The 576,716-nt window shown below is 35.7% G+C and overlaps 1 protein-coding gene, 3 long non-coding RNA genes and 2 pseudogenes across 5 annotated transcripts; 2 read left to right on the top strand and 4 right to left on the bottom strand.

Annotated features, from left to right (window-relative positions):
* Positions 1-12,058: 12,058 nt before the first annotated feature.
* Snap25 (Synaptosomal-associated protein 25kDa) lies at positions 12,059-470,333 on the top strand. Of its 2 annotated transcripts, none has more exons than XM_070112956.1 (8): positions 12,059-12,168; positions 112,115-112,214; positions 160,772-160,813; positions 234,120-234,168; positions 313,156-313,273; positions 313,333-313,461; positions 375,903-376,047; positions 469,984-470,333. In XM_070112956.1, the coding sequence occupies exons 2-8, from the start codon at positions 112,116-112,118 to the stop codon at positions 470,044-470,046; spliced, it is 645 nt and encodes a 214-aa protein (XP_069969057.1). In that variant the 5' UTR covers positions 12,059-12,168; position 112,115; the 3' UTR covers positions 470,047-470,333. The 2 variants fall into 2 exon arrangements, with proteins under 2 accessions (XP_069969057.1, XP_069969056.1); XM_070112955.1 differs by having other exon boundaries at positions 12,075-12,342.
* Positions 238,075-241,782, bottom strand: LOC138858913 (uncharacterized). The gene is made up of 2 exons (XR_011397936.1): positions 240,661-241,782; positions 238,075-240,602 (listed from the first exon to the last, which is right to left on the bottom strand). It is a non-coding gene; the product is annotated as an uncharacterized lncRNA (long non-coding RNA).
* LOC138858336 (uncharacterized) lies at positions 279,897-280,145 on the top strand. The gene is made up of 2 exons (XR_011397521.1): positions 279,897-279,949; positions 280,005-280,145. It is a non-coding gene; the product is annotated as an uncharacterized lncRNA (long non-coding RNA).
* LOC106625709 (uncharacterized) lies at positions 377,239-394,125 on the bottom strand. Its single transcript, XR_011397935.1, has 2 exons — positions 393,927-394,125; positions 377,239-377,792 (listed from the first exon to the last, which is right to left on the bottom strand). It is a non-coding gene; the product is annotated as an uncharacterized lncRNA (long non-coding RNA).
* LOC118682900 (uncharacterized) lies at positions 382,692-383,408 on the bottom strand (annotated as a pseudogene).
* Positions 470,334-565,577: 95,244 nt separating the features above from the next.
* On the bottom strand, positions 565,578-573,324 carry LOC118683588 (uncharacterized; annotated as a pseudogene).
* Between the last annotated feature and the right edge of the window lie 3,392 nt (positions 573,325-576,716).

Here is a 576,716-nt window from a genome sequence, read left to right on the forward strand (position 1 = left end):
GCGGTTTTCGAGTTACAGTTTTCTCCAGTTCGAAGAACATAGTTTTGAGAAAAACGCATTTAAAGATTCTTGCAGCTGCCGCTAGCTACCTGCTCCCGAGCGCTCTTTGTTATTTGTCGAATAACTTACAAAGTAATTATCAGATCAATTTGAAATTTTCAGAGAATATTTTCAAGATATTACACTTGATTTTTTGAAAATTTTGACTACTTTTAAGCCCTTAAGATAACTCACCTATTGTCCGATATATGGGGTATAAAGTCAGCCGGCAGTTCGAAAATCTTATTATTAAGAATATGGGGGATAGAAAATATTGACCCGATTCAACCCATTTATCATATACAGAGTAACTATTACCGATCGATGAGTGCGTCGAGGTTTTCAGTTCCGTATGTAGTTCTGCCCTTAAAAGCTCTTATCTTTCGGCGAGAGCGTGGAGGCCTCGAATGCGTCAGATTAGGCTGCCGGCGGCTTGGAGGCAGGTTAAAGTGGCGTACGTCCCGAAGGCCGGTAAAAGCTCTCATATCAATGCGAAGAACTTCGGGTCAATCAGTCTATCCTTGTTTCTATTGAAAACTCTAAAGAGACTAATGGAACTATTTTTTAAGAGTCGAGTTCCAAAGATCAGGCTATTAATAGCATAGGTAGGTCGGTCGACACTGTCTTACACTTGGTAGTGTCATAGCTATTGGAAACCCTTATACATAAAGGTTATGCTGTGGGTACCTTTCTTGATATTGAGGGGGCCTTCGATAACGTACAGCCGCAGGTGATTATTGGAGCTTTTAATAAGTTTAAGATTGAAGCGAATCTTAAGCATATCATCTATGGTCTCCCTTGCGGCAGAACGGTTCTGACGGAGTGGGGAAGTGCACGTGCACATCGGAAAGTAAATAAGGGAACCTTGCAAGGTAACGTCCTTTCCGCTTTGCTCTAGCCAGGTGATTGTCTAGGCAGACGATGTAGCTCTTTGGTAAAAGGAAAATGTCTGAGCACCGTTTACGATCTAACTCAAGAGTATCTAAATGTGGTTACCAAGTTAGCAGAGAGAAATTAATTTGCTATAAATTCAAGTGAAACTGAACTAGCTTTATGAACTAGGAGATACAAATCCTTTATGTTTCTCTCCCCTAGTTGGGTGGCTCTATTCTTCAACCGGTGGACAATAATGGCACTGAATGCCATTCTATGCGTTGCACCTATAAAGTTAGCTAGCAGGAGCTTGGCGGCGAAGGCTGCTATTAGGCTTGGTATATGAAGGTTTTCGGGCAGGGACGCACTTAAATTCTCTACTACTTCAATGGCATTCCTTCCAACTTAGATCACCACACCGCAGAACGTTCTTGGAACTTTGGACCTCCACTTGTGCGACTGTAAGTTCCTTCTGGCCCAGAGTGAATTTCAAGAGGTCATCAGAACTACTGGCTCTTAGCAAAGTCAATCTCGCTATAATTATAGGTATTCTGATTTGACACTGTCCAATAGGTTTACACGCCGTGCGGCTAAATATTCTATCGGACACTCTTTGCCAAAGCTGAATGGAGGAAGGCGAGGTAAAATCATCTTGTCACTTCCTTCTCTATTGCCCTGCTTTTGGCAGACTGAGATTGAATATCTCGGTCGACACACCTTTGACATACCTAGCGAAGTAACTGGGATTGATATTAACCGTCTTAATAGATTTGTGGTAAGCACAAAATGCGATCGATGAGCATCTGGTGATCCACCTTTTAGGAGTTTCTGGATAACACCAGAGACCAATATCTGTCTAAGTGAGATTCATCGATTTCGGATCAACCCTACGACCTACCCTAACCAGCCATAGGTTCTGGGGTCCACATTTCCGATATATCGGGGGCTTAAGCAGTTGTGATTCGATTTTGAAAATTTTTATCCCGATTAATTGGTGCTTGATTTGTATACTGGCGAGTGAAAAAATCAGATGGATTTTTATGTTATGTTGGGAAGTAGGTGTGGTTGCAGTTCGATTTCGCTCGTTTTTACACAATTTCACATAAAAGTATTCGGTGCCACTCCCATCGTCCTCATTTGATACCGGCTGATTTAAAGTCCTCTTGTGCCATCCTAGGTGTAAAATTTAATGACTCTGGCACATTTAGCTATTGATTTATCGCATTTTTAGTTGTTTTTAATCAAACATTTATATGGGTAGTGGGTTATCGTCCGATTTCACCTATTTTCACATTGTCGTAAGAAGGGTTAAAAAAAGTTGTCTAGTGCAAATTTGGTTGATACATCTTTAATATTTTGGAAGATATTTACATATATTAAACCTATTAGAGAGCGAGGTCACGCCCTCTTTTCAATGATTTTCAAGGCACAGGTGCCTCCCTTTAATGTGATTCTTTCTATCAGATTTAAGTTATGTATCTTTGTTTCACGGCTTAGTTATGGCACTGTATACTTTTTCGACTAATGGCGTTTTGTGGGCGTGGAAGTGGTCAGATTCCGCCCTTATATAATACCGGACACCTTACAGTGCTAAGGAACATGTGTGCCAAGTTTTATCCAAATATTTGAATTTTTACTCAAGTTAAAGCTTGCACGGGTGGACGGACAGACAGACAGTCACTCCGAACTCAACTCAATTCGTCATTCTGACGAATATATATTTATACATATATATATTGCAACATATCTCTCTCGATTAGTTTTAGGTGATATAAACAACCGTTAGGTGAACAATTATAGAAAGAAGAAAGCGTAGTTTCCAATATACTCCTAAAAGCTTTAAGGGGTAACTGGCCCGAAGTGAAAGGAAAAAAAGCAAATAACTTTATAAATCAACCAAAAATGTATTATAACTTCACTGAGGGCGTGGAAGGATTGTTGATGAATTATTAAAATGGATGTTCTAGGCCTTAATACTCATTTCGATCTGGTATCGTGTCGTCGTGTTTTCTATTTACTGTGTATAAAATTCACTACAAAATAAAAATTTAAATTAACACAAGTAAGGAAGGGCTAAGTTCGGATGCAACCGAACATTTTATACTCTCGCAAAGTTAAACGGTATATTCGTTTGAGACTTATTTATATATTTTAATAATTAGAAGTAGGAACTGTTGCCTTAGTTATTTACTTTTCACTCACAGTGAAAATAAGTAGAGCAATTTGTAAACTAATTTTACTCAAATTTTGAGAAATCGTTCTTGTGCTTTTTGTATACGCTTATAATTGATTTTATATAGAATGCATACAACTGTATCGATAAGTATGAAAAGAAATCGTTTTTGAACAATGAATAACATTTTTTATTTATTATATCGGTATTATTATACATGTTTAGCTTAAAAATAATAAATATTAACAACTTTCAAAATAATATAATATTATTATTTTAATTTGTATATATTATTTACAATATTAAACATAAATTTTTGTAGAGATTCTTATACATATATCCAAATTAGATTTCTTTGTTCCTTATACTATTTAATTTCTATCATATATTTATACAATAATGTCATATATAATAACAAATTATATATATAATTTAAATTTTCTTAAGTAGATTATTTACATATTTTTCTTAAAATTGTCTTAAAACCTATTGTCAAAATGCCTATACAATTCCAATTCGATTATATTTGGGGAAAAAAATGAAGAACTATTGCACTAAGTCTGAAAACTTTAGTTCGAAATAGAGACACAAATAGCTGTGTACTGTCTCAAAAGTAAATGCACACGAGAGGGATCCATGTTTGAAAAGGCCCAATCAATTTGAGTACCGGCAGGTGTAGTTGAATATTCTGCACCAAGTAGGGAACTAAAATTTTTTTCTTGGAGCAGATTTCCTATTGAATTCCCTGTAGACATTAAACAAATGTTAAAATCTCCAACAATTAGCACATTTTGATTCCCTAATTTAGAAGTAAGGACTTCCTGAAGTTCTACAATTAATTGTCTTACAGAGAAAGCTGAATTTCTATATAGAACCAGAATATTAATATTGAAACATTTAAACAAAAGCGCTTCTAAAACTTTGCGGCCTGAATAAATTTTCTTTACAGCCTTTGATTCTATAGAGCAAGCAATACTATGCTTTGCATATATTATAATGCCCCGTTTATTTCTGTTGGTTGTTTCCGTGCTATCTATCCTCAGCTCGTTAATTGGAGTAAATCCTGGTATATCACAACTTTCGCAAGGATAACTCCAAGTTTCTACAAAACATAAAATATCTGAAGGTAGCATCAAACCGTCGCTTTTTATATCATTAATGTGAGCGTGAAGACTCTGAACATTATGGAATAAAATTTGATGTCCTGATGTTCGGGAAATCATAAAATTGAAACTTGTTGTCAAAGCTTTATTTGTGTTCAATGCCCTCAGTTCCCTAAATACGGGATCTGATTCAGAAAATTTGTTAGGAGGAATAAAATTTCATATGATGAATAGACCTTCTGCAGAAGTAGCTCGACTACAAGCGACATATATTGAAGCTCTTGGCATTCTGGGTCGAGTATGAACTACAACTTTATTATATGTGGCACATGTGTGTGAATAGTTATTCCCTCAGCCGGAACAACTGGAAACTGATTTCTTTCAATTGAAATTTGTTCATTTCTTTTATATTGAAAAGATTTTAGAACTTTTTTAATTGGTGTCCAAGAACTTTCTAGAGGATGAGGCTTTTTTGATCGTGCTATCAAACCAACAGAAGGTTCCAAAAATTTAATCCACAGAATTGTTGGAAAAGAACAATGGAAATCAATTTGCATAAATTGTCCAGCTGCCCCATTAACCAAGCCATCACACGTGTTTATGGCGGAGGTTTTTAGTGTCAATTCATAGGGCAGTCCCTGCGTTTCAGAAGTTTTGAAAAGTTTAAATCTTTCCAAAATATTATCATTTTCATTTATACCAATTCCTTTAACTGAGTCTTTTGCAGTTGAAAGGAAAGCTTCAGTTGGGTTTCGACTGAGCTTAAGGGCATTGAAATTATTTGTCTCTTCTTTGGACCAAAATAAATGGTAACAAAATGCTCGCCAAAAAGAGCTTAAGAATTTATTAAAAAGCTTAAGAATTTGTTGATAGCGGTAGTCAAAATATCTAGCACAAGTAACCGCGTCTGACCGAATTAAGCGATATCTATCTTGGGTTGTTAAACTGTTGGCTTCCTCTTCCGAAATATCTTTTGAATCAACAGTTTTAGAGAGGATGACCAAAAGCTCAACCCACTGAGATTCTGCTGCCGATAAAGTGATAAAGAAGGTTGGAAGGCCAAATTGGCAAATCATAGCGATTGCCTTTTCCTTCTCAGCTTCCCAGTGCGCAGGGGAGGATCTAACGCCTTTCAAAACCTTGTAACCATCATCGTGTTAAATCAAGTTTTGAACAAAGTTTTCGTTTAATAGATTTTGGGCCCTAACTCGGTTGTGACCTGAAAACTTTTTAAGGCAAATGGATGTACTATTCATAATTTGTAGCAGTTCTAATTTTTTGTTATCTCAGAACAACTTTGGAATGGTACACGCTTTTCAGTCAAAACGGCAAATTTCATAACGTATTATCTTGCTATACGTTTCAGAGCATGTACGTTTCTGCCCAACGTATATTGTTCCAAATGACAACTCTTCTGAATTATTATCTTGAATTATGTCAATTGGTCTTTGTCCTTCACCTGGTGCTATATATAAACGGTTATAGTCTAAGTTTTCTACAGGAATATTGTCCAAAAGAGTTTCTTGACCGCCTGGATTTAGCTCTGAAGGTAAAAGACCCGTGGGAATATTATTACCTGAGGGATTATCATGAGAAGTTTGTGCCGCATGAAAAGACTGAACCAATCGGGAATCCTCTGCAGATGCAACAAACGGAACTTCTTCTTGGTTATTAAATTCTGAAATCCAGTTTTCATTAATATGTATATTGTGCTCACGATAGAGAGGGGTATTCACTAAGAACTGCAAAGCTTCCATAATCTTTGCGGGGCGTATGGTATCGATCATGTAATCATGGTTGTATTCCAAACGCCTTCTTAAATGAATTTGTATAACATGAGCCTCATCAAAGGACCTTGGTAGAGATGTCACAATATTGTTAACAGAAATTGGTATATTAACAACAGCACCTTTGAGCAAACTCTGACCTTGATACCCTAACGGACGGATTGTCATAAAAGGCAATCTAGGCATTATGAGACGTTCTTCAATTGGGGTTAAACTTTCAAACAATCCGGTATTTCACGAAAGTCTAGACCGTGAGCTAAACATATTTTTGGAACGTTCTTTTTAACAATCGCATTTTTGCAAGTAGCACAAAAATTGTAATTTCCATCTTCCGAAGGAAATTTTTGCATTAAAAAGAAGGCGGATGCAGCATTTACAAATACATATTTCAGTAGGGCCCTTCTTTATATTTTGGAAATAAATGTGTTTGAAATCTGTTAAATTGCTACTATAATCAGTTTCTATAACATTATTTTCTCCCGTTAATAGGATTCGTTGGGCCTGCCTTTGGTTTTCAATTTGTCTATTGACCGGGTTATCTCTACGAAGGCGAACTTGACATTATCTAAGACGTCTCTAATTCAAAATTTCTTCCCTCATACCCCTCCTACCTGGCTGTCGACGTTGTGTTTCTCTATCACGCTCCCCTCTCCTTATCTCAGGATTTCTTCTTGCATGTTCCCTTTGCATTTGATCACGAATGCGCTCTAAATTCCTATACTCAGGATTTCTTGCGCGAAGTTCTCTATGATCGCTAGTGTTCCTACTTTGTTCATCATAACGTACCTCAGGATTGTTCTATGTTAAACAGTATTTGCAATTTGCTCAACAGATCGAACCTCGGGGTCTTCACGCCGAGACCTATGACCTCGAGTATCTCTTATTTGCTCTTCAGAGTGAATTTGAGGATCTTGCCGCCTTGTTATATGTTGAACACCATTTGCAATTTGCTCAACAGATCGAACCTCGGGGTCTTCACGCCGAGGCCTATGACCTCGAGTATTTCTTATTTGCTTTTCAGAGTGAATTTGGGGATCTTGCCGCCTTGTTCTATATTGAACAGTATTTGCAACTTGCTCAACAGATCGAACCTTGGGGTCTTCACGCCGAGATCTATGACTTCGAGTTTTTCTTATTTACTCTTCAGATCGAATTTGGGGATCTTGCCGCCTTGTTCTATGTTGAACAGTATTTGCAATTTGATCAACAGATCGAACCTCGGGATCTATACGTCGAGGCCTATGACCTCGAGTATTTCTTATTTTCTCTTCAGAGCGAATTTGGGGATCTTGCCGCCTTGGTCTATGTTGAACAGTATTTGCAAATTGCTCAACAGATCGAACCTCGGGGTCTTCACGCCGAGACCTATGACCTCGAGTATCTCTTTTTTGCTCTTCAGAGCGAATTTGCGGATTTTCCCGCCTGGTTCTATGTTGATTTGTATTGATAATTTGACACTGACCGACATATTCGGCATAAAACTGGTTAGAATAACGAAAAGCATTATAAGTAGTATATGGAATTTGAGGGCAGTATTAACCCGATTTTATTAATTGTTTAAATTTAAATTTCATTAAGGTACCTCACATACCATCACCAATCAAATGGAGTAAAGTCAGACGAATGTTCGAAAATCCTGATATTAGTTACATGGGGGCTAAGGAAAATTTTCACCCGATTTGATCTTGTTATGAGTAGAACACGCTCTCTCATTTTCATTGAGATAACTCACATATGCGGTATAAAGTCACGCGGAAGTTCAAAAATATTTATATTAGATATATGAGGGCTACAAGAACTATTGATCCGATTCAACCCATTTTTGAAACAAAAACATACTATTTTTGATAGTTTCATTTATTTATTCTACTATATGAATCTCAATTATACTTATATCTTACACAATGGCCGATATTTACGGTAAAAAGTCAACTATAGGTACTGGGGTCCACATATTCAGTACCTAGGGGCTTGAACAGTTTGGTTCGATTTAGACAATTTTTGGTCACAAGGTGACATACTTTAAACGTATTATTCACGCAAAGTTTTACGCCGATATAATCATTATTGCTTGATTTGCATAGTGGAAAGTGAAAGAATCAAGTGGAATTTAAAATGGTGTCATATGGAAAATAGGCGTGGTTGTAATCCGATTTCGCCCATTTTCGCACCATAACATGGAAATATAAAAAGAATGTTATGTACCAAATTTGGTTAAAATCGGTTAAAACGATCCAAAGATATGGGTTTTCACCTAAAAGTGGGTGGTGTCACTCCCACTGTCTAATTTTGAACGCGGTTCCTATAAAGTCATCTCATACCATCCCTGAGATAAAATTTAATGTCTCTGGCGTGTTTAGTGCTTGATTTATCGCGCTTTTAGTAGTTTTTAACAGTACCGTTACATCGGGAGTGGGCGGGGTTGTCACCCGATTTCAACTATTTTCACAAGGTCAATAGAAATGCTAAAAACATTTGCTTCCAGTGAATTTTGTTATTATAGCATTAGCGGTTTAGGAGATATGCACATTAAGCCTATTAGAGGCGGGACGACGCCCACTTTTTAAAAAAATTCCTAACGACAGATGCCCCTCCCCAATGTGATCCTGTGTACCAAATAACAGTCTTGTATCTTATTGCGGAGCTTAGTTATGGCAATTTATTTGTTTTTGATTAATGGCGTTTTGTGGGCGTGGGAGTGGTCCGATTACGCCTATCTGCAATACCAACCATCTTACTGTACCAAGAAACATGTGTACCAAGTTCCATAAAGATATCTCAATTTATACTCGAGTTACAGCTTGCACAGACGGACGGACGGACAGATAGTCACCCGGATTTCAACTCGTCTCTTCATCCTGATCATTTATATTATATATACATAACCCTATATCTAACTCGATTAGTTTTAGGTGATACAAACAACCGTTAGGTGAACAAATCTATTATACTCTGTAGCAACATGTTGCGAGAGTATAAAAACTAAGATTAATTTCTCAATAGTTCTCAAAGTTTGAAAAAAGAAGTCGTCAGTCTGAGCCGGAGCATTGTCATAGTGGAAGAGCACATTTTCTTCGCTTCACGTAAAGGATTATCATCGCCAAAGGCATAGGTGAGAGCTGTAATCGATTTGCTTTTCTCCATGTAGTCGATGTAGATTACACCCAGTAAATTTCAGAAGAAGCTTTTACCTTTCTGGACGATAACATTCTTCGCAGGTTTGCAGGGTGAAGTCCACTGTTTCGACTGTTCCCTAGTCTCTAATGTGCCACTGGAGCTTCGTTTATCACGCGACGACTCGGAAACTTTTTTGGATCACGTTTAAATAACGTCAAACATTGATGTAATGTCCCTCACGGTTGCGCTTGCAACGTAGAGTTACATGCGTAAGCTTAAAAACACATTAAAAAATTGTTGACGTTCACCGTCGAAGGACACACTGTATATATCATCTTAGGCATTTCGATGTCATTGCGTGAATTTCCTAGCAAAAACAGGAATCGAATTATCGACCGATAATTTTTGTGTTTCTATTTTTCTAAAGTCCGCCGAATGTCCGTCGCAAGATAAATTGAAAAGAACATAGTGTGTCCAATTTGGCTGAAATGACAGTAATCATATAAAAGAATGTAATACAGAATAATATTAGGTAAAGTAAAAAGTTCGTTCGGTTTTTATCTAAGAGATGGCGTTATTGTCCATAGTATTAGTGTTACGTGTCGCATCATGTCCTACTATACGGCGCTGAAAACGTGTTTATTCGCGCTAAAAGTTTGTCTTTGACAGTTTTTCGATTGATTTACTCAGTTCGTTGTGAGCGCTCGTCAAAGATGGACACCAACAAAGAAAAAATTCGTTATATTTTACAATTTTTCTTCGATCAAGGCGAAAAAGCAGCCAAAGCGGCTGAAAATTTTAATTTAGTTTATGGGCCCGATACTGCAAACGAATGTGTAGCACAAAAGTGATTTGCTAGGTTCCGTTCCGGTAATTTCGATGTCAAAGATACACCACGCGTCGGGAGGCCTGTCGTCGAAAATCTCGATAAAATCATGTAAATAGTGGAAACAGACCGTCACGTGAGCACTTATTTAATTGCTGAGGAACTAAAGATAAGCCAGAAAACCGTTTGGAAATATTTGCATAACCTTTTATTCAAAAAGGAGATCGATGTTTGTGTGTCACACGAATTAACGCAAAAAACATGATGGACCGAATTTCGCTGCAGAATCGCAACAAAATCGACCCGTTTCTGAAGCGGATTGTGACTGGCGATGAAAAATGGGTCACTTATGACAACAGCGAGCGCAAACGGTCGTGGTCAAAGCTCGGAGAAGCGGCCCAGATGGTGGCCAAGACCTGATTGACGGCCAGGAAGGTTTTGCTGTGTGTTTGGTGGGATGGGCAAGGAATAATCTACTGCGAGCTGCTCCCCTATGGCCAAACGCTTAATTCGGCCCTCGACTGCCAACAACTGGACCGCTTGAAGGCAAAAGTCGTCCAGAAGAGGCCATCTTTGATCAACAGAGGCCAAATTGTGTTCCATCAGGACAACGCCAGGCCACACACGTCTTTGGTGACTCGCCAGAAGCTCCTGGAGCTCGGATGGGAGGTTCTAATGCACCCACCTTATAGTCCGGACCTGGCACCAAGTGATTACCATAATTTCCTGTCCATGGCGAACGCGCTTAATGGTGAGAAGTTAGCCTCAAGAGAAGCCTGTGAAAATTGGCTCTCCGAGTTTTTTGGCAATAGGGACGCAGCCTTATACGAGAGGGGCATCTCGTTGGCAACAAGTTTGCGAACAAAACGGCGCATATTTGACTTAAATCGGACAAATGCACACAAAGTTATCATCTTTTGAAAAATCAATAAAAAACCGAACGAACTTTTTACTTTACCTAATATATTTCTCTTGCGTCGCCATCGGCCGGTAAGGCTAACTGTTTAACGGATTGATATCGTATGATATGGGAATTACCAGATTTATTTAATTTTCTCAATATCTCTTCGTAAAAGGCAATGCGTTCCAATTACCATTATTTGTACTTTTCCCCCGACTGCTCGTTTTTAAATTTAAGTTACCGGCAATGTTGGCATTCCAATGATCATTTTGGAATGAACATAATATTCAACATCAGGCTCATACTGGAATGCTAGTCAAAGGAATGATTCTGATATAAATGCTCGATGTACTTGTTGCCATTGTTGGTTAATTGCTCTACATCTGTTGACTGTGAATCTGCGCGCTTCTCCTCGCACAAATTTTCTTGTTGATTTCTTTCATCTTTTGCCTCTTGCAACTGAGATTGACGTAACTGCGCCATGCTCACACGGCTATATTTATTTTCTTGGTGGACTTGTTTGCCAGATCTTTGTGATGTTCTATCTTGCATGTTTCTTGACTTTGTTGTTTGACGGCTGGAATTTGTCCGTTTACGTCTTGTTGGCATCGTTGACTGTAGGGGTTTCCCATCACTCCAACTTTGCTCATTACAAGCTTATAAAATGTTCGGTTACACCCGAACTAGCCCTTCCTCACTTTATATAACGTTTTGCAAGTTGCGAAAATATAAAATGTTCAGTTACTCCCGAACTTAGTCCCTTATTTGTTTAATATAAAGTTTTTCAAACGTCCGTAGGTATTTGCGCGGCTTAATCCTTGCATGTTGCGACAATATAAAATGTTCGGCTATACCCGAACTTAGCCCTTCCTTACTTGGCAATTTTTTTTCAACTTTTTCTTCAGTTTATACTTTGTAAGTTTGTCTACTTTTCCTGGGGTTAGTTTTCGATTTAACCTTTGGCGTTCATACAAGAAAGTCTAATAAAATTCTTTTTTTAATTTTAATTATTTTAATTATGCAACTAATAACTGAGTGATTTAAATTTTTTTTCAACTTTTCAGGTTAGTGGCGTTGTTTAGTATAAAGAAGGATCATAGTATGAAATCAGTAATTATTTAAAATTGGATAAGAATAGGTCTATTGGCATATCAACTTACAATCACAAAAGTTTAAAGAAATTTTTTCTGATATGGGTACTCAGTTATCGTTTTCATCTAAGGTACATCCACACTAGGAAATCGATATGAGATGTTTCTCTTTTGAAGAATTGTGAAACAATTTCCGAATACCGACTTCTAACATTAATTACTTTGGTTTAGTTAGTGTGTTTGGCCAGTTGACTTTACGTATGTATTATTATATTTGTCTTCAACAAGGGTTGAATGTTTATAACAATTCCTTAAACGCTCATAGTTATTGAACGAAAAGTACAGTGAATGCAAGAAATATTAATTATATATAAAAAGTTTATTGAAACCGTTAGTTTTTGTTGGGTATTGTTCTTACAGTATTTGATTAAGGTAAATACTAGAATCAGAAGTTTATTCAGTTATTAATAAATGATGTTATTGATTTTTCAAAAATATAATATTAAGAAAAATAGTAGCTAAAGTTTAAGAAAAATTAATAATTCTTTGATTGCAATACACAAAATAGGTGAATTAAATTTCAAATACTAAAATTTTATGTAGTAACTGAATAACTAAATATACTCTTAAAAAACTACAAAGCATATATGATTACAAAAATATAGAACCCTCACAGTTAAAAAATATAAATAAACACATCCCAATAACTAACATTAGATTTATTATTCAGTATCGTTGTGTGAAAACAAATTGGACCGATTTCAGATAAAAAAGCAATTGGATCTAGTTCAAAGGTTATTACTTCTGTAATTAAATACTCTCATAATTGTGTATAGGTCATATCTATTGTATTTTTGTATATATAAGTATGCGTGAGCATAAAATTAATTAATTGTTTTATCTGCTGCTTCATAGTTAGATATTCCTCTATGAATTTATTTATATTATTTGAAGGTTGTGTTGTGTATAAGAGTTTAAATTTGTAAATTAAATTTGTGAGGGATGGTTTTTTTCAACTCTTGTTTTCGTAAAATAAACGTGTATCTAAAATAAAACCATTTCATATTATATATTTGTGAATATTTTGATCAGAGGATGCACCGGTCACTGAAATCATTAACGTTGTAATTGCAATTGCAGCTGTTCGTCAAAATTAGAAACATTTACATTTTGAAACATACTAAGCTCCTTGAATACAAAAATAACTTGCTTTTTCGTTGAAGGAACAGGATAAATTAGAATTCGTATTTATACACTTGAAACATGTTGTTACAGAGTATAATAGTTTTGTTCACCTAACGGTTGTTTAAATGTATCATCTTAAACTAATCAAGATACATATAATAATACTTGTATGTATATATAAATGATCAGGATGAAGAGACGAGTTGAAATTCGGGTGTCTGTCTGTCCGTCCGCTCGTCTGTGCAAGCTGCAACTTGGGTAAAAATTTGTATTATTTATATTATATGAACTTGGTACACATGTTAGTTTTTATCGTAAGAAGGTTGGTACTGTAGGTGGGCGGAATCAGACAATTGTTACGCCCATAAAAGGCCATTAATCGAAAACATATAGAGAGCCATAACTAAGTTTCACAGTAAGATACAAGACTATTATTTGGTAAAACAAATTGCTTATACGAGTACAAGTATGTACATTAATGTATATAACTCCTAAATCGTTAAAGCTAAAGTACCCAAATTCGCTCAGGGAAAATCCTTTCAGCACCTTTACCGACAGTGTGAAAATGGGTGAATTCGGAATATAACCTCGCTCACTCCCCATATAAGGGTTATGTAAAAATGAAAAGTGATATAAATTATATTGTAAATAAATATATAAATAGGAACCGGTGAAGAAATTGGACGATGGACCAACTAAATTGGGAAGATATCATTATTTCAACGTTCCTATATTAAAGTGCGAAAATGGACAAAAGCAGATAATGATAATGTTTTTATAACAATAGTCTGTATGTCAGAAATGGGTTGATTCCGATCAATAAATACCTTAACCCCAAGCGTGATTTTGTAATCACCATTTATCTTTGTGCATAAAATGGATAAGATCGGGTGAAAACCTACCCTAACCATTTAACTAATATCAGGGTTTTAAAACATCCGTTTGATATTATATCGCATATTTTGGTGATGGTGTGTGAGATTCCTTAATGAAACTTAGATAACATCCTTTATGTTAATAATATGTATTATCTCCCATGGCTTTATACCTTATCTATATTTTAGTAAAATTAACTGAACATACTTGTACAATATTGGATACACTATAATATAGTTAAATGACGAAAAAATGTGAATTGGTCCACAAATTACGTAAACTCCTATATGCTACATATATTTGAATTTGTATGTTTGTAATATTTGTATAATGATTTTTGTTATTCTAACAAGTGTTACGGCGAATATCTCGGTCAGTGTGTGAGTTATTTACCATATTTATAAAATTGGTTGAAAATATATTCTCGAGTATACTTGAGCAATGACAAAGTTTAATGCAATAAGCTCAGACCGTTCTATTCCCCCGGGTATCCCATAGAAAATTGTCGACTTTCTATACCGTTTCGGTTGGTCAAAATGTGTGATATTTTAATGGAATTAAGTGGATAAGCTTTCTTAAAAATTATATGGCTTAGCGCTTAATATGAATGGAAATTGTTAAGACATTGGCCCAAGCAGAACCGAAGAGTTTTGTTCACCTAACGGTGTGTGCAAAACTAATTGATATACTTGTATGTAGGTATAATGTTGGGTTTATCAAAATGATAAGGATATCTGTCTTTTGTATGTAACATGAGTAAAAATTTTAGATAACATTACCAAATTGAATCCGTTATTCGAAAATTTCTAAACTGCAAAACTTAAATTTGGTGAAGTGCATTTTAGTAGGTAGAACATATGTGGTTTAAAATTTTTATAAAGCTAGCTCAAGCTGCACAGAAGCTTTTTTAACCAAGCTTTGTGGAAGCATTTAATTTTATCGTTTTTTGATACAGTGTGAAAATGGGTGAGACTGAATATTAACCAAGCCCACCTGCCACACAAAAGTCGAGTTAAAAATTATTTAAAATACGATAATTGTTTGAAGAAAATCATCAGAAGCATTTAATTTTACTGAAAATATTGTGCAGTAGGATTGTATTCAGGTTTATATAAAAATGGCACAACGGTCGTGGCACTCCCACTTTAGGTGAAATCGTCTATCTCAGCAACTACTCGACAAATGTTTACAAAATTTGATGCAGAACCTTATCTTGGTATTTTTATGTTACAGTTGGAATAAAAATCGAAATATCTGAATTTAAATATAACAATGAAACTAAGTGAGCCTATGACCATCAACATAAGTAAAGATATGCCAAACTTAATAATGCCAAACTTAACAGTTTTGCAGCACCTGAAAGTACTTCCATGGCTTTGTCCCTCATAAATTGCGAGAGTATAAAATGGTCGGTTACACCCCTCCTTACTTGCTCATTTTATATTTAGCAAAAGATGAGGAACGTAGCATGTAACGGAGACGCTAACCACTAGGTTATTACTATGTAAAATTTGGCAGAGACGTAAGCACTACTTAAAAATATGTGCGTATGCAGACGACAAAATATGAAAATCACATCCATACAAAAGTTGACAGGTTTCTTGATTCACTCTTAGGAATATGATTTAGCTCACTCTTTCAACTGAGTGTCGTAAAATCATATTCGTTTTCATTAGTGTCAAAGAAAGATTTGTGAATGGAATGATTTTATGATAGTCTCTGTATACAGTCCAATTAGAATATTGACGTCTCTTTATTTTTTCAACTTCCTGTAGTAAACTGAATTATCAGGACACGAAATTATTTCAGATATGCTAATGGAGCTACTAAATATTGCTGTAGTAGTGCTCTCTTTGCTTTTTAATGTAATTTTCAGTGTCGGATATTATCCAAATTCATATAAAAAGTCGCAGATCATCATGATAGATGAACTCGGGAAAGACTTAACATAGCCGTCTTTTTACGGAACAATAAGACTCCTACTCTGCCTTTCCAAAATATTTGAAAAAGCGTTATTATCAAAGATGTCTCGTTTCCTCCATGAAAATAATATAATTCCAACGCACCAATTCGAGTTTCGTGCAAAACATGGCACTGTAGAGCATGTAACTCGAATAACTAACGAAATCAGAATGGCATTCGTGCACAGAGAGTACTGTTCAGCAATATTCCTTGATGTAGCTCACACATTCGATAATATTGGAATTACTGTTAAATTAGCTAATTTCATATCAGATGAACGATAAATAAGAGGTGGTGTAACTCAGAGAAATGTGCTTGGTCCAACTCTATATATCTTATACACAGCTGATGTTCCAACGGGTAATAATGGTTTTGTCACTTTTGCGGCTGACACAGTATGCCGTACTGCCTAGTATGCCGTAATAAATGTCCCATTAGAGCGTTAAAAGTAGAGGTGCATTTAACTTTGGTCGAAGAATGATTAGCACACTGGCGAATATATGTAAATGTGTCAGCCGATTAAAATGAATAACATTAGTACCCCAAGCAAATCATGTAACTTATCTTGTCATACAATTGAACAAAAGGCTCTCGTGGAGAAATGATATATCAATCAAAATAACTAATATGAAAATAAAAGCAGAAAATTTAAACTTTTTAACAAAAACTCTAACCTTAGTCTTGACAACAAAGTTTTTTTTATAAAACGCGGTTATAAAGCTGATTTATAGTATTCAACTGTGGGGACGACCTGTGCAACTAGCATTGTTATAATACAGAGGTTTCAATCAAAAATCCTTAGAGCGATAATGGGTTCATCATGTTACATTCGTAATAAAATCCGGGATCATTCAAATCCATTAGCTAATGCCTTGCTACAATCCTGTAACCAAGCCCGCTTAAAAAGAAGATCTGGTAGAAGAGCAACATACTACTAAAATGGACTCAACCACAATCTTGAACTTGTTTAATTTTTAAATGGATTTAAGATTTATTCGGCTTTAAACAAGTAGACTCAATAAACAATCATATGTATAGTATTAAAAATATAACGATATGAATCATTCACTTTACAGAATATAAATCAAGAACCAAGTTGGAAGAAGTTATTGGAATAAAACTTTGAGCAAATAGTGTCTCTAAGGTATGCCATCTCAAAAATTTTCCTGAAAAGGGCATATGAAGTTTGCCGCGAAGTTTGTAATACCCACAAGAAAACGACATAAACCCTAAAAAGTATATATATATATATATAAATGATCAGCGTATCCAGCTGAGTCAATTAACCAATGTCCGTCTGTACACACGCGAACTAGTTCCTCATTTTTGTGGTATCGAAATTTTTCATACGACTTTTTTTCACCAAGAAGCTGCTCATTTGTCGGAATCGGCGATATCGGACAACTATGGCATATCGAGTTATGTATATATCAATCACGACGAGTTGAAATCCAGGCGACTGTCTGTCTGACCGTCCAACCGTCTGTGTAAGCTGTAACTTAAGTAACAATTGTAGGGCTTATCGTTGGAGAAGAGGCGCGGTGAGCTTTTTCACGGATGGATCGAAGCTAGGAGGGAAGTTTGAAGGGGGTTTTCCCTCTCTCTCTCCGTCAATCTTAGCTTCAGGCTGCCGGACCACGGTAGTGTTTTTCAGGCGAAAGTGGCTGCTATCAAGGTGGCGGTAGAAGTACTTCTACGTAGTGCAGCCTCGTTTAGAGAAGTGAGCATCCATTCCGATAGTAGGGCAGCAATACTAGCTCTGAGCGCGCAAACCATGCAATCGAAGCTAGTCAAGGAGTGTCTGTCCTCACTAGAAAAAGCATCTGACTGCTTCTACATCAGGCTCGTTTGGGTGCCTGGTCACAGCGGAATCGTTGGAAACTGCAAAGCCTATGAGCTAGCCCAGGGGGGCACCCCTGCCTCCCTCAAATCGGAATGGGTTCGAGTTGGATTTCCATTGACGTCTTGCGGTGTAGCCCTGGATCAATGGACCTCGTTTGCACTCAGCAGACGCTGGTCGACGACCAACTCCTGTGCGACCTCGAGATCCTTCTGGCCAAGAGTGGATCTCAGGAGGTCGGGGGAACTTCTCGCCCTGAGCAAAGTGCATCTCGCCGCTATGGTAGGAATTCTCACTGGACATTGTGCAATGGTCACTTATGCGGTACGGCTTAGAATACTACCCGATGCTAGTTGTAAAAAAAATGTAGAGAGGCATTTTCCCCTCCACTCTCCTGATTTCGCTAGACTGACTGAAACATCTCGGCAATCACACTTTCGGCGGACCTAAATACTTGGCCGAAATGGATATTGGCGTCTTAACAAGTTTGTTATAGGCACAAAGGAAATTAGGAAATTTCCTAATATCCGCTGAAGCTGTAATAACCACATTCTCTCAAGGTCAACTTTTTTAGCACGAGAAGGTTCTTTAGGAACCGCTGTCAAAATTGGACGTTGGGCAATGTCCACATTTAGGTGAAAACCCATATCTCAGGATATGCTTAATCCATTTGAACCAAACATGACACATAATATTCTTTTGATATTTCCATACTACATCGGGAAAATGGGCGAAATCCGACTACTACCACCTGCTTCCCATACAAGAAACGTTCCAAAACAAAAAGGCTTTAAAAAAAAAGACAGAACAAATGGTTTTATCGGCAAAATCAATTAATTTTATTCAAAATAGTCTCCTTCTGCTTTAATACAGCTTTTTGCACGGTCCAAAAGCATGTCGAACGAGTGTTTCAGCTCATGCCTTGCAAGCCTTTTGAATGGCCTCCACGTCTGCATAACGCTTTTCTTTCATCGGAAAATGCATTTTTCCGAAAAGGTAGAAGTCGCACGGTGCCATAGCAGGTGAATACGGAGAGTGGTTGATTGTTAAAATGCGATTTTTGATCAAATAATCGGCCAAAAGCGTCGATCGATGAGACGGCGCATTATCGTGCAACAAACGCCAACTTCCATCTTCGCGATATTCGGGCCGAACACGTCGAATACGACGCACCAAACGCTTCAAAACTCCAAGGTAGAATACCGCATTAACGTTTTGGCCGGGTGGAACAAATTCTTTGTGGACAATACCCTTGGAATCATAAAAACAAATCAGCATTGTCTTCACTTTTGACTTCTCCAGGCGCGATTTTTTGGGTTTCGGCTCATCGTCATTTATGTCTGCACGACCACTTTGAAAACGTTGAAACCACTCGTGCACTCTGCTACGGGATAGGCAATCATCGCCATAAACTTGTTTCATCAATTGAAACGTTTCGGTAAAAGTTTTACCAATTTTAAAACAAAATTTTAAGTTGGCTCTTCGTTCGAAGCTCATTTTCGCACCGATGACAAAAAAATACTGACACTTAAAACGCAATAAATGAAATTTTTACTGGAAGTCGATAAAGGATGGCAGATTCTAACGCACTAGTCGACATATAGATGGCGCTACTAGAGTTTACTTTGTTACTTTTTATACTCTCGCAACCTGTTGCTACAGAGTATAATAGTTTTGTTCACCTAACGGTTGTTTGTATCACCTAAAACTAATCGAGTTAGATATAGGGTTATATATATATAAATGATCAGGATGAAGAGACGAGTTGAAATCCGGGTGACTGTCTGTCCGTCCGTCCGTGCAAGCTCTAACTTGAGTAAAAATTGAGATATCTTTATGAAACTTGGTAGACATGTTTCTTGGTACCGTGAGACGGTTGGTATTGCAGATGGGCGCACTCGGACCACTGCCACGCCCACAAAACGCCATTAATCAAAAACAAATAAATTGGTATAACTAAGCTACAATACTGTTATTTGGTACACAGGATCACATTAGGTGGGGGCATCTCCAGTTAAAATTTTTTTTTTTAAGTGGGCGTGGTCCCGCCTCTAATAGGTTTAATGTGCATATCTCCTAAACCGCTAACGCTATAATAACAAAATTCACTAGAAGCAAATGTTTTTAGCACTTCTATTGACGGTGTGAAAATAGTTGAAATCGGGTGGCAACTCCGCCCACTCCCCATATAACGGTACTGTTAAAAACTACTAAAAGTGCGATAAATCAAGCACATTAAATTTTATCTCTGAGATGGTATAAATTGGCTTTATAGGTACCGCGTTCAAAATTAGTCAGTGGGCGAGGCACAGCCCACTTTTAGGTGAAAACCCATATCTTGAGATCTGCTCAACCGATTTCAACCAAATTCGGTGCATAACGTTCTTTTCATGTTTCTATGTCATAGTGCGAAAATGGGCGAAATCAGACTACAACCACGCTTCCTTCCCATGTAACACCATTTTCAATTCCATCTGATTCTTTCACTTTCCACTATGCAAATCAGGTAACAATGATTATGTCGGGGTAAAACTTTGCGTGAATAATGAAATTAAAGTATGCCACCTTGCGGCCAAAAATTGTCTAAATCGAACCAAAACTGTTCAAACCCCTAAGTACTAAATATGTGGACCCCAGTGCCTATAGTTGACCTTCTACCGAAAATATCAGTCAATCCACAAAGAAATCTCAAACGAGTATACCATTTGACTTTGCGAGAGTATAAAATGTTCGGTTACATCCGAACTTAGCCCTTCCTTACTTGTTTACTGTTTACTTTGGAATGCACCTTGTATAACACAATTTTAAATTCAATCCGATTCATTCACGTTCCATTATAACAATAAAAATCAAGTACCAATAGATATAACGGGATAAAACTTTGCACGAATAGTGTTTAAAGTGTGCCACTTTATGATCAAAAATTGTCCAAATCGAACGAAAATTTTCTATGTGCGAAGATTATAGAAATTCGGAGAGAATTTTTGTATATGGGTTGTCTTCTATGTCTTCTATTTAATTTATTAAAATAGAAGTCTATGTCTTCTATGTCTTTTTATTCTGAATTATAATATTGCCGGAAGACTATGTCTTCTTATTCGAACTGTTAATTAATAATTGAATGTTTACTTACTAATGATAATATGTTTACTTGAATGCAACGTAAGCTATTTGAGGTGAATTCAATGCAGACATGTCGTAGCACTTAAATTAAATATTATGAGAAAGATAAATTATTAAATTTGGAACCAACGGAAATGTGTCAGCAATTTAATTGCAACAGGGGAGATTGAACTTTATTAAAATAAATATATTAATTATTAACTTATATACTATAGTTTAATGCCGAAAATATCTGAAATTGTATTATAATACATACAATATAATGATTTTCGTTGTTCTAGCAAACCCAATGCCGAAAATGGCGGTCAGTGTGTGAGTTATATATATGAACATAACTGTTCAAAAGATATGAAAGTTTGATTATTTTAAGACAAATTGAATTTTAAAGCTCAATGAAAAAGCAAAGTTTTTTTTTAGAAAATTTGCTGCTCTACAAAATGGTCCTTTATATTTTTTCGATTAAGTTAAGCGTTTACGAGATATTCATCGTCAAATATCAATGCGTTCATATATATGTACATATTATATAAACATACTAGCTGTCCCGTCAAACGTTGGTTTGTCATATGCGAGTATGTACTTCTATGTTAGGAAATGGTTTTAAAAGAAAACTTTTTTTAATAACTGAGAGAGCCTGTATGGGAGATGCAATTATAATTGAAATAGGAATAAAGAGTTATAGACAATTAAAACATACTTCAACTAAGTTAATAAGTTATTATTTATTAAAATAACAAATATATGTATATTAATTTACAATTATCTATCATATACATTGAAAATAGTTAATTTTTCTACTACTAACTATGGCAATAAAAAATAAATCTTTCAACGCATTGGAATGTGGCGAAAAGCATGGTGTACCCAAATTTTAGCCACAAACAGACAACGTTTGGCCTTTTGATTTATTAATCGTCATTGCGAATGCCAATCTAATTGGAAATTGAGTGCGTTTGATTTCATTTGGCATATCTGTAAGAATCATAGGGATTTAGCAACAACAATTTTCATTTATTTAAATATTCGCAAAAATCGTATTTGTACGAACGGTTACATACCGGATATTCGAATAATCGATTTTCAGGTTATTTGAATAATTTTAAGAGCCCTAATATATATATACTTTTTTTTAATTACAAAAGTTGGAAGCAGAGTAATGGGTCTAAACTTCAGCAACTATTCAAATACTTGGAAATTGTGTCAGATAGATTTATGTATTGAAAAGATAGAACAGTAAACCTTTTCATGGTAACTGCTTTAATACTTCAGCTGTAATTAGAGCAAATCTTAGTGCTTTCTTAACTTCAAGTCTTTTAGTTTAATTTTTATGTTCACAAATGGGGTTTACTGGGATTATTGCATGATCTGGTTAAATACTAATGAGGAATGCAATTTCACTATTCTCATTTAAACGAAGAATCTCATCTAAGTGTGTTGTAAAAGTATTAGACTTATCACAATAATTTCTAGTCCATGTAGTACTCTTAATTTATATATTTGGTACTTTTCCAGAGAAAATCAACTTTTTTGTCAGCCGATAGTTGAGATAAAGATTTGTGAAGACTCTTAAAATTTGTGATTTCTCGTTTTATCCGGCTAGTGGTGAGCGTTTTTGTTGCCATTTCCGTCGTACTTTTATTTTCCTAGTTCTGATAATTTTAACTATCCCAATCTAGTTGTCGATTTTTTAAATTATAGACATATTTTTTAGTCTGAAGTGTGTATAATTCTTTTTCAAAGCCTGTTTCACTTAGTTTTAAATATTTATATAAGCTCAGAGCTAGATAACCCCCTTTTATTTCGATGAAATTTCGAGATACTTTCTTGTAATAAAGAATTTTATTGCATCAGTTATTTTGTTAGTATCCGTTGGCCAGTAAGTAGGTGCTCAGGCGTGCAAATGCTCATCCTGTTTCTTAAGCCGTCTTAAATATATCTCGTCCTTTGCTGTTGTTGTTTTTGTTTGCTACCGTTGAGCGCGATCTCTCGACATACTTCGCATTATAATAAATTTGAATGTGTGCATATTTCAGAGTCCTTTAAATTCCTTAAACAAACTTTTGTATCTCTATGGGTAAAATAGCTATGTATTTGTGCAATGTGTTTTTTGATGCTATTTCTAACCACTTTGGTTTTTATTTATAACATGTTTCTTAAAATAAGATGTTTATAAGTAGTATATCGGAAAACATAAATATATTAAATAAAAACAGGAATGTTACATTTAAAAAAAAAAATCAAATGAATTTTGCTCTTAGCAAATAGCTTGAAAATAACTTAGAAAATAGCTCGTATGTGCAAGAGCGAATTTTTGACATTCTTGTTAAAAAAACACCTGGTCAATCAGGCTTTAATAGCTAAAATTATCTTAAAATCATCCCCAACTAAGACATATGTATCTGAAATAAACTCGATCGAAGAGACCAAATCAAATATAAGATAAGATGATGTGCAAAACGTCAACCAGAGGATCGGAATTCATTACATTAGGAAAATGAGGTTTGGACCTAGGTATAAGCCAATTCCATTCATATTAAGCGCTAAACCATATTTGTCAAAACTTGTATAATTAAATTATCACACATTGTTACCAACATAAACGGTTTAAAGTCAGGTGAAAAATTGGAAGTCATAAAACTCATATATCGAACGACATATTCGGCATAAGGTTTGTTAGAATAAAGAAAATGATTATACTTTATATTTTTTTTTCAATCCCATTAGAAAATTTGTTGGAAATACCATAAAAAAAGTTCCTAAAAATTTGGGACTTTAATTTTAATATTAAGTACTAGACCAAGGTCTGTAAAAATTTTCCATATAAAATACACGTAAAACTTGATTTTTTTATACTCTCGCAACATATTGCTACAGAGTATAATATTTTTGTTCACCTAACGGTTGTTTGTATCACCTAAAACTAATCGAGTTAGATATAGGGTTATGCATATATAAATGATCAGGATGAAGAGACGAGTTGAAATCTGGGTGACTGTTTGTCCGTCTGTCCGTCCGTCCGTGCAAGCTGTAACTTGAGTAAAAATTGAGATATCTTTATGAAACTTGGTACACATGTTTCTTGGTATAGTAAGACGGTTGGTATTGCAGATGGGCGTAATCGGACCACTGCCACGCCCACAAAACGCCATTAATCAAAAACAAATAAATTGTCATAACTAAGCTCCGCAATAAGATACAAGACTGTTATTTGGTACACGAGATCACATTAAGGAGGGGCATCTGCAGTTAAAAAACTTTTTTAAGTGGGCGTGGTCCCGCCCCTAATAGGTTTAATGTGCATATCTCCTAAACTACTAAAGCTATAATAACAAAATTCACTGGAAGCAAATGTTTCTACCACCTCTACCTATGAAAATGGGTGAAATCGGGTGACAACTCCGCCCACTCCCCATGTAACGGTACTGTTAAAAACTTCTAAAAGCGCGATAAATCAAGCGCTAAACACGCCAGAGACATTAAATTTTATCTCAGGGATGGTATGAGATGACTTTATAGGAACCGCGTTCAAAATTAGACAGTGGGAGTGACACCGCCCACTATTAGGTGAAAACCCATATCTTGGGATCTTTTTACCCGATTTCAACCAAATTTAGTACATAACATTATTTTTATATTTACATGTTATGGTGTGGAAATGGGTGAAATCGGACTACAACTACGCCTATTTCCCATATAACACCATTTTCAATTCTATCTGATTCTTTCACTTTCCACCATGCATATCAAGCAACAATGATTATATCGGCGTAAAACTTTGCGTGAATAATACGTTTAAAGTATGCCACCTTGTGACCAAAAATTGTCTAAATCGAACCAAAACATGAATATGTGGACCCCAGTACCTAAAGTTGACATTTTACCGTAAATATCGGCCATTGTGTAAGATATATAATTGAAATTCATATAATAGAATAAATAAATGAAATTATCGATAATAGTATGTCTTTGTTTCAAAAATGGGTTGAATCGGATCAATAGTTCTTGTAGCCCTCATATATCTAATATAAATATTTTTGAACTTCCGCGTGACTTTATACCGCATATGTGAGTTATCTCAATGAAAATGCGAGAGCGTGTTTTACTCATAACAAGATCAAATCGGGTGAAAATTTTCCTTAGCTCCCATGTAACTAATATCAGGATTTTCGAACATTCGTCTGACTTTACTCCATTTGATTGGTGATGGTATGTGAGTTACCTTAATGAAACAGTGGGAGCATTTTATTAGTCTGTGGCATGTTAGAAGTATGTGGAAAAAATTAATAAAATCGGGTTAATACTACCCTCAAATTCCATATACTACTTATAATGCTTTCTTATGCGTTATTTTAACCAGTTTTATGCCGAATATGTCGGTCAGTGAGTATTAATATTTTTGTTTATAAATAAAATTGCTTCAAAATATGTTCTCGAGTATAGCTGAGCAATGTTAAAATTAATATATTTCTCTATCCCCAATATATATATGATTTCCGTCTTTCCACCTGATTTTAACGAAATTAAGTGGAAAAGATATCTTAAAAATTATGTGGTTTGACGCCGAATTAGAACGAAATTAGTATATACTAAGTCTAAACCTCACACCTTCATATAAAGAATTCCGATTCTCTGGTTGACGTTTGCCACCTAAGCTTATAATATAAAATTTAGCCACTTTGGTGGAGTTAATATCACATTCATACTTATGTATATCTCACTTCAAGCAATAAAACTGAGACTAAGTTTATGGCCTTTAATATAAGTCAAGAAGATACCAAATTTGATTGTAATTTAATCACGATATCATTTAATAATGGATGTTTAATTCAACATATTTTAATATACGGTTCGGAGGAATTTTCAGGTCTTTGATTTTCCCAGCTCACATGTACTACTTATGGTATACTTTTTTTCGTCAATTTGATAATTTAATGAAATTAAATGGACAGTTTTTCTTAAAAATAATGTATATCGCTGCATATGAATGAAATTGGTCTAGACTGTGTAAAACTTATAACCCTAATATACTGATTTCCGCTCCTCTGGTACAACAGCAACCTCATATACCCCACATATTAAATCTAACCCCTTTGGTTCAGTTTATATCACATATACCATGTTTGAGTTAAATAGCTTCTTTTTATAAAAGTTAACATTTCGGAGAAAAAAATAGTATTGACACAAAATAAATCTATGATCAATAACATAAGTTAATAAGATACCAAATAATAATCGAGTAATGAATGTTGAATTCTTTCGCAACATTTTTGTACTTTCGCAACATGTTGCAGGAGAGTATAGTTTTGTTTACCAAAGAGTTGTTTGCATCATCTAAAGTGATATATATAGATTTCTATATACATATATTTCTTCTAATATTTGGTGATAATCAGTGGTTAGGTATATTTTCTCAGCCATCATGTTGAACTTATTATAAAATATACCAGACAACAATGCTAAAAAAGTTTCTTAGAGTGCTGGACTTTGTATAGAGCAAAAAAATCTTTCTAGAAAAAATTGCCTGAAATAAATATTAGTAATGTAGTATCAAAAGAGCTAAAGACCCTTTTTATGTGGTTATAGATAAACTGCGACCCCATCGGTTTCCATGCTACTGTCTATTATTTCAGTTTTGCGACACATTTTATGATGAATGAAATGGAATATGAAGGTCATGAGGTGAACTGTAAACTCAAGAAAATTACATTTTTACCTAGCGCCGTTGGCAGCTTATGAAAGGTTTAGATATTAAGACAGAAAGAAGAAAATACCATACCTGCTCTACATACGTGTATACCATACTTAATTATATGTAAGTTATTGTTAATTTAGCGCTCATGGGTAGACCCTTCAAAATAGGTACCATAGATCCCCCTGTTTTAGAAAGCGTTTAACAAAAGTAATTTACGGAGGGGTTTTCCGAGAACTTATTTTCAATACAATGAAATAAACTACTAATTTCTAAAATATAAATATAAGTAAATATTATGTATTATTATGTTAGTGAATAGCTAAGTAATATATAGGTATACAAAAGTACGTAAGCTGTACCAACATGTTGCAAGAGTATAATAAATATCAGTACACTGTGTTTGTAGTTTCAGTTTCACTAGATGTCTTTACAAGCAAAGTGCTTTATTCAAACTAATTTTAGTGTATTACACAGTACAGTGTATAGTGACGAGCAATAGCATAGCAAGGAATTACAGTGAAAGAGAGCAGCACCTAGGATCCAACTTTTAACACCCGGACAGACTGAATTATATAAGTATTATCTATAAGTATTTTATATATAAATCCATTTATTATTAATTAATTATGCCTAAATTAAGTAGAAAATCTATATTACTAAGTCGTCTTCAGAATAGAAGACGTATGAGAGTTCTTCGTGCAAACTCTTTATATAGAGATAGTGAGCAGTCACAAAATACTGTAAGTCACGCTAATCGTAGAACAAATTATCAATACAAATCAACATAGAAATAAGTGGGAAAATATCGAGGTACGGTCTTTTGAACAAAATTTAAATACTGTTCAACATAGAACAAGGCGGCAAGAAGCCCAAGGCCCAAATTCGCTCTGAAGAGCAAATAAGAAATACTCGAGGTCATAGGTCTCGGCGTGAAGACCCCGAGGTTCGATATGTTGAGCAAATTGCAAATACTGTTCAACGTAGAACAAGGCGGCAAGATCCACAAATTCGCTCCGAAGAGCAAATAAGAGATACTCGAGGTCGTAGATCTCGGCGCGAAAATCCCGAGGTTCGATCTGTTGAGCAAGTTGCAAATACTGTTCAACATAGAACAAGGCGGCAAGATCCCCAAATTCGCTCTGAAGAGCAAATAAGAGATACTTGAGGTCATAAGTATCGGCGTGAAGACCCCGAGGTTCGATCTGTTGAGCAAGTTGCAAATACCTGTCAACATAGAACAAGGCGGCAAGATCCACAAATTCGCTCTGAAGAGCAAATAAGAAATACTCGAGGTCATAGATCTCGTCGAGAAAATCCCTAGGTACGTTATGATGAACAAAGTAGGAACATTAGGGATCATAGAGAACTTCGCGCAAGAAATCCTGAGTATAGCAACTTAGAGCGCATTCGTGATCAAATGCAAAGAGAACATGCAAGAAGAAATCCTGAAATAAGGAGAGAGGAACGTGATAGAGAAACACAACGTCGACAGCTTAGTAGGAGGGGTATGAGGGAAGAAATTTTGAATCAGAGACGTCTTAGACAAGGTCAAGTTCGCCTTCGTAGAGATAACCCACTCAATAGACAAATTGAAAACCAAAGGCAGTCCCAACGAATCCGATTAACGAGAGAAATTAATGTTATAGGAACTGATAATAGTGGCAATTTAACAGATTTCAAAAACATTTATAATATATATAAAGGCCCTACTGAAATATGTATTTGCTGCGGCGCCTTATGGTTTTCACACCAAGTTCGCAAATTTAATTTCAAAATTATTGCGCAAGGTCACCCGAATGCTGCATCCGCCTTCTTTTTAATGCAAAAATTTCCTTCAGAAGATGGAAATTACAATTTTTGTGGTCCTTTGATGAGGCTCATGTTATACAAATTCACTTAAGAAGGCGTTTGGAATACAATCATAATTACATGATCGATACCATACGCCCCGCAAAGATTATGGAAACTTTGCAGTTCTTAGTGAATACCCCTCTGTATCCTGAGCACAATATACATATTAATGACAACTGGATTTCAGAATTTAATAACCAAGAAGAAGTTCCGTTTGTTGCATCTGCAGAGGATTCCCGATTGGTTCAATCTTTTCATGCGGCACAAACTCATGATAATCCCTCAGGTAATAATATTCCCTCGGGTCGTTTACCTTCAGAGCTAAATCCAGGCGGTCAAGAAACTCTTTTGGACAATATTCCTGTAGAAAACTTAGACTATAACCGTTTATATATAGCACCAGGTGAAGGACAAAGACCAATTGACATAATTCAAGATAATAATTCAGAAGAGTTGTCATTTGGAACAATATACGTTGGGCAGAAGCGTACATGCTCTGAAACGTATAGCAAGATAATACGTTCTGAAATTCGCCGTTTTGACAGAAGAGCGTGTACCATTCCAAAGTTGTCCTATGATTACAAAAAATTAGAACTGCTACAAATTAAGAAAAGTACATCCATTTTCCTTAGAAAGTTTTCAGATCGCAACCGAGCTACGGCCCAGAATCTATTAAACGAAAACTTTGTTCAAAACTTGATTTAACACGATGATGGTTACAAGGTTTTGAAAGGCGTTAGATCCTCCCCTGCGCACTGGGAAGCTGAGAAGAAAAAGGCAATCGCTATGATTCGCCAATTTGACCTTCCAACCTTCTTTATCACTTTATCGACTGCAGAATCGCAGTGGGTTGAGCTTTTGGTCATCCTCTCTAAAACTGTTGATTATAAAGATATTTCGGAAGAGGAAGCCAACAGTTTAACAACCCAAGATAGATATCGCTTAATTCGGTCAGACGCGGTTATTTGTGCTAGATATTTTGACTACCGCTGTCGACAAATTCGTAAGCTTCTTAAAGATAACGCCGGCATTTTTGGCGAGCATTTTGTTACCGTTGTTTGCGGAGTTTCAACAGAGAAGTTGCCCGCATGTACATGGCATGTATTGGCTTAATAATGCTTCCAGGATCAACCTTCAAGATCCTCAGACATTCCCTGATGTCATTAGTTTTATTGACAATTATATTTCTACTGATGGTTCGATCAGCCACTTAGAAAATTATTTGGGTTATCAAAAGCATAGCCACAGTCGGTCTTGTACTAGGGAAATAAGAGGACAACAGTTTTGTCGTTTTGGTATACCATATCCACCAATGTCTTCAACGCAAATACTGTTACCTCTTAGAGAAACAAGTCAAAACTCAGAAAGACACCAGGAAAACTTTTTCAAAATTCAAAACCTTTTGAATTCAAATATGACTACAGAAGACATTTCTAATTTAAGAGATTTTGAATATATCCTGTCTGATAGTAGAATAAATATGTCTTTTGATGACTATTTAATAGCCCTTAGGTCAAGTTTAACAAAACCCAAAATTTTTCTAAAAAGAAAATGACGGGATCGTTTTATAAACGCTTATAATCCTCTGATTTTGGAACTCCATAGAGCAAATATGGGTATCCAATATATACTGGATGCATAAGCTTGCTGTTCATATATACAATAATTAATTTTATTAACAAGTCTAACAGGGGAGTTTCTAGGCTCTTCAATGAAGCTATATCAGAGGTAAATGGTGGAAATTATACTGTTAAGCAAAAACTTAAACATATAGGTCACAAATTTATATCAGGCTTAGAAATATCTGCACAAGAAGCAGTATATTGCTGCATTGGGCTCCATCTTTCGGAAGCAAGTAATGCAGAAATATTTATAAATACCTCTCGACCTGAGGAACGTGTTCGAATGGTGAAACCTAGAGTAATGTTAATGTTTTACTATCCTTGGCGGAATGAACAGCAAGATCTCATTCAAAATGATAATGAGCAGACTTGCATAACACATCGTATTCTAACTGGGGAAAATCAAAGAAAATATTATGTTTTTGAGCAAAAAGAACTTGAAAATGTTCTAGAAAGTCTTTATAATGAAATAGACTTGGACGAAGGTGCTCAAAATGAACTACCTATCGTAAAAAATGAATTCAGAGTGTTGGCACTTCCAGAAATAAGCCCAAATATAAATTTGCTGGACTTGCATGGCGAAGATTCAACAGATAATGGCACTGAATCTGATTGCAATATTAGACTTATTAAACTACCCCCTTTAATTCCAGTTGAGGAATTATTTTCTTTAGTTCAAAGTCTAAATACTAACCAAAGAACCTATTTGACACATTTGATGCACCACCTAAAAACAAATCTCCCATTTTATGAGTTCATTGGCGGCGGTGTAGGAAAGAGTCGTTTGATATCTGCAATATATCAAGCTCTTAACCATCGTTACAATTCTACACCTGGATCCAATCCAAGTTCCTTAAAAGTTCTTCTTTGCGCACCTACGGGTAAAGCAGCATTCGGAATAGGTGGAATGACCCTTCATTCAATATTCTCATTACCTGTTAATCAGTTGAATAGAGAGTTGAGGCCACTTAGCAATGACACAGTGAATTCATTGTATTCCAGACTTATCGATTTAAAATTAATCATAATTGATGAAATATCGATGGTAGGTGCTCGTATGCTTAGCTCTGTTGATGCGAGATTAAAACAAATTTTCAAAACAGACAGCCCCTTCGGTGGTATACCGATCATAGTGTTTGGTGATTTGAAGCAACTCTCACCTGTTGGAGATAGGTGGATATTCTCTCCTAATCCCAACGATGCATACAGCGCTTTAGTTGGTTCCCCTTTGTGGGAGTTATTTAAATACTTTGAATTAACAGAGATAATGAGACAACGGGAGGATCAGGCCTTTGCAATTGCATTAAATCATAAATTGACACTAAAAACCTCCGCCAAATATACGATTACAGTGAACATAAACACGTGCGATGGCTTGGATAATGGGGCAGCTGAACAACTTATGCAAATTGATTTCCATTGTTCTCTTCCAACAATTCTGTGGATTAAATTTTTGGAACCTTCTATTGGTTTGATAGCACGATCAAAAAAGCCTCATCCTCTAGAAAGTTCTTGGACACCAATTGAAAAAGTTCTAAAATCTTTTCAATATAAAAGAAATGAACAAATTTCAATTGAAAGAAATCAGTTTCCAGTTGTTCCGGCTGAGGGAATAACTATTCATAAAAGTCAGGGTGCCACATATAATAAAGTTGTAGTTCATACTCGACCCAGAATGCCAAGAGCTTCAATATATGTCGCTTGTAGTTGAGCTACTTCTGCAGAAGGTCTATTCATCATAGGAAATTTTATTCCTCCTAACAAATTTTCTGAATCGGATCCCGTATTTATGGAACTGAGGGAATTGAACACAAATAAAGCTTTGACAACAAGTTTAAATTTTATGATTTCCCGAACATCAGGACATCAAATTTTATTCCATAATGTTCAGAGTCTTCACGCTCACATTAATGATATAAAAAGCGTCTGTTTGATGCTATCTTCAGATATTTTATGTTTTGTAGAAACTTGGAGTTATCCTTGCGAAAGTTTTGATATACCAGGATTTACTCCAATTAGCGAGCTGAGGATAGATAGCACGGAAACAAGCAACAGGAATAAACGGGGCATTATAATATATGCAAAGCATGGTATTGCTTGCTCTATAGAATCAAAGTCTGTAAAGAAAATTGTTGTGTAATGTTTCAATATTAATATTCTGGTTCTATATAGAAATTCAGCTTTCTCTGTTAGACAATTAATTGTAGAACTTCAGAAAGTCCTTACTTCTGAGTTAGGCAATCAAAATGTGCTAATTGTTGGAGATTTTAACATTTCTTTAATGTCTACAGGGACTGCAATAAGAAATCTGCTCCAAGAAAAAAACTTTAGTTCCCTGCTTGGTGCAGAATATTCAACTACACCTGCCGGTACACAAATTGATTGGGCATTTTCAAACATGGATCCTTCCCGTGTAAATGCAATTACTTTTGAGACAGTACACAGCTATCATGACAGTATTTGTGTCTCTATTTCGAACTAAAGTTTTCAGACTTAGTGCAATAGTTCTTCAATTTTTTTTTCCAAATATAATCGAATTGGAGTGGTATAAGAATTTTGACAGTAGTTTTTAAGACAATTTTAAGAAAAATATGTAAATAATCTAATTAAGAAAATTTAAGTTATATATATAATTTGTTGTTATATATGACATTATTGTATAAATATATGATAGAAATTATATAGTATTAGAAGAAAAGAAATCTAATTTGGATATATGTATGTACAATATATAAAAATTTATGTTTAATATTGTAAATATTATATACAAATTAATATAATAATATAATTTTTAAAGTTGTTAATGGTTATTATTTTTAAGCTAAACATGTATAATAATATCGATATAATAAATAAAAAATGTTATTCATTGTCCAAAAACGATTTCTTTTCATACTTCTCAATACAATTGTAATGCATTCTCTATAAAATCAATTATAAGCGTATACAAAAAGCACAAGAACGATTTCTTATAATTTGAGTAAATTTAGTTTACAAATTGCTCTAATTATTTTCACTGTGAGTGAAAAGTAAATAACTAAGGCAACAGTTCCTACTTCTAATTATTAAAATATATAAAGAAGTCTCAAACGAATATACCATTCAACTTTGCGAGAGTATAAAATGTTCGGTTACATCCGAACTTAGGCCTTCCTTAATTGTTTCTTTTTAATTTTATAACTCAGCGGCATTTGATGGGATTATCTCACTCGTCATTAGGTATTCCTCAGAATTGAACGCTCTACAAAAGTCTCCATTGCGGCAAAGTTATAACTTGCACCTGCGGGGTAGTACGGGCCCCCCAACCTAACTTTTCCATGAAAGGGATTCGAGATTTTAAGTTGAAGTGGTACGGAATCCCATCAAATGCCGCTGAGTTATAAAATTAAAAAGAAAAAAAATCAAGTTTTACGTGTATTTTATATGGGGAATCTTTACAGGCCTTGGTCTAGTACTTAATATTAAAATTAAAGTCTCAAATTTTTAGGGAATTTTTTTTATGGTATTTCCGACAAATTTTCACCATGGGATTGAAAAAAAAATATAGTGAAAAATAAAAGCAGTCTAATGTACATAGGTGTTGGAGTAATTCAAAGACCATTTTAAATATTTTCAGAAATCAACTATACTATATCAAATATTATGAGTTTATTTAATTTTGCTAAGATGTCTTACATTTTGAATAATATTATATATACGATATAAAGCCAACCGGAAGTTTGGGAGATAGAGATAGTATTGACCCGATTTTATCTATTTTTGTCGTTATTACATATTATTAATAGAGAAAGATGCTTTCTGAGTTTCATTAAGGTAACTCACATACCATCACCAATATATTCGGCCTTAAAGTCACCTAGATGTTTAAAAACACTGTTATTAGTTATATGGGGTATATTGAAAGTTTTCACCCGATTTTATTAATTTGGCCGATATATGTTGTATAAAGTCAGTCGGAAGTTCGAAAATCTTTAAATTAGGTATATGGAGGCTAAGGGAATTATTGATCGGATTCAACACATTTTTAACATGCTGACATACTATTATTAGAAAAAGATTCCCTTCGAATTTCTATAATATATCTCACAGATTGACCGATATTTACGATGAAAAATTCGCAATAGCAACGTCTAAGTTTAACACTGGCTCTAATAAAGCTCCTTTGTACCATCGCGGATGTAAAATTTAATGTCCTTGGCGCATTTAGTTATAGATTCATCGCACTTTTAATAATTTTTAAACAAAGTCATTATATAGGAAGTGGGCAGGGTTATAATATGAATTAACTAATTTTCACAGGGTGGGTAGGAATCCCAAAAATATTTACTTTTGGTTATTATAGCTTGAATGGTTTAGGAGATACATATGTACATTCAACTTATTAGAGCGCGGGGCCATGCCCACTTTTAAAATAATATCGTCAACAATAGATGTCCCTTCCTAATGCAATTAGTTGTAACTACAAAATAACAGCCTTGTATCTTAATTTGGAGCTTAGTTATAGGACTTTTTAAGTTTTCGATTATTGACATTTTTTAGGCGAGGCAATAGTCCGATTACGTCCGTCTGCAATACCAACGCTCTTTGGGTACCGAGAAACATGTGTACTAAGTTTCATCAAGATATCTCAATTTTTACCTAAGTTATCGCTTGCACGGATGGACAGACCGTTACTCGGAACTCAGCTCGTCTCGTCATTCTAAACATTTATATATACATATGTATAACTCTATATCCTGTTTTCGCCATGGAGATCTTCACCGAATGGGATAAGCTCGCTTTCCAAAAGCTCTACATATTTTTCAGCATTCATACGAATAGAGACAGCACATGTCATTAGAGATGTTCCACCATGGTTGCGCTTGTGGCAATTCTGCGGGGATTTTTATGGGCGGACTCGGCTTTAATTATTGTGGGTATGGTAGAACTTCGCTTACAAATTACGTATTCTTCTGGATCTTTAAAAAAGTTAGTGATTGTATTTCGGTGGCGGTGTGTTGCAGTAGCATTTTGTTAAATCTTAGCCTCACTTTCATATTTTTTTTATTTTAACCTGTTCTTCACTTGAGAGTTCCGTTCCATGAGACATTCTAAGCTTAAAAACTAATTGTTTACAAAATTACTGTAAATTTATACCTAATTACTTTTCTTACTGTTTTATTTTCAATAACTGTTAATTTTGATGAAAGTGAGTTGACGTTGCTGCACTCAGGAAACATTTAAAACTAATTGCACATATTGTTATTTTCTACGTAGCTTGCCTTTTATATTTTGGGATTAGAAAATAAAAACAAATTTTAAACATCGAAAATCGCTGTTTGTTTTTCGAAATATTCTCCATTAACATCTGTATACTTTTTCATGCGTTTGAATCAATTGACGAAGCATATTTGCCACTCTGATTGAGGTATTTCTAAAATATGCGGTCTGAATCATCAACCGCCTCTTCAGATGACGAAAAACGTTGGCTTCTTAGTTTATCTTTTACGTTTGGGAATAAAAAGAAGTCATTGTGCGTCAAGTCAAACTAAAAAAGCTGCGTTCTCAAAGAAATATATCTTTATTTGCAAATACTAACGAAAACAATTTTTACACATATAGATATTTTACCAGGGTGTATAATAATTCATAATCTTAACGATGTTTTCAAGAATAACATCAGCGCCTTCCCTCGCACAATTCTTAGAGTGGACTGTGTGCTAATTTTGCAGTTTTTGAAAAGACTATGGCTGTGCCTCTTAAAATGAGTTTCGGATATTAGACATACACCTATTTATTTTGTCTTATTGCAAAATAATCTCAAGTTCTTCTTGATTCATTTATTATTAACTAATCCATTCGCATTCTATGTCATAACCCGGAGCACCATTTGGATACTGTCTGTCCTTTACGGATGCAAGCGTCTGCTCAATTAAAACACATCTTAGATGATAACTTTAGAAGTGAAATGCAAGTGTTAAATGTTATCCATTGTTTCAAAATACTATACTATTTGAAATCACGCTGATGAAGGAATTTACAGTTTTTTTACCAAGTAGCTTACCATCCCGCTGTTTTACTTTTGAGTTTTTCTACTATGCAAACACTTGTAGCAATCGTCCTACGATGGGAAGTTGGCAAGTTGTATGCTGATTTTGAATTAAAATCAATTTTGGTTAAGACAATATAAATCAGCACTGAACTCATTTGGTCACTTTCTGAGCTCAACGAGAGTAATGACCCACGCAACGCTGCAACAGTGTCGATAATATTACGTAAGCTGTCTTCGAACAAACTGACAGCACTGAAAAATAATTCTGGAAAATTGTATATATTTGGTCACATTGAGCTATTTGACAGTTCAAAATAACAAACGAATCCTTTGAAAAACTAATATAAATAAAAGACAGTTTTATATTTAAAATAAAATGGAAAACAAGGAGTATTTTAAATTGCTAAGAATATATAAGCCTTGTAAATATTTGTATCAAAAAATTACTATGCAGGTTTTTAAATATTTACAAAATGAGGAAAAGTTCATGATCGAGAGTGCTTTTATACTAGAATTATTGGATGATTTGCCATCCTGCTTCAAATCGCTCATGAGATAACGGCGTTGATTTTTATTGGTATAATTAATAATATTTATGGACACTTATATTTTAATTTAGTAACTTTGTTAACTTGATTATTTGTTTGAAGTCGTCGTCGTCAACTGCTTTAGACTATACTTCAGGCAGTAGTGGCCGTGGATAAAATATGCAAAAGATGTAACCTATGGTCAACCTTGTTCTCTTCATGATAGTAGAGTTCTTCGTAGATCAAATGTTTTGAAAACAGTTAGGTTTGGAAAATTTGTTTCCAAATGATTCTTGTAGTGCGTTAGTTAGTGCCGACTTTTAAGATGTATGGAGAATAGCACTCATCCACTTGAATGGTTGTAGAAAATGCTTTTGACTTATTAAAAACCAGATTTAGAAGATTACTACATTTTACTGAAAAATCAAATATTTGTTTTATGGTAAATATAAATGTTAGTGCTGTAGTGTTCAGCTCAAAAACGCAGTTGTTATTGGGGTTGATTAGCAAAGTGTTTTTGTACATTAATACCAGAAAGTTTTCGGAAATTGTAAATAAAACGAAAGTTTTTTAATCGTCATCAATATTTATTTTGTCACCTTCAAAATATGCTCCTTCTGAAGTGATACAAATATGCCACCTATTTTTCCTATTATCGAAACATTCGAAAACAAGCGTTGTCCGGGATCGCCTTCAGTTCCCTCTGTGAATTTTCTTTTACAGCCGCAATCGAGTCAAAACGGAGTAGTAACTTAAGTTTTGGAAACAAAAAAAGTCGCATGGGGCCCAATCCGGTTAATACGGTGGTTGATCGATGGTATTGAGCGAGGTTTTGGTCCTAAAATCGTTCATTGTACTCTGTAGCAACATGTTTTATATTAAGACCAGAAAGTTTCCGGAAATTGCTTTTTTTTCGATATTCTCAGTTTCGTTCATCATGAATTCGTTTCAAAGGGACAGACGGTTAATAATGAGTATTATTTGGGCGTTTTGATACGCGAAAACATCTGTCGTAAATGGCCGGAATTGTGGGCCAACAATTTCCGCAAACTTTCTGGTCTTAATTCTTCAATTTCTGCTCATGATTTTTTAACCAAGCAAGAGCTTCGATATTGTATTGGACGTCGTAACTTTTTTGAAAATAGGGCTCAACAATCTGTACGACATTTAAAAATATGCATGTTAACTTTTTCAGGTTGGCAGTAAGGGGCAAAAATAAAAAATACGAATAACGATACATGACTAATGAAGATGTTACGGTAAGAGTAGCAAACGCAGATCTGAAAACCAACGAAAATATGTATTAAAAGGTCTCGTATATGTGTGTACACTGCAACTGTGATGAGTTAGCAAACTGTCGATATTTTTGTAAAAGTGGGCGTGATTTCGCCCCCTCAGAGGTTTAAAGTACGTATTTCACAAACCATAGAGAGCTATTTAGTCAAATTTCCCCATGACAACCCTTTTTGGCTCCTCCGACAATACGAGAACTCTGAAATTGGATGATAACCCCGCCCACTCCCCATATAGCGGTTATGTTAAAAGTACGAAAACTCACCAAATAAGTATGTCAGAATCATTCAATTTCATATCATATATGATACGGTAGGATTTAGTAGAAGCCGGTATCAAAATTGAACAATAGGCTTGACTCCGCCCACCTTAAGGGGAAATCCTATACATAAGGTTGTCAAATATCCGCTTTTTTGCTCTTCATTCAATGCTTTATAAAAAGTGTTACAGTGATCGGATTTAGTTAAAATATGCGCGAGAACACACAGCAAAACCTTCCTGGCCGTCAATCCCGGCTTGGTCACTGTTTGGGACGATTCACCGGCCTTCGACCACGACCGTTTTCGCTTGATATTGTCGCATGTGATCCAGTTCGTTCCGTTTCAGCAGCATATCGCAGGCGTTGATTCGGTCCAGAAGGTTTTTTTGCGTCAAATTATGCGGCACCCAAACATCAAACTTTTTTTTGTATCCTTCTGCAGATGGTTCAAAATGGTTTGGTGACTAACTCCCATCTCCTGGGCGATGTCACGAGATGCCATATGCCGGTCTAACTCGATGTATTCCATGATTTGATCGATATTTGTCGTCACAGGTCTTCCGCCGGCTGGCTTATCCATGGTGTCGTTTTCACCGGCTCTGAATCGTCGAAACCATTCCTCCGCGGTTCGAAGTGATAGAGTACCATCCCCCAAAACACCATTAATCTCACGGAACGTTTCTCTAGCGGATTTGCCTTTAACAAAGGAAAACTTTAAAATAGCGCGAATTTCGGCGTTAGTGAACTCCATGTTTACACGTCTATAACTGTTGAACGCAATATCCAAACTAATCATGCATAGCGTTGTTTTGTAGGTTATGTCAAGACCTTTCAAATTATGTATAGTGTTGCCAGATACGAGCTCTGTAGCGCTTTGTACATAACCGCGAAATTCAAAAGACAAAAAGGCGGAAGGGAGATATTTGACAACCTTATATATGGAACTAATCCACAAATTTTTACCAAACTAGGAGCACAACATAATCTCGATATTCTTATTTTAAAATGGGCCTACTTCCGTGTACATACTTGTATATCAGAATTTTAAATTCCTTATGATTTTTTAACTTTACAGTATATACTACACAATCATATTACAATTGAAGGTATCGGAATAATATTTTGTACAACAAGTAAGGGAGGGTGTAACCGAACATTTTATACTCTTGAAACTTCCAAAAACCAACAGAACTTTAGTTTAAAAAATGTTGCGAAAAAATTCGACATTCATTATTCGACGAAATTGTAGATGAATTATAATCAAATTTAGTACCTTATTAATTTATAATAGGTCTTGGTTTTATAACAATATTTTAATTCCCGTAAGGGGAAATTTTTTTAAAATCATCATCAAATGTATATCTCATTTAACATAAACTCAATCGAGACCAACGTCTAGATCAACTCCATTAGTATTCAACGCTAAACCTTTAATATAATTTTTATGAAAACTTGGTCACTTATATCAATAAAATGTAGCACATTTTGACCTACCTTAGCTGGAAAGTCGAAAATCACTACGTAAGGTATATTTTGAGCTTGTTGCATTAACCTTTGACATTGCTCAGGTATGCCCGAGAACAGATTTTCAAGCAGTTTTATAAATAAACAACTCACACACTGACCGACTTGTTCGGCACAAGTTTTGGTAGAATAACAAAAATCATTATATCTAGTATAATCTAATTACATATAAAATATTTCTGACATTATACTACAATACGAGCTTATCCAATATTATACTTTTAGTTAACTTTGCTGATATATTAGGTGTAGTAAAAAGAAATCTATTATTTTTGCATGAAATTGAATGCTTTAATTATTACTTTTCGTATCCAGCCTTATTCAAATGGTTCCAAACAGTTTTTTGTGCAATGTTTAGGTTTTGGACAATTGTAATCGATGTTTGGACTCGGTGATTTCCATTATTTGATCGATATTTTTCGATAGTTGGTCTTCCAGCGCGTGGTGGATCTTTGACTTCGAAATTACTGGAACGGAATCGACGAAACCGAAATTGCGCATGATTGGCTGCTACAGTATCAGGACCATAAACGCTATTCACATTTTCAGCCGCCTGCCTTGCGTTTTCGCCCTTATCGAAGGAAAACTGTAAAATATAGCTATTTTCTCTCTGCTAGTGTCCATTTTTGACGCGCGCTCAAACAAAATTGAATCAACCATCGGACTTAAACGCGAGATACAGATAAATAACGCCATCTATTGGAAAAATAATTTTCTTTTACTACACCTCATATAATATTTTACATATTGACCCCTATATACGGTATAAAGTCAACCTGAAGATTGAAAATCTTATATTAGCTATATAGGATTAGGGGTAGTATTGTTCTCTGAGTTTCATTAAGATAACTCACGTACAATATACTAGGATTCGGTCCACATTTTCAATATATGGGGGGCTTGAACAGCTATGGTCCAATTTTGACAATTTTTAGACTTGAGATGGCATCTCTTAAAGGCACCATTTCTGCAAAGTTTTATCCCGATATATAGTACTTCATTAAAATTCATTAGTGCTTAATAATATACTGGAAAGTGAATCGGATTGATTGTAAATTTATGTTATATAGGAAGTGGGTGTGGTTGTAGTCCGATTCGCCCATTTTCACAAAGCAACAAGGAACCAAAGAGTAATGTTATGTAACGAATTTTGTAAATTGATCTAGTGGATGCGAAGATATGGGATCCAAATGTGGGCGGTGCCACGCTTATAGTTAAATTTTGACCTCGACTCCTATAAAGGCCTCTTGTTCCAACCTGGATGTAAAATTTAATGTCCCTGACGCATTTAAGTATTGATTTATTGCTCTTCAAGTAGTTTTTAACACAACCGTTATATGGGGAGTGAACGGGGTTATCATCCGAGTTTACCTGTTTTCATGCTTTCGAAAGGGCTATTAAAAGGATTTGGCCTATGCATATGTCGTGGCACCATTACATTATCACCTCGGAAATTGTCATTCAAAATGGTGGCTTTAGTAATATTTTTCGTAATTTTTTTAATGACTAAACGTGTGCCATTGTAAATCCGTGGTGGGTTCAAATTTCTAAACAAAATAAGCGGAAATCCAACTTTCACTTGTAAATGGTGCGGTGGCATGCCTGCCATATCCAATGAATTCAAAAACTCAATTGGCTACCAAGTCCCCGGGGAACAACTGTTGTATCTTTAAAATTTAATCCATTGGCGTCCATATTTTTTTTCCAAAATCGCTCTTTCTGCCAGCCACTAAAACTTTTTAAACTTTATGTGTACATCGGGAAATATATATATAGAGTATATTGTGAGTTGATGATTATACGGAAATAAGTCAGTAATTTTATGCGTCCAGTATTTTCGTGTACAGCAACTTTTCCATTGCCATATCTAACAGTTGTTTTAATAAAGTTTTGGCAGATCGATCTTAAAGCATATGAACGTACATGTTCACACTGTCAGTTGTACTTTTTCAACATTACGATGATTTTCAGCAAGCGTTGATTTCATCAGTGAACGTTGAATGTGGAATAACGGGAAGTGTCTGTCCAAAATTACCTCAAAGAAGTTACAGACTGCCGCCAAATAGTTTGTCGTTGTTTTTTTAATCTTTCAATATCCTATTCAATGCCTCAAGCGAATGATTGTGTGCTATAGTGTATTCATCTTAAATGATAATTTTACACTGTTTTATCACGGTGGTGATGGATGATTGGGTGTGAAAAAATAAAAAGGCCCATTGCCCTGCAGTGTTGACTATTTTTTGTTAATCCTTTAGTGGAACAACATTGCGAGAAAAAGTCCATGTCAATACGACAATAACATACCGCAGTACACGATTTATATATTATATGTGTTGATAATGTGTTCGATTTGGTGGACTCATACAAATGAATGATTGGTAAATTCGAAATAACAATGCTATGATACAATAGCAATCAATGCCTCATTTTACTGAACTGAATGATATCGTTAGATCGTTGTACTTTGTACGACGTCGATACAATATATCATCATCAGTCATCGAACCTTTGTGATTATGCCACAACATTTGTGATCGGGTTAAGGAACATGTCATCAGTACTATAGCAAATAGTAGATGGATTTGGGTTCCTGTGCAGTTTAATACTGCTTCAGCAAGAATACTGTCCCAATGATTGGCATCTTCTAGCAAGCCTAGTGAAAGGCATGCATCTTTATAGGTTGGTTACTGTTGTCCACTTACTTTACGTATATCTAGAAATAATAATCGTCCGATGACATTAACCAACAAGTATTGAGTCTGCCTAAAGCTATAATAACAAAATTTCCTGAGAACAAATGTTTTTGGCACCTCAATCGATAGTGTGAATCCCCATATAACGGAACTGTTAAAAACTACTAAAGCGCGATAAATCAAGCATTAAACACGCCAGGTACATTCAATTTAATCTCTGGGATGCTATGAGATGACTTTATAGTAGTCGACTTCAAAATTAGATAGTGGGCGTGGCACCGCCCACTTTTAGCAGAAAACCCATTTCAATAAAATTCGGTAGATAACATTCTTCTCATATTTCTATGTTATAGTGCGAAAATGGGCGAAATTGGATTACAACCTCGCCAATTTCCAATATAACACCGTTTTAAATTCCATCCGATTCTTTCACTTTCCCTATGTAAATCAAACAACAATGATTGTATCGGGGTAAAACGTTGCGTGAATAATGCGCCATTTATTTCATATTATGCAATATATGCGACATTATATTATATTATAAAATTTACATAAAATTTCCATTCATATGAAATCTTTAATTACTTGTATATGCTCTAAGCACACTCCATATAGTACTTTTATAAGTTTACTTATTATCATTATTTCATAAATTTTCGATTTAGCCAATTTCTAATAAGAACGCTATTAAAATGCAGCCCAATCGGTAGTCGTAGTATTTCAAAAGAGCATAAGTCAATTTTGAAAAGCAAACCACTTCAAAAAGTACAAACGCGACTACATAGCCGACCGACATTGTCGCAAAGTGGATTCAAACAAATTTTGTCAACTTCGCGACGATGCGCAAAATTTGGTGTCAATATGTATGCGAGCTTGTATGTATGTATGTTTATCGGCAAAGTTGTTATTTGGTTTTTTTCAACGTTTTGTCAGAACTAAATTTTTTACTCCACCCCGTCTCCGCACGAACTCACCGTTATTTCGTTGGCTTGCACCCATACACAGAGACGTTTCAACTGAGGACTCATAATATATTAATATGTTGCTTAATTTTGTATTGAAAAATACTGATATCTTAGGGTTTATTTATATAATATTATAATATTTATACATAAATTCCTACTTATTTAATCGTTTTTAAAATAAACTCGATTAATAAAAATATATCTGAAATAATTATGTGGTAGCTGTTCTAGTAAACATTCTCTGGCCAAAGTTTACGGGTTCATGCAGTAGACTTGACGGACACAGTAGCCCAACGAGCGTATATTTTATTATTGTCGGAAACATGGATAAACAATGAAGAAGCTGTGGATGTGCCGAACTTCTATTGTGTCGCCCATTTCAAACGTCCCAATGTAAGAGCTGTTGGGGTAGCTGGCTACCATAACTCCACTGACGGAATAAATATTATCACTCCACATATGGATATGAATTTACAATAAATGAGCTGGTTAGCCGATCTAGAGAATTAACGATATAATAAAATTCATACATAGAGCATTATTGGGATATACTCCCTCTTGTGCAGCAAATGCTTCAGCCACGTCAAGAAATATTGCTGAGCAATACTCTTTCAACTCAAATGCCCTCGTGATCTCATTGGTGGATATGATGACGGCAGCGGTGCGTCTTTTCCATGTTTGGCTATCATGATAATCTGCGACTTTTTCCACGTTTTTGGAATATATCCAAAGTTGAAAGCAATATTTGGTTACTCTATTAGCATTTGTGGTGTTATGTGGTCGTAGCCAGGTGACTTCTTTTTATTCAACGTTATTGTTATAGCTCTTATCTCAGATGGGAATAGTCCTCAGTACATTGTGAGGCAGTGACGGAATCGAGAAATTGTTCATTGCCTTATTTGGTCGCAAAGATGTTCTGCAAAACAGTTTGGGTTTTCTTCTTCAGAACAAACCCAATCACCGGTTTTTTGTCTGAGCTTAAAGTTTTTCTCGGCCTTCCATTGGGAGTTTCTTTGGGAAGAGTTCGGCGTCAAAGTATAAATAAATATTTTTAAATGCGCTTCTTCTTCACCTTTTAAAGTTTTGGTCAATTTTTTTTCAGCAGCTTTTAGTTTTACTTTAGATGATGGGGGATCGGTGTGCCTTTCTCGGCGCAGTTTTCAATTACGAGACGTTTAATGGTTCGTGTTGTACTTTGGGGACTATCTTTTCGTTATAATGTTGCTATAATAGTGTTGAAAGCAAACAATTGAATAAGTTAATATTGTTCTATATGTCCATTTCACATAATACTTCAGTTTCCTCTTGCATGTGGCTGCTAAGATATTTTTTGTACTTAGGCCAATCTGTTCTGGACGTTGTTAGGGGAAATTGTTTCTCAACAATATTTGGTTGTTCGAATAATTTGATCATCATCTGGCAAATGATCGAGGATAAGTCAGAATCGGCTACTGCATCTATAAGGTTTCTATCAATGTTTTGGTGAATGGAAATCGACCAGATCAAGTAATTTATTCTTCGGAATTTTTACATCGATTGACATTTGATTGTACTATCGCATATTACTATTATCATTCATTGATTATTTTTATCAATTAATTGTATTATTAACTATTGTACAATATTTTGTTTCATTAAATTTAGATGTTTATAAGTATATTTTTAATTATCGTGCTTTTATTTAATTAATATTTTTTTCGTTGATATTATCATTATTATTAATCTTTTTATATTATATATGTAATTATTATTGGGGGTTTCTTTTGATATGTTTGATTTCATTTTTATTAATGATTTTGTTTTTATAAAAAATGTTTTCAAAATTAGTTGTGATATTTTTTTCAAAAGCGATTTCAGAAAAAATCTTTGCTTTTCCTAAGTTTTTAATAGTCGTATTGACCTCGGGAGTCTCGTAGGATAATCGTATGAGCGTGAATTTTCTTGAAGTCAACAACCATTTTCCTTTTTTGGTTTTCCTTGTTTTCGGTACCTTTTTTTTGAACTATTGGTTGGATAATTCCGCCATTTAACAATTTTTCAATTTCTTTCTTGTCAAATTCGTGATCAGGCATTAGATGTGGATAATGTGTTGTCCATATCGGATCTTCTTATTTGGTCCTAATTGATGCTTGTATTGTGGTCGTAAACGGTATTCATTCTAGTGTTATAATTTCTTCTCCTAAGATCATCGTCTGGAATCATCAACGTCCATTGGGACTGGTGCTGATTGTCGTTGTTTATTGAAGAGGTTATTTTGTTGACATTTATTTCTCTGAATCCTTAAGTTTGGTATGTAGTTATGCTGGTGTCTGTCCTCTCGGTGGGAATATGGTATATTGGTTATGGGTGTCTCCATGTTGATATTGTTTGTGGAAATTTTGCGTTGTTCCACTGAGGATAATCTTTAGGTGAATTCCTCTAGTTGCTTTTTCAATGTTTCCTCAATGCAGCGATTTGTGCATGGAGTTGGACCATTTGGTGTTCCACTTTGATTTGTTATTACTGGCGAATTAACTGTCCAATGTTTCAGGATCTGTTAATTTTTGCTTCCAGTCGGAATATATTTAATTTATTTGTTGTCGTCAAAGGCTGCTTTCTTGCTGTTTAGTCGAGGTGTTAACATGTAATCTTCTTTCTTAGATTACTGCTGTTTCGTTGTTGTTGGATTCGGCGTTGTCCGCTTTTTCAGGATCTGCTTTGAATCATATTCTACTTTTTCCAGCAGTTTGTATTAGAAGTCCTACTTCCCCTGGTATTTTAATTTTATCCTTCTTTAGAATCGCGGTGTTCCTGTCTTTTCAAGGATGTCTCCTGGCTTTTTTTGATAGCAAGTAAAAATTTGCCATCCCGGTTGAGCCCCCAGTTAATATCGTTTACGCGATATGAGTTATTAAAAATACCTTTGAGCTGCAGTGAAATTTTTACTCTTTATTGATATTCTTAAGACTAACTTGTTACATAGATCTTACTGCTATTTATACTAACTATGTAGTGTAACTTATTACTAGTTCATAGTTTCTTTATATATAACATATTGTTTGTTTAAATACATTTGCATTGTTCTTAGATAAGGTTATTTTGTTTAATGTTGTTTTCATACATTCTGTTCATTCAGAGATAAGGTTGTTTTGATGTTTGTTTGCTTAGGATAAGTAAACGTTCCTTAACTCGCTCCCTAATCGATTGAATTGCATGTCTTAGCTTCCTTTGAAGTGAGCGCTTAGAATTCATTATTTGTTTAGCACAGTAATTTATTTATTTATTAAATATTATTTTACATATATATGTATATATGTTTTATTTTACGCGTCCTATTGCCAGAGACTTTTAAAAAAAATGGGAGATTTTACTTTGCAACTGACTAGCAGCTCTAGTTTGCTAAAGGAACAGCTGAGGGGTTTGTCCTCTGTCTCCAAAAAAAGTGATACTGGCGAAGTCACAAACCTCCCAATCTAAATTAATCGGTGGTTGTAAGTCGCCGCTTCTGCACTCCAGCGTATTTGAATGCCCCGCTTTGGATGAATCGGATTGAAGAGCTATAACCTTTGTGTATCACAGTACCTATAACCGACATTTTATTGAAAAAATCGAAAACCCCTTATTTTTCATATTCAGATTTTCGAAATTCAGATTGACGTTATACTTTGTATTTCTTCTTTTTATATTATTGTACTAGAAGACCCCGGCCACGCCTTGCTGTGGCTAAGGTATAATTAAATTATATTGAGTAAGCAGTTTACTTTAATAAAATGTTATTATCAAAACTAATTTCAGCATATTTTTCTGTCTATATAGCTCAGTTACCGAGCCAGTTATGATTTAAATAATTATTTTGTACGACTGGGAAAATACGGGCAATTAATTAATTATGTCCGTGTAGTGCTGAATTGAAATTGTAGTGCTGAATTGAAATTGTAGTGCTGAAATTGGCTGGAAGTTTAGCGCATTTCGTATATGGTTGCAGTTAGTATATGAAATCTAACTTCTATTCTGAAATCTAACTCTATTATACATATTTTATTATTATTAAATACTTACATTAAAATGAAATCATCACTGGTATTATTAATATTACCGTCAAAGTCGGCACATTTAATTGTGGTGAGTAATTTTCAAAAATTAGTGCGATAGAATTTAATTAAGTAACCACATTTCTGAACAATTGATGCTCTTTCAATATAGTCTATGGCTGTGAATGATGATGCCATTCGTTACGCGCGTTTTTTAAAATACAAGTATGCAAAATTAAATGTATTTTTTCAATCTTTCTGGGACATTTGCTTAATATTTTTTTCCCTAAGAACCTTCTACAGAGTTTTAGAAAACTACACAAAAAAAAAAAAACAGCCAAATCGGTTTAGCCGTTCTCAAGTTATGGCGGGACAACGGAGAACGGGTTTCATTTTTATATATATAGATTCATAGTTTGTGGGAAATTGAATTTTAAATTTAAAATAGAAATCTCTCATTTAAGTGGCAAGTAACATATATTAAACGAACTCAGCTACAAATACATACGGAACATAGCCGCTAATAGTTCTAGTATGTACATATGTGTACTTACTACGTATAATTACCAACCGATTTTGAAGTTATTGCACAGCTTCTATCGCGGGCTTTAAGCGCGGTGACTGAATCAAAAAATTGCGTAACGGAAATAAACTTAACACGATCACAAAGTATGCACAAAATGTTTATATCCTTTTAGGCGTATTTTCGCATATCTCAAGCGGAAAAAATCAATTGAAGTGAAGGTTATTCAAAAATAATATATAATTACAATGTTTTTATTGGCAAATAAAAATATGTACAATAATATAATAAAAATTTAATTAATAACAAATAAATTATTCAATATTCGGAGTCATAATATTAGTGACATTATTATTATTTTGGTAAATAGCTACCCAACCTTTTGGAAGTATCTCGTTTGAATTGAACAACACAATTGAAATTAGGTATTTCAATCGGATTATCAATGGTAATAAATTTCCACTTATCTTGGATGGCGATTTCAACTTTTGTGTCGGAAAAATTGAATTTGAAAATGAATAATGATCCACAAGAATCCACAACACTATATAGGAACATCATTGACGCGGTGTTTTCCAGATATTTAGAAGATATCAAGTCTCAAACCTATGTTTCTTATTTCAGTTACTATAATCAGTCAGAGGTAATGAGATGCCAAACTCATCTCTCACTGGAAATGAGAGCGCATTTGTTAAACGTCAAAATTTTCTGAACTCAGGCAACCGTTTAGCAATTGGAAAAGGAGGGACGGCTAGATTTAAATCCAACAGAAAAATATGTGAACAAAGAGATTTGTTGCTGCTGTTGAAGATAACTAACAAAAATTGGAAAACAATGAAGATGAAAGAAAACGCGAAATTAAAATGTATGTGATGTTTTGTACTGCCATGCTTAGTGGTATTAATTTTCAATTGAAAATTATAAAAAACATTTATTAAATGAGAGCTAATACATTTATTCCTTTGATTAAGTAATGAAAGTTCAAAAATCAATTGTTTTAATATATTACAAAATCACAAAAAAAGGTTTAAAAGTTTCTGCATATGTTTAACGGATACATGTATAATAATATTTAATCTTAATAAATGTTGGGTATATTAATTTATATTCCCAAAAATTATTATCTTGTCCGATCTGGCTACAATGGAAAATGTTATAATAAATGCTAATTTTGATGCGCTCTCACACTGGAATAAATGGGGCATCCATTTATCCTTCGTTTTAATAAGAAAAATTCCTGAATAACCTACTTGCACATGTATTGTAAGACAATAAAAATATTTTAAACAATATTAACTTCTCATTTATTCGATAAAAGAATAAAATTTCTTTACTTAAAAAATAAATAAATAATTATAATTGCATAAGTTGATAAAAAATGCTATGCAATAACTTTACCGCGGCAGTCCCCGAGTGCCGCACGTACCTTTTTTTATATTTTACTATAGGCAGTGATGCAAAGGATGACGATATCCTAATAAATGTTGCCATTGCTGTGCGCCTATTTTAGTTAACCGTTAAGGTAGCCACATAGGTATACCAAAATCTTCGCATTGGGTCAATAATTTTCTTCCCAGTTTGACGGTGGTCGCATGTTACAAATGCTGCGTATAAGAATTCAATTATGGTACATCTTATCCTGAATTTCCAACATAGTAAATTTTGCCACTTTGGGTTTGCTTTGAAAAGACAACAAAGAACCATGTCATGCCTTCAGAGCGGAGGCACAAATTGGGGACCATGCTAGTAGGAATTATGACTTCGATGTCATCATTTTTTAAGGCCAGGCCCCTGCTGTCCGTCATCAAACGAAGAGTAGCGGGGAGTGATTTGAAGTTCCTCTCTGACACGGACGCGTCTAAAAACCTCATCCGTCTACTTGAGAGATTAAGAGGCGTCCGCTCAGTAGATTCCGTTTGCATGTTTCACTCCATTCACGGCACAACTAAAATCGCGCAAAAATATTTTGTGCCAATGTTCAATATGCTGAAGAATGGCATCATCCAAAAGTAAGTATTCCCTTACAATAATTCCATATGGATAATAGAATAAATAAAGTAAATAAGAAAGGCAATCGAAATATTTTTTTAGTAATAGAATTTCGCAAGCTTAACGAATGAACGATACTCGACAAATATCTAATAATTCAATCAAACTCCGGAACTTGGGTAAAGCTAAGTACTTCTCAACGTAGGACCTCAAGTCTCGCTAACATCAAATAACGCTGATAGAACGCGAAATTATGAATTTCGAAGGCTTCCTTTGGACTGAAAATTGCGGCCAGTATCTTTCACAGCACCATTGGTGATATCTTGTAAGAGTAGATCGGCAATTTTTGCTTTGTACACGTTGTTGATGTGATCATCTGATCAGAGAACTTAGAATCTCATGTCAAGCAAGACTGGCATGAACTTTCTTGGGTTTATAGTCACAGATCATTCTTGGGTGTCGCAAGTTATTACATTTGTTTCTTTAAGGACCTTCCAGCAACAGCAATTCCTGTTTCTGACATCTTAAAAAGGGTGAATGGAAATGTCAGTAATCATAGATTCCGGAACGAGCGAAATATAACGGGCATTTCAAAAGTAATATCTTAATATCTAAAGGTGATCTAAGGATGGCTGATTGTGAACATAATCACACCCAAGGGTTTAAATGCCTTCTACTGTGTCTTGCATTATCTCGTAATGACACAAGATGAAGTAGTTTGAATGTTCCCAGCCTACAGCCAGCAAGCAGCCAAGGTTTGGTCCTGCAAGAATCGTATAGTCAAAGTCGAGGTTGAGGAAAATAAATAAATCCTTACCGTTTAATACAACAGAGCCCACAGATCATCAGAATAATGTGAAACAAATACTTTCTAAATTCGTTGTCGCACAGCCTATTCACCTCACTAACATTCCCATAGGGGATCTTAAGTCCGTTACGTCCTCCAATCCGCTAACGCTCATTATTTTATTATTAATGGGATGTTCTCAGTCTCCCATACCTTCATCGCTTGAGTAAACGTAACATGGAGGTAATTCAGACGTTTAAAGATGAAATCAGCGCCGAAAGCAAAAAAATCTACAGAGAAGTTAAGGGAGGTGATCGCTGAAATAAGGGCGATTAGGTGCGGCTTTGAACTTAAATTGGGAGTAGTTAACTAAATTCAACGATCTCGACGTTGTTGTCCGCAGATGACAAACAAGCACTGAGCCGGAGGTTTTTGCGTAGCCGACAATACAATATTTTGCGTGACCGCTCTGATATGACTGTGTAGTAATTATTTTTTTCGCTTTAAGCCTACTGTAATTCTAGTTTTTAGTTTTATTTTACCCAATTCAATAACACAATGTACTACAAAAATCATAACTGTCAACTATAATCATAATTAATTTGCTAAGTTTCCGCTTATCAAGAAGTGAAGAACATCATAAAGTTCAGGCAAAAGAGACTAATTTGCATATAAGTAAATAAATAACTCACAAACTGACTGACATATTCGGTACAAGGTTTGTAAAAATATCAAAACTTATTTTATGTAGAAGTGGAGATATGAATAGTATTGACGTTTGATCTATTTTTGGCATTACTACATATTGCTAACGGAAAAAATACTCTCGGAGTTTCTATCAGGTACCTCACATACCATCACCAATATACTATAAGGAGTAAAGTCAACCGGACGTTTGAAAATCTTGATATTAGTTATATGAGGACTAGGGCAAGTTGTCACTCGATTTAATCCATTTTAGGCATACGATGCACCGTTATTAGGAAACACGCCCCCACAATTTTATTAAGATAACTCACACGCTGGCCGATTTATGCGGTATAAAGTCAGCCGGCCGGCGAATAACTGTAAATGAACAAAAGTGTAAACATGTTATATTTTCACTAAGACCAGAAATGTGTCAGCCAATTAAAATTAATTCGGACAGAAGGCTTACAGGGAGAAAACATATATTAATCAAAATAACTAGCAAGAAAATGTCATCAGCAAATTTAAACTGGCTTTTAAATAAAAATTCAAAACTTAGCCGTGACAACAAAGTTCTGCTATACAATGCGGTAATAATACCGATTTGGATGTAAGGTATTCACCTGCAGCGTACGACCTGTGCAATTAATATTGGTATAATACAGAGCTTCCAGTCAAAAGTCCTAAGAACTATAACGGATTCACCATAGTATATTCGTAATGAAATGAAAGATCTTGCTATTCCTATGGTAAAGAAAGAAGTAGAGGACAGCAGAAAGAACTATGAGCTTAAACTTCGTAATCATTCAAATCCATTAGCTAATGCCTTGCTATATTAATATAATCAAACTCGCTTAAAAAGAAAAGAAATACCAGTAGTTATTGAATCTGCTATATTTTAATAAAAAATAAATAAAAAGTCAGCCAGAAGTTCAAAAATCTTTCTATTAGGTATATGGGGGCTAAGAGAAGTATTGATCCGATTCAATCTATTTTTGACATACGGACATAATATTATGAAGAAATGATACCCTTACAATTTCAATTATATGTATCATACATTGAAGAATAATTTCGGTAAAAAGTCAATCGTGAATTTTGATAAATTTTAGATTTGAGATTTAAGCTCATTTTTTAAAGGCACTCTTTTTGCAAAGTTTTATTTCAATATATGTATACATTAGTACTTGATTTTCATACTGTAAAGTAAAAAAAACAGATGGAGTTTAAATTTGTAATATATGGAAAGTAGGCGTGGTTTTACTCCAATTTTGCCTATTTTGGTACTGTTACCTACCAACTTTTGTTGAAATCGGTCAAGTAGATCCCGAGACATAGGTTTTTACACAAAGGTGGACGGTGTCACGCCCATTCTCCAATTTTTGTATTGGCTCTTATAAAGCTTAATCGTGCCATCCAATGTGTAAAATTCAAAGTCTCTGCACAGACGGACGGACACGCAGACAGTCACCCGTATTTCAACCCGTCTCTTCATCTTGATTATTTAAACATATAGAACCCCATATTTAACTCGATTAGTTTGAAATGATACAAACTACCGTTAGATGAGCAAAACTATTATACTCTGTAGCAACATGTTGCAAGAGTATAAGTGGAAAAATAACAATAACCGTTATGAATAATAACGAATAACCGTCGTGCCAAACCTTATCGAATGCCTGGGATATGTCAATAAAGCAAGCTGCACAATACTGCTCCTGTACAAAAGCCAAGCTAATAATAGTGACGATTCTGTGTACCTGTTCAATAGTACCGTGATTAGCTTGGAATCCAAACTGATGTTCAGGGATTATTTGTCGCGCATGGAGGAAGTGAGCTAAGCTTTGGAGAAGAATTTTTTCGACCACTTTTGATAATATTGGTAGCAAGCTAATAGGTCTATATGATGTAATTTAACTAGCGTCTTTTCCCGGCTTGGGAATCATAACATTTGTAGAAACCTTCCAAGATGGTGGGAAGTAACCAATTCTTAACATTTCATTAAAAATGAATAGTAAAATTCTTATAGCACAAGTGGGTAAATTGATTATCATTAATCCTGCAACGCCATCTGGCCTTGCCAACTTTTTCACGTCAAGGCTTTTAAAAGTGGCCTGTACGTGAGAAAGCCGAAATTTGATAGGTGCGTTAACTATATTACTTATGTTTGAGGGGCGATATGAGCATTTGTGTCGTGTGATGTGAAGACCTTCTCCAGATTGTTTGCGAAAGCGTTAACTTTTTCGCTGGGGGTTTTGGCCCAAGTGTGGCTTTCTAATCTCAAAGGTAATTCGTGAGTGATAGGACATTTCATGTGCCTTATGGCTTTCCTATAATTTGTGTTCTTTGCTGTATCCAAATTCTGAAGGTAGTTTGCGAGTCCGGATTTTCTTTTCAGCTGCAGCATGTTTCGCAGTAACGCGATATATCTATTCAACTGAGCCTTAACGAGAGGAGCGCGACTATTTTGCCACTGCCTTCTAAGAATTCTTTTTTCCCTTACAAGAGCCTGAATATCTACACAGAATTGATAAGAATGTTTCCTTAGACTACGCTTCACCGGCGTTGCCACTTTCGCTGCCAAATGCAGGGTTTCAGTGAGGAGCTCGATAGCTGACTGATTACTGCATTTCTCAGAGTAATGTTCTGTGAGAGGTGGAAACTTAGATACATTTTGTATTTTAACCAGTCAGTGTTTCTGTTTGAGTAGAAATGCAACAGTTCACGTTGTATGATAAAATTGTTGTGCAGGGTGAGAATTTTAGGTGAGTGGTCAGATGATAAGTCGTATGATGAAGTAACTGTGTACTCGTTGCGTTTAATGCTTTTAACAACGGCAAAATTAATCAAATCTGGTGACTTGTTAAAGTCCGTTGGCCAGTAAGTCGGTGTTCCGCAAGAGGCAACGTCGAAATTATTTGCAATTGCCGTATCATACAGCTGCCTACCTCTAGAGTTAATGAGTCTGGACCCTCAAAAGGTATGTTTAGCATTGTAGTCACCAGCTGCAATAAATTTTTGGCCGAGCGAAACAAAAAACGTTTGAAACCCGTCTAGTTCAATGTTGTGTTTGGGGGGGCAGTAAACAGATGAAATTGCAATATTTGAATCTAATATGTTTATAGTTGTGGCTTGGATAAATTCTTCTTTAAATTCCGGCATTGTTGAACGCCTCACATTTTTCTTCACAGTAAAGGCGCTACCACCGCATGCCCTTTCACTTGGATGCTTAGTATCATAGGTGTAAGATCTTTTGATTCTAAAGCAAATTTTCTCGATAAAGTGTTACCGAGGCCAGAAGCATGTCAAAACGTTCTGTGTGCAAAAATTGTTCAACTTCGAGTTTATGTTGGGATTGGCCCATTCGCGTTCCAGTAACATATTTTCAGTTGCTTCATTTTTTACTAAGGAAAACTTGCAGAAGCATGTTTTGCGTTTTCATCATCTGCTGGAACATACTCTGCATATAAGAGAAAAGTGATTATTGTCTGTATGAGGGTATCGATTGAGGTCGAATTACTATTAGTCTGTGGACCATCTTTTACAACATTAGCGTAAGAAAATTTTTGTGCGTTTATATTATTTTGCTTGCCACTAAAATGGTGAGTACTAGCAACAGATCCAGTGTAGAGGCTAGGAAATTGAGGAAATTGATAGTTAACATGTGCAGGGGTACGTACTACTTTTGGTTTTATAATGTCCGTGTACACCTTACAGCCCCTATAATTTGCGGTATGGTTTTCTTCGCAATTACTGCATTTTTTGATTTTGGTGTCATTTTTGGCGTGCAAGCATTCTAAAGCGCTATGAGCATCGGCGCAAATTACGCAAACCGATGGTAGCTTTCAATACGCTTACGTGTGGCCATACTCTTCATAATTAGTGCACTGCACCGGACCCTTACATTTTAGGGGCTGTTCGATGGTAATTCTTCTGTTCAGAAGATATCGCAAGTTATATATGGGATGCACTGAGTTTTTCGATTTTATGTGCGATGCATCGAATGCAATCTCTACTCAGTGCTTGGTTGTGGGGCTTTATTCTTATTTAAAATATTGTGCACCGATTTTACACCATAACCCTCTTCTTCTAGCGTACTCGTAATGCCATCAGTAGGCACAGATCTATCTATACCTATTATTGCAACTACCAGGCCTTTGGCCCTTTTCACCTGGTACGTGTACTCTTCTTCTCTCTATCCAATCGATTGGCAATTAGGCGGTAATTTTTTTTCAGTGTATGCCAAAATCTTTGTTTCTTTAACCAGACCCCTGCGAATAAAAGCAACATGGAAGTGTTCTTTGCCTACCAGTTGAGACACCATATTTACAATTGTGTTCGACGTTTGTTCGCGCAAGTAAATTGTGGTTGTGTGGTGGTTTGTGTTCCTTTGACGGATTTTCATTGCCCTCGTCTTCTGCGGAAGCAAGGATGGAAAACATGTTGCCATTCTTAGCTGTTTCATTTTGTGTAGTTTTTAACTGCTTAGCAATACGCTGTTGAGAGCCCAGCTTTGCGTTTGGTAATAGTAATACATGCATCATACATGCGGATAATGAGTTTCTAAGTTCTGGCCGAGCTGTCAAGGAAGCACGGTCATCAAGTTTATTATTATACTCTCGCAACTTGTTGCTACAGAATATAATAGTTCTGTTCAACTAATAGAGTTAGATATAGGGTTATATATATAGTCCGTCCGACTGTGTATGCTGTAGCTTGAGTAAAAATTGAGATATCTTTATGAAACTTGGTACCGTAAGACGGTTGGTATTGAAGATGGGCGTAAACGGGCAACTTCCACGCCCACCAAACGCCATTAATTACAAACAAATAAATTGCCATAACTAAGCTCCGCTATAAGATACAAGACTGTTATTTGGTACATAGAATCACATTAGGGAGGGGCATCTGCAGATTATATAGGAGTCAAAAATATCCACCAGTTTACGCTAATTTCGCATTTAGGCTGAAATTTCGGCTATTGTGCGCTGAATGTTTTCTTCGATCTTCCTGGTTGATTTGCGTAAAACTTTGATTTGAGTCGCCAAACTTTGAATCATGAGGCGACGCATCATCTTGTTGGAAATAAAGATCATCCGCATCGATTTCATCAAATACCGGGGAAAAAAGTTGGTAAACATCGTATTATAACGTTCGCTATTGATGGTAACTGCATTTCCGGGCTCATTTGGAATGAAATGATTCCGCCATAGCATAATCTAAACGGTAAATTTTTGGAAATGCAATTGCGTTTCCTGAACCACACGAGGATTTGTCTCACCCCAATAGCGAAAACTTTGTTTGTTGATAAAGCCGTTAAGCCAGAAATGGGTCTGATCAGAGAAGATGATTTTTCAATGAAAATCGTCGGAGAACGTAATAATTTTGAACAATTTCATAGCATTGTACCAAAGTAAAACGCGACATGATGAAATGGCATACCTTACTGAACACACTGACAACATTTGACACAGATCCGCAAACAAACATGGCCGCCGCAAACTGTCGAAATCACGTCATCCCTATTGGTAGACGCTATACTTAAAAAGGCTTTAGATATACATATGTATTCAAGAACAGGGCATCGCTTAGGAAACGAGTAAAAAGATATCTAGCGCAAAAAGTCATAGTCGTATAATAACGACAGACAAGTAACAAAATATCAAAACTGCAATAGATTACCACGTGCACGTCAAGGTAACTATCCGAATGACAATAATAAAAAATATTATTCAAGTGAAAATGATAAGAGATACTCAGACCGAGGACGCTATGAGACAATTTCAAAACATGCCATGTAGGGAGGCAAATATGCCACCAAAAGTTGAGATTGCATACAATACAACAAAAACTACAAACAGAACAGATACAAATTTTAATAACAAAAGACATGAGTTACACAATATAACTGAACAGCGTAGTGATATTGACACAACAGAAGTGTGCAACATTGATGATAAGAGAAATTTTCGCAGAATCGCCTCGGGGAACAATTAGGTTATGGTATAGTTATAAATAAACACGGTAAGCAACGACATCTTTTATAAATCCTGAATCTGTCCCAAATAAATTAAGGAATAATCTCGAAAAAGCTATAGGAATCACAAAAATTGAAAACAGTCATATACTCAAACAAAAACATCCCTTCCCATATTTAAACGATATTGGGATAATACTAACTTTGACTTGCTATTATTTTAATTTCATTTATATTTTGATGGGCTGAGATGATGCTTTAGTAAAATTAAAAGCAAACATTGACATTCAAGCATTCCAAACCTAGATACTAAATTGTTCATTAAAAACAATCGATGACACAGAACATTTAAACCACGAAGAAAAACGAGAGCCAAACTCTGTAAAATATATTCCGACATATTTCCGAGGCCAAACGATTCACTTACATTCACAAATGATATATAGCATACCCTTCCCATATATCAAATCATACATACAGATACCCATGCGTTCACAAAGTAGAAGTAAAAAAACAAATCAATGATAGGAAGGAATCATAAGGCCAAACTTTTCTCCCTGGAGCTCTCAATATGAATTGTCCCATAGAAATTAGATGCTAGTGGCAACAAAAATGGCATCTTGGGGAAAGAACATTATGAATATCTTAGAATACCTTTCGGATAGAAGAATGCACCCTCAACATTTATATAATGATAGATAATAGAAAAGCTTGTGTAGTATATCTTGAAAGTTGAAGCGACAAAAAAATGTCCAACGCAAGGTGCATTCCAAAGTAAACAGTGAAAAAGTAACAAAGTAAACTCTAGTGGCGCCATCTATATGTCGACTAGTGCGTTAGAATCTGCCATCCCTAATCGACTTCCAGTAAAAATTTCATTCATTGCGTTTTAAGTGCCAGTATGCTTTTGTCATCGGTGCGAAAATGAGCTTCGAACAAAGAGACACAACATTAAATTTTGTTTTAAAATTGGTAAAACTTTTACCGAAACGTTTCAATTGATGAAACAAGTTTATGGCGATGATTGCCTATCCCGTAGGAGAGTGCACGAGTGGTTTCTACGTTTTCAAAGTGGTCGTGAGGACATAAATGAGAAATGAGCTGAAACCCAAAAAATCGCGCCTGGAGAAGTCAAAAGTGAAGACAATGCTGATTTGTTTTGATGATTCCAAGGGTACTGTCCACAAAGAATTTGTTCCACCCGGCCAAAACGTTTATGCGGTATTCTACCTTGGAGTTTTGAAGCGTATTGTGAGCCGTATTGTGTGTTCGGCCCGAATATCGCGAAGATGGAAGTTGGCGTATGTTGCACGATAATGCGCCGTCTCATCGATCGCCGCTTGTGGCGGATTATTTGACCAAAAATCACATTTTAACAATCAACCACTCCCCGTATTCACCTGATATGGCACCGTGCGACTTCTATCTTTTCGGAAAAATGCATTTGCCGATGAAATGAAAGCGTTTTGCCGACGTGGGCGCCATTCAAAAGGCTTGCACCGGCATACTGGCGGCCATACCGGGCAACGAGCTAAAACACTCGTTCGACATGCTTTTGAACCGTGCAAAAAGCTGTATTAAAGCAGAAGGAGGCTATTTTGAATAAAATCAATTGAATTTGCCGATAAAACTATTTGTTCTGTCTTTTTTTTTAAAGTCCTGTTTACTTTGGAACACACCTTGTACATATGTATTCGGCATAAGGCTTGTTAAAATAAACAAAATCATTATAGGTGGTATATGGGAGTGGGTGTAATTCGTAAACTGAATTCGCAAATTTTCAGCATTAAACTATAGTATATCCAATATTAAACGTTCAGTTAATTTGGCATTGGTATCTTATATATTGACTGATATAGGGTATAAGGCAAACCGGAAGTTTGAAAATCTTACATTTCGCATATGAGAGATAAAAAAATTCTCGCTTACATAATGTCATTATGGCAGATAATGTAAATTAACGAGAAGGTGCAGGTTCAACAGTCGGGTTCTCGCATTTTTAACAGCAAGGAACCTGTACAAATACAGCTCTCTTAACAAGCCCAACAAAGGAATGTTGGAGAAAAATTATGCTGATATGTATGCCAAACCAGTGAATATTGATATGCCATTTAAAATATATACCCTTTTACTTATTAATTATTAGTAATAAGTTAAAAATATTGTGATATATTTCTTAAAATAATACCATTATGGAGTCACAACAGTACAGAACTGTGTTTTGCCGTCGATATTTCACATTCATCACGTTGATTACTGATTAAATCGCCGCACGCTATGGCGTTTTGTAGACCCGGTGGCTCTGTCTCAGAATTTCTTCGACTTCAGCTCACGATCTCGCGCCGGTAATACATAGTTATGTTCATATGATATATTATACAAGTATATATATACTTGTATATAAATGTCTAAGTGCCATTTATGTATGTCTGTGCATTGTCCGTACTCGCTACTTTGTAATGGAAGTGTTGGTAATTACTGATTTCGTCGCAGTGGCAATTGTTGTTTAATAGTCTGTCAATTATTTATTGGAGCTATCGATCAGGTGATTGATAAATTGAAAATTTACTAAGCGCCATTACACGAAGATGGCAAAAGCTAGAAATCATAAATTGAACAACTTTCTGATGTTCTCTCTAGAAGAGAAAAGTGACAACCCTTCAAACTCACAAAACACAGCAAAAAGTGACAAAGCTTTTGTCGATTTATAATATTTTACAATTCTAAAATATTTTTCCGTGACTCGCAAAAATCTGCGTCAATATGTATGCATGCTCATATATTATATAAACATACATATTTACAATGATTTGTAGGCAAAGCTGTTAGAGTGGCAAGGGAAGCGGTGACAATCGGCGAGAGTTCGTTTATTTTTCGGCACATCTCGGATTTTCTACCAACAACACAATGTTGTGACGCTTTGTCGTCGCGTCAGTCCTTCGACAGATTGACTCTTTGACATAAAAGCAAAAAACGTGAGCTTCGATCATTGGTTGACCGTGTCAACGGAGATTTCACATGAAGTGTGTACATATCTACACTGGCCAAAGAAAGTATTCGACATATGCAATTTTTTTTATTTTTTTTTGAAATATTTCTTAATATAAACTAATAAAATACCAAAATCATTGTTTTTTAAAACAATAATTTATTTAGTTTGTAACTTCATGACTTTCATGATAATAAAAACCACAAAACTAACCAAGAAAGCAAAAAACTGACTTAACTTACTTTAAAAACAAGTAAGGAAGGGCTAAGTACGGATGTAACCGAACATTTTATACTCTCGTAAAGCCAAATGGTATACTCGTTTGAGATTTCTTTGTGGATTGACTGATATTTTCGGTAGAAGGTCAACTATAGGCACTGGGGTCCACATATTTAGTACTTAGGGGCTCGAACAGTTTTGGTTCGGGGTATGGGGAGTGGGCGGAGTTGCCACCCGATTTCAACTATTTTCACACCGTCAATAGAAGTGCTGAAAACATTTGCTTCCAGTGAATTTTGTTATTATAGCATTAACGGTTTAGGAGATATGCACATTAAACCTATTAGAAGCGGGACCACGCCCACTTTAAAAAAAAAAATTTTAACTGCAGATGCCCCTCACTAATTGATCCTGTGTACCAAGTAACAGTCTAACAAAACTATTATACTCCGTAGCAACATGTTGCGAGAGTATAATAACATAAGTTAATAAGATACCAAATAATAATCGAATAATAAATGTTGAATTCTTTCGTAACATTTTTATACTTTCGCAACATGTTGCAACAAACAGAGTATAGTTTTGTTCACCAAACGGTTGTTTGCATTGTTTGCGAGATAGATACAGATTTCTATATGCAAATATTTCTTCTAATATTTCGTGATAATCAGTGGATAAGTATATTTTCTCTTTTTTTTCTATTGTTGAACTTATAACAAAATATTATATATCAGACAACAATGTAAAAAAGTTTCTTAGAGTGCTGGACTTTGTTTAGAGCAAAAATGTCTTTCTAGAAAAAATCGCGTGAGGTAAATATTAGTAGTGTAGTATCAAAAGCGCTAAAGATCCTTTTTATGTGGTAATAAATAAACTGCGACCCCATCGGTTAAAATGCTATTATCTATTATTTCAGTTTTGCGTCACATTTTAATATGAAGGTCATGAGGTGAACTGTAAACTCAAGAAAATTACATTTAAGTACTTTTTGGGATTTACCCAGCGCCGTTGGCAGCTTATGAAAGGTTTAAATTTTAAGACAGAAAGAAGAAAATCTACATACCTGTTCTACATATGTGTGTACCATACTTAATTATATGTAAGTTATTGTTAATTTAGCCTTCATGAGCAGACCTTTCAAAATAGGTACCATAGATCCCTGTTTTAAAAAGCGTTAGACAAATTTACGGAGGGGTTTTCCGAGCCCTTAATTTCAAAACAATGAAATAAACTACTAATTTCTAAAGTATAAATATAACTAAATAATCTGTATTATTATGTTAGTGAATATCTATGTAATATATAGGTATACAAAAGTACGTTAGCTGTGTGTACAAAAATATACCATAATAAAACTTTTACAAAAATTACAAAACACTGTGTTTGTAGTTTCAGTAACACTGGATTTCTTCACCAGCAAAGTGCTGTATTCAAACTAATTTCAGTGTATTAGTTATATAGTGTTTAAACTATTGTTATATGCAGTGGCAAGCAAAACCATATTATATACAGTGGCGAGCAAACACATATACATATGTGCACCAGTATACCATAGTACCTATATACCGAACAGGAAAGGAGTCATAGCAAGGATTCAATTACAGTGAAAGAGAGCAGCACCTAGGATCCAACTTTTCAGACGGACGGAATTATATAAGTAGTTTATATATTAAGCCATTTATTATTTATTAATTATGCCTAGATTAAGTAGAAAATCTATATTACTAAGTCGTCTTCAGAATAGAAGACGTATGAGAGTTCTTCGTACAAACTCTTTATATAGAGATAGTGAGCAGTGACAAGATACTGTAAGATTAGATTCCGATGTACGTCTGTCCGAACAAATTATCAATACAAATGAACATAGAATCAGGCGGGAAAATCTCGAGGTACAGTCTTTTGAACAAAATTAAAATACTGTTCAACATAGGGCAAGACGTCTTAATCCCCAAATCCGCGCTGAAGAGCAAATAAGAAATACTCGAGGTCATAGATCTCGGCGCGAAGACCCCGAGGTTCCATCTGTTGAGCAAGTTGTAAATACTGTTCAACATAGAACAAGGCGGCAAGATCCACAAATTCGCTCTGAAGAGCAAATAAGAAATACTCGAGGTCATAGATCTCGGCGCGAAGACCCTGAGGTTCGATCTGTAGAGCGTGTTGTTAATACTGTTCAACATAGAACAAGGCGGCAAGACCCACAAATTCGCTCCGAAGAGCAAATAAGAGATACTCGAGGTCATAGATCTCGGCGCGAAGACTCCGAGGTTCGATCTGTTGAGCAAGTTGTAAATGTTGTTCAACATAGAACTTGGCGGCAAGATCCACAAATTCGCTCTGAAGAGCAAATGAGAAATACTCGAGGTCGTAGATCTCTGCGCGAAGACCCCGAGGTTCGATCCGTTGAGCAAATGAGAAATACTGTTCAACATAGAACAAGTCGCCAAGATCCACAAATTCGCTCTGAAAAGCAAATAAGAAATACTCGAGGTCGTATGTCTCGTCGAGAAAATCCCGAGGTACGTTATGATGAGCAAAGGAGGACCCCTAGGGATCATAGAAAATTTCGCGCATTAAATCCTGAGTATAGGAATTTAAGGCGCATTCGTGATCAAATGCAAAGAGAACATGCATGAAGAAATCCTGAAATAAGGAGAGAGGAACGTGATAGAGAAACACAACGTCGACAGCTTAGTAGGAGGGGTATGAGGGAAGAAATTTTGAATCAGAGACGTCATAGACAAAGTCAAGTTCGCCTTTGTAGAGATAACCCGGTAAATAGGCAAATTGAAAACCAAAGGCAGTCCCAACGAATCCGATTAACGAGAGAAAATAATGTTATAGAAAATGCATATAGTGGAAATTTAACAGATTTCAAAAACATTTATTTCCAAAATATAAATAAGGTCCCTACCGAAATATGTATTTACTGCGACGGATTATGGTTTTCCCCACCAAGTTTGCAAATTAAATTTCGAAACTATTGCGCAAGGGCACCAGAGTGCTGCATCCACCTTCTATTTAATGCAAAAATTTCCTTCGGAAGATGGAAATTACAATTTTAGTGCTGCTTGCAAAAATACGATTGTTAAAAAAAACGTTCCCAAAATATGTTTAGCTAACGGTCTAGACTTTCCTGAAAATTTAACCCCAATTAAAGAACGTCTCATAATGCCTAGATTGCCTTTTATGGCAATCCGTCCGTTAGTCATGATTACATGATTGATACCATATGCCCCGCAAAGATTATGGAAGCTTTGCAATTCTTAGTAAATACCTCTCTGTATCTTGAGCACAATATACATATTAGGTAAAGTAAAAAGTTCGTTCGGTTTTTTATTGATTTTTCAAAAGATGATAACTTTGTGTAAATTTTTCCGATTTAAGTCAAATATGCGCCGTTTTGTTCGTAAACTTGTTGCCAACGAGATGCCAACTTCATTTTACCCCTCTCGTAGAAGACTGCGTCCATATTGCCAAAAAACTCGGAGAGCCAATTTTCACAGGCCTCTCTTGAGGCCAACTTCTCACCATTAAGCGCGTTTGGCATGGACAAGAAAAGATGGTAATCACTTGGTGCCAGGTCCGGACTATAAGGTGGGTGCACTAGAACCTCCCATCCGAGCTCCAGGAGCTTCTGGCGAGTCACCAAAGACGTGTGTGGACTGGCGTTGTTCTGATGGAACACAATTCGGCCTCTGTTGATCAAAGATGGCCTCTTCTGGATGAGTGCTGCCTTCAAGCGGTCCAGTTGTTGGCAGTAGAGGGCCGAACTGAGCTTTTGGCCATAGGGGAGCAGCTCGCAGAGGATGATTCCTTGCCCATCCCGCCAAACACACAGCAAAACCTTCCTGGCCGTCCATCAGGTCTTGGCCACCATCTGGGCCGCTTCCCCGAGCTTTGACCACGACCGTTTGCACTCGATGTTGTCATAAGTGACCCACTTTTCATCGTCAGTCACAATCCGCTTCAGAAACGGGTTGATTTTGTTGCGATTCTGCAGCGATTTGCAAATGGAAATTCGGTCCATCATGTTTTTTGCGTTAGTTCGTGTGACACCCAAACATCGAGCTCCTTTTTGAATCCAAGGTTATGCAAATGGTTCCAAACGGTCTTCTGGCTTAGCAATTAAATAAGTGCTCACGTGACGGTCTGTTTCCACTATTTTCATGATTTTATCGCAATTTTCGACGACAGGCCTCCCGACGCGTGGTGCATCTTTGACATCGAAATTACCGGAACGGAACCTAGCAAATCACTTTTGTGCTACACGTTCGTTTACAGTATGGGGCCCATAAACTAAATTAATGTTTTCAGCCGCTTTGGCTGCTTTTTGGCTTTGATCGAAGAAAAATTGTAAAATATAACGAATTTTCTCTTTGTTGGTGTCCATCTTTGACGAGCGCTCACAACGAACTGAATAATTTAATCGAAAAACTCTCAAAGACAAACTTTTAGCGCGAATAAACACGTTTTCAGCGCCGTATAGTATGACATGATGCGATACGTAACACTAGTACTATGGACAATAACGTAATCTCTTAGATAAAAACCGAACGAACTTTTTACTTTACCTAATATTAATGACCACTGGATTTAAGAATTTAATAACCAAGAAGAAGTTCCGTTTGTTACATCTGCAGAGGATTCCCGATTGGTTCAATCTTTTCATGCGGCACAAATTTCTCATGACAATTCCTCAGGTAATAATACTCCCATGGGTCTTTTACCTTCCGAGCTAAACCCAGGCGGTCAAAAAACTCTTTTGGACAATATTCCTGTAGAAAACTTAGACTATAACCGTTTAGTAATAGCGCCAGGTGAAGGAGAAAGACCAATTTACATAATTCAGAAGAGCTGTCATTTGGAACAATATACGTTGGGCAGAAACGTACATGCTCTAAAACATATGGCAAAATAATACGTTCTGAAATTCGCCGTTTTGACAGAAGAGCGTGTAGCATTCCAAAGTTGTTTTCAAGCCGCAATCAAGTTACGGCACAAAATCTATTAAACGAAAAATTTGTTCAAAGCTTGACTCAACACGATGATGGTTACAAGGTTTTGAAAGGCGTTAGATCCTGCGCACTGGAAAGCTGAGATGAAAAAGATTCGCCAATTTGGGCTTCCAACCTTCTTTATCACTTTATTGGCTGAAGAATCTCAGTGGGTTGAGCTTTTGGTCATCTTCTCTAAAACTGTTGGTTCTAAAGATATTACGGAAGAGGAAGCCAACAGTTTAACAACCCAAGATAGATATCGCTTAATTCGGTCAGACGCGGTTATTTGTGCTAGATATTTTGACTATCGCTTTCGACAAATTCTTAAGCTTTTTAAAGTTAATGCCGGCATTTTTGGAGAGCATTTTGTCACAAATTTCACTGGAGAGTGGAGTTTCATATTATATTTCTACAGATGGTTTGTTGGCCACTTAGAAAATTATTTGGGTTATCAAAAACATAACCACAGTCGGTCTTGTACTAGGGAAATTAGAGGAAAGCAGTTTTGTCGTTTTGGTATACCATATCCACCAATGTCTTCAACGCAAATACTGTTACCTCTTAGAGAAACAAGTCAAAACTCAGAAAGACACCAGGAAAACTTTTTCAAAATTCAAAACCTTCTGAATTCAAATATGACTACAGAAGACATTTCTAATTAAAGAGATTTTGAATATTTCCTGTCTGATAGTAGAATAAATATGTCTTTTGATGACTATTCGTTAGCCCTTAGATCAAGTTTAACAAAACCCAAAATTTTTCTAAAAAGAAAACAACAGGATCGTTTTATAAACGCTTATAATCCTCTGATTTTGGAACTCCATAGAGCAAATATGGGTATCCAATATATACTGGATGCATAAGCTTGCTGTACATATATACAATAATTAATTTTATTAACAAGTCTAACAGGGGAGTTTCTAGGCTCTTCAATGAAGCTTTATCAGAGGTAAATGGTGGAAATTATACTGTTAAGCAAAAACTTAAACATATAGGTCACAAATTTATATCAGGCACAGAAATATCTGCACAAGAAGCAGTATATTGCTGCATTGGGCTCCATCTTTCGGAAGCAAGTAATGCAGAAATATTTATAAATACCTCTCGACCTGAGGAACGTGTTCGAATGGTGAAACCTAGAGCAGAACTTTAGAACCTTCCTTCAGGTTCGACTGAAATATTCGTAACCGGTATTTTAGACCGTTATGTTCAAAGATCCGATCAGTTAGAAACTCTTTGCTTAGCTAATTTTACATCTATGTATAGATATGTTAAATTTAGTAGAAGAGCACAAGACAGTGATCATGAAGAAGAAGAGAGGGAAAACGATAATTTACCAGAAAGCGGAGTTGTCATGCCTCTTAAAGACGGTAGCGGTTTTGTTAAGAAACGTACTAAAGCGTGTATTATTCGGTATAGAAAGTTTAACCCAGATTTGGCCAGAGTTGAGTATTTCCGCGAAATGGACAGCAAGGCGGAATGAACAGCAAGATCTGATTGTAAACGATAATGGGCAGACTTGCATAACACATCGTATTCTAGTTGAGGAAAATCAAAGAAAATATGATGTTTTTGAGCAAAGAGAATTTGAAAATGTTCTACAAAGTCTTTATAATGAAATAGGCTTAGAGGCAGGTGCTCAAAATGAACTACCTATAGTGGAAAATGAATTCAGAGTGTTGGCACTTCCAGAAATAAAACCAAAAAATAAATTTGCTGGACTTGCATGGTGAAGATTCAACAGATAATGGCACTGAATCTGATTGCAATATTAGACTTATTAAACTACCCCGTTTAATTCCAGTTGAGGAATTATTTTCTTTAGTTCTAAGTCTACATACTAAGCAAAGAACCTATTTCACACATTAGACGCACCAGCTAAAAACAAATCTCCCATTTTATGAGTTCATTGGCGGCGGTGCAGGTGTAGGAAAGAGTCGTTTGATATCTGCAATATATCAAGCACTTAACCATCGTTACAGTTCTACATTTGGATCCAATCCAAGTGCCTTAAAAGTTCATCTTAGCGCACCTATGTGTAAAGCAGCATTCGGAATAGCTGGAATGACCCTTAATTCAATATTCTCTTTACCTGTTAATCAGTTGAATAGAGAGTTGAGGCCACTTAGCAATGACACAGTTAATTCATTGTATTCCAGACTTATCGATTTAAAATTAATCATAATTGATGAAATATCGATGGTAGGTGCTCGTATGTTTAGCTCTGTTGATGCGAGATTAAAACAAATTTTCAAAACAGAGAGCCCCTTCGGTGGTATACCGATCATCGTGTTTGGTGATTTGAAGCAACTCTCACCTGTTGGAGATAGGTGGATATTCTCTCCTAATTGCAATGATGCATACAGCACTTTAGTTGGTTTCCCTTTCTATGAGTTATTTAAATATTTTGAATTAACAGAAATAAAGAGATAACGGGAGGAGGTTTCACTCATTGAAACTCAAGTGTTAACTGCGAAGAAGTTCCCGATGATGCCATACATTTATTTTGGTCCAATGAAGAGACAAATAATTTCAATGCCCTTAAGCTCAGTCGAATCCCAACAGAAGCTATCCTTTCAACTGCAAAAGACTCAGTTAAAGGAATTGGTATAAGTGAAAATGAGAATATTTTGGAAAGAGTTAAACTTTTCAAAACTTCTGATACGCAGAACTGCCCTATGAATTGTGTGATGGCTTGGATAATGGGGCAGCTGAACAACTTATGCAAATTGATTTCCATTGTTCTTTTCCAATAATTCTGTGGATTAAATTTTTGGAACCTTCTATTGGTTTGATAGCACGATCAAAAAAGCCCCATCCTCTAGAAAGTTCTTGGACACCAATTGAAAAAGTTCTAAAATCTTAACAAATTTTAATTTGAAAGAAATCAGTTTCCAGTTGTTCCGGCTGAGGAAATAACTATTTATAAAAGTCAGGGTGCCACATATAATAAAGTTGTAGTTCATACTCGACCCAGAATGCCTACAGCTTCAATATATGTCGCTTGCAGTCGAGCTACTTCTGCAGAAGGTCTATTCATCACAGAAAATTTTATTCCTCCTAACAAATTTTCTGAATGGGATCCCGTATTTAGGGAACTGAGGGAATTGAACACAAATAAAGCTTTGACAACAAGTTTCAATTTTATGATTTCCCGAACATCAGGACATCAAATTTTATTCCATAATGTTCAGAGTCTTCATGCTCACATTAATGATATAAAAAGCGACTGTTTGATGCTATCGTCAGATATTTTATGTTTTGTAGAAACTTGGAGTTATCCGTGCGAAAATTTTGATATACCAGGATTTACTCAACAAGCAACAGAAATAAACGGGGCATTATAATATATGCAAAGCATAGTGTTGCTAGCTCTATAGAACCAAAAACTGTAAAGAAAATTTATTCAGGCCGCAAAGTTTTAGAAGCGGTTTTGTTTAAATGTTTCAATATTAATATTCTGGTTCTATACAGAAATTCAGCTTTCTCTGTCAGACATTTAATTGTGGAACTTCAGGAAGTCCTTACTTCTAAGTTATGCAATCAAAATGTGCTAATTGTTGGAGATTTCAACATTTGTTTAATGTCTACAGGGAATTCAATAGGAAATCTGCTCCAAGAAAAAAACTTTAGTTCCCTGCTTGGTGTAGAATATTCAACTACACCTGCCGGTACACAAATTGATTGGGCATTTTCAAACATGGATCCTTCCCATGTTAATGCAATTACTTTTGAGACAGTACACAGCTATCATGACAGTATTTGTGTCTATTTCCAACTAAAGTTTTAAGACTTATTGCAATAGTTCTTAATTTTTTTTTTTCAAATATATATTAAGAAATGGTATAGCAATTTTGACAGTAGTGTTTACGACAATTTTATGAAAAATATGTAAATAATCTAATTAAAAAAAATTTAAATTATATGTATAATTTGTTATTATATAAGACATTATTGTATAAATATATGTATAAGAATCTATATAAAAATTTATGCTTAATATTGTAAATTTTATATACAAATTAATATAATAATATAATTTGTTGTTGTTGTTAATACTTATTATTTTTAAGCTAAACATGTATAATAATATCGATAAAATAAATAAAAAATGTTATACATTGTCAAAAAACGATTTATTTTTATACTCCTCAATACAGTTGTAAAACACAAGAACGATTGCTCTAATTATTAAAATATATAAAGAAATCTTAAAGGAGTATACCATTCGACTATGCGAGGGTATAAAATGTTCGGTAGCATCCGAACTTAGCCCTTCCTTACATTTTATACTCTCGCAACCTGTTGCTACAGAGTATAATAGTTTTGTTCACCTAATGGTAGTTTGTATCACCAAAAACTAATTGAGTTAGATATAGGGTTATGTATATATACATGATCAGGATGAAGTGACGAGTTGAAATCCGGGTGACTGTCTGTCCGTCCGTCCGTGTAAGCTCTAACTTGAGTAAAAATTGAGATATCTTTATGAAACTTGGTAGACATGTTTCTTGGTACCGGGAGACGGCTGGTATTGTCGATGGGCGTAATCGGACCACTGCCACGCCCACAAAACGCCATTAATAAAAATAAAAAAAATTGCCATAACTAAGCTCCGCAATAAGACACAAGACTGTTATTTGGTACACGAGATCACAATAGGGAGAAGCATCTGCAGTTAAAATTTTTTTTTTTAAAGTGGGCGTGGTCCCGCCTCAAATAGGTTTAATGTGCATATCTCCTAAACCGCTAATGCAATAATAACAAAATTCACTGGAAGCAAATGTTTTTAGCACTTCTATTGACGGTGTAAAATAGTTGAAATCGGGTGGCAACTCCGCCCACTCCCCATATAACGGTACTGTTAAAAACTACTAAAAGCGCGATAAATCAAGCACGAAACACGCCAGAGACATTAAATTTTATCTCTGGAATGGTTTGAGATAATTTTATAGGAACCGCGTTCAAAATTAGACAGTGGGCGTGGCACCACAAATTCGCTCAGAAAAGCAAATAAGAAATACTCGAGGTCGTAGGTCTCGTCGAGAAAATCCCGAGGTACGTTATGATGAGCAAAGGAGGACCCCTAGGGATCATAGAAAATTTCGCGCATTAAATCCTGAGTATAAGAATTTAAGGCGCATTCGTGATCAAATGCAAAGAGAACATGCAAGAAGAAATCCTGAAATAAGGAGAGAGGAACGTGATAGAGAAACACAACGTCGACAGCTTAGTAGGAGGGGTATGAGGGAAGAAATTTTGAATAAGAGACGTCTTAGACAAAGTCAAGTTCGCCTTTGTAGAGATAACCCGGTAAATAGGCAAATTGAAAACCAAAGGCAGTCCCAACGAATCCGATTAACGAGAGAAAATAATGTTATAGAAAATGCATATAGTGGAAATTTAACAGATTTCAAAAACATTTATTTCCAAAATATAAATAAGGGCCCTACCGAAATATGTATTTACTGCGACGGATTATGGTTTTCCCACCAAGTTTGCAAATTAAATTTCGAAACTATTGCGCAAGGGCACCCGAGTGCTGCATCCGCCTTCTATTTAATGCAAAAATTTCCTTCGGAAGATGGAAATTACAATTTTAGTGCTGCTTGCAAAAATACGATTGTTAAAAAGAACGTTCCCAAAATATGTTTAGCTAACGGTCTAGACTTTCCTGAAAATTTAACCCCAATTAAAGAACGTCTCATAATGCCTAGATTGCCTTTTATGGCAATCCGTCCGTTAGGATATCAAGGTTAGAGTTTGCTCAAAGGTGCCATGGTTAATATACCAATTTCTGTTAACAATATTGTGACATCTCTACCAAGGTCCTTTGATGAGGCTCATGTGATACAAATTCACTTAAGAAGGCGTTTGGAATACAATCATGATTACATGATCGATACCATACGCCCCGCAAAGATTATGGAAACTTTGCAGTTCTTAGTGAATACCCCTCTGTATCCTGAGCACAATATACATATTAATGACAACTGGATTTCAGAATTTAATAACCAAGAAGAAGTTCCGTTTGTTACATCTGCAGAGGATTCCCGATTGATTCAATTTTTTCGTGCGGCACAAACTTCTCATGATAATCCCTCAGGTAATGATATTCCCATGGGTCTTTTACCTTCCGCGCTAAACCCAGGTGGTCAAGAAACTCTTTTGGACAATATTCCTGTAGAAAACTTTGACTATAACCGTAGTAGTAATAGCGCCAGGTGAAGGAGAAACAACAATTTACATAATTCAGAAGAGATGTCATTTGGAACAATATACGCTGGGCAGAAACGTACATGCTTTAAAACATATATAGCAAAATAATACGTTCTGAAATTCGCCGTTTTGACAGAAGAGCGTGTACCATTCCAAAATTGTTCTATGATTACAAAAAATTAGAACTGCTACAAATTAAGAATAGTACATCCATTTGCCTTAGAAAGTTTTCAAGCCGCAATCAAGTTACGGCCCAGAATCTATTAAACGAAAACTTTGTTCAAAACTTGACTCAACACGAAGATGGTAACAAGGTTTTGAAAGGCGTTAGATCCTCTCCTGCGCACTGGAAAGCTGAGAAGAGAAAGGCAATCGCTAAGATTCGCCAATTTGGGCTTCCAACCTTCTTTATCACTTTATTGGCTGCAGAATCTCAGTGGGTTGAGCTTTTGGTCATCTTCTCTAAAACTGTTGATTCTAAAGATATTACGGAAGAGAAAGCCAACAGTTTAACAACCCAAGATAGATATCGCTTAATTCGGTCAGACGCGGTTACTTGTGCTAGATATTTGGACTACCGCTTTCGACAAATTCTTAAGCTTTTTAAACATAAGGGTAAAAATAAAGGTATAGGTTCCCCGCATGTACATGGCATGTATTGGCTTAATAATGCTCCCAGAATCAATCTTCAAGATCCTCAGATATTCCCTGATGTCATTAGTTTTATTGACAATTATATTTCTACAGATGGTTCGGTTAGCCACTTAGAAAATTATTTGGCTAATCAAAAGCATAACCACAGTCGGTTTTGTACTAGGGAAATAAGAGGACAACAGTTTTGGTATACCGTATCCACCAATGCCTTCAACGCAAATACTGTTACCTCTTAGAGAAACAAGTCAAAACTCAGAAAGACACTAGGAAAACTTTTTCAAAATTCAAAACCTTTTGAATTCAAATATGACTACAGAAGACATTTCTAATTAAAGAGATTTTGAACACTTTCTGTCTGATAGTAGAATAAATATGTCTTTTGATGACTATTTGTTAGCCCTTAGATCAAGTTTAACAAAACCGAAAATTTTTCTAAAAAGAAAATGACAGGATCGTTTTATAAACGCTTATAATCACTCTGATTTTGGAACTCCATAGGCCAAATATGGATATCCAATATATACTGGATGCATATGCATGCTGTTCATATATAATTAGTTATATTAACAAGTCTAACAGGGGAGTTTCTAGGCTCTTCAATGAAGCTTTATCAGAGGTAAATGGTGGAAATTATACTGTTAAGCAAAAACTTAAACATATAGGTCACAAATTTATATCAGGCACAGAAATATCTGCACAAGAAGCAGTATATTGCTGCATTGGGCTTTATCTGTCGGAAGCAAGTAATGCAGAAATATTTATAAATACCTCTCGACCTAAGTAACGTGTTCGAATGGTGAAACCTAGAGCAGAACTTCAGAACCTTCCTTCAGGTTCGACTGAAATATTCGTAGCCGGTGTTTTAGACCGTTATGTTCAAAGATCCGATCAGTTAAAAACTCTTTGCTTAGCTAATTTTGCATCTACTTGTATGTATAAATATGTTAAATCTAGTAGAAGAGCACAAGACAGTGATCATGAAGAAGAAGAGAGGGAAAACGATAATTTACCAGAAAGCGGGGTTGTCATGCCTCTTAAAGACGGTAGCGGTTTTGTTAAAAAATGTACCAAACCTTGTATTATTCGGTATAAAAGGTTTAACCCAGATTTGGCCAGAGTTGAGTATTTCCGCGAAATGTTAATGCTTTACTATCCATGGCGGAATGAACAGCAAGATCTCATTGTAACCGATAATGAGCAGGCTTGCATAACCCATCGTATTCTAATTGAGGAAAATCAAAGAAAATATGATGTTTTTGAGCAAAGAGAACTTGAAAATGTTCTAGAAAGTCTTTATAATGAAATAGGCTTAGAGGAAGGTGCTCAAAATGAACTACCTATAGTGGAAAATGAGTTCAGAGTGTTGGCACTTCCAGAAATAAACCTAAATATAAATTTGCTGGACTTGCATGGTGAAGATTCAACAGATAATGGCACTGAATCTGATTGCAATATTAAACTTATTAAACTACCCGCTTTAATTCCAGTTGAGGAATTATTTTCTTTAGTTCAAAGTCTAAGTACTAAGCAAAGAACCTATTTCACACATTAGATGCATCAGCTAAAAACAAATCGCTCATTTTATGAGTTTATTGGCGGCGGTGCAGGTGTAGGAAAGAGTCGTTTGATATCTGCAATATATCAAGCACTTAACCATCGTTACAATTCTACACCTGGATCCAATCCAAGTTCCTAAAAGTTCATCTTAGCGCACCTATGTGTAAAGCAGCATTCGGATCAGCTGGAATGACCCTTCATTCAATATTCTCTTTATCTGTTAATCAGTTGAATACAGAGTTGAGGCCACTTAGCAATGACATAGTTAATTCATTGTATTCCAGACTTATAAAAGAAATGGACAAATTTCAATTGAAAGAAATCAGTTTCCAGTTGTTCCGGCTAAGGGAATAACTATTCATAAAAGTCAGGGTGCCACATATATTAAAGTTGTAGTTCATACTCGACCCAGAATGCCTATAGCTTCAATATGCCGGTACACAAATTGATTGGGCGTTTTCAAATATGGATCCTTCCCATGTTAATGCAATTACTTTTGAGACAGTACACAGCTATAATGACAGTATTTGTGTCTCTATTTCCAACTAAAGTTTTAAGACTTATTGCAATAGTTCTTAATTTTTTTTTTTCAAATATATATTAAGAAATGGTATAGCAATTTTGACAGTAGTGTTTACGACAATTTTGAGAAAAATATGTAAATAATCGAATTAAAAAAATTTAAATTATATGTATAATTTGTTATTATATAAGACATTATTGTATAAATATATGTATAAGAATCTATTTAAAAATGTATGCTTAATATTGTAAATATTATATACAAATTAATATGATAATATAATTTTTCAAGTTGTTAATACTTATTATTTTTAAACTAAACATGTATAATAATATCGATAAAATAAATAAAAAATGTTATACAAATTAATATGATAATATAATTTTTCAAGTTGTTAATACTTATTATTTTTAAGCTAAACATGTATAATAATATCGATAAAATAAATAAAAAATGTTATTCATCGTTAAAAAACGATTTATTTTCATACTCCTCAATACAGTTGTAATTTATTCTATATAAAATAAATTATGAGCGTATACAACAAAACTCAAGAACGATTGCTCTAATTATTAAAATATATAAAGAAATCTCAAACGAGTATACCATTTGTCTTTGCGAGTGTATAAAATGTTCGGTTACATCCGAACTTAGCCCTTCCTTACTTGCATTATTACAATTTGTTCAAAAAGCATATTGCTTACGCAACACACATACAAAAGTTGGAAAAATTACATATTAAATGTTTATTTTATTATGAATGCTGGAGGTTTTGCCAGTAATCCTCCTTTTTAGTTCAAAAGGCTTTTCTTAATTATAAATTTTGCCATATCATTGAATTTGAAACACAAATTTCTTTTTCCTTTTCTCCGTTTCGCACATTGCGTGGTGTATTTCACTTTTTCGAAATTATTTTTTTCGATGTTCCCTCATCTGGAACTACAAATTAGTACTTAAAAAGCTTTCATTTAACATTTGCGCCTTCTCTATTCATTTACATTGATTGTGTGTGTACAGATTCACAGCTGTTATAAAAGCGAGAAATGTTATTTGTTTCTACTGCTTGTGAGGTGAATTCCCCGATTGAAATTTTACAAATGTTCGCTGTCGAACCTACACCTACTCGTTCTTCTATGTTCTCTGTTTAAACAACGTTGTAAGGCAGAAATACGTATCTTCTAAGATAAAGAGCAAAATATATTACTTTGAACAAAAATGCAAAAGACACTCCACATGTGCGTGAATATTTTTTGTCATATACAAAGTTTTTATGATGAAAAATTGATCAGATTTGATTATTATTGCACAAATGCAGCATGATTTAATGCGAAAGATTACGCAAAAAAAAAGTTATATATAACATTTTTAATAATTTTTTAATCTTTTAAGTTCTTTGCTATTACTCCATGTTTATAGACAAAGAGGATTTTTTTGTTTTTGTTTCTTTTGTTGAGGGGGAGGGGGTGGAAAATGCCTTCCGCATCATCACTGCAGTCGTCACAACAGCGGTATGTGCCGTTTGCAGGTCACTAAAAACCTTCCCTCTAAAGAACCGTCGCCCACCCTGGGACCGCGTTTGCATTACTTCAGGGTGGCGTTCCATTTTTCTCATTGAGAGATTTACATCTGCGCACCTGCGTCCAGGTCCCGCTTTTTGCTGCGTAGTAAAATTGCTGAGAATTTCTGGATGATCCCCCAGTTGATTTCGCTCTCCAGCATGACGCTAATTAAGTTGTCGGTGGACCAACCCTATCTTCTACGGCGCTGCGTTCCCGTTGCCATTGCGCATATTCAAAGAATATGTGTTCAGCGTCGTCTTCTCTCGCGTCGTTGAATGGGCATGACGGCTCTTCGACTTTTAACATTCTGTGAAGGTACTTTTTGAAGTATCCGTGACCTGATAGCAGTTGTGTCATGTAGAAGTCGACTTCTCCAAATTTTCGGCTTGTCCATTGGTTTACATCTTTTATAGGTCTGGCCGTCCATCTGCCGCGGCTCTCATTCGCCCATCTTTGTTGCCATGCTGACATCGTGTCTTTCTTTATTTGTTCGATTGCCCTTTTATTATTCTCAGATGTTTCCTTTAGCTCCCACAGTTTTTTTTTTCGTGTGCCAGGAGGTCAATTGGGATCCGCTGATAACTAATATTGCATCGCCCGACACTGTTCGGTACGCTGATGCAACTGTGAGGGCTGCGGTGCGGTGTACTTTGGCCAATACCTTACGCTGGCTTTCCTTGTTTAGCACATCTGCCCAAATCTCTGCTCCGTATAATAGAATACTGGTGGTCGTGGACATTAGGAGCTTTCTTTTTTTCTTGGCTGGGCCCCCCTATGTTGGCCGTTAGTCTGCTGAGTTGGGAGGTGATTTTCGCTGCCTTTCCTGCGGCGTGCTGGATTTGCACCCAGAAAGTTAATCTGGGGTCCAGTCTGATGCCTAGGTAGTTTACTACTTTTTGTGTCTTTAGAATATCCGTGGTCGTTTGCATACTTATTTCGACAGGTATGTGCTTGTTTGTCAACAGCAGTAGCCCTGTTTTTTCGGTAACGAGCTGTAAGTTGTGTAAATCGAGCCATGCTCGGGTCCGTATCATGACTTGGTTTAGCTTCCTTCGCACATCTTCTGTGTCTCGGACTGTAATTACTGCTGCGATGTCGTCCGCGTACCTAATTAGGTAGGATTCGTCTGGCATGTCGAGTTTTAGTATGGCATCGTAGCTGATGTTCCATAAGTCTGGGCCTAAAATGGGATACTGATTAGGACCAGCCGTTGTTTTTTCCAAGGATCAGGGAATATTCCAGCTTCGAGGCAGGCGTTGTACATATTCAAAAATACTGCCGGTCACTCTGCAGCGATTATTTTAAGAATTTCTGCTGGGATTCCATCCGGGCCGGGTGATTTATTAGTCTTTAGCTTGCCTGCTGCCAGTTGCAGCTCTTCGAGTGTGAACTGGGGGATTTGGGAAGGTCTTATGGTCTGTTCTGAATCGCTAGGCCCTTTTTCGTGTGTGGGAAATAGCGCGCTTACGATGTGGTCCATTTTGACAGCGGTTAAGTTAGGTAGTTTAGCTCGGACTCCTAGTTTTTTCATTACTATTTTATACCCGAGTCCCCAGGGGTTTTTGTTAACATCCTCGCGTAGTTTTTCCCATTTCTTCTTTTTACTCTCATCGATAGCATGCTTAAGTTCCTTTTTCGCCGCTTTATATGGCTCGGCTTCCTGGGATGCGGCTCCTCTGCGCCTGGATCTCGTGTACGACCTGCGAGCGCGAAGACATATGCGTCTAAGTTGGGCGATATTTTCTGTCCACCAATAAACTGCCGCTTTATATTTGCTGTGGGAAGCTTTGGGCATTGATTTGTTACAGACTCTTTTCCTCGCAGTTTTGGGAGAGCTGCTAGATGGGTTCTGCTCGTCTATTGTGGAGATTAATTTCGAATTGTTTAATTTCGAAATGTTCCACTTTCGGCTGGCGGTATTTTTTCTCTGGTTTTTATCGTGGATGCCGGTGTCAATCGCGAAGGAGATGTACTGATGATCGCTGCCAGTGAATACTTCTAGTACCCTCCATTCCTTTATTAAGCCTGCCATACGTTCTGATGATAGCGTGATGTCTGGTGTGGTTTCCTCGCACCCCGGTCTTCTATACGTAGTTGCGTCTCCTGTATTTAGCACTATTAGATCGAGGCGCGCTTCAGTATCTAGGATGCGCTTACCTCTCGAGTCGGTGTTTGGCATATCCCACTCTATGGCTTTCGAGTTAAGGTCTCCGGCGACAATTAAATGGCCCTCTATGGACCTAGCCGTACCTTCAATGTCATTGAGCTTTTAATAGAATTCGTGTATGTTATCGCTTGGCGTCAGGTAGCAGCTTATTATTGTGAAAAGGTCGCAACTGGCCCAGACGAAACCGTTGCTGTTCCTGCGATGGTGATTTTACTTCTTGGGGGTAGCCATATAGCAATACGTCTGCTTAGATGCTCCTGTCTTGGTTCTTTTTCCGCGGTAAGCCAGTTTCTGCCGTAACTCTTGATTACGTCAAAGACTTCGTCGAGTTGTGCCGTTCCATTCTTGACGTCCATGCTGACATTCTTTTGTTTTGCCATCGCCATCTTCATTTGTACGATACCCTTGCACTTCTCTAGAGACTCCTTCTCTGCGCGTCTCATTTAGGTAATATACTCTTCCTTCGGTGAATTTTGAATGGCCCGAGGTTCTACTGTGATGGCAGCTGGAGTGCTCCCCGCTTCTGGTTGCTTTGCGGTTCCTGCTTGTGTAGACGGAGTTTCCCTGTCCGTCTTTCCTTCTTTGTCCGGTTGTTTTGGTGTGACCGTTAGTATAGGAGACCTAAGTATGCTGCTGCTCCTGCGGAAAGCTGTTCCGTATTCCTCGTCTTGGATGTCTTTGTTTTGTTGTGTTTTTCCGTATTGTTCTTTCTCTTGTGATTTTTGTTGTTTTTGTTGTTGTGGTGTGTTGATGCAGGGATTACAGCATTATCCTGTCAGCCATTTCGGTGAGATTTCACTCTTACCTACTGAGGTGACAGAATGCTGCCCTCACCAGCCCTTTGTCTACCTAGTCCGTTCCGAATTTCCAGTATACCATAATCAGAATCTTACTGGTCTCGATTCTGATAGGCGCTTGCCCGGAGTTTCTTCACCATCTATGCGCATTTGGGTGCTGATCGCTGGATTGGTCCTTCGTTGCTTTGTTGCCTCCCTCTCGTGGGTAGGTTCTCCCTCGGTGCAACCCTGGTGGGGGTTGTGGACGCTTATTTACAGGCGGCATCTATTCGCCTCTTCGCCGGAGGTTCATTGGCCGCATGAGGCTTAAATTTGCTGCTATAGTTCTCTAGCTAGGTCGGAAGGCTTCTTGCGTTTCAACCGGCTTTTTCGTCCAGCAGTTTCGATGAGTCTGGAAGCCTCCTTATTAACATGCGATGTAATTATTATTATGATATGTTTACGATCGCTTATTGGTTTGAGCCTATTTATCAATACAATCTCATATACTTTTGATAAAGCTGGCAGCAGCGATATTGCCTATATGATGTAATATCGTGTAATGGTTTACCCAGCTTAGGTATCATTATGACTTCAGATACTTTCCAAAGCGATGGGACGTACCTTAATGATGCACGATGCATAATGCACAGTTTATAATGTTTAATGGTTAAAAAATCGAACCCAGGTGCTTTTTTGAGCCTTGTGTTCCCGTTAAGATTTTTAACTTTTTTACTAGTAACTGGTGAAATGCTGATGTGTGAGCCCAACCAACTATTTTCATAGTTCATCTCATATCCATCGTTAGCCGTAGATGTGGTACTCAAATGAAGCAAATACGGCAGCTTTATTGTCATTCGTATTGGCCCTTGCAGTTTCGTTTATTTATATTGGTGCGACATGTTTTATTTGTTTAATCATATTTTTTGCAGCTTTCCAGAGAGAATACTCAATGTATTTATTAGCTATAAGTTTAGATAGATAAGTTCTAAATGAATAATTTGTAAACTATTTAAGTTGTGTCTTTAGTTATTAAGCTCAGTTTTGAGAGCAGAGGACCTAGTTTGCTGCCATCTCCGTCGAAGTTTGCGCTTTTTATGGATAGTTTCTAAAATATTATATATTTTGGGTATTTGTTTCCATTTCGATTCACGCGAATATTTGTTGTACTCTTCTACGCAGCATTTTTAATAATTTTTGTGACATATTTAACTTCAGTTAATACCTGTATACATATTATATATGTGTTTGAGCATTGACTATTACTTTTAAGTTTTACCAATTGGTATATTTATTCCATAACGTAGGCGTGTCGGCTGAAATTATTTGCTTTTTATACAGGATTAAGACTGGTGAATGGTCAGAGCTATCTTTAATACTTAAGTTTATTGACCATAAAGAAGTCAAGAAGGTCTGGTAGTTCCCTACTATCTGTAGGCAAATAAGTGGGTCTACCTGTAGAAACAATATTGCATCCAACTGCTTGTATAACTTTAAGAAGTTCTCGGCCATTGGTTGTAGTTAAATAAGATCCCGAATGAGTGTGCTTTGCGTTAAAGTCGCCAACCATGATATGCCTTCCGTCACATTTTTATACCCTGAACAGGGTATATTAAGCTTGCCACGAAGTTTGTAACACCCAGAAGGAAACGTCGGAGACCCTATAAAATATATACATAAATGATCAGTATAATGAGCTGAGTTGATTTAGCCATGTCCGTCTGTCTGTATATATATAAACTAGTTCCTCAGTTTTTAAGCTATCGATCTAAAATTTTGCACCCGTCCTTTTCTCACAAAAAAGCTGTTCGGCCGATATCGGACCACTATAGCATATAGCTGCCATACAAACTGAACAATCGGAATCAAGAGTTTGTATGGATAACTCTTTCGTTTGACGAGGTATCTTCATGAAATTTGGCACATATTATTATTTAAGGCAACAATGTAATCTCCGAAAAAATTAAATAGATCGGATTACTATAGCATATAGCTGCCATACAAACTGAACAATCGCAAAAAAGTGCTTGTATGCAAAACTCTTTCATTTTACGAGGTATCTTCACGAAAATTTGCACATATTATTATTTAAAGCATTTATTCAATCTCCAAAGAAATTATTCAGACCGGATGACTATAGCATATAGCTGTTATACAAACTGAACAATCGGAATGAGGTGCTTGTATCTAAAACTCTTTCATTTGACGAGGTATCTTCCGAAACTCGACATGGATTATTATTTAAGGTAATAATCTAATCGCCAAAGAAATTGTATAGATCGGATGACTATAGCATATAGCTGCCATATTAACTGAACGATCGGAGTAAAGTGCTTGCATGGAAGATTTGTTTATATGACGAGGTATCTTCACGAAATTAGGCACGAGTTATCGCTTAAGGCAACAAATTATTCTCCGCAGAAATTGGTCAGATCAGATCACATATAGCTATCATACAAATTGAACGTTCGGAATAAAGTTCTTGTAAGGGGCCTTGGTATGTGTGAAGAGTATTATAGCTTCGGTGCAACCGAAGTTAACGTTTTTCTTGTTTTTTTAATAAATTCATATACGTATCTATTTGTATATGATGTCTAGGCGGTCTATAAAGAGCAATAAGAAATAATGGGTGTTTGTGAACTTTAATTGAAATTGTTGTAGTTTGAATTTCTTCTGTTTTAATCCGATCTTTCTCGCAGTGTTCAATATTGCTTTTGATGAATATTGCGCTCCCTGCTCGAGCTGAGTTTACTGGGTGTGGAGTGTGATATATATAATTCATAATTTTTAAATTTTAAAAATGAATGGTTCGTAAAATGCTTGTCGGACAACGTACATATAATATATCAATATTTCTGTCGTGTAGGATAACTTCTAATTCATTTTAGTAGTAGTAGGATGTTTGCCTCCACATTTCACACACATTGATGGTATATCGCAGAAGTTGTTTGTATGTCCAAAAGTTTAACAGTTTTTGCACAGTGGAATTAATTTAGATGCTTTAATAGGATCAACTTTGACAACGGTACTAAGAATGGCTTTGATCTGGTGGATTTTCCTAATGTCTTCGGTAGCATCGAATACTACTAAAAAACATATCATATGTTCCTTAGTCTTCCATTTAAGTTTATTAATTGCATTTAAGACATTAAAACCTTGAGCTTATAGATCGTTTAAGATGGATTGTGTATCACATGAGTGGTTCAGATTTTTTATCATAACCTTTATTGGCCTATTATTTTTACTCTCGTAACTAAACCGAGGTATATTTTCATTTGGCAAGAATTTTCTTATTGTGCAATAATCATTTACATCGAAGAAATTAAGTTTGTAGGCGCCGTTACTCAAAAGCACGATTAAAAAGTTGGTTTTTGTTAGAGCTGTAATATTAGAATGTAAGTCATTACAATCTTTCACATCGTTTATTATAATATGAGGTGGACGGTGGGTTTTAGTATCATTGTTGGCCGCCTGCTCTCTATTTTTATTTTTCAAAGGGCTATTAATAGTTGGGTAAGTATCAATTTTGCGTGTTTTTATAGAGCGCTTCTTTTTGAGTATCCACTCTAATTAGTTTAGTACTAAGTTGCACCAAAACACTCACCACTTTCACTTGTTCCCGAATAAAAAAGCACAAATTTGATATAAAATGTATACTCGTATAAAGGATTTTCAAATCCGCTATTTTATTATCGTCCTTGAAACTATAAAATTATTTAAAATTAATTAAAAAAAAACGATATATATTTCCGGGGTGGCGCAGAACAGGATTCGGATGATGCGTATACGACGCCGATCGATCGAAAAAAGGGCCGTATCCAGTCGTCGATCCCTTTTGTTGGTTGGGTAGAGTGGTGAGATCGTGGGTGTGTTGGTGGTGTGGTGTGTGTTGGTATCCCTCGGTGAATTGTGTAAAGTTGTATGTATTGGTGTGTGGTGTTTTCAGGAGTGGATGGTATTGTTGCGGTGTGTTGGAATGTATCAGTGTTGCCTGTGAAGTAGTGTGTGGTGCTTGTGCAGGGATGTTTGGTAGGAAGGCTTATAGTTCATTTAGCCCGGCCCCCCTAGGCGAATGTTTAGCCTAAGAGTCGTTGCAGCTGTTGCAGCCTTGCTACAACGTTGCTCAGTCCCGTAGAGCCGCGATATTGCGGCCTAGAGTGCCGGCGTATCATCGGTGCTTCGTTTCGGTGGCTCCTTAATCGGGACACAGGAGGTGCTGCTGGTCGTCGGTTCTGTATTGCCCGAGTAGAGAGTGGTTGTCTACTTGGAGGGCGGCTGCGGGGGGCAGGCGGCCGACCGATGTCACGTCTCGGGTTGCGATGGAGCAACGTATGATGCAACCTGCCGCATATTTGGCACAGACTGACGGACGTGCACTCCTGAGTGTTATGTGCCGCTGTCAAGCAATTGAGACAATGCCCATGAACCTGGGAAATTTGCTGGCGTTGCATCAGTTGCATGCCTCTAAAAATGTTGCAGTGTTGTAGTCGGTGAGGGCGGCGGCAAATGATGCACCGGACGCGCTGCGGGTCCCTGTTTGCTGTTGGTGACGGTCGCGCACTACTTCGAGTAGTAGTCACTTGCAGTTACAGATCGGGGCGCTGGAGTAACCCCAGGTCGCGGCACATTGATAGCCGACCGAATAGCAGGCGTTGGCATAGGTGCATCTGCGTCTATAGTTATCTATGTAGAAAAGATTATTGGGCTTTATAAAGTTTTAAGATATAAGTTGAAATTGGCATTCTACAACTCTTGGCAGCATGAAGGGGTCGTCATATTGATCGACTCGCTAGTTTATATACTTATATACTTATATATACGGATTGTTGTCGAGTTATTGTCTTTTCGTTTTTTTGTCGATTTATTGAAACGGTTATGAATTGCGTTTTCGGGATTATGATCGGTTTATCGTTTATCATTTGCTTTTTCGTTTATATCTGCGGTTGGTAGAAAGCACAGCTTCACAAGCGGTCTGGTTAGCATTCCGCTTTGGGTACGGAGATCAACTACTCTTATATGACCGTCGGAGCCATAATGTAGCTTTTCTATGCGACCAAGCCACCATTCGGTAGGGGGTAGACAATCATCATGAATAACGACACAATCTCCAAGCTTTGGCGCTTGTTCAGGAGTCTTCCAACGATATCTTTTATGGAGATCCTTTATGTACTCTTCTTTCCATCGGCGGCTGAAACCGTGATAGAGAATTTTAATTCTTTCCCAGCGATTTAATAAGGTTAGCGACTCCACGCCTGGCTCAGGTATGGCCAGAATGGGTGTTCCTTTGAGAAAGTGCCCTGGAGTTAAGGCTGTAAAATCTGAGGGATCTTGCGAGAGGGTGGTGAGAGGCCGTGAATTGAGAACGGCTTCAATTCGAATTAATAATGTAGTGAATTCTTCATAATTGAATTTGTAATTTCCCGCTACTTTTTTTAAGTGGGATTTGAAGCTCTGTACAGCTCATTCCCATAAACCACCCATATAAGGAGCGCTTGGGGGGATAAACTGCCAGTGAATGCCTTGTGGTGCGTACTTTTGTACGATCTCAGGTGAGACTTGTTAAATAAAGTCCACAAACTGGTTTTCGGTGGCTCTTTGAGCGCCGATAAAGGTTTTACCATTGTCGCTCATTATCTTCGATGGAAAACCGCGTCGTCCGACGAAGCGAGCAAATGCCGCAAGGAAAGCCTCCTTAGTCAGATTTGTACATAGCTCGAGGTGCACTGCTTTTGTCGTAAAACAGACAAAGACAGCCACATAGCCTTTCATTATGGTGGGCGACCTTAGCATGGACGCCTTTATTTGAAAAGGCCCAGCAAAATCGACACCTGTGACTGTGAAAGGCAGAGCGAAGTTACAGCGTTCCGGTGGAAGTGCTGCCATAATCTGCGGTCGCAACTTCTGCTTATGCAGAGTGCAGATCTTGCACATGAAAATGCATTTTTTTATTTGGGGCTTAAGTCGGAGAATATAGAACTCTTGGCGGACTATATGTTGCATTAGGCGATGTTCTGCGTGGAGCATAAGTAAGTGGATATAATTGAGGAGTAAAGTGGCAAGTCGAGATTTCTCTGGTATCATTAGAGGATGGCGTTCATTATACGTGAGGCTTGAATTGGCAAGCCGACCATTCGCACGAAGCAGACCTTTCGTGTCTAGGAATGGGTTAAGAACTAAGAATGAACTCCTTTTGTCAATGGGGTTTGATTCTCTTAATAGTGTTATATTGCGGCTGAAGTAGCGCGTTTGAGTTGATGCGATTAGAGCGACCTTTGCCTTTTGCTGTTCTAGGTGCGTCAATGTATCGCATTGGGGGTACTCTGAGGAAACTCCCTTAACTTTAATTTTAAGTCGCTCTATGAACTTTAACATACAGGCGATTACTCTGAGGGCTCAGGAGAACGATGAAAATCGCTCAAGGATGTCAGTATCCTCCACTGCTGTGTGAAAGGAGTCGATTTTTCGACCTTCTAGGGCTATTATATTGCGCATGGGCGATTGTGGCCAAGAATCGGGAGATTCTGTTAACCATCGGGGGCCATTCCACCAGAGGGTGGTGGTGGCAAGATGCAGGGGTTTGCATCCTCTTGTACCTGGATCAGCAGGATTGTCAGCACTGGCTACATGTCGCCAAGTGGCTGATCCCACTAGGTCAAGTATTTGAGACGTTCGATTAGCAATGTACGTCTTCCATGCGTGTGGTGGTTTTTCCAACCAGGCTAGAACAATTTCAGAATCGGACCAGAGATACAATCTATGTTTCCTCATGTTTAAATGGGTCTGCACCATGGAAACTAATTTTGCGAGTAGTAGCACGCCACAGAGCTCAAGTCGAGGTAGACTTAGCGTTTTTAAAGGAGCCACCTTTGCTTTTGCTACTAATAAGTGGCTTGTGGTCAAAGTATCGCTTTGTGTGCGACAACAGATAGTGGCACAGTATGCCTTCTCCGAGGCATCACAGAACCCGTGTATTTCGACTTTGTGTTCGGGGAAATAGTTTACCCATCGTGGGACTTGTATCTGGGTAATGTCTTCCAGATTGTTTGCGAACTGGGACCATTTTTCTAAGCGAAGAGGTTTCACTTGTTCGTCCCAGTCGGTTCCGTCTAGCCATAATTCTTGTATCAAGATTTTCGCTTGTATCATAATTGGCGAAAGCCATCCTGCGGGGTCGAAAAGTTTTGCCACAGAGGATAAAATTTGGCGTTTTGTTATGGCGGATAATGCAGATATTGACTCTGTAGTGTATGAAAACTGGTCAGATATCGCATTCCATTGGATCCACAGAGTTTGTTTGTACTTTCTTTTTCGAATTTAAGGAAATTAGTATCTAACAAGTTTTCATGTGGTATATTTTTTAAAATATTAGGGTGGTTCACCGTTATCTTTTTCAACGGAAACCCTGCGGTTTTGAGGACTTTTACTACTTGTGATAGTGACTCGTATGCTTGTGGAAGACTGTGACTTCCAGACAGGATATCGTCTACATACGTTTGTGTTTTTAACACCTGGGTTGCCAGAGGAAATTCTGACTTGGTGTTTTCTGCCAATTCGTGCAGTGTTCGAATGGCTAGATATGGAGCACAGTTGACGCCAAAGGTAACTATTTTTAATTTATAGTCGCGGAGTGGACTATTGGGGGATTTTCGGAAAATAATTCGCTGAAAATCCTGATCGTCTTTATGTACGACTATTTGTCTATACATTTTTTCGACGTCTCCGTTGAATACGTATTTGAATATACGCCAATTTAAAATGAGTAGCATTAAATCTGGTTGGACCGTGGGTCCCGTAAATAGAATATCATTTAGGGAATTCCCCGAGCTGGTGGATCTTGATGCATTAAAGACAACTCTTACTTTAGTTGTTTTTTTGTCTGGCTTTACCACTGCACAATGAGGCAAGTAAAATGAGTAATATTTGCCATTTATGATTTTTTCGCATTGGCATTCTAAATGGAGGTATTCTTCTAACACGCCTTCGTATTCTGACTTAAGCTCACCTTTTTTAAGTAAGTTTTTTTCCATACTTAGAAACTGCTGTATTGCAGAGGTGCGAGAGTGACCTAGGGCGAGTGTGTTAGGAAATTGTTGTTTTAGTGGTAGTCGTACGACATACCGACCATTATCTGATCTAGTAGTTGTGGCTTTGTAAAAGTCTTCACAATACTGATCTTCAGGGGTTGTGATTGATATGGGGGGGAGTTCTTCTAACTCTCAAAATTTTTTCAATTGTGAATTGAGGTATTCGTTTGAGATTTCCTCAACCTGAGTGGTCATGGTGGTAACTGGTTCCGAAACTAGTCCACTTAGGATCCACCCAAAAATAGTATTTTGTGCCAGAAGTGTATTTGAAATTTTCTCAATACCTTCGAGTATTATCTGTGGTATGAGATCGCTGCCTAATAGAAGGTCTATTTGAGCGGGAGTGTTGCAGTTGGGATCTGCTAGCTTTAGGTGTGAAACCTTTTGCCAATGCTTGCTATTTATGTGATAGCTTGGAAGCATATTTGTAAGTTGCGGTAAGACTATAGCTTCTGCTTGTATGTGCTTATCCGCTTGGGGGAAATTAGGGTAATGGGGCAGATTTTATTTGAGTTTTGGACTACTCTCCCGCCCATTCCCGTGATTTCAAAATTGGCTAGTTTTGTTGGCAGTTGTAGCCTATTTTGAGCCCTAGACGCTATGAAAGATCGTTGTGATCCTTGGTCTATTAAGGCCCTAAGTTTAAACAGTTCTCCTCGGTGTTCGATGGAGACGACTGCTGTGGGTAGTAGTACTCTACTTTGATTTTCGCTGTGTAGCGTTTGGGTTTTTAATGCCTTTGAGCAGCATGGTGCTTCTTGGCAATTTTCGGGATTTTGCATTTCGGGATTTGTTGTTGCAACTAAACCCGTGGCTCTTTTCATATTTGCGCTGTTTGGGGGTGAGCTGGAAAATGTGCTGTAATGCAGCATTGAATGATGTCGTTTATGACAATAAACGCAATTAAATTTGCTTTCGCATTCTTTAAGTGTATGTGCATGTGACAGGCAATTTGTACAAAGTCTTTTTGTTTTTACGAAATTATTTCGGTCGATAATATTCAATTTTTTGAATCTCTCGCAAGATTTGAGCTTATGCCCCCCTGTACATAGTTCGCATGACGTTTGTTTGTACTGTTCGGATGTGAACGTTTGATTTTTGAAGAAGCTTCTATTTAAATTGTTGTTGCTACTGGCTTGGGGTCTGTGGAAGCTTCTATTTAGGTCGTGTTGGACGGTTTTCGTTCTGACCATTTTTTTATCTACCCTTTCTGCTATTTCGTATTGGGTTATTAAAAAGTCTTTCATCTGTTGCCACGTTGGGCATTTTTTTCGAGATGAGACCGATTGCTCCCACAAAAGTAACGATTTTTCTGGTAAAGCTGCGGTGCATATATTTACCAGTATTGGGTCCCAGCTGTCTGTGGGAATATTTTGTGTCGATAGAACCGACAAGCAATTACAAACAGTGGATTGCAGTTTTATAAACTCTTCACTTGTTTCCTTTTGAATCTTAGGCAAGTTCATTAGTATCGTTACTTGCTTATCGACCAATATTCTTTCATTTTCATATCTAGATTTAAGAGCTTCCCAAGCCAAATTGAAATTATCGTCATTTAGTGCGAACTGTTTTACTATTACGCCTGCTTGACCTTTAGTTTTGTATCGGAGGTGATACAATTTTTGTGCATTTGATAATTTGGGTGGTTCATGTAAACTGCTGTAAACATGTCCCGGAAGGACGGCCATTGTTCATAACCACCATGAAATATTTCTGTGTCACATGCGGGCACCTTGAGATGGATGCCTGAACTTGCCTCTTGACTTTGTACTTGTGGCAGTTCTACTCGCTGATGTGGAGTAGGTGCAATTGCTTTTATTAGCTTTAGTTGATCGGAAATTATTGCTTTAACTTCTTCGAACTGGTCTAAGCAGTTTTTGTATTTGGCGTAAGCCGAAGATTTGAAATTTTCTGGTAGATCTGAGTCGTCAGATTCTACGATTGCGTCATATGCAGCTTGGAGACGTTTCCAAAAATTGTCAAGATTATATTTTTTGATTTCTAATACCGATTCAGAGTTTTCTTGAATCGGCGAAGATGAAAATCGAGTGCAGTATCGTATTAGACTGTCATTCTCAGCAATGAATTTAGTGTAAGAAATGTCTTTACCCCTCTTTTGCTTTGTAGCACCTTGCTTTGAGCGTGTAGTTTCTGCAGGTGTACATGGACTTTTATCATCTGAAATCATCTTTGGTACTTTTAACAATTGAGATATTTTTGATTCTTTTGAGTCTGAGCTCAAAGGTTTGCCGAAATAAATTAAAATATTTTCAGTGTAATAAATATATTGAAAACTCTTTTAAAAAAGAAGATTTTATTTTTCTTATATATTTATTTATTTTTTTTTTTTATGAATAAACCTAGTGAATCAATGACGTTTTTAATCTTCGTATTAACTCGTATGAGTAACTGAACTCTTTTTAGATAGTAGGAGTTTTTAATTTGATTAAGTTGCGAAAATTCGCGTATTTAGTTCGTACCGTTCGTATTCACTCGCGATATTTTTTTTTTTTTTTAATTTAATATTATTTAATTGATTATTAATAAACGCAAATGTTTTTATTTTTAATTTTATTTGTATGTATTATTATGCGTCCGTGATTCCTATAGGGTATACCTATAAGCGGATCAGCTGATACATATGTACTTGTCGTTATGCGCAATTGAGAGCTCGTCTTAGAGATCAATGGGCTTTGTACATATGTATGTATGTATTATATAATATTATGTTTTGCGTAATCCTGCTTGTTTTTTTTGGTCAAAGAACAAGGGGTATTGCGAATATGTGCCAATGTGGACTTAGAATATTATATGTATATATGCAATCCTACTTGTTTTTGTTTAACAAAGAACAAGGGGTATTGCGGAATATTTGCCAATGTGGACTTTGAAGCGAAGTACGTATGTATGTTTGTAAACCTGTGCCGGTATGTATGTAAATGCGCGTGTATATATGTACGCAGTGCGAAAAGACCGCGAAAAGGAGAATAATTGACCGCAGGTATTCTCGTAAAATGTATGTATATATGTATGAACGCTGTGCGGGAAGAGCGAGAAATTGCAATTTGTAATGTGCCGATATTTCACCGTATGCACTTATGTATATACTTATGTATCAAATTATGATCTTGTACACGTATATTAAGAGATAAAATTGAATTTATGTATGTACATATATGTTTTGCTCTTGGCAATTATATACAATGTATTTTCAAATATTTATGTATATGGTTGTTGTTAGATTAAGTATGTATGTAAAAATTTATATGTGCATATGAATATGTGGTATATTGTATGTACGTATGTATATATTTTTGTAAATTAAAATGCATATATGTATGTATGTAAATTTCTGTTTTTTTTGTTTTTTATGTTTTCTGTTAGGTTCTCAATTTGCCTTGGCTTACTTGGTTTGACGCAACCCTGCTTATTGCTTTGTTAAGCGTAAGGGGTATTGCTGGAAAAAGTTTGCAAGTGAATACTTGAAATATTTTGGTGTGTTGTTGGAAACGTAAAGTGTGTTTTTAATACACAAATGTAAGCATACAAGGAAATCACCCTATGTACTATGGTTATTTTCGATACACGTAAATATATCTATATATATGTATATATATATGTATATATATATGTATACTTTTTTGGTTTTGTTTTACTGAACACTTTTAGTTATATGTGTATATGCACTGCACTGCACTTATTTTGCACTTATATATGTACATATGTATTTTTCTTTTGTAACAGCACTTTGTTTTAAACTAAAGCGTTTTTTTTCTTTTTTCGTAACTGCACGTACACTGTTACGTTACTGTAATTTTGCTTATATATTTTTTTTCTTTGGTAACTGCACTGTATTTCTTATTTTTTTTCTGTTTTTCACTTATTTTTGGCAATTTCACAGCCTTTCACTGTAGGTTTTTTTTTTTTTTAATCACTTATAGTGCCGTCCACTAAGGCTCGAAGGACCATAATTAGTTTAGTACTAAGTTGCACCAAAACACTCACCACTTTTACTTGTTCCCGAATAAAAAAGCACAAATTGGATATAAAATGGATACTCGTATAAAGGATTTTCAAATTCGCTATTTTATTATCGTCTTTGAAACTATAAAATTATTTAAAATTAATTTAAAAAAACGATATATATTTCCGGGGTGGCGCAAAACAGGATTCGGATGATGCGTATACGACGGCGATCGATCGAAAAAAGGGCCGTATCCAGTCGTCGATCCCTTTTGTTGGTTGGGTAGAGTGGTGAGATCGTGGGTGTGTTGGTGGTGTGGTGTGTGTTGGTATCCCTCGGTAAATTGTGTAAAGTTGTATGTATTGGCGTGTGGTGTTTTCAGGAGTGGATGGTATTATTGTGGTGTGTTGGAATGTATCAGTGTTGCTTGTGAAGTGGTGTGTGGTGCTTGTGCAGGGATGTTTGGTAGGAAGGCTAATAGTTCATTTAGCCCGGCCCCCCTAGGCGAATGTTTAGCCTAAAAGTCGTTGCAGCTGTTGCAGCCTTGCTACAACGTTGCTCAGTCCCGTAGAGCCGCGATATTGCGGCCTAGAGTGCCGGCGTATCATCGGTGCTTCGTTTCGGTGGCTCCTTAATCGGGACACAGGAGGTGCTGCTGGTCGTCGGTGCTGTATTGCCCGAGTAGAGAGTGGTTGTCTACTTGGAGGGCGGCTGCGGGGGGCAGGCGGCCGACCGATGTCACGTCTCGGGTTGCGATGGAGCAACGTATGATGCAACCTGCCGCATATTTGGCACAGACTGACGGACGTGCACTCCTGAGTGTTATGTGCCGCTGTCAAGCAATTGAGACAATGCCCATGAACCTGGGCAATTTGCTGGCGTTGCATCAGTTGCATGCCTCTAAAAATGTTGCAGTGTTGTAGTCGGTGAGGGCGGCGGCAAATGATGCACCGGACGCGCTGCGGTTCCCTGTTTGCTGTTGGTGACGGTCGCGCACTACTTCGAGTAGTAGTCACTTGCAGTTACAGATCGGGGCGCTGGAGTAACCCCAGGTCGCGGAACATTGATAGCCGACCGAATAGCAGGCGTTGGCATAGGTGCATCTGCGTCTATAGTTATCTATGTAGAAAAGATTATTGGGCCACATTCATTTAGCCACACTCAATTTCTTTAGCTAGTTCATTCTTCTGTTGTTTCATATATTTGATCAACATTCATACAAGACGGGTTTCCTTCAATACTCACATGCTGTTACTAGTTCTTAGTTTTTCGTTTTCCTTTTTTAACACTATGTTATCTCTATGTAGGTGATTACACCAGAGAACTTAGAAGAACGAGAAGGTGTAGGTTTGATAGCGAACATTTGTAAAATTTTATCAAGGAGTTCACCTCACACGCAGGAGAAACAAATAACATTTCTCGCTTTTATTACAGCGGTGAATCTGTACACGTATGGCTCTCTTAACATTCCCAAAGGTGACTATTAAAGAGAATATAATATGTATGATAAACTGGAAATCTTGATATGCCATTTGAAATATTTTTATTGAACTATTATTTATTATTTTTTAAATTATTTTATGTTTATTCATTTTTACTTTATTATGAGAAATCTATCAAAATACTTTTAAATTATTACCAGTAAAGTATTTTGATATAGTTGACACGGTCAACCAATGATCGAAGCTCACGTTTTTTGCTTTTATGTCAAAGAGTCAATCTGTCGAAGGACTGACGCGACGACAAAGTGTCACAAAATTGTGTTGTTGGTAGAAAGTCCGAGATGTGCAGAAAAAATAAACGAACGTTCGCCGATCGTCACCGCTTCCCGTAAATATGTATGTTTATATATGAACATGCATACATATTGACGCAGATTTTTGCGAGCCACTGAAAGATATTTTAGAATTTTAAAGTATTTTAAGTCGACAAAAGCTTTGTCACTTTTTGCTGTGTTTTGTGAGTTTGAAGGGTTGTCACTTTTGTGTGATTTACTACAAATTTAGGATTTATCAATTTGGCTGCCATATTGATTTCTGACGCTGCTCATGCTATTTGAGAGAATTGTTGTTTTTATACTCTCGCAACCTGTTGCTACAGAGTATAATAGTTTTGTTCACCTAACGGTTGTTTGTATCACCTAAAACTAATCGAGTTAGATATAGGGTTATGTATATATACATGATCAGGATGAAGAGACGAGTTGAAATACGGGTGACTGTCTGTCCGTCCGTCCGTCTGTCCGTCTGTCCGTCCGTGCAAGCTGTAACTTGAGTAAAAATTGAGATATCTTTATGAAACTTGGTAGACATGTTTCATGGTACCGTGAGACGGTTGGTATTGCAGATGGGCGTAATCGGACCACTGCCACGCCCACAAAACGCCATTAATCGAAAACAAATAAATTGCCATAACTAAGCTCCGCAATAAGATACAAGACTGTTACTTGGTACACAGGACCACATTAGGGAGGGGCATCTGCAGTTAAAAATTTTTTTTTAAAGTGGGCGTGGTCCCGCCTCAAATAGGTTTAATGTGCATATCTCCTAAACCGCTAATGCTATAATAACAAATTCACTGGAAGCAAATGTTTTTAGCACTTCTATTGACGGTGTGAAAATAGTTGAAATCGGGTGGCAACTCTGTCCACTCCCCATATAACGGTACTGTTAAAAACTATTAAAAGCGCGATAAATCAAGCACTAAACACGCCAGGGACATTAAATTTTATCTCAGGGATGGTATGAGATGACTATATAGGAACTGCGTTCAAAATTAGACAGTGGGCGTGGCACAGCCCACTTTTAGGTGAAAACCCATATCTTGGGATCTGCTTAACTGATTTCAACCAAATTCGGTGCATAACGTTCTTTTTATAATTTTATATTATGGTGCGAAAATGGGCGAAATGGGACTACAACCCCACCTATTTCCCATATAACACCATTTTCAATTCCATCTGATTCTTTCACTTTCCACTATTCATATCAAGCAACAATGATTATATCGGGGTAAAACTTTGCGTGAATAATACGTTTAAATTATGCCACCTTGTGACCAAAAATTGTCTAAATCGAACCAAAACTGTTCAAGCCCCTAAGTACTAAATATGTGGACCCCAGTGCCTATAGTTGACCTTCTACCGAAAATATCAGCCAATCCACAAAGAAATCTCAAACGAGTATACCTTTTGACTTTGCGAGAGTATAAAATGTTCGGTTACATCCGAACTCAGCCCTTCCTTACTTATTATATAACAATGTTTGTATTTTTCTACGCATAGATATTTATATATGTAGATTTGCGTATGTATTACTTATTTTACAATCATACGCATATTTGTACATATGTACATACTTAAATATAAAGTAGTGCGCGCATATTGATGTTCATATGTACATAAATATATTATTAATTCTGTAACAATTGAAATTAGAAAATTAGGAAAATAGTAAAATATTATTTTTTGCATAATCTTTCACATTTTATCAATGTAGCATTTGTGCAAAAAAATCATATATTATCAATTTTTCATCATACAAATCGTTTATATGGCAAAAAATAATCATGCATATGTGAAGTGGCATTTGTATTTTTTGTTCAAAGTATTTAAGTTTTCTCTTTATGTTGGAAGATACGTATTTTGTCAGAGAACGTTGTTATAAATTCTCATTTCTGTTAAATAACAGCAAATACTACAGAAAATGGTGAGCTCCTTGATTTCAATTTCAAAGCTAATAAAAAAACAACTTCCGGAAAATGTCTAGTCTTAATGTATGCAATTTATTTTACGCGTATTTAATTATAATAATTAGTACAACAAAATAGCAAGGCTACGTAATGTTTGGTATAGCTCTTTATTTTACTCTCTTAAGACGATGCATAGAGTACAGGGTTGCAAATAATGCATTAAAAAATAATTTATTTAACATTTGAATTAAAAGTTTTTTTTTTGATTTTGTAATCCTAAATATGCACCCACCTTATAGTCCAACCCTGGCACCAAGTGATTACCATCTTTTTCTGTCCATGGCGAACGCGCTTAATGGTGAGAAGTTGGCCTCAAGAGAGGCCTCTGAAAATTGGCTCTCGGAGTTTTTTGGCAATAGGGACGCAGTCTTCTACGAGAGGGGTATAATGAAGTTGGCAACAAGTTTACAAACAAAACGGCGCATATTTGACTTAAATCGGACAAATGTACACAAAGTTATCATCTTTTGAAAAATCAATAAAAAACCGAACGAACTTTTTACTTTACCTAATATGTACATATATTGGGTTGGCAACTAAGTAATTGCGACAATTTTTTAATGGGACTAAATAACTTTATTCTGTAATGTATTGCCCATTTTGAATGACCTTTTGCCATCTTTCAGGCAGCATCATAATCCCACGTTCATAAAACTTCTGGTCTTATTAGCAAAAAACTGAATCATCTAATGGAATTTATATTGTGTTATATAATATGAAAAGTAGAATAAAGATATCTCGGTTTTGGTATGAGCCACAGTAGGTTGCAATTGTCCATTTTGTACCTTTCCTTACAATCTTTGCTATAAAATTTAATGCTTCTGTAGTTTTTATTTAGCGGATTAATCACTTTTAATGTTTAACAGTATAGCCTTTGTATAAGGGGTGGGCGCTGTTATTATCCAATGTCATTTACTTTCAAATTGTAAGGATATTGGGATTAAAAATTAAATTTTTTAATCCAAGATGTTTGGGATTAAAAATTGATAATGTTTTTTTTTGATTGGAATGAACGCGAAGAAATTTTAATTCTGAAACAGTTTCTTTTTTAATTTCTTAATTATTTGCTTGTAATCAAAATGTTTCTTTTTTATTTTCCAATCCAGCAGTTGGGATTAAAAATAAATTTTTAATTCGGTTTTTGGGATAAACAATTTTTTTTTTAATCCGGTATGCGAAATTAAATTTGTTTTTTGTTTAGGATTACAAGATCAAAAAAAACTTTTAATTCAAATGTTAAATAAACTATTTTTTAATGCATTATTTACAACCCTGTACTCTATGCATCGTCTTAAGAGAGTATATAAGTAAAGAGCTATACCAAACATTACGTATGCTTGCTATTTTATTGTAATAAATTATTATAATTAAATACGCGTAAAATAAATTGCATACCTTAAGACTAGAAAGTTTCCGGAAGTTGTTTTTTTATTTCGCGGTTTGGTTCATCATGAATTCGTTCCAACGGGACAGACGGTCAATAAAGAGTAGTATTTGTATTCACCGGATTTGCCCCTATGCGACTTTTTAGGTTTTCAGAACCCAAGTAACCACTCCGTGGAACCCGATTTCATTCGATTGAGGCCGTAAAAGAAACTTCGCAGAGGGAACTGAAGGCGCTCCCGGATCCGGACTTATAAGGCATGTTTCGATGATTGGAAAGAGAGGTGGCATATGTGTATCGCTTCAGAAGGAGCATATTTTTAAGGCGACAAAATAAATATTGATGAAGATTAAAAACTTTTCGTTTTATTTACATATTCCGGAAACTTTCTGGTCCAAATGTAGGGTTAGGTTCAGACGCAAATGAATATAAGATACTCTCGCAATTCCTGCAAAATTTTATTTTGAACAAGTAAGGAAGTAGGGCTAAGTTCAAGTCTAACCGAACATATTATATTCTTGCAATTTGCAAGGCTAACAGCCGGCGAAATATGTCCGGTGTTGGCAACACTTTATATTAAAAAATATTGCGAAAGAATTTAACGTTCATTATTTGACGAAATCGTGAATAAATAACAATCAAACTTTATATCTTACGTTGTTTTGCCATACATCTATGCATATACTAGATTAATCTTGGTTTGGTTCGTCTTCGATTTTTCCTAACCCAAAAAATGGACCAAAGAATTGGTATAAAATTTTGTGTGAAAAACCAAATTCAGTGGCATTAAGTTGATAAAGTAAAAAAGATGACAGTGGCATATCGTGAAGTTACCTTGGACAAAAACAACGTTTATCGGTGGTACAAAATGTCTTCAGAGGCTCGAGGAGATGTGAACGATGAAGAGCGTGCCGGACGCGCGAGAACTTCAACAACAGACGAAAACATTAATGAAGTGAAGAAAATAGTATTGGCCAATCGTCGAATCACCATTAGAGAAATTGCTTAGGAACTAAACATATCGATTGGCTCGTGCCATTCGATTTTAACCAATGATTTGAGTATGAGTCAGATGGCCGTGAAGTTGCTCAATTGGCTTTTGCACCATGATAACGCCCCTTCTCATGCATTGTTGTTTGAGCGCAAATATTGGCCAAAAACAACATATTAATGGTGCCGTAGCGCCAGACCTGGTCACTGTGACATTTTTTGTTCCAAAAACTGAAGAGGCCCATGAAAAGACGACGCTGCGTTACGATTGAGGACATAAAAACTGCATCGTAGAAAGAGCTGAACAAGATCAGAAAATACTTTTTTTTTTTTAAGTGCTTTGAGGAGTTGAAACGCTGGCATAAGTGCATTATATATAATAATAATAACCCAACGATTACCCTCCTCCCGCCCAACCGACGCGAGGGGCGCAATCCGCATACGTGCGGAGTTAGCCGAGTCAGAAAAGGCAAGAGAGTTTTGTAAGTGTTGAGATCTAAAACTGCTCAGCTACAGAATTAAAAATTTCAACAGCTAAGATTTATAGTTGCAATATAATAAATTGTTACATTTTCATTCATTAAGAGAAAACAATAAAGTATTTTTAATTTTGCAAAGTGAGTCAAATAAGTCAAATGTGCTTGATTGAGAATTAAAATCATGACATATACGGCGGAATGGCTCGTTTAGTTCAAAATTTGATCTACAGGATTTTAACAGTAAAGGTCTAATTGAAAAACAGAAAAACTCGAGCCTTTAAACATTTAAAAAAAACCGGTTCACTTGTCGACTATACGACAATATTTTGACCTAAACAAAAAATGTTATAATAATTACTTAAATAAAGTTAAAAAGAATGTTGTAAGTAATCCAAAGCCGTTTTATGATTTCGTCAACTCCTAACGCAGGATTTCCAAATTTCCGTCCGCGATGAAATACAAATCTATCATTTCAACTGACAATGTTATTATATTCAATATGTTTGCAGAATTTTTCAAGTCAAACTACTGTAATAATTCTTCCAAAACTTTTTCTTATCAGCACGTGCTGTATTCGAATACTTTAATTAACGCTCCAATTTTTGCTGAAGAAGACGTCCTACTTAATTTAAATAAGTTAAAACCATCTTTTAGTTACGGCCCAGACATGATACCCTCATGCTTCCTAAAAAATAGTGCCAAATATATTTACTTGCCTTTGACAAGGATATTTAATTCCTCTCTTAAACACGGTATATTTCCTTCAATATGGAAACAGTTATTTATAATTCTTTTGCATAAAAGTGTATTTAGATCCAACATTGAAAACTATAGAGGTATCGCAAAACTATCAGTTATACCTAAACTTTTTGAAGCTATCATCACTGACCATATAACCTTTTCGATTTCTCCGTTAATTTTCTCATCTCAGCATGGATTTCGTAAAGGGAAATCGACTCTAACAAATCTGCTTGAATTTGTAAACCATGTGTCATTGGGTTTCAGGGAACATAAGCATACCGATGTTATATACACAGACTTTAGCAAAGCTTTCGATAAAGTAAACCTCTCGATTTTCATACATAAACTTGATCTGCTGAGCTTTCAGCCAAGATTTTTTCAATGGGTAGCTTCCTATCTTTATAATAGAACACAACGAGTGTATTTTGTATTTGAGGATACACCTTCAGATACAATTAATGTTTCTTCAGGTGTCCCGCAAGGTAGTCATCTTGGCCCGATTCTGTTGTTGTTGTTTATTAACGATATCTCTTCAGTAATTGAATTCTCAAAAATTGTATTATGCACTGACGACGTAAAGCTTTTTAAATCATACACTTCAACTGAGGAAAGGTGTCTGTTGCAAACAGACTTAAACAATATGGTTGCATGGTGTAGTAAAAATTATTTGCCATTGAATCTGAATAAATGTAAGACGATGTGCTTATCCCGTAGATCTGTGCACCACTCTTCTTATGTAATAAAACACCACATTCTGGAGCAAGTTTTTAACTATGTTGGTTTGGGAGTTAATATGGACACTAAGTTTAATTTTTGTCTTCATATTGATACCATAGTCTTGAAAGCAAAAGCTGTCCTCAGTTTTGTTAAACGTTGGTCTAAAGAATTTAGATATCCGTATATTACTAAAACACTTTATACAACTTTGGTTAGGCCTATGGCCCTGTTGTATATAAACCCTAACTACCAAATCCATTCTGACAAGTTAGAGTCGGTTCAAAAACAATTTTTCACCTTAGCGCATTTCCGATGGGATTCTAGGGTAAGTCTACCTTCATACACTAGTCGTTTAATACTTATTAATCTACCTACACTTTCTAGTCGTAGGGAAATGCTGAGCATAATATTCTTAGTGAAAATCTTGAATGGAACAGTTTGCAGTTCTTTTCTCCTGTCTGAAATTAAATTTAATATCCCGGTTCGCCTTTCGAGGCAGTTTAGACCTTTACTGCTAAAATCCTGTAGATCAAATTTTGAAATAAACGAGCCATTCCGCCGTATATGTCATGATTTTAATTCTCATTCCAGCACATTTGACTTATCTGACTCACTTTGCAAAATTAAAAATACTTTATTGTTATCTCTTAATGAATGAAAATGTAACAATTTATTATATTGCAACTATAAATCTTAGCTGTTGAAATTTTTAATTCTGTAGCTGAGCAGTTTTAGATCTCAACACTTAAAAAACTCTCTTGCCTTTTCTGACTCGGCTAATTCCGCACGTATGCGGATTGCGCCCCTCGCGTCGGTTGGGCGGGAGGAGGGTAATCGTTGGGTTATTATTATTATATATAATGCACTTATGACAGCGTTTCAACTCCTCAAAGCACTCAAAAAAAAAAGTATTTTCTGATCTTGTTCAGCTCTTTCTACGATGCAGTTTTTATGTCCTCAATCGTAACGCAGCGTCGTATTTTCATGGGCACCATTAATATGTTGTTTTTGGCTAATATTTGCGCTCAAACAACAATGCATGAGCAGGGGCGTTATCATGGTGCAAAAGCCAATTGAGCAACTTCACGGCCATCTGACTCATACTCAAATCATTGGTTAAAATCGAATGGCACGAGCCAATCGATATGTTTAGTTCCTAAGCAATTTCTCTAATGGTGATTCGACGATTGGCCAATACTATTTTCTTCACTTCATTAATGTTTTCGTCTGTTGTTGACGTGCTCGCGCGTCCGGCACGCTCTTCATCGTTCACATCTCCTCGAGCCTCTGAAGACATTTTGTACCACCGATAAACGTTGTTTTTGTCCAAGGTAGCTTCAGGCTATGCCACTGTCAACTTTTTTACTTTATCAACTTAATGCCACTGAATTTGGTTTTTCACACAAAATTTTATACCAATTCTTTGGTCCATTTTTTGGTTTAGGAAAAATCGAAGACGAAGCAAACCAAGATTAATCTTTATTTATTTTGAATTGCTACAACAGTAGTAGAAAATATTAATTATCTACAACAATAATGTATATGCATAGATGTATGGCAAAACAACGTAAGATATAAAGTTTGATTGTTATTTATTCACGATTTTGTCAACTAATGAACGTTAAATTCTTTCGCAATATTTTTTAATATAAAGTGTTGCCAACACCTGAGGTATTTCGCCGGCTGTTAGCCTTGCAAATTGCAAGAATATAATATGTTCGGTTAGACTTGAACTTAGCCCTACTTCCTTACTTGTTCATAATAAAATTTTGCAGAAATTGCGAGAGTATCTTATATTCATTTGCGTCTGAACCTAACCCTACATTTGGACCAGAAAGTTTCCGGAATATGTAAATAAAACGAAAAGTTTTTAATCCTCATCAATATTTATTTGGTCGCCTTAAAAATATGCTCCTTCTGAAGCGATACACATATGCCACCTCTCTTTCCAATCATCGAAACATGCCTTGTAAGTCCGGATCCGGGAGCGCCTTCAGTTCCCTCTGCGAAGTTTCTTTTACGGCCTCAATCGAATGAAATCGGGTTCCACGGAGTGGTTACTTGGGTTCTGAAAACTTAAAAAGTCGCATAGGGGCAAATCCGGTGAATACAAATACCTACTACTCTTTATTGACCGTCTGTCCCGTTGGAACGAATTCATGATGAACCAAACCGCGAAATAAAAAAACAACTTCCGGTAACTTTCTAGTCTTAATGTATGCAATTTATTTTACGCGTGTTTAATTATAATAATTTATTACAATAAAATAGCAAGCATACGTAATGTTTGGTTTAGCTCTTTACTTATATACTCTCTTAAGACGATGCATAGAGTACAGGGTTGTAAATAATGCATTAAAAAATAGTTTATTTAACATTTGAATTAAAAGTTTTTTTTGATCTTGTAATCCTAAATACGGGATTAAAATATAAAAAACAAATTTAATTTCGCATACCGGATTACAAAAAAAATTGTTTATCCCAAAAACCGAATTAAAAATTTATTTTTAATCCCAACTGCTGGATTGGAAAATAAAAAAGAAACATTTTGATTACAAGCAAATAATTAAGAATTAAAAAAGAAACTGTTTCAGAATTAAAATTTCTTCGCGTTCATTCCAATCAAAAAAAAACATTATCAATTTTTAATCCCAAACATCTTGGATTAAAAAATTTAATTTTTAATCCCAATATCCTTACAATTTGAAAGTAAATGACATTGGATAATAACAGCGCCCACCCCTTATACAAAGGCTATACTGTTAAACATTAAAAGTGATTAATCCGCTAAATAAAAACTACAGAAGCATTAAATTTTACAGCAAAGATTGTAAGGAAAGGTACAAAATGGACAATTGCTACCTACTGTGGCTCATACCAATACCGAGATATCTTTATTCTACTTCTCATATAACACAATATAAATTCCATTAGATGATTCAGTTTTTTGCTAATAAAAACCGAAGTTTTATGAACGTGGGATTATGATGCTGCCTGAAAGATGGCAAAAGGTCATTGATCAAAATGGGCAATACATTACAGAATAAAGTTATTTAGTTCCATGAAAAAATTGTCGCAATTACTTAGTTGCCAACCCAATATATAAATCAAACACCAATGAATATCGGAATAGTTTATATCGAAAATAGCGGTTAGCCTGTGAAATATAGTAATACAATTCAGAGAGTATATTTTTAGGTATTTTTGAGGCCGAGTCCAAAACTGGATAAAATCCGTTTAGTATTTATTAAAACTTTAATATAGAGATATTATTATTTTCTTTTGGCCGTGTACCGTATTTATCGGTCACTATATACGATATCTTTGCAAATCTAGGTTTGTTCAAAAACTATTTCGAATTTTGTATTTCTTAAGAAAGTGTTTATTTATTCATGAATATCTATTTTGTTCCCTCAAAGTAACCAACCCTAAATATATATATAGATAGACGTATCTCTTGAAACATTAAAAAATATCTTAGATAGTTCATTCTGGCCACCTAGGGCTTTTGTACGCGAATTAAAGCCTAAACTTAGAAGTCGAACTAAGGAAAACATTGTTAAATTACCAAAAGCAACCACCGATATAAAAAACTGATTGGTAAAAATTCGATAAGCAAAATGTTAGAGGTCTTAATACAAAATTAACCGACTTGTATTTAAACAGTTCCAATTTTAATTTTCATATAATTGGATTTACAGACACATGGTTAAAACCTCAGATTTTGATAATGAGATTTTAAACAGCGAATTTCAAGTATTTAGATATGATCGACTGAACAGAATCGGTCGAGGTTTTCTATTTGCCGTGCATTCCTCTATCCCATCTGAAGATGTTCTTGTTCCAGGAACCGACTCATTTCAATTCAAATGTATTAGAGTCTATGTTAATAGTTGCTTTATTTATTTAACCCTGTCTTATATACCACCCCATTCTGACTTATATGTATACATGCAGCATGCTTCTTTAATAAATAGTGCTACTTCGATGGCAAATAATGCAGATTCAATAATCGTATTAGGAGATTTCAATTTACCGTGTGCTTCGTGGAAAGCTTTCGATGACTACATCGTACCGATTTGCAATCGGTCATGTTTTCATCAGTTTTTCGAACAAATGTCCGAGTTGGGTCTGAACCAAATTAATTTGATTCCGAATAAATTTGGTAAATGCTTAGATTTAGTATACGTTGATACTTCTTCAAAGTGTTCCGTTATTCAGAGTAATCCTCTTGTTCTACCAGAGGACTCGTATCATCCTGCTTTGGAAATATCTGTTGAAATCATGAGCTTCGTGCTTCGGTACTCGGTTCAACTTTGCAAAAGCAAATTTTAAAATGTTAAATACAGAACTTTCTACAATATCATGGCCTAATTATAATGGTGATATTGAATTGAGTGTCTCTCATTTTAATAACATTATTACGAAATTATTTGAAAAGTATGTTCCGATAGTAATTGTTAATAAAAGTACAAGTACAAGTATGTAGTTTTCGAAAGAGTTACATAAATTGAAAAACAGAAAAACTCGAGCCTTTAAACATATTAAAAAAACCGGTTCACTTGTCGACTATACGACAATATTTTGACCTAAACAAAAAATGTTATAATAATTACTTAAATAAAGTAAAAAAGAATGTTGTAAGTAATCCGTCCGCGATGAAATACAAATCTATCATTTCAACTGACAATGTTATTATATTCAATATGTTTGCAGAATTTTTCAAGTCAAACCACTGTAATAATTATTCCAAAACTTTTTCTTATCAGCACGTGCTGTGTTCGAATACTTTAATTAATGCTCCAATTATTGCTGAAGAAGACGTCCTACTTAATTTAAATAAGTTAAAACCATCTTTTAGTTACGGCCCAGACATGATACCCTCATGCTTCCTAAAAAATAGTGCCAAATATATTTACTTGCCTTTGACAAGGATATTTAATTCCTCTCTTAAACACGGTATATTTCCTTCAATATGGAAACAGTTATTTATAATTCCTTTGCATAAAAGTGTATTGAGATCCAACATTGAAAACTATAGAGGTATCGCAAAACTATCAGTTATACCTAAACTTTTTGAAGCTATCATCACTGACCATATAACCTTTTCGATTTCTCCGTTAATTTTCTCATCTCAGCATGGATTTCGTAAAGGGAAATCGACTCTAACAAATCTGCTTGAATTTGTAAACCATGTGTCATTGGGTTTCAGGGAACATAAGCATACCGATGTTATATACACAGACTTTAGCAAAGCTTTCGATAAAGTAAACCTCTCGATTTTCATACATAAACTTGATCTGCTGAGCTTTCAGCCAAGATTTTTTCAATGGGTAGCTTCCTATCTTTATAATAGAACACAACGAGTGTATTTTGTATTTGAGGATACACCTTCAGATACAATTAATGTTTCTTCAGGTGTCCCGCAAGGTAGTCATCTTGGCCCGATTCTGTTGTTGTTGTTTATTAACGATATCTCTTCAGTAATTGAATTCTCAAAAATTGTATTATGCACTGACGACGTAAAGCTTTTTAAATCATACACTTCAACTGAGGAAAGGTGTCTGTTGCAAACAGACTTAAACAATATGGTTGCATGGTGTAGTAAAAATTATTTGCCATTGAATCTGAATAAATGTAAGACGATGTGCTTATCCCGTAGATCTGTGCACCACTCTTCTTATGTAATAAAACACCACATTCTGGAGCAAGTTTTTAACTATGTTGGTTTGGGAGTTAATATGGACACTAAGTTTAATTTTTGTCTTCATATTGATACCATAGTCTTGAAAGCAAAAGCTGTCCTCAGTTTTGTTAAACGTTGGTCTAAAGAATTTAGATATCCGTATATTACTAAAACACTTTATACAACTTTGGTTAGGCCTATGGCCCTGTTGTATATAAACCCTAACTACCAAATCCATTCTGACAAGTTAGAGTCGGTTCAAAAACAATTTTTCACCTTAGCGCATTTCCGATGGGATTCTAGGGTAAGTCTACCTTCATACACTAGTCGTTTAATACTTATTAATCTACCTACACTTTCTAGTCGTAGGGAAATGCTGAGCATAATATTCTTAGTGAAAATCTTGAATGGAACAGTTTGCAGTTCTTTTCTCCTGTCTGAAATTAAATTTAATATCCCGGTTCGCCTTTCGAGGCAGTTTAGACCTTTACTGCTAAAATCCTGTAGATCAAATTTTGAAATAAACGAGCCATTCCGCCGTATATGTCATGATTTTAATTCTCATTCCAGCACATTTGACTTATCTGACTCACTTTGCAAAATTAAAAATACTTTATTGTTATCTCTTAATGAATGAAAATGTAACAATTTATTATATTGCAACTATAAATCTTAGCTGTTGAAATTTTTAATTCTGTAGCTGAGCAGTTTTAGATCTCAACACTTAAAAAACTCTCTTGCCTTTTCTGACTCGGCTAATTCCGCACGTATGCGGATTGCGCCCCTCGCGTCGGTTGGGCGGGAGGAGGGTAATCGTTGGGTTATTATTATTATATATAATGCACTTATGACAGCGTTTCAACTCCTCAAAGCACTCAAAAAAAAAAGTATTTTCTGATCTTGTTCAGCTCTTTCTACGATGCAGTTTTTATGTCCTCAATCGTAACGCAGCGTCGTATTTTCATGGGCACCATTAATATGTTGTTTTTGGCTAATATTTGCGCTCAAACAACAATGCATGAGCAGGGGCGTTATCATGGTGCAAAAGCCAATTGAGCAACTTCACGGCCATCTGACTCATACTCAAATCATTGGTTAAAATCGAATGGCACGAGCCAATCGATATGTTTAGTTCCTAAGCAATTTCTCTAATGGTGATTCGACGATTGGCCAATACTATTTTCTTCACTTCATTAATGTTTTCGTCTGTTGTTGACGTGCTCGCGCGTCCGGCACGCTCTTCATCGTTCACATCTCCTCGAGCCTCTGAAGACATTTTGTACCACCGATAAACGTTGTTTTTGTCCAAGGTAGCTTCAGGCTATGCCACTGTCAACTTTTTTACTTTATCAACTTAATGCCACTGAATTTGGTTTTTCACACAAAATTTTATACCAATTCTTTGGTCCATTTTTTGGTTTAGGAAAAATCGAAGACGAAGCAAACCAAGATTAATCTTTATTTATTTTGAATTGCTACAACAGTAGTAGAAAATATTAATTATCTACAACAATAATGTATATGCATAGATGTATGGCAAAACAACGTAAGATATAAAGTTTGATTGTTATTTATTCACGATTTTGTCAACTAATGAACGTTAAATTCTTTCGCAATATTTTTTAATATAAAGTGTTGCCAACACCTGAGGTATTTCGCCGGCTGTTAGCCTTGCAAATTGCAAGAATATAATATGTTCGGTTAGACTTGAACTTAGCCCTACTTCCTTACTTGTTCATAATAAAATTTTGCAGAAATTGCGAGAGTATCTTATATTCATTTGCGTCTGAACCTAACCCTACATTTGGACCAGAAAGTTTCCGGAATATGTAAATAAAACGAAAAGTTTTTAATCCTCATCAATATTTATTTGGTCGCCTTAAAAATATGCTCCTTCTGAAGCGATACACATATGCCACCTCTCTTTCCAATCATCGAAACATGCCTTGTAAGTCCGGATCCGGGAGCGCCTTCAGTTCCCTCTGCGAAGTTTCTTTTACGGCCTCAATCGAATGAAATCGGGTTCCACGGAGTGGTTACTTGGGTTCTGAAAACTTAAAAAGTCGCATAGGGGCAAATCCGGTGAATACAAATACCTACTACTCTTTATTGACCGTCTGTCCCGTTGGAACGAATTCATGATGAACCAAACCGCGAAATAAAAAAACAACTTCCGGTAACTTTCTAGTCTTAATGTATGCAATTTATTTTACGCGTGTTTAATTATAATAATTTATTACAATAAAATAGCAAGCATACGTAATGTTTGGTTTAGCTCTTTACTTATATACTCTCTTAAGACGATGCATAGAGTACAGGGTTGTAAATAATGCATTAAAAAATAGTTTATTTAACATTTGAATTAAAAGTTTTTTTTGATCTTGTAATCCTAAATACGGGATTAAAATATAAAAAACAAATTTAATTTCGCATACCGGATTACAAAAAAAATTGTTTATCCCAAAAACCGAATTAAAAATTTATTTTTAATCCCAACTGCTGGATTGGAAAATAAAAAAGAAACATTTTGATTACAAGCAAATAATTAAGAATTAAAAAAGAAACTGTTTCAGAATTAAAATTTCTTCGCGTTCATTCCAATCAAAAAAAAACATTATCAATTTTTAATCCCAAACATCTTGGATTAAAAAATTTAATTTTTAATCCCAATATCCTTACAATTTGAAAGTAAATGACATTGGATAATAACAGCGCCCACCCCTTATACAAAGGCTATACTGTTAAACATTAAAAGTGATTAATCCGCTAAATAAAAACTACAGAAGCATTAAATTTTACAGCAAAGATTGTAAGGAAAGGTACAAAATGGACAATTGCTACCTACTGTGGCTCATACCAATACCGAGATATCTTTATTCTACTTCTCATATAACACAATATAAATTCCATTAGATGATTCAGTTTTTTGCTAATAAAAACCGAAGTTTTATGAACGTGGGATTATGATGCTGCCTGAAAGATGGCAAAAGGTCATTGATCAAAATGGGCAATACATTACAGAATAAAGTTATTTAGTTCCATGAAAAAATTGTCGCAATTACTTAGTTGCCAACCCAATATATAAATCAAACACCAATGAATATCGGAATAGTTTATATCGAAAATAGCGGTTAGCCTGTGAAATATAGTAATACAATTCAGAGAGTATATTTTTAGGTATTTTTGAGGCCGAGTCCAAAACTGGATAAAATCCGTTTAGTATTTATTAAAACTTTAATATAGAGATATTATTATTTTCTTTTGGCCGTGTACCGTATTTATCGGTCACTATATACGATATCTTTGCAAATCTAGGTTTGTTCAAAAACTATTTCGAATTTTGTATTTCTTAAGAAAGTGTTTATTTATTCATGAATATCTATTTTGTTCCCTCAAAGTAACCAACCCTAAATATATATATAGATAGACGTATCTCTTGAAACATTAAAAAATATCTTAGATAGTTCATTCTGGCCACCTAGGGCTTTTGTACGCGAATTAAAGCCTAAACTTAGAAGTCGAACTAAGGAAAACATTGTTAAATTACCAAAAGCAACCACCGATATAAAAAACTGATTGGTAAAAATTCGATAAGCAAAATGTTAGAGGTCTTAATACAAAATTAACCGACTTGTATTTAAACAGTTCCAATTTTAATTTTCATATAATTGGATTTACAGACACATGGTTAAAACCTCAGATTTTGATAATGAGATTTTAAACAGCGAATTTCAAGTATTTAGATATGATCGACTGAACAGAATCGGTCGAGGTTTTCTATTTGCCGTGCATTCCTCTATCCCATCTGAAGATGTTCTTGTTCCAGGAACCGACTCATTTCAATTCAAATGTATTAGAGTCTATGTTAATAGTTGCTTTATTTATTTAACCCTGTCTTATATACCACCCCATTCTGACTTATATGTATACATGCAGCATGCTTCTTTAATAAATAGTGCTACTTCGATGGCAAATAATGCAGATTCAATAATCGTATTAGGAGATTTCAATTTACCGTGTGCTTCGTGGAAAGCTTTCGATGACTACATCGTACCGATTTGCAATCGGTCATGTTTTCATCAGTTTTTCGAACAAATGTCCGAGTTGGGTCTGAACCAAATTAATTTGATTCCGAATAAATTTGGTAAATGCTTAGATTTAGTATACGTTGATACTTCTTCAAAGTGTTCCGTTATTCAGAGTAATCCTCTTGTTCTACCAGAGGACTCGTATCATCCTGCTTTGGAAATATCTGTTGAAATCATGAGCTTCGTGCTTCGGTACTCGGTTCAACTTTGCAAAAGCAAATTTTAAAATGTTAAATACAGAACTTTCTACAATATCATGGCCTAATTATAATGGTGATATTGAATTGAGTGTCTCTCATTTTAATAACATTATTACGAAATTATTTGAAAAGTATGTTCCGATAGTAATTGTTAATAAAAGTACAAGTACAAGTATGTAGTTTTCGAAAGAGTTACATAAATTGAAAAACAGAAAAACTCGAGCCTTTAAACATATTAAAAAAACCGGTTCACTTGTCGACTATACGACAATATTTTGACCTAAACAAAAAATGTTATAATAATTACTTAAATAAAGTAAAAAAGAATGTTGTAAGTAATCCGTCCGCGATGAAATACAAATCTATCATTTCAACTGACAATGTTATTATATTCAATATGTTTGCAGAATTTTTCAAGTCAAACCACTGTAATAATTATTCCAAAACTTTTTCTTATCAGCACGTGCTGTGTTCGAATACTTTAATTAATGCTCCAATTATTGCTGAAGAAGACGTCCTACTTAATTTAAATAAGTTAAAACCATCTTTTAGTTACGGCCCAGACATGATACCCTCATGCTTCCTAAAAAATAGTGCCAAATATATTTACTTGCCTTTGACAAGGATATTTAATTCCTCTCTTAAACACGGTATATTTCCTTCAATATGGAAACAGTTATTTATAATTCCTTTGCATAAAAGTGTATTGAGATCCAACATTGAAAACTATAGAGGTATCGCAAAACTATCAGTTATACCTAAACTTTTTGAAGCTATCATCACTGACCATATAACCTTTTCGATTTCTCCGATAATTTCCTTATCTCAGCATGGATTTCGTAAAGGGAAATCGACTCTAACAAATCTGCTTGAATTTGTAAACCATGTGTCATTGGGTTTTAGGGAATATAAGCATACCGATGTTATATACACAGACTTTAGCAAAGCTTTCGATAAAGTAAACCTCTCGATTTTCATACATAAACTTGATCTGCTGAGCTTTCAGCCAAGATTTTTTCAATGGGTAGCTTCCTATCTTTATAATAGAACACAACGAGTGTATTTTGTATTTGAGGATACACCTTCAGATACAATTAATGTTTCTTCAGGTGTCCCGCAAGGTAGTCATCTTGGCCCGATTCTGTTGTTGTTGTTTATTAACGATATCTCTTCAGTAATTGAATTCTATAGAGGTATCGCAAAACTATCAGTTATACCTAAACTTTTTGAAGCTATCATCACTGACCATATAACCTTTTCGATTTCTCCGATAATTTCCTTATCTCAGCATGGATTTCGTAAAGGGAAATCGACTCTAACAAATCTGCTTGAATTTGTAAACCATGTGTCATTGGGTTTTAGGGAATATAAGCATACCGATGTTATATACACAGACTTTAGCAAAGCTTTCGATAAAGTAAACCTCTCGATTTTCATACATAAACTTGATCTACTGAGCTTTCAGCCAAGATTTTTTCAATGGGTAGCTTCCTATCTTTATAATAGAACACAACGAGTGTATTTTGTATTTGAGGATACACCTTCAGATACAATTAATGTTTCTTCAGGTGTCCCGCAAGGTAGTCATCTTGGCCCGATTCTGTTGTTGTTGTTTATTAACGATATCTCTTCAGTAATTGAATTCTCAAAAATTTTGTTATACGCTGACGACGTAAAGCTTTTTAAATCATACAATTCAACTGAGGAAAGGTGTCTGTTGCAAACAGACTTAAACAATATGGTTGCATGGTGTGATAAAAATTATTTGCCATTGAATCTGAATAAATGTAAGACGATGTGCTTATCCCGTAGATCTGTGCACCCCTCTTCTTATGTAATAAAACACCACATTCTGGAGCAAGTTTTTAACTATGTTGATTTGGGAGTTAATATGGAAACTAAGCTTAATTTTTGTCTTCATATTGATACCATAGTCTTGAAAGCAAAAGCTGTCCTCAGTTTTTTTAAACGTTGGTCTAAAGAATTTATGGAATGGCACGAGCCAATCGATATGTTTAGTTCCTAAGCAATTTCTCTAATGGTGATTCGACGATTGGCCAATACTATTTTCTTCACTTCATTAATGTTTTCGTCTGTTGTTGGCGTGCTCGCGCGTCCGGCACGCTCTTCATAATTCACGTCTAATCGAGCCGCTGAAGACATTTTGTACCACCGATAAACGTTGTTTTTGTCCAAGGTAGCTTCACGATATGCCACTATCAACTTTTTTACTTGATCAACTTAATGCCACTGAATTTGATTTTTCCACCAAAATTTTATACCAGTTCTTTGGTCCATTTTTTGGGTTAGGAAAAATCGAAGACGGACCAAAACGCAACCAAGCAAAACAACTGTCTAAAAATAACTAAACATTCAAAATGGCCGACCTTGTCAACATAAGTACCAACAACGTAACAAACCAATCGAAAATCGAATACCCGTAGCCCGCGAAATTTCAAAATTCGCCAAAACTTTTTCAACAAACCTCGTAAAGGAAGATATTTTCTCAGATATAATGTAATTAGGTGCCGAAAATGGTTGAAATCGGACCATAACTTATCAAGCCCTCCGATACCGAATTTTTGGGCTTCAGTTCTTCTGGCTGACTCTTTACCGGAAATATCGGTCAATATGTGAAATATCTTAATCAGTTCAGAGAAAACATTCTACTGATTGTATTTTGTCTGGTCCCAAAACTTATTTAAAATCGGGCTAGCACTTCCCCAATAAATACTCCAGCCACCATATAATATTTTTCATTATTCTAGTAGGCTTAACGCCAAATATATCATCTATATTTAACTGGTAATATTATTGATGCCAAAAATTTATAAAATCGAGTTAAAACTATTCCTAGCCCCATATATCTTATATTAGAATATCAAACGTCCGGTTGCCTTAATGCCGTATTTCCCCGCTTTTGAGCCTTGCAACACGAAGGAGTATAAAAAATCGGTTTCAATAGAAATTAGCCCTGCCTTGTCTATATTTCATCTTTTGATTTGCGCTTATTAACAATTGTGCTTATTTGTTTACTTGTAGAATGCCGTCTGTTGACCCCTCAAACGAAGGGCTTGCTCCTCAAGTGCCCAAGACCGAATTGGAAGAATTACAAATAAAAGCAAATAGTGTTGCAGATGAGGTAAGTGTAAATGAAACATATACAAAAAATTAGAATTACGCTTTGATAATGAAAGTTTTAAATTTTATCTGGTATTTTTTAAGACTAATTTTGTACCGAAGTAAATTTGCTTCATTAGTATCATTCGACCAAATGTTCAAATTTAGATACCTACGTTTACGATACATTTGTACTGCTAAACTTAAACTTTCATTCAGAAATTATGCCAATTGTTTAAAGTAATATCCTAGTCATTTTACATTTTTGTTAGATATATGATTTATAAATTTTAGCTTATTGATATCAAATGAAAAAAAAAAACATATGTATTATATTATAATCGTAGTTATGATATGAATATGACATTACGGGTGTTTTTCGGAGCTGTTCATTTTGACAGCTGTTAGCGGATTTATACTCAGTTAGGTTTACCATTTTATAATGAACAGACTTACTCTGGAACAATATTTGCAGATCGTGCAAATTTGTTACCAATATAATGTTATATTCGCGCGACACATCGCGTGCATCGTCCAATATTCGCCCGACATAAGCGCCCAGCACAGTCGGTAATTCGCGCAACCATGGATCGTTTAGACGATTACACCAATGGATTATGCGCACCTTTAGAGACGCCGTACAGTGCGCACCAAAGACGCTATTGCTGCTGTGGAGCAAAGTATCGAAGAAGTCCCGAAAGAGTCCATCAGCCAACGCGCGCTACAATTGTAACAGTGCCCATCTATTTTATGGCATATTTTGCGGAAGAATTTTGATTTGCGGGCTTAAAAAAAAAACAACTCGTGCAAGAATTGAATCCGAACGAGCACCAAGCGCGTCGCACGTGCAGTGGTTTTTTTTTTGCATTTTCTGAGCAAATTTACCGCAGTAATGTTTATAATTTTTATATGAGAATTTTTTATTGAAAATTAGTTGGCTTTAGGTGAGTGTTTGACGCAAAAAAAGACGTAATTTCTTTAAGAAAATCTTTTTTGTACAAGATAAAAATAAAACCAAAAATGTGGATATTTGAATTTTTCACTTAACACTTAAAAATTCACTCACGCTCCTTCCCTTTCTCTTCGCGACCTCAGATTGCCCGAAAATTAGTTTTCCTTTAATTTTTGTAATTTTTTTTCTAATGGGTTTCAACCTACTATAAACTTCTTTTACTTTTTACCAGGGTTTTCTGCCTTTTCAAAGTCTTCTGCACTGGTCTATAAAGAATTATCTGAAATATTTTCAATTAAATATAGAAAAATTTAAATCGCATTAAACATTTAGAAGACCGACCATCTAAGCTTCATAGATATGAATAATCAAAAAACTTTAAAATAATCTCAATAATCCCGAGCTAAGCTAAGAAGAAACCTTTTAATACATACATTTATTATATTATAATAACAGTAAAATTTGCAATGCTCCCTGTTGTAGATTGGGACCCTTTTAGAACCGTTGGTGAGTGTGTATTCTCAATAAATTTGACCAGAAGAGCGATTAAGTTTGGTTTTGTTAATCACCATGACACAAAAAAACTTAAGTATAATACACGCTTTAGAAGATAATAGCTGAAAGCCCTTGACGAAAATCTAACACTTGGTTGTATAAGACCCGGGTCTTGTAGAGTTGCAATAAGGTGATCAACAGGTCTGCTCAGGGCTAAGCTAAAATTTAAATTTTCACTAGTATATTATGTATATGGAGTCTAGCAGAAGTAGTAAACCAATTTTATATAAAGCATAATGAAAAGATACGCTCCAAATTTCATTAAGATATTTCAGATCGATTTTTCCGTGAAAGATCAGCAATGGGGATTGGGGCTACAATATCATGTATCTGGGGGCATGAAAAGGTAGGGTAAGATTTCAACCATTTACAGATGGAACATTTGTGAAATGTATTGGTGCATTATACAGTGCACTTCGCATATAAGAAACCCGCTTATAAGAAAATATCGTTTATAAAAAACAAATTAAAAACACCGTGAACCATTAAAAGAGGACCGCTTATAAGAAAAAAACCGGATAAAAGACAAATTTTTTCATCACGAAAACTTCTCTACTCCTATAAAAAAACTTCTTAATAGAAAAAATTGTAAAATGTTATGCTGACAATACTTTTCCTTGAAAGCAATGAAACCTATACGTGGCAACGCTGATATTGTGACATTTGGAAAACAGCTGTTTTGCATAATTTTCTAAATATTTTTAAATTCAATAAGAAAAATGGAAAAATTAAAAAGAAATACTTTGTCCCTAAAAACAAAAATTAAAATATGGGAAGAAATGAAAAGTGGCAAAAGCCGGAGCGAAATAACAAAAAAGTTTAATATCGCAAGCAGCACTCTTTCAAAAAGTTTGAAGAAGTCAGAGGAAATTAACCAGAAAAGTTACATTTGTAGAAACTTGGAACAAAAAAGAGCCAGAAATTCAAAATATGAAACGCTTAATAAATCAATGTCGATGTGGTTCAACCAAATGATGGAGACCAACGCCCAAGTAATTGGTCCAGTGATTTTTGAAAAAGCACAGCAGTTTGCTATAAAATTGGGTATACCTGATTTTAAACCTTGTCCGGGCTGGCTCCAAAGGTGGAAGAAAAACGAAAATATACATTTTAGAAAACATCATGGTGAAGCTGCTTACGCGGATAGTCAATCGGCTGAACAATTTAAGCAAAATGTGCTCCCATTTTTATTACAAAAGTATGCGTTAGAAGATATTTATAACGCTGACGAGACGGGTCTTTTTTATAAAGCTCTGCCTACTGGGTCCTACGTTGCGGGAAGCCAAGCATCCAGCGGGTTTAAGACGCCAAAAGAGAGAATCACATTGCTTTTTATAACCAACTGTATTGGTACAAACAAATATGTGTATGCAATCGGCAAATATAAGAACCCAAGATGTTTTAGGGGAAAGATCATTCCTATCCCGTACAAATTTAATAAAAAAGCGTGGATGACCAGTAAAAAGATATTACTCTTAATTGATAATGCTTCATGCCACAAATTAGATTTTGAACCAAAAAGCATTGAAATTGTATTTATGCCACCTTGTACTACAAGTTTAATTCAACCTTTGGACCAAGGTATGTTATATTTGCCAATTTTAGTTCATACCAAATAATTTTTTTCTTTTTTTATATGTTACAGGAATTATCCAGTCCTTCAAATCACATTACAGAAAGTGCCTAGTCCGCGAACAAATTTTAGCTGCAGAGGGCGGAATAATGGCTAAATTTTTAAAAAGCATCTCTATTTTGAGGGCTTTGTATATCATCAAACGCACATGGTGGCTTGTCACTCCACAAACAATTCAAAATTTTTTTTTTAAAAAAGGCGGGAATTCACGATGGAATCCATGTGGCAGACTCATTAGATGATATTAATTCAAGTGATGTACAAGTATACTGTGAAACCGATGGCTTTGCTTCAGATGATGTTTGCGAGACTGTAGACTACGAAACTTTTTTTAAAAACATAGTTGATTTAGAAAAAGAGAACTGTTTCGGAGCTGCATACGACGATGATATAATAAATGAAATACAGGAAGATGAAATTGAAGAAAACTCTGCAGATAGTGCCATGCAGCCTAGCAGAGAAGAAGCGCTGCATGCCTTGTTTATACTGAAGCAATGACAATGATAACATAATAAACATTGAGCAAATTCTCTTTAATGAACGAGACAAATCACTTGTTCAAAAAAAATTAACTATTTGTAACTTCCCAATCAATTTGAAGCTTCCAATTACTTGGCTTAAAAATAAATTACCCTTTGAATGCGTTGATTTTGAAAAAAATTTAATATTTTGTTAATTTTTATTTATTTTTTTATTTTATGCAAAAGTTCAAGTGTAATAATAAAACTGTATTTGTTTTGTTTAACATAAACCATCGAATTGTTTTCTACTTATCATAAGCCAAAATGTTATCAGATTCAGTGTATGCTTATAAGAAATATGTTTCTTATATAAGGTAAACTCTTATAAGAAAAGTTTCTTATATAATGACCCCGCTTATTAGAAAAACCAGATAAAAGAAACAATTAAGTGACATTTTCGAAATTTTTTTATATGCGGAGTGTACTGTATTATAAAGTCAAATAATCCCATGGAGTTAGAAATTATGTTATACTTGTATGTGAAGTAGGGGTGGGTGTATCCAATTCAGCCTGTAAGATACGGAGTTACAGTAGGTGCTGAGTTATGGGATTTTACCTAATTGAAAAATGCTACTCCCACTGCCTATTTTTCGTATCGATTAATATATGCAACCCTTTCGGCACGTATTTGTTGTAAAATTTCTGGCTTTTGACGTTGTTTTCAGTTTGGTTGACAAACCTAAGTTTTGTATGTGACTTAGTTATAGGTACGTAGATAGAGTGGTTGTCTTTCGACGCACCTAGGCCTTTAGTGACACTACCGGAACCAAGTCCTCTCACTCTACTGCTTCATCTCTGAACCACCCCGTACTTCTGATGAACCTAATGAGTACAACAAGCTTTATCTGTGCAACATCAGAGACGTCGTCAAGAAACCCTCGACCGATGGCTGCTGTTCTTTTCCTATAGAGATCCTTACAATCACAAAGAAGATGTTGAATGGTCTCCACCTCTTCTACCTCCTGATAGCTTATACAATAGTCGTTATATGGCGTTCAAAGTCTACTGGCATGTCTGCTCATTAGTTAGTGGCTTGTTAGTACGCCTACTAGAGTTCTTATATCAGTTAATTTGAATTTTAAAAGTCGGCATGTGCGGCGCATTTTCCATTCATGCCACGTTTTCCTGCTTGTTGAGCAAGTTAGGAAATGATTCCACTGAGATTCAGCTATGTTTATGAGATGTTTGTCGAATAAATATCTACAAGTAACTAGAAGCATATATGTATATACCCTCATTATCGGAATATAGTTGTAGGGTTGGGCCTGTTCTGGCTAGTGCATCCGTATAGATACTTATTTTTGCCTCCTTTTCCACTTGGCACCTTCCCACTCATCTCTGGAATGGAAGGTAATATTGTGGACCGGATTCAGATTGAGCTCTGTAGGCTTACGAAAATCCGTGGTTATCGGAAGAAACCGGACCTTCCTAAGTATCATAGAATGCCCCTTGTTACTGGCGGCTAGTAGGGAGTATTCTCTCAGTCTTAAGGCTGACTTCGCTCCCATTTGCTTGCAAAGTCTGTTGGCAGTAAGTGTAAAATTCCATTTAACGCCTACCTTGGCGTTGTTGTGAGAGCTCCACAGAAGCAAATACTGGCTGCTCTTTGTATGTTTTTTATACGTCTTACCGAGTATTTCTTTTCCGTTATTGGCCACCTTACCAATATACCGTAAGTCATAATCGCTTTTACAATTGCTGTGTAAAGCCAGTGAGCTACCCGGGGCGTTAATCTGGACCCCACCATTATTTTACAGGTGTTAAGTACTGTAGCTGGTTTCTTTACCCTAGCTTCCAAGTTTAGTTTTCAAGAAAGCTTCCTGTCCAAAATAAGTCCCAAGTGCCACTTGCCTTATCTCCTATCGATAGCCTGGTACCATTTAACCATTTAGTAATGACGGTGCGATTTCTGGAATACTGTGTTTCTTAGGGAAAAATACTAACTCTGTCTTGCTAGCATTCAGGTTCAGTCCGCATGGTACGGTCCATCGGTTTATATCGTTTAATATTGCCTGCAAAAGTCTAGCGATGGTATTTGAGAATTTGTCTCTAACCGAAACTGCCACATCGTCAGCGTTGGCCTCAACATGTAACCCTTCTTTTCCAGATCCATCAACAGTTTTTTCATTGTTCAGATCCAGAAAAGTGGAGATAATACGCCTCCTTGAGGTGTACCCCTTCGGACAGATTTGCACATCGTTGAAGCTCCTAGCATTGAAATAATTGACCTGCCTATGAGCATCTGCTCAATTATTTTCCTGAGAGGCTCAGAAATGCTCAAATCTTTTGTTGAAATCTTTTGTTGTTATTATACTCTGTGTAGGCTATTGTGACAGAATAATAATCTTATTAGTAACAACAATCTTCATAGTTATTTTTGACAAATAGCTCTAATCTTTACACTTGTCATTATTGTAGGATGCATCACTACTGTAGTTTCATTTTCGACAGATTGCGCCACTGCAATAGATTATAAATTTTCTATATATATGTATAAAAATTTATGTTTGTCTGTATATCCATTTGATCATGTGATGATCTAAAGTAAAGTTGTTATGCATGACCCAAAGAAGATTTCTGAAACAGGTGAACAAAATCAATAAAATGACTGAATATTTGTGTAATGTCTTTCCTTCAAATTTATTTTATTTGGTGGCGTATCAATGGGCGCAGGGTACAGCTAGTTTAGATTAAAAATTAGCACGGTTAGATATCGATGATGGAACCGTTGCTGTCCATGACAATACAAAATATACGTAAAATTTTTAACCAATTTCTATCCAATCTTTGATTCTCAAAATCTTATTGCATATTTTAATTATGGCGGCTGTCAGAAAAATGATTTCTGACAGCTAAAATGCAACTAAAACGGACGGTTCTGATATTGACATTGGATTCAGCATATTATTGGTCTCCCTCAAATGGTTGAATGTACATATCTTCCAAACCGCTGAAGCTAAATCAACCAAACTTGCTGACACGAAGTCTCTTTTCCCATTTCTTTACATACAATATACTATTATAGATAATAATCACGCCCACTCCCCACAAAATCTTTATTTCGGAAACTACGATAAGTGTGATAACTCACTGAATCAATAAATCATAACCGAGATGTTATGGAAGAACTTTATAGGTTCGGGTATAAAAATTGAACAAAGGGTGTGACATCTCCCACCTTTTGGTGAAATCCTTTATCTCACGAACTACATAACTGACCAATTTCAACGAAATTTGGTGTACGAGTATGAGCTTATCCAAAGATTCCCATTTAAATTCCATCAGATTATTTCATTTTATAGCATTCGAATTAAGCATCAATGAAGTTATCAGAATAAAATACATAATCTCGCAGATATTTTACCGAACTGTTTTTTGTGATGCACTTGTACCAAAAAATGCTTTCTTCCGCCCCCATTTAGTTATAAAATATGTTCGAACTTCCGGTAGACTTTGGACCGCATCTATCGACTAATATTTATTTTAATAATATTAAAATAAATTGTAAACGTTTTATTCTATGTAAGATACTTACCCTATTTATATTTATTACACATTATCTGTTACAATGTATTACAAGAATGTTACATGTACCATTAGTTTAAGCATTTAAGTAAAGGTTTAGGCTAAATCAGGAAATACATAAGTAAAATAAAGAGTTCTATTGTGCTAAAGTCGCAATCGCGAACGCACGTTTATTTCTATTTTCGGTTACATTATATTCTTATCGGTACCGGCATTTAACTTTTTTAATTAAGTCGCGCATCCCAAATCGACATATGTATGTGTTTGCATATTTAAAAATTGCGAGTCACGTTTGAGCTTGATCATTTATTATGGCGGAAGAGCAATGACTTAATGCGTGTATATTTACTCTTCGAAAAATTAATAGTACATTAACTCGACTCTTCGTACAATTGCCTGTGCATTTCCTCTTTTTTCGCGTTTCGGTCAAGTGATATATGAATGTACGGCATACTTACCTAGTTAACATACAAGTATATCCTAAAAGACAAACATACATACATACTTACCAATTAGTGCGCTGACAAAAACAAAAGAAGAAGCGCAAAGCAAAAAGTCCGTGTGCAACAACATAACATTTGGCAATTCGGTTAAAAACCGCAGTGTTAATTTCTCGCTTGCGGCAAAAGATGCTGGAAAACAAAGAAAGTAAATCGGATATAATTAAAAATACCGGTGCCGTTAAGAAAAAGTGTATGAATACTTTTAAAAACGTATTCAATTGCGTTCGGTACAACAAAAATATCAGTAAAGTTACTTTTGGGTAACAATAAATGGATTCCGTACGGGCACGGCAAGTCGCATTCACAAAAGTTGACGAGTGCGAATTATAGAAGGTGGTGCTGTCAAAAAAATAGATAAATAAGAAATTTAAAATATAACATAATCTAGTGCACAATTTCGGTTTTTGGCTATCCCTTTATTAAAATTTTTTAACATATATCTTTTCGGCAATCATTTCTTAATATTCCACTATCGCCAACTTCTCAAGTAAGGAGTTGATCGACATTAAGTCATTAGACCGTTAAAGGACGGTGCCGAAAAATAGCATTTTGAGTAAAAAAGCAGGCCTTCTTGAAAACATTATGTCTTTAGATCCAATCGAATTGAAATCGACATCAAAAATTCACAACGAGAAAGATTAATGAAATTCCGTATTGAAATTGAAGATATTGATGAAGATGACATGGCCCTAAGGGAGATAGAGTACATACTTAATTGTTGAAACGAAAGCAATAATTAAACCAAAAATAGAACGCCAATCGCCAAAACATTTTCGTTACATCTCACAACTCGTGGCTCACATATGAATCTGTCGAAATTCATGGGAAAATATTCGGAATTTAAAAATTTCTTGATTTTTTTGAGAGTTTGGTTCATGATGATCAAAATTGTTTATCTGAAGTGAGTCTGGGAACAGTAAAGGCGTTTCAAATGTCGGATGAAATCTTTGGGAAAGCTGTTTATGACTCATTACTATCGTTGGGCGATGAGCAGCAAATAACAAATGCGATAATTAAACATATAGTCATGACAAAAGCTGACTCTGCGATTACGACATGCTACCATTGTGGAAGGATTGGGAAGCCACCTAGATGATACCAGCACCTATCAACAAGAAGAGCATCGTGTTCGAGGACAAAACCCATAGGTGCAGCCAGCGCGAATCACATTACGCAATCACACACCGACAGGATGAATTTAGCTCTAGTTGCTGCAAATGCAAAGCAGCCGACGTGTCAGCAGTGCAAATCAAAGGACCACTATTTGACTGCCAGCTTTCAAAACTTTCTGTGTAACAAAAATTTAAGTGAGTCAAATCGGTGCCCTTATGCATAAATTGTTTGCGTAAAGGACATACGGTCTCCAAGTGCTGAGCGGATCGATGTCGCGTGTGCAATCGATCCCACCATACGTTACAGCACCAGTATTCCGTCTCATTTTCTGCTGCGCCTCCTCCGTAATGAACAACAACTACACATGCCTTGCATAAAACAAGTGTACTAGATCGGGTAATGTTGGCAACAGCCGTTAATCGTAAGAGTGGTCCTAATCAACCAACGTTACAGAAAACCCTTTTGGGATGTATTGTGTCTGGCAAATATGTCAGCAGTGTAAGTCCTCCTTCCGAAGTAAATAGCACAATAGCCGTTCGGCTGTTTCAGACCCTGGAGAGAACAACATTGAAAGATTCAGAACTTCGTAAATGTATCTGAACTTCATTACTGAGTATAAAGTACTGGGTCACAACAAATAATAAGATCCCAAGTGAGACCCATTATTTTATTCCGTTGTCTTTGTTGTGTCGAGTCGTACCTCTTCTCAAATTTCATTAAATTAACTTTTGAGCGTAGGCCCAAACATCTAAAAAGAATTGTACTCAACTCTTCTTCGTTTTCGCTTACACAATTACGCTTTAACGGCAGATATTACTAAAATGTACCGCCCAATAATTGTGCATGAAGAAGATAGAAACTGTCAGTTTATTGTGTTGAGAGAATCCCTCAGAGCAAATTCAGATTTTTCGACTTAACAAAGTTACTTACGGTACTGCAACACGATTTTTACAAATGCTCAGCGATGCTAATACAACTAAGTATCCACTTGGTTCATTGGCCATTAAAAGATAGTTCATTATGATAATTTATTAACAGGATCTGGAAATTTTGACTCTCTAGATCTTATAGGAAGTGAGGTAATTAAATACTAAACTCGCCCGGATTAACTTTAACGAAGTGGTTTTAGAACCACCCTAAACTATTCGACAGTGAGTGCACTGAAAAGTCATTAAGCTTCAATAACAAAAATTCAACTAATACACTAGGAATCCATTGGTTCCGAAAACGGATTTGTCTCGATTACTTTTGTATGGCAACTTTAATGATCTACAGGACACTAATCACTTACGCTTGCGTCTTAATTTTCTGCGCTCGACGGCGCAACTGGTGATTCCAATGTGTAATGCTGCAGCGCCTCCTTAGTTGTTTTTTCTTATTTTGTAAGCCTAAAAATAAATTAAATTATTATATTAACATCAAAATTAATAAATTTGCAAAAATACTTCATTTCTATATTTCGCTTTGTTTACTTTTATAAAACAGCCACATGTGGTGACTTTTTTAAGTTTTTGTACTCTCGCAACATGTTGCTACAAAGTATAATAGGTTTGTTCATCTAACGGTTGTTTGTATCACCTAAAACGAATGGAGTTAGATATAGGGTTATATATATATAAATGATCAGGATGAAGAGACGAGTTGAAATCCGGCTGAATGTTTGTCCGTCCACCTGAGCAAGCTGTAACTTGAGTAAAAATTGAGATAATTTTATAAAATTGTACGGTACCGTAAGACGGTTGGTATTGCAGATGGGCGTAATCGGCCCACTGCCACGCCCACAAAACGCCATTAATCAAAAACAAATAAATTGCCATAACTAAGCTCCGCAATAAGATAAAACACTGTTATTTAGTACACAGGACAACATTAGGGAGGGCCATCTTCAGTTAAAATTTTTTGGTATGAGATGATTTTATAGGAACCGACTTCAAAATTAGACGTGGCACCGCCCACTTATAGGTGAAAATCCATATCTTGGGATCTGCTGCACCGATTTCAACTAAATTCGGTACACAACATTCTTTTCGTATTTCTATGTTATAGTGCGAAAATGGGCGAAATCGGATTACAACCACGCCTATTTACCATACAACACCATTTTAAATTCCATCTGATTTTTTCACTTTCCCTATGCAAATTAAACAACAATGCTTGTATCGGGATAAAGCTTTGCGTGAATCATGCGTTGTGCCGCCTTTTCACTAAAAATTGTCTAAATCGAACCAAAACTGTTTAAGCCCCTAGGTACTGAATATGTGGACCCCAGACCTATAGTTAACTTTTTACCGAAAATATGTCAATTAAAGGATATAAAAGGTGCGTTCCAAAGTAAACAGTAAAAAAGTAAACTCTAGTGGCGCCATCTATATGTCGACTAGTGCGTTAGAATCTGCTATCCTTTATCGGCTTCCAGTAAAAATTTCATGACATTTCATCTATTTGGAAGTGAAGTTATTGCGTTTTAAGTGTCAGTATGTTTGTGTCATCGGTGCGAAAATTAGCTTCGAACAAAGAGCCAACATTAAATTTTGTTTTAAAATTGGTTAAACTTTGACCAAAACGTTTCAATTGATGAAACAAGTTGTGACGATGAGCCGAAACCCAAAAAATCGCGCCTGGAGAAGTCAAAAGTTAAGACAATGCTGATTTGTTTTTATGATTCCAAGGGTATTGTCCACAAAGAATTTGTTCCACCCGGCCAAAACGTTAATGCGGTATTCTACCTTAGAGTTTTGAAGCTTTTGGTGCGCCGTATTCGACGTGTCCGGCGAAGGTGGAAGTTGGCGTTTGTTGCACGATAATGCGCCGTCTGATCGATCGACGCTTGTGGTCGATTATTTGACCAAAAATCTCATTTTAACAATCAACCACTCGCCGTATTCACCTTGGCCTACCTATGGCACCGTGCGACTTCTACCTTTTCGGAAAAATGCATTTGCCGATGAAAGGAAAGCGTTATGGAGACGTGGGCGTCATTCAAAAGGCTTGCACCGGCATACTGGCGTCCGTACCGGACAACGAGCTAAAACACTCATTCGACATGCTTTTGAACCGTGCAAAAAGCTGTATTAAAGCAGAAGGAGACTATCTTGAATAAAATTAATTGATTTTGTCGATAAAACCATTTGTTCTGTCTTTTTTTAAAATTCCTGTTTACTTTGCAACGTGGCTTGTACCATAAATATATTTCATATATAAAATAAATAAATGAAACCTTCGATAATAGTATGTTTTGTGTCAAAAATGAATTGAATCGGATCAATACTTCCTTTAATACAAAATTTTCCAACACCTGAAATAATTTCCCGGTTTTGATCCTTGCAAGTTGCGAGAGTATAAAATGTTCGATTACATCCGATCTTAGAAGTTCCTTACTTGTTTCTTATGAAGTTTAAGCCAGAATAACGTCACAACAACCGCTTTCGCATTACTTCAGGTTGGCGTTCCATCTTTTTCGTCTTAAGACTTACATGTGATTACCTGCGTCCTGGTATATACAGGACGGGTCTTCGACTTTTCCCATTTTATATAGATACTTCCGAAAATTTTCGTGCCCGGATAGCATCTAGGTAGTATAAAAATCGACCTCACCATGTTTCCTGTTGGACCATTCTTTTATGTTTCGGATTAGCCTGGCCGTCCATCTGCCGTGGCGTCTTTGCTCCCAGCGAGCTTGGCATTGTTCCAGAGTGTCGTTCTTTATTTCCTCTTTTGTACCGACAGTATCTTGTCTTTGTTTCGTTTAAATGGTAATAAGTCGAAGGGAGTATTTCCGCCTTGTACATATACAACTTCGCCCGAGACTGTATGATATGTCGATGCTACCCTTAGAGCAGCTGTGCGATACACTTTTTCGACGGATCTTCGACGATTATTTTTCCTCAATGTGTCTGCCCGTATCCCTGCTCCGTAGAACAAGACATTTAGTGTTGTTGACATCAAAAGTTTCCGTTATCCGATATAAGACATCAGCCTGCTCAGTTGACAAGTCTAAGATAGACGCCTTTTCCACAACGTGTTGTATTTGTGCCCAGTAGGTAAGCTTGGAGTCTAATCTTACCCCCAGGTAGTTGACAAGCTTTTGTGTTCTTCGTGTCTCTGTTGTTGTCCTCATGTCTATTATAGTCGGAATATGCTTCTTTGTTAGCAGTACCAGATCGATATTTTCAGTGGCAAGTTTGAGACCTCTCGCATCAAGCCACATTTGTGCTTTGATCATTGCCTGGTTTAGCTTCCTGTGCGCATCTTCGGTGTCTCTCGCGGTGATTATCGATGTCAACTGCATAGCCAAATATGTAAGTATCGTCGGGCATGTCGAGGCTTAATATGCCGTCGTAACTGACGTTCCAGAGGTCTCGGCCGAGGATTGATTCTTGCGAAGCTCCTGACGTGACCTTTAAGTGTGGTGGTCGTTAAGAAGTTTTATACAGCAAGACGCTGTCTTCCAAATAGCTCCTCACCATTCTGCTGGGTATTTTAAAATTTTCCTCCAATGCTTCAACCATGTTTTTCCATCGAGCGCTGTTGAAGGCATTCCGAACGTCAAGGGTGGCGAGTAAAACAACTGAGTTGTTGCATCCTCTGTTCGCTTCTTCAACGCTCCTCACGACATTTTCAATTGCCCCCGGTGTTGATTTAAGAGATCCTAAGCCGTATTGTTTGGGTGAAAAGCCGCCTGCCGTCGTGATTGCTTCTTCTATTCTTGGTTTCAGCATTCTCGCGAGAAGCATACCAGCTGTGTCAAGCATGCAAAGAGGCCGGTTTGCTTATTTGCTGTCTGGTTCGCCTTTTCCTTTACTAATTAACACGAGCTGTTGTTCTTCTGGGAATACGCCGGCCTTGAGCCAGGTATTAAACATTCCGAGTAGCACGTTTGAGCGGCTTTCGGCAATTATCTTTAGTGCCTCTGCTGGCATACCGTCTAAACCAGGTGCTTTATTTGGTTTCACTTTCTTTGCCGCGATTTGCAGCCCTTCGATTGTAAAGAGGGGTGCGTCGTTGGGTGGTTCCGTTGGTCTTGTTTCCTCGGCTCTTATTTTATGTATATGCGTTCACTTGGAGGGGTAGGGTCTAACCACCTAGCTTTTTCATAACGACTTTGTACCGTAGACCCCACGGGTTTATGTTTAGGTCGTTTCGGAGCATTATACATTTCAATTATTGCGTTACCTCTGCGTCTGTTTCTTGTGTGAACTAGTCTTAAGTGAAGTCATGCTCTTCCTAACTGAGCAATGTTTTCTGTCCACCAGTACGCAGCGCGTTTGTGTCTCCTACTTCGGGTCCGAGGCATCCTTTACTACATGCTTGGGTGATTAGCATTATTGTCTTCTTTACGTCCCCTACGTCGTTTTTTTGGAGGTCATGCTTATCAATTTTGGAGATTAGTGCATCGCTATTAAGTTTATATACGTTCCAGTTTCTCATAGTACCGTGTGATTTGTTTTGTGTGGCTGGGTTTTGGGGGTCTACTTCGAAGGTTATGTATTGTTGGTCACTGCCAGTATAGTCCTCCCTAACCTACTAGCGCTTTACTATTCTTGCTATGAGCTCTGACACTAGTGTGATATATCGTGTAGTTTCTTCGTAGTGTAGTCTCCTAAATGTCGTTGCTGCTCCCGTGTTGAGTACCATAACTCCGAGCCTGGTGGCCATGTCAAGTATGCGTTTACCTCTGGAGTCAGTATTTCGCATTCCCCATTTAATAGCTTTTGAGTTAAAATTTCCTTCTATTATGAAGTCTCCTCTAATATCTCGGGCTGTCTTCTATGCTGTTTAATTTGTCTTAGAAGTCATGGATATTATCGCTAGGGGTTAAGTCGCAGCTTATTCCCGATTCCTCTTCCTGGGGTGACTATTTTGCTACTGTTGGCTTGGAGAACTTTCATTTGTTAACGAAGTCTTTAAATACCGTGCATTTACTTGAACCTAGTATGTGATCCGTTCGGCTATGTTTGGCTTCTGTGCATATGCAGCCGGTTGGAAGCTTGTTGCACTCTTTAAGCCTGTGTCCCGGTTGGCCGAATTTTATACATATACCTTGCCCTCTTCTGTCTAGTTCCTTGCAATCCCCAGCCAAGTGTCCTGGGCCGAAGCAACGGAAACATCTTTTAATAGTTTCATTTAGTCGTATTATGCAGCTGATCCTTCTTCCTTTGTCGTTAGGGAATCGAGGTCTCTAATCTCCACTGTGGTCTTTGGTTTAAGGGCTTGTCACCTGGCCCTGTTTATCACATTTACCGATAGTGTGGAAATGGGTGAATTCGAAATATATTAGATAAAGTAAAAAGTTCGTTCGGTTTTTTATTGATTTTTCAAAAGATGATAACTTTGTGTACATTTGTCCGATTTGAGTCAAATATGCGCCGTTTTGTTCGTAAACTTGCTGCTAACGAGAACTTTATTATACCCCTCTCGTAGAAGACTGCGTCCCTATTGCCAAAAAACTCGGAGAGCCAATTTTCACAGGCCTCTCTTGAGGCCAACTTCTCACCATTAAGCGCGTTCGCCATGGACAGGAGAAGATGGTAATCACTTGGTGCCAGGTCCGGACTATAAGGTGGGTGCATTAGAACCTCCCATCCGAGCTCCAGGAGCTTCTGGCGAGTCACCAAAGACGTGTGTGGCCTGGCGTTGTCCTGATGGAACCCAATTCGGCCTTAATTGATCAAAGATGGCCTCTTCTGGATGAGTGCTGCCTGGAAGCGGTCCAGTTCTTGACAGTAGAGGGCCGAATTGAGCTTTTGGCCATAGTGGAGCAGCTCGCATTAGATGATTCCTTGCCCATCCCACCTTCAATCTTCCTGGCCGGTACTCAGGTCGTGGCTACCATCTGGGCCGCTTCCCCGAGCTTTGACGACGACCGTTTGCGCTCGATGTTGTTCACGTGACGGTCTGTTTCCATTGTTTCCATGATTTTATCGCAATTTTCGACGACAGGTGTCCCGACGCGTGGTGCATCTTTGACGAAATTACCGGAACGGAACCTAGCAAATCACTTTTGTGCTACACGTTCGTTTACAGTATCGGGCCCATAAACTAAATTAATGTTTTCAGCCGCTTTGGCTGCTTTTTCGCATTGATCGAAGAAAAATTGTAAAATATAGCGAATTTTCTCTTTGTTGGTGTCCATCTTTAACAAGCGCTCACAACGAACTGTTAAATCAAAAACTTTAAAGACAAACTTTTAGCGCGAATAAACACGTTTTCAGCGCCGTATAGTATGACATGATGTGACACGTAACACTAGTACTATGGACAATAACGCCATCTCTTAGATAAAAACCGAACGAACTTTTTACTTGACCTAATATAACTCCTCGCACTTCTCATATAACGATTTTTTAAATACAATTCAACGTACTTTACCGATCTTGGAAGGTAAGGGCTACATCAGACAAAATTCACGCCTACTTCGGAAATAACAAAATTTCGAATTCCATCTAATTCTTTCACTTTCCAGTATACAAATAGAGAACCAATCAATGTATTAGGATACAACTTTGTACGAACAGTGAATTTAAAGTGTGTCCTAGCGATCAAAAATTGTTAAAATCGGACCAAAGCTATTCAAGCCCACAGGTACCGAACATGTGGACCCTAAATTTTCATCGAAAATGTCGATCAATCTGAGAGATATACAAGTATCATAGGAATTTGGAGAGAATTCTTTTCTGATAATAGAAGGCCTTTATGTCAAAACTGGTTTGAATCGAGTCAATATTTACCTTAGCCCCCATATACCTAATAGAAAGGTTTTCTATCTACCGGCTGATCCCATATATCGGCCAATATGTGAGTTATCTTAATTAAATTTAGTAAGAGTTTATTTTCTTCCTAACGGTGCATTTCTGTGGGCAAAAAATTGCACTAGCTCCCATTAAACTAACATCACGTTTTTCAAACATTCAGTTAATTTACTCCAATTTAAAAAATATCTTAGCAAATTAACTGAACGTATAATATTTAATACATTTTACTTTAATGCCGAAAATATGTTAAATTATATAATACTTTATATACAATAACAATTTCCATTATTCTAACAAACCGCTGAACATGATTGGAGTTGGTCTAGACCTTGGTCTTAAATTCATATCCCTCATATCATCAATTGTGATCTTCTGGATGACGCTTTTCACATCAACTCACTATATTAAATCTCATTTAAGGATGATTTTAATATAATTTTCGCTAACGGCACGTAAAATATAATTATAAAACTAACTGAGTCTATGACCTATCGTAAAATATAATTATAAAACTAACTGAGTCTATGACCTATCATATAACTTAATAAGATATTAAATTTAATTCATTCACGATTTCGTCAAATAATGAGTGTTGATCTATTTTGCAACATTCTCTATAATGAAGTTTTATCAACACCTGAAGGTATTTCCTCTGATTTGATCATTGAAAGTTGCAAGAGTATAAGATGTTACCAACTTTAAACGTGCAAACTAGATTATAGCCTCTATCCACTCATCTAAATATTGTTCCATCATTTTACATTGTACACCTGACGTAAGCCATCTTGAACAGAATACCATTATTGTTCGATTTGTTGACATCATTAACAAAGGTAAGCGCAATTGTGTTCAAAAAATGATTCTAGATATAAATCCCTGCAGTTTACTCGCATTAAATTTAGTGGTCAATGACGCTGTTCAATGTTGTATGCAAGCGACATCCTGTTTCTTTAATTAAAATGTATGTATATGGGTATTGCCTTGCGTCCGTAACTATGTGATGTGCATGATGGATATTTATAAAGACGGTTCACTGATAATCAAACTCGTTGTGAAGCCCAAGCAATTGCAAATTTATTGTATTGGATGTTGTGTAATATAATATAACATATTCTTTTAAATAATAATTTGATATAGTACTTTATAGATATATAACTAGAGAAAAATTAAGCCGAAAACATTTGAAAAAGTAACAAACTCATAAAGCCATATTAACCAATATAGTGATATTCGACTTTCCGGCGGTAAAAAAAAATTTGATTTAGCGCTGGAACGTTGGGCGTAATCGGATCATTACTGCCTCCTAAGATGCCCGTAAAGGAAAACTTTCGTGATATAAGTGAGATAAAATTTGGTACAGGAAATCCCAATAAGAAGGGACATTTGCGGTTAAAAATTTATTTTAAATGAGAGCGGCCCCGCCACTTAGTTGGTTTAAAGAGCATAACTCAGAAATCACTAAAATGTATCAACCAAATTCTCGAGAACTACTCGACCAATTTTAATTAAATTTTGTGCATAATATTCTCATATAACAGTAGTAGTGTTATTTTTTTTTTTTTAAATCTAGAAGAATATAGCACTAATAAAGATATCGGAACAAAACTTTCCAAATCGGGCCATAACCCTTCGAGCCCCCAGATATGGAATATGTGAACCTCTTCATTTTGCTGCCTTTTTACTGAAAATATCGGTAAAAAAATTATCCAATCGGGCCGTAACCCTTCGAGCCCCCAGATATGGAATATGAGAACCTCTTTATTTTGCTGCCTTTTAACTGAAAATATCGGTCACTTTGTGAGAAATGTATATTAATAGAACTCAGACATAAACTTGTCCTGATAATAATATGGTAGTTTCAAAAAATGGATACAATTGGGTCATATATATATACCTAATCTAAGGATTCCGCCACTTCTGGTTAACTTTATATATCGGTCAATCTGCACGTTTTTGTAATGTCACACTTGGATAAAATCGGGTCAATAGTTCCGAAAGATTAATACTTCTCATTGCCCTCGTATTTTTATGAAATTAAGTGAACATGCTTAATTGAACATTATGTATTATGTTCAACAAACCATGTATACTTAATTTCATGTTTCAACACTGAATACAAATTAAATCGGTCTAGGCTTTGATCTAAATCTCATATCCCTAATATATAAATGGCGTATTCTCTATGTAACCTCTTCCACATTTTTATTCGGATTAATTAGGTTGACTTCAATATAACCAATCCTAATACCATTGTAATCCATTCACGGTATCATCGAAAAATTAATTGTGTATTTTTTTGCAACATATTTGAATACAAAAGTTCTTTAATTGCGAGAGAAAAAAATGTTTGGTTACAATCCAACTTGTATAGTCAAACCCTAAAAATGTTAAACAGCCTCGAACTTATATAAAAATTTGGTATATGTAGCTTAATGTAGAAAAACGTTATTAAATGTTAACAACACCGAACACAAGGTTTTTAGAACCGTATAGCCTTTTGTTGAATTGCTTGTTTGATGATGTCAATAGGCTTTACGAGAACGCACCAATTACTTTTATATTAAATTACTTAATGTTATTAAAAGATTTTTTGGGAATGTTGCAAAATGTTTTTCTTACTACATGCATTCAAATAGGATTTTATGAGTAGACTGAACACAAAGGAAGTAGAAAAGGATTAAGGAACACATTAATAGCAGCCCATCAGAAGGTGAATCAAAAAAAAATTAAAAATGTTGGTACACCACCAATCATGAACAGGTATCATATGTAAATGAACAGTTGAAAGACCACTAATTTTAACTAACTTTAAATTAAAAAATTTTGCGTACGAATGTACGAATTAAACATCTATTATTGGATGAAATCGGGAATAAATTATAATGAAATTTGGTATCTACTTGATTTATATTGAAAACCAAAAACATAGACAGTTTTATTGCTATATTTTCGTTCGCGTCAGCTAAAATTATATTAAAAACACCTTGAAATGAGATATATGTGATATTAATTCGACCGAAAAGGCTTGATTTGATTTGGCCAGAGGATCGGAATTCATTATGTTAGGGATATGAGGTTTAGACCAAAGTATGGAATAATTTAAGAAAACTTCTCCTATTAATTACAATAAAATGTCACACATTCTGGCCAACCTGAACGGTTTAGATACAGGTGGAAAGACGGAAATCGTTTTATGGGGTATATTGGGGACGGGCTGATTGCATAATTTTTGACATTACTCGGGTATACTCGAGAACATATTTTAAAGCAATTTTATATATACATAATACTCACTGACCGATATATTCGGCAAAAACTTGTTAGAACAACGAAAATCATTATAAGTATTATATGGGAGTTGGGGTAATATTGACCTGATTTTATCAATTTTTGACAACACCACATACCAATGCTCTCAGGGTTTCATGAAGGTACCTCACATACCATCACCAATTATATGGAGTAAAGTCAGCCGGATGCTCGAAAATCCTGATATTAGTTACATGGGGGTAAGGGAAAGTTTTAGCCCAATTCTTATCTATATAATTGTAAAAGTATGTTGAAATAGTAATTGTTAAAAAAGTAAAAGTACAAGTATGTGGGTTTCGAAAGACTTATATAAATTGAAAAACATAATGACCTAATAACGAGCCTTTAAACATTTTAAAAAAACCGGTTCAATTGTTGACCATTCTAAATATTCTGTATTGCGTCGACAGTATTTAGACAAATAAAGTTTATAATATTTACTTAAACAAGGGAAAAGATAATATTATACGTAACCCAAAATCGTTTAATGATTTCGCTAACTCCAAACGCAGGATTTCCAAATTTCCGTCCGCGATGAAATACAAATCTATCATGTTATGTGACAACCATGTTTGCAGAATTCAACTCAAACTATTGTAATAATTATCCTAAAACTTTTTCTTATCAGCACGTGCTGTGTCCGAATACTTTAATTAACGCTCAAATTATTTCAAATATGAAGAAGACGTCCGACTAAACTTAAATAAGTTAAAACCATCTTTTTATTACGGCCCAGACATGATACCCCCCTGTTACCTGAAAAATAGTGACAAATATATTTACTTGCCTTTGAATGTTAAATTCCTCTCTTAAACATGGTATATTTCCTTTAATATGAAACAGTCATTTATAATCTCTTTGCAAAAAAGTGGATTTGGGTCCAGCATTGGAAACTATAGAGGTATTGCAAAACTATCAGTTATACCTCAACTTTTTGAAGCTAGCATCGCAGACCATATAACTTTTTCGATTTCTCCGTTAATTTCTTCATCTCATCATGAATTTCGTAAAGGGAAATAGACTCTAACAAACTTGCTTGAATTTGTAAACCATGTGTCATTGGGTTTTGGGGAACATAATCGTACTGATATTATATACACAGACTTTAGCAAAGCTTTCGATAAAGCAAATATGTCGATTTTCATACATAAATTTGACCTTCTGGGCTTTCAGCCAAGATTTTTTCAATGGGTAGCGTCTTATACCTATTTATAATAGAACACAACGAGTGATATTTGAGGATACTCTTTCAGATACAATTAATGTTTCTTCAGGTGTTCCGCAAGGTATTCATCTTGGTCCGATTATGTTCTTGTTGTTTATTAACGATATCTCTTCTGTAATAGAATTTTCAAAATTTTATTATACGTCGACGACATAGAGCTGTTGAAATCATCATCATCTTCAACTGATAAAAGGTGTCTGTTGCAAACAGACTTAAAGAATTTGGTTTCTTGGTGTGATGGAGCTAATTTGCTATTGAATCTCAATAAATGTACGACGATGTGCTTTTCCCATAGATCTGTGCACGCCTCTCCTTATGTTATAAAAAAAAGGAAAAAACCTTAACTTCGGTTGCACCGAAACTATAATAGCCTTCAAAAATACAAAGGTTCCTTACAAGAACTTGATCCCGCTCGTTCAATTTGTATGACAACTATATGATATAGTGATCTGATCTATACAATTTCTTCGGATATTGCACTATTGCATTAAATAATAACTCATGCCTAATTTCGTAAACATACATCGTCAAATGAAAAAGTTTTCCATGCAAGCACTTTACTCCTATCGTTCAGTTAATAATTTAGCTATATGCTATAGTCATCCGATATGAACAATTTCTTCGGATATTGCATTATTGCCTTAGAAAATAATCCATGGGAAATTTCGTGAAGATGTTATGTCAAATAAAAAAGTTTCCCATACAAGTACTTTACTCCGATAGTTCAGTTAATATGACAGATATATGCTATTGTCATACGATCTATACAATTTCTTTGGAGATTGCATTATTACCATAAGTAATAATCCATGCCGAATTTCGTGAAGATACCTCGTCAAATAAAAGATTTTTCCTTTCAAGCACTTGATTCCGATCTTTCAGTTTGTATCGCAGCTATATGCTATAGTTTTCCGTTATCCGTTCCGACAGATGAGCCGCTTTTTAGCATGGAAAGGACAGTTGCAAAATGTGAGATTGATAGCATGAAAACCATGCAACCGAAGTTAACATTTTTTCTTGTTTTACTATAATTTGTATATAGTGCCTGCTCGCATATAATAATCAATTTAGTGTTTATTTTCGCTTATTAAAAATGGAGTGGCGAGCTAAAGAAAATCGTATTGCGTTGATTGCTTTATATAAGTGTGGAAAAGCGCAAGTGAAACTTATGAGCTTTTCAAAAAACTTAATATTATATTTCGGTTTACTGCACTGTTGATCGTTTTTACCAAACGTCTACAGTTGATGAAAGAAAGAGAACTGGTCGTCCTCGCGTGGTGCGAACCAATTCAGTCATAAAAATTGTTTGCGAATGTGCAAGCGGCTTCTTCAGTGACACACGTTCAGCGAAAAAATCAACACAAAGATTTTCAAAGACGCAAATAATTTTATTCAATAGTTCAGCGTGGTCACCATCCAACTGCTCTAATAATTTGGTTGGGGGATCTCCTGAAAAGGCGTTATACTTCTTCGATTTAGAGAAAAAGTGGTCAAAACTCTAATAAAAAAGTACCAGCATAATTTTGTATATCTCTCATTAAATACATGCATTACACAGGTCAGCAAAACAAGTTTTTTTTTGCGCATGTGTTTTACTTTATATATTCTGGTTATATAAGTATATACATAGATATATACGGGAAATGACGATTACAAATCGAAAATATTTGCTTTTTAAGCAAATATAACGGTTGTACCATTTTCGATTTTCGCACCCATCTTTCAAAAATCAAACAAATCAGACTTCTTGGCATTACTGTTAAAATAATTCTAATGTCCGAATATCCCATAAAAGAAAACGACAAATTTTCTTGTTCCTTCAGTATGGAATATAGACTCTGTTTTTGTTATGGCGTGAATAGTTTATTTGAAGAAATTGCTATTCCTTTTCATACAACTGAATGACGCCTTGTTATTGATAGCTGTGTCTAAAAGTTGTTTTACTACACAATGGTAAAATTTTCATCTCTTACATTCCGTATATCTCAAAAAAAATGACGACAATACTAAAATGCTGTTAACGGCAGTTAAATATAATATATGGAGTATAACTGGGAAGTTATTGGAGACTTCAAGATGGTATGTTTTTTGACTGGAATGCAAGGTTCGTTTTCTAAATACTCCTGTTATCTTTGGCATCTGTATCTGTGGTATATAAGAATGATGCTGCTCACTACCGCCGAAAACATTGGTCGGAACGTCCTTATTACGAAGTGAAAAATGGAAATATTAAATGAGAAGCAAATGTCGTTAATGCCGCCATTGTATATTAAATTGGATCTTATTAAACAATTAGTAAAGGCTCTCCATAAGGGTCCGAAGCTTTTAATATTTGAAGAATTTTTTTCCAAAACTTTCAGAGGCAAAGGAAAGGCTGGAGTCTTTGTAGGCCCTTAAATAAAACAAAAAAATTGGATAGTGATATTTTTTCGAAGTTACTTAGCAATGAAGAGAAAAAAACCTGGAACAGTTTTAAGGCCGTATTGCATTGTTTCCTTGGAAACCATAGGGCTGACAATTATAGCGAGCTGATCACTGACATGATTACGAACTTCACTGAATCGTGTAGAAAAAATAAATTTATTAATGGCGAATAGCTTTAAAGACAAACGGATTATTCCAAAAGTGATATTGTTAGTGCAATTCACCCAATATTTTTCTACTATATCTTATTAAATTAAAAAAAATCCACAAATATAATTAAATGGTAATATGTAATTTGTTGTGCAACTACTTTTCAAATGTTGCAAGGTTTGCGCGTTTCTGCGTAACATCTACGATAGTGATGCTTTTCCAGGTTTGTTTTTTTTAACCACTTTGCATTATGCATACTTGCAATACCGAAAACGCCCAATATGGGAGCTTATTCGGAAGGACAAGGAGAACTCTTCCATCAAGATATTTGAGAGACGTTACTAAGGCCAGTATACTGAAAGCATGATGGGTACTTTATTTGGGGAAGATAATAGAAACCAAACAGGACAGGAAAAGTAAAACTGTTTCTTACTTTAAATATTTGGAGTCTATTTCAAAATGTCTATTGAAAAAATGAATCCTAAATAGATGATCGGTTTCTTTTAATAATTATTTATAACCAATTTTTTTTTGTATTTTTATTGAGTTGAATTTTTTAATTTTTTATATATAAAAGCAAACTCAGGACTATATTTTGTTCATCTTTTTGTCTTGCTAAAAATAAGATATGTTTAACCCATGCGCAAAAAGGCTGTAGACCGGTGTTATTATATAAAATTAATTCAATTAAAAAATGTCAATAGTTCCATTTTGTAACGATCTGAACTTGTAAAAGAATTTATGGCAGGATAAAGTACAAGAGCAAATTGTATGTACCATCTGATAAAATTTGATCCAAGTGATCCTTTAAAATTATGCTCGAAGACCCAATCGACAAAATTTTTCCCAAAATTTTTTATGTTCGAGTGAAATTGCTTCTCTCAATTAGTGTGTTCTGCAGCTATTTGTTTACGACGGAAATAGTGTGTCTGACAATGCTTGCAATAGAAAAAGAAATGAAAAACAAGTAAAGATGGGCTAAGTTCGGGTGCAACTGAACATTTTATACTCTTGCAACTTGCAGGATCAAAGCCGGCTAAATTCAGGTGTTGGTATAGTGTATATATATATATATATAGTATCACTAGGCGCCCTCCGCTGCGTTCCGGGACGCTCGCTTCGCTCGCTCCCCGCCACACACTCTCGCTCTTACCTTTAGTCTCGCTGAAACTTAACATGCGAAAAAAATAAAGAAAACAATATAGTCAACACTTTTAATTTTTAATCAGTATATTTTTTTTGGATTTTTTTCTATATACTCGACTTTCTGCCCTGATTCATACATTGCTCCCAACAGCAGTTTTTGTTTTTTTGCTCGAGTCCGTGTCGTTGACTCAGCCACACGCTTTCGCTTCTTCACGATCTGCCCTTCCATCAAATTCTCATTTCGATTGTTTTCCCGTTTTTTTCCAACTGTTCCACTGTCAAATTCTCATTCCTATTGTTTTCTCGTTTTTTCTCTACTTGTGCCACCGTTAGATTTTCAACTCTGTCCTTTTCTCGTTTTTTATTCAGTTGTTCCGCAGTTAATTTTGCGTTATATGTTAATTTCGCTATTTTCAATTCTACACGTTCTAATTTTTCTTCTTCCGTCAAATCTTTCAACAGTTTACGACCCATGTTAACCGTCAGAGATAAATAGACCAACTGATAAAAAGACACACAAATTCTGATTATATCATGCAATTTTTTATTTCCAGACAAAAGACTGCAACTTCAATTTCAGCGAAAAAAGTTTGGACACACAAACGAACATGCATAATTTTTGCTTATCTCTTATGTTAGTTGATTCTCGACAGCAGCAGAAAACTTTTATATATAATAGAGGGATATAATATTAACTTATTTTGAAGATCATAGACTCACTTAGTTTTATTACTATATTTTACTTCCCATCAGCGAAAGTTATACTAAAACCATTTTGGCATCGAAATGGAGGAGCTGATTGCATTAATTTTTGACACTGCGCAGGTTTACTTGAGAACTAATTTTCAAGCAGTTTTATAAATATAAACATACATAGGTATATACTTATATATGCAGTAAAGTCAGCTGCTGTAAATATCAGTTACATGGGGGCTAAGGCGAATTTTCGCCCGATTTTATCCATTTTTGACACAAGGGTATGTTATTATCAAGGAATCATTTCCGAATTTCAATTATATACCACACAGACATACGCACTGGGTCCACATACCTATTTGACGTTCATGAAAAGTTGTAGTCTGATTTCGAAGATTTTTGAGTGTAAAATGACCACATCAATTGGTTCTGATTTAATATACTGAGAAGTGGAAGAACCAAATGGATTTTAAAATTTTGGAAAGTAAGCGTGGTTTTTCCCTGTTTTCACCCATTTTCACTCTGTAATATAAAATATTAATATCGGGATAATATTACGTACCAAATTTGGTTGAAATCGGTGGAGTAGGTCCCGCGATATGGATTTTCATCAAATGTTTGCGGTATAAAACTTTATGTCTGTGTAAAGCATTTAGTTATTGATTTATCGCTTTTAGTAGTTATTAAGAAAACCGTTATATGGGGAGAGGGGGGCGTTATAGCCTGATTTCATTCATTTTCGCACTGTCTTTAGAGATTCTTAAAAAATTTGTTCTAAGCGAATCTAATTATTGTAGCTTTAGTGGTTTAGGTGCATTAAACCTATTAGAAGGCGGCACCAATCCCATTCCTTCAAAATGTTTAGCACACATCTTCATTTAGTGATTAGTTATGAGATTTTATATGTTTTTGATTAATGACGTTCTGTGGGCGTGCAGGGTAAGGAACATTTACGAACTCGTCCTTTCTTTTTGCCAAGTAACACAAGTCAGATTCTCATTGCGATAGCTCAATTTTTATTCAAGTCACAGCTTACACAGACAGGCAGATGGACAGACAGACATCCATATTTCAACTTGTCTCGTAATTCTGATCATTTATATATATATATATGTATAACTCGATCGATATATCGTTAGGTGAAGAAAACTATTAAACTCCGTAGCAACATGTTGCAAGAGTATAACGAGTTTGCTTGATATTTTGTCACACTACCATGAAATTCTAAAGAGCAATGTACCAACTATGCTTGGCTGATAAGCCTTTAGTAGTTTGAAAGTTGTTGTACCCTAAATATAGTAGGAACAGAGCCACACTCACAGTTTTTAACATTTTTTATATACAGAGTTTTGTATTTTGGGGTGCGGCTCAGTTATACCTCTTTCTATCTGCAATAGAGCTATACGAGGTTTGTTCAAACTAAAAGTTGAATTTTTATTTTCGTGGGCTGTGTACATTCGATTATCGATATTTTGTTTTTGCTATAATCGGACACACATGTTTATCATGTGCTTGTATTAGGAGACAATTACGACCAGTAGTATGTTTTTGACAACAGAGTCACTTTTTTGTGTGCTCTTCAATTTTTGACTGTTGAAGGAAATGGATAAAAGAATAAGTATTAAATTTTGATTTTAAAATAGATTAGAGTGGTCCAAGGCACTTGAAATGTTGACTGTAGCATTCGGCGAGTCCACCTTGTCCCAAAAAGTGTTTATAAGTGGTACAAGCGCTTTACAGAAGACCGAGAAGATGTTGATGACGATGAGCATCCTGGAGGTGCGACCACTTCAACAAGCGAAGAAAACATCGAAACAGTAAAAAAATGTTTTTGAAAATCATCAAATCACTATTAGGGATGTTGCAGAGAATGTTGGCATATCAATCGTGTCATTCAATTTTCTCGAATTTTTTGGGCATGCAACGAAGTTTGTTTCGAAATTGGTAAATTTAGAGCAAAAGCAATGTCGCATTAGTACCTCTCAGGAGTCAAAAAAAAAAACCGTAATCATGCATCAACCACCGTCATCACCAGATTTGTCTTCCTGCGACTTTTTCCTATTCTCAAAACTGGAGAAAGCAAAGAAAGGAAAGCGTTTTGCCACAAGATCAAGTCAGAATCGAAGAAAGCGCTAATGGCCATACGAAAAGCGCATTTCAGAAGTGCTTCGAGGACAGGAAGAAGCGTTGACCCACATGTATTATATCCGACGGGGATTACCTTCAAGGGTACAACATATTATATATATTGAAAATTCAAAATTCACCTTTTACTTTGAACACACCTCGTACACTATATTTGTCAACACCACCAAATCGTCCTTTTTTATGTTAATGAACCTTCTTTTTATACCCTGAACAGGGTTTATTAAGTTTTCCACGATGTTTGTAACATCCAGGAGGAACCGTCGGAGAACCCATATAATATACTTGTACATATATGAATACCATATAAACATATGGTAAAATGGCTGCTTTCTTCAAAATATTGGAAAAATTAGTGGCACATATGTATGTGTAGTCACTCCAAGGGAGCGTCAACAGATTTATAACGCGTATGTTTTTTATTTAGTGTAAAGTAAAATCGATACAATTAAGTTCTGAATATAACATCATTCAAATGACCTCACGACTTCTTTTGCATTAACGAATTCAATGATTCATTCCAATTTTCGAGTACTTTTTTCACTAAATCAAGTCGTATGGCATGAAAAGCACGGTCAATATTGACTTCTAAAGCTTGATGAGAGTCTGGTTTATTACTTAACATCAACGTCTTCATATAACCCCACAAGAAGTAGTCTAAAAGTGTTAAATCTCAACTTCATTGTGACAATTCAATGTGACAATTTCTTGAAATTATCAAATCTTTTCTCGCAATAATTCGGTTGTTGCACGTGCTGTGTGGCACGTAGCCCCGTCTTGTTGGAACCAGATGTTCTCAAGATCATGGTTTGCGGCCATAAAATGTTGGTTATCGGCGCTCTATACCGCCCTCTATTGACAATAACGGTGTCGCCAGCTTCATTTCAAAAGAAGAACGGACTGATGATTCCACCAGACCAAAAATCACACCAAACTGTCAATTTAAGTGAATGTAATGGTTGTTCATGAATAATTTGGGGATTTTCTTCGCAGCAGAATCGACAGTTTTGTTTATTTACCGCAAATAAAAAAATCTATTATATTTGAATTAAATAATTTGTAAACGTTGTACTTGCGTATATATTTCCATGTTAAAGTTGTAAACATTACTGAATACAAATAAACAAATTACAGATCATGACATATTGAAAATGGCCGAAACGGCACTTAGAAATCATATATCCCGATACAGACTTAATCGGTTTATTAGTGTTGGGAATTCAATCATTGACTACAATGGTCTAGCCGAGGACCACAATAACGTCCATGAGTTGCAAGCCTATATAAATGATAGCTCTTAGATCAAAAAAGATATTTTGGTGACAAGTCCTTTCCTGACACAAAAGTTTCTACTCGCATATGTGAAAGTGATTTTAATAGTCAGGTGGGCAGATAACACGTGTTATTTTTTACCAATATAGTATGCTAGTAGAAGTATAGCGTAAATGGCGAATCTAATTTTACACATAATTATAATTTGGACTGCACAGCATAAATATTTAACGATAAGTCTTAAGCGGCTGTAAAAAGTTTCCCCGGCAATTTAGAATGGAAACACCGAATCGCTTTGTTCTTGAATGTGAAAACGCTGTATGTAAAACTACAGTATATAATTACATTTAATTTAATTTTATATATGCAGCACTTGTATTCACATATTTAGAGAACGGTGCTTACATGTTTAATATGTTATTTGAAGAAGTCTATATTTTGTATATATTGTTTTTTGTATATTGGTCAATATACGTCAAATAACATGCGATTCCATATTCCCAACAGTCACAACAAAAACTTGTTTTCTGAATAAAAATATGTTATTGTATGCATTTTAAAACTTCGAGAACTGACGAAGGCTTTGGAGGATCATCTTCTTTCTCTTGCTTGTCAACATCAGCACCATTCAAAATATCTTCACCAATAAACATATACTTTCAATTGGTGAAGCCAGAGATTATTTTTTTAACGTAAGTTTTTTGACCGTTAAAGTGATTCAAGAAACAGAAAAACCAATTGACTGGGGGTCAATTAAGTAGGAGATACTGTACTATAAAAAATAAAGCTTTTCGTTCTTCCACAATAGCAAGAGATACCGCGAAGAGGTTCGGAAGTCAAGAGCAAAATAAAAACATTTTTTACTCTCTTTACGCAAAAAAACGATATTCATGTATGCAAATTCTGTTTTTGCGTCAAGCAAAACAAAAATTTTTAAAAAGTTCGAAGTTTTTAGTTCGCTTCGACAGAACGTGTCTTTATTTCAGTAATTCTCAAAAGACTGCCTTAAATATACATCCAAGCTTATCTATAGGCTTACACAATTTTTTACTTATTTTTAGTTTCACAGAATTGTTAAATAGTTTAATCTTAAAATGAAGATAAAATAAGAACATTTCATTGTAGCTGCAAAGATGCAGAAAGCTTGTTAATGTCAACAATAGCCACTTGTGTCAACAAAGTGTGTTGTTTTAAAGAATGACTTCCAATATAATTTATGAGAAGAATCAATTATGATTTTATTTACAATTACGGTAAAGAAGCTGTGTGGAGGCTGCCGTTAACTCCCCCCTCTCTAAGATGAATCGTCCCCGATTCAATTTTATTTTTTGTTAAATTATGAATTTGATCCAAAATTACATTATATGAAATTTGTTGAAATTCGGAATTTTCATTCTGTTTTTTAGTTTTGTTTGATTTGATCAACTTTTTGCATAAATAAATTGTCAAAATTATGCAAAAAGCTATAAAAATATAGAAATAGATTGAATGTCTTTTAATATCTTAATTTTTCTTACCTAGAAAATTTATATTTTCTAATTTTAAATTTTCATTTGTAGTTTCCATATATTCTAGTATTTCAAAATTATTAACATGATTTTGCGTTAGATGGTTCCAAATCTTAGTTTCAATATTCACATAAGTTATATTATTTATTATTGTTTGATTTTCAAATGTAACTAAATATGTTCCTGTTTAGATTTGTTTTTCTACTTTATTTTCACCTGAAATTAATATAACACCTTCTTTAATTATTTCAATATTATTGTTTCTTTCCTTAATCGTTTTACATTTTGCAGGTTTTTTATTCAAAAGTTCTGAAAAACATGTTTTTTCTTTATTCAATTTGCAGTAAGTGCTTGTTATTTCAGTTTTACAATTTTTTACATTAAGAAATTCATTGTTGCAATTTATTACATTTTTGTCAATTATCAACTTACCATCTAGTTGCTCTATACTTCTAGTTTCATAATACTTACAAGTAAATAGAATTTTTGGATATTTAATATAAATTATGATTACATTATTTTTCTGAACAATTTTAAATTCTGATATGTCCATTAAATCTGTAATAGACATTAAACCATTTTGATGGTCGGTTATATTTTTTAATTCATCCAAATGTAAGATTACTGGGTTTAGTGTTCCCACTTTCCCAAGAGTGATTGTATTTATTACATTTTTGTCAATTATCAACTTACCATCTAGTTGCTCTATACTTCTAGTTTCATAATACTTACAAGTAAATAGAATTTTTGGATATTTAATATAAATTATGATTACATTATTTTTCTGAGCAATTTTAAATTCTGATATGTCCATTAAATCTGTAATAAACCATTTTGATGGTCGGTTATATTTTTTAATTCATCCAAATGTAAGATTACTGGGTTTAGTGTTCCCACTTTCCCAAGAGTGATTGTATTTATTAAATTTTGAAGCTCGTGCTTTAGTACTGATTTCTTTTCTTCTTTAACGTTTCAACAAACGAATCTCCTTTAATTGTATTTACTGTATTGGTTATTTCAGTAATAACCTTAAAAATTTCTGAATTCGTAGTAAACTGTTTATTATGTGTATTTAAAATTGTTCCTTTAATATGTTTTTTAAATTCTAGGAGTTTTTCGTTGTAAAAATCATGACGAGATTCTTTAAAAATAAATTCCGAATTTTCATCTTCGTTATTAGTATTAATTTTATTCCTTACATATTTTTTATAATTCGACAGTTCTCCATTGCCGCTATTACGGTCACTATTTTCACGTATATCCGAACCATTCTCGTTTAGCATCGAAAAATTTTCAGTTATATTCGCAATACACTCATTATTCTGCGACAAAAAATATTTATTTAATATAATATTGCCGGAAAAATCTTCGGCTGGCTTTGTGGAAACTTTTTGTTTTACAGTATTTTTTATTAACTTTGCTTTCGTTACTGCCGGTATTACCATCGGCGGGCGCCTTAGAACTTTTGTGTTCCAAGGGGTTTAAATTTTCTTGACTTTCATCATGAAAGTTTATTTTTATATTTTTTTCCACTAATTTCTGACCTTGTTGTATTTCGTTAAATATTTTTTCACTGCGCAAATCAATGTGCGCTTCTATTTCTTTCAAAAAATTATATCCTAGGAGCAAATCTGATCCCAAGTTGTCTATTTCATAGAAAACCTGTTTTACCTCAAACAAAGATTTTATATGATAATATTTTATTATTGAGTAACCATTTAGAGTTTTGACTCTTTTATAAATTGCCAATTCATTTTTGTTTTCATAAATTCCCTGCTTTATGTAGCAAGAAGTTGCTCCTGTGTCGACAAGAGTTTTAAATTTTTTATTTAATTTATAATCGCAGACTGTGATGTAGGGGAGGGTATCCCCTCTTCTTCTAAAAAATGATCTTCCCGGATATTATGTAGTGTGTATTAATCCTTTGAGCTTTTCCTTGCGGCCTATAGCTATTTTCATGCAAGCCTCGTATTTTTATTAGTAGTATTTCCATTATAGATTATGGAAACAGATGGATCTACGTCCATCGGTTCATGTTTTGAGTAACTACTCTGTTGATTTTTAACAAAATTATTTGCTTGAGTTGTGGGGAAAGCATTCTGTTGCTCCCCTGAATAATTATTTCACCGGGGAAATCTTAAATTGTTGCTTGGGTAATTTTGTCTCACCCTTAATTGTTCGTTCGCAAAATTTTGTGCAAAACGCGCTCTTTGGTTATTTGACTCAAGCTCTTGAGCCTTTGCTAAAGCATCAGGGAGGTCCTGAGGATTCAAGGAGAAAATTATATCTCTTAAGGGTTCATTTAACCCAGTTATAAATATTCTAAGGACATGATTCCTATTTCTTTTATTTAATTCTTTGGTAATTTCCGCTGAATTACCATGAGTCATTATAGTTTTATTAATTAGAAGAGTCAACTTCTTGTTGACTAAATTATAATATTCGATCACTGTCATTGTGCCCTGTCGCAGGACACTCAACTCTTGTTCAATTATATGAATTGGATGTTTGTCTGAGTATGCGAAATCTAAACGTGCGATTATCGCATCAAAATTTAAAACTGTTCCATGATTAGTTAGAACATCATTGGCTTCATTAGTCACTTTATTTCTTAAAATTGTTAAAGCAGCAAATATTTCCTGCTCTTCCTAACATATAAGCTCATCGCGTTATGCGCTGCTTCACGCCAGCTTACATAGGCATTCAATTTTCCACTGAATTCTAATAAGGTCAATGATTCTTGACATTGGACAGAATCATCAATTGTTTCAACCTCATATTCAGTAGCCCTACTATTATTATTTCCGAGTTGTAATTTTAACCTTTGAACTTCCTGTCTCAATTCCAAATTGCTATCCGCGATTAATCTAGTGATCAAGTCTACGGTTAATGCTTCACCGCGAGCCATTTTTATAATTTACTTTATTTTCCTTTATTAAATTAATTTTTAATTACTTTCTTCGTTGTGTAACGCTTCTAAAATTCCATCTAATTCATCAGGGTCTGGAAGAGAGTCCTGATCCAAAGAAGAAGAATTATTTCCTTAAAAGTCTAAAGTTTCTAAAATTTTATTTATTTCATTTTCTATCTCTTCTTCTTCAAAATTTCATTTTTTGGAGCGATTTGGAGAATCTGTCATTTTTGTTTAGGTATCAACTTCAGATTTAATTTTCATTTTTTAATAAGAGACATTTTAGTATCTCGTGGTCTCCTCCACAATAATCACAATAATACAACCTAATGTATTTAGGTTTATTTAGGTCATTACCCTTTTTTTTCAAAAAATATATAATCACTATATTCTCATCATCAATTGGCAAATCACGCAATTTAATATTATATTTATAAAAACTATTTAAAGCTAACTTAACTTGTCGGCGAATTCTTACTTAATCCTGCTGATGATCACTCGAAATTGTGGTTCCCAGTTATGCTCTCGGCTGCTGGTCCTTGTTCCAATTGCTTTTTCCTTTTACAGATAATTTTTTTTTATTTTTTTATTTCTCACTTTCTTCCTTTGTAAGGGTGGATAAAATTTTTTAGTGTTTTCTTCCTTTTTAACACTTTTATTTCTTTTTGTTTTTTGTAAAACGAACAAGGGTACGTTTACTTTTCCCCTTTCGCGTTTACTTTAAAAAAATTTCAAGGATCGGGGTACTTGATTTTTTTCTCCCACGTTGATCCTTGATATTCGTGCCCCACGTTGGGCGCCAATTATGTTTTTGCATCAAGCAAAACAATTTTTAAAAAGTTCGAAGATTTTAGTTCGCTTCGACAGAACGTGTCTTTATTTCAGTAATTCTCAAAAGACTGCCTTGTATATACATCCAAGCTTATTTATAGGCTTACAAAATTGTTTACTTATTTTTAGTTTCACAGAATTGTGAAATAGTTTAATCTTGAAATGAAGATAAAATAAGAACATTTCATTGTAGCTGCAAAGATGCAGAAGGAAGTGTGTTGTTTTAAAGAATGACTTCCAATATAATTTATGAGAAGAATCAATTATGATTTTGTTTACAATTACGGTAAAGAAGCTGTGTGGAGGCTGCCGTTAACTTGCACATAAGTACATGCATACATACATAAATATGTGATATTTTGTGTGCAATTCAACGGAATACTCGCAATCAATGCATAGCAATGTAAATCATACAACAACAATCACTTTGTGCTACTATCTACGAATGCACAATACTCCCAATTCTCTACAAGAACAGTGACGGTCATCTGATGGGTCATATGACAGTCACAGCTGAAAAAATTTTGTCAGCGCGCAGAGCAAAGTTTCTAGCATTTTCTTAAGAGCCTTGTGCAAAAACTGATGTTAACAAACGTATGTGTGTGAGTTTGCATCTCTCTTTAACACATGGGTATTCGGAATTCATTCACTATATGTCTGTACTGCTCACTCTCATGTCTTTTTCTGAGTCATTGCTGACCATAAATCCGTCATAGCTGAAAATTGTCAGTTGTGACTGAAAAGCTATCATAGCTGCAATTTGTCAGTTATGACTGTAAATCTATTATTAATGACAAATTTTGTTTTATTTATATTCAAATTAAAAATTTAAAAATTTAATTTAATGTTTATTTTATAATTACCGTTGTTTTGTACTGGAGGTATGATGTATCAGATATGAGGTATCAGATATGTAATATTATTGATTGTATACGTGTATCTCATATTTTGTTTTGCTTATCATTTTGCTCTTGGCTCTCAAATATAGAATCGCCAAACATATTGCTTGTATACTACAGAAATACTTATGATCTATATCTTCTATTGATATTTCACTAACATCATTACTTAAATTACTAGCCAAAACAATTCCCAGACTGTTGGCAGACTCGAAAGGTGTCTCAAAATAGCTCTCTATTTTCTTAAAAGCGTCACATATATATTTATTCGCTTTGTTTGATGTGTTAGTGCTTATAGCTTTCATGGGTCCAAATTTTTTACTTAAACAAAAAGAATCCTTTTCTTTAATGGGATTAATTTCAAATGTTCCTATTTTCGATGCCATATTGAAATCGTCGCAAAACGTATGCCGTTTATTGGGACGTAAGAATATTTGTTGCAATATTTTGTTTAGTTTATTAACAATTTTTTTAAGAAACTGCATATAATTTTCAAACTTATATGCTGAAAAGGAATCTAATGGACTAAACTGTTTGACACATTCCGACAAATGGAGCAAACCATGTATATTAAAGCTAACCAACTCATCTCCATATATGCTCCCAAAATAATTTACAAAATCATTTAAAACTTCTTGAGCTGTATCTGCCTCAACTCTATAGGACCTTATGGCACTATGTAACAGCAAAAAATGATAGGATAAATCGCTATTAATACAATGTTTTAAAAGATATATTCCAGTGTATAATAAAAATTGCCTAAACTCAGTAGATTTCCAATGATTTATTTCATCTTTCTAACTATACGACCAAATTCTGAGGGAATGAATTGAGCAATATAATTATTTTTTTTATTAATCTTTTTTACATCACTTTTTTTAACTAGTAACTTTAGTAGTTTTTTAGTGACTCCCAGATCAGCTAATTGCATAGAGTCTAAAGGAAATTGTGAAACCATTCCGAACCCGGACTCCTCCATAATGCTTTTTTTTGTTTTAAAATCATCGAGATGATGAGATGGACTAGTTCTCAGCGCGTAAGTTAAATCTGTCCTAGGTAAACCAACCTGCTTTGAGAAACATACTCTTCTGTATTTGTATGTTCTTTCCTGATGACATTTAGGGCAACCATGTTTACCATTATGTGAAATAACACTTGTAACAAAAGCCCTAGCAGGAGCATCAAATAAAAATAAGCGAACATTAAATTTTTTTAACTTTGGTTTTGACCAACTTTAATTCCGTTTCCCTTAAAAGCCTTACAATCATAAATGGTGTCACATTTGGTAAGTTTGAAATAGCCCCAAGTATGGGCCACAAAACTCGGTTAAAACTTTTAAAAAGTTTTAGGCCATCAATACCTATATCAAGCAATATTTCTTCCAAATTTTCAAAAATGTTTGCGGTGTTATAAAGAAAATATTTTTGTATACCTATATAAAGGAATTCGCCATTAGACATAGTCTCAACGTTAACCGTTTGCCTGTTTGATTTTAAAAGAGTTTTTCCTGAAAGTGGCAAATCTTTAACTCCTATCTTACGCAAAATTTTTAATAAATCCTCTAAAGTATTTTGAGAGACATTACCTAATTTCTTACACATGTAAGCAATATAATTCGAAGATGTCCCTGTTTAACAATAACAGTGACGGTCACATACAAGTACATACTGATATACCTCATTTGAAGGTGTTTTTAATATAATTTTAGCTGCCGCGAACTAAAATATACCTATAAAACTCTGTCTAAGTTTATGGCATTCAATATACTTAAGTCAAGAAGATACCAAATTTGATTCTAATTTATATATTTCCGATTTCATCGAATAATGGAATGAATTTAACTGTTTTTGATTCTTGCAATTTGCAAGAGTAAAAGATATTAGGTTACACCCGAACTTAGCCCTTCCTTATAGTAGGCTTCCAACTGTTCATTTATTACATGTGATATCTGTTTATGATCGGTGGGTGGTGAACCAACTTTTTAAATTTTTTTGTTTCACCTTTTGATGGGCTTCCTTAATTCTTTTCTACTTCCTTGTGTTCAGACTACTCATAAAATTCTTTTTGAATGCATGTAGTAAGAAAAACATTTTGCAAGATTCCCAAAAAAATCATTTAATAACATTAAGTAATTTAATATAAAAGTAATTGGTGCGTTCTCGTAAAGCCTATTGACATCATCAACAAAAGGCTATACGGTTCTAAAAACCTTGTGTTCGGTGTTGTTGACATTTACTAACTTTTTTCTACATTTAGCTAGAATTTGGTATATTTCTTTGTATTACATAATATTGAGAAATATATGTACAACAAACAAGTAACGAAGGAATAAGTTCGAGGCTGTTTAACATTTTTAGGGTTTGACTATACAAGTTGGATTGTAACCAAACATTTTTTACTCTCGCAATTAAGGAACTTTTGTATTCAAATATGTTGCAAAAAAATATACAATTAATTTTTCGATGATACCGTGAATGGATTACAATGGTATTAGGATTTTTTTTTTTTTGTTGCGGGGGAGGGGGTGGAAAATTTCTTCCGCATCATCAGTGCTGTCGTCACAGCAACGGTATGTGCCACTTGCAGGTCACTAAACCCCCCTAGAGGGGGGCTCTAGGGAACCGTCGGCCACCCTGGAACCGCGTTTGCATTACTTCAGGGTGGCGTTCCATTTTCCTCATTGAGAGATTTACATCTACGCACCTGCGTCCAGGTCCCGCTTTTTGCTGCGTAGCAAAGTTTCTGCGAATTTCTGGATAATAGCCCAGTTAGCTTCGCTCTCCATCATGACACTGATTAAGTTGTTTGCGCTTATTGGACCGACCAGGTCTTCTGCGGCGGTACGTTCCCTTTGCCATCGCTCACATTTAAAGAATGTGTGTTCAGCGTCGTCTTCAGTCGCATCGTTGTATAGGCATGCCTGCTCTTCGACTTTTCCCATTATGTAGAGATACTTTTTGAAGTATCCATGACCGGATAAAAGCTGCGTTATGTAGAAGTCGACTTCTCCGAATTCACAACTTGTCCATAAGTTTAGGTCTCTTATAAGTCTGGCCGTCCATCTGCCGCGACTCTCATTCTCCCATCTTCGTTGCCATGCTGATATCGTGTCTTTCTTTATTTGGTCTAATGCGCTCTTGTTGTGTTCAGACATTCTCTTTAGCTCCCACAGCTTTTTCCTTTCGTATACCAGAAGGTCAATTGGGGCATTTCCGCTTATGAGTAATATTGCACCACCTGACACCGTTCGGTAAGCTGATGCAACTCTGAGGGCTGCGGAATACTCTAGTCAATACCTTACGCCGATTTTCCTTTTTTAACACATCTGCCCAAATCTCTGCTCCGTATAAAAGGACGCTGATGGTAGTGGACATTAGAAGCTTTCTCTTTTCTTGGCTGGGCCCCCCTATATTGGCCAGTAGTCTGCTGAGTTGGGAGGTGATTTTCACTGCTTTTCCTGCGGCGTGCTGGATTTGTATTCAGAAAGTTAATCTGGGGTCCAGTCTTACGCCTAGGTAGTTCACCGCTTTTTGTGTCTTTAGAGTGTCCGTAATCGTTTGCATACTTATTTCGAGAGGTATGTGCTTATTTGTTAGCAGTAGTAGTTCTGTTTTCTCCGTAGCGAGCTGGAGGTTGTATGCCATGTTTGTGTCCATATCATGACCTGGTTTAGCTTTCTTCGCGCATCTTCTGTGTCTCGGGCTGTAATTACTGCTGCGATGTCGTCCGCGTAGCCAATTAGGTACGATTCGTCTGGCATTTCGAGTTTTAGTATGCCGTCGTAGTTGATGTTCCACAAGTCTGGGCCTAAAATGGATCCTTGTGCAGCTCCATGTAACCACTATCTGTCGTGATCCCTCTCTAGTTTGGTACAGCAGATATCTATTGCTGAGGTAGCTCCGCACCACAGCTCTGATGTAGTTGGGGATTTTAAAGCTTTTTTCAAGAGCGTCGATCATGTCCGCCCATCTAGCGCTGTTGAAGGCGTTTCGGACGTCTAGAGTCGCCAGCAAAACTATTCTTATGTATTTATGGCATCTACGCTGTGCGGCTTCTACGCTTTCAATAATGCATCTTATAGCTCCTAAAGTTGACTTGCCAGGTCTAAAGCCGTGTTGTCTAAGGGAGAGTCCTCCGGCTGCGCTGATGGCCGCTTCGAGTCTGGGTTTAAGTAGACTTTCATAATGTTTTCCCGCTGTGTCAAGCATATATAGTGGACGGTATGCTGATGGTAAGTTGGGATCACCTTTTCCCTTACTGATTAGCCCTAGCCGTTGTTTTTTCCAAGGTTCAGGGAATATTCCGGCTTCGAGGCAGGCGTTGTACATATTCAGAAGTAATGCCGGTCGCTCTGCGGCGATTTTTTTAAGGATTTCTGCTGGGATACCGTCCGGGCCGGGTGATTTATTAGTTCTGAGCTTGCCAGTGGCCAGTTGCAGCTCTTCGAGGGTGAACTGGGGAATTTGCAGAAGTCTTGTTGTCTGTTCTGGATCACTAATCCTGTTTTCGTGTGTGGGGAAGAGTGCGCTTACGATATGATCCATTTTGGCAGCGGTTAAGTCAGGTGGTTTTGCTCGAACTCCGAGTTTCTTCATTACTATTTTGTACCCGAGTCCCCAGGGGTTTTTGTTAACGACCTCGCGAAGTTCCTTCCATTTTATCTTTTGGCTATCATCGATGGCGTGCTTCAGCTCCTTTTTCGCCGCTTGATATTGCTCGGCTTCTTGAGAGGCGGCTCCTCTTCTCCTGGATCTCGTATACGATATACGAAGGCAAAGGCATGTGCGTCTGAGTTGGGCAATATTTTCTGTCCACCAGTAAACTGCCGCTTTATGTTTGATGTGAGAAGCCTTAGGCATCGATTTGGGACATGCTCTTGTTATATTAAGCATTGTGTGCTCGACAACTTTTCTTGAATTTTTAGGGGAGCTGCTAGATGGGTTATGGTCGTCTATTGCGGAGATTAATTTCAAAGTGTTTAGTTTCGAGACGTTCCATTTTCGGGCTCCAGTATTTTTTCTGTACTGGTGGGCGTTTGTTCCGGTGTCCACCTCAAAAGAGATGTACTGTTGATCGCTGCCAGTGTAATCTTCCAGGACTCTCCATATCTTTATTAAGCCAGCCATGCGTTCTGTTTCTAGAATGCGCTTTCCTCTCGAGTCCGTGTTTGGCATACCCCACTCTATGGCTTTCGAATTCAGGTCTCCGGCGATAATTAATTGACCTTCTATAGACCTGGCTGTATCCTCTATATTGTCGAGCTTTTCTTGAAATTCTTGTATGCTGTCGCTTGGCGTCAGGTAGCAGCTAATTACTGTGAAAAGGTCGAACTGGCCCAGACGAAACCGTTGCTGTTCCCTTCACCTGTGATGGTGATTTTACTTCTTGGGGGTAGCCATGTAGCTGCGGTTGAGCTGCTATCTTCTAACCAGGTCCCACTCACCTTCTTTTTATATTGCTCGCTTATGATGATTAAGTCGTAACCGTTCTCCGTCACCATTTGCGAGAGTAAAGCGTCAGCAGCCTTGCATCTATGCATATTGGCCTGTAGAATATTCATTTGTTCTGATGATTCCTATATACCGTACATTTTGCGGAGCCCGGAATATGGTCGACTTTTTCGTGTTTAGCCTCTTCGCAGAGGCAGCATGAGGGGGTTTTTGTGCACTCTTTTAATTTGTGACCTGGTTGGCCCCATTTTATGCAAGTACCTTGCCCTCTCCTGTCATTCCATTTGCAGTCCCAGGTCAAAGCAGCGGTAGCACCTTTTGGCGTTTTCTTTCAGTCGCGGCCTGGAGTTAACCCAGCCAATTTTAATGCGTGTCTTTCGCATCAGTGTGTCAGCTTTATCCTGATGAAGCGTTATATACGCCCTTACCTGCTCTCTTGTGTTAGGTGCAGTTATGTTTATTGGCAAGCTTCGATGGGGTCCTATACCACTTCTTTTACGGCCTCTATGATATTAGGATTGGTTATATGAAGTCAACCTAATTAATTCAAATAAAAATGTGGAAGAGGTTAAATAGAGAATACGCCATTTATATATTAGGGATATGAGATTTAGATCAAATTTGTATTCAGTGTTGAAACATGAAATTAAGTTTACATGGTTTGTTGAAAATAATTCATAATGTTCGATTAAGCATGTTCACTTAATTTCATAAAAATACGAGGGCAATGAGAAGTATTAATCTTTCGAAACTATTGACCCGATTTTATTCAAGTGTAACATTATAAAAACGTGCAGATTGACCGATATATAGAGTTAACCAGAAGTGGAGAAATCCTTACATAAGGTATACGGGAGCTACTTCCCATTGACCCAATTTTATCCATTTTTTGAAACTACCATATTATTATCATTACAAGTTTATGTCTGAGTTCTATTAATATACATTTCTCACAAAGTGACTGATATTTTCAGTAAAAAGGCAGCAAAATGAAGAGGTTCACATATTCCATATTTGGGGGCTCGAAGGGTTATGGCCCGATTTGGAAAGTTTTGTTTCGATATCTTTATTAGTGCTATATTCTTCTAGATCTGAAAAAAAGAATAACACTCCTACTGTTATATGAGAATATTATGCACTAAATTTATTTAAAATTGGTCGAGTAGTTCCTGATAATTTGGTTGATACATTTTAGTGATTTCTGAGTCATGCTCTTTAAACTAACTAAGTGGCGGGGCCGCTCTCATTTAAAATAAATTTTTAAACGCAAATGTCCCTTCTTATTACGATTTCCTGTGCCAAATTTTATCTCACTTATATCACGTTAGTTTTCCTTTACGGGCACCTTGAGGAGGGAGTAATGATCCAAATTTTGTTTACCACCGGAAAGTCGAGTATCACTATATTGGGTATATATGAGCTGAGGAAGACTCCGAACTATTTTCAGTAACTTTAGGTATTCATTGAAGCATTCCTGAAAAAATATTTACACCTAATGTTATCAAGAAACTCACATTAATTGTATTCCTTGATGCCGCTTAATTAAAATAACGAAAATAACCATGTGTAGTACATGGGATCTCAAGTAAAGTTTAAGTTAGTATAGGCCACAACAACAAGGGAAACCATGTTTGTGACTGTGGCGCACATGGATGGCGTGGTTATTATCCGATATCACTTAATGTACCACCACCATTATCACTCAGGCGGTGTAATGAAATGCTTGAGGGAACTATTTACAGCAAGTTTTGTTAATATGGCTTTAAGAGTTTGTTACTTTTTCAAACACCATCTTTACCAAATGTTTTCGGCTTAATTTTTTCTAGTTATAGTACTTTATATCAAATTATTATTTCAAATAAAACCTTTGTTATATCACACAACATCCAATACAATAAATTTGCAGTTGCTTGGGCTTTACAACGAGTTTGATTAAGAATGAACCGTCTTCATAAATATCCATCAGGCACATCACATAGTTATGGACGCAAGGCAATACACATACAAGTAGTATTCTGAGCTACGACACAAGCGACGGCTATAAGGAATATAAAGTCACCGGTGGGGTACCACAAGAATATGTACTCGGACCGTTACTCTGGAACATCATGTACGACGGAGTACTGCGACTAAAGGTACCCAAAAATGTTCACATCATAGGATTTGCAGATGACATTGCTGTTGTGGTGACAGCTAAGCACATAGAAGATATTGTTGCAATAACCAGTGCAGTAATATCTTTAATTAATGATTGGCTTGAAACTAATGGACTTACCCTAGCAGAGAGCAAAACGGACGCCGTGCTTATTACTGGCAGAAAAACCTGAGAGACTGCTACATTCAGAATAAAAGCTACGTGAATAACTACACAAACATTTAGTAAAAGAACATTTAGCCTACACCTGCGAAAAAGCTTTAAAAACATGTAGAGCCTTAACCCAAATGATGCTCAATACCCGTGGACCGAAGCAAAATAAGAGAAGACTCTTGGCTGGAGTTCTGAAGTCCGTCACTCTATATGGCGCCGGTGTGGCCTTTTTTCCACTTATGCCATTTGCGCACTCAGAGTATGCTCAGCTATCAGAACAGTGTCAGAAGATGCTGCCCTTGTAATTGCGGGCTTACACCCATTAGATCTCTTAGCCAAAGAGAACAAAAAGCCTGTAACGGACTTACCACCCAGAACCGTAAAAGAAAATGCCCGACCGAAGACGGTGGAGAGTTGGCAAAGACGATGGTCAGTCAAAAAGAACGCTGGACTTTCCGACTGATTCCCAACATTGACCCATGGCTAAAAAGACCACGGCGAGGTAGGCTTTTACTTAACTCAAATTCTGACAGGGCATGGCTGTTTCAAAGCATATTTGAAACGCTTTCAATAGGAAAATGATGATATATGCGATAAATGCGGTGGCGAGACGATTGAGAATGTAGAGTATACGTTGTTCCATTGTCCGCAATACGAGCAAGAGAGACAATTCCTCAAGAGCGCATTCGGTTTAGACCCAACCCCCGAAAACTTAGTAGACCAAATGGTGGAATCAAAAGCTAAGTGGGATGCGGTGTGCGAAATAGCCGCCAAAATCATGAAAACCCAAAGAGCCCGAGAAGAGAACTCCAAAACTTAACGGACCACTAGAACGCGGACCAAACAAACACATTAAAACAAAAATAAAACAAGCATAAAGGAAGGGTTTGGCGACAAACATTGCACGGGGCGGGTTTAATACCAACAGAGGTTTTTTTTTTTCTTTTTTTTTTTTTTATAGTAGGGGGAAGCATCGAAAGCCGAAGTGCGGAACTTTAATCCGCTAAACCTAACCTACTCCCAACCCAAATCTCTCCCACGGAACCACTGGACAAAGTATTACTTCATGGGAGAGAAGAAGACATTTAAGTCTCCTCTACGGTACGGACTAACTGACTCCTAATCTGTTGTAAGTGTCTCAATCTTGTCATTATCACAGCTGACGCTTCGCTGACTGCTTTCCATTTAATAGAGGACTCACACATAAGTGCTGTCAAATTTTCCACATAGAAACTACCGCCAAGTGTGGTTTTCAGATTTTCTCTTATACTGGAGAACCGAGGGCAATGGTAAAAAACATGTTCAGAGTCTTCAATACATTCTGTACACGTCGGACAGTACGGACTGTAGTCATGACGAAATTTGTAAAGGTAGCTTCTAAAGCACCCATGTCCACTTAGCATTTGGGTCAGGTGGAAATCCAGGTCCCCATGCTGTCTATCTATCCACGGTCTGATGTCTGGTATCAGTCTGTGAGTCCACCGTCCTTTGGGTGAGGTTTGCCACCGTTGCTGCCACAGCATAATGCTCTTGGTTCTTTCCTCTCTTTTTGTTGCTGTAGAGATATACCAACAGAGGTGGGGCCAAGTAAATGCAATTTGTTATTGAATGCATTGAACACTACAAACGTATGAGCACTCAACTCAACCATCCTCCCGACGGAATACTTGACGGTGGTACCGGGGGGAAAGGTACATGACGGTAGGAGGTTTAGTTAGATTAAAGTTCCACACTGACGTGGGGTTCAGGCTTTCGATGCTTCCTCCTGGTAAAAAACACATATAAGTATACATACATTTTGAATTAAAAACATGATGTTGCTTGAATAGTGTGAGTGAACTGCAGGGATTTATATCTAGAATAATTTTTTGAACACAATTGCGCTTACCTTTGTTAATAATGTCAACAAATCGAACAATAGTGGTCTTCTGTTTAAGATGACTTACGTCAGGTGTACAATGTAATATGAAATAATATTTAGCGAAGTTTGCACGTTTTAAGTTGGTTTGCCCAAGTAATGGACCTGAGTTTCTTTGTCATTTACTTTTCGAACGTATTCCTGCAATGACGTTCCAGAATATTGTGTCACTAGTTCCACGAAGAGGTATGTTTTAACTTCCTAGTACTAATGCCAATAATATTTCGAGAACTTGCTGCCAGTAATGTTCTAGTGTTCTTATTAAGCGATATTTATATGATTACTTTTCACCAATTATATGATTAGTTGTCAGATAGAAGAATTCAAACTGTTTCCACCTTTGATAGTCATTTGTTCCGCCATTATGAGATTTGATTTTATAACTGTTAAAAAAAACTTGCAACAGAAACGGAACATGGCATCTTTTGTTGATTGGATTTCACTGGATCCTTTGAAATATATAATAATAATTCTCTACTTGGCAACTTCCGGCGGGAGTTAAATTATTTATTTCATCTATGTCAATGACACTGTTTTCGTATGGAGTTTCTTGTTGTTTACTATTATTTAGAAAAACTTTTTAAATATTTAGTTCTACCTGTTGTGACTTTCTATTTTAATATTTACTTACGATGTTTCTCCTATGTCATGACTTATTTCAACTTGTTACCTAATTTCTTTGTCCAATGCCTCTGTAGTGTATTCGAGTCTTTGTTTAAAGAGTGCCTGTGTTTTTATAAAATTATCTTTTACCATTTTTAACCTTTGAAATTCAGCACCCGATAATTTTTCTTGAAATTACTCATGATTATTAACTTTACACTAAATGAATGAAACTACAATAATTGTATGGAAGAGTTTAGTGGTTACACCCGAACTTAGCCATTCCTTACTTGTTCTTTTCTTAATATTCGCACGGCTGTAAACTGTCAAAGTTGACAAATGGCTCGACAAGTGTATACATAAATTATCCTTTTTTCGGTAACAAGTGTATGTTTGGAAAATATTATATATACAAGTAATTTTATTAAACTTTTCGTGATATTAGTGTTTTAATTGAAAGAAGCAGGTATGTATTTCCTTAAGAAATTGTTTCTGTGCAATGTACATACTCGTATTTGTGTTCGTGTTTATTCGTGCTTGAAGACAATCCTCCAGATAATAAGCAATTTTTTGTGTTCGCGGATCTTCCATGGCGTAAATGTTATGTTCATTCGGGCGGATTCGGTCTAGTGATTATTTGTTTTGTTAATACTTGTATTATCTATTGTGAATGTTAAATGTGTAAAATTAGCTTCTAGTTTTTCCAAGATTTTAAGATTTGCTCCTTTTATTAAACATTTCAAGCTTCAAATGCACCCTGTTTTTAATTTGCAATGCAATAAAGAAGTTTTCTGCAATTAAAAACTATGTTTTGAATTTATTTGTTTGTGAAGGTAAATATCGAACCGATAAAATCAATCAAATAAAAGAGCAATTGCGAAATTTTGTGCCACGGAATATTAGCAGTAATTGAAGAGCGAAACGGGCAGTGATTGGAAGGAAATTTTTATTATCTGACCCAAAAGTAAATATGTCATCTGGACATCCAGTTAAATCATTTGAAGACTGTAAGACGGACCCTCAAGTACGAAATGTTGTAAGTCCGTGTATGAGTTAATGGTGGCCGCCAGCGTAAGTCTATACAACATTTTTAAAAAATTAATGTGATACTGAAGTACCTATAACATAACCCCACAATGGCCCGAAACAGCTGACGTAGACGTCAATTTGATACGAAGGTTTAGCGTAATTATGCGCACAATAGCTTGTGAATATGTATTGAATACGGAAGCTTTTCGCAATTACACATGGGAAACTGCAGACATATTCGTTAGCACATATCCGTTGTTCTGCATACCTTAATCTGTCCAGACCCACTAATCACTTCGAAATCCACAGCAGCATCAAAATTAGCAAAAAGAAATATTAAATTGGAAGAAGAGGTGTAACTATTACTTTCAGCTGATAATGACCTTTCGTGCAATTGTCCTTCCTTCGAATAAGGTTTGTTCAATGTTGTACGCGTAAATTATTAATAAAAAATAATAATTTCCTTTAAAATTAAAATTTTTTTTTTTTTTTTTTTGAAAAAACGTATGTAAGTTAGTCCTGACAATCGAGTTCAGCTTGAACAACAACGTGATACTTTGTTCCTGACAAAACGCTTAATGATCCCTCGGCGCTAGCAACTCAGACTGTTAAAAAATGCTTAAAGCTATGCAGGTATTCTCACCAAATCAAATGATATTTCGTTAGACACATCAGCGGATATTTTTCATCGAACCTGTACGCAGCAGCCTGAATGTCTTCTAGTTCCATTTTAGGAAACAGCCACTGATGTCTCTAAATTCAAAGAACCTGTTCGTGATTCCCGCAATGATCGAGTCCATGATAACAAAGAAAGTGTTCCTTTTAAAATCAATATTTTTAGTAGTACAATTTTTTTCCAAATTATCGGCCACTTTATCGCGTATGTCAAAACTTAACCAACTGTTCGACATTCATTCAAATTCACACTCCACTGATTCCGTTAAAGCTGCAAATCAGCAAGAAGACTTTAAAGATTTTTCAATCAACTTCGTTAGTAGGTGTTCGCTCTAAAGGTTCAAACCATATATGATATACTCACCACAGGTGATTTACAGATATCAATATCACATTAAACTAGTAAAACGACTGCAAAACGAATTATGAAAGAATTTGGCTTGTATATTTAGTTAAATCTGTGACTTTTTCATTTAAATCGATACATGCAATTATTGTTGTAATTCATATTGGCAACAATTGTAGAGAATTGTTGGAGAAAAAAATTTCCAAAAAATTGCAGACCACCGAGCGCCCCTGAGAATTCCGATCCCGGAAGGAACTGTCCATGATCTCCCCCTGTTTCATTCATTTCTCTGAGTAATGAACATTAGGGAATTCAGACCATACATTTCCTAAACCTCCATACCGCCAGGGAACTGATTTCAGTTCTTCTGGTTTATTGTAACCGATTCACAATAATTTGTTTATATTGTTTAAAGTATGAACATGACTAATTAAATATTTGTTACAAGTAAACAAGTGTTTTAAATTTTTGTAAAAGTCGAAAAAGCCTTAACGTACTCTCTTTTGGCCGTAGTTTAAATGCATATACTCAAATTTTACGGAATTTCAATCATCAAAACTATATATATTTAGGTAACCGTTTTAGGTCTCCCAACGAAGGAGGCCGCGAAACTTATAATTTTTTTTACAATAGATCGTCTTATTTTGCCGCAAAGATGAGAATTCCGTGAGCGGAAAGTAAAAATTTTATTTAGTTTGAATTTTTCAAAAAATTAATTTGCACAAAAAATAAACAGAATTTGCACATGTTTTCCAATTCCCTTCGGCCGCTTTCAAAAAAATAACCCTGATCGGTCCAAAAGCGGCGTGTTCATGATTCTTTCGCGTCGAACTCCTTACTGTACGCAAAAGAACTTTAGACGCCCCGGGGTTGTACCGACCAGGATTATTTTTGAAGCCCGTCCAAAGGCCGCCAGCACAGTATGCGTGTGCGAAGTAATTTTTAAAATATTTTGTTTTGTTTAAAAACGCGCTATAAATCCCTATACATATATATATTTTTGAAACAATTGACTTTTCGCTCACGGAATTTTTATGTTCACATCAAAATAAGACGATTAAAATATTATCAATTTCGTGACCTTTTTCGTTGGGGACGTAAATTATAAATATATCTGTATTTTAATAACAACAAATATTTTTCATAAAATTTAATTCTGTCGTTTTCATTTCCTATTTCAGTCACTTGAAAGCACTCGCCGAATGCTTGCGCTCTGTGAAGAGGTAAGTGAAAGTCTGCAAATTTCGATTGTAAGAAAGCTAACTTGTATCTATTATGTGTATAAAAAATTAAAGGGTTGCTTGGATGACTGGTCTCGTCTAACAATGCTGCATTGACTAAAGTTATGTGTTCATCGTCCACATAATAAGTTTACTATGTTACGTTAAGAGTAAAAAGAATTGAATAGAAATGATAATAACAGAACAGTTTGTTTTTTAAGGAAGGGTTGCCCAAGTGTTTAACTTAGATAACTTATGGCTTATAACACTTAACCGACTTAAAGCACACTTTGTTCAAATTCTTGCTATATTAAGTTTAATTCTACAGAGTTAATGCAGTACAGTATTCGAAAATGTCTAAGACTTCTGGAGTGTATATAAGATAATTATTGTTGTTGTTTTGTCAAGTAACACTCCAAGCCACAATGGATTATTATTAATTGGTATGGTTGACACCAAGGGTGGAAAAGTGCAATATATAACGTTTGCTCATAATTTACAGTTACTATTTATAAAGTGTAAAATATTATTTGTGCTGTTGTAATTTGATACTTTCGCAATTTTAGACAGAGTATAAAAGTTGGGTTCATCTTAAGGTTGTTTGCAGCACCTAAACCTAACTAGAGAGTTAGGTTTGTATACGTAGTCTAAAAAATTGCAAACGGAAATTCAGCTCACAACGATGGAAGTCACCTAAGAAAAATGTAACATTGTTTTGGTTTTTAGCAGAAAAAAATATATAAAAGTTAGTTAGTTAGTTTTGCCATTAACATTCTCAACTATGGGTTTTTGATGAGGGAACCAGAGCATGAATTATGTATGTATATTCATATTTGCATTTTTTAAATGTTACTTAAAATTGGTTTAATTTTATTCTCGCTATATGTTTCAATGGAGAGTATAATAGTTTTGTTTACCTAACGGTTGTTTATATCATCTAAAACGAATCGAGACGGATCTGGAGTTATATACTTGTATGCATATATAATATAAATGATCAGGATGACGAGATGAGTTGAAATCTGGGTGACTGTCTGTCCGTCCGTCTGTGAAAGCACTAACTTGAGAAAAAACTGAGATATCTTAATGAAATTTTGTACAAGTGCTCCTTGGCAAAAAGAAATGACGAGTTTGTGGATGGGTGTAATCGAAAAACTTACATATTGCCATAACTAAACCACAAATTAAGGTACAAAACCGTAATTTGGTAAAACGAACTGCACTTGAGGGGCACTTGTAGGTTAAACATTTTCATCTATTTACAACATCTGCTTTTTTTAACTTTCTGGTATACAAATCAAGCACTAATTAATATATCGGGATACAAATGTGCACGAATATTTCTTTTAAGGTACGCCATTTCGGGTATAAAAATTCTCAAAATCGGACCATAACTATTCAAGCCCGCAGATATCGGAAATGTGGACCCGCAGAGCCTATGTCTGACTTTTTTGTCGAAAATATTGGTCAATCTGTGAGATATATAATTTATATTGAAAAAACGTATTTTTGAAATAACAGTGTATCTTTGTGCCTAAAATGGAAAAAATCGGCAAAAGCTTGCCTCCATGCCCCCGAAATATAATTCAATGTATGAGATATATAATTCGAATTTGGAGAGAAACATTTCCTAATAATATCATTTCTGTATGTCAAAAATAGCCTAAATCAAATTAGAGCCCATATATCTAATATAAAGATTTTCGAACTTCCGGCTGACTTTTTATCCCATATATCGGCACATACCTACTTGTATGGTATGTGAGTTATTTTAATTAAATTGAGCGGGCGTGTTTTCTAATAACGATGCATCTGTGATTTTAAAATGGATTAAATCGAGAGAAGACTTGGCTTAGCCCCCATATACATAACTAAAAACTAGGATTTTCAAACGTCTGGTTGACTTCACTCTTTATACGAGTATATTAGTGATGGTATAAGGTACCTTAATGAAACACAGAGGAGCTCCTTTTCTGTAAATAATACTTGTATGTAGTTTATACTGTATACCATATATTGATGCATGAGTAAGATATCTTAGCAAAATTAACTGTACATATAATATTAGATATACTACACCATTTTTAAAGCCGAAAATATGTGAAATTGATCCAAAAATTACACAAACTACATACATGATTTTCGTTATTTCCCCTTCTTTGATCTTTGCCAGTTGCAAGCCTTTCCTTACTTGTTTTGGATTACTGTCAATATTTTATAAGAACAATATCTAATAACTTATAAATGATATTAGATTTAACATTTTTTTTAGATGGATATAAAGAATGAAATGTATAAGAAAAAGGTGTACACTTTGACATTGACAGGGTCTGTGGCGTGGCCCCCAAGATTTAACACTTGACGCGTTATCGCTGACATATGACCCCGATTCCTGCAGAAAGTCGTCGAAAATTGTGCCTCTCGGCTGGAATTTATTCGAACCAGCTGCGAGGTTCACTTACCTGTAATCATTTTTAAAACATAATGGCAAACCTTAATACCTATAATAAAGATAAATTCCTTGACGCGGTTTATGTACATATATACAGGTTGGTTGAAAATTTGATCTTTGTTGTCTCATTAAGACATATCACTACTAGCTCCAACTTTTATACCCTGAACAGGGTATATTAATTTTGCCACGAAGTTTGTAACACCCAGAAGGAAACGTCGAAGACCATATAAAGTATAGATATAAATGATCACCGCGATGAGCTGAGTTCATTTAGCCATGTCTGTTTGTCTATTTGTCCGTCCGTCTGTCCGTCTGTATATACGCGAACTAGTCCCTCAGTTTTTGAGATATCGATCTGAAATTTTGAACACTTCTTTTTCTCCCCAAGAAGCTGCTCATTCGTCGGAACCGCCGATATCGGGTCACTATAGCAAATAGCTATCATATAAACTTTCTTATTTGACGAGATATAATCACGAAATTCGGCATGAGTTATTGCTAGAAGAAGAAATGCAATCTCCGAAGAAATTGTTCAGAGCGGATCACTATAGCATATATCTGCAATACAAACTGAACGATCGGAATCAAGTACTTGCATGGACAAATTATTCTTTAGATAAGATATCTTCACGAAATCCGGCATTGATTTCTCTCAATGGCATATAGCTGCCATGCAAACTGACAATCTAAATTAAGTTCCAAACCAAACCAAATATATTATGCAGCTAGCATAGAAACCGACCGATCAAAATAAACTTTTGTATGGAAGTTTTTGGTATGGATTATTGCTTAAGATATGACTTTTTTATATGACAAAATATATGCACAAAGTTTGGCATGACTTACTTTTTTCATTAAATAGAGAACCCATTTTCTTCAAAATAAATTTTTAAAATAAAATTAAATTTTTCCTATATGGTAAATAGTGAGTAAGAGAACTAATCTATCTTCTCCAATATATTTACAATGTGATCAGATTTAACCACTTTAGAAATAATATATTATAAAAAAATCAGATTAATTAATTATTTATACTGTCCAATTTGAGCTTTCAATAAAAATTATCTTATATCTGCCAAAAACTGTTTTGCTTGTGCCATAAGTAAGGTATGACGTGTAGCTAATTGGGACAGTAAGTTGAAAATTGTGTTTAGAATAGACACATACAAGGTGTGGTCCAAAGTAAACAGGACTTTAAAAAAAAAAGACAGAACAAATGGTTTTATCGGCAAAATTAATTAATTTTATTCAAAATAGTCTTCTTCTGCTTTAATACAGCTTTTTGCACGGTCCAGAAGCATGTCGAACGAGTGTTTTAGCTCGTTGCCCGGTACGGCCGCCAGTATGCCGGTGCAAGCCTTTTAAATGGCCTCCACGTCTGTATAACGCTTTCCTTTCATCGGAAAATGCATTTTTCCGAAAAGGTAGAAGTCGCACGGTTCCATATCAGGTGAATACGGGGAGTGGTTGATTGTTAAAATGTGATTTTTGGTCTAATAAACGACCACAAGCGTCGATTGATGAGGCGGCGCATTATCGTGCAAAAAACGCCAACTTCCATCTTCGCGATATTCGGGCCGAACACGTCGAATACGGCGCACCAAACGCTTCAAAACTCCAAGTTAGAATACCGCATTAACGTTTTGGCCGGGTTGAACAAATTCTTTGTGGACAATACCCTTGGAATCATAAAAACAAATCAGCATTGTCTTCACTTTTGACTTTTCCAGGCGCGATTTCTTTTTGAAATAATAAGCATTTTTTTAATTATATTATTATTTTTTCATAATAAGCATTATTTTAATTCAAATATAATTTTTTCGCTGTTTTTTTAAGTATATTTTTAATATAAATATTTGATTAATTTATAAAAATGCCAAGATTATCTAGACAATCGCAGGAACAGAGACGTCGCAATGCTCTGAATCGAAGCCGACAACAATACAGTCAAAATTTGGAGAATAATAGACAGAGAAACGCCGACTATATTGCAATGAGAAGAGAACTCGTGACAGTTCTGCACGTTCCACTAGACGACAGAACCTACTTCACAGAGCAGCAGCGTAATACAGTTGATCATGCAAACAGACAGAATCCAAAATATAGAACAGCGGAGCAGGAGCGCGACACAATAGAACATTCGATCAGGCGCTTGGATCAGAATATAGAACTAAAGAGCAGGAACGCAACACCGCGGAACATTTAAATAGGAGAACCAATTCTGAATATAGAGCAGCAGAGCAGGAGCGCAACAAAATAGGTCATTCGAACAGACGAATGAATGCTGAATATAGAGCAGCGGAGCACGAGCTCGACACAATGGAACTTTCTGTACGGCGCCAGAATGTAATAATAAGAGAAGAAGAGAGGTGACGATATGTAGCATTGAGAAGAAGTCGTCGAGAAGATCCAATAAGAAGACGTCATGAGAAAATTTTAGATTCTTCTCAAAGAAGAGTGACCCGCCAGCAAAACAGGCAACAACTAGCAAACGAGCAGGAATCAACGTTGGAAAGAGTACAATTGCATAGATCGGATCCAGCAAATCGTCAGTTAGAAAGCGAAAGGCAAACCAGGAGGAATATAAGAAGACGTCGTGAACTTTCTCCTGATACACAGCTAAAAGAACAAGAACGTCAACGTCGAACTGCCAATATCTTTGATATATACGCATTGTTGATAAAGAAAGGATCCACTGAAATATGCGTGTGAAAAAATTAGAAAAATGTCGGACTTCAACAATATTTGCGCGCTCAGAAGATGCTAGACAAGTGTTTTATTTATCCTCAAAATTTGCGTCTTCAAACAAAAAGTATAACTTTTGGAACACATGCTATCGTATTGTTAAGAAAGGCAAGATACCAAATATCTGCCTCTCGGAAGGATTGGAGTTTCCTGATATTCCGGAATGCCTTCAGGATTTAACGTGTCTGGAAGAAAGACTGATATCACCAAGAAGCCTATTTATGCGCATCATCTGCTTAGGATATGAACGACAATGTGCAATTCATGGAGCAGTGGTGAATATCCCGATTTCTGTTGTAGAGACAGTCACTATGCTCCCACGAAGATTTGACAACAGCCATATTATTCAAGTGCACTTGAAACGTCGATTGGAATATGAGCAAAATTTTACAATGGAGACAGTGTGACCAGCGAAGATATTGGAGGCACTAAACTATCTGGCTAGCCATTTATTGCGGATCCTGCAGATGAGACAGAAGTAAAAGACCTGCCTAATGCCCATCAGAAAAATGTATCGCTTGAAATGGAAGAGGAATGTGGAAAATAATATCCGCCAGATAACTAAACAATGTAATGGACCGTCAGTAGTCCTTAGTGACTTCAACATATGTCGCCTAACAGCAACTGATGATTTGGAGGCTCGATTACAACAGTTAGGATTTCAATCTTCATTCGCTAAGGTTGCCATACATATAGTAGTTACTAAAAGAAATTCACCTGTGAAGGGTATTATAGCTTCGGCGCAGCCGAAGTTAACGCTTTCTCTTGTTTTTTTTCCAAGTTGGTACATCTGTCGTGAGAACACATACAAAGGTACAAGTCATTCTAACAATTAATTCTTTGTTTACAAGCCATTTGAAGTTGACGTGTCAGAGTATTTTTTGTAGGACGAGCCACATAATATTGTATAATATATTTTACTTATACGACAATATAACATGGCAACACCATGTCAGCAAGTGAGGTACTCCTGGCTTATAAGGAACGCTGAAACGAATACGACACAAAACGGAACAACGAATGCATAGTCAACAGTTAGGCTCGATAACGCCTGCTCCTGTTATAATAGACTATACAAAACATTTTAAACTCTCTTTTCCACCAAACTTTTTTAATATGGAAAAAATTGAATATCGCGCAGTGATTAAATTCTTTGTTTTGAAAGGTTAAAAAGCAAAGTAAATTAATGTTTGAGTTTTCACCTTCAAAACGCACCATTGAATTTTGGTATGGTGAATTAACACGTGCTCGTACAAAGCTTGAAGACGATCCACGCGAAGGGTGACCAACCACAACCACAGTAACAATCATTGAGCAAGGTCATATTATTGTTAGTGAAGATCCAAGATTGACTAAGCGTGAAATTGCTAATGCCATAGGCATCTCAGACGAACGGGTACTTCATATAATATTTTATTATTAGTAAATATGCTGTTTGGAAAGTCGCACACGTTAACAATTCAACAAAAACTGTATTCAACAGATTTGACTCCCAGCGACTACTACCTCTTCAGAAACCTGAAACTTTTCCATCGTGGAAAGCGTTTTTCGTCGAATGAAGTAGTTATTACAGCCGTAGACGTAGGGGTATTTTGCAGAGATTTTTGAACAACCATGATGTCCATTAGCTGTGGTTCCAACAAGGCGGAGCAACATGCCACACAGCTCGTACCACAATCGATTTATTGAAAGACACGTTTGGTGACCGCCTAGTTTCACGTTTTGGACCGTGAATTGGCCTCCAAGGTCTTGTGATTTAACATCGCTAGACTAATTTCTGTGGGGTTATGTAAAATCATTCGTCTATGCGCATAAGCCACAAACGCTTAACCATTTGGAAGACAACATTCGCCGTGTTATTACCGTGTTATAATGCCACAAGATTATCTTTCGGATAAATAAAATTCACTTCAATCGAATAATCCATCGTTGTTTTATTGCAATTTAAAGTTCGATACCTCTAAAAAAAACACCCCAACAATTGGAAAAATGTTTTTTGATAATGTTTCTTGATAAATGGCAAAAATTAATGCAATTAGTCCCCCAGCTGACTTAAAACTTGTATACAATATATGTAATATTTAAATGCAATTAAGTGAACATGTTTTCTCTAAACATAATGCGGTTAGAGCTGAATATGAATGAAATCGGTCTAAACGTTGTTAGAAACCTCATATCCCTAATATAAGAATTTAGGAAACAAAATTTTATTAAGAGACTAAGTGAATCTATGACCTATAATATAAATTAAGATAGCAATAGTTGTATGATTGTAATCCATTCACACGTAACATATTTTAATATAAAGTTTTGAATGTTTAGCTTGAACATTTTTGGTTCGATTTAGACAATTTTTGGGCACAAGGTGGCATACTTTAAACGTATTATTCTCTCAACGTTTTACCCCGATATAATCATTGTTGCTTTATATGCATAGTGGAAGGTGAAAGAATCAGATGGAATTATTTATATTTATTATTTATATCGGAAATAGGCCTGGTTGTAGTCCAATTTCGCCCATTTTCGCACTATAACATAGAAATATGAAAAAAACGTTATGCACCGAATTTGGTTGAAATCGGTAAGGCAGATCCCAAGATATGGGTTTTCACCTAAAAGTGGGCGGTGCCACGCCCACTATCTAATTTTGAACGCGGTTCCTCTAAAGTCATCTCATACCATCCCACAGATAAAATTTAATGTCTCTGGTGTGTTTAGTGCTTGATTTATCGCGCTTTTAGTAGTTTTTAACAGTAGCGTTATATGGGGAGAGGGTGGAGTTACCACCCGATTTCTATTTTCACACTGTTGGTAGAAGTTCTAAAAACATTTACTTTCAGTGAATTTTGTTATTAAAGCATTAGCGGTTTAGAAGATTTGCACATTAAACCTATTAGGGGCGGGACCACGCCCACTTAAAAAAAAAATTTTAACTGCAGATGCATCTCCCTAATGTGATTCTGTGTACCAAATAACAGTCTTGTATTTTATTGCGGAGCTTAGTTATGGCAATTTATTTGTTTTTTATTAATGGCATTTTGTGGGCGTGGTAGTGGTAGTGGTCCGATTACGCCCGTCTGCAATACCAACTGTCTCACGGTACCAAGAAACATGTCTACAAGTTTCATAAAGATATCTCAATTTTTACTCAAGTTAGAGCTTGCACGGACGGACGGACGGACAGACAGCCACCCGGATTTCGACTCATCTCTTCATCCTGATCATTTATATATATATATTACCCTATATCTAACTCGATTAGTTTTAGGTGATACAAACAACCGTTAGGTGAACAAAACTATTATACTTTCTGGCAACAGGTTGCAAGAGTATAAAAATTACATGCTGAATATTATTTTCAATGTAACACTAATTTTTTACCACTTTTACCTTTTACTTACGCTTACTAAAAGAAAGTGAAAAATATATAGAATAATAAAAGTTCAAACTAATATTGTATATGGGTATCTACACTCGGGCGAGAAGACGTTGCTGCGGTCGACGTACGTCCTGACGGCTCGAATGATGCAAAGCGAAATGGGTTCTTGGGCAGTCCGTTTTGAGTGTAAGGTAATGTAGAGTTGTGATGTGATGTGGTGTGTATGTGTAGGTGGTCTGCGTGGTGTGTGATGTCTGCAGGGATGGTGTATGTTTGTGTGTGTTGGTGAGTGGAGTCTTCTTGTGAGTTGTGTTGATGTGATGCGTTGGCGCTCAATGGCGTGCGCGGAGGGGGGAGCGTAACTCTTCTAACCATCCCGACCGCACTAGACGGACTCTAGCCTAGCAATCGCTATAGTTGCTCCAGCGTGGCAACAACGCTACTGAGGCCAGCGGAGCGGCGGTATGATGACCTGGGCTGTCGACGCCACGTTGATGCCTCATTTCGCCTCGGTCTGGATAGAGCAGAAGCTGCTGGCCTTCGCAGTCGACCCGGACGGCTGGTCTGCTGTGATCGGCTAGCACTGTGATGGCTTGGGGCAAGTTGTCGCCAGACGGCCCGCTTTGGGGTGCAATGAAGCAGGGTGTGGTGCGGTCTATTGCACAATTGGCATAGGGTAACGGAGGTACACCTATGTTGTGTGAACCGTGGCCAAACACTTTCAACGGTTTTGTTATTTGTGGACTTAGCGGGTCGTTATTTGAATACTTAATTTGGTTTGCGGTAGAATCGGCGGATTGTTCATTATTTGCGTATTCGTTATTGGATGCAGCTGGCAGAAAACATAGATTGACGAGCGGTTATGTTAGCATTCCGCTTTGAGTACGGAGATCAACTACTCGTATATGACCGCCTTAATGTAGTTTTTCAATGCGGCCAAGCCGTCGTTCCAAGCTTTGGCGCCTTTTCTGAAGTTTTACATCGGTACCTTTTATGAAGGTCCTTGATATACTCTTCCTTCCTTCGGCGGCTGAAATCATGATGGAGAATTTTGATTCTTTTCCATTGATTTAATAAGGATAGCGACTCCACGCCTGACTCAGGTATTGCCAGAATGGATGCTCTTTTGATGAAATGTCCTGGAGTTAGGGATGTGATGTCAGAGGGATCTTGCGAGTGTTGTGAGTGGCCGTGAATTGAGAACGGCTTTAATTCGAATTAAAAATGTAGTGAATTCTTCATAATTGAATTGCTAATTTCCAGCTACTTTTTTGAAGTGGTTTCACCATTGTCGCTCATTATCTTCCATGAAAAACTGCGTCGTCCGATGAAGCGATCAAATGTCGCAAGAAAAGCCTTCTTTTTCAGACTCATACATAGCTCGAGCTGCACTGCATATTGCAGATCTTGCACATAAAAATGCCGCATAAGTGCGTGGATATAACTGATGAGTAATGTGGCAAGTCGAGATTTCTCCAATTATGGGATGACGTATATGTTATGCTTGAATTTACGAGCCGTCCATTTACACGAAAAATACCTTTGGGCTTAGAACTAATAGGGCACTCCTTTTACCAATAGGTTTTGATTCTCTTAATAGGGATATGTCGCGGCTACAGTAGCGCGCTTGAGTATATGCGATGAGAGCGAATTTTGCTTTCTGTAAGGTTAGGTGGGTCACTGTATCGGATTGGGAGTTTGCTGATCACTTGACCGTGGTTTTGAGTTGCTTTATAAATTTAACTCTTAAGGCTCGGGGAACGATGAAAATCGTTCAAGGATGTCGGCATCATACAGTGTTGTATGAACAGTGGGGCAATTATGTTACGCATGGGCGATTGTAGGCAAGAATCGGGAGATTCTATCAACTAACGGGGGCCATTCCACCAGAGTGTGGTGGTGGCAAGGTGCAGGTGTTTGTACCTAGATCAGCTGGATTGTCAGAACTGGTGGCGTGTCGCCAAGTGGCTGATCCCACTAGGTCAAGTATTTGAGACGTTCGATTGGAAATATACGTCTTCCATGTATATGGTGGTTTTTCTTACCAGGCAGCCGTGTAGTTCGACTTTATGCTCTGAGGCATAGTTAACCCATCGAGGGATTTGTATCGGTGAGATATCATTTAGATTGCTCGCAAGCTGGGACCATTTTTCTAAACGAAGTAGTTTTACTTGTTCATCCCAGTGGGTTCCATGTAGCCATAATTCTTGTATAAGGAGTTTGGCTTGTATCATAATTGGCGAAAGCCATCCTGCGGGGTTGAAAAGTTATGCCACAGAGAATAAAATTTGGCGTTTTATTATGGCGGATAATGCTGATATTGACTCTATAGTATAATATATGAAAACTGAGTTTTTGTCGCACTTTCCTTTTCGAATTTAAAGGAACTAGTGTCCAAAAAATTTTCCATTGGTATATTTTTACTATATTTGGGTGATTTGCAGTTCTTTTTCTTTAAAGGAAACCCTGCGGTTTTGAGGGCTGATAGAGCCTGTGATAAGACTTCGTATGCTTGCGGAAGACTGTGACTTCCAGACAGGATATCGTCTACATACGTTTGAGTTTTTAACACTTCGGTTGACAGAAGAACTTCTGAATATCATTTAGGGAATACCCTGATCTAGTGGATCTTGAAGCATTGAAGACAACTCTTACTTTTGTTACTTTTCTATTTTCTTTACCCCTGTGTGATGAGGCTAGCTAATAAGTAGTATTTGCCGTTTATGATTTTTTCGGCTGGGCTTACTTCCTCCATGTGGTCTAACTAGAGGTATTCTTCTAAAACACCATCGTATTCTGACTTAAGCTCACCTTTCTTAAGTAAGTTCTTTTCTATACTTCAGAACTGCTGTATTGCAGAGGTTCGAGAGTGACCTAAGGCGATTGTGTTAGGAAATTGTGGTTTTAGTGGTAGTCGTACGGCATACCAACCATTATTTGATCTAGTGATTTGTGGCTTTGTAAAAGTCTTCCCAATACTGATCTTCAGGGGTTGTAATTGATATGGGGGAGCTCTTCTACCTCCCAAAATTTCATTAATTTTGAATTGAGGTATTCATTTGAGATTTCTTAAACTTGAGTTGTCATGGTGGTAACTGCTTCCGTAACTAGTCCACTTAGGATCCAAACAAAAATAGTATTTTGTGCCAAGAGTGTGTTTGAAATATTCTCAATACCTTCGAGTATTATCTGTGGTATGAGACCTAATAGAAAATCTATTTGAGCGGGAGTATTGCAGTTGGGATCTGCTAGCTTTAGGTGTGAAATCTTTTTACGAGGCTTGCTATTTATGTGATAGATTGGAAGCATATTTGTTAGTTGCGGTAAAACAATAGCTTCTGCTTGAATGCACTTAGCTGCTTTGAGCGAAGTTAGGGTAATTGGGCAAATTTTGTTTAAGTTTTGGACTACTCTTCCGCCCATTTTTGGGCAGTTGTAGCCTATTTTGTGCCCTAGACGCTATAAATGATCGTTGGGATCCTTGGTCTATTAAGGCCCTAAGCTTAAACAGTTCTCCCTTCTCACCTTACTTTGGTTTTTAAAAAAGCTTCTATTTAAGTTGTTCTTGCTACTGGTTTGGGGTCTATTAAAGCTTCTATTGAGGTCACTTTGAACGTTCTAACTAGGTTTTTGTCTACCCGTTCTGCTATTTCGCAGTGGGTAGTTAGAAATTCTTTCATTTGCTGCCACGTTGGGCATTTTTTCCGAGATGAGAGCGATTGCTTCCACAAAAGTAACACCTTTCCGGGGGGGCGGTGCATGTGATTACCAGTATTGGCTCCCAACTTTCTGTGAGAATATTTTGTGTCGATTCTTCACTTGTTTCTTTTTTGGGTAAGTTCATTAGTATCGTTACTTGCTTATCGACCAATACTCTTTCATTTTCGTATCTTGCTTTTAGAGCTTCCCAAGCCAGATTGAAATTATCGTCATTTAGTGCAAACTCTTTGACTATTACGCCTGCTTGACCTTTCGTTTTGTATCGAAGATGATGCAATTTTTGTGCATTTGATAATTTTGGGTGGTTTATGTAAACGGCTGTAAACATGTATCGGAAGGACGGCCATTATTCATAACCACCATGAAAGATTTCTGTGTCCCATGCGGACACCTGGAGATGTATGCCTGAATTTGACTCTTGATATTGAATTTGTGACAGCTCTACTCTCAGATGTGGAGTAGGAGCAATTGTTTTAATTAATTTTAATTGATCCGAAATCATTTTGTTTCTTCAAACTGGTTTAAGCAGTTTTCGTGCTTGGCCTAAGCCGTGGGTTTAAAATTTAGATCTGAATCGTCAGATTCTACTATTGAGTCATATGCAGCTTGGATACGTGTCCAGAAATAATCAAGATTTTCCTTTTTGATTTCTTATGCCGATTCAGAATTGCCTTAAATCGGCGAAGATGAAAATCGAGTGCAGTATCGTATTAGACTGTCACTCTCAGAGATCATCGTCATTCACAGCCATAGACTTTAATGAAAGTGCATCGTTTGTTCGGAAATGTGGTTACTTAATTAAATTCTATCGCCTTCTCACTTATGGCGAGACCAGGGAAATAGGGATTCATTTTTATATGGAGGATTTGATAGATTCCAGTTTAAATTGAATAGGTACTCGTACCTAAGATAGGATAACTATCAGCTATACAAAATAAAGTAGTGCATCAAAGCTACGCTATGGCGGTACGAAGTTCGCCGGGTCAGCTAGTATATTTTAATGTATTAACAATCGGACTTGTATTTATTTATCGTTTTTATGTCCTTATGTAGGGCTATGTAGGTACACCCTAATGCGTGGACTTGTAGGTATGTATTTACGTACTTGTGCAATTGAGAGCTCGTTAAAGAGATCAAAGCACTTTGATCTTCGGCGTGAGAGATGAGTGTGAAAAAAAAAGTTATAATACGCAGGTATTTTACCGACTGCGCTTATGTTAATCTATTCGAAAGTAAGTATATGTATATGTAAATATATAAATGAATGTTTAGTCATAAGATATATTGGTAAATGCAATTTGCATATTGTTTGCCAATTGAATATATATATATGTATGTTTGTATTGTATTTTGTTTTTTTGCTGTAGATTCATGCTTAAGTTGTTATTGTGCCTTAGCTTACTTATTATTATGCAGTCCTGCTTATCGCTTTATTAAGCATAAGGGGTACGCCGAAAATTTTTTGAAAGTAAATGTTTCAATTTTTATACTCTCGCAACTTGTTGCTACAGAGTATAATAGTTTTGTTCATCTAACGGTTGTTTGTATCACCTAAAACTAATCGAGTTAGATATAAAGTTGTATAATATATAAATGATCAGGATGAAGAGACGAGTTGAAATCCGGGTGACTGTCTGTCCGTCCGTCCGTCCGTCCGTGTGTGCAAGCTGTAACTTGAGTAAAAATTGAGATATCTTTATGAAACTTGGTACACATGTTTCTTGGTACCGTAAGACGGTTGGTATTGCAGATGGGCGTAATCGGACCACTGCCACGCCACGCAAAAACAAATAAATTGCCGCCGAATGAACTCAAAAACGAGTCAACTTATATGAAAGTTGGCATATCCATGTGATTGGTGCAACTTAAATAATAGGATATTAATTACTTAAATTAATGCGCTCAATATTTAATAATAAACTGATAATCAACGTTGATTATTGGTATTAATCGTCGGTTCCATAAGTTTGGAGCAGAAGGCGCCTTAAACGAAATTCTTTACAGAGAAAACTTTAATTACTATTTTTAGAAAAATGCCACTCAAAAAATCTAACCTTAATACCCGTAGCAAAAAGACTCGATGTACACGTGTTGAAAGAGCTCATAAATCAATCGAACAGAGAGCAGAAATGCAGCTCAAAGAATTCGCACAGCTGAAATTCGTGCCCGAGAAACACGAGCACAGCGTGATAATCGTCGACAAGAAAATGCATTAAGAATCAGGGTGGCACGTCAACAACACATAGATTCATTTAGAGAACAAAACCTAGAAAACCATCGGACCAACCGTGCTGTAACACGCGGATCATTTGTTCGTCTTTCATTTAATTATGAACCAGACATCAATTACTCGGCTGATTCAAAAGTTACTATTGGTGCGATGGACAAAATATGCAATTATTGTCAGGCGTTAAAATTTCGTAATGAAAGACCCGGCATATGTTGCGCATCAGGAAAAGTTGTATTGTCACCACTCCCTACTCCACCTGAACCTTTGAAATCCCTTCTTTCTGACATTTCAAATGAATCAAAATTATTTTTGCGAAAGATACGAAAAGTTTATTCTTGCTTCCAAATGACGTCGTTTGGAGCATCCAAAGTTTGTGATTTGTCATCTGATGGTCGTAATTTTGAGACAACATTCACAATTCAAGGCCAGGTATACCAAAAAATTGGTTCATTGATGCCAATGCCAAATGAAGAACCAAAATTTCTTCAGAACTATTTTATGGGCAATTGTGAATAACATGTAACAACCCGATGCCAGTGTCATTAGAATTATTTTTGGAGAACAGTAATCAGTTAGTTCAATTGTTTAAAAGAGTGTCACCACAATTAAAAAGTGACAATTATCAAATTGTCATCAAAGCGTACCAAGTACCTTTGGGAGAACACGCCGGAAAATTCAATGCACCAATCCTTGATGAAGTTGTTATTATGGTCGATTATCCAGTTGACAACAGATCCATAAAAATTACCCCCCGAGATAATTCAGTGAGTATAATTTCAGATTTACATCGTTCGTACGATGCAATTCAGTACCCAGTGATATTCTGGCAAGGACAAGGTGGATATCATATCAACATTAAACAGTGTGATCCTGTCAATGGTAATAAATTAAATAAAAAAGTTAGTTCAATGAACTACTATGCGTATCGTATAATGACTAGACATAATCAGCACAACTATATCCTTCGATATCGTCTATTGTATCATCAATACTTTGTGGATATGTTTGCTAAGATTGAAAGTGAACGTTTGCGATAAACTACGATCATAGGATTAAATTCACTTACGAGATGCTATTGTTAGAAACGTGCAACATGCAAGAATACATACAGGATGCAATGATTTATGTACGTCATTACGGTCGTCCAGATTTGTTTATAACATTTACGTGTAATCCAAATTGGGAGGAAATCCTATCTTTACCATTACCAGATCAGCAATCAATACATCGTCACGATATTACTGCACGAGTGTTTAAACAAAAGTTGATATCTTTGATTGATTTTATTGTAAAATATTCAGTTTTTGGCAAAACGTGTTGTTGACTGTATTCAATTGAGTGGCAGAAACGAGGCTTACCTCAGCCGAAATTCCAGATTCTTCAATTGATCAAGAATTATTTAATATTGCTACAAATCATATGATTCATGGACCGTGTGGAGCTTTTAACATGACATGCATGGAAAATGGAAAATGTAAGAAAAATTTTCCTAAGAAATTCACAAACGATAACATTACTGATATTAATGGTTATCCATTGTATCGCCGCAGAAACGCTGATAATGGTGGTCATACATATAAAATGAGAACGTCAAATTCTAGCCAATTAGAAATTGGCAATCAATGGGTGGTACCATACTCACCACTACTCTCCAAAACGTACAATGCTCATATTAATGTTGAGCTTTGCAGTTCTGTCGAATCCATCAAGTAAATTTGCAAGTACGTTAATAAGGGCAGTAATTTGGGCATATTTGGAATACAAAATATAAACAAAACTAATGAAATAACACGCTACCAAATGCGAAGATACTTTCTTGTTGTGAGTAAATACAACCTGTGTATTTCACTGAAGAAAATATCCTCCAAAGATCATTTGAACCAGCAAAAACGACACTAACAGAATTTTTCACTCTTTGTCAAAAAAATGATGTGTATGGTCAATTCGCAAAAACATTATTATACATCGATATTTCATGCTATTTTACATGGAACACGTCAGCTAAAAAATGGGAACCACGTAAATAGGGAGAACCACATCCATCAATTGCAGGCATATTTAAAGCTAAGACACTGGGTCTTGTGGGCAAACAAGGCGGTTTCCTCTATTTAGATGCACCAATCTTGCTAAACTACGGTCGCAACAAAAAATTGCATTAGTGGGCGGACAGCCCATTCTGCTTTTAAGCTATCATTAGATATTTATAACAATCCAAATGCAATGTGTAACATCAAAAAAAGAAGCGGAATGGTAGGAGTGTTACGAAAGACTTCGATCATAATTTGGCAGGAGTGTACTATGGCTTATAAGCATTCGCTCGAAGCATTAAATAGGATTTTCGGCCAGTTGTCAGTTATTGCTCGCTCTACTTTTGCAGAGAAAATTAATGCATGTGTTAAACAATCAATTTCATGGAGAAATGTTGAAACACTCAGACTGACAAAAAACATGCGAGTACAACTGCAAAATGATCCAACAGCACAAGAATTTTCTAAGCAATTACTGAATCTTGGAAACGGTGAAATAGAATATGATCAAGATACGCAACATATTAGATTGCCAGATACTTTCTGTACTGGCGTTCAAACTAAAAATGAACTGATAGAAAGTGTCTTCCCAGACGTACTAAATAACTATTTAAATAATGACTGGCTTAGTAATCGTGCAATTTTGGCAGTGAAAAATTATGTTGATCTCATTAACTACTAGATACAACAATTATTATCACTGGAAACGTTATTGAAGCAGCTATTTTGACAGGACAGTTTAAAAGATAAATCATTTTGTTACCACGTATTCCGATGATACCATCCGATTCTCCCATATCATTTAAAAGACTACAGTTTCCCATTCGTTTAAAATAAATCTCAAGGCCAAACAATGTCTATTTGCGGGTTAGACTTGGAAAATCCATGTTTCTCTCATGGGCAATTATACGTGGCCTGTTCACGAGTAGGAAGACCAGCAAGTTTATTTGTATTTACAAAGGACCGATTGACCAAAAATATTGTACATCGATTGGCGCTTCATTAAACAGCAACTGCAATTTATTACAATGAAAGATATTTAGAGTATATGTATATCAAATAAAAATATTTATTAATCAATTGTTATAAAAATGTTATGTTAATTTGTGTTAAATTTTGTCTTTTGATAGCTTCAGGTTGGCCAGCGAGTGATCCTGTACGGTTTGGTGGCGATCGGGAATTAAAAAAAAACGTATTTTTTAATGTCAATGACATTTTCTTTTACTGCTGATAAGTCATTGTTTTTATTACACAATTCTGTTGATATGTGCGTCGTGAATATTTATGTTATTTAATTAAACATATTGGAGTATAATGAAATATAATGAATGATATTGAAGTATAAACAATATGAACATGTAATTTAAATTAAATTATCGCGAAGAGTGAGCCATTACTAACAGATGAACAAAATACTATTTACAATGGGATTAGGCTAATTGTCAGATAATTTCAACACTATTGTGCACAGAAAAATATAATTCATTGGCAGTATATTCCCAGGCAAACAAAATAATTACTTAAATCAAAACTGGCTCTGAAATCGGGCTATAATGACAGCAAAAATTCCGAAATTAATTTCGATAATAATACCTTAGCCACAGTAAGGCATTGCCGGGGTTTACTAGTCTAAATACAAGTATATAAAAATGAAACCCGTTTCCCCTTGTCACACCATAATTTGAGAACGGCTAGACCGATTTGGCTGGTTTTTTTTATTATACTCTCGCAACCTGTTGCTACAGAGTATAATAGTTTTGTTCACCTAACGGTTGTTTGTATCACCTAAAATTAATCGAGTTAGATATAGGGTTATATATATATAAATGATCAGGATGAAGAGACGAGTTGAAATCCGGGTGACTGTCTGTCCGTCCGTCCGTCTGTCCGTCCGTCTGTCCGTCTGTCCGTCCGTCCGTGCAAGCTCTAACTTGAGTAAAAATTGAGATATCTTTATGAAACTTGGTAGACATATTTCATGGTACCGTGAGACGGTTGGTATTGCAGATGGGCGTAATCGGACCACTGCCACGCCCACAAAACGCCATTAATCAAAAACAAATAACTTGCCATAACTAAGCTCCGCAATAAGATACAAGACTGTTATTTGGTACACAGGATCACATTAGGGAGGGGCATCTGCAGTTAAAATTTTTTTTTTTAAAGTGGGCGTGGTCCCGCCTCTAATAGGTTTAATGTGCATATTTCCTAAACCGCTAATGCTATAGTAACAAAATTCACTGGAAGCAAATGTTTTTAGCACTTCTATTGACGGTGTGAAAATAGTTGAAATCGAGTGGCAACTCCGCCCACTCCCCATATAACGGTACTGTTAAAAACTACTAAAAGCGCGATAAATCAAGCACTAAACACGCCAGAGACAATAAATTTTATCTCTGAGATGGTATAAGATGACTTTATAGGAACCGCGTTCAAAATTAGACAGTGGGCGTGGCACAGCCCACTTTTAGGTGAAAACCCATATCTTGAGATCTGCTTAACCGATTTCAACCAAATTCGGTGCGTAACGTTCTTTTCGTGTTTCTATGTCATAGTGCGAAAATGGGCGAAATCGGATTACAACCACGCCTATTTTCCATATGACACCATTTTAAATACCAGTTGATTCTTTCACTTTCCACTATGCAAATCAAGCAACAATGATTATATCGGCGTAAAACTTTGCGTGAATAATACGTTTAAAGTATGCCACCTTGTGACCAAAAATTTTCTAAATCGAACCAAAACTGTTCAAGCCCCTAGGTACTGAATATGTGGACCCCAGTACCTATAGTTGACTTTTTACCGTAAATATCGGCCATTGTGTAAGATATATAATGGAAATTCATATAATAGAATAAATAAATGAAGTTATCGATAATAGTTTGTCTTTGTTTCCAAAATGGGTTGAATCGGATCAATAGTTCTTGTAGCCCTCATATATCTAATATAAATATTTTTGAACTTCCGCGGGACTTTATACCGCATATGTGAGTTATCTCAATGAAAATGAGAGAGCGTGTTTTACTCATAACAAGATCAAATCGGGTGAAAATTTTCCTTAGCCCCCATGTAACTAATATCAGGATTTTCGAACATTCGTCTGACTTTACTCCATTTGAGGTATATATGATTTCCGTCTTTCCACCTGACTTTACACCGTTCCGGTTGATCAACGTGATATTTTAACAAAATTAAGTGGAAAAGATTTCTTAAAAATTATGTGGTTTGACGCTGAATTAGAATGAAATTAGTATATACTAAGTCTAAACCTCACACCTTCATATAATGAATTCCGATTCTCTGGTTGACGTTTGCTAACCTAAGCTGATAATATAAAATTTAGCCACTTTGGTGGAGTTAATATCACATTCATACTTATGTATATCTCACTTCAAGCAATAAAACTGAGACTAAGTTTATGGCCTTTAATATAAGTCAAGAAGATACCAAATTTTATTGTAATTTAATCACGATATCATTTAATAATGGATGTTTAATCAACATTTTTTAATATACGGTTTGGAGGAATTTTCTGGTCTTTGATTTTCCCAGCTCACATGTACTACTTATGGTATAATTTTTTTCGTCAATTTGATAATTTAATGAAATTAAATGGACAGTTTTTCTTAAAAATAATGTATATCGCTGCATATGAATGAAATTGGTCTAGACTTTGTTTAAACCTTATAACCCTAATATACTGATTTCCGCTCCTCTGTTACAACAGCAACCTCATATACCCCACATATTAAATCTAACCCCTTTGGTTCAGTTTATATCACATATACCATGTTTGAGTTAAATAGCTTCTTTTTATAAAAGTTTACATTTCGGAGAAAAAAATAGTATTGACACAAAATAAATCTATGATCAATAACATAAGTTAATAAGATACCAAATAATAATCGAGTAATGAATGTTGAATTCGCAACATTTTTATACTTTCGCAACATGTTGCAACAGAGTATAGTTTTGTTCACCAAAGAGTTGTTTGCATCACCTAAAGTGATAGATATAGATTTCTATATACATATATTTCTTCTAATATTTGGTGATAATCAGTGGTTAGGTATATTTTCTCAGCCATTATGTTGAACTTATTATAAAATATACCAGACAACAATGCTAAAAAGGTTTCTTAGAGTGGTGGACTTTGTATAGAGCAAAAAAATCTTTCTACAAAAAATTTCATGAAATAAATATTAGTAATGTAGTATCAAAAGCGACACATTTTAATATGAAGGTCATGAAGTGAGGTGTAAACTCAAGAAAATTACATTTTTACCTAGCGCCGTTGGCAGCTTATGAAAGGTTTAGATATTAAGACAGAAAGAAGAAAATCTACATACCTGTTCTACATATGTGTATACCATAATTAAATTTATGTAAGTTATTGTTAATTTAGCCTTCATGGGTAGACTCTTCAAACTATGGTACCTGTTTTAGAAAGCGTTTAACAAAAGTAATTTACGGAGGGATTTTCCGAGAACTTAATTTCAATACAATGAAATAAACTACTAATTTCTAAAATATAAATATAACTAAATATTATGTATTCTTATGTTAGTGAATAGCTAAATAATATATAGGTATACAAAAGTACGTAAGCTGTACCAACATGTTGCAAGAGTATAATAAATATCAGTACACTGTGTTTGTAGTTTCAGTTTCACTAGATGTCTTTACAAGCAAAGTGCTTAATTCAAACTAATTTTAGTGTATTACACGGTACAGTGTACAGTGACGAGCAATAGCATAGCAAGGACTTACAAGGAAACAGTGAAAGAGAGCAGCACCTAGGATCCAACTTTTAACACCCGGACGGACTGAATTATATAAGTATTATCCATAAGTATTTTATATATTAACCCATTTATTATTAATTAATTATGCCTAGATTAAGTAGAAAATCTATATTACTAAGTCGTCTTCAGAATAGAAGACGTATGAGAGTTCTTCGTGCGAACTCTTTATATAGAGATAGTGAGCAGTCACAAAATACTGTAAGTCACGCTAATCGTAGATTAGATTCCGATGTACGTCTGTCCGAACAAATAATCAATACAAATCAACATAGAACCAGGCGGGAAAATCCGCAAATTCGCTCTGAAAAGCAAATAAGAAATACTCGAGGTCATAGATCTCGGCGTGAAGACCCCGAGGTTCGATCTGTTGAGCAAGTTGCAAATACTGTTCAACATAGAACAAGGCGGCAAGATCCCCAAATTCGCTCTGAAGAGCAAATAAGAAATACTCGAGGTCATAGATCTCGTCGGGAAAATCCTGAGGTACGTTATGATGAACAAGGTAGGAACACTAGGGATCATAGAGAACTTCGCGCAAGAAATCCTGAGTATAGGAATTTAGAGCGCATTCGTGATCAAATGCAAAGGGAACATGCAAGAAGAAATCCTGAAATAAGGAGAGAGGAGCGTGATAGAGATCTGATTGCAATATTAGACTTATTAAACTACCCCCTTTAATTCCAGTTGAGGAATTATTTTCTTTAGTTCAAAGTCTAAATACTAAGCAAAGAACCTATTTGACACATTTGATGCACCACCTAAAAAGAAATCTCCCATTTTATGAGTTCATTGGCGGCGGTGCAGGTGTAGGAAAGAGTCGTTTGATATCTGCAATATATCAAGCTCTTAACCATCGTTACAATTCTACACCTGGATCCAATCCAAGTTCCTTAAAAGTTCTTCTTTGCGCACCTACGGGTAAAGCAGCATTCGGAATTGGTGGAATGACCCTTCATTCAATATTCTCTTTACCTGTTAATCAGTTGAATAGAGAGTTGAGGCCACTTAGCAATGACACAGTGAATTCATTGTATTCCAGACTTATCGATTTAAAATTAATCATAATTGATGAAATATCGATGGTAGGTGCTCGTATGTTTAGCTCTGTTGATGCGAGATTAAAACAAATTTTCAAAACAGACAGCCCCTTCGGTGGTATACCGATCATAGTGTTTGGTGATTTGAAGCAACTCTCACCTGTTGGAGATAGGTGGATATTCTCTCCTAATCCCAATGATGCATACAGCACTTTAGTTGGTTCCCCTTTGTGGGGGTTATTTAAACACTTTGAATTAACAGAGATAATGAGACAACGGGAGGATCAGGCCTTTGCAATTGCATTAAATCATATGGCATCTGGTACTATGACAAATGAGGACATATCACTCATTGAAACTCGAGTAGTTAATTTCGAAGAAGTTCCCGATGATGCCATACATTTATTTTGGTCCAATGAAGAGACAAATAATTTCAATGCCCTTAAGCTCAGTCGAATCCCAACAGAAGCTTTCCTTTCAACTGCAAAAGACTCAGTTAAAGGAATTGGTATAAATGAAAGTGATAATATTTTGGAAAGAGTTAAACTTTTCAAAACTTCTGAAACGCAGGGACTGTTATGTTAGTGAATAGCTAAATAATATATAGGTATACAAAAGTACGTAAGCTGTACCAACATGTTGCAAGAGTATAATAAATATCAGTACACTGTGTTTGTAGTTTCAGTTTCACTAGATGTCTTTACAAGCAAAGTGCTTAATTCAAACTAATTTTAGTGTATTACACGGTACAGTGTACAGTGACGAGCAATAGCATAGCAAGGACTTACAAGGAAACAGTGAAAGAGAGCAGCACCTAGGATCCAACTTTTAACACCCGGACGGACTGAATTATATAAGTATTATCCATAAGTATTTTATATATTAACCCATTTATTATTAATTAATTATGCCTAGATTAAGTAGAAAATCTATATTACTAAGTCGTCTTCAGAATAGAAGACGTATGAGAGTTCTTCGTGCGAACTCTTTATATAGAGATAGTGAGCAGTCACAAAATACTGTAAGTCACGCTAATCGTAGATTAGATTCCGATGTACGTCTGTCCGAACAAATAATCAATACAAATCAACATAGAACCAGGCGGGAAAATCCGCAAATTCGCTCTGAAGAGCAAATAGGAAATACTCGAGGTCATAGGTCTCGGCGTGAAGACCCCGAGTTTCGATCTGTTGAGCAAATAAGAGATACTCGAGGTCATAGGTCTCGGCGTGAAGACCCCGAGGTTCGATCTGTTGAGCAAGTTGCAAATACTGTTCAACATAGAACAAGGCGGCAAGATCCCCAAACTCGCTCTGAAGAGCAAATAAGAAATACTCGAGGTCATACATCTCGGCGTGAAGACCCCGAGTTTCGATCTGTTGAGCAAATAAGAGATACTCGAGGTCATAGGTCTCGGCGTGAAGACCCCGAGGTTCGATCTGTTGAGCAAGTTGCAAATACTGTTCAACATAGAACAAGGCGGCAAGATCCCCAAATTCGCTCTGAAGAGCAAATAAGAAATACTCGAGGTCATAGATCTCGTCGGGAAAATCCTGAGGTACGTTATGATGAACAAAGTAGGAACACTAGGGATCATAGAGAACTTCGCGCAAGAAATCCTGAGTATAGGAATTTAGAGCGCATTCGTGATCAAATGCAAAGGGAACATGCAAGAAGAAATCCTGAAATAAGGAGAGAGGAGCGTGATAGAGAAACACAACGTCGACAGCTTAGTAGGAGGGGTATGAGGGAAGAAATTTTGAATCAGAGACGTCTTAGACAAGGTCAAGTTCGCCTTCGTAGAGATAACCCACTCAATAGACAAATTGAAAACCAAAGGCAGTCCCAACGAATCCGATTAACGAGAGAAAATAATGTTATAGAAACTGATAATAGTGGCAATTTAACAGATTTCAAAAACATTTATTTCCAAAATATAAATAAGGGCCCTACTGAAATATGTATTTGCTGCGGCGGCTTATGGTTTTCACACCAAGTTCGCAAATTAAATTTCGAAACTATTGCGCAAGGTCACCCGAATGCTGCATCCGCCTTCTTTTTAATGCAAAAATTTCCTTCAGAAGATGGAAATTACAATTTTTGTGCTACTTGCAAAAATGCGATTGTTAAAAAGAACGTTCCAAAAATATTTTTAGCTAACGGTCTAGACTTTCCTGAAATACCGGATTGTTTGAAAGGTTTAACTCCAATTGAAGAACGTCTCATAATGCCTAGATTGCCTTTTATGACAATCCGTCCGTTAGGATATCAAGGTCAGAGTTTGCTCAAAGGTGCTGTTGTTAATATACCAATTTCTGTTAACAATATTGTGACATCTCTACCAAGGTCCTTTGACGAGGCTCATGTTATACAAATTCACTTAAGAAGGCGTTTGGAATACAATCATGATTACATGATCGATACCATACGCCCCGCAAAGATTATGGAAGCTTTGCAGTTCTTAGTGAATACCCCTCTGTATCGTGAGCACAATATACATATTAATGAAAACTGGATTTCAGAATTTAATAACCAAGAAGAAGTTCCGTTTGTTGCATCTGCAGAGGATTCCCGATTGGTTCAATCTTTTCATGCGGGAGAAACTTCCTATGATAATCCCTCAGGCAATAATATTCCCTCGGGTCTTTTACCTTCAGAGCTAAATCCAGGCGGTCAAGAAACTCTTTTGGACAATATTCCTGTAGAAAACTTAGACTATAACCGTTTAGTTATAGCGCCAGGTGAAGGACAAAGACCAATTGACATAATTCAAGATAATAATTCAGAAGAGTTGTCATTTGGAACAATATACGTTGGGCAGAAGCGTACATGCTCTGAAACGTATAGCAAGATAATACGTTCTGAAATTCGTCGTTTTGACAGAAGAGCGTGTACCATTCCAAAGTTGTTCTATGATTACAAAAAATTAGAACTGCTACAAATTAAGAATAGTACATCCATTTGCCTTAGAAAGTTTTCAGGTCGCAACCGAGTTACGGCCCAAAATCTATTAAACGAAAACTTTGTTCAAAACTTGATTCAACACGATGATGGTTACAAGGTTTTGAAAGGCGTTAGATCCTCACCTGCGCACTGGGAAGCTGAGAAGAAAAAGGCAATCGCTATGATTCGCCAATTTGACCTTCCAACCTTCTTTATCACTTTATCGGCTGCAGAATCTCAGTGGGTTGAGCTTTTGGTCATCCTCTCTAAAACTGTTGATTCTAAAGATATTTCGGAAGAGGAAGCCAACAGTTTAACAACCCAAGATAGATATCGCTTAATTCGGTCAGACGCGGTTACTTGTGCTAGATATTTTGACTACCGCTATCGACAAATTCTTAAGCTTTTTAAAGATAACGCCGGCATTTTTGGAGAGCAATTTGTTACAAATTTCTACTGGAGAGTGGAGTTTCAACAGAGAGGTTCCCCGCATGTACATGGCATGTATTGGCTTAATAATGCTCCCAGGATCAACCTTCAAGATCCTCAGACATTCCCTGATGTCATTAGTTTTATTGACAATTATATTTCTACTGATGGTTCGATCAGCCACTTAGAAAATTATTTGGGTTATCAAAAGCATAACCACAGTCGGTCTTGTACTAGGGAAATAAGAGGACAACAGTTTTGTCGTTTTGGTATTCCATATCCACCAATGCCTTCATCGCAAATACTGTTACCTCTTACAGAAACAAGTCAAAATTCAGAAAGACACAAGGAAAACTTTTTCAAAATTCAAAACGTTTTAAATTCAAATATGACTACAGAAGACATTTCTAATTTAAGAGATTTTGAATATATCCTGTCTGATAGTAGAATAAATATGTCTTTTGATGACTATTTGTTAGCCCTTAGGTCAAGTTTAACAAAACCCAAAATTTTTCTAAAAAGAAAATTACAGGATCGTTTTATAAACGCTTATAATCCTCTGATTTTGGAACTCCATAGAGCAAATATGGATATCCAATATATACTGGATGCATATGCTTGCTGTTCATATATAATTAATAATATTAACAAGTCTAACAGGGGAATTTCTAGGCTCTTAAATGAAGCTATATCAGAGGTAAATGCTGGAAATTATACTATTAAGCAAAAACTTAAACATATAGGTCACAAATTTATATCATCTTTCGGAAGCAAGTAATGCAGAAATATTTATAAATACCTCTCGACCTGAGGAACGTGTTCGAATGGGAAAACCTAGAGCGGAACTTCAGAACCTTCCTTCAGGTTCGACTGAAATATTCGTAGCCGGTATTTTAGACCGTTATGTTCAAAGATCCGATCAGTTAGAAACTCTTTGTTTAGCTGATTTTGCATCTAGGTATAAATATTTTAAATCTAGTAGAAGAGCACAAGATAGTGATCATGAAGAAGAAGAGAGGGAAGACGATAATTTACCAGAAAGCGGGGTTGTCATACCTCTTAAAGACGGTAGCGGTTTTGTGAAAAAACGTACCAAACCTTGTATTATTCGGTATAGAAGGCTTAACCCAGATTTGGCGAAATGTTAATGCTTTACTATCCTTGGCGGAATGAACAGCAAGATCTCATTGAAAACGATAATGAGCAGACTTGCATAACACATCGTATTATAATTGAGGAAAATCAAAGTAAATATGATGTTTTTGAGCAAAGAGAACTTGAAAATGTTCTAGAAAGTCTTTATAATGAAATAGACTTGGACGAAGGTGCTCAAAATGAACTACCTATCGTGGAAAATGAGTTCAGAGTGTTGGCACTTCCAGAAATAAACCCAAATATAAATTTGCTAGACTTGCATGGCGAAGATTCAACAGATAATGGCACTGAATCTGATTGCAATATTAGACTTATTAAACTACCCCCTTTAATTCCAGTTGAGGAATTATTTTCTTTAGTTCAAAGTCTAAATACTAAGCAAAGAACCTATTTGACACATTTGATGCACCACCTAAAAAGAAATCTCCCATTTTATGAGTTCATTGGCGGCGGTGCAGGTGTAGGAAAGAGTCGTTTGATATCTGCAATATATCAAGCTCTTAACCATCGTTACAATTCTACACCTGGATCCAATCCAAGTTCCTTAAAAGTTCTTCTTTGCGCACCTACGGGTAAAGCAGCATTCGGAATTGGTGGAATGACCCTTCATTCAATATTCTCTTTACCTGTTAATCAGTTGAATAGAGAGTTGAGGCCACTTAGCAATGACACAGTGAATTCATTGTATTCCAGACTTATCGATTTAAAATTAATCATAATTGATGAAATATCGATGGTAGGTGCTCGTATATTTAGCTCTGTTGATGCGAGATTAAAACAAATTTTCAAAACAGACAGCCCCTTCGGTGGTATACCGATCATAGTGTTTGGTGATTTGAAGCAACTCTCACCTGTTGGAGATAGGTGGATATTCTCTCCTAATCCCAATGATGCATACAGCACTTTAGTTGGTTCCCCTTTGTGGGGGTTATTTAAACACTTTGAATTAACAGAGATAATGAGACAACGGGAGGATCAGGCCTTTGCAATTGCATTAAATCATATGGCATCTGGTACTATGACAAATGAGGACATATCACTCATTGAAACTCGAGTAGTTAATTTCGAAGAAGTTCCCGATGATGCCATACATTTATTTTGGTCCAATGAAGAGACAAATAATTTCAATGCCCTTAAGCTCAGTCGAATCCCAACAGAAGCTTTCCTTTCAACTGCAAAAGACTCAGTTAAAGGAATTGGTATAAATGAAAGTGATAATATTTTGGAAAGAGTTAAACTTTTCAAAACTTCTGAAACGCAGGGACTGTTATGTTAGTGAATAGCTAAATAATATATAGGTATACAAAAGTACGTAAGCTGTACCAACATGTTGCAAGAGTATAATAAATATCAGTACACTGTGTTTGTAGTTTCAGTTTCACTAGATGTCTTTACAAGCAAAGTGCTTAATTCAAACTAATTTTAGTGTATTACACGGTACAGTGTACAGTGACGAGCAATAGCATAGCAAGGACTTACAAAGAAACAGTGAAAGAGAGCAGCACCTAGGATCCAACTTTTAACACCCGGACGGACTGAATTATATAAGTATTATCCATAAGTATTTTATATATTAACCCATTTATTATTAATTAATTATGCCTAGATTAAGTAGAAAATCTATATTACTAAGTCGTCTTCAGAATAGAAGACGTATGAGAGTTCTTCGTGCGAACTCTTTATATAGAGATAGTGAGCAGTCACAAAATACTGTAAGTCACGCTAATCGTAGATTAGATTCCGATGTACGTCTGTCCGAACAAATAATCAATACAAATCAACATAGAACCAGGCGGGAAAATCCGCAAATTCGCTCTGAAGAGCAAATAGGAAATACTCGAGGTCATAGGTCTCGGCGTGAAGACCCCGAGTTTCGATCTGTTGAGCAAATAAGAGATACTCGAGGTCATAGGTCTCGGCGTGAAGACCCCGAGGTTCGATCTGTTGAGCAAGTTGCAAATACTGTTCAACATAGAACAAGGCGGCAAGATCCCCAAACTCGCTCTGAAGAGCAAATAAGAAATACTCGAGGTCATAGATCTCGGCGTGAAGACCCCGAGTTTCGATCTGTTGAGCAAATAAGAGATACTCGAGGTCATAGGTCTCGGCGTGAAGACCCCGAGGTTCGATCTGTTGAGCAAGTTGCAAATACTGTTCAACATAGAACAAGGCGGCAAGATCCCCAAATTCGCTCTGAAGAGCAAATAAGAAATACTCGAGGTCATAGATCTCGTCGGGAAAATCCTGAGGTACGTTATGATGAACAAAGTAGGAACACTAGGGATCATAGAGAACTTCGCGCAAGAAATCCTGAGTATAGGAATTTAGAGCGCATTCGTGATCAAATGCAAAGGGAACATGCAAGAAGAAATCCTGAAATAAGGAGAGAGGAGCGTGATAGAGAAACACAACGTCGACAGCTTAGTAGGAGGGGTATGAGGGAAGAAATTTTGAATCAGAGACGTCTTAGACAAGGTCAAGTTCGCCTTCGTAGAGATAACCCACTCAATAGACAAATTGAAAACCAAAGGCAGTCCCAACGAATCCGATTAACGAGAGAAAATAATGTTATAGAAACTGATAATAGTGGCAATTTAACAGATTTCAAAAACATTTATTTCCAAAATATAAATAAGGGCCCTACTGAAATATGTATTTGCTGCGGCGGCTTATGGTTTTCACACCAAGTTCGCAAATTAAATTTCGAAACTATTGCGCAAGGTCACCCGAATGCTGCATCCGCCTTCTTTTTAATGCAAAAATTTCCTTCAGAAGATGGAAATTACAATTTTTGTGCTACTTGCAAAAATGCGATTGTTAAAAAGAACGTTCCAAAAATATTTTTAGCTAACGGTCTAGACTTTCCTGAAATACCGGATTGTTTGAAAGGTTTAACTCCAATTGAAGAACGTCTCATAATGCCTAGATTGCCTTTTATGACAATCCGTCCGTTAGGATATCAAGGTCAGAGTTTGCTCAAAGGTGCTGTTGTTAATATACCAATTTCTGTTAACAATATTGTGACATCTCTACCAAGGTCCTTTGACGAGGCTCATGTTATACAAATTCACTTAAGAAGGCGTTTGGAATACAATCATGATTACATGATCGATACCATACGCCCCGCAAAGATTATGGAAGCTTTGCAGTTCTTAGTGAATACCCCTCTGTATCGTGAGCACAATATACATATTAATGAAAACTGGATTTCAGAATTTAATAACCAAGAAGAAGTTCCGTTTGTTGCATCTGCAGAGGATTCCCGATTGGTTCAATCTTTTCATGCGGGAGAAACTTCCTATGATAATCCCTCAGGCAATAATATTCCCTCGGGTCTTTTACCTTCAGAGCTAAATCCAGGCGGTCAAGAAACTCTTTTGGACAATATTCCTGTAGAAAACTTAGACTATAACCGTTTAGTTATAGCGCCAGGTGAAGGACAAAGACCAATTGACATAATTCAAGATAATAATTCAGAAGAGTTGTCATTTGGAACAATATACGTTGGGCAGAAGCGTACATGCTCTGAAACGTATAGCAAGATAATACGTTCTGAAATTCGTCGTTTTGACAGAAGAGCGTGTACCATTCCAAAGTTGTTCTATGATTACAAAAAATTAGAACTGCTACAAATTAAGAATAGTACATCCATTTGCCTTAGAAAGTTTTCAGGTCGCAACCGAGTTACGGCCCAAAATCTATTAAACGAAAACTTTGTTCAAAACTTGATTCAACACGATGATGGTTACAAGGTTTTGAAAGGCGTTAGATCCTCACCTGCGCACTGGGAAGCTGAGAAGAAAAAGGCAATCGCTATGATTCGCCAATTTGACCTTCCAACCTTCTTTATCACTTTATCGGCTGCAGAATCTCAGTGGGTTGAGCTTTTGGTCATCCTCTCTAAAACTGTTGATTCTAAAGATATTTCGGAAGAGGAAGCCAACAGTTTAACAACCCAAGATAGATATCGCTTAATTCGGTCAGACGCGGTTACTTGTGCTAGATATTTTGACTACCGCTATCGACAAATTCTTAAGCTTTTTAAAGATAACGCCGGCATTTTTGGAGAGCATTTTGTTACAAATTTCTACTGGAGAGTGGAGTTTCAACAGAGAGGTTCCCCGCATGTACATGGCATGTATTGGCTTAATAATGCTCCCAGGATCAACCTTCAAGATCCTCAGACATTCCCTGATGTCATTAGTTTTATTGACAATTATATTTCTACTGATGGTTCGATCAGCCACTTAGAAAATTATTTGGGTTATCAAAAGCATAACCACAGTCGGTCTTGTACTAGGGAAATAAGAGGACAACAGTTTTGTCGTTTTGGTATTCCATATCCACCAATACCTTCATCGCAAATACTGTTACCTCTTACAGAAACAAGTCAAAATTCAGAAAGACACAAGGAAAACTTTTTCAAAATTCAAAACGTTTTAAATTCAAATATGACTACAGAAGACATTTCTAATTTAAGAGATTTTGAATATATCCTGTCTGATAGTAGAATAAATATGTCTTTTGATGACTATTTGTTAGCCCTTAGGTCAAGTTTAACAAAACCCAAAATTTTTCTAAAAAGAAAATTACAGGATCGTTTTATAAACGCTTATAATCCTCTGATTTTGGAACTCCATAGAGCAAATATGGATATCCAATATATACTGGATGCATATGCTTGCTGTTCATATATAATTAATAATATTAACAAGTCTAACAGGGGAATTTCTAGGCTCTTAAATGAAGCTATATCAGAGGTAAATGCTGGAAATTATACTATTAAGCAAAAACTTAAACATATAGGTCACAAATTTATATCATCTTTCGGAAGCAAGTAATGCAGAAATATTTATAAATACCTCTCGACCTGAGGAACGTGTTCGAATGGGAAAACCTAGAGCGGAACTTCAGAACCTTCCTTCAGGTTCGACTGAAATATTCGTAGCCGGTATTTTAGACCGTTATGTTCAAAGATCCGATCAGTTAGAAACTCTTTGTTTAGCTGATTTTGCATCTAGGTATAAATATTTTAAATCTAGTAGAAGAGCACAAGATAGTGATCATGAAGAAGAAGAGAGGGAAGACGATAATTTACCAGAAAGCGGGGTTGTCATACCTCTTAAAGACGGTAGCGGTTTTGTGAAAAAACGTACCAAACCTTGTATTATTCGGTATAGAAGGCTTAACCCAGATTTGGCGAAATGTTAATGCTTTACTATCCTTGGCGGAATGAACAGCAAGATCTCATTGAAAACGATAATGAGCAGACTTGCATAACACATCGTATTATAATTGAGGAAAATCAAAGTAAATATGATGTTTTTGAGCAAAGAGAACTTGAAAATGTTCTAGAAAGTCTTTATAATGAAATAGACTTGGACGAAGGTGCTCAAAATGAACTACCTATCGTGGAAAATGAGTTCAGAGTGTTGGCACTTCCAGAAATAAACCCAAATATAAATTTGCTAGACTTGCATGGCGAAGATTCAACAGATAATGGCACTGAATCTGATTGCAATATTAGACTTATTAAACTACCCCCTTTAATTCCAGTTGAGGAATTATTTTCTTTAGTTCAAAGTCTAAATACTAAGCAAAGAACCTATTTGACACATTTGATGCACCACCTAAAAAGAAATCTCCCATTTTATGAGTTCATTGGCGGCGGTGCAGGTGTAGGAAAGAGTCGTTTGATATCTGCAATATATCAAGCTCTTAACCATCGTTACAATTCTACACCTGGATCCAATCCAAGTTCCTTAAAAGTTCTTCTTTGCGCACCTACGGGTAAAGCAGCATTCGGAATTGGTGGAATGACCCTTCATTCAATATTCTCTTTACCTGTTAATCAGTTGAATAGAGAGTTGAGGCCACTTAGCAATGACACAGTGAATTCATTGTATTCCAGACTTATCGATTTAAAATTAATCATAATTGATGAAATATCGATGGTAGGTGCTCGTATATTTAGCTCTGTTGATGCGAGATTAAAACAAATTTTCAAAACAGACAGCCCCTTCGGTGGTATACCGATCATAGTGTTTGGTGATTTGAAGCAACTCTCACCTGTTGGAGATAGGTGGATATTCTCTCCTAATCCCAATGATGCATACAGCACTTTAGTTGGTTCCCCTTTGTGGGGGTTATTTAAACACTTTGAATTAACAGAGATAATGAGACAACGGGAGGATCAGGCCTTTGCAATTGCATTAAATCATATGGCATCTGGTACTATGACAAATGAGGACATATCACTCATTGAAACTCGAGTAGTTAATTTCGAAGAAGTTCCCGATGATGCCATACATTTATTTTGGTCCAATGAAGAGACAAATAATTTCAATGCCCTTAAGCTCAGTCGAATCCCAACAGAAGCTTTCCTTTCAACTGCAAAAGACTCAGTTAAAGGAATTGGTATAAATGAAAGTGATAATATTTTGGAAAGAGTTAAACTTTTCAAAACTTCTGAAACGCAGGGACTGCCCTATGAATTGACACTAAAAACCTCCGCCAAATATATGATTACAGTGAACATAAACACGTGTGATGGCTTGGTTAATGGGGCAGCTGGACAACTTATGCAAATTGATTTCCATTGTTCTTTTCCAACAATTCTGTGGATTAAATTTTTGGAACCTTCTGTTGGTTTGATAGCACGATCAAAAAAGCCTCATCCTCTAGAAAGTTCTTGGACACAATATAAAAGAAATGAACAAATTTCAATTGAAAGAAATCAGTTTCCAGTTGTGCCGGCTGAGGGAATAACTATTCATAAAAGTCAGGGTGCCACATATAATAAAGTTGTAGTTCATACTCGACCCAGAATGCCTAGAGCTTCAATATATGTCGCTTGTAGTCGAGCTACTTCTGCAGAAGGTCTATTCATCATAGGAAATTTTATTCCTCCTAACATATTTTCTGAATCGGATCCCGTATTTAGGGAACTGAGGGAATTGAACACAAATAAAGCTTTGACAACAAGTTTCAATTTTATGATTTCCCGAACATCAGGACATCAAATTTTATTCCATAATGTTCAGAGTCTTCACGCTCACATTAATGATATAAAAAGCGACTGTTTGATGCTATCTTCAGATATTTTATGTTTTGTAGAAACTTGGAGTTATCCTTGCGAAAATTTTGATATACCAGGATTTACTCCAATTAACGAGCTGAGGATAGATAGCACGGAAACAACCAACAGAAATAAACGGGGCATTATAATATATGCAAAGCATAGTATTGCTTGCTCTATAGAATCAAAGGCTGTAAAGAAAATTTATTCAGGCCGCAAAGTTTTAGAAGCGGTTTTGTTTAAATGTTTCAATATTAATATTCTGGTTCTATATAGAAATTCAGCTTTCTCTGTCAGACAATTAATTGTAGAACTTCAGGAAATCCTTACATCTGAGTTAGGCAATCAAAATGTGCTAATTGTTGGAGATTTTAACATTTGTTTAATGTCTACAGGGACTGCAATACGAAATCTGCTCCAAGAAAAAAACTTTAGTTCCCTGCTTGGTGCAGAATATTCAACTACACCTGCCGGTACACAAATTGATTGGGCATTTTCAAACATGGATCCTTCCCGTGTAAATGCAATTACTTTTGAGACAGTACACAGCTATCATGATAGTATTTGTGTCTCTATTTCGAACTAAAGTTTTCAGACTTAGTGCAATAGTTCTTCATTTTTTTTTTTCCAAATATAATCGAATTGGAATGGTATAGGAATTTTGACAGTAGTTTTTAAAACAATTTTAAGAAAAATATGTAAATAATCTAATTAAGAAAATTTAAATTATAAATATATGATAGAAATTAAATAGTATAAGGAAAAAAGAAATATAGATTGGATATATGTGTAAGAATCTCTACAAAAATTTATGTTTAATATTGTAAATATTATATACAAATTAATATAATAATATTATATCATTTTTAAAGTTGTTAATATTTATTATTTTTAAGCTAAACATGTATAATAATATCGATATAATAAATATAAAATGTTATTCATTGTTCAAAACCGATTTCTTTTCATACTTCTCAATACAGTTGTAATGCATTCTATATAAAATCAATTATAAGCGTATACAAAAAGCACAAGAACGATTTCTCATAATTTGAGTAAATTTAGTTTACAAATTGCTCTAATTATTTTCACTGTGAGTGAAAAGTAAATAACTAAGGCAACAGTTCCTTCTTCTAATTATTAGAATACATATATAAAGAAGTCTCAAACGAATATACCATTTAACTTTGCGAGAGTATAAAATGTTCGGTTACATCCGAACTTATCCCTTCCTTACTTGTTTATATTATATTTTATAATATTTAAAAAATGTCACAGAAAGATTGAAAAAATACGTTTCCTGTACCTGTGTGTTCAACCTTTTCAAGTTTTAAAAGTATGCAGGATAACCAAACATACATATATATTTAATAAAAAATTAAAACGATACACTTACTTTGTCTCGCCTCAAGGGGTTTTGGGGGAGAATGTATGTATGTATTTATTGTATGTTTTTGGTTTTTTTTTTCTGCTTCCTTCCTTCTCTCCTAAAATCCAGAAGATCCGATGCCTGTTGTAATTTGTTCCTGTGCAGGTCTCTCCAAGAATTTTTGCTGCTGTTGATGTATTGTGGTTGTTGATATCGCTCCCGATTTTTATACTCTCGCAACCTGTTGCTACAGAGTATAATAGTTTTGTTCACCTAACGGTTGTTTGTATCACCTAAAATTAATCGAGTTAGATATAGGGTTATATATATATAAATGATCAGGATGAAGAGACGAGTTGAAATCCGGGTGACTGTCTGTCCGTCCGTCCGTGCAAGCTCTAACTATAAAAATTGAGATATCTTTATGAAACTTGGTAGACATGTTTCATGGTACCGTGAGACGGTTGGTATTGCAGATGGGCGTAAGCGGACCACTGCCACGCCCACAAAACGCCATTAATCAAAAACAAATAACTTGCCATAACTAAGCTCCGCAATAAGATACAAGACTGTTATTTGGTACACAGGATCACATTAGGGAGGGGCATCTGCAGTTAAAATTTTTTTTTTAAAAGTGGGCGTGGTCCCGCCTCTAATAGGTTTAATGTGCATATTTCCTAAACCGCTAATGCTATAGTAACAAAATTCACTGGAAGCAAATGTTTTTAGCACTTCTATTGACGGTGTGAAAATAGTTGAAATCGAGTGGCAACTCCGCCCACTCCCCATATAACGGTACTGTTAAAAACTACTAAAAGCGCGATAAATCAAGCACTAAACACGCCAGAGACAATAAATTTTATCTCTGAGATGGTATAAGATGACTTTATAGGAACCGCGTTCAAAATTAGACAGTGGAAGTGGCACAGCCCACTTTTAGGTGAAAACCCATATCTTGAGATCTGCTTAACCGATTTCAACCAAATTCGGTGCATAACGTTCTTTTCATGTTTCTATGTCATAGTGCGAAAATGGGCGAAATCGGATTACAACCACGCCTATTTTCCATATGACACCATTTTAAATACCACTTGATTCTTTCACTTTCCACTATGCAAATCAAGCAACAATGATTATATCGGCGTAAAACTTTGCGTGAATAATACGTTTAAAGTATGCCACCTTGCGGCCAAAAATTGTCTAAATCGAACCAAAACTGTTCAAACCCCTAAGTACTAAATATGTGGACCCCAGTGCCTATAGTTGACCTTCTACCGAAAATATCAGTCAATCCACAAAGAAATCTCAAACGAGTATACCATTTGACTTTGCGAGAGTATAAAATGTTCGGTTACATCCGAACTTAGCCCTTCCTTACTTGTTATTATTGTTATGGTTCGTTTTTTTAATATATTTTTGGGTTTCGCGCCCGTTTTTGTTTTTGTGTTTAAGTATTTATTAATTTTATGTTTTTGTAGCACAATATGTTTTGCCGTTTCACTTATCCATTTTTTTATATGTATATGTATTCGGTCACTAAACTAATTTATTTATGCCTATACATACAAGTACCTATATATACATCTATTTTTTTTTTTTGTGATACACTGCATTTCGCTTATGTTCACATTTAATATTTTTTTTGTTCACTTTTTGGCACTGCACCTTTTTGGGTTTTTCTTTATTGAAATATACTTGTGTATATATATATTTTTTTTTCTGTTCACTTTTTGGCACCGCACATTATTATTTTAACATGTTTTTTTTTTTTTAATATGTTTAAAATATTATTAATATTAATATTTCCATTGATCGAACTTGCATTCTACTTATTTCGCAATGCCTAAAATCTCTACGTAATCGAAAATACAAAGCACGAAAAAAGGAGGAAGGCTCTAAACCAACACCCGATTGCACGTAGCTCTTCAACCAACGACAATGTATGTATTATGAATGACGAACCAGCGCAGCAAAATGCAATCACAAATGAAGATATTACAAGTGGCAATAGTCGTTTTCAGTTTCGTGAATATTTTCATAGTCAAGATAGTACTCAAAATTTATAAAATGATAATAATCACCGTATAACTATTGTTTAAGCTGACATCCATTACCAATAATCATATTTGCCCGCACAATTTCTTATTGAAAATACAGTATACGAACAATTTACTGATTATAGTAATAATGCAGTAATAAAATGCAAACGAAAATTGTAAAAACACCAACCGAACGTTGTAGGGAATATAGGATGCGAAAGAATGCTAAAATACAATACCAAATTGGAACTGAAGCTTCAACTAGTACTTTGCTAGATGAAGAGATGTATATTGTGCATAATGATTCATTTAAAAAAGAAAGCACAGTAAAAACTCCTGCAGAGAGAAGTTGAGAGTACAGAGCACGACGGAAATATTTGCAGAAAGTGATTGTAACAGTATTAAATAGTGAGCCGTCAATCAGTAATACGTTCAATGTCATACACGTTGTTAACTATTCTACTCCATTCAATCCACAAGTCGACAATTTTAACCTAATCCTTTGAGAATTAGTCATGATATAAATGAAACACGTACTGAGTCACCACATGTGCCTTATAGTGATTATAGTCGTTATAAAAAAGTTCACATAGAATTTAGAACAAAATTCCTTCACAATTTATTTGGACACAGCTGCACTGCTTTTGACAGGTTGTGGTTTAAAGCTAATCTGAAATCTCTATCGCCTGAGCAAGAAGAAATTTTACTAATTTTTACAATATTACCATGAATAATTTAATGATTTGTAACAGTTGCTTGTTATCATTGAAAAGGAAAAAACAATGCCAGTTATGTCGGTCTATAATGGTTTCAAATATTCTGAAATTCCTGATCGTTTACCACAGCTGAATTTGGTTACTGAGAGACTTATTTCTCTTCATGCAAATTAGGAGACTACGACACGTTAACGGTCAATACGGTATCTATGGACAAGTCATAAATATTCCCGTTTCAGAGGATATAATGATAAAATGTCTGCCAAGAAACATCGATGATGATCACTGTATAAATGTATATATTAAACGTAGGGAGATCCAGCAATCAGATGTTTACACGGCATAAAGAATAAAAGTACAATAAAAGTTTGGTTAGAATTTTTCTTTCCATTACCATTGTATACAGTGTATGGCATTACAGTAGATCAGTAATTTTTCAATAACGATACAATTCTCCCAGCTACTTCTCAAGAGAATGTCAGTGAACATATTTCGATAGAAAAGAGTCTTACTGTTCAACAGCAAATGCTATTATGCAACGAAGGACAATACTTACGCATTGCACCAGGAGAAAATTATGTTCTGCAAAGTTTATTGTTCGATGAAAATGCGGAAGAACGTTCTTTTCCATCGATATATTTAGGTTGATTTCGAATCTTCAAAGAAGACTTAAGAGTGACACCATTTTTGATGGCATAAAGTGAGCTACGAAGATCGCACAGCCTATGAAAACAAGGCGACTTAGAGTTCGTGATTCTTTTACAGTAGCATTTAAACATATTGGTAAAAATACATTAATCACACGTCAACAAATTTAAGATGATCAATACATCAACAATTGCATCGAAATTAATCTTGCGTTTCTGCGATCGATTCCCAACTCTGCTGGAATGACTTGCTCAAGAAAATATACAAATTTAAACATCACAGAATGGAGATTTCGAAAGAAGTCGCTCATCAACTATATTATCTTTACATAACATAAGAAATCAACGCTTGTTAATGAAGACGATGTGACATGTGTACTTTATTTAAATAAATTAGTCAATATCTAAATAGGTATTTGACAGTCAAATAAGTTTAGTCCGTTTGGCAGCTATTATGTTGTTGATTAATTCAAGAAACTCGATTTTCAACATCGGGGAGTCCACATGCACACATTTTAATGTGGCTGGCAAATGCTTCATGTATTTATATACAGATTTTCTAAAGCCGATCCATTCCAACAGTTATCCAATAATCCCAATGCTCGATGCCCGATATTCGCCTGGTTGCTTTGAATAAGCATTGAGCTGTCACAATAAGAAGAGACAACTTAATGCCAAACGTATCCTTCTGTCAGCTCATAAGAATGGCGAAAGAAAAGCAAAGTGAACTATGTAATTTCACATTTATTATCTGGACATCTCGAACCATTTCAAATATTTTTAACGGGTTCAGCTGGTTGCAGTAGAACATTTGTAATCAACATTATAATGGACATTTATAATCACTGCACCAATAATGACGGTCATTACAATGCATACATGCATGTTCTTCGACTGGTAAAGCTGCTAATGACGATACTACTGTACACACGGCATTAAAAATTGCACTTCCAAATTGCTTTCATTGAGTGTGGACCATTCTTGTGAAGAGGTCTTAAATTTAGTAAAAATAGTTCAATCAAAAATTTTCATAAATTTTAACCAAAATTGGTAACGGTGAACGACGTGAAAATGATGAATTTGAATTGATAGAATCGAAATTTAGCACAGTTGAAGAAGCAAACACTCGCTGTCCGTATGGAATAGGCTTGTTCTTCACGAACCAATCTGTTGCGGAATATATCAACAAAATTTTTAATTCTGCTGAAAAAAAAGTTGTTCTCTGTAGCCAAAGATATTTATATTGGATGCACAGCTGCTGAGTAAGAAGTCTTTCTACGTCAGAAACTCCATAAAATTTCACTTATTGATACTGCAGAATTACCATATGAAGCTGTGTTTGTCAATGGTGTGTTTATATGATAACTACAAATATCAGATGGGCAAACAACGGTGCAGTGGGAAAACTAGTGTATATTGATTTCGATACTACAAGTGGAGTCACGATCGTCCGGTTAGAATTTCCGAATTCATCAAAATTTGGTGAAAAATTAGCAAAAAAGTAGTAGGGTATGTAAGAGCAAACCAAATTAGTAAAACAAACTATGCAAAACGATCACATGTACCATTACTTTGCGTTTGTGCAATGACTATATATAAATCTCAAGGAAGTACTTATTCTGTAGCTATACATGAGTATGTTTAAATGAGCTAAGCCTCAGTAAATAAACACACCATTCTACTCGTCAAAAAGTGGCGCACCTTAATACTGCCCATCACATAATCTCTTAAAATTTTTTTTAAAACTCCAATAATGACCACAAAAATTTTTTTTAATTTGATAACTTTTTAACAGCTTCTAGAACACGTATCAAAAATTTTTTACGAAATAAAAATTTTTACTTGAAATTTACTTTAAAAGATGATGTTAAAATTTTTTTTCTTTTTCCAAAAATTTTCATTTTCCAAAAGTTTTCTTTTTTTATAATCTATAAATTTTACCCTCAGGCTAAGCAAAAAAAAATTTTTTTTCGCTCCACCCTACTAAATGTTGTATATACGTAAAGATAAGTTCAATTAGTATTTTTAAATAAAAATCCATTTGCACTTACCTGCATATACTCAGTGGCAATTTTTTGCTGAAAATTTATTACTTTTTTCCCTTTAACGGCGATCCAAACAAAACTTGTTCTTAATTCGTTCTACCGTTTTGTTTTGATCACTCAGCTGTTCTCCTGTTTGTTTCTCCTCTTTCGTATTCCCTTTGGTTTTGACATTGCCAACCACCAAAAATATAAGCAAGGTTTTAGGGGCACTGTCTGAACATACAAACTGACAGGAGTTTCCGACTATTTTTCTCAGTGAGATATGGCCTCTGAGAACAGTAGTGGGTACACTCCAGAGAATCCATTTAGAAGGAATTAAAAAATTATGAGAACTCCTCCTAATGGGAAAAATTAGTTATCCACTGCTGCTGGATCAACAAAAGAATTTCGAAAATGCCAACCATACAATTAGAGGTGGCAAACTCTCTGAGGGACTCGCTAGTAGTGAAACTACTCAAATCTTTAACCAGTTGGGTAGTAAAATAGAAGAACTGGAGAGCATGATGTCTGGCCAAAGGCATATAAACCAAGCAATGCACGACCTAGTTAGCAGCATAGTGACACTACATGCCAAGACTGAGAAAGGTGGGAACCTACCCAAAATAATTATGGCAGGAAAAGCATCTCAGATATCTCCTATGGGTAAACATGTAAATACCATGAAAAAGCCGAAAAATACAATTAAAGCGTCGCAGCCCACTAACAACGAGGCAGCGAATTTAATTTCTAGAGATACCACGATTAAACCTGGCGGATGTGAAACATGGGTGGACGTTGTTAAGAAGAGAAGACCGATCGAAAAGAAAATAAGGTCGAGGCCAGACGCCATCATACTTACTTTAAAGGATAGTGTATCGTACGCTGAAATTCTCTGAAAAATAAAAAGTCACAGCGGATTAGAAGAATTGGGCTCAGGTTTCATATACATAAAAAAAAAGTTGAAAGGAGACCTGCTGTTAGAATTAAAGAATAAAGCAGAATAGAGAGCAGAATCATTCCAAAGCGCCTTAGAGGGAGTGGTTGGTGAAATGACTGTGATACAGCCCAAAACACATTACGTTACGAATATGTGCAAGGATTTATATGAGGTAACTACACCCGAAGAGATATGCGAGGCACTACAAAAGGAGTCCAGAATACAAAATTTGGGGAAAATAAATATTGAAAGTATGAGAAAGACCCTAAGTGGTACCCAAATAGCTATCATATGCCTTCGCACGCAGGATGCCAAGGCTGCACTTAAGGCAGGCAAAATTAAGGTTGGGTAGTCCGTCTGACACCCCCGGGAATACTCCCCTATTCCTCGTTGTTATAGGTGCTTCCACCTAGGGCACATGGCGCTCAGATGCTGCAACCTCATAGACAGATCGACCCTATGCACACGCTGTTCAGCCATGGACATGAATTTAAACCATTGCGCTGCAGCACAAGATCTGCTAAAAACTATATTTGAAAAAAAAAAACAATGATGTCGCCTTACTTAGTGAGCAATACTCCCAACGCTCGGAAAGCACATGGACCACAGATATATCTGGCAAGGCTGCAGTATGGTCATGTAAAGGCCAACCTTTTATATTCTGCTCCAAAGATCATATTGTAATTGCTTCACATGGGCAAATATACGTGGCATATATTTTGTTAGCTGCTATCCTCCTCCCAGTATCTCAATCAAAGATTTCGAAGACTTCCTCCTGGAGCTTGCTGCAGAAACCAGAGGCAAATCGCCAGTCATAATCGCAGGCGAATTCAATGCGTGGTCAACTGCTTGGGGTAGCAGGCACACAAATCATCATGGTCGTTTGCTTCTAAAATTCCTAGGTCAAACGAATCTTACAATAATGAATAGGGGAACGCAAAATATCTTTCAAAAAGGAAAGAAAAGCTCCATAATTGATCTAATGTTTGCAAACGATGCTCTAAGAAGGCACATTAAGTAAACGGGGTCGGATATATTTACAAATAGTGACCTCAAGGCTATTATTGCTTATTTTTCGATTGTATTATATGCGGCCCCAATATGGATCCAGGCGTTAAACATTAAAGCATATGCCCATTTGCCCATTGAAATCCAGGGTGAGAACTCGCGCGTGTATACAAGTTACCAGAACCGTCTATAGGAGCCAAAAGAGCAGAGAGTGTCAAAAGCTTATTAATATGGCAGCAGCGGTGGCAAACCTTACTCAAAGGACGGTGGACCCACAGACTTATACCGGATATCCATTTAAGTGGTCTAGAGTTGGGGGTAGGTTCTGTTTAGCAGATTAAAGTTCTACACTTCGGCTTTCAATGCTTCCCCTACTTAAAAATGTGTAAATTGGAAAACACCATAGTCGATGATACTATACTCGTACACAAAACAATAAACCGTACCTGCACACTACCCCACTCAACAAGAAGAATGGACAACAGGACAGCCGGCTTTTTTTTCGCAAAAACACACTCGATTACCCACCGATTCCGCTACGGACACAAGACAACTGCGATCAACATCATTCCGCAACTTTATTCGATTCAGCAGCGCTACACGGTTGTTTCGCACCCGCAATTTTCCATATCTCACGTCACCTCGCTTCATCTGGAGACGAACTCGTCCGCGCGGCGTTAAACTCTATTAATAACCCAACGATTACCCTCCTCCCGCCCAACCGCCGCGAGGGGCGCAATCCGCATACGTGCGGAGTTAGCCGAGTCAGAAAAGGCAAGAGAGTTTTGTAAGTGTTGAGATCTAAAACTGCTCAGCTACAGAATTAAAAATTTCAACAGCTAAGATTTATAGTTGCAATATAATAAATTGTTACATTTTCATTCATTAAGAGAAAACAATAAAGTATTTTTAATTTTTAAAAGTGAGTCAGATAAGTCAAATGTGCTGGAATGAGAATTAAAATCATGACATATACGGCGGAATGGCTCGTTTAGTTCAAAATTTGATCTACAGGATTTTAGCATTAAAGGTCTAAACTGCCTCGAATGGCGAACCAGGATATCAAATTTAATTTCAGACAGGAGAAAAGAACTGCAAACAGTTCCATTCAAAATTTTCACTAAAAATGTTATGCCAAGCATTTCCCTACGACTAGAAAGTGTAGGTAGATTAATAAGTTTTAAACGACTAGTGTATGGAGGTAGACTTACCCTAGAATCCCATCGGAAATGCGCTAAGGCGAAAAGTAAAAATTGTTTTTGAACCGACTCTAACTTGTCAGAATGGATTTGATAGCTAGGGTTCCATACCACAGGGCCATATTCCAATAGATCTAACCAAAGTTGTATAAAGTGTTTTAGTAATATACGGATCTCTAAATTCTTTAGACCAACGTTTAACAAAACTGAGGACAGCTTTTGCTTTCAAGACCATGGTATCAATATGAAGACTAAAATTAAGCTTAGGGTCCATATTAACTCCCAAACCAACATAGTTAAAAACTTGCTCTAGAATATGGTGATTTATTACATAAGAAGAGTGGTGCACAGATCTACGGGAAAAGCACATTATCTTACATTTATTGAGATTCAATGGCAAATCATTTCTATCACACCATGCAACCAAATTGTTTAAGTCTGTTTACAACAGACACCTTTCCTCAGTTGAAGTGTATGATTTAAAAAGCTTTACGTCGTCAGCGTATAATAAAATTTTTGAGAATTCTATTACTGAAGAGATATCGTTAATAAACAACAAGAACAAAATCGGGCTAAGATGACTACCTTGCGGAACACCTGAAGAAACATTAATTGTATCTGAAGGTGTATCCTCAAATATCACTCGTTGTGTTCTATTATAAAGATAGGAAGATACCCATTATAATTACGCCATGTTATTGTAGAAAGTTCTGTATTAAACTTTTTAAAATTAGCTTTTGCAAGGTTGAACCGAGTACGGAAGCACGAAGTTTGATAATTATTATCACGTACATTGCTCATGATTTCGACAGATATTTCCAAAGCAGGATGATACGAGTCCTCTGGTAGAACAAGAGGATTACTCTGAATAACGGAACACTTTGAAGAGGTATCAACGTATACTAAATCTAAGTATTTACCAAATTTATTCGGAATCAAATTAATTTGGTTCAGACCCAACTCGGACATTTTTTCGAAAAACTCATTAAAACATGACCTATTGCAAATCGGCACGATATAGTCATCGAAGGGTTTCCACGAAGCACACGGTAAATTGAAATCACCTAATACAATTATTGAATCACCACCGATTCTGTTCAGTCGATCACATCTAAAAATTTGAAATTCGCTGTTTAAAATCTCATTATCAAAAATGTAAGGTTTTAACCAAGTTTCTGTAAATCCAATTATATGGAAATTAAAATTGAAACTGTTCAAATTCAAATCGGTTAATTTTGTATTAAGATCTCTAACATTTTGATAATAAATGCTTAGCGAATTTCTACCAATCAGTTTTTTATATCGGTGGTTGGTAATTTAACAATGTTTTCCTCAGTTTGACTTCTAAGTTTAGGTTTAAATTCGTGTACAAAAGCCCCAGGTGGCCAGAATATACTATCTAAGATCTTTTTGAATGTTTCTAGAGATACGTCTATTTTAAACTTACTATATATACTTCTATCATAATTGAAGTTAAATTTACGGATATTGATATCATCGATTTTTAAACGTGACGAAATATAAGATTTAATGTCCTCCACCAAGGTATCTTTGGCAAGTCTGGAAATAAATATAGACTTTTTAGGTGGAATAACTATCAAATTATTAACTGATGCTACTAAGTTAATAGGGGGAGCCTCTGGAATTGTGAGACACTTATTACTTTTAGATAGAGCTTTTGGGGAATTGAGCTCTTTGGAAGTTGACGGCTTATCACGGAGGGCAAGGAGAAGAGAGATTTAGGAGGAGACGTTCTTTTCTGTACAGAAGAACTAAGTGTTACTTCATCGGAAGGACGTTTACGCTTAGGAGCAGGTTTAGAGGATTCGTGAGAATCATTCAGGCACTTAAAAGATTTGAACAATTTTTCATAGTGCCTAAATTTTTCAGTGAGGGTTACAAGATCACGACCGATTTCGTTAAAGCCATTGCGGGTCTCCCTATAAACTTTAAATAGATCGATTTCAATAGATCTACAATTTAAACAGGACCAACGCAATCCCTTACAGTCGAGAATAGAATCTAAGATTCTACCTGTCAGTCCAGCACATTTAATATGGGCAAGCCCATCACAAAGCCAGCATGAAACGTAGCGATCTGACTGGCTTTAAATGTTACAATTGGGGAAGTTACAAGACATAATAAACCACAAGAATGAAGATCAAATAAAAGAGTAAGTAGAACAAAATTTAATATATATATAATAAATTAGTGTGGTAATAAAATAGTAATAATAATAAATTCAATTAAGAACAAACGCAAAAATAATAGCAATTTTTTTTTTATCAAAGTTTAAAACCAAGACAGTTTGAAAAAGCAATATAGCAAGCAGTTTTAGAAGCACTGTAACAAATAAAAAGCTAAACGCAACACAGCTGTGAATAAAGAAGTAAATGAGATAAATAAAGAGAGAAAATAGAATAAAATAAAACAAAATGAAACAAACAGCTGACTCGGCACCAAAAATTCGAAAGTTTAAACTTTTTAATACTGCACAAAACTTAAGAACATTTAATACTTATCTTGCAACTCAGAGTTAAATCACTAAAAATTGTATTAACACGGTAAAAAAATCAATTAAACTTGCAGAATTTTTAAAAATAAAAACACAAAAGTACACAGCCAAAAAATTACAGCTTAAGAGCTTGAAGTGTTGCCACCTTCACTCACATAGACTTTTCTAACATATTTTGTTGTAAAATAAGAAAATAATCTTTTAAATAAAAGTTTAAATTACAAGTACACATATGTTAAAAAGGTGGTAGAAAATGAATTCCTGACATTTAGAAAGTTGGTACGAAAATATATATGGTCCATCGGGCCGAAAAGAAAGGCGTGTGAAAATATAAAATCTAAAATTGTGAAAACACAGAAGAAAGATAATGCATAATAAGACATACATATATACAACAGTGAGATGACAAGAAGTGTGGTAGAAAAAATTAATATATACATACCACATATACAAGTATTATAAAAAAACAAAAAAAGTGCAGTACATAACATTAAATATATACATATATGCATACAGTCGTACAAACATATAGTATACATATATACGGTGAGTAGAGAGAAACGTTAAAGTGACAAAAACGAAAATAAAGTGCATTTGAAAAACATAAACTACAAAACAGTTTAAGCAACATACAAACCGCGTGAAACCTAAACGCAAAACATAAATAAAACCAACTAAACGGACGCGGATTTAAAAACTTAAAAACAATATATATACCCACAAACAACATTATCAGCTGGAAAAATTTCGAAGAGGAGCACAGAAATTTTACCACACGCCCCTACATATATACATACTTGTACAAAACAGAGTGGCCGTATTGACTTCACCTTTTATTTATTATATGTAAATATGTATGCCTTAATACGGGTTTAATCACGACAAAACTCGTTTCAAAAAGCCATTTTAACAACATATTAAACGGTTAACAAACTTTCATAATTTCGGGCTAAATTTATAGGAAACCCCGAAAACAGTTTGGTACAATATATATCCAAATTTTTATACAATTAAAAATAAATAATTATCGGATGCCCTTATGCTTATTTTAATGTATACAAACACACCCATTCCACAAACACAAAAAACCGAAAAAATATTATTCAAGTATTACTTGCAAATTTGTACGGCAATACCCCCTATGCTTAGTAAAGCAGTAAGCAGGAGACACAAACTTATAACAAAAACAAGAAAAATAATCTGCCTAATTCAGTACCTAGGGGCTTGAACAGTTTTGGTTCGATTTAGACAATTTTTGGTCACAAGGTGGCATACTTTAAACGTATTATTCACGCAAAGTATTACGCCGATATAATCATTGTTGCTTGATTTACATACTGGAAAGTGAAAAAATCAGATGGAATTTAAAATGGTGTTATATGGGAAATAGGCTGGTTGTAATCTGATTTCGTACTATAACATAGAAATATGAGAAGAATGCAATGTATCGAATTCGGTTGAAATCGGTTAAGCAATCCCAAGAAATGAGTTTTCACCTAAAAGTGGGTGGTGCCACACCCACTGTCTAATTTTGAACATGGTTAATATAAAGTCATCTCATACCATCCAAGGATTTCACCCATTTTCACAATGTCAATAGAGGTGCTAAAAACATTCGTTTTCAGTGAATTTTGTTATTATATCTTTAGCGGCTTAGGAGATATGCACATTAAACTTATTAGGGGGCGGGACCATGCCCACTTTTAAAAAAAATGTCAACTGCCGATGCCTTTCCCTAATGTGATACTGTATACCAAATAACAGTGTTGTATCTTATTGTGGAGCTTAGTTATGGAAATTTATTTGTTTTTGATTAATAGCGTTTTGCGAGCGTGGCAGTGGTTCAATTACGCCCATCTGCAATACCAATCATTTTACGGTACCAAGAAATATTTGTACCAAGTTTCATAAAATTATCTCAATTTTTACTTAAGTTACAGCTTGCACGGACGGACGGGCGGACGGACAGACAGTCACCCGAATTTCAACTCGTCTTTTCATTCTGATCATTTATATACACATAACCTTATATCTAACTCGATTAGTTTTAGATGATACAAACAACCGTTAGGTGAACAAAACTATTATACTCTGTTGTTGCGAGAGTATAATAAAAATTTGGTAAACAAGAATAACAATGGCACATTTCAAGCAATACCCCTTGTTCTTGTTAAAACGCAAGCAAGCAGGATTGCGTACCAAACAAAATCTCTCTAACTGAACTAAACACATACCTACATACGCACAAACAATTCGTACATACTTTGTATATACATATGTACAAATCGCATTGATCTTTTCAGCGAGCTGTCAATTGCAAACAAATAAAAATACGTACATACATACAAGTGCAACCATTTACCTACCTACCAACCTACATTCTTCAACATAAGGACATAAAAAATAATAATATTTATATTAAAAGTGCGGTTTATTAAAAAAAAAATTAATATTATTGCAACTGAAAAACAAGCTGTATTAAAAAACGATTTTGCCAATTTAATATAAATACCAAATTCAAATTATATTTTACTGCTTTATTCAAATCAGTATACACTGAGAAAAAATTGAATTCGTTTTGACAAATATTTTAACTGCTACAAAGCAAATAAAAGGTTAAGATATTTCTGCAACTAAATTCATTTCTCATTAAAGGCGCAATAATTGTATCATCTCCGATACGAAACAAAAGTTCAAGCAGGCGTAATAGTCAAAGAGTTCGCACTTAATGACGATAATTTCAATTAAGCTTGGGAAGCTCCAAAATCTAGATATGAAAACGAAAGAATATTGGTCGATAAACAAGTAACCACACTAAAAAACTTGCCTAAAACTCAAAAGAAAACAAGTGAAGAATTTATAAGACTACAATCCACTGTTTCAAACTGTTTGTCGGTTAAACGACCTCAATAGAAGCTTCAACAGACCCCAAGCTAGAAGCAAGAACAATATAAACAGAAGATTTTCATCCACATCCGAACAGAAAAAAACATACGTCATAGGAACTATGCACAAGAAGGCGTAAGCTACAACCTGGGGAGAAATTCAAAAACTTAAAAATTAAAGGAAGAAACTATTTCGTGAGTTAAAAAAAAGTATGGACAAATTGCTTGTCACATGCGCAAACATATAAAAACTGCAAAAGCAAAAAAGCAATTGCATCTACTGTCACAAAACCACCACTTAATGCTTAAATAGCAAATTTCCTATCTCACCCCAAAGAAGCGCTTATATAAAAAGAACATCAGGTTTAGTTGTAACAACAACTTCCAAAAACCAAAATTACGAAAATTGCCAAGCCACAGCAGTCATCTTCATCGAACATCGAGAAGAACTCTACAAACTTAGAGCCTTAATATACCAAGGATCATAACAAACCTTCATAGCGTCTAGGGCACAAAATATGGAGAAAGAGTAGTAAAAAACTCAAAAAAAATTCTGCCCCATTACCCCAATTTCCACCCAAGCGGATAAGCACATTCAAACAGAAGCTATAGTCTTACCGCAACTTATAAATATGCTTCCAAGCTATCACACAAATAGCAAGCATTGACAAAAGGTTTCACACCTGAAATACAAATAATACATGAAGGTGGTTAAAAAACTTCCACCACCCTTCTAGCCCAAAATACTATAATGGGTTGGATTTTAAGTGGACTAGTTACAGAACCGGTTTCCACATTAACAACTCAAGTTGACGAAAGTTCAACATAAAGGAAATTTCGGAAATTAGAAAAACATCCCCTCATATCAATTACAACCCCAGAAGAGCAATATTGTGAAGACCATTAAAGACACAATTTTTCAACACCCCACATATTGGTACAATAACCAAAGTCAGAGTTTCCTTTGTCAACCCCAATGTTCAAAACATAAATATATGTAATCCAAATATATTAATATATTGTATATTCCAAAATATTATATAATTTATTTTACCCTAATTTTCTTAAATTTAGAAGGACAGTACAACAAAAGCACAGAGTATGCAATGAATTTGGCTAGTTTTAATATCCTACTACGATTCAATAACAAAGAGGCAAACTTATCCTCTTTGGCAAAACTTCGACCCCGCAGGTTGGCTTTCGCCAATAATGATAAAAGTCCAGATTAAAGAATTATGGCTAGACGGAACCTACTGGGACGAACAAGCGAAACATATTCGCTTAGAAAACGGGTCCCAGTTTGCACACAATTTAACTGCAATTTCGCAAATACAAATACCGTTGAGCGAACTATTCCCACAATACCAAGTCAAACCCAACGGCTTCGGCGACGCCTCTGAAAATCCATACTGCACACCAATTCGACTTGTATGTAGCTATGTGGTATTGGCAAATAAGTATCCACAGTGCACCCGCATCTCAACATGGCAAAATATAAATTGTCCCGATACTCCGAGTACAAAATTATTCTAGCCTGGTTGGAAAAAACACCCTATGGTTGGAAAACATATATCTAATTGCACGTACACTCGTCCACACAATACACAATATTGGATAATACTCACATCCTTGAGCGATTGATCGTTCCCCCGAGCACACAGAGTGATTACACGCATTCTCAAATACAATTCAACAATAAAGTTTAGGATTACCATACTTCCAATGGCACCTTACAAAAAACAAAGATCGCTCTTATTGCATCTATTTGACCGCTCATCATTTGGATGGTATATGGGAAACACATGTAAAAGCAGCGAATGCACTTAAAAAAGTAGCCGTAAATCACAAATCTTACTCTCGCAAGATCCCCCTTCCAGTCGTGGTGTCGCTATCCTATAAGCCGATAATAAAGAAATAATAAATTACCGCAAACAAAATTAATAAACAAAAAATATATAATCAAATAAAAATTCGTCACAACCAACAATCAAATAAACGCCAAACAACGTTGATTGTCTAACGCACTAACTCCCAAATCAAAATATATAATAACCATTTAAAATCAAAATTGCTTCCTACAAGTACAGATAAATATGAATATATAATATAATATCACTACTGCATAATCATGCATGCCGCGCGCTCTGTTACTCCAACAGCAGTACGTCGAGATACCTGGAACGTTTACTGCAAATACTAGGCAAATATTTGTCTAGGGGGCCTAGGATGTTTAAATGAGCTAAGCCTCAGTAAATAAACACACCATTCTACTCGACAAAAACAAGCGCACCCAAATACTGCCCATCACATAATCACCAATGCACCCCAAATTGGAAAGCAGCATAGTCGATGATACTACACTCGCACACAAAACAATACACCGTACCCGCACAATACCCCACTCAACAATAGGGATGGACAACAGGACAGCCGCCTTTTTTTCGCAAAAACACACTCGATTACTTAACATTCAACACACGACCGATTCTGTACGCTACGGACATACAACAACTGCGATCAACATCATTCCGCAACTTTATTCGATTCAGCAGCGCGACACGGTTGTTTCGCAGACGCAATTTTCCGAACCTCACGTCACCTCGCTTCATCTGGAGACGAACTCGTCCGCTCGGCTTTAAGCCCACATATATTTTTCTGACATATTTTGTTATAAAATAAGAAGTCTAAGTATAAATTCTTATTATAACATATACTTGTATGTTAAAAAGGTGGTAGTGAGTGAATTCCTGACATTTATAAAGTTGGTATGAAAATATACAGAGTATGATAATAAACAATCGCAATCTTTAGTATATGTCGCTCTGGTACGTGTAACTAGTATCGAAGGATTATGGATAACTACAACAAATGACGGTTTACATTTTTATCATGGTCGGAGAGCTGCAACCGCAATGATATATACGTACAGTAAGTTTGACTGAAATTGGAGATATTAGCTTGAGTAAATGTAAATTATCAAACGGAACAGAAATTTTCATCGGAGCGATCTACATATCTCTTAACCGAAAAAAATTGAGGATATCATGTATTTCATATAAAGTTCGTTGCTTATGTACACTCATGGCGGTACAGGTCTCCTTGCCTGTTGCTTGCTGTATTCTTCATAAATCTACACTATTTAACATATGTTTTATACTTCCGTTACCATAAAGCCATATTATCCGCAGTACACATGCACAATGCACAAATAAAAGAAACAAATATTATATTAAATTTGTATACCACATCTTATTATTTCGATTATCCCTGTAATATGTACAATATAACTCTCTGTTTCTCTCAATTAATCGGTAAAGAAGTATTCACTTCCATCACGTGTACTTTGCTGCCCACGACCTTTTATACTCTCGCAACCTGTTGCTACAGAGTATAATAGTTTTGTTCACCTAACGGTTGTTTGTATCACCTAAAACTAATCGAGTTAGATATAGGGTTATGTATATATAAATGATCAGGATGAAGAGACGAGTTGAAATCCGGGTGACTGTCCGTCTGTCCGCCCGTGCAAGCTCTAACTTGAGTAAAAATTGAGATATCTTTATGAAACTTGGTAGACATGTTTCTTGGTATCGTGAGACGGTTGGTATTGCAGATGATGCCATTGATCAAAAACAATAAAAATAAATAAATTGCCATAACTAAGCTCCGCAATAAGATACAAGACTGTTATTTGATACACAGGATCACATTAGGGAGGGGCATCTGCAGTTAAAATTTTTTTTTTTAAGTGGGCGTGGTCCCACCTCTAATAGGTTTAATGTGCATATCTCCTAAACCGCTAATGCTATTAAAATAAATTCACTGGAAGCAAATGTTTTTAGCACTTCTATTGACGGTGTTAAAATAGTTGAAATTGGCTGGCAACTCCGTCCACTCCCCATATAACGGTACTGTTAAAAACTACTAAAAGCGCGATAAATCAAGCACTAAACACGCCAGAGACATTGAATTTTATCTCTGGGATGGTATGAGATGACTTTATAGGAACCGCGTTCAAAATTAGACAGTGGGCGTGGCACAGCCTACTTTTAGGTGAAAACCCATATGTCGAGATCTACTTAACCATTTTCAACAAAATTCGGTACATATCGTTATTTTGATATTTCTATGTTATAGTACGAAAATGGGCGAAATCGGACTACAAACACGCCTATTTCCCATATAACACCATTTTCAATTCCATCTGATTCTTTCACTTTCCACTATGCATATCGAGCAACAATGATTATATCGGCGTAAAACTTTGCGTGAATAATACGTTTAAAGTATGCCACCTTGTGACCAAAAATTGTGAAGATCGAACCAAAACTGTTCAACCCCCAAGTACTAAATATGTGGACCCCAGTGCCTATAGCTGACCAATCCACAAAGAAATCTCAAACGAGTATACCATTTGACCTTGCGAGAGTATAAAATGTTCGTTTACATCCGAACTTACCCCTTCCTTACTTGTTTTTTTTTAATTTAACTGTATGTTATTGATCTATTTAAACTTTTTACCCAAAGTATATATATTTTTACTCGATTATGCCCCCCTAGGTTTAATCAATCCTACATTACTCTAGAAAATTTGTTTGTACTCGTGGTAGAGAATGTAAATGAACGAGAAGGTGCAGAGCCGACGGCAAACATTTGTAAAATTTCAACCGGGGAATTTAACTAGCATTTCTCGTAGTTTTGACAGCGAGGAACCTGTACAAATATGCTGATATGTATGCCCAACCAGTGAATGATATGCCATTTGAAATATATTCCCTTTAATTTATGAGCTATTAGTTATAATATAAAAATATTGTGATATATTTCTTAAAATAATTAATTTACTTCACACCATTATGAAGTCACAAAAGTACAGAATTGTGTTTTGCCGTCGGCATTTCACATTCATGCTTCATGTTAGCTTTTCTCAACCAGGGAATTCCTTGGATATGCAATATACGAATGTAAAGAATTCCGTTTTGCAGTTGGCATTTTCATATCATGTTTAAAATAAACTCTCTACAAACAACATATGTATGTAGATATGAACACTCATTGCTTTATGTGAAATCTCCGTTGACACGGTGAACCAATAACCGAAGCTGACGTCTTTTGCTTTCATGTCAAAGAGTCAAAGTGTCGAAGGACTGACGCGATGACAAAGCGACATTGTGTTATTGGTAGAAAATTCGAGATGCGCCAAAAAATTAACGAACACAATCGCCGATTGTCACCGCTTCCCTTGCCGCTCTAACAACTTTGCCTACAAATCATTGTAAATATGTATGTTTATATATGAACATACGTACATATTGATTTTTGCGAGGAAAATATTTCACAATTGTTAAATATTTTAAATCGACAAAAGCTTTGTTGCCACTTTTGCCACATTTTCTGGGTTTGCGAGATGGTCAATTTTCCCTTCTGAAGGGAACATCAGAAAGTTGTTCAATTTATAATTTCTAGCTTTTGCCAGCGTCGCGAAAAGACGCTTGTAGGCAAACGCATGCTCGGGGAGATGTGTAAGGCGTTTGCTTTTATGAATGAAACGACTTAGCTTATTGCATGTTATTGCCTGGTTTACTACAAATTTAGGATTTGTAATTTTGGCTGCCATATTGATTTCTGATGTTTCTCATGCCATTTGAGAGAATTGTTGTTTTTGTACAACAATGTTTGTATTTTTGTCTATTGGCTGACATAATTACTTTTGTAAGCATATGTATGCAGATTTATGTATGCATTATGTATTTTGCAATGTCATACGCATACTTATTTGTACATTCATTCATATAGAGCAGTGCCATAACCTTCTTTGCTGATCGTTGTGACTTTACCTGCTTTGGAGCTAAACAACCAGCTTCAGTCAGTAAACGTTCTTGTTTCAATTTAGGATCATGGTGGTAGCTCTAAGTCTAGTCTAGATCGAAGTCATAGGTACAAAACCACGCAAGAAATCGGTTTTATTCTGCTTAAAACTATCCAAATTATGCTGAAAAATTTTTGTTTTCGATCCAGTTTTTATTGAATTGTTAACGTGTGCGGCACTCACTTTCCAAACAGCTTTTTCGTATGTAATCTCCATGTAAAATATGAAGTACTCGATCGTCCTATGAAACCTTTGACATTAGCAATTTCACGCTTAGTCTAAACTTGGATCTTCACTGGCAATATTATGAACCTGCTCAATGATTTCTGGTGTGGATGCGGGTTTTGGTCGTCCTTCGCGTGGTTCGTCTGCAAGCCTAGTACGACCACGTTCAAATTCACCAGCCCGAAATTCTATGGTGCGTTTTGAAGGTGAGGACTCCTTATACACATATAACATATGTTCATAAATTTCCTTTGCTTTTAAACCTTTCAAAAGAAAGAATATAATCACTGCGCGATATTCAATTGTTTCCAAATTAAAAAAATACTCTGCCACGTCTACTTCAAATGGCTTGTAAACAAAGAATAAATTGACAGAATGACCTGAAATTTTGTATGTGTTCACACGACAGATGTATCAACTTAAGAAAAACAATATTTGAGCTAGTAAAGCTATTTCTTGGTGAGACCAACCAACTTTTCAACCAACCTGTATTAATTGATAAGTGATAATATCATAAATTCTATTCCTCCATGTATACAAACATGGAATAATAGCAGAGAACTTAAAAGATTAAAAACTTTTAAAAAAGTACAATGCTATATATTTTTTTTTTGCATTTTATCATTCCGCATTTGCGCAAAAAACATCCAATTTTATAAAATTTTCGTCATAAAAATCGTTAATTTTAGAAAAAATTATCACGCATACATATGTATGTGAAGTGGCATTTGTATTTTTTGTTCAAAATATTTTAGTTTGCTCTTTAAGATGGTAGATACTTGTTTGTACCAGAGAACGTTGTTAAAAGTTTTAATTTCTGCTAAATAATAGCGAATGCATTAGAAAATGGAGAAGTCCTTACTCGGTGTTTTTAGGTCTGTTAACCGTCCAATCGAGCACCATATCAAATGCACAAATTCGGCATGATAAAATGCGAAAGATTATGCAAAAACTTTTTTTTACTTTTTTAATAATTTTCTAGTTTTAATTGTTACAAAATTAATAATATATGTATGTACATACCTATGTACATCAATATGGACTTCATTAACATTCTCTGGTATGTGCACATGGAGGAATAGAATTTTTTGATATTATACTTATCAATAAACACATGTGCGCGCACTGCTCTATATGTATGACATTGCAAAAAAAGTAATGCATACACAAATCTACATTACTACATACATATATGCGTACAAATGTAAGTATGTCACCCATAGACAAATATACAAACATTGTTGTACAAAAACAACAATTCTCTCAAATAGCATGAGCAGCATCATAAATCAATGTGGCAGCCAAAATGAGAAATCCTAAATTTGTTGTAAACCACACAACAATAACATTTTCATTCATGAACGCAGGCGCACATGCAATAAGGTTTCTTTCATAAAAGCAAACGCCTTACACATCTCCCCGAGCATGCGTTTGCCTACTAGCGTCTTTTCGCGAAGATGGCAAAAGCTAGAAATTATATATTTATATATTGGACAACTTTCTGATGTTCCTTATAGAAGGGAAAAGTGACAACCCGGCAACAAATCTGCGTCAATATGTATGCATGTTCATAAAAGTTATACTTTTTTACATTTCTATTATGAGAAAAATATTTTCTTATTTCGCGCGGGGAGACGCGTATTTATAGAGTTACAAATTTGAACTGATTACAAAAGTTTCTTAAAGTAAAATTAGAACTTAAGTCACATTACCGCTGTCCTCAAAGGTGTTGTTGATTCAGCATTTGCGCGGATGCACGTGTGGTGTCATTTGATCCCGGAATCGGTTAACCGCGGGATACTGCTTGTTGTGCAAGTCTGTCTGTAGCCTTAGGTTTTGGCAATAAAGTTTTGTAAATTAATTCCAGCGTATGTGGCATTAACTTATATAAACATGCATATTTACAATGCTTTGTTATCAAATCTGTTAGAGCGCCAAGGGAAGCGATGACAATCGGCGAGCGTTCGTTTATTTTTTTGGCACATCTCAGATTATCTACCAATAACACAATGTCGTGACGCTTTGTCGTCGCGTCAGTCCTTCGACACTTTGACTCTTTGACATGAAAGCAAAAAATAAAAGCTGATATAATATGTCCGACGGCAAAACGCAATTCTTTATATTCGTACATTGCACATGCAAGGAATTTACAATTAATTTATTATTTTAAGAAATATATCAAAATATTTTTAAATTAATACTAATAATTCATAATATAGTAATAATTGTCATAAAATAATTTAACAAAAAATTAATAAAATTAAAATATTTCAAATGGCATATCAATATTCCCTGGTTGGGCATACATATCAGCATCGTTTCTCTTCAATATTTCTCGGCTGGGCATGTTACGAGGGGTATAAATAGGGAAAAGTATTTTTTTTTGGATGTTGTCGTTTAAGGCTTTTTTTAAATCCAATAATGACCACAAAGTTATTTTTAAGTTGATAACTTTTAATTTGCCAGAAAGGACTCTCCACAGATTCTAGAACACTTTTCAAAAAATGTTTACAAAGTAAAATTTTAACTCGAAATTTACTTTAAAAGCGAGCCTCTAGATGTTAAAAAACTTTTTTTTTGGTGAATTTCCTACTCAGTGCTTTTCAGCTCTGTTTGCCATCCAATCGAGCATCATACCAAATTTGCACCTTCTTTACTTTTCTCTGGTTAATGGTACCTCACATACCATCATATGCACATATATTTATGTATATGGAGTAAAGTAAGAAGGATGTTCGAAAATAGTGATATTAGTTATATGGAGGCTAGGGCAAGTTTTAACCCAATTTTATCCCTTTGAGACACAAAGATGAACCGTTATAGGCAAAACGCGCTAGTTTTCACAATATAAATCGCATATTAGCTGATATATGCGGTATAAAGTAACCTGGAGGTTCGAAAATCTTTATATTCGGTTCAGTAAAAGAATCAGATGGAATTTAAAATTATGTTATTTCCTAAATAATAGGCACCCGTAAAATGGGAACATTACGATAATTTTATGTATCGAATTTGGTTTAAATAATTCGATTGGGTCCTGAGATATGTGATTTCCTCTAAATGTGGGCGGTGCTACACCCATTGTTGAACAAAACTGTTGTACTTGTACTACATGTTTCGAAAGTATAAAAATGTTGCATATAAATCCTATTACTTGCAACGACTGTAATAGGTATATCTTTTAAAGTGAACTAATAGAAATTTGTGATGAAACTTGTTGGGTCACCGATTGAGAACCAATGCATTATACGGTCATATGTTCTATATATTTTTGCTATTTCTTGATCTCTACTTATTTGACTAATATTCAAGGGCAAGCATTATAAGTCATTCGCCTCAATTCAGTTAATAATTGTATTTGCATTGTGTACATACTTACATATTTATTGCTTGCTTGCGGTTGCTTTGTAGACTTATGCTACCGCTATGTTTTCGTCCACGCAATTATATGAATATTTGTTTGTGCACATTAGCTAGTCCCATTTAACATGTACTAAGCTTAATATGTAAGCAGCCTCTTGCAATGCTGCGTTCCCATTTTTGTATACTCTCGCAACCTGTTGCTACAGAGTATAATAGTTTTGTTCACCTAACGGTTGTTTGTATCACCTAAAACTAATCGAGTTAGATATAGGGTTATATATATATAAATGATCAGGATGAAGAGAGGAGTTGAAATCCGGGTGACTGTCTGTCCGTCCGTCCGTCCGTCCGTGCAAGCTCTAACTTGAGTAAAAATTGAGATATCTTTATGAAACTTGCTAGACATGTTTCTTGGTACCGTGAGACGGTTGGTATTGCAGATGGGCGTAATCGGACCACTGCCACGCCCACAAAACGCCATTAATCAAAAACAAATAACTTGCCATAACTAAGCTCCGCAATAAGATACAAGACTGTTATTTGGTACACAGGATCACATTAGGGAGGGGCATCTGCAGTTAAAACTTTTTTTTTAAAGTGGGCGTGGTCCCGCCTCTAATAGGCTTAATGTGCATATCTTCTAAACCGCTAACGTTATAATAACAAAATTCACTAGAAGCAAATGTTTTTAGCACTTCTATTGACGGTGTGAAAATAGTTGAAATCGGGTGGCAACTCCGCCCACTCCCCATATAACGGTACTGTTAAAAACTACTAAAAGCGCGATAAATCAAGCACTAAACACGCCAGAGACATTAAATTTTATCTCTGAGATGGTATAAATTGGCTTTATAGGAACCGCGTTCAAAATTAGTCAGTGGGCGTGGCACAGCCCACTTTTAGGTGAAAACCCATATCTTGAGATCTGCCCAACTGATTTCAACCAAATTCGGTGCATAACGTTCTTTTCATGTTTCTATGTTATAGTGCGAAAATGGGAAATGAAACTACAACCACGCTTACTACCCATGTAACACCATTTTCAATTCCATCTGATTCTTTCACTTTCCACTATGCAAATCAGGTAACAATGATTATATCGGGGTAAAACTTTGCGTGAATAATGCAATTAAAGTATGCCACCTTGCGGCCAAAAATTGTCTAAATCGAACCAAAACTGTTCAAACCCCTAAGTACTAAATATGTGGACCCCAGTGCCTATAGTTGACCTTCTACCGAAAATATCAGTCAATCCACAAAGAAATCTCAAACGAGTATACCATTTGACTTTGCGAGAGTATAAAATGTTCGGTTACATCCGAACTTAGCCCTTCCTTACTTGTTATATTTCTCTTTTGTTAATAACTACATTATATACGAAGGAGCAATAGAGTAAAGTATGTACTTGGATTATTCTCTATTTATAAACTGTTTTTATATAACTTACATACTTATGTATATATGCAATAATAGAAAACGAAACTATGTACTTAGCGGAAATTATGTATTGAACGGTATTGCAATATTGCTTAGAATATTATTTAAGTAGAAGAATTTTGCAAATAAAGTTAGTCTAATAACTGACCACACATAGCATCATTACTCGGCCCTTTGTATTTTATCGCTGTTACAACTTCGCTTAAATATTTCGCTTTTTCGATATTTCCGCGGTTACAAAAAAAGCTGGGCTACAAAGCTTTTTTTGTAACCGCGTAATCCAAAATTTTTTTTTCAAAAATGCGAAAATTTCGAAATTTTTTTTTGTAAATTTGAAAAAAAATTTTTTTCGTTTTTAAGAAATTCAAAGTTTTTGACAAACGTATTGATTGATGATTGATTCACCGCCAGCATTAGCGTTATCCAAAGCATACCACGTGGAGGTTGCACGGTCGGATTTACGCTTCTTTTGAGAAAGAACGATTATTTTCTCAGCGATTTTTTTTACGTGCCATTACGCGTTACAAAACAGTTTTTTTCAAAACTAACCCTTTTTCGATATTTTAAAAGAAGAAATTACTAATAGCAGATTTTAAAATTTGATCCGTGCCATAATGCCTCCCAAGCGACATTTATCTGCCCCAGAAGTCGCTCGGCTTGTGACTCTTGTTCAGGGGGGGTACAGATATCGGCAGGTAGGTGAACAACTCGGTGTAAGTGCTTCGGTTGTGTCTCGTGCTTACAATCGATTTCTGGAAACAAACGGATATGAACGACGTGCTGGACAAGGTCGCCATCGAGCAACGATTCGTCGAGATGACCGAGCAATCATTCGACAGGCTATCCAGGACCCTTTTGCTCCAGCCAACGTCATCGCTCGAAACTTCCCAAACCGTCAACAATAACGACAACGACAGCCGCGAAACATTTCTCGATCAACAGTCAGAAATCGTCTTCGCGAATCTGGACTCCGTGCTAGAACTGCTGCTCGTGGACCGATGTTGACCGTTGCACATCGTAGAGCTCGTCTGCAGTATGCTCGCCACCATGTAAACTGGCAAATGAGAAATTGGAACAACGTTTTTTTCTCTGACGAGTCTCGGTTTTGCCTGTATGGTAACGACCGGAGACCTCGAGTCGTACAGGTGAACGTTATGAACAACATTTCATTCGTCCCGTAGTTTCTTACGGTGGAAGTTCGGTGATGGTTTGGGCTGCAATTTCCGAATATGAATAATTTGCCAGCATTAGAGAACGCTTTGATAAGAATTTGGCGCCAGATCCCTTAACAAATGATCCGAAATTGCATTTCGAATATGCGACAAAGATTGCAAGCTGTAATTAGGAGTAGAGGCGGAAACACTGGGTACTGAATACGAGACACACACTCACACACACACTTTCGAAAATGAGTTTGGAGTCGCAAAATACTGTGGAGCTGACGAACCACGGGGTCTCATTTTTCCTAAAAATCATTAATACACGTGCGTAAGCACAAAAGAAGCTTAAATCCGACCGTGCAACCTCCACGTGGTATGCTTTGGATAACGCTAATGCTCAATCAAAACGTTTGTCAAAAACTTTGAATTTCTTAAAAACGAAAAAAATTGTTTTCAAGTTTTTTCAAATTTTCCAAAAAAAATTTCGAAATTTTCGAATTTTTGAAAAAAAAATTTTGGATTTCTTTTTTGATACTCAATCTTCAAAAATCTCAAAATTGAGTAAAAAGTCGAAAAAAAACTGAATTATTGAATTTGAAAAAGATTAGGTCAAATTTAAGAAACAAAATCTTGTTCCCTTAATTTTTTCAAAATTTCAATCAATCGGTCCGGGTAAACCGCTGAACCGATCGGTCTAAAAACTAAAGGGGGTCTTGGAGGTACATTAGACTATTAAATTTTCTTCTAACCTAAGCTTTTGCCTCAATATTGTCGAAGACACAGTCGATTAACCAAATAAGGAGAAAATGGCATTTTTTTGCTGTTTTTTTACGTTACCGTTTCAGGTGGAAAAAAAATTTTTTTTAATCAACCATAACAGATTTTTGTAGGAAATTTTGTGAAGAAAACTAAACCGCCCGTCTACTTGCCAGGCGACCAGTAGTTTCAGAGATATCGGCAGTTGAGTGAAAAAGGATCCTTTTGCATTCAAAATTCGATATCTCGAAGACAAATGGTCGTATCTGACTTCTGCTAAAATCAAATTGAAGCTGAATTAACAGGCTATGCGACCTATACATTGGTTTAGCTCAAAAATTTGTTTCATGCCCGTAGAGCGAAAACAAAAATGAAAAACATTTTGAAAATATTTTTTTCGTGCTTTATCTAAGAATTTCATGGTTACTGGGGCTCAAAAAAGTTTTTACCCAAAAAATTCTTAGACTAGAGTCTTCAGGCTTCAAAATCAAGGTTTCTTTATTTCCTGTACGACCATTTTTCACTGAAATACAGCCTGTTGAAAATTGGCAAAAAATTTGCACAATTTTTTTGTTCCTTTAATTAATGCGAGAAGTATATAATAAATTTTATGTAATGTAAATATTGAATAATATGTATAGTTATATTGACTATTTTGTTACATGTGGTTATGGATAAATATCTAAAATATGACGTTATGATTTGTCCAGAGATCTTAGGTCAGGGCTTCGGTGTAACAATGCACAATGATCAATTTCGTATTCATAAAGCAAAAAAGTTTATTTTCTAAATTTGTCTTATAATGAAGATGTTTTAAACACTGGTAGCTGTTTCAAAGGCTCATAAGGAAACTCGAAATATGATTAATATATTAACACAAAAAGACAGTGAAGGTGTAAAATTGATGAACTGCGATTCCCCTTTTGTCAGTCCCATGGTGTTGATAAAAAAGAATACATCATTTTCCTAGTAGATGTCTTCTACAAATATGTTCACTTTTACCTTTCTTTGAACAAAGGCACAGAAAGTTGCATCCAAATATCGAAATTAATATCGTCCTTATTTAGGCTAGGCCTATCCGAATAGTAGCGAATCAAGGCCGTTGCTTTGCTGGCTACGGTTTCCTTGAGTTTTTTTTTCAAAAAAAATCAATCAGCTGATTGTTACAGGCTCAAGTACCATAAATGGCTAGGATACTTAAGAGTATATTAACCGCCGTAGAAACAAGCCAACCATGGTAAAGATTCTAAACTTTTTGGCATGTTGCCAATAAATAAAGAAAATAGCGATATAGTAGATAGACAAAGTTTAAGGGGTTACTTGCAAGACCAAAAAATGCTTATTATTGTTAATTTTTATTAAAGCGGCATTTTATTGTACGACTTAAAAAAAATTAAAGAGAATTTAATATACTTTTAGAATCAGCGATTATATTAAAAAAATACTGGATCCCCTTGTTCCTATAGCCGATCTCCACAAGTACTCCGGAAAAAGGTGTCTGGCAGTGAGGAAGATATTTCGGCGACAAACTATCTGAAACCAAATACCAATGAAATGTAGTATTGTGATAGATGAATACAGGTAATGATCAAAGGAATAGTGAAAATTTTGGCTTAAAAAATCGAAATGATTGTCAAAAATAATATTCCTCACCGACTCTGAAAACAGCGTTTCGAGAAAAATGCATTTAAGGTTTTGGGAGCCCATGACAGCGATTTAAAAAAATTGTTACAAATACGTTGATAGCTCCATAACTATTTAAGGGATCAACTTGAAATTTTCGGAGAATAATATATATATAATATTTCAAATAGATGTACATTCGAAAAATGTACATCACGAATATAATATACATAGGTTGGCAATCTTAAAAAATTAAAAGCGACATCTTAAACTTGATCCATGTCATGTAGTGTGTAGAATGAGACTGATAATTTTACAGCCGTTTAAAAATAAACGATAAACTTAAACTTGCTACCAAATATAATGGTTCTTGGCAGGTAGTCAAAGATGAGATATGAAAGGAAATAAATTGGATTTGATAAAATGAGATGTAGTAAGAAGCACATAAGTGCATTAGATGAAATTAAATTGTGAAAAAAATCAAAAGAATTCCATAGAAACACATGAATATTTCTCGCGTCTATGGATGAATTCGGATGATAATCCGGCCCACTCCCCATATATCAGTTTTGTTAAAAACTACTAAAAGTGCAATAAAGCAATACATTTTACATCCTGGATGGTACTAGGTAGTTTTATGGGAGTTCATGTCGAAATTGGACATGGCACCGCCCACATAATGCCTTTGAGGCATACTATCTTGAGTCTAAAAATGTTCAATACCGTAACTGTTTACGCCCCCAGTTACCGAATATGAGATATATTATTGCGATTCGAGAAGAGTCTCTTTTCTCAGTACTTCCCTTAGCTCCTATATACCTTATCGAAATATCAAGAACTTGATTCCTGTCGTTCAGTTTGTATGGCAGCTATATGCTGTAGTGGTTCGATATCGGCCGTTCCAACAAATGAGCAGCTTCTTAGTGAGAAAAGTACAGGTGCAAGATTTCAGATCGATAGCTTAAAAACTAAGGGACTAGTTTGTATATATACAGACAGACAGACGGACAGAGAGACGGACATGGTTAAATCAACTCAACTAATCATGCTGATCATTTATGTATATATTTCATAGGGTCTTCGACGTTTCCTTCTGGGTGTTACAAACTTCCTGGCAAACTTCATATACTCCGTTTAGGCTATAAAAATACTAAATAAGTTTAAATCTGAAATTCATTTGTACATTTCTGCGGTTAGAATCGTTAATACATTAAATCTTAAAGTTTGAAACATAAATTCATTTGTACATTTAGATCATAAGAAAATGCAATATTTAAAACTAGTTAAAAGTTTAAAAAATGTTGAAATTAGTTCAATTACTTTTGTTTTTGCTTTTCCCTATACAGTTTTTAAAGAGCTTTGCCGTCTCAAAATGTAGACCTTTCCTTCGGCACATTTCAGGCATCAAGGTAGTTTGGATATTGCACCTGTCAAAATTTGAAAAAAATTTGGGAAAGTCTTCAGCCCAATTTTTTCATGGGAGCCGTCAACATTTGTTAGCTGTATGACTTTCTTTTGCATAATGCGTGGTAAATTCTTCATATTGGACTGTAAAACAGAGGAAATGATTTCTCTTGAAATAAAAGTAAAAGCAGTTAATAGTATTATTATACGAAAATTAGTGTTAAATGTTTTTAAAATATATAACTTACATATATATCTTTGCGGACAAATATCGGGAAGTATTTTTGGATTGGTTTGCGATTTCTCACGCACCAGTTGCTCAGTAGCCACTTTTTGCCTCGCAATTGCATCCATTACTGCTGCTTCTAGTTGTGCTGTTTTGCCATTAAGGTCGTCAATTTTCTTTTCTTAAACATCGCAATGCTGACAGCATACTGCTTTCTAAATAAATTCTGAAAAAAGTAACGAAACCTGTAAGTATTATTTATGTATGTAAATTTAAAGGAATTACCCGTTGAACTGTTCCCTGCGTTGTAGTGGCTATCCATTGCGTTAACTTTTTTTTTGTACTGGTTTTGAATATGAACTGGAAGTACGCCCTCCATATTTTTTTAATAGCATCTTTGGAAAAAGCAAAATATTAGTTTTATATAAAAAAATAAATAAAATAATTTTAAAAAAATATACACAAGTGTGGGCGGAAAAATTTTAGAGGCGAAAAAAAGTAAAAACAATCAATTTAAAAAATTAGCTCAGAATTTTTTTTTTAAAAACACTTTTACACTTATTATCTGTCAACATGGAACCCATTTGTTATTGTGCATATAACGAAAATTGTGTAAGAAGAAAATGCTTATTTAAAGCACAAATTAAAATAATTAATATAAAATAAATATGTAGAAACATAAAAATGAAGTGTTAGTTTTAATAAGTGCATAGTACAAAAAAAAAATTAACTATTGTATAAATTGAGAAATTGTAAAATAAAATTTGTGAAATTTTCAACTTATAGTGCAAATATCTCGAAAACTATACGTTTCCGGCGGCTATAATATATTCCTATATCCAATCATACCCCTCTTAACCCTGAAATCGTGGGATGGTATACTAAAGTTTCCCCCATAAAATTATTTTTTTCGAAAACTTCCCCCTTTATTCGTAAACAGCTGTATAAAAAGGTAATTTCTTGTGTATTATAACATTGGCTCTTTTGTCGCCCAAATATTTAAGTTACGTTTATATATATGTATTTATTTTAACTGCAAAGAATTTAGTTTGTTATGAAAAGGAATAACAGAAAAACTTGACGTGAGTTAATAGACTCGTCTCGCTTACGGGCACCCACACTCTATAATATACGGTTGTATATGCTTAAATTATATTTGTCTCTCCATAATTACGTTTTTCATACAAACTGAAAAGCCATTGTGTAGAGAAGCATGTATGCAGAGAACTTATATTATAGAGAAGGTTCAATTGCGGACCAGCGTGAGAATTGTCAAAACCAAACAAGATTTTAATAGTGGACTTCATCACATCTGGCTCGGAAGGAGAAATTTTAACAGTGGCGCGTGAGCAGAGCTGAGCCAGAGAACTTAGAACAACGAGAAGAAGCAAATTGAATTTTGTATGATGCTCGATTGGTTGGCTGAAAATTTGAGATCAACGAGTTCACCATTTTCTGTAGTATTTGCTGTTAGTTAACAGAAATGAGAATTTATAACAACGTTCTCTGACAAAATACGTATCTCCCAACATAAAGAGAAAAATGAAGCGAAATGAATGAGAAAACAAAAAATACAAATGCCTCTACGCATATGTATGATTATTTTTTGCCATATAAACGATTTTTATGATGAAAAATTGATAAAATATGATTTTTTTGCACAAATGCTATATTGATAAAATGTGAAAGATTATGCAAGAAATGATATTTTACTATTTTTACAATTTTCTAATTTCAGTTGTTACAAAATTAATAATTTATATATGTACATATGTACATCAATATGATATATTATATAATATACTTGTAATAATATATAATATTATCAATTATCAATGAAAACATGTGAGCGCACTGCTCTATATGTAAGTATGTATGTACAAATATGCGTACGACCGCGCAAAATAAGTAATGCATACACAAACCAACCTACATATGTGTGTGCGTACACATGTAAATATGTCTCCCGTAAAAACTACAAACATTGTTTTACAAAAACAACAATCGTCACAAGTCAATATGTCAGCCAAATAGGTGAAGCTCAAATTTGTAGTAAATCACATAACAACAACATTTTCATTCATGAACGCTGGCACACATGCAAGCGTTTGCCCACAAGCATCTTTTCACGACGATGGCAAAAGCTAAAAATCATAAATTGAACAAATTTCTGATATTTCCTCTAGAAGGGAAAAGTGACAACCCCTCAAATATGAATATTAAAATATTTTAGAATAAAAGTGACAACATAGTATATTTGTCGATTTACAATTCAAGAAACTTTTTAAAGAAAACATTCAATATTCCTCTGATTTATATATACAGTAAACCCCGGTTAAGTATCACTCCTCCAATCCCTCTTATCTGCCTGTGTCTTGCTGCATCTCACGTTTTTTTTCTTAATTTTTTAAGGAAAACGGTAATTTTTTTTAAATACATAGAAATAATTTTTTTTGGTATCACTCCTTAAGTACCACAATCGCTTATGTACCACAAAGCACAAAAAAATCTTCATCTTTGGTTTTGGCACTTAACCGGGATTGAATGTATTTGTCAAAGAATGTGCGTATGTAAATATTCGAATTTTTTGTACACACATCTGCCCGTATATATATAAATGCACATGACTTGTTGACTTTGTTTCCATTTAAGCATGCTATTTACGTTGTATATGAATAGGGGTTGATTTGCACTTGCCATGTTCGATGTATGTTTGTAAGAGTGTGTATGGTTCTGATTTCCCATGAAACAATGAGTGTACATATTTACATACATAGTTGTATGTAGATAAATTAACAATTATAATGGGTACTTTCATATTTGTTTACATGCACATATAATTATACATATATATATGTATAAGAATATTTGCGACCGCTTGGTCTTTTCTTATCGGGTTATGTTAAGCAAGAGACGAACAAAATCAAACCCAGAAATCTGACTGAACTGAAGCAGTCCATTCAATAGATAATTGAGGCAATCTCGAATTAGGTGTCGCATATGCGTGGTTGAGCATGGAGGAAAAATTAATTGTTTAAATAAAATAAAATTTTCTATGCAATAAAAAAAATTAATGTATGCGTTGACTAAAAATAAACTTATTACGCTTTAATTTTGTAGCACGATTCGTTAGGCTTCTGTATAGGCAGAATATCTTCAAATTATATGCAAAGTCGTTTGCGCATTGTAAATATACGAATCTGTAAGCGTACATTTCTTAACATTGAAATTAGCATTACTTTTCTCAATTAACATTGAAAATGCTCAATTTTGCTATTTTTCAGTCCCCTGATGTTAATTGTGGTCATTTGGTGAAACACGCTCATCGTTTTCAGTACCTCTCCCCAAAGTGGTGAAACACGCTCATCGTTTTCAGTTCCCCTGCGAAAAGTGAAATATTTTGCTAATGGCCGCACTGTGAACCTTCTCTATAATCTACATTCTCTGCTCTATACATGTTTTATTTTGCCTATGCCACATAAAGTCGTTTCTTTCAAATCATTCTTCATGTTGTCTTCGTTGCGTATGTAACTTCGAATATTTTGTTTTTAATTCTAATTTACAGGATTGTAAATACATCCAAATATACTTGTATATTATAAAAAATCTTATTATATATAAAACTTCAGTATCTGTGTGAATGTTCCGAATGAACTCAAAAACGAGTCAACTTACATATATGAAAGTTGGCATATCCATGTGCTTGGTGCAACTTAAATAATAGGATATTAATTACTTTAATTAATGCGCTCAATATTTTATAATAAACTGATAATCAACGTTGATTATTGTTATTAATCGTCGGTTCCATAAGTTTGGAACAGAAGGCGCCTAAAACGAAATTCTTCACAGAGCAAACTTCAATTACTATTTTTAGACAAATGCCACTCAAAAAATCTAACCTTAATACCCGTAGCAAAAAGACTCGATGTACACGTGTTGAAAGAGCTCATAAATAAATCGAACAGAGAGCAGAAATGCAGCTCAAAAAATTTTGCACAGCTGAAATTCGTGCCCGAGAATCACGAGCACAGCGTGATAATCGTCGACAAGAAAATGCATTGAGAATCAGGGTGGCACGTCAACAACACATAGATTCATTTAGAGAACAAAACCTAGAAAACCATCGGACCAACCGTGCTGTAACACGCGGATCATTTGTTCGACTTGCATTTAATTATGAACCAGACATCAATTACTCGGTTGATTCAAAAGTTACTATTGATGCGATGGACAAAATATGCAATTATTGTCAGGCGTAAAAATTTCGCAATGAAAGACCTGGCATGTGTTGCGCATCAGGAAAAGTTGTATTGTCACCACTCCCTACTCCACCTGAACCTATGAAATCCCTTCTTTCTGGCATTTCAAATGAATCAAAATTATTTTTGCGAAAGACACGAAAAGTTAATTCTTGCTTCCAAATGACGTCGCTTGGAGCATCCAAAGGTTGTGATTTGTGTTCTGATGGTCGTAATTTAGAGGCAACATTCATAATTCAAGGCCAGGTATACCAAAAGATTGGTTCATTGATGCCAATGCTAAATGAAGAACCAAAATTTCTTCAGATCTATTTTATTAGCAATTGTGAAGAACGTGTAACAACTCGATGCCAGTATAGTTTCATTAAACAAGCAGAAGAGAGAGCAATTGTATTGTCATTAGAATTATTTTTGGAGAACAGTAATCAATTAGTTCAATTGTTTAAAAGAGTGTCACCATAATTACAAAGTGACAATTATCAAATTGTCATCAAAGCGGACCAAGTACCTTTGGGAGAACACGCCGGTAGATTCAATGCACCAACCCTTGATGAAGTTGCTATTATGGTCGGTGATCCAGTTGACAACAGATCCATAAAAATTACCCCCGAGATAATTCAGTGAGTATAATTTCAGATTTACATCGTTCGTACGATGTACTCCAGTACACACTGATATTCTCGCATGGACAAGGTGGATATCATATCAACATTAAACAGTGTGATCCAGTCAATGGTAATAAATTAAATAAAAAAATTAGTTCAATGAACTATTATGCGTATCGCATAATGATTAGACATGATCAGCACAACTATGTCCCTCGATATCGTCTATTGTATCATCACTACGTTGTGGATATGTTTGCTAAGATTGAAAGCGAACGTTTGCGATTCATTCGGTTAAACCAAGCTAAACTACGATCAGAGGATTACATTTACTTACGAGATGCTATTGTTAGAAACGTCCATGGAAGTTTAAACACCAATGAAATCGTCCGTGCTGTTATCTTACCTTCCAGCTGTATAGGTAGCCCACGAAACATGCAAGAATACATACAGGATGCAATGATTTATGTACGTCATTACGGTCGTCCAGATTTGTTTATAACATTTACGTGTAATCCAAATTGGGAGGAAACAGGGAGGAAATCCTGTCTTTACTATTACCAGGTCAACAATCAATACATCGTCACGATATTACTGCACGAGTGTTTAAACAAAAGTTGCTATCTTTGATTGATTTTATTGTAAAATATTCAGTTTTTGGCAAAACGTGTTGTTGACTGTATTTAATTGAGTGGCCGAAACGAGGCTTACCTCATGCTCACATTTTAGTTTGGCTTGAAGATAAAGTTCATAAAATTGAAATTCCAGATTCTTCAATTGATCAAGAATTATTTAATATTGCTACAAATCATATGATTCATGGACCGTGTGGAGCTTTTAACTTGACATCACCATGCATGGAAAATGGAAAATGTAAGAAAAATGTTAATAAGAAATTCACAAACGATACCATTACTGATATTGATGGTTATCCATTATATGAGAACGTCAAATTCTAGCCAATTAGAAATTGACAATCAATGGGTGGTACCATACTCACCACTACTCTCCAAAACGTACAAGGCTCATATTAATGTTGAGCTTTGCAGTTCTGTCAAATCCGTCAAGTAAATTTACGCACACGTTAAGAATTCAACAAAAACTGGATCGAAAGCAAACTTCTTAGCATAATTTGGAGCGTTTTAAGCAGAATAAAACCTAATTCATGCGTCGTTTTATAAATATGGATGAGACTTGGATTTACCACCATGATCCTACATTGAAACAAGAACGTTTACAGTGGAATGAAGTTGGTTGTTTAGCTCCAAGTCCCAACGATCAGCGTAGAAGGTCATGGCATCAGTTTTTTGGAATGCAAAAGGAATTTTGTTGATTGATTATCTGCATCTCTGAATATTATTTCAGAATTTTTGGATCAATTTGGAAAAAAAATTCGTGAGAAAAGACCTAGTTTGCAGTACAAAAAAATCATTTTTCATCAAGACATTGCACCTGCTCACAAATGTTTTTTAACAATGACAAAGTTCAAGGGATTGAAATACGAATTTCTTGAGCATCCACCGTATTCACCAGATTCGGCTCCCAGCGACTATTACCTCTTCAGAAACCTGAAACAAGTCCTTCGTGGAAAGTGTTTTTCGTTGAATGAAGAAGCTATTACAGCCGTAGACGGGTATTTTGCAGAGCTTTTGGAAAGTCATTACATAGGCATAATAGGGATGGCATATAATTATTGGATCATCATTGACCGTATTTTTTCATTTCGAGCGCAAAAGCTTTTAAGCCAAGCTCTATGTGGTATAATCCTATATCTAACTCGATTGTTTTGAGGTAATAAAAAAAACCTTTAGGTGAACAAAACTATTACAATCAGCAGCAACATGTTGTAAGAGTATAAAAATGTTGCGAAATTAGACATTCATTATTCGACGAACGTTAATGAATTACACACAAATTTTGTATTTTATTAAGTTACATTATAGGTAATAAACTGAAATAATAACTGAAATTAGTATACATAGTATAATATAATTTCACTTATTTTCGGCGTTAATGAATTACACACAAATTTGGTATTTTATTAAGTTACATTATAGGTAATAAACTGAAATAATAACTGAAATTAGTATACATAGTATAATATAATTTCACTTATTTTCGGCATAAAAGTAAAGTATATCCAATATTATACATTCAGTTATAGTTAAGTTTAAAAATCTTTTATTAAGTATGTATATGGGAGATAGGTGTAGTCTTGATCCGATTTTATCTATTTTTGGCATTACTACATCTAATTAATTAGAAACAGATGCTCTCTGAGTTTCTTTAAGGTACTTACATACCATCAACAATATGCAAGGAGTATGTTAAAGTCAACCGGATGTTTGAAAATCCTGATGCTAGTTATATGAGGACTAAGGCAAGTTTTAACCCCATTTAAACCATTTTAGGCCCAAAGATGCACCGTTAAGAAAAAAACAGGTTCACTTAATTTAATTTTGATAGCTCACATATTGTCCGATATATGGGGAATAAAGCAGTGGCCGGCACCCAGTGAAAACTCTGTTACCTTAATTTTTCATTTTTTGGATTTTCATTTCTAAGGAAAATATTGATCCGATTCAACCCAGTTTTGACATACCGATATACTATTAACAGGAAAGGGCAGGTGTTACTTGATTTATACTCAGTTTGGTTTGCAATTTTATAATAAGCAGACTTACATCTGAAAAGTGTTTGTGAAGCGTGCAAATTTATTCACAAAATAATGGTTTGGTTCGCGCGACTCACCACATCCGCTGCGACACCGTCGCCGGAATTAATCGGTTTATCAGTTGTAAGATATAGTGGCAACCCTTTATCTATATAATAAAGCTAAATTCTTGGCCACAACATAAAATTACATGTGTACATAAATTAAATTAAGCTGTTCATTTGTATTTATTAAGTGTAATACTTTCAATATTAGTCACAATTCAAGGTATATTCGATCTTAGAGTCTCTCCCTTAGAATTAAGCCATCTTATATTGATACATTGTAGGAATCTAAAATTTATTACTTTTTATTAAACAGAGCAAAGAAGCTGGAATTCGTACGTTAGTGGCCTTGGACGACCAGGGAGGTGAGTTAAAATAATAAAAATATGCTATTCAATACAACAATATTTTTATTTATAAATTAAATAAAATACTAAGGGATGGTTTAAGTGTCATTATTTTTTATCACGCTCTTAAGAGTGAATCAAAAAAGTTACCCAAACTCTTTTTAACTTGTGATATTTTATCATCTGCATTTTACATCCATTTTCATATTAATTAGTTAACTTATAATTGAGGGAGGTAGGTCAGTAGTGTGGCTGTTTGACGACGCAACTGGGCCTATAGGAGGTCCATTGTGTTACCACGGGGGACTAATGTTCCTTCACTCTATTGTCTCCTCTCTGAATAACCCCGTGCTTATGATGAATTTTATCAGTACACAATTTTTTATTTATGCAACCTCCAAAACGTCGTCCCTTCCTCGAAGATTCGTTTTCTGTGTAGAGCCTTGCATTCGCACAGAATATGTTTTATATGTCTCCTCTTCTTCTACGTGCTGACAGCTTCTACAATAATCATTGTATGGTGCACTTAGTTTTCTGGCATGTCTGCCAATTAGACAGTGACCTGTTGGCACTTCTACTAGAGTTCTTATGTCATCCCTTTTGAATTTTAATAGTCGGCGTGTGCAGCCTATTTTCCATTAATGCCACGTTTGCCTGCTTATAGAGCAAGTCAGGTATTGACTCCAGCGAGACTCAGCTAAATTTATAACTTGTTCGTTGATTAAATATTTACAGGTGGCCAAGATCATAAAAATTCCCTCTTTTTCGGAGTCTAATTGTAGGGTGGTGCCTGTTCTGGCTAAATCATCTGCTTCACAGTTACCAGGGATATCACTATGCCCTGGAACCCATTGCAAGTTTATCGTGAAATAGGATGTTAGATCCACTAAGAGATCAAGGCAATTTAACTATCTTTAGCGAAAGCCTAGGAGACTTCAGCGATCAAAGCCGCTTGGCTATCCGTATATATACTCCTTGTTGTAAGCACACTCCTTGTCAGAACAACAACACTTTCTTTGATTGCTGTGATCTCCGCTTGAAAGACACTGCAGTGATCTGATAAACAGAATGCGGTTTTGGTATCGAATTTTGCTGAAAAGACACCACTTTCCACTCGATTAGCTAGCTTGGATCCATCCGTATAGCTGCTTATCTCTGCGTCCATGCCCATCTCGCCCCTTTCCCACTCTTCTCTGGAAGGGAACGTAATATTGTGGACTGAATAAGTTTCGATTCTATAGAATTTCGAAAAACCGTGGTAATCGCTAGAAATGGGAACTTACTTAATACCATAGAATGCCCCTTATTACAGACGACCTATTGGGAGGAGTCCCTTAGTCTAAGAGCTGACTTCGCTGCCAGTTGCTTATAGAACAAGTCTGTTGGCAGTAAATGTAAAATGACGTTTAGTCCCTGACTTGGCGTTGTTCTAAGATTATGACTTATCATACGCTATCATACGTATTTCTTTTTAATTACTGGCCACCATACCACCCCTGCGGGCAGGGGATAGAATATGCCCGCGGCAAGGCATGCCTGTCGTAAAAGGCGACTAAAAGCCAATATGCACTATGATTGTTATTATATACTTTGCACAGTAATATCAGCATAGAATGTGGAGTAATAGTGCTATAATACTCAGCTTGAACTGATATTAGAAACACTTTAAATGAAAAAAGCGAATAAAAAGACATTTGAAGTTCAAGCGACAAATGTCACCAGTCATTTGAGTAATGGGGAGCTCAACTGGCAGTAGTTTAGGCTACGCAGTCTGACCGGAGACTTTCCGGTACCACGGGGAGCAGAAAGCCCTTGGACTTCTGTTCAATCTGCTCATTGGGTTCGGCCCTTTGGGGAGTATCGTGGTGGCTGTGGTTTAAACCTAAATGCTGGAAGAACTGAATTTTCAGTTCGAAAAAAGAAGTTGCACAAGTAACTGGGTGCCGTACCCGAAAACGGAAGAGGTTTTAGGTCGGCCTCGAATCACACCAAGATGGTAGTGTGGACCCAGACACACTGCCACTGGTATCCAAATAAATACTTGCAAAAAGCTCGTATTGTTTGGGGCGCTGATCAACGCATTGTATTGATACGTTGTGTTTTTGAACACCGTGAGGTAAGGCCGTCGCCGGCAGGTACTCACGTAAATCTACAACGAAAGTTGGCCACCATACCAATATAATGTATGTCATAACCTACCTTACAACTGCTGTAAAGAACCCATGCGTTAAGCGAGGTGTTAGTCCACATTTGGGCCCCACATTTCTTCCCCCTTCCTTTCTAGATCTATCACAAATTTAATCAGCCTCCTTGAGATGTACTCTTTGAACAGATCTCCATATCGTTGAAGCTCCCAGCGTTCAAGTTATTGAAGTTCTCGTAAGCATCTGTTCAATTAATTTTCTAAGGGGTTCAGAGATGTCCAAATCTTTAAAAGCGCTCAGTATGACCCTAAGCTGGATGTTATTGAAAGCACCTTCTATGTCTAAAAAGGCAACTAGAGTGTATTCTTTGACCTCCAGAGATTTTTAAATCTCTGCTACCACTGAGCATAGTGCTGTTTCTGTGGATTTCCCTTTGGAATACGCATGATGCGAAACATCCTATTTTTCTGTGTTTAGTTTGTTTCTTATGTGTATGTTATGTGTATTTCGCCTTTCCACGTGCTTAAGAGGAATGAAAAGAGAGTAATTGGTCTAAAATCCTTTGGATTTGTATGTGACCTTTTGTGACTTTTGCCCGTCTTTGGTTTGTTATCATTACTTTGACTTTCCTCCATAACGAAGGAATGTACTAGCCAGTCAATTATGTATTTCTGCGACTGCGGTATTTGAACCGGGAATAAACCTTCTGGTCCCGGTGATTTGGCCTAAAGACTCTTCACTGGATACCGTCGAGCTGGGGTCTGGCTTCTGAAGGTATCCAATGCTATGCACCGATTGTGCCATTATTTTCCTAGGTTGAGACATTTCCGCCGTATTGTCGATATCATTGCAAAAAGATTTCCAAGCATTTTTCTTTCTAAACCTCTTTTTTGTACGATCTTGACTAAATTTAATTTCTTCCTTCAATCCGTCTGTAAATTTTTAGGTACGGGAGTCCACCATGGGAGCCTTATTCTCAACTCTAATTCTTGCCAGAAAGATACCTTGAATTGTTTAACGTGGGACCGTTAGTAAGGGGGCCTAAGTATCCTACTACCTAATACGGAAAACTGTCCCCCATTTCTCGTCTTGGCTGTGTTTAGTTTGTGGTTTCTGATGTTGCGGTGAATTCATTTTATGCTAATAGGCCTCCGCTTCAAGTCACTATCTCCGTACGTTACCCTATATGAACCCCGAGGTTATCTATGCAAGCAGGGATGTCACGAGAGGGTTGACACAAGGACATATGGGAGCTTATGTTCAGAGCCAGGTTCAGGCACAAAGCTGAACAACTGAACATCTACGGCAAAATAAATGGGGACGTGTATTGAACGTACTTGAAGACCTGCCAGGATTTTATAGAGACAGAGATGAGTACAGCATAGCATTAGTCTGTCAGCTGTCAGGTGTGAGATGTCACTTTTACTTACTGAGGTGATATAATGTCGCTCTCACCAGCCTTTTGTCTACCTAATCCGTTCCGGTTTTCCAGTATACCATAATCAGAATCTTGCTGGCCTCGATTCTGATGGGCGCTTGCCCAAAGTTTTCGCCGACGTCTATGCATATTAAGAACTGGCCGCTGGTATAAATCTCTTGTCGCCTCCATCTCGTGCATAGACGCTTATTTACAGGCGGCATCAGTTCTCCTTTTCGCCAAAAGTTCATTGAGCGCAAGACGCTTGCATCTAACCTACTTAATATAGCTCGTCCACTATCCGCCAGCTGTGACTCCGGTATTAGCCTGAGCTCACCCTTACCATTACGTTAATGCATATAATATAAATAAATAAACTTTTATTTTTCTATGCATCCTAATTATGTTTTTCACTTAGAAAAACTTAAAAAATATTAGTAATTAAAACTTAATTAAAATAAAAAAGATATGTATTGAGCAGGCTGCCTTCAGCATAAGACAGAATATTTAGTCGTATACTTAAAATTATGTTACAGTACGTTGTTTCGCATTCTGGATGAGATGTCAATATTTCAATTTCGGATTTACATTAAATTCTTCATTTCAGTCTTAGTAAAGTATATCGGTTCACATTTGTAATTGGTTTTTTTTTTTTTATTTACAATATTTCATGCTTTTGCGTGAATGTACCAGCAGTGAAGCTGCGGTTCTTTATGAGCTTTAATTTTGAATTTTGTTTACATTAAGCAGTCAACATTTAGGTTGGTGTTATTGTTAACTCTCTCAGATGAATCGTCTTATTAATTCAACATTTAATTTGTTCGTTTAATTGTGTAAAAATATATTCTTGATTTACAGCTCGCTCCTTTATCTTATGTATACATTGGACTTATTGTTATTATAATAATTACAAATAATATTTTTGGACTTTGGAAGAGCTTTCTGTGTATCTTTTTTTTAATTTATTTAATAAATTTAATTTTCAAATTTTATTTCTTCGTGTTTAATACCAATGTATTCTATTATTTTCAGGTCATTAAAATGATGTTTTATTAAGAATTTATGAATTTTTCATTGTGGACTTTCATAAGTATAAAGTTATTAAGTAGGTTTCTGATAAGGAATAACATAATTATTTACTGCATTGCTACATGATATAAAAATTGCTTCTATTTCATTATTTTAAATTATTTTCTTTAATTTTTTTAGAATTTACTTTTAGATTTATTATATTCAGGAATCAGTTATGTTTTTGGTTTATTTTACAATAAGTATTAATTAATTCCAATTAACAGTTTTCTTAAATTGTGACGAGTATATTTGCACAGTATGTTTTCCTTTGGGAATGATAAGCTTTTCATCAAATTCAGCTATTGCTCGTGTTTTATATTGTATAATTAACATTTTCCGAATATTAATGGATATTGAATATAGAAAATAATAAGTTGTTCTTTTCGAACCATTTTGAATTTTAATATGTCTAGTGAGTCTGTTAGTGAAACGAATTTATGTTATTTTTGATTTCATCCATATCTAAAATGGTAGAGTTTAATATTTTAGTTTTGATTAATGATATTGTTTGTTAGTATTTTGGAGCTCATTTCGTACTTAATTAAACCTTCGTCTTCTTACTGTTTTTTCTAGTGTGGCTATGTGGGGTAGGTCTGAGATTTGGACAACATCTATTCTTCATAACCCTAAATGTTAAGGGTGGTCCATCCCAAATATTTTTTTTTTGTTTTTGGACAAAATTTTTTGTGTTTATTTTTTCATGATTCAGCATTAAAAAGTACATACAATTTTAAATTTTCACCTCTATACGATCAACCTCTGAATGTTAATTGCAATTTGTATGCTATTCTATTCCATCCACAGATCCAAAAGAGGTTAACTCAATGTAATTATTGTAGTATATTACAATATCATTATATCATTTATAGCTCTACCCACCAATCACTTATTCCCGCCAGATGTCTCACGTTGCCACGTATAACCGGCATACATCACGGAGTACGGGGGAAAACGAAGTTCAAATTGTATTTTTTTTTGTGGTTTTATTTGTATCTCGATCGTGGCAGTGCTTTTAATTTTCCAGTGCCACCCCCAAGTTAGTTTTATTCCCATAGTGAATTTAAGACTATTTCTTTGTGCATCTCGAAAACGGCTAACGCGTGTTTTCAGAAAAATGCTAGAAAATGAGAACCATTGGGACATTATTAAACTCCGCAGAAACACAAATTCGTCTCCTATTTGTTATATACCCGACTGACGACATGCTTCCCGCCCCGATAACAACGTTGTCTATTTGTGGTTTAGATTTGGGTACCTTATCTAATTGTATTTTATTATTAATTAGTTCATTTTTTATATTGTATAATCCTTATGGATATTCTGTTTCTGCTTTTAATTTTAATTTTGTTTCCTAGAGTTTTTTTAACAACTTGTTTTTTTATATCTTGGTTCTCTCTTCTATAATTTTTTCATATGCTACTTGCCTTTAATCGTTGCTAAAACTTGGTTCATAGTCCTAAGTTATTCGCTTAGCCTCGGCGAACGTTTGCAAAAGTTGTAATACTTTTTCGCCTTAATTTAATTTATTTTCTATCTATATAATATGAAAAATTTTCAGCGTAAAAAATGTCGATATGCAATTATTCTCCTTCCTTGGTTGATATAGGAGCTTGCTTCATTGGTGTTTTAGAAGGTTGACGTATTTATTTTTGATACAAATTTCACAGTTTCTGCAATATTCCTTGAGTTTCGTACTCATGTCGGACTAATAGTGCATTGCATATATTTTTTTAATATTTGCATCATAAATACGATGTGCTCTGGTACATACATATGTGTTTGTTCAATAATGCTGTATTGATCGTCTCTATATATTACGTCTATGGGAAAGATATTAGTATGAAGAAACTTTATGTTAACTGTCAAAGGTTTCTTTACCTTATAAAAATCTTCAGGTGTGCAGTATATTGCTGTCACCAGATTCGGTTGAAGGAATTCTTTTTATATTGTCAGCAGATTTTCTATTTAGTTGTATTATATAAGATAACGTGTTTTACCGAAAACATGACTACACTCATGTATGGTGAATGTAGCTTTTAAAAGAACTATTTGTTGTATATCGCTATTAATAGCAGAATCAATATCTTCATCATTCATTGACCGTCGGTTATATTATTTAGTATTATTATTGATAAAGTATCAGCTGCACCATTAGAAGCGCCTGGCTTATAAAATATTTTATGAGAGAATTCTTCAATAAAAGCATGCCATCTCTTTGTTTTAGAATTTGGGTTACGGTTGGAAATAGCCGATGATCCGTGTGAATTTCAAGATTTGTAACACCATAGGGATATTAAGCCCGAACATGTTATTCTGTTAATTCATTAGTTAATACTTCGTTAAAACACTTTACTGTGAAGATACAAAAATCTCAGTAGTGTGGTAAATTTTGTTCCAAAACAGTTGATTCAATTTTATTGAATACTTATGTTTAAAAACTTTGTCTACATTTTTTTGTAGCGAGCCGCAAATGTAACGAATCAAATGAACTTTGAATTGAGTGATCCACAATCACAAAAGTAAAGGTTTTGTAGAAAAAAAAATGTTAAATGTTCGTTGGAATGACCCATATGCGAGTATATATGTATGTACTTAAACTTTTTTTAAAATAAATTTAATGAAGGCTTACGAAATATTCTCCTGTCTTAAGTACGTTGATCTATTGAGTAGAGTCCTTGCAGGTTATTTATTTTCTTTACATTGCTTTCTTCCCTTCTAGGTTCCTTTTCCTTAGATGTCTTTCACTTTCACTTTGTGCTTTAAATGTTACTGTTCTTTATTATTATTATTTCGATATGGTTATCGCTTCCGCAAAAATTGCAGTATGTTAATTTTTAAAAGCAATCTTATCAAAAAATTTATTTATAATTTTGGTCATTAAATTTTTCGTGACCATCCAACGTTGGGCGCCAATTATGTTTTCCACATAGGGAAAGTTACCTAAAATGTTTTTCTAATGTGTCTTCTTGCGGATGAAATAAAAAGATAATGTGTTGCACTAACTGCATCCAACAGAAAACTGAATCTTTATTTTAAAATTTTGCTTATTTATAATTTTACAGTTGTTTGGTTAAAATTATGTTGCAATGGATTGTTTCGCATTCTAGATGAGATGTCAATACGAGAATAAACAAAATATGTTCTTTTCGCAGTTTCATGAAATTCTTCATTTTAATCTTCACCGGAAAAACTACATATATCTGTTTACATTTGCATTTGGCTTCTTTGTTTACATTATTTCATGCTATTCGCGTGAATTTACCTGCAGTGAAACTGTGATCTTTTTTAATTTTGAATTTTGTTTACATTAAGCAATGAACAGCCAGGTTTGTGCTATTATTAACTTGCATAAAAATATCTGCTTACAATTTTACATACATATGTACATACGAATAGACGTATTTTGATAACTAAATATCCTTACGGAATTAAGCGCACAAACTTAGCATGAAGACGCACACGGTTAAACAGATACAACATAGCAAAGATAGAAGAAGAAGGAAAAACAAGATATGTAGATGAAGACATAGCAAGCACTCATACACAACGGTAAAACCACGCCACGTTAGCAACTCAACAAATATTGGGCTGAAGCAAAAAGCTTCGTTACAAGGGACCCTGCAAATCGTGTAACATCAGGAAGAGATTTAATATGCAAAATTACAGATCTTATGTGGTTGGACAACGTGTCTAAGGCGAAACTAATATCCTTTGCGGAGCGTTGGTTCGTTGACTACATAGGCACCACGCGGGAAATTCGTTAGCGCACAACTTCACTGGCAGCCAAGGCGACCCCGAAATACACGAAAAAATAAAAAGAAATGGATGCTATATACCAAGCAATTGAGTAGTTACATTCGCACCTATAATCGACCAGGTGACGAAGTGGTCCGTAAAATACGACGGCGGTAGAGACCCATTAGCGTTAATCGAGCGATTGGAAGAGCTTACCGAATTATACATGATAGACATAGATTTTCTTCCAAGAATCATGCCCGAGCTACTGTGTAGTACCGCTCTCCAATGGTATCGCAACTACAACGAACATTGGAGGAGTTGAACTATTTTCAAAAAAGCTTTCTTGCGTTTCTTTTTACCAGAACGTTACTTCGAACGCCTCGAAGATGACATACGGCAACGAAGACAACACGTGCGCGAAAAATATAAAGATTACGTTTTCACTATGCAGAACCTGGATATAACTAGGAGCAGCAATTGGAAATAGTCTTTCGAAATAACCACACCGATTATTTACTTTACATTCGGCGTCGAGATTTCGAGACTCTGGCCGAACTTATCACACTTGCAGAAGAGTACGAAGGAATCCATGAAGGACACCGACGAACAGTAGAGACGTCTCGCCGTGAGATGATGAGACACATCATAGGTGACCACGAGGTAAGAAATACAACGCGGCCGGACGACTCGCCCATCCAATCTGCATCAGCACGTGTACAACAACGTCACCAAAATAATATAACGGTAAACGCGTATCACCAGCAACCACCTACGAGCCAAGGTTTTATGCCTCGAAACGCATGTAGGAGACTTGGCCAGAGTACGAAGAGGACGAAGTGCAAAGAAAGGCGCAAATTAAAGTGAAACGAAGAGACCCGCATACGCGACTTCTTAGCAGAGGAGCTTCAAAAATTTGAAACTATGAGGGGAGTGACGACAGTGGCATAGCATAAAATCACTATGACCGACGACCGCCCCATCAAGCAACGATAATACCTACGAAATCCAGCGATACAAGTTATTATCAACGACGAAATCGATTAGCTGCTATCGAAGGGATGCATCGAACCGTCGCACAGTTCACACAGCGCGCCGATTGTATTGGCCCGGAAGAAGAACGGTAAGAGGCGTCTATGCGTGGATTATCGGCAACTCAATGCCCGATCAATGCCCCTTTAAAGCAAGGCAGCCGCCCATACACAGCCTTCACCGTCCCTGAGCGTGGCCTATTCCAATGACGGGTCATGCCATTCGATTTATTTTCGGCACATGGACATTCCAGAGGGTACTCGACCAGGTCATAGGCTCTGATATGGAACCACACGTCTTCGCCTACCTCGACCACATAATCGGCATATACTCTACATTTGAAGAACACAAACAGAATTTACGAAAGTTACTGCAGAGACTACAGCAGGCCAACCTTCGAATCAATCCCGAGAAATGCGAGGTTTTTAAGAAGGAACTCCGGTATTTAGGTCACGTGATCAGTGACAAAGGTATCCACACCGACCCCGAAAAACTATGTCACTGTAGTGGCTGAATTCCATAGAGAGTGAAAGCGAATAGGGGAAGTACGCGCAAATCCGGAGAAGTGCGCGGACTACAAGAAAAAGGATGGCCAACTCTATCGCCTCACCCCGTGTCGGTCCCAGGATGAAGAGGCTGTACCCTGGAAGCTATGTGTACCTAAACCCCGCCGCCTAAACGTCCTGCAAGAGAACCATGACAGCTGGGTATGCCGGACCCATGTGGCCAACCGATATTACTGGCCAGGGATGTTCCGCGATAGTAGCCGTTACGTACGCCAGTGTGAGTCCTCCTAGAAATACAAGAAAGGACAGGAATACTATGTTATTAGTATTATTCGACCGCTTCAGAAAGTCTAGTCCCCATGAGGCGCGCTACAGCAGAAGGATTTAGGCGTGCATTTAAAGAACGAATCTCCGCAAGATTTGGCGTCCCGAAAATTTTTAATTCGGAAAGCGGCATCCAATCTATTAGTACGCTATGGCAACACTTCCTAAAGGAACTAGGGGTACACCAGCAATTCACCGTACCTAATACCCCTCAAGAGAAGCCCACGGGCCGAATCAATTGGACAATTAAACGTATTATAGTCCAACTCAGTAAATCCCGACAACAAAGATGGGACGATTTTCTCCAAGAGTCCGAGAGCCGCGACTGCCAAAGGCTCTCTTCGACGAAGTCAATATCGGCACAGGTATGATACCCACGACGGCTGAGGAAAAGTCCAATAGGATGAAGGCGGCCTTCAAAATTGTTCGACAAAATATGGAAAGGGCGACAACGGATAAAGCCCGCTATTATGACCTGAGAAAATGGACCCCCGCGATCGGAGAACTAGTTCTCGCGAAAGATCATCATCTCTCTAAAGTCACTGAGGTTTTCGCCGCAAAGTTAGCCTCGAAATATGATGGCCCTTATCAAATTCTCAAATGAAATATCAACAGTGGTCCTCCAACTTCGAAAAATTTACGGTGAAAAGGAGAACGGTGAACATCAGCGAATTTAAACCATATCACACAACTGTAACAGTTAAGAAAAAAAAATATTTTAAGGCCCAAACTTGGTGACCAAACGAGACGGTCACATTCATTCAACTGCGAGCTGTGAGCAAGGCAAGACGTACATGCCGTTTCAAGAGCAAACTAAACTGCTTTTAGATGTACCACAACAAGAAAATACAGACGATTGCGGCATTTACGTACTGAAAACGATGGAACGAGTTATGCGCTATGTAGGACGAGGTAAAGGAGCGCCCGGATGCATCTTCGAGCCTTTCAAGGCGAAGATGGCAAGAGAGAAGCGCGCTCACATATTAGCTACCTTCAGGCGTCATCAAGACAGAACTACGACCAATGACGAAGAAATAGTAGAGTCACCAACTTTGTCACAACCATCCGCGGAGGTACAGCTCCCAACTGAAGGCATAAAGATATCCATTGCCGACGCAAACGGAACAGGACTAGAGGCCTTCCCACAGAACGCTGAAGGAGTCAGAAGGAGCCTCACGGACCTCACGACCGACACAGGGAAGCACCTGCTTAAATTTAGTACCGCCAAATACCAAGTGGCCATGTGTCCGTGTGGCGTACACATGAGAATGAAGGCAACAACAACTGCAAACCCCTACTAGAAAAAAAAAGAAAATTGCAAATTTATAATTTAATGGAAAAAAATTTTAAAACAACATGAAAAAAAACTATGAAATTGAAAAGAAGATCTAAGAAAAAAAATGGATTGATGTGAAAAACAAACATGTTATGTAAAAATCTATACTTGAATTAAGAAAGGAAAAAAAGATAACAACTTATAACTTAATTTAATAGAAGAAATATTTTTTGTTAACCAAAAAACACAAAAGCAAAAAAAACTGCACAAAACTTGATGTAATAGAAAAGAAAGACAAAAAAAAAGGGTGTTAATATTAAAAAAGTGGAATACTTTATATAATAATGAAAGGAAACTTCAACTTTGGAAAATTGTACAAGAAGCAAAACACAAAATAAAGAGTGAATTACTAAAAGAATTTATTCAACATTACGCCAAAGTTGCCATGATTTTCAGAAAGCGCTGATTTCATCAGCGGACGTTGAGTGTAAAATCACCTGAAATTAGTTACAGAGTGCCGCCAAATAGTTTTTCGTTGTTTTTATATCTTCCGATCCAATGACTCAAGCGAATGTTTGTGTGCCATAGTGCATTCGTCCAAAATGATATTTTAACGCACCGTGGCCATGGATGATTGGATTCGAAAATAGGATGCCCATTGCCCTGCCGAAATTGTTTATATTTTGTTCATCCTTTAGTAGAATAACATTGCGGTAATCATCGATGTCAATTCGACAGTATGGTACCACAGCACACGATTTATATCTGTGTTGATATTGTGTTCGAATTAGTGAACTAATACAGAAATTGATGATTGGTAAATTCGCAATAATCTTCAATAACAATCAATGCTTCATTATACATTGCGTGACTGAATGATATCGTTAGATCGTTGCACCATGTACGATGTCGTACAATATATCATCAGTCACCAAATCTTTGTGATTATCCCACAACTTCGGGAAGTGTCCCAATGGTCATCTGCTAGCAAGCTTAGTGCAGGGCATTCATCTTTATACTTTGGACTCTGTTACTTACGTATCTCTTAAAATAACAATGGTGTATTAACCAACAAAAGTCGCAGATTAAATTTGTTCGATTAAACTTATAGCACGATCAAGCGCTGTTTTGTTCGTCAAAAATACGCGTTAGCCGTTTTGCCGATATGCACAAAGAAATAATCTTAAACTCAGATTTAAAATTTTGACAGTTTAATATTGTTTGATACTGTCCAGGTGACACACTTCTTTAACAAATTTAATGCTTCTTCATGTTTTATCATCACAATTCCCGTCGTCAATATCCGCGACTCAAATTGAACACTGGAAAATTAATACGAAAAACAAAGCTGAACGGTATTCAAATAACTAATATCAAAGTCTGACAACAGGTGAAGCTACTACTGCCAAGGTTATTGTTGATACAAGATTGGTTTCGGCGTCGCCTAGTCGATACTACTATTGGTATATCATCTTCTTCACCGAATCCTATACTACCGCAATATAAAATATTTCTTGAACATCTTAAAGAATTTTTTGCAGTTTTTCCCATATTTCTTCAACATCTTAAAGAATTTTTTACAGTTTTTCCAAGATAACGCCAATAGAGGTACAGCATCGAAAATTTTAAAACGTTGTAAAAATAGCCTAACCTGGTAGTCTGAGTCGCGCATAGACCAGCTTTGGTTCTTTGTGATACCAGATGAGTTCAGCTACGAGGTCCATGAGGAGTAGTCAGCCTTTAGCATACCTGCGCTTGACGCGAACTTGAGTAGAATGCTTAAAGCGTAGCTTTGTCAATGCCTTGCTCTTGACATATTTTGAAGTCTTCTTCATCTGTCAGCCTGCAGGCGTGTGGCGCCAAACAATAACCAGTGAGTATTCCGATCATGTTCCTACAGTCCCTTTTATCGAGTACCAGTAGGAATTTTGTATACTTCCGATCTATCGCTTTACACATGACTTTTGCAGTTTTGTAGATTGTCCCATTATCTTTACCATCCTTTTGTCCATATTGTCGTATAGACAATACATGGGGTTTCCAATGCTGATCACGTTTTCGGATGTCAGACGTACACCACTCTTGGCAATCTCGTCCACTATATCATTGCCCAGAAGTTAAGTCGCTTGCTCCTAGCGATACTTTTCACTGCTCCCCTGCTTTCTAAAGAAAGAAAAGGAGGAAGAACTCTACTTGAAATATACTGCAGTGGTGCGGAAATTTAAAAGGCTGGCTTATGCCCAACTCTGGACAGTATATTCCTACACCAACTCCATTTTCCTTTTTCGAGCCATCCATCCAGTAGTAATAATTTTACTCAAAAGACAATTTCTGTAACGAAGCTTCACTTAATAGCATTTTGATTCCGCAGTTGAATCAATGGCGTTAGGTAGCATAAAAATTGCCCATATCAATCCGTTATCGGTAGTCTTAACCAGTTTGTTTTCAGATGGATGGCTTGAAGCATTATCCAAGATAAGCAGCGCTTTCTTTGGAAGGAACAAGATAGTTCATCAAACACTACTTTAATCTTTAAATACGAGTTCATGAAAATTAATAACTAAAGACCGGTGGGTTAAAATGATCGTACAACCATTTTATAAAAGATGAAGATATTCATCCAAGCAGACTTGGAGTTCATAGAGTTTACGGGCAATAATTTGTTTTCGACAGGTCTCAGGTTCTGGTTTTTCCAATTACTAAAAGTGATGATTTATTGTTTTCCGAAGCAATAAGGCAGGCTAAAAATGTTAACCCTATTTTGGTATTCTTTCTTCTTGGTGCAGATGCTTCTTCAGGAAGAATGTATGTTTTTCAGGAAGCAATTTTTGATAAATACCGCTTTCGTCTGCGTTGAAAAGGTTTCGTGGGTAAAGGTTTTATTTTTTATTATGTTCTCTAGCTTGTTTATATTATAAGACGTAATCCGAAGCGTTAAGTCATCAAAGTTCACTTTGTATGCTTATGTATTGATTTCGTGTGGTGCGTTTCTTGAACGTATTCCTCTTTAATTTAATTTTTTTGTAGTAAAAAACGACCACTTGGGAACTTTATATTCGCGGATATGGCCTTTACCGAAAGCTCTTTCATCTACTTCACTTCTATAACAAACTAAATACGAAATAAAAAAAGTATTTTGAACCGAATTACGTTTAATTCAAAATGTTCGCAATATCGAATAATTAAAACTCTTTGCGTTCGTAATATAATATAAAAACATCAATAACATATTGATGGTTCGTTATAACGAAAATTCGTTATTTCGTTATACTGAACGACTACTGTACTGAAAGTACAAGTATTGTAACTTAATATAACAGCCAAATTGAGAAACTCAAATTTGCAGTAACTCATACAACATAAACATTTTCATTAGCAGGCACATAATAAGCTAAGTCGCTTCATTCATAAAAACAAACGTCTTACACATCCTGGGCATGCGATCATTACAGTGTTTTTTCGCAAAGATGGCTAAAAAATTTTAAATTGAACTACTTTCTGATCTTCCCCCTTCTCTTCTTCGCTGCTGCTCTTGTGCTCTTTGGGTTTTTATGATTTTAGCGACTATTTCGCTCATCGCATTCCACTTATCTTTTGTTTCAACCATTTCGTCTACTAAGTGTTCATGGGTTGGATCTATGCCGAATGCACTCCTATGGTATCGCCCCTCTTGCTCGTATTGTCGACAATGGAACAATGTATGCTCTACATTCTCAATTGTTTCGCCTCCGCAAATTTCGCATATATCCTTCGTGTTTGAAACCTTTCAAATAGGTTTTGAAACAGCCATGTTCTGTGAGAAATTAAGTTGTAAAAATCTACCTCGTCGTGTAGTACTTTTAGCGATGAGTCAATGTAGGGAATCAGTTGAAACGTCCATTTCGACTGGTTGCCCATCGTTTTTGCCAACTTTTCACCATCTTTGCTGGAGCATTTTCTTTTAAGGTTCTGGGTGGTAAGTTACATACTTCTTAACCTCTTTAGCTAAGAGATATAATGGGTGTAAGCCCGCGATTACAATGGCAGCATCTTCCGACACTGTACGAAATGCGGGGCATACTTTGAGTGCACAAATGGTATAATTCGAAAAAAGGCAGCGTCGATAGGATTTTATTTCGACTGCTTTTTTCCCATACTTCTGCACCATATAGCCCGAGAGACTTCAGAGCTCTAGCCAGGAATCTTCTCATATTTTGCTTTCATTGGGTATTGGGCATCATTAGGGTTAAAGTTTGGCATATTTTTGAAGCTTTTTCACAGGTGTAGGCCAAGTGTTCTTTAAAGGACATTCTTGCATCAAGAATAATTCCTAAATATTTAAGGGTTGGTTGTGTAATTAAATTAACACCTTTTTTACTGAATGTAACAGTTTCCAAATTGATTCAGGAATAAGCCGCCAGCGTCATCGATTGTTTTATTTAGGCGTTGGTATATAATTCGCTCAAGGATTTTTCTAACGGATTTATCACGCAGAATGGCCGGAAACGGTCTGTCAAAGGCTTTCTTGATTTTGGTTGTAATATATGATGCTGCTTTCCCACAGCAGGAATCAGCCTTTCATGTGTCATTTATTATATGTTCTTAATAATCCGAGCTTTAGATGGGTTTAAGCGGTAACATGCTTCTTGAACCTCTTCGTTCAAAACACTCGGTATTTCTTAGGCTCCTTCCATAATCTCTTGATAAGAGTATCGATACAGAGTTTTCCTATTACCACCAGAAAGCATTCGCGTTGGCTTTTCTTAATGGACTGTTTTAATAGTTTCCTCTTGTCCTTCAAGAGTCTTTGGAGAGGTATATGCTCAGGGTTGCCACGGGTCCTTTGATATGACATTCATTTCGCAGTTTAACAATATTGTCGTTCCCCTAATATACTGGGTGGGTGATGCAAACGATGCAACCGGGTATGCTTGGACATTGAGGCGTCACATGCTCGACGGGTCATAAATATGGTGGCGAAACTATTAGCCTAAAACAGGTTCTCGGGTAAAGCAGCAAGTTTATAGGAACCTTTGAAGAGATCTGGGTCAACATTTTTAGGCCGCAACAAACATCTTACTAGGGTCGGTTCGTATGTGTGCGGCATTTGTTTCAAATAAGTGGCATAGTGATCACCACAGGTATAAAGATCACTTATTTGCCATTGAGTACTTGCAAGTACTTATTGGACAAAAGTCAAATCTGTCACTGACTGCCGTCCACCTTTGTTGAATGTGGGTTGGTTGGTGTTTAACAGCTTAAGATCAAGGGAAGCAAAATGTTCTAGCAAGGTTTTGTCTCATTCAAATCGCCGTTTACTATTAAATAAGTTTTACTTCGGGGATCAGCCACTAAACGGTCGATGATGTTCTTAAAACCTTCGTCATATGTGCTGGGAGGTATATAGCAACTACGGATCGCAGATACAGGGTTTTTCAGTTGCGGGGAGTTAGGGTTAGATTTCCACATAGCCTGTTTATTCCTTGAGTTGCTCGATCAAACTACACCTTCACCGATTTTAAATGGTTCACTGAGTAAAGCCAAATCGATCTGCTTCTCAAGGACTTGTTTCAATAGGTCATATGCTGCTTGACAGTGGTTTAGGCTAAGGTGCAAAAACCGCATACTAATTTTATGTCATCTGACTCTCTCAGTGAAGTGATTAGTTACACTAGAGCGTGCTTTCAAGCAAACCCACCCTACTTTTCATTTCTTGGATTGAAACAATTTCCTGACATCCTCAGCAGGGAGTTTTATAAGTGCTGTTTGGGTGTCCCGTACGAATTTTTGGGGCTCTTAATAGCTGAGATTGTCAGGTCGTTGTTATTTCATTAAAGTCTTCATACACCAAAGCATTTCATCATTACTTCCCGTGAGTCGGCTGACATTGCTGAAACGCTTAATTGCAGCAGCTTTTGCGTTTTACGAATTCGGGTAACTTTTTTTTCGAATTCGCTAAGGGTAGAGTGGGACTGTATTTTCCTAAGAATCTCAGCATAGGTAAGATTTTCATGTTTGAAATTAATATCGCCCGGGGTTTTGCGGTATGAGGGTTAGCTTTTCTATTGTAGCTACAATATTCCACGGCTCTTTTATTGGAGTTTGAGGCTCATTGCAACATTATCTACACCTTTAGTTTAGTTTAGGCTCGTTGATAGCGGGATCAGAGTGCCTTCAGAAGTGTTAGGTATACATTTGTTATTATTGATCGCTTAGCTTGACCAATCAAATTTGTTTCGCACGAGTAATTGGCTAATTTGTGCATGCTGGCTTAATTTGTTGCTGAGTCTGCTAATATGCTATTGGTGCACCAGAATTCATATGAACATTTCCGTTGCAGATAGTGCGTTTTTTAGTATCGCTTTGGGTTCACAGCAGATTGACTACAATCAAGTTATCAGTTGATCACATTGTTTCATCGTAAGGGATTATATTATGCGCAGTTGGGGTAGCAGTGTTAACTGATTAGGTGTTGGGTGTTATTACCCATCGATCAGGTGTTCGGGGAGATTTATTGCTCCGTGTAATTGATGTCGATTATGGTATTTACTGCTTTCGGTTTAGCTGACATTTTCGCAGCTACATACGTAAACAGCAATCCCGTAACGCTGGTGTTGAGCAAAGATTCCTCAGGAATTTCTCTTAAAGTGGATTGTGGGTTTTAATTGAGTGTGAAGATCTGTAGATGAACAAAAACGGGAGACGACAATACCAGCAGATGAGGGTGCGGTCTTTACGGATTCCCTTTTTTACTCTGCGTTTTCGCGCTAAAAACTAAAAACACTTTTAGTTATTCTAGCTTTGTGTTCCATAAATTGAGACACTTCACTCGTATATCATATATGCATTATTATGCATGTATGTATTATATATACCATACATATGTATATAAAAACGTTTGGTCTTTTAAGATGTTACATCAACTTTTAATTAACTAAGCAAATAAATATACATACATGTGTACTTCATAACTTATCAAATCTATATTAACTGCATATGTAGGTAATTATATATAATATAATAAAGCTGCACTTTTTCAGGAGTAAAAAAATAACAATAAAATATTTATTTTCAGTTTATTCATTTCATGAAGAAAAAATCCTTAACATTCATATTTCTCATGTAAAATATGAATTTCAGTAGGAATCATATTTATAATTTCATGCCCTACCCTCATATGCCAAATTTGCTATTTTCTGTTGGTGAACCGATACTTGTTTAATTGACAGATCGTTCAATTGCAGGAATCCCACTTAATTGGGCAATCTAATCAATTAAATAAAATAATATGTGCACATTAAGTGTTCATTTAGTTTTTAGCAATGTATTTAACAGATAGTTAGCAATGTACATTGCCAGTAGATATGATATACTTGGATGTGTGTGATGTAAGGTAAATTCTCATAGTTCAATATCGTCCTAATATCGTGCGTACGATTATTTTGATGTCTTCTTTTGTAATTAACCGATACTCGTTTAATTGAACAGATCGTTCAATTGCAGGAATCCCACTTAATTGGGCAATCTAATCAATTAAATAAATAATATGTGCAAATTAAGTGTTCATTTAGTTTTTAGTAAACGGAAAAACTATAAGTAATAGAAATAAGACAATGCACTTATACATTAAAGATCATTGTTATAAAAAAGAAGTTTAAGGAACAAAAACTATTCATATTATTGTATATATGCAGCACTTGGCTTTACGGATTTAGATATCGTTGCTTTCATTTTTAAAATGTTAACTGAAGAAGTATGTAATTTTTTTGTATATTGTTCAATCTACGTGAAGCGATTCCGTGTTCCCTAATTCACACAAAAACTTGTGTTCTGAATACAAATATGCTCTTGTAACTGACGAAGACTTTGGAAAATGATCTTCTTGTTGTTGTTCCACGGCATCAGCACCATTCAAAATATTTTCACTAATAAACATATGTTTTCAATTGCTGATGCCAAAAAAAAAATTTTTTTAACGTAAGTTTCAATTAAGCGGGTAAATTTACACGTATTTGTATGCAATATATTTTTGGCCGATCGGGTGATTCAAATAAGCGGGAAAATCAATTGACCGGGGGTCATCTAAGCGGTTGATGCTGGAAACAGTCACCGACGCAAACCCGTAGACCGAATTAGCTGAATGGACGTAGAAACGAGTGAGGTGATTGCTCTCCTTCAACTCAGGGTTGTCAGTCTCGACATTTTGCAGTAATAAAAAATATATTTCAAATATTCTTAAACTAACTCAAAATGTGCTTTTCATGAAAAATTTTAACTAAAAAACTTAATGTGTGCAAAATCGTGTATACAAATTGAAAAATGAAAACATTGGTTAAATGAAAATGAAAGAGAACAAATGATTTCTACGTTGCCACTACGGGCATAACTTTTGACTAATTTTGTTTAATACAGGCGGTAAGTATGGAAGGACGGAATGTCAGTGACTGTTTGAAGCATGATACTGTAGTTTAAAAATAAGCGAAATTGATTTATAACCCATGCCCGTTGCGCACATTTCCAATGCCATCAGATTGTTTCATTTTGTAATTCATTAATGAAGTAGCAATGAAGATGTCAGAATGAAATGAATATTTTGCCTAAACAACAAAATGTAATAAAATTTATAATATTTAAAAATCATTCTAATGTTACAAGTTTGTGCCACTTCATTTTCAATTGATAATTTTTGTCATGGATAATACGTTTGCAGAGTTGGTCGTCTGTAGCGCATGTTACCGCAAGTTCATCGTTGTCGATGCTAACCAAATTCACAACATAGAATTTTTAAAGTACGCTATGACGCCCAGGGGCAACCTAGCTTAGGTCAAAAATTTCTTTATAATTTTCATGCGTGAGTTAAGGAACGCAGCATTCATTATCATACTCACGCGCCCAAATCAATCACCACATCCAGCTGTAAACAAACAATATGCATCGAGACATATTTCTGCAAGTAATAAAAATGCTTCGTAAATATATTTATCAGCACCAGATAAGAACAAGTCGTAAACATATTTATGGGCAGAAGATATAAATACAACAGAACAACATCCATGTACTGTTATAATCTTAGTATTGTCATCAGCCAAGAAGGCATATTATACTCAAAAAACATAAATTTAATAATAAATAGTAACTGCGGGGTCAACTGGGATTGCTATCCAACAGTCAGTTTTTGAAACATAGGACTCAAAAACCAAATCCACAGTCTTTAAGAAAGACACAGCAGGTTCCTGAAAAATTGGAAAAACAATAGCAACAGCAAATCACTGCAGTTCCAGAAATAAAGGAAGCACATTTTGTTAACAAAGCTCACACTTTGCCACACTGAGAAAACACAAAAAACTGGAGCATATCAAGAATTTCCGAAAGGAAAAAAATAAAAACTTCATGGCAGTTGAAGAAAATTAGAAGCAGTTACGATGACATCAGAAATGGACCAAATACTCGCCCATATTGACGAACTTACTCCAATCAGCAGAATCGAATAGCAGCGATTGAATCAAGCCAATCGTTTAAAGTATCAGCTGTCGTTCAACACGAGGCAACATGAAAAAGATCGTACATGAAAGAAAAACACTAGCTGAATTCCACAGTGAAGTGAAGCACTTAATTTGGCATTATCAAAGATTGAGATGTCCGAAAATCCAAACAATATGTCTCAATAAAGGACTATGCGAATCAGGAAGCAATAAGGACATTAGGCTGATTCAAAAAAAAAAATTAATGTTTTTTTTTAAAAAAAACTTGTAAAAAACTAATATTAATATTAAGAGCTCTGATTTTCACAGGCGTCTTTTTGCATCTCCACGAAAGTTTTTACGTGAGGATTTCGAATAAACTTTAAACATTTTTTGAATCAGCCTAAAGGACATTCATCCTAGGGATAATAAGGAAATATGTATATAAGTGGGACATGGTATATTCATAACCCTAAGCATTTGGAAACAGCTTTTGAAATAGCTAGTACTATTTACCATGACAATGTTAATCGCCAACTCAAGGAATATTTTAACCTTACAAGGGGGAACGAGCAGCAAAGGTTCCAAAAACCTTGAAAAACAAAGATAAAAGAAAATATAATCCAGATAAAATAGATAAACTAAATGAATTTAAAATGATATTAGGAGAATAAGGACTTATAACGCTTAAGGCAGAAGTGAATTTATTTGATTATAACATAAACTACCAGAAGGAAGTGATTCATAACGTGGAACCAAACATTAAAATTGCTATTAATAATCCTCAACACGAAGAAGATATAAGAAAATTATAAACGTTCAAATATGTAAAACTCTCTCTCTCACTACAACTATTCAGGCGACAATCAGGACTCAGACAGAGGATCCAATATGGACAAAAGCCCATATAATTCACCTTTATGAGCAGTTCGAAAAACGACGAACAAGGTAGGCCAAAAAGAAAAATGGTAATTGATTTTCAAAAAATTAATGCTCAGACAGTCACAGATAGATATCCAATACAAAATTTAGGTTAAGCAAAAGTATTTTCAACTATAGATTTAGAATCAGGATTCCACCAAATTTTAATAAGGGAATCTGATAGAGAAAAACCGCATTTTCAGACAATCGATCAAAGAATGAGTTTGTTAGGATGCCGTTTGGGTTAAAAAAATCTTTCAACGATGAGTAAACGATATCATACGGGAATATATAGGTAAATTTGCATATGTTTATATAGTCGATGCACTAATATTCTCTTCTTTACGCGAAGAACTTATCGGACACGTTTTAACTATAACAAATGCCACATAAAGCCAATATGAAAATTTCAGACAAAAAGTCACATTTTTTTAAGACTCAGTCGTGAATATGGGGCTCTTCATTAAAGCTTCAAAAACACTAAAGGAACTAAGGTAACTTTTAGGAATTGCTAGTTATTATACAAAATCATCTATCACATCTATTACTAAACCCTTAACTATTCATTTAAGAGATCAAGGAATGATACAAAAAAATCAGAGCACTGAAGTAGACATCAAATTAGACGAGTCAACACTGAATGCACTGCCACAAATAAAACTAGCTCTTCAGGAACAAACAGAACTCTTTCAACCAGATTTCTCGAAACCATTTGATTTAACCCCTGATACCAGTAATTTTGCTATTGGACCAATACTGTCTCAAAATAAACAACCAATTAGATCCAAAAAAAGGTGAAACAATTTAATTGAATAATATGGAGTAAAACTTGATTATAAACCGGGGCATCAAAATTTTGTAGCAGACGCCTTATCAAGGCAACAAATAAATGCGAATACTGATTGTTCTCAACATTCAGCAGAAAGTTCACCTGTAGAACAGTTCAAAAGAATGAAACAAACATTAAATCCATTTAAAAAATTTAAATTACACCTATTTATGACCCAGCAGACGTAGGCGTATCAACGAGAACAATCTTTCCAAATAGAGTACGCCATACCATCCACTATAAAAACAAAAATGACTTAATAGAAAAATTGAAAGGAGTTACAAGACCAATTGTCACGAACGCTTTAAGAATAGACAAGAAAATATTTTTTCATGTCAAAGATGACAATATTGCTCATTTTCCAATTTTTACATAGACGAGCAAAAGGAAATAGTAGTAAAGAAACACAGACGTGCTCACCGCAATTACAAAAATAAAACTCAGAAAATTTTACTTACACATTTTTCGCCCAACGTAAAAGAAATGTGTAGAACAGAAACAATAAAATGTGAAATTTCTTTACAATACAGGTATGAAAGACATCCAAACAAACTGCCTATAGGAAAAACACCCATTCAAAAAAAGTATGCGAATAAAGGTTGGTTGAAAAGTTTCTGCGCTCGAAATGAAAAAATACTGTTTTTGGTACGAAATATATTTTTTTATTCAACTTATTCTCCCTTAACTTCAGTACACTTATACCAATGATCCTCCAATAATCCTCTTTAAATGACTTTCCAGAAGCTCTGCAAATTGTTTAGGTGTCTGAAGAGTTAGTAGTCGCTGGGAGCCAAATCTGCTATACGGTGGATGCTCAGCCAATTCGTACTTTAATTCATTGAATTTTGTCATTGTTAAAACACTTTTGTGAGCAGGTGCATTGTGTTGATGAAAAATGATTTTTTTGTGCTACAAACTAGGTCTTTTATCACGAATTTTTTCATCCAGCTGATCCAAAAGGTTGCAATAATAATCAGAGTTGATTGTTTCACCTTTCGGCAGATAATCAATCAACAAAATTCCTTTTGCATCCCAAAAAACTGATGCAATAACCTTCGTTGCTGATCGTTGTAACTTCACCTGCTTTGGAGCTAAAGAGCTTCAGTCCACTGTAAACTTTTTGTTTCAATTTAGGATCATGAGGGTAGATCCAAGTCTCATCCATATTTATAAAACGACGCAAGAATTAGGTTTTATTCGGCTTAAAACCCTCCAATTTTTGCTGAGAAGTTTTTACAGTACTCGTTCGTCTGCAATTTCACGCTTAGTCAAACTTGGATTTTCACTAAAAATATTATGAATTTGATCAATGATTTTTGGTGAGGTTGCGGTTTTTGGTCGTCCTTCGCGTGGATCATCTTCATCATTAGTACGACCACGTTTAAATTCACCAGTCCAAAATCAACGGTACGTTTTGAAGCTAAGGACCACTTATACACGTAATACAACTATTCATAAATTTCCTTTGCTTTTAAGAGGGGGTTAAGGTTTCAAGATTTTTTTTGCGAATTTTTTTCTTCAAAACAAAGGATTAAATCACTGTGCGATATTAAATTTTTTGATATTAAAACAGTACTCTGGCACGTAAACTTCAAATGGATTGTAAACAAAGAATTAATTGAAAGAACTTTGCATGTGTTCTCACGACAGATCTACCAACTTTAGAAAACAACAAGAAAAAAAGTTGCAATGAAGCTATACTACCCTTCACAAATACAAAGGTTCCTTACAAGAACTTGATTCCGATCATTTAATTTGTATGCCAGCTATATGATATAGTGATCTGATCTGAACAATTTCTTCGAAGAATAAATTGATGGATTAAATACGAATTCTGTCCAAATTTCGTGAATATACCTCGTCACACAAAATAAAAAAACGATCGTTCAGTTAATATGGCAGCTACATGGTATAGTAATCCGATCTATACAATTTTTTTGGAGATTGCAGTATTGCCTTAAACAATAATCTTTGCCAAATTGCGTGTAGATACGTCGTGAAATGAAACACTTTTCCGTACAAGCACATGTTTCCGATCGTTCAGTTAATATGGCAGCTATATGCTATAGTGGTCCGATCTATACAACTTCTTTGGATATTACATTCTTGTCATCGAAAATCACTTATGCCAAATTTCAAAAAGATAATATGTAAACTAAAAAAGTTTCGCACACAAGTACTTGATTCCAGTCGTTCAGTTAATATGGCAGCTATATTCTATAGTCATCCGATCTATACAATTTCTTTGAAGATTTCAGCAATTTCTTTGGAGTTAATATTGTGACGAACACGGATGATAGAACAAAATCGAATCAACGATAAACTGCCAGAAGCAACTAGTTAGCGAATTCGTAGTTGCCAGAATGTTCTAGAAGCACTGTTTTGTTACAGATTTACTATATAAGGGCTGCCGGATTGTGCAGCAAACACAGTTCTAATTAGAGTGCTGCCGTGTAAAGAGCAATTAAACTATAAGCAATAAGTGTTGGAATTGGAAATAAAGATAAGTGTATAGCATTAAATTGGGACTTTAATTTAACAATCCAGTGATCGAGCTCAAGAGTGAGCTATAGTTAGACGATTTATCGAGAAATCCGTTACAATTGGTGTCAGAAGTGGGATTGTCAAATAACTTCCCAAAGAGAGAAATAGCTAAAGGATCAAGGTCCAGGAGTCATGGGCAGATGAAACAGCACAATTCGCGTGCGCCAGTTGAGAAAATAGGCGTGTATGAAGATGGTCCATTCCCCACCAATAAATTATGGAATAGTCATGTTTTGGTAGTCAAGGACCATTTCAACGAATGGCCACAACATTACACAATTCCTAACCAAGAGATTGAACCAGTGGCGGAGGCATTCATCAACAAGTGGGTAACGAGATTCGGTGTTCCAATGGAGTTACGTTCTGATCAAGAATGGAATCTCGAGTCAGCTTTAAGTCAAGGGATGTACCAGAAACTGAGTATCCGGAAAACGGATGGAATTAACTCCAAGAAGAGAAGGACGGCTAACGATGTCAGCACCAGCCTAGAAGACGAGATGGGGGACATAAAAGCTTTGTGTTTGGTATCGCAAATATGTCTAATCGGGACGAACAAACTTAGGTGGAGGGCGGTGTGACGAATACGGATGATAGAACAAAATCGAATCAACGATAAACTGCCAGAAGCAACTAGTTAGCGAATTCGTAGTTGCCAGAATGTTCTAGAAGCAATGTTTTGTTACCGATTTACTATAAAAGGGCTGCAGGATTGTGCAGCAAACATAGTTCTAATTAGAGTGTTGCCGTGTCTTTACACGAAATTGCTCTTTAGCAATTAAACTATAAGCAATAAGTTGTAAGTTCGAATAGCGAGCAATAATTGTAAAGTTGTTGGAATTGGAAATAAAGATAAGTTTATAACATTAAATTGGGACTTTAATTTAACAATCCAGTGATCGAGTTCAAGAGCGAGTTATAGTTAGACGATTTATCGAGAAATCCGTTACAATATTATTGCCTTAGAACATAACTCATGCCAAATTTCGTGCAGATATTACGTAAAATAAAAAAGTTTCCCATACAAGTACTTGATTCCAGTCTTTCAGTTAATATGGCAGATATATGCTATAGTCATCCGATCTAAACAATTTCTTTGGAGATTTCAGCAATTTCTTCGGATATTACATTGTTGCTATAGAACAATGGTCGTTCAGTTAATCTTGCAGCTATATGCTATAGTCATCCGATCTATCTAATATTTTTTCGGAGATTGCAGTATTGCCTTAACTAATAATCCATGCAGAATTCCGTGAAAAAACGTCGTCAAATGAAAAAGTTTTCCATACGAGCACTTGATTTCGATCGTTCGGAGTGTATGGCAGCTATATACTATACTGATCCGATCGATACAACTTTTTCGAAAATTACATTGTTGCCTTAGAAAATATTTCATGCCAAATTTCGTGAAGGTATTACGTAAAATAAAAAAGTTTTCCATACACGTACTTGATTTCGATCGTTCAGTTAATATGGCAGCTTTATGCTACATTCATCCGATCTATGCAATTTCTTCGGAGCTTGCATTATTGCCTTCAATAATAATCCGTGCCAAAATCCGTAAAGATACGTCGTCAAATGAAAGAGTTTTCAATACATGTACTTTATTCGGGTTGTTCAGTTTGTATGACAGCTATGTATGTGCTATAGTCATCCGATCATAATAATAAATGTCGAATTCCGTGTAGATACGTCGTCAAACGAAAGAGTTTTCCACATGAGCACTTGATTCCGATCGTTCAGTGTGTATGGCAGCTATATGCTATAGTATAACGATGTATGCAATTTCTTCGGAGACTACATTTTTGCCTTAGAAAATGACTCATGCTGAATTTTGTGAAGATATTACGTAAAATTAAAAAGATTCCCATACAAGTACTTAATTCTGGTCGTTCAGTAAATATTGCAGCTATATGCTATAGTCATTCGATCTGTACAATTTCTGCGGAGGTTGCATAATTGCTTTAAATAATAATCCATGTCTAATTCCGTGCAGATACGTAGTCAAATGGAAGAGTTTTCCATATGAGCACTTGATTCCGATCGTTCAGCGTGTATGACAACTATATGCTATAGTGATCCGTCCTAAACAGTTTCTTCGCAGATAACATTGTTGCCTTAGAAAATAACTCATGCCAAATTTCAAAAACAAATTCCTATATGATCGTTAAGTGTGTATGGCACCTATATGTTATAGTGATCCGATCTAAGCAATTTCTGCAGATATTAAGTTGTTGCCTTAGCAAATAACGCATGCCGAATTTCTTGAAGATATTACCTAAAACAAAAAGGTTTTCCATGCTTTACTTTACTCTGATTGTTCAGTTATTATGGCAGATTTATGCTAAAGTAATCCGATCTATACAATTTCTTCATAGATTGCATTATTGCCTTCAATAATAAGATATGCCGAACTCCGTGAAGATACATAGGTATGTCGGCAAATGAAAAAGTCTTCTATATAAGCACTTGATTTCGAACGATCAGTGTGTATGGCAGCTATATGCTATAGTGATCTGATCTATACGACTTTTTCGGAGATGCCATTGTTGCCTTAGGTAATAACTCATGCCTTACTTCGTGAATATTCCTAGTCAAACAAAAAAGTTTTCCATGAAAGCACTTTACTCCGATCGTTCAGTTTGTATGGCAGGTATATGCTATAGTGATCCTATTTAAATAGTTTCTTCGGAGATTACATTGTTGTCATCGAAAATAACTTATGCCTAATTTCGTGAAGATAGTATGTAAACTAAACAAGTTTTCCACACTTGATTCCAGTCGTTCAGTTAATATGGCAGATATATGCTATAGTCATCCGATCTAAACAATTTCTTTGGAGACTTAAGCAATTTCTTCGGATATTACATTGTTGCTATAGAAAATAACTAATGCCAGATTTCGAAAAGATATTACGTAAAATAAAAAAAGTTACAAGTACTTGATTCCGGTCGTTCAGTTAATCTGGCAGTTATATGCTATAGTCATCCGATCTATAAAATTTCTTCGGAGATTGCAGTATTGCCGTAACTACTAATAAATGCGTGAAGAAACGTCGTCAAACGAAAGAGTTTTCCATACGAGCACTTGATTTCGATCGTTCGGTGTTTATGGCAGCTATATGCTATAGTGATCCGATCTAAGCAATTTCTTCGGAGTTTACATTATTGCCTAAGAAAATAACTTATGCCGAATTCCGTGAAGATTGCTCGTCAAACAAAAAGGTTTTCCATGCAAGCACTTTACTCTGATCGTTCAGTTAATATGGCAGCTATATGCTACAGTGATCCGATCTCAGCAATTTTTTCAGAGATTACATTATTGCCTTAGAAAATAACTCATTCCAAATTCCGTGCAGATATTACGTAAACTATAAAAGTTTCGCTTAGAAGCGTTCAGGGAGTATGGCAGCTATATGCTATAGTGATCCGATCTAAGCAGTTTCTTCGTAGATTGCATTTATGCCTTAGAAAATATCTCCTGCCGAATTTCGTGAAGAAATTATCAATTTCTTCGTAGATTACATTGTTGCAGTAGAAAATAACTCATGCCAAATTTCGTGAAGATATTACATAAAATAAAGAAAGTTTTCAATATGATCGTTCAGTGTGTATGGCAGCTATATGCTAGAGTCTTCCGATCTAAACAATTTCTTTGGAGATTCCATTATTGCCTTAGAAAATAACTCATGCCAAATTTCGTGAGGATATTACGTAAACTATAAAAGTTTCGCTTAGAAGCGTTCAGGGCGTAGGGCAGCTATATGCTATAGTGATCCGATCTAAGCAATTTCTTCGTAGATTGCATTTATGCCTTAGAAAATATCTCATGCCAAATTTCGTGGAGATATTATTTCAAATAAAAAAGTTTCACATGCAAGTACTTGATTCCAGGCGTTTAGTGTGTATGGCAGCTATATGCTATAGTGATCCGATCTAAGCAATTTCTTCGGAGATTACATTATTTCCTTAGAAAATAACTCATGCCAAATTTCGTGAAGATATTGCGTAAAATAAAAAATATTCCCATACAATTACATGATTTCAATTGTTCAGTTAATATGGCAGCTATACGCTATAGTCATCCGATCTACATACGTTCTTTGGTGATTTCATTATTGCCTTAAAAAATAACTCATGCCAAATTTCCTGAAGATATTACGTAAAATAAAAAAGCTTCCCATACAAGTACATGACTAAAATTCTTGAGTTAATATGGCAGCTATATGTATAGTCATCCGATCTATACATGATCTGATCTAAGCAATTTCTTCGCAGATTACAAAGCTGCCTTAGCAAATAACGCATGCCAAATTTCGTAAAGATATCACATAAAATAAAAACACTTTCCTATATGATCGTCTAGTCTGTCGGAGGGATCTTGCGAGAGTGTCGTTAGTGGCCGTGAATTGAGAATTGAATCGGCTTCGATATGGATTAGTAATGTTGTAAATTCTTCGTAATTGAATTTGTAATTTCCAGCTACTTTTTTGAAGTGGGATTTGAAGCTTTTTACAGCTGATTCCCATAAACCACCCATATGAGGAGCGCTTGGGGGGATAAACTGCCAATTAATGCCTTGGGGCGCGTACTTTTGTACAATCTCAGGTGAGACTTGTTTGATAAAGTCCACAAATTGTTTTTCGGTGGCTCTTTGAGCGCCGATAAATGTTTTACCATTATCGCTCATTATCTTCGATGGAAAACCGCGTCGACCGACAAAGTGAGCAAATGCCGCAAGGAAAGCCTCCTTCGTCAGATTAGAAGCTCAAGGTGCACTGCTTTTGTCGTAAAACAGACAAAAACAGCCACATAGCCTTTCATCAGAGTGGGAGACCTTAACATGGACGCCTTCATTTGAAAAGGCCCAGCAAAATCGACACCTGTGATGGAGAAAGGCAGAGCAAAGTTGCAGCGTTCCGGAGGAAGGGCTGCCATAATCTTTGTTCGCATCTTTTGCTTGTACGTGGTACAGATTTTGCACAAGAAAATGCACTTCTTTATTTGGGGCTTAAGTCGGGGAATGTAGAATTCTTGGCGGACCATATGTTGCATGAGACGATGTTCGTCATGAAGCATTAATATGTGGATATAATTGATGAGTAATGTGGCAAGTTGAGACTTCTCTGGTACAATTATGGGATGGCGTTCGTTATAAGTTAGGCTTGAATTGGCAAGCCGACCATTCACACGAAGAAGACCTTTCGTGTCGAGGAATGTGTTTAGAACTAAGAGTGAACTCCTTTTGTCAATGGGTTTTGATTCTCTTAATAGTGTTATATCGCGGCTGAAGTAGCGCGTTTGAGTTGATGCGATTAGAGCGACCTTTGCCTTTTTCAATTCTAGGTGCGTCAATGTATCGCATTGGGGGTACTCTGAGGGAACTCCCTTAATTTTAATTTTAAGTCGCTCTATGAACTTTAACATATAGGCGATTACTCTGAGGGCTGGGGGGAACGATGAAAATCGCTCAAGGATGTCAGTATCCTCCACTGCTGTCTAAAAGGAGTCGATTTTTCGACTTTCTGGGGCTATTATATTGCGCATGGGCGATTGTGGCCAAGAATCGGGAGATTCTGTTAACCATCGGGGACCATTCCACCAGAGGGTGGTGGTGGTAAGGTGCAGCGGTTTGCACCCTCTTGTACCAAGATCGGCAGGATTGTCAGCACTGGCTACGTGTCGCCAAGTGGCTGATCCTACTAGGTCAAGTATTTGAGACGTTCGATTGAAAATATACGTCTTCTATGCATGTGGTGGTTTTTCTAACCAGACTAGTACAATTTCAGAATCGGACCACAGATACAATTTGTATTTTGCCATATTTAAATGCATTCGCACCATGGATACTAGTTTGGCTAGTAGTAGCGCTCCGCACAGTTCAAGTCGTGGCAGACTTATTGTTTTTAACGGAGCTACTTTTGCTTTTGCTACTAGCAAGTGGCTTGTGGTCGCAAAGTCGCTTTGTGTGCGAACATATATAGTTGCGCAATATGCCTTTTCAGAAGCGTCACAGAAGCCGTGTAGTTCGACTTTGTGCTCTGGGGCATAATTTACCCATCGTGGGATTTGTATCTGTGAGATATCGTTTAGATTGTTTGCAAACTGGGACCACTTTTCTAAACGAAGTGGTTTTACTTGTTCGTCCCAGTGAGTGACCTAAGGCGATTGTGTTGGGAAATTGTTGTTTTAGTGGTAGTCGTACGACATACCGACCATTATCTAATCTAGTAGTTGTGGCTTTGTAAAAGTCTTCACAATACTGATCTTCTGGAGTTGTAATTGATATGGGGGGAGTTCTTTTAACTCCCTAAACTTTTTCAATTGTGAATTGAGGTATTCGTTTGAGATTTCCTCAACCTGAGTGGTCATGGTGGTAACTGGTTCCGAAACTAGTCCACTTAGGATCCACCCGAAAATAGTATTTTGTGCCAGAAGTGTATTTGAAATTTTCTCAATAACTTCGAGTATTATCTGTGGTATGAGATCGCTGCCTAATAAAAGGTCTATTTAAGCGGGAGTGTTGCAGTTGGGATCTGCTAGCTTTAGGTGTGAAACCTTTTGCCAATGCTTGCTTTTTATGTGATAGCTTGGAAGCATATTTGTAAGTTGCGGTAAGACTATAGCTTCTGCTTGTATGTGCTTATCCGCTTGGGGGGAAATTAGGGTAATGGAGCAGATTTTATCTGAGTTTTGGACTACTCTTCCGCCCATTCCCGTGATTTAAAAATTGGCTAGTTTTGTTGGCAGTTGTAGCCTATTTTGAGCCCTAGACGCTATGAAGGATCGTTGTGATCCTTGGTCTATTAAGGCCCTAAGTTTAAACAGTTCTCCTCGGTGTTCGATGGAGACGACTGCTGTGGGTAGTAGTACTCTACTTTGATTTTCGCTGTGTAGCGTTTGGGTTTTTAATGCCTTTGAGCAGCATGGTGCTTCTTGGCAATTTTCGGGATTTGCTGTTGCAACTAAACGCGTGGCTCTTTTCATATTTGCGCTGTTTGGGGATGAGCTGGTAAATGTGCTGTAATGCAGCATTGAATGATGTCGTTTATGACAATGGTGAGAGTGATTGCTCCCATAGAAGTAATGATTTTTCTGGTAATGCGGCAGTGCATATGTTTACCAGTATAGGGTCCCAGCTGTCTGTGGGAATATTTTGTGTCGATAAAACCGACAAACAATTTGAAACAGTGGATTGAAGTTTGATAAATTCTTCACTTGTTTCCTTTTGAATTTTTGGCAAGTTCATTAATATCGATATTTGTTTATCGACCAATATTCTTTCGTTTTCGAATCTTGATTTAAGAGCTTCCCAAGCCAAATTGAAATTATCGTCATTTAGTGCGAACTGTTTTACTATTACGCCTGCTTGACCTTTTGTTTTGTATCGGAGGTGATACAATTTTTGCACATTTGTTAATTTTGGGTGGTTTATGTAAACGGCTGTAAACATGTCCCAGAAGGACGGCCATTGTTCATAACCACCATGAAAGATTTCTGTATCACATGTGGGCACCTTGAGATGGATGCCTGAACTTGCTTCATGACTTTGGATTTGTGGCAGCTCTACTCTTGGCTGTGGAGTAGGTGCAATTGCTTTGATTAATTTTAATTGATCAAAAATCATTGCTTTTGTTTCTTCTAAATGGTCTAAGCAGTTTTCGTATTTGGCGTAAGCCGAAGATTTGAAATTTTCCGGTAGATCTGAGTCGTCAGATTCTACGATTGCGTCATATGCAGCTTGGAGACGTTTCCAAAAATTGTCAAGATTGTCTTTTTTAATTTCTAATACCGATTCAGAATTGTCCTGAATCGGCGAAGATGAAAATCGAGTGCAGTATCGTATTATACTGTCACTCTCAGAGATAAATTTGTTGTATGAAATATCTTTCACCCGTTTTTGTTTTGTAGCACCTTGTTTTGAGCGTGTAGCTTCTGCAGGTGTACATGGACTTTTTTCTTCAGAAATCATTTTAGGTACTTTTAGAGACTGTGTTGCTTTGGATTCTTTTGAATCTGAGCTCATTTAGAAAATAGTGAAATAAATTTAAAATTCCTCGGTGTCGACCGATGGAATTCAAGCTATATGCTTGTATGTAACGAAACTCTTTTAAGTAAATAGAGTGTTTTTTTTTCGAAAAAATTAATTTTAACTTTCGTATATGTGTATAACCGCAAACTCTTTTAGTTAATAAGAGTTTTTAATTCGAATTATGTTTCTTAAATACGAGGATTTAGTTTTTTATAATTACTGGTCGTATATGTTTTTAATTTATTAATAATCGAACTTATATTTATTTTATGTTTTTATGTCCTTATATAGGGGTATGTAGGTACACCCAAATGCGTGGACTTGTAGATATGTATTTATGTACTTGAGCAATTGAGAGCTCGTTGAAGAGATCAATGCACTTTGTACCTAGGTATACACGAATTATTGTGCTAAAATTATTGTGCGCAATCCTGCTTGTGTTTGTTTGCCAAAGAACAAGGGGTATTGCGGGATATTTGCCAAAATGGACTTTGAAGCAATTTTTAGTTGACAATTTTTTATATTATTGTGTTTAGCTTTCTTTTACCAAAATTTTTTTTTTTTTTGTAATTATTAATTATTTATGTAATTAATAATTATTTGTTGCTATTTAACCGCACTGCTTAATCAGTTTTAAAATAATCGATATTTAGATAATTAAATGAATTAAAAATATGTATTTTACCGACTGCGCTTATGCTAATATATTCTGATATAATATATATTATATGTAAAAATATAAGAGAATGTTTAGTTACGAGATTTATCGGTAAATGCAATTTGCATATTGTTTACCGATTGAATGTATATATATGTATGTTTGTATTTTTGTCTTTTTGCTGTAGATTCTAGCTGTAATTGTTATTGTGCCTTTAGCTTACTTATTGTTACGCAGTCCTGCTTATTGCTTTATTAAGCCTAAGGGGTACTGCCGGAAATTCTTTAATTTTTATTTTTTATTTTGTGGTTGTTGTGTGTATATATATATACAAATGTAAGCACATAAATTTAGGCAATCAATAATTTGTTAATATAATATATATATATACATATATGTGTAAATATAAGTATATATGTCTATAAGGATACTCACCCGATTTTTTGTTTTGTATGTATCGGTTTTTTTAAATTTTCCGTTAACGTTAGGAAAAATTATAAGTATGTAGTACTTAAATTTTTAGTTCCGTGTTTTTTTGTTTTTATATATATTTTCCGTTAACGTTTCCTGTACCCGTGCTTTCAAACTGTTAAAACGGATTTTCCTACTTTTAATGGTATACAGGATTTACAAACATACATATATAATTAATAAGAAAAATGAAAACGATACACTCACTTTGTCTCGCCTCAGGTTTTGGGGAGAATGTGGTTTTCTTTTTGAGGTTTTTTTTTTTTTTTTGGTTCCTTCTTTCCCAACTTCCTTCACGCCAGCTGTCCTGATGCTTGTTGTGCAGCTCTCTTCCTGAGTTTTGTTGTTGTTGGCTGCTATATATGTTGTTTTAGTCTCGATCCCGTTTTTGATTAATATTTTTTTTTTGTATATTTTCGGGTTTCGCGCCGCGTTTGGTTTTTTTGTTTTTTGGTTTCGCGCCCGTTTGTTTTTGAGTTGAAGTAATTTTTGGTTTTATGTTTTTGTAGCACAGTTAATATGTTTTGCCTCTTTTCCACTTTTTTTCATATGTGTATAAGTTAACACGGGTAATCAATCATCCAGCCAAAATATCACTTCAACGTAATCAAATATCGCTTCAGTTTTGCACATAACACCAAAGAAAAGTTCAGTACTGCAATAATAACGCTTCCGGGCATATTGCTGATCGAACACTTATAGTCTTGCGCGTGACAACAATAAACCCAACACAAGACAATAAGCGGAATTGGTTCACGCGGCAAATAACGTGCAGCAACTAAAGTTAGCAAGCAGTGTAGGTATTTAGACGCTAGCGTCGCCTTTGTGTAAATCAGTTGTAATAACTCTCCGCTGAGACCGGCTGCCCTTGTAAAGGGAAATAAAAAATTCAAAACGAAATTAACAGATCCTGGCGCCCAACGTGGGGCCAAACAATAAAACTCCTTGTAAAGGACACTCGCGTTTGGCCGTGGGTTCGGACCCACCTCCTAAAATGAAAAGGACTCTCAACTAAAGTGAAAATATTCAGAACATAAGATCGACACCGCTCGACGAGTCAAGATCACTTGAGTGTTTGTTACGTTTAAAAAAAATTGAGAAAATTTTAAAACGGTTCAAAATCACGCTAAAAGTGTCAAAGGTTTTTAAAAAAATCCTTGTGTTCGACATAAACTGATAAACGTTTTTGGAAAGAAAAACAATTAAATAAAAACTTTAAATATCGAATAATATTTATAAACAAAAAACTATCATCCGAAGAACTTTTAATGGATTTTAAGTGTCAGTGACTAGTGACTTCTTAAATAAATCACACACACACACACACTCACATCCAGCGATAAAACGACGACGTTCGCAAGCACAAACAGAAATAATAAAAAACTTACAAACTCTATTAAAAACCATATCTACAGAATCTACAAAGCTAGATAGATAGCTAGCTAAAACGTGTGTACGACGAAGGCATAGAACCAAACTGGCAGGACAATCAACTTTAACAACCATCAATCAACCACCAAAAAACCAACTTTAACCAACACAGCAACATACTAACATATGAACATGGGAATATTTATGTAAGTAGAAAGGTCAGCAGCTAATATTTCTCAATAAAAGTGTGAATAAGTTAGTTTTCCATTCGAAATTTTAAAAAATGCAAAGATGAAAAGATGGCGCGCTTTTGTCGAGGAGTACTCACCAAAGTTTCACTACAAACCAGGTAAAGAAAACTTTGTGGCTGATGCACTCTTCCGGCAACACATAAATGCATTGAATCACAGGGTACACACAGAAAGTATGGCCACCAATAGCGAGTTATCACTTACTCAAGCAATATTTACAGTAAAAAAACCCATTAATTGTTTTAAAACTCAGATTATTCTGGAAGAGGGTGCCAAATTGCCGGTTAACACGTCAATCCTATTTAGGACACAAGTGAGGCATCAAATATCTTTTAATAACCTACAGGATTTACTGAAATCCATGAAACAGTGTGTTAATCCGAACGTCGTTAACGGGTTGCTATGCGAACTCCCTACTTTGGCACTAATCAAAGACGACCTTGCCACATCTTTTCCAGGGGTAAAGTTCCGCCACACTACAAAACAGGTTATCGATGTTTTTAATAAAGAAGACCAAAAAGAAATCCTCCAAATCGAGCATAATCGTGCACATAGATCTTGTCGCGAAAATGAACAGCAGATCCTAGAAAATTACTATTTTCCTGACTTAAGAAAAGTGCTAAAGAAAATAGTTTCAAACTGCCAAATATGTTATGAAACAAAATACCAACGACATCCCCCCAACCCAGAAATAGGATGAACTCCCATACCTTCGTACCCAGGAGAAATCCTTCACGTGGACATTTATTCAACAGACAAAACGCATTTCCTGACAACAATAGATAAATTCTCTAAATTTGCAATAGTTTTTCCAATAAAATCTAGAGCCATAGTAGATATTAAGGAACCAATCTATGAACTCCTCAACTTTTACAAAAACACTAAAGTTCTGGTTTGTGATAACGAGAAGTCATGAATTCTGAAACTATTAAAGCGATCCTAAAAAACCACTTCGGTGTCACGATCTACACCACACCACCGGCTCACAGTACGACTAACGGCCAGGTGGAAAGGTTTCACAGTACACTTACGGAAATTGCACGCTGCCAGAGGCTCGAGACTTGCATTTCCGACACGGCCGAATTAATTCTGCTAGCAACGGCTAAGTACAACCGCACAATTCATTCCGTGACAAACAGAAAACCTATAGACATCATCCACGCAATTCCGGACGAACTAGTTAATGAAATAAAGAACAGACTTATATGTACCCAACAAATTGACTTAAAAAGGCACAACATAAAAAGACAAACAAGACAATATAAACCAGGGGAAAGGGTTTTTGTAAAGACCAATAAGAGAATAGGAAATAAATTCACTAAACTTTACACCGAAAAAATAGTCCAGAGCGATTTGGGCACCTATGTTTTAATCGATGGACGTAAAGTTCACAAAATCAATTTAAAACACTGAAATGTCTCCTTCTTCCTTAGGGTAACTCTGCTCTTGATAATGAACCATTGGGCTAACGCAGGGATATTTAACTATACCAGCTCCCATTACATCCCGATAGTAACAGGAAAAGTAATCGTCCACGAGCATTATGAGTTTTTACTCCACAAGACAAACTTGTCAGGATTCGAGGCGATAGCCGAAGAGACGGACACGATATTAGAACAATTCCCACTTTTCCATGCCAGGCAACTTCTCCGAAACGACGCTGACGAAATATTAAAACTACTCGACGCGGTCAAGATACATCACCGACATGCGCGAGGTATTAATATCTTAGGGACTGCATTAAAATACATAACCGGCACTCCGGACTTTGACGACTTTCAGACAATTGAGACCAGAGCCGAAGCCCTAATAGAAGCAAATGAACAACAGTCAATGATTAATCTAGTTACCCAGAGGCAAATTAACGAGCTGACGGTGACGGTTAATAAACTTTTAACACAGGCAAAACGGACGCAGATCGACACGGGAGATCTCTTTTCTTTGGTCAGCACTAGAAATAGAGCGGTAATAATGCAATTAGAAACCATCATTACATCAGTAGCTTTAGCAAAAGTAAATATTATTAACCCCATTCTGCTTAAAGGCTTGGAAATAAGTAATATATTAGCTGCTGAGCTCTCTACAAATACTAGTATAACTGACATACTTTCTGTTTCTAAATTTAATATATTTCAAAATACACAGTTTATTTATTTCATTATTGAATACCCAAAAATAGCTAGAATTTATAATAATGTAAAGTTGCTGCCCGTGATCCAGGAAGGAAAGATTATTTCCTTGGAAACGAATCTTATGGCTGAATGCAGCGGAGAATACATCCCACTTTATAATTGCAAAGAAGCCATAATAGCAAACTTCTGCCAGCCCTTGAAAGAAAGTCCCTGTGTACGAGAACTACTGAACCAGCGCTACGCAAATTGCAAATCCAAATCCACCGATCACGTGCCCGCCATTGAGGAGATCGATGACGGCGTAATTCTAATTAATGACCAGCCCGCTATAATACAAACCGAAAATTTGACAAGATTAGCTAGAGGAACCTTTTTGATAACATTCAAATGTGATATTATGATAAACTCCACTGTTTATAGCAACTGGAATGAGGTAATGCGTTCACATCCCCAGGCGGTACCCGCGCAGCACGTTAACTTCACCGAACATATTGAGCTATTATCACTTCCACACCTACAAAAAATTAATTTAAAAAATCTCAAGCACATAGCTCACCTACGGAATCTTATTGAGACCCGCTCCATACAATCAGGAAGCGCCTTGCTCCTAATCGTATTAGCCATAGCTATGGGCATAGCAATACTTCTGAGGAGACGACAAAAAAAAAATGATAGTACTGAAGAATGTCATAAAAGAAACCGAGGACGCTTTCACTTCAAGAGGGGGAGTAGTTAACACGGGTAATCAATCATCCGGCCAAAATATCACTTCAACGTAATCAAATATCGCTTCAACGTAATCTGCTGACGGCGCGTCTACAGTTTTGCACATAACACCAAAGAAAAGTTCAGTACTGCAATAATAACGGGCATATTGCTGATCGAACACTTATAGTCTTGCGCGTGACAACAATAAACCAAATACAAGACAATAAGCGGAATTGGTTCACGCGGCAAATAACGTGCAGCAACTAAAGTTAGCAAGCAGTGTAGGTATTTAGACGCTAGCGTCGCTTTTGTGTAAATCAGTTGTAATAACTCTCCGCTGAGACCGGCTGCCCTTGTAAAGGGAAATAAAAAATTCAAAACGAAATTAACAGATCGTTTTACTTATATGTACGAACATATGTTCGGTCACTCAACTTCACTAATCTATTTATACATATGTATGTATGTATGTATATATATGTACCAATATTTCTTTTTATATGGTACAATACACTGCACTTCGCTTATGCTCACATTTGAATTTTTTTTTTTGTTTGTTCACTTCTTGGCACCGCACCTTTGTCACTGCACCTTTTTGGGTTTTGTTGTTTTTATTGAAATATATATATATATTTTTCCTTTTTTTTTTTTTTTTTGTTCAATTTCTGTCACATCACCTTTTTCGTTTTTGTTCACTTTTTGGCCCCGCACTTTGTCACTGCACCTGTTTTTTTTTTTTCTTTTTATGTTTAATTTCCCATAGTGCCGTCCACTAGGGCTCGAAGGACCATATTTATGTAATCACTAAATTAATTTTCACTTCACTCACCTTGGCAAAACTTGGCAAAACTATTTTTGGTAGTAACGAAAGGAAGAGTTGGTTTAGGCGGATGCTCGAAAAAAAGGTCAAATCGCTTGCGAGTCGAATGCTAAAAGAAGAGTACGGGATCCTTCGTTGGTCCCTTTTATACATTGTGATGGCTTCATGGTCGTGTGATCGATTTGGTGTTGTATTTGTGTACGTGTTGGTGCATGGTGTAGTGATGTCTGCGTGGTGTGTTGTCTGCAGGGGTGGTGTGTGTTAGTGGGTGGAGTCTTCTTGTGGATCGTGTTGATGTGGTGTGTTGGGGAGGCGTAACTCATCTAGCCAGTGTGTATGGCAGCTATATGCTATAGTGATCCGATCTAAGCAATTTCTTCGGAGATTACATTATTTCCTTAGAAAATAACTCATGCCAAATTTCGTGAAGATATTACGTAAAATAAAAAATATTCCCATACAATTACATGATTTCAATTGTTCAGTTAATATGGCAGCTATACGCTATAGTCATCCGATATACATACGTTCTTTGGTGATTTCATTATTGCCTTAAAAAATAACTCATGCCAAATTGCGTAAGGATATTACGTAAAATAAAAAAGCTTCCCATACAAGTACATGACTCCAATTCTTCAGTTAATATGTTAGCTATATGTATAGTCATCCGATCTATACATGATCTGATCTAAGCAATTTCTTCGCAGATTACAAAGCTGCCTTAGCAAATAACGCATGCCAAATTTCGTGAGGATATCACATAAAATAAAAACACTTTCCTATATGATCGTTTAGTCTGTATGGCAGCTATGTGCTATAGTGATCCGATCCAAACAATTTCTTCGGAGATTACATTATTGTCTTAGAGAATAACTCATGCCAAATTTCGTGAAGATATAACGTAAAATAAAAAAACTTTCGCATACGAGCGTTCAGAGCGTATTCCAGCTTTATGCTATAGTGATCCGTTCTAAGCCATTTCTTCGAAAATTACATTACTGCCTTAGAAAATAACTCATGCCAAATTTCGTGAAGATATTACATAAAATAAAAACGTTTCCCATACGAACGTTTAAAGTGTATGGCAGCTATATGCTATAGTGATCCGATCTAAACAATTTCTGCGGAGATTACATTATTGTCTTAGAAAATAACTGATGCCAAATTTCGTGAAGATATTACATAAAATAAAAAAGTTTCCCATACGATCGTTTAGTGTGTATGGCAGCTATATGCTATAGTGATCCGATCTAAGCAATTTCTTTGGAGGTTCCATTATTGCCTTAGAAAATAACTCATGCCAAATTTCGTGAAGATATTATCAATTTCTTCGTAGATTACATTGTTGCAGTAGAAAATAACTCATGCCAAATTTCGTGAAGATATTACGTAAAATAAAAAAGTTTCAGTTAATATGGCAGCAATATGTTATAGTCATCTGATCTATACAATTTCTGTAGAGATTACATTATTGAATTATGTTATAATTTTTTTTTTTTTTTTTTTTTTTTTTTTTTTTTTTTTTATAGTAGGGGGAAGCCTCGAAAGCCGAAGTGCGGAACGTTAATCCGCTATACCTAACCTACACCCAACCCAAACCTCTCCCACGGAACCACTGGACAAAGTATTACTTCATGGGAGAGAAGAAGACATTTAAGTCTCCTCTACGGGACGGACTAACTGACTCCTAATCTGTTGTAAGTGTCTCAATCTTGTCATTATCACAGCTGATGCTTCGCTGACTGCTTTCCATTTAATAGAGGACTCACACATAAGTGCTGTCAAATTTTCCACCGAGAAACTACCGCCAAGTGTGGTTATCAGATTTTCTCTTATACTGGAGAACCGAGGGCAATGGTAAAAAACATGTTCAGAGTCTTCAATACATTCTGTACACGTCGGACAGTACGGACTGTAGTCATGACGAAATTTGTAAAGGTAGCTTCTAAAGCACCCATGTCCACTTAGCATTTGGGTCAGGTGAAAATCCAGGTCCCCATGCTGTCTATCTATCCACGGTCTGATGTCTGGTATCAGTCTGTGAGTCCACCGTCCTTTGGATGAGGTTTGCCACCGTTGCTGCCACAGCGTAATGCTCTTGGTTCTTTCCTCTCTTTTTGTTGCTGTAGAGATGTCCGATAGCTGGTATAAGCGCGCGAATTCATTTCCTTGGATGTCAATGGGCACCATACTGGCTAATACTTCCGCAGCGTCGCTTGATACGGTTCGGAAAGCACTTATCACGCGTATTGCAGAAAGCCTATGCACTGTGATTATTGGTTTAGCATATGATTTTGTGTCTAGCGCCTGGATCCATATTGGAGCCGCATACAGTATAACGGATCTCATTGCCTTAGCTATTAGAAATCGTCGGCTGGAACGCACACAGCCTCTATTTGCCATCATTCAAGATAAAGAATTATAGATTTTATTTGCTTTACTCGTCGTGTTTTCCAAGTGCTCTTTAAATTTTAGCCTTGACTCCAATATAACGCCAAGATACTTTAGCTGTGGCTGTGAAGTTATCTGACATTCTCCTATGGTAAGCGATAGTTTTTCTTCAATTTTCCTGGAGCTAATGAGCAAGACCTCTGTTTTCTGCTCAGCCAACTCTAGACTCATGGTTGCGAACCACCGTCGTATACCATTTATGCAATCATTGCATTTGACCCGGAGGTCATCTAGATGTTTCGCTACTGCTACCACTATGAGGTCATCCGCATAGGCAATTAGTTTCACGGATTGTTGTTGATGTAGTCTTAGCACCCCGTCGTACATCAGGTTCCAAAGAAGGGGGCCTAAGACCGAACCTTGTGGTACTCCACTCGAGATAGTGTAGCTCTTGGTACCCTCATCTGTGTCGAAAAGCAGCCTTCTGTTCTCAAAATAACTCATAATAATATTTATAAGGTATTGGGGAGCGCGTATTTCGTACAGGGCCTTGATGATATTTGCCCGTTTCGCAGAATTGAATGCATTCTTCACATCCAGGGTAATTAGCGCGCAATATTCTTTGGTGCCACCTTTCCATCTTTTGCCACTTATTGCACATTTCGCAATATCAACGACTTCACTTAGTGCGTCAATAGTAGACCTCTTTTTTATAAAGCCGTATTGTCTCTCTGATAATCCGCCGGCTTTTTGGATTGCTAACTCCAAGCGGTTTCTTACTATGCTTTCGTGCACTTTACCAATCGTGTCGAGCATGCACAGAGGTCGAAATGATGAAGGTTCTTCAGGTGGCTTTTTCGGTTTTGGAAGTAGAACCAGACGCTGCACCTTCCACGGGTCGGGAAACACGCCTTCCAGTATACACGCATTGTACATTTTAACGAACAAACTGGGTCTCAGAGTCATGGCTTCTTTTAGGGCTCTATTTGGTATACCATCTATTCTAGGCGCTTTGGAGTTATTAATTCTTTTTGCAATGGCCAGTAGTTCTTCTTGTGTAACTAATAGAGGGTGCTCTGTAACATAGTTACGCATAGCATAGGACATGGTCTCATGTGTTGGAAATAATGCGTCGACGACTTTCCTCATAAATGATGCGTTCTTAGGTTGCTGCGGCATATTTTTAAATTTTGACATACATATTTTGTACGCGATTCCCCAGGGGTCTATGTTTGCTTCTTCACAAAGCTTTTCGAAACAACCTCTTTTGCTACGAGTGATTGCTGACTTCAGGAGCTTTTTTTGGCGTTTAAATGCTTCTCTGAGTCGATTTCCATTCTCGCCTCCTTGGTTACGCTGGAAGCGACGTCTAGCTGAGTGACAGAGCTTTCTCAGCGTGGCGTCGCATGCTGCAACTAGTTCCTTCTGCACAGCGGATACCAAGTGGGCGGCGTCGCCGCCTGGTGCCTTTGCCGTACCCCAGACGATATCGAAAACGTCGGTATCGAACTCCTTTTGTCTCCAACTTCGTTTTCGAGAGGTATTTCTACTGAAGGGTTCCGTTTCTCGGGAGAACAAAACTTCAGCAATCATGGCCATGTGGTCACTATTTGTGTATTTGCCACCTCCCACTTAATGTGCCTGCTAAGCGCATCGTTAGCAAACACTAGGTCTATAACGGAACCTTTATTGCCCTTTTGACAGGTATTTTGCGTGCCACTGTTTATTATTGTAAGGTTCGTTTGACGCAAGAATTCTAGGACCAAACGTCCACGATGATTTGTGCTTCTGCTACCCCAAGCAGTAGACCAGACATTAAAATCTCCCGCTATTATTATCGGGGATTTGCTTCTTGTCATTAGAGACAGCTGCAGGAAAAAGTGTTCGAACTCATTTTTTGAAGCACTAGGGCGAGCATAGCAACTTACAAGATATATTCCAGTATATTCGTGTGTGAAGCCGTTTTGGGCATCTCTGGAGCACGATGTGAAGGCTTGTCCTTTGCAAGACCATGTTGCTGCCTTGCCACTTATATCTTTAATCCAAGTGCTTTCCGAACGCTGAGTATATTGTTCGCTTAGCAGGGCGACATCTATATTTTCTTCTAGCACCGTCTGTTTTAGCAGGTCTGTGCTGCAGCGCAATGGTTAAGATTTAATTGTAAGATCTTCATTTTTCCATTGACTTTTTCATATCTAGGTACTTAGGACAGGCCGTACTCAAGACAGAGTGTTTCCCTATACAAAGCATACAGCTCGGGGCATTAGTGCATACTTTTGCCACGTGTCCTGAGGTTCCGCAGCGTGTACAGAGGGAAGACCTGTCAATGGGGTTGCGACATTTATGCGCCGTATGCCCCACTTCGAAACACCTAAAGCAGCGAGCGATAGATGAATATTCCCGGAGGCGACAAATAGACCACCCAATCTTTACTTTCCCTTGTTTAAGTACGGTCTTGGCATCCTCGGCACACAGACATATAAGCGCTATTTGTGTGCCGCTTCTGGTTTTTCGCATACTTTTAACTTTTTCTTTCTTTAGATTTTGAATCCCACACTCCTTTTGTAATGCGTCGCAGATTTCTTCGGGAGTGGTTATCTCATCTAAGTCCTTGCACATAATGGTAACATGATGTCTTTTTGGCTGTATTACCGCCATCTCACCAATAACTCCTTCTAGGGTACTCTTGAACATGTCGGCTTTTTTGTCTGCTTGGTTTTTTAATTCTAAAAGCAGATCTCCTTTGAGGGTTTTCCTGATGTACCTTACATTTGAGCCCAATTCTATAAGGCCACTATCGCATTAAATTTTTCTTAGAATATCCGCATACGACGCTCCTTCTTTTTTTTTAGAATAATAGCGTCAGGTTTCGATCTGATTCTATTTTCGATCGGCTTCCTTTTCTTAACTACGTCCACCCATTTCTCGCCTACGGGCTTATCTCCTGAGCTGTCTTTCTGCATCACTTTTATAACCTCACTATATGAAGCCTGCGCTTTATTATCTGCGTTTTTAGGCTTTTTTGTTGGAGGTAAATAGCCTAATATCTCACGTAGTCTTTTTGGCGTGTTTCTATCTTTATGAATAGGGGAGACTTGCGACGCGTTCCCTATCATAACTCTTTTCGCTGGATTGTCTGATTTTTCAGTCTTGTCATATAGGCATGATATACCGCATACAAGGTCGCGCATAGCTTGATTTATGTGTCTCTGACAAGACATCATGCTTTCAAGCTCCTTAATTTTCATGCCCAGTTTGCTGAAAATATTGGTAGTTTCGCTACTATTTTCTTGCCCGATTTTACCACCATCGCTCGTTTGGGCGGCATTTCCACAAATTTCTGTTGGTCCAGCAGCGGTGGATTCCTCATTTTTTCCTTTTGGAGGCGTTCTCAAAATTTTAGAGTTCCTCCGAAAAGGATTCTCTGGTGTACACCCCGCTCTAATTTCAGAGGCCATACCTCTGCTAGAGAAACGTTGGGGACACCTGTCAATAGGTATGTTCAGTCCTTCGTCCTAAAAAACCTGATTTGTCTTTTTGATGGTTGGCAATGCCGTAACCAAAAGCAAACGAAAAAGGAATAGCAAAGAAGGAGAAACAAACACGGAGAAACAGCTGATTGTTAAAAAAAACGGCAGATTAAAATTGAGTGCACATTTTGATATGCTGTTATTAGGGTAAATTGTAACTTAATTTATATATCAACAAATTTACCGCGAAAAAGGGGCAGGTACGTGCAAATAAATTTTTAATTTAATCTGATTTATACTTATCTATTTCTTTAGGTTTCGTATCCTCTTAGAAGGTCCAGTCTCCTGGTGAGTCACTAAGAAGAACTAAATTGGTTTCACTATACAAAACTAGGGGTATGTAGCAAGTATTCCTAGAGCGCTAAAAAACACGTTCACTTCACTCAAACACTAGCTCGTTAAGTGTGTATGCAGCTATATGCTATAGTGATCCGATCTAAGCAATTTCTGCGGATATTAAATTGTTGCCTTAGCAAATAACGCATGCAACATTTCTTGAAGATATTACGTAAAATAAAAAATATTCCCATACAAGTACTTGACTCCGGTCGCCCAGTTAATATGGCAGCTGTATGCTATAGGCATCCGATCTATACAATTTCTTTGAGTTTTCTGTACGAGCACTTGATTCCGCTCGTTCAATGTGTATAGCAGCTACATGCTATAGTGATCCGATCTAAGCAATTTCTTCGGAGATTACATTATTTCTTTAGAAAATAACTAATGCCAAATTTCGTGAAGATATTACATAAAACAGAAAAGTTTTCCATATGATCGTTTAGTGTGTATGACAGCTATATGCTATAGTGATCCGATCTAAGCAATTTCTTTGGAGATTCCATTATTGCCTTAGAAAATAACTCATGCCAAATTTCGTGAAGATATTACGTTAAATAAAAAAGTTTTCCATACACGTACTTGATTTCGATCGTTCAGTTAATATGGCAGCTTTATGCTATATTCATCCGATCTATACAATTTCTTCGGAGCTTGCATTATTGCCTTCAATAATAATCCGTGCCAAATTCCGTAAAGAGACGTCGCCAAATGAAAGAGTTTTCAATACAAATACTTGATTCCGGTTGTTCAGTTTGTTTGGCAGCTATATGCTATAGTGGTCCTATATAACCAATTTTCGAAGATTACATTGTGGTTTTAGAAAATAACTCATGACATATTTCGTGAAGATATTACGTAAAATAGAAAAGTTTCCCATAGAAGTACTTGATTCCAATTGTTCAGTTTGTATGGCAGCTATATGCTATAGTGATCATATTTAGATAGTTTCTTCAGAGATTGCACAATGGCTTTAAATAATAATACATTCCAAATTCCGTGAAGATACGTCGTCAAATGAGAGAGTTTTCCATACGAGCACTTGATGCCGACTGTTTAGTTTGTATGGCAGCTATTTGCCATAGTCATCCGATCTAAGCAATTTCTTCGCCTTAGCCTTAGAAAATAACTCATGCCAAATTTCGTGAAGATATTGCGTTAAATAAACAAGTAAGAAAGGGCTAAGTTCGGATGTAACCGAACATTTTATACTCTCGCAAAGTCAAATGGTATACTCGTTTTAGATTTCTTTGTAGATCTTGCCGCCTTGTTCTATGTTGACCGATATTTTCGGTAAAAAGTCAGCTATAGGCACTGGGGTCCACATATTCAGTACCTAGGGGCTTGAACAGTTTTGATTCGATTTAGACAATTTTTCGTCACAAAGTGGCATACTTTAAACGTATTATTCACGCAAAGTTTTACTCCGATATAATCATTGTTGCTTGATTTTCATACTGGAAAGCGAAAACATTAGATGGAATTTAAAATGCTGTTATATGGGAAATAGGCGTGGTTGTTTTACATACGATCGTTCAGTGTGTATAACAGCTGTATGCTATAGTGATCCTATCTAAGTAATTTCTTCGGAGATTACATTATTGCCTCAGAAAATAACTAATGCCAAATTTCGTGAATATATTACGTTAAATAAACAAGTAAGGAAGGGTTAAGTTCGGATGCAATCGAACATTATATACTCTCACATAGTCAAATGGTATACTCGTTTGAGATTTCTTTATATATTTTAATAATTAGAGCGATCGTTCTTGTGTTTTGTTGTATACGCTTATAATTTATTTTATATCGAATGAATTGCAAGTGTATTGAGGGGTATGAAAATAAATCGTTTTTTGACAATAAATAACATTTTTTATTTATTTTATCGATATTATTATACATTTTTAGCTTAAAAATAATAAATATTAACAATTTTAAAAATTATATTATTATATTAATTTGTATATAATATTTACAATATTAAACATAAATCTTAATATATATAAATCTCGTGTCACAATGTTTGTCCTCAATGGACTGCTAAACCACTTAACCGATTATAATAAAATTCGCACACCATGTGCAGTTCGATCCAACTTAAGAGATAGAATAGTTTAAATCTCAAATTATAGTCGCAATTTTAATTTATTGCTAATTATTTGTCTGTTATTATTTGACAGTCACAATTATCTGTTAACTCCAAATGATTCTAACAGATGTCGATACCTTTCGACTGGGTTGAGTAAGTAATCAATAGATGGCGCTGCTATGGTAAATCTACGAACATGTCATATCAGAGAACGTAAATGAATAGAGAAGGAGCAAATGTTAAATGAAATCTTTTTGAGTACTAATTTGTAGCAGAGAACGTAAATGAATAGAGAAGGAGCAAATGTTAGCAGTACTAAAATGTTAATTACGATGGAGGAACATCGAAAACGCGCAAATTGGAAAATAAAATTTCACCACAACTATCAGGGTACGAAACGAACTACACCACTCTATAAGCAAAATGTATATACATACATATGCACAGATGTTCATTGGTATGCGCATAAACAAAAATTGAAATAATAAAAACGAAAGTAATTGACCTCCGACAAGAAAATATAAATAATGAGGGAAATAATACTAAAATAGAATTCAAATATCATTTAATAAAAAAGAGTTATAAAAATAAAAAATAGTATAATATATAAAAATATGATAGGATTTGAACTTAGGCAAAATATTTCATTGCAATAAGGAAGTGTGCTATACAAGCAGCACCACAGATGATATTGAAACATATTTGTATAATCTGTGAACTCAAACAGCTATTGTTGTTTACTTGCTTCAATGTTTATATGTCTATATGTGAATATTCTTGAAATTGCTTTCCTTCATTCGCATGTCCAAATATATTTACATATATGTACACATATGTACATATGTATGTACCTCAATATGTCTTTCGCAAAAAATCAAACATTCGCGCAAGTGACAAAAAAACGTAGACGCACCATCATCGACCAATAACATTCAAGCGAACTCGCGGCTTATTTTCTAAGTATTTCATATTACAACGACAACAAATTCATTCATAAGGAACGTGCGCTGCTTCAAAGCAAAGTGCGTTCGTTCATAACTCTGCGCCGCGCTATTTTTTCTGTGCGCCTGGTAAACCACATTTGGTTTTCATATAGAATTCCTACCGCAAATGCGCGAAAATAAAAATGAATGAAATTGAATTTGAATGTCTTCGGTAAAATTGAAGAATCAGCAAAATTTCAATTTTACAATTTGTATCACTGAAAATCCTTCCATCCCCCTCGCGTTTGTATATTGCCCACAAGCTGCTTCCTCACAACATTTGCTAAAAATCAGAAATTGAAGAATTTGTCTGATGTTCACTTCAAAAAGGAGAATTGGCAACATGACCTCTTAGCGTGTTTAAATAATATTTATATTTTTGCATATTATGCACTATTTATGGCATTAAATTACAAAATTTATATTAAATTGCCATTCATATGAAATCATTAACTACTTCTATATATTCTAAGCACAGTCCATATAGTACTTTTATATGTTTACTTATTATCATTATTTCATAGTTTGTCGATTTAGCCCATTTTATCTAAATACGACGCTATGAAAATGCAGCCCAATCGGTAATCGCAATATTTCAAAAGAGCATAAGTCAACTTTCAATAGCAAACCACTGCAAAAAGGACAAACGAGACAACATAGCCGATCGACATTGTCGATTGAAACAAATTTTGTCAACTCCGCCACGATGCGCAAAATTCGGCGTCAATATGTATGCTAGCTCATATGTATATATGTATGTTTGTCGACAAAGTCGTCATTTGGTTTTTTTCAACAGCACAATGTCCGCGCGAACTCGCCGTTATTTCGTTGGCTTGCCACCATGCACAGAGGCGTGTCAAGTGAGGGCTCATAATATATTAATATGTTGCTTAATTTGTATTGAAAAATAGTAATGCATTATGACTTATTGACGTAATATAATTAATAGATACGTAAAAATATAAATACAAATAAATTCATACCTATAATCGTTTTTAAACTAAATTCGATAAATAAAATATATATCTGAAATAATTATGTGGCAGTGCGCCCCAATCCCTCCTTGCCTGCGATCGTTCAACTCGCAAAAAGCAAAAAGTGTGGACAAAAGTCATTGCTTGTGCGGGGCAAGAAGAAGCAAGCATCAGCGTACGTGTACTCATGAATATATGTGTGATTATCACATTTGTGTAAATACGCATAAATAAAGGAATATGCAATAAACCCAAACATATGAACATATTTTCCTGAAATATTTTAATTATCTCAGGAAGTTAAATATGCTATTAAAGTAATTGAATTATGATATGCTTAGATTCCAATTAATAAAATAAAAATTAAATAAAATTTCAGTTTCATGAGTTTTAGGATTCGAACGTATAGGTTTGTATTCGGATTGTGCTTAACCCCTTCCCGCTTACGACCTCAGCCACCACAAAAGTGGAAATGTGGCCGCTTAGCCACTGTTTTATTGTTATCCTTTGTTTAATAAGCAATTGCTCACATAACGCACATACATAAGTTGGAAAAATAGCCTATTAAATGTTTATTTTATTATGAAATCTGGGGTTTTTACCGGTAATACAGATTTTTAATTCAGAAGGCTTTTCATAATTATAAATTTGTCATATCATAGAAATTGAAAACATAAATCTAAATAGGTATGCGCAACGTTTTTTCATATAGGAATATTCGTTGTGTCTATTTATAGCATTTGGCATATTGTGTGGTGTATTTTTCTTTTTCGAAGTTATATTTTTCGATGTTCCCTCATCTGGAACTACAAATTAGTACTCAAAAAGTTTTCAGTTAACATTTGCTCCTTCTCTATTCATTTACGTTCTCTGTTTGTAGTTCCATATGAGGGAACATCGAAAAATATAACTTCGAAAAATAAAAATACACCACGCAATGTGCGAAATGCTATAAATAGACACAACGGATATTCCTAAATGAAAAATCGTTGCGCATACCTATTTAGATTTATGTTTTCAATTTCTATGAAATGAGAAATTTATAATTATGAAAAGCCTTCTTAAAAATCTGTATTACCGGTAAAAACCCCAGAATTCATAATAAAATAAACATTTAATAGGCTATTTTTCCAACTTATGTATGTGCGTTATGTGAGCAATTGCTTATTAAACAAAGGATAACAATAAAACGGTGGCTAAGCGGCCGCGTTTCCACTTTTGTGGTGGCTGAGGTCGTAAGCGGGAAGGGGTTAAGCACAATCCGAATACGAACCTATACGTTCGAATCCTAAAACTCATGAAACTGAAATTTTATTTAATTTTTTATTTTATTAATTGGAATCTAAGCATATCATAATTCAATTACTTTAATAGCATATTTAACTTCCTGAGATAATTAAAATATTTCAGGAAAATATGTTCATATATTTGGGTTTATTGCATATTCCTTTATTTATGCGTATTTACACAAATGTGATAATCACACATACATTCATGAGTACACGTACGCTGATGCTTGCTTCTTCTTGCCCCGCACAAGCAATGACTTTTGTCCACACTTTTTGCTTTTTGCGAGTTGAACGATCGCAGGCAAGGAGGGATTGGGGCGCACTGCCACATAATTATTTCAGATATATATTTTATTTATCGAATTTAGTTTAAAAACTATTATAGATATGAAAATATGTGTATTTATATATATATATAATATATATTATATTACGAAAATAATTCATAAATGCATCAGTATTTTTCAATACAAAATAAGCAACATAATAATAACTAAGAGTCTTCAGTTAGAACGCCTCTGTGTATAGTGGCAAGCCAACGAAATAACGGCGAGTTCGCGCAGACATTGTGTTGTTGAAAGTAACCAAATTACGATTTTGTCGACAAACATACATATATACATATGAGCTCGCATACATATTGACGCCGAATTTTGCGCATCGTGGCGGAGTTGACAAAATTTGTTTCAATCAACAATTTTACGACAATGTCGATCGGCTATGTTGTCTCGTTTGTCCTTTTTGCAGGGCTTTGCTGTTGAAAAATGACTTATGCTCTTTTGAAATATTGCGATTACCGATTGGGCTGCATTTTCATAGCGTCGTATTTGAATAAAATGGGCTAAATCGACAAACTATGAAATAATGATAATAAGTAAACATATAAAAGTACTATATGGACGGTGCTTAGAATATATAGAAGTAGTTAATGATTTCATATGAATGGCAATTTAATATAAATTTTGTAATTTAATGCCATAAATAGTGCATAATATGCAAAAATATAAATATTATTTAAACTCGCTAATAGGTCATGTTGCCAATTCTCCTTTCTGAAGTGAACATCAGACAAATTCTTTAATTTCTGATTTTTAGCAAATGTTGTGAGGAAGCAGCTTGTGGGCAACATACAAATGCGAGGGGGATGGTAGGATTTTCAGTGATACAAATTGTAAAATTGTAATTTTGCTGATTCTTCAATTTTACTGAAGACATTCAAATTCAATTTCATTCATTTTTATTTTTGCGCATTTGCGGTAGGAATTCTATATGAAAATCAAATGTGGTTTAGCAGGCGCACAGAAAAAATAGCGCGGCGCAGAGTTATGAACGAGCGAACTTTGCTTCTGAATGAACGTTCCTTATGAATGAATTTGTTGTCGTTGTAATATGAAATACTTAGAAAATAAGCCGCGAGTTCGCTTGAATATTATTGGCCGATGGTGGTGCGTCTACGTTTTTTTGTCACTTGCGCGATTGTTTGATTTTTTGCGAAAGACATATTGAGGGACATACATATGTATATGTACATATGTGTTCATATATGCAAATATATTTGGACATGCGAATGAAGGAAGGCAATTTCAAGAATATTCACATATAGACATATGAACATTGAAGCAAGTAAACAACAATAGCTGTTTGAGTTCACAGATTAGACGAAGAAGCATGAATATTGTCTGTGGTGCTGCTTGTATAGCACACTTCCTTATTGCAATGAAATGCTTTGCCTAAGTTCAAATCCTATCATATTTTTATATGCTATTTTTTATTTTTAATAACCCTTTTTTATTGAATGATATTTTAATTCTATTTTTATATTATTTCCCTCATTATTTATATTTTCTTGTCGGAAGTCAATTACTTTCGTTTTTATTATTTCAATTTTTGTTTATGCGCATATCAAAGAACATCTGTGCATATGCATGTGTATACATTTTGCTTATAGAGTGGTGTAGTTCGTTTCGTACCCTGATAGTTGTGGTGAAATTTTATTTTCCAATTTGCGCGTTTTCGATGTTCCTCCATCGTAATTAACATTTTAGTACTGCTAACATTTGCTCCTTCTCTATTCATTTACGTTCTCTGATATAAGCTACATTTGAACAGCATAATTACCACATGTTGTTGACGCTATAAAATTAATTAAATTTATTTTGTAGTGAACGAAATACCGTATAATTCAATTATTTCCGGTTTTTAAATTTTTGGTGTTAGCATAGCCGGCCACGTGTTACTTAGACTAAAGTGTAAATTGAATTCATATTATAATGATGATAATACAGTTAAATTAATCCTGTTTTTTACTTATTTGTGCTTCATTGATCAAAACTTTATAATTTAATTTGAATATATGTATGTAAGTATTATCACAAAATTATAAAATTTAATTAAAATGTCAATGAAAAAATTATACACAATTTCCTACACTTTTTCAATAGTTGTACAAACCCTTCAGTTGGCAGAACAAATTGAATCAAGAAATCCAGCTCAAAGAATCAGGACAGCAGAAGGATTTTTCAATAATTGTACAAACATTTTATATTATTTTTATTTAACCTCCATTGAAAATTATTTTGCACTTATTATTTCAATGTGCTATGATAACATGTTTTTCAGTTCCTCTTTCTAATATTTAAACGATTAAATTAATAATAGTTCAGTTAAATGCCACCGAAAAAATCTAACCTCAACAACGCGAGCAGCAAAGGGTCACGACGCAAACGTGTTGAAAGAACTCAGCAATTACCAGAACAAATCGAAACAAGAAATGCAGCTCAAAGAATCAGGACTGCAGAAAGTCGTGCACAAGAATCTCAAGAACAGCGTGACGAACGTCTGCAACAGAATTTTACGAGAACAAGAGCGGCACGAGAACGAAACATAGCTACAGTACGAGTACTAGATCGACAAAGGCAACGGATCAGCCGCTCATTAACACGTGCATCATTCGTTCGGCTTGCCTTTGAATATGCACCAGATATTAACTACTCAGCGCATTCAAAAATTGCTATCGGTGGAATGGATAAAGTATGTCAATATTGTCGGGCATTGAAATTTCGGAATGAAGCAGCCGGCATGTGCTGCGCATCAGGAAAAGTCGTGCTGTCACCTCTACCCGCTCCGCCGGAGCCTTTATTATCCCTTCTTACTGGCAATTCAGATGATTCCAAATTATTTTTGCGTAAGATACGCAAATTTAATTCTTGCTTCCAAATGACGTCATTTGGGACAACTAAAATTTGCGATCGTGCATACGATGGACGTAATTTTGAAACTACATTCAAAATTCAAGGCCAGGTGTACTATAAAATCGGATCACTGATGCCAATGCCTGATAACAATCCGAAATTTCTTCAAATTTATTTTACGGGCGATTGTGAAGAGCGCGTGACGACTCGATGCCTGTATAATTTTATTGAACAAGCAGAGGAAAGAGCAATTGTGATATTATTGGAAAATTTTTTAGAAGATCACAATCAACTAATTCAATTGATCAAAAGAGTTTCGCCACGATTGCAAAATGACAATTATCAAATCGTCATAAAAGCCAACAAAGTACCATTAGGTGAACATGCTGGTAGATTCAACGCTCCAACTGTTGATGAGGTTGCTGTTATCATGGTTGGTGATCCAGTTGACAAAAGATCTATAAAAATTACACGGCGAGACAACACTGTCAGTACGATTTCGGATCTACACCGTTCGTATGACGCACTACAATATCCATTGATATTTTGGCAAGGACAAGATGAATATCACCTTAATATCAATCAGTATGATCCAAATATCGGTAAATTTGACAATTATCTATTTACTTTCTCACTGTATGTATAGATTTTAATTTCGTATTGCATTTTATTTTTTATTTTTTTAGGTGATTACAGAAATAAAAAAGTTAGCTCAATGAACTACTACGCACACCGAATAATGGTTAGACAACATCAAGATAATTATATCCTTCGATATCGTCAGCTGTTCCATCAATACATTGTTGATATGTACGCTAAGGTCGAAAGCGAACGCTTGCAATTCTTTCGATTCAACCAGGCAAAACTACGATCGGAAGAATATATTCACTTACGCGATGCTGTTGCTGGAAACATCGATGGAAATTTAAATCCCAATGACATCGGTAATGCTTTCATTTTACCTTCAAGCTACATCGGCAGTCCACGGAACATGCAGGAATACATACAAGATGCGATGACTTACGTACGTCATTACGGCCGACCGGATTTATTTATTACATTCACATGTAATCCGAATTGGGAAGAGATACAAACTTTACTATTGCCAGGACAACAAGCCATTCATCGTCATGATTTAACTGCACGTGTTTAAACAAAAATTGAAATCCTTAATTGATTTTATTGTTAAATATATATTATTTGATATTGTCACCAAACACATGATCCATGGGCCATGCGGTGCTTTCAACATGACGTCACTGTGCATGGAAAATGGAAAATGTAAAAAAAACTTCCCAAAGCCGCATACGAATGACACGATTACGGATATTGATGGTTATCCAATGTATCGCCGCAGAAGTATTGAGAATGGTTGCCACACATTTACAATGCGACTGCCGAACTTTCCAAATCAAGTTGAGTTTGATAATCAGTGGGTGGTGCCATACTCACCACTACTTTCAAAAATTTACAAAGCTCATATCAATGTTGAGCTTTGCAGTTCTGTTAAATCAATTAAGTATATTTGTAAATATGTAAACAAAGGTAGTGATTTGGCCATATTTGATGTACAAAATATAAATAAAAATGACGAAATAGCACGATACCAAATGGGCAGATACATTAGCAGCAATGCAAAGCTATTTGGCATATTCTCAGCTTTCCCATCCACGAAAGAGATCCTGCTGTCCAACATCTGGCAATACATCTTGAAAACGGTCAACGTGTATACTTCACTGAAGAAAATGTTCTCCAAAGAGCGTTCGAAGCTCCGAAAACGACTCTAACTGAATTTTTTACATTGTGTCAAAAACCTGATGTTTTTGGCCAATTCGCGAAGACATTGGTGTATGGTGATGTTCCACGTTATTTCACATGGAACAAATCCAGTAAAAAATGGGAGCCACGGAAACAAGGAAAACCACATCCTTCCATTACAGGCATATTCAAAGCTAAGACATTGGGGAGACTTTACACGGTACATCCAAAGCAACGTGAGTGCTTCTATTTACGTTTGTTATTGGTGAATGTTCCCGGACCAACGTCTTTTGAATTTTTACGAACAGTTAATGGTCGAGTATTCAATACATACCAGGATGCATGTCGTGAACTGCAATTGCTAGAAGACGATAACCATTGGGACTTAACGCTTGCTGATGCTGCGTTGACATCAACATCGAATAACATGCGTCAGTTGTTTGCAATTATTGTGACGACATGTTATCCCTCGCAAGCACAAACTTTGTGGGAAAAATATAAAAATTGTATGACAGAAGACATCTTGCACCGAATTAGACAAACAAATCAATGCCAAAACATAGATTATACACCAGAGATGTACAATGAAGCATTGGTCTTGATCGAGGATTTATGTGTTCTTATTTCAAATTTACCACTTAATCATTATGGTATGCCATCACCTAATCGTCCAGCCACCGACTTAGTCAATACCGATTTACAACAAGAAAAGCAATACGACCATGGAAGTTTAGCAACAATTATCATGAACAGTGAACCATTACTGACAGCAGAACAAAAAATTATTTATGATCGGATTATGCTGGCTGTTGCTGCTGAACAAGGCGGTTTTTTATTCTTGGATGCACCCGGTGGAACCGGTAAGACATTTTTAATATCGTTGATTCTGGCCAAAATACGGTCGCAACAAAAAATCGCATTAGCAGTAGCATCGTCAGGCATTGCGGCTACTTTACTGGATGGTGGGCGAACAGCACATTCAACATTCAAGCTGCCATTGGACGTTCATAATAAACTATATGCAATGTGTAACATCAAAAAGAATAGTGGAATAGCTGCAGTGTTGCGGAAGAGTTCTATAATAATTTGGGATGAGTGCACAATGGCACACAAATATTCACTTGAAGCATTAAACAGAACTATGCAAGATTTAAACAGCAATAATAAAGTTTTCGGTGGTGCTATCTTACTTTTGTCTGGTGACTTCCGGCAGACCTTACCGGTTATACCTCGCTCTACTTTCGCGGATGAGATAATGCATGTTTGAAACAATCATTCTTATGGCGAAGTGTTGAAATACTTCGATTGACCATAAATATGCGAGTACAATTGCAAAATGATCCATCAGCACAAATATTTTCCGAACAACTACTAGATATTGGGAACGGTAAAATAGAACTGCAACCAAATACGCAATGCATTAAACGACAATTTTTGCACTGCTCAGGATAAAAATGAATTCATTCAGAGTATTTTCCCGGATATACAGAATAATTATTTGAATCATGAATGGCTTAGTCAACGGGCGATTTTGGCAGCCAAAAACGTTGATGTTGACGAAATTAACTTCCAGATACAACAGTTGTTACCAGGCGATCTGATGTCTTTTAAATCAATCGATACTGTTGTTGATGAAAATGAAAGTGTAAATTTTCCGATTGAATTTTTAAATTCATTAGATATCCCTGGAATGCCACCACATAATCTTCGATTAAAGATTGGTTCCCCTATTATTCTCCTCCGTAATTTGAATCCACCTCAATTATGTAACGGTACGCGTTTGGTCATCAAAAAGATCACCGGAAACATTCTTGAAGCAACCATTTTGGCTGGGAAGTTTAAAGGAAAAGTGGTCCTGCTGCCACGTATTCCGATGATACCATCAGATTCTACTATACCCTTCAAAAGGCTACAGTTTCCAATTCGTTTAGCTTTCGCCATGTCTATAAATAAATCTCAAGGTCAAACAATGTCCATTTGTGGTTTAGATTTGGAAAATCCATGTTTTTCTCATGGGCAACTATATGTTGCGTGTTCACGTGTTGGGAAACCGTCGAATCTATTTGTGTTAGCTAAAGACAGGTTAACCAAAAACATTGTGCACCGATTGGTGTTAAATTAAATTGAAATTGAAAGAACTTATAACTCAAAAAAATAGATATTAATGTTTAAAAGTTTAAGACTGTCTGCCTTGCCTACCTCATTCATGAGTTTAAGCGTCACATGTTATTTACTGTATTATACTGTAATATACTTATTTGTTATAAAATTAAATGGAAATAATAAATCTGATAAATTTTTACTTTGTATGGATTTCTGCTTAATATCAAGTGTAAGAACATTTTAATTAATTGTGTCCAACGTACTTTCCCTTCAAATCTCAATCCAGTGAATTTGTATACCAACATCAACATTTTCGTCTTTGTTCATAAATAATTTCATTGTACTAAAGGGTTATAGTAGTAGAAAGTCAAATAAGGAGATCACCATATTTTTTTACAAATACCATCTGTGTGAAAAAGCATAGTGGACTCCGTGACTGATGTTCTCTTATTGTTCCTCTGAGATTGTTTACTATAATGTAATATAACAAAAACTTTAGCCACAGCAACGCGTGGCCGGGTCAGCTAGTTTTTATATAGATTCCTATACATATATCCAAATTATATTTCTTTTCTCCTTATACTATTTAATTTCTATCATATATTTATACAATAATGTCTTATATAATAACAAATTATACATAAAATTTAAATTTTCTTAATTAGATTATTTACATATTTTTCTTAAAATTGTCTTATACTGTAAAAGTTGCTATACCATTTCTTAATATTAATTTGAAAACAAACAAGTAAGGAAGGGCTAAGTTCGGATGTAACCGAACATTTTATACTCTCGCAAAGTCAAATGGTATACTCGTTTGAGATTTCTTTGTGGATTGACTGATATTTTCGGTAGAAGGTCAACTATAGGCACTGGGGTCCACATATTTAGTACTTAGGGGCTTGAACAGTTTTGGTTCGATTTAGAAAATTTTTGGTCACAAGGTGGCATACTTTAAACGTATTATTCACGCAAAGTTTTACGCCGATATAATCATTGTTGCTTGATTTGCATAGTGGAAAGTGAAAGAATCAAGTGGTATTTAAAATGGTGTCATATGGAAAATAGGCGTGGTTGTAATCCGATTTCGCCCATTTTCGCACTATGACATAGAAACATGAAAAGAACGTTATGCACCGAATTTGGTTGAAATCGGTTAAGCAGATCTCAAGATATGGGTTTTCACCTAAAAGTGGGCTGTGCCACGCCCACTGTCTAATTTTGAACGCGGTTCCTATAAAGTCATCTTATACCATCTCAGCTTAGTTATGGCAAGTTATTTGTTTTTGATTAATGGCGTTTTGTGGGCGTGGCAGTGGTCCGATTACGCCCATCTGCAATACCAACCGTCTCACGGTACCATGAAACATGTCTACCAAGTTTCATAAAGATATCTCAATTTTTACTCAAGTTAGAGCTTGCACGGACGGACGGACAGACGGACAGACGGACGGACAGACGGACGGACGGACAGACAGTCACTCGGATTTCAACTCGTCTCTTCATCCTGATCATTTATATATATATAACCCTATATCTAACTCGATTAATTTTAGGTGATACAAAGAACCGTTAGGTGAACAAAACTATTATACTCTGTAGCAACAGGTTGCGAGAGTATAAAAATGAATGCCTATTGCAATAAGTCTGAAAACTTTAGTTGAAAATAGAGACACAAATACTGTCATGATAAGTGTGTACTGTCTCAAAAGTAATTGCATTAACATGGGATGGATCCATGTTTGAAAATGCCCAATCAATTTGTGTACCGGCAGGTGTAGTTGAATATTCTATACCAAGCAGGGAACTAAAGTGTTTTTCTTGGAGCAAATTTCCTATTGAATTCCCTGAAACCTTAAGCAAATGTTGAAATCTCCAACAATTAGAACATTTTGATTTCGCTTTTTAGATAATTAATGTGAGCGTGAGACTCTGAACATTATGGAATAACATTTGATGTCCTGATGTTCGGGAAATCATAAAATTGAAACTTGTTGTCAAAGCTTTATTTGTGTTCAATTCCCTCAGTTCCCTAAATACGGGATCCGATTCAGAAAATTTGTTAGGAGGAATTAAATTTCCTATGATGAATAGACCTTCTGCAGAAGTAGCTCGACTGCAAGCGACATATATTGAAGCTCTAGGCATTCTGGGTCGAGTATGAACTACAACTTTATTATATGTGGCACCCTGACTTTTATGAATAGTTATTCCCTCAGCCGGAACAACTAGAAACTGATTTCTTTCAATTGAAATTTGTTCATTTCTTTTATATTGAAAAGATTTTTGATCTTTTTCAATTGGTGTCCAAGAACTTTCTAGAGGATGAGGCCAACAGAAGGTTCCAAAAATTTAATCCACAGAATTGTTGGAAAAGAACAATGGAAATCAATTTGCATAAGTTGTTCAGCTGCCCCATTATCCAAGCCATCACACAATTCATAGGGCAATCCCTGCGTTTCAGAGGTTTTGAAAAGTTTAACACTTTCCAAAATATTCTCATTTTCACTTATACCAATTCCTTTAACTGAGTCTTTTGCAGTTGAAAGGATAGCTTCTGTTGGGATTCGACTGAGCTTAAGGGCATTGAAATTATTTGTCTCTTCATTGGACCAAAATAAATGTATGGCATCAACGGGAACTTCTTCGAAATTAACTACTCGAGTTCGAATGAGTGATATGTCCTCATTTGTCATAGTACCAGATGCCATATGATTTAATGCAATTGCAAAGGCCTGATCATCCCGTTATCTTAATATTTCTGTTAATTCAAAGTATTTAAATAACTCTCACAAAGGGGAACCAACTAAAGTGCTGTATGTATCATTGGGATTAGGAGAGAATATCCACCTATCTCCAACAGGTGAGAGTTGCTTCAAATCATCAAACACGATGATCGGTATACCACCGAAGGGGCTGTCTGTTTTGAAAATTTGTTTTAATCTGGCATCAACAGAGCTAAACATACGAGCACCTACCATCGATATTTCATCAATTATGATTAATTTTAAATCGATAAGTCTGGAATACAATGAATTAACTGTGTCATTGCTAAGTGGTCTCAACTCTCTATTCAACTGATTAACAGGTAAAGAGAATATTGAATGAAGGGTCATTCCACCTAATCCGAATGCTCCTTTACCCGTAGGTGCGGAAAGAAGAACAGGTGTAGAATTGTAACGATGGTTAAGTGCTTGATTTATTGCAGATATCAAACGACTCTTTCCTATACTTGCACCGCCGCTAATGAACTCATAAAATGGGCGATTTGTTTTTAGCTGGTGCGTCAAATGTGTCAAATAGGTTCTTTGCTTAGTATTTAGACTTTGAACTAAAGAAAATAATTCCTCAACTGGAATTAAAGGGGGTAGTTTAATAAGTCTAATATTGCAATCAGATTCAGTGCCATTATCTGTTGAATCTTCACCGTGACAGTCCAGCAAATTTATATTTGGGTTTATTTATGGAAGTGCCAACACTCTGAACTCATTTTCCACTATAGGTAGTTCATTGTGAGTACCTTCCTCTAAGTCTATTTCATTATAAAGACTTACTAGAACATTTTCAAGTTCTCTTTGCTCAAAAACATCTTATTTTCTTTGATTTTCATCAATTAGAATACGATGTGTTATGCAAGTCTGCTCATTATCGTTTACAATGAGATCTCGCTGTTCATTCCGCCATGGATAGTAAAGCATTACCATTTGGCGGATATCCTCCACTCTGGCCAAATTTGGGTTAAACCTTTTATACGGAATAATACAAGGCTTGGTACGTTTCTTAACAAAACCGCTACCGTCTTTAAGAGGCATGACAACTCCGCTTTCTGGTAAATTATCGTTTTCCCTCTCTCTTCTTCATGATCACTGTCTTGTGCTCTTCTACTAGATTCAACATATTTATACATAGATGCAAAATCAGCTAAACAAAGAGTTTCTAACTGATCGGATCTTTGAACATAACGGTCTAAAATACCGGCTACGAATATTTCAGTCGAACCTGAAGGAAGGTGCTGAAGTTCTGCTCTAGGTTTCACCATTCGAACACGTTCCTCAGGTCGAGATGTATTTATAAATATTTCTGCATTACTTGCTTCCGAAAGATGGAGCCCAATGCAGCAATATACTGCTTCTTGTGCAGATATTTCTGTGCCTAATATAAATTTGTGACCTATATGTTTAAGTTTTTGCTTAACAGTTTAATTTCCAGCATTACCTTTGATATAGCTTCATTGAAGAGAATAGAAACTCCCCTGTTAGACTTGTTAATATAATTAATTATTGTATATATGAACAGCAAGCATATGCATCCAGTATATATTGCATATCCATATTTGGCCTATGGAGTTCCAAAATCAGAGTGATTATAAGCGTTTATAAAACGATCCTGTCATTTTATTTTTAGAAAAATTTTGGGTTTTGTTAAACTTGATCTAAAGGCTAACAAAAAGTCATCAAAAGACATATTTATTCTACTATCAGACAGGAAATGTTCAAAATCTCTTAAATTAGAAATGTCTTCTGTAGTCATATTTTAATTTAAAAGGTTTTGAATTTGAAAATCTTTTCCTTGTGTCTATCTGAGTTTTGACTTGGTTCTGTAAGAGGTAACAGTATTTCCGTTGAAGGCATTGGTGGATATGGTATACCAAAATGACAGAACTGTTGTCCTCTTATTTTCCTAGTACAAGACCGACTGTGGTTATGCTTTTGTTAACCCAAATAATTTTCTAAGTGGCTAACCGAACCATCTGTAGAAATATAATAATTATATATAAATTTTCAATAAAACTAATGACATCAGGGAATATCTGAGGATCTTGAAGGTTGATTCTCGGAGCATAATTAAGCCAATACATGCCATGTACATGCGGGGAACCTCTCTGTTGAAACTCCTCTCTCCAGTAGAAATTTGTGACAAAATGCTCTCCAAAAATGCCGGCATTATCTTTAAAAAGCTTAAGAATTTGCGAAAGCGATAGTCAAAATATCTAGCACAAGTAACCGCGTCTGACCGAATTAAGCGAAATCTATCTTGGGTTGTTAAACTGTTGGCTCCCTCTTCCGAAATATCTGTAGAATAAACAGTTTTAGAGAGGATGACCAAAAGCTCAACCTACTGAGATTCTGCAGCCAATAAAGTGATAAAGAAGATTGGAATCCCAAGCTCAGCTTCTCAGTGTGCAGGAGAGGATCTAAAACCTTTCAAAACCTTGTGACCATCATCGTGTTGAATCAAGTTTTGAACAAAGTTTTCATTTAATAGATTTTGGCCCTAATTTGGTTGCGGCCTGAAAACTTTCTAAGGCAAATGGATGTACTATTCTTAATTTGTAGCAGTTCTATCATTTTGTAATCATAGAACAACTTTGGACTGGTACACGCTCTTCTGTCAAAATGGCGAATTTCAGAACGTATTATTTTGCTATATGTTTTAGAGCATGTACGTTTCTGCCCAACGTATATTGTTCCATATGACAACTCTTCTGAATTATGTAAACTGGTCTTTCTCCTTAACCTGGCGCTCTTACTAAACGGTTATAGTCAAAGTTTTCTACAGGAATATTGTCTAAAAGAGTTTCTTGACCACCTGGGTTAAGCTCGGAAGGTAAAAGACCCATGTGAATATTATTACCTGAGGGATTATCATGAGAAGTTTGTGCCGCACGAAAAGATTGAATCAATCGGGAATCCTCTGCAGATGCAAAAAACGGAACTTCTTCTTGGTTATTAAATTCTGAAATCCAGTTCTCATTAATATGTATATTGTGCTCACGATACAGAGGGGTATTCACTAAGAATTGCAAAAGCTTCCATAATCCTTGTGAGGCGTATGGTATCGATCATGTAATCATGATTGTACGCCAAACGCCTTTTTAAGTGAATTTGTATCACATGAGCCTCATCGAAGGACCTTGTTAGAGATGTCACAATATTTTAACGGAAATTGGTATATTAACAACAGCACCTTTGAGAGAACTTTGACCTTGATATCCTAACGGACGGATTGTCATAAAAGGCAATCTAGGCATTATAAGACGTTCTTCAATTGGGGTTAAATCTTTCAAACAATTCGGTATTTCAGGAAAGTCTAGACCGTTAGCTAAACATATTTTTGGAACGTTCTTTTTAACAATCGAATTTTTGCAAGCAGCACAAAAATTGTAATTTCCATTTTCCGAAAAAAAAATTTTCATTAAATAAAAGGCGGATGTAGCATTCGGATGACTTTGCGCAATAGTATCGAAATTTACTTTGCGAACTTGGTGTGAAAACCATAAGCCGCCGCAGCAAATCCATATTTCAGTAGGGCCCTTATTTATATTTTGGAAATAAATGTTTTTGAAATCTGTTAAATTGCCACTATTATCAGTTTCTATAACATTATTTTCTCCCGTTAATGGGATTCGTTGGGACTGCCTTTGGTTTCCAATTTGTCTATTAAGTGGGTTTTCTCTACGAAGGCGAACTTGCCCTCGTCTTTCACGCTTCTCTCTACTTATTTCAGGATTTCTTTTTGCATGTTCCCTTTGCATTTGATCATGAATGCGCTCTAAATTCCTATACTCAGGATTTCTTGCGCGAAGTTCTCTAGGATCCCTAGTGTTCCTACTTTGTTCATCATAACGTACCTCAGGATTTTCTCGACGAGATCTATGACCTCGAGTATTTCTTATTTGCTCTTCAGAGCGAATTTGGGGATCTTGCCGCCTTGTTCTATGTTGAGCAGTATTTACAACTTGCTCAACAGATCGAACATCGGGGTCTTCGCGCCGATACTTATGACCTCGAGTATCTCCTTTTTGCTCTTCAGAGCGAATTTGTGGATCTTGCCGCCTTGCTCTATGTTGAACAGTATTTAGAACTTGCTCAACATATCGAACTTCGGGGTCTTCGGGCCGAGATCTATGACCTCGAGTATTTCTTATTCGCTCTTCAGGGAGAATTTGTGGATCTTGCCGCCTTGTTCTATGTTGAAAAGTATTTACAACTTGCTCAACAGATCGAACATCGGGGTCTTCGCGCCGAGATATATGGCCTCGAGTATTTCCTATTTGCTCTTTAGAGCGGATTTGGGGATTTAGACGTCTTGCCCTATGTTGAACAGTATTTAAATTTAGTTCAAAAGACTATACCTCGAGATTTTTCCGCCTGGTTCTATGTGGATTTGTATTGATAATTTGTTCGGACAGACGTTCATCGGAATCTAATCTACGATTAGCGTGACTTACAGTATCTTGTGTCTGCTCACTATCTCTATATAAAGAGTTTGCACGAAGAACTCTCATACGTCTTCTATTCTGAAGACGACTTAGTAACACAGATTTTCTACCTAATCTAGGCATGAATAATAAATAATAAATTGCTTAATATTGTATATAAAATACTTATATAATTCCATTCTTCCGGGTCTGAAAAGTTGGATCCTAGGTGCTGCTCTCTTTCACTGTAATTGAATCCTTGCTATGACTCCTTTCCTGTTCGGTGTATAGGTATTGTGGTATACTGGTGCACATATGGATATGTGTTTGCTCGTCACTGTATATAACAATAGTTTAAACACTATATAACTAATGCACTGCAATTAGTTTGAATACAGCACTTTGTTGGTCAAGAAATCTAGTGTAACTGAAACCAGAGAACTTAAAACAACGAAAAGGTGCAAATTGAATTTTGTATGATGCTCGATTGGTTGGCTGAAAATTTGAGATCAAGTAGTTCACCATTTTCTGTAATATTTTCTGTTATTTAACAGAAATGAGAATTTATAACAGCGTTCTCTGACAAATTACGTATCTCCCAACATAAAGAGAAAAATGAAATTAAATGAATGAGAAAACAAAAAATACAAATGCCTCTTCACATATGCATGATTATTTTTTGCCATATAAACGATTTTTATGATGAAAAATTGATAAAATATGATTTTTTTGCACAAATGCTACATTGATAAAATGTGAAAGATTATGCAAAAAATGATATTTTACTATTTTCTCTATATGTAAGTATGTATGTACAAATATGCATATGACCGCGCAAAATAAGTAATGCATACACAAAACTACATACATTTAAGCGTACAAATGTAAGTACGTCAGCTAATAGGAAAAATACAAACATTGTTGTACAAAAACAACAATTGTCTCAAATAGCATCAGCACCAGAAACCAATATGGCAGCCAAATTGACAAATCCTAAATTTGTAGTAAATCACACACCAACAACATTTTCATTCATGAACGCTGGCGCACAAGCAATAAGCTAAGTCGTTTCATTCATAAAAGCATACGCCATACACATCTGCCCGAGCATGCGTTTGCCTACAAGCGTCTTTTCGCGACGATGGCAAAAGCTAAAAATCATAAATTGAACAAATTTCTGATATTCCCTCTATAAGGGAAAAGTGACAACCCCTCAAATATGAGTATTAAAATATTTTAGAATAAAAGTGACAACATAGTAAATTTGTCGATTTACAATTCAAGAAACTTTTTAAAGACAATATTCAATATTCCTCTGATTTATGTATACAGTAAACCCCGGTTAAGTATCACTCCTCCAATCCCTCTTATCTGCCGGTGTCTTGCTGCATCTCACTTTTTTTTTCTTAATTTTTTAAAGAAAACGGTAATTTTTTTTTAAATACATAGAAATAATTTTTTTTTGGTACCACTCGCTTAAGTACCACAATCGCTTATGTACTACAAAGCACAAAAAATCTGCATCTTTGGTTTTGGCACTTAACCGGGATTGACTGTATTTGTCAAAGAATTTACGTAAGTACGTTCGAATTTTTTGTACACACATTGACTTTGCACTTGCCCATATGCGATGTATGTTTGTAAGAGTGTGTATGGCACATCTCGGATTTTCTACCAACAACACAATGTTGTGACGCTTTGTCGTCGCGTCAGTTCTTCGACAGATTGACTCTTTGACATAAAAGAAAAAATGTGTTTTGATATATTTCTCATATTAAAGTAAAAATGAATTAACATAAAATAATTTAACAAATAATAAATAATAGTTCAATTAAAGGGAATATATTTGAAATGGCATATCAATATGCCCAGTTTTGCTCACATATTATATTCTCTTCAATATTCGTCGGTTGGTTATGTTAAGAGAGCGTATGTGTACAGATTCACCGCTGTTATAAAAGCGAAAAATGTTATTTGTTTCTCGTGCATCTGTGGTGAACTCCTTGATAAATTCCTACAAATTGTTCGCTGTCGAACCTCCACCTTCTCATTGTTTTAAGTTCTCTGCCTGCACACGCATCCGGTTAAATCAGAGAATGTTAATGAATAGAGAAGGAGCAAATGTTAGCTGTACTAAAATGTTAATTACGGTGAGGGAACATCGAAAACGCGCAAGTTCGAAAATAAAATGTCACCACAATTATCAATTTACGCAACGAACTACACCACTCTATAAGCAAAATGTATGTATATACAATACATATGCAATAATATTAAAATAGAATTCAAATATCATTTAATAAAAAAGGGTTATAAAAATAAAAAAAGACTATATAAAAATATGATAGGATTTGAACTTGGCAAAATATTTCACGTTGCAATAAAGAAGTCTGCTATACAAGCAGCACCACAGTCAGTATTCAAGTTACTTTGTCTAATCTGTGAACTCAAACAGCTATTGTTGTTTACTTGCTTCAATGTTCATATGTCTATATGTGAATATTCTTGAAATTGCCTTCCTTCATTCGCATGTCCAAATATATTTGCATATATGAACACATATGTACATATACATATGTATGTCCCTCAATATGTCTTTCGCAAAAAATCAAACAATCGCGCAAGTGACAAAAAAACGTAGACGCACCACCATCGGCCAATAATATTCAAGCGAACTCGCGGCTTATTTTCTAAGTATTTCATATTACAACGACAACAAATTCATTCATAAGGAACGTGCGTCTGCTTCAAAGCAAAGTGCGCTCGTTCATAACTCTGCGCCGCGCTATATTTTCTGTGCGCCTGGTAAACCACATTTGGTTTTCATATAGAATTCCTATCGCAAATGCGCGATATGAATGAAATTGAATTTGAATGTCTTCAGTAAAATTGAAGAATCAGCAAAATTACAATTTTACAATTTGTATCACTTAAAATCCTACCATCCCCCTCGCGTTTGTATGTTGCCCACAAGCTGCTTCCTCACAACATTTGCTAAAAATCAGAAATTGAAGAATTTGTCTGATGTTCACTTCAAAAAGGAGAATTGGCAACATGACCTCTTAGCGAGTTTAAATAATATTTATATTTTTGCATATTATGCACTATTTATGGCATTAAATTACAAAATTTATATTAAATTGCCATTCATATGAAATCATTAACTACTTCTATATACTCTAAGCATATTGCATATAGTACTTTTATATGTTTACTTATTATCATTATTTCATAGTTTGTCGATTTAGCCCATTTTATCTAAATACGACGCTATGAAAATGCAGCCCAATCGGTAATCACAATAGTTCAAAAGAGCATAAGTCAATTTTCAACAGCAAAGCCCTGCAAAAAGGACAAACGAGACAACATAGCCGATCGACATTGTCGTAAAATTGTTGATTGAAACAAATTTTGTCAATTCCGCCACGATGCGCAAAATTCGGCGTCAATATGTATGCGAGCTCATATGTATATATGTATGTTTGTCGACAAAATCGTCATTTGGTTACTTTCAACAACACAATGTCTGCGCGAACTCGCCGTTATTTCGTTGGCTTGCCACTATACACAGAGGCGTTCTAACTGAAGACTCTTAGTATATTATTATGTTGCTTAATTTGTATTGAAAAATACTGATGCATTTATGAATTATTTTCGTAATATAATATATATTATATATATATATATATATAAATACACATATATTCATAACTATAATCATTTTTAAACTAAATTCGATAAATAAAATATATATCTGAAATAATTATGTGGCAGTGCGCCCCGATCCCTCCTTGCCGGCGATCGTTCAACTCGCAAAAAGCAAAAAGTGTGGACAAAAGTCATTGCTTGTGCGGGGCAAGAAGAAGCAAGCATCAGCGTACGTGTACTCATGAATGTATGTGTGATTATCACATTTGTGTAAATACGCATAAATAAAGGAATATGCAGTAAACCCAAACATATGAACATATTTTCCGGAAATATTTTAATTATCTCAGGAAGTTAAATATGCTATTAAAGTAATTGAATTATGATATGCTTAGATTCCAATTAATAAAATAAAAATTAAATAAAATTTCAGTTTCATGAGTTTTAGGATTCGAACGTATAGGTTCGTATTCGGATTGTGCTTAACCCCTTCCCGCTTACGACCTTAGCCACCACAAAAGTGGAAATGTGGCCGCTTAGCCACCGTTTTATTGTTATCCTTTGTTTAATAAGCAATTGCTCACATAACGCACATACACAAGTTGGAAAAATAGCCTACTAAATGTTTATTTTATTATGAAATCTGGGGTTTTTACCGGTAATACAGATTTTTAATTCAGAAGGCTTTTCATAATTATAAATTTGTCATATCATCGAAATTGAAAACATAAATCTAAATAGGTATGCGCAACGTTTTTTCATATAGGAATATTCGTTGTGTCTATTTATAGCATTTCGCATATTGTGTGGTGTATTTTTCTTTTTCGAAGTTATATTTTTCGATGTTCCCTCATCTGGAACTACAAATTAGTACTCAAAAAGTTTTCAGTTAACATTTGCTCCTTCTCTATTCATTTACGTTCTCTGGTGCGGCGTCAGCAATTAGTATTTAACCAGAGAACGTAAATGAATAGAGAAGGAGCAAATGTTAAATGAAATCTTTTTGAGTACTAATTTGTAGTTCCAGATGAGGGAACATCGAAAAATATAACTTCGAAAAAGAAAAATACACCACGCAATGTGCAAAATGCTATAAATAGACACAAAGAATATTCCTAAATGAAAAATCGTTGCGCATACCTATTTAGATTTATGTTTTCAATTTCTATGATATGACAAATTTATAATTATGAAAAGCCTTCTGAATTAAAAATATGTATTACCGGTAAAAACCCCAGAATTCATAATAAAATAAACATTTAATGGGCTAGTTTTCCAACTTATGTATGTGCGTTGAGTGAGTAATTGCTTATTGAACAAAAGATAACAATAAAACGGTGGCTACGCGGTAGCGTTTCCACTTTGTGGTGGCTTAGATCGTAAGCGCGAAGGAGTTAAGCTCATTCCGAATACGAGCATATAAGTTCGAATCCTAAAACTTATGTGAATTAAATTTTATTTAATTTTTTTATGTTATTAATTGGAGTCTAAGCATATCATAATTCAATTTCTTTAATAGCATATTTTACTTCCTGATATAATTAAAATATATCAGGAAAATATGTTCATATGTTTAGGTTTATTGAATATTTCCTTATGATGCGTATTGAAAAAATGAAGGAAGGCAATTTCAAGAATATGCACATATAGACATATGAACATTGAAGCAAGTAAACAACAATACCTGTTTGAGTTCACAGATTAGACAAAGTATCTTGAATACTGTCTGTGTTGCTGCTTGTATAGCATACTTCCTTATTGCAACGTGAAGTATTTTGCCTGAGTTCAAATCCTTTCAGATATATTTATATACTCTTTTTTTATTTTTATAACCCTTTTTTATTAAATGATATTTTAATTCTATTTTCATATTATTTCCCTCATTATTTATATTTTCTTGTCGGAAGCCAATTAATTTCGTTTTTATTATTTCAATTTTTGTTTATCCGCATATCAAAAAACATCTGTGCACATGTACCTAGTATATTTTGCTTATAGAGTGGTGTAGTTTGTTGCGTACCCTGATAGGTGTGGTGACATTTTATTTTCGAACTTGCGCGTTTTCGATGTTCCTTCATCGTAATTAACATTTTAGTACAGCTAACATTTGCTCCTTCTCTATTCATTAACATTCTCTGGTAATATCAAAGCAAGTCTCTTAAGCATAATTTTCATTGAATTCTCAGTTCTGTTCACTCTCCACTGTTAAAATTTCTCCTTCCGAGCCAAATGTGGTGAAATTCACTAATAAAATCTTGTTATGTTTTGACAATTTACACGCTGGTCCGCAATTGAACCTTCTCTGCTGATATCGCCAATTTCAGGCAAACTCACTGTATGTGCAGTGGAATTTATTGCACTCATATGAAAATGTAGATTGTCAATGCAGAGAATGTAGATTATAGAGAAGGTTCACAGTGCGGCATTTAGCATAATATTTAACTTTTCGCAGGGGAACTGAAAACGATGAGCGTGTTTCACCAAATGGCCACAATTAACATCAGGGGACTGAAAAATAGCAGAATTGCGCATTTTCAATGTTGATTGATAATAGCAGAGAATGTTGATGAGTAGAGAAGGAGCAAATGTTAAATGAAAACTTTTTGAGTACTAATTTGTAATTCCACAAGAGGGAACATCGAAAAGTATAACTTCGAAAAAGAAAAATACACCACACAATATGCGAAATGCTATAAATAGACACAACGAATATTCCTATATGAAAAATCGTTGCGCATACCTATTTAGATTTATGTTTTCAATTTCTGTGATATGACAAATTTATAATTATGAAAAGCCTTCTGAATTAAAAATCTGTATTACCGGTAAAAACCCCAGAATTCATAATAAAATAAACATTTGATAGGGTATTTTTCCAACTTATGTATGTGCGTTATGTGAGCATTTGCTTATTAAAAAAAGGATAACAATAAAACGGTGGCTAAGCGGCCACATTTCCACTTTTGTGGTGGCTGAGATCGTAAGCGGGAAGGGGTTAAGCACAATCCGAATACGAGCCTATACGTTCGAATCCTAAAACGAATTTTATTTAATTTTTTTATTTTATTAATTGGAGTCTAAGCATATCATAATTCAATTTCTTTAATAGCATATTTTACTTCCTGAGATAATTAAAATATAATATGTTCATATGTTTAGGTTTATTGAATATTTCCTTATTATACGTATTTACACAAATGTGATAATCACACATACATTCTTAAATACACGTACGCTGATGCTTGCTTCTTCTTGCCTCGCACAAGCAATGACTTTGGCTACGCTTTTTGCTTTTTGCGAGTTGAACGATCGCAGGCAAGGAGGGATTGGGGCGCACCGCCACATAATTATTTCAGATATATATTTTATTTATCGAATTCAGTTTGAAAACGATTATAGGTATGAATTTATTGGTATTTATATATATATATAATATATATTATATTACGAAAATAATTCATAAATGCATCAGTATTTTTCAATACAAATTAAGCAACATATCAATATATTATGACCCCTCACTTGACACGCCTATGTGCATGGTGGCAAGCCAACGAAATAACGGCGAGTTCGCGCGGACATTGTGTTGTTGAAAAAAACCAAATGACGATTTTGTCGACAAACATACATATACACATATGAGCTCGCATACATATTGACGCCGAATTTTGCGCATCGTGGCGGAGTTGACAAAATTTGTTTCAATCGACAATTTTACGACAATGTCGATCGGCTATGTTGTCTCGTTTGTCCTTTTTGCAGGGCTTTGCTGTTGAAAATTGACTTATGCTCTTTTGAAATATTGTGATTACCGATTGGGCTGCATTTTCATAGCGTCGTATTTAGATAAAATGAGCTAAATCGACAAACTATGAAATAATGATAATAAGTAAACATATAAAAGTACTATATGGACTGTGCTTAGAATATATAGAAGTAGTTAGTGATTTCATATGAATGGCAATTTAATATAAATTTTGTAATTTAATGCCATAAATAGTGCATAATATGCAAAAATATAAATATTATTTAAACTCGCTAAGAGGTCATGTTGCCAATTCTCCTTTTTGAAGTGAACATCAGACAAATTCTTCAATTTCTGATTTTTAGCAAATGTTGTGAGGAAGCAGCTTGTGGGCAACATACAAACGCGAGGGGGATGGTAAGATTTTCAGTGATACAAATTGTAAAATTGAAATTTTGCTGATTCTTCAATTTTACTGAAGACATTCAAATTCAATTTCATTCATATCGCGCATTTGCGATAGGAATTCTATATGAAAACCAAATGTGGTTTACCAGGCGCACAGAAAATATAGCGCGGCGCAGAGTTATGAACGAGCGCACTTTGCTTTGAAGCAGACGCACGTTCCTTATGAATGAATTTGTTGTCGTTGTAATATGAAATACTTAGAAAATAAGCCGCGAGTTCGCTTGAATATTATTGGCCGATGATGGTGCGTCTACGTTTTTTTTGTCACTTGCGCGAGTGTTAGATTTTTTGCGAAAGACATATTGATGGACATACATATGTACATATGTGTACATATATGCAAATATATTTGGACATGCGAATGAAGGAAGGCAATTTCAAGAATATTCACATATAGACATATAAACATTGAAGCAAATAAACAACAATAGCTGTTTGAGTTCACAGATTAGACAAATGTGTTCCAATATCATCTGTGGTGCTGCTTGTATAGCACACTTCCTTATTGCAATGAAATGTTTTGCCTAAGTTCAAATCCTATCATATTTTTATATATTATACTATTTTTTATTTTTATATATTATACTATTTTTTATTTTTATAACTCTTTTTTATTAAATGATATTTGAATTCTATTTTAGTATTATTTCCCTCATTATTTATATTTTCTTGTCGGAGGTCAATTACTTTCGTTTTTATTATTTCAATTTTTGTTTATGCGCATATCAAAGAACATCTGTGCATATGTATGTGTATACATTTTGCTTATAGAGTGGTGTAGTTCGTTTCGTACCCTGATAGTTGTGGTGAAATTTTATTTTCCAATTTGCGCGTTTTCGATGTTCCTCCATCGTAATTAACATTTTAGTACTGCTAACATTTGCTCCTTCTCTATTCATATACGTTCTCTGATAATAGTAATGCTAATTTCAATGTTAAGAAATGTACGCTTACAGATTCATATATTTACAATGCGCAAACGACTTTGCATATAATTTGAAGATATTCTGCCTATACAGGGTGGCTAACGAATCGTGCTACAAAATTAAAGCGTATTAAGTGTCTTTTTAGTCAATGCATTACATTTATTTTTTTTTATTGCATATAAAATTTTATTTTATTTAAACAATTAATTTTTCCTCCATGCTCAACCACGCATATGCGACACCTAATTCGAGATTGCCTCAATTGTCTATTGAATGGTCTGCTTCAGTTCAGTCAGATTTCTGGGTTTGATTTTGTACACCTCTTGCTTGACATAACCCGATAAGAAGAGACCAAGCGGTCCCAAATATTCTTATACAAATATATATGTATAATGAAGTGTGCATGTAAACAAATATGAAAGTACCCATTATAATTGTTAATTTATCTAAAGGCAACGTATGTATGTAAATATGTACACTCATTGTTTCATGGGAAATCTCCGATGCCACGGGCAACCAATGGCCGAAGCTCACGTTTTTTGTTTTCTCGTTTGCCATCGTCGCGAAAAGAAGCTTGTGGGCAAACGCATGCTCGGGGTGATGAGAGGGTGTCTGTTTTTAGGAATGAAAACGAGGTTGCTTGTTGAAAGTACGCCTGCGTTCATGAATGAAAATGTTGTTGTGACAATTGTTGTTTTTGTAGAACAATTTTTGTAGTTTTTGCGGGGGACATATTTACATGTGTACGGATATTCATATGTATTTTATGTAGGTTGGTTTGTGTATGCATTATTTGTTCGGCAATGTTATATAATATATACATACATACATACCTATTGACAAATAAATCAATGCGAGCACATATAGTGCATTGATAAGTGATAAAATTATGATTTAAATTTCTGAATCTGTACATTCAAATGCGCTTGTGCAGATGTACATACATATGATTATATAAAATTAATATGATAAAAGATGTATGGATGGATATGTTTTAATAAATTTAATCACTATAATAACAATTATCATACAAAATATTTATTAGGAATGCGTATTATGTAAAAACTATATAATATTATTAAATGCCCAAACTGACTATTAATATTATTTTAAAAATTACATAATCTTATAGAGTCTTATCAGTTTTGCATGCATTAATAAAAAATCGCATAATGATATTCATATCAATAAATATGATAGCATATACGAGCATATACGGTATATTGCATATACCCGTAGTTGGACCCTCTCTATATTTTACATTCTCTGGTCAATGTTTAATGTATCACATTCATTATAATAGATCGCAACACTTCTTGCTTTGCTTTGATTGTTGTAAACACGACCTGCAAATATTTCCGTCGTGCTCGATACTCTCGACTTTTATGTGTAGGTGTTTTTCTGTGCTACTAGACGGAAGCTTCAGTTCCAATTTGATATTGTATTTTAGTATCCTTTCGTATTCTATATTCCCTACAACGCTCGCCTGGTGTTTTTGCAAATTTCGTTGCTTTTTATTACTATAATCAGTAAATTTTTCGTGTACTGTATTTTCAATGAGAAGTTGTGAGTGCAAATATGATCTTGACTTGATCTTGATGACTGGAACAATAATTAATCGATGATTCTCATCATTTTGTAAATTTTGAGTACTATATTCACGAAACTGATTGCATTTTGCTGCGATGGTTCGTCATTAATAATACATACATTGTCGTTGGTTGAAGAGCTAACGGATGTTTTTTTTTTAGATATAGAACTTTAAATTGCAATAAAACATCGATGGATTATTCGATTGACATGCATTTAATTATCCGAAAGATAATCTTGTGGCATTACATTTTAAATATGATTTCTGGCATATGACCGCCACGGCTGGCTCGAATGTAGTCCAATCTGGACGTCCAATTTTCGATGACTTTTTCCAACATTTGTGGCTGTATATCGGCAATAACACAGCGAATGTTGTCTTCCAAATGGTTAAGCGTTTGTGCCTTATGCGCATAGACCAATGACTTTACATAACCCCACAGAAAGTAGTCTAGCGGGTCCTGGACATCATGGTGTTTCAATTCAGGAATGAAAAAGTTAGTAATCATGGCTCTATACCGATCACCATTGACTGTAACGTTCTGGCCATAATCGTTTTTGAAGAAGTACGGACCAATGATTTCACCAGCCCATAAAGCGCACCAAGCAGTCAGTTTTTCTGGATGTAACGGTGTTTCGATATACACTTGAGGATTAGCTTTACTCCAAATGCGGCAGTTTTGTTTGTTGACGTAGCCATTCAACCAGGAGTGCGCTTCATCGCATCATTCATAAAAAGAACGTAGTGCGTGATACGAATCCCGCACAGAACCATTATTTTCGAAATAAAATTGCACTATTGTCAAGCGTTGTTCAGGCGTGAGTCTATTCATGATGAATTGCCAAATCAAACTGAGAATAAATCACTTGCAGCTGTTAAAAGTTTGATCAATGAAAGTCAGTTACAAAAAGTGTGGAATGCGTATTTGTATGCTCCGTTCACGTAGTGTGCCTGTCACTTTCATGTATGCAGACACGTATTCCAATTATGTATATATCCTGAGGACACGAACACTAAACGTAAATAGACATTTACTTCTATGTATTTTAGGCAAAAATTTAATTAATCTTAATATGTATAATAATGTAATGAAGATACTTACGTTGATAACTGTTTTAAAGATTTTAGAAAAGTAAATATATCATTTAACACAAAATATTACAACACAAATTCTGTTAACACTTTTACCGACAGTGCACGCGGTCAGCTGTATGAACTTATGTGCAGCGGTTTCCTTAACGGATTGTCCATACGTTCGATAACAAGAATGATAGAATACTAGATTACGAAAGAATTGTGTTTACAAAGGTTGTATTTATTTAAATTTATAAGTATAAAATATATTAATTTAGACAAATCAAGACGAATGCAACGACCGCGAAGTTTACTTGTCGGCAAATGTTGTCTTGAAGCCAGCTTCTTGAACATTTTAAAGACGGTAGCGACATGTCAAACATTGATGTACGCAATTTCGTTGCTGCCGTACTAAAACCTTTCACTTCAATGAAATTTAAATAACTTGTTCAAAGTGAAATTTTTTGTGCAAAAAGTAAGTAAAATGATATCTCAGAGCTATTTTATGCTTCTGTTGGTAAGATAACGTTAGGCTTGTTAGAGTTTTATTTTTCATTTTAGATTTCATATATTAGCTCCGAAGTGATGTATGTATGTGCCAATTTGCAGCTAGAAGTCAGTTTAATGAATCGACCAAACCTACGTATCAAAATCTATCTATATCGGAGAGTGAGCGCAAAACAACAACACATGCATGCACACATAGCTGCTCTCAGAAATCAGCAAAAAGTGTCGTGGCGCGACCTTGAAAAATCAATTTGATGTGACCAAAGAAGTATTCACTTCAAAAACAATAGTCTAGGCAAGTATTTCACTTCGTGGATTTGAGAGGAACTATGGTCCCTAAGCATAATTTCGTCCTCATATTAATACCATGGTTGTGAAAGCTAAAGGTGTTCTTAGTTTTGCTATACATTGGTCTACAGAATTTTGAGATCCGTATCTTACTGAAATTATTTTATAACTTTCTGTCAAGTTAGAGTCAAATCAAAATTACTTTTCATATCCCTGTTCGTTTATCGAGGCAGTTTTTGAATTCGCATTCCTGCACATTTGATGGATCTGACTTTTCATGGATCACTTTTCAACTGACTTGGCTAATTCCGCACATATGCGAGTTGCACTGCTCTCGTCGGTTCAGTGAGAGGAGGGTAATAGTTTGATTTGTACACTCTCTTCGAATATTGATTTTTTTCTGTCTCTACTGCCCCATTCGCAAATAAAACATCAAGATTTTGTACAACCAAACTCTAGTGCAAGTAAAAGTGCAATGACTTTGAAATTACCACAAATTTTAGAAGCGTGTTTATTGTATTCAATTTTTTCTAAAACATATGCAAGTCTGTTTCATATCTGAACCATGAGCAACCGTCACTGAAGGAAGTTTAATTCCGTTATGCACCAACACTGTTTTCAAACTAGTTTTTTAGGAGACAGTCAACAATCGCCTGGGATTTAGAAGAAATTCATCAAAACAGGAACGTTATTACAATAGACTTAATCCCCTGCTTTAGAAAAGTTAAGTTTCATCGCCACGATGTCGAAAATAAGAAATTGTCGTATAAGGAGAAAGTAAATTTCAATCGTTTAATCTAGATTCCAAAACCTCAGCACGCTTTTTAGACAGATTCAAATCATGTACTTAATCGTTTAAATCACTTTGTCACAAGTGCTGTTCTTTTCAAGTTGACGGTTCATAACATTATTCAGATACTTCATAATCCTGCCTTAGAACCAGTACCAGTACAGTTCATTTGGGACTCATACAAAAAAATTTAAAAAAAAATTTTTTAATTCTAGGAAGAGTGATGAAAATATTACAGAGCAGTGACAGCAAATTTGGACTTCCAAATCTTTTCTGCCGAATCTGAACATTTTAAAAATGGTTTTAAATGTTTTAAATTTTATTTTGAGCCTATATTGCCTATAAAAAGTTGTATACTAATCCTTTATAACTAGATATATAATACATACATACATATGCATCTATATTTATATAATATTTTTATCATATCATTATTAATATTTAGAACAATTGGACAGAATTGAAGAAGGAATGGATCAAATAAACGCTGATATGAGGGAAGCTGAAAAAAATTTGAGTGGAATGGAAAAATGTTGCGGAATTTGTGTTCTGCCCTGCAATAAGTAAGATTTTATGTTTTGATATATTCTTATTTTCACTGTTCTGTTAATCAAAACAATAGGAGCCAATCATTTAAAGAAGATGATGGAACATGGAAAGGCAATGACGATGGAAAGGTCGTAAACAATCAACCTCAAAGGGTTATGGACGATAGAAATGGAATGATGGCCCAAGCAGGATATATAGGAAGGTAGTTATATAAAGAAAAAGAATATAAAATTGTAACTTTTAATTTTTTTAAACTCAGTACATAATTTACGTGGAGAATGTTTTGTTTTATAAAAATAATGGCTCCATAATTTTAATAGTACATATTATTTGCTAATAGTTCATTTTGAAGGATTACATTCATATTATAACATAAGTGTAAAATTTAATTTTTGCCTGTCATTGTTGCAAGCCCGAAGGTCGTATCGAAATGATGTTGAACTAGAGAACGTAAATGGTTCTTCTAAGTTTTCTGGTTTAGCATTATTTTAAAAGTTCATCCCAGCACCGTTATTTCTAATGAAATAAGTCACATCTTATGTGTAAATATTTATACATATACATACATATGTGCAAAATGTACTATTTGTGTTCTGACGGCTGCCAAGTAAACATATTAGTAGAAAAAGCGGAGATAAAATTTTAAAGTAAGTACAGTACATGAATTAAGCTTTAAAACGACAAAAATAAATCACATTTTTTGAATTACTAGGAAAATACCCCGTGGAACTGAATTATCAGATAAGGAGCGAGGATTGATTAAAGGAATGAGTCAATCTGGCATGAAAGTTGGCCAAATTCCTTTTCCCTTAAAGAGGCATCGGAACACAATAAGAAACTTTCTGAAAATCAAGATACCTACGGTGCTACTAAGCGTAGTTGTCGTATAGGTATTATTGATGACAGGAGCAAACGGCATATTCACATTACAATCAATAGACATGTGAGTTGCAGGCAAATTAAAGCGGAACTTGGTCGAGATGTGACTAAACAACGTGTGCATAAAATAATAATAAAAGATTTATGCCTTAAATATGAAAATCGAGTACCTGAACCATGCCTTAAGTAACGTCATAAAAATGCACGAATTGCATTTTATTTAAAATATAAATTAGGGGACGAAGAACTCGAATCTGTGGTTTTCAGTGACGAAAATAAATTTAATTTGCATGGTCTTCATAAATATTGGAGGTGTTTGAGATGCCCACGAGATATTTGCCATAAACGCCGGTGGTGGATTCCTCATGGTATGGACCATTTTCATCAAAAGGCAAGTCCAAAATAGGAGTCTGATTGTGACAGCGAGAGCGTAAGCACGTACCACGGAGTGTAAAGTGATAACAAATCGATATCCATTATAAAGATCATAAAAATCATTTAATTTCCTGAAGTGCCAATCTTGATCCATAGTCAGTGTAAAGGCGTTCCTTTTTATAATGAGTGAGCGCAATGCGCTTAGTTCTGCAAACAATGTCGCAACGATAATCTTAAATAGAAAAAGAAAAAACGACAACGTATTTAAACACACAATGTCGAAAAATACCAAAAACAATTATTACGCTATATTAGATGACGATCTAAGAGAGTGTAATGAAACACTACAAAAATTCGAACAACACGTTTGTTCCAATAATCTAAGCAACGAATATGAACAAAATAAAACTAGTAATACAACAAAAAACAACCCATCAACAAGTGCAGCGGCAGCAATAACTCCAGCTGACGTCTCGCATAGAAATAACACTAGTGAAGTTAATTCGATCCCAAACGTCAAACGAAAAATAAACAGCTAAAACATTCCTCCAATAAACACATTCGATATCGAATCAAAACGAATAATAGAACTAATAAGAGACGGTCTAAACATAACACAATTTAAAATTAAAGAATATAATCAAAATAAATTAGCAATTTTTTTTAACCAACATTGAAGACTACAAAAAAGTCCGAGGGTACTTAGAAAACACAAAAGTAAAATTCTATTCTTACACACCTAAATAAAAACCAAAACATACCCCGAAGAAATTTTTAATGAACTTTGCACATATCAAAACGATAACCTTCTTAAAGTTAATCAATTTACCACAAAAATTTCCACGCAACGCAATATAAAACTACCTATGTTTATGGTTCAAACAAGTGCCGAAAGTAACGTTAACGAATTAAAAGCAATTAAAACTGTTTTATACCACTGTATTCAATGGGAACCCCTACGGAAAGCTGAGATTTCGCAGTGTAGAAACTGTCAAAGTTTCTTTCACAGCGCAGCTAATTGTAATCTACCACCAAGATGTGTCAAATGTAGCGGAACACATAAAAGCAAAGATTGTAACTCATTAGACGCAAATTCAACTGAAAATGATAAGGTGTATTGTGTTTTATGCAAGAAATTTGGGCATCCAGCTGCCTACAAAGGCTGTGAGCGGTATAAAGAGCTTCAACAAAAAATAAGATTGAAAAAACAAAACCTAATAGCCACGAAAATAAACACTAACCAAAATTTTATTAACTCTAATTTAAGTTATGCAAATGTCTGTAAACAGTTAACTGGTGTATTTTGTGATACCAATAATCAAAACTCTCAAAATCAAATATTCGAAGAACTAAAAAATACAATGTTATCTTTAAGTAAACTATTAACAGTTCTGCAGAAGCAGCTGGAAATACAAACGGCAAGAGTTGATGCAATTTACAATATAATAGATACAGCATGAATTCAGACCATACTAAACCTATTACCCAATCCCAGTTAAAAATAATTGGACTTAATGTCAACTCGCTTATTAATATAAGCAGGAGAATAGAGCTAAGTAAATTCTTATCAAATAATAAGCCCGATATTGTTCTGTTGAACGAAACTAAACTTAACACAAGACACAAACTAAAATTTATAGGGTATAATTTAATAAGAAAAGATAGATTGTTAGGATCGAGAGGAGGAGGAACCGCAATTCTAATTAGTGAAAATATAAAATACACGGAAGTTTTCAACCAACACATCAATGCCTTATCCTATTTAGAATCTTGTGTAATAAAAATTCATATGCCTCCGAATAACATCATGTATATAATTTCAGCCTATTACCCGTCAGGTAATAATAACGACACATTTAAATCTGAACTCAACACAATCTTCGAATCCTTAAACCTACAAAATCCCAACCACTATTACATAGAAGCTGGTGATCTCAACAGTAAACACACAGACTGGGGTAACCTACACAATAACTCTAAAGGTAAAACCCTAAAAAACTGGCTGACCTCCAACGAATTAAAGTTCAGATGCAATATGTATGCTTCGGTTACTCCGTCCTACGAAAGAGCTAATTCCTTTTTTGATATTTGCATTGCTGATCACATAATAGATATTCACAGAGCCAACAACACAGTTAACTGCTTGAGATGCATTGATTAAGATAGCGATCACTGCGCTATTCAAATCGTTGCGATTAACAGGGACAACACAAACTATTTGACTTTTTTAGGCAACCCAATAAAAACCACACTTGACTACAAAAAAACTAACTGGACAAAATTTAAAAAAGATTTTAACACGCAACTTCAAAATAAATCCCTTATACCAAACGATAGAAACTTGAGCAACACAGAGATTGATCACCATTTGCTAAATAATATTGTCTTGAAAGCCATAGAAAATAATGTACCAAAAGCAAAAATCAATAGCCCTACTCAAACTCTTATAAACTTGCCAATTATAAAAAAACTGCTAGGAGAAAAAAGTAAAATCCTTTCAGCCATTCAAAAACATAATCGACTTCAATTATATCTACCTCCCACGACACTTCAAGTAGAAAAAGCAAAACTGAAACTTGTAAAAAAACTAATAGATGACAATATTAAGAAACATTTTAATAACCAACTCGAGCAAAGACTTGCAACCCTTAAGACTAACGATCTCTAAAAATTTTCCGTTATTAAAAAATCGTTTTTAAAAGATAATAATAATACAATCAGTCTTATAAATATCCCCTTAAACTCATCCGACATAATCCAAAACGCGGGCTTGGACCGAGAGCTTCTACAAAAGGACTTAGTTAAAAACAACTACGTCATCAATAACAAAAAATTTATAAATGAAATAATCGGGACTTATTTCGAAGCAGTCCATGCTTCAAAAGAAAGTATACCCAACAATTCAGTCCACTTTCAGGTACAAGAATACTTCAAAAAGTTTCTGGAAATGAAAATTTTATTCGACAGCACACGAGCGATCAAAACAAACTTCAATACCAACTAAATAGCCAATAATTTAAATGATGACCAAACGGAAAACTTTTTTGTTAGTTCATACGACCTTACAGACGTGTTCTCTAAACTTAAAGGTAAACTATCATCCGGCTTAGACCAAATACTCAATATCATTCTAAAAAACTTCTCCTCAGAACTAATACTAGAATATTCCACTTTATTCAATAATATGTTTAACAATGCCTACTTCCCACCTAACTGGAAAACAGCTAAACTAATTGTGATACCAAGGAAAGATAAGGACAAAAATAACTTGAAAAACCTTCGGCCAATTAGCCTGCTACCAAATATTAGTAAAGTTTTTGAAGTTTTGGTTAACATAAATATAAATAAAATTATTAAAATCAACAACTTAATAAGCCCTAAGCAATTTGGGTGGCATTCCACTATACATGCTATTAATCTTCTCGTCTCCGAAATAAACTGGAACTGGAATAAGAAATATGTCACAGGTGCATGCTTCTTTGACCTTGAGAAAGCATTCGATCAAGTATGGATTGAATGGTTAATATAATATGTAAGCTCATCAGCTATAAATTTCCTCTCCATCTGATTACACTTACTTATAACATGATATCCGGCAAAAAATTTTCAGTTCATATAAATAATACAAAAAGCAGTCGCGAATTTCACGTAGTAAATGGTCTGCAACAAGGGACAGTAAATGCTCCAATTCTGTTTAATCTTTTCATCCTCGACTTAGTACAAAAATTGGACAACATTATAGCATTCGCCCACGATATTGTCATTTACTACTCCGACAGAACGATCGACAGCGTTAATAGGAACCTGCAACTCAAATACAATACTGTTGAGGATTATACAATAAACTGGCATCTCAAAATAAATATTAACAAATGCGAAAGTATCCTTTTTCGCCCTCCCGTTAATAAATGTAACTCAAACGTTAAAAAAAATGGAAGGAATTTAATATAAAATCCAGTGTAGCAAATATCCAAATACAGCACAAGGAGAGAATCAAATATCTTGGTATTCACCTCGATAAGTTTTTAAATTTTAATGATCATATCAACATACAAATCCTAAAAACAAATGGGCTCTATTTATTATTATACTTATAAAAAAATGTTTTCTTCAAAATTGCTATATAACAGGCTAAAAATTATCATGTATCAATCACTAGTGAGACCAATACTTTCATATGGATGTTCAATTTGGTTTAATATCTCTCCTTCATATATGGAAAGACTCAGAAAAGTCGAGAGAAGAATACTCCGATCATGCACATCGCTGCATAGGTCACAGAATAGTAACTTCACCAAATTTATATCTAATTCTAAACTATACGACACTGCAGAAGTTCCCAGAATTGATTGTCACATCATAAATCTAATTAGAAAGCATATAAGTCGCTGCCTATATGATGACAATAACACTTTAATAAGAGCTCCTTTTTACGAAAGTGATGACTACTTTGCATTAGCTATTACAAATGGATTTGCACCAGAATCCTTTCTCTACTTGGACAAAAATGGCTTCATCCAAAACGAAGACAACATCCCAATAATCTATCACATATTTAGAAGAGCTAACAACAAAGTAGTCACTTCGAAAATACTCACTGCTGAAAACAAACGATTCGACACATACATCCCGTTTAGAGACAAAACTGAAACCACTTTGACGAAACAGAACTGCTGGTGGCTATTAAGTGATATTGAAAACTAATTCACTCCATGACACATCTGGTCTGATTTCTTGTTCTTCTTTTAACCATTTTATATTATTATATAAAATCATCTATGCATCGTTTTTTTCACTTTTTCCTTGCAAGAAATACTTGTACAAGTATATACTATATATCTACTAAGTTAAGATATAAAAATTATCATTAGTTAATAAAATGTTACTAATTATTGATAGCGGAGTACTAGAGAACTCGTCTAGAGACACTGTACGTATTATATGTTATCGGTGTACTATTGTTTATTATAGTAATTAAGCTTATATTAATTTTAATCAAATAATCAAAACTAAAAAAAAAAAAAGGCAAGTCCAAAATATGCTTTGTGCCAGGCAAAATTAATACAGAAATCTACTTTAATTTGGTGGAAAACGAACTCATTTATTTTCCGGTGATTTACGTGATGAATAGACCGATCCATGTAGCAAAGAAGACAAAGGCGTTCTTTAACCTTCGGAAAATTGTATTGCTGGAATGGCTTGCCTAAAGTTCAGATTTGAATCCGATCGAGGATCTATGGGAATTCCTTCAGGCAAAATTTATGCATCTTCCAAACCATATACAGATGATTGGCCAAATGGGGTAAAATTGATATGTCTGCTAAAAAATACTGGGTTGATATATCCTAGGCGGCGAAGCCAGGCCCACTTTTAAAACTTTTTTAGCCTATAGGTGTCCCTGGCTATTGCGATCTCCTGCATATACTTGTAATTACAGTTTGGCATCTTAATTTGCGGCTTAGTTATAGAACTTTAAAATTTTTGTTTAATCTCATTTTTCTCAAGTTATCACTTGCACGGACGGACGGACAGACAGTTATTGATGGCTTTGCTCCAAAAATGTCGGTCAATCTGTGAGATACCTTTATGCAATTAAAACGATATCTTTTACTGATAATGATGTGCCTTAGTCACGGTTAACTCTAGTAAAAGGTCTTTCGAGCCCCAATATCTATTCAAACGTCCGTTTGGTTTTAAATCATATTAATCATTTAGGTAAGATAGAGGAATCAGCTAAGATATCTTTGTATTCTTTAATTTAATTGAATTTAATCATTCAAACTTTCTCCTAGCCCTAATGCACCTAATACCATATAGTTGGGATTATAGACTAATAAAATAATGTGGGCCCCCCTGATTGCCTTTTCTCTCAAATACCTAACACATTAAATTTCGCACACATCTCAATTGATCTCCTATTCTCAATAAAATTAATCGAGACACGGTTGCAATACTTGAAATAAATCACATATAGCAAAGATTACATGATACGAAACTCACTGATTCAAAAGAGAGCTGGGAACACATTTTTTATAATATTTGTTGCCGAAAAAATTAGATTCGATATTTTAAGTGATTGAATATTCTTCCTTCATATTTATTATAAATAAATGCAATATCAGTACATAGATAAGTAACTAACATTTTTCGAAATTCATGTAACAAAATATTTACATATACATATGTATGTATAATAATACATAAATAAACAAAAATGAAAGGGCTAAGAACATTTTATACTCTCGCAAGGATCCAAGCCGGGGAAATACCTTCAGCTGTTCTATATATATATCCAATTTTATACTTCCGTTTAAATTATCTTATCTTACATATTTACCGATATATACGGTATAAAGACAACCAAAAGTATGAAATCCTTATATTGAGTATATTGGAGCTAGGGGCCTTATTGACCCATTGTAATCCATTTTTGGCATTGCGACATTTAGGGAGTGATATTAAAAGAAAAACGCACTAATTGTTAAGGAAATAAATTTTTTTTATTTAATGTGAAGTACAATCGATACAATTAAGTTTTGAGTATAACATAATTCAAATGGCCTCCACGACTTCTTTTGCAGGAATGAATTCGATGAATTCAATTTTCGAGTATTTGACTTCTAAAGTTTTAAGAGAGTCTGGTTTATTCCTTAAAACCAATGACTTCAATTAACCCCACAAGAAGTAGTCTAATGGTGTTAAATTACAACTTCTTGAAGGCCACTCAATGTCACAATTTCTTGAAATTATCGAATCTCCAAACTTTTCTTGCAATAATTCGGTTGTAAGAACCAGATATTATCAAGATCAACTTTTTCCAATTGCGGCCACAAAATGTTGGTTTTCATCGATCTATACCGTTCGCCATTGACAGTAACGGTGTCACCAGCTTCATTTCGAAAGAATAATGGGCCGATGATTCCACCAGGAAAAAGCACCAAACTGTCAATTTAAGTGAATATAACAGAAAAGAGCTTTTGACATGGCTCAGGTATATTCAAGAACATATTTTCTAGCAATTTTATAAATATATAACTCATATACTGACCGACATATTCAGCATAGGGTTTTTCGTATAACGAAAATCATTATACAAGTATAATATGTAGTACATGGGGCTTTGGGTAATTCGTATTCCAATAGCACATACAAGTATTTTCGGCATTAAACTATAGTCTGTCCTATATTATACGTTCAAGTAATTTTGTTAAAATATATTACATATTGACCGATGTATACGGCCTAAAGCCAACCGGAATTTTTAAAATCTTATATTATGTTCATATATGAGATCATTAAGGTACCTCACATACCATCACCATAAAAGGTTGGTGTTTTAAATTGAGGACTACTACCAGGATCAAGCCGTTTCGGTATTTTACGTTGACGAGGAATTTTTGGCTTGTCTAGTTCCAATTTATTTTTTAAAACAGTTCAATCATCAATGTCAGACCAAAACTGAAGTCAAACGACATCATATAATCAAGAAACCATGACGCCTTGGCTGAAACTGCACTATCAATTTCTTTATCTAATGAACGATCATACGAAAATCACCTCAGTTCTGAGTAATTTTATTTGACCGTTATTTGGTCTGCGGATGACGGTAAATGATAGATGGGGGGGGTGTTTCGAAATTGACGTCATTCTTATTTATTTATTTATAGTTTATTTTTCACGTACAAAAAGATTATTTCTAAAAAGAAATTTCTTCCAGCACACCTAGTAAAATACTAGCTGCCCGCCCGGCTTCGCCCGTGGTACTTACATGTATTATACATATAAACCTTTAAGAATCAGTCTATCTATTTAAAAAAACCGTTGCGTAGTTTTAAAGATCTAAGCATACTAATAAACACAATACTTAAATAATAACTACAACATTACATAATTAATAAAAGTACATATTAATACTATACTTATACTTAAATACATGTCTCATACTAAGGAAAGATAATGTTCTTGTGATATTTTGCAAGTATTTAATGGTATTAATTATTGAACTCATTATTTATTTATTACAAGGTCAAGGCATGTCTACATTATTTTTTTAAACTATAAATAACATCGTACCTATGAAAATAGTTTGTATGCGATGTCTAAAATCTGAAAAAATCGATGACGTAATTTATGGACGGCCCCATTGCAGTGCACAAACAATGCTCGCAGCTCTTCTTCGCAAATTCGTTTTTGCAACCCCGAGATCTTGTCAGACACATTTGACGCGCGATCATAGCATTGATCCCTAAGTTTTGACAGTAGAAGGTTAAACTGCACAAACATTTTAGTTAGCAAATCAAACAAAATTTTTGCTTCGGTGTCCGAGGTCGAAAAAAACCTAATAAAATATTCGTGTGCATCTAAATTTTCAGAAACAAATCTGATACACACAGACACTTGTTCACTTTGAGACTCGTCTTGAGTTTCGTCCAGTAGAACTGAAAAATATTCTGTCTTTTTAATTTGGTACATTTGGTTAATTGGCAAGACCGTCGTTGGCATCAATTCCAAAATTTCATTTTGGCTGCTGCGATGAATTCAGTTGTGACCATCTCTCTGAAACGCTATTTATCATCTGTTTTAATTGAGTAGTTGAGAATTTTTAACAATATTAACACTTAAACTGTGTTTTTGCACATTGAATGCAAATTACTTGTTGATTGACTCTCAGTGAATTTGATTTAGATATTGCTTCTAATAGAACACTAGGGACGACGAGATATGGTACAACCATTGATGCGTGTGTACAACCATTGATGCGGTGTTTTCACGATTCGTGAACCATGTATCTACTGAAGTTCACGTGTCATATTTTAGTTACCATAAACCTCTTGTTACAGTGATTAATAATAATGCCACTATAAATTTAATTAATATGTAAAATGATAATAATAGTTCATGATAATAAAACAATAATATTAATAAAATAAGTGAATCAATCTTCCTAATGATATATACATGCAAGATCTATTTGAATGTAAAATGTTCCATGTATAATATTGCACCGATTATTATTGAAATTGTAAATAAAGTAAAAATATAAATATTCTCTAAGTATTTTTATGAGTGCGGTTATTTACCCTAACATGTGATGGTCTTTTTTAATACGCTTTAATTAGCTTCTGCTGTATGTCTGTTTGTAACCGATACTTTTGACTTGTTTTGTGCCTGTTTGTAAAAACTATTTGTGAGGAGTAAACTCCAGTCGTGCGTCGGAGCTGACACACACACTTTTTTTTAATAATTTGCTTACCTTAGCTTTTGAATCAAATACGAAATATTTTAGTTATATTGCAATAGCAAGTTTCAAGTGGGTAATTCTCCACCCACAAAAATTCCGAGTGGGTAGACCTACCCACCATGCCCATATTATCAACCGGGCTCGCTTACAGATTGACTTTTGATAAAAAATTCGCTTTAAGAACTGGTGTCCATATATTCGGTACCTGGAGGCTTCAACAGTTTTGGTCCGATTTAATAATTGTTGGTCATAAGCTGGCGCAGTTCACAGGCAGTATTCATGCAAAGATCCCGATACATTAATTTGTATACTAGAAAGTGAAAAATTAGATGGAATTTAAAATTGTGTTACATGAGAAGCAGGCTGTAGTCCGATTTCGCTCATTTTCACATTTGTTTACTGATTTATCGTGCCTTTGGCAGTTTTTAACAGAACGGTTATATGGGGAGTCGACTGCATTATCACCCGATTTCTTTAATTTTTACAGTGCCGGTAGAAATTTTTAAGGCATTAGTCCTGAGCGAATTTTGTATTTTATTTTAGAACAGGGCCACGCCCCTTTTTTTTTAATTTTTAGCACTTACTATTGCGATCCACTGTGATAAATTACAGTTTTATTTCTTTATTTAGTGCTTAGTTCTGGCACTTTATAGGTTTACGTTTAATAACGTTTTGTTGGTGTGACAGCACTCCGATTACGCCCATCTACGAATTCGCCCTCACTTTTTTGCCAAGGAATCCGTGTACCAAATTGCATTACGATACCTCAATTTTTACTGAAGTCTGGATGATAAAAGAGGGCTTTATAGGAGCAGGTGTCAAAATTGGACCATGAGCATGGGCCTCATATACCTAATATAAAGATTTCAGTTAACTTTATACCACATAATTATATTGGCCAATATGCGAGTTATTTTAATGAAAATTAGAGAGCATATTTTCTTAATAAAAGTGTAGGCACAAAGCTAAAATGGATAAAATCGGGCGAAAACTTGCCTAAGCCCCTAAATAACTGATATTCAGGACAGGACTTTACTCCATATATGTATATGTTGATATTCATACTTGAAAATATTGTGTCATTTATACCTGAGTAATGTCAAAAATGAATGAGCCTTCCATTTCCCTGCCCCCAAATATATTCTGTATAATAATTTCAGACTATCCACCTGACTACAAACTGTTTAGATTAGTCAAAATGTCTGATATTTAAATAAAATAAAGTCGACACGTTTATATAAGCTATAAAATTATATTGTTGGTAAATGAAATTGGTTTTGGTCTAAACTTTATATTCCTAATACAATGGATTCCAGTCCTTTGGTTGACGTTTTTCACATCAACTCAATATTCGATAAAACTACTCCAAAGGTGCTACCAAATATTGCTGTAGTAATGCTCTCCTTACTTCTTAATGCAATTTTTAGTTTCAAATTCATGGAAGAAGTCGCAGATCATCATGATACATAAACCCGGAAAAGACTTAACACAGCCGTCTTCTTACAGACCAATAAGCCTTTTGCCCTGCCTTTTCATAATATTTGAAAAAGTGGTACTATCAAAGATGCCTCCTTTCCTCCATTAAAATAATAAAATTTCACAAAATAAAATTACTGACGATACATAAACCCGGAAAAGACTTAACACAGCCGTCTTCTTACAGACCAATAAGCCTTTTGCCCTGCCTTTTCATAATATTTGAAAAAGTGGTACTATCAAAGATGCCTCCTTTCCTCCATTAAAATAATAAAATTTCACAAAATAAAATTACTGACGAAATAAGAAAGGCTTTTGAGTACAGAGAGTATTGTTCAGCAATATTCCTTGATGTAGCTCAGGAATTTGATGAGGTGTGGCATAAGGGCCTTTTATATAAAATTAAAACATTATTATCTTTCGAATTGTACTAAACATTGGAGTCTAATTTAAAAAATAGGAAATTGTTTGTAAAAGCGGCTAATTTCATACCAGATGAACGACTGATAAATTCTGGTATACTTTAAGGGTATGTGCGAGGCCCAACTCTATATATCTTATATACAGCAGACATTTTAACTGTTAATAATCTATTGACATAGACTTTTGCGGATGACATATCCCTAATATGCCGTAATAAATGTCCCATCAGAGCGTCATAAAGAGGAACATATAGCTTTGGTCGAAAAATGGGTAGCTAACTGGCGAATAAAAGTAAATTAACAAAAGTTTAAGCATATTGCATTTTCACTAAGACCACAAATGTGTCAGCCGATTAAAAAGAAAAATATCTTAGTACCACAAGCAAATGATGCTAATTATCTAGGCATTAAATTGGACAGAAGGTTCACATGGAGAAAACAGTAAAATAACTAGCATGAAAATAGGAGTAGAATTTAAACCGGCAACAAAGTTTTATTAAACAACTTGGTAATAAAGCATATTTAGATGTATGGTTTTCAACTGCGGGGTAAGACCTGCGCAACTAACATTGATATAATACAGAGGTTCCAGTCCAAAAATCTTACAGCTATAACGCTTTCACCATGTTACTTTCATAATGAAAATATACACAAAGATTCCTATAGAAAAGCAAGAAACAGAGAACACTAGAGATTAAGATGAACTTAAACTCCGTAATCGTCCAAATCCATTAGGCAATGCTTTGCTACAATTCTGTAATAAAACCCGCTTAAAAAGAAAGGATCTACCAGCCTTCTAAAGAGCAACGTATCACCAAAGAAGCTGAAGTAAAACCTTGCGCTTGTCTAGTTTTAATTAGATTTAAGATTTTATAACTTATCGTTAGGCTTTGAACAAGCAGATTCAATAAAAAAAGATATATTACAATAAAAAAAAAAACTCAATATATTAAATTTAGCCTCTTCGGTTCACATATGTACTTATATCTCATTTGAGGATGATTTTAGTATAGTTTTCGGCGATTTTTATACTCTTGCAACATGCTGCTACAGAGATTAATAGTTTTGTTCCCCAAACGCTTGTTTCTATCACCTAACGCTAATTGAGATTAATAACTCTATATCTATTACGATTATATATATAAATAATCAGGGTGATGAAACGAGTGGAATTCCGAGTTACTGTATGTCTGTCCGTTCGTCAGTGCAAGCGATAACTTAAAAAGTAAAAAGGAGTAAAAACTGAGAAATCGTAGTTAAGCTAGATTCCCGTGTTCCTTGACAAAAAAGTGAGGAAGAGTACGTAAATGGGCGTAATCGGATCGCTGCCACGCCCAAAAAACGCCATTAAACGAAAATCTATATAGAAATTAATATATAAAACCATAATTTGGAACAGGGGATCGCAGTAACATAGGGCACCTATGGGCTAAAAAATTAAAAAAAAACCTGACCGTGGCCTCGCGCTTTAAGATGTTTAATGCACATATCTCCAAAACCACTTACGATAACTTAACCAAATTTGTTCAGAACAAATATATTAAGCACCCCGACACTCTAAAAATGAAATCGGATTGTACCCCGCCCCCTCCCCATATAACGGTTCTGCTAAGAACTAGTAAACGCTCGATAAATCCATAAATGAATACGCCAGAGACATTAAATTGTACACTCGAGATGGTACTAGAGAACTTTATAAGAGCCAAGGTCAAAATTATACGATGGGTGTGCTATCGCACATATTTAGCTGAAAGTACGCTTCAAGTAAATTGTCAAAATCGGACAAAAACCCCCCAGTTCCTACAGCCAATATTTTATCCAAAATATCGGTTAATCTGTAAGATATGTTACTGAAGTTATGAGCAAATAACAATGTATTCTTATGCCTAAATTGGGTAAAATGGAGTGATAATTTTACCTAGCCCCCATGTAACTATTATCAGGATTTTCGAACATTCGTCTGACTTTACTCCATATGATTGGTGAAGGCATGTGAGATACTTTAATGCAACAGAGGGAGCATTTCATTAGTCTGTGGCATGTTAGTAGTATGTGGTATTGGCAAAAATTGATAAAATCGGGTTAATACTACCCGCAACTTCCATATACTACTTATAATGCTTTTAGTTATTCTAACCAGTTTAATGCCGAATATGTCGGTCAGTAAGTATTAATATTTTTTGTTTTTTATACTCTCCCAACCTGTTGCTACAAAGTATAATAGTTTTGTTCACCTAACGGTTGTTTGTATCACCTAAAACTAATCGAGTTAGATATAGGGTTATATATATATAAATGATCAGGATGACGAGTTGAAATCCGGGTGACTGTCTGTCCGTCCGTCCGTCCGTCCGTGCAAGCTCTAACTTGAGTAAAAATTGAGATATCTTTATGAAACTTGATAGACATATTTCTTGGTACCGTGAGACGGTTGGTATTGCAGATGGGCGTAATCGGACCACTGCCACGCCCCCTAAAACGCCATTAATCAAAAACAAATAAATTGCCATAACTAAGCTCCGCAATAAGATACAAGACTGTTATTTGGTACACAGGATCACATTGGGGAGGGGCATCTGTCGTTAGGAATTTTTTTAAAAAGTGGGCGTCGTCCCGCCTCTAATAGGCTTAATGTGCATATCTCCTAAACCGCTAATGCTATAATAACAAAATTCACTGGAAGCAAATGTTTTTAGCATTTCTATTGACCTTGTGAAAATAGTTGAAATCGGGTGGCAACTCCGCCCACTCCCCATATAACGGTACTGTTAAAAACTACTAAAAGCGCGATAAATCAAGCACTAAACACGCAAGAGACACTAAATTTTATCTCAGGGATGGTATGAGATGACATAATAGGAATCGCGTTCAAAATTAGACAGTGGGCGTGGCACAGCCCACTTTTAGGTGAAAACCCATATCTTGAGATCTGCTTAACCAATTGCAACAAAATTCGGTACATAACGTATACATAACTTTCATATTTCTATGTTATAGTGCGAAAATGGGCGAAATTGGACTACAACTACGCCTATTTCCCATATAACACCATTTTCAATTCCATCTGATTCTTTTACTTTCCACTATGCATATCAAGCAACAATGATTATATCGGAGTAAAACATTGCGTGAATAATACGTTTAAAGTATGCCACCTTGTGACCAAAAATTGTCTAAATCGAACCAAAACTGTTCAAGCTCCTAAGTACTAAATATGTGGACCCCAGTGCCTACAGTTGACCTTCTACCGAAAATATCAGCCAATCCACAAAGAAATCTCAAACGAGTATACCATTTGACTTTGCGAGAGTATAAAATGTTCGGTTACATCCGAACTTAGCCCTTCCTTACTTGTTTTATTGTTGAAAGTGCAAAGGATGGAAGAGTTAAGCATAAAACTTAAAATTAAAATCTGAATTAACTTCCACTTCCAAAAACGCGCCCAAAGGTTTTACGAAAATACTCCGGCACTTGAACAAATCCTTTGAGTGCCACTTAAGAGAAAGATATTACACCTGAAAGCTTTTTATTTATTCGCCGTGACCTAGAAAGGAAAAACTAGTTTTAGGACAACGAAAAAATGTGAATCCAGGGGTAATTTTTGATAGCACCCACGATGTTGATACGCTGGCAGATACTCCTGAAATGTCAAGTTCGCGAACTTCAAATACCCACGACCTCGACTCAAATACTTGAGCTGAATCCTCAAGTTAATCCACTTCTGCCTTCACTAAGCCACTGCAATGCTTTCCACCCCTCAGAGTACATTTAATTTTAGAAATTTAAAAAGAAAACAAACCAAATTTGAAAATCTCTTTACTAATTCGCTGTTGATTTAGGAGAAACGGTTCAAATTAGAAGTCGAAAAGTTCGAGTTAGAAAAAGAAAAGAATCAAATAGAGTTAAAAAAGCTTGAGCTGCAAAATCAGTTTAATATAAAATATTGAAATTGAAACGAAAAAAGAAAAGTAGTTACAAATTGAAAAACTTAAATTAGCTAGTGAAGAGAAACTATTTGTTAATATTATTAGTTGTTCATATATGATATACATATGTATTAGTTGAAAACCATTTAAGGATTCATATCTTGTATTAGCGATAACAATGTGAAGTGTTTTGATTCACCCTCATTGGTAGGTAAATTTTAGTTGTTAGATTCATCAGTTTCACTTTCCTCATTTATACTTTCATTATGTATTTTTAGAATATTTTACAGTATTTAACAAACTAATATCGAACAGCATGCAAATTTCAGGAAATTGTTATTTTTATACTCTCGCAACATGTTGCTACAGGCTATAATAGGTTTGTTCACATAACGGTTGTTTGTTTGTAAGCGATATAGGGTTATATATATATAAATGATCAGGATTAAGAGACGAGTTGAAATTTGGGTGACTGTCTGTCCGTCCGTCTGTGCAAGCGGTAACTTGAGTAAAAATGTAGATATCTTTATAAAACTTGGTACACATGTTTCGTGGTATCGTAAGGCGGTTGGTATTGCAGATGGACGTAATCGGACCACTGTCACGCCTACAAAACACTATTAATCAAAAACCCATAAATTGCCATAACTAATCTCAACAATAAGATACAAGCCTGTTATTTGGTATACAGGATCCAATTAGGGAGGGGCATCTGCAGTTTACATTTTTTTTTAAAGTGGGCGTGGTCCCGCCCATAATAAGTTTAATGTGCATATCTCCTAAACCGCTAAAGCTATAATAACAAAATTCACTGAAAACAAACGTTTTTAGCAGCTCTATCGACAGTGTGAAAATGGGTGACAATCCCGCCCACTCCTAATAAAACGGTACTGTTATATACTACTAAAAGCGCGATTAAGCAAGCACTAACACGCTGGAGATATTAAACTATCTATTTTATTTTATTATTAATTCTTATCTATCTATCTTGGGATCTGCTTCACTGATTCCAAATTCGGTGCGTAACATTCATCTCATATTTTTATGTTATAGTGCGAACACCATTTTAAATTCCATCCGATTCTTTCACTTTCCAACCAGCAACACTGATTGTATCAGGATAAAACTTTGCGTGAATAATACGTTTAAAGTATGCCACCTTGTGACCAAAAATTGTCTAAGTCGAACAAAAACTGTACAAATCCCTAGGCACTGAATATGTGAAGCCCAGTGCCTATAGTTGACTTTTTGAATTTCATGTAATAAAATAAATAAATGAAAATTTCGATAATATTACAAGGTGCGTTCCAAAGTAAACAGTAAAAAAGTAACAAAGTAAACTCTAGTTAGAATCTGCTATCCTTTATCGACTTCCAGTAAAAATTTCATGACATTTCATCTATTGGAAGTGAAGTTATTGCGTTTTAAGTGTCAGTATGTTTTTGTCATCAGTGCGAAAATGAGCTTCGAACAAAGAGCCAACATTAAATTTTGTTTTAAAATTGGTAAAAGTTTTACCGAAACGTTTCAATTGATGAAACAAGTTTATGGCGATGATTGCCTATCCCATAGCAGAGTGCATGAGTCGTTTCAACGTTTTCAAAGTGGTCGTGAAACCCAAAAATCGCGCTTAGAGAAGTCAAAAGTGAAGACAATGCTGAATTTGTTCCACCCGGCCAAAACGTTAATGCGGTATTCTACCTTGGAGTTTGGAAGCGTTTGGTGCGCCGTATTCGTCGTGTTCGGCCCGAATATCGCGAAGATATGGAAATTGGTGTTTGTTGCACGATGATGTGGCGTCTCATCGATCGACGCTTGTGGCCGATAATTTGACCAAAAATCACATTTTACAATCAACCACCTGATTCACCTGATATGACACCGTGAGACTTCTACCTTTTCGAAAAAATGCATTTGCCGATGAAAAGAAAGCGTTATGCAGACGTGGAGGCCATTCAAAAGGCTTGCACCGGCATACTGGCGAACATACCGGGCAACTAGCTAAAACACTCGTTCGACATGCTTTTGGACCGTGCAAAAAGCTGTATTAAAGCAGAAGGAGACTATTTTAAATAAAATTAATTAATTTTGCCGATAAAACTATTAGTTCTGTCCTTTTTTTAAAAGTCCTGTTTACTTTGGAACGCACCTTGTATATAATGATTTTGTGTAAAATTTTATTCGTTGTCTAAAAGCGATTTCTTTTCATACCCCTCAATACAGTTGTAATGATTCTACAAGTATATAAAATCAACTAGAAGCGTATTCAACAAAACACCAGAGCAATATCTCGTAGTTTGAGTAAATTTACAATAGTTTACAAATTGCTCTAATTAATTTCACTGTGAATGTACATAACTGAGGCAGCAGTTCCTACTTCTAATTATCAAAATATATAAAGAAATCTCAAACGAGTATACTATTTGACTTTGCGAGAGTATAAAATATTCCGTTACATCCGAACATAGCCCTTCTTTACTTGTTTTATTTGTATTTTCTGTTCTTTTGAACTGTTGCACCGTTCTTTTATTAAACCAAAACAACGCTCAAGTTTACGGAGTTATACGACTCGCAGTCAATTTATAAGCACCGTCACCTGCCAACCACTCTGCTCCTGTCAGTAGTTCAGGAGCTTTTGTGCAAAATTATATATTCTTACGACATGTACTTGTTCACTGCCAGTATACCCCAACACTATATGACGAATCAGTAGATTGTGATCACAGACACATAGAGTTTTTACTGTTATGAGAGGTACCTTAATTAAACGCTGAGAGTATTTTATTAGTGGTATGTGGTATTGGCAAGAACTTATCAAATCCTTAAGATATATTATAGGTCATAGACTCAATTAATTTACAACTGTATATTACTCGTCAGGGAAAATTATTTTAAAATCATCCCCAAATGAGATATACATATCTGACATAAAATTAAATTTAATACATTGAGTTGATGTGCAAAACGTCAACCAGAAGATCGCAATTGATGATATTAGGGATATGAGATTGAGACACCTATTTTCGCTATTAAACTAATGTATGTCCAATGTTATCAGTTCAGTTCAGTTAATTTTGCTAACATATCTTACATATACAAGTACATACAAGCCCAACCGGAAGTTTGAAAATCGTTTATTATATATATGGGAGATAGGTGTAGCATTGACGCGATTTTATCTAGTTTATAGTTTTATCTAGCTTTACTAAATATAATTAGTAGAAACGCATGCCCTCTGAGTTTCATTAAGGTACCTTCCATAACGACAACAATATATGGTGTAAGTAGTATAAGTTAAGCGGATGTTTAAAAGTCCTACATTTGTTTAATGGATACTGGAAAGTGAAAATAGCAGATGAAACTTAAAGTTGTGTTGTGTTGGTACGGAGATATGTGATTTCATGCACATTGGCGGTACCACGCCCATGGTCCAATTTTGACAGGTGCTGCTATAAATCGCTGTCTTGTGCTATCCTGGATGTAAAATTTAATGTATCTGACGCATTTAGTTATTGATTTCTCGCACTTTTAGTAGTTTTTACCAAAACCGTTATATGGGGAGTGGGCGTGGTTATCATCTGATTTCCAATATTTTCATGCTGGCGCTAGAGATGTCGAAATGATTTGTTCTGTGCAAATTTGGGTGATGTAGCTTAAACGTTGTGGGATGTATATACATTAAACCTATTAGGCTCAATGCCAACTTTTAAAAATGTTCAAACCACAGGTGCCTCTTGTTATTGCACTTCGTTGTACCAACTACAGTTTTGTATTTTATTTTGCGGCTTAATTAAGTAAATTTATAGGTTTTCGCTTAATGGCGTTTTGTGGGAGTGGCAATGGTCGAATTACGTCCATCTATGAACTCGTTCCTGCCTTTTTACCAAGGAATATGTATTGGTACACGTTTCATTACGATATCTCAACTTTTACTCAAGTTACAACTTGCACCGGCAGACGACCGGACGGACAGATATATATACTATATAGCTCCATATCTATCTCGTGTAGTTTTGGGTGATACAAATAACCGTTAGGTAAACATAACAAAACTCTGCACCAAAATGTTGCAAGAGTATAAAAAGGTCACTGTTTTTGTATCTATTTAGATGTCTGTGTTCCAATCACACCGTCTACAATTGATAATACAAACTTTGATAATATATAATACATCGGATGTATTCTTATGTTTCAAAGATTTTGTTGCGAAAAGCGAGGCTCATTTTAATTATTGGTGCTTGATTTGTTTACAGGACAGTGAAAGAATCAGATGGAATTTAAAATTGTGTTATATGGGAAGTAATCGTGATTGTATTTTCATACTGTAACATAAAGATATCAGAATAATGTTACCTGCTGAATTTGGTCACAACCAAAGTGAACAAAACTATTATACTTTGTAGCAACATGTTGCAAGAGTCTAAATACATATACATATATTTTTTTGTATGTAGATGATGTATTGTAATAATTGCCACCAATAAATCTCAAAACAATGTCCAAATTAAAATCTTATCGATCAAATCAATTAATGAGTTACTTACTTGAACGTAATGGCAAGTAAGATGGTGATATGAACATTAATAATGTTTTAAGAAAGTTTAATGTGGAAGATTGTATTGCAGTTAATACAGCCCTCCCAAGAAAACTAAACTATGAAGTCCTACGATCTAAATAAGTATATGATGCACTTTTTAATATATATCATCTTATGTACACGTCCTGGCTTAAGTACATCAATCAGCACTTTAAGTCGATAAACATACAATTGACAATAATAGGGTACTATGGCAAGTCTTAGAAGGATTCTTAAACGTCTTAGAAGTATTGTTAATTTAAAGTTGATATACTAGAAAACTATAATATGTAACCGAGTACTTATGGGATATATCAATTCTGATTAAAATGAGACTGACAGGAGAAGTTCCTCTGGAATCTATTCAAAATATTTGAAAGTTGTTTTTCATGGAATACTATGAAACAAAAATCCCTTGCTGATTCACCTACCGAAGCATAATAATGGGTTTATTTAAAGGCGTCAGCGAAGACTTATTATATTAGTCATTAATAAATGAAATTGAAGATATTAAAGATTGTATTACAATTGCAAGCAATTCTACTTGCCACAAAAGAACAAATCACATAGATGTTTTGCTAGGGAACCAATTGAAAAGAAACTTATTTGTGTTAAGAAAATTTACACAGGTTTCACTATTCCAAGCTGATCTGGAAAACTAACATCGAAAAACGAATTAAAAAATCTAATAAGGTCCATTGTACTTGTAAGAGAATACTTAGCAGGAACTGGGGCTTTAATCCAAGAAAAGTTATGTGAATATACACGCCCGTCATTAGATAAATTTTAATATATGGAGTACTGGTTTGGCGGTCAGGATTAAAGAAACTATATACATCAAAAATTTAAATAGAATACAGAAACCGGAGCTATTACCAGGTGTACCGATATGACGTGAGCGCAAAGATACAAATGTGTAGGAACCTTAATGTTTTTTCTGTTTGTTTGGCATGACATCTGTTAAACATATTCAATAACCTTACAGTCATTGAACAAACAACATCATATTTTTTTATTGTGTTCAAAATGTCAAATTTTGTACCTGAAAGTGATGATTTGCTGAAAGTATTAATTTTTTGTTTCCATTTGAAGAAAAGGGCTGCAGAGTCATATCGAATGCTTGTCAAAGCATATGGTGATCATGCTCTATCAGAAGCAACATGCAAAAGATGGTTTCAACGGTTCAAAGATAATGATTTTGATGTGTGAAATGAAGAGCGTGGAAGACCACCGAAAAAGTTTGAAGACGACGAGCTGCAAGCAATATTGGATGAAGATAATACTTTGTGTCAAAAGCAAATGGTAGCTATATTAATTGTTGTACAACAAACAACTTCAAGCCGTTTGAAAGCTATGGGAAAGATCCAAAAGTGTGGAAAATGGGAATCACATCAATTGAATGAAAGACAAATGGAAAACCGTAAAAACACTCGTAAAATTTTCGATGCAAAAACAGATCGATTCGGTAAGAAGGCAATACTCTTTGTTTGAAGGGATCAGAAGGGTGTGGTATATCATGAGCTTCTTAAACCTGGTGAAACTGTTAATACTTATCACTACAGACAACAAATGATCAATTTGAGCCATGTACTGATCGAAAACAACCTGAATAGGCCAGACGATACGGCAAAGTAATTTTGTTAAACGACAATGCACCTGCACACAAAGCAAAAGCGGTTCAGGATACAATCAAAGTACTTGTCTCAGAGCTGCTACCCGACCCGCCATATTCACCAGACTTGACACCTTCCGATTACCATTTCTTTTCATCGATGGAACACGCATTGGCTGAGTAGCACTGCGATCCCTACGCAAAATTTCGTGCGTGATTAGTTTGCTTCAAAAGACGAACATTTCTATTGGTATGGTATATACTTCAAATACATTTTATTACTTTCCCATTCAAAATAGTATTTCATTTTCACAAATAAAAAAACGCTCATTTCATACCGTAAAGAATAGAATGAAAAGACTCTATAGGTTTTCGATGAACGGCATTTATTTCATCGCCAACACACCTCATTCGATTCATCAACGATGAAGAGCGGCACGTCAATTTCTTTTCGAGTACGATAGCGATCCTACGCTAAGTTTCTCATCCTATACAACAGCGATTCTACGCGCAAGACCAAGTCGATCCTTTATCCCGTCCGATCCGGACACCGTAATTTTGCGGAATCATTCAGTTCGCCTTCAGTTCTGCTCGGCTACATTTGTTAAATTTGATTAAAGCTATATTTTATTATGTTTAATATCTAATTATTTATTACATACAAATGTGTGAAATAAATAAAGTTGAAAGGAGTGCAATTTTAACACAACCCTATGTGTGTTTTCACTTATAGTATTAATGAGCCTTATTGCTTCTTAAAGTAAAAATAAAGTGGTGCACGCTTCCCAATATATTATATTGGACAAAATTTTAATCGTTTGTTCTTGTGGCACTATTGAAAAGAAAAGACACATATACGTAACGCAGTGACTCAAAAAATATATGCATATGCATATACATATACATACTTGTATATAAAAAACCACATACAATATATGTGCATATAAGTGCATTGCATTGGTCCAAAAAAATAATCATATATACATAAATTTCGGTTATTTTACGAGAAAAACCGAAAAAAGTTTGGTTTAACGTACATATATTTCAAAATACATATGTATGTATATAAATATATAAAAAATTAATATTAACTTATTGTCTATGTAATTACGCCTTCGTTTCATTCAAACAGAAAAAAAAACAAGAAACATACAAGAAAAAACGTTAACTTCGGTTGCACTGAAGCCATAATACCCTTCACAGATACAAAGACCCCTTACAAGTACTTGATTCCGAACGTTCAATTTGTATGGCAGCTATATCATATAGTGATCTGATCTGACCAATTTCTGCGGAGAATAATTTGTTGCCTTAAGCGATAACTCGCGCCTAATTTCGTGCAGATATCTCTTCAAATAAACAAATTTTCACTGCAAGCACTTTACTCCGATCGTTCAGTTAATACGTACAGAGATTACATTGTTGCCCTAATTAATGATCCGTGTCAAATTTCGTGAAGATACCTCGTCAAATGAAAGAGTTTCTATTACAAGCACTTCATTGCGATTGTTCAGTTCGTATGGCAGCATTATGCTATAGTGATCCGATATCGGCCGTTCCGACAAATGAGCAGCTTCTTTGTGAGAAAAGGACAGGTGCAAAATTTCAGATCGATTGCTTAAAAACTGAGGGACTAGTTTGTAGGTATATATACAGACAGACAGACGGACATGGCTAAATCAACTCAGCTCATCTTGCTGATCATTCATGTATATATTTTATATGGTCTCTGACGTTTCCTTCTGGGTGTTACAAACTTCGTGGCAAACTTAATATACCCTGTTCAGGGTATAAAAAGTAATTCAAGTACATATACTTGCAAATTGCTCCAGCAATGCACAACCCGTAGAGTTAAACACCAAATTTACGGTGTAGACAACCACACCAGAGCTGGATTCCAATTTCAACTCAATTTGAATTCCATTATTACTTTTTTCGAACTTTAATACAATTTCTATTTTGTGTGGTAAAACTATCTAAATTAGTACTTTAATCGAGCAAAGTCCGGTTAATTGATTAAATAACTCATGTGCCAAAACGTTATTTTGCTTTATAAAGCAATAAGCAGGATTGCTTAGAACAAGAAATATTAGAAAATACAAAGAAAAAACAAACAAATATGAGAATGAATATATCTATATGTAATCTCAATGTACTTATACATTACATACCAAATCATATTGACAAGAATATAATTTGAAAAAATAAAAAAACGCTACTAAAGCACTTCAAACTAAACGTGAACAAGCATGGAAGGGTGTAACCGAATATTTTATACACCCTCAACTTGCAAGGATCAAAGACTGGGAAACACCTTCAGGTGTTGGCAAAACTTTCTATTAAACTAAGGAAAGTATCGCCGTGATATCATCCATTTAAGGCAAGATTATACATTGTTATTAGAACGAGACTGTTTCTGAATTTCATTTAGATATATGGGAGGTAAGGAGTATTGGCCCGATTTTATAGTTATAGTTGGATTTAAACGTAAGATGAAACACCTTGTGGGAACAGAAACACCATGTTGCTACAGAGTATAATAGTTTTGAACACCTAACGGTTGTTTGTATCACCTAAAACTAATCGAGATATAAATTATATATATTTAAACGAAACATACACTGGAAAAATAATTACATAAATAACTTTGAAGTACGTAGTTATTGCTACATTTTTGCTCTTCAGTGTGTGTTTTTTGCCACCCAAGATGGTGGAGAAGAGCTCTATAGAACGATCGCGTTCAATCAAATTCGGTATGTGAGGTAACTTTTTCATTATAGGCTGTGAAAATTGGCAACTACCACGCCGACTTCCCAAATAACAGTATACATATCAAACACCAATGATAATATCGGAATAAAAACATGCACAAGTAGCGTGCTTAAGGTATATAATCTTATGCCCAAAAATTGCCAAAATCAGAAAAATCAATCAATCAAAATCAGTAAAATTGATGTTTTTCAGTAAAAGCTGTACCTTGCTCAAGTAAATAATATACCATTGACAAAAAAATCGGCTTTGAGTCTAAATCTAAGAAAGTGCAATTTTTTCGGTTATATAAATTTGTTAATACTGTAATAACACGAAAATTTTACTTCTGCGTAAATCAGTAAAATGGATGTTTTTCAGTATAAGTCTAAATCTAATAAAGAGCTATTTTTTCGAAATGCACTGGTAATATGAATTTGTTAATACGGTAATAACATGAAAATTTTTCTTTAGCGCAAATCAGCAAGAACCCAGACAGCAAATATCTAGACCCCGGTGCACTTAGCTAATTTTTTACCGAACATATCGCTCAATCTATGAGTTATAGTATTGAAATTCGGGGAATATATTTTTGTGATGACAGCATGCCCTTGTGCCAAAGATGGGTAAAATTCGGTCGAGAGGCATTAACCGAAGCCACCATATACCTAATGTAAATATTTTAGAACTCCTGGTTCACTTCTATTAGTAACTATGTAAGAAATGGTATTAATGAAATTAAGAGAGCGTATTTTTCTAATAACGGGCATCTTTTTGCCTGTGATTGTAAATAATGATTCATTGAATAATGACCCTTAGCCCCTATATACCTAATATACAAATTTTCGAACTTCCTGTTAACTTTATACCACACACATCGGCCAATATGTGAGTTATCTTAGTACAAGTGAGTCAAGGTGTTTTCTAATAACAGTGTAGCTTTAAGCCTAAACTCGATATAATCGAGCGAAATTTGCCCTAGCACCCATGTAACTAATATAATCATTTTCAAACATCCGGTTGACTTTACTCCTTATATAGTGGTGATGGTATATGAGGTACCTTAATGAAACTCAGAGAGTTTCTTTTTTTGTAAACATAGTTAAATATGTGATAATGGATTACGAACTACTCCAACTACCATATATAATATAATGATTTTGGTTATTCGAACAAACCTTATGTCAAATATGTCCGTTCGTGTGTGAGTTATTTATTTATAAATTGCTTGAAAATATGTTCTTGAGTATACCTCAGCAATGCCAATCGTTAATATTAAACCTTTCGCTGCCCCAGTATACCCTATATTGGGATTTCCGACTTTCCTGCTGATTTTAAACTGTTTAGGTTGGTAAAAATGTGTGATATTTTAATGTTTAGCGCAGGATATGTAAGAAATTGATGTAGACCTTGGTCTAAACCTCATATCCCTAATATAATGAATTCCGATCTTCTGGTTAACGTTTTCCACATCAAGTGAATATATTTAATGTAGCACCTTACGTATACGTACCATTTTAATTTTCCGTGCAATCTTCAAGTTAATATTATTCTCATAGTAAATTTAAAATTCATGCTGGAAACAGCCGCAGACGCAAAACCGTCGGCCGCATCAGCTGATACGACCTACCTTATGAGAGCGCAATGTAAATGAACACTCCCCACTGCTTCTATCGTCCGCTGTTACAGACCGTACGCTAGGATATCCGCAAAAATTGGATTTTTCCCGTACAAACGAGTGAGCTGATTGCTCTCTTCCAACGCAGGGTTGCCAGTCTCGATATTTTGTAGTAATTATAAAATAAACTTGAATGTATTTGAAATATTCTTAAACTAACCCAGTCGAATACATTTATTTATAAATATATTGACTATAATTATATATATATATTATAAATATAATATATATACTAATATGATGGTGACTGTTTCCAGCTTTAGGCAATTTACAGGCTTTGTCTTATGTGTTATGTCGTATTTCAATAGTCTTAAAAATACGACACTTGTGAGCACCCCTTAGTCGTTGTACATATGTCATATTGTGTAATATTTCTGCACTTCATCAACTGATGGTGACAAAAATAAAATTATAGCTTCTTTATGTGAAAATCATACAGTGACTCTATTAGGAGTTGAATCAAGTAAGTATTTGCATACATTTTTTTATTCAATGCAAATATTTACACTTTGGCAGATGAGGAAGATGACGAAGCTATTGACAATTTTTTAGTCAGCATGAGCTGTTTGCTGAGCAAACGAAGAAGCGTTCAGTTCGGCTTACCGACGAAAGCAGATTCAATCAGATTCTTCGTGTTCGCCCGGAGGAATGCGAATGTATCTTATGAGAACGTATCTTCCTTATTTGGTGAGGGTGATGGAGGCACTATTAAAAATGTAACCAAGCGGATTTTTAAAGCCATACTTATTGCGATTAAAAATAAGTTTTTATACTGGTCTAATGAAAGAGAAAGGCTACAGATTGCGTCCGCCACTGCGAAATAAATTCCAGGGTGTGTAGGCTACATCGATAGTTCTAAATTAAAATTTGCCGAAGCTCTAGTTATGCAGCAAGCAATTTACTATTCGCGTAAACGTCAATATTCTGTAAAAATACAAGCGATTTGCGGCTATAAATTGCGCATTAGGCATGTAACGATTGGATATCCAGGCAGTATAATTGACGCAAACATATTTTCAAATTTTTCACTCGCAAAACATCCGGAACAATTCTTATCAACATCACAGTGGGTTGCGGGATATAGGACCTATCCACTGAAACCATATTTAAGAACGCCCTTTTGGCAAAACAGCGTTGAACCTACAAGAGAAGAGAGGGATTCATTTAAAGAGAAAGAAAAATTTTGAAAGATAAGTTTGGTAGCTTAAATTTTGAATGCTTTCAACGTCAAATACATAATATATTGACTGGATTATGGTGTGTTTACAACTTTACAACATGTTAATAAATTTCGAAATAGATAATGGAAACAGCAATGAAGTTTCGATGTCTAAATTTCCTTCAACATCAGGTAATATTAGGAGAAATTACTTGCTTCGTTATATACAAAATCAAAATGCTTAAAACTTATACACATATACATATGTACTTGATCTGTAATCATACAAGTTAATAAAAATGTGTGATCACTTTCCTTAATTAAATCCAACTATATTTTTCATTTTGATTCTTTTATTTTTGGTTATGTACATTCATTGTAACATGGTTTTCATTGTATTTTCATATATATACTTCAAAAGGTACTAAGAACTATTAATATCACGAAAAAATTTATAATAACTACAAATGAACTAAAAATGTAATAAATAATAAAATTACTTCATTTAGGTTCGTAGAACTATTCAATCTGATGCCGAAAATAACCTCCAACACCTCATAGAAAAAACACATTTTGCGTAAGGTATCTAAAGAGAAAAATAATGGTTCCAATTAAAAAAAAAAATAAGATTTCATTAAAAGAATTTTACTTTTTATTGTGTCGCCTTCCATACCTCCGGCACCTGTCAACCCTTCCTTTATTATAACTAGTGCGCATGTTGTGAACTTTTGCGCGCACTACTTTCCATCCTACCGTCACTTGAGTTTCTTCGATAAACGGACCATTGTTCTAAGGTTTGGTTCTATTTAACTTTGTTTTTTGTTTAAAAATAGAAATACCAAACCTCGATACTTCTATTTCCATTGGGAACTCCACAAGCGCTTTTTCTTCTGCCGCATTTCACTTATGCACCGGGTTGGAACGGCGGCGTTTTGTCTTACAATGCAATAAAATCATTTGCAACCACATAAACAACAAAATATTTTTATATTTCTCTTTTATTCAACTTAATTTACCTGAATATCGTGGCTTCCTTTCATATTATTAAAGAAATTGATGAAATTACCATCCAGTTTGTTTATATTCGCCAAAGTTGGACTGATTAAGAATATTGTTCACTCCATTGCGTTGAGAGATTATCTTTGATTATTTATAATTTTAAAAAATATTTCCTAAAAATTATGTATATGGCAAAACAACGTTTGCCCGACCATATAGTTATATTCCAAACCGCTGAAGCTAAAGCACTTAAAATTGCTGAGAGAAAGCCCTTTTAGCACTGCTTCATACACTATTTCATCTCACGTCCAAAAATTGTTGAAATCTGACTATAACTTTTCAGGCATCCAGACAAAAAATACGTAAACTCCAGTGCATATGATTGGTTTGGATTTTTTTCCGAACATCGGTCAATCTGTGAAATGTAGTATTGAAATACATGCAGAATACTTTTGTGATGATATGCCTTTATGTGGAAAATTTGTAAAATCGAGTCAATACGTTTCTTAATGCAATTATATCTAATATAAATATTTTCGAGCTTCCAGTTCACTTCATACCGAATATATTAGTTAATATCTGAGGTATCTTAGCAAGAATAAGTGAAAGTATAATATTGCATATACTATAGTAATGCCAAAAATTTGCGATATCGATCCACAAAATACCCCAGTTTCTATATACTACAGATTTAATTGTCTTTAGTCCAGATTTTGGGATTTTCCATCAATTGGCCAATAGATATTTTCCTCATATACCCCATATATGAAATTTAACTTTTATTGAATTTATATCACATATGTACATAGGTACCTATATCTAATTTGAGTTTATTAGGTTGATATTAATATTAATATCGGACATGCAAAATGTAATAATGAAACTAAGTTGTAGACTCAAACTTATAATATATGATACATGAGTTAATAAGATACCAAATTTGGGTGTAATTCTTTCATGATTTCGTCGAACAATGAATATTGAATTTTTCGCAACAGTGTTTAATATAAAGTTTTGGAAACACCTGAAGGTATTGCATTCGAACTGATCCCTTCCTTACTTGTTTAATGATATTTGTCTTTTACTTTTCAGTTTGATGTGCTTTAAAAGCACGCTTTTTAGTTTTTTAAACAATATTAATTATAACAATATACAATTCTATACATACACTCGCCAGAAAAAGTCTGCGTGCACGCTAGTATCTTATTTTCTTTTGTTAAAAAATAACTTTGATATACTAAATATAATATACCTTAAAAATAAATATTTAAGGGCATAATCATATTAAGTGCTTTTTTACTAGTATATTGCATAATAATAATAACCCAACGATTACCCTCCTCCCGCCCAACCGACGCGAGGGGCGCAATCCGCATACGTGCGGAATTAGCCGAGTCAGAAAAGGCAAGAGAGTTTTTTAAGTGTTGCGATCTAAAACTACTCAGCTACAGAAACAAAAATTTCAACAGCTAAGATCTAAAGTTACAATATAATAAATTGTTACATTTTCATTTATTAAGAGAAAACAATAAAGTCTTTTTATTTTGAAAAGTGAGTCAGATAAGTCAAATGTGCTGGAATGAGAATTAAAATCATGACATATACGGCGGAATGGCTCGTTTATTTCAAAATTTGATCTACAGGATTTTAGCAGTAAAGGTCTAAACTGCCTCGAAAGGCGAACCGGGATATTAAATTTAATTTCAGACAGGAGAAAACAACTGCAAACAGTTCCATTCAAAAGTTTCACTAAGAATGTTATGCCAAGCATTTCCCTACGACTAGAAAGTGTAGGTAGATTAATAAGTTTTAAACGACTAGTGTATGGAGGTAGACTTACCCTAGAATCCCATCGGAAATGCGCTAAGGCGAAAAGTAAAAATTGTTTTTGAACCGACTCTAACTTGTCAGAATGGATTTGGTAGCTAGGGTTCCATACCACAGAGCCATATTCCAATATAGGTCTAACCAAAGTTGTATAAAGTGTTTTAGTAATATACGGATCTCTAAATTCTTTAGACCAACGTTTAACAAAACTGAGGACAGCTTTTGCTTTCAAGACCATGGTATCAATATGAAGACTGAAATTAAGCTTAGGGTCCATATTAACTCCCAAATCAACATAGTTTAAAACTTGCTCTAGAATATGGTGTTTTATTACATAAGAAGAGGGGTGCACAGATCTACGGGAAAAGCACATCGTCTTACATTTATTGAGATTCAATGGCAAATCATTTCTATCACACCATGCAACCAAATTATTTAAGTCTGTTTGCAACAGACACCTTTCCTCAGTTGAAGTGTATGATTTAAAAAGCTTTACATCGTCAGCGTATAATAAAATTTTTGAGAATTCTATTACTGAAGAGATATCGTTAATAAACAACAAGAACAGAATCGGGCCAAGATGACTACCTTGCGGAACACCTGAAGAAACATTAACTGTATCTGAAGGTGTATCCTCAAATATCACTCGTTGTGTTCTATTATAAAGATAGGAAGATACCCATTGAAGGAATCTTGGCTGAAAGCCCAGCAGATCAAGTTTATGAATGAGAATCGAGATATTTACTTTATCGAAAGCTTTGCTAAAGTCTGTGTATATAACATCCGTATGCTTATGTTCCCTAAAACCCAATGATACATGGTTTACAAATTCAAGTAAGTTTGTTATAGTCGAATTCCCTTTACGAAATCCATGCTGAGATGAGGAAATTAACGGAGAAATCGAAAAAGTTATATGGTCAGTGATGATAGCTTCAAAAAGTTTAGGTATAACTGATAGTTTTGCGATACCTCTATAGTTTTCAATGTTGGATCTAAATCCACTTTTATGCAAAGGGATTATAAATGACTGTTTCCATATTGAAGGAAATATACCGTGTTTAAGAGAGGAATTAAATATCCTTGTCAAAGGCAAATAAATATATTTGGCACTATTTTTTAGGAAGCATGAGGGTATCATGTCTGGGCCATAACTAAAAGATGGTTTTAACTTATTTAAATTAAATAGGACGTCTTCTTCAGAAATAACTGGAGCGTTAATTAAAGTATTCGAACACAGCACTTGCTGATAAGAAAAAGTTTTGGAAGAATTATTACAGTAGTTTGACTTGAAAAATTCTGCAAACATATTGGATATAATATCATTGTCACTTGAAATGATAGATTTGTATATCATTGCGGACGGAAATTTGGAAATCCTGCGTTTGGAGTTGACGAAATCATAAAACGATTTTGGATTACTTACAATATTTTTTTTTACTTTATTTAAGTAATTCTTATAACATTTTTTGTTTAGGTCAAAATATTGTCGACGCAATAGAGAATATTTAGAATAGTCGACAAGTGAACCGGTTTTTTTAAAATGTTTAAAGACTCGAGTTTTTCTGTTTTTCAATTTATATAACTCTTTCGAAAACCACGGACTTATACTTTTGCTTTTATTAACAATTACTATTGGAATATACTTTTCAAATAATTTCATAATAATGTTATTAAAATGAGAGACACTCAATTCAATGTCACCATTATAATTAGGCCATGTTATTGTAGAAAGTTTTGTATTTAATTTTTTTAAATTAGCTTTTGCAAAGTTAAACCGAGTACAGAAGCACGAAGTTTGATGATTTTTATCCCGTACAATGCCTGAGATTTCGACAGATATTTCCAAAGCAGGATGATATGAGTCCTCTGGTAGAACAAGAGGATTACTCTGAATAACGGAACACTTTGCAGAGGTATCAACGTATACTAAATCTAAGCATTTACCAAATTTATTCGGAATCAAATTAATTTGGTTCAGACCCAACTCGGACATTTTTTCGAAAAACTCATTAAAACATGACCGATTGCAAATCGGCACGATATAGTCATCGAAAGGTTTCCACGAAGCACACGGTAAATTGTAATCACCTAATACAATTATTGAATCTGCATTATTTGACGGCTGCATGTATACAGATAAGTCCGAATAAGGTGGTATATAAGATAGGGTTAAATAAATAAAGCAACTATTAACATATACTCTAATACATTTAAATTCAAATGAGTCGGTCCCTGGAACAAGAATATTTTCAGATGGGATGGAGGGATGCAAATAGAACACCTCCACCGATTCTGTTCAGTCGATCACATCTAAAAATTTGAAATTCGCTGTTTAAAATCTCATTATCAAAAATGTGAGGTTTTAACCAAGTTTCTGTAAATCCAATTATATGGAAATTAAAATTGGAACTGTTCAAATACAAATCAGTTAATTTTGTATTAAGACCTCTAACATTTTGATAATAAATGCTTAGCGAATTTCTAACAATCAGTTTTTTATATCGGTGGTTGCTTTTGGTAATTTAACAATGTTTTCCTCAGTTTGACTTCTAAGTTAAGGTTTAAATTCGTGTACAAAAGTCCCAGGTGGCCAGAATAAACTATCTAAGATCTTTTTGAATATTTCAAGAGATACGTCTATTTTTAACGATGATATACTTCTATCATAATTGAAGTTAAATTTACGTATATTGATATCATCGATTTTTAAACGTGACGAAATGTAAGATTTAATGTCCTCCACCAAGGTATCTTTGGCAAGTCTCGAAATAAATATAGACTTTTTAGGTGGAATAACTATCAAATTATTAACTGGTGCTACTAAGTTAATAGGGGGAGCCTCTGGAATTGTGAGACACTTATTACTATTAGATAGAGCTTTTGGGGAATTGAGCTCTTTGGAAGTTGACGGCTTATCACCTTGAGGGCAAGGAGAAGAGAGATTTATTAGGTCATTGGGAGGAGACGTTCTTTTCTGAACAAAAGAACTAAGTGTTACTTCATCGGAAGGACGTTTACGCTTAGGAGCAGGTTTAGAGGATTCGTGAGAATCATTCAGGCACTTAAAAGATTTGAACAATTTTTCATAGTGCCTAAATTTTTCAGTGAGGGTTACAAGATCACGACCGATTTCGTTAAAGCCATTGCGTGTCTCCCTATAAACTTTAAATAGATCGATTTCAATAGATCTACAATTTAAACTGGACCAACGCAATCCCTTACAGTCGATAATAGAATTTAAGATTCTACCAGTCAGTCCAGCACATTTAATATGGGCAAGCCCATCATAAAGCCAGCATGAAACGTAGCGATCTGACTCGCCTTTAATGTTACAATTGGGGAAGTTACAAGACATAATAAACCACAAGAATGAAGATCAAATAAAAGAGTAGGTAGAACAAAATTTAATAGATAAATAATAAATTAGTGTGTTAATAAAATATTAATAATAATAAATTCAATTAAGAACAATTTTTTTTTTATCAAAGTTTAAAACCAAGACAATTTGAAGAAGCAATATAGCGAGCAGTTTTAGAAGCACTGTAACAATTAAAAAGCTAAACGCACAGCTGTGAATAAAGAAGTAAATACGATAAACAAAGTGAGAAAATAGAATAAAATACAACAAAATGAAACAAAAGGCTGACTCGGCACCAAAGATTGGAAAGTTTAAACTTTTTAATACTTTTTAATACCGCATAAAACAGAACATGTAATACTTATCATGAAACTGAGAGTTTAATTACTAAAAATTTGTATTAACACGGTAATAAAAATCAATTAAACTTCAAGAATTTTTTAAAATAAAAACACAAATGTACACAGCTAAAAAATTACAGCTTAAGAGCTTGAAGTGTTGCCACCTTTGTGATCCCATAGGATTTAGAGCAATAAAAAACTGGCACCATAAGTTTATAAGAAAATTTATAATAAGTAATAATTTGGCAGCGCAGAAAAAGACTGCTGTGCAAGTAGTAAAATTGGAGTTCCCTACGCAATAACCAAATGTTAAAGTGTCGGAAAGTTATGGTGTTCCTTTTTTTTGGTAAAGTAGCAATTTTATAAGATTTTGTTTCTATTCAGTTTGTTATTACAATAAATAAGCCCCTTTGAAAGGGAAATAATGGTTAAATTTTTCGAAGAAGGAAAAAAATACTCTGAAATCGGTCTAATTGTTGGAAGAACACATTCTTTCATACAAAGAGTAATACAAAAAATTACAAACATACGGGCGTTTTTGTATATCGGCGCGTTCAGGGCGGCCAAAAGTCCAAGCACAGCATGAGGGTAGGTAGAGTGACTGTCTTTCGACACGCCTAGGCCTTTAGGAGGCTCATTGCAATACCAACGGGACTAAGGTCCCCTCACTCTATTGGCTCCTCTGTGAGCAACCAAGTGCTCCTGATGAACTTCATCAGTATGACAAATTTCAATCGCATAGAAGATGTTTAATGGTCTCCTCTTTGTCTACCCTCTTCATTGAAGTTCCCACCGTTGAAATAATTGACCTAACCAAGAGCATTTGTTCAATTAATTTCTGGAGAGGTTGAGAGATGCCCAAATCTTAAAACGCACCCACCATGGCCTTCGGCAGGATGTTATTGAAAACACCTTCTATGTCTAAGAAAGCTACGAGGGTGTATTCTTTTATTTCCAGAGGTTTTTTAATCTCTGCTACCACTGAACTTAACGCCGTTTGTGTGTTGTGGAAAAGACTAATTGGTCTAACATCCTTTGGAATAGTGTGTGATCTTTTGCCCGCCTTTGGTATATACCTATATCAGCTATATATCTAGAGAATATAATTTAATTGCAGTGCCCCTTTAAGCATAGTTGTTAACAAGTTTATTATGTAGCTCTGGGACTGCTGTAACTGAGGCGAGAATATCCCGTCTGGTTCCGGCGATTTATAAGGCTTGAAGCTGCCTATCGACCAATAAACATTACTATCTGACACTATGTCTACAGGAAGGGACCCTGCTACCACTTCACTCTCTAGTGTATGCTCCATTGTGTTGTTCTCGAAACTGTCTTTGAACTGAGTATCCATTAGCAGGCCTAGAGTATCATCACTGAATACCGTCCAGCTGTGGTCTGGCTTCTGAAGTTATCAAATGTTATGTTTCGACTGTGTCATTATTTTTTTAAGTCGAGGCGCTTCTGCCTTATTATCGATGTCATTATAAAAAGATTTCCACGAAACTCTTCTTGCCTTCCTTACCTCCTTTTTATAAGACCATTCCACTCTTCTTCTCTTTGGGATAAATTGGCTAAATTGAATTGCTTTCTGCAATCTTTCTGCATGTTCTTAAGTATGGGAGACCACCTGGGGGCCTAATTATTCCCTACTGCGTGATATTGGATAAGCCACCTCTAGTGCTTGTCGACAAGAATCTGTTAACTGTTTAACGAGGATGTCGAGGTCCTTTTTGTTCTCTGGTTGAAATAGCGGAATCATAGGACTACGATTGTTTAGCTCTTGCAGGTGCATCTGCCAGTTCGTTTTCCTACTGTAAATAATTAAAGAATAACTCACCCTTTTCGTTGATGTCCGTGCTGCCCCACAGTGTTTGGTGTGCGTTGGAGTCGCACCTAAGTATAATCGAGCACTTGGATGCCTCGCTGTCTCGTACCAGCTCTTTAATCAGCTGCGATGGTACTGCTACTTAGTTATACGGCGTGTAGCATGACGCCAGCCGGTATTTATATCCGCCCGTCTCCCAGCTTACTGCTGTTGTGTCGTTATTACTATAGATGTGTAAGAAAAAGACATTAAGTTTTTTACTAGCCAATATACATGTCCTAGCCTTACCTACGCAGCCTGCCATACATAAATTATAGTGTCCTCACACCGCAAATACGCTCTCCATTAACCCATGGCTTCTGAATGAGAACGAAGTCAGGCCGTTCTTCTGCAATGCGGATTCAGCACAGCGTGAAACTCGTAACGTTTTGCAACGTGTGAAGCAAAACCATCGATTTACTGCATCCAAAATCGATCAATATGTTAAGAAAAATTTTAAGAAATCCCTCTGCTCCGACACCATTCGCAAAACTAAAAAAAAAAAACAGGATTTTATGGTCAAGTCGCACACAAGAAGTCAATTATATCGCTAGTCAATAGGTAAATGCATAATTTTGTCGGGAAAGAACACTTAAAGCACCCGAGAGTTTTGTAGAAGAAGAGTTATTTTTTCCGATAATAGCATGTTTTGCGTCTTTGTTACCAAGGGGCGTAAATAAAGCTTTAATTGATGCATATTGTTAAGAACGGTGGTGAAGAAGCAATGATATGGGGGTGCATCGCTAGTAACTGTGTGGGCCAAATGGAACTTATAGAGTCCATCTTGGTTAAATGTGCATGCCCTAATATCTCAAAATAAATTTGAAGCAAATAGCAGTAGAATTTGGTCTTGGAAGTGACTAATATTTCCTACAGGATAACGACCCGAAGCATACAGCAGATTTAGATAAGCTTTAGTTACTCTACAGAGTTCCACCACAGTTCCCAACACCACCAGAACCACCAACTTTTAATCCTACATAGCGCCTATGAGATTCACTGATACGTAAAATCCGCCAACAGACAATTACCTTAAAGGATATGCTCAAGGGTGCCTTTGACAGAAAGCTCTAAATTTGTGTATTCCATACTCAAACCCTTAGCGGAAGTTTTAAAACGTTGAAGATACCCGACTATTAAATTTTAAGAAGAATTCGTAGGAAGAATAACTATTTGACCTATGTACCTTGTACGCAGACTTTTTCTAATGGATATTCTATTCGTCCGTATGTTTTGTTTTGTTTATATGTGACTGTCGGCTATTTAATCACTTTTGTTTTCATAAAACTACATATTTTATGTGATTTAATGAAAATCAAATAAATTTGTTTTTATAAAAAGTATATAAAGTTATTTTATCTAACAATTTATTTTTGTTGTTATCTTGTACTTTTTCTGCCCAGTGTATGAACAATACATATTATACAAGTATATTCACATATTCAAAGTTCAGATTGGCAAATATCTAGCAATATCTCTTGTTCTCTTTTAAATAAAGCAACAGGAATGCATACAAACACATAGAAGCATATCCCAGAAAAAATTTAAAGAAATTTTATGCACACATATGTACATACACATAAACAATTCGTGCATACCTATGTACAAAGCATTGGTTTCTTTAACGAGCTCTCAATCGTGTATTCAAGTCTGATTTTAAAGATATCCTAGAAAGCATACGGACATAATATCATATATATACATACATAAATACATATTATTTATTTTAATTCGGTTTAAATTATACTTTTTGTTTCATTTAAATCAGTTCTGTTTACACTGAGAAATTTTTACTTAAACTGCCACATATTCCAACATGAGCAAAAGTGACGAATGACGATAATAGTCAAAATCACCTGTAGAAGCTACACGGACAAGACAGGTTGCTACAAAGCAAAAAAAACGGCAAAAAATTATCAGCTGTTAAATTTATTTCAGAAAGTGACAGTTAAAAAACATACTGCGCCAGATTCTCCTCGTCACCAATTGAAAGTAACTCTGAATCGGTATTAGAAATTACAATTAAAAATTTTAGCAATTTCATGACTCAAGACGCAATAGTAGAAACTGATGACTCAGATCTACAAGATAATTTTAAATTATGGGCTTACGCCATATACGAAAATTCCTTAGATCAGTAAGAAGAAACAAAGGCTATGATCTCCGGTCAACTAAAGCTATTAAATTCAATTGCACCTACTCCACATCCGATATTAGAGCTGATACAAAACGAAAGGTCAAGGAGGCGTCATAGTCAAACAGTTCGCACTAAATGACGATAATTTCAATCTGGCTTGAGAAGCTCTAAAAGCAAGATACGAAAATGAAGGAATATTGGTCGATAAACAAATATCCAAATTAATGAAATTGCTAAAAATTCAAAAGGAAACAAGTGAAGAATTTGTTAAACTACTGTCCACTGTTTCAAATTGGTTCTATCGACACAAAACAATTCCACAGATAATTAGGATCCTGTTCTGGTTAATAAATGCACAGCAGCATTACCAGAAAAATCGTTACTTTTGTGGGATCAATCGCTCTCCTTTCGAAAAAAATGCCCAACGTCGGACAAATGAAATATTTTCTAACTACCTAGTTTGAAATCGCTGAAAGTCTAAAAATTATAATTATCAAAACGACCTCAATAGAAGCTTCAACAGACCCCAAGCCAGAAGCAACAACAATTTAAATAGGAGCTTTTTTAAAAATCAATCGTTCACATCTGAAAAAACATACGTCATGCGAACTATGCACAAGAGGACATAAACTAAAATCTTGTGAGATATTCAAAAAATTAAAAATTAAAGATAGAAAGTATTTCATGAGATCAAAAAAAGTATGTATAAATTGCTTGTCAGATGCGCATACATATAAAAGTTGTAAAAGCAAATGCAATTGCTTATATTGTCACAAAAGACACCACTCAATGGTTCATTACAGCAAATTTCGTATTTCACCCCAAAGAAGCGCTTATACAAAAAGAACCACAGGTTTAGTTGTAACAACAATGGGCTAAAACTGCCAACAAAACAAGCAAATTTTGAAATTACGGGAATGGGCGGAAGAGTAGTTCAAAATTCAAATAAAATCTACCCCATTTCCCTAATATCCCCCCAAGCGGATAAGCGAATTGTAGCAGAAGCTATAGCCCTATCGCAACTTACAAATATGATTCCAAGCTATCACACAAATAGCAAGCATTGGCAAAAGATTTCACACCTAAAGCTGCAACAGCCCAACTCAAATAGATATTCTAATTGGCAGCGAGCTTATACAGCATTGAAAAAATCTCAACCACCCTTCTAGCCCAAAACCCTATATTTGGTTGGATACTAAGTGGACAAGTTACAAAAACAGTTAGTAATTTACTACATTTCTACATTACTAACTCGAAATAAAGCAGTTCTCAATTCACGGTCGTTCAATGTCCTCTCGCATGATCCCTCTAATTTCACATTCCTAATGCCCTGAAGATGTTTTCAAAGGAGTACCCCTTCTGGTCAGGCTTGTAGTCGCTATAATTAATAAGCCGATAATGAAGAAATTGTAAATAATATCTGTCTTCGATTCGCTAAGCGTTACTCTCCAGTGAATTAAACAACCTTGACCAGATGCTCAAGAAAGGGCAGCATTTCAGGTGCAACCCTGCGCTAACATGTTGTCTAACGCATGCACAATATTGTTAGGATTCTATTTAATAGGGAAATTATTTTTTTGCGTTTAAAACCGTTGCTGTAGCCCTTAATTTTGGATTTATATAAATTACTTTAAGTCTTACGTTTTAAAACTAAAGGAAAATTTGTGTTTTCCCTTGGCATTTGAACCATTCATAACAGTAAAACTGATCTAAAATATGCAAAACAAAACCTGGTAACATAAAAGATAGCGGTTATATCACTTTAATGAGGTATCCGCTTAGTCTCTTATACGAATTCAACTCGATAACGTTGTTGTTGCTTTTACATATAATTTGTTTGGCAAGAGAGCAGAAGCGAGCAGAGAAATGGCGAATTGAAGACAGTTAATATAACATATCGATCAGTAATCAAAACAATAAATCCAATAAAAACGCAAAATAAAATTGCTTTTCTCAAGCATCAATTCCCGCGTCAAAATACATAGATAGACACTACTCCATCATTATTAATGCATAATATATGTCTAATCCCAGGCAAAATATTCGTCTAGGGAGCGCAGGATGTTTAAATGAGCTAAGTCTCAATGCAGCTACATATCTCTCTACCACCGCAATGACACCACACGCCACTAACCAAAAAGGGATTATATTATCGTATTTTTACAATTTTGTACGGGTGTTTTCACTTATATTATTAATGAGCCTTAGTGCTTCTTATATATAATATTAAGTGATGTGCGCTCCTCAATATATTGAGAAAAATTTTGTTCAGTATGTATTAGTCTTAATTAATTTGGTTGTGAAATAAAAGATAAGCATAAACTTGCCAGTCTAATACATTTAGGCAATTCACAAGCTTCGTCTTATGTCTTATGTATTTCAATAGCTTAAAAAATACGACACTTGTGAGCCCCTTAATTGTTGTATGTCATATTATGTAATATTTCTACACTTCACCAGCTGGTAATGAAAAATTAAGAGTACAAAAATGCCACAGGAAAGTGAGAAAAATAAAATTAAAGCTTCTTTATATTGAACCAGCGGCATTTTGGTTCACATTGCAACCACAGGAACAACAGAATATTTTTATATTTTACTTTTCTTCAACTTAACTTACCTGAATATCGTGGCCTCCTTCCATATTATTAAAGAAATTGATGAAATTTATTTAATTTATTAATTTTAGACACTTAAACACTCAACAATAAAAAAAAGTAAACAGATGCCGCTGATAGAATAGCACACTCAAAAAACGTACCTCGCCGTGTTGTATTTATCGTATTTCAATTTTGTATGGGAAACAAAAACAGTGTTAATATGACAGTCATAAAAAAATAAGACAATACGACGATATGACACATAGTGAGTACTTTAATTGTTAACACCATTTTAATACAATTTATCAATGTAACTTTTGAGATGGCGCGGTGAAAATAAGTCTGTATTAGCGAAGATCACAATTGTATTATTTATACATGTACAGAATAAAAATAAAACACCGAAGAAGAGCGACTTTCTTCATTTGTTTCGTTAGTTTTGCTCTGTGTGTTTATGCACTTATTTTTTATTTTCTGTTGCGATAAGACGGGGAGTGAGTGTGGTTGAAAAAAAATTTAATTGGCTTGTGTATTTATTTTTCTGAGGATCCGTCTATTAATTCAATGGTATGAAAAGGAGAGTGGAGTTCCCAATGTATCTCTGTTCGTGAAAGTGATGTAGAAAGTGAAAGTGGGTGAGTGAGGGGTGTCGTACGCTGCTCCTTGCTCCAGGAAACTACTCCCGCAATTGGAATTCCTGCCTGTTAAGCGATAGTAGGGTAATGGAGCTGGCGAAAAAGATTGACGAATCCTTCTGACATTACCATCGCTATTGGTGGTCTGATAAATAGAATTACCTGGAGATCGATGTTAACTCTCGCATCTGACCACCTGGCCATAATTATCTCGATCGAAAAACCTCCCGGCATTTTTTCTGCTATTAGCCCTACCTTCGTTAATTTTAACAAAGCTAGTTGGGTCAGTTTCACAGAATTCACTAAAAACACCTTTGCCAAACTACCCATTCCTACGAAAAGAATCCCTTAAATTAGACCGAATTTCCCATCCGAAGTAGCTGTTTTGTAAATTATCGGAACACCTTATATCCAATTGTACCGTTACGTGTTACCAGGCATAAGTGTGTTGATGCTTATGCATCTATGCTCGATGAAAGTAAAATTCCTCACCAAGGTTCTCACTAATCAATCGATTACTCTCCTTTCCTCAATAGTGAAAACACTTGAGGCCTTTCTACTCCCGACCCTCACACACCATCTGAGCTTACCAGCCACCAACATGCTTTTCGTAAGAATTCTTATTTTAGATTTTAATTATAATAGCATGGTTACGATGTATGTTCAAAAATAAGTGCTTTTGTGTTTGCAATTGTAAATCAATCTTCTAAATAAAGCACCAAATACATGGTAAAATTTTTATAATGAAAATATCTCTTAACTTTCTAAAGGTTTCCTGAATATATATTTTTTCATTAATATTGATGATACTTCACTCCTCTTTGTACGAAATAGAGCGTTAAAAGCATAAAATTTCAAAATTAATATACATATAATTATATTAAAATTACGCAAAGAGCGTTACTTACCTCTAGATGACAGGATTTCAGGAACGACAAGCCCAATCTTATAGTATGAAAATGGGTGAAGTCTGCATACAAATAAAGCACCAATGATCTTATCAAAATGAAACTTTGCAAAAATAGTGCCCTCACAATATGATACTCAAGGTCTAGTCAAAATCGGATGATAACTAATCCAACCATCAAATATCGAATATGTGGACTTGAGTGCATATAGTCGTCTTTTAACCGCATAGAACGATCAATCTGACCCCATACTCCTAATGTAGTGACTACCGATTCTCTGGTTAACCTTTCATGAAGGTCTAGTCAAAATCGGATGATAACTAATCCAACCATCAAATATCGAATATGTGGACTTGAGTGCATATAGTCGTCTTTTAACCGCATAGAACGATCAATCTGACCCCATACTCCTAATGTAGTGACTACCGATTCTCTGGTTAACCTTTCATGGGATCAATTCAGTAAATTAGATTTATCTTAATATAAATATTTCTAATACTATGTTCGCACCGAATTGAAATCCTCTTGAAAACACAATTTGTGGATTGTGGAACCAAAGTCGTTCTGACAGACATTGTGGGTTTTCGATGAGTTTTCACTGACAGTTCACACATCTATTTGTTTACATATATGATAGTCATAGCTGAAAAAATTTTTTCAGTGCGCAGAACAAAGTTTCTATCATTTTTTAAGAGCCTTGTTTTCTTTTTGTTTGTTTGTTTTGTTTTTTCTGAGTCATTGCTGACCATAAATCCGTCATAGCTGAAAATTGTCAGTTATGACTGAAACGCTATCAGAAGTGAAAAATTCTTTTGCGCAGTAGATAATACAATTTTTATTTCTTTAATAAATTTCAAACTTTTAATCAAAATTAGTTATAATAATATACTTAAATATAAAAAGGAATGCAACAAAAAATATAATAAAATATGAAAATATAAAAATAAATTTTCACTTGATGCCATCTCCTCCTCTCAATAGCTCTGCGTACGTCTTTCTGCAATTAGTGGATAGTTCTGAATTTAAAAATGCAAATGTAAATTAACAGTACTGACATATCAAATGTGAGTGTATTGGTGAACCCATCAGCAGTTTCTTGTAGGGTACGTTTAGAATGTGGAATGTAAACAAATTGTCAACTGACATTTAGAGCTGGCAAAATATATCTTCTAATAATATCGATTAAACTAGAGCAGGCACCGATTATAATTAGGGGAATGTAAGTTTTCAAGGGGTTTTCAACGAAAACTGTGTTTTCGTTTGACAGATTTTGTATGGATGAAAACACAAGTTTTCGCGTGAAAACCTCTTTTGTCTATGAAAACACGAATTTTGTGTCGGTGCGAACATAGTATAACACGAAGCAAAATAAAGTCACACACACACCACAAAACGTGATTAATCGAAAACCTATTTACTGATATGACTAAGTTTCATATTAGGAAACAAAACTATTATTTGGTTCATTTTTATTTGGTATGTTATCCAAATTTGCTCAGAGCAAATCTTTTTGACACCTCCTCTCACATAGTGAAAATGGGTATAATTGGGTGATAATCTGTCCACGCAACGTATTACCGTTATGTTTAAAACTACTAAAAGTTCGATAACTCACTAAATATATATGGTACAGCCATCTTATACTTGTATGGTACGGAAGGGCGGCATAGAAGCCAGTATCAAAAGGGAACAATGGGCGTAACACCACCCAACTTTAGGAAAACTCCTATATCTCAAGAACGTCTCAACCGATTTCAAATAAATTTAGTGCATAACATAACTCTGACAGCTTTTCCTTGAATTTGAAAATGGGCAAAATCGGACTTCAACTTCTTCCAATATACTATACAACAAAATGTAACAATTTTAAATTGCATCTGATTCTTTCATTTTACAGCATATAAATCAAAGTCAATAACGTTATCGAATTAAAATTTTGTAATAATAGTTTTTTTAGGGTCCCATATACCGCAGATGTTGATCTATGGCTGAATTTCTTCCGAAAATATCGGTTGATCTGTGAAATATATGTATTATTACTTTGAGAATCTTTATCTTATAACAGCATGCCCTTGTGTCAACAATGGGTGAAAAACGGGTAAATTTTCCCCTAACCTTTGCAAACAATATAACCGGTACTTAAAATGGATAAAATCATGACAATATTTCCTCTAGCCCCATATACTTAATATAAAGATTTTAAAACATCCTCTGAATTTATACCTTACACTCATTAATTAGTCAATCTGTGAGGTATCTTATCAAAATAACGTGAACTTATAACACTGGTAATTAGGGTGGGTAAAAAAAATAATATATTTTTTTCGCTTGGTACTCTGAAAAATAGGTTCTTAGACAGCTCTACGAAATTCTCTTCAAGTGTGAGCTCTTAATTTTAACGGAAAGGTTCTCCGCCTTATATTTTCATATTATTAGATAAAAAAATTCATATCTCGCTTCCAACTACTTGAAAAAATATCTCGTTTAATAGATTTTTTAGGAAATTGAATACTATACAAAAACTATTTTTTCATAAACCTAACCGTTTAAAAGATATTTATGGTAGAAGTTTGATTATTTTAAGGCAAGTTTTTACCTTATGAATTTCACACAGCAGACTTTATTCCCAATATGTCTGTCAGTGTGTGAATTATCTTCACGAAATTAAGGCATATATCGAGTATACTTGAGTAATGTCAAACGTTAATACAGTTCAGATCTTCCCTTAACCCCATAATATAGGACTTTCCACCTGGTTTTAAAGACTTAATTTCGTTCACTATGTGTGATATGTTAATGAAATTAAGTAGACTATTATTTTTTAATAACTTGGTTTATGCTCATGTGAATGAAATTGGTCTAGATCTCACACCAAAGCACAACAAAGCAAGATTGGCTTGACTACCGCTGCGTAACAGTAATGCATAAGGACAAGTTCAAACACAATTAAAAATGAAAAAAGTCGCGACCACAAATCCACCGTAAATGATACACAATTCTCCGATACATGTATTTGCAACTTATACAGAACAGCGACGAAATGTACTTCTGTATACGACTGTGTTAAGTGTGACGCGTGAAGGAGAAAGAAAATTGACCAATGAAAACGCACGACCGCGCTTGTAGTTGTTGTAGTCGCACTTCTGCACGAGGAAGTAGTTGCATATGCAAGCACCTCCAACACAAATCCCATACATAAACTTGCCGATAATATTAATTGTATAGCCAATGTATATGTAATTTGAGATCATTTCCTGCCACTTGAAATAATTACATACATATAAGCGAATTGAACAAAACAAAATTATATTATGCTCTTCTTGGAATTGATAAAAATTGTGAAATTCAATAATACCAAATCACTTAAAAAGGATTTTTTTGTAAGTTCAAGTATGGTAAATTGCGAACTTTCTTTCGAAGAAATATTGTTCAATAAAATCAGTATGATTTCCACATTCTCGAGCGATATTTAGTTCGCTGTTAATCAAACAAGTGTCTTTTATTAAAAAAAATACTGTTTCTCGCGGCGCAAAACATAATTCGCGCGGAAACGGGGCGGAGCAAAAACTTGCGTTCTGATAAAACGTTGAAAAGAATCAAAACCACAGCTTTCTCGACATACATACATACATATAAACTCGCATACATACTGACGCTGAATTGTGCGCATCGTCGGGAAGTTTACAAAATTTGTTTGAATCAACAATCTCGCGATAATGTCGGCTATGTTGATACTTTTGTTCATTTGTGCTTTATTATTGACAATTGACATATTCACTTTTGAAGTACTACGTTTACCGGTTGGGCTGCATTTTCACAGCCTCATTTTTACAATAGATAAAATAGGTTAATTCGAAAAACTATGAAATTATATATAAATTAAATATAATATATGAGTGTTCTTAGAACATATAGAAGTAATAAACGAGTTCATAGTATAAATGTATTTTTTATAAAAATTTTATAATTTCATGCCATATATAGTATAATATATAAAAAATTAAAAACCAAAATTGTGAGTCGGCATGGGCCAAGTTATCACATTTTTTTTCCGAAGTGACATCAGAAAACTCTTTAATTGTGATTTTAAGCATCGTCGTGAGGAAGCAGCTGGTGGGCAACATCTAAATGCGAGGGGATGGTAGGATTTTCCATGGTGGCTGTACAATTAATTGTAAAATGATTTAATTAAATTAAATATATGCCTTAAGTTAAATTTAATTTAATTTATCATCCTTTCGCGAGTTTGAATTCCATATGAAAACCAAATGTGGTTGACCAGGCACACAGAAACATGAACGCGACGCAGAGTTATGAACGAAGGCACTTTGTTTTGTAGCAGACGTGCGTTATTTATGAGCAGGGATGGGCGAAGCCTTATCTAATGAGAGCGCAATGTAAATGAACACTCCCCACTGCTTCTATCGTCCGCTTCTACAGACCGTACGCTAGGATATCCGCGAAAATTGGATTTTTCCCGTACAAACGAGTGATCTGATTGCTCTCTTCCAACGCAGGGTTGCCAGTCTCGATATTTTGTAGTAATTACAAAATAAACTTGAATGTATTTGAAATACCTATTCTTAAACTAACCCAGTCGAAAACATTTAATTAAAGATATATTGACTATATTTATATATATATTATAAATTATAAATATATATACTAATAGTTGGATTTTAGTTTCGAGCATTTACATTATAAAAAATTATAATTAAAAAACTAAATGTGGAAAAAATCGTGGATACACATTGATCAATGGCAACATTGGTCAAATGAAAGCAAAAGAGAACAACTGATTCTATGTTGCCACCACGGGTATAACTTTTGGCAAATTTGGGCGGTAAGTACGGAAATGCGGAATGTCGGTGACTGTTTCCAGCTTTAGGCAATGTACAATCTTTGTCTTATGTGTTATGTCGTATTTCAATAGTCTTAAAAATTCGACACTTGTGAGCACCCCTTAGCCGCTGTACATATGTCATATTGTGTAATATTTCTACACTTCATCAACTGATGGTGACCAAAATAAAATTATAGCTTCTTTATGTGAAAATCATACAGTGACTTTATTAGGAGTTGAATCAAGCAAGTATTTGCATACATTTCTTTATTCAATAAAAATATTTACACTTTGGCAGATGAGGAAGATGACGAAGCTATTGAAAATTTTTTAATCAGCATGAGCTGTTTGCTGAGCAACCGAAGAAGCGTTCAATTCGGCTTACCAAAATGTTCGTGTTGGCAGTGAAATGTGCTAAAAAATCTTGACGAAAGCAGATTCAATCAGATTCTTCGTGTTCGCCCGGAGGAATGCGAACGTATCTTATGAGAACGTATCTTCCTTATTTGGTGAGGGTGATGGAGGCACTATTAAAAATGTAACCAAACGGATTTTTAAAGACATATAACAATATAATACATAAAGTCATTTGCAACCACATAAACAACAAAATATTTTTATATTTCTCTTTTATTCAACTTAATTTACCTGAATATCGTGGCTTCCTTTCATATTATTAAAGAAATTGATGAAATTTATTTAGTTTATTATTTTAGACACTTAAACGTCAACTGTATTATATGACAGTCAGAAAAAAATGAAACATTATGACGATATGACACAATATGACACCTTGTGAAAAGCCTAATTATTTATTTGTGCACCTCGACAACGACCACCGCCTACTACCATCAAAAACTACGCTCAACATACACTGTTTTATTCAGAAGTAGTACGTTATTTTACATGAGTTCAATCGAAAAATTGGATCTCCGCAAGCAAGGCACACCAGTTCATGCATGTCCCGTTTTATTCAAATCAAATAATCTGAGTCGTGTATATACAAGTACAGTCAATGCAAGGCAGACTAAGCACTTTTGCCTGCGGCTATTGGTTAATGGCACTGGACCATTGTCATTTCATACGTAAAGTAAATGGACAACAGTATCCATCGTATAAATATGCATGCCTTGCACTAGGCTTCCTAGAGAATGAAAATCATTAGGACAGTATGCTAGCTGAGCATTTAAAATGCACAAGAACACAACTTCATCTACTATTTATTTATTTTCCGGCTCTGTCTCAGTTATTGTGGCATCGTACAATGTGCAACGATCTAACGACATCATTCAGTGAAGCATTGATTGCTATTAAGGATCATTGAGTGTCTTTTGCGATTTAATCAACACAGATATAAATCGTGAACCGAAGCATGATACTGTCGAATTGGCAGCGACTGTTTCTCGCACTGTTCCACTACTAAATTGTGAACAACAGACTACTTACCTTACTCCACGTTCAACGAACGTTGATGAAATCAACGCATGCTTGAAATCATCGCGACGGTGGCGTAATATTGAGAAAATGCAACTGACGGACAACTTTATGTGGCATGTTTTCGCGTGAGCAAACCATCCAGTTTGTTTATATTCGCTAAAGTTGGACTGATCAAGAATATTGTTCTCTCCATTGCGTTGAGAGATTATCTTTGATTATTTATAATTTTCAAAAATATTTCCTAAAAATTATGTATATGGCAAAACAACGTTTGCCCGACCATATAGTTATATTCCAAACCGCTGAAGCTAAAGCACTTAAAATTGCTGAGAGAAAGCCCTTTTAGCACTGCTTCATACACTATTTCATCTCACGTCCAAAAATTGTTGAAATCTGACTATAACTTTTCAGGCATCCAGACAAAAAATATGTAAACTCCAGTGCATATGATTGGTTTGGATTTTTTTCCGAACATATCGGTCAATCTGTGAAATGTAGTATTGGAATACATGCAGAACACTTTTGTGATGATATGCCTTTATGTGAAAAATTTGTAAAATCGAGTCAATACGTTTCTTAATGCAATTATGTCTAATATAAATATTTTCGAGCTTCCAGTTCACTTCATACCGAATATATTAGTTAATATCTGAGGTATCTTAGCAAGAATAAGTGAAAGTATAATATTGCATATACTATAGTAATGCCAAAAATTTGCGATATCGATCCACAAAATACCCCAGCTTCCATATACTACAGATTTAATTGTCTTTAGTCCAGATTTTGGGATTTTCCATCAATTGGCCAATAGATATTTTCCTCATATACCCCATATGAAATTTAACTTTTATTGAATTTATATCACACATGTACATATATCTAATTTGAGTTTATTAGATTGATATTAATATTAATATATCGGACATGCAAAATGTAATAATGAAACTAAGTTGTAGACTCAAACTTATAATATATGATACATGAGTTAATAAGATACCAAATTTGGGTGTAATCCTTTCATGATTTCGTCGAACAATGAATATTGAATTTTTCGCAACAGTGTTTAATATAATATATATATTTTAGAAACACCTGAAGGTATTGCACTCGAACTGATCCCTTCCTTACTTGTTTAATGATATTTGCCTTTTACTTTTCAGTTTGATGTGCTTTAAAAGCATGTTTTTAGTTTTTTAAACAATATTTATTATTGTGTTACACGTGGTGTTTTCACTTTTTTAAGGTTGTGTTTGAGAAGATTTTTTAACAATATACAATTCTATACATACACTCGCCAGAAAAAGTCTGCGTGCACGCTAGTATATAATTTTCTTTTGTAAAAAATTACTTTGATATACTAAATTTTAGGGCATAATCATATTGAGTGCTTTTTTACTTTGGTAGCGCAGTAAAAGTCTGCTGTGCAAGTAGTAAAATTGGAATTCCCTACGCAATAACCAAATGTTAAAGTGTCGGAAAGTTATGGTGTTACTTGTTTTCGTAAAAGTAGCAATTTTATAAGATTTTGTTTCTATTCAGTATGTTATTACATATTATTATTTGAAAGGGGAAATAATGGTTAAACTTTTCGAAGAAGGAAAAACATACTCTGAAATCGGTCTAATTGTTGGAAGAACACATTCTTTCATACAAAGAGTAATAAAAAAAATTACAAACATACCGGCGTTTTTGTATATCGGCGCGTTCAGGGCGTCCAAAAATACAAGCACAGCGTGAGGGTAGGTTGGTAGGTAGAGTGAATGTCTTTCGACACGCCTAGGCCTTTAGGAGGCTCATTGTGATACCACCGGGACTAAGGTCCCCTCACTCTATTGGCTCCTCTGTGAGCAACCAAGTGCTCCTGATGAACTTCATCAGTAAGACAAATTTTATCCGTGAAACCTCTGAGACGTCGTCAAAAATTCCACGACCGATAGCGGCGATTAATTTTCTAGATAGAGCCGTGCAATCGCATAGACGATGTTTAATGGTCTCCTCTTTGTCTATCCTTTTCATTGAAGTTCCCACCATTGAAATAATTGACCTACCCAAGAGCATCTGTTCAATTAATTTCTGGAGAGACTGAGAGATGCCAAATCTTAAAACGCGCCCAGCATGGCCTTCGGCGGGATGTTATTAAAAGCACCTTCTATGTCTAAGAAAGCTACGATGGTGTATTCTTTTATTTCCAGAGGTTTTTTAATCTCTGCTACCACTGAACTTAACGCCGTTTGTGTGTTGTGGAAAAGACTAATTGGTCTAACATCCTTTGGAATAGTGTGTGAGCTTTTGCCCGCCTTTGGTATATATATCACCTTGACTTCCCTCCATATCTAGGGAATATAGTTTAATTGCAGTGCCCCTTTAAGCATATATGTTAACCAGAGAGCTCCTTTTTATAAGACCATTCCACTCTTCTTCTCTTTGGGATAAATTGGCTAAAATGAATTGCTTCCTACAATCTTTCTGCATGTTCTTAAGTATGGGAGACCAGCTGGGGGCTTAATTATTCCCTACTGCGTGATATTGGACAAGCCACCTCTAGTGCTTGTCGACAAGAATCGGTTAACTGTTTAACGAGGATGTCGAGGTCCTTTTTGTTCTCTGGTTGAAATAGCGGAATCATAGGACTACGATTGTTTAGCTCTTGCAGGTGCATCTGCCAGTTAGTTTTCCTTGCCTACTAGTAAATAATTAAAGAATAACTCATCCTTTTCGTTGATGTCCGTGCTGCCCCACAGTGTTTGGTGTGCGTTGGAGTCGCACCTAAGTATAATCGAGCACTTGGATGCCTCGCTGTCTCGTACCAGCTCTTTAATCAGCTGCGATGGTACTGCTACTTAGTTATACGGCGTGTAGCATGACGCCAGCCGGTATTTATATCCGCCCGTCTCCCAGTTTACTGCTGTTGAGTCGTAATTACTATAGATGTGTAAGAAAAAGACATTCAGTTTTATACTAGCCAATATACATGTCCTAGCCTTACCTACGCAGCCTGCCATACATAAATTATGGTGTCCTCACACCGCAAATACGCCCTCCATTAACCCATGTCTTCTGAATGAGAACGCAGTCAGGCCGTCTTCTGCAATGCGGATTCAGCACAGCGTGAAACTCGTAACGTTTTGGAATGTGTGAAGCAAAACCTTCGATTTACTGCATCCAAAATCGATCAATATGTTAAGAAAAATTTTAAGAAATCCCTCTGCTCTGACACCATTCGCAAAATTAAAAAAAAAAACCAGGATTTTATGGTCAAGTCGCACACAAGAACTCACTCATATCGCTAGTCAACAGGTAAATGCATAATTTTGTCGGGAAAGAACACTTAAAGCCCCCGAGAGTTTTGTAGAAGAGTTATTTTTTCCGATAATAGCATGTTTTGCGTCTTTGTTACCAAGGGGCGTAAATAAAGCTTTAATTGATGCATATTGTTAAGAACGGTGGTGAAGAAGCAATGATATGGGGGTGCATCGCTAGTAACTGTGTGGGCCAAATGGAATTTATAGAGTCCACCTTGGTTAAATGTGCATGCCCTAATATCTCAAAATAAATTTGAAGCAAAGAGCAGTAGAATTTGGTCTTGGAAGTGACTAATATTTCCTACAGGATAACGACCCGAAGCATACAGCAGATTTAGGCAAGCTTTAGTTACTCTACAGAGTTCCACCACAGTTCCCAACACCACCAGAACCACCAAATTTTAATCCTACATAGCGCCTATGAGATTCACTGATACGTAAAATCCGCCAACAGACAATTACCTCAAAGGATATGCTCAAGGGTGCGCTGCACGAAGAATGACAAAAGTACGAAGAAACAAAGGCTATGATCTCCGGTCAACTAAAGCAATTAAATTCTATTGCATCTACTCCACATCCGATATTAGAGCTGATACAAAACGAAAGGTCAAGGAGGCGTCATAGTCAAACAGTTCGCACTAAATGACGATAATTTCAATCTGGCTTGAGAAGCTCTAAAAGCAAGATACGAAAATGAAGGAATATTGGTCGATAAACAAATATCCAAATTAATGAAATTGCTAAAAATTCCAAAGGAAACAAGTGAAGAATTTGTTAAACTACAGTCCACTGTTTCAAATTGGTTCTATCGACACAAAACAATTCTACAGATAATTAGGATCCTGTTCTGGTTAATAAATGCACCGCAGCGTTACCAGAAAAATCGTTACTTTTGTGGGATCAATCGCTCTCCTTTCGAAAAAAAATGCCCACGTCGCAACAAATGAAATATTTTCTAACTACCCAGTTTGAAATCGCTGAAAGTCTAAAAATTATAATTATCAAAACGACCTCAATAGAAGCTTCAACAGACCCCAAGCTAGAAGCAACAACAACTTAAATAGGAGCTTTTTTAAAAATTAATCGTTCACATCTGAAAAAACATACGTCATGCGAACTATGCACGAGAGGGCATAAACTAAAATCTTGTGAGATATTCAAAAAATTAAAAATTAAAGATAGAAAGTATTTCGTGAGATCAAAAAAAGTATGTATAAATTGCTGGTCAGAAGCGCATACATATATAAGTTGTAAAAGCAAATGCATTTGCTTATATTGTTACAAAAGACACCACTCAATGGTTCATTACAGCAAATTTCGTATTTCAAGGTTTAGTTGTAACAACAATTCGCAAAAACCAAAAATTGCCAAAAGACACCATTGTTTTAATGAGATAAGCCTCCCCTACACATACACGCCACTCTACTCGGCAAGAACTGGCGCACCCTAGTATGACGCACTACAATACACCACACTCATACATCACCACACGGGACAACTCAACACACCACAGCATCGCGCCCTTCAGCAAACAAATAGGATGGTCTCCGCAGCAGATACACCTCATTCGAAGTAATAGCGATCCTGCGCGCACCTCATTCGCTTATCGTCTACGGGCCTGAGCCCCACATCAACTTCCCGCTTTTTAGAACCTTCGCCTCGCTAGCGATCAGATCCTCGAGCACCCGCCTAAATCGACTCACTTTTTTAATAATTTTGCCAACGGTGAGTGAAGTTGAAATTAACTTATTAATTAATTATTCAACCATGTTGCTCAAAGGCATTAAAAACTCAAATACTATACAGCGTAAATCAAAGTAGAGTACTACTACCCACAGCAGTCATCTCCATCGCACACCGAGGAGAACTGTTTAAGCTTAGGGCCTTAATAGACCAATGATCACAACGATTTTTAATAGCGTCTAAGGCACAAAATGGGCTAAAACTGCCAACAAAACAAGCAAATTTTGAAATTACGGGAATGGGTGGAAGAGTAGTTCAAAATTCAAATAAAATCTACCCCATTTCCCTAATTTCCCCACAAGCGGATAAGCGAATTGTCGCAGAAGCTATAGTCCTAACGCAACTTACAAATATGATTCCAAGCTATCACACAAATAGCAAGCATTGGCAAAAGGTTTCACACCTAAAGCTGCAACAGCCCAACTCAAATAGATATTCTAATTGGCAGCGACCTTATACAGCAAATAATGCTTGAAGGTGTTGAAAAAATCTCAACCACCCTTCTAGCCCAAAACCCTATATTTGGTTGGATACTAAGTGGACAAGTTACAAAAACAGTTAGTAATTTACTACATTTCTACATTACTAACTCGAAATAAAGCAGTTCTCAATTCACGGTCGTTCAATGTCCTCTCGCATGATCCCTCTAATTTCACATTCCTAATGCCCTGAAGATGTTTTCAAAGGAGTACCCCTTCTGGTCAGGCTTGTAGTCGCTATAATTAATAAGCCGATAATGAAGAAATTGTAAATAATATCTGTCTTCGATTCGCTAAGCGTTACTCTCCAGTGAATTAAACAACCTTGACCAGATGCTCAAGAAAGGGCAGCATTTCAGGTGCAACCCTGCGCTAACATGTTGTCTAACGCATGCACAATATTGTTAGGATTCTATTTAATAGGGAAATTATTTTTTTGCGTTTAAAACCGTTGCTGTAGCCCTAAATTTTGGATTTATATAAATTACTTTAAGTCTTACGTTTTAAAACTAAAGGAAAATTTGTGTTTTCCCTTGGCATTTGAACCATTCATAACAGTAAAACTGATCTAAAATATGCAAAACAAAACCTGGTAACATAAAAGATAGCGGTTATATCACTTTAATGAGGTATCCGCTTAGTCTCTTATACGAATTCAACTCGATAACGTTCTTGTTGCTTTTACATATAATTTGTTTGGCAAGAGAGCAGAAGCGAGCAGAGAAATGGCGAATTGAAGACAGTTAATATAACATATCGATCAGTAATCAAAACAATAAATCCAATGAAAACGCAAAATAAAATTGCTTTTCTTAAGAATCAATTCCCGCGTCAAAATACATAGATAGACACTACTCCATCATTATTAATGCAGCGCTCTCTGCTACATCACCAGCAACACGCCGAAATACATGCAACTAATGCATAATATATGTCTAATCCCAGGCAAAATATTCGTCTAGGGAGCGCAGGATGTTTAAATGAGCTAAGTCTCAATACAGCTACATATCTCTCTACCACCGCAATGACACCACACGCCACTAACCAAAAAGGGATTAAATTATCGTATTTTTACAATTTTGTACGGGTGTTTTCACTTATATTATTAATGAGCCTTAGTGCTTCTTATATATAATATTAAGTGATGTGCGCACCTCAATATATTGAGAAAAATTTTGTTCAGTATGTATTGGTCTTAATTAATTTGGTTGTGAAATAAAAGATACGCATAAACTTGCCAGTCTAATACATTTAGGCAATTCACAAGCTTCGTCTTATGTCTTATGTCGTATTTCAATAGCTTGTGAGCACCCCTTAATTGTTGTATGTCATATTATGTAATATTTCTACACTTCGCCAGCTGGTAATGAAAAATTAAGAATACAAAAATGCCACAGGAAAGTGAGAAAACTAAAATTAAAGCTCCTTAATATTGAAACAGCGGCATTTTGGTTCACATTGCAACCACAGGAATATTATCGGAACACCTTATCTCCAATTGTACCGTTACGTGTTACCAGGCATAAATATGTTGATGCTCATGGATCTATGCCGGATGAAAGTAAAATTCTTCACCAAGGTTTTCAACCTGTCACTAATCACTCTTCGCACATCCGATATGTGGAAAATAGAAAGAGTGGCCCTACTACTGAAACCTTGAAGACCCACCAATCGCTCGATAACTCTCCTTTCCTCAGTAGTGAAAACACTTGAGGCCTTTCTACTCCCGACCCTCACACACCATCTGAGCTTACCACCCACCAACATGCTTTTCGTAAGAATTCTTATATTAGATTTTAATTATAATAGCATGGTCACGATGTATGTTTAAAATAAAGTGCTTTTGTGTTTGCAATTGTAAATCAATCTTCTAAATAAAGCACCAAATACATGGTAAAATTAAAAAAAAAACAAGTAAGGAAGGGATAAGTTCGGATGTAACCGAACATTTTATACTCTCGCAAAGTCAAATGGTATACTCGTTTGAGATTTCTTTGTGGATTGACTGATATTTTCGGTAGAAGGTCAACTATAGGTACTGGGGTCCACATATTCAGTACCTAGGGGCTTGAACAGTTTTGGTTCGATTTAGAAAATTTTTGGTCACAAGTTGGCATACTTTAAACGTATTATTCACGCAAAGTTTTACGCCGATATAATCATTGTTGCTTGATTTGCATAGTGAAAAGTGAAAGAATCAAGTGGTATTTAAAATGGTGTCATATAGAAAATAGGCGTGGTTGTAATCCGATTTCGCCCATTTTCGCACTATGACATAGAAACATGAAAAGAACGTTACGCACCGAATTTGGTTGAAATCGGTTAAGCAGATCTCAAGATATGGGTTTTCACCTAAAAGTGGGCTGTGCCACGCCCACTGTCTAATTTTGAACGCGGTTCCTATAAAGTCATCTTATACCATCTCAGAGATAAAATTTAATGTCTCTGGCGTGTTTAGTGCTTGATTTATCGCGCTTTTAGTAGTTTTTAACAGTACCGTTATATGGGGAGTGGGCGGAGTTGCCACCCGATTTCAACTATTTTCACACCGTCAGTAGAAGTGCTAAAAACATTTGCTTCCAGTGAATTTTGTTATTATAGCATTAGCGGTTTAGGAGATATGCTCATTAAACCTATGATCCTGTGTACCAAATAACAGTCTTGTATCTTATTGCGGAGCTTAGTTATGGCAAGTTATTTGTTTTTGATTAATGGCGTTTTGTGGGCGTGGCAGTGGTCCGATTACGCCCATCTGCAATACCAACCGTTTCACGGTACCATGAAACATGTCTACCAAGTTTCATAAAGATATCTCAATTTTTACTCAAGTTAGAGCTTGCACGGACGGACGGACAGACGGACGGACGGACAGACAGTCACCCGGATTTCAACTCGTCTCTTCATCCTGATCATTTATATATATATAACCCTATATCTAACTCGATTAATTTTAGGTGATACAAACAACCGTTAGGTGAACAAAACTATTATACTCTGTAGCAACAGGTTGCGAGAGTATAAAAAAAATTATGACGTTTTGCATTAGGAAGAATTTGACGAAGTTTCGCATTTAAATGACCTACAGAAATACCTGAATTTCAATATAGTACCAAATTTTTCCTCCTACTACATATGCATACTCAGATCGGTAATAAGAGTAAATCTAGGTGTTTTTACATTTTTAAAATAATAGCTCCTTGTAAGTTTATATGAAATATGTGAAAATAGCTTTAGATCTTCGCTTTTTATTTCATGTGTGAGCGTGACTTTGAGCTTATAAAGTAAGATTTTCTTTAGGTATAATCAAATACTTAATTTCTTTCAATTGTTACAATATTTGCTAATTTTTTTATAATGAAAATATCTCTTAACTTTCTAAAGGTTTCCTGAATATATATTTTTTCAGTAATATTGATATTACTTCACTCCTCTTTGTACGAAATAGAGCGTTAAAAGCATATTATTTCAAAATAAATATACATATAATTATATTAAAATTAGGCAAAGAGCGTTACTCACCTCTAGATGATACCTTATATTTCAGGAACGACAAGAACAATCTTATAGTATGAAAATGGGTGAAGTCTGCATACAAATAAAGCACCAATGATCTTATCAAAATGAAACTTTGCACAAATGGGGCCCTCACAATATGATACTCAAGGTCTAGTCAAAATCGGATGATAACTAATCCAACCATCAAATATCGAATATGTGGACTTGAGTGCATATAGTCGTCTTTTAATCGCTTAGAACGATCAATCTGACCCCATACTCCTTATGTAGTGACTACCGATTCTCTGGTTAACCTTTCATGGGATCAATTCAGTAAATTAGATTTATCTTAATATAAATATTTCTAATACTATGTTCGCACCGAATTGAAATCCTCTTGAAAACACAATTTGTGGATTGTGGAACCAAAGTCGTTCTGACAGACATTGTGTGTTTTCGATGAGTTTTCATTGACAGTTCACACATCTATTTGTTTACATTTGTTACGTACCCTACAAGAACAGTGACGGTCATCTGATGGGTAATATGACAGTCATAGCTGAAAAAATTTTGTCAGCGCGCAGAACAAAGTTTCTATCATTTTTTTAAGAGCCTTGTTTTCTTTTTGTTTGTTTGTTTTGTTTTTTCTGAGTCATTGCTGACCATAAATCCGTCATAGCTGAAAATTGTCAGTTATGACTGAAACGTTATCAGAAGTGAAAAATTCTTTTGCGCAGTAGATAATATAATTTTTATTTCTTTAATAAATTTCAAACTTTTAATCAAAATTAGTTATAATAATATACTTAAATATAAAAAGGAATGCAACAAAAAATATAATAAAATATGAAAATATAAAAATAAATTTTCACTTGATGCCATCTCCTCCTCTCAATAGCTCTGCGTATGTCTTTCTCCAATCAGTGGATAGTTCTGAATTTAAAAATGCAAATGTAAATTAACAGTACTGACATATCAAATGTGAGTGTATTGGTGAACCCATCAGCAGTTTCTTGTAGGGTACGTTTAGAATGTGGAATGTAAACAAATTGTCAACTGACATTTAGAGCTGGCAAAATATGTCTTCTAATAATATCGATTAAACTAGAGCAGGCACCGATTATAATGAGGGGAATGTAAGTTTTCAAGGGGTTTTCTGCGAAAACTGTGTTTTCGTTTGACAGATTTTGTATGGATGAAAACAGAAGTTTTCGCGTGAAAACCTCTTTTGTCTATGAAAACACGAATTTTGTGTCGGTGCGAACATAGTATAACACGAAGCAAAATATAGTCACACACACACCACATAATGCCACACACCACAAAACGTGATTAATCGAAAACCTTTTTACTGATATGACTAAGTTCTACGTTAGGAAACAAAACTATTATTTGGTTTATTTTTATTTGGTATGTTATCCAAATTTGCTCAGAGCAAATCTTTTTGACACCTCCTCTCACACAGTGAAAATGGGTATAATTGGGTGATAATCTGTCCACGCAACGTATTACCGTTATGTTTAAAACTACTAAAAGTTCGATAACTTACTAAATATATATGGTACAGCCATCTTATACTTGTATGGTACGGAAGAGCGGCATAGAAGCCAGTATCAAAAGTGAACAATGGGCGTAGCACCACTCAACTTTAGGAGAACTCCTATATCTCAAGAACGTCTCAACCGATTTCAAATAAATTTAGTGCATAACATAACTCTGACAGCTTTTCCTTGAATTTGAAAATGGGCAAAATCGGAATTCAATTTCATTCATTTTTATTTTCGCGCATTTGCGGTAGGAATTCTATATGAAAACCAAATGTGGTTTACCAGGCGCACAGAAAAAATAGCGCGGCGCAGAGTTATGAACGAACGCACTTTGCTTTGAAGCAGACGCACGTTCCTTATGAATGAATTTGTTGTCGTTGTAATATGAAATACTTAGAAAATATGCCGCGAGTTTGCTTGAATATTATTGGCCGATGATGGCGTTTACGTTTTTTGTCACTTGCGCGAATGTTTGATTTTTTGCGAAAGACATATTGAGGGACATAAATATGTACATATGTGTACATATATGCAAATATATTTGGACATGCGAATGAAGGAAGGCAATTTCAAGAATATTCACATATAAGTAGACATATGAACATTGAATCAAGTAAACAACAATAGCTGTTTGAGTTCACAGATTAGGCAAAATTGCTACGGTATTGCAGCACCACGCTTGTATAGCAGACTTCCTTATTGCAACGTGAAGTATTTTGCCTAAGTTCAAATCCTATCAGATATATTTATATACTTTTTTTTATTTTTATAACCCTTTTTTATTAAATGATATTTTAATTATATTTTCATATTATTTCCCTCATTATTTACATTTTCTTTTCATAAGTTAATTATTTCCCTTTTTATTACTTTAATTTTTGTTCATGTGCATACCAAAGAACATCTGTGCATATGTATGTGTATACATTTTGCTTATAGAGTGGTGTAGTTCGTTGCGTAAATTGATAGGATGGTAAAATTTTATTTTCGTACTTGCGCGTTTTCGATGTTCCCTCATCTTAATTAACATTTAAGTACAGCTAACATTTGCTCCTTCTCTATTTATTAACATTCTCTAGTTATAGTATAAACAAAATTATTCATATAGGCGACACCTTGAACATTGATATTAACATAGACGCCTTACCGCTTTTTAAAAGTTCAATTTTAATTCGCCTAAATAATATTCAATTTAGGCCAGTTTTTCCTGTTGTTGGATATATAGTTTGCGATACTCCCGCACGAGCTTATATTAGTGGAACACCGTCTCATTCCTCTTGGTATGGTTGTACCAAATGTACGCAGGTAGAGCGGAAAGTAGATGGCATTTTGATACACAGTACTACCTCTAAGGATTTAATTTCTGATGAGGATTTTTCAAATAGAATGTACCGTGAGCATCATAGTTCGCCTTTTGTATCAGGAAAAAAGAGTCTAAAAAATTTAAAAATTTCAATGATCAGCCAGTTTCCATTAAATTGAATGCATCTTATAGATTTCGGCGTTATGCGCAAATTTTTGTTTAAATTAATGAACAATAAGATTTCCTTTAAACTTTCGCTTTTAAATAAAAAAGGTATTTCTAAAAAAATTGTTTTTATTAGCTGCCACATGCCAAAGGAGTTTGTATGAAAACCAAGACCATTAGACGATTTGATTAACTGGAAAGCAGGTGACTTAGGCAGTAGTACATGAAGATATTTATTACATATTCCTTCTATTACACTGCTGGTATAGGCTTCTTTGTTGCCATAAGCAACGAGATTCAAACTTATACACCCAATTCATGCTCAATAAATTTGTAGAAAACTTTCGAATTTTGTTTGGTGAAAATTGTGTTTCTTTTAACATCCACAGTCTTCTGCACCTAAAGGAAACCGAAATATATATAGGTGGCCATATTTCTAGATCTTGCTACTCTTATGTGAATTACCTGCATAATCTCAAGAAAATGATAAAAACGACCATCGAAACCTACAGCAACTATTGTACATGGAAAAGTATTTATAAACCTTTTTCGACATCGCCTGACAATTCCGACACCTATTTTAAAGATAATAAATGCTTTTTCAAGGGATCTGTTATCAGTAGTTTTCAACTTGATAATTTCTTTTACTGAAAGGCAATTTACCTGTGGTAATTCATAAGATAAAGGAGAATTCACTTACACTAGATAGAAAACAACGGCCCTAAAAGTATCCTTTTTGAAAAATTCAAAGAAATTTTTAACAAGCAAAACGACAAAATCTACGCAAAAACTTTCAAAGACGCCAACAATGTTATTCTAGGGGACATGTGGACATCTTACATACTTGTACAATGTGGTTTAATTTTGCATTTAATTCAACAAAGTGCCGTTTCTGTGTTAAAAATGTTTACAGTCACACAATATCAGACATATGATGTAGCCAAATACGAAAATGGTTTATTGAATTATGGTCACATTATTTTGGCACATATTCATCAGACAAAATTGGGGTGTTCTGGTTATCACCACTATCACAACATTATTAGCGCGGTATATTTTTCGGGTACATACTATGTATTTAGTTATTTGCCTTCTCATAATGGCCTTTGAAATTTAATTTAGGTATTCAATGCGAGCGAAACCGCGGGTAAAGCAAGTACTAAATAAGGTTAATATCAATGAGAAAATCTTAACCGATTTTATCCATTTTTAACACGAAATTTTACCATGGCCAAAGACACACATAGTGTAATTAAAATATTTTACCGTTATACATATATACTAGTTTATATGGTCAACTCAAATGACCAATATGGGTAACGTATTGGCACCACTCTATTCTATATATTTTATATCCTATTCAAAGCTATACATATGTGTGGATATGTGTTATTAGCATTTTAAGCATTTTTTAACCAATTACAATCATCAAATGAGAGTGATGTTGCTTAATTATTGAATGAGTTGCATCACTTGAGAATGTTTGGTAAAACTTAAAACAATTGTTTGCATATTTTCTTATTTAGAACGGTGAAACATGTCAAATACCTTTTCATTATATTCTTTTTTAGAATAACAAATGACGCTCGTGAAGATGAGATGGAGGAAAATGTAGGTCAAGTGAACACCATGATCGGAAATCTTCGGAATATGGCATTAGATATGGGATCCGAGCTGGAAAACCAAAACAGACAAATCGATCGAATAAATCGAAAGGTATTTGAACTCTAACACATCATAATAATATTTTTATAATTATATAATAATATGTATGTATATTTCATGGTATTAGCAGAGAACGTATATTATCAGAGAACCTATAATATATATTGTTTTTGTTTTGATTTAGTGGCATTGAAAAAAACGTTGTAAATTTAAAAAGCCATTTTTGCGACAGTTTTAGCATAAAGCGCATTTTTTATACCCTGAAAAGGGTATATTAAGTTTGCCACGGAGTTTGTAACACCCAGAAAGAAACATCGGAGACCATATAAAATATATACAAGTACATGAATGATAAGCATGATGAGTTGAATTGATTTAGCCATGTCTGTCTGTATATATACAAACTAGCTCCTCAGTTTTAAGTATCGATCTGAAATTTTGCCCCTGTCTTTTTCTCACGAAGAAGCTGCTCTTTTGTCGGAACGGCCGATATCGAGCTGCCATACAAACTGAACAATCTGAATCAAGTACTTGTATGGGAAACTTTTTTATTTGACAAGATATCTTCACGAAATTTGGCATGGATTATTATTTGAGGCAATTATGCAATCTCCGAAGAAATTGTATAGATCGAATAACTATAGCATATAGCTGCCATATTAACTGAACGATCGGAGTAAAGTACTTCCATGGAAAACTGTTTTATTTGACGAGGTATCTTTACGAAATTTGGCATGAGTTATCATCGAATGCAACAATATATTCTTCGCAGAAATTGTATAGATCAAATGTCTTTAGCATATAGCTGCCGTATAAACTGAACGCTCGGAATCAATGGCTTGTACGGAAAACTCTTTCGTTTGACGAGGTATCTTCACGAAATTTGGCATGGATTATTATTTAAAGCAATTATGCAATCTCCGAAGAAATTGTATAGATCGAATGACTATAGCGTATAGCTGCCATATTAACTGAACGATCGGAGTAAAGTGCTTACATGGAAAACTTTTTTATTTGACGAGGTATCTTCACCCAATTTGGCATGGATTATTATTTAAGGCGGATAACTATAGCATATAGCTGCCATATTAACTGAACGATCGGAAAACTGTTTTATTTGACGAGGTATCTTCACGAAATTTGGCATGAGTTATCATCGAAGGCAACAATATATTCTCCGCAGAAATTGTATAGATCAGATCCCTATATCATATAGCTGCTATACAAATTGAACGATCGGAATCAAGTTTTTGTAAGGAGCCTTTGTGTTTCTGAAGGGTATTGTAGCTTCGGTGCAACCGAAGTTAACGTTTTTTCTTGTTTTATTTTTAATTATACATATAATATATTTTTTTTTTATCTAATCAGACCTTTTAGGTTTTAGCTATATAATTTATGCAGATAACAATTTTCGATATAATTAAAAATATAAACATGTATTAGTATATCTGAAGAAATAATGGATATAAAAACACATTGGAAAAATATAAGTAAACAGTAAACTAAAATTTATAAAAGTCCAAATCGAATTTCAAAAACTAAAAATATTGGCTGCAAAGAGAAGCTTGGGCATTAACTAGTAATGTTGACTTACTTCTTCTATACACAGTTTCTCTGTTCTTAATTTTTCTCTTTATGTAATTGATGAACTAAATTTACTATATTTTAAACTTTCTAAATTTATAATGAATCTCCAGTAAAAGTTCTCATACGCTTAAATTTACTTTCTGAAGATCCTTTTGTCGCGGATAGGTAGGTTGTTAGCAGCCAAGGCTCGAATGGATACCCAGCGTCACCTATGAAAAAATAAAATTTATATATTTAGTCATTGAAAGATTTAATTAAATAAGTTTCTAGCAGTCAAACATTTCTTGGGCTTCTTGTTCCGTAACTGCCTATATTCCAAATTAATAAATCGTGGCAGGCTCCAGGGTGTGTAGCATCAACATAAGGTATGTACCTTATTTTCATTTTGTCATCACATATATTCAGATAAACTTTTATTAACAAACGTATGCACAGAAAAAATTTAACTAAGTTACTAGAAAAACATTAATACTAAAGTAGTCTATTCTGTTGTAATACAAGTGTTTATTGCTTTTGGGACCTATAATTTAACGTGCGTGCTACCCATGCATTCAATGTTTCAAGGGATATTCAAATTTTAGTAAAAATTTATAATTATTTCCCGCATCTCTTCTTTAGTAGGCGCACGTTATCTACTGCTTGCAGAAAGGATTATACTAAAGCTTCATTGCGATAAGCCAACATCCATTTGCCTGCCTACAACTTTATGATACGCTCTTTCCCCAAAAAATCGCAAACAAGGTGATAGTTCTACAATGGTGTTTATTGCAAGAAGTTTTATCGCTATTGGTAAGCCATTATGTAACACTTCTAACAAGTATTGAAATGTGGGCTTATTAATTCTGTACAACTGCTTAAAACTATAAATTTACGCAGAAATGTTTATATATATATTTCTTAAATCGCAGTCACAGACTATCACTCATAGTGCAAAATTCTCTTTTTCTACCGTGTGAATTTCGTTCAAAGTTTTGAGTTAATACTCTTGTACTAAAAATTTCATTAAAAATTTCTCAGTCATTTCTTTCCGCAAATTTGTTTTAAAGAAAATCTTAATTAAGAAGTTTCCTGTGAAGTGTTTTGCCAAAATGGCCCCAGGGCCATCCCTTGTGGGCGCAAATCGGTTTGCTTTGCTTTCCGACAGTGCCGGTATTAAAAAAAAGAAAGCTAAACACAAAAAAAAATTCATTCATTAACACTGACCTTATATTTCCCGAACTCCCAACCGTTAAAAAAAGCGATCCTAAATGTATTGTCTTAGAATCTGCCGATAGGATAAACCTTTATCGCAGTATTCATGCTTTGCAGTACGCAAATCAATTTGTGCAGTAAGCAAAGAAATAGAAAGTGTTTCAGAACCACGTGATGGAAACATTCTCTTACTCGCAAGAAATAAAATTATAGCTGAAAGATTTCTCGCACTTAAAAATCTTCGGGGCATTTGTGCCGTCCAGGGCAAATACCACGAGAATCTAAACAACAACAAAGGAACAATATATGCACCTTTCCTGAATAATGTGTCGATCGAGGAAATCATTAGCGAACTAAGCACTCAAGGAGTAGTTGGTGCTTACAAATTTCAAAAAACAATTAATAATGATTCCTTGTATCCGACTGGAGTAGTACTGCTGACTTTCGATTTATACCATCTACCCGAAAAAATTGACATCGCATGGCGGAATATAAAAGTAAGACAATTGTACCAAACCCCATGCGGTGCCAAAATTATCAGTCGCTAGGTCACACATTAAAATCATACAAGCGATCGCCAGCATGTGAAAATTTTTACCTACCACCTCACTTCCCTACGAAATGTACACATATTTTCTATGCTATTTCTTCAGACAAAAGAAATACTCAAAATCAAAGTAACAAAGAAATGCACAATGCGAGAAGCAATTAAGATTCATAGAAACTCAACTCCTTCTTTCTCAGAAAATTATCAAACATTCTCTTCCACAATTTCTCAAATCGAAAAAATTACGGAAACGCGCTCCAAATCCAGTACTACATCACAATCAGTAAATGATAAATCCACCTCTTCTCAAACACTAAAAACTAATAATCACTCAAATAATACATTCATTGCAGGTACAGCCCAAACCAGTCCTATAAATACACAAAAAAACTCTGAATCTAATTATAAAACTCAATTAGAACATCGAAACTCAACTGATTTAGAAATAAATAAAATCGCTATTCACCAACACAAATACACCTTTATTCCATTAAAACTCCAAAGAAACTCTCAAAAACTCGATTGTCACTCAATACCTGCTCAAATCACACCCACCTATCCAATAAATACATTCAATCATGTTTCAATTATTACCTCTTTTCTCTACACAATGGCAACACAAGATCTCAGCTCTAAAAATAGTAACTCTCTTGACCCTCCAAAACTACAACAACAACAGTAACGAGGGGAATATTCACATACACGTCTGTCACGTAGATGACACAACAATGTCAGGTGAAGAAATTTCAAGCGACACTACGAATATTAATGAAAACTATCTTTAGAAAATAAAACACAATTCAAAATAAAGAATTAAAAAAAAAAAATTATATACTATATATATATATTTTAAAATTACATTTTATCATACAAAAATTTTAAAATCTTGCATATTATAAACAATCAGATACAGCACCCTCCAGCTTATTTTAAGACCTATTCATAAGTCAAAATTACCGCTATTTTGCAATGGAATCTTAATGGATATTGTACCAATTTCCATGAGTTACAACTACTTATAAAATACACTAACCCTAGCATTGTACCGTTGCAAGAAACTCATTTGCCCTTCAATAGCACCACCACCCCACCCCACGCCTACGTAGCATACTGCCGTCTCTGCGATTCTACCACAGACAATCAAAGAGGAAATACATTAGAAGACGTGTTCTTAACGTCAAATTTGGCAGTCCTCAATGATGGCTCACCTACTCATTTCTCAACTCACCAAAGTTTCACAAATGTAGACGTAACATTTTGTTCAGCAAACATAGCACCAAAATGTTCATGGAAGATCCAAAAACTATCTCCATGGAAATGACCATTTCCCGATCATAATCTCTATTGAAGCTATCTTAAAGAAAGAAAAAATCATAAAAACTCCAAAGTTTAACACAGACAAAGCGAATTGGCCTCAATTTCAAGCTTGCTGCGATTTCATATCTTCGCAAATCCCCGTCTCTGAAAATATAAACAAAGAAGCAGCATGTACTCTCATCTCACTTCCATATACCCCTAGCAAAATACTTTACCCGTAAACCATCTGTACCTTGGTGAAATAAGAACATTTTACTACTTAGGAACAAAAAGCAGCAGGCTTGGGCTGAATTCAAAAAACACCGCACCGAAAGCAATTTGATGATTTATCAAAACGCAAAAGCTTTGTTTAGGTATCATTCCAAACAATCTAAAAGAGACGCCATTAACCCCTCCAAGGCAAATTTGGCATAACATAAGGTTACTAACATTCACAGCCAAGCAAAATCACATTTTAGTTATGAATACTACTCCAAAGATTCTAATTTTGAACAGGCATTCATCTCTGAAAAGAACACAGTAAACAGAAAAGTATATAGACCATATAATATCTCATCTGCTGCATCAGAGATTGAAAAGCCCATCACCTCTATGGAGTTTAAAGAAGCCTTGTATAGCTCAACAGGAAAAACACCTAGTTTTGACAGAATTTCCTATCAAATTATAAAAAATTGTTCACATGGCACGGTCAATAGATTACTAAATCTATATAATAATATTTTCGAGCAGGGCATATTTCCACAATCCTGGAAAAATGCTGACATCGTTCCAATTTTAAAGCCCGGTAAACCTCTCGCCGATATTTATATCTATCGTCCGATCTCCTTACTTTCATGTTTAAGTAAAGTATTAGAGAAGATTATCGCCAAACGATTAATGTGGTTTGCGCAAAGAGGAAACCATATAAGCCCTAACTAAGTAGCTTTTAAACCTGGTCAATGTACATCGGACGTGCTTTTACATTTCCGACACGTTCTTTCAACTGCCATCTCAAGTCGAAACCATGTTACTACACTTATACTAGACTTCGAAAGGGCTTTTGATCGAATAGGTATACGTTGCTCTTCGCCAGCTAATAAAATGGAATGTCGGAAAAAATATATTTAATTTAAGAAGTTTCTTGTCAAATCGAACATTCAGAGTTAAAATTAATAATAAATATTCTGACAAAGTCCCTTTACCAAATGGTATTGTTCAAGGTTCCCCTATATCGGTAATGTTTTTAATTAATGCTTTCGACGAAGTAAGCAAAATTATAGCTAATTATAGAGTAGAACATGCTATTTATGCAGATGATGTTTTAATATTTTCAAAAAATAATAACCTGAACCAGGTTAAAGATACTTTTTCTAACATCCTTAACGATATCTCAGAATGGGCTTATAGCTCCGGAGCGAATATATCTTATGAACAAGTAAGGAAGGGCTCTGTTCGGAGTAACCGAACATTTTATACTCTCGCAAAGTCAAATGGTATACTCGTTTGAGATTTCTTTGTGGATTGACTGATATTTTCGGTAGAAGGTCAAGTATAGGAACTGGGGTCCACATATTTAGTACTTAGGGGCTTGAACAGTTTTGGTTCGATTTAGACAGATTTGGGTCACAAGGTGGCATACTTTAAACGTATTATTCAAGGAAAGTTTTACCCCGATATAGTCATTGTTGCTTGATATGCATAGTGGAAAGTGAAAGAATCAGATGGAATTGAAAATGGTGTTATATGGGAAATAGGCCTGGTTGTAGTCCGATTTCGCCCATTTTCGCACTATATCATAGTGATTAAACTATGCCACAATAATAGCACTCACCAACGACTTTTTTATTTTCTTGTTTTATTATTGAACACGTTTTTTAAAAGTTCAATTTAAATTAAATTTTTTTTATTTTTTTTTTTTGTGTTCACAACTTTTTCCTAAGAACAAGTATATACGACTTTAAAATCAACCGGTAGCGGAGATGGCGATGTTACGATGATGTAGCGAAAAAAAAGCTTGTGGTCGCCCGTCGTCCCTTTTTAACTCCTTCGGTGTGGTGTGTAGTGTGTTTTCATGTGTGGGGTAATCGTGGTGGTAGGGTTGGTGTGGAATGTGTGTGGGATGATATGTGGAGTTACTCATTTAAATATCCCGGCCCACCTAGGCAAATATTTAGCCTAGCAAATTCTGCAGCTGTTGCAACGTTGCTACAACACTGCTGAGGCCAGTGGGGCGGCGGGATGATGGTCTGGGCCGTCGGCGCCGGGCAGGTGTTTCGTTCCTTGTATTCCTTGGACGATACTGTGGAGCGGCAGCTGGGCGTTGATGTTGTATCGGGTGGCTGGGCGGCGGTCGCCTGACAGCGCCGCGACTGCGTGGTGCGGGTGGTCGCCGAACGTCGCGCCTGGAGGTGCGGTGAAGGAACGTATGGTGTAGCCTTCCGCACAATTGACACGATCACTCCGAGTCACACTCTTGCGTCGTATGGGTGAGACTTAGGCAATTGAGGCAGTGTCCATGCGTCTGGGCTACCCGCTGACGTTGACTGGGTTGCATTGATTTAAAGATGCTAGAGTGCTGTAGCCGGTGTGAGCGGCGACACAGCGGACATCGGGTGCGGTGCGGCTCCGGTGGCATCAATGGCGACGCTGGTGGTGGTTGTGCTGTGTTCCGCGCGACAGCTGTGACAGTTGTTGCAGCGGTGGCTCGAGGCGCTGGAATCGGCCCAGTGCGTGGCACATTAATAGCCGATCGAACAGTTGGCGTTGGGGTTGTTGGCATTTCCACGTCCATATTAATCTATATAAAAAGATTGGATTTAGTATATGTTTGTGGCATATAATGGAATATGGGCAATTGTGCCACGTGGTGTGGCACGCGTGGGTCGGCATATTGATCGACCATTTCGGTTTGGTTTGGGATTGTTGTTAACGTTTTTTGTTTTTTTTTTATTTGCGGGTTTATTGACTTGATTTATTTGAATTGGATATCATTCGGTAGCTTCGGTAGTACGGTCGGTGGGCAGGAAGCATAGTTTTATGAGCGGTCTGGTTAGCGTTCCCGATTGCGTGCGGAGATCTACTATTCGGATATGACCGTCGAACCCGGAATGAAACTTTTTTATGCGCCATTCTGTGGGGGGAGACAATCATCATGGATTAGGACGCAATCTCCAAGCTTTGGCGCTTTTTCTGGAGTTTTCCATCGGTACCTCTTGTGGAGGTCCTTTAAATATTCTTCTTTCCATCGACGGCTAAAGTCATGATGGAGAATTTTGATTCATTCCCATCGATTTAATAAGGATAGCGACTCCACGCCTGGCTCAGGTATGGCCAGAATGGGTGTTCCTTTGAGAAAATGCCCTGGAGTTAGGGCTGTCAAATCTGAGGGATCTTGCGAGAGTGTCGTTAGTGGCCGTGAATTGAGAACGGCTTCGATACGGATTAGTAATGTTGTAAATTCTTCGTAATTGAATTTGTAATTTCCAGCTACTTTTTTGAAGTGGGACTTGAAGCTTTTTACCGCTGATTCCCATAAATCACCCATATGAGGAGCGCTTGGGGGGATGAATTGCCAATTAATGCCTTGGGGCGCGTACTTTTGTACAATCTCAGGTGAGACTTGTTTGATAAAGTCCACAAATTGTTTTTCGGTGGCTCTTTGAGCGCCGATAAATGTTTTACCATTATCGTTCATGAGCTTCGATGGAAAGCCGCGTCGACCGACGAAGCGAGCAAATGCCGCAAGAAAAGCCTTCTTCGTCAGATTAGTACAAAGCTCAAGGTGCACTGCTTTTGTCGTAAAACAGACGAAGTTGCAGCGTTCCGGGGGAAGTGCTGCCGTAATCTGTATTCTCATCTTTTGCTTGTGCGTGGTACAGATTTTGCACAAGAAAATGCACTTCTTTATTTGGGGCTTAAGTTGGGGAATGTAAAATTCCTGGCGGACCATATGTTGCATGAGACGATGTTCGGCATGAAGCATTAATATGTGGATATAATTGATGAGTAATGTGGCAAGTTGAGACTTCTCTGGTATAATTATGGGATGGCGTTCGTTAAACGTTAGGCTTGAATTGGCAAGCCGACCATTCACCCGAAACAGACCTTTCGTGTCTATGAATGGATTTAGTACTAAGAGTGAGCTCTTTTTATCAATCGGCTTCGATACTTTTAGTAATGATATTTTTCGGCTGAAGTAACGCGTTTGAGTAGATGTTGTAAGTCTAGGTGCGTCACTGTATCGCATTGAGAATCTAATGAGGTGACTCCCTTAAGATTAATTTTGAGTCGCTCTATGAACTTGGGCATGTAAGCGATTACCCTGAGTGCTCGGCGATACGAGGAAAATCGCTCAAGGATGTCATTATCCTGCAATGTTGCGTGAAAGGAGTCGATTTTTCGACTTTCTGGGGCAATTATATTGCGCATGGGCGATTGTGGCCAAGAATCAGGAGATTTTGTTAACCATCGAGGGCCATTCCACCAGAGGGTGGTGGTGACAAGGTGCAGGGGTTTGCACCCTCTTGTACCTAGATCAGCAGGATAATCAGCACTGGCTACATGTCGCCAAGTGGCTTATCCTACTAGGTCAAGTATTTGAGAATTCGGTTGGAAATATACGTCTTCCATGCATGTGGTGGTTGTTCTAACCAGGCTAGTACAATTTCGGAATCGGACCATAGATATAATTTATATTGTGCCATGTTTAAATGCGTTTGTACGATGGACACGAGTTTGGCTAGTAGTAGCGCTCCACATAATTCAAGTTGTGGTAGACTTATTGTTTTTAAAGGAGCCACTTTTGCTTTTGCCACTAGTAAGTGGCATGTGGTCGCATTGTCACTTTGTATGCGAACATATATAGTTGCGCAATATGCCTTTTCAAAAGCGTCACAGAAGCCGTGTAGTTCGACTTTGTGCTCTGGGGTATAATTTACCCATCGTGGGATTTGTATCTGTGCGATATCATTTACGTTGCTCGCAAACTGGGACCACTTTTCTAAACGAAGTGGTTTTACTTGTTCGTCCCAGTCGGTTCCATCTAACCATAATTCTTGTATTAGGATTTTGGCTTGTATCATAATTGGCGAAAGCCATCCTGCGGGGTTGAAAAGTTTCGCCACAGAGGATAGAATTTGTCGCTTCGTTATGGCGGATAATGCAGATATTGACTCTGTAGTGTATGAAAACTCGTCAGATATCGCATTCCATTGGATCCCCAGAGTTTTTGTTGTACTTTCCTTTTCGAATTTAAGAAAATTAGTGTCTAAGAAATTTTCATGTGGTATATTTTTTAAAATATTAGGGTGGTTAGCCGTTATCTTTTTCAACGGAAACCCTGTGGTTTTGAGGGCTTTTACCACTTGTGATAGTGACTCGTATGCTTGTGGAAGGCTGTGACTTCCAGACAAGATATCGTCTACATATGTTTGTGTTTTTAACACCTGGGTTGCCAGAGGAAATTCTGACTTGGTGTTTTCTGCCAATTCGTGCAGTGTTCGAATGGCTAAATATGGAGCACAGTTGACGCCAAAGGTAACTGTTTTCAATTTGTAGTCGCGGAGTGGACTATTGGGAGATTTTCGGAAAATAATTCGCTGAAAATCTTGATCGTCTTTATGTACGACTATTTGTCTATACATTTTTTCGACGTCTCCGTTAAATACGTATTTGAATATACGCCAATTTAAAATGAGTAGCATTAAATCTGGTTGGAGTGTGGGTCCCGTAAATAGAATATCATTTAGGGAATTCCCCGAGCTAGTAGATCTTGATGCATTAAAGACAACTCTTACTTTAGTTGTTTTTTTGTCTGGCTTTACTACTGCGTGATGAGGCAAGTAAAATGGGTAATATTTGCGATTTATGATTTTTTCGCATGGGCTTACTTCCTCCATGTGGTCTAAATGGAGGTATTCTTCTAACACGCCATCGTATTCTGGCTTAAGCTCACCTTTTTTAAGTAAGTTTTTTCCCATGCTTAAAAACTGCTGTATTGCAGCGGTGCAAGAGTGACCTAAGGCGAGTGTGTTAGGAAATTGTTGTTTTAGTGGTAGTCGTACGACGTACCGACCATTATCTGATCTAGTAGTTGTGGCTTTGTAACAGTCTTCACAATACTGATCTTCCGGGGTTGTAATTGAAATGGGGGGGAGTTCTTCTAACTCCCAAAATTTTTTCAATTGTGAATGGAGGTATTCATTTGAGACTTCCTCAACCTGAGTGGTCATGGTGGTAACTGGTTCCGAAACTAGTCCACTTAGGGTCCAACCGAAAATAGTATTTTGTGCCAGAAGTGTATATTAAATTTTCTCAATACCTTCGAGTATTATCTGTGGTATGAGATCGCTGCCTAATAGAAGGTCTATTTGAGCGGGAATGTTGCAGTTGGGATCTGCTAGCTTTAGGTGTGAAACCTTTTGCCAATGCTTGCTATTTATGTGATAGCTTGGAAGCATATTTGTAAGTTGCGGTAAGACTATAGCTTCTGCTTTAATTCTCTTATCCACTTGGGGGGAAATTAAGGTAATGGGGAAGATTTTATTAGAGTTTTGCACTATTCTTCCGCCCATTCCTGTAATATCAAAGTTGGCTTGTTTTGTTGGCAGTTGTAGCCTATTTTCTACCCTAGACGCTATGAAAGATCGTTGTGATCCTTGGTCTATTAAAGCCCTAAGTTTAAACAGTTCTCCTCGGTATTCGATGGAGATGACTGCTGTGGGTAGTAGTACCCTACTTTCGTTTTCGTTGTGTAGCGTTTGAGTTTTTAATGCCTTTGAGCAGCATGGTGATTCTTAGCAATTTTCGGGATTTTGCACTTCGGGATTTGTTGTTGCAACTAAACCCGTGGTTCTTTTCATATTAGCGCTGTTTGGGGGTGAACTGGAAAAATTATTTAAATGAAGCATAGAATGATGTCGTTTATGACAATAAACGCAATTGAACTTGCTTTCGCAATCTTTGAGTTAATGCGAATGTTATAGAAGCTTCTATTTAAATTGTTGTTGCTACTGGCTTGTGGCCTGTGAAAGCTTCTATTTAGGTCGTGTTGAACAGTTTTTGTTCTGACCATTTTTTTATCTACCCTTTCTGCGATTTCGTACTGGGTAGTTAGGAAGTCTTTCATTTGTCGCCACGTGGGGCATTTTCTTCGTGATGAGAGCGATTGCTCCCATAGAAGTAATGATTTTTCTGGTAATGCGGCAGTGCATATGTTTACCAGTATAGGGTTCCAGCTGTCTGTGGTAATATTTTGTGTCGATAAAACCGACAAACAATTTGAAACAGTGGATTGAAGTTTGATTAATTCTTCACTTGTTTCCTTTTGAATTTTTGGCAAGTTCATTAATATCGATATTTGTTTATCGACCAATATTCTTTCGTTTTCGAATCTTGATTTAAGAGCTTCCCAAGCCAAATTGAAATTATCGTCATTTAGTGCGAACTGTTTTACTATTACGCCTGCTTGACCTTTTGTTTTGTATCGGAGGTGATACAATTTTTGTGCATTTGTTAATTTTGGATGGTTTATGTAAACGGCAGTAAACATGTCTCGGAAGGACGGCTATTGTTCATAACCACCATGAAAGATTTCTGTGTCACATGCGGGCACCTTCAGATGGATGCCTGAACTTGCCTCTTGGCATTGGATTTGTGGCAGCTCTACTCTTGGTTGTGGAGTAGGTGCAATTGCTTTGATTAATTTTAATTGGTCAGAAATCATAGCTTTTGTTTCCGGTAGATCTGAGTCGTCAGATTCTACGATTGCGCCATATGCAGCTTGGAGACGTGTCCAAAAATTGTCAAAATTGTCTTTTTTAATTTCTTATACCGATTCAGAATTGTCCTGAATCGGCGAAGATGAAAATCGAGTGCAGTGTCGTATTAGACTGTCACTCTCTGCAATGAATTTGGTATATGAAATGTCTTTTATCTTTTTTTGTTTTGTAGCACCTTGCTTTGAGCGTGTAGCTTCTGCAGGTGTACATGGACTCTTTTCGTCCGAAATCATTTTTGGTACTTTTAGATTGCTTTAAATTCCTTAGAATCTGCGTTCATTTAAAAAGATGAAAGTAAAATTAAAAATTTATCATTTTTTTTTTTTTTTTTTTTAGATATATTTTATTTATTTTTTTCTCTCAGTGTATACTGATGATATTGGATAAATAAAGAGATTACCTTTTAGATAAATAGTATTTTTTTTGTTTTGTTCTTTCCGGACTTCACCAATAACAAATTTCGTTTTCCGTTTTTCTTAGTCTCGGGTTTTATTTAGTTCCGCTTTTAAAAAATGAGGTTATTACCTTTGTACATAAGCGTACACGTTATGTGCGTATTTATGTGCATATGTAATATGCTTAAACGTTTTGTTTGCAGTCCTGCTTGCTTGTGTTTTAACAAGAACAAGGGGTATTGCCAGAAAAGTGCCGATATGGTCCTTGAATATACCTATGTACAACTGTGTGTGTACTAGTTGTGCGCTATTCCCACCAAGTATAACTTTTTTTTTCGTTTGTTAAACCGATTGTTCTTGTACCCTTGTTTTTTGTTGTAATAAATTTTAATTCTGTCTAAAAATTTAATAATTCCTACTTATGTACCGCAACGCTTAGTGTTCGGAAATTTTGTTATTATTACGTTTAAGGTCTTTTATTATTAGCAATAATTTTAACTAAAATAATTTTAAATATTGTACCCAATGTGTGTAGGGTATACAGGCATAGGCACATTTTAAGCCGTGTGTATGTATGTTTGTTAGGTTGGCTAGAGGAATGACGCGGGAAAAGAAAATAAATAATGTGCAGGTACAGACTTTTAAGTTCGTATCGTTCGTGTGTATATGTTAAAAATTATTCTCTTCGTAACTTTGTTAGTTACGTATATTTAAACGTATATAAAATGTAATATATATAGTATATAGATTTGTATGTACTTGGCAAGTAACCGTGCAGATATGTATGTATGTTTTTCTTTCTTTTTTTTCGTTTGAATTTTATTTATTTTTCCAATTTGCCTTGCTTACTTATTTTGTGCAATCCTGCTTATGATTTATTAAACATAAGGGGTATTGCCGGAATAAGTGGTCAAGTAAGTACTTGAATTTTTTATTTTTTTTGTGTTTATTCAATTTGTGTGTTTGGATACACAAAGGTAAGCATGTATAGGCTTTGGTTTCTTTTAAATAAATATGTTTTATATATACATTTATATATATTGTATATATGGATGTATATAATGCACCAAACTGTATTCGGTTTTCTCGAAATTAACCGTACGTTAAAACAGTTTGGCCGTAACCGCTATATTTAAATATAACCTGGTTTTATTACTTTCAACATACATATGTATATGCCAATAAATTATAAATAAGTAAAAGGAATCGATACGACTCACTTTGTACCGCCTCAGGGGTATTTGGGGGGTTTAGATGTGTGTATAAGTGTGCCAATGCAGAAAAATCCGTTCCTTCTCTCTAGTGTCCGAGCTTGCTTTTGTTGACCTTTGTACCGTAGGTATGTTCCTTAGTTAGTCGTATAAGATTTTTGTGTTTTATTTTTGATTTCGCGCCCGATTCTATTGAAATATGTTGATATGTATTATGCATTGTTTTTAGTAATCGCGCCCGTTTACTTGGTGTTATTGTACACAGGTTTCGCGCCCGGGTTTATATAATTTATGTTTGTTCACAGACAATATGTGAAAAGTTTGTTGCACTTTTTTATGTATTTTATAATTATATATATATATATTTTTTTTTGTATTTATATGTTATCTTGATATCTATTTTTCCGCACTTTTTGTATACAAGTTTATGTATATATTTTTACGGCACTGCATATGTATATATGTATATTTTTATATTCGGCACTTGTTTTTGTTTTTTTCTTATATACGTATATTCATTTGCACCGCACTTACTTCTGTCACTGTACACTTTTTTTGTTTTTTATGTATATGTAATGCATATACAAGTATTAGATCTCCGCACTTTTGTTCTTAATTTTATTAAATTTTTTATATTATTTTTATTTTTTCTAATAGTGCCTTAGCGTAAGGCTCGAAGGACCAATGATTAAACTATGCCACAATGATAGCACTCACCAACGACTTTTTTATTTTCGCTCGTCGTCCCTTTTTAACTCCTTCGGTGTGGTGTGTAGTGTGTCTTCATGTATGGGGTGATCGTGGTGGTAGGGTTGGTGTGGAATGTGTGTGGGATGATATGTAGAGTTACTCATTTAACCACATAGAAATACGAAAAGAACGTTATGCACCGAATTTGGTTGAATACGGTTAAGCAGATCCCAAGATATGGGTTCTCACCTAAAAGTGGGCTGTGCCACGCTCACTGTCTAATTTTGAACGCGGTTCCTATTATGTCATCTCATACCATCCCAGAGATAAAATTTAATGTCTCTGGCGTGTTTAGTGCTTGATTTATCGCGCTTTCAGTAGTTTTTAACAGTACCGTTATATGGGGAGTGGGCGGAGTTGCCACCCGATTTCAACTATTTTCACACCGTCAATAAAAGTGCTAAAAACACTTCAACACTGCTCCCAGTGAACTTTGTTATTATAGCATTAGCGGTTTAGGAGATATGCATATTAAACCTATTAGAGGCGGGACCGCGCCCACTTTTTAAAAAGAATTTTTACCTGCAGATGCCCCTCCTTAATGTGATCCTGTGGACCAAATAACAGTCTTGTATCTTATTGCGGGGCTTAGTTATGGCAATTTATTTATTTTTGATTAATGGCGTTTTGTGGGCGTGGCAGTGGTCCGGTTACGCCCATTTGCAATACCAACCGTCTCACGGTACCAAGAAACATGTCCACCAAGTTTCATAAAGTTATCTAAATTTTTACTCAAGTTACAGCTTGCACGGACGGACAGACGGACGGGCGGACAGACAGTCACCCGGATTTGAACTCGTATCTTCATCCTGATCATTTATATATATATAACCCCATATCTAACTCGATTAGTTTTAGGTGATACAAACAACCGTTAGGTGAACAAAACTATTATACTCTGTAGTAACAGGTTGCGGGAGTAGAAAAATGTAAAACTTTACATATATGTAAAAAAAGAAATTGTTCAAATTTTTACATATATGTAAAAAAAGAAATTGTTCAAAGTTGTTTAGTTTATCTTACATGAATTAAAATATAGAATACAAGGTTTGTTAGAAGGTAAATAGGACTTTTAAAAAAAGGACAGAACAAATGGTTTTATCGGCAAAATCAATTAATTTTATTCAAAATAGTCTCCTTCTGCTTTAATACAGCTTTTTGCACGGTCCAACAACATGTCGAACGAGTGTTTTAGCTCATTGCCCGGTATGGCCGCCAGTATGCCGGTGCAAGCCTTTTGAATGGCCTCCACGTTTGCATATCGCTTTCCTTTCATCGGCAAATGCACTTTTCCAAAAAGGTAGAAGTCGCACGGTGCCATATCAGGTGAATACGGGGAGTGGTTGATTGTTAAAATGTGATTTTTGGTCAAATAATCGGCCACAAGCGTCGATCGATGAGACGCCACATTATCGTGCAACAAACACCAATTTCCATATCTACCAAACGCTTCAAAACTCCAAGGTGGAATACCGCATTAACGTTTTGGCCGGATGGAACCAAATTTTTTTTTACTTTTTATGAATTCACGTACAGTTTCGATGGAATTTTTGGTTATTACGGCTTTTGGTTGGCCCACATGTTCATCGTCATTTACGTCCTCACGACCACTTTGAAAACGTTGAAACCACTCGTGCCATAAACTTATTTTATCAATTGAAACGTTTCGGTAAAAGTTTAACCAATTTTAAAACAAAATTTAATGTTGACTCTTTGTTCGAGGCTCATTTTCGCACCGATGACAAAAATATACTGACACTTAAAACGCAAGTTAAGTGAAGTACACTTTCAATAGATCAAATGTCATGAAATTTTTACCGGAGGTCGATAAAGGATAGCAGATTCTAACGCGCTAGTCGACATATAGATGGCGTCACTAGAGTTTACTTTGGTACTTTTTTACTGTTTACTTTGGATCGCACCTTGTATGTTTCTAATTTAAAAATTCTAGGAATAATATTTGATAAATCTCTTAGTTTTAAGGAATATTGTAAATTTCTAAAAGGAAAACTCCACAAACGTTTGAATATTATAAAATATTTTGCTTCTAAACATAGTAATTGTAATCAAACGTCGAAATTCCGTTAAACCAACTGTGGTCAGAGTACTTCGATTGCCCCCTTGGAACCTTTCAACATCATTATTTATACATTCGTTACTTTCTCATCCAAACCAAAACACTTCACCTTTGATATACCAAAAAAACTTTTTACAAATCAGAGATAATTTGACAGCACTCGGATGGAAATTTATTTTTACTGATGGCTCCAAATACAGTGACACTGTTTCATTTGCCATAGTGCCCGAAGATGGTAACACAATTAGTGCTGGATTACTCTTTCCACACAGTTCTATTTTTATTGCCGAAGTCCTAGCTATAAGCCTCGCTACAGAATATGCAGTCATATCCAAAGGCAAATATGTTGTTTACTCAGATAGTAAATCGGCAGTTGGAGGACTACAAAATATAAAAAACCACGAACCTTTGGTCCAAAGAGTACGTGAGAAATTAATAGAACAAAGCTCCAAAATAAAAATAATGTGAACCCCTGACCACTGTCGAATTTCTGGTAATGAATATGCTGATGTAGCAGTCAAACAAACTTGCCATTCCCCAAGCGAAACTGTCGCCACCTATGTTAGATCAGACATTCGAAAATCTGTCGGAAACTACATAAAAAGAAAGTCAGCGGAAATCTGGTCAACATATAAGCACGCTTATACAGTTATTAACAAATACGGCATCGCACCCTCTTTTCTAATTGGATCTTCTACAGAGCAAATAAATATATTCACTAGGTTACGTCTACGACACACAGCAATCACATATCAACATTTTCTAAGTGGCTCTGCTGCCCCATCTTGCCAAGCATGCAATTGTCCTCTGACAATCAACCACATCCTTGATGCATGCAGAAAGTACTCAAACGCGAGGAACAGCATATTCCAGAACAAAACATCATCAAATCTGCTAACAGAATTTTCTTTAGATAATTTAAAAGATTTGCATAAGATTAAATACCAAACTGGATTACTTTATCATATTCAAGTTATATTTATCATACTGACAGACAGCTTGTAACTCAAGGACTTTCCTTTTAGATCTTTATCTTTTTTACCTAGTTAAATATTTATAATTTTCTTCCTGTTAAATAAATAAATAAATAAAATTTACCTTGTATTGGATAATTCGAGAGGATTGGTCTTGTCTTTTAAATTCCTTCGGTAAATTCTTTCAGCCAACTGCTGGCAGGAATTGTTTTCCTCTTCCAATAGACGAAGTCAAAAGTATACACTATTAATTTTGTGTAAAACTTAATTAAGTTTAAAGTCAACATGTGTGACAGATTGTCGAAGCTCACAATAGCATAATCGAATTTCGAACACAAGTTAAACTCACACGATATTTGTGATACGAATTTTTCGTTCGCGTGAAAATATAAATACATGGGAATGATTTATTCACACGAAGCTTACAATAAGGCTGAATATTCAAGATATCTCATAATAATATCTTTATCGCGTTGTATGAGCGCAAACGAGTTCCGCTGTATGGCATTGTACCTATATTCTACTACTAAAATCACACTTGGTACGGGTTGAACTAGGTACTAGTATTATTTCGCGTCGTGTTCATCTGTGGCTATATTAATTTCAAAGGTACTGTCATTTCGCGTCGTTTTCAGTAGATGCCATTTGTTTAGCGTGAACAACAATTTGTTTCATTCATTTGAAAATGTCGTAATTTGTACCAGATAAAGTGTTTTTGCGGGGAGTTCTTCTTCATTACTTTAACATGAAGAAAAGTGCTACCGAAAGCCATCGTATTTTACTGGACGTTTATGGTGACCATGCTTTAGCCGAACGAACGTGCCAAAAGTGGTTTGCACGGTTTAAAAGTGACAATTTCGACTTAGACGACGGAGAACAAAAAAAATTTCAAGACGAAGAATGATGCATGCCAGACGCAAGAAGAACTTGCAAAAGTATTAGGAGTTGATCAAGCAACCGTTTCCAGACGATTAAAATCATTAGGATTCATCCAGAAGCTTGGAAATTGGGTGCCTTATGAATTAAAGCCAAGAGACATCGAATGTCGAAATGTTGCTTTAACGCCACCAAAAGAAGTCATTTTTGCATCGGATTGTCACTGGCGATAAAAAATGGACTCATTATGATAACCCAAAGCGCAAGAGATCGTATGTGAAGCCCGGCCAACCATCGACATCCAAGGCAAAGCCGAATATCCATGGTGCCAAGGTTATGCTATGTATTTGGTGGGACCACAAGGGTGTGCTCTATTATGAGCTATTGAAATCGGGTCAGACGATCAATGGGGACCTCTACCGAAAACAATTGATTCGTTTGAAAAGGCCCATCGCGGAAAAACGACCAGAATATGCGACCAGACACGAATCAATAATTTTTCATCATGACAACGCTCGGCCACATGTTGCAATGCCAGTTAAAACTATTTGCTATAAGATCTACCTCACCCGCCTTATAGCCCAGACATAGCACCTTCCGATTATTACTTGTTCAGATCAATGCAGAATGCCCTCACCGGAGTACGCTTCACTTCAGAACAGGGTATCAGAAATTGGCTCGATTCTTTCATGACCTCCAAGTCGGAGAAGTTCTTTTGGGATGGGATCCACAAACTGCCAGAAAGATGGGCAAACATCGTAGCTTCCGATGGGCAATACTTTGAACATTAAATGTATAACAATTTAACCGCACGAATTAATGCATACACCCATCAATATATATTGATTATATAGAAAATATGTATATGTTGTATAATATGGTATGTATGTACGTGGTGAGGAATCGCAGAGAATGTAGATTATAGAGAAGGTACACAGTAAAAGGCGACTAAAAGCCAAATGCACTATGACTGTTATTATGTACCTTGCTCAGTAATATCAGCATAGTATGTCAGAAATAGTGCTATAATACTCAGCTTGAACTGATATTATAGACTTTAAATGAAAAAGTAAATAAAAAGACATTTGAAGTTCAAGCGACAAATGTCACCAGTCATTGAGTAATGGGTTGCTCAACTGGCAGTAGTTTCGGTTACACAGTCTTACCGGAGACTTTCTGGTACCACGGGGAGCAGAAAGCCCTTGGACTTCGGTCCAATCTGCTCATTGGGTTATGGCCCCTTTGGGGAGATTCGTGGTGGCTGCGGTTGAAACCTAAATGCAGGAAGAACTGAAAATGCAACTGTTTTTCAGTTCTAAAATAGATGAAAAAAGCAACTGGGTTCCGTACCCGAAAACGGAAGAGGTTTAGGTCGGCCTCACTGCCACTGGTAGCCAAATAAATACTTGCAAATAGCTCGTCTTGTTTGGGGCGCTTATCAACGCATTGTATTGATACGCTGTATTTTGGAACACCGTGAGGTAAGGCCGTCGCCAGCAGGTACTCACGTAAATATACAACAAAAGTTTCCGATGGGCAATACTTTGAACATTAAATGTATAACAATTTGCATTCTGAATATACAAGGTGCGTTCCAAAGTAAACAGTAAAAAAAGTAACAAAGTAAACTCTTGTGGCGCCATCTATATGTCGACTAGTGCGTTAGAATCTGCTATCCTTTATACGACTTCCGGTAAAAATTTCATGACATTTCATCTATTGGAAGTGAAGTTATCGTGTTTTAATGTTTTTGTCGTGTCAGTATGTTTTTGTCATCGGTGCGAAAATGAGCTTCGAACAAAGAGCCAACAGTAAATTTTGTTTTAAAATTGGTAAAACTTTTTCCAAAATGTTTTAATTGATGAAACAAGTTTACGGTGATGATTGCCTATTCCGTAGCAGAGTGCACGAGTGGTTTCAACGTTTTCAAAGTGATCGTGAGGACATAAATGAGAAATGAGCCGAAACCCAAAAAATCGCGCCTGGAGAAGCCAAAAGTGAAGACAATGTTGATTTGATTGTCCCACCCGACCAAAACGTTAATGCGGTATTCTACCTTGGAGTTTTGAAGCGTTTGGTGTGCCGTATTCGACGTGGATTGACTATCGCGAAGATATGGAAATTGGTGTCTCATCGATCGACGTCTCATCGATCGACGCTTGTGGCCAATTATTTGACCAAAAATCACATTTTAACAATCAACCACTCCCCGTATTCACCTGATATGGCACCGTGCGACTTCTACCTTTTTGGAAAAATGCATTTGCCGATGAAAGGAAAGCGTTATGCAAACGTGGAGGCCATTCAAAAGCCTTGCACCGGCATACTGGCGGCCATACCGGGCAATGAGCTCGTTCGTCATGCTTTTGGACCGTGCAAAAAGCTGTATTAAAGCTGAAGGAGACTATTTTGAATAAAATTAATTGATTTTGCCGATAAAACCATTTGTTCTGTCTTTGTTTTTTAAAGCCTGTTTACTTTGGAACGCACCTTGTATATTCTACTACTAAAGTCACACTTGGTACGGGGTGCCTACTAATATTCTACTACTAAAACGTCCAAGTGCGTCAAATCTGCTACAGTGTGTTCCCATGATATGTTTTAATATTTGTAACTTTAAGAATGCTTTTATTACATATTCAAATATTTTTCGATGATTTAAATTCTTAAAGATTAAATTTACATATAATAAGTATTTCGCTGTGAGTGATTAAGAATATTTTGAAATATTATTTACTAATTAGCACATTGTTTAGATTATTACTAATTAATGTAACTAATTATTAAAATATATTAAAAAATCTCAAATGAGTCTACCATTTACCTTTGCCAGTGTATAAAATGTTCGGTTACATCTGAACTTAGCCATTCCTTACTTGTTTTTTATAAATAAAATTGCTTCAAAATATGTTCTCGAGCATAGGTGAGCAATGTAAAAATTAATATCTTTCTCTATCCCCAATATATATATGATTTCCGTCTTTCCATCTGACTTTAAACCGTTCCGGTTGATCAAAATATGATATTTTAACGAAACTAAGTGAATAAGTTTTCTTAAAAATTATGTGGTTTGACGCTGAATTAGAATGAAATTAGTATATACCTTGGTCTAAACCTCACACCTACATATAACGAATTCTGATTCTCAGGTTGGCGTTTTCCACATAAGCTTATACTATAAAATTTAGCCACTTTGGTCGAGTTAATATCACATTCATACTTATGTACAAGTATATCTCACTTCAAAATACTTTTTTTTTGTTTTTAATATAATTTTCGGTGACGCGAACTAAACTATAGCAATAAAACTGGACTTTAAATATGTCAAGAAGATACCAAATTTTATTGTAATTAATCATGATTTGATTTCATAATGGATGTTTAATTCTGTCTCAACATTTTTCTAATATAAGGTTGTGCCACACCTGAAATAATTTCCTAGCTTTCAATTCTTGCGAATTGCAAGAGTATAAAAGTCTCGGCTCCGCCCTAGTACCCATGGTCGGGGATATATTGACCCGAGCTCCAACATACTTTGTGTAACAAATTCAAAATTCTGTTGGTACATTTTTAGATATACAATATTTTAATGCCGAAAATGTGTGAAATCGGTCCACGAATTTCTCCAGCTCACATGTACTTATGGTATAATTTATTTCGTTAATTTTATAATTTAATGAAATTAAATGGACTGTTTTTCTTAAAAATAATGTGGTTTGACGCTGAATTAGAATGAAAATAGTATATACCTTGATCTAAACCTCACACCTTCATATAATGAATTCCGATTCTCTGGTTGACGTTTTCGACACAAGCTTATAATATAAAATTTAGCCACTTTGGTCGAGTTAATATCACATTTCTATATATGTATATCTCACTTCAAGATGTTTTTTGCTTTTTTTTAATATAATTTTCGCTGACGCAAACTAAAATATAGCAATAAAACTGTTACTAAGTTTATGGCCTTTAATATAATTCAAGAAGATACCAAATTTGATTGTAATTTAATCACGATTTCATTTAATAATGGATATTTAATTATTTCTCAACTTTGCCACGCCTGAAGGAATTTCCTGGCCTCTGATTCTTGCGAATTACAAGAGTATAAAATTCTTGGTTCCGCCCTAGTACCCATTATCGGGAATATACTGACCCTAGCTCCAACATACTTTATGTAAAAAATTCAAACTTCCGTTTGACTTTATATAAACGTAAAATATTAGATATACAACAGCTTAATGCCGAAAATGTGTGAAATCGATCCACGAATTTCCCCAGCACATGTACTACTTATGGTATAATTTTTTTCGTTAATTTGGTAATTTGATGAAATTAAATGGACAGTTTTTCTTAAAAATAATGTGGTTTATCGCTGCATATGAATGAAATTGGTCTAGACCTTTGCTTAAACCTTATAACCCTAATATACTGATTTCCGCTCCTCTGGTACAATAGCAACCTCATATACCCCACATATTGAATCTAACCCCTTTGGTTCAGTTTATATCATATATATCATGTTTGAGTTGAAGAGCTTATTTTTATTAAAATTAACATTTCAGAGAAAAAAAATAATATTGACACTAAATAAATCTAATCAATAACATAAGTTAATAAGATACCAAATAATAATCGAAAAATTAATGTTAAATTCTTTCGCAACATTTTTATACTTTCGCAACATGGTAAGGGCTAAAGATCCTTTTTATGTGGTAATAGATAAACTGCGACCCCAACGGTTAAAATGCTATTATCTATTATTTCAGTTTTGCGACACATCTTGATACATGAGGTCATGAGGTGAACTGTAAACTCAAGAAAATTACATTTAAGTACTTTTTTGGGATTTACCCAGCGCCGTTGGCAGCTTGTGAAAGGTTTAGATATTAAGACAGAAAGAAGAAAATCTACATACCTGCTCCACATATGTGTGTACCACACTTAAATATATGTAAGTTATTGGTAATATGGCTTTCATGAGCAGACCTTTCAAAATAGGTACCATAGATCCCTGTTTTAAAAAGCGTTAGACAAAAGCAATTTACGGAGGGGTTTTCCGAGCACTTAATTTCAATACAATGAAATAAACTACTAATTTCTAAAATATAAATATAACTAAATAATCTGTATTATTATGTTAGTGAATATCTAAGTAATAAATAAGTATACAAAAGTACGTAAGCTGTGTGTACAAAAATATACCATAATAAAACTATTATACTCTGCAGCGACATGTTGAGAGAGAGTTTAATAAATATCAGTGTACTGATATTGTTTGTAGTTTTAGTGAAACTGAGATATGTTTGTAGTTTCAGTTACACTAGATTTCTTGACCAGCAAAGCGTTTAGTGTTTAAAACTTACATATACTTGTATAGTGTTTATACATACATATGTGCCCACATTTACACCAGTATATTCAACCTATACACCGAACAGGAAAGGAGTCAATTACAGTGAAAGAAAGCAGCACCTAGGATCCAACTTTTTACACCTGGACGGATGGAATTATAAAAGTATTATATATAAGTATTTTATATATTTTGGGAAACCATTTATTATTTATTAATTATGCCTAGATTAAGAAGAAAATCTATATTACTAAGTCGTCTTCAGAATAGAAGACGTATGAGAGTTCTTCGTGCAAACTCTTTATTTAGAGATAGTGAGCAGTCACAAAATACTGTAAGTCACGCTAATCGTAGATTAGATTCCGATGTACGTCTGTCCGAACAAATAATCAATACAAATCAACATAGAACCAGGCGGGAAAATCCGCAAATTCGCTCTGAAGAGCAAATAGGAAATACTCGAGGTCATAGGTCTCGGCGTGAAGACCCCGAGTTTCGATCTGTTGAGCAAATAAGAGATACTCGAGGTCATAGGTCTCGGCGTGAAGACCCCGAGGTTCGATCTGTTGAGCAAGTTGCAAATACTGTTCAACATAGAACAAGGCGGCAAGATCCCCAAACTCGCTCTGAAGAGCAAATAAAGGATACTCGAGGTCATAAGTCTCGGCGCGAAGACCCCGAGGTGCGATCTGTTGAGCAAGTTGTCAATACTGTTCAACATAAAACAAGGCGGGAGGATCTCCAAATTTGCTCTGAAGAGCAAATAATAAATACTCGAGGTGCGATCTGTTGATCAAGTTGTAAATACCGTTCAACATAGAACAAAGCAGCAAGATTTGTAAATACTGTTCAACATAAAACAAGGCGGCAAGATCCACAAATTCGTGCTGAAGAGCAAATAAAGGATACTCGAGGTCATAAGTCTCGGCGCGAAGAACCCGAGGTTCGATCTGTTGAGCAAGTTGTCAATACTGTTCAACATAGAACAAGGCGGCAAGATCCACAAATTCGCTTTGAGGAGCAAATGAGAGATACTCGAGGTCATAGGTCTCGGTGTGAAGACCGCGAGGTCCGATATGTTAAGCAAGTTGGAAATACTGTTCAACATAGAACAAGGCGGCAAGATACACAAATTCGTGCTGAAGAGCAAATAAAGGATACTCGAGGTCATAAGTCTCAGCGCGAAGACCCCGAGGTGCGATCTGTTGAGCAAGTTGTCAATACTGTTCAACATAGAACAAGGCGGCAAGATCCACAAATTCGCTTTGAGGAGCAAATGAGAGATACTCGAGGTCATAGGTCTCGGCGTGAAGACCCCGAGGTTCAATATGTTAAGCAAGTTGGAAATACTGTTCAACATAGAACAAGGCGGCAAGATACACAAATTCGCTCTGAAGAGCAAATAAGAAATACTCGAGATCATAGATCTCGGTAAGAAAATCCTGAGGTACGTTATGATGAGCAAAGTAGGAACACTAGGATCATAGAGAACTTCGAGCAAGAAATCCTGAGTATAGGAATTTAGAGCGAATTCGTGTTGAAATACAAAGAGAATTTGTAAAAGAAACCCTAAATAAAGAGAGAAGGGCGTGATAGAGAAACACAGCGTCAACAGCTAAGTAGGAGAGGTATGAGGGAAGAAATTTGGAATTAGAGACGTCAGTTCGCCTGCGTAGAGATTACCCGATCAATAGGCAAATTGAAAACGAAAGCCAGTCCAAACGAATCCCATTACGGGAAATAATGTTTTAGAAACTGATTATAGTGGCAATTTAACACATTTAAAACACATTTAAAAAACATTTATTTCCAAAATTTTATATAAATAAGGGCCCTAATGAATTATGTATTTGCTGCGGCGGATTATGGTTTTCAGAGCAAGGTCGCAAATTAAATTTCGAAACTATTGCGCAAGCTCCCCGAATGCTGCATTCGCCTTCTTTTTAATGCAAAAATTTCCTTCGGAAGATGGAAATTACAATTTGTATGCTACTTGCAGAAATGCGATTGTTAAAAAGAACGTTCCAAAAATATATATAGCAAACGGTCTAGACTTTCCTGAAATACCGGATTGTTTGAAAGATTTAACTCCAGTTGAAGAATGTCTCTTAATGCCTAGATTGCCTTATATGATAATCTGTTCATAAGGATATCAAGGTCAGAGATCTCTCAAAGGTGCTGTTGTTAATATACCAATTTCTGTTAACAATATTGTGACAATTCTTAGTGAATTCCTTTCTGTATCGTGAGCACAATATTAGTGAGACCTTGATTTCAGAATTAAATAACCAAGAAGAAGTTCCGTTGGTTACATCTGTAGAGGATTCCCTATTGGTTCAATATTTTCATGCGGCACAAACTTCTCATGATAATCCCTCAGGTAATAATATTCCCACGGCTATTTTACCCTCAGAGCTAAATCCAGACGGTCAAGAAACTCTTTTGAGCATTAGTCCTGTAGGAAACTTTGAATATAACCGTTTGGTCATAGCGCCAGGTGAAGGACAAAGACCAATTGGCATAATTCAAAATAATAATTCAGAAGAGTTGTCATTTGGAAAAATATACGTTGGCAGAAACTTACATGCTCTGAAACATATAGCAAGATAATACGTTCTGAAATTCGCCATTTTGACAGAAGAGCGTGTACCATTTCAAAAATGTTCTATGATTACAAAAAACTATAACTGCTACGAATTAAAAATAGTACATCCATTTGCCTTCGAAAGTTTTCAGGCCGCAACTGAGTTACGCCCCAAAGTCTATTAAAGGAAAATTTCATTCAAAACTTGATTCACTTGAGTCAAAAGGTTTTGAAAGGCGTTAGATCCTCTCCTGCGCACTGAGAAGCTGAGGCATTCGCTATAATTCGCCAATTTGGGCTTTCAAGCTTCTTTATCACTTTATCGGCTGCAGAATCTCAGTGGGTTGAACTTTTGGTCATCCTCTCTAAAACTGTTGATTCTAAAGATATTTCGGAAGAGGAAGCCAACAGTTTAACAACCTAAGATAGATATTGCTTAATCTGGTCAGATGCGGTTACTTGTGCTAGATATTTTAACCACCGCTATCGATAAATTCTTATGCTTTTTAAAGATAATGACGGCATTTTTGGAGAGCATTTTGTCACAAATTTCTACTGGAGAGTGGAGTTTCAACAATGAGGTTCCCCGCATGTACATGACATTACAATATATTGGCTTACTAACGCTCCCAGGATCAACCTTCAAGATCCTCAGACATTCCTTGATGTCATTAGTTTTATTAACAAATTATATTTCTACAGATGGTTCGGTCAGCCACTAAGACAATTATTAGGGTTATCAAAAGCATAACCACAGTCGGTCTTGTACTAGGGAAATAAGAGGACAACAGTTTCGTCGTTATGGTATACCATATCCACCAATGCCTTCAACGCAAATACTGTTACTTCTTACAGAAACAAGAAAATTCAAAACGACACAAGGAAAACTTTTTCAAAGTTCAAAACGTTTTTAATGCAAATATGGCTACAGAAGACATTTCTAATTTAAACGATTTTGAATATTTTCTGTCGAATAGTAGAATAAATATGTCTTTTGATGACTATTTGTTAGCCCATAGATCAAGTTTAAAAAATCCCAAAATTTTTCTAAAAAGAAAATGACGTTTTATAAACGCTTATACTTGTAATTCTCTGATTTTGGAACTCCATAGAGCAAATATGGATATCCAATATACAATATACTGGATGCATATGCTTGCTGTTCATATATAATTAATTATATTAATTAGTCTAACTGGGGAATTTCTAGGCTCTTAACAGAAGCTATATCGTAGGTAAATGTTGGAAATTATATTGTTGAGCAAAAACTTAAACATATAGGTCACAAATTTATATCAGGCACATAAATATCTTCACAAGAAGCAGTATCTTGTTGCATTGGGCTCCATCTTTCGGAAGCAAGTAATGCAGAGATATTTATAAATACCTCTCGACCTGAGGAACGTGTTCGAATGGTAAAAACTAGAGCGGAACTTCTCAACCTTCCTTCAGGTTTGACTGAAATATTCGTAGCCGGTATTTTAGACCGTTATGTTCAAAGATCCGATTAGTTAGATTACTCTTTGTTTAACTGATTTTGCCTCTATATATAAGTATTTTAAATCTAGTTGAAGAGCACAAAACAGTGATCATAAAGAAGAAGAAAGAGGATAATTTACCAGAAAGCGGGGTTATCATACCTCTTAAAGACGGTAGCGTTTTATTTAAAAATGTACCAAAGCTTGTATAATTCAGTATAGAAAGTTTAACCCAGATTTTGCCAGACTTGAGTATTTCCGTGAAACGGTAATGCGTTACTGTCCATGGCGGAATGAACAGCAAGATCTTATTGAAAAGAGACATCGTATTCTAATTGAGCAAAATCAAAGAAAATATGATGTTTTTGAGCAAAGAGAACTTGAAAATATTTTAGAAAGTCCTTAGAATGAAATAGACTTAGAAGAAGGTGCATAAAATGAACAACCTCTAGTGGAGAATGTGTTCAGGGTGTTGGCTTCCAGAAATAAACTCCAGTATAAATTTGCTGAACTTAACATGGGAAAGATTCAACAAATAAATGCACTAAATTTGTTGAGGACTTATTTTCTTTAGTTCAATATCTCAATCTGAAGCAAAGAACTTAATTGACACATTTAATGCACCAGCTAAAAACAAGTTGCCCATTTTATCCAATCCAAGTTCCTTGAAAAGTCTTCTTTGCACATTTATCTTTTTGCATTAAGCCATATGCCATTTGGTGCTATGAAAAATGATGGCATATCACTCATTGAAACTCGAGTAGTTAGTTCCGATGATGCCATACATTTATTTTATTCCAATGAAGAGACAAATAATTTCAATGCCCTTAAGCTCTATCGAATCCTAACTGCAGCTATCCTTTCAACTGCAAAAGACTCAGTTAAGTTAGTTAAGTAGTATTAGTATAAGTGAAAATAAGAATATTTTAAAAAGAGTTATACTTTTCAAAACTTCTGAAAGGCAGGGACTGCCCTATGAATAGACACTAGAAACCTCCGCCAAATATAATATTATGTATGATTATATTATACGGAAACAAACAGTGAATATAAACACGTGTGATGGCTTGGTTAATGCGGCAGCAGGACAACTTACGCAAAATGTTTGTTCTTTTCCAACAATTCTTTTGGTTTGATAGCAGAAATCAGTTTCCAGTTGTTCCCGCTGAGGGAATAACTATTCATAAAAGTCAGGGTGCCACATATAATAAAGTTGTAGTTAATACTCGACCCTAAATGCCTAGAGCTTCAATATATGTCGCTTGCAGTCGAGCTACTACTGCAGAAGGTCTATTCATCATAGGAAATTTTCTTCCTGCTAACAATTTTTCTGAATCGGATCCTGTTTTTAGGGAACTGAGGGAATTGAACCCAAATAAAGCTCTGACAACAAGTTTCAATTTTATGATTTCCCAAACATCAGAATTTCAAATTTTATTCCATAATGTTCAGAGTCTTCACGCTCACATTAATGATATAAAAAGCGACTGTTTGATGCTATCTTCAGATATTTTATTTTTTTTTTGAAACTTGGAGTTACCCGTGGGAAAATTTTAATATACCAGGATTTACTCCAATTAACGAGCTGAGGATAGATATCACGGAAACAAACAACAGAAATAAAGGGGCATTATACTTGTAATATATGTATGCAAAGCATAGTATTGTTAGCTCTATAGAACCAAAGGCTGTAAAGAAAATTTATTCAGGCCGCAAAGTTTTAGAAGCGGTTCAGCTTACTCTGTCAGACATTTAATTGTAGAACTTCAGGAAGTACTTACTTCTGAGTTATGCAATCAAAATGTGCTTATTGTTGGAGATTTAACATTTGTTTAATGTCTACGGGGCTACAATAGGAAATCTGCTTTGACATCATCCCAGTATTTGTGTCTCTATTTTGAACTTTCGTTTTCAGACTTAGTGAAATAGTTTTTAATTTGTATATTTCAAATATAATAGAATTACAATGGTATAGCAATTTTGACAGAAGTTTTTAAGACAAATAATAATAAGTAGAAAATAAATGTAATTTGGATATATGTATAGGAATCTATATAAACATTTGTGTTTAATATTGTAAATATTACATACAAATTAATATATAAATATAATTTTTAGAGTTGTTAATATTTATTATTCTTAAGCTAAACATGTATAATATTATCGATGTAATATATCAAAAATGTTATTCATGGTCCAAAAACGATTTCTTTTCATACTCCTCTATACAGTTTTAATGCATTCTATATAAAATCAGTTATAAGCGTATACAACAAAACACAAGAACGATTTCTCATAATTTGAGTAAATTTAGTTTACAAATTGCTCTAATTCATTTCACTGTGAATGTAAATAACTGATGCAATAGTTCCTACTTTTAATTATTAAAATATATAAAGAAATCTCAAACGAGTATACCATTTGACTTTGCGAGAGTATTAAATGTGCGGTTACCTCCAAACTTAGCCCTTCGTTACATGTTTCTAGTTATATTTGTTATGAAAAGTGTATTGATTTAGAACTGTACATATTATGTGGATGTATATATGCCTTCTGGGTAATCGAACACCCAAAAAAGATCGGTAACGTGCCAACATTGCATCCTCACTGGTAGTGAGGAAAAACAATAAATATGCAATTAACTTTTGTTTCTAAAATATTTTTGAACGTTTTCATTAATGTTTTCCATTACAAATACTTGTGCACAAAAAAGTTATTGAACTACTTTCTTTTTATTTGCATCATCATCATCTACGACAAATTTGAAATAATACAATATGTTTGATGACGAAGTTGGTTCAAAATGGTTGCTTACCATAGTCTTTTTAATATGTTTATGTTCTTTTACCTTCTGTTCAACGCAAAACGAGACTTTATCCATAACGCGACAAGGACATGATATATGGCCATACTTTTTTTTGCTTAGGTTGGCAGGACTGTTATATGTTTACATGTCAAATTTGAGCGCGATCTGTCACATAGTGTTTTTTTGAGGCACTATAAACAAGTCAACCTCGAGTGTGTTTTTCGAATTTTACTATGGAAATTAACGTTGAGCAAAAAGTGTTTGTTTGAAATTTTGTTATTCCAATGGAATAAGTGCGACGGACGCAATGAAAATGTTGCAGAAGGCATATGGGGAGTTTATCACGTGCACGTATTTTTGATTGGTATAAGTCGTTCAAGGACGGCCGTACATCGCTGGAGAACTTGCCCCATGATCGTCGTCCAGCAACGTCAATAAACGAAGAAAACGTCGGAAAAGTAAAGAAAATTGTGTTGGAAAATCGTCGTGTGACTGAAAGAGAGATAGCTAGTGAGCTCAACATATCAAATGGATCCGCTCATAGCATTATTCACGATGTTTTGGGCATGAGACGTGTGTCTGCTCGACTTGTTCCAAAATCCAGCTCATACGTCTCGTCTTGTACTCGATTATTTGACCAAAAACAACGTAAATATTGTTCCGCAAGCACCGTATTCACCCGACATGGCACCGTGTGACTTTTTTCTTTTCCCTAAACTCAAATTTCCGCTTCGTGGAAAGCATTTTCGGTCGATTGAAGTCATAAAAGAGAATTCGAAGAAGGAACTGAAAGCCATACCTAAAGCGGCCTACCAGAAGTGCTAGGAAGATTGGAAAAAAAGGTGGCATATGTGTATCGCCTCTAATGGTGACTATTTTGAAGGGGATAAAATAAATATTGAAGAATAATTACCCGTTTTTGTTGTTTGAGCCAGTCTCGTTTATATTTGAGCAGAAGGTATCTTTGAAAGCGCTTAAAATATTAATCATAAAAAGCCATACACTGATAATTTACTTGTAAGAAATTAATAATAATTTGTATCAGAAGTGTTATGAAGTTGTTTTCCATTTGAAATACTTATTTGAGTCTTCAAAAATATTTCAATTTAAAATTAAGTTTTAATTTTTCACCAAAAATTTTATTCACATAGTAATTCTAATTGCCTGATGACATTTTAAAGAATGACATATTTAATTAAGTCAAATTCGTTATGAATTATGTAAATTCGTGGCGGGCGCGCATTCTTTAAAAAAAACGAAAATGAAAATCGATTTCTACACATTCCTTTTATAAGATCAAGTGCGTTTGTAAAGTGGTAAAGCCTTAAATTTAAAAAATATTGTTTTTAAAAATTCGAAACATAGATGAAGTGTACAGTGGGTTGTTATTAGCAAATATTATATATAACCCTATATCTAACTCGATTAGTTTTAGGTGATACAAACAACCGTTAGGTGAACAAAACTATTATACTTTGTAGCAACATGTTGCGGAAGTATAAAAAAAAAGGTAATTCAGTAGAGGATAATGCCGACCATGCACCAGTTTTACCAACCCTGTATAAAAAGCCAATAATTTCGGCCGACACGCCTACGTTATGTAATAAACATACTTATTGGTATAATTTTAAAGGAAACTTTAAAAATAAAGTCGACTCAAAGCTCATCACATATTTACAGGTATTGACTGGGACTGTCAAATTGTCTATAAAAAACTCAAACTTCGACGAAGATGACAGCAAACTAGGTCCTCTGCTCTCAAAACTAATAAATGTCTACGAGTATTCGTTCTGGAAAGCTGCAAGAAATATGAATAAATAAATAAAACATGATACACCAATATAACTAAACAAACTACATGGGCGAATACGAATAAACATAAAGCTGCCGTTTTTGAGAAGCACATCTACGCCTAACGATGGATTTGAGATAGTTGGTTGGATCTCCAGTTATTAGTAAATATGTTAAAAATCTTATCGGGAACACAAGGCTTAAAAAAGCATCTGGATTCGATTTTATAACCAGAGGAATACGAGGGCTGCTATATAGCTGGCTGGCCTAGGAAACACAATCTGACATTTCCATTGGAAAGTTTGACATTTTTTAGCATAACATCACTCAGAACGTTTTGTCATTTAATTGTGAATTGTTTTATTTACAGGGAATTAAAAAATTCATCTCGGCCAAAACATGGAATTAACTCGTGAACATTTTCGTGCGATAATTTTTCACAACTTTCGACGTGGATTATCACGACGAGAGTGCATCGATGAACTAAAATCTTTGTATGGCTATGAAGCACCATCCCAAAGCACTGTGAAAAACTGGTATAACGAATTCAATCGTGTCCGACGCTCGCTCAAAGACGAAATCCGGGAAGGTCGTCCAAAAACAGCCGTTGTGCCAGAAAACATCGATGCCGTACGTGAACTGATAATGCAAGACCGTCATGTAACATACCTTCAGATAGGGGCATGCCTATGCTTTTCTCCCACCAGCATACATTCGATATTGCATGAACACCTGGCCGTAAAAAAGGTTTGTTCTCGTTGGATCCCGCACAATTTGACAATCGCTCAAAAAAAGGCTCGTGTGGATTGGTGTAAAGAAATGCTGAAAAAATACGATCGCAGTGCTTCAAAAGACGTTTATAAGATCGTCACAGGTGACGAATCATGGATCTATGCGTATGAGCCCGAAACAAAACAGCACAAAACAGCAATCGACCGAAAAAAAAAAACCATTTTCGTTGATAAATATTCGTATTTTCATTATTAGGCCAGAAATATATATAGCAGCCCTCGTATTAAGCAATTTGGCTTTCGCGACTACCTTTCAACAATTGATCAGAAGCACCGAATTTTTAATTTCGTTGAAAATACAATGGATAAAAAGAATGCTTGTTCGGCGGCCTTTTTGGACGTGTCTCAAGCTTTTGACAAAGTATGGCATTCGTGTCTGCTGCTCATATTAAAATTCATTTTACCCAAACAATATTACGAAATATTTGCTTCCTACTTAAAAGATATATACTTCCGCATTAAACAAGAGGTTGCATACTATAACTTGCAACCAATAGAAGCGGGTGTTCCCCAGGGAAGTTTGTTGTGGCCAATTCTTTATTTGCTTTTTAACAGTGGCATCCCAACTGACCCAAGTTATGTAGCAGCGACATTTGCGGATGATACAGCATTGTTAGCAACTGGAGAATCAACCTCAGTACCTACTCGACGAGTGCAATTACCAAGTGGGCATCTAAGTAGCGCATCAAATTAAACGACTTCAAATCAATTCACGTCGACTTTGCCATACAAAAATCGGCATATCGTCCAACTTATATAAAAAATACTCCTATACCACATCATAACAGTGCTAAGTATCACCTTAGCTGTTAAGTTTCGCTGGAAAGAGCATGTCAAAAAAAGGAGTGAGCTTGATATGAAATTTACTAAAATTTACCACCTGGTTGTCAGGAGATCCAGTTTATCAGTCCAAAACAAGTTGTTAATATACAATCAAGCTCTAAAGCCATTTTGGGCCAACGAAGCCCAACTATGGGATTGCTCAAGTCAAAGCTTTATTGCTTGCATTCAGCGCTTTCAAAATAGAAAAGTACTATGGACTTTAGTTAATGCTCCTTGGTAGGTTAGATCTGCTGATCTAGGCGTGAATTCAGTGTTAAAGGAAATAATCCAAATTGCAAAGTCTCACGAACTTAGGCTTAGACAGCATGTTAATGAGGAGTCATCGAAAATGTTGGGCGAGAAATCCGGTTGAAACGCAAGTAGCCTTCCGACCTAAGGGAAAAGTAGCAACAAATGTATTTCATTAACATTTAGCGTTTAAGTATTTTATTATTTTTTTTAATTAGAAAATAATTGGTTGTTATTATTTTGTTTTTATCTACTAGGTACAAATGTAAAAAAAAAAAAGAAATAAAAAACTGTAAATGGAAAACCCTTTATTTCTAACACTTTTGAAACACACTTGATGTTATTTAAAACATTTGTATAAATCGATTTTAATATACCATTTTTATTACAATGCGCTGCGAATTTACCACTTTTGTAATGGATTTGAATTTAAATATGTCATTCTTTCAAACCTCATCAGGAAATTCGAGTTGCTATGTGTATACATCTTTTTTTGAAAATCAAAATTTAATTTCAAATTTAAATATTCTTAAAGTCTAAAAAAGTTTTTTACATGCAAAACCATTTCATAACATCTTTGAAACAAATTCTTACTAATTGCCAACAAGAAGATGACCATTTATTAGCTTTTATAATTAATGTTAGATTTTATAAATAATATTTAAAGCAGGAATAAAATAACACATATATCGTATTTAAGAGACTATTGCAACCAACCAATTTGAACCAACTTCGTCCCCAAACACATGTTTTCAAAATTGTCGTCACCTTGGTGAAAATCTCAAAGTTTTTTGAGATTGAATAAAATATTTGGGATACGCGACTTGATTAAAAAGTGCCAATTTCATGTGCTTAAACGAATATACAAATGTCCTATTAAGAACGTGCGTTCGCAATAGCGGTTTTAATACAATTAAATTCTTTATTTTACTTAATCTAACGGCTTAAACTAATAGTAAGTATGTATTTAAAAAACTTAATAATTTCGTTGATTCATTGTAATCGATATCATGATCTTGAGACAGCAAACAAGTTGCCATCTTTCGCAGCAATGAATTCGGTCCGTTGACACTTATGCTAGTGGTAGTGAGTAGGTGTGCTGAAACTAGCTCCGCCGTTCTTCGGGTGTTGAGGGTTCGAATTGAGGATGACCTCTACTTCAGCCAGCAGGATTCTTAGCTCTTCGGCAGTAAGTTGTTGTTTGACAGACTTCACTGCCACCTCCCATAATCCGCCGAAGTGCGGCGCCCTCTGTGGTATACCATTAATACGAATTTAAGCTCTTATTCGGCGGTGAATCTCATTACTTCTGTAGACTGGGACAGAAACGCCTTTTGAGTTCGCGCAGCTTGCGGTTGGCACCGACAAAGTTGTATATGGTCTGGGGCATCCCTCGGCGACCAATGAACATTTTTAGGGCGAAAATAAAGGAATAAGTTAATAAGCCAGAAGTTAATTCTAATTATACTGCTTTTAAAGTCAAGCAAACGACAACTTCGATATAAGTTTTCACGGGTGGTCGACCACGTATATTTATTGTAGTATATATTGGACCAAAAAACTCTATGCCTTATATAAGATAATAAGGATCGTAGCGCTGAAAGTGTTTCGACTGGCAAATTTCCCATTACTTGGGCTTGCAACGTCGGCTTGAAGAGAAAGCAGTGTTTATAGCTTCGTACGCTTCTAATACATGCTCCTTTGGCATTAATCATCCATGTGCGTTCTCGAAAAAGCGCAACCAACGCTTTTGCCCCTGCGTGGCGATTTTGAAAGTGCAGGAACCGTAAATAAGTGATAAAGTAGTGTGAACTTTTATACAGGAATGATGAGAATTTGAAATCGTTTGGGAGAGGTGCATTTAATAGGCGGCCTCCTATTCGGATTAATTAGAACGAAAGGGACATATCCGAGTACTCGTCTGATTCAGATCCCTTCCCACAGTAGGCATTCCTGGTCGTTAGATCTATCGTAATAAATAGGCGACCTCAGGGAGAAATTTTTAATGGGAAGAAAATTTTTTCAATTTTCAATCAGGTCCATTATTGTGTTATTTTTCACAATTGCAGCTAGTGTGAAAGTATTTTCCTTCTTCTCTTATGATTCGTTTTTATGGGGAGAGCTGGAAGTGAGTGTTAATTGGCTATAAAGTAGGGTCTTCTAATAGGAACTGTGGAATACTAAACCATATCGAATTATTCATTTAGCCTACGTTGCAACCCCGAAATACCTGATCCGCAGCATTTTGTTTTGTTGGCACATGTCGCTAACACACTTTGTATGTAAATTCTTTGATATCGGACACTCTATTTGCGACACAGGTTTGTAATGTGGATGGACGTCGTCTTGAATCGTCGACTTAACATAAGCGCTACTAGCGACCATAATTTGGCAAGAAGATGTGCTGCCGAGAGCTCGAGACGCGTAAGAAAAAGGAAGGTCTTCAGCGGAGCCACTCTAGACTTTGCAGTAAGCAGCATACATTTGACACCACTAGCAGATTGGCTTCGAACATACAGATGTATATGCAGCATCCGTATGCTCTTATTGAAGCGCCGGAGGAGCCTTGTATGTTATTTGGCAGATAGCACTCGACTCTATGTTTACATACCGAGGACTGCTAATTGATGGGAGTTGCACTAGGTTGGCTTTGAAATTCTGCGAGCTCGTGTCGCCCTAATGTAATGGACTCATCTCAATCTAGTTTTTGGATCCAAATAAACTTGAAATAAGATGTTTGCTTTGCTGATTGGTGAGGCTAATAATCCAAGAGGATCGAAAAGACGAGGAGAGACATACAGTATGTTTGGTTTAGTGGCTCCCAGATTATAAAATTACCCTTAACGACAACTCGTAGTTTTGTTGTTGTGCTCTCGAGCTTTAAAACGTACTGATGCGGAATTAAATAGTGGGACTCACTCAGGATCAGATTATTTGTTGCGCTCATGTGACCCAGTGCTTTATGAGTATAAAAATTTATGAAGTCCAGATACATTTAACGAAGTTCTGGATATTTTAATGTTCCCGTTTGCAGGGCTTAAACCCGCCGTACTGCTGCTTCATAGGAGTGACCGAGTAATTCACAGTCAGCTTTAAAGGACGTTCTGACTTGAAGCCTTCCAGATGGCAATACTTGAGTTGAATTAACGAACAATTTTTCACGCTCTTTTTGCTCTGGTGTGAAATTGTTGCCATTTGTTTTAAAAGAAAGTTCCTCCAGAGCCCAAAATTTTTGTACTACTGAATTCAGTTAGTCTCTTTCATTTAGTCTTCTGCACAATGTGCTATTTACTTCGGTGGAAGTACTTTCACCACATCCCAAAAGAGTTTTCTGTAACATTGGTTGATTAGGAACACTCATATCAATCTGTTGAAGTTTTTGGAATCTGGATCCGCCAATTCAATATTGTACGGAATTTCCCAACCATTATTACTGATGTTTTGGACTGAATGATTAGCCGAAATACATCGCATAATTCAGAATTCCGCCAAAAATTCGTAATTATTTACCCGCGACTTAACAAACGTGCTTAATTTTTCCCCGACTTTCATATTGGAATTTCCAACTCCTATTAAATTTAACGTCCTGTTTTGGCGTCGAATCCGCAGTTTTTGGGCCAAATCCTCCGTCACAATATTGACTTTTACAAGGCTCTAGCTGGTAGGTATTCTTCACATCTGTTTCTCACAAGAATAACTGCTGTTGCCAACATTACCTGACCTAGCACACTTGTTGTATGTATGGCGTGTGTAGTTGTTATTGGTTGCGGAGGAGGTGCAACAGCAAATGGGACGGGATACTAGTGCAGAAACGTATGGTGGGATCGATTGCATACGCCACATCGATCCGCTCTGCACTTGGAGACCGTATGTCCTTTACGCAAACAATTTATGCATAAGGGCACCGATTTGACAAACTCAAATCTCAGTTGCACAGAGAGAGTTTTGAAAGTGGTGCTGGCAGTTAAATAGTGGTGTAGCAACTAGAGCTGACTTCGTCCTGTCGATGTGTGATTGCTTAATGTGATTCGCGCTGGCTGCGCCTATGGATCTCGTCCTAGAAAACGATTCTCCTTCTGCTGATAGGTGCTGGTACCGTCTATTCAAGGTGACTTCCCATACTTCCACAATGGTAGATTGTCGTAGTCCAACCTTTGTCTTGGCTAAATGTATGATTATCGCATTTGTTATTTGCTGCTAAACAATAGTAATGAGTCAGAAATAGCAGACACTTCATCGCACATTGCTCGCAATGAAGCTGGCAGCTCAAAACTCAAAAATTGGAAAATATCAAACATTTATTATAGTAAACTCTTTTGAGACTTGCCAAAGCCGTCGGATAATTTACATCCGACATTTGAAATGTCTTTACTGTTCCCTACAGCTTCCCCATAAAGAAAATTAGCCAAAGGGTTAGTTTTTCAATATTTGGAATATTTAGACCATTTAGAACCAAAATCTCAAATAAACCCATGAAATTCCGAATATTCTCCCTTGAATTCCGGCAAATAATATTAATCTTTCACTTTGTGAATTTAATACATATATATGTCGAGATGACATTCCAATTCGATTGGATCTAAATACATAGCCTTTTCAAGAAGGCTCGTTTTTATGCGGTAAATGCTACTTTTCGCTACCGTCCTTGACACTTTAAAGATTTTAAGTCAATCAACTCTATACTTGGAAAGATGTTGGCGGTAGTTGGCTTTGGCCTGCTCATTTGTACTTTTTGAATTAAAATTCCAGAAAAACAATAAAAGTTTGCCACAAAAATAAATCTGAAATCTTAAGAATCGATTGACGAAAACACCAAAAATATCGATTCCCATAATAAACCAAAAGCCCAGCCGAAAGATATGCAAAATGAGCAATAGCACAATTGAAGTTTTTTGAAGGCTAAAAATTTTTTTTTTTTTTCAATTTAAAAACTGATAGAAAATAAATTTAAGCCAAAAAGAATCGATTGACGAAATCGCAAAAAAATATCGATTTCCAAATAAACCAAAAGCCCAACCGAAAGATATGCAAAATGAGCAATAGCACAATTGGAGTTTTTTGAAGGCGAAAAAAATTTGTTTTTTTTTATTGATAGTTTTTGGGTAACCGAGAAAATTTTCCAAACAACTAACGGTTGTTTGTATCACCTAAAACTAATCGAGTTAGATATAAGGTTATGTAATTAATCAAAAACGAATAAATTTCCATAACTAAGCTCCACAATAAGATACAAGACTGTTCTTTAGTATACAGGATCACATTAGGGAGGGGCATCTGCGAATTAAAAGTTTTTTTAAAAGTGGGCTATAACGTAATACGTCAGAGACATTAAATTTTACATCCGGGTGATACAATGGGGTTTTAAAGAAACCGTTGTCAAAATTGGACGATGAGCGTGGCCCCAGCCCTTATTTAGACGAAATCATATATAATATATCACATGAACTATGTATATTTTTCCTAAGCCATTCAAGCTATTTAAGCAAAATTGGTACAAAATTTATATTTTTGACACTTCCTAAAAATAGATGAAATCGGATGATAACCCCGCCCACTCCCTATATAACGGTTTTGTTAAAAGTGCGAAAAATCAATAACTAAATACGTCAGAGACATTCAATTTTACATCCGGGTGACACAAGGAAACCGTTGTCAAAATTGGACGATGAGCGTGACTCCGCCAATATTTAGACAAAATCATATATTACATGAACTACTTGATCAGTTTCAACAAAGTACCTGATGAGAGTCTCTTTCTGATAATAGCATGAAGGTATGTCCAAAAGGGATAGAATCAGGTCAATAATTTCTGGCTAGCTGAGTTATACTAGGTTCGCACCGACACAAAACTCGTGTTTTCATAGATAAAAGAGGTTTTCACGCGAAAACTTGTGTTTTAAACATACAAAATCTGTCAAACGAAAACACAGTTTTCGCTGAAAACCCCTTGAAAACTTACATTCCACTCATTATAATCGGTGCCTGCTCTAGTTTAATCGATATTATTAGAATACTTATTTTGCCAGCCCTAAATGTCAGTTGACAGTTTCTTTACATTCCATAATTCCATTTTTAAATTCAGAACTATCCACTGATTGTAGAAAAACGTACGCAGATTTTATATTTAAGTTTATTATTAAAACTAATTTTGATTAAAAGTTTGAAATTTTTAAAAGAAATAAAAATTATATTATCTACTGAGTAGAAGAATTTTTCACTTCTGATAACGTTTCAGTCATAACTGACAATTTTCAGCTATGAAGGATTTATGGTCAGCAATGAAAATAAAGAAATAAAAATACAAAAAATAAAACAAGGCTCTTAAGGAAATGATAGGTATTTTGTTCTGCGCGCTGACAAAATTTTTTCAGCTACGACGTCATATTACCCATGACCGTCACTGTTCTTGTAGGGTATATAACAAATGTAAACAAATAGATGTGTGAACAGTCAATGAAAACTCATCGAAAACACACAATGTCGGTCAGAACGACTTTGGTTCCACAATCCACAAATTGTGTTTTCAAGACGATTTCAATTCGGTGCGAACATAGTATTACCAGAGAACGTAAATGAATAGAGAAGGAGCAAATGTTAAATGAAATCTTTTTGAGTACTAATTTGTAATTCCAGATGAGGGAACATCGAAAAATATAACTTCGAAAAAGAAAAATACACCACGCAATGTGCGAAATGCTATAGATAGACACAACGAATATTCCAAAAGAAAAATCGTTGCGCATACCTATTTAGATTTATGTTTCCAATTTCTATGATATGACAAATTTATAATTATGAAAAGCCTTCTGAATTAAAAATCTGTATTACCGGTAAAAACCCCAGAATTCATAATAAAATAAACATTTAATAAGCAATTTTTCCAACTAATGTATGTGCGTTGCGTAAGCAATTGCTTATTGAGCAAAGGATAACAATAAAACGGTAGCTAAGCGGCCGCGTTTTCACTTTTGTGGTGGCTTAGGTCGTAAGCGTAAAGGAGTTAAGCTCAATTCGAATACGAGCCAATACGTTCGAATCCTAAAACTCATGAAACTTAAATGTTTTTATTTTTTTTTATTTATTAATTGGAGTCTAATAATAGCATATTTTCCTTCCTGAGATAATTAAAATATTTCAGGAAAATATGTTCATATGTTTGGGTTTATGGCATATTCCCTTATTTATGCGTATTTACACAAATGTGATAATCACACATACATTCATAAGTATAAGTACGCTGATGCTTGCTTCTTCTTGCCCCGCACAAGCAATGACTTTTGTCCACACTTTTTGCTTTTTGCGAGAAGCAAGTTGGACGATCACAAGCAAAAAGGGGTCAGGGGCGCACTGCCACATAATTATTTCAGATATATATTATATTTATCGAATTTATTTTAAAAATTATTATATTTATGTGTAAGTCAATAATGCATAAGTATTTTTCAATACAATTAAGCAACATATTAATACAATTTATTAAGAGTCCTCACTTGACACGCCTCTGTGCATGGTGACAATCCAACGAAATATCGGCGAGTTCGCGCGGACATTGTGTTGTTGAAAAAAACCAAATGACGACTTTGTGCACAAACATACATATTTAAGTATATGCATACATAGATATGAGCTCGCATACATATTGACGCCGAATTTTGCTCATCGTGGCGGAGTTGACAAAATTTGTTTGAATTGACAATTTTACGACAATGTCGGTCGGCTATGTTGTCTTGTTTGCCCCTTTTGCAGTGGTTTGTTATTTAAAATTGACTTATGCTCTTTTGAAATATTGCGATTACCGATTGGGCTGCATTTTCATAGCGTCGTTTTTAGATAAAATGAGCTAAATCGACAAACTATGAAATAATGATAATAAGTAAACATATAAAAGTACTATATGGAGTGTGATTAGAGTATATAGAAGTAGTTAATGATTTCATTAACATGTCAATTTTATATAAATTTTTTAATTTAATGCCATATATAGTGCATAATATGAGAAAAATTAAAATAATATATCCAATCGCTAAGAGGTCATGTCGCCAATTCTCCTTTCTGAAGGGAACACCAGAAAAATTCTTCAATTTCTGATTTTTAGCAAATGTTGTGAGGAGGCAGCTTGTGGGCAAAATACAAATGCGAGGGGAATGGCAGGCTCAGAGAATGTTAATGAAGTTGTAAAATTGAAACTTCTTACTGAAGACTTCAAATTCAATTTCATTCATTCATTCATTTTATAAACTTAAATTTCGCATTTGCGTAGGAATTCTATATGAACCAAATGTGGCTTACCAGGCGCACAAAAAAAATTGCGCGGCGCAGAGTTATGAACGAACGCACTTTGCTTTGAAGCAGACGCACGTTCCTTATGAATGAATTTGTTGTCGCTGTAATATGAAACACTTAGAAAATAAGCCGCGAGTTTGCTTAAATATTATTGGCCGATGATGGCGTCTACGTTTTTTTGTCACTTGCGCGAATGTTTGATTTTTTGCGAAAGACATATTGAGGGACATACATATATATATATATGTGTTCATATATGCAAATATATTTGGACATGCGAATAAAGGAAGGCAATTTCAAGAATATCCACATATAAACTTATGAACATTTGAAGCAAGTAAACAACAATAGTTGTTTAAGTTCAAGGATTAGACAAAATTGCTTGAATATCGTCTGTAATGCTGCATGTATAGTACTCTTCTTCAAATCCTATCAGATATTTTTATACTCTCGCAACCTGTTGCTACAGAGTATAATAGTTTTGTTCACCTAACGGTTGTTTGTATCACCTAAACCTAATCGAGTTAGATATAGGGTTATATATATATAAATGATCAGGATGAAGAGACGAGTTGAAATCCGGGAGACTGTCTGTCCGTCCGTCCGTGCAAGCTCTAACTTGAGTAAAAATTGAGATATCTTTATGAAACTTGATAGACATGTTTCTTGGTACCGTGAGACGGTTGGTACTGCAGATGGGCGTAATTGGACCACTGCCACGCCCACAAAACGCCATTAATCAAAAACAAATAACTGGCCATAACTAAGCTCCGCAATAAGATACAAGACTGTTATTTGGTACACAGGATCACATTAGGGAGGGGCATCTGCAGTTAAAACTTTTTTTTTTTAAGTGGGCGTGGTCCCGCCTCTAATAGGTTTAATGTGCATATCTCCTAAACCGCTAATGCTATAATAACAAAATTCACTAGAAGCAAATTTTTTTAGCACTTCTATTGACGGTGTGAAAATAGTAGTAATAGGGTGGCAACTCCGCTCACTCCCCATATAACGGTACTGTTAAAAACTACTAAAAGAGCGATAAATCAAGCACTAAACACGCCAGAGACATTAAATTTTATCTCTGAGATTGTATAAGATGACTTTATAGGAACCGCGTTCAAAATTAGACAGTTGGCGTGGCACAGCCCACTTTTAGGTGAAAACCCATATCTTGAGATCTGCTTAACCGATTTCAACCAAATTCGGTGCATAACGTTCTTTTTATGTTTGTATGTCATAGTAGGAAAATGGGCGAAATCGGACTACAACCACGCCTATTTCCCATATAACACCATTTTCAGTTTCATCTGATTCTTTCACTTTCCACTATGCAAATCAGGCAACAATGACTGTATCGGGATAAAACTTTGCGTGAATAATGCGATTTAAGTATGCCACCTTGTGGCCAAAATTTGTCTTAATCGAACCAAAACTATTCAAGCCCCTAAGTACTAAATATGTGGACCCCAGTGCCTATAGTTGACCTTCTACCGAAAATATCAGCCAATCCAAAAAGAAAGCTCAAACGAGTATACCATTTGACTTTGCGAGAGTATAAAATGTTCGGTTACATCCGAACTTAGCCCTTCCTTACTTGTTATTATTTAAATTTTTGTTTATGTGCATACCAAAGAACATCTGCGTATATATATGTATATACATTTTGCTTATAGAGTGGTTCAATCAGAGAACGTAAATGAATAGAGAAGGAGCAAATGTTAGCTGTTCTAAATTAATTAAGATGAGGGAACATCGAAAACGCGCAAGTTCGAAAATAAAATTTCACGATCCTATCAATTTACGCAACGAACTACACCACTCTATAAGCAAAATATATATTCATACATGGTTCTTTGGTATGCGCATAAACAAAAATTATAGTAAAACAAGAGAAAACATTATTTTTGGGCTGCACCGAAGCTATAATACCCTTCACAGGTGCATTTCTTTTAGTAACCACTATATGTATGACTACATTTGAAAACGTGACTTGCCAACGGTTTGCATCCAACGGAAAGCATTTTGCCAGTTCTTTCTAGCCAGGTTCTTTGCTATAAACAATCTTCTATTCGAATTAAGGTTAGTTATTGAGGTAAATAGATCTTTCAGACATTTACATAAATTTTAATTTTTTAAGCTGATTGATTATTCACATTAAATTAATGGAAAACAAAACAAATTATAATATTTATAGAAATTAGAAAATATATAACATATAATAATATTTATTATTCTATAATACTTTTTTATATGATATATAAATTACAATAATTACATCTATGACTTACACTTTATATTATAATACAAACTTAAATTTAATAATATTGAATCTAACATATATCTATATATATAATACCTATATCTATTTTCTAAAGCTTAAAAATATTCCGTCATGGTCACTATCTGGTGTTTCATATGTGATACATGAGGTCATTGCAGAATCCATATTTGTCCATACCCAATCTATTGCTGTTTCCTGTTTTGTTTTGGCGACCTTAGCCAATGAAGATTGAAATCCTAACTGTTGTAATCGAGCCTCCAAATCATCAGTTGCTGTTAGGCGACATATGTTAAAGTCACCAAAGACTACTGACGGTCCATTATCCTGTCAGTTATCTGACGGATATTATTTTCCACTTGGTTTCTGAATTCCGGAAGTCTATAGCGGGGGTTCCTGTTCACAAGTGATATGGAAACTGTTGAATTGTTTACGTTTAACAGTTGGTAAACGTTTGTTGAACCGGTGTCGTTTCTTTAAAATGATCCTTCTGATAGACCTGGGCACCTATCTTGCTTGTAATATATTATAAGGCCGTTGGCAGGGCGTCGTCGGGATGATCTTGTTTCTCCATCAAGGCGTGCAATAACACTGTAGCCTTCTATTGGGAATTCTTCTTGAGGTAAGGCCCATTTCTCGGCAAAGCACAGAATATCAGCAGAACAAATCAGCTTGTCTGATCTGATATCTTCAATATGCTTGTTTAGGCTCCTTACATTTTGATAATAAATATCTAGACGTTGTTCCGATTTTTCAGTCAAAAATCTGTAGCATGTCGTTAATGCTCCTTCTGTCTTCAACCTATTAAGTTGAGTTTTAATTGGATCCTGCGGTCCAAATGGGTTCGGGGGAGAAAATGTCCCGATTATATACAATCCATTGGCACTTGTGGCTCTGCTACATCCTACATATAAAGCTGATCTGCTTACTCTACCCTCTAGATGAACAGCAACTTGTGTGTATGTTCCACCTTGAATTTTATGTATCGTGATGGCTTCAGCTGGAATGACCGGAAACTGTCTGCGTTCTATGGTTATTTGCTCATTTCTTTTGTATTGGAATGATCGGACCACACTCATGATTGGTGTCCAATCTGCATTGCGACTGTGAGGCTGCTTGATTCTGCGAATTTTATCCATAGTCGCACCACTGAACTTTCAGATCTATGTGATTCGGAATCAACCTGCATTAGTTCCCCCGTAGCACCATTGACGAGACCATCACTTATGCTTATGTTGACTGTCACCGTATATTTGATCGAAGTCTTGAGCTGCAATGTATAAAGCATTCCTTGTGTTTCCGATGGCTTAAAAGACTTCACAGGTTCTAAAATATTGGCCCTGCTGCGTTCTGTTAGGGAACTTGACTTAATTGTATCCTTCGCAGTCGAAATGAACTCCTCGGTCATCGTGTTTGCCAGTTTAGTTAAATTTAAATCATTTGCTCCAGCATTTGAATAAAATAGATGGATGGCTTCGTTCGGTATCTCATTAGAGGTATTTTCCCTGCTTTTGATTAATTGGATGTCAGCGTGTATCATATTTCCCTCTGACATGTTATTTAAAGCGATGGCAAATGCTTGATCTTCACGCTGGCGCATTATTTCAGTGAGCTCAAAGTACCGAAATTGATCCCAAAGCGGTGTTCCTGTAATTGTACTGTAATGATCAATCCTATTCGGCGCAAATATCCATCGATCTCTTACTGGCGGCAGTTGCTTTAAGTCACCAAACACGATAATTGGTATGCCTCCAAAGTAAGCGGTGCTCCTGAAAATTTGCTTTAGCTTGCAATCTAAATATGCAAATAAAAATATGAAAACATCTTTGCCCCAACCATTGAAATTTCGTCAATTATAATAAGCCTAATATCTATGAGATTGGCATTAATTGTGTTTAATGTGTCACTATTTAGTGGCCGAAGATCGCCGGAAGACTGGTTGACGGAGAGTGAAAAAACCGAATGAAGGGTTAGGCCCCCAATTCCAAATGCTGCTTTGCCAGTGGGTGCGCAGAGTAACACCTTGGCTGTTTCGGGGTTGGTTCCTGGTACACTATTAGTTCGCAATGTCAACGATTGATATATAGTTGTTATAAGCCGACTCTTGCCCACTCCAGCACCGCCTCCGGCATATTCGAAGAAGATTTCCATTTTACTTACATTGTGCATTACCTGAGCAAAGTATTCCCTCTGTTTGCTGTTAAGTGACTGCACCATTGCCAGTAAATGGTCTTCTAATATTAGAGGTGGGAGTTTAATTAATCGAACCGCCTCTTCCTCTTCCTCTGTATTGTTGTGCTCTTGAAAAACATTAATGTCTCCTGTTTGCTCTGGAACGGCTAGTTCGGGATCTAAAAGTTGTGAGGCAGCTCGATCATCAGCTGTTTCTTCCGCTGAGACATGAAGGTTTCCAAACTCCCTTCTAGTTCGTTCGATGAAAATTTGTCATATTTGAGCTTATTCAGCTCAATTTGCTCCTTGTGTGAATTGCAAATACTCTCGACGTCATTATTTAATAAGTCTGTTTCCTCATTTCTCCATGGGTGAAACATCATGGCGGTTTCTCTGAAGAAATCGGCTCTTGAACTTTCAACGCTAAAACGTTTCCAACGCAGAAGAAGGGCTTGCTTTCTTTTCCTTAGAAATCCTGATCCATCCTTTAATGCCATTGGAAGTGCAACTGTCGTATCATCCTCGTTCTCTACTTCGTTGTATTCTTCGTTACCATCAGAAACAATTCTGCTTGTTTTGCAAAATCTTAACCATGCTGCAAAATCTGCTAAGCATAGTTCTTCCAATCGATCGCGCCTTTGAGAGTAGTGCTCCAGCACACTTCGCACATATATGTCCGTAGAGTCCTCCTGTAAAGCATTCAATTCAAGTCGGGGCTTTATCATCCTTACTCGGTTGTTTGGATGTGATGTATTTATAAATATTTCCCCATTACTGGCTTCTGATAGATGCAGTCCCAAAATATTATAAGCTGCTTCTTGAGCCGATATTTCCGATCCATTTACAAATTTGTTTCCAATGTGCTGCAGTTTTCTTTTAATGGAGAAATTCCCTGCATTTATTTCCTCCATGGCTTGTCTCAATAATGTTGATTTATGATTTATATAATTAATGATATAGCTGCAGCAAGCGTATGCGTCCAGAATGAATTGAATATCCATATTTGCTCTATGCAATTTATATATATTTTATATATAGGGATATATTTATTATAGGCATTTAGAAGCCTGTCTAAAAATTTTCTCTTTAGGAAAATGTGTGGCTTTTTTACAGATGACCGAAGAGCAAGCTTGTATCCATCATAGTCAGTGTTGATTCGCTCATTCGCCAAAAAATTTTCGAATCAGTTCAACCGTATTATTTCTTCCTCTGGGAGATCCGTTAGAGTTAATAGTTCCTGTATTTTTTGGAATTGAGCTTTGGGTTGCTCAATACCTTCCTCATTCTCCAGAGGGAAAAGTATTTCTGTCCGTGGCATCGGCGGATATGGCATGTTGAATCAGCACACTTGTTTTCCATGTAGGTCTCTTAGGCAAGCTCGACCATGACTGTGTTTTTGATACTGAATGAATTCCAGTAAGTCCAAATCATCCCCATCGGTTGTGATGTGTCGATGGATGAATGTTTCAACATCATTTGTGTTGGTGATTCCATCACTTTCCAATTGTGGTGCGTTACTTAGCCAGTACATGCCATGACAATGTAGTGATCCCCTCTGCTGGAATTCAATTTTGTAGTAGTAACGGACTACTAAATTCTCTCCAAATAGTCCGTTTTCTAATAATTTTAGCATTTGGCGGAATCGATTGTCGAAATACCTGGAACATGTAACTGGATCTGTCCTTATCAGTCACGCTTTTTCAGAGCTTGATAGAGCAGTAGCTTCCTCTTCCGAAATGTCTACTTTATCCACCAGTTTCTTCAATATGACTAACAACTTAGGCCATTTGTTTCTGCAGCAGACATTGTGATAAAAAATGTTGGCAAACCAAACTGGCGGATCATGGCTTAAACTTTCTTCTTTTCTGCCTCCCAATGTGCAGGTGAGGATCGAAGTCCTTTGAGTACATGATAGCCTTCATCATGCTGGATAAGGTTGCTGACAAAATTTTCATCCCTCACATTTGCAGCAGTTATATTCCTCGATCCAGACTTTTTACGCAGGTAAATGGAAATGGCATTTTTAATGCGCTCCAACTCGTAGAACTTATAAATATACAGGAGCACGTCCACGCGCACACAACGCCGATCATAGCGTCGATTTTCAGAACGTGCAATTTTACTATAAGTTGTTGTAGTTGTCCTCTTTTTTCCGCAGTGAATCGTTGGATATGACAATTCCTGAGCATCGTCGTCGGTTGTAACGTCCCTTGGCCATCTACCTTGTCCTGGTGCCATTGCAACCCGTTTAATGGATCGATTTTCAACGGGTTCATTGTCCATTAAAGTCTCCTGACCACCTGGATTTAAATCCTCTTCCATTTCAAGCGGTACATTTTCCTGACGGGCATTAAGAAGGTCTCTTACTTCTGCCTCATCTGCAGGATCCGCAATAAATGGCACAGTTTCCTCGTTTCCAGCATTTGCCAGCCAATCACTTGACATTTGGATATTATGCTTGACGTAGAGCTCTGTACCCAGCAGATAGTTTAGTGCCTCCAATATTTTTGCTGGTCGCACTGTCTCTGTCATAAAATTTTGTTCATATTCCAATCGACGTTTCAAGTGCACTTGAATAATATGGCTGTTATCAAATCTTCGTGGTAGCATGGTGACTGTCTCTACAACTGAAATGGGGATATTCACCACTGCTCCACGAATAGCACATTGTCGTTCATATCCTTAGGAGATGATGCGCATAAATGGGATCCTTGGTGATATCAGTCTTTCTTCTAGACACGTTAAATCCTGAGGGCATTCCGGAATATCAGGAAACTCCAATCCTTCCGATAGGCAAATATTTGGTATCTTGCCCTTCCTAACAATACGATAGCATGTGTTGCAAAAGTTGTACTTTTGGTTCGAAGACGGAAATTTTGATGACAGATAACACTTTTCTAGCATCTTCTGAGCGCGCAAATTTTGTTGAAGTCTGACATTTTTCTAGTTTTTTCACTTGATGAGGGAGCCAAGTGCCACCGCAACAGACGCATATTTCAGTGGGTCCTTTCTTTATCAACAATGCGTACATATCAAAGATATTGGCGTTGACGTTCTTGTTCTTCTAGCTGTGCATCAGGAGAAAGTTCACGACGTCTTCTTATATTCCTCCTGGTTTGCCTCTCGCTTTCTAACTGACGATTTGAGGGATCCGAGCTATGCAATTGTACTCTTTCTAACGTTGATTCCTGCTCGTTTGCTGGTTGTTGCCTGGTTTGCTGGCGGGTCACTCTTCTTTGAGAAGAATTTAATATTTGCTCACGACGTCTTCTTATTGGATCTTCTCGACGACTCCTCCTCAATGCTGCATCTCGTTGCCTCTCTTCTTCTCTTATTATTGCATTTTGGCGCCGTACAGAACGTTCCATTATGTCGCGCTCCTGCTCCGCTGCTCTATATTCCGGATCCAAGCGCCTGTTTGAATGACCCATTGTGTTGCGCTCCTGCTCCGCTGCTCTATATTCTGGATTCAAACGTCTATTTGAATGACCTACTGTATTACGCTGCTGCTCTGTTGCTCTGTGAAGTAGGTTCTGTCGTTTAGTGGAACGTGCAGAACTATCACGAGTTCTCTCCTCCGCGGTACTCCAAATTTGAGCTGCGTAATTCTGCAATATAGTCAGCGTTCCTTTGTGTATTATTTTCCATATTTTGACTATATTGTCGTTGGTTTCGATTCAGAGCATTGCGACGTCTTTGTTCCTGCGATTGCCTAGATACTCTTGGCATTTTCAAAAATTATTAAAAAATATTATACAAATAAAAAATATACTAAAATATTAATAAATTAAGTAATAATAATATAGTTAAAAGTATGCGTATTATTTAAAAAAGGATTTTTTCGTTGATTTTGAAACTTATTTGCGTTGTTGAAAGTTTAAGCTGCTCGCGTAAACTGAAGTGATCCGATGCGTTGGGTGCTATTTATTGAATGTTTTAGAGCCCGACTTCACATCTGTAAACTCTTTTGCCCTTCTTGGTATCATCAAGCAACTTTCGTAGGAATACTAATGTGTTAATTACAGAAAGTGCATTGTAGAGGTTCTTTTTTACCCAGGTTATACTTTCTACCTAACTTGCAAACTATGTTTACTTCCTACCTACTCTTCTACCTAGGTTTTGTTTTGCACCTACCCATTAGAATAATTATCTTTAGATAGTTCTCTATTATTATTAATAAATAATAATATATCTTGAATAATTAGGGATTTATTTATTTTATGGGTAATTAAATAATATTTTTGCTCCTTACTCTTATGTATATATTCTTAACATAATTTTCTACTTAACACATTTATTTAGATCGATCAGTTTGTACGGCAACTATGTGATACAGTAGTTAGATCTGAAAAATTTCTTAGGATATTTTATTGTTACCGTGGCCAATAATCCATGCCAAATTTGATCAAGTAATTTTAGTTAGAATATTAAGGCGTTAACTACAAAAGGGGCATTATCGAGGTTTTTTTTACCTAGGTTATGTTTTCTACCTACGTTTCGAACTATTTATTTCCTACCTATTATTCTACCTAGATTTGGTTTGTACCTACCCATCAGTTAATTAGGGTTTTAAAACTGAATAATTATCTTTACAAAGGTAGTTCTCTATTATTATTAATAAATAATAATATATCTTGAATAATTAGGGATTTGTTTATTTTATGGTTAATTAAATAATATTTTTGCTCCTTAATCTTATGTATCTATTCTTAACACATTTTTCAACTTATTGTCCCAATTAGCTTCATGTCACACCTTACTTTTGGCACAAGCAAAACAGTTTTTGGCAGATATAAGATAATTTTTATTGAAAGCTCAAATTGGACAGTATAAATAATTAATTAATCTGATTTGTTTATAATATATTATTTGTAAAGTGGTTAAATCTGACAGCTGTATGCTATAGTGGTCCGATCTTAACAATTCGTTCGAAGATTGAAGTCACATCTTAAGCAATAATCCATATTAAAAACTTCCATACAAAAATTTATTTTGATCGGTCAGTTTCTATGATAGCTGTTTAATATAGTGGTCTGATATGAACAATTCGTTCGAAAATTGTAGCGATATCTTGGACAATCATCATCCATGCCATATTTCGTGAAGATAACTTGTCATAAACAATTTTTTTCATATAAGAACTTTATTTGGATTGTCAGTTTGTATGGCAGCTATATGCCATTGAGAGAAATCAATGCCGGATTTCGTGAAGATATTTTATCTAATGAACAATTTTTCCATGCAAGAACTTGATTCTGATCGTTCAGTTTATATGGCAGCTATATGCTATAGTAATCCGATGTGAAAAATTTCTTTGGAGATTGCATTACTTCTTCTAGCAAAAACTCATGCCAAATATTGTGAACATACCTCGTCAAATGAAAACGTTTTCCATGCAAGTACTTGATTCCGATCGTTAAGTTTGTATGGCAGATATATGCTATAGCGATCCGATCTGAACAATTTCTTCGGAGATTGCATTACTTCTTCTAGCAAAAACTCATGCCAAATATTGTGAACATACCTCGTCAAATGAAAACGTTACGTAAGTATATGTATAATTATGTGTCCATGTAAACAAATATGAAAGTACCCATTATAATTGTTAATTTGTCTATATGCAACGTATGTATGTAAATATGTACACTCATTATTTCATGGGAAATAAGAACCATACACACTCTTACAAACATACATCGCATATGGCAAGTGCAAAATCAACCCTTATTCATATACAACGTGGCATGCGTAAATGGAAACAAAGTCAACAAGTCATGTGCATATATAAGTTAATTAATTATAATTCATTAATTATTTTTTAAAAAGCTGGCGGACTTTTGTCCGCACATAAACTTTTTTATTTCGAATCCAACTTAAGATTAATTACAATTATTAACTTAACTTAAAATTACACCTACTATTGGCCACACTCACGTTGCACTTTAATATGCGCCCTATTTGTTGTTATTGCAAAATCGATATTTTTGCTGATCGTTGTTTACTTCAATTTATTGATATTTAGCTGACTATTGTTTTAGTGTTATTTATTAATAGTTTGCTGACTGTTGTTTACGCAAACTATGTTGAGGTGTCAGCAATTATGCGAATGCGCGTGTAGAATGGTTGACCATTGGCAAAATTTTGCAAGTTCCGGAGTTAACTTATACGGGCAGATGTTTGTACAAAAAATTCGAATATTTACATTCTTTCACAAATACAGTCAATCCCGGTTAAGTGCCAAAACCAAAGTTGCAGATTTTTTGTGCTTTGTAGTGCATAAGCGATTGTGGTATTTAAGCGAGTGGTACCAAAAAAATAATTTCTATGTATTTAAAAAAAATTACCGTTTTCCTTAAAAAATTAAGAAAAAAAAACGTGAGATGCAGCAAGACACAGGCAGATAAGAGGGATTGGAGGAGCGATACTTACCCGGGGTTCACTGTATACATAAATCAAAGGAATATTGAATATTTTCTTTAAAAAGTTTCTTGAATTGTAAATCGACAAATATACTATGTTGTCACTTTTATTCTAAAATATTTTAATACTCATATTTGAGGGGTTGTCACTTTTCCCTTCTAGAGGGAATATCAGAAATTTGTTCAATTTAAGATTTTTAGCTTTTGCCATCGTCGTGAAAAGACGCTTGTAGGCAAAAGCATGCTCGGGGGGATGTGAGGGTATCTGTTTTTATGAATGAAGCGAGGTTGCGTTCATGAATGAAAATGTTGTTGTTGTATATTTTACTATAAATTTGGGATTCGGCTATTTGGCTGACATATTGACTTGTGACGATTGTTGTTTTTGTAGAACAATGTTTGTAGTTTTTGCGGGTGACATATTAACATATGTACGCATATACATATGTATGTATGTTGGTTTGTGTATGCATTATTTGTTCGGCAATTTTATGTATACATACATATATGCGTGTACATATAAATCAATGCGCGCACATATAGTGTATTGATAAGTGATAAAATCATGATTTGAATATCTGAATGCGTAGATTCAAATACATACGTACATACATATGACTATATAAGATTAATATGATAAAAGATGTACATACATACATATATTGTAATAAATTTAATCTCTATTATTATAATATTAAATATTTATTAGGAATGTATATTAGGTAAAAACTAAATAAAATTATTAAATGCCCAAATTGACTATAAATATTATTTCGAAATTTCATAATTTAAAAGATCTTATCTTCCTTGCATGCATTCATAAAAATTCGCAAAATGATATTCATATCAATAAATATGATTGCATATAAACGTATAAGAATATAAGCCAAAAGGCTAACATGCAGCTGTAATATTAAAGCAAGTCTCTGAGAATAATTTCATTGAATTCTCAGCTCTGTTCACTCTCCACTGTTAAAATTTCTCCTTCCGAGCCAGATTTGGTGAAATTCACTAATAAAATCTTGTTACGTTTTGACAATTCACACGCTGGTCCGCAATTGAACCTTCTCTATGATATACGTTCTCTGGTTCAACTCGCAAAAAGCAAAAAGTGTGGACAAAAGTCATTGCATGTGTGGGGCAAGAAGAAGCAAGCATCAGCGTACGTGTATTTAAGAATGTATGTGTGATTATCACATTTGTGTAAATACGCATAATAAGGAAATATTCAATAAACCTAAACATATGAACATATTTTCCTAAAATATTTTAATTATATCTGAAAGTAAAATATGCTATTTAAGTAATTGAATTGAGATATGCTAAATAATTAATTCCAATTAATAAAATAAAAAAATTGAATAAAATTTTGGTTAATGTATTTTACGATTCGAACGTATATGCTCGTATTCGGATTGAGCTTAACTCCTTCACGCCTACGACCTAAGCCACTATATAAATGAAAACGCGATCGCTTAGCCACAGTTTCATTATTATCATTTGTTTAATAAGTATATTGCTTACGCAACGCACATACAAAGGTTGGAAAAATTGCATATCAAAGGTTATTTTATTATGAATTCTGGGGTTTTTGCCAGTAATCCTCCTTTTTAATTCAAAAGGCTTTTCATTATTATAAATTTGTCATATCATAGAAATTGAAAACATAAATCTAAATAGGTATGCGCAACGATTTTTCATATAGGAATATTCGTTGTGTCTATTTATAGCATTTCGCATATTGTGTGGTGTATTTTTCTTTTTCGAAGTTATATTTTTCGATGTTCCCTCATGTGGAATTACAAATTAGTACTCAAAAAGATTTCATTTAAAATTTGCTCCTTCTCTATTCATTTACATTCTCTGGTATTACGGCCCCCTCCACGCACGAGACTGAGCGCCAACACAATCCACAAGAAGATTCCACTCTCTAACACACACACACACACATACACCACCCTTACAGACATCACACACCACGCAGACTACCCAGGCATACACACCACACCTCTACACTACTCAACAGTCAAAACAGACTGCGGAAGAACCAGAAAGCCCTTTTCGTTTGCATCATTCGAGCCGTTAGGACGTACTCGCCCGAGTGTAGATATCCCATATATTAATTTGTATTTTTATTATTTTCTATATTTTTTAATAAACGAAGCGGATACCGCCAGGTAATCGAGATAAGATTTTGAATCTTATACTTTCACTTTCTTTTGATAAACGCATTTAAAGGACTCCAGGGTGTCCTCTTGGCAAAAGGTGAGTGTTAAAGTGAAAAGAATATTCAATTTCTTTAGCCCACATTTACCTGATCGAAATAATTTCGAACTTCCGGTTTACTTCATACCGCATACGGCTCATATGTGAGCTATTTCAACAAAATAAAGTGGACTTTTTTCTTTATAATAATCACAGATTTTTCAAACATTTTACTCCACATATGTTGGTGATAGTATGTGTGTAATGAAACTCAGGCAGTATTTTATTTTGTTAACAGTATGTTGTATTGCCAAAAATAAATAAAAGCGGGTCAATATTACCCTAATCTCTCATGTGGCTAATATAAGATTTTCAAACTCTCGGTTGGCCTTATACCATATATATCAGTCAATATGTAAGATATCATATGCTTACTGTACTTCAACGTATACTATTTATAATATATATGTTATTATATATATATATCTAACTATAGTTTAATGCCAAAAATATGCAAATTTAGTCTATGAATACCCCAACGCCCACATACTACAAATATTGATTTTCATTATTCTAACAAACCTTATTCCAAACATGTCGTTTAATGTGTGTATTATGTATTTATTAACTGTAAATATGATCTCAAGTACACCTCAGCAATGTCAAAATTAATTCAATCAGCCCATCCCTTTCTCTGTCTCCAATACACTCTGTATAATAATTTCCGACTTTCCACCTGACAAAATGTGTGATACTTTAATAAAAATTAAATGAAGAAGTTTTCTTAAAAATTGTGTTGGAATATGAATGAAATTCGTTTACACTTGTGCCCAACTATATAATAATATAATATAACATATAAATAAATACAATTACTTATAATAATATAAATAAATATAATTTTGATTGTAATCTATTGACGATTTCGTCGAATAATGAATGTTGAACTGTTTCGCAACATTTTTATACTCTTGCAACATGTTGCTACAGAGTATAATAGTTTTGTCGAGGTGACAACCCCGCCCAATCCTCATATAACGGTACTGTTATAAACTAATAAAAGCGCGATAAATCAAGCACTAAACACGCCGGAGATGTTAAATTTTATCTCTGGGGTCGTATGAGATGACTTAATAGGAAAATTAGATAGTGGGCGCGGCACCACCCACTTTTAGGTGAAAACCCATATCCTGGGATCTGCTAAGCCGATTTTAACTAAACTCGGTACATATCATTCTTCCCATTTGATTAATGCTTCCCTTTTAAATAAGTGGATTTTTATTGGGTTACTTAATTGTATCCTTTTATATTTTATTAATTTATTTTGCAAATTAAGGACGTAGTAGAGCCTGAGTGAAAATGGCATAAGAATTTTTCATGTTTACACTCATGTAACATGTTGCTACAGAGTATAATAGGTTTGTTCACCTAACGGTTGTGCGTATCACGTAAAACTAATCGAGATAGATATAGGATTATGTATACATTATCAGTTGAAAATTGAATGCCTGTCTTTCTGTTCGTCCGTCCGTGCAAGCTGTATCTTGAGAAAGAAAGTTTTCCAAACACCTGAGGGTATTTTCTGTGCTTTGATCTTTGCAAGTTGCAGGAGTATAAAATGTTCCGTTCCACCCGTATATAGCCCTTTCTTACTTGTTTTTTGTTAATTCTACCAGTTGAAGATAGTTGTGGTATGGTCCAAAGAAAAATTTACTTCTTAATCTATGCGGTCTACTTTCATTGGGATTCCATTCCGATAATTAGTACTATTTGCTCCATTATAATTACAAGTATTATAAATACAAGTATTTGTATTATGGTTTTGGTAATTGCGCCTAAATGAACCATTTCCTTGTCTAAAGATCGTCCTTATTCGTTCGTTGTTGTTCCTATTAAAAAAATTGTTATAATTGTATTACCCATTAAGTATTGCGGTCTTTGGTTATTTCTTTCTTCTGTTACTGGATTATATAAAATTGTACTTATACTTAGTTAGTTATTTTCTTCTACGGCATAGTTAGCTTCCCTTAACGAGCTAATATTCCTTATGTAAATTATTGATGATAGATGTGGTAGTATATTATTTAAACATGGTTTTAGGGAGTCGTTTGTGCCTGGAGAAAATTCTATTGGCCTATTCTCATCTAAGATATATTTCAAAATTATCTTATCTAAAGTAGTTTTTAATTTGTAATAATAATGACTTGCATTATAATATTTTGCGGTGATGGCCTGGTGGAAGAGTTTGTGGCTTTCTCATATTCCGAAGTTCCTTATCAACTTCAGCGTAATGTCGACGGGCCGCTTCCATACATAATTTTTTGCAGCTGCGTTTTTGTTGAATAGTTCGGGATCAGTTCCACTTCCCGCACAAAATAATTACTTAAAACATAACAGGCTCGGTCTATATAGACAGCAAAAAATGCAGAAATTAATTTTGATAATAACATTTTACTTAATTAAACAGCTTACTCAATAGAATTTAATAATACCTTAGGCACAGCAAGGCGTGCCGGAGTCTTCTAGTTTTGTTTAAAACTATAAATTGCATAAGAACGGATCCGTAAGGATATTTTCTTTTATATTTATTTTTCATTATTTTTAACACTATTCACTATTGTTTATTTTACTGCTAAGTTCGTTTAAATCGTGAAGTTCTCTGCCTTGTCGAAGGATAAAGCTCCGTCGACTGCGCCAGATGAGTTTATACATAATATATGTATGAATGGACACGAGATGTACTAGAAGCGGACGAACGCATTTACGTTAACATGCAACACTAACTAGAAAAGGAAAGACAACGAGTAGGGAAAGGAGGACGATTTGAAAAGTCTTAACAGTCGACACGCGGACGAGAACTAAACAAGTTCGGCGGAATAGAATAAACATCAAATCAATTTGTCAAATTAAACTTTAAGGTTTTCTGTAAAATAAACTTTACATCTATTTTTTAAATAAAACGTGAGCCATTATATAAAAAAAATGCAAAGCCAAATTGAAAAAAAAATTTAATGTATGGTTTGCAGCGCGTGTGAAATTTGCGTCGTCAAACGCTATAAAAATTGAGCATTTTATCGTCCATTCGTGTGAAAAGGGAAGGCTACGCTGGTAAACTAGTGCGGAAAACAAGCGAAGTAACGTGCGAGTGAAACGAAGATGCAGAGAATTTGAACAAGGAAAGCAGAGAAGTTGAAAAAGTTAAGTAAGCTGAAGAAAAAGCAGAAAAGTTGAACGAAGAAGCAGAGAAGTTGATTAAGTTGAATAAAGAAGTAGAAAAGTTTGAACAAGAAGAAGCTGAAGGAAAAGCAGGAAGTTAACCGCAAAAGCAAAGAATTTTAACGAGGAAAGCAGAGAAGAAGAAAAAGTTGAGTAAGCTGAACGAAATTCAGGGAAGTTAACCAAATAAAGCAGATAAGTTGAATATTAATTACTTATTACATTTTTTAGTAGTTTGTTTCTAAGTGAAGAATTTTAATTGTAACAGTGCATTGCGAAAAATGGGCAGACAAATAATACAGACATTCAACATTAGGGAATTGCAACAAGCACTACGTTAGATATAGCTATTTATTTCTGTTACTGGCGGAATTGCAAAACGATAATCTCGATATCCAACAATGGATAAATGAAGTTGAGGAAAATGCATTTGAAGTAGGGTGGAAAAGTATGCAAAAATTCATTTATAGCAAGCAGCTGCTGAAAGAAGCTTCCAAATTGTGTATTAAAAGCCAACGTGGCTTAGTCCAAGGCCTGAATTGTAGAGGGATTGTCCGCATAGACCTTAGACTATATACATATATCTCCACAGGAAAAAATCTAATGTGTGATATCATCTTAGTGGCCAATCGACCACCCCAAAACGTGGAATTATCTACTCACCGAAGTGTTCTCTCAATAAGTCCATTGATTTATGCAAAGTGTGGGAAGTGGCACCGTCTTGTTGAAACCAAATGTACCCGAGATCACAAGCTTCAATTTCAGGCATCTTATCGTCGGTTATCATGCCGCGCTAACCGTCGTCATTGACATTTACGTACTCACCGGCATTATTTTTGCAGAAATATGAATCAATGATTCCACCGGCTCACAAACCACACCAAACTGTTGTTTTTTCTTGATGAAATGGCAGCTCTTGAATCACTTCAGGTTGCTCTTCATACCAAATGCAGCAATTTTGCTGTTTTACATACTAATGGAGCCAGAAATATATAGACGATATTATTATCCCGACCAAAGACGTCGGTGAAGGGGTATTGAAACTGAAACGAGTTTTAGAAGTACGATTAGTATGATTTTTTTTAGTGAAAAGTTAACTTACTTGGATATGTCACTGAGGCGGAAACAACTAAACCATCAAAATATTCAGGCCATTAAAGATTACCCAATGCCAAAAGATAGGAAGACTGTCGAACGATTTCTCTGATTAACTTCTTACCTTAGACGATTTGTAAATATGTTAGGTACGTATCATATTATAATATATGTATATAATATATACAATCATATATATACATATATGCCATAAGCAGAACACATTGCTTACAAATGGAAGATACCTTAAGACATCGGTCCTTACAAGTCCAGTTGAATGATGATTGGACGAAAGCATTTAGGGCTAAATTGGAAAGGGGTCAGATATCTCCAAAGAACTATTCATTGTCCCGTGTTCAATAGATGAAGAAGATGAGAACACAATACGGACAGTGCATAGACAAAACCACTTTGCTGTACGTAAAATACAAGAGCTGGTAGATAAATCATATTATATTCCGCAGGGATTTCCAATAAGCGTGATATGATTTAAAAAAAGAAAATCACACTAATTATACAATTAAGTTCTGAATATAACATCATTCAAATAGCCTCTCCGACTTCTTTTGCAAGTCGTATGTCATTAATAGCACGCCAATATTGACTTCTAAAGTTTGATGAGAGTCTGGTTTATTGCAAAAGACCAATAACTTCAAAAAACTAAACAAGAAATAGTCTAACGGTGTTAAATCACAACTTCTTAGAGGTCATTCAATGCCACAATTTCTTGAAATTGTCGAATCTTTAAACTTATTACGCAATAACTCGATTGTTGTACGTGCTGTGTGGCACGTAGCCCCGTCTTGTTGCAACCAGATGTTGTCAAGATCAACTTCCTCCAATTGCGGTCATAAAAAGTTGATTATCATTGATCTATACCGCTTTCCGTTGACAGTCACCAGCTTCATTTCGAAAGAAGTACGGACCGATGATCCCACCAGACCAAAAACCACACAAAACTGTCCATTTAAGTGAATGTAATGGTTGTTCATAAATATTTTGTGGATTTTCTTTGCACCAAAATACACAGTTTTGTTAATTTACCGCACCATTCAGATGAAAGTGAGCCTCATCGCAGAAAATGATTTTCTTCAAAAAATTTTTATTGTTTTTAAGTTTTAAGCAAAATTAGCAAATTCACGACGTTTGCGGTGGTCCAATTAATGCAGTTCTTGAGTGAGAACTACTTTATATAGATGTAAGCCCAAATCCTTTCTCAAAATCCGCAAGGTTGGGGTTTAAGACTGTCCCTTCTTGAGAACGTCTTTGAAACGACAAATTACGGTTCTCTGCAACACTCACCGAACGGCAACAACATTTTTATTACTTCGAGCGGTTCTTTGTCTTATTTGTACTTGAACCAGAGAACTTAGAAGAACGAAAAGGTGTAAAGTTAATTTTGAATGATGCTTGATTGAGCGGCTAACAGAGCTGAAATATTCCGTGCAGGGAATTTACCATTTTTTGTGATATTCGCTGCTATTTAACAGAAATGAGAATTTATAACAACGTTCTTTGGCAGAAATACGTATCTACCAACATTAAGAGAAAAATTAAATTTTTTGAACAAAAAATACAAGTGCGACTTCACACATGCGTGTTTATTTTTTGTCATATAAACAATTTTAACGATGAAAAATTGGTCAAATATGATGATAAATGTGGCATGATAAAATGCAAATGATTATGCACAAATAATATATATTTTACTTTTTTAATAATTTTCTAATTTCAACTGTTACAAAATTAATAATTTATACTTATGTACATCAATATGGGGTTAATTTACATTCTCTGGTATGTACACATGGAGGAATAGAATTTTTGATATTATCACTAATCAATAAATACATGTGCGCGCATTGCTCTATATCAGTGTTTTTCAATCTTTTTGATTTCGCGACCCCTTTACAGGTTGAAATATTCTGGCGACTCCCTTGTGTCATAGTAAGTCAAAGAAATAATTTAATTTTAATTAAAAGACTACATACGTTAGGTAATAAGTTTTTCCTATTTTGGGAAATTTATCTATTATACGCGCGGGTCATACTGCGTCGGCGACGGCGACGTTGCCACACCGCACGGCATGATTGCCGTTGCGGTAACAGCAAGCGCCCAGCGCGCGCCACCCGCAATGTTCTTTTGCTTCAACTCTCATCACTCAGTTAAGCGTAGTCGCCGATGAGTTCAGACGTCATTCTTTTGTTTTTTCGCTTGCTCTGCGCGTTTATAAAATGGATAAATTTTTCAAAAGATCGCAGCCTTAACATCTGGTACGAGTATCAATAGCGGTGGTGGTGAATCGAATCCGAAAAAAATAGACATTACGATGACAGTTATTTGAAATACGGGTTCACAGTCATAAATATTAAACCTCAATGTGTAATTTGCGACAATGTTTTATCACGTGAGAGTATGAAACCGTCAAAGCTTATGCGGCATCTCACAACCAAGCATAAAAAAGAAGCTGATAAGCCAAGCCGTTGGATTTCTTTAAACGAAAGTTGAAAGCTCTTAGTCAGCAGCAAAATACTATAATTCAGGTAAGTAAGAAAATAATGAAAAAAGCGTGGGATGCACTATAAATCAGCTCTTAAAAAGCCCCCCACCCTTTTTTCACCATAATACTATTTTTCTTTTATTTTTTATTTTCTATATTAACAATTATTTTAGATTTTTTAGTTTACGTTATCGGCAAAGCGTGTTTTTTAGTTTTTTTATACTATATTTTTACTGTTGGCGTTTATTTCTTTGTTATTTGCATACAACTTTTGATTATACTCAATTTCGGTGTGCAAAGGTTCCGCGTCCTTAATTTTTATTGACTGTTCACTTGTATATTGTTTGGTTTATTTTCAGGCATCCAATGTCAACGAGTCAACATTATTAGCTAGCTACAAAGTCGCATATCGAGTTGCTAAAGCAGGGAAACCACATATAATTGCCGAAAATCTTATTTTGCCAGCGGCACTCGATATGGTTGAAATTATGGTCAGTAAGTAGGAGGCAAACAAATTAAGAAAAATACCACATTCTGACAATACTATTTCACGCAGAATAAACGATATGGCCAAGGATATTCAAGAACAAGTAGTCGAAAAATTAAAGAATAGCCAACATTTTGCTTTGCAATGTTTGAATCTACAGATGTTTCCGACTGTGCACAGTTTGTAGTATTTGTGCGCTTTGAAGCAGATGACAGTATTACGGAAGAAATCTTATTTTTCAAAGCACTTCCTGAAAACACTACTGGCCAGTGTTTGTACGATATGTTTTTAGAAAGCACTTGCGACTACGATATTGATTGGAAAAAATGTATCGCTATTTGTAGCGATTGCGCTAAAGCTATGACCGGCAAAAATAGAGGACTCATTGCAAAATTAAAATCGATATCCCAAACATATCCTGGACACACTGTTTTCTTCATCGACAGGCTCTAGCAGCTAAGGTAGTACCTTCTGATTTAAATGACGTGCTCAACGTGCTCAAGGTAATAAAAATTGTGAATTCTATCAATGGTAAAGCTTTGCAAACCCGGCTATTCAGAATCGTTTGTGAAGATATGGGCTCGCTTCATCAAAATCTCCTTTATCACACAGAGGTCAGGTGGCTATCCAAAGGAAAGGTATTGACAAGAGTTCTGGAACTGAGAGCTGAATTGTTAATGTTCTTACAAGATGCAAAATCAGAATATGTTTATCGTTTTTCTGACCCTATTTGGCTCTTGAAATTAGCATTTTTGGCAGGTCTTTTTAGCCACCTTAACAATTTGAACAAGAACCTTCAAGGAAGAGAAGAAAATATTTTAATAGCTAAAGTTAAAGTAAAAGCATTTTACGCAAAACTTCGTTTGTGGTCGACCTCTCTGCAAAACAAAATGTTTGAGTCTTTTCCGTGTGTTCAGAAGATTGTTGAAGATAATGCATCAGACCAAAGTTTTGCAGTATCGGCTCATATTCCTTGCACAAAGCTTGCATAATTTACAAGAGAAATTTTTGACCAGACTTGCACTCTGAAGCTGACAATGGGCGTAGATGGATTTTAAACCCTTTTATGGACAAATCAATAGATCTGGCTGATGTCAACACAAAAATGAAAGAATGTCTTCTAGAATTAGCTACTGATGGCATGCTTAAAATAGAATTTTATTCGCAAAATGTCAACGTATTTCGGATGAAAAGAAAACACGAATATCCAAAGCTGGCAAGGGAAGCTTTTAAATTATTAGTGCCATTCGCCACTTCATATTTGTGTGAACTGACATTTTCTTCAATGGTAGACATTGAAACTAAAAAGAGAAATAGACTGCAATTAAAAAATGATTTAATTATTAATGTTTCAAAAATAACACCACAATTTGATAAACTAATGAAAAATAAACAAGCACATCTTTCTCATTAAAATTGTGTTTTTGTTGTGTAAGAACCTCAACTTTTTCTTTCAGCTGACGACCCCCCGAATAAGGCCCCCTAAGGGGGTCGCGACCCACAGATTGAAAAACACTGCTCTATATGTATGTACATATGTACAAATATGTGTATGACCTTGCAAAATAAGTAATGCATTCACAAATCTACATACATATATGCATACAAATGAAAGTATGGATGAAAAAAAATACAAACATAGTTGTACTAAAACAACAATTCTCTCAAGTGGCATGAGCAGCAACAGAAATCAATATGACAGTCAAATCCTAAATTTTGTTGGCAAAGCTGTTAGAGCGGCAAGGGAAGTTCGTTCATTTTTTCGGCTAATCTCAGATTTTCTATAAACAACACAATGCATAAACACACACATTTGTTTTACATGTACAATACACAAAAGTAATTAGAAATGACGACGACAAAATTATTTTCAGATTTAGAATTAGAAATTTAGAAAAGCAACATGTAGCATGAATGTGAAATGCCGATGGCAAACACACAATTCTGTACTTTTTTGACTCCACTGCAAAGCGTTGTACCACATTTTATCAGTTGTAGATGCATTCTCATAATTTGTATGGTTATATTCAACAAAAGATAGGTGCAGCTTTTATTTTGTAAGCTTTTAAAGGTTATTGTAGTGAGCAAGGAATACAGTATCTCTATATTGCGACAGGTGTGCCAAGGGGAAACGGACAGGTAGAGTTCATCCACCGAATGTTAATTCCAATGTTGACGAAACTTTCATGGAATAATTCAGAACAATGGTATAAAAACGTGGATAATGCTCAGAAATGTTTAAACAATTATCCAAACCGTAGCACAAAGGTTTTCCCTTTCAGACTGTTAACAGAGTTTAACATGCGTGTAGAAAATCAGGTGGATTTAGGTAAGTACATTGAAAACGCAGTAATCAACAGCTAGAAACAGAACGTGAGCAGATCAGAAATATGGCCCAAGCAATAAAGGAATGCAACGAGAAAAGCCGACCAATCGTATGAAGAAAACGAGTTAGTAGTACACAATATGGTCCTGTATTAGAGATGAAGATTTAGGGCCGTATAAAATTGTTAACAAGTTAAATCACGGCCGGTTTTATGTTGAGAAGGTAGGTCCACAGCCGAATAGTAGCCGAGTTCATGAAGAAATGATGCGCGTCGTTCGAGGACGCCCGAATGTCAGGACGGCCGAGTGTAGGAACGAACAAGAGACGTACTAGAAGTGGCCGTACGTGCTTTTGTTAACATGCAACACTGACTAGACAAAGAAAGACAACAATAGGAAAAAGGAAGAAGGCCGCTTCTTAACAGTCGACACATATACGAGAAAATACATATATACTTGTATATTGAACTTCGGTTCAATGATAATAGTTTAAAAATCGTTGTCAAACTTCGATATAACGATTTTATAGAAACACGATTTTTCTTTTGAGCAGTCAAAACGAATCTGATTCTTTATTCAAAAATTTTACTTAAGCTAAACGTTACTTGATATGACGGCAATAATTGTAAAGTAGCCAACTTCTCCCATTACTGCAATGATATTCTTTTAGGTGACACGGAACGTTAATTGCTTTTCTTTCCTTTGACTGTCGCAATATTCGTTTGAAAACTTAGAAGTCAATATTGAATGTGTTATTCATGACTTGACGACTTGATTTAGTGGAAAAAGTACTCGAAAATTGGGTTCATCCAATTCGTTCCTGCAAAAGAAGTCGGGGAGGACATTTGAATGATGTTACATTCAGAACTTAATTGAAAAATTGGAATTTTCAAGTAAACTTGTCCATTTCATTTCATTAAAATATCACACATTTTGACCATGGTGTACGTCGGAAAGTCGGCATTCATTATACGAGTATATATATGCTACATTGGGGGCAGAGAAACAGACGGGCTGATTGCATTAATTCGAACATTGCTCATTTATACTTGAGAACATATTTTTAAACAATTTTATAAATATATAATTCACATACTGAATAACATTTTCGTGAAAAGGCTTGTTAGAAAAACGAAAATCATTATATGTAGTCTATTGGAGTGATATAATTCGTATATATGATATAAGGCCAACCGGAGGTTTAAAATTTGAATATTAGGTATAATAATAGAACATATTTACAAACAATTTTATAAATTTATAACTCCCACGCTGAATGACATTTTCGTGATAAGGCTTGTTAGAAAAACAAAAATCATTATATGTAGTCTATTGTAGTGGTATAATTCGTATATATGGTATAAGGCCAACCGGTGGTTTAAAATTTGAATATTAGGTATAATATGTAGAACATATTTTCAAACAATTTTATAAATATATAAAACTTCCACATTGAATGACATTTTCGTGATAAGGCTTGTTAGAAAAACGAAAATCATTATATGTAGTCTATAGGCGTGGTATAATTCATATAACTGAAGGTTAAAAATTTTAATATTAGATATATGGTGTCTAAGGGATGTATTGACTCGATTTTATTTATTTTTGGCAATAACATACTTGTACTATTAACATGCCACATACTAATAATATGCTCCCAGCGTTTTATTAACTACACTTACCATCACTAATATACATATATACATATGGTATATGGTGTAAAGTGACCCGGATGTTCGAAAATCGTAATATTTGTTATATGGAGACTAGGACAACTTTTCACCTGATTTTATCTATTTTAGGCATAAAGATACATTATTATTAGTAAAATAAGTTTTCTCGTTTTTACTAAGGCAACACACATATTGGCTGATATATGCGGTATAAAGTAAACCGGGAGTTTGAAAATCTTTGTACTATGTACAAGTATATGGCGGGTAAGAGAAGCCTTTCTCCGATTAAACCCATTTTTGACATAATACATACTGGTATCAGGAAAGGGCTTGTTCTGAATTGCAGTAACATATCTCACAATTTTTGGTCTTAAGGTGGCCTATTTTAGGCGCACTATTTAAGCAAAGTTTTATTCCGATACATTTCTTGATGCTCGATTTGCATACTAGAGAGTTAAAGATCATATTGAATTTGAAATTGTGTTATATAAGAAATAAGGGTGGTTGTTGTCCAATTTTATTTTGGTACTGGAACATAGAAATGTCAAGATAGTATCACATACCAAATTTGTACGGTATCGGTCGAGTAGGTCTTGAGATATGGGTTTTTGCCTAAATGTGGCGGCGTCACGCCCTTCGTTTTATTTTGACACCGGATCTATAAAGCTTGCTTGTACCATTTGGGGTATAAAATTTAGTGTCTCTGTCGGTAGGAGGTTTTAGGGATTTGACTTGACTGAATTTGGTTATTGTATCTTATGTACCATCTACGAACTCATGCTCACCTTTTTTCCAAGGAACATGTGTAAAAAGTTTCTTCACGATATCTCAAATTTCTTTTACAGCTTGCAAAGACAGACAGACATCCGGTTTTCAACTCGTCTTCTCATCCTGATCATTTAAATTCATTATTCCTTTCCTTTTTCATTCGAAATTTACATTCCAAAATTTTTTTCGTACAAAACATATTTTTTGCTCTTTTTGAGGTCTAATGTAGGTATTTTTTTTACTCCGACTCAATATCAAAAATTTTGGAGTTATGAATTTTCAACATTTGCGTATACGGAAAAAATTACTTCATTATAAAAATAACTAGCCGGTCTATTCTTTACGATTTTTTCTCAGCTTTCCAATGAGTTAAATGTTATTTTTTTTTAGGTGATAAACACAACCGTTAGGTAAACAAAACTATAATACTTTTTAGCAACATGTTGCAAGAGTATAAAAGTGTTACGAATGTATTCAACATTGATTATTCGATGAAATCGTGATTGAATTACAATTAATTTGGGTACTTTATTAAGTTATATTATAACCGAAGATGCTAAATTTAATATATGAGTTGACTGCATATCAAAACGGAATAGATTATATTGGGGATATAAGATTAAGGCCAAGCTCTAGACCAACTCCATCCATGTTCAGCACCATTTATATAATAAGGTTTGTTAAAATAACGTAAATTATTATGTGTAGTATTATATAATTTTACATATTTTTGGCATTAAACTAGAGTATATACAATTTTATACGTTCAGTTAATTTTGTTAAGACATCTTACATATTGACTGATATACATGTGCTATACGGTATAAGGCCAACCGGAAGTTTGAAAATCTTTTATTAGTTATATGTGGCTAGATGAGTTACGCCTCCCCCCTCCATACACGCCACTGCGCGCCAACACACCACATCAACACGATCCACAACAGACATCACACCACTCAGACCACCCACACATACACATCACACCACAACTCTACACAACTCAACACTCAAAAGGGGCTAACAGAGGACCAAATCTTTCCTTTTTAGTTAGCGAATCGAACCGACGAGACGTCCGCAAGTTTCCGCCCGTGTTTTTTCCACAAGCCGTATCCGTTCTTCTTTTTTTAATTAAATAAGTGCAAAGGGTGAGTGCGTAAACGAAACAATTATTTATTGGTCCTTCGAGTAATAGTGAGCGGCACTATGGAGTGCAAAAAAAAAAAAAATTGACATAAGTGCTGTGCAGTGCAGTGAAAAAACCATATATACACATACAAAAAAAAAAAGTTCTACAAGAAGTGCAGTGCAGCGGAGTGACATACATATAAACATAGAAAACAAAAAAGAACAGAAGAAGTGAGTGAAGTGAAGTGGCACAAACATACATATATACATAACAAAAAAAAAAAAACACAGGAAAACCAACAACTTGCGCGAAATAGTAAGAAACTAGGTACGGGCGCGAATTTCAACAAAAAATATATACATATTATATTTAACATATATAAATATATACATACATATATCACTAAAAATTTATATACATACATATATACATAAATTCTACTCGAACAACTGCGGTAAATTATTCTACTTTTCGCGGTCTTTTCGCACTGCGTACATATACTCCGCAAAAATATATTACGTGAAATCCATACGTACCTATATACATAAATTTTACAAGAATACCACCGGTATATTCTCTCCTTTTCGCGGTCTTTTCGCACTGCGTATATATACACGCTCCGGTATACAAAAATACATAAGTACTTCGCTTCAAAGTCCACATTGGCAAATATTCCGCAATACCCCATGTTCTTTGTTAAACAAAAACAAGTAGGATTGCAATATACATAGGTATAATATTCTAAGTCCACATTGGCACATATTCGCAATACCCCTTGTTCTTTGACCAACAAAAACAAGCAAAGTGCATTGATCTCTAAGACGAGCTCTCAATTGTGCATAACGTCAAGTACATATGTATCAGCTGATCCGCTTATAGGTATACCCTATAGGAATTACGGACACATAATACTTACAAATAAAAGTAAAAATAAAAAACAGTTGCGTTTAATATTAATCAATTAAATAATATTAAAGGAAAAACAGCGATAAAACACGAAATACGCGCAATATATTCATTTCATTAAATAAAAACTCTTATTATCATACAAGAGTTAGGTACTCATACAAGTTTAAAAAAGTTATTAATTTGTTAATTTTTTCTAAAAAATAAACAAAAACCCTTATTTTCTTAAAAAAGGTTTCAAATATACATATATTTCTTAAATGAGGAAAATCTTGATAATTTCTGGACACGTCTCCAAGCTGCATATGACGCAATAGTAGAATCTGACGACTCAGATCTACCTGAAAATTTTAAATCCTCGGTGTACGCCAAGTACGAAAACTGCTTAGACCAGTTTGAAGAAACAAAAGCAATGATTTGGGATCAATTAAAACTAATTAAAGCCATAGCACCTGCTCCACATCCGAGAGTAGAGCTGCCACAAATTCAATATCAAGAGTCAGTCAGGCATCCATCTCAAGGAGCCCACATGTGATACAGAAATCTTTCATGGTGGTTATGAACAATGGCCGTCCTTCCGGGACATATTTACAGCCGTTTACATAAACCACCCAAAATTAACAAATGCACAAAAATTGTATCACCTCCGATACAAAACAAAAGGTCAAGCAGGCGTCATAGTCAAACAGTTCGCACTAAAAGCGAGATACGAAAATGAAAGAAAATTGGTCGATAAGCAAGTAACGATACTAATGAACTTGCCTAAAATTCAGAAAGAAACAAGTGATGAATTTATTAGATTACAATCCACTGTTTCTAATTGTTTGTCGGTTTTATCGACACAAAATATTCCCACAGACAGCTGGGACCCTATTCTGGTAAATATATGCACCGCGGCATTACCAGAAAAATCGTTACTTTTGTGGGAGCAATCGCTCTCATCTCGGAAAAAATGCCCAACGTGGCAGCAAATGAAAGAATTTCTAACTACCCAATATAAAATATAATATAAATATAACGTTCAAAACGACCTCAATAGAAGCTTTAATAGACCCCAAACCAGTAGCAATAACAATTTAAATAGAAGTTTTTTTAAAAATCAATCGTTCACATCCGAACAGTATAGACAAACGTCATGCGAACTGTGTACAGGAGGGCATAAACTTAAATCTTGCGATAAATTCGAAAAATTAAATATTGTCGATAGGAACAATTTTGTAAAAACAAAAAGACTTTGTACAAATTGCCTATCACATGCACATGCACATGCACTTAAAGAGTGCGAAAGCAAATTTAATTGCGTTTATTGTCATAAACGACATCATTCAATGCTGCATTACAACACATTTTTCAGCTCACCCCCAAAAAGCGCAAATATGAAAAGAGCCACGGGTTTAGTTACAACAGCATATCCCGAAGTGCGAAATCCCGATAATTTCCAAGAAGCACCATGCTGCTCAAAGGCATTAAAAACCCAAACGCTACACACCGAAAATCAAAGTAGAGTACTACTACCCACAGCAGTCGTCTCCACCGAACACCGAGGAGAGCTGTTTAAACTTAGAGCCTTAATAGACCAAGGATCACAACGATCTTTCATAGCGTCTAGGGCTCAAAATAGGCTACAACTGCCAACAAAACTAGCCATTTTTGAAATTACGGGAATGGGCCGAAGAGTAGTCCAAAACTCAAATAAAATCTGCCCCATTACCTTAATTTCCCCCCAAGCGGATAAGCACATACAGGCAGAAGCTATAGTCTTACCGTAAATAACAAATATGCTTCCAAGCTATCATATAAATAGCAAGCATTGGCAAAAGGTTTCACACCTAAAGCTAGCAGATCCCAACTGCAACACTCCCGCTCAAATAGACCTTCTATTAGGCAGCGATCTCATACCTCAGATATTACTAGAGGATGTTGAGAAAATTTCAAATACACTTCTGGCACAAAATACTATTTTTGAGTGGATCCTAAGTGGACTAGTTTCGGAACCAGTTACCACCATGCCCACTCAGGTTGAGGAAATCTCAAACGAATACCTCAATTCACAATTGAAAAAATTTTGGGAGTTAGAAGAACTCCCCCCCATATCAATCACAACCCCTGAATATCAGTATTGTGAAGACTTTTACAAAGCCACAACTACTAGATCAGATAATGATCGGTACGTCGTACGACTACCACTAAAACAACAATTTCCCAACACCATCGCCTTAGGTCACTCTCGCACCTCTGCAATACCGCAACTTCAAAGTATGGAAAAAAACCTACTTAAAAAAGGCGAACTCCAACCAGTATATGATGGTGTGTTGGAAGAATATCTCCATTTAGACCACATGGAGGAAGTAAGTCCATGTGAAAAAATCATTAACGGCAAATACCACTCATTTTACTTGCCTCATCACGCAGTAGTAAAGCCAGACAAAAAAACAACTAAAGTAAGAGTTGTCTTTAATGCATCAATATCTACTAGCTCGGGGAATTCCCTAAATGATATCGTATTTACGGGATCCACGCTCCAACCAGATTTAATGCTACTCATTTTAAATTGGCGTATATTCAAATACGTATTTAACGGAGACGTCGAAAAAATGTATAGACAAATAGTCGTACATAAAGACGATCAAGATTGTTAGCGAATTATTTTCCGAAAATCTCCCAATAGTCCAATCCGCGACTATAATTTAAAAACAGTTACCTTTGGCGTCAACTGTGCTCCATATCTAGCCATTCGAACACTGCACGAATTGGCAGAAAACACCAAGTCAGAATTTTCTCTGGCAACCCAGGTGTTAAAAACACAAACGTATGTAGACGATATTCTGTCTGGAAGTCACAGTCTTCCACAAGCATACGAGTCACTACCACAAGTGACACAAGCCCTCAAAACCGCAGGGTTTCCGTTAAAAAAGATAACGGCGAACCACCCTAATATCTTAAAGGATATACCTAAAGAAAATCTGTTGGACACTAATTTCCTTAAATTCGAAAAGGAAAGTACAACAAAAACTCTGGGGATCCAATGGAACGCGATATCTGACCAGTTTTCATACACTACAGTGTCAATATCAGCATTATACGCCATAACAAAACGCCAAATTTTATCCTCTGTGGCAAAACTTTTCGACCCCGCAGGATGGCTTTCGCCAATTATGATACAAGCGAAAATCTTGATACAAGAATTATGGCTAGACGGAACCGACTGGGACGAACAAGTGAAACCTCTTCGCTTAGAAAAATGGTCCCAGTTCGCAAACAATCTGGAAGACATTTCCCAGATACAAATGCCACGATGGGTAAACTATTTTCCCGAACACAAAGTCGAAATACACGGCTTCTGTGATGCCTCGGAGAAGGCATACTGTGCCACTATCTGTTGTCGCACACAAAGCGATACTGCGACCACAAGCCACTTATTAGTAGCAAAAGCAAAGGTGGCTCCTTTAAAAACGCTAAGTCTACCTCGACTTGAGCTCTGTGGCGCGCTACTACTCGCAAAATTAGCTTCGATGGTGCAGACCCATTTAAACATGAAGAAACATAGATTGTATCTCTGGTCCGATTCTGAAATTGTTCTAGCCTGGTTGGAAAAACCACCACATGCATGGAAGACGTACATTGCTAATCGAACGTCTCAAATACTTGACCTAGTGGGATCAGCCACTTGGCGACATGTAGCCAGTGCTGACAATCCTGCTGATCTAGGTACAAGAGGATGCAAACCCCTGCATCTCGCCACCACCACCCTCTGGTGGAATGGCCCCCGATGGTTAACAGAATCTCTCGATTCTTGGCCACAATCGCCCATGCGCAATATAATAGCCCCAGAAAGTCCAAAAATCGACTCCTTTCACACAGCAGTGGAGAATACTGACATCCTTGAGCGATTTTCATCGTTCTCCCGAGCCCTCAGAGTAATCGCCTATATGTTAAAGTTCATAGAGCGACTTAAAATTAAAGTTAAGGGAGTTCCCTCAGAGTACCCCCAATGCGATACATTGACGCACCTAGAATTGCAAAAGGCAAAGGTCGCTCTAATCGCATCAATTCAAACGCGCTACTTCAGCCGCGATATGACACTATTAAGAGAATCAAAACCCATTGACAAAAGGAGTTCACTCTTAGTTCTTAACCCATTCCTAGACACGAAAAGTCTGCTTCGTGCGAATGGTCGGCTTGCCAATTCAATTTTCACGTATACTGAACGCCATCCTCTAATCATACCAGAGAAATCTCGACTTGCCACTTTACTCCTCAATTATACTCACTTACTTATGCTCCACGCAGAACATCGCCTAATGCACCATATAGTCCGCCAAGAGTTCTATATTCCCCGACTTAAGCCCCAAATAAAAAAATGCATTTTCATGTGCAAGATCTGCACTCTGCATAAGCAGAAGTTGCGAACGCAGATTATGGCAGCACTTCCACCGGAACGCTGTAACTTCGCTCTGCCTTTCACAGTCACAGGTGTCGATTTTGCTGGGCCTTTTCAAATAAAGGCGTCCATGCTAAGGTCGCCCACCATAATGAAAGACTATGTGCCTGTCTTTGTCTGTTTTACGACAAAAGCAGTGTACCTCGAGCTATGTACGAATCTGACTAAGGAGGCTTTTCACGCGGCATTTGCTCGCTTCGTCGGACGACGCGGCTTCCCCTCAAAACTAATGAGCGATAACGGCAAAACCTTCATTGGAGCCCAAAGAGCCACTGAACTCAGTTTGTGGATTTTATTAAACAAGTATCACCTGAAATTGTTCAGAAGTATGCTCCCCAAGGCATTAATTGGCAGTTTATCCCCCAAGCGCTCCTGATATGGGTGGTTTATGGGAATCAGCTGTAAAAAGCTTCAAATCCCACTTCAAAAAAGTGGCTGGAAATTATAAATTCAATTATGAAGAATTCACTACCTTATTAACCCGAATTGAAGCCGTTCTCAATTCACGGCCCCTCACAACACTTTCGCAAGATCCCTCCGACTTCACAGCCCTAACTCCAGGGCATTTTCTCAAAGGAGCACCCATTCTGGCCATACCTTAGCCAGGCGTGGGGTCGCTATCCCTATTTAATCGATGGGAAAAAATCAAAATTCTCCATCATGATTTCAGCCGCCGATGGAAGGAAGAGTACATCAAGGACCTTCATAAAAGGTACCGATGGAAAACTCCAGAAAAGGCACCAACGCTTGGAGACTGTGTTATCATACACGATGATTGTCTACCCCCCACAGAATGGCGGCTTGGCCGCATAGAAAAACTATATTACGGTTCCGACGGTCATATACGAGTGGTTGATCTCCGTACTCAAAGCGGAACACTGACGAGACCGCTCGTGAAATTATGTTTTCTGCCAACCGTATCTAATGACAAAACCGCAAATAACAAACAATCCGCCGATATTACCGCGACGCAAATGAATTAGTCGTATAACTAACTAATAAACCCGCAAATGACAATACCGTTATAAATTAACCATTCTAACCGCAATGATCGATCAAATTGACGATCCATTCCTGCCACATACCGTGGCACATTCGCCATATATTTTCATGCCACAAATGTATAATCATTCCAACTTCTTCATACAGATGAATATGGAAGTAGATATGGGAGCAACACCAACGCCAGCTGTGAGGTCCGCCATCAATGTGCCGCGCCCTGGGGCAACTCCAACACCACGAACCGCAGCGGCAACCGTTTCTGCAACCGCTCCCCGTAATGGCGCGCGACCACTACCACCTTCATCAGCACCGGCAACGGTGCCGCAACGCAGCCGATGCCCACTGTGTCGACGCACACACCGGCTGCAACACTGCAGCATTTTTCGAAGCATGCAGCCACCACAACGTCAGCAGGTTGCCCAAGCGCACGGGCACTGCCTCAACTGTTTGGCTATGGTCCACACGACACCGGAGTGTACGTCGGTTACGCTTTGCCAACTGTGCAATAGACAGCACCATACCATGCTGCACCGCACCCCAAAGCGGACCGTCGGGCGACAACTCGCCCCAAGCCGTAGATCGCAGCAGAGCAGCCATCCGGATCGCCCCCGAAGACAGGCAGCTCCACCTCCCTCCAGACCAAGGCGACAGGAGGCATCAACGCGGCGTCGGCAGCCCAGGCCAACATACCGCCGCTCCACTGGCTACGCTGCAGCAACTACAGCGATTGCTAGGCTAGAATTCGCCTAGGGGGGCCGGGATGACTAGATGACTTACGCCTCCCCCTCCATACACGCCACTGCGCGCCAACACACCACATCAACACGATCCACAACAGACATCACACCACTCAGACCACCCACACATACACATCACACCACAACTCTACACAACTCAACACTCAAAAGGGGCTAACAGAGGACCAAATCTTTCCTTTTTCGTTAGCGAATCGAACCGACGAGACGTCCGCAAGTTTCCGTTCTTCTTTTTTTAATTAAATAAGTGCAAAAGGTAAGTGCGTAAACGAAACAATTATTTAATATGAGCGATGCGATAGGTTTAGTATTGACCCGATTTTATCTTTCTTCGGCAGTACTTCATACTATTAACAGAAACAGATGCTCTTCGAGTTTCATTAAGGTACCTCTCATACCATCAACCATGTATAAGGAGTAAAATCAACCGGATGTTAGAAAATCATGATATTATATTAGTTATATGAGGGTTATGGCAAGTTTTCAATCGATTTTGTCCATTTTATGCACAGAGATGCATCGTTAGAGTAAAACACGTTCACTTAATTTAATTTAGATAACTCACATATTGCTTGATATATGGGGCATGAAGTCAGCCGGAAGTTCGAGTATATAAGGGCTAACAGAAATATTGACCCGATTTAACCTTTTTTTGACATACAGACATACTTTTATCAGGAAAGGCTTCTCTCCTAATTTCAAATATACGTCATTGACCGATATTCGCTCTGGGGTCTTCAAAAATTTTGGTCCGACTTTGACAATTTTTAGTCATAAGATGGCATCCATTCGTGTAAAGTTTTATCCGGATATATTGATTTGTTCCTGATTCGTATATTGGAAGGTGAAAGGATCAGATGGAATTCAAAATTGTGTATCATAGGAAGTAGGCGTGGCTTTGATCTGAGTTTTTTCTTTTTCGCGCTGTAACTTAGTCCCACGACATTTCCGCACTATCTTAGGAAGTGTCATAAATATTTACTCTGTGCAAATTTGAATAATATAGCTTGAATTGTTTAGAAGATATATCTTGCATGGAGAGTGGGCGTGGTATCATCCGTTTTCACTTATTTTCACACTGTCGTAAGAGGTGTCAAAAAGATTTTTTCTGTGAAAGCTTGGCTTATAGCAATTTATAGGTTTTCGATTAATGGCGTTTTGTGGGCGTGGCAGTGGTCCGATTACGCCCATCTACAATATCAAACTTCTTATGATGCCAAGCTACGTTTTTTTTGGTTTCATCAAGATATATTAATTTTAAGTTACAGCTTGCACAGACGGACGGACGGAGAGACAGACAGACATCCGGATCTCAACTCGTCTCGTCATGATGAACATTTACTTACATATCACGCTATATCTATATCGATTAGTTTTAAGTGATACGCACAAGCGTTAGGTGAAAAAAATATTATACTCTGTAGCAACATGTTGCAAGAATATAAAAATGTGTTTTGTACTTTAATACGCATAGCGAAATGAAAATTTATAGTGTTTTTAACAACTCGACAGTTTATAAAAAGTTTCACTTTCACAAATTCGCATATTCTTATTTTTTTTTTAGACCGATTACGCAAATTTTAAAGCTAAATAAATTTAACAGATGGTACGGAAGCGACGCATGAACAACGATGTAAAAATTAAACAATGGGCGGGGTACCACCCAATATTATGATAAATCTCATAACTTACCATACTCAACCATTTGAACCATATTTGCAGCACAATATTGACTAAGTATGTTTTTGTTACAGTTTGAAAATGTACGAAAGCAGCCTAGGTATTTCTTATATAACACAATTTTAAAATGTGGCACCTCGGAGTGAGTCTATGGACCAATAGAGGCTCGTCAAATATTACATATGTACGAGTCTCGGCATTCTAATTGACTTTTTCTTATATATATGAAAATTGGAAGTAAATATGTTCAACAATGCATTCATTTAATTCGCAAAAATTTTAAATTAGTCCAGATCTTTGCCAAGGCAAAATATACTTAATACAGTGATTATTGAAAAAAAACCGATATTTTTATGAAATTTACTCGTAACTATTTGTTCATATTCGTCGCAAGGGTGTTCTGTCTGCTTTCCTTCTTTCTCATCGGACGGCGATGTACCCTTCATTTTACGCTTCTATATTCGTGGCTTAGCTTCCTTTTTTTCACTGCTTTCGTCCTTAAAGAATGTAGGTGATTGTGGTGCGCATTTTTACTGGACGTCCCATACGTTTTTGCTCCTAGACTTTTTGGTCCGGTGTTGCTGCGGCCGTTGATTTGAGTCTGCCTGTTCTACCGTTAGTACTACGTCGAGAACTTTTTCTTTTGGTTGTGGTACCAGAATCATTTGAATCATCTTCTGCTGTTATAGCACCATCGTCGCAAACATTCAGTTTCACATCTTCATTTGTGTTTAAATGACTATAAACTCCCTTTCCAACTACACCGCTTCTTCAGGGTAAATAATGTCACACCCTAATACAACACACCACACCTTGGAACACAACACGCACTCACAACATAAACGACCACACTGCACACGATGTCAGCACAGAAGTTACCACCATACACGATGACACCCCACACAATCAACAAAAAGAGGGATTGGATCTTCAATTCACCACATTCGAAATAATTCCGATCTCTTTGCGCAACGTAAATGTATAAAATCGCTATCTCCGCTACCAACCGCCAACACTTTCTGGGCTTAAAACCGTGGTATTAATCTTTATCAAAAAAAGTGTTAAACCAATAAAAAATTTGTGAAAATTAACATTTAATAAAAAAGGTAAAGAACATTTTAATTTAAACCTTAAAAAAGGCGTTTTGTGGAAAAAATGGAAGAAATAATGTCATTGGTGAGTGCTAACATTATAGCATAATTATTCATGGTCCTTCGAGCCTAAACGAAAGGCACTATAATTTACGTCCAAGACACAAAATTTGGTGGCAAAAAACAAAAAGTTTAAACACAAACCTACCAAAGATACAGTGAAGTGAAGTATAGTGGAAAACAAAATAATATACATAAACATTTACAAAACTACTAAGGAAGAGTGCAGTGACTCAAAAAAAAAACAAAAATATATATATAAATAACCAAAGCGCAGTGCAGTGCTGGAAAAATATCCATACTCGTATATATACATATTATATAAAGAAAAAGTGCGTGTAGCCCAAAACATAAAGACAATAACAAATACAAAAGGGTTTAAACAAACAAAAATTCACACAAACGGGCGCGAAATACTAAACCACCTAAATACAACAACATAAATAAAAACAACAATCACTAAAACCAAGCTCAACTGGAAGCGGAGAAAAAGGAATTGACAACAAAGGAATACACACACGTACATACATATATATTATCCCCTCAAAAAACCCTTGAGGGAGCATAAAGTGAGTCGTATCGTTTCCTATTATTTTATTTTATCGTGCATATATGTATGTAAAAATTACAGTTTTATATATATAGAACCTGTAATAACAAATACGTTTACCAAAACAAAAAAAACGGTTACCAAACTGTCTCAGTTTCGAGTTTTTTTTTTGCGGGAAAAACCGAACACAGTCTGGTATAATATATATTTCAAAAAACATACTTATATATTAAAACAAAAACAAAAATTAATATTACCTTATTGCCTAACTACAAGCTTACCTTTGTGTATTCAAACACACAAATTAACAAACACAAAAAACAAATTCAAGTATATACTTGCACATTTCTCCCGCAATACCCCTTATGTTTAAAAAAAAAAAAACAATAAACAATAAGCAGGATTGCATAAACTAAGTAAGCAAAGGCACAAGTATAAATCAAAATTCTAATATAAAAAACAAAAAGAAGAAAACAAACAAAAGCATACATATATGCATATTTGCTTACATCTTATACCTATATATATTTTTGATATACATATTTACATACCAAAACATAATTGTACATAAATACAAAGTGCATACGGGAACATACCTGCACATTATTCACTTCGCTTTCGCGCTCTCCTTGAACATACATATTTATACATACGGCATATAATCTATGCATATGCTTATATACCCTATATAAATTGGGTCAATTTCATATTGAAAATTTACAATATAAAAAGTTGTAAAATTACATAAAAAATAAAACAATAAACGTTGTGGTAAAATTAACACTACAATTGCTTGTAGATATTAAAAATTTTAAAATAATAAATAATTTATTAAAAACAAAAATAAACATATTTTCAAAGTCCACATTGGCATACATCCCGCAATACCCCTTGTAACAAACAAGCAGGATTGCGTACATAAAAAACTAAAAGCACATTGATCTCTTCAACGAGCTCTCAATTGCATTAGAGAATATACATACATACGCTCAAACAATCCGTGCATACTTATGTACAAAATGTATTGATCTCTTAAACGAGCTCTCAATTTCACGAGCACATAAATATATACTAACAAAATTAAGAAAATTTAAATTACGCTCACAAATATATATTAAATAAAATAAAATACAAATTAAAAAATTATTTCGCAAGTAAATATTTATCTAGTCCGAAAAAAATCGTATATACGAAAATAGTATTCGGTATTAATTATCATTTATTGCTGCATTTAAATCAGTTTACACTGAGAAAATTTTAATTAACTTTGACACATATAGTAATAAATAACAAAACAAAAATGGTTAATGACGATAAAAATCAAATTACACCTGCAGAAGCTACACGCGCAAGACAGGTTACCACAAAGCACATAAAAAGCAAAAATATTTGTGTTGCCAAATTCATTTCCGAGAGTGACAGATTAACACGATACTGCACTCGATTTTCATCTTCACCGATTCAAGACATCTCTGAATCGTTATTGGAAATAAAAAAACAAAATATTGACAATTTTTGGACTCGTCTCCAAACGGCTCATGACGCCATTGTAGATTATGATAATTCAGATCTACCACACGATTTTAAATCATCAGCTTACGCACTATACGAAAACTGCTTAGACCAGTACGAAGAAACAAAAGCTATGATTTTGATTAATTAAAGCTAATAAAAGCGATTGCATCTACTCCACATCCGAGAGTAGAGCTGCCACAAATTCTAAGTCAAGAGGCAAGTTCAGGCATCCATCTCGAGGTGCCCGCATGTGACACAGAAATATTTTATGGAGGTTATGAAGAATGGCCGTCCTTCCGGGACATGTTCACTGCCGTTTACATCAACCATCCAAAATTATCAAAAGTGCAAATTTGTATCACCTCCGATACAAAACGCAAGGTCAAGCAGGCGCAATAGTAAAACAGTTCGCACTAAATGACGACAATTTTAATTTGGCTTGGGAAGCTCTAACATCTAGATATGAAAATGAAAGAATATTGGTCGATAACCAAGTAACGACACTAATAAACTTGCCTAAAATTCAAAAAGAAACCAGTGAAGAGTTTATAAGGCTGCAATCCACTGTTTCAAACTGTTTGTCGGTTTTATCGACACGAAATATTCCCACAGACAGCTGGGACCCTATACTGGTAAACATATGCACTGCCGCATTACCAGAAAAATCGTTACTTTTATGGGAGCAATCGCTCTCATCACGAAAGAAATGCCCCACGTGGCAACAAATGAAAGACTTTCTAACTACCCAGTACGAAATCGCTGAAAGGGTAGACAAAAAGCTAGTTAGAACTAAAAACGTTCCAAACGACCTGAAAAGAAGCTTCAATAGACCCCAAGCTAGTAGCAAAAACAAATTAAACAGAAGCTTCTACAAATCTCAATCGTTCACATCCGAACAGAACAATCATACGTCATGCGAACTATGCACGAGAGGGCATAAACTACAATCTTGCGAGAAGTTTAAAAACTTAAAAGTTAACGAACGAAACTATTTCGTGAGATCAAAAAAACTTTGTACAAATTGCTTGTCACATGCGCATAAGTATAAAAATTGCAAAAGCAAATTCAATTGCATATATTGCCACAAAAGACACAACTCAATGCTTCATTACAGCAAATTACCCATATCACCCCAAAGAAGCGCTTACACAAAAAGAACCACAGGTTTCGTTGTAACAGAAACTGCCAAAAACCAAAATCCTGGAAATTGCCAAAAAGCACCGTGCTGCTCAAAGGCATTAAAAATACAAACGGTACACAGCGATATTCAAAGTAGGGTATTACTACCCACAGCAGTCGTCTCTATCGAGCACCGAGGAGAACTTTTTAAGCTTAGGGGATTAATAGACCAAGGATCACAACGATCATTTATAGCGTCTAAGGCAGAAAATAGGCTAAAATTGCCATCAAAACAATCGAATTTTGAAATTACGGGAATGGGCGGAAGAGTAGTCCGAAACTCAAATAAAATCTGCCCCATTGCCCTAATTTCCCCCCAAGCGGATAAGCGAATTGTAGCAGAAGCTATAGTTCTACCGCAACTTACTAACATGCTTCCATGCTATCACATAAATAGCAAGCATTGGCAAAAGGTTTCACACTTAAAGCTAGCAGATCCCAACTGCAACACCCCCGCTAACATAGATATTCTAATAGGCAGCGACCTTATACCGCAAATAATGCTTGAAGGTGTTGAAAAAATTTCAACGACCCTTCTAGCCCAAAATACAATATTCGGTTGGATTCTAAGTGGACTAGTTACTGAACCAATTTCCACATCAACAACTCAAGTTGACGAAAATTCAAAAGAATACCTTAATTCACAATCAAGGATATTTCGGGAGTTAGAAAAATGCCCCCTCATATCAATTAAAACCCCAGAAGATCAGTATTGTAAAGACTTCTACAAAGCCACAACTACTCGATCAAATAATGGTCGGTACGTCATATGACTACCACTAAATTCACAATGTTCCAACACTCCAAGAATTGGCCGAAAAAACAAAGTCAGAGTCCCTTCTGACAAGATCAGTTTTAAAAAACACAAATATGTAACTTTTCGACCCCGCAGGATGGCTCTTGCCAATAATGATACAAAAATCCTGATTCAAAAAGCTTGAGATATGTTGTGCCCTCCTACTTGCCAAATTAGTGCATACGCACTTTAACATACATATATCCAAATTGTCCCAAAAAAGTCGAAAAAATCGACACATAACAAATTGTGCTCTAGTAGCTTACTTTTTCAAAATTATAAAACAATTTAAAAATAAAGTTAAGCGATCAGCATGCTCCCAATGCGATACAATGACGCACCAAGCCTTACAACAAGCAAAGGTCGCTCTAATCGCATATATCTAAGCCCCCTTCGTATTGGTGGTTCCAAATCAAAAAACATAATACCAATTTCAAAATCAAGATTCCATCCTACACGTACAGGTAAATATGGATCTACCGCTACTGCACTATCATGCATACCGCGCCCTCGGCTACTCCAATTGCAGTACGCCGTGATACCTGGGACATTTACAGCATATCTGTACTACTAGGCAAAATATTCGCCTAGAGGGCCTAGGATGTTTAAATGACTATAAACTCCCTTTCCAACTACACCGCTTCTTCAGGGTAAATAATGTCACACCCTAATACAACACACCACACCTTGGAACACAACACGCACTCACAACATAAACGACCACACTGCACACGATGTCAGCACAGAAGTTACCACCATACACGATGACACCCCACACAATCAACAAAAAGAGGGATTGGATCTTCAATTCACCACATTCGAAATAATTCCGATCTCTTTGCGCAACGTAAATGTATAAAATCGCTATCTCCGCTACCAACCGCCAACACTTTCTGGGCTTAAAACCGTGGTATTAATCTTTATCAAAAAAAGTGTTAAACCAATAAAAAATTTGTGAAAATTAACATTTAATAAAAAAGGTAAAGAACATTTTAATTTAAACCTTAAAAAAGGCGTTTTGTGGAAAAAATGGAAGAAATAATGTCATTGGTGAGTGCTAACATTATAGCATAATTATTCAATTTGGTTCTTCAGCAGAGGAATAGGAGTCCAGTGTTGTATCCATGATAAAATATGTGGCCGCTCATCAATCCGTACTTGTTAGTTGGTCGCTATCATCTAAATAATCTTCTTGTTTTTTTTTATTTGCTTTATTTTTGTCTTTCAAAATGTGTTCGACTACTTCTTCTTCGTCCTCATCTTCAGCGCTTCAAAATGTGAGGCTGTTGAAGAAGAAAAACGCCATTGGATTTCCTCTCTTGAATCAATTTCTTTTGCGTCTTTTCCTTTTGTGTTTCTACTTCAAGCTGTTCTGTTGTACCTTCATTCGTTTTCTCTTTTACTTCTGTTGTTTCAACCGATTCGGTTGGTTCTTCCTCAGTTTTAGAAGATAGATAATTAGAAGATAGTTAGAAAATTGGAACTTTTTTAAATATTTTTGATTCCAAATCATTGTAATAAATTTCTGGATGTTCTTCTATAATTTATTTTTCTAACATCACATCACGTTGAAGAGAACGGTAAGCAATTTCGGTTTCTTCTTCTTGTAATCTTTTTTTACAATTTTTAAGCTCCTGGAAATTTTCCACAACAATTACAAAGTACAAATTCTCAACTTCAAGAGAGAATTTTCTTAGGTACTTTGTGTGAAAATTGTGAATTTGAAGAGACACAGTTTTCAAAAGTTTGATGTGATTACTGTTTATTATTCTTTCATTGCTGAGATCATTCATAACTTTTCTGAGGTGTTCAATTTAACTCTCGAAAATTAAGATTTTTCTTTTCAACACGGTTTCCGATTCTAATCGGACGTCTTGACTTGGTTTCATCAGAGTGACAAAACACTGCGTTTAGTTCCTTTTTATAACGGCTTATGTGATTAATTAAAACTACGGGAATATACAATCGTCATACTGTGTTTTGTTTAAATTTGCCTGTATTTTTAGCAAGGCTTTTTTTTACGTCTGCGCGAATTACAGGACTTTTGTTTTTTCCTGTTTTATAAATACAGGTATTCTTTTGTAGCATATATGTACACGTATATCAGGACTAATTTTGGTCGAGCTTTTTATTTATGCTCGAAGGACAAAATTGTTATATATTGCCTGTGTGCTTATCAACAGAACTTTTAATTTTTGGTTTGTAAGATCATACTATGTATATTTCCTGTATGCTTCTCTAACAGGACTTTTCAATTTGGCCGAGGACTATATCCGGCTCGAGGGACCAAAATGAATAAACTTAATGAAGAATTATTAGACTCTTACCACTGGTGGATTAAAAATAAAGATCTTCATTGAACTGAGAATATATTCATTCTAATTACACTCCCGCAACATGTTGCTACAGAGTATAATAGTTTTGTTCTAAAACTAATCGAGTTAGTTATAGGGTTATACATACATGTATATATATATAAATGATCAGGATGAAGAGACGATTTGAAATCCGAGTGACATAGCCATAGCTATAATAACAAAATTCACTCAAAACAAACGTTTTTAGCACCTCCATCGACAGTGTGAAAATGGATGAAATCGGGTGACAAGCCCGTCCACTAACCCATATAACGATACTGTTAAAAATTACTAAAAGCGCGATAAATCAAGCACGTCAGAGCCATTTAATATTACCTCTGGGATGGCATGAAATGATTTTATGGGAAGCGCGTTCAAAGTTAGACAGTGAGCATGGCACCACCCACTTCTAGGTGAAAACCCATACCTTGGGATCTGCTTAACCGATTTCAACCAAATTCAGTACTTAATATCTTTTTTATATTTCTATATTATAGTGCGAAAATGGACGATCGGTATCGATAATCGGATTACAACCACGCCTATTTCCAATATAACACCATTTTACATTCCATCTGATTCTTTCACTTTCCACTATGCAAATCAAGCAACAATGTTTGTATCGATTTAATATTTGTCTAAATCGAACCAAAACTGTTCAAGCCTCTAGGTACTGAATATGTGGATCCCAATGTCTATAGTTGACTTTTTACCGAAAATATCGGTCAACGTAATGAAACTCTCGATAATAGTATGTGCTCGTGTCAAAAATGGGTTGAATCGGATCAATACTTCCTTTGATATACAATTTTGCCAACAGCTGACGTAATGTCCCTTGGAAGATGCGGAAGTATAAAATGTTCGGTTACTCCCGAACTTAGAACTTCCTTACTTGTTTTATTTTAAATTTGTTTTTCTTATGTACTATTTATAAATCGCACTTCTCTAATTAAATACATATGTATACATGTGTATGCTTTTATGTATCGTCACAACTCAATTAATGTGCGTGTGTGTGTGTTCGTATGTTATCTATTTATTTGATATGTGATATTACTGTGTTTACATTGGGACTATTTTGACCCTCATTAACGGGAAATTCTCTTTTGGTGTCGATCTGTGCATTCACACGAGCAAAAAGAGTCCAGCAACTCAAATCGAGTTTTTCTGTCTTTCCATTTCATACAATTTTCGCAAATGTTTGTGCAGTTCGGCTACGCGACACTTAGAGCAGAGAACTTAAAACAACGAGAAGGTGCAAGTTGAATTTTGTATGATGCTCGATTGGTTGGCTGAAAATTTGAGATCAAGGAGTTCACCACTTTCTATATAGTTTTGCTGTTATTTAACAGAAATGAGAATTTTTAACAACGTTCTCTGACAAAATACGTATCTACCAATATAAAGAGAAAAATGAAATGAAATGAATGAGAAAACAAGAAATACAAAGGCCACTTCACATATGCATGATTATTTTTTTGCCATATAAACGATTTTTATGATGAAAAATTGATAAATTATTATTTTTTTGCACAAATGCTACATTGATAAAATGTGAAAGATTATGCAAAAAATGATATTTTACTATTTTCATAATTTTCTAATTTCAATTTTTACATAATTAATAATTTATGTATGTACATCAATATGTTATATTATATAATATAATAATATATTATCAATTATTTTTGTAATTTTTTGTGTCTATAAAATACACAAAAAAGTTTTAAAATGTTAATAATATATTATCAATTATCAATAAATACATGTGAGCGCACTGCTCTATATGTAAGTATGTATGTACAAATATGCATATGACCGCGCAAAATAAGTAATGCATACACAAATCTACATACATTTAAGCGTACAAATGTAAGTACGTCAGCCAATAGGAAAAATACAAACATTGTTGTACAAAAACAACAATTGTCTCAAATAGCATCAGCACCAGAAATCAATATGGCAGCCAAATTGACAAATCCTAAATTTGTAGTAAATCACACACCAACAACATTTTCATTCATGATCGCTGGCGCACAAGCAATAAGCTAAGTCGTTTCATTCATAAAAGCAAACGCCTTACACATCTCCCCGAGCATGCGTTTGCCTACAAGCGTCATTTCGCGACGATGGCAAAAGCTAAAAATCATAAATTGAACAAATTTCTGATATTCCCTCTAGAAGGGAAAAGTGACAAACCCTCAAATATGAGTATTAAAATATTTTAGAATAAAAGTGACAACATAGTAAATTTGTCGATTTACAATTCAAGAAACTTTTTAAAGAAAATATTCAATATTCCTCTGATTTATGTATACAGTAAACCCCGGTTAAGTATCACTCCTCCAATCCCTCTTATCTGCCGGTGTCTTGCTGCATCTCACTTTTTTTTCTTAATTTTTTAAAGAAAACGGTAATTTTTTTTTAAATACATAGAAATATTTTTTTTTGGTACCACTCGCTTAAGTACCACAATCGCTTATGTACTACAAAGCACAAAAAATCTGCATCTTTGGTTTTGGCACTTAACCGGGATTGACTGTATTTGTCAAAGAATTTACGTAAGTACGTTCGAATTTTTTGTACACACATTGACTTTGCACTTGCCCATATGCGATGTATGTTTGTAAGAGTGTGTATGGCACATCTCGGATTTTCTACCAACAACACAATGTTGTGACGCTTTGTCGTCGCGTCAGTTCTTCGACAGATTGACTCTTTGACATAAAAGCAAAAAATGTGTCAACGGAGATTTCACTTGAAGTAATGTATGTACATATCTACATAAAAATACATACAAATGTGTAAACGACATAATATATGTATATCCTGTTACATATGTTTACACATGCATTTGAAAAGAAAAATTGAAGCATGAATGTTTTGAAAAGAAAAATTGAAGCATGAATGTGAAATACCGACGGCAAAACACAATTCTGTACTTTTATGACTCCATAAAGGTGTCAAGTACAATAATTGAATTATTTTAAGAAATATATCAAAATACTTTATTAGTAATAATTTAAAAGTATTTTGATATATTTCTCATAATAAAGTAAACATGAATTAACATAAAATAATTTAAAAAATAATAAATAATAGTTCAATAAAAGGAATATGTTTCAAATAGCATATCAATATTCCCAGTTTGGCATACATATTATATTCTCTTCAATATTCGCCGTTTGGTTATGTTAAGTGAGCGTATGTTTACAGATTCACCGCTGTTATAAAAGCGAAAAATGTTATTTGTTTCTCGTGCATCTGTAGTGAACTCCTTGATAAATTCCTACAAATTGTTCGCTGTCGAACCTTCACCTTCTCATTGTTTTAAGTTCTCTGCTTAGAGTGTGTTGCATATTTCACTTGTATGTTGGGATGATCGTCTCACATCTTGCTTGCAATGAATTACCATGAATGTGGTAGAAGCAGAGAACTTAAAACAACGAGAAGGTGCAGGTTCGACAGCGAACAATTTGTAGGATTTTATCAAGGAGTTCACCTCACATGCACGAGAAACAAATAACATTTCTCGCTTTTATAACAGCGGTGAATCTGTAAACATACACTCTCTTAACATAACCACACGGCGAATATTGAAGAGAATATATATGTATGCCAAACTGGGAATATTGATATGCTATTTGAAACATATTCCTTTTTATTGAACTATTATTTATTACTATTTTTAAATTATTTTATGTTAATTCATTTTTACTTTCTTGTGAGTTATTAATAATAATTTAAACATATTTTGATGTATTTCTTAAAATAATTCAAGGGCTTGACACCATTATGGAGTCATAAAAGTACAGAATTGTGTTTTGCCGTCGGCATTTTCATATCATGTGTAAAAATATTTGTAAATTTGTCTACAAACAACATATGTATGTAGATATGAACACTCATTACTTCATGTGAAATCTCCGTTGACACGGTCAACCAATGATCGAAGCTCACGTTCTTTGCTTTTATGTCAAAGAGTCAATCTGTCGAAGGACTGACGCGACGACAAAGCGTCACAACATTGTGTTGTTAGTAGAAAATCCGAGATGTGCCGAAAAATAACCGAACGCTCGCCGATTGTCATCGCTTCCCTTGCCGCTCTAACAGCGTTGCCTACAAATCATTGTAGGTATGTATGTTTTTATATGAACATGCATACATATTGACGAAGATTTTTGCGAGCCACGGAAAAATATTTCAGAATTGTGAAATATTTTAAATGGACAAAAGCCTTGTTGCCACTTTGGTCATTGATTTCTGTGTTTGCAGGGTTGTCACTTTTCCCTTCTAGAGGGAACATCAGAAAGATGTTCAATTTATGATTTCTAGCTGTTGCCATCGTCTCGAAAAGACGCTTGTGGGCAAACGCATGCTCGGGGAGATGTGTAAGTCGTTTGCTTTTATGAATGAAACGACTTAAGTAGCTTATTGATTGTGCGCCAGCGTTCATGAATGAAAATGTTGTTGGTGTGTGATTTACTACAAATTTAGGATTTGTCAATTTGGCTGCCATATTGATTTCTGGTGCTGATGCTATTTGAGACGCTGTTTGGAATCCAGGTCTGATGCTTTATAATTTCCAACCGCTCGCTTTGTGCATTTTACATCTTTGACTTTTGGTATTTTTGTGGCTGTGAATTTTCAAGATGTGGTCTTCCGCCTTTTTGACTTTGCTTAGGAAATAGCGTTTCACCACATTTTTAAGTAACTAGTGATAGGTAATTTGTTATAGGGCATTGCAGTAGCGGGGGAGACCTATGCACAAAAGCTTTTTAAAAGTGGGCGTGGCCTCGCCCCGCAATTAGTTTTATGTACATATCTTCCACACCACTGAAGCTAAATCGACCCAACTTGTTGAGAAAATTTTTTTTTAGCACTTTTTCATACATTGTAAAAATGGGTAAAAGCAGATAATAACCACGCCCCCTCCCCATAAAAGGGTTATGTTGAAAACTACTAAAGGTGTGATAACTCACTGAAGCATTCGTTTTCACAACTAAGATGACAGGGAAGGAGTTTTTAGAAGCAGGTGTAAAAATTGGACAAAGGATATGGCAAAACCCACCTTTAGGTGAAATCCTATATCTCAAAAGCTACTAAACCCATTTCAACACATTTTGGTGTGTGAAGTAACCAAAACATTCCTATCACATACTGTGAAAATTAATGAATTGGGATGACCACCACACTTACTTCCCATATAACAAACTTTCAAATTCCATCTTATTGTTTCACTTCATAGTATAAAAATAAAATTTCAAAGAAATTATCAAAATAAAACATTGCACAAATAGTACCCTCAAGGTACTTCATCTTACGCCCAAAACTTGTCGCAATCGAGCTGTAACTTTTCAAGGATCCAGACCTCCAGTTCATATGGCTGATTTTTGACTGAACATATCCGTAAATCTGTGAGATCTAATTTTAAAATTCTGGGATAATGTTTTTGGAAGAAAGCATTATTTGTTTATTATAAAGTTTTGCCAACACCTGATTGTATTTTTTCGGCTTTGAGCTTTGCAAATCGCGAGAGTATAAAATGTTCGGTAACTCCCGAACTTAGCCATTTCGTACTTGTTTCTTTATAATTTATTTCAGTCTCGTACAGTCCCCGGTATGCTACGTTGAAATTGGCGTCCCGCTTTGCTTTCGCTTTACATCTCAGAATATCGATTTCACTGTTATACCAATATGCTGGCTTCCTCTGAGCAGTTTGCTTTATTCTGACCATATCTATATTCTACCAAAAGATTGCCCTGTTCGAGTTTTCATGAAAGATGTCAAGCTCTTTAACTTCTGAACTAATTGCTTCTGCCATGTCTTCTTTCTTAGTAATGTCGTTCAGGTCCCGAACTTCCATTGTGATTTCCTCTATGTATGTTGCAGTGCTTCCTGTTTGTGCTTTCTTTAACATACGAGTATATACATACGTGTGTAGGTACATATGTATGCGGCGGTGATTTTAAGCATGAACATGCATCCTAATATATTCTTGTATGTACAAGTATGTACATAGTACCACTAGTCAGAAGTATCGAGCTCCAATCTGATTTTGGAGGATTCAGTTATTAGAAAAATTATTCAGAAAACAATGTTTCAAGCTGTGATAACCAAATTTCTTTGTAGCATCCCTACCCACTGCGTGAAGATGGGAGAATTGTGATTATAACCCCGCCCACTCCCCATATAACAGTGCGATAAATCTATAAATATAAAAAATCCGTATAAAACTTTGCGCGAATAGTGCGTTTGAGGTTTGCTACCGAAAATTGGACCGAAAATTGTCCAAATCGGATCAAAACTATTCAAGCCCGCAGTTAATATTGCGCACTTTTAATCGAAAATATCTGTCAATTTGTGATATATATTAATGAAATTTGGAGAGAAACCATACTACCTTAGTGAAAATCAGAGAGCGTTATTTTTTGTTAATAATATGTATGTAGTAATGACAAAAATAAATAAAATCAGGTCAATAGTACATCCAGTGAAATATATATAAAGCCACTTTCGTTTAGCTCAATAGTGAATGAAAAAAGTATACTTTTTTGTTATTTATTATTATTTTTGAATAAATATTTAATTCAAATAATGATATAGCTAATTTTATAAAAAAAAATTAGATTATACATGTTTTTAATATTTAAGAGGAAAATAAAGTGTTTAATAAAATGTATGATCTCCATTGTTGGTAATAACCTCTTCTAGGCGTCTGGCAATAGAATTAATTGAATAATGGATAACGGTTTGACCAATTGTTGCCCATTTTGTTACAATGGCATTTCTTAGGCATTTCACATTATCAAATTGTCGTCTCTCTTCGAAAACCTTGACTGATAGCACCGAACAACGTTTTCCATATTTGGTATTCCAAATCCGTTTTTGTTGTTACAAAGCAAACTGAAGATTTCTCTCTTTAAGTTATCCCATCCCAAACCTGGAGTAATCCGCTACCAAAATTTCGTCGCATACATTTCTGCTTTGTGTCTTTAATATTTTAGAAGATTATTTGGGCCATCCAAATACATTTTTTTATCAATCAAAACAACAGTTTTCCACTTGTCCTCCCAAAAGCGATCTTTTTCGGCGAAGCGAAGCCTGGCCAATTTGTATTTGTCGGTCAGTGACGGTTCGGCGCATTTTTGTCAAAAATACTATATCTCCAAATAAACTTAATGTTTTATTTGTCTTGCACATACAATTTTTTGCATAATAATTCTTTTAATTTAACGTTTTTTAATTTCATTTATTTTTAGAGCCTACCACTTCGCTTGTTTTTTCCATAATGTAAAAAATGTCTTACAATACACTTCGACCTAAAAATTACATGAAATGAACCAGCTAGATAATTACTTTTCCAACAATAATTAATAATTCACATGTAGTCGTACATGTCATGGTAACAAGCAATGGAAGCAGATACATAAGTGTCATCTGGCTTTATAAATATTTCGCTCTGAGATAACGGTTCTTGTTAAATATTCGCCGACTACTGCGATTAAAAAGTTAAATTAATATTAAATAATTAAAATGTCATGACGTATATTTAAAATACAGGATTTATGCACGGTTACGACAATTTTTCCAAGAGGAACATGATGATATCTTAGCAAAATTAACTCAACGTATAATATTGGATATATTGGAAAATATGCGAATTTAGTCCACGAATTACCCAAACTCCCATATATTACATACGTTATGCTGACAAACCTTATGCCGAATATTTCGGTCAGTGTATATGTTATGGTATTTATAAAATTGCTTGAAAATATAACCTCGAGTTTACCTGAATAATGTCAAAAGTTTGTGCAATCAGCCCACATCTTTTCTGTCCCCAATATATTCTATATAGTGATTTCCGACTTCCTACCTGTCTTTACACGTTTAGGTTGGTGAAACTGTGTGATATATTATTGAAATTAAGTGGACAAGCTCTGTTAAAAAGTATAAAACTATACTTGTATAAATAGTTTAGCGCTGAATATGAATAGAGTTGGTCTAGACCTTGGCCTAACCCTCATGTCCCAAATATAATGAGTTCCGATCCTTTGGTTAACATTTTCCACTTTTTCCACGAAGTAAAATATAGCAGTAAAACGAAGAGATTATATGTATGCCTTATATTATAATACGATATAACCTATGAAATATAACTTAATAAAATATCAAATTTGATTGCAATTCATTCACGATTTCGTCGAATATTGAATGTTGAATTTTTGTATATCTAGTTTTGCCAACGTTTGAAAATAAGTTCCCGGCTTTCATCCTTGCAAGGCGCAAGAATATAATATGTTCGAAAACACCCGAACTCAGCCCTTCCTTACTTGCTAAACATAAGGTTTTGTCAACAATTCAATATATTCAATACCCCGACTTTGAACTCAAGTATTGCACGAACAGATAGACAGACATCTGTTAATGACTTTTTAATTATAAGCTGCCCATTTTTATATATATTTGTTAAAGTATGCTATTATAAAAAATATGGTTTTTAATCAATTTGAATTTTCAATTTCGATTATATTTTTTATTTCCAGGGGGAGTCGAACGAAGCGCGAATAGCAGTGGCAAATCAGCGAGCCCATCAATTACTAAAATAAATATTTTTCGCTCATTTCTTTTTAAATACTTTGTCATATAATAAGTTTGTACTTATTATGTGTATATATGTGTGGTTGCTAAGCCAGATAATAATAAGCAAAGAATTAAACTTTATCCATTATCTTACAAATTGAATTCTTTGTCTCTAGAAATAAGTTACTATATCAGCTACTATAATTATATCAAAATTTGCGCATCAGGATGTTAAATATACAAATATTATAATAAGTTTATTGTGTGATGTTTACTCTAATAATTATTGAATAAATATAACTGTAAAATTTTATATTTGTCGTCTGGAAATTAACATTTTGCAGCATTATAACCAGAGAATGTCGAATCAGAAGCCTGAAATGGTTGGAGAGCAAATCTTGGCATATGAAAAAAACTATGCGTCGTTAGGTTCAAATAAAGATTCCCAGGTCATGTTAACGATAACAAGTAATAAAGCACTATATTTGGGTGTAACCAAACAACTTATGTATATATATCAGGGTCATATTTGCGGGTGATGGCAAAACCATATATTATAATAGTAAAAACCTTAATTATAGTAAGGAAATTTTGAGTTCGGGTGTAACCGAATATTTTATACTCTCGCAATATGCAAGGATCAAAGCCCGGGAAATTACATCGGGCGTTGGCAAAATTTTATATATATTTATTTATTTAAACGCCAATCGGCAATATACATAGATATAATAAAGAATTAAAGTATTATACAAAAGTAGCTAGGGTATATTAGTGTAATATCTGGAAAATATTTAAATAATTGTAAGTCAATATGTAATTCAGACTTGATTTAGATGTAATTCAGACGAGCAGGTCTCTTGGTGTTTCCGGTAAAAGTAGCGTTTGTACCTCCATAGAAATCAATTTCACCTTGAAGTGAATTTACTAAATTAGCCAGTCTATTCTGAGGACCATGGAAAACATAATTTTTCTTGGATTTCGATGTTTTTAGTAATCTATTTCGCCTCAGGGTAAGAACAGCAGGGGCGAGTTCAAAACTGTTTAGGATCTCATGAGCATCAGTGATGTTCTTGACTACTTTGTAGAAAAAGCAGAGGTCAGCGACCTGTCGACGTGTTTGTTTATACAGTAGCACTGGTAGACCTCATCAGTAGAGCAGATGTGACTTGGTGAAGATAGTTTATAGGCCAGTGACTTACAGAATTTACGCTGCACCTTTTCAACATTAAAGGAAGTAATGATCCGATTCAACCCATTTTTAACACTAAAATATAAATACTATTATCAAGAGTTTCATTTACTTATTTTATTAGACTCTCGCAACCTGTTGCTACAGAGTATAATAGTTTTGTTCACCTAACGGTTGTTTGTATCACCTAAAACTAATCGAGTTAGATATAGGGTTATATATATATAAATGATCAGGATGAAGAGACGAGTTGAAATCCGGGTGACTGTCTGTCCGTCCGTCCGTCCGTGCAAGCTCTAACTTGAGTAAAAATTGAGATATCTTAATGAAACTTGGTAGACATGTTTCTTGGTATCGTGAGACGGTTGGTATTGCAGATGGGCGTAATCGGACCACTGCCACGCCCACAAAACGCCATTAATCAAAAACAAATAACTTGCCATAACTAAGCTCCGCAATAAGATACAAGACTGTTATTTGGCACACAGGATCACATTAAGGAGGGGCATCTGCAGTTAAAACTTTTTTTTTTAAAGTGGGCGTGGTCCCGCCTCCAATAGGTTTAATGTGCATATCTTCTAAACCGCTAATGCTATAATAACAAAATTCACTAGAAGCAAATGTTTTTAGCACTTCTATTGACGGTGTGAAAATAGTTGAAATCGGGTGGCAACTCCACCCACTCCCCATATAACGGTACTGTTAAAAACTACTAAAAGCGCGATAAATCAAGCACTAAACACGCCAGAGACATTAAATTTTATCTCCGAGATGGTATAAATTGGCTTTATAGGAACCGCGTTCAAAATTAGTCAGTGGGCGTGGCACAGCCCACTTTTAGGTGAAAACCCATATCTTGAGATCTGCTCAACCGATTTTAACCAAATTCGGTGCATAACGTTCTTTTCATGTTTCTATGTCATAGTGTGAAAAAGGGCGAAATCGGACTACAACCACGCTTACTTCCCATGTAACACCATTTTCAATTCCATCTGATTCTTTCACTTTCCACTATGCAAATCAGGTAACAATGATTATATCGGGGTAAAACTCTGCGTGAATAATGCAATTAAAGTATGCCACCTTGCGGCCAAAAATTGTCTAAATCGAACCAAAACTGTTCAAACCCCTAAGTATTAAATATGTGGACCCCAGTGCCTATAGTTGACCTTCTATCGAAAATATCAGTCAATCCACAAAGAAATCTCAAACGAGTATACCATTTGACTTTGCGAGAGTATAAAATGTTCGGTTACATCCGAACTTAGCCCTTCCTTACTTGTTTTATTATATGAATTTCAATTATATATCTTACACATTGACTGATATTTTCGGTAAAAAGTTAACTAAAGACATTGAGGTCCACATATTCAGTACCAAAAGGCTTGAACAGTTTTGGCTCGATTTAGATAAGTTTTGGTCACAAGGTGGCATACTTTTAACGCATTATTCACGCAAAGTATTATCCCGATACAATCATTGTTGCTTGATTTGCAAGGTGGAAATGAAAGAATCAGATGGAATTTAAAATGGTGTTATATGGGAGATAGGGGTAGTTGTAAATCGAGTTCGCCTATTTTCACACTATAATAGAAAAGAATATTTAAAGAATTGAGAAGAATAGAAATATGAGAAGAATATTTATTTATTTATTTAACAGAAATATAATTATAAATAATTATATTACAGTTTAAAGGCACTAATAACGAAGGCTATCGGCCTGACGATAATATATAGTCGGTAATTAACTAGGTAAAAAATTATAAATATCTAAAATGAAAGTCCTTGAGTCACAAGTTGTCTGTCAGTACGATAAATTTTACTTAAATATGATACAGTAATCCTATTTGATATATTAACTTATGCAAATCTCTTAAATTATCTAAAGAAAATTCTGTTAGCATATGTTTGGTGATTTTGGTGTTTTGTTCTGGAATATGCTGTTCCTTGCGTTTGAGTACTTGAGTACAGCAGAGCCACTTAGGAGGTGTTGATGTGTGATTGCTGTGTGTCGTAGGCGTAACCTAGCGAATGTTTTTATTTGCTCTGTAGAATATCCAATTGGAATAGAGGATGCGATGCCATTTTTTTAATAACTGTGTAAGCAGATTTTCGAATGTCTGATCTAACATAGGTGGCGACAGTTTCGCTTGGGGAATTGGAAGTTTGTTTCGTTGCTACATCAGCATATTCATTACCAGAAATTCCACAGTGGCCAGGGTTCCACATTATTTTTATTTTTCAGCTTTGTTCTATTAATTTCTCACTCTACTCTTTGGACCAAGTGTTTTTTATATTTTGTAGTCCTTCAACTGCCGATTTACTATCTGAGTAAACAACATATTTGCCTTTGGATGTGACTGCATATTCTGTAGCGAGGCTTATAGCTAGGACTTCGGCAGTAAAAATAGAACAGTGTGGAAAGAGTAATCCAGCACTAATTGCCAGTGTCATTGTATTGCTGTCAAATTACCTCTGATTTGAAAAAAACTTTTTTGGTATATCAAAGGTAAAGTGTTTTGTTTTGGATGAGAAAGTAACGAATGTATAAATGATGATGTTGGAAGGTTCCAAAGTGGCAATCGAGGTACTCTGAACATAGTTGGTTTGAACGGAATTTCGACGTCTTTCGATAGCGGAGCGATTCTACATATTGTTGATGGTCGACTTAGAATTCGTTTCCTGTTCAGGGCCCCTTTTAGATCGTTGTTCAATATCGGGTAATTACACACAAAAAGCTTTGGAATAATATAACAATAAAGCTTTGGGCGATACCATGGGTGGTGTGAGCTTTAAGTTCAGGGAGTCCAGATTCAGCTAAAAGGTTTTTGATTGGTGTTGTTGAAAAAGCGTGAAGACTTTTTCGCACTGCTGCGTGGTAAATTGCCGAAATGTTTGCGAGGGTACTTTTTGCCCCGTACTCGTATAAGGGTAGACCATAGTCGATAATAGAAGGAATTAGGGAATTCATTAGATTAATAAAGTAGTTTGATTACAGTTATTATGTTAAGAAGCAAATAATTTGTGAAGTTTTTCTTTTAGAAATTTACAATGTTCCATAAAACTAATAGTTGCATCAAATATTATTCCCAGACTTTTTAAATTAGAAACATTTTCTATATTTTTATTCATATAAGATAAACTAAAATTTGAACAGTTTCTCTTTTTATGTAAAGTTTTTCATTTTTCATAAGATATATTCGCTCCGGTGCTATAAGCCCATTCTGAGATATCGTTAAGAATGTTAGAAAAAGTATCTTTAACCTGGTTCAGGTTATTATTTTTTGAAAATATTAAATCATCATCTGCATAAATAGCATGTTCTACTCTATAATTAGCTATAATTTTGCTCACTTCGCCGAAAGCAATAATGAAAAACACTACCGACATAGGGGAACCTTGAGCAATACCATTTGGTAAAGGGACTTTGTCAGAATATTTATTATTAATTTTAACTCTGAATGTTCGATTTGACAAAAAACTTCTTAAATTAAATATATTTTTTCCGACATTCCATTTTATTAGCTGGCGAAGAGCAACGTGTATACCTATTCGATCAAAAGCCCTTTCGAAGTCTAGTATAAGTGTAGTAACATGGTTTCGACTTGAGATGGCAGTTGAAAGAACGTGTCGGAAATGTAAAAGCACGTCCGATGTACATTGACCAGGTTTAAAAGCTACTTAGTTAGGGCTTATATGGTTTCCTCTTTGCGCAAACCACATTAATCGTTTGGCGATAATCTTCTCTAATACTTTACTTAAACATGAAAGTAAGGAGATCGGACGATAGATATAAATATCGGCGAGAGGTTTACCGGGCTTTAAAATTGGAACGATGTCAGCATTTTTCCAGGATTGTGGAAATATGCCCTGCTCGAAAATATTATTATATAGATTTAGTAATCTATTGACCGTGCCATGTGAACAATTTTTTATAATTTGATAGGAAATTCTGTCAAAACTAGGTGTTTTTCCTGTTGAGCTATACAAGGCTACTTTAAACTCCATAGAGGTGATGGGCTTTTCAATCTCTGATGCAGCAGATGAGATATAATATGGTCTATATACTTTTCTGTTTACTGTGTTCTTTTCAGAGATGAATGCCTGTTCAAAATTAGAATCTTTGGAGTAGTATTCATAACTAAAATGTGATTTTGCTTGGCTGTGAATGTTAGTAACCTTATGTTATGCCAAATTTGCCTTGGAGGGGTTAATGGCGTTGGTTATTTGCTGAAAACACTCTCTTTTAGATTGTTTGGAATGATACCTAAACAAAGCTTTTGCGTTTTGATAAATCATCAAATTGCTTTCGGTGCGGTGTTTTTTGAATTCAGCCCAAGCCTGCTGCTTTTTGTTCCTAAGTAGTAAAATGTTCTTATTTCACCAAGGTACAGATGGTTTACGGGTAAAGTATTTTGCTAGGGGTATATGGAAGTGAGATGAGAGGATTTTTTTTATACAAGTACATGCTGCTTCTTTGTTTATATTTTCAGAGACGGGGATTTGCGAAGATATGAAATCGCAGCAAGCTTGAAATTGAGGCCAATTCGCTTTGTCTGTGTTAAACTTTGGAGTTTTTATGATTTTTTCTTTCTTTAAGATAGCTTCAATAGAGATTATGATCGGGAAATGGTCATTTCCATGGAGATAGTTTTTGGATCTTCCATGAACATTTTGGTGCTATGTTTCCTGAACAAAATGTTACGTCTACATTTGTGAAACTTTGGTGAGTTGAGAAATGAGTAGGTGAGCCATCATTGAGGACTGCCAAATTTGACGTTAAGAACACGTCTTCTAATGTATTTCCTCTTTGATTGTCTGTGGTAGAATCGCAGAGACGGCAGTATGCTACGTAGGCGTGGGGTGGGGTGGTGGTGCTATTGAATGGCAAATGAGTTTCTTGCAACGGTACAATGCTAGGGTTAGTGTATTTTATAAGTAGTTGTAACTCATGGAAATTGGTACAATATCCATTAAGATTCCATTGCAAAATAGCGGTAATTTTGACTTATGAATAGGTCTTAAAATAAGCTGGAGGGTGCTGTATCTGATTGTTTATAATATGCAAGATTTTAAAATTTTTGTATGATAAAATGTAATTTTAAAATATATATATATAGTATATAATTTTTTTTTTTAATTCTTTATTTTGAATTGTGTTTTATTTTCTAAAGATTCTTTTCATTATTATTCGTAGTGTCGCTTGAAATTTCTTCACCTGACATTGTTGTGTCATCTACGTGATAGACGTGTATGTGAATATTCCCCTCGTTACTGTTGTTGTTGTAGTTTTGGAGGGTCAAGAGAGTTACTATTTTTAGAGCTGAGATCTTGTGTTGCCATTGTGTAGAGAAAAGAGGTAATAATTGAAACATGATTGAATGTGTTTATTGGATAGGTGGGTGTGATTTGAGCAGGTATTGAGTGACAATCGAGTTTTTGAGAGTTTCTTTGGAGTTTTAATGGAATAAAGGTGTATTTGTGTTGGTGAATAGCGATTTTATTTATTTCTAAAGCAGTTGAGTTTCGATGTTCTAATTGAGTTTTATAATTAGATTCAGAGTTTTTTTGTGTATTTATAGGACTGGTTTGGACTGTACCTGCAATGAATGTATTATTTGAGTGATTATTAGTTTTTAGTGTTTGAGAAGAGGTGGATTTATCATTTACTGATTGTGATGTAGTACTGGATTTGGAGCGCGTTTCCGTAATTTTTTCGATTTGAGAAATTGTGGAAGAGAATGTTTGATAATTTTCTGAGAAAGAAGGAGTTGAGTTTCTATGAATCTTAATTGCTTCTCGCATTGTGCATTTCTTTGTTACTTTGATTTTGAGTATTTCTTTTGTCTGAAGAAATAGCATAGAAAATATGTGTACATTTCGTAGGGAAGTGAGGTGGTAGGTAAAAATTTTCACATGCTGGCGATCGCTTGTATGATTTTAATGTGTGACCTAGCGACTGGTAATTTTTGCACCGCATGGGGTTTGGTACAATTGTCTTACTTTTATATTCCGCCATGCGATGTCAATTTTTTTCAGGGAGGAGGTATAAATTGAAAGTCAGTAGTACTACTTCAGTCGGATACAGGGTATAATTATTAATTTTTCTTTGAAATTTGTAAGCGCCAACTACTCCTTGAGAGATTAGTTCGTAAATGATTTACTCGATTGATACATTATTCAGGAAAAGTGCATATATTGTCCCTTTGGGGCCGTCCATATATTACGTCATTCTAAATTAGGGGGGGGGTTGGTCTGCGGATGACGGTAAAGTCAAAGTCGGTAAAGACGGTGTCTTTAAGAAATGACGATAGGATGATTATAGGGGGGGGGGATCTAAAATCTGAAAAAATCGATGACGTCATTTATGGAGTTTGAATTGTAGTTTAAATTCTCGTATTATTTGACCTTGACGGCACAAATACCCGGGAGATTTGTAAGTGCGAGAACTCACGTAGTTCTGAAACACTTTCTATTCCTTTGCTTACTGCACAAATTGATTTGTGTACTGCAAAGCATTAATACTGCAAGAAAGGTTTATCCTTATCAGCAGATTTAAAAATAATAAATTTAGGGTCGCTTCTTTTACCGGTTGGGAGTTCGGAAAATATAAGGTCAGGTTATGAAGTTTTCTTGTTTTGTTTTTAGCTTTCTGTTTTTTAATACCGGCACTGTCGGAAAGCAAAGCAAACCGATTTGCGCTCACAAGGGCTCCGGTGCCATTTTGGCTAAACGCATCACAGGAAACTTCTTAATTAATATTTTCTTTAAAAAATTTGCGAAAATAAATTACGGAAGAAATTTTCAAGGATATTTTTAGCACAATGAGTATTAACTCAAAACTTTGAACTATCACGAAATGCACACAGTAGAGCAAGAGAACTGTTCACTATGTGTGATAGTTAGTGACTGAGAAGAATGTTATGTACCAAATTTGGTTGAAGTGGGTTAAGCAGATCCCAAGATATGGTTTTTCATCTAAAAGTGGGCGGTACCACGCCCTCCAGAGATGAAATGTAATATTTCCGGCGTGTTTAGTGCTTGATTTATCGCGCTTTTATTAGTTTATAACTGGACTGTTATATGGGGATTTCACCCATTTTCAGACTGTGATTAGAGGTACTAAAAAAAATTGTTCGTAGTGAATTTTGATATGATCGCTTTAGCGGCTTAGGAGATATACACATTAAACCTTTTAGGAACCGAAACACACAAACTTACACTTGCAGAGACGGACGGACCGACAGACTGTCACCCGGTCTTCAACTCGTCTCTTCATCCTGATCATTTATATATATCGAGCCCTATATCTAACTCGATTAGTTTTAGGTAATACAAACAACCGTTAGGTGAAAAAAAATGTTTTACTATACTGTATATTAAACCGATTACGCTCATCTGAAATACCAACCGTCTTACCATACCAAGAAACATGTGTACCAAGTTTCATATAGATATCTCAGTTTTCACCCAAGTTACAGCTTGCACAAGCGGACGGACAGACAGTCACCCAGATTTCAACTTGTCTCTTCATCCTGATCATTTATATATGAACAAAACTCGCTTAGTTTTAGGTGATTCATACAACCGTTATATGAACAAAACTATTATACTTTGTAGCAACATGTTGCGGGAGTATAAACAAAAACATCTTGAAGTGCGTTATACATAAGCATGAATGTGATATTAACTCGACTAAAGTGGCTAAACTTTATATTATAAGCTTATGTGGAAAACGTCAACCAGAGAATCGGAATTCATTATATGAAGGTGTGAGGTTTAGACCAAGGTATATATTGTACTAACTGCATTCTAATTCAATATTCATAATTTTTAAGAAAACTATCCACCTAATTTCGTTAATATATCATATTTTGATCAACTGGAACGGTTTAAAATCAGGTGGAAAGATGGAAATCATATATATTATATTTTGGGGATAGAGAAAGATATTAATTTTGAGATTGCTCAGCTATACTCGAGAACATATGATGAAGCAATTTTATATATAAACAAGTAAGGAAGGGCTAAGTTCGGATGTAACCGAACATTTTATACTCTCGCAAAGTCAAATGGTATACTCGTTTGAGATTTCTTTGTGGATTGACTGATATTTTCGGTAGAAGGTCAACTATAGGCACTGGGGTCCACATATTTAGTACTTAGGGGTTTGAACAGTTTTGGTTCGATTTAGACAATTTTTGGCCGCAAGGTGGCATACTTTAATTGCATTATTTACGCAAAGTTTTACCCCGATATAATCATTGTTACCTGATTTGCATAGTGGAAAGTGAAAGAATCAGATGGAATTGAAAATGGTGTTACATGGGAAGTAAGCGTGGTTGTAGTCCGATTTCGCCCATTTTCTCACTATGACATAGAAACATGAAAAGAACGTTATGCACCGAATTTGGTTAAAATCGGTTGAGCAGATCTCAAGATATGGGTTTTCACCTAAAAGTGGGCTGTGCCACGCCCACTGTCTAATTTGGAACGCGGTTCCTATAACGCCAATTTATACCATCTCAGAGATAAAATTTAATGTCTCTGGCGTGTTTAGTGCTTGATTTATCGCGCTTTTAGTAGTTTTTAACAATACCGTTATATGGGGAGTGGGCGGAGTTGCCACCCGATTTCAACTATTTTCACACCGTCAATAGAAGTGCTAAAAACATTTGCTTCTAGTGAATTTTGTTGTTATAGCATTAGCGGTTTAGGAGATATGCACATTAAACCTATTCGAGGCGGGACCACGCCCACTTTAAAAAAAAAAGTTCTAACTGCAGATGCCCCTCCCTAATGTGATCCTGTGTACCAAATAACAGTCTTGTATCTTATTGCGGAGCTTAGTTATGGCAAGTTATTTGTTTTTGATTAATGGCGTTTTGTGGGCGTGGCAGTGGTCCGATTACGCCCATCTGCAATACCAACCGTCTCACGATACCAAGAAACATGTCTACCAAGTTTCATAAAGATATCTCAATTTTTACTCAAGTTAGAGCTTGCAGGGACGGACGGACGGATAGACGGACGGACGGACAGACAGTCACCCGGATTTCAACTCGTCTCTTCATCCTGATCATTTATATATATATAACCCTATATCTAACTCGATTAGTTTTAGGTGATACAAACAACCGTTAGGTGAACAAAACTATTATACTCTGTAGCAACAGGTTGCGAGAGTATAAAAAAAATATTAATACTCACTGACGGACATATTCGGCAAAACCCGATTTTATCAATTTTTGCCACATACTACTAACATGCCACATACTACTAACATGCCACAGACTAATGAAAATGCTCCCACAGTTTCACTAAGGTATGTGAGGTAATACCATTACCAATCATATGGAGTAAAGTCAGACGAATGTTCGAAAATCATGATATTTGTTACATGGGGACTAGGTAAAATTTTCACCCGATTTCATCCATTTTAGGCACAAACCTACCTACCTTGTTATGAGTAAAATATGCTCTCTCATTTTCATTGAGATAACTCACATATTGATCGATATATGCGGTATAAAGTCATCCGGAAGTTCAAAAACCTTTATATTAGGTTTATGAGGGCTATAGGAAGTATTGATCCGATTCAACCCATTTTTTGACACAAACATATTATTATCGAGAGTTTCATTTATCTATTTTACTTTATCTTACTCATTGACCGATATTTTGGGTAAAAAGTCAACTATAGGCACTGGGGTGCACAAATTCAGTACATATGGGCTTAAACAGTTTTGGTTCGATTTAGAAAATTTTTGGTCACAAGGTGGCATACTTCAAATGCATTATTCACGCAAAGTTCTGCCCTGATACAATCATTGCTGCTTGATTTGCATAGTTGAAAGTGAACGAATCAGATGGAATTTAAAATGGTGTTATATGGGAGATAGGCGTGGTTGTAATCCGATTTCGGCCATTCTCGCACTATAACATAAAAATACGAAAAGAATGTTATGCATTGAACTAATGTAAGACGGTAGCAATTGCTAACCAGTTTTATGCCGAATATGTCGGACAGTGAGTATTAATATTTTTTTTACATATAAAATTGCTTCAAAATATGTTCTCTATGTTCGAGTATATCTGAACAATGTCAAAATTAATATCTTACTCTATCCCCATTATATATGTATATATATGATTTCCGTCTTTCCACCTAACTTTTAACCGTTCTGGTTGATCAAAATGTGATATTTTAACGAACTTAGGTTAATAGTTTTCTTAAAAATTATGTGGTTTGACACAGAATTAGAACGAAATTAGTATATATCTTGGTCTCCCACCTTCATATAATCACACAAGGTTATAATATAAAATTTAGCCACTTTGGTCGAGTTAATATCACATTCATACTTATGTATATCTCACTTGCAGCATTAAAACTGAGACAAAGTATATGGCCTTTATTATAAGTTAAGAAGATACCAAATTTGATTGTAATTTAATCACGATTTCATTTATTAATGGAAGTTTAATTCTATTTCAACATTTTTTTAATATAAGGTTCTGCCACAGCTGAAGGAATTTCCTGAATTTCCTAAAATTCTCGGTACCGTCCTAGTACCTATTATCGGGAATATATTGACCCTAGCTTCACCATACTTTATGTAAAAAATTCAAAATTCGGGTTGGCTTTATATAAACGTAAAATATAGATGTACAATAGTTTCATGCCGAAAATGTGTGAAATCGGTCCACGAGTTTCTACAGCTCATATGTACTACTTATGGTATAATTTCGTTAATTTAATAATTTTATGAAATTAAATGTACAGTTTTTCTTAAAAATAATGTGGTTTATCCCTGCATATGAATAAAATTGGTCTAGACCTTTGTTGAAACCTTATAACCCTAATATACTGATTTCCACTCCTCTGGTACAATAGCAACCTCAAATACCCCACATATTAAATCTAACCCCTTTGGTTTAGCTTATATCACAAATAGCATGTTTTATTTAACTCAAACTTCAAGCTTCTTTTTGTTAAAGTTAAGATTTCGGAGAAAACAAATAGTATTGACACTAAATAAATCTATGACCAATAACGGAAGTTATTAAGATACTAAATAATAATAATAACAACATTTTTATACTTTCACAACATGTTGCAAAAGAGTATAGTTTTGTTCACCAAACGGTTGCTTGCATCATCTAAAACTAATCGAAATAGATATAGATTTCTATATACATATATTTCTCCTAATATTTGGTGATAATCAGTGGATAAGCACATTTTCCTCGCGATCATGTTGAACTTATAACAAAATATACCACACAACAGTGTAAAAAAGTTTCTTAGAGTGCTGGACTTTGTATAGAGCAAAAATATCTTTCTAGAAAAAATCGTGTGAAATAAATATTAGTAGTGTAGTATCAAAAGGGCTAAAAATCCTTTTTATGTGGTAATAGATAAACTGCGACCCCATCGGTTTAAAAGCTATTGTGAACTGTAAACTCAAGAAAATTACATTTAAGTACTTTTTGGGATTTACCCAGCGCAGTTGGCAGCTTATGAAAGGTTCAGATATTAAGACAGAAAGAAGCAAATCTACATACCTGCTCTACATATGTGTAGACCATACTTAATTATAGGTAAATTATAGTTAATTTAGCCTTCATGAGCAGACCTTTCGATATGAACTACTAATTTTTACAATATAAATATAACTGAATATTATGTACTATTAAGTTAGTGAATATCTATGTAATAAATAAGTATACTGTAATATACTTATAGTAAGCTGTATGTACAAAAATATACCATTATAAAACTATTATACTCTGTAGCAACATGTTGCAAGAGTATAATAAATATCAGTACCCTGTGTTTGTAGTTTCAGTTACACTAGATTTCTTGGCCAGCAAAGTTTTATATTTACGTTTTCAATAATCTTTGTGGACGTAATTCGAGGGTTAACTTTTCCCATATTTATTTTTTCCGTTCTTCCCGGACTGATAATATTTTCGGACGGTCAGATCGCGGTTTTGACTTTAAAATTGCGGTTTTTTTAAAATTGTTTACGACGTGCTGGACAGAAGAATACGTTCTTCCAATAGTTTGCCAATTTTTCTGAAACTTTCGCCATCTTTCCACAATTTAATGATAATTTTACTTTCCGACAGACTAATTTCTTTTCCTTTGGTTTCCATTTTTTTAAATATTATTAAAACTCGTCACGAGCTCTTTAAACGACTAATTATATTAAAACACAATAGAATTTACGCAAAAAGAACAAACAAATTCATGAGAAGTAATGGTAGTATCAATTCAAGCTAACTGAACGCAGACTTAATGGTGCCTACGTTTACTTGTTCTTACACTAATATCCCGTTATCACAAAAATGAAAATAGGAATATACATTTTTGTTTTTGCATTTTAAACTTAAGAATATAAAGAAAAAATTTGAACTGAATTACCTATTAACATTGTGTTTTTACTTCACTTAAGAAAATGTGTCGGGTTAACGCAGACTTCATTGGCTATGTGTACATATTTGCAACCATAGTACCTATACACATAACAGGAAAGGAGTGATAGCAAGGAATCAATTACAGTGAAAGAGAGCAGCACCTAGGATCCAACTTTTAACACCCGGACGGACTAAATTATATAAGTATTATCTATAAGTATTTTATATATTAATCCATTTATTATTAGTTAATTATGCCTAGATTAAGTAGAAAATCTATATTACTAAGTCGTCTTCAGAATAGAAGACGTATGAGAGTTCTTCGTGCAAACTCTTTATTTAGAGATAGTGAGCAGTCACAAAATACTGTAAGTCACGCTAATCGTAGATTAGATTCCGATGTACGTCTGTCCGAACAAATTATCAATACAAATCAGCATAGAACCAGGCGGGAAAATCCCCAAATTCGCTCTGAAGAGCAAATAAGAGATACTCGAGGTCATAGGTCTCGGCGTGAAGACCCCGAGGTTCGATCTGTTGAGCAAGTTGCAAATACTGTTCAACATAGAAGAAGGCGGCAAGATCCCCAAATTCGCTCTGAAGAGCAAATAAGAGATACTCGAGGTCATAGGTCTCGGCGTGAAGACCCCGAGGTTCGATCTGTTGAGCAAGTTGCAAATACTATTCAACATATAAGAAGGCGGCAAGATCCCAAAATTCGCTCTGAAGAGCAAATAAGAAATACTCGAGGTCATAGGTCTCGGCGTGAAGACCACGAGGTTCGATGTGTTGAGCAAGTTGCAAATACTGTTCAACATAGAAGAAGGCGGCAAGATCCCCAAATTCGCTCTGAAGAGCAAATAAGAGATACTCGAGGTCATAGGTCTCGGCGTGAAGACCCCGAGGTTCGATCTGTTGAGCAAGTTGCAAATACTGTTCAACATAGAACAAGGCGGCAAGATCCCCAAATTCGCTCTGAAGAGCAAATAAAAAATACTCGAGGTCATAGATCTCGTCGAGAAAATCCTGAGGTACGTTATGACGAACAAAGTAGGAACACTAGGGATCATAGAGAACTTCGCGCAAGAAATCCTGAGTATAGGAATTTAGAGCGCATTCGTGATCAAATGCAAAGGGAACATGCAAGAAGAAATCCTGAGATAAGGAGAGGGGAGCATGATAAAGAAACACAACGTCGACAGCCAAGTAGGAGGGGTATTAGGGAAGAAATTTTGAATTAGAGACGTCTTAGATAATGTCAAGTTCGCCTTCGTAGAGATAACCCGGTCAATAGACAAATTGAAAACCAAAGGCAGTCCCAACGAATCCCATTAACGGGAGAAAATAATGTTATAGAAACTGATTATAGTGGCAATTTAACAGATTTCAAAAACATTTATTTCCAAAATATAAATAAGGGCCGTACTGAAATATGTATGTGATGCGGCGGCTTATGGTTTTCACACCAAGTTGGCAAATTAAATTTCGAAACTATTGCGCAAGGTCACCCGAATGCTGCAAAAATTTCCATTCGATACCATACGCCCCGCAAAGATTATGGAAGCTATGCAGTTCTTAGTGAATACCCCTCTGTATCGTGAGCACAATATACAAATTAATCAAAACTGGATTTCAGAATTTAATAACCAAGAAGAAGTTCCGTTTGTTGCATCTGCAGAAGATTCCCGATTGGTTCAATCTTTTCATGAGGCACAAACTTCTCATGATAATCCCTCAGGTAATAATATTCCCATGGGTCTTTTACCTTCCGAGCTAAACCCAGGTGGTCAAGAAACTCTTTTGGACAATATTTTTTGTAGAAAACTTGGACTATAACCGTTTAGTTTTTGAGCGCCGGGTGAAGGAGAAAGACCAATTGACATAATTCAAGATAATAATTCAGAAGAGTTGTCATTTGGAACAATATACGTTGGGCAGAAACGTACATGCTCTGAACCATATAGCAGGATAATACGTTCTAAAATTCGCCGTTTTGACAGAAGAGCGTGTACCCTCCTAAAGTTGTTCTACGATTACAAAAAATTAGAACTGCTACAAATTAAGAATAGATAGATAGTTCAGAGTGTTGGCACTTCCAAAAATAAGCCCAAACAAAAATTTGCTGGAGTTGTATGGTGAAGATTCAACAGATAATGGCTCTGAATCTGATTGAAATATTAGACTACCGCCTTTGATTCCAGTTGAGGAATTATTTTCGCTAGTTCAAAGTCTTATATGATGCACCAGCTAAAAACAAACGCCGATTTTAGGCGGCGGTGCTGGTGTAGGAAAGAGTCGTTTGATATCTGAAAAATATCAAGCTTTAACCATCGTTACAATTCTATACCTGTATTCAATTCAATTTCCTTGAAAGCTCTTCTTCGGTATAGGTGGACTGACAATCAGTTGAATAGAGAATTGAGACCACTTAGCAATGACACAGTTAATTCATTGTATACCAGACTTATCGATTTAAAATTAATCATAATTGATGAGATATCGATGGTAGGTGCTCGTATGTTAAGTTCTGTTGATGCGAGATTAAAACAAATTTTAAAAACAGACAGCCCCTTTATTAGTATACCGATCATATTTTTTGGTGATTTGAAGCAACTCTTACCTGTTGGAGATAGGTGGATGTTCTCTCCTAATCCCAATGATGCATACAGCACTTTAGTTGGTCCCCCTTTGTGGAAGATATTTAAATACTTTAAATTAATAGAAATAATGCATCACGCCCCACCTCAAATAGAAACAGCCTCAACGATGTATTACACACTGGACCTATTCTGCAAGCAGACCTGGTAATCCTAGTGGTAAAGTGGCGTATGTGTCGAATCGTATTCAATGCAGATATTCAAAAAATGTATCGTCAAATACTTGTTGAAAGAAAACACACCTCATTTCAAAGAATCTTATTTAGAAAATCGCCTAATGACCCCATAGAAGATTTTGAACTACAAACTGTTACGTTTGGTATTAACTGTGCCCCATATTTAGCTATCCGTACCCTCCTCAAATTAGCGGATGATGTACAAGAAACCCACCCACTGGCAGCAGAGATACTTCGAAACGGAATGTACGTCGATGATGTACTTGCAGGAGCACATGACGTAGCAAATGCGAAGATAGCACGAGACGAACTTACCTCATCTTTGGAGTCCGCAGGATTTGCTCTACGCAAATGGACCTGAAATGACCCAAAAGTCTTATCTGGAATCTCACAAGAACATCTGTTGGACACGAACTTACTCAGTTTACCGGAATCCAATAGCACAAAAACACTGGGGATCAGATGGAATGCAAAAAAAGATGCATTCTTTTTTGTCATCAACCCTATTCACGATAAGACATCGTTTACTAAAAGAGAAGTATTATCGATTATAGCAAACCCAGCTGGTTGGCTCAGTCCCGTTGTAGTCACAGCCAAAATAATAATGCAACAAATATGGCTCGATAAATCCGATTGGGATGGAAGTTGAAAACCCTTAACTCTCCAACGCTGGAAAACCTTCACAAAAGATTACGAAACCCTAAATCTGATTGAAATTCCTCGGTGGACCCACTTTTCGACATCCGCGATCATCAATTTCCACGGATTTCCTGACGCCTCAGAAAAAGCTTACGCAGCAAACCTATACATAAGTGTTTCTACAAACACAAACACCTGGACAACTCTTTTAATATCCAAGACTCGTGTGTCCCCAATAAAAAGTATATCTCTACCAAGGCTAGAACTTTGCGGAGCGGTTCTTCTGGCGAATCAAGTGGATGCGACCCTACCCCAATTAAATATTACTCAGTATCGCACTCACCTTTGGACGGATTCTACAATTGTCCTCTCTTGGCTAAGCAAACCCCCATGCTCATGGACAACCTTTGTATCCCACCGAGTTGCCACAATTGCAGAAAAAGTTGGAACCGAAAATTGGCGTCACATCGAAAGCCAGGACAATCCGGCAGATCTGGGCAGTCGCGGATGCACACCTCTGGAGATGGTTAACAATGATCTCTGGTGGCATGGACCCCAATGGCTAAAACTCGATCCGAAACATTGGCCAATTACCCAAAAATCAATCGATACAACACTGGAACTGCGGCCAATCAAGACTTTCGTCAAAACAACACAAGAGGATATACTGGATAGATTTTCATCACTACCCAAAGCCATTCGAGTCATAGCATATCTATTCAGATTCTGCTCGAATGTGTCACCCAACAGATCACAACAGCCACACACAACGTTGGAAATAACTCCAGACGAGTTTAAAACTACCCGCACGAAGTTAATTATTTTAACCCAAAAAAAGCACTTCCAGGAGGAGTATGAAGCTTTAAATCAGAAAACCATCATACACAGAAAAAGTACATTTTTGACCCTAAACCCTTAAATCGATCCCAAAGGAATCATGCGAGTTAATGGCCGATTGAGCAATTCAGCCGCATTATCATATAACGAGCGTCATCCGATTATACTACCCTATAGCAGTCGATTAACATGGTGGCAACCAACTAGTTTTACGACTCATGCGTACGGAATTTTGGATACCGAAGCTTAAAACGCTCATCAAGTCCATTATCCATCAGTGCAAAACCTGCGTCTTACACAAGAAGAGAGAAACTACTCAATTAATGGCAGCTCTTCCAGCGAAACGTACCACCCTAACCCGCCCATTCGCAGCAACAGGAATCGACTTCGCCGGTCCCTATGACATAAAAAATTACACCGGCAGAGCGTGCTTGATCACAAAAGGTTATGTATGCGTTTTTGTTTGTTTTGCAACCAAAGCAATACACCTGGAGGCAGCAAGCGATCTCACCACCCAAGCATTCATGGCCGCATTCGCACGATTCTTTTCTAGGCGCGGATGTCCCGCCGATCTCTATTCTGACAATGGTACTAATTTCGTGGGAGCGTCTAAACTCTCAATCAAAGATCGACAATAATTCATAAAATCACTAAAAACACAAGTAACAACAAGTGAAGCACACCAAAACATCAACTGGCACTTTAATCCTCCAGGAGCTCCACACATGGGTGGACTCTGGGAAGCAGGAGTGAAAAGTTTAAAGATATTTCCCATATATAATAACACCATTTTGAATTCCATCTGTTCCTTTCACTTTCCACTATGCAAATCAAGCTACAATGATTGTATCGGGGTAAAACTTTGCGTGAATAATGCGTTTAAAGTATGCCACCTTGTAGACCCCAGTGTTGACGTATAGTTGACGTTTTACCGAAAACACCGGTCAATGTGTAAAGATTTTTAAACTTCCGCGTGACTTTATAACGCAAATTCATACCAATATGTGAGTTATCTCAACGAAAATGAGAGTGTGTTTTATTTATAACAAGGTATCTTTGTGCCTCAGATGGATCAAATCAGGTGAAAAATTTCCCCCCCATGTAACTAATATCAGGATTTTCGAGCATTCGGCTGACTTTACTCTATTTGAATGGTGATGGTATGTGAGGTACCTAATGACACAGTGGGAACAATTTATTATTCTATTGGTTCCGGTTGTTTAAATGAATTAAGCCTCAGTACCACCAATCTCTCCGGTAACAACTGGCGCACTCTAATGCAACACACCACACCTGGGAACATTCACAGGTTGTCACCATCATATAAAACCACAAAACACACCATAGCACGGCACCTGTACACCTAACATAAAGGACGGGATCATCGCCCTCACGGCATCATTCGTTTTCGTCTACAGGCCTGAGCGCCACATCAACCTTATACCAGTGAATGTTAATAAATAGAGAAGGTGCAAATATTAAGAAGTACTAAATTGAGCTTTTCACAAGAGGGAACATCGAAATATACAACGACTCATTTGAAATACACCACGAATTGATCGAAACGGGGAAAAGGCTATAAATAGACACAAAGAATGTTCTTAAATGAATTATGCGCATGCTAATTTACACTTACATATTACCAAAAATCATAATTTTTGTAATTTTAAATAATCCTTCAAATTATATAAGGGGATTATTGGTTAAAGCCTCAGAATTTACAATAAAATAAGTAATTAATAGATATTTGTGCGTTGCATGAACAATATCTAAAAGGCAAAGGATAACAATATAACAGTGGCTAAGCGGCCGCGGTTTCACTTTTGGAATGGCTCAGGTCGTAAGCGTGAAGGAGTTAAGCCATTACGAATACAAACGCTTATGTTCGAATCCTGTAAATCATAAATCTTAATTTTTATTTATCTTTTACTTTATTATTTGACATTTTAGCTGATCGCAATTCAGTTACATAAATAGCAAATTTTACTCACAGAAATAATTAGAATATTTCTGGAAAATATGTTCATATGTTTGGTTTACCTATATTCCCTTATTTATGCGTATTTACGCAAATGTGACAATCATACATGCATTCTTAAATACACGTACGCTGATGCTTGCTTCTTCTTGCCCCCCCTACACGTTTTGCCTTTTGCGTGAGCAAGTTGAACGATCGCTGGCAAGGAGGGTCAGCGGCGCACTTCCACTTAATTATTTCAGTTAAATTTTTATACTCTCGCAACATGTTGCTACAAAGTATAATAGTTTTTTTCACCTAACGGTTGTTTGTATTACCTAAAACTAATCGAGTTAGATATAGGGTTATGTATATATAAATGATCAGGATGAAGAGACGAGTTGAAATCCGGGTGACTGTCTGTCCGTCCGTCTGTTCGTCTATCCGTCCGTGCAAGCTGTAACTTGAGTAAAAATTGAGATATCTTTATGAAACTTGGTAGACATGTTTCTTGGTACAGTAAGACGGTTGGTATTACAGATGGGCGTAATCGGACCACTGCCACGCCCACAAAACGCCATTAATCAAAAACAAATAAATTCTCATAACTAAACTCTGCAATAAGATACAAGACTGTTATTTGGTACACGAGATCACATTAGGGAGGGGCATCTGCAGTTAACTTTTTTTTTTAAGTGGGCGTGGTCCCGCCCCTAATAGGTTTAATGTGCATATCTTCTAAGCTACTAACGCTCTAATAACAAACTTCACTAGAAGCAAATGTTTTTAGCACCTCTACCTACGGTGTGAAAATGGGTGAAATCGGGTGACAACCCCGCCCACTCCCCATGTAATGGTACTGTTAAAAACTACTAAAAGCGCGATAAATCAAGCACTAAAGACGCCAGAGACACTAAATTTTATCTCAGGGATGGTATGAGATGACTTTATAGGAACCGCGTTCAAAATTAAACAGTGGGCGTGACACCGCCCACTTTTAGGTGAAAACCCATACCTTGGGATCTTTTTAACCGATTTCAATTAAATTCGGTACATAACGTTCTTCTCATATCTCTATGTTATGGTGCGAAAATGGGCGAAATCGGATTACAACCACGCCTATTTTCCATATGACACCATTTTAAATTCCACTTGATTCTTTCACTTTCCACTATGCAAATCGAGCAACAATTATTATATCGGCGTAAAACTTTGCGTGAATAATAAGTTTAAAGTATGCCACCTTGTGACCAAAAATTCTCTAAATCGAACCAAAACTGTTCAAGCCCCTAGGTACTGAATATGTGGACCCCAGTACCTATAGTTGACTTTTTACCGTAAATATCGGCCATTGTGTAAGATATATAATTGAAATTCATATAATAGAATAAATAAATGAAACTATCGATAATAGTATGTCTTTGTTTCAAAAATGGTTTGAATCGGATCAATAGTTCTTGTAGCCCTCATATATCTAATATAAATATTTTTGAACTTCCGCGTGACTTTATACCGCATATGTGAGTTATCTCAATGAAAATGAGAGAGCGTGTTTTACTCATAACAAGATCAAATCGGGTGAAAATTTTCCTTAGCCCCCATGTAACTAATATCAAAATTTTCGAACATTCGTCTGACTTTACTCCATTTGATTGGTGATGGTATGTGAGGTACCTTAATGAAACAGTGGGAGCATTTAATTAGTCTGTGGCATGTTAATAGTATGTGGTATTGGAAAAAATTAATAAAATCGGGTTAATACTGCCCTCAAATTCCATATACTAATTATAATGCTTTTCGTGAGTATTAATATTATTTTTATATATAAAATTGCTTCAAAATATGTTCTCGAGTATAGCTGAGCAATGTCAAAATTAATATATAATATTTCTCTATCCCCAATATATGTATATATGATTTCCGTCTCTCCACCTGACTTTACACCGTTCCGGTTGATCAACGTGATATTTTAACGAAATTAAGTGGAAAAGATTTCTTAAAAATTATGTGGTTTGACGCTGATTTAGAATGAAATTAGTATATACTAAGTCTAAACCTCACATCTTCATATAATGAATTCCGATTCTCTGGTTGACGTTTGCCATCTAAGCTTATAATATAAAATTTAGCCACTTTGGTGGAGTTAATATCGCATTCATACTTATGTATATCTCACTTCAAGCAATAAAACTGAGACTAAGTTTGTGGCCTTTACTATAAGTCAAGAAGATACCAAATTTGATTGTAATTTAATCAGGATATCATTTAATAATTGATGTTTAATTCAACATTTTTTAATATACGGTTTGGAGGAATTTTCTGGTCTTTGATTTTCCCAGCTCACATGTACTACTTATGGTATAATTTTTTTCGTCAATTTGATAATTTAATGAAATTAAATGGACAGTTTTTCTTAAAAATAATGTATATCGCTGCATATGAATGAAATTGGTCTAGACTTTGTTTAAACCTTATAACCCTAATATACTGGTTTCCGCTCCTCTGGTACAACAGCAACCTCATATACCCCACATATTAAATCTAACCCCTTTGGTTCAGTTTATATCACATATACCATGCTTGAGTTAAATAGCTTCTTTTTATAAAAGTTAACATTTCGGAGAAAAAAATAGTGTTGACACAAAATAAATCTATGATCAATAACATAAGTTAATAAGATACCAAATAATAATCGAGTAATGAATGTTGAATTCTTTCGCAACATTTTTATACTTTCGCAACATGTTGCAACAGAGTATAGTTTTGTTTACCAAAGAGTTGTTTGCATCATCTAAAGTGATAGATATAGATTTCTATATACATAAATTTCTTCTAATATTTGGTGACAGTGTTCACATCTTGAAGTGAGGCGATTATCGTACCAGTAGCGTAGAATTATCGTACATGAAACGAAATTATCGTACTTATAAAAAGAATGACTATAATTATTTTAATTATTGCTAATTTTTGTAATTTTTCTTGGAGGTGTAATGTCCAAATCAATATCAGTTGGTATAGTATTATTTATTTCTTCGGAATCTTCACGTAAATAACTCATTTTTCACTTTACAGCTACAGAGTGAAATTGATAGTTTATAGCCGATGAATTAAAGTTTTCGATTGACATAATTACTCATTAATATAAAAACACAATCATTTAATATAGAATCATAATCGCGTTGAGCTTCCAGTTACAGTTTTTTTCGAATTACTATTTTAAATCATACAAGAAAAACAGCCAACATTCGAACACTAAATATGCAAGGTCTGTGAAGTCTGAACATAATCAAAATCAAACCAAAATATCGATATTATTTGTTCGTTGAACGAACCAGTCGATGGCGTTGTGAGCAAAAAGACGGAAAAAATATTTGCTAGCAGTAAGAGCCAAGAGCTCGCGCCTTCCCCTCTCTTTTCCTATAAAAAAAAAAAAAAGATCGCCCAATTGTCTGCGAGGGTAGAAATAAGATACATTTTTAATGCATCATAATGAAAATTATCGTACAATCTGCGTACGATAATGATATCATATCGTACATCGTACGTAGGCATGAAATTATCGCATATGTACGATAATTATAGTACGGCTGCGATTACTGTTTGGTGATAATCAGTGGTTAGGTATATTTTCTCAGCCATCATGTTGAACTTATTATAAAATATACCAGTCAACAATGCTAAAAAAGTTTCTTAGAGTGCTGGACTTTATATAGAGCAAAAAAAACTTTCTAGAAAAAATTGCATGAAATAAATATTAGTAATGTAGTATCAAAAGGGCTAAAGACCCTTTTTATGTGGTTATAGATAAACTGCGACCATCGGTTTACATGCTACTGTCTATTATTTCAGTTTTGCGACACATTTTAATATGAAGGTCATGAGGTGAACTGTAAACTCAAGAAAATTACATTTTTACCTAGCGCCGTTGGCAGCTTATGAAAGGTTTAGATATTAAGACAGAAAGAAGAAAATCTACATACCTGCTCTACATATGTGTATACCATACTTAATTATATGTAAGTTATTGTTAATTTAGCCTTCATGGGTAGACCCTTCAAAATAGGTACCATAGATCCCCCTGTTTTAGAAAGCGTTTAACAAAAGTAATTTACGGAGGGATTTTCCGAGAACTTAATTTCAATACAATGAAATAAACTACTAATTTCTAAAATATAAATATAACTAAATATTATGTATTATTATGTTAGTGAATAGCTAAGTAATATATACTTACAAGGAATTACAGTGAAAGAGAGCATCACCTAGAATCCAACTTTTAACACCCGGACGGACTGAATTATATAAGTATTATCTATAAGTATTTTATATATTAATCCATTTATTATTAATTAATTATGCCTAGATTAAGTAGAAAATCTATATTACTAAGTCGTCTTCAGAATAGAAGACGTATGAGAGTTCTTCGTGCAAACTCTTTATTTAGAGATAGTGAGCAGTCACAAAATACTGTAAGTCACGCTAATCGTAGATTAGATTCCGATGTACGTCTGTCCGAACAAATTATCAATACAAATCAGCATAGAACCAGGCGGCAAAATCCGCAAATTCGCTCTGAAGAGCAAATAAGAGATACTCGAGGTCATAGGTCTCGGCGTCAAGACCCCGAGGTTCGATCTGTTGAGCAAGTTGCAAATACTGTTCAACATAGAACAACGCGGCAAGATCCCCAAATTCGCTCTGAAGAGCAAATAAGAAATACTCGAGGTCATAGATCTCGTCGAGAAAATCCTGAGGTACGTTATGGTGAACAAAGTAGGAACACTAGGGACCATAGAGAACTTCGCGCAAGAAATCCTGAGTATAGGAATTTTGAGCGCATTCGTGATCAAATGCAAAGGGAACATGCAAGAGGAAATCCTGAGATAAGGAGAGGGGAGCGTGATAGAGAAACACAACGTCGACAGCCAAGTAGGAGGGGTATGAGGGAAGAAATTTCGAATTAGAGACGTCTTAGATAATGTCAAGTTCGCCTTCGTACAGATAACCCGGTCAATAGACAAATTGAAAACCAAAGGCAGTCCCAACGAATCCCATTAACGGGAGAAAATAATGTTATAGAAACTGATTATAGTGGCAATTTAACAGATTTCAAAAACATTTATTTCCAAAATATAAATAAGGGCCGTACTGAAATATGTATGTGATGCGGCAGCTTATGGTTTTCACACCAAGTTGGCAAATTAAATTTCGAAACTATTGCGCAAGGTCACCCGAATGCTGCATCCGCCTTCTTTTTAATGCAAAAATTTCCTTCAGAAGATGGAAATTACAATTTTTGTGCTACTTGCAAAAATGCGATTGTTAAAAAGAACGTTCCAAAAATATGTTTAGCTAACGGTCTAGACTTTCCTGAAATACCGGATTGTTTGAAAGGTTTAACCCCAATTGAAGAACGTCTCATAATGCCTAGATTGCCTTTTATGACAATCCGTCCGTTAGGATATCAAGGTCAGAGTTTGCTCAAAGGTGCTGTTGTTAATATACCAATTTCTGTTAACAATATTGTGACATCTCTACCAAGGTCCTTTGATGAGGCTCATGTTATACAAATTCACTTAAGAAGGCGTTTGGAATACAATCATGATACATGATCGATACCATACGCCCCGCAAAGATTATGGAAGCTATGCAGTTCTTAGTGAATACCCCTCTGTATCGTGAGCACAATATACAAATTAATAAAAACTGGATTTCAGAATTTAATAACCAAGAAGAAGTTCCGTTTGTTGCATCTGCAGAGGATTCCCGATTGGTTCAATCTTTTCATGAGGCACAAACTTCTCATGATAATCCCTCAGGTAATAATATTCCCATGGGTCTTTTACCTTCCGAGCTAAACCCAGGTGGTCAAGAAACTCTTTTGGACAATATTTTTTGTAGAAAACTTAGACTATAACCGTTTAATTATAGCGCCAGGTGAAGGACAAAGACCAATTGACATAATTCAAGATAATAATTCAGAAGAGTTGTCATTTGGAACAATACACGTTGGGCAGAAGCGTACATGCTCTGAAACGTATAGCAAGATAATACGTTCTGAAATTTGCCGTTTTGACAGAAGAGCGTGTACCATTCCAAAGTTGTTCTATGATTACAAAAAATTAGAACTGCTACAAATTAAGAATAGTACATCCATTTGCCTTAGAAAGTTTTCAGGTCGCAACCGAGTTACGGCCCAAAATCTATTAAACGAAAACTTTGTTCAAAACTTGATTCAACACGATGATGGTTACAAGGTTTTGAAAGGCGTAAGACCCTCACCTGCGCACTGGAAAGCTGAGAAGAAAAAGGCAATCGCTATGATTCGCCAATTTGTGCTTCCAACCTTCTTTATCACTTTATCGGCTGCAGAATCTCAGTAGGTTGAGCTTTTGGTCATCCTCTCTAAAACTGTTGATTCTAAAGATATTTCGGAAGTGGAAGCCAACAGTTTAACAACCCAAGATAGATATCGCTTAATTCGGTCAGACGCGGTTACTTGTGCTAGATATTTTGATTACCGCTATCGACAAATTCTTAAGCTTTTTAAAGATAACGCCGGCATTTTGTTACAATTTTCTACTGGAGAGTGGAGTTTCAACAGAGAGGTTCCCCGCATGTACATGGCATGTATTGGCTTAATAATGCTTCCAGGATCAACCTTCAAGATCCTCAGACATTCCCTGATGTCATTAGTTTTATTGACAATTATATTTCTACTGATGGTTCGATCAGCCACTTAGAAAATTATTTGGGTTATCAAAAGCATAGCCACAGTCGGTCTTGTACTAGGGAAATAAGAGGACAACAGTTTTGTCGTTTTGGTATACCAGATCCACCAATGCCTTCAACGCAAATACTGTTACCTCTTACAGAAACAAGTCAAAATTCAGAAAGACGAAAGGAAAACTTATTCAAAATTCAAAACGTTTTAAATTCAAATATGACTACAGAAATATTCGTAGCCGGTATTTTAGACCGTTATGTTCAAAGATCCGATCAGTTAGAAACTCTTTGTTTAGCTGATTTTGCATCTAGGTATAAATATTTTAAATCTAGTAGAAGAGCACAAGATAGTGATCATGAAGAAGAAGAGAGGGAAGACGATAATTTACCAGAAAGCGGGGTTGTCATGCCTCTTAAAGACGGTAGCGGTTTTGTGAAAAAACGTACCAAACCTTGTATTATTCGGTATAGAAGGTTTAACCCAGATTTGGCCAGCCAAAAAAATTATTTGTTTTTGTGGGTGTGGCAGTGGTCCGATTACGCCCATCTGCAATACCAACGGTCTTACGGTACCAAGAAACATGTGTACCAAGTTTCATAAAGATATCTCTATTTTTACTCAAGTTACAGCTTGCACGGACGGACGGACAGACATCCGGACAGACATCTGGATTTCATCTCGTCTCATCATTCTGATAATTTATATATATTATATATAACTCCATAGCTATTCGTTTTAGGTGATACAAAGAACCGTTGGGTAAACAAAACTATTATACTTTATAGCAACATGTTGCAAGAGTATAACACGTAAGGAAGCGCTAAGTTCAACTGTAACCGAACATTTTATAATCTTGCAACTTGCAAGGATCAAAGCAAGGAAAATGTTGCGAAATAATTCATCATTCATTATTCGACGAAATCCTTAATGGATTACAATCAAATTTGGTTATTTATTAAGTTAAATTATAAGTCATAGATCCACTTAATTTTATTCTTATATTTTAGTTCACGTCAGCTTAAATTATATTAAAATCATCTTAAAATCGCTGTATGTGAGACAAACGCAACCGAAGAGATTAAATTTATTATATTGAGATGATGTGGAAAACGTCAACCAAAGGATGGGAATTCATTATATTAAGGATATGAGGTTTATATCAAGGTTTACACCAAATCTTTATATAATATTTGGCGTTAGGCCATTAATATAATTTGATAATTATGTAATTATGTACAATAGTATATGGGAATTCACATTTTTTCAGTATTAGACTATAATATAACCAATATTATAGGTGTAATAAAAAGAAATCAATTTTTTTGTATTAAATTGCAGGCTTTAATTACCATAATTAGAATGATCCGATTAAGGTCAAAATTTGCGCCGCTTTGTTCGATAACTTGTTGCCATTTTAGGGGTAATTCCATTATGCCACTCTCATAGAAGCCTATTGGCAAAAAATTGAGACAGTTGATTTTCACAAGCCTCTCTTGAAGCGAATTCTTCACCAGAAAAATTGTTCGCCATGGACAAGAATAGATGGTAGTCACTTGGTGACAGGTACGGACTATAAGGTGGATTCATAAGAACCTCCCGGAGCTTCTGGCGAGTGTTTACAGATGTGTGTGGCCTGGTGTTGTCCTGATGGAACACAATTCCTCTTCTATTGGCCAAAGATAGTCGTTTCTGGGCGATTGCTTCCTTCAGACGGTCCAATTGTTGACAGTACAGTTCCGAGTTAAAAGGTTTGCTGTATGGGATCAGGTCATAGTAGATAATAACTGCCAATCACACCAAACACACAGCAAAACCTTCCTGGCCGTCAATCCTGGCTTGGCCAACGTTTTCGCGGCTCACCGGTCGTGGTCAACCGTTTTCGTTTGACGTTGTCGTAAGTGATCCATTTTTTATCGCAAGTCACCAACCGCTTCAGAAATGGGTCGATTTTGTTGCGATTCAGTAACGATTCGCAGATGGAAATTCGGTCCATGAGATTTTTTTGCGTTAACTCGTGTGGCACCCATACATCTTTTCGTATCCAGCCTTATTCAAACGGTTCCAAACGGTTTTTTGTGCAATCTTTAGCTGTTGAGCAATCGAAACAGAGCTTACATGACGGTCGGACTCGACAACGTCCATGATTTGATCGACATTTTCCACAATTGGCCTTCCAGTGCATAGCAATCTTTAACATCGTAAGTACCGGAACGGAATCGGCGAAACCAAAATTGCGCGTGACAGTACCAGGTTACAGTATCAGGACCATACGCGCTATATACATTTTCAGCCGCCTGGCTTGCGTTTTCCCCTTATCAAAGAAAAATGTAATATATATATAATGTCATCTATTAGAAAAATAATGGACTTCTTTTTATTACACCAATACGTTACACATTACTTCATCAATTCCCATAACAGCCGGTTCTGCAATACCGAAATTGACCCGGATTTTATCCGGCAAAGGGCTGTTATTACGGCGATCTAACCCTGTTTGGATCGGTAAGTTCTAGGTTAAGTTTGTCGTCATTGGAGCAACGCCTAGCAGCAGGGTTGCTCCGTATCCTCCTGACCCGTGCTGGCATCGAGTCCAACCCGAACTCCGAGGAATTCTATTGCTGCGTTTGCGCTAAAAGGCTCCATCTAAACTCCACCTCGGTTAGGTGCAATACATGCAATGGATGGAGCCATCTTAAGACCTGTTCAGGCCTTAAGACACATAGGAGGTGGACCACGAGTTACATGGCCTCATGCTGTCAACGCAATACTTCGACATCTGCCTCAACGGCTGTGCAACCTGCACCATTTTCGCGCACTGCGCCTCTACTCCAGTCGAGTGGTCAAGATAGGACCTCCACGGCCCTAAGGAGCTCACACAGACAGCATGACTCCCAGTCTGACCAACCTCCCCCCCCCCCCCCCAACCTTCATGCGAGAACCACACAGCAACTCCTGGTTCCTCGCACAGTCTGTTCCGTGTGTCAGACCATAATACGCCGGAATGTCACAGCAATCAAGTGGAATTCTTGTACTGGCTGGTGTCGCTTTCTGTCGTGTTCCGGTCTGCGCGCCACACGAGAGTGGAGAGCGTCCTATGTAGCCCCATGCTGTAGGAGTCTGCCCCCGCAATCACATACAGTGGCGTCGCCAATCAACATCACAGTGCGACAACCGCCCATGCGGATAGTACAGCTGCAACAACCTCCACCTACACACACCCCACTCACCCCCAGGATCACGGCCGGACACCCGCGACAAACGCGACTCCTACAATTCAACTGCAACGGACTCCAGAGCAAGATCGAGGAGATAGTTGCATTCATGGGCCGGGAGCGCGTAACGATAGCTGCGGTCCAAGAAACCAAGTTAAACAGCCGCTCAGATCTTCTGAGTTGTGCAGGTTTCAACGTTTTACGTAAGGATCGCGAGCGAGATAATGGTGGAGGCCTAGCCTTCATATTGCACAACACCGTGCAATATCGTCTAATCGATGTTGACATCAACCGCAGGGACACTACCCTTGAATGTCAGGTTATAGCTGTCCGGTCAGGCGATGTCGAATTCGAAATACTTAATATATACATCTCCCCAGTTACATGTTGCCCAACAGGATATCACCCGAACATAGATGCGCTACTTCGTGGTGAAAACGGTTTGGTGCTAGGCGACTTTAACGCGCATCACGATATATATACATACATATTTATATGTATACATATTTCTGTGGACAACCGCACTTTTGCTAACTTTAACAAAGCTAACTGGGTCGGCTTCACAGAATTTACCGAGAGCACCTTCAACGCACTACCCATTCCTATGGACGTCATCGTTGGCGAGCGTCAATTCCGCAAGGTGATCGCTGCTGCTACTGCTCGCTTCATACCGGATGGAAGAATCGCGGAACTCCGCCATAATTTCCCAGCCGAAGCAGCTGTACTAGCAAACGAGCGCGACACCTTGCGCCATGCCGATCCCTGTGATCCCCGAATAAGGGATCTCAATTTGGAGATTCGGCATATGGTAAACCATCACAAGCGGACAAAATGGATTGAGCACCTGAAGTCCTGCAACCTGTCCACCGGTGTGAGTAAGCTTTGGACTACTTTCAAGGCCCTTTCAAATCCGAGGAGACATGATGATCGGGTTGAAATTCAATTCGATGGCCATGCCTTCTCGAACCCGAAGAAGTGCGCGAGCTACTTTAGCCGGCAGTTTACACTGCACCCTTCGACTGACAAGGCCAAACGATGTGCTACCCGACGGGAGTAAACTATCTCACCAAGGTCCTTAACCTGTCGATGGCCACTCTTCAAATACCCGATGTGTGGAAAGTCGGAAGTGTGGTCCCACTACTGAAACCTGGGAAACCCGCCAACAAAGGGGAGTCTTATCGCTCGATAAATCTCCTTTACCCAGTAGTGAAGACACTTGAAGCCTTGTTACTTCCGACGTTCACTCACCACCTCACTCTCGCAGAACATCAGAATGGCTTCCGGAAAGTGCACAGCACCACCACAGCACTTAGCGTCATAAACGCCCAGATAATTCATGGCCTAAACCAGAAGCCGCCCTGCAAGAGGACGATCCTCGTAGCGTTGGACTTGTCGAAAGCCTTCGACACAGTCAACCACACAACGCTACTTGAGGACATCGAACAATCTACGCTCCCTTTACCATGAACAACCTGAGCGGTCGGCAGTCATCCGTACTGTTTCGAGGTCAAAACTCGAAACTGAGAAGAATTAAACAGGGGGTTCCGCAGGGTGGTGTCCTCTCCTCTTTACTGTTTAACTTCTACATCTCGAAACTCCTCAACGTACGCTGATGACTGCACGATATTGATGTCGGGCAATGGAATCGATGGCATGTGCTCGACAGTAAACAGCTATCTCTCTGATCTTTCTCGCTTCTTCTCTGCGAGGAGTCTGACACTCTCCCCCCACCAAATCCACAGCCACCATATTTACAAACTGGACGAAGGAGTACAGACTGGTACAGTCTTTGCTTCTTCACTCCCCATACGACCGAGATAACTGCCAAAGTACGGAGCCGCAGCAAAATCCTCAAATCGCTTGCCGGCAGCTCTTAAGGAAAAGACAAAGAAACGTTGCTGGGAACATACAAGGCAATCGGCCGGCCGGTCCTAAATTATGCAGCCCCAATATGGTCGCCTGGATGCAGGGCCACGCAGACGAGAAAGCTTCAGACCTGTCAGAACACTGCACTCCGGACTATCACGGGATGCCTCTTGATGTCTCCAATCGAACTCCTACACAGTCACACAGTCTTGGTATTCTGTCACCTTAGTATGCAGGAGTGATACCCTGCAGAAATGGCTGATAGGCTAATGCCAAGGTCGCCTCCGTCCCGTTAAAACCATGGCAGGCCTCGGAGTAAGTTCCCCTCCCGACATCATTAAGTTGGTGTGATAGGTGTTTGTTGAGATGACTCCTTCTTTGCGCTGGTCGGCTCTGAACGCATTGCCTCATAAGGGCTTGCGTCAACCCTCTCCTTGGCCTCGTAACTGAGACAACCTTGGGACCATAAAAGGCGACTACCTTTCCGGGAGACGGATAGCGGCTCTGAGTGGGGACCCAACAAGAACAATATGCTAACAGACAAAAACAATAAGGACGAGGGAGGAAGCGGGTCGAAACCGACCTCCGCTGTAGTGGACGGTTCACTGCGGGGGACACTTTCACCGAGGGGGACGAAAACGTCCCCGGTTAAGGGTGAGAAAGGTAATCCAGGGGGTGCCTGGCATACCGTCACAGGGGCGGTAAGGCAGGGGGGGTCGGCAGGAGTCTGCCGACGGCAACCTTGGGTAGGGCGGAAGTGCGAGGCGGAATCGCCGGCACTAGCAGAGGAACCTCTGCTAAGTTCATGGGGGTCACGGGGTCCTCGGCGAACGCTAAGGGCCCGGTGGGGAAGCGAGTGACTTCAGCTAAAAAGCTGAAGTCTGATCGTCGATTGGCTGCCAAGATTTTGGAGCGCTACGGAGGCAAGCAGGCTGATCAGAAATCTGACCAGCATGCTAGCACACTGGAGTGGGCCAAAAAGGTGCTGAGCGACGTGGACGACGGGAAAGTGGAACCGAGCGGGCCCCATACCTCAATAAAGCGGCAGAGATCGCAGGAGGGGGAATCCTCCCTCGGCGAAAAACCTCGGGTCGGACCCGCACCTATGTTTAGCGAAATCGCTAAACTCGCAAGCTCAGTGGAGCTTGGGGTGTACGACCGAAGCAGGGGAGATGGAGCCATCTCTCATGACGAGTGGAAGCGGGTAGCGGCTGCTATCTCCGCTGTTTTTATGAAGGTGGTCAGGGGAAGCCCTGGACCACCCCCTAGATGTGAAAGTGCCGGGTGGAACCTCGGCATTCACAAACTGATCAGGTGTGCCAACGAACTGTCGGCTCTCCTTTATAGAGAGGCGGTAGCCAAGGTAGGGGAGGTGTGGAAAGGAGCAAGGCTCGAGGCGGTGGCCAAATCGGATCTCCCGATGCGGCCTCGGGCTCGGGTCTGGCTTCCGGCTCCTGTCCTCTGAAAACTCAGAAAAGTAAAGGGAAACCCCCTTGGTGGACTTCGGAGCTAACGGAGATCAGATCTTCGAGTAGAAGACTCTTCAAGAAAGCCCGTAAAAGTGGCTCTAGCGACGACTGGGCGTTGTACAAGGCCGGATTGGCCATTTACAAGTCCGACTTGAAGAAAGCCAAAAGGGCTTCGTGGAAAGCCTTCTGCGGCAGTGTAGAAGGCTGTCACGAGTCCTCAAGGTTTAGACGCATTCTTGCAAAAAATCCTACTCCGGTGGGGTATCTAAGAAATGCAAATATCGGGTTCCCGTCTTCAACCTGTTGATAAGGTGAAATACCTAGGGCTCATCCTTGATAGAAAGCGTTCTTGGAGGCCGAACATCGAGGAGAGAGTCAAGAAGGCATCGGTCGCTTTATACTGCTGCAGGGGAGCTATAGGGAAAAGGTGGGGACTCTCACCAATGGTGGTGTTCTGGCTCTACGAAACCGTAGTCAAGCCAATACTGTTCTATAGTGTGTTTGTCTGGCGGAAGGCGCTCGAAAAGACTACCCTGGCTAAAAAGCTTGAGCGAGTCCAAAGAGCGGCGCTCATCGGAATCTCCGGTGCACTGCGAACCACACCAACGATAGCTCTCAACGCTATATTAAATATAGCACCTGTGGACATTGCCGGTAGGTGCATTGCTGCGAGGTGTGCTATTAGGCTCAGAGAAGCTGGGCTTGTGAAGAGGTCCGAACAAGGACACGCCGTAATTCTCTCCTCCTTCACCTGCATTCCTGAAAATTTGGATCACTGCGTCACAGCGGCCACTCGAGGCGGCTTTTTCTCTGCTCATATCCCGACGAGGGAGATGTGGAGGGGAAGAAGCCGCTGGAGAAGAGGCGCGGTGAGTTTTTTCACGGATGGGTCGAAGCTAGGAGGGAAAGTTGGAAGGGTTTTTTCTGTAAAGAGCTCACCGTCAATCTTTGCTTCAGGCTACCGGACCACTGTAGCGTTTTTCAGGCGGAAGTGGCCGCGATCAAGGTGGCAGTAGAAGTACTGTTACGTAGTGTAGCTTCGTTTAAAGAGGTGAGCATTCACTCCGACAGCAGAGCGGCAATACAAGCCCTGAGTGCGCGAACCGTGCATTCAAAGCTAGTCAAGGAGTGTCTGTCCTCGCTAGAATTAGCATCAGGCTACTTCAATATCAGGCTCGTTTGGGTGCCTGGTCACAGCGGAATCGCTGGGAATTGCAAGTCCGATGAGCTGGCCAGAGGGGGTACCCTTGCCCCGCTCACATCGGAATGGGATCGAGTTAGTTCTCCACTAACGTCTTGCATTCTGGCTCTGGACCAATGGACCTCGCATGCGCTCAGCAGGCGCTGGTCGACGACCAGCTCCTGCGCGATCCTTCTGGCCGAGAGTGGATCGCAGGAGGTCGGGGGATCTTCTCGCCTTGAACAAAGTTCACCTCGCCACCATGGTAGGAGTTCTCACTGGGCACTGTCCAATGGGAACTCATGCAGTGCGGCTCAGAATACTACCTGATGGAAGTTGTCAAAGCTGTATGGAGGAGGGTGAAGTGGAAACATCCCGGCACTTTCTCCTCCATTGTCCGGCTTTTGCTAGGTTGAGATTGAAACATCTCGGCAATCACACTTTTGGCGGACCAGAAGATCTGGCCGAAACAGATATTGGCCGTCTCAACAAGTTTGTCATAGGTACAAAGCGATTTGTCGACATGTAAGGGTCTATTGATCCGGCTCATAGGAGTTTTGGGTACCACAACGGACCGGCGTTTAAGCTGTCAAAGTGTGATCCTTCTTAAGATCGACCCTCTAGCCTAACCTAACCTAACCTACACAGTGAGGCCCGTATGCTTCCGGTTAAGGAGCATAACGAGCTCCTCTCCAAGCAGTTTCTGCTAGGGTGTTTTCGTAGAAACCACCCCTGTAGTTGAATGCTTGTAGCGGAGCCGCCTCCTAGGAACATCAAGAGGTCTTTCCTTGATTATGTCGACGACATTAGACAGTACGCCGACCGGACTTCGGACGCAACGAACTTCAGACAGGCACTGACCGCCATTCACAGTGGAGCGATCAACACCTTCACCGACTCCCTCTCAGTGAATGGCGTATTACGAGTCAAACCACCACCCATAGCAGACGTAGAGCTCGAGTTGCCTCGCGAAACCAGAGTGAACCTCGCGCAACTTCGTTCTGGGTACTGTAGCAGGTTAAACTCCTATTTATCCAGAATAGACCCCGACGTACCAAACACATGTCCTGCGTGCAATGAGTCTCCGCATGACACTAACCACCTCTTTGCATGCCCAACAAACCCTACTCATCTAACACCCTTCTCCCTATGGTCCGACCCCGTCGAAACAGCTCGTTTCCTGGGCCTCCCGTTAGATGACCTCCACGACAACGAATCTGGAATTTATCACCAAAACGGGGACTAGGTAACCGTTACAACAACAACAACAACATTACTTCATATTGTTTACGATTTCGCCCTGAAACATTTTCGACCTAAAACATAGGCATATTACGGTAATGATCCATATCTGTACCATAATTGTACCATTCTTTGTGTAATATTTAAAGTTTCTGACTTTTTTATTTAATAAGTTATCGCACTTTTAGTAGTTATACCCCTCCCATTGTCCAAGTTTTTTATTGGGTCTGTACCATAATTGTACCATTCTTTGTGTAAAATTTAAAGTCTCTAAAGTAGCTATAATTAAATCGTTATATGGCGACTAGGGGGGGTTATCACCCGATTTCACATGGTCGATAGGGGGGCTAAACAGCTTTGTATTGAGTTAATTTGGTAATTATAGCGGATATGAGAGATATGCACTTTAAACCTATTAGAGGGCGGGGTCACAGTTTTTCCAAATTTTTTAAACTGCAGATGGCCCTCCCTAATGTGATTCGTTGTACAAAATAACATTCTTGTATCTCAGTGTGGAGCTTAATTATGGCAATTTATTGGTTTTCGATTAATTCCGTTTAGTGGACGTGGCAGTGGTCCGTTTACGCCCATTTACAATACTAACCTTCTTACAGTGCCAAGAAACATATGTATCCAGTTTCATCAATATATCTCAGTTTTTACTCAAGCTACAGATTGCACGAGCGGATGGACGGCCAGACAGTCACCAGGATTTCGACTCGTCTGTTCATCCTGATCACTTATATATACATAACCCTATATCTAACTCGATTAGTTTTGGGTGATACAAACAACCGTTAGGTAGAGTATAAAAATTGCACTGAAAAGCAATTGAAAAGTGTTTTGAGGGCGATGGAAAACTCATAAAAGATTAAATATTAAAAAAAAAGATCCAAAATAAACCCGTATGATTAATAACGTATTTCAGTTTACAACGGATGGAAGCGATTACGCCATTGGTGAAGTATTCTTCCAACAAGGACAGCTAGTGTGCTTCATGTGCTATAACAAATAAAGAATTCCTAGTCATTTATAATAAATAATTTATTTCAAGGCAAACATTTATTGTACAAAATTTTAAATAACCGGTCACTGTACAATTAAATACCTAAATAATAAATAAAAAGGAAAGGAGAGAATTTCATCAAATATGGCTTTTAAAAAATTGAAATATAATTAAATAAATGGAAATAACGACCACGAGTCAAATTCGGAAATGTCAGATTCATTCTGCAGATGAAGAGCAGAACATTTCGCGATAAAAGAAAAAGTTGTGAAAAAATACAAAACTCAAATAATTCTAACTTCCAGTTCGATAATAGAAATACAAATAATACATAATAAACAAGTAAGGAAGGGCTAAGTTCGGATGTAACCGAACATTTTATACTCTCGCAAAGTCAAATGGTATACTCGTTTTAGATTTCTTTGTGGATCTTGTCGCCTTGTTCTATGTTGACCAATATTTTCTTGAACAGTTTTGGTTCAATTTAGAGAATTTTTGGTCCCAAGGTGGCATACTTTAATAGCATTATTCACGCAAAGTTTTACCCCGATACAATCATTGTTGCTTGATTTGCATACTGGAAAGTGAAAGAATCAAATGGAATTAAAAATGGTGTTATATGGGAAATAGGCGTGGTTGTAGTCCGATTTCGCCCATGTTTGCGCTATAACATAGAAATATGAAAAGAATGTTATGAACCGAATTTGGTTAAAATCGGTCCCAAGATATGAGTTTTCACCTAAAAGTGGGCGGTGCCACGCCCACTGTCTGATGTTGAACCCGATTCCTATAAAGTCATCTCATACCATTCTGGAGAAAAAATTTAATGCCTCTGACTTGTTTAGTGCTTTGTTTATCGCGCTTTTAGTATTTTTTAACAGTACCGTTATATGGGGAGTGGGCGAGGTTGGCACCCATTTTCACACTGTAGATAGAGGTGCTAAAAACATTTGCTTCCAGTGAATTTTGATATTATAGCTTAAGCAGTTTAGGAGATATGCACATTAAACCTTTTAGGAGCGATACCACGCCCACTTTAAAAAAAAAGTTTAACTACAGATGCCCCTAGTTAATGTAATTCTGTGTACCATACAATAACAGTCTTGTATCTTATTGCGGAGCTTAGTTATGGCAACTTATTTGTTTTTGATTAATGGCGTTTTGTGGGCGTTGCAGTGGTCCGAATACGCCTATCCGCAATACCAACCGTCTTATGGTACCAAGAAACATGTGTACCAAGTTTCATAAAGATATCTCAATTTTTACTCAAGTTACAGCTTGCACGGACGAACGGACGGACAGACAGTCACCCGGGTTTCAACTCGTCTCTTCATCCTGATCATTTATATATATATAATTCTATATCTAACTCGATTAGTTTGGGGTGATACAAACAACCGTTAGGTGAACAAAACTATTATACTCTGTAGCAGCAAGTTGCGAGATACTGGAAATAAACCCGATAGAAAAGGAAAGTAAAATTAACAAGTAAGAAAGCCCTTATATCGGGTACAACCGAAAATTTGATACTCTTAACTTGCAAGGACTACCGCTAGCTAAATACTCTCAGGTATTGGCAAAATTAAAATATGTAGCGAAAGGATTCAACTTAATTGTTCAATGAAATCATGAAGGGATTACATATTGAATTTGGTATCATATAATATTAATTTATTTCGAAGGTCATTGACTCATTTAGTATTATTGCTATATTTTACTTCACGTCAACGAAAATTGTACTTAAATCATCCTCAAATGAGATAAATTTGATACAAACTTAACCGAAGACGAAAATTTAATATGGTACATTGAGTTGATGTGAGAAACGTCAACCAAAGGTTCGAATGGCCGATTGCATTAATTTTTGACATTGTTCAGGTACACTTGAGAACTTAATTTAATTAAATTTTATAAATTTATAAATGTAAACATACATATTGTACATATGTACGGAATAAAGTCAGCCGGATGTTTCAAAATCCTGAATATCAGTTATACAAGGTGCAATTCAAAAGTTTCAGGACTATATGTATAGTGGCTAAGGGAAGTTTTCGTCCGATTTTATCCATTTTAGACACGAATATTCTTAGTTAATAAATACGCTCTCTCAATTTCACTAAAATAAGTATGGGGGAATAATGACTAAGGGAATATTTGCGTACTGGAAAGTAAAATAATCATATGGAATTTTAAATTGTCCTATATGGGAAGTTTTCACAATGTAACCTAAGACCGTCAGGATAATGTTATTTACCGGATTAGGTTGAAATTGGTCGAGTAGGCCTGGATATATGTGAATTCACCAAAACGTGAGCGGTGCCACTCCCATCGCCTAATTTTGACACCAGTTCCTATAAAGCCCTAATATATCATCCTGGTTGTAAAATTTAATGTCCTTATCACATTTCGTTATTGATTTACCGTGCTTTAAGTAGTCTTTAACAAGAAAAAACGTTAAGTTCGGTTGCACCGAAGCTATAATACTCTTCACAGATACAAAGGTTCCTTACAATAACTTGATTCAGATCTAATTTCGTGAATCGGCAATAAAAAAAAATTTTTTTCCACGCAGGCACTTTACTCCGATCGTTCATTTTTTAATGATAGCTGTATGACATAGCGATCCGATCTAAAAAAATTTTTCGGAGATTATATTCTTGTATATAATAACTGATGCCAAATTTCGTTAAGATACCTCGTCAAATGAAAAAGTTTTTCATGCAAGCACTTTACTCCGATCGTTCAGTTAATATGGCAGCTATATGTTATAGTCATCCGATCTGTACAATTTCTTCGGAGCTTGCACTATTGCTTTAAATAATATTCTGTGCCAAATGTCGCGAAGATACCTCGTCAAATGAAAGAGTTTTCCATACAAGCACTTGATTCCGATTGTTCAGTTTGTATAGCAGCTATATGCTTTAGTCATCCGATCTATACAATTTCTTCGGAGATTCCATTGTTGTCTTAAATAATAATCCATGCCAAATTTCGGAAAGATACCTCGTCATATGAAAAAGTTTCCATACAAGGGCTTTACTCCGATCGTTCAGTTAATATAGCCATATGTTATAGTCATCTGATCCGTTCAAGTTTTTCGGAGATTACGTTGCTGCCTCAAACAATAACTCATGCCTTATTTCGTGAAGATACCTAGTCAAATGATTCCGATCAAGTACTTGATTCCGATTGTTCAGTTTGTATGGCAGCTATTTGCTATAGTCATCCGATCAAAACAATTTCTTCGGAAATTATATTGTTACCTTAGAAAATAACTCATGCCAAATTTCGTGAAGATATTACCTCAAATAAAACAGTTTCCCATACAAGGACTTGCTTCCGATTGTTTAATTTGTATGGCAGCTATATGCTATAGTGGTCCAATATCGGCCGTTCCGACGAATAAGCAGCTTCTTAGTGAGAAAAGGGCAGATACAAAATTGCAGATCGATAGCTTAAAAACTTAGGGACTAGTTTGCATATATACAGACGGACGGACGGACATGGCTAAATCAACTCAGCTCATCATGCTGATCATTTATATATATAATATATTTTATAGGGTCTCCGACGCTTCCTTCTGGGTGTTACAAACTTTGTGGCAAACTTAATATATCCTGTTCAGGGTATAAAAGGTCGTAAAACGGGGGAGTGCTGGGTTATAATCCAATTTCATTCATTTCCACACTTTTGCCAAGAGTTCCTAAAAGAATTGTCCTACGCGAGCTTCGTTGTTATAGCTTTTGTGGTTTAAGAGATCTGTACATTAAACCCATTAGAGGGCCATGACCATATTTTAAAAATTTTTAACCCACACTTACTGCGATTCCCAGTTCTAAATTTAGTGCTTAGCTATGGCTTTTTATAGGTTTTCGATTAATGGCCGTGTGGGCCATCTACGAACTCTCCTCTTTTTTTTGCCAAGGAACACGTGTACAAAGTTTCATTAAGATATCTTAATTTTTAGTCAAGTTATCGCTTGCATAGATAGACGAACGGACGGACAGACAGATAGATTATTTTTAGGTATAACAAGTAAGGAAGAGAGTAGTTCGGCTGTTACCGAACATTTTATAATCTTGCAACTTCCAAGGATGAAAGTGGGGGCTTAATTTCAGGAGTTGGCAAAACTTAATATAATATGTTGATCGATTCTACTCATATATGACATAACGGCATAGTATTATCAGCAAAGGATTTTTTCCAAATTTCAATCTCATAGACTGACCGCTATTTTCTATAAAATGTTCGCTGTAGGAACTGGGGTCCATTAATTCGGAACTTAAACAGTTGTAGTCCGATTTTGACAATTTTCGATCATAAGGTGAGCTACTTTTAGCCCACTATTCAGGTAGAGTTTTATCCTGGCACATTCATTTGGGCTTGATTTGCCTACTGGAAAGTAAAATAATCAGATGGAATTTAAAATTGTATTTTATCGGAAGTAGATGTAGTTGAAGTCCGTTTTCGCCCTGTTTCGCACTATAACATAGTGCTAAATTAATATTATATACCAAAACGGTCAATATCGGTCAGTAGGTCCTGAGATATGGGTTTTCCCCTAAATGTGGGCACTGCCACTTCAATTGTTTTATTTTGACCCCTGCTTCTATAATGCTCTATCGTATCATCTCGGATGCAAAATTTGATGTCTCTGGCGTATGTATTAATTGATTTATCGCACTTTTAGCAGTTTTAAAAAAAACCGTTGTGTGGGCAGTGGTCGGGAAAGTTTATCCGATTTCATCTATTTTTACAAAGTCGGTAGAAAATAATTTTGAGCGAATTTGGTAATTGTATCCTAAGTTGTTTGGGAGATATATGGATTAAACCTTTTAAAGGGCGGGGTCACGCACATTTTCTTCTAAATTTTCGCCAATATGGAGATAGATAAAGGGTTATATGTGTACACTATATAAATGGTCAGGATAACTATCCCAATCCTTCAAGCACCTTTATGAATAATGTAAAATTGAATGAAATCTGATGATTTCCACGCCAATATCTCAGTGCCCGCTCGACTGATTTCAAATTCGGTATGTAACATTGTTTTGACTTTTCTATGTTAGATTACGAAAACGAGCGAAAGTGGACTGCAACCACACTCACTTCCCACATAACAAAATTTTAAATGCCATCTGATTCTTTTAGTTTTACTTTTCATTATGCAAGTGAAGCTCCAGTGAATGTATCGGGATAAAACTTTACACGAATATTGCTTTTAAAGTAGGACACCTTACGATTAAAAAGTGTCCAAATCGAATCAAAACTGTTCAAGCCCCTAGGGACCAAATACGTGGACCACAGTACATATAGTTAACTTTTTACCGAAAATATCGGTTAATGCATGAGATATATAATATAATAGGTAGGTCTGTATGCCAAAAATTGGTTGAATTGGGTCATTACTTCCCTTAGCTCTCATATACCTGATATAAAGGTTTTTAAATTTCCGGGTCACTTTATACCGCATATATCGGCCAATATGTGAGATATCTCAATGAAAGTGAAGTAGCGTGTTTTTCTTATAACAGTGTATCTTTGTACCTGAAACGCATAAAATTGGGCGAAAACTTGCTCTCCTCCTCCACGATACAACTAATATCAAAATTTTCGAACATTCATAAGACATTACTCTATATGTTTTGTGATGATATGTCAGGTACGTTAATGAAACCCTGGGAGCATTTTATTAGTCAGTGCTGATTTAGTAGTATGTGGTACTGGCAAAAATTTGTAATATCGGGTCAATACTACTCCCACTTCCATATACTACTTATAATGATTTTCGTTATTTCAACATGTTTTATGTCGACCAGTGGGCCTGTACCTGAACAATACCAAAGGTTAATGCAACAAGTCCAGATCATTATCTGCCCCAATGCACCCTATATTGTGATTTTCGACTTTCCAGCTTACTTTAAACTGTTTAAGTTCGTAAAAATGTGTGATATTTTAATGAAATTAAATGAACAGGTTTTCATAAATATTATGTGGTTTAGCAATGAATATGTAAGGAGTTGATGTACACCTTCGTCTAAAACCTCATATCCCTAATATATTCAATTCCGATCCTCTGGTTAACATTTTTCACATAAACTCAATATAAATATTTAATCTAGTTTGAACATGACTTTAATATAATATAATTTTCGCTGACGCGAAGTAAGCTATAGCAATAAATCTAAATGCGTCATAATATTATATAACTTAATAAAATACCAAGTTTGTTTGCAATCCTTTCACGATTTAATCGAATAATGAAAGTTAAATTCTTTCGCAACATGTTTATACTCTTGCTACATGTTGCTACTGAGTATAATACAAGTAGTTACGTTCACCTAACGGTTGTTTGTATCACCTGAAAATAATCGAGTTAGATATAGAATATAGATATATATAATATATACATATAATTTATAAATAATCAAGATGACGAGACGAGTTGAATTTCGAGTGACTGTCTGTTTGCCCGTCCGTTCGTCCGTCTGTGCAAGCGATGACTTAGTGAAAACTTATAAGAACCCCTGCCGACAGTATGGAAAAGGATGAAATCGGATTACAACCTCGAACTCTCCCCATATAACGGTTTTGTTAAAAACTACTTAATGCGCGATAAATCAATAATTAAATACGCCAGAGATATTAAATTTTACACCAAAGATAATACAAGATAGTAGGATTATAGTATTCGAAATCAAAATTAGACGATGGGCGTGGCAATCGGAATCGGACTTCAACCTTGCATAATTTCCATATAGAACAATTTTAAATTCCATATGATTATTTTTCTTTCCAGCCAAAAATCTAGCACCAATGAATATATTCAAATAAAACTTTGGGCAAATTCTGCCTTTAAGGTATCAATGGATACGCTCATTTTGATTCCTTCAAGAGCTTTTGTGGGTAATTTACAGGTTGGTTGAAAAGTTTCTGCTCTCACAAAGAAATATATATATATGTATATAATTTGGAGCGTTTTAAGCAAAATAAAACCTATTTCTTGCGTCTTTTTTTAACTATGGATAGGACTTGGTTCTACCACCATGGATCCACGTTACTTAAGCTGGTTGTTCAGTTCCAAAACAGGGAAGTCAGTCAGTTTTTTGGGATGCAAAAGGAATTTCGTTGATTGATTATCTGCGGAAAGGTAAAACAACCAACTCTCAATATTATTGCTTTTGGGTCAGCTGGATGAGAAAATTCGAGAGAAAATACCTGGTTTGCAGCACAAAAAAATCCTTTTTCATCAAGACAATGCACCTGCACACAAGAGTGTTTTAACAATGACAAAGTTGAATGAATTAAAGTACGAATTAATTAAGCATCCATCGTATTCACCAGATTTGGCTTTCAGCGAGTAATATCTGTTCAGAAACCTGAAACAATTCCTTCGTGGAAAGCGTTTTTTGGCGAATGAAGAAGCTATTACAGCCGTAGACGGGTATTTTGCAGAGCTTCCGGAAAGTCATTATAGGAATGGCATAAAATTATTGCAGGTCATTGGAATATTAGTATTGAAGTTAAGGGGGCATTATATTGAATAAAAAAATATAATTCGTACCAAAAACAGTATTTTTTCATTTCGAGCGCAGAAACTTTTCAACCACCCAGTAAGTAAGGTTAAGGTTTAAGTAAAAATATTTTGTTAATTGTAAGATTTAACGCTCCAATGGCACCTATGTAGAAAAAAGGTAGCCAACCATAATTTCATGGTTCCAGCATACAAGCTAGCTTAAAATCAAAAAAACAGAAATTGCATGTTATCCGTAGGTAAATGGCTATAGCCGGAACTAGGATCTTTTACAAATATTTTTTTCTATATGTTTTTACACATTGAAACCCAAAATTTCAGGATTTGTTGCGGCTATTTTTTTATGAAAAAAAAACGGTGCAATATTTTTTTGAGAAATCGTGGACGCCAGTTTTAAAAAATAAAATTTCGGGAAAAACACGTTTGAAAACTCAGGTATAAGGTCACACGCTCTAAAGACCTTACTTTTTCACTCCGGTAACATTGCAACTACATTTAATTTCGGTAATCTGCTCCAGATCTAAGCAACAAACAGAGAACGTTTGGCCTTTTGGACTTGTGAGCTATTGATCGTTATTGCAAATATCAATCTAATTAGAAATTGAGAGTCTTTGCATTCAACTGGCACATCTGTAAAAATCATAGGAATTCGTGACATCAATACATTTTTGCCTCGGAACTTCCCATTCAAAATGGTGGCTTCGATAATGTTTTTTATTAAGTATTTATTGACTAATCTTGTGTCATTGTAACGTGCGGTGGTATGGCCGTCATATCCAATGAATTAAAAAACTCAATTCGATAATTCACAGCTTCGTTGGCATTGCAAACAGCATTGATAGATTTGTATGAAACCAAGTCCTCTGGCAACAACTGTTTTATCTTTGAATTTAATCCATTGACGTTTATAGTTTTCGCTGCCAAAATCGGTTTTTCGGACAGGTACTCAAAATTTTAATATTTTATGTGTACATAAGGAAATATATTGTAGATGAAAGTATTTTGTGAGTTGATTGTGCAGAAATATTGAAGCATACGCATATGAAGACGCATGTATATCGTCAGTTGAACTTTTTCAACATTACGACACAGTCGCGATGATTTTGAACAAGCATTGATTAAATAGAGTACGGCCAAAAATTTTTCGATGTTTCTTATATTTTTTGATATCCTATCCAATGCCACAGGAGAATGTTAGTGTGTCATCGTGCATTCATCCCACATAAAAATTTTATACTTTTTCAGCAGGCTATAAACGATTATTTTTTTGTTACACACTGCATCTGGTTTAATTTGAATGCTTCATGTACATTGCGTGTCTGAGTGATATGGTTAAAGTGTTGCAGATTGTGCGATGTCGATACAATATATCATCAGTCATCGAATCTTTGTGATAATCCCTCAAGATTTGTGATCGGGTAGGGAAACATGTTGTCAGTACAATAACAAATAGTAAACGAATTTGAATTCCTGTGCAGCTTAATTCTGCTTCAGCAAGCATACTGCCCCAGTGAGTGTCATCTTCTAGCAAGTATAGTGCAAGACATGCATCTTTATACCTTGGATACTGTTGTGCATTTACTTTACGTATAGCTTGAAATACCAATGTTCTGGTGACATTAACAAACAACAATCGCAGATAAAAGCATTTAGTCTGTATGGACTGTATACACACGACCCAAATTATTTGATTTGAATAACCCGGAACATGCATCAACTGGTGTGCCTAGCTTGCGGGGTATCCACATTTTGATTGAGCCCATGTAATAATATTTTTCCGGAAAAATCCGGGCGATTTTTATTTAGTCATCGATTTTTTCCATATTATAATTCCCTGACAATCGCGACATATAATAGGTGAAAGAGGAACACAATTTTATTCAAAAATAATGAAAATAATAGAAGCACTAGAAGTAATTACAGGAAGTATTGATCTGATTCAACCCATTTTTGACACAAAAACATACTATTACCGAGAGTTTCATTTATTTATTTTATTATATGAATTTCAATTATTTATAGTACACATTGACCGATATTTTCGGTAAGAAGTCAACTATAGGCACTGGGGTCCACATATTCAGCCAGTTTTGCCTCGATTTAGACAATTTTTGGTCACAAGGTGGCATACTTTAAACAAATTATTCACGCAAAGTTTTACCGCATTACAATCATTATTGCTTGATTTGCATAGTGGAAAGTGAAAGAATCAGATGGAATTTAAAATGGTGTTATATGAGAAATAGGAGTGGTTGTAATCCGATTTCGCCCATTTTCGCACTATAACATAGAAATATGAGAAGAATGTTATGTACCTAATTTTGTTAAAATCGGTTATGCAGATCCCAAGATTTGGGTCGATGCTTGTGGTGTACTCATGATGTTGAATGAAAGTAATGAACTGTTAGTGAACAACGCTTACTTTTTTATTTATGGGTTATTGTTTAATTGAAAGGCGAAATGTTCGAAGAAATTTTTTAGATCGTGTCTTTATAGCTTATAGCTGCCATAAAAATTGACCAATCAAAATCAAAAAAAAAGATCTTCTAAGAAATCTTTTGTATTTGGTATTTGTGAATGATATCATAGCTTCAATGCAACCAAAGGTAAAACTTTTCCTCACTCATTCCGCCGAGTGATAAAAAACATATAGCTGAACTGCTCAAATTTTCTTAATCATCAGCTGACGCATGGTTGCATTTTTTTTTATATAATTTATTTTTTTATTACAAAGTCTTTTTTAAAACTATGCGAAATATATATATTATAAGACATTTGAATAAAAAGAAAATTGTGAAATTAAAGAAAGTTAATGAAATTTTAAATAACAATTTACAACTTTAAATAACAACAACGACTGGACTAAATATTGGTATGAGAAAAACAATTAACTTTTAAAAACTAATAGCGCCATCTATGATTGCAATATTAGAAAAAAATCTATAAATAAGTTGATATATATCAACAAAAGTATAATAAAAAATTAGGGTAAGTAAAAAGTTCCTCCGGTGTCTTACTGATTTTCAAAAAATTATAACTTTTTGTACATTTGACCGATTTAAGTCAAATATGCGCCGTTTTGGATGATAGGAAAAGATGGTAATCACTTGGTGCCAGGTCCGGACTATAAGGTGGGTGCATTAGGACCTCCCATCCGAGCTTCCGGAGGTTCTGGCGCGTCACCAAAGACGTGTGTGTCCTGGCGTTGTCCTGATGGAGCACAATTCGGCACGATTCGGCCTCTGTTGATCAAAGATGGCCTCTTCTGGATGAGTGTTGCCTTTAAGCGGTCCAGTTGTTGGCAGTAGAGGGCTGAATTGAGCGTTTGGCCATAGGGGAGCAGCTCGTAGTAGATGATTCCTTGTCCAACCCACCAAACACACAGCAAAACCTTCCTGGCCGTCAATCCGGTCTTAGCCACTGTCTGAGCCGCTTCCCCGAGCTTTGACAACGACCGTTTGCGCTCGATGTTGTTTTAAGTGGCCCATTTTTCATCGCTAGTCACAATCCCCTCCAGAAACGGGTCGATTTTGTTACAATTCAGTAGCGATTCGCAGATGGAAATTCGGTTCATCATGATTTTTCGCGTTAGTTTGTGTGGCACCCAAAAATCGAGCTTCTTTTTGAATCTAAGGTTATGCAAATGGTTCCAAACGATTTTTTGGCTTATCTTTAGTTCCTCAGCAATTAAATAAGTGCTCATGTGATGGTCTGTTTCCACTATTTCCATGATTTTATTGCAATATTCGACGACAGGCCTCCCGACGCGTGGTGCATCTTTGAAATGGAAATTACCGGAACGGAACCCAGCAAACCACTTTTGTGCTACACTTAATTTACAGTATCGGGCCCATAAACTAAATTAATTTTTTCAGCCGCTTTGGCTGCTTTTTCGCCTTGATCGAAGAAAAATTGTAAAATATAGCGAATTTTCTCTTTGCTGGTGTCCATCTTCGACGAGCGCCCACAACGTACTGAGTCAATCAATCGAAAAACTGTCAAAGACAAACTTTTAGCGCGAATATACACGTTTTCAGCGCCGTATAGTGTGACATGATGCGACGCGTAACACTAGTACTATGGACAATAACGCCATCTCTTAGATAAAACCCGAACGAACCTTTTACTTTACCTAATATATACAATATCAATTAAATTGGATTTCCTTTTCATGTCTTGATTCGTTCTGAAATGTTTGGGTTCTGAAAAATTAAAATAAATATTACATGCATTAATGAATTATTAAGTTTTATCCACAAAAGCATCTTATGAAACCAATTTTATTAAATAAAAGTTCATGAAGTGATTACAATGTTTTAAGCGATTATTTATTAGTAGTTTAAAAACATAAGGTTAAAATCATATATATATATAAAGGGTGTTTTCTTAGAGGTAAAGAACTTTAAATTGCAATAAAACAACGATGGATTAATCGATGAATTTTATTTATCCGAAAGATAATCTTATGGTATTACATTATAAATATGATTTCTGGCATATGACCGCCACGGTTGGCTCGGATGTAGTCCAATCTGGACGTCCAATTTTCGATGACTTTTTACAACATTTGTGGCCGTATATCGGCAATAACACGGTAAATGTCTTTCAAATGGTTACGCATTTGTGGCTTATGCGCATAGACCAATGACTTTACATAACCCCCCAGAAAGTAGTCTAGCGGTGTTAAATGACAAGATCATGGCCCTATACCGATCACCATTAACTGTAACGTTCAGGCCATCATCGTTTTTGAAGAAGTACGGACCAATGACTCCACCAGCCCATAAAGCCCACCAAACAGTCAGTTTTCTGGATGTAAGGGTGTTTCGACATACACTTTGGGGATTAGTTTCACTCCAAATGCGGCAGTTTTGTTTGTTGACGTATGATGACCGATGATTCCACCGGACCACAAACCACATCAAACCGTTGTTTTTTCTGGATGTAATGGCTGCTCTTGAATCTCTTCAGGTCGTTTACATATCCATTGACCCATTGAGCCGGGAATTCGACTCATCGCATGTGTGATGGTGTTGCGAATAGTATGCTCAGTAGGCCGATGATGTTGACCATAAGTTGAGCGAAGCTCGCGAAACATATTCTTTACAGAACGTGAAATATCGTAATAAAGTTGAACGTTTTGTAAACGTTGTTAAGGTGTAAGTTTTTCCATAGTAAAATGCCAAACAATATTGAACAAAAATAATATTACATCTTTTCCTGACTGTCCTTCGCAGTTGTACTACCATATCAACTTGACGCTAAACAGTGACTGCAACACATTTCCGATTGTGCCCTTGGTATATTGAAGTTGGAAAAAGATTGTCATTTATAAAGTTATTATTATTAATATATGGCTATACGTACATGTAAAAAAATAAAAATGTACATATATACTTGTACTCAAAGGAAACTTATACTAGAGTCATCGTGAGCTTTGCTTGTACGGTGCTCATCCACACATACATTCATAATTAAAATAAACACCTGTTAACTATATTACTGACTATATTTTGAACTCTGTTAAATATTCAATATATCCTCATTTACAATATGCATCTCACCTTCAAATGGGAATCCAAAATGCGTGGTACGTTAATTGATTTCTAACAGTATCAATGTTTTCGCAGATAAGGTAGTAGTAGCAAGAAAAATTCGTAAATTTACTGGAAAACAGTCTAAGTAAGCGCAACGATTTTTGTGCAATAATCTAATATGAAACAATTAAGGAAGGGCTAAGTTAAGGTATAACCGCACATTTCATACTATTGCAACTTGCAAGGATCAAAACCGGGGAAATACCTTCAGGTGTTGGCAAAACTTTATATTAAGAAGTTTAGCGAAAAGGTCCAACTTCACTGTTGGAAGGAATGGTAAATGGATAACAATCAAATTGTGTATCATAATAACTTATTTTGAAGGCCATATCCTCACTTAGTTTTATTACTACAAGTATATATATTTTACTTCTTGTCGGTGATAATTATACTAAAATCATTGGGGGCAAAGAAAAAAGGGCTGATTGCATTAGTTTTTGGTATTGCTCAGGTATAACTGAGAACTATTTCTCATGCTATTTTATAAATATAAACATGCATATGGAGTAAAGTCAGCCGAACGTTTCTAAACCGTGAATATCAGTTATATGGGGGTTAAGGCAAGTTCGATTTTATATATTATATTATATTTTAGGCACAAAGATATACTGTTATTGAAAAAAACAAGCACATTGTCCGATATATGTGGTATAAAATCAACTGGAAGTTCGAAAATCTTTATATTAGGTATATTTGGCTAAGAAAAGTATTGATCCGATTCAAACCATTTTTGACACGAGGGTATATTATTATCAAAAGAAAAAATGTCCTTGAATTTCAATTATATATCTCACAGATGGACCGATAGTCCACATATCCGAAATACGTCGGAGACATTAAAGTTTACATCCAAGATGGCACAAGATGGCTTTATAGGAACTGCTATCAAATTGACAATGCACCTGCATACAAGGGTGTTTTAACAATGACAAAGTTCAACGAATTAAAGTACGAATTAATTAAGCATCCATCGTATTCACCAGATTTGGCTCTCAGCGAGTAATATCTGTTCAGAAACCTGAAACAATTCCTTCGTGGAAAGCGTTTTTCGGCAAATGAAGAAGCTATTACAGCCGTAGACGGGTATTTTGCAGAGCTTCCGGAAAGTCATTATAGGAATGGCATAAAATTATTGCAGGTCATTGGAATATGAGTATTGAAGTCAAGGGGATTATATTGAATAAAAAAATATAATTCGTACCAAAAACAGTATTTTTTCATTTCGAGCGCAGAAACTTTTCAACCACCCAGTAAGTAAGGTTAAGGTTTAAGTAAAAATATTTTGTTAATTGTAAGATTTATCGCTCCAATGGCACCTATATAGAAAAAAGGTAGCCAACCATAATTTCATAATTCCAGCATACAAGCTAGCTTAAAATCAAAACAAACAGAAATTGCATGTTATCAGTAGGTAAATGGCTATAGCCGGAACTAGGATCTTTTACAAATATTTTTTTCTATATGTTTTTACACATTGAAACCCAAAATTTCAGGATTTGTTGCGACTACTTTTTTATGAAAAAAAACGGTGCAATATTTTTTTGAGAAATCGTGGACGCCAGTTTTAAAAAATAAAATTTCGGGAAAAACACATTTGAAAACTCAGGTATAAGGTCACACGCTCTAAAGACCTTACTTTTTCACTCCGGTAACATTGCAACTACATTTAATTTCGGTAATCTGCTTTACCTCTTTGAATACTAAGAGATCGGACTCATGCAAAAAAAAAATTGATTTTTTGAAACCGTCACACGGGAGGACCCCTTTAGAGTAACCAATATATACTATTAAATAACAATTATTGATACCAACCTATAGATCGAAAATAGGTCATATTCAAACTATGGCAATTAAAAATAAACAAAGATTAATCTCTCAACGCTAGGGAGTGTACAATACTTTTGGTCAGTCCGTCTTTAGCGAATACAAACTAACTGTATGGTTTGTCCACGCGAGAACATGCCACATAAGGTTGTCCGTGGGAAATACATGGTGTACCCAGATCTAAGCAACAAACAGAGAACGTTTGGCCTTTTGGACTTGTGAGCTATTGATCGTTATTGCAAATATCAATCTAATTAGAAATTGAGCGTCTTTGCATTCAACTGGCACATCTGTAAAAATAATAGGAGTTCGTGACATCAATACATTTTTGCCTCGGAACTTCCCATTCAAAATGGTGGCTTCGATAATGTTTTATATTAAGTATTTATTGACTAATCTTGTGTCATTGTAAGGTGCGGTGGTATGGCCGTCATATCCAATGAATTAAAAAACTCAATTCGGTAATTCATAGCTTCGTTGGCATTGCAAACAGCATTGATAGATTTGTATGAAACCAAGTCCTCTGGCAACAACTGTTTTATCTTTGAATTAAATCCATTGACGTTTATATTTTTCGCTGCCAAAATCGGTTTTTCGGACAGGTACTCAAAATTTTTTATATTTTATGTGTACATAAGGAAATATATTGAAGATGAAAGTATTTTGTGAGTTGATTGTGCAGAAATATTGAAGCATACGCATATGAAGACGCATGTATATCGTCAGTTGAACTTTTTCAACATTACGACACAGTCGCGATTATTTTGAACAAGCATTGATTAAATAGAGTACGGCCAAATTTTTTTCGATGTTTCTTATATCTTTTGATATCCTATCCAATGCCACAGGAGAATGTTAGTGTGTCATTGTGCATTCATCCCACATAAAAATTTTATACTTTTTCAGCAGGCTATAAACGATTATTTTTTTGTTACACACTGCATCTGGTTTAATTTGAATGCTTCATGTACATTGCGTGTCTGAGTGATATGGTTAAAGTGTTGCAGATTGTGCGATGTCGATACAATATATCATCAGTCATCGAATCTTTGTGATAATCCCTCAAGATTTGTGATCGGGTAGGGAAACATGTTGTCAGTACAATAACAAATAGTAAACGAATTTGAATTCCTGTGCAGCTTAATTCTGCTTCAGCAAGCATACTGCCCCAGTGAGTGTCATCTTCTAGCAAGTATAGTGCAAGACATGCATCTTTATACCTTGGATACTGTTGTGCATTTACTTTACGTATAGCTTGAAATACCAATGTTCTGGTGACATTAACAAACAACAATCGCAGATAAAAGCATTTAGTCTGTATGGACTGTATACACACGACCCAAATTATTTGATTTGAATAACCCGGAACATGCATCAACTGGTGTGCCTAGCTTGCGGGGTATCCACATTTTGATTGAGCCCATGTAATAATATTTTTCCGGAAAAATCCGGGCGATTTTTATTTAGTCATCGATTTTTTCCATATTATAATTCCCTGACAATCGCGACATATAATAGGTGAAAGAGGAACACAATTTTATTCAAAAATAATGAAAATAATAGAAGCAATAGAAGTAATTACAGGAAGTATTGATCTGATTCAACCCATTTTTGACACAAAAACATACTATTACCGAGAGTTTCATTTATTTATTTTATTATATGAATTTCAATTATTTATCGTACACATTGACCGATATTTTCGGTAAGAAGTCAACTATAGGCACTGGGGTCCACATATTCAGCCAGTTTTGGCTCGATTTAGACAATTTTTGGTCACAAGGTGGCATACGCAAAGTTTTACCGCATTACAATCATTATTGCTTGATTTGCATAGTGGAAAGTGAAAGAATCAGATGGAATTTAAAATGGTGTTATATGAGAAATAGGAGTGGTTGTAATCCGATTTCGCCCATTTTCGCACTATAACATAGAAATATGAGAAGAATGTTATGTACCTAATTTTGTTAAAATCGGTTATGCAGATCCCAAGATTTGGGTCGATGCTTGTGGTGTACTCATGATGTTGAATGAAAGTAATGAACTGTTAGTGAACAACGCTTACTTTTTTATTTATGGGTTATTGTTTAATTGAAAGGCGAAATGTTCGAAGAAATTTTTTAGATCGTGTCTTTATAGCTTATAGCTGCCATAAAAATTGACCAATCAAAATCAAAAAAAAAGATCTTCTAAGAAATCTTTTGTATTTGGTATTTGTGAATGATATCATAGCTTCAATGCAACCAAAGGTAAAACTTTTCCTCACTCATTCCGCCGAGTGATAAAAAACATATAGCTGAACTGCTCAAATTTTCTTAATCATCAGCTGACGCATGGTTGCATTTTTTTTTATATAATTTATTTTTTTATTACAAAGTCTTTTTTAAAACTATGCGAAATATATATATTATAAGACATTTGAATAAAAAGAAAATTGTGAAATTAAAGAAAGTTAATGAAATTTTAAATAACAATTTACAACTTTAAATAACAACAACGACTGGACTAAATATTGGTATGAGAAAAACAATTAACTTTTAAAAACTAATAGCGCTATCTATGATTGCAATATTAGAAAAAAATCTATAAATAAGTTGATATATCAACAAAAGTATAATAAAAAATTAGGGTAAGTAAAAAGTTCCTCCGGTGTCTTACTGATTTTCAAAAAATTATAACTTTTTGTACATTTGACCGATTTAAGTCAAATATGCGCCGTTTTGGATGATAGGAAAAGATGGTAATCACTTGGTGCCAGGTCCGGACTATAAGGTGGGTGCATTAGGACCTCCCATCCGAGCTTCCGGAGGTTCTGGCGCGTCACCAAAGACGTGTGTGTCCTGGCGTTGTCCTGATGGAGCACAATTCGGCACGATTCGGCCTCTGTTGATCAAAGATGGCCTCTTCTGGATGAGTGTTGCCTTTAAGCGGTCCAGTTGTTGGCAGTAGAGGGCTGAATTGAGCGTTTGGCCATAGGGGAGCAGCTCGTAGTAGATGATTCCTTGTCCAACCCACCAAACACACAGCAAAACCTTCCTGGCCGTCAATCCGGTCTTAGCCACTGTCTGAGCCGCTTCCCCGAGCTTTGACAACGACCGTTTGCGCTCGATGTTGTTTTAAGTGGCCCATTTTTCATCGCTAGTCACAATCCTCTCCAGAAACGGTTCATCATGATTTTTCGCGTTAGTTTGTGTGGCACCCAAAAATCGAGCTTCTTTTTGAATCTAAGGTTATGCAAATGGTTCCAAACGATTTTTTGGCTTATCTTTAGTTCCTCAGCAATTAAATAAGTGCTCATGTGATGGTCTGTTTCCACTATTTCCATGATTTTATTGCAATATTCGACGACAGGCCTCCCGACGCGTGGTGCATCTTTGAAATGGAAATTACCGGAACGGAACCCAGCAAACCACTTTTGTGCTACACTTAATTTACAGTATCGGGCCCATAAACTAAATTAATTTTTTCAGCCGCTTTGGCTGCTTTTTCGCCTTGATCGAAGAAAAATTGTAAAATATAGCGAATTTTCTCTTTGCTGGTGTCCATCTTCGACGAGCGCCCACAACGTACTGAGTCAATCAATCGAAAAACTGTCAAAGACAAACTTTTAGCGCGAATATACACGTTTTCAGCGCCGTATAGTATGACATGATGCGACGCGTAACACTAGTACTATGGACAATAACGCCATCTCTTAGATAAAACCCGAACGAACCTTTTACTTTACCTAATATATACAATATCAATTAAATTGGATTTCCTTTTCATGTCTTGATTCGTTCTGAAATGTTTGGGTTCTGAAAAATTAAAATAAATATTACATGCATTAATGAATTATTAAGTTTTATCCACAAAAGCATCTTATGAAACCAATTTTATTAAATAAAAGTTCATGAAGTGATTACAATGTTTTAAGCGATTATTTATTAGTAGTTTAAAAACATAAGGTTAAAATCATATATATATATAAAGGGTGTTTTCTTAGAGGTAAAGAACTTTAAATTGCAATAAAACAACGATGGATTAATCGATGAATTTTATTTATCCGAAAGATAATCTTATGGTATTACATTATAAATATGATTTCTGGCATATGACCGCCACGGTTGGCTCGGATGTAGTCCAATCTGGACGTCCAATTTTCGATGACTTTTTACAACATTTGTGGCCGTATATCGGCAATAACACGGTAAATGTCTTTCAAATGGTTACGCATTTGTGGCTTATGCGCATAGACCAATGACTTTACATAACCCCCCAGAAAGTAGTCTAGCGGTGTTAAATGACAAGATCATGGCCCTATACCGATCACCATTAACTGTAACGTTCAGGCCATCATCGTTTTTGAAGAAGTACGGACCAATGACTCCACCAGCCCATAAAGCCCACCAAACAGTCAGTTTTCTGGATGTAAGGGTGTTTCGACATACACTTTGGGGATTAGTTTCACTCCAAATGCGGCAGTTTTGTTTGTTGACGTATGATGACCGATGATTCCACCGGACCACAAACCACATCAAACCGTTGTTTTTTCTGGATGTAATGGCTGCTCTTGAATCTCTTCAGGTCGTTTACATATCCATTGACCCATTGAGCCGGGAATTTGACTCATCGCATGTGTGATGGTGTTGCGAATAGTATGCTCAGTAGGCCGATGATGTTGACCATAAGTTGAGCGAAGCTCGCGAAACATATTCTTTACAGAACGTGAAATATCGTAATAAAGTTGAACGTTTTGTAAACGTTGTTAAGGTGTAAGTTTTTCCATAGTAAAATGCCAAACAATATTGAACAAAAATAATATTACATCTTTTCCTGACTGTCCTTCGCAGTTGTACTACCATATCAACTTGACGCTAAACAGTGACTGCAACACATTTCCGATTGTGCCCTTGGTATATTTAAGTTGGAAAAAGATTGTCATTTATAAAGTTATTATTATTAATATATGGCTATACGTACATGTAAAAAAATAAAAATGTACATATATACTTGTACTCAAAGGAAACTTATACTAGAGTCATCGTGAGCTTTGCTTGTACGGTGCTCATCCACACATACATTCATAATTAAAATAAACACCTGTTAACTATATTACTGACTATATTTTGAACTCTGTTAAATATTCAATATATCCTCATTTACAATATGCATCTCACCTTCAAATGGGAATCCAAAATGCGTGGTACGTTAATTGATTTCTAACAGTATCAATGTTTTCGCAGATAAGGTAGTAGTAGCAAGAAAAATTCGTAAATTTACTGGAAAACAGTCTAAGTAAGCGCAACGATTTTTGTGCAATAATCTAATATGAAACAATTAAGGAAGGGCTAAGTTAAGGTATAACCGCACATTTCATACTATTGCAACTTGCAAGGATCAAAACCGGGGAAATACCTTCAGGTGTTGGCAAAACTTTATATTAAGAAGTTTAGCGAAAAGGTCCAACTTCACTGTTGGAAGGAATGGTAAATGGATAACAATCAAATTGTGTATCATAATAACTTATTTTGAAGGCCATATCCTCACTTAGTTTTATTACTACAAGTATATATATTTTACTTCTTGTCGGTGATAATTATACTAAAATCATTGGGGGCAAAGAAAAAAGGGCTGATTGCATTAGTTTTTGGTATTGCTCAGGTATAACTGAGAACTATTTCTCATGCTATTTTATAAATATAAACATGCATATGGAGTAAAGTCAGCCGAACGTTTCTAAACCGTGAATATCAGTTATATGGGGGTTAAGGCAAGTTCGATTTTATATATTATATTATATTTTAGGCACAAAGATATACTGTTATTGAAAAAAACAAGCACATTGTCCGATATATGTGGTATAAAATCAACTGGAAGTTCGAAAATCTTTATATTAGGTATATTTGGCTAAGAAAAGTATTGATCCGATTCAAACCATTTTTGACACGAGGGTATATTATTATCAAAAGAAAAAATGTCCTTGAATTTCAATTATATATCTCACAGATGGACCGATAGTCCACATATCCGAAATACGTCGGAGACATTAAAGTTTACATCCAAGATGGCACAAGATGGCTTTATAGGAACTGCTATCAAATTGACAATGCACCTGCATACAAGGGTGTTTTAACAATGACAAAGTTCAACGAATTAAAGTACGAATTAATTAAGCATCCATCGTATTCACCAGATTTGGCTCTCAGCGAGTAATATCTGTTCAGAAACCTGAAACAATTCCTTCGTGGAAAGCGTTTTTCGGCAAATGAAGAAGCTATTACAGCCGTAGACGGGTATTTTGCAGAGCTTCCGGAAAGTCATTATAGGAATGGCATAAAATTATTGCAGGTCATTGGAATATGAGTATTGAAGTCAAGGGGATTATATTGAATAAAAAAATATAATTCGTACCAAAAACAGTATTTTTTCATTTCGAGCGCAGAAACTTTTCAACCACCCAGTAAGTAAGGTTAAGGTTTAAGTAAAAATATTTTGTTAATTGTAAGATTTATCGCTCCAATGGCACCTATATAGAAAAAAGGTAGCCAACCATAATTTCATAATTCCAGCATACAAGCTAGCTTAAAATCAAAACAAACAGAAATTGCATGTTATCAGTAGGTAAATGGCTATAGCCGGAACTAGGATCTTTTACAAATATTTTTTTCTATATGTTTTTACACATTGAAACCCAAAATTTCAGGATTTGTTGCGACTACTTTTTTATGAAAAAAAACGGTGCAATATTTTTTTGAGAAATCGTGGACGCCAGTTTTAAAAAATAAAATTTCGGGAAAAACACATTTGAAAACTCAGGTATAAGGTCACACGCTCTAAAGACCTTACTTTTTCACTCCGGTAACATTGCAACTACATTTAATTTCGGTAATCTGCTTTACCTCTTTGAATACTAAGAGATCGGACTCATGCAAAAAAAAAATTGATTTTTTGAAACCGTCACACGGGAGGACCCCTTTAGAGTAACCAATATATACTATTAAATAACAATTATTGATACCAACCTATAGATCGAAAATAGGTCATATTCAAACTATGGCAATTAAAAATAAACAAAGATTAATCTCTCAACGCTAGGGAGTGTACAATACTTTTGGTCAGTCCGTCTTTAGCGAATACAAACTAACTGTATGGTTTGTCCACGCGAGAACATGCCACATAAGGTTGTCCGTGGGAAATACATGGTGTACCCAGATCTAAGCAACAAACAGAGAACGTTTGGCCTTTTGGACTTGTGAGCTATTGATCGTTATTGCAAATATCAATCTAATTAGAAATTGAGAGTCTTTGCATTCAACTGGCACATCTGTAAAAATAATAGGAGTTCGTGACATCAATACATTTTTGCCTCGGAACTTCCCATTCAAAATGGTGGCTTCGATAATGTTTTATATTAAGTATTTATTGACTAATCTTGTGTCATTGTAACGTGCGGTGGTATGGCCGTCATATCCAATGAATTAAAAAACTCAATTCGGTAATTCATAGCTTCGTTGGCATTGCAAACAGCATTGATAGATTTGTATGAAACCAAGTCCTCTGGCAACAACTGTTTTATCTTTGAATTAAATCCATTGACGTTTATATTTTTCGCTGCCAAAATCGGTTTTTCGGACAGGTACTCAAAATTTTTTATATTTTATGTGTACATAAGGAAATATATTGTAGATAAAGTATTTTGTGAGTTGATTGTGCAGAAATATTGAAGCATACGCATATGAAGACGCATGTATATCGTCAGTTGAACTTTTTCAACATTACGACACAGTCGCGATTATTTTGAACAAGCATTGATTAAATAGAGTACGGCCAAAATTTTTTCGATGTTTCTTATATCTTTTGATATCCTATCCAATGCCACAGGAGAATGTTAGTGTGTCATTGTGCATTCATCCCACATAAAAATTTTATACTTTTTCAGCAGGCTATAAACGATTATTTTTTTGTTACACACTGCATCTGGTTTAATTTGAATGCTTCATGTACATTGCGTGTCTGAGTGATATGGTTAAAGTGTTGCAGATTGTGCGATGTCGATACAATATATCATCAGTCATCGAATCTTTGTGATAATCCCTCAAGATTTGTGATCGGGTAGGGAAACATGTTGTCAGTACAATAACAAATAGTAAACGAATTTGAATTCCTGTGCAGCTTAATTCTGCTTCAGCAAGCATACTGCCCCAGTGAGTGTCATCTTCTAGCAAGTATAGTGCAAGACATGCATCTTTATACCTTGGATACTGTTGTGCATTTACTTTACGTATAGCTTGAAATACCAATGTTCTGGTGACATTAACAAACAACAATCGCAGATAAAAGCATTTAGTCTGTATGGACTGTATACACACGACCCAAATTATTTGATTTGAATAACCCGGAACATGCATCAACTGGTGTGCCTAGCTTGCGGGGTATCCACATTTTGATTGAGCCCATGTAATAATATTTTTCCGGAAAAATCCGGGCGATTTTTATTTAGTCATCGATTTTTTCCATATTATAATTCCCTGACAATCGCGACATATAATAGGTGAAAGAGGAACACAATTTTATTCAAAAATAATGAAAATAATAGAAGCAATAGAAGTAATTACAGGAAGTATTGATCTGATTCAACCCATTTTTGACACAAAAACATACTATTACCGAGAGTTTCATTTATTTATTTTATTATATGAATTTCAATTATTTATCGTACACATTGACCGATATTTTCGGTAAGAAGTCAACTATAGGCACTGGGGTCCACATATTCAGCCAGTTTTGGCTCGATTTAGACAATTTTTGGTCACAAGGTGGCATACTTTAAACAAATTATTCACGCAAAGTTTTACCGCATTACAATCATTATTGCTTGATTTGCATAGTGGAAAGTGAAAGAATCAGATGGAATTTAAAATGGTGTTATATGAGAAATAGGAGTGGTTGTAATCCGATTTCGCCCATTTTCGCACTATAACATAGAAATATGAGAAGAATGTTATGTACCTAATTTTGTTAAAATCGGTTATGCAGATCCCAAGATTTGGGTCGATGCTTGTGGTGTACTCATGATGTTGAATGAAAGTAATGAACTGTTAGTGAACAACGCTTACTTTTTTATTTATGGGTTATTGTTTAATTGAAAGGCGAAATGTTCGAAGAAATTTTTTAGATCGTGTCTTTATAGCTTATAGCTGCCATAAAAATTGACCAATCAAAATCAAAAAAAAAGATCTTCTAAGAAATCTTTTGTATTTGGTATTTGTGAATGATATCATAGCTTCAATGCAACCAAAGGTAAAACTTTTCCTCACTCATTCCGCCGAGTGATAAAAAACATATAGCTGAACTGCTCAAATTTTCTTCTTCAGCTGACGCATGGTTGCATTTTTTTTTATATAATTTATTTTTTTATTACAAAGTCTTTTTTAAAACAATGCGAAATATATATATTATAAGACATTTGAATAAAAAGAAAATTGTGAAATTAAAGAAAGTTAATGAAATTTTAAATAACAATTTACAACTTTAAATAACAACAACGACTGGACTAAATATTGGTATGAGAAAAACAATTAACTTTTAAAAACTAATAGCGCTATCTATGATTGCAATATTAGAAAAAAATCTATAAATAAGTTGATATATCAACAAAAGTATAATAAAAAATTAGGGTAAGTAAAAAGTTCCTCCGGTGTCTTACTGATTTTCAAAAAATTATAACTTTTTGTACATTTGACCGATTTAAGTCAAATATGCGCCGTTTTGGATGATAGGAAAAGATGGTAATCACTTGGTGCCAGGTCCGGACTATAAGGTGGGTGCATTAGGACCTCCCATCCGAGCTTCCGGAGGTTCTGGCGCGTCACCAAAGACGTGTGTGTCCTGGCGTTGTCCTGATGGAGCACAATTCGGCACAATTCGGCCTCTGTTGATCAAAGATGGCCTCTTCTGGATGAGTGTTGCCTTTAAGCGGTCCAGTTGTTGGCAGTAGAGGGCTGAATTGAGCGTGTGGCCATAGGGGAGCAGCTCGTAGTAGATGATTCCTTGTCCAACCCACCAAACACACAGCAAAACCTTCCTGGCCGTCAATCCGGTCTTAGCCACTGTCTGAGCCGCTTCCCCGAGCTTTGACAACGACCGTTTGCGCTCGATGTTGTTTTAAGTGGCCCATTTTTCATCGCTAGTCACAATCCCCTCCAGAAACCATCATGATTTTTCGCGTTAGTTTGTGTGGCACCCAAAAATCGAGCTTCTTTTTGAATCTAAGGTTATGCAAATGGTTCCAAACGATTTTTTGGCTTATCTTTAGTTCCTCAGCAATTAAATAAGTGCTCATGTGATGGTCTGTTTCCACTATTTCCATGATTTTATTGCAATATTCGACGACAGGCCTCCCGACGCGTGGTGCATCTTTGAAATGGAAATTACCGGAACGGAACCCAGCAAACCACTTTTGTGCTACACTTAATTTACAGTATCGGGCCCATAAACTAAATTAATTTTTTCAGCCGCTTTGGCTGCTTTTTCGCCTTGATCGAAGAAAAATTGTAAAATATAGCGAATTTTCTCTTTGCTGGTGTCCATCTTCGACGAGCGCCCACAACGTACTGAGTCAATCAATCGAAAAACTGTCAAAGACAAACTTTTAGCGCGAATATACACGTTTTAGTATGACATGATGCGACGCGTAACACTAGTACTATGGACAATAACGCCATCTCTTAGATAAAACCCGAACGAACCTTTTACTTTACCTAATATATACAATATCAATTAAATTGGATTTCCTTTTCATGTCTTGATTCGTTCTGAAATGTTTGGGTTCTGAAAAATTAAAATAAATATTACATGCATTAATGAATTATTAAGTTTTATCCACAAAAGCATCTTATGAAACCAATTTTATTAAATAAAAGTTCTTGAAGTGATTACAATGTTTTAAGCGATTATTTATTAGTAGTTTAAAAACATAAGGTTAAAATCATATATATATATAAAGGGTGTTTTCTTAGAGGTAAAGAACTTTAAATTGCAATAAAACAACGATGGATTAATCGATGAATTTTATTTATCCGAAAGATAATCTTATGGTATTACATTATAAATATGATTTCTGGCATATGACCGCCACGGTTGGCTCGGATGTAGTCCAATCTGGACGTCCAATTTTCGATGACTTTTTACAACATTTGTGGCCGTATATCGGCAATAACACGGTAAATGTCTTTCAAATGGTTACGCATTTGTGGCTTATGCGCATAGACCAATGACTTTACATAACCCCCCAGAAAGTAGTCTAGCGGTGTTAAATGACAAGATCATGGCCCTATACCGATCACCATTAACTGTAACGTTCAGGCCATCATCGTTTTTGAAGAAGTACGGACCAATGACTCCACCAGCCCATAAAGCCCACCAAACAGTCAGTTTTCTGGATGTAAGGGTGTTTCGACATACACTTTGGGGATTAGTTTCACTCCAAATGCGGCAGTTTTGTTTGTTGACGTATGATGACCGATGATTCCACCGGACCACAAACCACATCAAACCGTTGTTTTTTCTGGATGTAATGGCTGCTCTTGAATCTCTTCAGGTCGTTTACATATCCATTGACCCATTGAGCCGGGAATTCGACTCATCGCATGTGTGATGGTGTTGCGAATAGTATGCTCAGTAGGCCGATGATGTTGACCATAAGTTGAGCGAAGCTCGCGAAACATATTCTTTACAGAACGTGAAATATCGTAATAAAGTTGAACGTTTTGTAAACGTTGTTAAGGTGTAAGTTTTTCCATAGTAAAATGCCAAACAATATTGAACAAAAATAATATTACATCTTTTCCTGACTGTCCTTCGCAGTTGTACTACCATATCAACTTGACGCTAAACAGTGACTGCAACACATTTCCGATTGTGCCCTTGGTATATTTAAGTTGGAAAAAGATTGTCATTTATAAAGTTATTATTATTAATATATGGCTATACGTACATGTAAAAAAATAAAAATGTACATATATACTTGTACTCAAAGGAAACTTATACTAGAGTCATCGTGAGCTTTGCTTGTACGGTGCTCATCCACACATACATTCATAATTAAAATAAACACCTGTTAACTATATTACTGACTATATTTTGAACTCTGTTAAATATTCAATATATCCTCATTTACAATATGCATCTCACCTTCAAATGGGAATCCAAAATGCGTGGTACGTTAATTGATTTCTAACAGTATCAATGTTTTCGCAGATAAGGTAGTAGTAGCAAGAAAAATTCGTAAATTTACTGGAAAACAGTCTAAGTAAGCGCAACGATTTTTGTGCAATAATCTAATATGAAACAATTAAGGAAGGGCTAAGTTAAGGTATAACCGCACATTTCATACTATTGCAACTTGCAAGGATCAAAACCGGGGAAATACCTTCAGGTGTTGGCAAAACTTTATATTAAGAAGTTTAGCGAAAAGGTCCAACTTCACTGTTGGAAGGAATGGTAAATGGATAACAATCAAATTGTGTATCATAATAACTTATTTTGAAGGCCATATCCTCACTTAGTTTTATTACTACAAGTATATATATTTTACTTCTTGTCGGTGATAATTATACTAAAATCATTGGGGGCAAAGAAAAAAGGGCTGATTGCATTAGTTTTTGGTATTGCTCAGGTATAACTGAGAACTATTTCTCATGCTATTTTATAAATATAAACATGCATATGGAGTAAAGTCAGCCGAACGTTTCTAAACCGTGAATATCAGTTATATGGGGGTTAAGGCAAGTTCGATTTTATATATTATATTATATTTTAGGCACAAAGATATACTGTTATTGAAAAAAACAAGCACATTGTCCGATATATGTGGTATAAAATCAACTGGAAGTTCGAAAATCTTTATATTAGGTATATTTGGCTAAGAAAAGTATTGATCCGATTCAAACCATTTTTGACACGAGGGTATATTATTATCAAAAGAAAAAATGTCCTTGAATTTCAATTATATATCTCACAGATGGACCGATAGTCCACATATCCGAAATACGTCGGAGACATTAAAGTTTACATCCAAGATGGCACAAGATGGCTTTATAGGAACTGCTATCAAATTGACAATGCACCTGCATACAAGGGTGTTTTAACAATGACAAAGTTCAACGAATTAAAGTACGAATTAATTAAGCATCCATCGTATTCACCAGATTTGGCTCTCAGCGAGTAATATCTGTTCAGAAACCTGAAACAATTCCTTCGTGGAAAGCGTTTTTCGGCAAATGAAGAAGCTATTACAGCCGTAGACGGGTATTTTGCAGAGCTTCCGGAAAGTCATTATAGGAATGGCATAAAATTATTGCAGGTCATTGGAATATGAGTATTGAAGTCAAGGGGATTATATTGAATAAAAAAATATAATTCGTACCAAAAACAGTATTTTTTCATTTCGAGCGCAGAAACTTTTCAACCACCCAGTAAGTAAGGTTAAGGTTTAAGTAAAAATATTTTGTTAATTGTAAGATTTATCGCTCCAATGGCACCTATATAGAAAAAAGGTAGCCAACCATAATTTCATAATTCCAGCATACAAGCTAGCTTAAAATCAAAACAAACAGAAATTGCATGTTATCAGTAGGTAAATGGCTATAGCCGGAACTAGGATCTTTTACAAATATTTTTTTCTATATGTTTTTACACATTGAAACCCAAAATTTCAGGATTTGTTGCGACTACTTTTTTATGAAAAAAAACGGTGCAATATTTTTTTGAGAAATCGTGGACGCCAGTTTTAAAAAATAAAATTTCGGGAAAAACACATTTGAAAACTCAGGTATAAGGTCACACGCTCTAAAGACCTTACTTTTTCACTCCGGTAACATTGCAACTACATTTAATTTCGGTAATCTGCTTTACCTCTTTGAATACTAAGAGATCGGACTCATGCAAAAAAAAAATTGATTTTTTGAAACCGTCACACGGGAGGACCCCTTTAGAGTAACCAATATATACTATTAAATAACAATTATTGATACCAACCTATAGATCGAAAATAGGTCATATTCAAACTATGGCAATTAAAAATAAACAAAGATTAATCTCTCAACGCTAGGGAGTGTACAATACTTTTGGTCAGTCCGTCTTTAGCGAATACAAACTAACTGTATGGTTTGTCCACGCGAGAACATGCCACATAAGGTTGTCCGTGGGAAATACATGGTGTACCCAGATCTAAGCAACAAACAGAGAACGTTTGGCCTTTTGGACTTGTGAGCTATTGATCGCTATTGCAAATATCAATCTAATTAGAAATTGAGAGTCTTTGCATTCAACTGGCACATCTGTAAAAATAATAGGAGTTCGTGACATCAATACATTTTTGCCTCGGAACTTCCCATTCAAAATGGTGGCTTCGATAATGTTTTATATTAAGTATTTATTGACTAATCTTGTGTCATTGTAACGTGCGGTGGTATGGCCGTCATATCCAATGAATTAAAAAACTCAATTCGGTAATTCATAGCTTCGTTGGCATTGCAAACAGCATTGATAGATTTGTATGAAACCAAGTCCTCTGGCAACAACTGTTTTATCTTTGAATTAAATCCATTGACGTTTATATTTTTCGCTGCCAAAATCGGTTTTTCGGACAGGTACTCAAAATTTTTTATATTTTATGTGTACATAAGGAAATATATTGTAGATAAAGTATTTTGTGAGTTGATTGTGCAGAAATATTGAAGCATACGCATATGAAGACGCATGTATATCGTCAGTTGAACTTTTTCAACATTACGACACAGTCGCGATTATTTTGAACAAGCATTGATTAAATAGAGTACGGCCAAAATTTTTTCGATGTTTCTTATATCTTTTGATATCCTATCCAATGCCACAGGAGAATGTTAGTGTGTCATTGTGCATTCATCCCACATAAAAATTTTATACTTTTTCAGCAGGCTATAAACGATTATTTTTTTGTTACACACTGCATCTGGTTTAATTTGAATGCTTCATGTACATTGCGTGTCTGAGTGATATGGTTAAAGTGTTGCAGATTGTGCGATGTCGATACAATATATCATCAGTCATCGAATCTTTGTGATAATCCCTCAAGATTTGTGATCGGGTAGGGAAACATGTTGTCAGTACAATAACAAATAGTAAACGAATTTGAATTCCTGTGCAGCTTAATTCTGCTTCAGCAAGCATACTGCCCCAGTGAGTGTCATCTTCTAGCAAGTATAGTGCAAGACATGCATCTTTATACCTTGGATACTGTTGTGCATTTACTTTACGTATAGCTTGAAATACCAATGTTCTGGTGACATTAACAAACAACAATCGCAGATAAAAGCATTTAGTCTGTATGGACTGTATACACACGACCCAAATTATTTGATTTGAATAACCCGGAACATGCATCAACTGGTGTGCCTAGCTTGCGGGGTATCCACATTTTGATTGAGCCCATGTAATAATATTTTTCCGGAAAAATCCGGGCGATTTTTATTTAGTCATCGATTTTTTCCATATTATAATTCCCTGACAATCGCGACATATAATAGGTGAAAGAGGAACACAATTTTATTCAAAAATAATGAAAATAATAGAAGCAATAGAAGTAATTACAGGAAGTATTGATCTGATTCAACCCATTTTTGACACAAAAACATACTATTACCGAGAGTTTCATTTATTTATTTTATTATATGAATTTCAATTATTTATCGTACACATTGACCGATATTTTCGGTAAGAAGTCAACTATAGGCACTGGGGTCCACATATTCAGCCAGTTTTGGCTCGATTTAGACAATTTTTGGTCACAAGGTGGCATACTTTAAACAAATTATTCACGCAAAGTTTTACCGCATTACAATCATTATTGCTTGATTTGCATAGTGGAAAGTGAAAGAATCAGATGGAATTTAAAATGGTGTTATATGAGAAATAGGAGTGGTTGTAATCCGATTTCGCCCATTTTCGCACTATAACATAGAAATATGAGAAGAATGTTATGTACCTAATTTTGTTAAAATCGGTTATGCAGATCCCAAGATTTGGGTCGATGCTTGTGGTGTACTCATGATGTTGAATGAAAGTAATGAACTGCTAGTGAACAACGCTTACTTTTTTATTTATGGGTTATTGTTTAATTGAAAGGCGAAATGTTCGAAGAAATTTTTTAGATCGTGTCTTTATAGCTTATAGCTGCCATAAAAATTGACCAATCAAAATCAAAAAAAAAGATCTTCTAAGAAATCTTTTGTATTTGGTATTTGTGAATGATATCATAGCTTCAATGCAACCAAAGGTAAAACTTTTCCTCACTCATTCCGCCGAGTGATAAAAAACATATAGCTGAACTGCTCAAATTTTCTTCTTCAGCTGACGCATGGTTGCATTTTTTTTTATATAATTTATTTTTTTATTACAAAGTCTTTTTTAAAACAATGCGAAATATATATATTATAAGACATTTGAATAAAAAGAAAATTGTGAAATTAAAGAAAGTTAATGAAATTTTAAATAACAATTTACAACTTTAAATAACAACAACGACTGGACTAAATATTGGTATGAGAAAAACAATTAACTTTTAAAAACTAATAGCGCCATCTATGATTGCAATATTAGAAAAAAATCTATAAATAAGTTGATATATATCAACAAAAGTATAATAAAAAATTAGGGTAAGTAAAAAGTTCCTCCGGTGTCTTACTGATTTTCAAAAAATTATAACTTTTTGTACATTTGACCGATTTAAGTCAAATATGCGCCGTTTTGGATGATAGGAAAAGATGGTAATTACTTGGTGCCAGGTCCGGACTATAAGGTGGGTGCATTAGGACCTCCCATCCGAGCTTCCGGAGGTTCTGGCGCGTCACCAAAGACGTGTGTGTCCTGGCGTTGTCCTGATGGAGCACAATTCGGCCTCTGTTGATCAAAGATGGCCTCTTCTGGATGAGTGTTGCCTTTAAGCGGTCCAGTTGTTGGCAGTAGAGGGCTGAATTGAGCGTTTGGCCATAGGGGAGCAGCTCGTAGTAGATGATTCCTTGTCCAACCCACCAAACACACAGCAAAACCTTCCTGGCCGTCAATCCGGTCTTAGCCACTGTCTGAGCCGCTTCCCCGAGCTTTGACAACGACCGTTTGCGCTCGATGTTGTTTTAAGTGGCCCATTTTTCATCGCTAGTCACAATCCCCTCCAGAAACGGTTCATCATGATTTTTCGCGTTAGTTTGTGTGGCACCCAAAAATCGAGCTTCTTTTTGAATCTAAGGTTATGCAAATGGTTCCAAACGATTTTTTGGCTTATCTTTAGTTCCTCAGCAATTAAATAAGTGCTCATGTGATGGTCTGTTTCCACTATTTCCATGATTTTATTGCAATATTCGACGACAGGCCTCCCGACGCGTGGTGCATCTTTGAAATGGAAATTACCGGAACGGAACCCAGCAAACCACTTTTGTGCTACACTTAATTTACAGTATCGGGCCCATAAACTAAATTAATTTTTTCAGCCGCTTTGGCTGCTTTTTCGCCTTGATCGAAGAAAAATTGTAAAATATAGCGAATTTTCTCTTTGCTGGTGTCCATCTTCGACGAGCGCCCACAACGTACTGAGTCAATCAATCGAAAAACTGTCAAAGACAAACTTTTAGCGCGAATATACACGTTTTAGTATGACATGATGCGACGCGTAACACTAGTACTATGGACAATAACGCCATCTCTTAGATAAAACCCGAACGAACCTTTTACTTTACCTAATATATACAATATCAATTAAATTGGATTTCCTTTTCATGTCTTGATTCGTTCTGAAATGTTTGGGTTCTGAAAAATTAAAATAAATATTACATGCATTAATGAATTATTAAGTTTTATCCACAAAAGCATCTTATGAAACCAATTTTATTAAATAAAAGTTCATGAAGTGATTACAATGTTTTAAGCGATTATTTATTAGTAGTTTAAAAACATAAGGTTAAAATCATATATATATATAAAGGGTGTTTTCTTAGAGGTAAAGAACTTTAAATTGCAATAAAACAACGATGGATTAATCGATGAATTTTATTTATCCGAAAGATAATCTTATGGTATTACATTATAAATATGATTTCTGGCATATGACCGCCACGGTTGGCTCGGATGTAGTCCAATCTGGACGTCCAATTTTCGATGACTTTTTACAACATTTGTGGCCGTATATCGGCAATAACACGGTAAATGTCTTTCAAATGGTTACGCATTTGTGGCTTATGCGCATAGACCAATGACTTTACATAACCCCCCAGAAAGTAGTCTAGCGGTGTTAAATGACAAGATCATGGCCCTATACCGATCACCATTAACTGTAACGTTCAGGCCATCATCGTTTTTGAAGAAGTACGGACCAATGACTCCACCAGCCCATAAAGCCCACCAAACAGTCAGTTTTCTGGATGTAAGGGTGTTTCGACATACACTTTGGGGATTAGTTTCACTCCAAATGCGGCAGTTTTGTTTGTTGACGTATGATGACCGATGATTCCACCGGACCACAAACCACATCAAACCGTTGTTTTTTCTGGATGTAATGGCTGCTCTTGAATCTCTTCAGGTCGTTTACATATCCATTGACCCATTGAGCCGGGAATTCGACTCATCGCATGTGTGATGGTGTTGCGAATAGTATGCTCAGTAGGCCGATGATGTTGACCATAAGTTGAGCGAAGCTCGCGAAACATATTCTTTACAGAACGTGAAATATCGTAATAAAGTTGAACGTTTTGTAAACGTTGTTAAGGTGTAAGTTTTTCCATAGTAAAATGCCAAACAATATTGAACAAAAATAATATTACATCTTTTCCTGACTGTCCTTCGCAGTTGTACTACCATATCAACTTGACGCTAAACAGTGACTGCAACACATTTCCGATTGTGCCCTTGGTATATTTAAGTTGGAAAAAGATTGTCATTTATAAAGTTATTATTATTAATATATGGCTATACGTACATGTAAAAAAATAAAAATGTATATACTTGTACTCAAAGGAAACTTATACTAGAGTCATCGTGAGCTTTGCTTGTACGGTGCTCATCCACACATACATTCATAATTAAAATAAACACCTGTTAACTATATTACTGACTATATTTTGAACTCTGTTAAATATTCAATATATCCTCATTTACAATATGCATCTCACCTTCAAATGGGAATCCAAAATGCGTGGTACGTTAATTGATTTCTAACAGTATCAATGTTTTCGCAGATAAGGTAGTAGTAGCAAGAAAAATTCGTAAATTTACTGGAAAACAGTCTAAGTAAGCGCAACGATTTTTGTGCAATAATCTAATATGAAACAATTAAGGAAGGGCTAAGTTAAGGTATAACCGCACATTTCATACTATTGCAACTTGCAAGGATCAAAACCGGGGAAATACCTTCAGGTGTTGGCAAAACTTTATATTAAGAAGTTTAGCGAAAAGGTCCAACTTCACTGTTGGAAGGAATGGTAAATGGATAACAATCAAATTGTGTATCATAATAACTTATTTTGAAGGCCATATCCTCACTTAGTTTTATTACTACAAGTATATATATTTTACTTCTTGTCGGTGATAATTATACTAAAATCATTGGGGGCAAAGAAAAAAGGGCTGATTGCATTAGTTTTTGGTATTGCTCAGGTATAACTGAGAACTATTTCTCATGCTATTTTATAAATATAAACATGCATATGGAGTAAAGTCAGCCGAACGTTTCTAAACCGTGAATATCAGTTATATGGGGGTTAAGGCAAGTTCGATTTTATATATTATATTATATTTTAGGCACAAAGATATACTGTTATTGAAAAAAACAAGCACATTGTCCGATATATGTGGTATAAAATCAACTGGAAGTTCGAAAATCTTTATATTAGGTATATTTGGCTAAGAAAAGTATTGATCCGATTCAAACCATTTTTGACACGAGGGTATATTATTATCAAAAGAAAAAATGTCCTTGAATTTCAATTATATATCTCACAGATGGACCGATAGTCCACATATCCGAAATACGTCGGAGACATTAAAGTTTACATCCAAGATGGCACAAGATGGCTTTATAGGAACTGCTATCAAATTGACAATGCACCTGCATACAAGGGTGTTTTAACAATGACAAAGTTCAACGAATTAAAGTACGAATTAATTAAGCATCCATCGTATTCACCAGATTTGGCTCTCAGCGAGTAATATCTGTTCAGAAACCTGAAACAATTCCTTCGTGGAAAGCGTTTTTCGGCAAATGAAGAAGCTATTACAGCCGTAGACGGGTATTTTGCAGAGCTTCCGGAAAGTCATTATAGGAATGGCATAAAATTATTGCAGGTCATTGGAATATGAGTATTGAAGTCAAGGGGATTATATTGAATAAAAAAATATAATTCGTACCAAAAACAGTATTTTTTCATTTCGAGCGCAGAAACTTTTCAACCACCCAGTAAGTAAGGTTAAGGTTTAAGTAAAAATATTTTGTTAATTGTAAGATTTATCGCTCCAATGGCACCTATATAGAAAAAAGGTAGCCAACCATAATTTCATAATTCCAGCATACAAGCTAGCTTAAAATCAAAACAAACAGAAATTGCATGTTATCAGTAGGTAAATGGCTATAGCCGGAACTAGGATCTTTTACAAATATTTTTTTCTATATGTTTTTACACATTGAAACCCAAAATTTCAGGATTTGTTGCGACTACTTTTTTATGAAAAAAAACGGTGCAATATTTTTTTGAGAAATCGTGGACGCCAGTTTTAAAAAATAAAATTTCGGGAAAAACACATTTGAAAACTCAGGTATAAGGTCACACGCTCTAAAGACCTTACTTTTTCACTCCGGTAACATTGCAACTACATTTAATTTCGGTAATCTGCTTTACCTCTTTGAATACTAAGAGATCGGACTCATGCAAAAAAAAAATTGATTTTTTGAAACCGTCACACGGGAGGACCCCTTTAGAGTAACCAATATATACTATTAAATAACAATTATTGATACCAACCTATAGATCGAAAATAGGTCATATTCAAACTATGGCAATTAAAAATAAACAAAGATTAATCTCTCAACGCTAGGGAGTGTACAATACTTTTGGTCAGTCCGTCTTTAGCGAATACAAACTAACTGTATGGTTTGTCCACGCGAGAACATGCCACATAAGGTTGTCCGTGGGAAATACATGGTGTACCCAGATCTAAGCAACAAACAGAGAACGTTTGGCCTTTTGGACTTGTGAGCTATTGATCGTTATTGCAAATATCAATCTAATTAGAAATTGAGAGTCTTTGCATTCAACTGGCACATCTGTAAAAATAATAGGAGTTCGTGACATCAATACATTTTTGCCTCGGAACTTCCCATTCAAAATGGTGGCTTCGATAATGTTTTATATTAAGTATTTATTGACTAATCTTGTGTCATTGTAACGTGCGGTGGTATGGCCGTCATATCCAATGAATTAAAAAACTCAATTCGGTAATGGGAGTGTACAATACTTTTGGTCAGTCCGTCTTTAGCGAATACAAACTAACTGTATGGTTTGTCCACGCGAGAACATGCCACATAAGGTTGTCCGTGGGAAATACATGGTGTACCCAGATCTAAGCAACAAACAGAGAACGTTTGGCCTTTTGGACTTGTGAGCTATTGATCGTTATTGCAAATATCAATCTAATTAGAAATTGAGAGTCTTTGCATTCAACTGGCACATCTGTAAAAATAATAGGAGTTCGTGACATCAATACATTTTTGCCTCGGAACTTCCCATTCAAAATGGTGGCTTCGATAATGTTTTATATTAAGTATTTATTGACTAATCTTGTGTCATTGTAACGTGCGGTGGTATGGCCGTCATATCCAATGAATTAAAAAACTCAATTCGGTAATTCATAGCTTCGTTGGCATTGCAAACAGCATTGATAGATTTGTATGAAACCAAGTCCTCTGGCAACAACTGTTTTATCTTTGAATTAAATCCATTGACGTTTATATTTTTCGCTGCCAAAATCGGTTTTTCGGACAGGTACTCAAAATTTTTTATATTTTATGTGTACATAAGGAAATATATTGTAGATAAAGTATTTTGTGAGTTGATTGTGCAGAAATATTGAAGCATACGCATATGAAGACGCATGTATATCGTCAGTTGAACTTTTTCAACATTACGACACAGTCGCGATTATTTTGAACAAGCATTGATTAAATAGAGTACGGCCAAAATTTTTTCGATGTTTCTTATATCTTTTGATATCCTATCCAATGCCACAGGAGAATGTTAGTGTGTCATTGTGCATTCATCCCACATAAAAATTTTATACTTTTTCAGCAGGCTATAAACGATTATTTTTTTGTTACACACTGCATCTGGTTTAATTTGAATGCTTCATGTACATTGCGTGTCTGAGTGATATGGTTAAAGTGTTGCAGATTGTGCGATGTCGATACAATATATCATCAGTCATCGAATCTTTGTGATAATCCCTCAAGATTTGTGATCGGGTAGGGAAACATGTTGTCAGTACAATAACAAATAGTAAACGAATTTGAATTCCTGTGCAGCTTAATTCTGCTTCAGCAAGCATACTGCCCCAGTGAGTGTCATCTTCTAGCAAGTATAGTGCAAGACATGCATCTTTATACCTTGGATACTGTTGTGCATTTACTTTACGTATAGCTTGAAATACCAATGTTCTGGTGACATTAACAAACAACAATCGCAGATAAAAGCATTTAGTCTGTATGGACTGTATACACACGACCCAAATTATTTGATTTGAATAACCCGGAACATGCATCAACTGGTGTGCCTAGCTTGCGGGGTATCCACATTTTGATTGAGCCCATGTAATAATATTTTTCCGGAAAAATCCGGGCGATTTTTATTTAGTCATCGATTTTTTCCATATTATAATTCCCTGACAATCGCGACATATAATAAGTGAAAGAGGAACACAATTTTATTCAAAAATAATGAAAATAATAGAAGCAATAGAAGTAATTACAGGAAGTATTGATCTGATTCAACCCATTTTTGACACAAAAACATACTATTACCGAGAGTTTCATTTATTTATTTTATTATATGAATTTCAATTATTTATCGTACACATTGACCGATATTTTCGGTAAGAAGTCAACTATAGGCACTGGGGTCCACATATTCAGCCAGTTTTGGCTCGATTTAGACAATTTTTGGTCACAAGGTGGCATACTTTAAACAAATTATTCACGCAAAGTTTTACCGCATTACAATCATTATTGCTTGATTTGCATAGTGGAAAGTGAAAGAATCAGATGGAATTTAAAATGGTGTTATATGAGAAATAGGAGTGGTTGTAATCCGATTTCGCCCATTTTCGCACTATAACATAGAAATATGAGAAGAATGTTATGTACCTAATTTTGTTAAAATCGGTTATGCAGATCCCAAGATTTGGGTCGATGCTTGTGGTGTACTCATGATGTTGAATGAAAGTAATGAACTGTTAGTGAACAACGCTTACTTTTTTATTTATGGGTTATTGTTTAATTGAAAGGCGAAATGTTCGAAGAAATTTTTTAGATCGTGTCTTTATAGCTTATAGCTGCCATAAAAATTGACCAATCAAAATCAAAAAAAAAGATCTTCTAAGAAATCTTTTGTATTTGGTATTTGTGAATGATATCATAGCTTCAATGCAACCAAAGGTAAAACTTTTCCTCACTCATTCCGCCGAGTGATAAAAAACATATAGCTGAACTGCTCAAATTTTCTTCTTCAGCTGACGCATGGTTGCATTTTTTTTTATATAATTTATTTTTTTATTACAAAGTCTTTTTTAAAACAATGCGAAATATATATATTATAAGACATTTGAATAAAAAGAAAATTGTGAAATTAAAGAAAGTTAATGAAATTTTAAATAACAATTTACAACTTTAAATAACAACAACGACTGGACTAAATATTGGTATGAGAAAAACAATTAACTTTTAAAAACTAATAGCGCCATCTATGATTGCAATATTAGAAAAAAATCTATAAATAAGTTGATATATATCAACAAAAGTATAATAAAAAATTAGGGTAAGTAAAAAGTTCCTCCGGTGTCTTACTGATTTTCAAAAAATTATAACTTTTTGTACATTTGACCGATTTAAGTCAAATATGCGCCGTTTTGGATGATAGGAAAAGATGGTAATCACTTGGTGCCAGGTCCGGACTATAAGGTGGGTGCATTAGGACCTCCCATCCGAGCTTCCGGAGGTTCTGGCGCGTCACCAAAGACGTGTGTGTCCTGGCGTTGTCCTGATGGAGCACAATTCGGCACAATTCGGCCTCTGTTGATCAAAGATGGCCTCTTCTGGATGAGTGTTGCCTTTAAGCGGTCCAGTTGTTGGCAGTAGAGGGCTGAATTGAGCGTTTGGCCATAGGGGAGCAGCTCGTAGTAGATGATTCCTTGTCCAACCCACCAAACACACAGCAAAACCTTCCTGGCCGTCAATCCGGTCTTAGCCACTGTCTGAGCCGCTTCCCCGAGCTTTGACAACGACCGTTTGCGCTCGCCTTTTTCGCCTTGATCGAAGAAAAATTGTAAAATATAGCGAATTTTCTCTTTGCTGGTGTCCATCTTCGACGAGCGCCCACAACGTACTGAGTCAATCAATCGAAAAACTGTCAAAGACAAACTTTTAGCGCGAATATACACGTTTTCAGCGCCGTATAGTATGACATGATGCGACGCGTAACACTAGTAGTATGGACAATAACGCCATCTCTTAGATAAAACCCGAACGAACCTTTTACTTTACCTAATATATACAATATCAATTAAATTGGATTTCCTTTTCATGTCTTGATTCGTTCTGAAATGTTTGGGTTCTGAAAAATTAAAATAAATATTACATGCATTAATGAATTATTAAGTTTTATCCACAAAAGCATCTTAGGAAACCAATTTTATTAAATAAAAGTTCATGAAGTGATTACAATGTTTTAAGCGATTATTTATTAGTAGTTTAAAAACATAAGGTTAAAATCATATATATATATAAAGGGTGTTTTCTTAGAGGTAAAGAACTTTAAATTGCAATAAAACAACGATGGATTAATCGATTAACATGAATTTTATTTATCCGAAAGATAATCTTATGGTATTACATTATAAATATGATTTCTGGCATATGACCGCCACGGTTGGCTCGGATGTAGTCCAATCTGGACGTCCAATTTTCGATGACTTTTTACAACATTTGTGGCCGTATATCGGCAATAACACGGTAAATGTCTTTCAAATGGTTACGCATTTGTGGCTTATGCGCATAGACCAATGACTTTACATAACCCCCCAGAAAGTAGTCTAGCGGTGTTAAATGACAAGATCATGGCCCTATACCGATCACCATTAACTGTAACGTTCAGGCCATCATCGTTTTTGAAGAAGTACGGACCAATGACTCCACCAGCCCATAAAGCCCACCAAACAGTCAGTTTTCTGGATGTAAGGGTGTTTCGACATACACTTTGGGGATTAGTTTCACTCCAAATGCGGCAGTTTTGTTTGTTGACGTATGATGACCGATGATTCCACCGGACCACAAACCACATCAAACCGTTGTTTTTTCTGGATGTAATGGCTGCTCTTGAATCTCTTCAGGTCGTTTACATATCCATTGACCCATTGAGCCGGGAATTCGACTCATCGCATGTGTGATGGTGTTGCGAATAGTATGCTCAGTAGGCCGATGATGTTGACCATAAGTTGAGCGAAGCTCGCGAAACATATTCTTTACAGAACGTGAAATATCGTAATAAAGTTGAACGTTTTGTAAACGTTGTTAAGGTGTAAGTTTTTCCATAGTAAAATGCCAAACAATATTGAACAAAAATAATATTACATCTTTTCCTGACTGTCCTTCGCAGTTGTACTACCATATCAACTTGACGCTAAACAGTGACTGCAACACATTTCCGATTGTGCCCTTGGTATATTTAAGTTGGAAAAAGATTGTCATTTATAAAGTTATTATTATTAATATATGGCTATACGTACATGTAAAAAAATAAAAATGTACATATATACTTGTACTCAAAGGAAACTTATACTAGAGTCATCGTGAGCTTTGCTTGTACGGTGCTCATCCACACATACATTCATAATTAAAATAAACACCTGTTAACTATATTACTGACTATATTTTGAACTCTGTTAAATATTCAATATATCCTCATTTACAATATGCATCTCACCTTCAAATGGGAATCCAAAATGCGTGGTACGTTAATTGATTTCTAACAGTATCAATGTTTTCGCAGATAAGGTAGTAGTAGCAAGAAAAATTCGTAAATTTACTGGAAAACAGTCTAAGTAAGCGCAACGATTTTTGTGCAATAATCTAATATGAAACAATTAAGGAAGGGCTAAGTTAAGGTATAACCGCACATTTCATACTATTGCAACTTGCAAGGATCAAAACCGGGGAAATACCTTCAGGTGTTGGCAAAACTTTATATTAAGAAGTTTAGCGAAAAGGTCCAACTTTACTGTTGGAAGGAATGGTAAATGGATAACAATCAAATTGTGTATCATAATACCTTATTTTGAAGGCCATATCCTCACTTAGTTTTATTACTACAAGTATATATATTTTACTTCTTGTCGGTGATAATTATACTAAAATCATTGGGGGCAAAGAAAAGAAGGGCTGAGTGCATTAATTTTTGGTATTGCTCAGGTATAACTGAGAACTATTTCTCATGCTATTTTATAAATATAAACATGCATATGGAGTAAAGTCAGCCGAACGTTTCTAAACCGTGAATATCAGTTATATGGGGGTTAAGGCAAGTTCGATTTTATATATTATTATTATTATTGTTTATTAGGAATAATATACAAATATTAGACCTAATTACATAGAGGAGCACAAGCAACGGTGGCCATCGGCTCCGAATGTTAATATATTATATAAAGAAAAAGCTAAAGTAAAACTTATATTCTATTTTGCAAGTTACATTCTACTAGAAAATTATAAATCTTTGTAATATTATCATAAGATGGTGTAGTTAATAATTTATGATACTGCTCAGTGATGAAGTGATTATTCCTAATACTCTCTAAAGCCAAACAATTGTTGAAAATATGATCGATGGACAAGTTGTTCCCGCAGTAAGGGCAATTTGGTGGCTGCCTGCTGGTGAGAATGTGTTGATGTGATAACTGAGTATGACCTATCCTTAGGCGTGTGAAAATGGTTGATTGTAGGCGACTGATGCTGGTGGGGTAAATGACTTTGTTCCGAGCAGGATTGAGATTTGTTTATCGGTGTTCAAAGCGTCTCCACTCCATAATACTTTTATTGCGACTATGTTCTTGAAGCATTTTCTTAACATCATTTTGGTCCTGGGGCTCATATTGAAAGGTTGGCGCTGATTCGAAATATTTCGCTGCATTATCGGCTTGCTCATTACCGGGAATTCCGACGTGGCCAGGTACCCAGAGCAAAGCAATTTTTTGCTTATGTTTAATGCATAGATCTCGGATTTTTCCAATAACGTTTGAGCTGTTACGTATGTTTGTTACTGCGTTCAAGCAGGAGAGGCTATCCGAGCAAATCACGTATTTACCTTTTTGATGAATTGCGTACTCTAATGCTTTGTAGATAGCAAAAGTTTCGGCCGTAAATACAGACGAGTGAGGTGTAAGAATACCCCCTGTTATAATAGTTCCATTGGATAAGGTGGCTGCAAAGGCAGTATTTGTTGCTTTGGAGCCGTCTGTGTAAATTGGTGTAAAGTTTCTTTGTTTGTAAGTGTCAACTAGCTCCAGAAATCGTTGTTGAAAAGTTGTGTTACTTGTGTTTGATTTTTTTAAGGTGTGAAGTAATGTATCTATCATGGATTGGCTAATAAGCCAATCAGGATGCGTATTGGTTTTATTAAAATTCGGTGGTATATTGATTTTCAAAAGTTGACAATATCTGACGCATCGACAAAGAGTCGACTTTAGCCGGAAATTTCTTTTGTGTCTGGAGGCAGCTATTAAAGTCTTATGAAGTTCATAGTTAGGAGAATGTAAAACTTGTGGAATGAGTTGAATCGTGGTATCGTATACTCTTTGTCGCAATGCCGGAAACCCAGCCTCTCCTAGGATGCATTTTATAGGAGATGTAGGGAAAGCGTTAATACTGCGACGAATTAAGGCGTGATAGATGGGTTCAAGTTGCTTGATGTTTGTGTTGGCGCACCAGCCAAAGATAGGTAAGCCATAGTCGATCTTGGAGAGTATTATGGCTTTTGTAATATTAATGAGAATATTGGAGTGTATGAATGATTTTTTGCTTGATATATACTTAATAATATTGAGTCTCTTAGAAAGATTTTTTCTGAGGTTAATACATTGATGCTTAAAAGTAAACTTATTATCAAACCATATACCTAAAATGTTTAAATTGGATACCGACTGAATAATAGTATTGTCAAAGACTAGTTGTGGAAAATTACATTTAACTTTTTTGCAAATAAGAAGAAGTTTGCATTTGGGTATAGAGATGGATGCTCCTGATTTAAGGCCCCATTTTTTAAATTCTGATAGTACTTTATGGAAGATCTCATTAACCGCTTGTGTATCTTTTAAGTTAGTATAAACAATGGCATCATCGGCATACAGTGTGAGTTTGACGCTCTTGATATTTAAACAAATATCAGTGAGTTTGTCGAAAGCAATAATAAAAAGTACTACTGATAAGGGCGAGCTTTGAGGTATACTGTTTTTTAGTTGGTGTGTATCTGAAAAGACGTTATTGACGCGTACCCTAAATTTTCGGTGAGCCATGAAAGCTTTTACTATTTGGAAAGCTTTTGGACCAATTTTCCAGGACGCGAGTTGGCTTAGAACTGCATGAACACCCACGCGGTCGAAAGCTTTCTCGAAGTCGGTAGCTAAAATTGAGGTATGGTTTTTTGTAGAAAGAGAGTCAGAATTAAAGTGCTGGAGTTGAATAAGTGAGTCCATTGTGCTGTGCTTGTTTTTAAAGGCGGTTTGGTTATGTTTGATAAGATTGTTTTTAGTAACAAACAACATCAACCTTTTAGCCAAAATTTTTTCAAACGTTTTGGTGAAACAAGACAGTAAAGAAATGGGACGGAATGACGAGGGTAAATTGATGGGCTTACTTGGTTTGGCTATTGGAATCACTGTGGCTGTGCGCCAAATATGCGGATACGTGCTCTTGGAGAAAATAGAGTTATAGAGAGAAAGTAGCCTATGTTTGGCTAGTAACGGTAGATTAGAAAGCATAGGATAAGATATCCGATCGATACCAGGAGTTTTGCCTTTCGCATGTTTGAGTGCGGCTTCTAATTCGCAAAAGGTTATTTTGTCTTCTACATATTGTGCAGATCGTGAAATATTCATCGGGTTATATGGTGTTGAGAGCCAGTGCTGCTTTTCGGAGATGTACTCCGCGGGAAAACTTTTGTCATCTGAAAGGTTATGCCAAAAATTGGCTAATGTGGCTGCAATGTCTTCGGGGCTCGTCAGTAACGTATTGTTAGATTGAATGGCAGTTATAGGCGTTGGAGGGACTCCAGTGGCCGTTTAATATCCGACCATATTTTTTTGGGGGTGGAAGATGGTGAAATTTTGGAGGTGAAGATTTCGAGGCTTTTCCTTTTGGCTGTTTTAGCCGCTTTTTTGAAAATGGAGTTGGCCCTTTTATAGGCCATAAGATTTTCGTTTGATATATCACGTCGGAAAATTTTCAACCTCTCATTTTTGTGAGTGCGAAGTTGTAGAAGATCTTTGTTCTACCAAATAGGTGAGTAGTTGGAAAACTTTGGCTTGCTTTGGGGAATCGACTTATTTGCCGCCGAACGTATTATTTTCGTAAGAACTGCCGTTTCTTGATGGATATTATTTGCTGGTGAATTGGGTAGATTGTTTCTAATTTCTGTTTGAAACAGCTCCTAGTTAGCCAGATGTGGTTTGAACTTAGGAAGATGGTTATATTTTATTGAGTGTAGGTTGACTTGAATAGTGATTAAAATAGGGAAGTGGTCGCTACCGTGAAGGTCGGAGCTGACTTCCCAGTTCATTCTGGGGGAGATTTGTGGAGACGAAAGAGTTATGTCAACATTTGTTAAAGATGAGTGTGTTGAAATGTGGGTTGGGGAATCATTATTTAATATGGTTAGATTATGGTTTGAGACAAAGTTTTCAATTAAAAGTCCTCTTCTGTTGGAGTTGCGCGAGCCCCAAAGTCGGTTCCAGGCATTAAAATCGCCGGTCCACAACAGAGGCTCAGGTAGTTGCAGGAATAAATTAATAAGTTCAGCATCATTAAAATCTTGTGAGGGAGGGATATATGTATTTGCAATACAGAGTGTAGAATTAAGTTTTACTTTTAAAGCTATTGTAGACAGGGTAGAGTTTATGTGTATCAATTCGTGTGGAATTACCCGTTTTATGATTATTCCAACACCTTGTTTGTTTGTTTGTATATTTTGCAAATTAGCAAAATAACCAAGGTATTGTTTGGGATAAACAAAATTGTTATTGGATAATACACCTATATGAGTCTCTTGAATGCATATAACATCTGGATTTTTCTCTTTAATGAGCAATTCAAGCTCATGGTAATTATTAATATAGCCGTTCATGTTCCATTGGACAACTTTAAACGTCATTAAAAAATATAGTGGGAAGCAGATGTAAATATATATATGTATGTGTATGAGGTGTATTTAATTTTAATTTATAGATGAGTTTGGTTTTGTGTAAGTCACATGTCATCGTCTGACGTGACATGCATTTGAGAAGTGGAGATTACTCGTGAGAGCGAAGGGAGAGGGTCGTAAAGAGTTTGGGGTTCAGCAGGGTGGGAGGGGGATGTGCTGGTGAGAGTATGTTGATCTGTGTTGAAGTCATTGTTGGTTTGGTTGAGATATGAAGAATTATATAAAATATTAAGAGATGAGGAATAAGACGAGAAGTCATACTCCTGATTATTTGTTTCTACAAATGAGGTGGGTTCTGTTGCTGAAGAGTGAGGCGTGTTGGTAAGGTCCATAGAAGGGGAACAATTGGAAGAGTTTTTTTCGTTATGAGTAAGATTTACAAATGAGGTGGGTTCTGTTTCTGTTGAGTGGGGAGAGTTGGTAAAGTCCATAGGAGGGGGATAATTGGAAGAGGTGTTTTCTTTATGATCAAGATTTACAATTTGGTTATTGTCTTTGTTATTTTTTGTTTCATCTGAATTTTTTACTTCGTTGTTTTTGTTGGTTGTTGGTAGAGAATCATTTTTGTTTGCATTTTGGTTGGATACTATGGCAGCGTAAGAGCTGCTAGGAGAGCTTTGAATGGTTTGTTGTTCTTTGTGCATTTTGATAGCTTCGCGCATAGAACATTTATTTATTGTTTTTATTTTGAGGATTTCTTTTGCTTGGAGGAACTTACTGCATTCTCTGGAGGAGGATGGGTGTTGTTGGGAACAGTTGGCGCAAAGAATGCGTTCGCATTCTTGTGGGGTATGGGGAGGAAGGGAGCAATTTACACAAAGTGGAGAACGGTTACAATGTTTTGTTGTATGCCCTAGAAGCTGACATGATTTGCAGCGCATGGGAAGGGGTATGTATTGTCGAACTAAAACTGTACACCAGGCAATATCAATTTTACTGAGTAGGTTATAAAGATTAAAAGTTAGCAACAACACTCCCGTAGGACGTTCTTTTCCTTCTATTTTTTTTGGAATTTATATGCTGCTACGACACCTTTAGAGCTCAGTTCTTTAATAATTTCCTCTTCAGGTACATTATTAAGGAACGGCGCATAAATTGTGCCTTTCACGTGGTTTAGGGATTGATGGAATGTGACAGACACATCACATATGTCTCCAAGAGTCTTAACTCTGAGGAATTTGTATGCGATTTCATTGCTTTTTACTAGAAGAAGTAATTTTCCATCACGTAGGAAGGTTATTGAGTGCACTTGGCTGCTGATCTGCTGGATGGCACGGTGTATAGCGAAACAGGAGTAGAATGAAAGGGGTTTTAATGGGTCGGTTGTACTAATTATTATGAATTTTGGGTCAACGATTTTGGTTTCAGGGAGTAAAGGGAATGCAGATAAGGGTGCACTTATTTCGAGATCACTTTTCTTTTTTCTTTTTATTTGACCGGTATCGAGTATTGCGAAACGATTAGCTTCGCGAATTCGTGGCCTACATCCCATTTTGCACGTTTACTTTAACAACAACTATGCGTATGTGATAGGCGAGACGATTTTATATATTATATTATATTTTAGGCACAAAGATATACTGTTATTGAAAAAAACGAGCACATTGTCCGATATATGTGGTATAAAATCAACTGGAAGTTCGAAAATCTTTATATTAGGTATATTTGGCTAAGAAAAGTATTGATCCGATTCAAACCATTTTTGACACGAGGGTATATTATTATCAAAAGAAAAAATGTCCTTGAATTTCAATTATATATCTCACAGATGGACCGATAGTCCACATATCCGAAATACGTCGGAGACATTAAAGTTTACATCAAGATGGCACAAGAGGGCTTTATAGGAACTGCTATCAAATTTGGACGATAGCTAAATTTTATTTTTCTTTTCCATAAGGGGGGTAGGTACTAATTTTTTTAAGTGTCTGCATAAAATCTTAAGTAATTTTAAACCTGTCTTATGAACGTTTTACATAAGATTTCGAAATTTTAAACTACTGTAACGATTGTTTTGAAATTTTAAAGACAATTCAGTCCACAATTTACGAGATAATGGCGGAAAGATATCTTTAAATTTCATCACAATTATATTTTTACAATAACGAATTTACTGATTTTGAATTGCACTCCGCAGACCGCTTTTTGTTGTAAAATAAGAAAAAAAGTTAACTTTGGTTGCACCGAAGCTATAATACTCTTTTTAAATACAAATATACCTTACAAGAAGCTATATGCTATAGCAATCCGGTCTGAACAATTTCTTTGGAGATTGCATCAATGCCTGAGGAAACATCCCATGAGTAATTTGGTAAAGATATCTCGTCAAATGGAAAGGCTTTCTGTTCAAGCACTTGATTTTGAGAGACTAATTTGTTAACAAAAAGAACCTTTCTTTTATTAACGTAATAGTTTTTTTCAGTTTGTGTATTAATTTGTGGATTATAGTAGGGATAGCGTGAAGACAGATTTTTGTTTGCAGATGACGAGATTAGAAGTATGTGTTAAAGATATGGGCAATTAAAAATAATATATTTCCCTCGAATTTCAATTATATTTCTCACAGAATGACCGATATTTTCGGCAAAAAGTCAGCCATAGGCTCAAGATTTCCGGTATCTAGGGGCTTGAATAGTTATGGTGCGGGTCCGGTTTTATTAATTTTTAGAACTAAGGGTACGCCATTTTACAAAGGAAGTATTGATCCGATTGAACCCATTTTTGACACAAGGGTATATTGTTATCAAAAAAAAATAGTTACATGGGAATGTCAAAATAATTTTATGTACCAAATTTAGTTGAAATTGGTGGAGTAATTTCAGTGATATGTGATTTCACCTAAATGTGTGCGGTACCCTTCCCATTGTAAATTTTGACACCTGCTCCTATAAAGCGTTATTCTGTCATCTCGAGTGTAAAATTTGATGCCTCTGACTCATTTCGCTATTGATTTAACCCAGTTTTAGTAGTTTTTAACAAAAGCGTTTTGTGGATGTGGCAGTGGTCCGATTACGCCCATCTACGAAATCTTTTGCCAAGGATCACGTGTACCAAGCTTTATTAAGATATCTACATTTTTACTCAAGTTATCCCTTGCACAGACGGACGGACAGACAGACGGTGAACGTCCGGTGTGTTTAACGCCGACAGCCTTACCCCAAATTGAAAATGCCACGCATTTTTCAGTACCGATCGGTAGTGTGGAATAGAAATTCATGACGTATCTAAAACCTCTACCGTACTTTGGGTCCGGGACCCGGTTGCAATGCAACTACATATTCAACTAAGAAAGAGTCAGTTCTTCCCGCATTCATGTATAAACCACAACCACCATGATACTCCCCGAAGGACCATTCCGCATGAGTAGGTTGGAGCGAACTCCTAGGACTCCTGCTCACCGTGGTTCCATAATTAAATCTTAGGTTAGCCCTCGTAGCCGAATCTACTACCAGTTGTGCTTCCATACTGCTCTGGAATAGTAAGCAGGGGTTGAACCCCATACGCACACTAAACGCACTCACCCTAACTGTTTGGTATTCCGACTTGTGGAGATCACACCTCTAAAGTGAAGTCAGTCTTCACATCGCGCCCCACACAAACACCACAACCTATCAGAAAGGTGCTTCTGATGAAAAATATGTATTCATGTATTCCATGCACCGTAAGCAAACATAATCTGAAGTCTGGGTTACCCTCAACAAACCTAACCGCCCGGATGTACTCATAAGTCACCCAACCGATAGGACTATCGTCCCACAGTCTTGCAACCTACTCCTGACTCTATCACCTAGAAGCCTCTTGCTCCCTAGATATCCATCCCTCTCCACGTCATCATCGGAAATCCAATATTCCCAAAGACATACTCAAGCCCCTTCTTAACTTAAATACAACAGCTCGCTGTATGACAATCACAGCACAGAGTCCAAGACACCAATCGCACCATCTTAAAATCGCCTGCTGTCGCTCCTTCAAACTCGCCAAGAGTGGAGTAAAATACATCCTTTCACTCACGGTCAGCCCCAGGTATTTGACTTGCGTCACATATCTGATGCTGACCCCATTCATCCGGACAATCGGTGGACGAACCGGCGACAATCTGCCCTTTAGCAGCATTGTCACCGCTTTGTCCATCGATTTGTCAAACCATCATTAGGTTCCTCGGAGCACTCCGATCTCCATACTCCCATTCATTCCGACCAGAGAGGCTTTTCTGTCCGAAAGGTAACTTCTCCAAAGAGTAATTTCCGGACAGCCAAGCTCCTCCAGTCGTTGCAACACTCGATCCCAGCTTGCGTAATCAACTGCCTTTTGAAGTCAATAAATATTTCAAGGAATGTCAAGAATATATTTGCATCAAATTATGATTACTCAATCTCCACCCTCTCTTAACCCCTTACTAAACCACATCGAAGACGATATATCATCCAGCCCTATGATAAATGGGCTCTTACTTGCAAGTAGTAGTAGCTTATCCATGTAGCCCAGGTAGAGCTCCAGGGGCTCGCTAAATTTGCAGAACAAACCAACAATCAGCCTACCGAACTACCACGACACATACATACATCCAGTTAGGAGGAATCCACAACTACGCAATCATAGTAGGAATAACTCACAACAATTGCAGCATTAGCCACAAGGTCCGTGAAGACCTTGACAATTCTAGGAAGACCACCCAACCATTACCATTGGTGGCGTAGGGCTCCTGGAGTAAGGCAAGGCCGCATCTACCCTCAGTCATACGCTTATTATTGAAAAAAATTTGACTGGGGTTATGTGCAACCTAATTTATGTATGTCGAATACATTCGAAATTGACCTGTAGAGGCAGATTTTTTCCAAAATGTTGTACGAAAAAATATTATGGTAACTTCTGGCCATAACGAAGTTACAACCTCTTCCTTTTCAGAAAATGGCAGCTATTACTGTAGACGCAATTTTTACAATGCTTGAACATAATTAGTAGTCACCATGAACAAGTAATCCCCCGCTCAGTTTTTTTAAATTTTAATTCTAATTACAATTTTTTTTAATTGAAAATTTTTACTACTTTTAGTTAAAAAATTAATAATTAGAAAAAAAATTGGTGATTTTTTAATGAAATTTTCAGGAGTTATAGTTCAATACTTGTACTTTGAGAAAATATGTATGAATTAAATTTTTTTTATTATATTGTTAATAACTTTTAAGTTAACAAATGAAAATTTGAACGACTTCTCCCTCAAAAAATTAAAAAAAAAAATTTTCAGTATTTTGCAATAAAAATTAAAGTAACGAAATCCGCAAAAAAATATCACTTATCGCGATTAGATTAAACAAAAAAAAAAATTTATGACAGGCGGTCAGCGCCGCCGGTATAGCGCGCATATTTCATTTGTATGTTGGGATGATGGTCTCACATTTTGCTTACAATGAATTACCATGAATGTGGTAGAACAATATGCATAATACCAGCTTAATGGTTTCAAAGAAATACTTAAGACGAGAATTCCCTAATCCACCAGAATGTATTGAATACCCACTGCTAATATTTCAGGGCCAAATTTATAACTGGAATTTCCTATTCTTTAAGTATTAAAAATCCATAATTTTTTTACCTCATATTTTTTTCTATTCAGTATAAAACATCCTTGAATTAATTACAATTCTTGTTTTAAATAAAATGATATTCGAATAAATCCTTTACGGTTAAAAGAACTAAATATGAGAGCATCTTAATATTTTATGTCCCAGTATCTATGTGAACAACAAAGGAATATCTGGAGCCATTCGTAACTTCGTTGATAATTAATCATGAGCCTCGTTAAGAAATGCTGTAATGCATTTGACAAAAAAATCATAAAAAATTCATTAAAAACTTAGTTTTAATAACAAAAAACGGCGCTGATTTTAAAGATTTGATTGCGAATTATATGTGCAATTCATGTGAACGGACTATTTATTCAGGCCGAAAACCTGAAATTCTTGGTGAATTATCGGTGAATAAATGTCCTGAAGTCAACTAGCCTGAGAAGTCAAATGATGTGATCGAAGATGACGAAGAAAAAGATCCTACTTTTCATTGCAAACCGGTAGATAACAAATTAAAAATTGATAAAGTTAATAAATTTTTAATGGAAATTGGTGAACCTCCAATCAAAATCAAGAGTGTCTCAAGTAATTAAGAATGTCAAAAAGTTTTAACAAATGTTGTGGGTAAATTTACGGATAATATTAACAATATAAATAGGGAAATTGATCCAAAAGAGCTGCCAACTTTTGCCAACAAAACGATGTACTAAAGCCCCTGTTTGCGACATGTACGCTCTCTTCCCTCACCAACCCCATCTTTGCACTCGTTCCTTTTGCATTAAGTGTTCTGGTAATCACCCATCTTCTGACTAAACATGTCCCAAATTTATACAAATAAAACAAATAATAATCATCAAAACAGACAAAAAATGCTCCATGCGAGAAGCAATAAAAATACAAAAAACACAGTTTACTCCCTCTCTGAGTGAAAACTTCCCTACATTGGCTAGTATAACAAAAAATACTACCAATAATTTAGAAGAAAACAACAAGTTCATGTAAATCTTTTCTTCAGAAAACATTTCTTCCTTTATAAACAACAAATCTACCACAAATTATAACGAAACACAAGAAAGAGATATAAACAAAAACAATTACACCACAGCAAATAAGACAAATACAACAACAACTGCATTGTCGATGACTCTCAAACCCACGCAATGATCTCCTCATTGCTCTCACACCTTACAGCTCGCGTGCTAACAACCCCCGTGCTATTCCCACCTCAGCCTTCAGTATTCCCCTCTTTAACAACACACAATGTAATGATAGAGTAAATAATGCGTATGTTACAATAACTACCCTGATTTAAATATCCTTATTATTGAATTTCGTCCAGAAATTATATCACTCCAAGAAACCCATATCCCTTTCAATAAAAAAATGTATCCTCCTAATAAACGTCACAGTTACTTTCACAATAGTACACAAAACATATACGCCAAACAAGGAATTGCAATTTTCATTAAGAAATCCGTAAATAATAAGCAAATTTCTATCGTAAGCAACATTTCTTGCCTAGCTATCGAAATAGAAATTAGATTTAAATTCACAATTGTTAATTGCTACGTCCTACGTCATCAAAATTGTGCTTATAGAAATTTGACAATATTCTAAATCATTTCACTACACCAATCATTATAATGGGAGACTTTAATGTATGAAGTCCACTGTGGGGATCATCGACAGTGAATAAAAGAGCCGAAATTATTGAAGATATAGTCCTCTACATGTTATCTTATTGTACTAAATGATGGTAAAGCAACCCACTTCTCTGCACATAATACCTTCCCGACATTATCATTGTCTCATCCACAATGGCACCCAAATTCTCATCTCATACAATCGATGACCTTCACAGTAGCGATCAATTTCCTATAATCACATCCCTTTTCATCCCCAAATCGTACAACGTTAAGCCAAGGTCCAAATTTCTAATCGAAAAAGCAGACTGGAAAAAATTCAGTAATATTTCCGCATGTTTATCCAATACAAGGCGCTCTAAAGAAAACGTAAATGCGGAAGCATCTGCTATTAAGACTATTACACAGCTCTACCAAAACAAAAATTGTTTTTGTTACCCTGGATATCTTAGTGAATTTCGATGCTTTCAAGTGTCCAGATTAAGACCTTATTCATGAAAATATTGAATATGCTCTGGTTTTTGAGATTTGTACATCTGATATTTTGATCAACTACCGTCTTATTAGCCATAAAATTAATTTTTTCAGTCATGAGTAGTGTTCTGCGCACCTTTTTCACGCCTACAAACATCAAGTGAAGGATATGGTCATACTTGTATATTAATGCGGTAAAACTAAACATCTTCTCGGACGCTAGTTGTCAAAAGGGGGAGAGTGGGCTGGAAACTTGCAGGCACTTTCTCCTCCATTGATTGACAAACCAGAAGACATATCCAAAACTGGCATTAGCCGTCTCAACAAGTTTGTGAGATTGAGATTGTTTAAGTGAGATCTCTCTCAGTATCGACCTCTCAACCTAACCTAACCATTTGTAAACAAATTTCCGAACTTAGTATGGCTAAGTTGAAAGGAAGAAAATTTGATGGCCCTCAAATACGGCAAATAATGAATGATACAGATTATATCAAGGTTAGAACTCTTCCGGAAATTGAAGCTTGGAAAAGGTTTGTTTAGATATTCGAAAGTTTCCTGGGCAATCACTAAGAATATGTGAAAATATTCTGACAAACTGTAGCTATCTCTAGGAGAAAATTTGAACTATCAAGTTAAACTATCTAGGTAATAATATGGATAAGTTTTTAAATAATTTTGGAAACTACGGTAAGGAACAGAGAGAACGGTTCAACTAGAATCTAAAAGTGATGGAAAAAAGGTATCAATGTTACTGGAATCGTCATATGATGGCAGATTACTGCTAGTTCTTAAAAAAAGATTGTCGACTGGAAAATTATAAAAGGAAGCTCATCAATGGCGTTTTATTGAAATATATTATGTTTTCATATATCTTCGACATTTGACTTTCTGTTTATTCCAAGGCAACGAAATGGCCGACAAACGAGCGAAAGAAGGAAACAAAGAACCTCTGCATACGTCTCTATACTTCACCACAAAAGATATTAAGAACTATGTTAAACAACACATCCTCTATTGTTGTCTAAACGATTGGAGACACAGCAATCATCACTACAAACTCTCAAACCCATCTAGCCAAAAACCACAGTATTCTAATACTATCCCCTATAAGAATATAAAAACATTCATACGCATCAGTATTGGACATACACTTGCTACATATGGACACCTCTTGAATGGTACAAACAAACCCACATATTCTTCTTGTGGTTCGGAAGACATCACAATACCTCATATTCTCGATAGCTGCCCTCACTTACAACAACACAGAGATTGGATATTTGGGGACAACAAACCATCTGACTTGCTAAATCGGACAGAGGACAATAACATTAATCTTTTTGAAACAAATTTTCAAATCTGCAAATTAAATATCTAATATACAAATAATTATAGTACAAGCTAAACATAAATTTGCCTTTGACTTAAATAATATAATTGGAATATTTTAATCTGTAAAATTAAATTAAGCCGAAAGCCCTAGCAGTCAGTGCTTTACAAATAATTTCTTATAATTATTTCTCTTTTAAATAAATAAATAAAATAAATATTACTGATGAGTTTTTTACGAGAGTAACAAATTGCGCAAATCTACCATATACAAGTATGAACAAAATTCAGGCCAATCAAAGATTGCACTGTTGATGAAGAACGAGTTGTTTTTGCCACATCATGATGAGTGTACTCAAAATACCTCGGTATAAGATGTTTTACAATTCGGTAATAGGAATGTAAATTTTTATCGAAAATATGACGCGCAAAAGATGTTCGCAACAATTTACACATTGTTGATATATAATATCAACGATCCACGAAACCCTTAAATCAACAATGAATCAAAACAGTTGCCTCCGGATACGCAGTCATTCTGCACTTGGCGAATCGTATTCCAAATTCAGAAATTAATTTATTCTTCGACTACTTCCCAACATACCAATTGTTGAGTGAATATTGAAATATAATATGAAATATTGAAACAAAAAAAATTTATGCTGTTGGTACAATTTGAATAAATAGATTTTCGAATCCAAGTTTGCCAGCTGAAAAAGAAATGAAAGTACAATAAGAGAGAGAGGTTCATCAGCAGAAGGCATAAGTTGCATAATAATGTTATTGTCACTCGCTGGTACGACAATAAGCTTGTGAACCAATTTTGTTGGTATCGGGGAAAAAGACAAAGCTAAGATAAGGGATAAGGAAAACAAAAATTTTGTACTTATCGATAGACCCCAAGTTGTACGAATGGATAATGTGTGTATGGGCGATGTGGATTTATTAGACAAATGATCCAATACTACCGGATAAATATTCGTACAGTTAAGTGGACTCTGAGAGTTATTATGCACTTTGTAGATTTAGCTATAACTGTATCAGGGATGGAGTACAAAAAAGATTGCATTAATAAAGGACTCCCGAAAAATAAAATATTTGATTCAATGATTTTTCGCATTGCAGTTGCTCGTACACTACTCACTGCTCAACAAGAGGAAACATTTTTTCCTCATCTAAAATGCAAGAAAGGTAGGCCATCAAAGGCCTCATTAAGCCCACCCTCGAATCCGATAACAGTGAACCCTTGCATTTGGCACCAATTCCCAAAAAACGCCAGAAAGTTTTTCAATAAGCTCCAGAACCAGAAATCCGTCAAGAAGATGCACCAATATTTGTGGAAGAGTGCAGGACGTTGCAAAGCGAACTATTGCAATAAAAGTTCCTTCATTTTTTCAAAAAGTGCAACGTATACCTACATATGTGTTAAACGTAACTCATATTGTTTCGAAAATTTTCATAAAACAAAATAATACTTTTTTATATCCACCTATTACATATTCTGAATTAATATACTTTGATTTGTACTACTTTCAAAAATTAGTGTCAATAAATGGTGGTCCATGTCGAATATATTGGACATCAGATAACTGTACTGTCCAAAAAGGTACCTATACTTTTTCAATAGCCTCTCTTTCAATCGTGAGTAGTGTCAAGCCGTCATGTTTTTTTGTTTAGCATTGTTTGGCATTTCAGCATGAAAAGACCTATGCCTGAGTAAAGTTTACAAATCGTTCAACTTTATTACGAAAAATCACGTTCTGTAAAGAATGTGTTTCGCGCGCTTCGCTCCTCTTTTGGTCGACATAATCGGCCTACTGAGCGCACTATTCGCAACACCATCACCCATCTTGAGACCAAGTATTCATTATGAAATAATATTCGACCGAATAGACCACGTCCTGCACGCAGTAAAGAAAATATCGCGGCCGTAGCTGAGAGTGTAGACGAAGACCGTGAAGGGTCGATTCGGCGCCGTTCACAGCAACTCGTGTTGACGTATGGAACGACTTGGCTCTATGGGCTTGTGAAAAGTTCCAAGAAGATTCGATGCTTTCGAGCAAAACTTTTTACCGCGATGAGGCCCAAATCTGGCTTAGTGGGTCAATTGGGATGTAAGCAAGCAGAATTGCCGCTTTGGAGACAAAGAGCAGCCTGAAGTGGTGTGGTTTGAGGTCCGGTGTAATCATCGGTTCAATTCTTCTTCAACAGTGATGCCGGTGAGAACGTAACCGTCAATGGCGACCGTTATTACGACATAATAATCGACTAATTGATCCCTGAAATTAAAGCTCGTGATCTGTGGGACAATTGGTTTCAACAAGAGAGCGCCTCTTCCCACGCATCGCGTCAATCAATGAATTTATTGAGAGAACACTTCGGTGAGCAGATAATTTCACGTTTTGGGCCGGTCGATTGGCCGCCAAGATCATGTGATATCACATCGTTTAGACTTTTTCCTGTTGGGATATGTCAAGTCTAAAGTCTATGCGGAGAATCCCGCTTCTATTCAAGATTTGGAGCAAAGCAGCACGTCATTCGCCAGTTATTGGACAAAACGGATGGACCATCTAAGACGTCGCGACCAACATTTAAAAGATATAATATTCAAACAAAAAATGCAAATGAATGTTCTTTCGAATGATAATAAACTTTTGGTATTCTTTAAAAAATTCATTATTTTGAATTCTTAATTTCTAATAGTATTAAATATTATATATATTATACATAATGGACAACGAGCGGGCATGCGACATTTTGTATAACAAGACGTGCCAAAGAAGGCTGCATATGCAAACATCGCCCGAGGGCTAGGAGCAACAGGTTGGTAGATTTATATTAATATATTTATATGTTGTTATTAATTGTTTATACTGTGTTTTTACTAGAATAGCAATGTGTAAAGCGGTAACAGTCCCTACGTGAAAGATTTACTAGGGAAATGTGAAAGGTTGAGGCCCCTTACGGCAGTGCGGCGCTCATTTACCACACTTGGCCATTGCTAAAAGATATGGACTTCTTAAAACCGTTTGTTAAAGCTAGATCGTAAGTTCATATTTATTTACGTGTAATGTATTAAAGACATATTTATTTATATTTATTATTCTATAGAAATCGCTGCACATTAAATATAATTGATTTACAAAAGTGGCCGGAGTCGTCGCTGCTGGTTGATGCCCCCAGTAGTCCTATTCCACGGTCCACACAGTCTAAATAATAATAACAGCTATATTTGTTCATCGAATTCGTGGTTTTAAAATTTTTCTGTTCTTCCTCTTCTTCTCCTTACCGTTCTTCCTCTTGTTCTTCTTTTTCTTCTATTTCACTTTGGATACAATTAAATTGCCCCAAAAGCGATTCCTCATCGGTATCGGTTTTTAACGAAACACGCGTATCGAAACTTATCTCAACAAGTAGTTGTTTAGGAGCTCCGTACATAGAAGAAAAAATTGAATTCTGTTGGTGATACCCTCTGATTGAGTTGAATTACTGTTGAAAACTGTTGTTTTTCCACTCCTGTAAAAAGCAGATGTCGTATCGCAGCGTGTACAAATTTTCGATTGATTTTGAGCTTTTCCTGGTTCAAAAAAGTAAATAATCTAATAATCTAATAAATAAATAAACATCTTCACCAACAACGATAGTTGTATTTGTCATATTAAATTGCTCATCGCTTTCTTTTAATGGCTGCAGCAATAGAACACTCTCGAGTATAATTTTTACGACATTCGCTATGTATTGCCACAGATTTTTATTTTTTGAGAAATTCCATATATCCATCATCTCTTTCAGTACTTGCATTGAAAACTGTCTTCATACCACGATCAACAGTAACAGTTTCACGTTCAGTTAAAAGATGAGTACAAATAAAACAATATTCTGACACTTTGTTATAAAATTAAAAACTGTACGAAATATGTTATAGAAGAGGTTAACTTAAAAACAACACATGTTTTCAGTACGAAGTGGCGCACAAGAATAACGGCATATACAAGGTGATTTCCAAAGTAAACAGGACTCTTAAAAAAAAGACAGAGCAAATGGTTTTATCGTCAAAATCAATTAATTTTATTCAAAATAGTCTTCTTCTGTTTTAATACAGCTTTTTGCACGGCCCAAAAGAATGTCGAACAAGTGTTTTAGCTCGTTGCCCGGTATGTCCGCCAGTATTCCAGTGCAAGCCTTTTGAATGGCCAGGCATACCAATATAAAGCAGGTATACAACCCTAGCCATGCGGACAAGTGAACAAAAGACAAATGTCTAATACCCTAAATACTCTCCAACTCTTCACGCCATTCTCCTTTTAGTATTCCATGTTCTGCGCTGTCTGTGTCTACAAATGTATCTAGACAATACCAACGTTTATGATCATTCAAAATTACAAAATTGGGCAGAACCAAGCACGTAATCACAACTGTTTCTCAATTCTCTGGGAAAAGAAGAACACGCCAGCGAGCAGTTAAAATACCAAAGCAATTTTATATTACTCGCCGAGCTCTCGATAACCGGTAATTGAAAATTGCTTTGTTTCGTGGAACCGCGATAAGGTCGCGTTTAGTTGTCTTTCACTGGAAACGCTGTGTCACCCACAAAAAATGTGGAAAATGTGTTGTAAATTCATTCTATAAAGGAGCTCTTGGTGGTAGTGCTAATCGAGGAGTGCTTGACCAAACGTACATTGCTTAAAAACACCTTGAAATAAAATTAAAATATGTAAATATTGAAGTGTTTTAAATCATTTAGTGTTAACTCTGTCACTTTGTCCGTCATAGCTACGAATGCTGGCAGATGTAAACATATACCTAGCAGCACAGTTTGCCATTAAAACTAAACTATAAAACTTTTTATAGTAATAAAACAACGAGTCTCATCTATCTCTTGTCCATAGCTCCTAAACCGCTAAAGATATAATAACAAAATTCACTGAGAACGAACGCTTTGAGCACCTCTATCGACAGTGTGAAAATAGTGAAACCGGGTGACAACCCCGCCCACTCCCCACGTTACGGTACTGTTATAAACTAATAAAAGCGTGATAAACCAAGAAATAAACACGCCAGAGATATTAAATTTTATCTCTGGAATGGTATGAAATGATTTTATAGGAACCGCGTTCAAAAAGGAATAAAAACCATGACATATACGGGGGAATGGTTCGTTTAGTTCGAAATTTGATCTACAGGATTTTAATAGTAAAGGTCAAAACTGCCTCGGAAAGCGTAAAAATTGTTAGTAAACAGCCTCTAACTTGTCATAACGGATTTGGTAGCTTGGGTTCCATACAACAGAGCCATATTCCAATATAGGTCTAACCAAAGATGTAAAAAGTGTTTTAGTAATATGCGGATCTCTAAATTATTTGGGCCATCGTTTAACAAAACTGAGGACAGCTTTTGCTTTCTTTCCGTTCATTGTTTTCATTTTATTAAATTTAAATTAATTTTCATATTTTGGCATTCGTGTTGGATAATGAAATTTTGTAGTAAATCCAATTCTTTCAAATATTTGATTGTTTACTTGTATTTTACAATTAGCAAAATGACTAAAATATATTTTGTTTATAAATATTTTCCTATTATCACAATTTTGAGTAAGCTCTTAATTTTGTGCATTCATAATTAACAATGTATCATACTCTATCGTTGTTAATATAGTATTGAATTTAAATATATAAGTAATTTTTTTATTTTTGCTTATTTTTAAACCTTTTAATGCAATATCTTTTTATACTCTTGCAACATGTTGCTATAGAGTATAATATTTTGCTCACTTAACGGCTGTGCGTATCACCTAAAACTAATCGAGATAGGTATAGGGTTATATATAATATATAAAAATGTTCATGAGGACGAGACGAGTTGAAATACGGATGTCTGTCTGTCTGTTCGTCCGTCCGTTCAAGCTGTAACAATAAATTAAGATATATATTTGTAACTTAATACAAAAAATTGTAAAGGGTGTCTTTTTTAGAGCTCTAGAGCTTTAAATTGCAATTAAACAATGATGGATTATTCGATTGACATGAATTTTATTTACCCGAAAGATAATCTTGTAGCATTACATTTTAAATATTATTTCTAGCATATGACCGCCACGGCTGGCTTGGATGTAGTCCAATCTGGATGCCGTATATCGGCAATAACACGGCGAATGTTGTCTTCCAAATGGTTAAGCGTTTGTTTGTATTGGAGGCCAATTCACAGGTCTAAAATGTGAAATTAAGCGGGTACTTAGCCCTTGTTTACTTGTTATTTGTTATTTTTTAGTTGCTCTATAAGTTTGAGCATTTAGGCGACTAGCCTGTGGAGGGTGAAAATCGCTCAAGGATGTGAGTATCTTCCAATATTGTATAATAAGTGCCGATTATTCTATGCACTGAACCGATTATGTTACACATAAACGATTGTGGTCAAGATAGACCAATTTTTAAGGCGAAGTGGTTTCACCTGCTCGTCCCAGTCTGTTTCTGTTTCGAATAGTCATAATTATCGGATCAAGATTTTTGCTGTTTTCATAATTGGTAAAAGCCATCTTTCGGGGTTGAAAAGTTTTCTCACAGCGAATAAAGTTTGCCTTTTTATACCCTGGCCAGGGTTCCTTTTATAAATAAAACAGGTATTGACATGTTTGCTACTTTGTTTTAACAACTATTCTTTGCTCAAAATGCTGATAATTTATTATATTTTGGCAAATTTAGCATTGATGCATTACCAAATATAATCAATTGAATTTCAGTTAGAATTATTAATTTTTTAATAGAAAAATTTGCAATACAAAAACTTTTAATAATTTTTATACGTAATTAAAAAATTTAAAATTGAAAAAGTATGATAAGATAAAAGTTACAATATTTTTACCTTCAAATGCGAAGTAAAATTTGAAGATGTAGTTCTCTATAACGAGCCTTTTATTATTTTTTTCTGGTGACAAAATTTACATTCAGCTTCAGATTGGTTTAGGTTTAGATCCGACTCAGTCTCATTGTACTTTCCTTCAGTTTCATCTTCTACTTGTACATCACGTTCAGACTGACTATCACGTTCACTATGAATCAAAATGTCGCTATTTTGATCGTTCTGGAGAACATTCTGACTTGTAACATCCCTAAATTGTTGTAAGCTTTGTAAAGAAACAAAACGAAATTCAGTTTAGTTTTTATTACTTGGTGACTCCAAAGAGAGCTCACTAAGTTGATCTTCAATTGTAGCATTAAATCTTAATCAACGTATCTTGACAGGTGTTTCACTCTCCTGTGACCTATAACCAATAAATTTTCAATAGAAAATGCAAAGTTTTAATCCAAGATGAATGGATTTATAATTGACTGCACTTACATTATGATCGCCACTCACGTAGTTTTTTTTATACTCTCGCAACCTGTTGCTACAGAGTATAATAGTTTTGTTCACCTAACAGTTGTTTGTATCACCTAAAACTAATCGAGTTAGATATAGGGTTATATATATAGGTATAAATGATCAGGAGGAAGAGACGAGTTGAAATCCGTGTGACTGTCTGTCCGTCTGTCCGTCCGTGCAAGCTGTAACTTGAATAAAAATTGAGATATCTTTATGAAACTTTGTAGACATGTTTCTTGGTACCGTGAGACGGTTGGTATTGCAGATAGGCGTAATCGGACCACTGCCACGCCTACAAAACGCCATTAATCAAAAACAAATAAATTGCCGTAACTAAGCTCCGCAATAAGATACAAGACTGTTATTTGGTACACAGGATCACATTAGGGAGGGGCATCTGCAGTTAAAATTTTTTGTTTAAAGTGGACGTGGTCCCGCCTCTGATAGGTTTAATGAACATATCTCTTTTTAAGAACTTCTACCTATAGTGTGAAAATAGTTGAAATCGGGTGGCAACTCCGCCCACTCCCCATATAACGGTACTGTTAAAAACTACTAAAAGCGCGATAAATCAAGCACTAAACACGCCAGAGACATTAAATTTTATCTCTGGGATGGTATGAGATGACTTTATAGGAACCGCGTTCAAAATTAGACAGTGGGCGTGGCACAGCCCATTTTTAGGTGAAAACCGATATCTTGGGATCTGCTTAACCGATTTCAAACAAATTCGGTGCATAACGTTCTTTTCATATTTCTATGTTATATTGCGAAACTGGGCTAAATCGGACTACAACCACGCCTATTTCCCATATAACACCATTTTCCATTCGCAGCGTGGTCTGAGTATACATGTATTTTACTCGTACTTACAGTTGTTATTACACCCTAGAGTAAGTCAGTTGATTTCTGACAACTCAGAAGTGATAAAGGATACCCAAGTTATTGATGAGATGTGAGAACGCCTCAATATTACCGTTTTTTATAACATTTGGTATCAAGATTAGATATGCATATTTATATCTGGTAATTTAATTTAAAACACCCAACATTAATTACTAATAAAATTATTATAGTATATTGACCGTTTAATATAATATAAAGAGCAACTATTTAAACTTATTTTTTCTTTTAATGATATATTAAAACAACAAATTTTTGAACTTTCAACCATAAATAAAATCAATTAAACTTATAAGCTGCCAAATAATAAATTTTGTGTTTTTTTTCTTTAAGTGAAAATGTTTACTCCGGAGCAACAGATCACAAAACGTTTCATCAAACACTTTGAAATTTCGCGTTTCCTTTTGTTGTCATTGTTTTTGCAAGGGATGTTGAGCTGCAGTTACAAATCTCTCCTTTCATAAATTTTTTTGACAGGATTTCAATAAGACCATTCCAGTCGTTCCAATTATTTAACATCAAGCTTACCCGATCCAGTCAATGGTTAAAGTCGAGTAGGAGATTTATGGCCAAATCACACAGAACTCTTGCTCTGTTTTGCGTCAGACATTTGTTATGACGTTCGATCTACACTTTTGTGTCAGACGTTCACATAAAATATTTTCGACGCGAAGCCAAGCAAAATGTTGGGCAATTCGCATCTTTTTACGCTTTCCCAAGCAACAGTCGCTTTTTTTATTAGAGAGAAACACTGAAAGCAAAACGTTCATTGTGGCACTCCCTTTGGTTTCTTCGCTACGTTGTTTCAGTTTGAACCTTATCGAAAAGCGAGGAAAGTTGTATGTAAATGGGCTTTTACGTTCTCAATTTCAAGTGACAGGAGAGTTGGGCATATTTTTATCTGTGCTACATTTATAACAAGCAAGACGTATGACAGAGATAAAAAGATGCCCAAATCATCTGTCACCATAAACGAGAGAGCAATTACTAAACGTCAGAACTATTCATTCCAGAATGAACTGCCTAAGTTCAGAAGGTTTTGACGTTTAGCAGTTGGAAAAGGAGGGACGGCCAGATTAAAATCTTCCCAAAAAATGTACGAACAGATAGATGTGATGCGCTGTCGCTAATCACTAACAAAAATTGGAACGAATTAAAATTAAAGAAAGCGCGTTAATGAAATGTATGTGAAAAAAGTATATATAGGTACTATAATACTCGCACAAATTAAAGGAACAAGAAAATTTGGCTTTTTTTTGCCAATTTTCAAAAGGCTGTATTTCAGTCAAAAATGGTCGTACAGGAAATAAAAAAACAGAGCTTTTGAGGCCTGAAGACTCTAGTTAAAGAATTTTTTTGGTCAAACATTTTTTGACATCCAGTAGCCATGAAATTCTTGGATAAAGAACGAAAAAAAAATGTTCAAAATGTTTTTAATTTTTGTTTTCGTTCTACGGACATGAACATTTTTTTTTCGTTTGTACAATAAGAAATTCAAAGTTTCTGACAAAAGTTTTGATTGATGATTGATTCACCGCTAGCATTAGCGTTATCCAAACAATACCACTGGGAGGTTGCACGGTCGGATTTACGCTTTTTTTGTGAAACAACGATTATTTTCTTAGCGATTTTTTTAACGTGCCATTACGCGTTACAAAACAGTTTTTTTCAAAACTACATCTTTTTCGATATTTTTAAAGAAGAAATTACTGAGGCAGATTTTAAAGTTTGATCCGTGCCTCGCAGGCGACATTTATCTGCCCCAGAAGTTGCTCGGCTTGTGACGCTTGTTTGGGGGGGGTACAGATATCGACAGGTAGGGGAACAACTCGGTGTAAGTGCTTCGGTTGTGTCTCGTGCTTACAACCGATTTCTGGAAACAAACGGATATGAACGACGAGCTGGACAAGGCCGCCATCGAGCAACGACTCGTCGAGATGACCGAGCAATCATTCGGCATTCTATCCAAGACCCTTTTGCTTCATTGCGAAACATTTCTAGATAACCAGTCGGAAATCGTCTTCGCGAATCTGGACTCCGTGCTAGAACTGCTGCTCGTGGACCGATGTTGACCGTTGCACTTCGTAGAGCTCGTCTGCAGTATGCTCGCGACCATGTGAACTGCCAAATGAGAAATTGGTACAACGGTTTTTTCTCTGACGAGTCTCGGTTTTCCCTGTATGGTAACGACCGGAGACCTCGAGCTGGGCGTCGTACAGGTCAACGTTTCATTCGTCCCGTAGTTGCTTAGGGTGGAGGTTCGGTGATGGTTTGGGCTGCAATTTCACGGAATTATCGAACTCCTTTAGTGATTGTTCGAGACAATCTCAATGCTAGGCGGTAGATCGACCGAATATTGCGACCTCACGTGATACCTCTAGCAAGAAACAGGAGAGGATTTATTTTTATGCAAGATATTGCTAGGCCTTATACAGCGAATATCACCCGCCGATTTTTTCAGAGAAACAACATTACATTGTTTAGGAATCCTGCAATGAGTCCTGACCTGAATCCCATAGAGCACGTCTGGGACATACTCGGTACTGAATACGAGACACAAACTCATTCCCAATATTGTCGAAGACACAGTCGATTAACCAAATAAAGAGAAAATGGCATTTTTCTGCTGTTTTTTTACGTTACCGTTTCAGGTGGAAAAATTTTTTTTTTTCAATCAACCATAACAGATTTTTGTAGGAAATTTTGTGAAGAACACGAAACGCCCGTCTACTCGCGACCAGTAGTTTCAGAGATATCGGCATATTCATATCTGACTTCTGCAAAAAGCAAACTGAAGCTGAATTAACAAGCTATGCCAAAAATTTCATGCCCGTGGGGCGAAAACAAAAATGAAAAACATTTTGAAAAATTTTTTTTTTCGTGCTTTATCCAAGAATTTCATGGCTACTGGGGCTCGAAAAAATTTTTAACCAAAAAATTCTTAAAGCTTAAAGTCTTCAAGCTTCAAAAGCTATGTTTTTTTATTTCCTGTACGACCATTTTTCACTGAAATACAGCCTGTTGAAAATTGGGAAAATATTTGCAAAATTTGTTTGTTCCTATAATTTGTGCGAGAAGAGTATAAATGATCAGCGTGATGGGTTAAGTCGATTTAGCCATATTCATCCGTGTATATATTAGTCCCTCAGTTTTTGAGATATCGATCTGAAATTTTGGACCCTTCGTTCCAACGGAACGGCCTATATCAGAGCACTATAGCATATAGTTGCCATAAAACCTGAACGATCGGAATAAAGCACTTGTATGCCGATGTTCCTGGTAGTGTCAGAGCGTATTCAACGATCTCTGAAAGCTCAACGAATGGTACATTTTGTTTCCACAAAAAAGTAAAACATTAAACTCAACTTTTGTCAAAGGATGTCTGCTTTTTGCTCCATTCATCAATTCGTTTGTCACCTATATACTGAAAAATATAAATGAATTGTTCAAACAACGTATGGGAAGTAGTTTCTAATGCTTTGAAAATTTTATTTTCTGTGAGGAAAATACACGTTTTCTCAATTTCTCCCAGTTGACCTTATCAGTGAGTAGCACCCAACCAAATAATTTTACATGACCAAACTGTTGAGTCCTTGCCTCAAGATATGCGAGCAATCACCTGATTGACATATTGAAGAGTATTAAAAATGAGAAAACGAAAATTGAGATGTAAAATGAAATATTTACTTCGAAAGTGTTTCGCCTCTACTTCAAATTGCCTCAAGTCATAGTTATCTTTCTTCAGGTTCTCCATTTTCGCTTTTACTTGCAACGGAAAGTAATTGTGTTGGTTGAATGTTTGCAAATTGTTCATTAAATGTTGCAAGTGCTTGTAAATTACAACTGCTGGAATATCATCACCTTCAATTTTCTATATTGTTTCTTCGAAAATCATGGCCTAAAATTAATGAGATAAAAATTTAATTAATTTTTCGATTTTGGAAAAATTTCAGTTAATAAAAATATATTTTCCCTTGTTCATGAACAAAGATGAACTAGTGCGTCGACAGTGGATTACTGAAAAAATGGCGGATGCATCTGGCTTTTTGAGAAGTGAAGGAAGGTCGTCAAAATACGTTTTCAAAGGTTGGAACATTCTAATTTTCCCCAACCAGTTGATCGTATTCGTCTTCAAAAATATCGCAGATTGACTGTAATGGTTCTGTGAGAATGGTGTGGATGTAAAAATGTGTGTAGATCTGAACAATAATGCTTTCTACAAGTATTTCAGCATCAAGTGCATAAAGTGTGCGTTACGAATCGCATTATGCATGATATGTGCTACACAACGTACAAAGTTCGAAATTAATTTGATTTGCAAGAACATTTCCTTCATTTTTCCAATCAACGCGACCAAAATTAATTGGCGTATTGTCAGTAAGCGCTCAATTTATCAGTGAAATCAAAATTTTCCAAAACTATTTTAATCAATGCAAAAATCATATCCGACGTTTCACCTTTTTCTTGTGAAAGTTAAATTATTTTAACATTCAGTCCAGATAAGCAAGACATCTTGACTGTTTAGCGATTTGAAGGGAAATGAATCGGGCTTTCTGTAAATCAGATTTGAGGCATTCCAATGCGTATGGTGCGATAACATTGGTTTTTATCGTTTCACTTTTTGTTCTTGGACACGAAAATGTTTTCATTTGCAAAATTTGAAAATGATTTTCAAAATCATTGCCTCCATCAGGAGCAATCGAAAAAGTTGCATTACATTTGTCACAACCCACGGTCGTGATAACTGACTTTTAAAAAAGGGATTTTTCAATCCTTCAAATAATCAATGAAAACACACTTTCTTTTCGACTTTTCGCAAAATAGTATTTATTCGTAAATATTTATGCTTCAATATCACAAAATTATCTTATGGTTCACTTTGAATATTGAATGAAAGTAATGAGCTGTCAGAGAACAACGCTGACGTTCGCGCCAAATCTACTATAGAATTATATACATTCAAACCGGGTGGGTCATCTGCATTTTTATTTCTGTTAAATTTATTGAGAACATTGTTTTTTTTTTTAATTTCTAAGCCCGGAACGAATGGTCAGCTAAGTATAACCCTACATCTAATTCGATTATTTTTAGGCGACACAAACAACCGTTAGGTGAACAAAACTGAATAGAGAGTGAGAAAAGAAAGCCAACTTCTTTTCATCACCTTTCCGTGATGTTTGCTAACTGAGAAATTACAATAGAAGACACTTGGCATGAAAACTTTGGTATACAGTATCCCCCGCTTAACTGAACCTCGGTTAATTGATTTTCCTGCTTATTTGCATAACCTAATCGATTAAAAATATATTGCATACAAAATACGTGTAAAGTTTTCAGCTTCCCAGTTAATGGGCTTCCTCGCATACTTGGTTAAAAATATGTTTTATTGAAAAAAAAATATACTTTTAATTTCCCCCGGTTAATTGCACCAGAAAATTTCCTTAAATTAATATAGTTTAAAAAAACAAAAAAAGTACGCTTACATACTTTTGGCTGCAAAGTGTCGCAGTGTGTGACAAGAATGACTGGATAAACTTAAATACCAAATTAGGTTGAAATTAGTTCGATATAGAATTTCACCTAATGGTTGATGGTGCAATGCCAATTTTCTAATTTTTACACTTTTTACCCCCTATAAAGCTCTTCCCAACGATCTTCTTTGTGAAATATAATGCTTAAGGCTAATAAAAGCGTTATCAACAAGTAAGGAAGTTCTAAATTCTGATGTAACCGAACATTTTATACTCTCGCAACTTGCAAGGATCAAAGCCCGGGAAATTACTTCAGGTGTTGGCAAAATTTTGAATTAAAGGAAGTATTGATGCGATTCAACCAATTTTTGACACAAAGACATACTATTATCGAGAGTTGCATTTATAGGCACTGGATTCCACATATTCAGTACCTAGGGGCTTGAACAGTTTGGTTCGATTTAGACAATTTTTGGTCACAAGGTGGCTTACTTTAATTGTATAATTCACGCAAAGTTTTACCCGATACAATCATTGGTGCTTGATTTGCATAGTGGAAAATGAAAGAATGGAGTTTAAAATGGTGTTACAAGGTGAAATTCAAAAGTTTCAGGACTTTTATTAAAAAACGAATATTATTTGTTTCTTTTTTTGAAAAATTTATTGGTCGCCTTCAAAATAGTCTCCTTCCGCCTGAATACAACGTTTTGCACGTTCAAGAAGGTTATCGAATGACTTTTTTAGTTCATTGGTGGGTATAGCGTTAAGGATGGCGGTCGTCGCCTTTTGGATGGCATCAACGTCAGTAAAGCGGTTTCCTTTTATGGCCAAATGTAGTTTTCCGAACAAATAAAAATCGCAAAAAATGATATGAATGCGATTTTTGGTCAAAACATCTGTCTGATTCTTAGGTATTTTTCGTGTTGTTTCAAAGTGTGCTGGACAAATCGAGCACAAACCTTTCTGAGGCCCAAATTTTCTGTCAAAATACGATAAATCGACGCTGCGGATATTGATAATTCCGATTTCATATATTTAAGCGATGATTCGGTTTTTTTTGTAATGAATTCACTCACAATTTCCGTGTTTTTCTTGTTCCCTACATCTTTTGGTCGGCCCGAACGTTCGTCGTCTTCCAAGTCCTCCCGTCCCTCTTGAAAACGTTTAAACCACTCGTGAATATGGCTACGGGATAGACAATCATCGTCATAAACTTGTTTCATCATTTGATGAGTTTTGGTAAAAGTTTTACCAAGTTTAAAACAAAACTTAATGTTTGCTCTTTGTTCGAGGCTCATTTTCCGACCAACACTACAAATGTAATGGAAATAAACCTGGTTGCACTGTCTAATTTTGTTCCTATCCTTGAGTAAAAATTGCGATATCTTTGTGAAATATACAATATATTCGATTGCCACCTTGTGGATCTGTCGAGTGAACAGAATAAAATAAAAGTCGCGATAAAAATCAGGGGTTGATCTTATAAGGGTGAAAATTTTATATGTTATATGTGTTTTTCAATGCTGAATTATGTATAAATAAAAATTTTTTAGATGTTGGCCGATTCTCAGATCTACCCAATAAACACACCAAATTTCATCAAAATGGGTACAGCCGTTTCAGAGGAGTTTGGCAACAAACACCGTAACACGACAATTTCGTGGTATATAGGTAT

This window comes from Bactrocera oleae, chromosome 2, assembly GCF_042242935.1.
Source record: "Bactrocera oleae isolate idBacOlea1 chromosome 2, idBacOlea1, whole genome shotgun sequence".
Classification (NCBI taxonomy): domain Eukaryota; kingdom Metazoa; phylum Arthropoda; class Insecta; order Diptera; family Tephritidae; genus Bactrocera; species Bactrocera oleae.

Excerpts from the sequence above, each read along its gene's own strand:
- Snap25 (XM_070112956.1), top strand. The coding sequence starts at position 112,116 with ATGCCGTCTGTTGACCCCTCAAACGAAGGGCTTGCTCCTCAAGTGCCC. Across the intron at positions 112,215-160,771 it reads CAAATAGTGTTGCAGATGAG|TCACTTGAAAGCACTCGCCG; the intron begins GTAAGTGTAAAT and ends TTCCTATTTCAG. Across the intron at positions 313,462-375,902 it reads CAAGCAGGATATATAGGAAG|AATAACAAATGACGCTCGTG; the intron begins GTAGTTATATAA and ends ATTCTTTTTTAG.